At 45.7% G+C, this 537,931-nt stretch overlaps 1 protein-coding gene and 1 long non-coding RNA gene across 3 annotated transcripts; both read left to right on the forward strand.

Annotated features, from left to right (window-relative positions):
* The first annotated feature begins 100,940 nt into the window (after nucleotides 1–100,940).
* LOC138261674 (cyclic nucleotide-binding domain-containing protein 2-like) lies at nucleotides 100,941–466,430 on the forward strand. Of its 2 annotated transcripts, none has more exons than XM_069210917.1 (14): nucleotides 100,941–101,183; nucleotides 234,365–234,508; nucleotides 242,280–242,357; nucleotides 285,893–286,056; nucleotides 286,743–286,899; nucleotides 289,559–289,710; nucleotides 339,010–339,148; nucleotides 349,037–349,148; nucleotides 368,663–368,924; nucleotides 370,690–370,840; nucleotides 393,495–393,560; nucleotides 439,956–440,116; nucleotides 462,655–462,883; nucleotides 465,200–466,430. In XM_069210917.1, exons 1-14 carry the CDS (start codon nucleotides 101,133–101,135, stop codon nucleotides 465,335–465,337), a joined length of 2,004 nt encoding a protein of 667 aa, XP_069067018.1. In that variant the 5' UTR covers nucleotides 100,941–101,132; the 3' UTR covers nucleotides 465,338–466,430. The 2 variants fall into 2 exon arrangements, with proteins under 2 accessions (XP_069067018.1, XP_069067017.1); XM_069210916.1 differs by lacking the exon at nucleotides 100,941–101,183 and adding an exon at nucleotides 221,083–221,532.
* A 20,623-nt stretch (nucleotides 466,431–487,053) lies between these two features.
* On the forward strand, nucleotides 487,054–503,919 carry LOC138261675 (uncharacterized). Its single transcript, XR_011199134.1, has 2 exons — nucleotides 487,054–488,473; nucleotides 499,881–503,919. It is a non-coding gene; the product is annotated as an uncharacterized lncRNA (long non-coding RNA).
* Nucleotides 503,920–537,931: the final 34,012 nt, after the last annotated feature.

Below are 537,931 nucleotides of genomic sequence, written 5' to 3' on the forward strand. Positions count from 1 at the left end.
CTTTCTCCTCAAACACAATATATGCCGGAGTATTTTCTGGTGGGCAAACCTCTCTCTCAAGTGCTGGAATGTATTCATCGCCTCTCAATGCAATTCTAAAAGCTTTGAAAAACTTCATTTTGTCAACAATATTTATTCACACCTAATGTCCACAACAAAAATCTATATCAAACTTGATTAAACAAAACAATACAAATTATTAATCAAAAGTAAAAGAATGATCAATCATAGAAAAGTGACTATGATCCCACAATCCCCTTCAATCCCCTGTCCTTCCAATCGCGTTACTCTGTTGTCGGACTGATGAACGAATCCGTGCGCGACTCTTTCCTACTTCTAACCAATCCCAATGCGGCACCAATTATGTCACACTAACACATTCACTCCTCCTCAGCACACCCACTGAGACGCTGACAAAGCCTGTCGTACTAAATCTTTCACCACTCACACACAAAATCAATGCATTATTAATTTACGAGCTAACTTCAAGAAAACAAATTTGTTCATTTACTTCAGGTTGGGTAATACAAACACTTCAGAACCTTCCAAAGTAACATTTGGCTTTCGCTTACTCCTTTTTCACAGTTCCTACAAACGTGAGTAAAATTCGACCCGCAAACTTTACTTCTCCACTGTTCCCTAGATTATTGTCTAGTGCACTTAGTACTCACCAAGTCTTCAGTATAATTTAATTCACACTAACTTCTCACAAACTTGACTTATCAATCACGACGGACCGGTCTACTAAATGAACGAATTACACCATATATCAAGTGTCTCTCTACACTTGCCAATATACTCCAGAGTCCCAGACCTCTCTCCTTAGGTCTGTCATCAACAACCACGTGGATAATTTTTCCTGCATCAAGCGCCACACTCAAATGAAGAACGCCGCATCCCTGCTCTCATACCTAACTATAGGAGTACGCCCACTCCATCTAAAACTACTTTATATTCTACTGAACTCACTTTTAATTCAATCATCTGCAAATTAGCTAAAGCTGTGCAAGCGCAAGTTCACTTATCCTCAACACATTCGAACACCGCTAAGAACATACATACCCTTCCACCTAGGGGATCTCCAAGAACTGTGGAAAGTCACTTAAGGTAATTAGCAACACATCATATCAAAACAATATACCATTTTGAAAAGAAGAAAAGAAAAAGAACAAACCAAATATTCTAACTCACGCTCACAACTTCCTTATGACATCATCAAAACCATGCATTTTCCATAATTCAGAACTTATACAAGAGTGTTTTCAAAACGTTTGTAGATGTGTCCACAGCTACCCCTAGTGGGTTGCTGTATTATGTCTTACAAGGTCATGCTTTAACTGAGCATTGCATAAGTTGAAATGTCCTATTGTTCGAGAATGTTACTAATATCTGGTCTTTCCTTGATAATGGGATTGAGATGGCAACAGTAAAAGTTTCTTCCTGAGAAGCGGTGACTGAACGGAGATGAGACAATGGAGCCTTAGACGAGTCAGAAGAGGAAGAAGATTATGAAACGAGGAACATGTTTCAGCTAGAATGACAAGAATTGCGGTTGTTGTCTGAGTAATCCAATTTCCTACAGTGTTGTGAAGCTAGAAAGACATGACATGATACTGTTGTGCTTCGTGTGTTGTTCAGAATGCAGTTTTTTTCACTCATCACCCTCCTGGACCTGAATGAGATGCTATGTCCTGGCTAGGTCTGACTTTGGAAAATTGTGACTTTTTTCACTTTGGCAATTAAGGCATGGATCAAGGGTAATGGACACTGATCTTTTATTATTACTTCATTTAGGTCCCAATAGCACCCAAGTAAAAGTCCTTATCTCAACATTCTGGTTTTTATTTTGCACAACAAAGAACAGTCAATAAGTGTCAGGGTACCTTGCTGGCCCAATAGATTCAGTTTACAGCAACTCATCAAGGTAAGTATGCAGAAGCTTGTTCTCATTTCTGTGAGAGCATAGCAAGTGTAGATCTCTGCAGCAGTGTAAAAGGTTATGTGATGTCAGAGTGCTTGTTTTTTGTTTATCAAAAAACTCAGGAAGGTCCTGATATTACGTGGGTAACCTACAGATGCTGTTATTAAACTAATTAGCCAAAAAATGCACTCATTGTCTGGATTCATGACTGGTGGTTGTCTGACACGCAGCCTGTTTGCAAAAACAGATATCAATGATATCCACTGTGCAATCCAGTTAACGACCAGACTGTGTAGCCATAACCTAAAAAATTCCCAAATAGCCTAGGATTGTGGAGCGTCTACAAGCTAGAAAGAAGGCGACTCCATATGACTTTCCTTTATTACCAGAATCACCTTCCTCGTACACTTAAAGATGGGACCAAAAGACAGCATACTGGTTCTGGTTTCTCTTTGGTTTCAGTTGGAATGTATAGAGCACAGGCATTCTCGATGTCCATATAATTTCCCATGGCATGAAGCATGGTCTCTCCCACTGATGGGTAGTGTTGCTTCCGTAAGCCTCCTGAGATGCTATTACAGCCCTAGGTTTGCTTTTATGCTTAGCTGGAGGTTCCTTGATGAATTTACCATTCTTTCTGCAACAGAGACAAAAGGTTCTGCATACGTTTTTCATTTTTTCTCTACTTCGGAAATTAAATGACCCTCATATTCCTCTGATTTTCATGGGTTCTGATTCATCTCCCATGGTTTTCTTTTAACATTCTACAACAATCTTATGCACAGCATTTCTGTGTTGGTTATGGTGTTCACACAGACAATGATTCCATTTGATGGCAAGGTCCATTAGCTTCTCACACGTATTGGGAGCTCCACCATATGGGGTAACAAGTCCTTCATCTCATCTTTAAACCATGGTAAAACACGGATGCTTTTTTCTCTTTTGGACATCACATTTCTGTCTCTAATTGATTCAATAAGGTTATTTGAGTTATGAGGTCCTGATTGCCTTGTATGAGATTTAATACCTTGGTGTGATACTAATTGTTCAAACGTATGTGCTTGTCAAACAGTTTCTTTCATTTCTGCTTTGAAAGTGGCAAACTAAAGCATACAAAAAATGATGGCTGGAATGCTTGAATTAATATCAGCCACTGGTAATTACTTAGGGCAGCATCCCAGTCCATTGATATTTTTCGCACCATGCCACATCTATTTGTATCCAGCCATGTGCAAATCAGTGTTGACCCTGCTTGAATGTGAACAGTCCAGCGCGAAATGCCGGGCTTTATTCCTTTGTGAACCGGAACACAAGCAACCTAGGAACGATTTTGCCCTAGTCAGGTCTCATCACCCATATGTAGCTTGGTTCCAGTGACATAGGGCCTGATTCTAACTTTGGAGGACGGTGTTAAACCGTCCCAAAAGTGGCGGATATACCACCTACCGTATTACGAGTTCCATAGGATATAATGGACTCGTAATACGGTAGGTGGTATATCCGCCACTTTTGGGACGGTTTAACACCGTCCTCCAAAGTTAGAATCAGGCCCATAGTGTGCACAGCGCATACCACTGGGCCTACCCGTCCACTTAGACAACTCACTGAAGTACACAAAAAATGATGGATGAGATGCTTGAATTAATCTCAGCCACTGGTAATTACTTGCATTCCATCCCAGTCCATGATTATTTTGCACACCATGCCACTTCAGTTTCGTCTCAGCCATATGCAAATCAGCCTTGGCCCTGCTCCAATGGGAACAGTCTAGCCTAAATTTCCAGGCAGGTCCTCCCAGAACTGCAACACGCACTACAGAGGACCAGTTTTGCCCTGAGTAGGGCTCATCAGCCAAGTGCCCAACTCTGAAAATCATTCAGAAATGTCCATAAACTCACTGGCTATGGGAAGGAATGAACTGATTCTTTGAAGCTGCCATCCATCTATTGAAATTAAAAAAAATGTCAGTGTCTACTCTGAGGATTTTGCTCAATTGACCCCTAACAGACTTGTATTGAAGGAGTGCGACACTAAGCGCTTGCTCATTACCTTGGTCTCGAGAATACTTCTAATTGCATTTTGTATTATCTTATCTACATAATCTGGGAGCAAAGAGGCGAAGCAGAAGTCCCTAAAGAATAAGCAGAAGCTTCCAAATCTTCCTCTACAAAGGGTCTAGAAGTGGAACTACGTGCAACCTCCGGGACAGTGTGGAGATTGCCCAGCCCAGTGTGGAAGTGCACAGCTCGTAGCAGATTGATCTCATCCCCTATTTCTGGAGGCTTAGTATCAGTGTCCTCAGCATGCAGGGAATAGGCATTAGATTTACCCCAATTCACCTGCAGGCCAGATACCTCACCAAAATGGGTAAACACCACACAGGCGCCCTCCATGCCCAATCTTTACCCGGGTAAGTAACTATAGCAACATATCATCTGCATGTGAAGAGATCTACAGCAGAGTGCCCAGACCTATCAATGATAAATTCTTTATTTTGTGAACTCCCTTCCATTGCACCACACTCATTTTGGCGTTTTTCCGTTGCCTTACCCTATCTGGAAACTGACATTCTGAGATAATTTCTGTGGTGGAATGGTTCACAGAGGAATTCGAGAACACCCACAAATTCTAGTTGGTGGGCGTTCTAAATCTTCCCAGTGAAACCTCCTTGCACCTTCAAAGGGATTTACTCATGCCTCAGTATTACATCATTACTATTATATTTAGCTGTGCAAACATTTTGACTTGACATTAATATTCAGTTGGTCAAAATCATTGTTCTGTAATCAACATGAATTAAGACCGAAGCTGAGAATCCCGTATTTTGTTTTAAGATTGTACTTGATGGATTTGGATTTATGGTTGGTCAACCGAAGACATTACTGCGACCTGAATGTAAATCAAAAGAAAAACACTTTATTACTTATATGCAAAAGCACGTTCTTTTCTTTCATAACGTATTATATTGATATCAGAATGAACTTCAGACAGACAACAGTGAAGTTGAGGATGGGGTTAATGGCAAAGAGAAAGCATCATGCTTCAGTCGCTTTTTCAGTGCTTTCAGCAGATGCAAGTGCAAGACAAGGGAGTAAACAATGAGAGAGCTTAAATATCAAACCAGAACAACCGCAATACTGAGCCCTATTGCAATAGAAGCAACACTAAAATTAATCAATAACTGCTGACAGTTTTGTCCATTCTTTCATGACAGTGTTCGCTTCAGAAAAAAGGAATATGAAGAATGTTTCCATGTGAACCAGACTTGTGTATTTGGCCCTGTGGGGTTTAGTCTGTATTTGAAAGATTGTGGCTCATTGGTGCAAGAGGCAGCTGTGGAAAGTGCCCGGTTACAATACGATTTTGTTCCCATGCTGCTATTTGCTAATCATATACACATAGGGGGTGATTTTAACCTTGGCGGAGGCCGTCCGCCAAGGTACCGCCGTGAAATGACCGCACCGCGGTCAAAAGACCGCTGCGGCCATTTAAACATTTCCGCTGGGCCGGCGGGCGCTCTCCGAAAGAGCGCCCGCCGGCCCAGCAGAAATGCCCCTGCAACGAGGACGCCGGCTCAGAATTGAGCCGGCGTAGTTGCAGGGGTGCGACGGGTGCAGCTGCACCCGTCGCGTATTTCAGTGTCTGCAAAGCAGACACTGAAATACTTTGCGGGGCCCTCTTACGGGGGCCCCTGCAGTGCCCATGCCATTGGCATGGGCACTGCAGGGGCCCCCAGGGGCCCCGCGGCACCCCCTACCGCCATCCTGTTCATGGCGGGTTTCCCGCCATGAACAGGATGGCGATAGGGGGTGTCTGAATCCCCTTGGCGGCGGAGCGCGCTCCGCCGCCATGGAGGATTCAATGGGGCAGCGGTAAACCGGCGGGAGACCGCCGGTTTACCCTTTCTGACCGCGGCTGAACCGCCACGGTCAGAATGCCCTCGGGAGCACCGCCAGCCTGTTGGCGGTGCTCCCGTGGTCGGTGACCCTGGCGGTCACCGGCCGCCAGGGTCAGAATGACCCCCATAGTCTATGCCCACATTCACACCTGGCTGCATTAATGATTTTTTGTAAACTAAAGATGCTGTTGATCAGAATGGCAAGGGGAAAAGCAACAAGACTTTGTAAAGGGGACCACAGAGCTCAGTAATCATTTGGATATAATTGACATTTGCAGTATGTTTGAAAAGAGTCAGCATGAGAGACAGTTTCTGATGCATTTTCATGACAAATTAAAATATTCTGTATTATTCATTTATTTGATGTGGTTTTGTATTACCCTAAATGGGTTACTAATTGACTATGATTGATTACTAACTGAATATGTAAGATTTTCCAATTATTAATAATTATTTATCAACTAATCAGTTCAAGTTACTTTATAAACCATGTGCAAATGAGAAAGTAGAACCGTACATTAAAACCAAAACTGCTAGTAAAAGTTTTAAAAGAAATATAACCAGCTTCACAAACTGTTTAGCGTTCACCCAATAAGCCATGCAATGAACAAATAGTGAAATCATATATAACTGTTTGCATCATCGAATACAGTTGGCTTGATTAAATCCAGAGTGACTTGGAATAAAAGACCAAAGGCCTGATTTCAACTTTGGTGAATGGAGTAAAGGCAGTCAGGATGGCAGAGGACTTTACAGGCAGTCTGCCGTGAATTCTATGGATTTGTGTCAGCATCCGTCATGGCAGTTTACAGAAAGCCATGTAAAAGTTTATTGTGTTTCTGTTATTGATGACAGATGCTTGCATCAAATTTGTAAACGTTTTTTCTTTTCCATTTACAAACTCTAAAAGTGGGAGTTTGTTTTTGGAAAAGTAGAAACTAATGGCTCAAAACCAATTATCCCATTTTGTATGGGGGTAATGAATCAGCCCATGTTTTTTATTTCTCCTTTTTTGCACTCATATATCTCTCAGATGATTTTGTGTCTAGTTGTTGTCCTGAACTTGCATGATTTGAAGGAGAGAGAAGTGGAGACAAATAGCCATGTTTTCAACTGTGTATATACTCCTGTGTGCTTTTTAATGATTGCTGGTAGAGAGTTTCAGGCATGGTGGCTTGCACTGAGACAGCAGTGCCTCCTGCAGAGTTCTTATGGTAAGGTGGTATCATGACAAGTGAGGCAAGCCTGGAGGGCAGTGTTCTGTTTGATTTGTATTACTTGAATGTTAGCTGTACATATAGTGGTCCTTTTTCTTGGGAGGCTGTTGGGACAATGTAGATTGCCTTGAACATTGCCCTTCTAGCTATAGGCAGCCAGTGGAGAGATTGCAGGACTGGAGTCATGCATCCTCTTGAGTGAAGGCGAAAAAGAAGCCTTGCGTTAACATTTTGGGTGAGTTGTATTTTGCATATGATTAATGTGGGTGTGTCAAGGTGTAGGCAGTTGGCATAGTCAAGCTTAGAGCTTGCAGTTTATGTTGAAATGCAAGGTATTGGAAGATATGACATTGGTGATCATTCCGACCCCGGCGGGCCGGGGTCGGCGGGAGCACCGCCAACAGGCTGGCGGTGCCCCGCAGGGCATTCTGACCGCGGCGGTTCGGCCGCGGTCAGAACAGGAAAACCGGCGGTGTCCCGCCGGTTTTCCGCTGCCCTGGGAATCCCCCATGGCGGCGCAGCTTGCTGCGCCGCCATGGGGGATTCCGACCCCCTCACCGCCATCCTGTTCCTGGCAGTCGGGATGGCGGTGAGGGGAGTCGTGGGGCCACTGGGGCCCCTGCACTGCCCATGCCAATGGCATGGGCACTGCAGGGGCCCCCGTAAGAGGGTCCCACTTTGTATTTCAGTGTCTGCTTTGCAGACACTGAAATACGCGACGGGTACCACTGCACCCGTCGCACATCCTCCACTCCGCCGGCTCCATTCGGAGCCGGCATCCTCATGGAGGGGTGTTTCCCACTGGGCTGGCGGGCGGCCTTTTGGCGGTCGCCCGCCAGCCCAGTGGGAAACCCAGAATACCCGCGGCGGTCTTTTGACCGCGCAGCGGTATTCTGGCGGTTCCCTCCAGGCGGGCGGCTCCCGCCGCCCGCCGGGGTCAGAATGACCCCCATAGTGTTTTCATTGTGTAGAATGCACTTCTTTTGTTGTTGTTGGGAGGGCTTCAAGTTCCTTAGGCCATACAGTGGTAGACTGGTACTTATGCCATTGTTCACAGGTCATAATCTCCGTCTTTTTCTGTATTGAGACTTAGATCGTTATTCATCATCTATGAATTAATGACACAACGGCAGACACGTTTTAAATTGTAGAGGTCTTCATGCTATCATTTTAAAATGATTTGGGTGTCATCTGCATAGTTGGAACAGGTGAGGTGGAATGATTTAATCAGGATTGGTAGGAGAATTAGGTAGATGTTGAGTAATAGAGGGGATATGATGGACCCTTGAGGAACGCCACAGTGTTGTGTGAGGAGTTGCTGTGAAAGGTGGTAGGTGGAGTATTCTTTGTCTGTTTTTGAGATAAGAACTAATCAATTTTAGAGCATTTTCATGGATTCTGAGATTGTAAAGTTGTTGTAGTAGTGTGTTGGTGTTGGACAGCCTCATATGCAGCGGATAAATCCAGGAGCAACATGGCAGCTATTTTGTTCCTGTCCACTGTGAATTTTAGATAATCCAATATGGGTATGATGACTGACTCTGTTCCTCTGCCTATTATAAAGCCAGAATGTTGGTCTAACATTAAGTGATTATGTTCTGTAAAGTTAATCAGCAGAGTAAACACTGCTCTCTCCAACATTTGAGGGCCAATAACATCTTTTGCATCACCCCTCCTGAGTGGAGCAGCTTTCACAACTTTGTACAGCAGAAATGTAGTTTCCGGATATCTTAGATCTCTGACGTTTGCAAGCATCCCGCTGAGACCTTGAGATACTGCTCAACAATATCTTGCTGCAGGCTGAACCAAATCATTACCTATCTGCTGTATTGCTAAAAAAAGTAAACAGTTGACTTTGTAGCACTCCATACTAAGTAAGCCGTCTAAGTTACCAGACATGGTGGCTTGCACTGAGACAGCAGTGCCTCCTGCAGAGTTCTTATGGTAAGGTGGTATCATGACAAGTGAGGCAAGCCTGGAGGGCAGTGTTCTGTTTGATTTGTATTACTTGAATGTTAGCTGTACATATAGTGGTCCTTTTTCTTGGGAGGCTGTTGGGACAATGTAGATTGCCTTGAACATTGCCCTTCTAGCTATAGGCAGCCAGTGGAGAGATTGCAGGACTGGAGTCATGCATCCTCTTGAGTGAAGGCGAAAAAGAAGCCTTGCGTTAACATTTTGGGTGAGTTGTATTTTGCATATGATTAATGTGGGTGTGTCAAGGTGTAGGCAGTTGGCATAGTCAAGCTTAGAGCTTGCAGTTTATGTTGAAATGCAAGGTATTGGAAGATATGACATTGGTGATCATTCCGACCCCGGCGGGCCGGGGTCGGCGGGAGCACCGCCAACAGGCTGGCGGTGCCCCGCAGGGCATTCTGACTGCGGCGGTTCGGCCGCGGTCAGAACAGGAAAACCGGCGGTGTCCCGCCGGTTTTCCGCTGCCCTGGGAATCCCCCATGGCGGCGCAGCTTGCTGCGCCGCCATGGGGGATTCCGACCCCCTCACCGCCATCCTGTTCCTGGCGGTCGGGATGGCGGTGAGGGGTGTCGTGGGGCCACTGGGGGCCCCTGCACTGCCCATGCCAATGGCATGGGCACTGCAGGGGCCCCCGTAAGAGGGCCCCACTTTGTATTTCAGTGTCTGCTTTGCAGACACTGAAATACGCGACGGGTGCCACTGCACCCGTCGCACATCCTCCACTCCGCCGGCTCCATTCGGAGCCGGCATCCTCATGGAGGGGTGTTTCCCACTGGGCTGGCGGGCGGCCTTTTGGCGGTCGCCCGCCAGCCCAGTGGGAAACCCAGAATACCCGCGGCGGTCTTTTGACCGCGCAGCGGTATTCTGGCGGTTCCCTCCAGGCGGGCGGCTCCCGCCGCCCGCCGGGGTCAGAATGACCCCCATAGTGTTTTCATTGTGTAGAATGCACTTCTTTTGTTGTTGTTGGGAGGGCTTCAAGTTCCTTAGGCCATACAGTGGTAGACTGGTACTTATGCCATTGTTCACAGGTCATAATCTCCGTCTTTTTCTGTATTGAGACTTAGATCGTTATTCATCATCTATGAATTAATGACACAACGGCAGACACGTTTTAAATTGTAGAGGTCTTCGTGCTATCATTTTAAAATGATTTGGGTGTCATCTGCATAGTTGGAACAGGTGAGGTGGAATGATTTAATCAGGATTGGTAGGAGAATTAGGTAGATGTTGAGTAATAGAGGGGATATGATGGACCCTTGAGGAACGCCACAGTGTTGTGTGAGGAGTTGCTGTGAAAGGTGGTAGGTGGAGTATTCTTTGTCTGTTTTTGAGATAAGAACTAATCAATTTTAGAGCATTTTCATGGATTCTGAGATTGTAAAGTTGTTGTAGTAGTGTGTTGGTGTTGGACAGCCTCATATGCAGCGGATAAATCCAGGAGCAACATGGCAGCTATTTTGTTCCTGTCCACTGTGAATTGTAGATAATCCAATATGGTTATGATGACTGACTCTGTTCCTCTGCCTATTATAAAGCCAGAATGTTGGTCTGACATTAAGTGATTATGTTCTGTAAAGTTAATCAGCAGAGTAAACACTGCTCTCTCCAACATTTGAGGGCCAATAACATCTTTTGCATCACCCCTCCTGAGTGGAGCAGCTTTCACAACTTTGTACAGCAGAAATGTAGTTTCCGGATATCTTAGATCTCTGACGTTTGCAAGCATCCCGCTGAGACCTTGAGATACTGCTCAACAATATCTTGCTGCAGGCTGAACCAAATCATTACCTATCTGCTGTATTGCTAAAAAAAGTAAACAGTTGACTTTGTAGCACTCCATACTAAGTAAGCCGTCTAAGTTACCAGATAAACATATTTAAATTTTGAAAAAACACTTTCTATTTTTGAAGCCAATATATCCAGAGGACATAACTTGCCATCTTCAAGCAAGTCACCCCAATTCGAGCAGCTTGCTGTCTAGATTGAGATGCACATGGCATCATGCAAATACTTCAGAGTTTCAGGAGAAACAATATTAAAGTCTAGTTAGCTACAAAAGATATTGACATTTAGCACTCCTCAAAAATCCTAAGTACAGCAGTCCATCTTGCCAGTTGACATAGTTAAATTCTGAAAAAAAACTTGGCATTTAATAAGCCAATGTATTCCATCTATAGATCATCCCTAAGATAGACCCTAAATGCCCATATGGCACAGTGCATGACATTTAAAAAGTAGGACATGTGTATTCTATGTTTTGCATGTGCTAGCAGTGAAAACCCTCCAAAATAGTTTTTCACAGTGGTAAGGCTGGCTCTACCATAGAAATGCACTGGGTTATATTATAACACTATATAATGCATAACTTCATTTTGGGAGTAGCTAGTAAAATGATTCAGGAACTCATTTTAATAGTACATTAAATGCCAACTCAACAGTCAGGTGACCTTCCTCCTGACCAGATCACCAACTGGGCTGTGCCCAGGGACATAATTAACTTCAAATGATGCTTTTCCTGACACAGGCAGATAAAGCTCACACTGGAACTGCTCGCTCTATTGTCCTGCTAGCCAGCCAGGCACCAATCCCAGTGCGAGAACCAGTTTGGAATGACCACAGGAAGGGTTTGCCCATTATCCTAGCCACACCTCTGGGTGGGCACAGGGAGCTGTGCACAGGGGAATTAAGGTTTTGCCATGTTGGCTCGGCGTTAGAGTGACTCTGTAGGATAGTTAACAGTACAACACACACAAAGTGCTGTAAAAGTGAGTAGGGTCACCTCTGAGAACTTTTAGTTCTTTGGTAGAGAGTGGCCAGGAATTACCCTCACCCACGGGCTGTCACTGGATATTAATGTAGCGCTGCCTTTACCTTCTCAGAGCACTGCTGTACTTGTGGAAGACAGAAGAAGGGTTGCATCTGCTGTTGAAACCTGTGAGGAGAACCCTAAAAGCTGGATCTACTTTCACTTGTATGCATGACTAAGAAGTGTACTCAAGGGGTCAGTTGGCTGACCTCCTGTAAGCAACAGTGACACAAAAGCTGTAAGAAGCTTACTTTCCTGAGTAACCCAGCTAACCAGTTCCCCCTGGACCTGCCCCAGACCCTGCTAGTGGCTTCTACTGGAGTGAGTCCTGACCCCTAAGTGGTGTCCCTAAGGATCTAAGGTCCTTAGAGAAGTGTCAGAGTGGACTCCTCTTGCCTATCGCTGAATGCTAGGACTTAGATCTTTTTCACTGAGCTTTTCCTGGATAAATGACAGAAGACCGGGACCAACCTGCCAAGTCAGTCCGGCAAAGGTGTGTTGCCACTGGGTCAAAGATTGAGGTTGCTCCCGCTTGCTACTTTTCCACAGCAGCAAATACTTTTCAGTGGGAGCTAGTAATCTTCACCAGGAGAAAGTGTCAAAAGATTTTTGCACGCAAGGGACCTTCCTTGGATGCAAATTATGAATTCCTCATGCTCTGAGCTTTCCCGCCAAAAGTCAACAAATTCACTGAGACTTTGTCTGATGGCTATTCAGCCTCATGGACTGATCACGGCAACAGCCTGTTTCCTTGCCCTGCTGAGGATTTTGGACTTCCAGTTTAGAAATTAAGGACTTTATTTATATTTTGGCGGACAGGCTACTCTTTCACAAATGTGATAGATAGCCTGTTCGCCATATTACACATGCCATAGAATATAATGTAATGGTATGCAGTGGACGGGATATCCGTCACGTTTGTGACAGAGTATCCTGTCTGCTGAAATATAAATCAGGCCCTAAGTCAGAAGGGAAAACTTTTGACTGGTATAAACGTGACCCTATTATCCGACCCGTGTCCCATCACAGTTGGCTATAACTCGTGTCAAGATACCAGTCAAGCGCAACCAGATGACTGTGGTTGCCACTTAATGCTTTTTTGGTGCTATTTTTAATTAAAACTTTAAACATTCATATCTCCAATTCCCCTTATTGGATTTTGTCATAGTCTATTTTTATAAATTGGAGTGGGAATGTTATTGTGTTGTTTTTTTTTTTTTACTTTTTTACTTTTTTAGGACTTTTAAATACTTTACAAAGCATGTCATGCCATAGCTACAGCTCAGGTTTAAGTTAATGAAACCTTTAGTGGACCTAACAAAGATAATGCCATTATTGCGTTTAGTGGGCTACCATCCACCCGACTAATAATCCAATTTCTCTAGGTGACATGAAGAAAAGGAGAACATTCCCCTCTCAGATTTCAGGAAATCGGTATGATGTTGAGCAGCAGCAACAGGTCGCTAGAAATACTTTGTGGTTTCAAGGTCCTTACTTTAGCACATGAAGCAGCATTGTGATTGATTTAAAGTAGCTTTCTGCATCCTTTATCTTTCGGCTCACAGCAATCTGTCTTTTCCTAAATCTTGCAGTATGTTTCCTACTGCTTCAGGAGAGATAGCCAAGTGATTCTGCCTTTGATGCAGTCCTGTTTCTACACAAGTGTACATAGTCCCCTCTAATGAAGTGCTGAAGGTATTGCACAGAATGATAGCAATAGGCTGCCAAATGTGTTTTGTAACTCCGGTTTCTTTTGGGACCGGAGGCATTACATAATTTCACTTAGTGTGGCAAATGTGTTTTGACACTCTGCCTTTGGAACGGCAGGCATCCCATAATGTCCTTTATGTGTGACTTGCCAGGCAGCCTTCTGTTAGGCAGCTCCAGTCAGGAGCTATTGACTTTCTTTTGCTTTTTGGGCGTTGAAGGCCACTTGATTAAAGCATCTCATGCAAATACCACTCACACATGAAAACAAGCAAGAGATCAACCTTCTCTACAAGCGTGAGCACTACGGAATGAAGCGCAAAGCTGATTGTGTCGAAAACACTCTATGCTTCATGCTAGTTACTGTAAATCTCGTCGACCTCCTAATTTATGTAGCCTAATTTAGAAAGACGGGCTTTAAATCAGACAATAATACTTCTAGTGCTCTAGCAAGGGCCTGCTATAATCCAGTGACTCCTGCTTGGATCCAAAATCTGTGTGTGTGTGTATCACTTAGGGCTCACAAGAACAGGTATATGATAGAAAGCAACATAAGCAAAACATCTAGTCTTGCCAGCTGAAGTAAGTGTTCAGAGTGATACATAGCAAGTTCAAAGATTGTTCAGAAGACGGATTACAAAGTGTTCTGAGTCTTGATTCTCTTCAGGCAGAGACTTCAGAAGCCTCAAGGGACGAAAGAGACCGACTGTAGAGTCATGGGTCCATCGACTCTTTCAGTCTGCTGTGGAGGTACCTGCAGCTGACTTGGTTCTTCACGTGGGGGCATGGGTGGTGCAAACACAGAGTTAGTGATGTTATGCAAAGTACTTCATTTGAGCCAGTGATTGCTGATGGGTTCCACCAGTACTGATTTCTCCCCACCGGTACTCTTAAGCCTACAGCAAACGGCCGTCCTGATAATATGGGGCCATTTGACAGGCCCTTCTACACCACACAGCTTTTATCTTCTCAGTCTCAAACTAATCCAATCTAAGCTGTATCTGCTCTTCCCCTCCCATTAGAGTGGCCTGTGCATGTGTCCCAGCTTGTGTAGCTAACTTGGGGCCATATGTACCAAAGGATTTTCCCCATTCTGTGTCTATGGGAAAAAGCTTTCGTACATATGGCCCTTGGTTCCCTCTTGTGGAGCTCTCTCTGCCTGGCGGTGCTCGTGACAGTGTGTGAACCATCGCCGAAGAAATGCTTTTCAGCCTGTTGCTCGGCTTTGTGTGGAGCACTCTCCAACCTATGCCTCAACTTATCCTTGGACACACTACGAGTCAATGGTGGGGTTCTGTTTCAGGGCCCCATGTCCACGATATAGTTGCTGAGCCTAGGGCAGTCATCGGCCCTCCCCCTGGCCTTTGTCAATGTAGGGTCGCAGGGTGCACCTTATCTTGCAGGGTTTGGGCAATGCGCCTGACAAAAATATTTGAAAAAATCGGAAATTGGGCATCTGCTTTTAAGAGCTGGACTTGGTCTGTGCTCCAACATTATGTGATTGGTGGGGAAGGTGGGCAACAGGGCACCTCCTGTGCTATCTACCATTCACCTAAATTGAGATCGCGGTCTGAGTCAAGCTGGTAATGATGTAAAGAGGCAACAAGAGCAAACAGAAAACTATGGTATACTCCATCAGGGTTCAATAACTTGTAACAAATAAAAAAATGGGTTATCTTCTGGGGGTAATGAACCTGCTGTAGCACATGTAGGAATAGTCTATCGATCACTAGACAAGATCATAGTGCAGCTATTTATTCTTTTTGGGTGTAAAGAGGAAGCAAACAGTAACTTTAGGATTCTACCTATTTTGAGGCAAAAAATACATTTTATTCAAAACGCCTGCTCCTTGGCACTATTATACAGTGTACTGCTTTCAGAAAGAATAAAAAAGATGTGTATATTTAATTTTCGAAATTTCTTGTATTAGACAACTATCCAGCGTGGTAGCACATTGGGACAATGCACCTTGCATACCAACCACAACCCTCATTGTTCCGAAAGTAATAGGTGTTATATGTAAAGTGCTAGCCTGCTGCCTGTCTCCAGCCTCAGGGCACATTGGCATAGTACAGATGAGAGGACTTCGATTCAATACAGACAGTGGCACCCTTTTGGTAAAAGATGGTGTTTTGCTGGACACAGTGAACATCAGTGACGCCTCCTATAGAAAAACGGAGATGGTATCAAATACTATTTTCCAAGTATCTCTGTGGTGGATTACCACTAGAATTGCACAGTCATGCAAATACATGACATCTCTGATCCTTTCTGACTCTTCCAGCAGACAAGTAACATACTGGGTTTCATTGAACTCTCTGGCATACGGATTTAGGGGCAAATGCAGGACTATTTAGGAGAACTTCAAGTTATAACTTTGGAAAGATTTTATGGTGTCTACTGCTGTCTGTTTATTTTGTTAACAAGCAAGCGGCTATGCTACCTTTCAGAAACCTACGTTGCTGGAACCCTAACAGATAGGAAAATATGTAATTTGTCATGCCGGGTTTCCTTCCGGGATGCGCCGTCTTAGGTTAGTGAAATAAATGTCACAGTACCATGACTTAAAAGACTCCAAGATTACTTGTTCCAATTGACAAAAAATGGTACTGCTCAGGGGAGTTATGTACCTGCTGCAGAGTCGTGTGTCACACATTTTAGTCAAGCTGAGCATAATTTAACCTTTTATCTTCCCGAATCTAATCATATTTAATGTGAGTTGAAGTACATGATAATCACTAAGGGCCTGATGTTAGGGTTTGGTGCGTGAGTACTCCATCTAAAACTTGGCAGATATCCTGTCTGGCTTATTACAAGTGGCATATGATAAAATACACTTGTAAAATGGCATATGGAATATCCGCCAGGTTTCTGATGGGGTATTTCGTCGGCCTCATTCTAAATTAGAACCCAAGTCAGGTAGTTGACAAGAAAAGAGGAATGTCCCATTATTTACCAGTAATCTTTACCTCTTCTGGCCATGATGTCCTCATCCCTTTTAGCATTAGTGAGATATTCTGTCTCATGGACAGAACAAAAAAGACCAGAAGAATGCTAGTGCTAGCGACTCTCTCCCTCCTGCTGGAGGCTGCGTGGAAGCACTTACCCAACATTCCGCCTGAACTAACAAACTCCCAAACATATGAAGGCCAGCAGCCCAGGAGGAGGAGTTATGAAGATTAGTGGTAAGTACTGTAATAGGACATTACCCTGAGGTCCCCCTGTCCTAGTCCCCTTAATCACTAGTGAGAATACCAAAGCAAACTCTCCAGCCTTGACAAAAAACTGAATACGAAACAGAAAAACAGAATCAAACACTAGATACCATCCGACTAATTCAGCACCATACCGGACATATTCAACACCGAAAGCAAGGGAAATCAAGGAACAACAGAATGCAACACCCCCAACCTAAGATTGGTATCATCACATAACACATTCTGTAACCTGTAATGTTTTAGAAAAGTATTCTGGGGAGCCCAGGTAGCAGCCCTACAGATTTCCAAAATAGACACACCCTTCAACTCTGAGCAGGAAGCCACAACCACTCCTGGTAGACAGGACATTTACCACAGCCGGAGGAGGCACTCCAGACACACAGTAAGCCAAAGAAATCAACTGTTTGATCCAGCGACTGATAGATAAAGAGGAATCCTTATCCCCTTGGAAGAGGAGCCAAACGAAACAAACAAAGAATCAGTCAGATGAAAAACTTTGTCCTGTTAAGTAAATCAACAGGGCCTGACAAACATCCAACAGGGACACTGAGGCTCCAACACAGACTCAGAATCAACTCTCCCAGCTTCCCAGTTCTCCGGGCAGAGGTTAGGGCCACCAAAAACACAACCTTGAGTGTGAGAAACTTAAGATCCACCAATTCCAATGGTCAAAAAGGGGAAGAAACCAACGTCTTTAGAACCAAATGCAACTCTCAGAGGCAAACAAAAGCTTCACCAAAGGCCTGGTCAGGGAGAAACTGCACAGCAAACTCATCACCAAGTCCTGGGCATTCAACAAATTCCCCCAAGGAGATTGAAAAGCACGGATAGCGGGCCCTCATGGTGGAGACCGCTAAACATTTCTCCAAACCTTCCCATAAAAAATGCAAAGCAGCACACAACTGGCAGTCCAGTGGAGACAGCTGGAACGAAGTACACCAATGCTGGGAACTACCCCAATGCCCTTCATAAGAGCACAAAGTGGAAGTTTTGCTGAAATTCTGGATGGCCACCACTAAGTGCCTGGGCAACCCTTTTTCCTACAAACCCCACATCTCAACTTCCAGACTGACAGATGGAGTCGCTGAAGAGACAGGAAGGGGGCAGACCTCAGAGGGAAAAGGAGGATGGCATCATCCAAATTCTCTGGTTTGCTAACAACATGAACCGTGGAAAGCACAACCTCCAGGCCAAAAAGGAACCACCACTATCATCACCCTGGCCTCACCTGACAATCTGGCCAACCAAGGAGAGATCAAAGGCACCAGAGGGAAGGCATACAGCGGATGATCTGACCATGAGAGACTCAACACGTCCACCCCCAGGCTCCCTCCTGAGGGCCTCGAGAACAAAACCTAGGAACCGGGGCATTGAGCCTTGGAAACAGAAAGGTTGAAAAAAGGCACACCAAACTTCTCGCACAACTACTGAAACACCTCTCTGGTCAATGACAGTTCCTGAGAAGAAGGAAATAACCTGCTGAGGAGTCCCCCATCCTATTGTCCACCCTTCTGACATAAACCTCCACTAGCGACTGCAGGAAACATTCCCCCCTCTGAAAAATCAGGGTAGCCACTGCATTGAGGGACTGTGACCAAATACTTCCCCGGTTTTTCAGACAAGCCACCTTATCCTGATTGTTCGATCTGACCATTAGATTGCAACCCACCAGAGAAGACCTAAAACCCATCATAGCCCTGTATAGAACCATGAGGTCCCTCCAATTGGAAGGTTGGCTGATGTCCTGGAGGGACCATCTCACCTGAAGAGACCTGTCTCCCAGCGTAGGAGCTGGCATCCGTTGTAAGCAACACAGGAGAATTCCTCTGAAGAAACATCCCTGGACCAGGGTGGCAGGCCAGGTCCACAACTACATGATGTACACGACCCCCTCCGTCACTGGAACCACACAATCAAAATACCCAGACCCGAAATTCCAAAAGGTGTGAAGATGAGACCACAGGGAACGAAGATGAAAGCAAGCCCAGGGCACAGTGAACACTGTTTCCACCATATGCCCCAACAACCTCAACACTGACTCATAGGTTGGGATGGAAAGTCCATGGCATGCAAGGCCAAGGACCTCATAACACCCACCCTTGGTTCTAGAAGGAACACCCAGTTGAGGTCCTTTGGAAAAAAGGCCCGATGAATGTCAGATCCTTGGACGGGAACAGCTGGCATTTATCCTGATTGATGAGGAACCCATGAGTCTGAATATGAAAGGAGAGCAAGTTTAGATCCTGAAGCAGTTGGAATCTCATAGGGGCATGCAGCAGCCCCTGTCCAGGTACAGGTGGATCCCTGCAGATGAGGAAAAGACACTAAGAGGGCCACCACTTTCATGAATACCTGAGTTGCTGACTTCAGCATGAAAGGCAACACCTGGAACCGAAAAAGTCAACCCCTGATGCAAAACTTCAGATACTGTTGGTACGGGGCATGAATGGGGACATGATAATACACATCCTTCAGATCCAGCGTACCCATCCAATAATCAGTGATCACCAGAGGACTGACCCTCCGAAGAGTCTCAATCTTGAATGGCAATGTCATCAGAAACTTGTTTAGGGCTTTCAGGTCTAACACTAGACCAAAACCCTCCATTGACTTCAGTACCAGAGATAAAAATGAAAAACGAAGGCAAAACAAAGTGAGTAGAAGATAGGATTTTCATTTCATTGGAAATATATAAGGAATATTCCTAAAAACCAGTGGTAGATTATCACTAGACTAGATAGGTGTTAGAAATGGGGTCTCTGGTTGGCAGTCAGTTTGCACTCTGCCCAGGGAGGGACCCTCACTCTAGTCAGGGCAATGGAGATACACACTTATATAACCCCTGCTCACCCCCTTGGTAGCTTGGCACAAGCAGTCAGGCTTATCTCAAGGCGTAAAGTATTTGTACCAACACACATAGTAATACAGTGAAAACACTACAAAATGGACATCACACCAGTTCAGACAAATAGGCAATATTTATCTAATTCAAACAAGACAAAAGCAACAAAAATCCAACATATACAAGTAAAGTTATGAATTTTTAAAATAATAGATTCTTACTCCATAGAAAATGATGGAAACATTTTTACACAAAGTACCTGGTTTGAGTCAAAAATAAAGGTGCAGAGGCGGGAATGCATCACAAAAATCAGAAAAGCATTGATTACTGACTCGGAAGTGAGGCTGTGCATCATTTCATCTCCGCTCGGGTAGGCAATGCATCTTTTTTTCTCCCGCAAGAGAGGGATGCGTTGATTTCCAGACGAGGCACCCCTGAATCTGCGCAGGTTCACGATGATTTTGACACACAGCGACAATGCGTGTGAAATCAGGCCGCATTGTGATGTGAAATCTGGCCGCATGGTGATTGAAAACTGTGCTACGCGGGGTTTACATTTTTTATCAGAAACCGCAGGCAGATGTTGCATCATTTCTCCAGCTGCGATGCAGGTGATGCGTTGATTCCCAGCCGTGATGCAGGTGGTGCATCGATTTCAGCCGCGAAGCACGTCGTTTTTACAGCTGCTTTGCAGGTGGTGCATCGAAACTTTCCCGCATGGCTCCCTGTGTGTGGATTTCAGTCCTTGTTCTACCAGCTTCACCTGTCAAGGGCCCAGGGACTGGATGGTGCTGACAGAGGAAGTCTTCCTGAGATTTCAAAACAGGAGGCAGGCTGAGTCCAAACACTGGAGATTCTTCACAAGCAGGAATATACCACAAAGTCCAGTCTTTGTCCTCTTTCAGGCAGAAGCAGCAACAGCAGGCCAACCCAGCAAAGCACAGTCACTGGCAAAGGGGGATACTCCTCCTCCAGCTCTTCAGCTCTTCTCCCTGGCAGAGGTTCCTCCTGGTTTAAGACGTAATCTGAAAATCTGGGGTTTTGGGTCCACTACTTATACCCATTTCTGCTTTTGAAGTAGGCAAACATTAAAGGAAAGTCTCTGTTGTTCACAAGATCATGCCTTGCCCAGGCCTGGCTGCAGACACACACCAAGAGGTTGGAGAATGCATTGTGTGAGGGCAGGCACAGCCCATTCAGGTGTACGTGACCACCCCTCCCTTCACTCTAGCCCAGAAAGCTCATCAGGATATGCAGGCTACACCCAAGCTCCCTTTGTGTCACTGACTAAAGGGGATTCATAAACAGCCCAACTGTCAGTCTGACACAGACAGAAAACACACAAGCAGGCAGAGTCACAGAATGGTTTATGCAAGAAAATGCACACTTTCTAAAAGTGGCATTTTCAAACTGACAATTTGAAAAATAACTTTACCAAAATATGTATTTTTAAATTGTGAGTGAGTTTGGAGAGCCCAAACTCCACACCTCTATCTGCTCCCAAAGAGAAACTGCAGATATTTGAAGGCAGACCCCATGTTAAAATATGAGAGGGATAGGCCTTGCAACAGTGAAAAACGGATTTGGCAGTATTTCACTGTTAGAACATGTAAAACACACCAATACATGTCCCACCTTTAACATACACTGCACCCTGCCCATGGGGCTATTAGGGCCTACCTTAGAGGTGCCTTACTTGTATAAAAAGGGAAGGTTTGGGTGGTCAAATTGGCAGTGCAAGACTGCACACACAGACACAGTAGTGGCAGGTCTGAGACATGTTTACAGGGCTACTCGTGGGTGGCACAACCAGTGCTGCAGGCCCACTAGTAGCATTTGATTTACAGGCCCGGGCACCTCTAGTGAACTCTACTAGGGATTTACTATCAAAACAGGTATGCCAATCAGGGATAACCCAATCACCATTACAGTTTACACAGACAACATATGCACTTTAGCACTGGATGGCAGTGGTAGAGAGCCCAGAGTCCTACAGCCAACGCAAAAACTGGTCAGACAAATTAGGAGGAAGGAGGCATACAGTTTGGGGATGACCCTGCAAAAAGGGCCAGGTCCAACAATGGGTATGAAGATTTATAAGAAAAAAAACAAAAGCAACGTATACATTTCTTTAATACAGAATCACAATGGGCAGTGTGTGTGTGTGTGTGTGTGCATAAAAAGCTTAATGTAGAACAGCATTGGATAAGCCCTTCATTTGGAAATTTCACTCTTAAGCAGGTGTGTGTGTGTATATATGTTAGAAATGGGGTCTTTGGTTAACAGTCAGGTTACTCCCTGTTCAAGCAAGGACCCTCACTCTAGTCAGGGTAAAAGAGAATCACACTCAGCTAACCCCTGCTTACCCCCTTGGTAGCTTGGCAGAGCAGTAGGCTTAACTTCAGAGTGCTAGGTGTAAAGTATTTGTACCAACACACACAGTAACTTAATGAAAACACTACAAAATGACACAACACCAGTTTAGAAAAATAGGAAATATTTATCTAAACAAAACAAGACCAAAACGACAAAAATCCACAATACACAAGCCAAGTTATCAATTAAAAATCATAAAGAGTCTTTAGTTCTAAACACACACTAACACTGTCAGCGTGAAAAAGTACCTTGGATGTGTCAAAAATAACTCTGCACGTGTCTAAAAGGGTTGCGAGGGGTTGATTACACTCACGAACGGGACCGTGCGTTGTTTCTTCTTTCGCTGGGTCGGGGCGCGTCGTTTTTTCTCTCCGCAGGAGAGCGATGCATCAATTTGGTAAGCACTCTCGGGTCTGGGCAGGCCTTGCGTTGTTTTTCCACGTCCAGCGGTACTTGAGTCGGAAATCCAGCCGCACAATGATCCGAAAACCCTGCAGCGCGGGTTGTGATCTCTCAGCCTCCGTCAGCGATGATGCGCATTGTTTCTCCTGCTCCGTGCGTCGATTCTTCGGTCGCGTTTCCTGCGAGCATCGATTCTCAGCTGCGGAGCCGGCGCTGCGTCGTTTCTTCAGCCACAGATCAGAGTTGTGTCAATCTTTTCCCCTCACGGCACTCTGTGTGTGGATTTCTTTGTCTTTAGGCTGCCAGCTTCTCCTTTCAGGGTCCCAGGAACTGGATGGGCACCACAGGTCAGAGTAGGAGTCTCTCCAGATACTCGAGGTGCTGGCCGAGAGAAGGCTTTGCTGTCCCTGAGACTTCAAACAACAGCAGGCAAACTAAATCAAGCCCTTGGAGATTTCTTCTCAAGATGGAAGGCACACGAAGTCCAGTCTTTGCCCTCTTACTCTGGCAGAAGCAGCAACTGCTGGATAGCTCCACAAAGCACAGTCACAGGCAGGGCAGCTCTTCTTCCTCAGCTCTTTAGCTCTTCTCCAGGCAGAGGTTCCTCTTGTTTCCAGAACTGTTTCTAAAGTCTGTGTTTTTGGGTGCCCTTCTTATACCCAATTTCTCCTTTGAAGTAGGCATACTTCAAAGTAAAGTCTCTTTTGAATGTGAAATCCTGCCTTGCTCAGGCCAGACACCAGACATTCACAAGGGGTTTGGAGACTGCATTGTGTGAGGCCCTTTCAGGTGTGTCACCCTTTGTGTCACTGTCTAGTGCGAGGTGTAACCAGCCCAACTGTCAAACTGACCTAGACAGGGAATCCACAAACAGGCAGAGTCACAGAAATGGTCTAAGCAAGAAAATGGCCACTTTCTAAAAGTGGCATTTTCAAACACACAATCTCAAAATCAACTTTACTAAAAGATGGATTTTTAAATTGTGAGCTCAGAGACCCTAAACTCCACATGTCCATCCACTCCCAAAGGGAATCTACACTTTAATCAGATTTAAAGGTAGCCCCCATGTTAACCTATGAGAGGGACATGCCTTGCAACAGTGAATTTTTTTTTAGCAATATTTCACTGTCAGGACATACAAAACACATTGTATATCTTACCTTAACCATACACTGCACCCTGCCCTTGGGGCTACCTAGGGCCTACCTTAGGGGTGTCTGACATGTAAGAAAAAGAAAGGTTTAGGCCCGGCAAGTGGGTACACTTGCAAAGTCGAATTTACAGTTAAAACTGCACACACACACTGCAGTGGCAGGTCTGAGACATGATTACAGAGCTAATTATGTTGGTGGCACAACCAGTGCTTCAGGCCCACTAGTAGAATTTGATTTACAGGCCGTGGCACCTCTAGTGCACTTTACTAGGGACTTACTAGTAAACCAAATACGCCAATCATGGATAAGCCAATTACATACGCATTTTGTATAGGAGCACTTGCACTTTAGCACTGGTTAGCAGTGGTAAAGTGCCCAGAGTAACAAAAACAGCAAAATCAGAGTCCAGCACACATCAACAACCTGGGGAACATAGGCAAAAAATTAAGGGAGACCACGCCAAGGATGAAAATTCTAACAATATAGAATCTACCAAAATGAACCCTTCAAACAAGGATGAAGTTAACACACACAAGGCTACAAGGAAGATATGCATGTAATAATCTGAAGGTGACCAGTGATATTTATATCCCTGCTTACACTTAGAATGAGTTCATTTCTTAACTAGTCTTCCTTGTGGGTGGAATGACGCCCGATAACTGGATATTGTCACTTTTCAGTACTGAAAGAACTGATTCCAAATGAATAATCCTGGGAGCTGCTTTTCTTGCACAGCTTGATTTTCGGTGTCAGGAGGGGGGGTGCCTCCTTGCAGATCAGTTTTCCTCTCCTCTCCAATTTAGAACCAACTTTAAAGGACATCCCTTTAAGACCAAAATTAAAAGTCTTTGGAAGAATCATGTGAAAGAGGTCATAGGCATATCATGGCACCGATAAAATTAGCAAAGATTTCACAGTACTCTCCCAGAGAGATCAGGAGCTGCATCAGACCAAGGTACGAGATATCCACCGGGGAAGAAGAAAATGAAAAGCATTTTCTAAAAGGGGCAGTTAGCTTTACCAAAGGGAGGTCGATTTTTAAAAGCTGCATTTTCTCTTAAATCCGCTTTTTCATAAGCGAACGCAGGCAGTCTTAGTATTTAAAAGGCAAGACTCCACAGACACATCCCGTCGTTTCAAATATGAAAAATCACGGTCATATTTCCTGACGCATGGTTGTAAGAAAAAAACACTGGTAAGAAAGCCACAACATAACCCCTAAAGCCTTAATTAACCACCCATTTAAAGCTAGTGGGGCAATAATGTAGGCACAGTTCCTTCGCTGGCCTACGGAAATGAAGGCTTCATGTTCCGAACTCAACTTTTTCACAGTTTTACATCACCTGAACTCCACCTGAAGGCATTGGAGCGCTTTACATGAGCACCAGTTACATTACACAAGGTCACGTTCAATTTTTCCCCCATATGGAAATTAGGTAATTTGACCACAATCACAGGCTGTTGATGAGACGCCGAGACAGAAACCCGGTTCCCCACTTCTAAAGTTATCAACTTTGACTGTAACACCATAACCTCTCCCCTTTGATAACTACAAGCCCCCAGCCACATCTAAGATTAGCTTAACCCATACGAAAAATGCCTGCCAATTCACATGTACCTACACTCTTTCAGACGTGGGGCAACCCTAGGTGTTCTGACCCCCAGCCTGTCAGGGCAGAGTTTATGGCCTTTTAGAAGGAAGGATTGTATTATAGAGGGCACAGTGTTTATAAAATCAGTAGCATTGTTGAAGCTCTTCATTAGGTATATGCGTATTTTTGACAAAGAGCTTAATATTGAGTCGAGCTCATGTCACATGAAAAGGTGCCTACAGTTTACATACTTGAAGATTTGAAGAGCTCCAGGAATATTGTTCACGTTTCGAATCATTGTCTCCCCTCTACAGGATTCAACCCAAATTGCAGCGATTGTTTGTATAGGTCTACATAAAAAAGAGAGCATTTCACCCAATTGAAATGTTCTTTAAGTAGGTTTGTAAATAACACATTTCCTTTTCGTGCCCTCCCTATGTTCCTTTTTGATGATGAAGTGGTTCACTGAACAAACCCACACATATAACTTAGGGGGTAGGGCTAAAGGGAGAGCTGATGAGGGCTAGAGGAGAAGCTGGAAAGAGCTGAGATAACGGAAGAAAAAGTAAAGCCTGGATAGAGGCAAGGGTTGAGCAAAGGTAACACAGGCCCTAACGCGAGCAAGTAGAATAGGAAACCATTCCCTTTTGAGTGGTGCAAGAGAGCAGTGTGTGCCCCTCACACAAATCCAAGCACTCTGGTGTCACTGCCCCGCGTACCACTGATAGCCACTCCCTTTGATAGAGTGGGAGAGGAAGGACAGCAGGGGTAAACTGGAGGGAGGAGGGAGTGCATTCAGACATAGAGGGAGGGAGGTGGCACGCCAGGGAGAAAAAAGAAAGAGAGAAATGGGCTGAAATGAAAATGGACATTAGACAGCAGGGGAAGGCTAAAGTTGACAGAGAGCAGGAGAGCAGTAGAGGATGGAGAAGTAGGTGTTCCATTGGTGGAGGTGGGCCACACCCATTACGGCTGTGGTCACATAATAATGTAAAAGAGAAGAGACCTCTGTAAAACATTTTGGGACTGGCACTTTTTTTTTTTTTACAGATTGAGCAAAGTATTAATTGGCTGAAGATGCGTTTTTTTTTCATAACATTACTCAGGGGTATTGCCAGTCAATACTGTCTTTTTTATTGTGAGTATATGCTTCATAGCCTGTTCAGCCAGGCCTGGTCTTTTAGCCAACATGTTGCGTTACAGGACTTATAGTTTACTTTTAACATAAATGTTGGCTCCAAAGTGCTCATTGTCCTTGGTTAGAAAAGCCTGTGCTGGATAAAGGTTCCAAACATGATATGGAGCCATTTGAAAGCACTGGAAGGTATTGGGGGCGGGAGTTTATATAAAAAAAAAAAAAAGCAGGCGAATTAATGGAGGTGATATATTATGAGCAATAAAATGCCTCCAACTCTACATGATAAAGATATTGAACATCACTTCTGAGAACCGTGTCCTCAACCTGTGGCCTTGTGTCTCTGCATTGTCAGATACGTCCTCAGTGACTGACAGTATCCTCATAATGTACGGCTTGTGCTACTTTACCTCAAATATAACTAACTGGAGAAAGTTTTGAAGGACACATTGTGATTTATAAAGTGTTTACAGTTTTTAGACTAGCTTCACTCATATAAGAGCTAGGTTAATTCTGCTGTACTTAATAGTCACACTCCTTTCGGCTATACCTGGGCAGGTGAGCATTCACAGGTGACGCGCCAGTTACAACAACCATTGGCCATCACATGAAACACAAGACAGGCATGCAATTAGAGCGCTTTTAACATCACTCAACAAAATCACCTCTTTCAATGGAATGAGATACTTACCCAGGTAAGTTAGAGGTCAGTAAATTGACGATTGAGTTTGACATCTGTTGTGTTTTTACAAACTGTTCTGTGCCTGTGGCAACCAAATGTCTAAAAACATGTGTGGAGCTTCCCTGTAAAGTTGGACTTCGCAATATTCTCCAATTCACAAACAGTCCTGAAGTACATTGTTTGTATTTGTTCAATTAATTAAAATTGATGTAAATCATTGCCTTCCATAAATTACAGAAAACTGATTTTTAAACATATTTAAAACTTTCAAATCATCAAGTATGTGAATTAAATTGAATTAAAATACGGTTTAAAAAAATTAGTACTGCATTAGAGTTCTGAAACGTCTTCTCTGCGTTTAAACAATAACCCCGGCGTCCTTGCACGCGCAGATTCGTCTTTTTAAAAAATATGGCTTTAACAGTTTCGGTCCCTCAGTCCTGAAGTATTTTTATTTTTTTACATTTGGCCGAGATCCACGATCTTACCTGTAGGCCGGCAGAGGGATGGTGGAGAGCCTGGTACACAGGGATGAGCGTGCCCTGTTTACATGTGGAGGACTTGGGGTCATTGGGTGTGCAGTTGAGTGCGGTCTATTCCCAGAGCCCACTTGGTGTCTCTGGGGTCAGGGTTACCATGGACTTTGGGTATTATGGGCATGGCTTTGGGTATTATGGACATGGGCGCCAGCTTCTGTAGGGCACTGAGGCTCAAAGCTACCAATATTTCAGCTGGCGTAACTCTGTTTTGGGAGAGGAGAGCAACACTGGCGATGCTGACACCATACCTGCAGCGCATGCATCATCATGTCACACAAATCGTGCAGGTGAGGCACTTGAAAGCACACCAAAACTTAGCTCTGGACAGAAGCGCCAGCAGAGGTTTTCTAGTGAAAGGAATTGCACTCCATGGGAACTCTAATGCGCTATACTTAACATTGTACAGCACATTCCTGTCTTTTCTCCACATTGGTGCACAACGTTCAGCCTAGCGCTAACTCAGGCACCCTTGCCACAGTGCTAGGGTGCCTGCGTTGCAGAAAGGATTTTTTATGCAGAAAGGTGCATTTTCCTCTTTCTATGTTTGCTGCAAAATGCAGCACACATAGAAAGAGGAAGTAACAAGGAGAAATAAAGCTATTTCACCTCCTTACGCCTCACCTGGGGAGGTGCAGGATTTTGACACATTCCCAGGTCTATTAGTAATGGTAAATCTAGGAATGCACCAAAATCCATTGGCGTGGCAACACCTGCGGTCCACCCATGAAACACCTTCCCAGGACAGAGTGCAAGGCAGCAATTTGGCTTGAGTTGCGTTACTCTAGATTTATCAAGCCAGGCAAAGCACATAAGGTGGCCTTGCGAGGCTTGATAAATGTAACTTGAGTTTTGTCTCTCTGGCACCCCATTGCGCGACACAAGAGCCACGCAACTCTTTGATAACTATGCCCCCAGGTGAGCTGCTCAGCTTTCTGCTGGCATTTGTGCAACGTGTTTTTTTGTAATGTGCCGCTACTGGATCCCTTCATGGAATTTATTTAAAATATCCTTTTAAGAAAGCTGCCCGCCAGTGACTGATTTGGCTCATATATTTTACTGTCTCACATGTAATTATTATTCTGTCTATAGATCTAGGAATCATTTTTGGGAATCTATTCAAATGACTGAATACTCCCGTCAGGAACACCTGCCAGCCTCCTCGAAACAGGTTTGAACACGCGAGGGCTGAGGACCATGCAATCCCAGCAGAAAGAAGAGAGCAGTGAGTCTTCAGAGGGAGCATGAAGCAGCGAGGGGGAATGTGTGAGTTGACGTGGAACAGAGGACAGTGAGTATTCCGGAGCTGGTGCGGGATACAAGGCAGTGTGAGAGCAGAAGGGGCAAGAAGAAAAGAAGGCAGTGTATACGCAGGGGACAGTGTGTGTGCAGAAAAGGCAGGTTCAGAGATTTGGCAGTGAAATTAGTAGAATGGCCCAATCCTAAAATGTATCAAATCCCATACATATCATAAGTGGGCAGTCCTTTGCACCCCTCCCACATACAATACAACCCAATGTATATTCAAAACTGGTCTTGTGACCTGGCAGACCCACCAATATTTTTGTGTACCGGGCACCCATGACTCTGGGGCTAACAAGAGGGTGTGGTAAAGGATCATTCCTGGACTCAGGATGGCTGAGAAGAATAAAGAGCCTTTTCTGGCTGGACCTAGGGAGCCAGGGTAATTCCTGGTGGCAGGGGCTCTACAAACTGAGGGCGTGGGCACTGAGTGCACCTTGCAGCTGGATGATGCTGGCCCCAGCAAAAGGCTAGGCAAGTTGGCGTGGCTGGGCGGCAGACATTATGAATGGAAATTGGAAGAGCTCCTGTTGCAGAAACTAAGGGCCATATTTATGACCCTAGTTGAGTCACGCTTGCAGCCTGCATCATGGTGCATGCATGACGTGGCTCCTAAGGCAGATTATGAAGCCACGCAAGGCCACCTTATGGTGGCCTTGCGTGGCTTCCTAAATCTGGAGTAACGCAACACAGCACAAATCACTGCATTGCATTTCTCTGCCCTAGGAAGGAATGTACCCATGCAACTCCCATGATTTTTAATCCATTCCCGCCGACGCAACCATGGTGCAATGGTACCTGTGTTGTCGCTAGGGAGCCAAAAGGGGGCCATTGGATGGGAAAGGACAGGAATGTGCTGTATCGCCTTCAAAACTGCACAAGCCTTTCCTGTCCCTGTCACACAGTGCAGCACAGCCAGATGACTTGCTGTGCTGCACTGTGTGACTTGTCCCTATAATTGAGCTGTGGGAGCTGACAAGGGACATTATTTCTGAGTGAATCAACAATGGGGACAATATATATTTGGCATTTAAGTGAATATTGCTATGCATGAAGCTGACCACGGAGTCAGAAAAGAAGACCGGCTCTCTCCTGACCTTGTGCGCGCAAATCAACATAAAACTGAGTTGGCAGTCTAGGCCTGGTAATGAGGAAACAGGCTGTAGGGAATAAGCCTCTTGGGGGCACAGAGGTGGGGAACAACTGGAGGGCCCTGGGAGATACTTAAAATACCATTAGCGGGAAGAGTGTCCGAATGAATCTCAACTGAGAGGCTGTGGCTACTCTGAATGCCTGGATGAGTGTAGCAACAAGACAGACACCAGACCTCAGTGCCAAATTGTAAAAGAGGGGGGTAAAGCCAACTCCTGATATGGACATAGAAAGGAACAAACTACCCAAAAAATGTGACACACAAGTGATGCTTCTATGAGGCCAATAAAGCTATGAGTAGTGAAAGAGTGGACCCAAGGAGTTTGGAGTAATCTTGCGAGCTAAACTTCAGGAACCTATTGAGTAAACTAGACAAAGTAACTTCCAGTTTTATCACTTGTTGTGTAAGACTATATTAAAGTTGTCAATGTTGACTTACAATAATTTTGCATCCTCAACAAAACCTACTACTTCATCTAAAGATAGGGATACGTGGAACGAGGAACACCTTACAATGTAGTAAAACGTATGTAGTTCAAGCAATATTATTGTCATGTGATATAGCGACCCACGAAATGGGGAAATGAAAAATATGAAGCATACCTTGGAGGTACATGTAATACAGTGAAAGACTAATTGGAGACTGAGCCAGGAACAAGATGAATGATGAAATCTGGATGATCATGCAAAAAGAGCAAGGTGATAGATGGAATGCTTGAATTAATCTCAGCCACTGGCAGTCGCTCGGGCCGCATCCCAATCCATTATTTTTTTTGCCCACTATGCCACCTCAATTTTGACCAAGCCATATGCAAATCAGTCTTGACCATGCTCCTCATGGGAACAGTCCAGCCTGAACTACCAAGCCAGGTCCTCCTTGAACTGGAATTCAACCTAGGACCAGTTTTGCCCCAATTAGGGCTCTTCAGCTTGGTTTCAGTGGCGCTCTGGTTGATCGTCAAGTCCAAAGTAGTAGGCACATAGAGAATGAGTCAAAGGGCAGTCCAATTCTGAAAGAAATCTGAAGGGTACACCATTCCCCATCTGGCTGGCAGATGAGACTAAACACTGAAGGGAAACACTTCTTTGAAATCACTACATGCAAAAAAAATCACTCTCATTGCAGAATTATAACCACATCAGTCCAAAGAGGCAGAACAAGAAAACTGGAGAATACATTGGCTTTGGAGTCTTGTGAGACATGATGGTCAGTGTGGGACAACTCAAGTGGTTAGTGTATATGCTATTGTATATACTGTGGAAGAGGCGCCCTAGGGTACTGGATTAATGTATTCGTGGTAGAGGAGGTCTTTCTTGAACCTTGTGACACACTGTTGCATGTAGCAATCTTCCCTTAATTTTTGGTAAAGCTTAATGGACCCTTCCCCTGAGCTATCCTGTTTTAGATGCATGTAAAGGAGATACTAATCTTTCAGATGACAAATAAAGTTCACTTTGTGTAGTTCCATCAGCCCAACAGTTCAGACAAGGTTTTCTTCCGCATTTCTATTACTCTCTTTTTAAGAGTTCTTGAGAGAGATAATGGATCCCCTTGCACTTCCTTTGCTTCCCCTCCCACTTTCCTTGGATTATTTGTGTGGCTCCCCTTTCCTTTATCATTTTGGTTAATCGACCCCATTAAAAACCAAGTACCTCCCTTGTTCCATCTTGGCGTGTACAGCCACCTCCTATTTTAGAAGTGGTAGGATCTATATGGTTGGTACACCCTTTGTGACATCAAGAAATGCAGATAATACTGGATTACTAAAACAAAAAAAGAATAAAAGAATTGTTATTTGTTCTATTGAATGACCGACACTACTGGAGAGGGCTACTGATGGTTCAGATAAATTCAAGGCTATTTTATGGGCTGTAACATACGTAAATCATAAAATGCAGTTATAAAAAGGAAGCCATGCAAGTTGGCCACTGGAACTGCAAACTAGGAGACACCCTGTATCAAGAACTGCCTGTACACAATTGAACCCAGGGCTGTTGAAAATTCTGGAAGCAGGAGCCCGAAAGAAGCTGGGCTGAGCCACCCTACTTGGTCCCTCAGCTTTGGAAGCTCCTTAAGGAAGCAGCACTGAAAGAATCACATAGGTAAGACAAAAGCTCCTGTTGCCAAAGGGAGGGATGGTTTGGCATTGTTCCTGGTATCATCTGTCTTCTCATATCTCACAAATTTGATGTGTGTAATTAGATCTGAAAATTGGCAAGATGAGGAGAGATTTTCAAGTGCACTCTGACAGATAATTAATGATTCAGATACTCTGACTATTAGTGCTTCTGGTGTTAGTCAATCGCCAGAAGATACTTTAATGACCACTGCCCCATTGGGAGATTATGGGCATGATTTAGATCTTGGCAGATTTGGTCTCGCTGTCACTTTTCCATCAGATAATCCGTCCACCTACTAGGCTTTCTGCCTGTTCTATTTAGATGGCGGGTCAATGAACGAAGCCCGTCGGAGCGCCACTGACTCCGTCAGAATTTTCCTCCTGCGTCAACGGCACCATAGGCAAATGTGGCTGTCGGAGGGGGAACAGCCATTTTTACCACCAGGCCAATCATGATGTGCCTTTCCGCCGACGCAACTCCGGCGGGTAATCCTCCACACCTGAGTTGGCAGATTGGAAGGGATACAAGGTTGAAACTTACCCTTTTCTAATTTTTTTCACTTCCCTTGCTGTCATGAACCCAGTCACCCAAGTTCTTCCTTGCTGCTGCAATTGGACCACGAAGCAAATCAACCCCATCTCTCCCCGGAATCAAAGGTAAATGTCTTTTTTACCAGTTACCTTTTGAATTGCCTGTTTATATTCACTCTAGACTCATGTATTTTTAATTCACACTTACAAGCAATATTTTACTAATGAGCAATGCATATGTGTGTAATGTGGTCATTTAAGAAATTTAAAGAAACACACCTGTATAATTTAAGTTCATTTACAAATTCAGTGCAAGCTGCCTTCATGCTAGTTGACTCTAACACAAAATGTGACATTATTCACAAATTCAAAACATGTCCATACAGGTGTGTTTAATCATTTTTCATAAACTATCAAATCATATACATATGCATTACACATTATTGGAATAATATAAATGTAATAAAATGTACAAATTGCACTAGACAAGGCAAAATATTTGTTTACAATAAATGTAAAATGTATGTTCGTTCAAAAGTTAAAACATCTTACATTTTTATTAATGTCGCATTTCCTCCATCTAGTGCAGTTTTAGTATAGTATCAAATTTTATTTTATTTGCTCTTTAATTTTTCTTTAAATGTGTAACACGTGTTTTTTTTAGCACTTATCAGTTTAAAATAAACATACCTGTATTAACATTTAAAAAAGTAAAAATGTTTAATTTTGGTGTAAGTGTTCATTACCATGATGAATTCTTGCACCAACATCTCTATGGGCCCAGTTACGAGGCTGGCTGTCCGAGGACCGCCAGCCTCACAGTGAGGGTTGGACTGCTGCAGCTGTGACAGTCCGACTGCGACATCACAAGGTACTGACCGCTGACTCTGCCAGGATCCAAGATCCCGACAGAGTGATGCCAGTCTTGGTTGTAAGCAGCCAGGGCGGCGATGAACTCAGCGCCACCCTGCTGATTAAAACCTTGTTCTCCACCAGCCTTTTCATGGTGGTCTGACCACCATGAAAAGGCTGGCAGAGAACAAGCACAGGGGGCCACAGGGGGCCTCTGCACTGCCCATGCTCATGGCATGGACAGTGAGGGCCCCCCTGCCCAGCACCTTTGAAACAGACACTGTCTTCTGTGCAGTTAGTGCGCATTTCAAGGGTCATGGTGCACCCTGCTTGCGGCAGCATTGCCGATGGCTCAGTTATGCACCGGGAACAATGCTGCTGCACCTTTCCCATTGGACTGACCGGCAGAAACCTTGGTTCCCGCCAGTCAGCAGTTATAAAGTTGTAATAGGCCAGGTGGGAAGACCTCCGGGACCGCAGCCGTCTTCTCATCACGAGGCTGGCGGGCTGACTGTCGACCCGCCAACCTCATATTGAGGCCATGAGTCTATTACACATTTTTATAACTAATGTTTGCACTATACAAATATGTTATTTAAAACAACTTTTGTGTTTACTGTCATAAATGTAAGTAGGTTTATGTATCTCACATTTTCACCATTAACATTGTTATTAATCAGTGGCTTGTAAATGAATAATAACGTCTGGACAAACTTTGTTAAAATAAAATAATTTTATTAACAAATGAGATACTTCTCTCAATTTTTTATTAAAACTAATACATAAATGGAGGACAACCATGATGCACAGCATCAGTCTGTGGGTTTATTGCCCAGAACTTGCCTCTTACTTAGACTGCCAAGATGTAACCTCCTCAGGAAGGGGCATCTAGTGGGCACAGAGCAGGCACCTCAAGGATCCTTCTTGGGAGGGGTGGTTTTGGTTTCAATTGTGTTAAGAGCAGGTAAGACATCAATTTGGGTGTAGTAGTATGGGTAGGAGGGGTGGTAGAGTATTGAGTTTGAGGGGTAGAGGTAGAGGGAGCTGGAGTGGTTGATGTGTGTCTGTCTGTTTTGCAGTTGCATGTGGGTCTGCTGTATGTTGTGTATGTTTGGGTGTGTTTTTTGGCAGTTGTTTCGTATTCTGGTGAGTGCACGCTTTTGTGTTTGGTTGGTGTTGTATGTGTGCTTTTGTGTTAGTGTGTTTGGATGAGTGTGCTGTTGAGGTGTTTGGTGTGATTTTCATGCATGTGTCTGTATGTTTTGCAGCTACATATGTGCCTGGTGGATGTTTGGATGTGTGTGGTTTAACATGTGTTTGGTGTTCAGGTGAGCGTGTGCGTTTTGGGTTTGGTGGGTGTTGTTTTGTGTGTTGGTATGATTTTGTGTGAGTGTGTTTGGATGAGTGTGCTGTAGAGGTGGTTGTTGTGGTGCTTGTGGGTGTGCTGGTGCTTGTGGGTATGGTGGTGCTTGTGGTACTTATGGGTGTGGTGGTGCTTGTGGGTGTGCTGGTGCTTGTGGGTATGGTGGTGATTGTAGAGCTTCTGGGTGTGGTGGTTGGGGTGCCTGTGGGTGTAGTTTCAGTAGTGTGTGTATGTTGTTTGGATGTTTGTGTGTGTTTGTGTGGTCATGTTTATGTGTGTGTGTGTGCTGCTTATGTCTGTTGGAGTGGGTGCCTGTAAAGAAGTGAGTGTGCTTGGAATAAGGGTGGGGCTTGGGATTTGGGATGAGGAAGGGACCTGAGTTAGGACACAACTTTGGGCTAGTTGGAGGGCTGTGGTCAGTGTGGAGGCTATTTTAGCAAGTGGTCTCTGCAAACCAGACATTGAACTATGAATGGCATCCAGAAATACAACTATTTGTTGCATTTGGCAAGTAAGGCCCTGGATGTCATTCATGATCGTAGTCTGGCCTACAGAGATGCTGTGTAAGGGGGCAATAGCCTACTCACTGAGCGCAGCTGGAGGGACAGGCCAGGGTGTGATGTTCCTGTGGTGAAGGAGACCCCAGACCTTTTAGGGGGGTTGGTTTGGCCAACTGGGGGGACGGAGCAAGAGGAAGGGTGGCAATGGGTCTATGGTGGTGAACAAGGATGGCACAGTTCCTGTGGGGTTCGCCACCACTAGGGACTGGTCGCCTATGGAGGCCTCGTAAGATGATGAAGAGCTGGTGGCCTCCATTCCAGTCCCTTGCCCTCCATGCCACTGTGTCAATCAGCGTCCGCAGTCTGACCACATGACATAGAGTGGCCAGCTGCTTCCCAGCCTTTGTGGCCATTGTCGCCTTCGCCTGCTCCTGAAGATGCTAAAAAGACATATACAATAGTTTTATTGTATCAGTGTAAATAAAACTGATCATGAGGTTTTTTTCACTGAACATTTTCCTAATTTTCATATTTCACCTGCTTCAAGGCTTTCAAACGTAGGTTTACTTTACCATTTTCTCATGCATGTAGGGAACATCTCCAGAACCCATTTGGTCATGGCTTTGTAATTTCACATTGTTACTTCCATATAATTTTTTATCATTTCTCTTACCCATTTTCAATTTTCTCCAGGAATTGTTTAACACCTCTGAATAGTTCTGAATGGTTGTTTTGAATACTGAACTTACATCACAAAAATCAATATCAAGCAAAAACAAATCCTTCGTACATTGTCCATCTGCAGAAGTCTCTTTAACTAATCTATTTTTGTTCATTATTTATTTATCATCTGGGCATAAAAAAGGACATACAAATGTTTTTTTGGGGTATGTGTTACTCTGTCACCATTCCTGTCAGTTTTATTCAAATATGTATGCCTATCAAAATAATTTTAAACGGACAGGCTTACATGTACATTTGTGAAGGAGCAAGACATCATGCCAGTCTGGCACTTTTAACATAAATTGAATTGTATCTTTTAGTGAAAACATATTTGTAATATATTTTTACTAACAAATGTTGTCATTTTCCCCATGTTTCTACTCTTTTTGGCTCACATGCTCATTATTGTTTTTCTATTATACCAACTCACCAATGTGACGTTTGGAACATCCACTGTATCATAAGTGCATTTTAATGCTATGTCAAATGTAATCTGGCCAACATAACCTCATTCACAATTGTGACAGAGCATCACACCTGACACAATCATACATTTTTGCCTGTTTAATACAACTGTCAGTTATAATATCCAGCAAACCCATGTACATTTTTTTCTTAGGCAGGCATGTGTATGCTCAAAATAGTCCTTTGGTAGTGATCAGAAATATAGTGGTATCATCTTCAACATCATCATGCACCTTGTGCAAAACTTACACCTTCAGGAATTCTTGTGCGCTGGGCATGTGTCAGCCTTTATGTTGATGCCATTATGTGTTGTTGTAACAAATAATAGTTATTTAACAAGGTAAATTAAAAAAAGAACTTACCCCCTTGATGCTGCTGCTGGGTTCTCATCTGCCCATCAAGCTGTGGATAGGCCACTGCAAGTATACAGGACATTAATGGGGTCAGGGTACAGTGCACATGCTTCCCATGTTAAGCAGACTTACCGAGCTGGACTTCAGCTGACTTTTTGATCCAGCATCGTAGGTCCTCCCATCTCTTCCGGCAATGGATGCGGCGCCGCTTGTAGATCTCTAGGGTCTGCATCTTCTTTCCGGTGGCCTTCCAGATGGGTTTCATCTGATGGGCATTGACCTGTATGGATAGGAAAAATAAAGTTTTTGTTTGTTTGTATTGATGAAACACAATTTTGAGAAAACAATCACAAGCCTTTTCAAAAAGTTGGAACAACATATTTGCTTCTTAATTTTTCTTACATAAAACTAAAAATGTGTAGTGACCTGTTGAGTACCCTTATCCCTTCTCATGTCCTTATTTTACTAAACAAGGCCAGTTATATCATCTAGGCCGGGGTCTCGAACATTATTTGTAGTGAGAGCTACTTCTGATTAGTGAAACCCCAATGTGAGCTACTGAAGGAAATACAACTTGTGCATTGTTACCAGACACCCCCACACCCAGCTTCATTGACTTTATTCCTAATGTCCTTACAGCCAGATACTATGGTTGATATCTAATACTATGACTAAAGGCACTATGTAAGGGCTGCCATGTGTGTCAGTAAGAGTGCAGTCTTTGGGAATGTATGAACATGTGTGCGTATGAATGGTACATATTTTTATGGCTGACTGAGAGCCTGTGTTGTATGTACTTGCAGCACAGGACATACCTTTCCCCATATGTGGCACCGTTACATGTATAACACGAACATGCATTTTTTTATTTTAAATGGGAGAAAATTAAATGCAGAAAATTAATTTTCAAATAAGTTCATAATATTGAAAATTGTTCTGCACGTTAAATTTTTCTTATTTAAAGAACAGCTGTATTTTTCCCTTATACTTATGTCACAAATAATTTTTATTTGGTATGTAATTTTTTTTTACATATGTTACTTTTATTGCAAATATATTTTCTAAATTAACATATTGTTAATATATAGGTTTTACATTAATTATTACATATATGTATGTAGAACTACACACAAAACAATAAGGTGTCAAACACACAACACATGCTAGTGTTGCCTAATTATTATGTGTTCCAATATACACATCATGATTTTTCAATTTTAATTTACAAAGAAGTGAAACTTCACTTCAATCATTTCACTTCACTTCACTCGGGAACTTAAAGTGACATTCTGGCCTGTGTTTTAATTTAAAAAACAAGGTAGTGAGAATTACATTTTCATTTTAAACATGCACCTGTTCCTCTGGTGAGCCATACAGCTGGCTGTACAGGGACAGGACCTCTGTTGCCAGCAAATCAAGCTCCTCTGTGGAGAAGTTAGGGGCCTTGTCACCTGCTTTCCTGGCCATCTTGGCTTCCACATATCAGAAATAGTAGTAAAAGTGGAGGAGGTGTTGTTGGATGCAAAGTTAGGAGGCAAGTGAGCTATTTTTGATCCACGTGTACATCTACAGGACATGTGCAGTCATCAGTGGAGACAGACAGATCCATTGGCATTCATACGTTGCTGTCACACAGGTTAGTCTTTGTCGCTCATGGAGTTTTACACCCACTACCGGTCAACTTCCACTGAGGGCCATCTGATTGGAAATATCCTGATGACGAGATCAGGCGCCCGCCATTTTAGATTGTGAAATAGCGTGCTTCCGAATGTAAAGTGCGTCATAACCACTCAAAACAGTAGCTAGTTTGTGTACATATACAAAATGCGATTGTTACTCCTTTTTTTAAACAAAAACAATATTAATTACTGCGTCACTGTTGTTAAATGCAATAGTTGCACAGTTTTTTCTACTTCCATTTACAGATGTTTTGTGGACATAAAATGAAAAACAATGTGTACGTAATACATTTAAAAAGTATTATTTACATATTGTTTATGAAACATTAATAGACATGTCGAAAATGTTTTTAAATATCAAAATCACTGATAAATGTTCTGCACAGATATGTTAAGAAACCAAATAGATTTTAAGAAATACATGACAATTGTGTTAAATCTCAAAGAAAGGATTGCAAACGTTAAAAAATATTTTTCCATTTTTCGAATGCAGACATATAAACCCAGGGAGAGATAGAATTCTACCTCTATGAAAAGGGAATTTCTCCTCTCTGCCATTATGAGCAAATACAATTAAATGAAATAGAGGACCCAAAAGTTAAAGAATAAAAAAATACACATGAAAAGTAAACAGAGGGAGCGACAAAAAAAATACTTGACTTCTGTGAGGCAATTTGTGCACTAAAATGGTGTTCTGCAGTGGAATGGCAAAGGATCATGGTCTAAAATGGAGTGTGTTTTATAGTGTGGTATGCAGGTGTAATCAATTAACCAAAAGACATCTGGTGTGTGCTGCTAGCATCCATCTAATAGCCACGGGCATAGTACAATGTTGAACGTGTCCCATGACGGAATCCAGCGGTCAGCAATCCACCGCAAGAATAACACCAGCACAGTTGTTAAATCGAAATACGCTTGGTGCAATCCCACCACCCTGATGGTGATGGGGTAGTGTTAGCCAGCACAGGAGTCTGCCACATCAGCAGCAGTGAGCCGTTATGCGATAGAAAACACTCTGTCGACGCGAACAGAGATTTAGCCGCCATACATCTAAATACAGCAGTCGGAATTCCATCAGCTTAATAGTGTACTTGTAAACTCTGCTGCAGGGGGGAAGCCAGAAGTCCTGCCAAGATCTAAATCAGACCCTAACAGCCTGATTGCGAGTTTGGGGGTCTGACTGCCAATCAGCCGCAGCGGTCTCAAGTAGTCTGTGGAGTCAACGGTCTATCCCCTGCGTTATTTAGATGTTACCGCTGGCCCAGCAGCGGTGTTTCTTACGGTGGGGGACTGGCGCAGGACGTAGTCAGCAATTTAAGAAATATTTTTCCATATGTGTCAATGCAGTTGTGTTCATTTTGATCAATAAGTGTAAAATGTACCCATATGCTTGACACATGAAAAATGACCTTGTACGAGTATTTTTCCATGGCTGGAGTCCGGACCATATGTGCCCAGTCCAGTCAATGGGAGAAAAGTGTGAAACGCACTTACCTGGATTACAGCCCCCATGGGGGTCGTTTTCTTTGGGGTCAAGTTGCTGCATTGAAAGGGGGCCCTGGATGAAGGGGTCCATGTTGGAGACTGAAGGGAAAAGAAGGGAATAGTTGAGCTTGCATCCCATTCCCTTAGAATCCGCTGTCTGGAAGCAGGTGGTCTACCCGCCGCAGTCTGCTAGATGGAAAGGCACTTCGTAATCTGGACAGTGGGAAAATTGTCTGTACCACTCTCTAACATCTGCTTTTCCCCATGCGGCCGTTGAGGTGGTCGGGGAATAGCTGGTGGAGTCGGGACTCCGATGGTCTCTCATTCATCAACCTGCCAACATCGTAACTCAGCGGGCGGATCGCCAACTAGGCGGCAGAGGAATCCAATGCCATTTCGACAGCGGGACCATTTCCGCCAAACTTATAATCAGGCTCGTAGTCAGCAAAAGAAATATAATCACTACTTCAATTCGCAATCCATGTGTATCTACCCAGCCGTTAACTGTTATTATGGAAATAGAATCACCCGGGGCTGAACACCATTCTCTCCAGGTGAAGATAAAAAGAAAGACATTTCTAGTGGTGCGCAAGGGAAAAACTCTGATATGGTCTCTAAACATAAATCCCAATATCAGTCTCTACAGGTGGTGAATGCTCGTTACCACTGACTGGGTTTACAGATTTAAAATTACTGGAGCAAAATTTAACATCCTCAAAGTTGAAGCTATGATAACAGGCCTAGTCTCTTAGTAATTGGGAAATATTTAAGGACCTTCAATCTAACATTTTGAAATCTCTGGCTCAAGAGCAGAGCTACTAGACAACAGTATGCATCAATAAATTCTGATTTTAAAGGTTGTGTGAGAAGATAGGATTCAAACTGTTTCCTGTTAATGGCTAATAATGGAAGTATCCAGACAACTACTACTGTGACTGTAGCTGGGTGATTCTTTCATTTTTAGATCTAAAGAAAGTTCACTTACTATGGAACCAAATAAGAACCAAAGGTATGTTGAAGCCCAAAATCTTCTTAATAAGAGGGGGAGAAATTATTGTTTATAATAATTACCTCCGGATTGTACCCCCTTTATGGTAGTGTTTGGAAACATCCCACCCTTAAAGATCAGTTTGAGAACTGCCAATAGCTAAGTAATAAGTCTGCTCATTGGCTTAACATAAAAAGCCATTAGGATGCCCAAGCGATCTCTTGGATTATATAAAAATGGTTAGGAAAGTCTCCTGATTTGGAAATAGGGAGAAGGCCTTCCAAGGGGACTCCGTTGTGGTATACTTTAAAAGAGCCAAAAAGAGGGCATGACTACTTGATTGGCTGAAATTTGTGGTTATTTCAGATGCATATACTAGGGCCCTGAGGTTGGGTTGTTTTTTTATAGGCCTTTGCACAAACATCTTTTGTGTTAGTATGTTCTGTAAATTTGTGTTTTAGTAATTTTTAAACGTTTAAATAAATATTTCATTATAAATTTGGTCAAGTTTTTCACATGTTTAATATAATAATATATTTTTTTGGTCAATTGTATCTTTTTTATGTTTAAAGCAAATTGCAATTTTGATGTGATTGTTTTCTATTGTTATTTTTCAGATTGATATCTATTTTCTCTTACACTTTAAGCAGTATTAATAACTGTATGGGGTTAGTTTAAAAATATAGAATTCGTTTTTTAAATTATTTTGTGCGTGAAATAAGTAAATATTACATTCTAAATCTAATTTTTCATGTAAATAGAATGTGTTTTACATGCTTACCTTATAGGTTATGCATGTAATTTGTATTAAAATGCATTTATGTTTAGAATTTTAAAAAATAATGTAGAGTTTTATAATTAATTTGTATTTTTTATCTATTATATTTAGCCAAGATGCTGAAGAAAGTGCAGTGTACTTAAAAATGATATGTTATATATGTATTCTAATTAATACAAGGCATTTTAAATATAATACTTTAAAAAATATCTGGAATTTTGTAATTTGTTTACTTATTGGTAGAGTGTGAAGTTATGTAGTAGTTTTAGTGCTTGTTAATCATTTAGTAATAATATTTAAGATAATCTATAACTTAATGTTACCAATTGAAAATAATGATTTATTTATGTTATTTGTACTGTTAATTATATTGCACATATCTATTAGTTAAAAGTGTGGTATAGTTATTTAATTTCTTTACTGTAAAACACACATATACAGTAAGTAAGTAAATCTTTATTTGCATGATTAATTAAAACCATTGCATTAATAAAAAATAAAAAAATAAAACATAAACTACTCAAATTAGTCTATCATGATTAAAATCCATTTTGCAGTTCAATGTTTGATCAAAAGTCAGTCATGACAGTATAAAATCCATACCAATAAAACAGTAAAAAATAGGATATCAGGGTAAATTCTACTTTTAGCAGTTAACATTACTAAAGATAAAGTGCCATAAAACCATAAAATTCAATGTGAGGCACAGGCCAATGAGCAAAGTCAGCAGTGTATGAATTCATTGTACAGCTAGCAGATGAGACATTCTAGGATGGTTTACCACAAGCCGAGCCAGCTTTTAGCAGCCAGAGGTTTGTTAGATTTAAATGACCGTTTAGCCTTATAACGTTGTGTGGGCTGTAGGGACCAACCTGCAAAGTTGTCATTGCTTGTGAACTCTTCCTGCAGAAAAAAGGGCCTGTTGTGTAAGACCAATCACTTTCTAAGTTCCAGATACCTGTGCAAATAAACAAACGATTAGTACATTGCTTATTTTCTGTTCAGTGATGCTTAAGAATTGTACAAGTCGGCAGGCCAGCTAAACATCTCCTCCTGCAAAGCAAGCTTTCACTGCCTGCCTGCACCTGCATGTTCTTATTCCCTTGGCATAAGGAGGGGCCTTGGCAGTAATTTGCGTTTGTATTTAAGTTCTCCACATATACATAGCAGATGCAGCACATCCTCTTTTGTTGCCCCACACAGTTGGCAACTAGTAATTGTTTATGGGCATTTACATGGAGGTAGGTGAAACAGAATGGGGAGCACGCAGAGCCAGTACCGGAGATATTTGTCTTTACATTTTTTAGTGAATTATACGCCTAAATATGATTATGGAGCTGCATTAAGACAGCTGTACAGAGTGAACCATCTGTGCCCCCTTCCTGACAGGACTGCTTTGTCTTCTGCTAACAAGACGTTTTTGATGGCTTTATTAACGAGCTTTTGAAATTGTTATTGTACCCGAGGCCTCCCAGAGAGCCCAAAGGCCCAGTTGCACTATTGACTCTTGTAAGTAACCATTTCCTGCGCCTCTGTTATTGTCCAGTAATTCTTTCCGTAAGTGAGCATTTAGAGAACCTGTCTCAGCTCTCTTGATCTTATACCAGCTTTTGACGTAACCGCTTCTGCGCTCAAGTTGTCGCGACTGCATACAAAATTCTAGTCTTATTTGCGCTGGAGAAGTATAATTTGGTAAGTTGAACATCTTTGGGGATGCTTTTATTACTGTACCATTCAGCGTGCTGGCGTCCCTACCCCTCATACATTCACTCCTGTAGGTGATAGCTGGAATGAGCTTTGGATGTATCGCCTGAATCAGCAGGGTAAGCCTTGGTCCCACAATTTTATTCTTGAGATTTTAGTGCTACTGCCATAGCAGTTCCACTTCTTTTTAATGTCTCTTTATGGGCAGTGAATATGCCTTTACTGTGTATTATAACCACCAAGTATTAATGTTCATTAACTGTTTCTAGCAGTTGTCCTGCCAGATGCTAGTAATACTTATGGTTGATCTTTGTTTGGTTTAACTGCATGACTTTAGTTTTATCTAGGTTTATATTCAGCTCGTTTTTGAAGGAGTAACCTTCGGTAGTGTCAAACAAACATTGAAGGACAACCAAAGTTCAATTAATAAGCACAAAATTCAAAAAGACTAGCCCACCCATCTTAAGGGCGTGAGAATTACACTTGTCCAACTCAGTTGCTAGATCTGGCATGAAGAGACTGGACACGGTCGGGGCTCATACGCAACTTTGTTTCAGCCCCTTAGTAGTTGGAATCCTTCTTGTCAAACGATCACCGGCTCCCAGCTTCACTTGAATCCTGGTATCTGTGTGTAGCCGAATCAACTGCTTCAAAAGCCCATATGGAATATTCCTTTTAGCGAGTTTGTCACACAGTTTCATCCTATCTATATGGTGGTCAAAAGCTAAGTAGTCAATGAAGCAGAAGTATAACGGCAAGTTGGCATTTTTTACAGCATCAATCAGCATGGAGAGTATTAATATATTTATAGTAGTCTCCATATGCTCACTGAATCCTGCTTGATTGAGGGGGGTGACGGCATTTCTGCCGCTCAATCTTTTCATTCTCCTAATGTTGTAGTTTAGCAGCGATTAGATTAAGCATTAGCAGAAGACATCTTGTATTTAGTAACTATTGTGAACATTTCGCAGAATCCATTTTGTATTCATGGCAGCCATTTTCTCTGCCACATGCTGCCATGTGCTCACCATGTGCTCTGTCCTACCTTTCTGTTAACTACTCTTGAAAATCTGCCTAGTGACAAGTTATATTTAGCATCTCCCACTTTCGCACGTGCTCAGTAAGGTCTGCAGCTGTTAGCCCTTGAAAACTGTTAGCTCCTCCCACCTGTCCACTGTGCATTTTCCACATGACCTTATATGTATAGAAGTCTTGCTTCTATAATTGTACCACCTCCTTTTAGCCCCTGCGTGGGTATAAAAGGACCATGCTTTCTCAGTTCAGTGTGCTACTTCAAACATTACCGAAGGGTGCTGTTTGAACTGTGGTACCACCTCATGAGGTTAATAAACTTTGTCTTTTATTTCAGTTTCTGTGCCACCTTCTTCCTACATGGTCTGAGGACTTTGTGCAGAGAAAGGTGAACCCCTTGCACTAGTAGGCCTTGCTGAGGCTTACTTCAACAAATTCGCGCCCGAACAGGGACTCATCGGTGACTCGGATGCCCAACGGATTGGTCGCGACGAAGGATTGGGATCTCGCTGCGGACGATCAATGCCTGAGGAGACCCGAGTCTTGGCAACCACAGCGTTTTTTCCTTCTTTCTGATTTGACCATCCAGGTGGCGCCGGTCCTTGACTGAGATCCTTTTTGTTCAATCGTCATGCAGTGACCATTTGGTCGATTTTAGAACTTGGCAGTTGGAACCTGGACACCCTGTGATTGGTCAGAGACGTTTTACGGCACTTGCTGTGGGTTTTGATGCCTTTGTTTGGCAATGTAGTTTAGCACTACTTACTGTGGCTCTCGTGTTTTGGGTGACTAGTCAATTTGTATCCTTTGAATTGATATATAAATTGCAATTTATATAGGCAGGTAATGAGGAGAATTTTCTCCAATTTAATTTTGATTTGAACAGCACCTTAAGTGCTACTTTGATTATAATATTGCATATTTTGCACTATTTTTGGCATGCCTGTTTTTAGCGCACTTCGTAGGATGTGTTGCTTTTGTAATAGTACCAATTTGAAACTGGAAGAATCGCAACCGGCACCCCCAGAGGGGACGCCAAATAGAGATATGTATGTTAAACATGGTCTTTCTTCTATAATGTACAGCACATTAAGGAATAAATACACTTGTGCGGATCCTGAGTTACGTTGGCCTATGCATGGGTCATTTGATTTGCGAAAGATTGAGTATGTGGAACAATGTATGTGTAAGCGAAAGTCTAGGCAAGATATGTTTGACTGTGTACGAATGTGGGAGAAAGAAGTGCATGGACGAGTGAAGCCTGAGCAAGCCTTGCTTGACAAAGAGCAGCGGAAGAATGTATATGTGAAAGCATTGGAAATGAGAAAGAAAGAAATAAATGACTTAAAGGAGCTAGAAGAGAAAGAACGTAAATTACAGGTAACTGGCCAATACACCGTTAGGCAACCTCTCTATCCTATCCTTAATAAACCACATGATGATTTATTGTTACTAGATCGCCCCCCACCTCCGTATGTCGTCCCTTCTGCCCCTCATGAGTTAGTTAAGGCCTCCAGTTCAGAGCAACAGAAGATACGAGACAGTCGCTCTATGTTGCCTGCTGACCGTGCGTCTGAGCTTAGATCTATTGCTCGTAAAACAATTAGTAGCGTTGTCTCTGCTTCTGAACTTTTTGACAACATGAAAGGGTGGACGGAAAAGGAGCAGCTATATTTTACTGAGGCATTTGGCACAGAAGTTATTGAACTATATCGGAAATATTCTGATGAGTTAGAGCCCGATGATGTAGCAGCTGATCATAAGCAAATGTGTGATGGTCTTTTTGTTTTCTCCCAGGTGGCTGATGCAATCAGACGTTTGGTGAAATTATGTGTTGCAGCAGACCGTTTGCGAGAGGAGAAAAGGGCCATGGACGTAGTTGCACGGACATCTCAGACCGGCGGGGTGTAAGCTTCCATCTTTGGAACAGATAAGATTATGATAATTCATGCAAAACCAATGCGGGAGGCTGCGCCTTTGTATGTTCCTCCTAAAGGATCGGGCACAAGTGATGATAAAACTTCTGTTGATGCTAAGGGTTATTTTATTTATAATTGGGTATATACTCCTTGGAATAGGGCAGATGTAATGGCACTTAAAACAGCATTACCTGACCCGCGGCAAAATCCAGCCGCCTTTTATGAGGAAGTTGAGGGAGCAATTAGTTCTTGTACTATGACTTTGGCTGACATTGATTTATTTTTCGGATTGATATTACCGCCAGATATGTGGAGAACTGTTCGTAAAATTGATGATCGTGCAGTTTTTGGGGCGTCATGGAAAGAATTAGAACAGATGGACGGGGATAGGGAACCTGCGAAAAAGCCATATCAGTTGATTCTAGATCTTCCTGCAGCCATATTAGTTAAGTTAAAAACGATTATTCCCCCTAAAAAGATAGATTGGACTGTTTTAGCATCTTGTCAGCAAAAGGCAGATGAATCGGTCTCTGATTTCTTTACCCGCTTTGAAGAAGCATTTCATGATTTTAGCGGTCAGTTATTGTCAGATGATACGGGCAGACATTTGTTTGTCGATAAATATGTCGCAAATCTGTTACCAGGAATAGCTAGTCGTCTAAAAGCTAGTGAAAGTTCATGGACTACCTCTACTCCGGTTTCTCTTTTGACTATGGCTCAGTATTATGAACGTCAGGAATTAGAAGCAAAAGGTAGCGAGGACAAAAAAATTAAAGAATTAAAGACAAAGGTTATGTTGGCTCAAGCTTATGGTCCGCCTTTTAGAGGTAGTGATAGAGGTGGACGTGGATCTTATGGTTCTTCTTACACTCGTTCGAATTTGTCTGTTGATCAGTGTGCGTATTGTAAGAAATGTGGGCATTGGGCTGCTGATTGTCCAGCACTACGTGTTCAGCAGTGTTCACGTGGTCGGGGACAAATGAGAAATTGCTCAGGATATTCAGGACCTAGAAGAAGCACGAATGATCATGCTAGGGTTGATGCTAATGTACGAGGGCAGCATGGGTTTAACACTTTTGATAGACTGAACCAATACCAGATGTCTAACTATGTGCAGCCTGATTTCCAAGACTCTGCTTATGCATAGGATTGCCTAGGATGGGGCAAGGAATCAGTTGAAGTTCCAGTAGATCAGAGGGGTCCCTATGTTACAGCACATGTTTTGGGTTCTACTGATCAGTTTCTGGTTGATACAGGAGCTACTCGTAGCGCCTTTTCTAAACAATTGATTCCAAGGGCTCCCCTGTCTGGCTTAACCATTACATCGATAGGTTTCGATGGAACACCTTCCCCTAGCCCATTGTCACAACCACTTGCATTCCATGTTGATAAATTTACTGCTCCATGTCCATTTTTGCTTTCTCCAAATACACCAGACAATATTGTGGGTCTTGATATGCTCAAGTATTTCAGGGCTACAATACGATGCTCTCCTGAAGGGGTGTGTGTTATTTTAAATGATAATCATCCTGTGATGGAAAGAGTTTGTCTTGTTAAAGAGGATATTGCATTAGCTTCACTCCCTAGTACTTTGTGGGCTACTTCAGATACTGATGTGGGACAAATGATTATTCCACCAGTACATATTAGTGTTAAGGAGGGAGCTGTATTGCCACGTTTGCCTCAATACAAAATTTCACAGGAGGGCGAAGAAGCACTCACGTGAATTGTGCATGATCTTATTGCAGTTGGAGTTGTTGAGGAAGTTCTGTATAATGTTTGTAACAGTCCGATTCTTCCTATTCTGAAAAAGGATACTGATACTAGGATTTACCGATTCATTATTGATTTACGAGAAGTCAATAAGATTTTGATACCACAATATCCTGTGGTATCTGACATCACGACACTTCTTACTTTGGCTCCCCCGACAGCAACTACGTTCTCTGTGATAGACTTGAAGAATGCTTTCTTTTCGATCCCTATTCATCCTGACAGCCGATATTTGTTTGGTTTTACTTTGAATAAACGATCATATAGATTTTGCAGAGTTCCTCAAGGCTATACGAAGAGTCCAAGTATTTATAGTCAAGCGTTAAAACAACAACTTGATTCTTTTATTTTGCCTGAAGGTGTGGCTCTCATACAATATGTCGATGATATTTTGTTGGCGGCTGATACCCCTGAGCAATGTGAAAAGTGCACTTTGTCCTTACTTTCTTTTCTTGCTTCACAACATCATAAAGTGTCACAAAAGAAATTGGAATATTGTAGACCAAAGGTAACCTATTTAGGTCACCTTTTGTCTAAGGAGGGCCGTGCACTTACATCAGATCGTATTCAAGCAATTTTAGACACACCAGTACCCTCTACTCAGAAAGATGTTCGGGCATTCCTTGGTCTTACTACTTTTTGTAGGCAATGGATAGTAGGGTTTTCACACATTGTCAAACCTTTGCTAGCACTTTTCACTAAAGATACTCCAATGCCCCTCCCATGGACAGATAAATGTGAGACTTCTTTCCAGCAGCTACAACAAGCCCCATATTCAGCACCAGTGTTAGGTACTCCAGATTACATGAAGCCTTTTGCACTTTACGTACATGAGAAAGATGGATGTGCATTGTCAGTTTTAGTACAGACACATGGCAATAAGCAGCGTCCCTTTGCATATTTTTCAGCAGTTCTTGATCCTGTCGCTCGAGCGTTGCCTGGGTGTTTACGTTCAGTTGCGGCAACAGCTGTGTCAATACGTCAGAGTGAAGGGATAGTTTTCTCACATAAGCTGTTGGTGTTAATACCCTATGCGGTTGATGCTCTTTTAAATCAAACAAAGACGCAACATTTAACTAGTGCTCGCCTGACAGGCTATGAATTGACATTGCTGGCTCCTCACATTACACTGAAGAGATGTGCAACACTAAATTCAGCCACTTTGTTGCCATATCCGGTGACTCAGCCTCAGTCACAAGAAACACATGATTGTATATTCCTTACCGAAGAACAGTCAAAGGGTCGTATTGATTTACAAGATACGCCCCTTCCAGATGTAGACGGGGAATTGTGGGTTGAAGGGTCTTGTCTGAAGTTGCCAGATGGTACGACCTCAGCTGCATATACAATCACCACAATACACACGGTAGTGGAGACAGCTCGTATACCACAGAAGTCAGCTCAAGCAGCTGAACTAATAGCTTTGACACGAGCATGTGAGCTTAGTACTGACTTATGTGTGAACATTTATACAGACAGCCGCTATGCTTTTGGAGTGGCTCATGATTTTGGTTTGCTTTGGAAGGAGAGAGGCTTTCTCACATCCCACGGGATGCAGATAATGCACGGAGAATTAGTGCATAACCTCTTGACTGCATTGACATATCCAAAGAAACTAGCTATTGTGAAATGTAGTGCACATAAGAAAGTGACCAATAAGATAGGGCAAGGTAATGCTCTTGCAGACCGCGTAGCACGTGAGACTGCGATGCAGCGAAGTACTACTTCTATGTATGTAGTGAAGTCACAAGCTGAACGTTGGCATAATGCTAGACAAGATGTATTAGATATACAGAAATCTGCTTCTGTGAAAGAACGTGAGCAATGGTCTGAAGATGGAGAATTGGATGATGAGGGCTGTTGGCGGAATAAGCAGATGGATAAATGGAAATTGCCTATAGCTTTTGTAAAACCTATGGTTCAGATGGCACATGGGCTGGCACATGTTAGAGCTTCAACAATAACGAAGTTGCTTACGCAAGTTTGGGAGCATCCAGAAATTTCCAGTACAGCTAAGAGAGTAGTATAGTCTTGTTTGATCTGTTTGCAATACAATCCTGGAAAAGGGACACGTACTCCTGCAGGAGGGTTTGCTACACCAACTGCACCTTTTGAAGTTCTACAAATGGATTATATTCAGCTTGAACGCTGCAACAATTTAAAGTATGTCTTGGTGGTGGTATGTGCCTTCAGTAAATGGATAGAGGCGTATCCCACAAAGGATAATACTGCCATTACCACAGCGAAGGTGCTTTTGAAAGAATTTTTCCCTAGGTTTGGTGTTTGCAGACTTTTATGGAATGATAACGGACCTCATTTTGTTGGGGAAGTTATTAAGTATGTTCTGAAAGGCTTAGGGATCAAACAGAAGTTCCATGCGGTTTTCCACCCACAATCAGCAGGGTTGGTGGAAAGGTATAATGCTACTTTGAAGCTGAAGTTAGCGAAGATACAGGCTTCCACATCCTTAACTTGGCCGGATGCATTAACGTTGGCATTATTGTCTATTAGGTCAATGCCACACTCTCGAATAGGCCTTACCCCACACAAAATAGTGTTTGGAAGGCCAATGAACATTTGGGCAGTTCCTAAGCCAAATTCTGTATATGATGTACCTTGTGTCCTGATGAATGATTATTTGGCACAGTTAACCGACAATTTGGTTTCTATTCATCAACAAGTTCGAGAAGCACTTCCTGACAGATCTACAGGTGAAGGCCATGAACTCCGACCTGGTGACCAGGTGATGATTAAGTCTTTTGAAAGATCAAGCAGCTTGGAACCAAGGTGGCGAGGCCCAGAACAGGTGCTCCTTGCGACAAGGACAGCCGTTCGAGTGAGGTACCGAAAGAATTGGGTCCATAGTACTCACTGCAATAGAGTGCTACCTACCTTGGTGGAACCTGCTGTGCTGTCCGATCATCGAGAGATTTTGACTACGGAGAAAGGCCGTGCTATATAACCTGACGAATCTGCAGAGGTCTTCCCGGACCATATGACTTCTGGAGTGTCGCAATATAATTTAAGACCGAGGAAAGAATTTGAAAATGTTTTGAAAAAAACTGGTTGAGCTACTGCCCTGGGTTAGTGAAATGGAGAGCCAATGTGGCAAGGGGGGGGGATCAGCCATGCATTAGAGTAGTGACACCCGTCTTGGCCCGTGGTGAAGAAATCAGCGGCTGTCCAGGGATAAGAGCTCCAACGATTGTTTTTAATCCATTTCTGAAAGGGTTGATTATCAAAATGAATAACAAACTGATCATTAGTACTATGGGATTTGTTGTTGTTTTGGTGGTTACAGCAACAATCACCTGGTTTGTTGAAAAGAAGGCTCCTGCTCGTGAGTTTTTGTTGCCACTACTCCAGTGCCAGAGGATCACTATTACTTTACGCTTCCCTATCAGGAGCAGAACCAACGTCAATCGTACTACAATAATACTTTCCTTCAGATGTTGCATCATACTCATAATGCTACAAATACTACTAACTGTTGGGTATGTGGAATAATACCTGCGCATCAAAAGAAAGGAGGAACACCTTTCATTCCTCTTCCTTTTTCACACAATGGTTCTTGTCAAGCTTGGTACACGCTTTTGTTTGCATCTGGAAAACGTACAGAGGGCGGACTTCTTTTTCGCCTTAATAAAGTATGCTACCAAGACAAAGATAGGTATCCCCAAGCCAAAGGAACTAAATGGGAATGGGAAGAGTATCAACCAGACAATGTTTCAATACCATATGTCTTCACAAATATAGGAGACTCTGACAAGAAAGAACAATTTGTGATTTCTGTTACAAAAACTAAAGCAGATTTATGTATACGTAGCATTGGGCGAATTCCAGTAGGGATAAGCGATTGTACCTTGATTTTAACTATTGAGGGTGTAAATAATAGTAGTTTTACAGCTTCACATAATACATATTTTGTTTGTGGTAACTATGGATATTACCAACTACCTGTTGGGTGGTCAGGTGTGTGTAATGATTGCAATATTTTTCACATGCTGTATCTGTATTCAATGTGGTCCAATGTTCTGCTCCATGTGTATTACTGCTTGTATGCCTACCAAAAGAAATATTACAGAAATGAAAGCACAACATATGTTAGATAAGGAAATACCTAGAAAGACGAATGTCTTCAGCTAATGCTGAAAGGGTCGTCTGTTGTAGTTTAGCAGCGATTAGATTAAGCATTAGCAGAAGACATCTTGTATTTAGTAACTATTGTGAACATTTCGCGGAATCCATTTTGTATTCATGGCAGCCATTTTCTCTGCCACATGCTGCCATGTGCTCACCATGTGCTCTGTCCTACCTTTCTGTTAACTACTCTTGAAAATCTGCCTAGTGACAAGTTATATTTAGCATCTCCCACTTTCGCACATGCTCAGTAAGGTCTGCAGCTGTTAGCCATTGAAAACTGTTAGCTCCTCCTACCTGTCCACTGTGCATTTTCCACATGACCTTATATGTATAGAAGTCTTGCTTCTATAATTGTACCACCTTCTTTTAGCCCCTGTGTGGGTATAAAAGGACCATGCTCTCTCAGTTCAGTGTGCTACTTCAAACATTACCGAAGGGTGCTGTTTGAACTGTGGTACCACCTCATGAGGTTAATAAACTTTCTCTTTTATTTCAGTTTCTGTGCCAACTTCTTCCTACATGGTCTGAGGACTTTGTGCAGAGAAAGGTGAACCCCTTGCACTAGTAGGCCTTGCTGAGGCTTACTTCAACACTAAGATGAGGCCAGCATACTATTTAGCATTGTTATTTATTAAGGCAACCAGCCTGCAATTTTTTGGCTCGTTCTTATCTCCTTTCTTAAAGATTGGGGAAATATTTGACCCCTCCTTCCCTCCAAGAATGCTGGTATTATTTATGTTTGACAGATTATCTCAAATACTGGTTTCAGTGCTTTCACCCAGTAATCCGGATCTAGTTTGAATAGGATCAGTTGGACCCCATTTTCTCCCGGTGCTCCCTTCCTCCTGCCTTTGGCTATCCTACTTTGGATCTGTTCAGCTGTAATTGTGACTGTCAGAGAGTAGTTTGGATCTTGTGTGATTTATTTGTCCATGCGACCTGACCCAGGCCTCTTCTGTCAAATGAGAGGTAACTCCTTAAACTGAGGGGTGCAGTAATATGTTTACAGTTCACCAGAATCTTGTACTGTTGTTGCTTTTTATGTCACGGAGTAGCTTAACCCAAAGCTTCTCTTCTGTTTTTCTTTTCACTTGCCACAGGATCTTTTTCTTAGTCGCTTTTATATGCCTCAACTTCTTTAGGGCGGTGGTATCTGAGTCGGATAGGTGAAGTCTCTGCAGTGATCTATTTATTGCTTTCTTGAGATGTTGGATTTGCCTGTTTTGTGAAATGGGGGCTGGTGGCGAACCTAGTTTTTATTGTAGTAGGGTTCTCATTACGAGGGTTCTCTCTTGCCGTCAATTGTGGCCCTTCATTTGCTGAGTTGGTTTCTCCCAATGATTTGGTGAAGTTTCCCCAGCTATTTTTTACTTTTGGGCAAGTTCTGCGCTTTTCTTCCCAGAGATTCTTTTCAGCTGCTAGTAGTCGATCTGGATGATGGGTTCTACATTTAGGGGGTCATTCTGACCGCGGGAGCACCGCCAACAGGCTGGCGGTGCTCCCATGGGCATTCTGACCGCGGCGGTATGGCCGCGGTCAGAAACGGAAAACCGGCGGTCTCCCGCCGGTTTTCCGCTGCCCTGAGGAATCCTCCTGCGCCGCCATGGGGATTCCGACCCCCTCACCGCCATCCTGTTCCTGGCGGTCGTGACTGCCAGGAACAGGATGGCGGTGAGGGGTGTCCTGGGGCCCCTGGGGGCCCCTGCAGTGCCCATGCCAATGGCATGGGCACTGCAGGGGCCCCCGTAAGAGGGCCCCTAAAAGATTTTCAGTGTCTGCATTGCAGACACTGAAAATCGCGACGGGTGCTACTGCACCCGTCGCACCCTTCCCACTCCGCCGGCTCCATTCGGAGCCGGCTTCCTCGTGGGAAGGGGTTTCCCGCTGGGCTGGCGGGCGGCCTTCTGGCGGTCGCCCGCCAGCCCAGCGGGAAACACAGAATAACCGCGGCGGTCTTCTGACCGCGTAGCGGTATTCTGTTGGGGGAACTTTGGCGGGCGGCCTCCGCCGCCCGCCAAAGTTAGAATCACCCCCTTAATCTTTTTGTTGTTCACTGTATAAATGGAGCTACGATCCTCCATTCACAATTTAAAAGAACACCTTGCACACTTGTTATTTCTTGTGGAGGATGGTCACTGTAATCTTTTGCTCCTAATTGAAAGTCTATAACTTTACAAATCAAAGGAAGAGTTACAGAGGTATAGTCTATTGTAGTGCTAACTAACATGTTGTGAAAGGAAGCTGCAGAAAGGTGATCTCCCAGGAAGTGCCAATTTAGAGCACAAAAACTTAGATGTTCCAGGTCTCTCTGTAGATTTTTGGTTAATTTAGCTTGCTTTCCCCACTTCCCACTTTCCTGTTATAGGATGTTCCATGAGGAAAACTGTTTTTCCAAGAAATAGTCATCTGCTGATAGGCCCAACAAGTGCATGTTAAAATCACCCATTAATATGAAATTTGGCGAAGGCTCCTCCATTAGTAGCCTTGTTAATTCCTCCCCCAGCAGTTTCACACCATTGATCTTATCACGTGGGTGGAGGTATGTATACATTTGTGAGCACCAGTTGTAAATCATTTTTATCACTTCTTATGTCCACTCTGAGTGCTAGCATGGCATTTGTTGAGGTTGTCTTTATATCCAGTACCTTGGCCGCATAAATGCTCTTTATTAAATATATATTGCAAGGCCACATTTTAGATGTCCAAATTTAGCGCTTTTTGTGGCTGGACGATGGTGGGTTTTGAATCCTTGCAGATAAAACGATTGTTCTAAACATTTCTCTTGTAGAAATATAAGATAAAAACTTTGGAACTATTGGAGTAACTGAGAATTTCGTGTTTTGCTTCCAAAGCCATTAATGTTCCAGGAGCATAATCGTAAAAAGGTATTTTCTGTTGGTGACTTTTTTCTTCTGAGTCAAGCATTTTTGTTCCGGTTATTTAACATTCTGGCTAGCCAACTCCAATCATCAAATGTTGATGTGCCATTTCTGGTTTCACTTGTTCTCCAACCATTACTTATCTCCTAAGATGCTGGAGATGTACTGCAAGCCCCTGTGAATACAGATTGTGTCCTCGTCATAGTGTACCTGGGGCAGGGACATAACTACTTTCTGCATTGTGGAAGCAGGGGTTCTGGATAACCAGTTTTTTGGAAGGGCATCACTTTAATCCCCCAGGCATTTAATTGTGCTTGCTCATCCATAATCTTCTTAGCTGTTGCAGGCGATTCCCCGGTTGCCATTGTTATTTCATTCTCTGGGAGGTGTTTGTACTCTAAATTCAATTGCTTCCAAATCACAGGATTTTAAATCTGCAAGTCTGCTAATTGATGTTAGTAATCGCACAATATTCTTTATGTTCAGGATACCCCCCCCCCGGGCCCCGGGACTTCTACTCCGGGATGAACAAGGTGATTCTAGTTTCTGACTGCATCTTGGAGGCATTAAAGCAGTTACCTTGATGTACCCATACTACTGCTTCCAGTGGAATTAGTGCCCCTGTCTGCGCAGATTCCAAGGTACTTCTTTGGTTGAAATTGTCATTGAGGGTTCCCCCGTTGCGGCTGATGTCCCCTCCTCTGTTGTACTCGATTTTTTGTCATCCTGACTGTTGCCACCCCTGCTCCCCTTGGGCCTCCTCTGTTACTTCAGAGTTTATTCCAGACTGATTAAGGGTGTTCCGCATGCCAACTGCTGTTCTTTCTCTGGTTCCACCCCCCAACTTGACATCTTGTTTCTGTTGTTACAGAGCTGGATGAAAGACCTCTGTTATATCAGTCACCCCTTTCCTACCCTTCCTCTTCTGTTTCCATTGTTGCTTTAAGGACCATACTGCTGTTGGTCCTGCTCCAACGTTCAATGACTGCTCTAGTTGAGGAGGATCCTTCCTGACTGCTGATTCGTCCACAATACTCGACGGGAGCCCATCAATCTCTTGGTCTTTCGTATCTACATGCTTCTGTAAAGGCTTGTTCTGTTTTTGGACATTTTCCTTACTAATTCCTTCCTTCTCAACCATCTCAACCTTCTCAGCTATTTGGTCGGATGTTACATTAATTACAAATATAGGTATGCTGTTCCGCTATGAATAGTTCCACTCAACCAACTAGGTGTGGAGCTATTAGGTCACCACACATTCATAGTTTAGAAAAAATGCCCTCACTCACCCATGGATGACATGCTTCATCACTGGGCTTTGCTCCTAGTCAGGCTGGCACTGCAATGCCTGATGGGCCCCACAAAGGGCCTCTTTACCAGAGATCTTTTGAATGTAGCTGCCAGAAGGAATGTGAAATGGAAAGAGGATTGAATGATGTGAAACAGAAAATGACTGTAGGATCCCAAACTTAGGGGTTGATTACGAGTTTGGCAGACGGAAAACTCTGTCTGCCAAACTCCCAACAGGGTGGCCGTCACCTACACAGCGACCTCTCCGCCAGAGCTAATATGGGTTTCCTGCTAGGGTGGCAGGCGGAAACCTAGGTTTCTAATGTGGCTGTTTCTAGGAGAGTCATCACAGAGGGTGGGATAGTTTCCCCTATGGTAGAAGATAAGTACCATTTGGTCATATTAAGAAGAGGAGTGTAATTACCCTCAGTGAGGACTGGGTACTTTAGGTCTTGATGAATTGCTACATGATCCATGGGGACGAATAAGGCAAGAACTATGTTGACCATGATTGTTGGAGTGTCGATAAGTAGCCACATCCAATACCAGGCGGAAAGTTGAGGATACCTTTACACCAGAGGGGAACTAGGTCATTACACCTGATATGCCCCCTTTTCTGTTTTTAATCATGATATAGGTTCCTACATATACTGTGAATAAAGACTAAGGGCCCGATTATGAGTCTGGTGGTCACCAGACCGTCAGACTTGCTGTGGCAGTCGGACCGCCGCTAATTCAGTGGTCCGAGCGACATATTTTGACCATGGCAGTCGTGGCGCGGTCGGACTGCCAGCACCATGAGGATCAGTGATCCCGGCAGAGATCCTGTCGGTCCTAATCTGTCAGGCAGTGCTGCCCTGGGGATTATGACCTCGTTCTCCGCCAGCGATTTCATGGCGGTAGCACCACCATGAAAAGGCTGGTGGAGAACGGGTGCATGGGGCCCCAGGGTGGACCCCTGCACTGCCAATGCACTTGGCAGGGGTAGTGCAAGAGTCCCCCTGGCCAGCACCCTCACAATGTTCACCGTCTGATTTGCAGACAGTCAACATTGTGAGGGTTCTGGTGCACCCTGCATCCAACAGCATTGCCGCCGGCTCGATTATGAGCCGGGGGCAGTGCTGTAGGGTGTTACCTGTTAGGCCAGTGGGCAGAAACTCAGGTTTCCACCGCTGACCTAGTGGGAAACTCTTAATGGGCCCGGCTGGTAGGTAGCCACTATGGTGACAACCTCCCTGTTGGAAGTTCGGCAGACAGCCTAAACCATCCGCCGAACTCGTAATGATGCCCTAAGTTAGGGATCCTATAGTAATTTTTAGTTTCACATCATCCAGTTCTCTTTCAAAATACTTCTGGCAACTGCGACCACAAGATCTCCAGTAAAGAGCCCCTTTGTGGGGCTCGTCAGGCATTGCAGTGCCGGCCTGATGGGTGAGTAAGGACATTTGTTTTAAACTATGAATATGTGGTGACCTAATAGCTCCACACCTAGTTGGTTGAGTGGAACTATTTATAGCAGAACAGTGTACCTGTATTTGTAATTATAATTATGGGAGGGTGTACACTGCACTGACCAATTCCTTCCTTTCCCTATCCTTTTGTTTTGGATGTTACATTACCCTGCTTAGGGGTTTCCTGGGATGTGACCCCTTGGTTGATTTTAACCATTTTTATGTCAAACAGGATATCGCCCTACAGCTGGTAGTTTTGACAGTTTGTCAACTATTGTGATACAGTTGCAGCATAATTGAGTTAGTTGTGTTTCAGCCTGGGCCTTTCTGATCAGATTATTCATGTCAGACAACTTAGGCCCTCATTACAACCCTGGCGATCGGTGTTAAAGCGGCGGTAATACCACCAACAGGCCGGCAGGAAAAAAATTGAATCACGACCATGGCGGAAACCGCCAACATAGACAGCCACTTTAAAACTCAGACTGCCCCGGCGGTAGAAACAAACACCGTGGCGGTAACTGCCAACAGGCAGGCGGAGGACAAAGTACCGCCCACTGTCTTTCAACACGCCTATCCGCTACCTTTTCCAGGGTGGAACCAACGCTATCAAAAGCACGGCAGAAACAGTACACAGAAGGGAAAACACTCAAATCTCGACACCCAGCGAGGAACCAGGACGCCATGGAGCCCGGACTACAGGTGTTACCAATGCTGCTCTTCCTCCTGCTCTATCAGGAGCAGGACAGACGCCATTGACGACCACGGTGAGTACTGCAACTACAACACAGGGGAGGGGGGAAAAGAGAGTGACACACGCACGTATACGTAGTACCCTCACCCACAACAACATACACACAAATACATGCAGCAACATTACATATACACCCCATCACCCCCTGGAAGAACGCAAGGACAAAAGGAAATTATTGTAACTATTGTAATCATGAAAAATCTGATAGTCAAAAATCAAAGTTCAGTATATACAAATATATATACACCATCTACACAAGTCCAGATAGTGTCCCAATCATTGCCTGTGGACCACTGGTCCCAAAATGCACGGGCGAAGCCCACACAAGATACCTGACTGGAAACGGAGAGAACACTGCTGGGGCATCAGATCGAAAATAAACAGGCACCTCAGGGGGAGGTGGGCACCTCAGCCAGATGAACGCACAATGCCACTGCTGCACGAGGGGGCTCCATGCCCATTGCTGTATCCTGGGGAGTGCAAAGCCACAGTCTCTCAAGTCTCTCCAGTTGGTGGTTTGCCCACTGCTTTATCTTGGGGAGTGCAAAGCCACAGTCTCTCAAGTCTCTCCAGTGGGTGGTTTGCCCACTGCTTTATCCTGGGGAGTGCAAAGCCACAGTCTCTCAAGTCTCTTCAGTGGGTGGTTTGCCCACTGCTTTAACCTGGGGAGTGCAAAGTCACAGTCTCTCAAGTGGATAACAGTCTCCACTGGTTCTGGAGGGGGCCTGGTGCCCAGAGTGCTTCTTCCTGCCAAGGACTGAGGTAGTGGATGTCATTCTCCACTGGTTCTGGAGATGGCATTGTGCCCAGAGTGCTTCATCCTGCCAAGGACTGAGGTAGTGGATGTCATTCTCCACTGGTTCTGGAGGGGGCCTGGTGCCCAGAGTGCTTCATCCTACCAAGGACTGAGGTAGTGGATGTCATTCTCCACTGGTTCTGAAGGGGGGCTGGTGCCCAGAGTGCTTCATCCTGCCAAGAACTGAGGTAGTGGATGTTATTCTCCACTGGTTCTGAAGGGGGCATTGTGCCCAGAGTGCTTCATCCTGCCAAGGTCTGAGGTAGTGGATGTCATTCTCCACTGGTTCTGGAGGGGGCCTGGTGCCCAGAGTGCTTCATCCTGCCAAGGACTGAGGTAGTGGATGTAATTATCCACTGGTTCTGGAGGGGGCATTGTGCCCAGAGTGCTTCATCCTGCCAAGGACCGAGGTAGTGGATGTCATTCTCCACTGGTTCTGGAGGGGGCATGGTGCCCAGAGTGCTTCATCCTGCCAAGGACTGAGGTAGTGGATGTCATTCTCCACTGGTTCTGGAGGGGGCCTGGTGCCCAGAGTGCTCCACGTGCAGTGTGGCCGGTACAATTCCCTCACCTGGGTGTGTGTGCCACGAGATTGCTGAGGAACAGGTAGCATGATACGCCATGGAGGCAGCGACATACCCCACACTTCTGCAGCTTCGCCTTCCACCTGCAGGTGCAAACAGTGATGGAAGTCATGCCTCATGGAAGCTGGCCAGGGTCCAGGAACTCTCCTTCAGCCTTGGATGACTGACCACTGGGGATGGTAGCCATGTTACGGGTGGTGCCACTGTCCAAGCACGTCCCGGGGCTGGTGGCAGTGCTTGCGGCGGTGTCTGTGGCGGCGGTGTTGGTGGTGTTGCATGGGTCAGCACCTGCTGAGGGACACAGCAGGACGTCTCCTGCAGCCTCGAACGGCTGCCCACTGAGGAAGAGGCTGGGGACTGTCGCTGAGGCTGTAGACGTGCCGTGGCTGTGCAGGTGGCTGTGCAGGTGGCGGTGCAGGTTGCAGTGCAGGTGGCGGTGCAGGTGGCGGGGCAGCTTGCAGTGTTCGCCGCCGTACAGGTTGGTGTGGTCGTGGACAGAAGGGGTGACACTGGTCCCTCAATCGGTGCCACAGTGCCCTGTCCTGACTTGCTCTTCTGCTTTTGTCCCTTCCCCATGTTTGATGGTGCCGCAGGTGTCTTGCCACTATCCCCTTTTGTTTTTGACCAGCCCCTGGTGGCTGGTAGGTGCGGCTTCTCCCTCCGGGATGTGGGCACCTTTTTCACCTTGGCAGGTGGTGGAATGTCCTTACCCTCGCTACATGAAACACTGCCAGCCCTGATGGGTGGCGCACTCGATGACCCCGCAGTTGCTGGCACCATTGTGCCAGGGGATTTGGTGGCAGAGGTGCTGGGCTGGGACCTGGAAAGCCTGGCCCTAGGGGAAGGGCGGGGGGGAGGTGAACGGAAGAGGTCAAGGGTTGCCAGGAAAAGTTTTTTAGACACACTGGGACGGGAAGATGGAGTGGGTTTGGGAGTGGAGGAAGAGGTAGTGGTTGTAGGAGGTGTACGTCTGCTGAATTTGGGTGAAGGTGCATGGGCCGGAGGCTGTTGTGAGGTGGATGGCTGTTGGGTGGGTGTGTGCCTGCGTTTGTGCACTTTGGGAGGAGGGCTCACAGACACACTGGGAGAGGACACAGGGGATGTGTGAATGGTAGTGGGGGTGGTGGTGATGGAGGTAGTGGCTGAGGATGTAGTGCTTGCAGGTGTGAGTGGAGATGAGACAGGGAGGGAGGAGGAGGACGTGGAGGAAGGGGACACAGTGGAGGCAGTGGATGTTTCTGTGTCTGCATGGGGATGGTGCTTGTGTGAGTACCTGTGGGATGTGTGGTGCTTATGTTTTCCTGAGCCACTTTTGTGTGTTGATGTGTGTGCATGATGGTCTGATGGTGTGCTTGGGATAGGCTGGGGTACAGGGGATTGGGTCTGGGTAGTGGAAGTTGGAGGGGTAGGCTGGACACAGGGACAATGGCTGCCATCAGTGCTGAGGCCAGAGCCTGAAATGCTCTCTGTTGGGCCGCCACGCCAGAATGAATGCCCTCCAGGGTTGCATTTGTTTGTTGCAAATGCCTCTCAACACCCTGGATTGCATTCAAAATGGTAGATTGCCCAACAGTGAGGGATCTCAGGAGGTCAATAGCCTCCTCACTGAGGGCAGCAGGGCTGACTGTGGCAGGGCCTGAGGTGCCTCGGGCGAAGGAGATGCCCACCCTCCTGGGTGAGCGGGCACGGGACACACGCTGAGGGGCTGCTGGGAGGGCGGTGCTTGTAGGGGGGGTGGCAGCTGTACCTGTTGATGTGGTGGGCACAGAGGTGCCTGCCACCGCAAGGGAGCTCCCATCAGAGGAGGAGTCGCTGTCACTGGTGTATGCTCCTGTCCCCGCCATGGAGCTCCCCTCGCCCTCCGTCCCACTGGTGGCTTCAGACTCTGTTGCTTCACCCTTCAGGGCCAAGTGGGTTGCAGCTCCCACCTGCTCCGGTGACACTGCTCCTCTGCCTGATGATGTTATTGCACACAAGAACAGGGAGACAACAAAAAGGGGGTGGGGGAAAGACAGAAGAAAAACATGTTCAGTGCATGCAACACCACTACCGTTGACAGACACAACACACGGGGAGCAGCCCTCAGCACTACGCCATGCACTAACAGTTCCTAGAAAATCCACATGACCATGGGGTACGAGGCCTAAGCCCAATTGCTGCACACCTGGAAGTCACAGGAGCCTCACTAGGTGTAGATGGCTCTTACCACTAGTGGGGTTTGGGTGCCACATAGCCTGCCTCACAAGGGACCTTGTCTACCAAGTTTGCCCTGGCCTAGGGGAACACCCTGCCCTCCTCCCGCACCCAGACACCTCGTATTGTGCACAGAGTCAGTTGAATGAGAGTGTACTCACCCCCTTATGGCTGCTGTGATGCCCTCAGCCACCCATCCAACTCCGGATAGGCCACCGCCAGGATCCGGGACATCAGGGGGGTCATGGTGCGACAGGCACCCCTTCCACGTTGGGAGGCCATCCCCAGCTGGGACTCCGCCATCTTCTTGCTCCAGCGGCACAGGTCCTCCCATATTTTACAGCAGTGGGTGCTCCGTCTGTGGTAGACCCGAGGGTCCGGACGTCCTTGGCGATGGCAAGCCAAATATCCTTCTTCTGGTGGGTGCTGACCTAGAGGAATGGTACAGGGGGAAAGGTAATTACTCACCCGTCCGGACCGTCATACTCATTGCCCACCAGTTCCCACCCATGCCCTGATGCACATACACTCACCATCCGCACATGCAGGCCTCAGCCCCTCCATGTATCTTCCATCCACACCACTCAAAGCAGGCATTGCCCATGCAGCATGCTCACAGTGTACTCACCTGTTTGACTGGAGGACCGTTCAGTTGCGTGTAGGGGGGGAGGACCCCATCCACTAGTTTCTCCAACTCCTCCGAAGGGAAGGCAGGAGCCCTTTCCCCAGACACTGTAGCCATTGTCGCTTCCAGACACAGGTCACAGCAGCATTTGCGGTGTAGGTCCTCTCCTGTTGAAGGTCAGGTATCAAGTGAGTGAACAGACAGAAAATGGCGGTCACGTCCGCGGCGGTGCGTACCGTCACCACATACGTACATCGTCATTGGCTCCTGGGACCCATAGGGCCCAATGTTAACCAATGCAGAATTGCGCCACGGTCTTCAACCGCCCACCGCAATGGTGTACAACGCCAGCGCAGTTACCTCATTTCCCCTTGTCCCACCTTACAGGTGAGACAGCCACGATTTCAGGGGGCCACATGGGATGGATGAAAACTGCGTCACACCTATCTAGGCCGGGAATACAGACAGATACCGGCACATTGCGGATTACAAACGTTTCTGCAAATAACACATTGTGATACCTCAGTGTTGGATGACTTTCTGCTCGCTGTTCTCCTCCATAGGGCACGTCTGCTGGGCAGGTGATGAGATGGCGGCATCCTCCGGTGTTCAGACTCCTGGTGGACCTGTCGACAATGGAAGAGAGACACATCATAATCACATACAGACTTGATCGTGCAACAATCGTGGAACTGTGTGCCCAGTTGGAGCCAGACCTGATGTCAGCTATCCGCAAACCCACAGGGATACCCCCTCTAGTGCAGGTCCTGTCTGTACTCCATTTCCTGGCCAGTGGGTCTTTTCAAACAACAGTGGCCATGGCATCAGGGATGTCCCAGACAGTGTTCTCTAACGTGTTGTCCAGAGTGTTATCTGCCCTGCTGACACAAATGTGCAGCTACATCGTTTTCCCTCAGGTGGAGGATTTGCCCACAGTGAAAGGTGACTTCTATGACCTGGGACATATCCCCAACATCATTGGTGCCACTGATGGTACACATGTGGCATTTGTCCCCCTCCCAGGAATGAACAGGTGTACAGAAAACGGAAAAGCTACCTTTCGATGAATGTGCAGATGGTGTGTTTGGCAGACCAGTACATCTCCCATGTGCATGCCAAGTATCTTGGCTCTGTGCATGACGCTTACATTTTGAGGAATAGCAGCATCCTTTATGTGATGAGGCAACTCCTGAGGTGCCGTGTGTGGCTAATAGGTGAGGCCAAGGTCCCAATACAGTTGACATAGGTGTCTGAGTATGGGGTTGTACCTAAGGGTTAGTGTGTGTCTAACAGTTGTCCCTCGACATTTGCAACCTGTCATGGCTACTGACTGCAGTGAGGAATCCCACAATGAGGCACATGGGCAAACTAGGAGGATAACAAAACGCACCTTCGGCCTCCTGAATGGCCAGATTCCGGTGCCTCCATCTGACAGGTGGTTCCCTATACTACTCACCGAAGAAGGTGTGCCAGATAATCATGGCCTGCTGTATGCTGCACAACCTGGCTTTGCGACGCCAGATGCCTTTTCTGCAGGATGGGCCAGATGGTGGTCTTGTGGCAGCTGTGGAGCCTGTGGACAGTGAAGAGGAGGAGTCAGAAGAAGAGGATATCGACAACCAAAACAACATCATCATGCAATACTTCCAGTGAGGCACAGGTAAGAAGATGTCACTCCTTCCCACATCTCATACTATTGTTGGAGCTAGCATAAGTCTGTCATTTTCACTCAGTGAATGGACACTGACTTGTCACTTTGACTTTCCATTTCACAGATCTGGGTCCCACTTTGTGCCCGCTGCTATGTTTACTCCTGGCCCAAAGCTGTGTTACATTGGTATGTGAACAACTAAATTGACATTGCTATATTCCACAGATATTGCAATTACACATTTGTGAAAGCACAGACTGACTCCAGATTGTTTTGTGATTGAAGTGTGTTTATTCCTGTGCAAATAAGTGGAGGAGGTTGTAAAATGGGCTGAGGTGATGGTGGAGGTATGTCCATGGCAGAGTCCAGTCTATTTGTTTCACAGGTGCATTGTCCAAAGGGGCATAGGAAGTGGAGCAATGGCAGTTTAAAGTGGACAGGGTGACATAGTGGGACAGAAGGGTGACATTCAGGGGGGTCTTATTTCCTGGCGGGGGTCTTGGCAATGTTCTCTGTCTTGTTCCTGGATCTCAGGGACCATTTGCGGGGTGGTTCTCCATCTGCAGGGGGTGGGGTGCTGGTGGCCTGTTGTTCCTGTGGCGGTGCCTCCTGTCCACTAGTGCCGGAAGAGGTTGAGGGCTGTTCATCGTCCAGGCTAGTGTTAGGGCCCGTTGGTGTGCCACTGTGTCCCTTCTGGTGTTGAGAAGGTATGCCAGCACCCCTGCAATGGTGGCCAGGGTGGTGTTGATGGACTTCAAGTCCTCCCTGATCCCCAGGTAGTGTTCCTCCTGCTGCCGCTGGGTCTCCTGAAACTTGGCCAGTACCATACTCATGGTCTCCTGAGAATGGTGGTAAGCTCCCATGATGTTGGATAATGCCTTGTGGAGAGTGGGATCCCTGGGCCGGTCCTCCCCCTGTGGCACAGCAGTCCTCCCAGCTTCCCTGTTATCCTGTGCCTCTGTCCCCTGAACCGTGTGCTCACTGCCCCCAGGTCCCTGATCGTCCTGTGTTAGTGGGGTGGCCTTGGTTCCCTGTAGTGGTGGACACACTGCTGATTGACGTGTCCTGGGGACATGGGATGGGCCCGCTGGGTGGGTGCTGTGGTGGTGATTCCTGAGGGGGGAGGTTCAGTGATGGTTTGTGACTGTGTCAGGGGAACCGACTGTCCCGAGGTCCCTGATGGGCCGGGCTGGTCATCTTGATCCAGGCGAGCAGAGCTGCTGTCGTCACTGTGTGCCTCTTCTGTGGGGGGACTGGATATGTCTGGCACCTCCTGTCTGGTGACGTTGGGTAGGGGTCCTGTTGGGGTGTAAATGCATAGTTATTGTATCTGTGTGTGCCATCTTGTGCAATGGGCGAGTGACCCTCTACTCCTGTGCTTGCATTATTGGCTTGGTCCTTGTGTGATTGGTGATTTTGGGGCATGAGTGAGTCTCTCTAGTGGACATGCTTTAGTGATGGGGGTCCATGCATTGGTGTTACATGCAGGGCTTGGTTTTGGGATGTGTGGGTTGTGTTAGTGGGGTATCTGTGGGTTGTTGGGGTGATGGGTGTGAGGGTAAGGGTGGCGGTATGTGATGGCATGCAGGTAGGGTGGGGGGGATAAAGTAGTAAAGATATATCTTACCAGAGTCTAGTCCTCCTGCTACTCCTGTGAGGCCCTCAGGATGCAGTATTGCCAAGACATGCTCCTCCCATGTTGTTAGTTGTGGGGGAAGAGGTGGGGGTCCACCGCCAGTCCTCTGTACAGCAATCTGGTGTCTGGATATCACGGAACGTACCTTTCCCCATAGGTCGTTCCACCTCTTCCTGATGTCATCCTGTGTTCTTGGATGCTGTCCCACTGCGTTAACCATGTCGACAATTCTGCACCATAGCTCCATCTTCCTTGCAATGGATGTCTGCTGCACTTGTGATCCGAATGGCTGTGGCTCTACCCGGACGATTTCCTCCACTATGACCCTGAGCTCCTCCTCAGAGAACCTGGGGTGTCTTTGAGGTGCTATGCACGGGTGTGGGTGATGTGTGAGGTGGTGTCTGTTGCAATGTGTGAGGGGATGTGTTGGTGTGTGTTGTTTGAGGTGTGTGGATGTTGTGTAAGTGATGGTGTTGTGTGTCTGTGGATGCTGGTGTTGTTTTAGGTAGTCTCTCTCTCTGGCCTTCTTTCGAAATTTTGGTTGTAAGGGTTTGTGGGTGATGTGGGTGTGTGCTTTATATTGGATTGGGTGTGTGGGTGAGTGCATGTGTATCAGGTGTGTGTATTTCGAATTGTCCAATGTGGTTGTGTTTTGTTAGTGTGTGTGTATTTTGAGCCCGGAGGTGTGTACCGCCAATGGATTACCGTGGTTGAAAGACTACTGCGTTGATTCGTGGGTCGTGATACTGTGGGCGTATTCCTGTTGGCGTGACGGTGTCGGTTTTGGTATCGCCAGTTTATCACTGATCTTTGGTGTGGCGGACTTGTGTGGGTGTCTGTATTGTGGCGGATCCCGAGCTGTGGGTCGTAATACCTGTAGCGGAATTCCGCAGCCGCAGCGGTATGTTGGCGGTCTTCTGCACTGGCATTGCATTTCTTACAAACCTTATTAATGTATTTATTATTTTTTTACAACACTAAAGATACATAATACAGTTTGTAATTTTTATTTAGTTTTTAACATTTATTTAATGTATATCTATACTAGTTTAGTTTAATGAGAACAACCTTTTAATTGTTATGTGAACAATTGTAATACATTTTTCATGATAAATTAAACATGCAGATAGCTTTTGCACAGTGTTGTATATTTCTAATTTTGTTATTGTTTCACTTGTGGTACATTTAATTTTTATACATATATACACTTATTTTACATACATTTTGATGATTTGTCAGTCCTTTTTAAAGTATATCTTAAATAATGCTATATGTTTTATTTTGAATAGTATACTTTACATAACTGCTTCAGTTTTTGCTTAGAGCTTTTATTGCCATGTTCTACATTATTTATACAATTTATGAACATTTAAAAAAAACATTTTGTTTTCAAATCCCAATTGGTTTCTGTAGGGAGATGGGCTTATTTTTAGCTTAATTTAGCATGCATATTTTAACGTTAACTTTTGTAATCTCTTTGTGTCATTTTTTGTTAATTTTCCTGAAAGTGAGTCACAAGAAGGTGCTGCTGTTTGTTGGATGAGATAAGACCTTTTTAAATATTCTTACTAGGATTTTGGGGGCAAGGAGGATGTAGGGAGTACTAGTAAATGGTAGTTATATTGTTGATTTGTAGTTTTTAGAAGGTTTACTTGTAGTTATTTCATTTACTAGTTCTGTGTTGGGCCCAGTTAGAGTTTGGTAGTAATATATTGTTCTTTTATATAATGTTATGGTATGTATTTTATATAGTTTAATTGTAATGATTATGTTATGTTTGAAGTTAGTGCTTTTTGCGGGTGGGTATTATATGTTTTTTTTACAGATTTAAAGATCTAAAGTTATCATAGGGACATTTGGATGTTGTGTTTTTTTTAAAGGAAATCGTTTTGGTTTCTAGTAAACCAATATTTTTAATTTTAATTCCCTTTGATTTTTCAGGTTTCCAGAAGCACACTTTTTCTGTTTTTTATTGTTCCTTAAGACTTTGGATTGCTTTATTGGATTGCTTTATTGGATTTATAATGGACTTGTTTTATTTTAGCATTTTTGGGGCTTTTTGGAATTATTGTTCCCATTTTTGGTGGATTATATTTTTGACTACATGGATACCAATGAATATCTACAGCTATAGAACACTGCTTTTTTTGGTGGGAAATATTATATTACATTATATTATATATGTGTATTTGATGTGATTGGTAGTTGTGATGTTACATTTTATGTGTTGTAATTGATTGACTCCATTTGATTTTATTTGTAATTCTGAGCTTTGTGGTTGGTGACTTTTTCATTTTTTAACTAATTCATATGCATCCTAACTTTATGGTCTCAATCTTATTTACTGTTATAGTTGTATTAATTGACTGCTGTATAAAATTAATTTGTGTAACTTAACATATAGGGGCTTATTATGAGCTCAGTAGTCTTGGTACCGCCGTACTGTCGTTGGTGGTCCGACTGCTACCTCCTTTGTGGTGCGACTGCCCAAAAATGATCTGTGCGGTTGGACCGCCACGAGGCAACCGCCGACATTTGAGCTACCGCGGCGGAAGGGACAGTGGTGGTCAATGGTGGCAGTGTCGGTATTGGCACCTGCCGTGTGTCTTATGATGTGCCTTTCTGCCAACCTTTTCATGGTGGGAACACCGCCATGAAAAGTTCAGCAGAAAGGCAGGTAAAGGCCACAAAAAAGGGCCCAAGGGTAAATAAGCGCATGTGGATTGTGGCCGGATCCCATATTGTTCCCCCCGATGCCAAAAATGTTGGTGAGCGCACTGTTTGCACGCACGACGTGGTGCGCCTGACTTGCTGGAGGTGCAGCAGTGTACCCGGCATTGGCTTCAGGCTCTGTCCTAGAGCCGAAGCATGCGGCTGCCTTGACTGCGCCACCGACACACTGCTAGCCCCGCCGTAATGTTGTAATGTGGTGTCAGGATGCCTCCAGCTTGGTGACGTTCTCCCATCTGCCAGCGCGGCGGACTCCTGGTCCAAACACCAAACTTGTAATCAGGCCCTTAGTTAAACATATTTTAGTTATGCTGGTTTGAATTTTGACTTAAGTTTTTTGGTTGCTGTGCTTTTTATAATAAGATTTTAGCTATGGATTCTAAGTAGTGTACTCCCTTGTTATTACGAAAGGGTTTTACTTTACATTGTTGCATGTGGTGCATTCTATTAGTTTGTTTGCTAATATTAGGTTTAATTTGGGTTATTTAATGCTCTATTCATAGAGGTTGGCAGCTTTGTTCTCTTTAAGGACTTCTGTGAACTTGTAGAACGTAGGTTGGTTCTGCCTAGTGTAGCTTGGAAGGCATTGTGCCATCCTTCTATTATGTTGTTGGTTTTGGCTTCTAGAGCCATGGTGCTATCATAGACGTTCCACCAAGGTATTAGGAATTTGGGCTGGCCTCTGTGTCTAGAGCAGTGATGACTGACAACTCAGGTGTCTTCCAAGTAGTCTGGCAGGGAACTTAGGACCTGATTACAAGTTTGGCGGTCCAGGAACCGCCATGGCAGCGGTCCGACCGCCATATTACAATACGTGCGGTTGCAAAGATGAATGATCGCTGCTGTACCGCCAATACCGCCAGCAACACTTGAACACGGCGAAATAGGCCAATATGTCTATTAGAGGGCTGACAGCCATTGTTGCCGACGGACCATTTATGATGTTGCTTTCTGCTGACTGGCTGTGGCAGTCCAACCACCACATCTGAGCAGGCAGAAACAAAGGGATACAAGGCAGAAACTGACCTGCAGGCAGCATCCGACATCTTATGGTGCCACAGAGCTAAATCTTCATGTCCTGCCGCTGCATGTGCTGCTCGATGGCACACAAAATCGATGCTGTCCTGGACACAACCAATGGTAAGCCTAACATTTACTTATTTCCTCCAACTCCACAGCAAATTGACAGGCCGCTGTTGACCAATATGTGGGCTGTGCTCCGTGGCCCAAATATAATTTGTGTGCCCTGGGTCGGAGTTGCACACAATGTATGACCTAATCACATCCCCGTGACTCCACCTTTGGCCAGGACACTGACACTGCACCTCCATATTCTATAAAACTTGATATGCGTGCACATCCCAGTTTCAGAGATAGTGATGCGTCCATAACATTGTGTCAAAGAGCAGCAAATCCTCATCAATATCACACCTAAAAATTGAAGTGACTCCTCACGTTGTTCACATGCCATGGCCTGTCGATACATAACATATACATCTGTACGGATGTGTCAATGATCCCAAACACACCTTTCCTGCAAAATTCTTGTCATGGACTCACACATATCACCCACATTGCAAGAGAGTGTAAGGTAAATGGGGTGCAGAATAATTTGTGTGACAAACATCCAAAGCTCACAATTTAAACAATTCCTACAGAATAGGTATGGTGTCATCGGGGGGCATGACGGCTGGTGCCCTTGGCCATATTTCACTTTGCACATGCCTCAAAACCACTATTTGCACAGGAATGGTGGCTTGATGAATATCAGGGACAAACAATAGTATAACCAAGTGTCATGCCTATGTGGCAAATGCGTAAGTGGAAGTCTAGATAGAAACTACAGCATTAACAGTGTGAGTCACACATTTAAATAAAGTAGATGTAAAGTATACACATTAAAGCAGACACATGTCCATTCATATGTATAGGAAGATAGCACAATTGAACACCCCCCATGTGTGGACAAACAAACCTCAAGCTTGCACACATGATACGAATATCCAATCTACATCAGGGGGAGAAATGTAACCCAATAGATGTTGACATTGGCCAAGCCAAGATAAAATACCATATGAAATACCACCCAATTAATGCCACCCCAATTGGATTACATCCCATGCATCTATCCATCATACATTTCCATTTGTCCTGGGAGACTCCAGCACTGGCTCCAAATTCAGATCTTACCAATCACATCAAATGGCTCTTCAATCAGGATGAAACAAACACAACTGTAGTCATACATCACAAATTATTCAAGAACATCAAACAGGTAGAAAAGTAATGGCAGGACCAATGTGTAGCAAAACCACCAACTGCTGTTTATTCTCATAAGTCAAAAAATGAAGAAAAGGCCAATGGCTAGTACATGTATCAAATGTGCTGAGCGCCCTACTGTGCCCCACAACTTGCCTCATAGATCACTGCAATAGGAACCTCCTCAAGAAGGGGCATCTAGTGGGTACTCCAGGCACCTCAATAATCACCCTTAGGTGGGGTGGGGTAAAGTTTCAGATGGGTGGGTTTGGTATTGGGAGAGGTGGGCTTAACTTTGGGAGGGGTGGGCTACTTTTTGGGTTTGGTAGGGGTATGGCTCGGTTGGGAGGGGCAGGTGTCACAGTGAAGGACTTTGACGTGGAAGGGATGAGTTGGGGTGTGGATGGGGTCCTTTTTGCTTTGGGGGAGTTTCAAAGGGGTAAGGGTAAGGGCCTACATGAAACTTTCTTGGGGAAAATGGGTAAGGTGTTGAGTAGGGATTGGGACTTGGGAGGTTGAGAAAGTGCTTGTGTCAGGTGTGGGTGTGGATGTTGTTGGTGCAGGTGTGTGTGTCTGAAGTATGATTGTGTTTTGTTGGTGTGTGTTGCTTGTGTGGGTGTTTGTGTCTCTTGGTGGGCTATGGTGTGGATGTGATGGGTAAAGTGGGAATGGTAGCTGTGTCTGTGGGGGTGGTGTTTGGGGGAATGGTGTGAGTGGTGGCTGTATCTGTAGGTGTTGGGGTGGTGTCTGGGATATGTTGTGTGTGGTGTCTGTGTCAGTGGGTGTTAGGGTGGTGTCTGGTGTTATGGTGTGAGTGGTGGCTGTATCTGTGGGTGTTGGGGTGGTGTCTGGGGGTATGGGGTGAGTGGTGTCTGTGTCTGTGGGTGTTTGGGTAGTGTCTGGGGGTATGGGATGAGTGGTGGCTGCGTGTGTGGGTTTTGGCGTGGTGTCTGGAGGTATGGGGTGTGTGGCGGTAGGTGTGAGTGGGGTGAGTGTCTGTTGAGTGATTGCGTGCTTGTGTGCATTGTAGTGTTTGTGTTAATGTGTGCTGCTTGCGGCTGTTGAGACGTGTGTGTGAGTGTTCTTGGGACAGGTATGGGAATAGGGAAAGTGGATGGGGAAGCGGAAGGTGGTGGGCACTGTGGGGAGTGGATGGCTGCCGTGAGGGAGGAAGCCAGAGCCTGAAAACATCTCTCTAGGCCAGACATAGCACTGAGAATGCCTTCCAGGTACGCAACCATCTCTTGGAGCTAGCTGCCTTGCACCTGGATGGCATTCAGAATGGCAGTCTGACCCACAGAGAACCTTCTCAAGAGGTCAATAGCCTCCTCACTCAGGACAGCAGGGATAACAGGGGCAGGAGGTGAGGTGCCTGGTGCAAAGGAGACGGCTACCCTCTTTAGGGAGCGGGCACAGTCAACTGAGTGGAGAGCAACAGGGAGGGTGGAGATGGAACTGGGGAACGCAGACAAGGATGGAACAGGTGTAGGTCCTGAGTGTTCCACCACCACTAGGAGTGTCCTCTGGAGGTCAACTCGGAAGAAGATGATGTTGAGCCGGTGTTCTCCGTGGCACTCCCCTCACCCTAACATCTCAACATATGTAAAACTCCCTTGATATATAGATTCTCCTACACAATCATCAGTGTAGTGTGTTGCTGGTCACAGATGACATATAACCGCAGCGCACTGTACCCCGCCAGTTTTGGTATTTTTGGTGGTCGGAATATACTTTACAATATCAAGGGGCACAAAAGGAGCAGATAGGTGAGTTATGTGCACATATATGTAGTAGACACATGTCTAGACAACCATGAGGATCATAGCTGGACCTTGAGTAGTAAACAGTTTTGATGTGTAATGGGTGTAATATATTTCCAGTCAGTATTGTTTTCTTACATGACCTTGGTCTTACTCATCAGATATATTAATCTGGACACAGTGATTAATGTTCCAATTCATTTCATTCCACAAATAGGTACCCTGGGAGAGGAAGGAGGTGCAATCTCCATTCTACCGTCCATTTCTAGATCTCCAGACCATGGAAGAACGTGACGTAATAAAGTAGTTCCGTCTGAATAGGTAAACAATCCAAGATTTATGTTGTCAGTTGGGGCCAGATCTCATGCCTCAAAACAATAATCCAACATGTATATCACCCATTGTGAGACTCATGACAGTATCACACTTCCTGGCCACAGGGTCATTTTCAATATACAGTGGCTATATGTAGTGGTATGTCATAACAAATATTCAGTGATGTTTTTAATGACATGCTATCAGCAATGATGAAACACATTGACAGCTACATCAGGTTCTCCAGATGTGAGGACTTGCCCAATGTAAAAGTTGACTTCTATGGATTTGGTCGTCTAATACATGTTGTGGGAGCCATTGATGGCACCCATATTGCACTGGTGTCATCGCATGTCAGTGAACAAGTCTATCAAAACACGAAGCACTTCCAATCTATCAGCGTGGAAGTTGTCTGCTTGTTAGATCTTTACATTTCAAATGCCTGTGCCTGGTTCCTAGGATCAGCCCATGACTCTTTTGTTATGCGGCACAGCACCATACCACAGGTGATGTCACAACTGGCTGGCTGGCTTGTTGGTAAGTTACATCTTTCCTGATCTTGTATGTGCAGTGCCACGTGCTATAATCAGGAAGTGTGTGACTCATTGTGCCACTTATGTCTCATTACAAAACAGGAGACTCAGGATATCCCAACTGTCCTTGGTTGTTAACACTGTTGGAGAATCCAACTACGCCAGGAGAAGTCCTCTTCATTGACGCCCATGGAAGAACACAGTGTCCAGTTGAGCGGGATTTTGTCAGATTTCGCTGTCTGGACATGACTAGTTTGTGCCATTCTCTACTCACCCAGAAAGGTGTATCAAATCATAGTGGCCTGCTGCATGCTCCATTACATCGCCCTGAGAAGTAACATCCCTTACATCCCAAAGGAGGGGGAGCCTGTGGTGCCACCGGGTGAGAATCCAGAAATGCCAAATGAAAATGATGGTGAAGAGGAAGGAGCTGACTTGCGACAAGATCTCATCAATAGCTTCTTCTCATGACTTTGACTGTACAATGAACTCTTGTGATGATGTGAGGAGTATATTTTGGGGAAAAGTTTGGAAGCTGAAGCTCTGGTAAACACTGGCAAATTGTGTCTGATGAGGAAGCTTTAGACACAATCACATTTTGGAGATGTTCCTTTGTTTGTGTGAGATTTATAACATGGATTGCGTTCTCCAGATGTTTGCTATATGAATTGTGTCATATGTATGGTTTCATAACTATACTCCTTGTTTTTGTGTTTGTTCAGGTACTTTCACCATGACAACTTCATTGTGACATTTCCGAATTGTGACACTGGCAAGTGTATGATGCTGTTCAGACATACAAAGTGGACAAGGATTGTTCCTTGGAATGTATGTCACAGACTTTGGGTGTACAAGACCTGTGTCAAGACAAGTTGTACAGTGACAGGATGGGAGTTTAGTAGACTCCATTGGACGTCTTCCTTGTCTTGTGATTGCCCTGATGCATCATGTTGTCAGAAAGTAAATGTAGTTCTAGTCTGAATTCATGTTAGTTTTCCTCACATTTGCTAAACACTCTTTTTGTATGAACTATGAGTCGCTCTTGATGTGTTTCATCACTGTAAGCCAACGAGCCTGTGGAACATCACTGGCATTTATTTGTGTCATACCACCAGATGCAAAAGCACTCAATTATAATGACCCTGTGATCAGAAACTGCTGTATTGCCATCTGTCTGAGTCTTGCATTATATGATGTTGGATTCTCTTTATGAGGTAGGCGGTATGGCTCCAGCTGATGACATCAACCAATTTCATTATTTGCTTATTCTACAGGACACTATCTGATATATCCCTGCCTTCCATGTTCTGGAGGTCTGTACCCATAGATTTGCTATGTTTTGACATATTGACAGCATTTGTGCTGAACAATGTAATAAAATGTCCTCTTTGACAAAACACTTGTATGTGTTTGTGTGGAATGGTTGTACTCATGAGCTGGGCACTGTGTACATGCAATATATCCCTGCTTTCACAAGTAGCTTGTTTTCTTCATTGTATGGTTCACATGTTGTTACACATCTACATTGCTAAATATGAAATTTAAGACAGCTGACAATTAGTTTGTGACTGGTGAATTTATTACAGTGATAATGGTGAAAACAATGTGTGGGTACTAGTAACATGAGTGAAAAGTGAAGGGGTCAGTCATGGTAAATGAAATCATAGGAGTAGATGTCACACCATCAGAAGTCCAAAGTCCAGAGTACTCCTCCCATCAGAAATGGAATGAGGTTCAGGATCATTCTACAGAATGAATGTGTGACACAAAAAGGAGGACATTAAGGATGAGGTTTCTTGCTGGCAGTGGTGGGTGTCTTGCCATTCCCACCTCCTGGAGTTTTACATTGACATCCCCGCTTGCAAGGGGTTCAGCTGCTGCAGAGGCAGGGATGTCTGAGGGTGGTTGGTCCTTTTGCAGGGCCTCTCTTCCTGTGTCTGCCGCAGCTTTACTTGGGCTTGAGGTAGTTGGCCAACAGGTAGATGTTGGTGGAAAAGCCCTGCTCAGGGTTGTATAGCTGTCCCTCAGGACCCCTGTTAGGGTGGCCATGTTAAAATTATGATCCTCCATTTTTTGGGTCATGTCCCTCTGCAGCTTCTTGATTTACTGGAGTTCAGTTAGCACATGGCCCATCAGGCCTTGGGACTCCTGATAGACCCCCAAGACTTGGCTGATGGTATTGTGGTTGTGAGTGGCCCTAGTGGCCTCACACTGCTGGCCCACAACATCCCTCCCACGGACCCTCCTCCTATGAGCCAGTGCTCTTGGCACAGGGTGGGCTCTTCAACTGGGTCCTGGACCCTCAGTGTCAGGATTGTTGATTTGCACCTCAGGATCTAGGACTGGGAAGCACAAGATGGTAGCAACTGTACTGGGTACACAGGTTGGAGGGCACTTTGTTGCCTGTAGTGTAGAAGCAAGTGGGGTGGGAGTACCATGCATTGAAGTTGACATGACGTGTGAAGCTTGCAGAAACTATTAGACTCCAGCAGATCATTAGATGCGGTGATCATTTCTACTTTAGATGAGGAAGTGAACATGACATCTTACAAACAGGTAAGCCAACACTGTGGTGAGGTGAGGAAATGTGCCATGCAATTCCAAGGCATAGCTGTGTGAGATACAGGTGGTCACGCAAGCTTGTGGTATATGTAGCTGTACCCATCATATGAGCAGTGCTGAGTCAATGTGTTAGTTGTCACTACTAATCTTATGAAGCAGCTTAATGTCTTAGGAATACTTGATGTACACACTTGGTGAGGTGTCAGTTCTGTCTCAATAGTTTCATTTTGGGATACCAAGACAAGTAAAGATACTAAAATAAAATAGATTTAGGGGGTTATTACAACTTTGGAGGAGGTGTTAATCCGTCCCAAAAGTGACGGATATACCACCAGCCGTATTACGAGTTCCATAGGATATAATGGACTCGTAATACGGCTAGTGGTATATCCGTCACTTTACCGTCACTTTTGGGACGGATTAACACCTCTTCCAAAGTTGTAATAACCCCCTCAGTGTCAATCTATCACACTAAAAATAAAATTAAACTCCCTCAGCTTCTGCTAACTACAAATAAACAAACATATTAAATAAAACGAAAACAACTTTTCCCCAACACAAATAGAGCCACCTCACCCCCATTTTATTTACTTACTTTTGTGTGCCTTTTTCCATGTATGTGATTGCTGTAGTTTTTCAGTAGATTAGTTGTTCCTCTGTCATTTAATAATTTTGTTTGTGGTAGCTGCAGTTTAAGAGAGTAGATTGTTTTGTTAGGTACTTATTCTTTAACATTTTTAATGAATAGATTTACAATTTAGCTTAAATAAAAGTTGTACTTACTTTTGAAAAAAGAGTTGTATGTATTCGTCCATTTGTTTTCTGATTGTTTGGCAGCAATTGTGGCAAAGTGTCATTGTCTTAGTTTTTGGTGTATCAAGTACATTTGTGTGCCTTTTGTATTGTTAGTTTAATTGGTAATAACTTTTTATTGTTTCTTTGTTTTAGAGTTTGTTTTTATTAGTTAGTAATAGTTTTGTTTGATTTTTTTAATTGTCTTTTATAGTATACAATAATTAGCAATTATTTGATAATGTTGAATATATTTTTCAATTTTTTTATTTTGGATGTATTATCTAAGGCTGTCAGAGTCACCAGATCCTCGGGGTCTGCGCACGTTCCCAACACGTCCACCACTGAACAGCTCCAAGACTCTGATAGATAAATCACAGAGGCTAAGAGAGTTCAAGAGGGAAAGAGGGGATTAGGAAGGGAAACAGCTGGGAAGGAGACCTGTAGTAAGAAAAAGGTTAGAACATACAATATGAAAATTATATCTCCTGAAATCAATACTAGACTATGATTCTAAGCATAGTCATTCTGAAAACATGAACAATCTAAGAATTAAGTTTAAAATGACTAAGTTTCAAGATGACCGGATACCTGTAAGGGAATCAAGATGGATTAAATGAAAACTTTCTTATTCAAGTACTTTCCTTTACATTAGAATCAGAAAACATTCTGACTAAATTTTAAACCAGTCATATAAATCCTTTTTTGAGAATGCATACTAGGACCATACAATATTGCATCTAGAAACTCTGATCTTCTGTGTACTCTTAAAATGTTTCAACACAAATTGCGCATATTGTAGATTTATATATATATATATATATATATATATATATATATATATATATATATATATAGTAAACACCATAAAAGGATTGTGCACCTTGAATAACACAATATGGATTTGAGGAGAGAATCATGCGTCTTGCCGATTCGAGTGTCACCATGTAAAAAGCCAAGACATGGTAGTACGCAATGAATATCAAAGTAAAATCATCATTAAACGAATCACGCGTCTTGCCGATTCGTAAACCACGATGTAAATGCCAAGAAATAACAGCTCACAATGAATAACAAGATCAAAGTACAAAGAAACGAATCGCGCGTCTTTTGCCGATTCTTAATCCACCATGTAAATGTCAAGAAATGGTAGTGCGCAATGAACAACAAAGTTAAAACACCATAAAACGAATTGCGCGTCTTGCCGATTCTTGAGCCACCATGTAAATGTCAAGAAATGGTAGCGCGCAATGAACAACAAAGTTAAAACACCATAAAACAAATCGCACGTCTTGCCGATTCTTAAGCCACCATGCAATTGTCAAGAAATGGTAGCGTGCAATGAATAACAAGATTAAATTATCATGAAATGAATCGCGCGTTTTGCCGATTCGCAAGTCACCCTGCAAATGTCACAAACACTCAAGCGCATATTTTACACGCGCAAAGTACTCTGTCAAATCATAAAAGAATTAGGCCCAAGAACATGAGAGTTCTTGATAACGGCGTCGGGAGGCCAGCCCAACCACCATCTTACCGCCCAGAACAAGGATCTCCAAATGAAGAATGAAAGTCAGATGTCTGGAAGATCAAATAGGCCACCGGGACAGGAGCTCAGGAAGTAGCTGCTGCTCTGCACCGGGACCTCTGAAAAGTGAGCACTTGGAGCTGGACTGGCTCCTTTTTATAGAGTCTTGGCCCAGCCCACAACCAAACCCAGGCATGTTGCAGGGAAAGTCTCTAGAAGGCCCTGGAAAGAGACCACACCCTAACACACTCTGAAAGCCTGCAGCAATACATTGCAAATGAACAGCATTTGTAAGCACATTAAAAATAAGTCTTCAGGATTGAACTCTGCAATGCAAAAGGTTAAACAACAACATATCAGCACAATGCATAAATTACGTTGTTTTGAGAGTGCTGGGTTTTTGCATTCTAGTCGCCAATAGAGCGCGCACTGCCCTGGTGTTGACAAAGGCTATATTTGAAAGTATAATCTTTATATGTTAGTACTTGTAAATATATTTAGATGTACTAAAGTGTACAATTTTTTTAGATGGTTTAAGTTAGTTTTAGTGACATGAAATTGTTGTAATGTTGTTACAATATTTATATATATTTTGTACTTTTATTTTTATCTTTTGGTTAACCTAAAATGCTGTTTTTTAAAGTTTAGTAATTATATGTATTTATTTTTGTCGACATTTATGTTGTTGATATTGTGTGTTGTGGTATTTTTGACATTTTAAGTTTACTTAAAGGTAACAATATTTTTAGTAAAGATAATGTTGATATTGATATAAGTAAAAATCGATATTATTAACTGTAATATTTTAGTTATTGATATGTGTGCTTCTGTTGAGTAAAGGAAGGTGATATTTTTGGGAACAATATTTATTTTCCAAATCGTTATTATATAATTGATCCCAAACTATTCACTCCAATGTGGGGGGATAATGGGAAGGGCAGACTGTCTTAGTATCAGCTGAATGCCCTCACCTTATTTTAAGTATGCTAGCTAGGTCTCCTTTCTATCAAATTATGCTCTTAATCATTGATGGCCAGCAAAAATTATATTGATTGCTTTTCATTACAATATGTTTCACCCCCAACTGCATTATTGTGGTGGAAGAATTACAGCAGGAGGTAGAAAGGCAGCTGAGTAAAGTTAAAACCCTGCTGCTGTGCCTTGGTTTGAAGATTTTAATACAAAAGCCTGTGGGTATCTCAGCAATAAAGTCTGTAGTTTTACGGATCTGGCTGGAGAGGGAAAGCCATACTTCACACAAGTATCTAATGAGGGATCTTTAAATAAATCAGTGATGAAGTATAATTTAAGCTTTGCCACACAAGAGGAGACAGCATCAGGCAATGTAATGCGACTCACTTTTGTGGGAAAAGGCCCTGGAGGTACAAGTGATTTTATTTTATTCTCATTGAACTTGAGTCCTTTTGCACCTAATTTTAAGGTGATACCTAGATGTTTTAGTTATATAACCCACTTTCAATCCATTTTTATCTTACTTTGAATAATACGTTTTCTATAGGTTCAGCAATTATATTCTCGAGACGCCAAGGTCTCAATATGAAGTAGGATAAAAATCAGTCCCCTCAGTTTTTTTATCCAACTTATTAAATGCTGACTTTGGCCTTCCAATACCAGTTTTACTTTACGCATATGATGCCATCTTGCTATCCGGGCTAGCAAATTGATTTACAATCTTTACTGGGTGGATTTGACCATTTTGTTAATGAACTATAGCTAAATATAAGTCTTACTAAGTCATTTGTTATGACCTGTGGCCCAAAACCATCTAAGATTAGAATTCACAATGTAGGTAGCATAAAATTTGCGAGTGTTACTAATTTTACTTATCTGGGTATTCCATTCACTGTATCTGCAGTTTGGAGATATCTGCATACAGCGATAACACATCAGTTCATAAAATCTCTGAAGGCCATACACAGATTTGCTGCAAAGCTGGGAGATAATCCAGTGAAAGTTATTTTAGAGGCCAGGTGTATTCTGATGGGGTCATTTGGGCTGGAGTTTAGGGTTTAGGATTTACTTTTCCTTTCTAAAGTTTTGTACGCTATGTCTGTGATTGCCTTTTAATAAAGTAAAAAAAAAATTTAAACAATGCCCATTTTCGTTAGAGGGGACAAGGTGTTTTTCATTTAAAAAAAGTTACTCTTTTTGTTTGCTTGTGAGTTGGCCATGGTCTATGGCCTACTCCAAAAAAACTATTTTTTTTATTTCCTTTTGCAAACGGGTTTCTGCCACTGCTTATAGGTTGAAAATAATTCAATGTTTCAATGACAGAATTTCAGTCTTAAAACATTTATAAATGTAATAATGATTCATTATTTGGAAGGGACGCCTATAACGGTCACCTTCAGGTATTAAATCAATATCCTCTTTTAGGCGTCTGAAACCCATTTTAAGTCCTAAAATGGGATTAGTACATTGCAAAAAGCATTTACAACAGTTAATACATCTGGTTCCTAGGTTCTTTGTTTCCAATCACTTTAGCTGTTGAACATATCAAATCAAGGCAATTACCCCTGTTAAAACGCACCTGACCCCTAGGTTCTTTGTGTCCACCTCCAGCACCAAGGCTTCTTCCCTCTGGCCACCAGTGTTCACCATTGCAGGTCCGCTGCTTCTACTGTGAAGGAAAAATGTTTGTAAAATTAGGAAGTGTCTACACAGTCTCTCCCTACATTATACTAAACAGTAGATTGTAAAATGGTTTGTTCAAAGCAATGATAGCATATTTATTACATACTGAATTTCAATAAACAGTCCTAGGCAATTCACTTATCAACCTGTTTATCCTTTAAACAACTGACAACTCTGAACAACACACAGAAGAATATAGGACCAAAAACGTAATATGTACATACACCATAAACTCACAACAAAAAAAATAGTCTTAGATGTACAACCCGTAAGTGAAAGTTATACCTTTAAGCAGAGGTAGAAAGCTCTCAATTGACTGGAATAATACAGTCATATTTTACTGTAATCTCCAAAACAGGACAGTTTGCAGCCAACAAATAAGAACATGTTGCAAACATAACATCACTCCACATACGAAGACCACAGCTTACTTACTTAAGATGACATAATGTAAAGTTAAAATACAAAGTACAGATTATCATCAACACCATAATACATCGTTACTGATGCCAGGCCAGATCCTCCCTGTACCAGAACACAAGCAACCTAGGACCGGTTTTATACGGTTGTACTTCTTCATGCAAAGCTAGTTTTATGACTCACCTGCCTGTTTTACAAGAAATGATAAACATTGCTAAAAAAAAAAACACACAGTAAAAGTGAGGCGAATGTCAGTGTCAAAGAAGGAAGGAAGGAAAGTCACAAATGTACAAAAAGGTGGAAAAGTGAAGGAAAGAAAAGGCAAGTGATATAGGAAACTTTGCTTGGAGAAACAATTCTAGCTGACCTTCCCACGAAAGGTTATATTCGCAAGATTCCTTCACTCAGTGCAAATTAGCGTTTTTCGGGCTACGCCTCCGGTGCTGAACTAGTTGAAATGCTCTGGTGCTGTATGCTGCATGCCCGCCCTGCAGCCGTGGAGTCCTCCAACTCCCCGAGGCACAAGATGAAATTAACACGGGGAAGGCCACGTCGCTATCAGGCAGCTCCGGGGCAAAAGATTAAATTAAAGCGGGAGCCATTCTGGCACCCCTTCCGCAGCCTGTGGACCACCACCTCTGTGGGGCTTATATTCAAATATATGCGGGGGCCACCTGGGGATTGCCACCTCCCTGGGGCTAAACTAGCAACTAATGCTGGGGCAGTGTGCCACCCACCTCGAAGCCCTGGAGACCGACACATCTCTGGGGTAAAAGATTACATTAATGCAGGGGGCCCGCACAGCCCACACCCCTGCAGACCCAGGGACCGCGTCTCCCCAGGGCAATTAATTTCACATTAAGGCCCCCCCGAGCCCTGGAGACTGCCACCTCCGCAGGGGCTGAAAAAAGATAATGAAGAGGGTCTGTTGTGGACCCCCAGCCCCGGGGGACCACCACCTCACCGGGAAATTGATTAAGATTGGAAGGGGGCCGCATGACCGTCCAGGTCGAGCCAGTAATGGCCCTGGGGACTGCCACCCCCCAGGGCCAGCTCCTGCTATGTCCCGGGGTGCCCACCCCAGGACATAGCTGTTTGTTCTGATTTGGGGGGAAGCTTTGACAGCTTCGACCAAGTCAGAGCAAACACTCCGGTCCCAGCAAGCGAGAGCTGTCAATCAGCTCTTGCTTACTGGGAGCGGAGGTGTCCTCTGTTTCCCTGCTCACAGACTTGCGGGCAGGGAAACAGAGAAAACAGTTGCTCTCACAGACAGAGAGCTGCATGTTTAGCATCTAGCAGGAGGCGGGGAGCCGTCTGGGACCACAGAGGCTTTGAGGCTCCCCCCGCAGACCCATTGAACACTGGATACCCTGCAGGGCACCCAGTACAGGTGGCTGTGCCCCAGGCGATGGGGTCCCCAGGGCCGAGACCAGCCCGGAGAGGGGGGCCAGGCAGCCCCTTCCCCCCTATAAAATATTAAGGCTGGGGATGGGGTCCCCAGGCCAAATTTGACCAGGGGAGTGGGGCCTCTTGGCCCCCCTCCTCCATTTTTTGAAGGCCAGGCCCTGGAGGACGGGCGCCAGGGGGCGGCACAGGGAGGGGGGCTGCACAGCCTCCGGCCCCCACTCTGCACATTTACCCAACGAGGTAGCACTTACAACCTATCCAGTAGAAAGTGCTTCAGTTGGATAGAAATGTTTGCAAAATTGTGGACTCTTGTTGGATAAACAAGCAGGTGACCTTCTGTCCTGGCCATGATGTTCATTTCACAGAAATTAAACCTCAACAGGAAGCACTTGCTAATATAAATGTAGCAGGTGCCCCAGTTGAAGTTCTATTTCTGAAAAGGATAAATGATCCTAACTCCTGGCTTGGCGAAGGCAAAGCAAGTGTGTTTACTTCACGATTCCATATTGAAAAAGAACCGAAATCCTTTGTTGAGGTGAATGCATCTTCAATCTATTGGAGTGCAATAAGATACTCTCACATCCACATACATCGTCTCACATCCACTCTCACAACCAGACACTCTCACACCCAGAAACACACTCTCACACCTATTCTCACCCCCAAAGACACAGGCTGTGCATTCAACTCCTGCCGTGCATGGTCAAGGGGCATGCACAACATGGGGTTGGGTGGTTACTGGGGCTGGCCACAGGGGAAAAAACACAGGTTACAGGGACGTTATAGTTAGGAAATATAATTAAAAAAATATATTGTTGATGACATCTTTGATATTATCACTGCAACATTCCCAATTAAATTATTGGTAAGAAAACATATATATATTTATATACACTTAAAAAACCAAAGGTTACTGAGACATTATAGTTAGGTTCTGAATTTACTAGTACAAAACCAGTGGATCTGTGAGTGGAAGTGTGATTGTCTGAGTGGGTCTGAAAGTGGGTGTGTGAGTCTATGAGTGGGTTTGAGTGGGTGCATGAATGTCTGAGTGGGGGTGTGAGTGGACACATGAGTCTCTGAGTGCATGTATGAATGAATGAATTAGTGTACGAATGAGTCAGTGAATGTTCTTTTTGTACTTTTTTTTCATATCCTTGAATATCCTTGAATATTTGAGGATATTCAAGTGTATTCGTGAATACTGCACATGGTGAAGAAAAATAATTTTAAACCCATAATTTGACCCTAAAACACCCCCTTCAATTTGTACATGCATTCGTGAAAATGTGCGAATTTTTGTGATATATTCGCGGCTCTAGACATGCAAATGTATTTTCCCTTTAATGTCTCTAAAACTACTGAACTGATTTCCACCAAATATGTGAAAGCGTGGTCTGCGTACCAAAGCTCGCTTTCTGCCAAATTTGGTGTAATTCAGTCCAGCGGTTCGGGCTGTAGTCATATCTAAATGTCCTATGGGAATTACCATGGGAAACACAATGGGCCTGATTACAACTTTGGAGAAGGTGTTAATCCGTCCCAAATGTGACGGATATACCACCAGCCGTATTACGAGTTCCATAGGATATAATGGACTCGTAATACGGCTGGTGGTATATCCGTCACTTTACCATCACTTTTGGGACGGATTAACACCTCCTCCAAAGTTGTAATCAGGCCCAATGTTTTTTGACCCCCCCTTCACCTCCTGTTTTTTGTCCCCCGCTTGACGGATCACCCCAAAACTTTCCATGCACAACAAGAATCACTGGGCCACTTTTTTGGGAAAAATTTGTGAAGGTTCGTCCAACGGTGCCAAAGATATAGGCAAGTCTATGGAAACAAGGTCCTAACTAATATATATATATATATATATATATATATATATATATATATATATATATATATATATTTCAAAACAAAGCACGCCAAGAGAAAAACGACGCGAACTCAGCTGGTGCGAGGCAAAGAGGGTGGCTGAGCCCTCAATTGATTTTGTGAACAAAAGATAAATGCCACGCACTCCGTTCAGCTCCTCAAAAAATAAAACAGGTTTATTCGATGCAAAAAAGAGAAAAACAACACGTTTCGACTTTACGGTCTTCTTCCTGGTTTTACAGTCCTTTCTCCATTCTCACTATTTATAGTGCTTCATTCCCAAAGTCATTACAATGCACTATGGTCTGAGTAGTTTATATATATTTATATCCTCACTTTACCACTTCCCACCACTAATCTATAAAAATTACCCTTACCTCCCTTGCCCACCCTTAAACCCTAATAAAACCCTTGCCTCCTGCGAAGCCCGCTCCCCAAGCCTTCAAAGGCCCCAAGGACCTCATCCCCTGGGGGCGATTACTTATTTAAAAAAAAAAAATGAGGGGCCACTCCCTGAGCCTTAATGGCCCCCATGGACCCCATTCCCTGGGGCCAGCTAGGTGAGTGTGTTCCCGGGAACCCACCCCCAGGACACAGTAGGTTTCCTGCCCGCACTATCGCAGGCAGGGAAAAATGCATTTTAAAAATGCTCAAGCCGGCTGGGAGCAAACTTGTGTTGTGTTTCCTCCTCTGCACTCCTGTGGGCAGGGAAACAGAATACATATTTCTCTCACTCGAAGAGTGCAAGCATATATAGCTGCTCCCTCTGGGCGGGAGCAATTACGGCTCCCGCACCATGCAGGGATCCGGCTGGGGCTACTGGGGCCCTGGGACTTCCCCTGTGGCCCCAATGTGGTGGTTGGTGGATACCCTGGGTGGGCACCAGGGCACTCACCTGTATTTTAGACAAGCCCCACAGGAGAGGCACCCTGGAGCCAAAATAGGCTCGTGGAGGGGGGCTACGCAGCTCGCGCTCCTTTATAATAAAATGCTGCCCCTGGCGATGGGGGGCCTAATAAGACTCAGGAAGAGGGACCACGTGCTCCCCCTCCCCTTTTTTATTATATTTGGACCCAAGGGATGAGGTCCCAGGGCCTAATAAAATGGGGGGCCTTGTGGCCCCTCTCCCCTTTTAATTTTATTTGGCCCTGGGGATTGGGGTTTCAGGGCCTATTAAGGTTTAGGAAAGGGGGTCCACGCCTCCTTCCCCTTAGTATTTAGCCCCACAGAATGGAGTCCCCAGGGCCCAGGAAGGCTCCCCTGTTACACTGTATGTGGCCCCAGGGGATAGGGTCGCCAGGGCTATTAAGACCTGGAGAAGGAGGCCAGTGGGCCCCTCTCCTTTTTATTGAAAATTGGCTTTGAAAGATGGGGCCCTAAGGGCCAATTAAGGCTCAGGGGCTGCACGTCTCCCTCTCCTTAATATATGTTTTGGCCCCGGGACATAACATCCACGAGGCCCGAATGTCAACCCTATGCCATGCATGCCAAAGGCTATTCGTGGGGTTGTCAGCCTGCTGGGGTGTTGGCCACAGGGTCTGGCAGCAGGCCAAGACCCGTGGCTAACCCCATGCTGTGCATGGCCAAAGGTTGTGTGCAGCGTGGGGTTTGTTGCCTTCAGGCAGGTGGAGGCATGGCCAGGCTGCAAGCCAGGCCCTGCAGCCAACACCACGCATAACCATAAGCCGCGCGCAGTATGCAGTTGGCTGCTTCCTGGTGTCTGCCTGCAGCTAACCCCACGTTGCGCATAATGAAAGGCTGTGTGCAGCATGGAGTCACTGCCTGAGGCCAACCTCACAGTGTGGAGTTGGCTGTCTTTTGGGGGGGGTGCAAAATCTGTGCATGGTGGGGGTGGCTTTGCATATGGTAACAAAATATGACATTACGTTGAAATAAAACCTAGAGATTCACTGAAAAATCAGAGGTAAAGGATCACTGAGTGTTCTACAGTCACCATTGCTCCATTTGCAGACGGAATGGGCAACAATGCAGGTACAAAGTCATGGTTATGGGCAGTAGGAAGAGGGAGAGGTAGCAAGCCCCCTTTTGGGTGCCAGTCTGTCCCATATGTCGAGCACCGTCTTGGTGGGGGTAGCAATGTATGCACTGCGTGATCAAGCATGTCTGGGTAATCAGGCGAGATCCCAGAGCGGCTAGCAAGCTTTCTCGCACTGTCCACTCAGAGATGTATTGCAAATGAGCAGCCCAGTAATATTCAATGAGGTTGGGGCATGCTTGACCACCCCTGCCTCAGGATTTCATCATTAGAGCATTAGGTATCCTAGGCCGCTTCCCATTCCATAAAAAGGAACAGATGTCACACTGCAGGCACAGAATATCATCCTGCGTAATCGGGGTGGACATGGTCTGAAAGAGGTATGGGGCCTGTGGGAGTACATTCATGTTTATGACATTCACCCGGCCCAGCCAGGAGATGTGGAGGGGTTTACACTGCCAAAAATCCGCCAGGATGGATCGGCGGAGGTGGGGCAGTTAGCACGTGTCCAGGACATGAGCATGGGGGGTAAGGTTAAGGCCCAGGTACCTAATTGTATCCGAGGACCACTGGAATGGTGCCAAGCTTTGCAAGGCAGGTAGGTCTTACTCGGGCATAGCCAGGTTGATATTGCACAATTTAGACATGTTAATCTTAAAACTTGACACCACTTCAAAAGCGTTCAGACACGCGATGATGGCCAGGAGAGAAATAGCAGGCTGCAAGAGGGTAAACAAGATGTCTGCGAACATGCTGATCTTGTGAACCCTACCCGCAAAGGGGATGGCCAACATAGACCCGCGTGACGGATGTAATAGCCAGAGGCTCGACCACTAGGGCAACTAAAGGGGGCAACAGTAGGCACCCCTGTCGTGTAGCCCTGAGGGTGACTACATGGGCCGTAATCACAGACCCTGGCCGTTGGGGACACATATGAGGATATGATTTTAGTGATCATTCCCGGCCCCAATCCTATTTTGCCCAATACTGCTCGGAGGAAGGACCAGTTCGCCCTATCAAAAGCCTTTTCTGCGTCTAGCAAGAGAATACATACTGGGTTAAGATAGTGCTGTGACTTCTCAACCAGGTGTGCTATTAGACATACAGGGGCTCATTCTATCCCTGGCGGTCCAAGACCGCCAGGGCTAAAATGACGGGGGCACCGCCAACAGGCTGGCGGTGCCCCGCTGGGCATTCTGACCGCGGCGGTTCGGCCGCGGTCAGAAGTGGAAAACCGGCGGTCTCCCGCCGGTTTTCCGCTGCCCAAATGAATCCTCCCGGTTCTCCCGCCAGGAACAGGATGGCGGTATGGGGTGTCGCGGGGCCCCTGGGGGCCCCTGCAGTGCCCATGCCTATGGCATGGGCACTGCAGGGGCCCCCGTAAGAGGGCCCCAAAAAGAATTTCAGTGTCTGCTTTGCAGACACTGAAATTCGCGACGGGTGCAACTGCACCTGTCGCACCTTCCCACTCCGCCGGCTCAATTCTGAGCCGGCGTCCTCGTGGGAAGGTAGTTTTACACTGGGCTGGCGGGCGGCCTTTTGGCGGTCGCCCGCCAGCCCAGTGTAAAACACAGAATACCCGCAGCGGTCTAATGACCGCGGTGCGGTATTCTGGAGGGGGGAACTCTGGCGGGCGGCCTCCGCCGCCCGCCAGGGTGAGAATCACCCCCACAATGTCTGCGCCCTGCCTGTTGCGAATAAAGCCCACTTGGTCAGGTCGATAAGGCCTGGGAGGTAGTGCTTGAGTCTAGTAGCTAAAATCTTAGTAAAGATGTTCTTTGTTAAGAAGGGCTATAGGCGGATAGGACAAGCAGTGCGTCTGGTACTTTCCTGGTTTGGGTATAAGGGATATTTCTGCTGCAGCCATGGAAGACATGAGACCTGTGTCTTGTGTAAAAGAGAGTTGCACCAGGTGGTCCTGCGTCTTGCCAAGCAGCAGGGTTTGGACTGAGTTGTGAAGCTCTGCAAGAGTCATGGGTGCATTTAGGTGTTCTGTGGATGGAGGGGTTCCCACTCACAGGCATCCAAACATTGCTTTATCAAGGCGGAAAGGACATCCGTCTGATCTTACAGGGCTTGGTAATAACCATGGAATGCTTCTAGTTTATCGCACTCAGAAGTTATCCATCCCGCATCGTTGGTCTGAAGTTTAGCAATATGTGCTTTAGTCTGTGCGTGGTGGAGTCTGCGAATCAAAAGCATGACCACCTTATTACCTCCCTCATAGTATCCCTGTTGCAATGCCAAGAGTGTGCGCGCTACCCTATCTGTTCTAAGAGCCAGTAGCTGGCCGGGCACGATAGCTAGCTGCCTTTTTTTTGGTGGGAGGGAGTTACTTTGTATTGCTGTTCCACAGCCTTCCACCGTCAAGTTAGGTTCTACCAAACAGGTCTCTCTCACTCTTTCTATGGCTATGGGGGTGATCACTCCCCTGACGGTACATTTTAACCCATCCTTGAGGGTATGGAGCGAGAAACGTGGTAGCACATTAAGTGTGAAATACTCAGTGATCCCTTTACGGATCTAAGCTACGTCAACCGGGTCATGAAGAAGTCATGGGGGTAAGGGCCAGCGCGGTGGGCACCTATAAAAAGAGGCACTGTCAGACCAGGACAATTCCAAGTGGGCATGATCAGAGATGGAGATATCAGAGATCTCTGCTATAGCACTGCAAAGGAGAGAGTGAGTAACTAGAACATAATCAATGCGAGAGTATGATGTATGTACGTGGGAGTAAAATGAGTAGTCTCGTACATCAGGGTGTTTATAGCACCATGCGTCTGTGTGCCCCGAGTCCTCGATATTCCTCTTAAGTTGGGCTGACATGGCCCCAGTGCCTTGATACATGACCGCACTTCTGCCCAGGGTTGGGTCCCACACCAACTTAACGTCGCCACAAACAATGATATCACCTTCCACCACGGCCAGCTGCTCCTGTAAAATGCATCAAAGGTATGAGTCCTGGGCAGTGTTTGGGGCATAGATGTTAGGAAGTGTGTGTTTCTGTTTTACCCGATATATGTGTAACATCAAGAATCGACCCTCCCTGTGTCTCACTACCTTTGCGACTGAGGAGCTGAAGCCTTCTTTACAATAGATACCCACTCCAAGCATCTTAGTGTCAGCCTAGGCCCAGTAGCCTGTAGTGTATTTCAGATGAGCTACAGAAGATGAGCCTTCTATAGGAGGATGACATCCGGATCTTGTTATAATATGTTTCCCCATACCTGTCAGCACTTGTTTGGGGAGTTGAGGCCACATACATTGGGGGTTAACAATCTAGTGCCCCCTGCTAATGTCATGAGTTATAGGTTGAGTAGTAGCAATGTAGTGCAAGGGCAACAGCAGGGGGAATGGCCCAAAAAATACAAGGGGATCCTATACTACCCGGTTTCTCCCCATGAAAGCTTGAATAGGATGGGGAATTCCAAAGCGCTAATAGAAGAAGCGGATATGACATATGGGCCCCACCTGAAGCTAGGAAGGTATAACCTGTGAAGGGTGGCTGCGACATCCACTGGTATGAGGTGACCTGAAAGGAAAGAAACAAGTAAAACCAATCAAAAGAGTCAGATCAACTTGGCCCATCAATTTCATCTGCGTCCTGCGGAGACCGGCACCAACATGCTCAAGTACCACTGGAAGAGTCATTCTCTTGGGGTGCGAATCGCATGGGGCTGACCATCAGATGTAGTTCAGAGTCAAGTGCAGGGGGTCAGGTAGGGTGTCTCCCCAGACTTTTCTGGTCCAGCACCACCACAGGCTTGGAGAGCGGAAGACTCAGCAGTTCAAGTGTGTAAGGACAGGTGCACAAAAGCATGGCAGGGCTGGCAGAGTTAGAGGGAGCCTGTGTTGGAGGAAGCCCGAGAAGTTTCTTTTCCCAGATTACGAAGGTGTTGGATGATATTGCGTTTAGTCTCTTGTGATGAAGTCTCAGTTTGATGTTTGTCTGGGCAGCTGGGTTTCACTGTGGTTCGAATGGGCCATAGATCATCTGTGGAGGGTCCACAAAGAGGGGAGGTGTCCCTATCTCGAGAGTCATTGGTGAGTCCCAGCAGCTGTTTCACCTCAGTCAAGGAGGGTAGAAAGCGTTGTTTACCCTCCCAGGTGAACAAAAGGGTGAAGGGCTGGCCCCACTGGTATCGGATTTCCATCTCCTGCAGCTTGAGGGTAACAAGCTTAAAGTCCAGTCGTCTGTGCAGGATAACAGGGGAGAGGTCTTGGTAGAGTTGAAGGGTATGACCCTAGAATACCAGACCTGCTTGGTCCCTGGTGGCCCATAGGATGGCCTCTTTCCCTGTGAGAAAGTGGACCTGTGTCAGAATGTGCAGTACTACATCTGAACCCCCCCACCCCAAGGCACAGACTACCCAACAGGCTCTACCCAGGGCCAGTGGAGGACATCCTCATCTCCTCTAATCGTCTGAAGGAGTTCAGCAATGAATGCCATGATGTTGCTGCCCTCCACACCCCTGGGCACCCCCCTATGCATATATTGTTTCGGCGGCTCCTGTTTTCCAAATCCTCTTGTTTGCTTTGTAGCTCAAATTGTTGGTCTTCAAGTGTCGTTAAGCACCGCCTCAGCATCTCCTGATCTTTGGACCGCGCATCCACAGTGTACTCTAAATTGTCGACATGCTTCCCCATCTCTGAGACATCTCTCTTGATGTTGAGGACGCAGGTTTTGAAGTCTGCTTTAACGGATATGATTTCAGAGCGGATCTCTTGCAAGAAATGGTCCTTGCAGTCTTGCGAAATAGACACCGAGGTTGAGGATCCCCTTACTAGCACCTGACAGGAGTCCAGCATCTTGGAGCCTGCAAGGGTGGGAGGGGCTTGTTCCATAGTGAGTTCACTGGTTTGTCCTTTGTGGATTTAGGGTGAGGCATAGCTGCTGAGAGTGCCAGGCCAGGTACGAGGAGTTCAGGTTCGCCTAGCACCTCACCCTTGTCCTTCCACAGGGCAGATGACCTGCAACTAATCCAGTAATATGGCAATATCTTTTAGCGGGCCCAGAAGAGCAGCAGACCAGGAGAGGATGGGCGTGCCCCACCAAGGGAGTGTGTTTTTGCTAACAGATGCTCTGGGTGAAGGAGAGTAGAGGTCTGGGGCAGGGTGCCACACAGTAGAGATAGGGGCCCAGTAAGGGTTATTTATCTGGTCTGTGGTCAGCATGATGGATCGGTGCTACCGCCACCTCATGCCATTGACCCCCACATATGCTGGCGTTGTGGTTAATGTGGGCTGCCCCGGTCTGTGTCAGGGTGCAGGAAGGGTGCAGGGCTGCAGTGCTCTCTGCATCTCTGATCCAGTTGTTTCCCGGACCGCCAACCAGGCTTCACTCACCTCTGGTTTGCTGTTGGTAGGTTGGAGCGCCGCCACTGCCCCTTCAGGCAGCGCTGTCCCCCACATGTGCCGGCGATATGGCTGATGTGGGCCACCCCGATGGGGCGCACGTATGTACTGTGGCTTCGTGGCAAGGTGCGGGGGCTATGGCTCATTAGCTCCCCCACCTGTAGGCTTCCCTCCACTGGGATTGTGCCGGTTGTGTGCCTGCAAGCGAGTTGCTGGGTCCGGCGCTGTTGTCTCAGAGTGCAGCGTATATCAGCCAAGATGGAAATGTGTGGAATAGGCCATGGCAGGTCACCGCTTCGCTGCTGCCGCTGGGGCCATAGTAGCAGAATTAAATGCCTCCCCACCCCAAGGCTGCAGAGGGGGTGCACTGACGCTCTTCCACCTTTTTCAAGCTTTGGCTTCACCCCAGTGCTGTGGATGGCACTGGATAACTCACAAAGTCCCAGACAGCAGACAAGAAACGTCCCACGTCATTTCCTGCTAGGTCACGCCCCCTTCTATACTTCTTAAATGCACTTCGACCACTGAATATAGGCACAGTTTGCGGCCTATTGTCCTTCTCTGTGTGCACCGAGTGTACTGTGAGGCGGTTGGCTGTGTCTTCTGCGATTATTAAGTACCCAATGATACCATTTGTAATGTGTATAGTCAGGACTACCACATGGGGGAATATAATATTGTGTTGAGATGCTGAAACCTAGTAGGGGTGTAAGCTATTGTTTGAACAATGTTGAATGCACCAAGTGGTGCGAGTAGCTAGCTGCTCTTACCCCACTCCCATTTTCTTCTTTAAATTTCCCCTGACCTCAAGTTCGCTGCCCCTGATTGCTGTGTGTGTCCAATCTGAGCACAATTCTCCCCTTCCACACAAGTGTTTTCCAAAGGAAGGCCATTAGAGGTGGGCGAGCCAACAAATTACCAGGAAGAGCCGAGCCCAGGGTCTGGCTTGACTCTTAAAGCTTATGCCCGAATCAAGCCCTGAAAATGTTTGCTATTTAAATCATTCAACAAACATCGTGTTAAATACAATAACATTTTTCCAAAGTTCAAAAAAAGTTTATTGACGTGGAAGCTTTGACATTAATATGTCACATTATAGTATTTATTAAAAGTGTTATTTTTAAAACATACACTTAGTGAACAGAGGCAAAACAGTTGTCATGTAAACCCTGTGCATGGCCCAGATTATTTCAGAGCAACATTTTAGTCTATTAAATCAAACACAATAGTTTTGTACAACTTGTATTCTGATCTCACATATTTGAAAGTGCTTTCTTAAGCGATACAGAAGAAAAAGAAGTTTTGCTGAAATAAAATATTTGCCTTAGATCACACAATCTAAGTGGGTAAGCCACGAATTAGATAGTTTTCTGGTTCCACTTTGTTCTAATCAGCCAATTTCGTTTTTATGGTAACTTTTTATTAACCTTTTTGTGCATTTCTCATCTAGCACAAACTCAATCGGAACACCTTAGGTCACCACCATTTACGTTACAAAAGGTCACATTTAAATGTTAAAAGCACAAGATATTAAGTGATATACCCAGAATCACAGGATGTTGAGCCTGGCTCAACATTGCATTAGCTTGCTCTCCTCTATTGAACGTGTAGGTAGTTTAACCTGCAAAGTCAACAAGTTAAATCCAGATGAGAGCAACTTGGGATTTTGTTTTTTCGAAGTCAATTAATTGAGTATTATTAATCTTCACAATACTAACACCTGTTATATATTATCAGGTCTATTTATTTTAGGCTATGCACTGTCCACATAATTAATAAGAAGTTATGATATTTGGGGGCATATTTTCACAGAAGGGGTGTGGCGTGGCGCTGCCCCAAAATTGGCAGCACTGTGCAGCGTTACTTCTGAAACGCAGGGATGCGCCATATTTACACAAATAAGGCGCACCCCTGTGGGTCTCCTAGTGCTGGCACCAAACTTAGCTGCCAGCGCGAATGCAGGCATCCTTGCTCCATCATGCAAAGGTGTCTGCGTTGAAGGGAAGGATTGTTTATGTCCAGGAAGGTGTCCCTTTCTCCACATAAACAATCTCCAATGATGAGGTGTTACTTAGCAAATCATCATTACTGAATTATTCTTTAGGTGCAGGAAGGAACATCTTCCTGCACATTTTAAACAATCATTCATGGTGTTTTGCGTTGGAGGGGGGCCATAATTACAAGCTGACTTTAAAACACATAAAGTAGCTTAGCGCCGCCTTGTAAATATGGCGCAGTGTACAGCGCCACCGGAGCATCACAAAAAGTGAAGCTCGGTGGCGATAGGTGCATGTAAATATGCCCCTACTGCAGTGTTCTTCAAACTTTTTAATGCCGCGCCCCCCCAGTTGAAAAATACAAATCTTTGGCCCCCCCCCCCAGAATTTTTCACAATTATTTTAGAAAGATGGCAATGTTTAAATATGTCTAAACCTATTTAAACATTGCAGTTAGGTATTGTTACCTTTTTTAAACTGCAAAAACATGCTTCTGCTTAAAACAAAGGCATGTTATCTGTATAATATTTCTTCTGGCCAGAGTTTGGCGCCCCCACCCCCGGATCACTTGTTTGAAGACCTCTGCCCTACTGTGTTGCATTCTATTATTTCTCATAAGATTTCTTCGAAATTAAACGTGATTTTAAATTGGTCACCGGAGTGAGGTGTGGAGAGAAAAGTGGTTTACCCGGCCCACCTGGAAGCACAGGACTGGCAAAGGGCCGCCCCCGCAGGGGGCATTAGGGGCCGGCGCATTAACCACCGCCGGGGACCCGGAAATGACATTTCAAAGCCGCGACAGCGGCAAACCAAGATAAGACATCAGGCATCCCCCTCAAGGGAGAGGGAGGAGCCCCCCAAGGGCACCTGGCCAATGGGGGAACCATATGGAAATGTACAAACCCTCCAAGTGGAAGATGCCGCCCCGCCCTAAGCTTGGGGGTCGGACTAAAAGATCCGGCTGCCCAGGCAGAAATCACTTTGTGGGCCACATGGACGGCGCGCAGGATCGCAAAAAGAGACAAGATAAGTGTATCTCATTTTGTTTGCTTATTTAGGCCTTTGCCGTCCAGCTGTTCCCTGTGAGCGAGCCTTCGCTTTGCCCCCTCTTACCTTGAAAGTCGTTCGCACATTCCCTGCCCTCCATTTCTTGGCACAGCGCTTCACTCCATGTGCCTCACTCGTCTGACGTCAGCTCACCCCTGTGCCTGGGACCCCACTGGGGTTTCTGCCAATAACTCCTTTTCCCGGGGTAATGCCTTGGTACGGCGGACCCAAGCCGAGCCGCGTGATCCTTTGCACTATGGCCAGCCGGGATCCAAACCTGCTAACACTCGGAGAAGATGCAAAAGTGCGTCTTTAACCGCAGGGAGGACACGAAGCGAGAGGATAATTGTCTCCGCTCTGCCCTCCGCTGCAAGGCCCAACACCCACTGCTGCCTCTGGGCAGCCCGGGCAGCCTGACTGCATCACCCGAGGCAGTAGTACCTGGGAATCCGAGAGGGTTAGGTGCCATTCCCCCCCACACAACTTGCATGATCTGTGCTCCAGTCTGCTGCCCGAGACGCCGTCGATCCTCCGGCAGCGCCGTTTAGCCCGCTGGGCTGCTAATGTAGTAGATTGGGCTGACCTCGATTTCTGCCCAACAACGATGGTTGCTTAGCAACCCACACATTTCTGCCGCAACGTTGAGTAAGGCCAGATTATGTACGGGGACATTCCAGGAATTCCACAGGCAGCCAATTGGGCCCTGAGAAGGTATTGTTCCCTTCATCATGATTCCCGGGTTCCCCTATCGCGGTCATTGCTCCACGAGGGCTTTTCAATGACGTGAAGGGTACGCATCCGCGTTTTGTAAGCGGATACTGACGGCTCACGTGAAATGCTCATTTCAGAAGGCATTCGGCAATACAGCTTTGAAAATGAAGTCTGGTTGGGAAAGGTCACTCCGGAGCGAAACACCGACGGGTCATGAATAAGTAATGAGTTGCCAAATCGCTGGGTTTCATCTCCCTGCACCGGAGTGGAGGGTGTTTTAATTTTTAAATGGCGTCCCTCTTTTGAAGAAAAAGGTGGTTTGATCCTCGCTTTCATGTTGCTGAAATGGCAAAAGCGTGCCACGTGTGATCCGTGACGAACCCGTTTCTTCGCCTGCAGCATTAATTCAAATGCAAACTGCGAGCCTGTGTTTGGCAATGAGGACTGTTGCTGCATGCCGTCATTAAGTTACTAAACTGTACGCTTACATTGGCACGTCGCATTAGATACCCCCAAAAAAACAAAAAAACAATACGCATTGTAGAAATTAGCTGACAGTTGTGAACGTCGTGCACAAGACATGGGGTTTCCAACTCGGATGAAACGTTTTCACCATCTGCGTGACCTGTAAGCTAGGGCCGAGCAAACTGCCCCCCCACTTTTCAGCGGGCACATGGTCCACATTTCCGGTGATAGCGCTTTTTCCCCGCGTTCACTCGAGGGGGCAGCTTCCACAACCTGCCATTGCCACGTCCTCCGAATCCACCGGGCCTCGTGGTGATCATAAACAAAGGCCTGGGGGTTGGGAGGCGGCTTCGCGGCTGCGCCACCCGTGAGCGTTCCTCCTCCGTGTCCTCATTTGGGGACGGCGTTTTTGGGTCGGGTTCTGGCGGTATGGCACCTCCTGCACATTGCAGTAACTGCCAGCATCCACACGGACGGTTTATCCAGTGCCGCGGGGCTCGCATTTGCTCGAATTGGAGCAGTTGCGTTGTGGCCTCCTGGCCATACAAAATTAAAAAAAATATATATATATATATATATATATATTTATATGCAGCGCAATCGCGCTTACACCGTGGTTGGCCACTGCTTCCGAGGCGGTCTGGGAACCGGAGGGGGCATGGCGCCTGCGTGCCTTTTCACGGTGCGAAGCATACGGATTTCGGGTAGCAAGACCGTGAACCAATGGGGGACACTGGCGGGGCCCGGGAGCGGTTTAAAGCCCAAACTGGTTGCTTCATAGACGGAGCGCTTCGCACTCGTTCAAAAAAAAAAAAAATGCCTCCTCCTTACCCCAGGGCTGCCATGCTGCAATCAAGGACTAAATGGAGGCAACTGGAGGCTTGTTACTCGCCAAACGGGGCAGCGGGGCAAAAAAAAAAAAAAATAATAAATAATAGAATTGGAAAAGAAAAACGTGCCCGGAGCCCATTGCCCGTGAATAGCAGGCCGTTGCTGCATTTAAATGGGCGAAGGCGAACACAGAATACTGAGGCAGCGTAATCCTGAAACCTGCTCAGGTCCTCACTATCAAGTCCAAACCTCCCAAAGGAGAGAAAAAAATAAAAATAAAGAGAGTTTGGTTCCTGGTATGGTCCCCCCGGCGGCTTAATGTTTAAGGTCACACCCTCTCACCATGCGAAGGGAGGATTCATAGAATAAACCATAAACTTTTGAAGCACTCAAAGATGGGGTTATTCCAATGTCACATTGACATGCAAAAAGAATAACTAAAAAAGGGGTAACTTCATGGGTCACGAAAGGCAGATAAAACTCACACATCGAAAAACACGTAGCATATACAAGGCGTATCAGCCAGTGACACCGCCTTTGGTGTGGGGGAACCAGGTCCGAGCCTCGACCCTGGCGCAGAAACCCGTGATCGGGCGACAGGCAATTTATCTCCCCAGACCCAGGGAGAAGGAATGGGTCCTTGTAGAATGTAACAAAGGTCCGCAAGTAACTGCTCCATCACCCGCAGGACGTGCTGGGGCTATGCGGTAAACTGCAATAAGTATATTAAAATAATTTAAACAGCAACCTTAACAGGCCAAGGGGAAGTTAACGCACAATGGTTATTGTGCAAGGAAACCCAATGGGGCAATATGTCCAATATCCAATTATAACATTGTTATGTATAACATTAGTAATGCGGCAGCCCCCTCTACTACAATACGCATTAGGGCTCATGACACCTCTACAAAAGCGGCATCACAGTACTTTGCAGTAGCATTCCAGGTGCAGGTGCACGTCCAGTCAATGAGTCGGGAACATTAGGTGGGAAGTAAAAAAAAAAAAAGCAGAATATCAATCACAAATAGCAAGCAAACAGGCAGCAGGTTTTCTATTTGACCTTGCACAACATTTAATAACTATCACACACAATGAATGAAAATGGCAGTGCAAGTTTATTTTAAGATGTAAGTAACAGAACCTGGCATGCACTGAGTCGTACATGTTAAATAATGAGTATCTGTGTCCCCCCTCTTTGTTGTTCCTTCAAGGGGAGATGACATACTAAAGGGTCGAAGAGGAGCTTGGGGAGGCCTGACGGCTGGGACAATGAGGTGCCCTCGTGAAGATCGGAAAGGGAAGCAAGGGCGGCACCGAAAAGATGAAAATGAACAAACCCCAGAGAACGAAAGGGGAAAAGGATAAAAATGAACAAAGCCCAGAGAACGAAAGGGGAAAAAGATGAAAATGAACAAACCCCAGAGAACGAAAGGGGAAAAAGATGAAAATGAACAAACCCCAGAGAACGAAAGGGGAAAAAGATGAAAATGAACAAACCCCATAGAACGAAAGAGGAAAAAGATGAAAATGAACAAACCCCATAGAACGGAAGGGGGGAGCCGTCTGGCGACGTAAGCCCCTCAGGTGGCGTGGCGGTAAAAGGGGCACGTTGGTTGGTAAAGGAGGCACACCGGTGGGCGGTGTGCAAGAGAAAGGCTACTTACCTTGGGATGCCTTACGGCAGGGTAAGGAGGCCGATGGGGGAGTAAGCGGAGCACGGCACTCGCGGCCCAGACCTGCCGGTTGGCAGGGCACAAAATGGACAGACAAGGTAGCGAGTTGAGCCTAACAGCACCAAGAGGCTACCCCCCTCACAACCAGAGTAAAGAACCAACAAAAATGGATGACCCCAAAACAGCATGGAGGATGGCCTCAACAACAATAAGGTGTCAGAATTAGGACAAGCAAATGACAAGGACTTGATTGATTTATAGCAGAGATGATGTCATGCAAAAGTTATGATCCTGGTGAAATGATTTATTTCTGACCTATCAACTGTGATTTATGACCTGTCTCCAAATTAGGATTTACAATCATAACGAAAGCAAGGTGTGGCACTCAAAATGATTTATGACATTGTAATAGTTTATGGCCTTGTTATTTTGATTTATGACTGAACAAGAGAGTGATGAGGTCAAAGGTTGTGTCGCAAGAGTCTATGCATTTAATAAAAACTGCGGCCCAGTATTCCCACAAAAGAATATAAGCACACTCAGCTGTTGTGAATTTTTTCATAAATGTTTACGGGGAATTATAGTAATTGGAGTGGGCCAAGTGCGGGGGTTATGGCAAAGGGCCGCCCCCGCAGGGGGCATTAGAGGCCGGCGCATTAACCACCACCGGGGACCCGGAAATGACATTTCAAAGCTGCGACAGCGGCAAACCAAGATAAGACATCAGGCATCCCCCTCAAGGGAGAGGGAGGAGCCCCCCAAGGGCACCTGGCCAATGGGGGAACCATATGGAAATGTACAAACCCTCCAAGTGGAAGATGCCGCCCCGCCCTCAGCTTGGGGGTCGGACTAAAAGATCCGGCTGCCCAGGCAGAATTCACTTTGTGGGCCACATGGACGGCACGCAAGATCGCGAAACCCACCCACCCACACCGGAATAGCAGCATTGTCGCAGGGCTGAGAGGACTAGCGGACGGCGGTAAAAGGGGCACGTTGGTTGGTAAAGGAGGCACACCGGTGGTCGGTGTGCCAGAGAAAGGCTACTTACCTTGGGATGCCTTACGGCAGGGTAAGGAGGCCGATGGGGGAGTAAGCGGAGCACGGCACTCGCGGCCCAGACCTGCCGGTTGGCAGGGCACAAAATGGACAGACAAGGTAGCGAGTTGAGCCTAACAGCACCAAGAGGCTACCCCCCTCACAACCAGAGTAAAGATCCAACAAAAATGGATGACCCCAAAACAGCATGGAGGATGGCCTCAACAACAATAAGGTGTCAGAATTAGGACAAGCAAATGACAAGGACTTGATTGATTTATAGCAGAGATGATGTCATGCAAAAGTTATGATCCTGGTAAAATGATTTATTTCTGACCTATCAACTGTGATTTATGACCTGTCTCCAAATTAGGATTTACAATCATAATGAAAGCAAGGTGTGGCACTCAAAATGATTTATGACATTGTAATAGTTTATGGCCTTGTTATTTTGATTTATGACTGAACAAGAGAGTGATGAGGTCAAAGGTTGTGTCGCAAGAGTCTATGCATTTAATAAAAACTGCGGCCCAGTATTCCCACAAAAGAATATAAGCACACTCAGCTGTTGTGAATTTTTTCATAAATGTTTACGGGGAATTATAGTAATTGGAGTGGGCCAAGTGCGGGGGTTAACCGCCACGCAGCCTTCGGACTGTGCGAAAAAGGGCGTTTGGCGTCAGAGCTCTCGCGCTGACTGCGCTGGCGCTCCACACCCATTGTATGCGGGGGGGGGGGGGGGGGGGGGGGGGGGGGAACAAGAGCCCGTCAATCAACAGGTGCTCAGTTAACAGAACAAAAAACAAAGAGATGCCGCGGAGAGAAATTCCTGAATCCGTCAGGGCTGGCGGCCTCCCAGAAACTGCCACAGACCAATGGGCGCTTCCATGAGCCTCGGCCTAGGGGAGCAGGCTCCGGTGCGCTTGAGGTGAGACAGGCGGCCCGCAGCGGAGCCGATCTCGCGCTCGTACCGAGAAGGCTCGAAGGGTCGAGAAGATGCTGAGCTGGAAGTGGAGGCGGCAGAGTAACGATGCCGGACCCAACCACGTAAGTTACTTCCCTTTGCGTGGCGTGCTGCATCTAGTTTTAAGCTAGAGGTAAAAAGCAGAGGACGGAGAAGAGACCAACGGATCGGGCTTGATGGCTTTCCAGCAGCCTGCTCTCTGTCGCTAACTCACCATCTTTTGGAGGGTATCTCCCCCATTGCAATGATATTCACCTCTTCATGAATGTCAGTCTGTTAAAACTCTAAGGAGAGTGAGGTCACATATACAAGAAGGTGATTTTATTAGAGTGAATGGAGGAAAAACATTTGGAATGTGGGGGCAGGTTAGCAAACAGGGTGACCTTATGGAGGCAGGTTATTTTTAATAAGGGTAATTATCATTAAAAAGAGGCAGGCACCTCCAAATAATAGTTGCCCTCCTAAAATGAAACATGCCTACAGGGACCTCTGTAGGCTCACCGCCTTTGAAAATCTGCATCACTGTCCTAAAATGAGTTATTCTTAAGTCACTGTAATGGTATCACTTACTGCACATTCCTCCTTGCGACTCCTGGCACTGCCTCCGCGACCCCTGGCCTTTGAGGTGGCAAAATCAGTGCCAGGAACAGAGGCGCAGCTCGTTCTTACGGACGTGGGTTGCGGCTTCACTTCCTTGTTTTCAACCAGTTTTTTAAATTACACTAAGAGTGAATAATATGTTATTCACTATTAGAGTAATAAAAATTCGAGTACACTTAGCTGGAACATGACCCTCCTTGGTAGCTGAGGTAAGTAAAAAAAAAAACTTGTAAATGTATGTTGTGTGCATGATTACGGGTGAGAGTCTGCTTATGTAAAATATAGTGTGTATATGAGTGAATGTGTGTTTGTGTAAGCATGTGTTTGTGAATGAAAGTAAAGATGAAATACCGCGTGGTCAATTCGGCTACCCCTGAAATGTTGTTGAATTGACGTCCGTGCTACTGCACTATCAGAGTTCACCCTTATTTACGAGCCAACAATTTGGCAGGTATGTGGCATTAGATTTTGTGAACATGATTTGTGAAGAAGTGAGTGTGAGGGGCCATTCCTTGGTAAATGGGAGGTGCGCACTGCAGTACAGAAGATGTCTCCACTGGTGACTGCATTACGCAGCTTTAGAAGCACGTGCTTATATTTACACCCAGATTTCAAGTTGTGTAAAATATATTTACCACACCTGTCAATACCATTATTCGAGTGAGATGTGGTAAAAACCTCTTAGTTAGAGAGTGCAGTGGCACCGGGGCCCAGAGGCCTGAATGATCCACTGAACCCTGATTATTGCTGTACTTTATAATCCAACTGGCAGCCAATTCCCTTCCTTACACTAAGGCCCATGACATTAGCTGCTGTACTGCTCCGATCCTCGGTTTTCAACTTTGAAATGAGACCTGACTTCCAGAATCGATAGTTAAGTTACCAAATTCTGAATGGTTTGCCTTTTTATCCAGGCCATCCGCACCCCATGGCCCTCAAATAATGTTTAGCAGGGAAACACAGCCTGATGTGTTAATTATCACACAACTACTCAAATCGCCAGTCATTTGCACACAGACCGGAATTTTGGAATGTGAATACCTGCAGGGAACGGGGTTAGCCAAGCAGGGGTGCGCCCCAACGCCTTTAGTCCAATTATTCAGAGATCAGTCATCTGAATTAATTAATAGTCAGTCCATCCTTGTGCTGCCGTAAACATAAGCATACGCATCACGATTTTTGCGGCTTGAACAATAAGGAATTGAAGCTGGAAGGTTTTTAACAGGGTGAAAAACAGGGAATAGTGCAAATGAGCTCGCACTGAACTAAATCAAATCGATTGCAATTTATATAGTGGTGCTACAATATTTCCCTTTGCAGCTTTCTGTGTAAAATCTGTTGGTATCAAAAAAATGGTTCAACACTATGTCCCACATTGTTTACTCTGCGGAAGCAGCCTTTTGTTGTAAATTGGTTTTAGAAAACACCAGCACCCTTAATTTCAGGAATGGTTTGTTCCCTCTAGTAATAAGGGCAAAGTGATTTATCATCATTTAGTAAAAAGTTCTGCATACCCTTTTAACACAGCCTTAGGTCGTGGGTGAAACAATTTAACAATTTTTAACTGGTTTAGTGCCAGTCCTCCTGTATGCAGAAAATTGTGTTTTCGTCCTTTTTCACATTTTCAATAAAGTAGTAGATGGAATGGACTCTCTATTAAATCAATTGTGTAATAGTGTACCGTGACTGTGTTGTGCTATGCATTTACAGGACTCATTTTTGTGTGCACAGCTGATCACCAGGTTAGGTACCTGATGTAAAACATGTCTAGGGCATATTGCAGAATTGTCTGGGCTAATATTAGTATCAGTTGCAGCCATCTACTCAATAACTGGAACATTTTGGAGATTTTGTGGAACTAGTGACATAGACATGGCTTCTGCTCTTCAGGCCACCAAGTCTCCTCTGCCATCCGAAGCAGGGCAGAGACTGTTCTAAATCAGTGGTTCCCAACCTTTTGACTTCTGTGGACCCCCACTTTATCATTACTGGCACCCGGGGACCCCCACTGAATCATTATCGGAATCGGGGGACCCCCCACTGCATCATTACTAAAAGCTGGGGACCTAATCTGTTAATATTATTCAAATTTCTAAGCAGTTGCGGACCCCCTAAAGAGGCTTGGTGGACCCCCAGGGATCTCCGGACCACAGGTTGGGAACCACTGTTCTATATAATTACTTGGAGATGTGTGGTATTATCAAAACACCACCTAGTATTACCACAACAACTTCCAATACTTACCAGAATATTTGAAAAGGTCTGGGGCAAAAAAATGTTTAGTAATCTGATCACAAGACATTCTTTCTCACTTCAAAACATTACAGGGAGGTTTTAAACGACCCTCTAACTGACAACAGGAGCATTGAAGTAAAACTTTACAGTGGGCAAAAATGCTCAATGCATTTTCACTTTACTGGACATTTAGTAAGAAAGGTGAATTTACAACTATGGTGATTGCATAAACGACACGCTTCCAACTTTAAATTCAGACATGGTTTTAGCAAGCTGCCTCTGACTGAATGGTTATTGTTTATCATTGGTAGTCCTATATTTGCCCTTGAGTGGGCTTGGCGGCATGATAATCCGAAACCCAAAGGTTGTGTTTGTGTGTGAACATCAGCAGAATTCCAAAATGTCATTATAGCAACATACATACTAGGTTATGGATTTTATATTTTTGTCTATTGTGTATTCCCTTATACTGGTTTGAAACCCCATAATGTACAGTTTTTTACCGAATAGGGAAAACATTGAAGTGATGAAAATAAACATGCAAATAAATACAGTCACTAATAGAAAATAATTCCTGGAAATGACATTTTCATGAAACATGGTTATTTAAAACACTACCTTTTGGTGTTTTTTTGTGTGTTTTAGGTTTGGACAGGGCTTCATCTAAATACATATTTTAGTGGTTGCAGCGCACTGCACTAAATAGTAGCTTTTTCATCACTAAAGTCCGATAAACACCTAGCCCTTAATAAAATCATTGAAATGCTAATATATTTTGTGTTTCCATGTTTCGTCCATCACCCTGACTTCCATTAACACAATAGCCAGTAGTATTTTAAACTCAAAAATAACAAATTCTTAGCAGCACCTTGATTTCGATTTGTAAAATGTTAAAGTAACTGCGTTGGCATTGCAGGAACATCAACGTAAACTAAATGTGTCTTAAAAAGACATATTTAAATCAGGCTATTCGGATTTCAGTTAGGCTTTTTTTTTTTTTTTTTTGACAAAGTATAGCATACTTGAGAACCACAGAATTATATGACATTGCGTACACAACCATCCAGTGTATGACAGGTGCAACCTTTGCTTGGGCACCGAATGCTGGGAATGGGTCAACTGTGCTCCACATATTTTATGGTATTTCTTTGGGCACCCCCTTGATTTGTAAACATACTCTTACGTCCTGGCACACTAGTCCATTCCCTTAATAGGTGTGGGCTTTATCTGATCTGAAGTATCGGGCAGTGTCCCTTTTGGCTACCAGCATTCCCATAGCTACTAGTTGTCTAGTAGAGCATCGGCCACCCCATACATCCATTAATCTCAAATGCTCCGTTTTAGGATAGGTTGTGAAAATGTACCCACAATGTGAGACAGAGTCAGTGTATATGGGAGCAGTGCCGTTGAATCATGGTGTGCTCCCAAATTGTGTGGTAGAAGATGGGAGCTCAGCCCTATACCAGCAGAGAGAGTCAATGTCTCTCTTCATTGTGACCAGTCTAGTTGAACTGAAATACATTCAGTGCAGGTATTTCAGCTGAGTCCTCTTCATTCTCATAGACACTGCAAGAACTCTGGGGGCCATTTTTGCCTCTTCCTATTTCTCCTCCAGGGGTCCAATGTCCTGAGCTTATCTATCTCGTAATTTTAGCAGGGGATCAGGGGTATTATTTACTAATGTGCGGTTCAGTCAAGAAATACTCTTTCCACTGCCAGCTGTCGATTTCAGTCAGTGCTTAATTTGTGCTTGTTGTTTCCGGTGCTGAGCACCTGCACTTATTTGTGAGGGCCGGGGCTTATTCTTATGCCTCAAGCATTTGCTGCAAGCAAAAGACACATATGTGAAAGACGGAAGAAGGAAAAACTAAAAAGCGTCATAAAGGGAGAAAGTAGAAAGTTGCAGGATGAGCTGAAGGGGCAGGGGTGGCCGTAAATGGATTGAAGAGGCCCGAGATGCCTTCAGGATTACACTGCTTCAGTATTCAGTGCTTGCAGATTTAATTACAGCAGCCTCGTGTTTAAGAGAAGGGCTTTTAGCACCGGCACCTCCCAATTTACAAATTAAGCACTGATTTCAGTTAGACAATTTTTTTTCTAGCTATCGCGTCTAGAATTTTCAATTCTATTAAGGACACGGAGGCGAGGATTATGTTTCTCTTTCCATGCTTTAATAAACTCAGCAGCAAATAGGAAAGACTTTAGTGCAAACAACTACAAATCCCATGAACCCATTATGACATAACAACAACCATAGAGACCAGCCCTATAAAACCCTTGTGAACCAGTGTCTCTTCCTCTTTCTTTGCAAATAGACACAGTTAATTCACTGATGCCCAAAAGTCACATAAACAAAACCTCAAGTCCAGAAAGAAACAACGGAACATCCAAACCAGGACAAAGAAGCAGACAATGGAGAGGAAAGAACATGGTCCCAAGGAGGTATCCAGGCGAAGATATGCAATCACTTGTCCTCGACCTAAGACAAGAACAAAAAATACATAGCCATAAACACTGCCTTGAGTGACAATAGCAAAGTTAAATCACAACAAAATTATTTAAATATAATGGTTTTTTTTTACTCATATAATGCAATGTTAAAATCAGTGTGGGAAAGAGCAAGTAATAACATATGTAAAAACGTCCAGAAAAACTTTACTAAGGAAATTTCCAACAAAGGGAGGGATAATCCTCGCCTCCTTGTCCTTAATAGAATTGAAAATTCTAGACGCGATAGCTAGAATTTTTTTTATTCTATGTCAGGACTGGAGGCTCTGAATATGATAGTTTAAAGTTTAGCCATTACCACCGAAGACACATCCAGAATAGGTTTATAATAAAACCTCTTAAATGTGGAATCAGACGACCAATCTGCTGCATTTAATATGTCCTCTAGGTGAGAACCTAAGGCAAATGATTTCGATGCCATAGCACCCCTCACAGAATGTGCACCAAATTTGGAAACGTCAATGCCTGCTTCAGATAAAATCCACTTCACCCATCTGGGAAGAGTTGCCGAAGCAACCGGGCGAAAAGGCTTTTGAAGAGAAATAAGCAATTGACCCGACATATCAGATCGAAATTCGACCATACTCACCTCGTAATCCTTCAAATATTTCACAATGCAGAGTTTCTTGTTATCAGGAAATGCTGGATAGGATTCTACCCTGGTATTGCATTTTGTTCTTCTGGATATGACAAAAGAAACACCTTCTGGAGAAAATCTTCTTCCTGCCAAGTCCAGAGCTTTAACGTCAGACACTCGCTCACAAGATACAAGACAAAGTAAGAAGGTAATGTTAGCAGACAGCTGTTTCCTGGAGAAATATTTATTGGAAGGCCAGGAGTCTAAAAACTGTAAAACAGTGTTAACATCCCAAAGATCCGAGTATTTGGGAAGAGGCGGATTCAACATCCTAATGCCGCGAATCAGTTTACAAAGCATAGGCAATTGACTAATAGGTCTACCTTCACCGAACACAAGTCCAGCAGAAATGGCTGAATGAAAATTGTTGATCGAGTTATAAGCCATCCCAGAGGCGGCCCGGGAAGCTAGAAAATTCAAGATCAAGGTGCAATCAGCAGTAAGGGGATCTGAACCCCGTGAAGAACATCAACTACACCAGCGTCGCCAAGCTGAGGTATAGCGTTTATGAGTGTTGGGGGCCCAGGATTGATTGATGAATTCCTGAGCCTCGATCGAAAGGCCTGGGAGGCTCCAATTTTGTCTGAAAGACGCCAGGCCAGAAGAGACAGTTAGCCTGATAAGATCAAAGGATGAGGAGATTTCCCCAGGTCCAGGAGGAGATTCCAAGACCAAGGTAAGAGGCAAGGAGGGGCGCAGGCCAACTCCATAATGATGGGGAACCAGGGTTGTGCTCTCCAAAATGGGGCAATCAACACCATTTCTGCCTCCTGTCTCCGAAGATGCGCTAGGACCCTGGGGATCATTACAAAGGGGGGAAAGGCATATGCGAGGAAAGGAGTCCAATCCTGGAGGAAGGCATCTGTCGCTCTGGCTCCTGGATCCGGACGCCAACTGAAGTATGTCGAGAGTTGTGTGTTTAGACGGGAGGCAAAGAGGTTGATTGAGAACGGATCCCGAATCCGCATGACAGCTCTGAAAACACGTGGATGCAATCTCCAATCGCTGGCATCCCTCAGATGACGGGAGTACCAATCCGCTATCACATTTTGTTGACCCGGAAGGTACTCTGCTGTCACAGAAATGTGGTTCTGGAGACAATAATGCCAGAAATCTTTGGCAATCTCCGTCAGTACCGGTGACCGGGTTCCCCCCAATTTGTTCACATATCGAACTGCTGAAATATTGTCCATCCGGAGTAGAATGCAACATTTTGCTCTGCCCGCAGAGAAACTGCGGAGAGCAAATGAACCTGCTAAGAGTTCCAGGCAGTTGATATGCATCAACAGTTCCTCCTGAGACCAGTGGCCCCCGGTGGAAAGGGGGCCGCAATGAGCAACCCAACCCAAAGGCTGGCATCCGGCTCTATGACTAGGTCTGGAGAACAGGGAAAAATGGTTCTGCCGTTCCAAGCCTCCATGTGCGTTAACCACCAAGATATCTCGATTCTCGCCTCCTCCGAGAGAGGAACTAACTGGGAATAAGACAATCCCTTGTTCAAGTGCAAGATCTTCAGACTTTGGAGGGACCAGTAGTGCAGAGGGCCCGGAAAAATCACCTGAATAAAAGATGCTAGCAGACCCACTATGTGAGCCAGGTATCTCAAGGAGACAGTCGTCTTGGACAATGCCAGTCTCAATTCTCTATTGATTTTCTTTACCTTCACTTGGGGAAGAATTAATTGAGCGGAAGACGAGTCCACCAAGAAACCTAGGAATTCTATAGATTGAGAAGGAATCAGGATGGATTTTTGGACATTGATAACGAAGCCCAGATCCTGAAGGAGAGATATCACCCATTCCAGGTGGAGCATAATCATTTGGGGGGACTGACACATGATTATGATTTAGTCTAGGTTAATGATCAAACAAACACCTCTGGCTCTCAGGCATTCCACTACCGGTCTCATCAGCTTCGTGAAGCACCACGGAGCCGACGACAGACCGAAAGGAAGAACCTTGAATTTGTATATCTTTCCTTCCCAGCGAAATTGCAGGAACCGTCTGTGGGGGGGAAAAATAGGAATGGACAGGTAAGCGTCCTTCAGGTCCAAATGGACCATCCAATCTCCTATCCGAAGGATGTCTCGAAGTAAGTGGATCCCCTCCATTTTTTTAATGTCGGTACAGGATCCACTGATTGAATTCCTTCAAATTGAGAACCAATCTTGAACCGCCTCCCTTTTTGTCTACCAGGAAGATGGGACTCACAAAACCTCTGGGGTGTAAACTTGTTTCTTCTATCGCCTCCTTTGACAGAAGAGCAAGAATTTCTTTGTGAATGAAAGTCTGATCGAAGAGGGAAAAATACATCGTGTTTTAGGGGAGCTAACTGATGGGGTGATTGAAAAAATTATATTTTGAATCCGAGAATGGATTCCAATACCCAGGGTTCGTTTGAGAGTTTTTGCCAATTGTGGTAGAAAAAACGAGTGCGACCCCCTAACGAAATCTCTTCCCAAGGAATAATTCTCACCTGCAGGAGAGGAGTCTTGGATGACGGCGGCTGCACCTCTGAACCCTCCTCTATGAAAATGGCCTCGGAAGGACCGCCTTGAGGGATAGAAGGTGGTGGACTGATCTTGGTAACCACCTCTGCCCCTGTGGCCTTGGAAGCTATCTCCGGTGGAATTCTGATATCCTCTGCAGAATGGTCGCCCCCTGAAGCGTCCGGCCTGAGAAAAAAGAGGGCGAAGAGCTCTCTTGATAGAACCCTGAGCTTTATCCAAACTGGAAAAGGTAGCAACAAACTTGGAAAGTTCTTTTAAGAAAGGTGCTCCAAATAAGAGACCTTGGGCCGGTGGGCCCACTTCCAAAGATGCAAGATCTTCTAACTTTGGATCCAATTTCATAAGAATGGAATGGCATCGTTCATTTGAAATAGCGCAGTTGGTATTACTCAACATGGAAATCGCTCTTTGTGATCAACCAATAAGGGTTTCCATGTCTACCGGAGAATTGGATTCCTTCGCTTGGTAAGCCAGTTCCAAGATCTTAGTCAAGGGGCCTAACAAGTCAAAGAGTTTGTCCTGACAGGATTTCCAAGCCCTGTCGATTCCTTTCTTAGGGTCTTTTGTATACTTCTTGAGGTATGTAACCATAGAAGGATCTACTTCTGGGGTTTCTGTTACTTTGTCAGGGAGATCCGGTCTGGGACATTCAGAGCGTAAACAAGCCCGCACTTCTTTATCAAACTCTTGCTGAATGTGATTTTTCACATAATCTGTTACCTCAGGGGGAGGAATCCAAGTAGTGGATCTGGGATGGATAATCTCCCCCGGTTCAAACGTTAAAAGTTTAGCTTGTTTGGCGGCAGGGGTATGATGAGACTTTGCTTTACACTTGCGGGGTTGGTAGTCACCCTTGGACGTGCTACCAGATGAAATAGTCATCTGAGTGAGGAGCTGTAGGAATACAATAAGGGTGTTCAGTTATTAAAGATGCCGTTAGTTTTTCGAAGGCTTCCGCATGAATGTCTTTGACGGGTGGATTAGAAGAACCTTCAATCATGCCCCCGCGAGGAGAAGCCAGCCCTGCTGCTGTACAAACCCGTAAAGGTGGTGTTTTAAGGGGGTTATGGTCTTGGCTAGTGCATCATTAACCGTCTGGCGCACACCTGCGTCCAGCGTGTGCACAAGGTCTTGCTCAAAGGAACTTGCATGAGTTTCTTCATAATAGTAGCCTTCATCCCCTTCAAGATCTTCTTCGTACATGGGGGTCAGTATTAACAGGACCGTCTCAAAATTGGTTTTAACACCACTGTAGCAGGGGGAGAGGGGGAGCTTAGCAATATATAAATAAGTATATATGTATGAACCCCAATGCAGGTGAAACAAGAATTCCAAAGTGGAGGGAGCACCTGCAATAAGCTCTAGGCGAAAGCCTATAAACAATTTTACAACCCTGAAGGCAATTCTGGCAGGGCGTTCAGAGGGAGCTCAGGGCTATTAGGCAGCAGAGATTTGAATAGGACCTTAATTTCAGGCACAGAACACGTTGTCTGAAGGAGGGCACGTCTGCCAGGAGAACATGCGAGTCGGCAAGCCCTCAACGAGGAGGAAGAACGCCGGCCGGCTCGCGCGTGCAGAGCCTGTAGTAGAAATAGGACTGCGCGATCAGGGCGCGCAGTCCCGCTCCCAGAAAGGCTTCCGCTCCACACAAGCCACAGGCGGCAGGCCGCCCGGTGTCTTAATGATAATCGCACAGGGAATACCGTGGCATAGAAGCGTTAAACTATTCGTACAATGAGACAGTAAACATCGCAATGCGCTAAGCGAAAATGTGACTTAACTGGCTGCGGAGCAGCAAAGAAAGAGGAAGAGATACTGGGTCACAAGGGTTTTATAGGGTTGGTCTCTATGGTTGTTGTTATGTCATACTGGGATTTGCAGTTTTTTGTACTAAAGTCTTTCCTACTGGCTGCTGAGTTTATTAAAGCATGGAAAGAGAAGCATAATCAGAGCCTCCGGTCCTGACATAGAATTTAACTGAATTCCTGTTAGGTGTAAAAAATGCATTTAAGCTTTTTAACTGTTACATTCCAAAACCCTGATATTGGGCATCTAAAAAAAGCAAAGGATAACATTCACAGGGCACGCTTTGTAGGAAGGAACTTACACAGTTGCGGCTCACCTTGCACTAAAGGGGTGGTGCTGTGTGTGGTGAGCAGGGGTTTGGGGGACACAAAGCACAAAATTAAATTTTTTAATTTAAAAAAAACTTATTGCGCTGCTCCGCTCCTCTGGTTCCACTTGCAGATACAGGCTCCCACCCTTCCCTGCTACCAATCCCAACACTGCTTTCATGAAGGCAGCGTTAGGATTGGCTGGAGTTACCTGGCTTGGCGACACAGTGCCGGGTTGGAGTGAGCCCAGTGCGCATATGTGTTTGGCAGGCCTGAGACGACCGGCCAAAGATAAATGTGCACTCCCCCTCCGTCCCTGTCACACCCTATGGCCCGCCCCTTTTATACTAAAACGATAATAAGCATAGTCTATTATCGTTTTATTGTAAAAGGTTTACAGCAGCTGCTGCTCGCGGGGATGGGAGAGGGGAGGCCACACTCCTCCGGCCATAGAGGAGGAGCCACCACTGAACTTACAACCACAGTATCCCTTTCTTCATACATTTTTGGTATTTTATTTGGTGTTTATAACATTGCATTAAATGACTGAGTATCAAGAGTAGAGCCCTTTTTATTGAAAATGCAACGTTTTGGGGTTTGCATATTGGAGTGATTGTTACGCTAAAACAGTATAAGAGTTCTTCACTTAGAGCCCGTTTGACGAATCTCACCGATACTTTGCAGACCTATTCCTTTTTTTACAAAAATAAAAGGCAGGTATGTTGTTTTACCCACACTTTGGCTGTGTTCTGGGTAAGGGCCTTAGATATAGGTAAGTAATAGGTTTTAGATTTCTCCCTACCTAATACCACTTTATTAAAGTAGTAACAAGTAGGGAAATTAATTTATAAGTTTCTATATATTTCCAAAAAGGGTCACAGAGTATTGGGGAAGTACGGCAATCCTTCAAAAGAATTATAAAACAAATTAAAATTGTAAAATAATTAGAAATACACTGTACTACACTATCTTTCACAAACATAGTATACTGCAGTGTATTTTCATTTTTTTACATATTTACGTTAAAAAATAAATTAATGCAGTATATTGGTACTATGTAGAAAGTACTACGCTACTTAGAAAAATTTTAAAAAACGAATTTGTAAAAATAAATACACTACTACACTATATTTCACACATATAGTGTGCTACAGTCTAGTTTTTATTTTTTACACATTTCTTTTTTAATTTTCTTGTAACTACCACAGTACATTGTAGGTACTAGCGTGGTACTGCATAAACATTTTTACAAATATATAGAAAAATAGCCATACATTTCCATGCGTATTACCACTTTAGTAATATGGAAATAGGTAGGGAACACAATAAAACCTTCTACTTACCTATATATAAGGCCTTAACCCAGGACGAGCCATTGTGTGGTGAAAACTATATGGCTGCCTTTTACTTTTGTAAACACAGCAATCAGCCAATGATATATTGCCTTGTGATCTGCATATACTGCGGTATACCACAAAGTTACTGTGGCATACTGCGAACCAATATATAACTAAGTTATCACTTATAACTTTAATAGTATTTTACCAACTTAGAGCAAATACCATTAATTTCCCTTTCCACCCCATAATAGATATTCCTGCCTAATTTCTCTTACATGTGTTCAGCCACTTTCATGGTATATCTCTTTAAACTACACTCTACTATACCACATGCTACTTCAGTCTACACCACTACCCTGTACCCCATTACTCTCTATGCTGTTTGTCTCTCTGTCACTCCACTGTACCCTATTCTACTCTATTTCACTCTACGCTTTCCATTCTAGGCCACTCGACTCTACGCTACTCCACTCTGTTTAATTCCACTCTAGGCCACTCCACTCTATAGCACTCCACTCTACAACACGCCACTCTGTCATTCCACTATATGCCACTCCAGTGTACACCACTCTACATTTTTCCCCTCTACGCCACTCCACGGCACTACATTCTTTGTCACTCCACGCTACGATATTCTACTCTAAGGCACTCCACTCTGCGCTGCTCCACTGTACGCCACAACACTGTACGCAGTTTCACTCTGCGCCACTCCACTCCTCTCCATGATATTCCAGTTTACGTTACTCTTCTCTACGGCACTCCTTTCTATGGCACTTCACTGTACCCCACTCCACTTTATTCCACTCCACTATACAACAGTACACTGTATGCCACTTCACACTATGCCATTACACTGTTTGCTACTCCATGCCACATTATTCCACACCATGCTATTCCACTGAATGTCACTGGACTTTCCACTGTACTCCACACCCCTCCGTGCTATTCCACTCTGCGCCACTCCACTCTATGGCCTTCACTGTAGGACATTTCACTTTATGTAATTCCACTGTACAGCAGTCTAATCTACACACTGCTATGCCATGCCACTACATTCTATGCCGCTCATGTTATGATATTCCACTTTACGGCACTCCACCCTAATCCACTCCACTGCATGCCACAACTCTGTAATTTGTTCCACCCAACTCTACGTCCCTCCACTCTGTCCAGTGTATGATGCTCCACTCTGCGGCACTCCAGTGTGTGCCACTCCACTGTACCCCACTCCACTCTCTGCCACTCCGCAGTAAGCCAAACCACATACGCCACTGCACTCTATGGCCTCCACTGGAGGATATTTCACTTTATGTCATTCCACTGTACACCACTCCAGTCTGCGCCACTTCACTCTATGCTATTCCACTCTGTCATGTCACTCTAGGCTACTACATTCTACGCCATTCCATGCTATGATATTCCACTCTATGGCACTCCACCTTAATCCACTCCACTGCTTGTCACAACACTGTACTCTGTTCCAGTGCACTCTACACCACTCCACTCTGTCCTATTCCAGTATATGCAGCTCCACTCTGTGTCACTCTAGTCTACAGCACTCCACTATATGCCACTCCACTCTCTGCCACTCCACAGTATGCTAAACCACTGTACGCCACTCTACTTCATGCCACTGTTGTATGCCATTACATGCCACTCCGTGCTACGCTGTACCACTGCACGCTTTTCTAGTGTGAACCCCTTGACTCTATGCTATTGCCCTCTTTGCCACTCTACTGTTTGACACTCCACTCTACAACAGTACACTCTATGCCACTCCACTCTGTGGCACTCTACTCTATGCTATTCTCCTCTACGGCACTCCACTACACACCACTCCACTTCATTCTACACCACTCCACGCTATTCTATTCCTCCACTTCAGGCTAAACCACTCCACTGTAAACCACAAAACTCTATGCTATTCTACTGTACGCCACTCCACTCTACTCCATTTCACTCTATGCCACTCCACTCACCCGCACTCCACTCTATGCTATTCCAGTGTACACCACTCCACTCTATAGCACTCTACTGTATGCCACTCCTCTGTATGCTACTGCACTCCATGCCACTCCTCTCTACACTATTCCACTGTATGACAATTTACTCTACACCACTCTACTCACTGCTTCGCAGTCTACTCTACACCACTCCACTCTATGCCATTGAACTCTACACCACTCTACACCACTACACCATGCGCTACTCTGCAGAGAATGGGAGCCCAACGCAACCTTATCTTACCCTAGCTACAGAGGGAATCTCTTCTGATGAATCCCCTTCCCTGATTTACAGTACCTTCGCTGTGGTAGGCGCACGGAGTCTATGGGGTAAAGTTATAATTGCATTATCGAACCCTAGTTGTGCCATAATTGACCACAATTTGGATTGATCCATTCTATTGAAGGCGTATGTTAAGTGCATGAAGGCCAAATGGACACATCCTTTTTTGGCCTTTGTATATTTTTGCTTAGTGAGAGATAAATTCAGGGTCTGTTCAGTAGTTCCTAGAACTAGACAGACCCAAATTGGACATCCGAAAGCCCCCAAGTCTCTACTGCCCAGTTTTTCAGTTTTACCAGAATTACTCTGCCCAAGATCTTTACAATATTAACTAACATATAAATTGTGTGATAACAATGGAAGTGGTTCTTATCCCCTTTTTAAAAATGGGGACTGTAATAGTCTTCTGTCATACCTTAACTAGAGTTCCTACGATTGCAGATTTCATAACATTAGTGATTAGTGGGCCCCAAAATTGTGGGATCGATTTATATAAATCAAATGGGATTCTATCCGGTCCTGGTGCCTTATCTGAGGGGCTACTTTGTATGGCTAAAATAACATCTGAGACCTCAATTGACCTACCAAGGGCTATGGCAGCATTCAAATCATAGGGCACTTCAACTCCCACTGCCATATTGGCAGTCTGATCAACAGGGTCAAAGATTTTTTTAGAAATAATCCGCCAAACTTTGGCTGATATAACCGTCTCCACTTTTGATATATCATCTCCTGACAGATTAGGAGAATTAACAACCTTCCAGAAGGCTTGAGAGTCTTTCAGGGCACTTGCTGTTCTAAGATCTTCCCAGACTCTGTCCCTTATTTCAACCTTTCTTGCGGTGATCACTTCTTTATAAAATTTCCTGACCATCGCTAACCCCTGCCAGGTCTCACATTTGTTTGCCAAAAAGCCAGCTTGAGGGGGTTGTGGGTCTGAGTACAGGCACGGTTAAACCATCTGGGGCTATTACTAGTCTTCGTGATACCTTTAGTTAATTTTGCTGCCATGTAGCTATTCAAGGAGGGTTAAGCCTGTATGACAACTGTGGGATTGGTTTCATCCTGCAAAACCGTAGCAATTTGGGCTTTATTATTTACTAAAAGGTCTTTGAAAAAGCCATCTTTATCATTTTTTTCTTACTAAATTCTGTCCTATATTTTGCAGACCATGATGGATGTTCCTGCCCAGATCCACTTTTCAATCCATTGTTAGGGGATTATGATCACTTATGCAGCTAGTCAAAACATTGTAACCTGTAAAAACTGGAAGGGGTTCCTTCAAAATTAATATGTAATTGATAATTGAACTTGAATCTGACCCGCAAATGCTAGTATTTGCCTTTGGTCTATGCAGGTGAGATCTTGAGAAAATATCATGTTATTAGCAACAACAACTCTATTCAACATGTCCCCATAGGGATATGTGTGAAGTGTGGGAGAGGTTGTTGTAGCTCATCATAGATGCCACATGCTATCATAACTTTAGTGTTGCATGTTTAAATGATAAAATCTCCCACCCAAATAATTAAAAGTTCCTTCTTGTGATCATTTTGCACCTTATGTAGGGATTCCTGCAGGCCGTCCACCACCGTAGTCACAGCTGTATCAAATATGTTAGGATAAAAAATTAATCAATAACAAATCAAAGAATTTCTGCAAATTCATTAAAATCATTTAAAAATATGGTGTGATAATGACTTCCTGCACTGTGATACCAGTCAAAGCCAATGAAATAAAGGTCTCCAATCCCCCTTTTGCCCAGCCTGACTTTGAAGTAATAGCTGAAGCGTGATAGGTGACATAACCATCTTTGTGGGAAGAGTCTAGGAGCCAAGTCTCTTGTTAGATAATTGGATACTACTCCACTGTCCTTGCCCAGTCTTAATTTTTTAGCTTGGAGTGCAGACCCGCCACATTCCATGAAATGACGTCTCAAGTCTTTTCCTGGGTAGCTTTGTCATTATTCAGTCAGTACTTGACCTTGGGGGACATGTCAGGTTCATTAATCGTTTCTGCACATCCGGCAGTTTGTAGTAGTCAGTCTAGTTTCTCTAGTGATGATAAGACCTCAGATCTGTTAGAGAGGGATAAACTACTTTGTTGATGGTGGATTATTGCCTTATACTTATAGGGCCATTCTGTAGAGCCCTATTAATAATACCATACGATTGGGAGATTCTTGGGCCATAGATGAAGCTAAGAGGTTGTGCTCGAATATCCTCCAAGTGGACAGTTTATTGGAGAAGGCGGTGTAAGAAGGCTCGAACTAGATCCTGTCTCCTCAAGTTTATTACACAGTCACCTTATGAAGATTTTACCAATGGGCCAACCCAAGAGACTTTCCTTACAGAAATGATATCTTTTGAAAACTCATTAAACAACCTGAATGCTTTCTCAGCCAGTGTCAATTTATTCAGTAGGGATATGTGAGATTTAAAATGCAAGACTCTACTTTTGGTAAATTCTCTGCATTATATAGAGTGTATACTCCGGAAGAATGTGTGGTTGAACATCATGTACCTCATTCCAATGTTTACCATTGATATTCTGAGTGCCCCTCTTATATTTGTCACACAGTTTAGAGGCCACCAACTTTTGGGGGGATTGCAGATTATGTGGTATTAGGCTGTCACGAGGAGGCTCACATGGAATTGTGGTTTCTTTTCTCAGTTGTTCAAGCTGGATTAGATTTGTGGAGTTAACAGCTTGCACCTGAGCCCATTGTTAATTCAGACATCCTAAGATCTTTTTGTGTCCCTCCAGTAGGGCTGATCTATTTATTACTTTCTCATGGACTAATTGTATAGTATCTAGCTTCCCTCCCAAAACAGTTAGGTTTGACGTAACTGAAGAACACAATTGGGCTAGATTCTTGAGGTGGTTATCTAACTGGTCTAGTCTATTCAAACAATTAGAAGCAAACTTTTTAGATACAGTTTCCCCAACAGGGACTTTTTTCATAGGCTTTTTCCTTATACTCTTCTTGCCGCTTGGGCCTTGATTTGCTAAGGGAGCAGAATTAGACGTTGGGTGAGAGGGGCTGGAACTAATTGGGTTGAACAACTCCCAGCTACTTTTCTTTGGGGGTGTTCTATCAGAGTGAGCTATTGCTTCAAGCATAGTCAACATTTGTCGGTCTTGGGTGACACATGGGTTGAACTAGGCGGGTGCGGCAGCGGTTATTCTAGCGGTACGTAATAGAACCTCAGGGGTTGGGCTATCTAGAGGAATCTAGCAAGATGATTCTCTCTGCGTAGGATCAGTAAGATCCATGGTGAGGTCCTTTGTCTCTACTGGGTTGCCTCCGGAGAGACCAGATTTCTTTAAAGTAGAATCCATACTTGCTTCCACGCAGCTAATCTCTGTCTCAATAACCCCTATGACAGATGACAAATAGCTAGTAATAGATTTTGATCCAGCTTTTTCATACAAGCTGTCAAATGACTTACCTTCCACTTGCCCATCTTTAGGGGGGAATTAAATCAGAGCTAAATACCTGTTAGTTCTCTTAGTAGGGATGATAAGGAATCTCACCTCCTTGTTATACTTTGTACCACTGGGAGTTGAAAAACCCAAGACAAGAGACGGTTCCCAGCCCAGCCCCATCTCGACTTGGACGGGTGCGAAAAGGCCAGCTCTTGGCTCGGTCTTCGTCCTCGCGCTACAGGAGTGCTGTCTGGCTTTTGAGTGCAAAGTCAATAGGTGAGGCATTGGTGCCTCCTGGCGTGGTGCCCACTGGTTGCTGAAGTCCCCCACAGAGCCCTTGTGGTGTGATGCATCCAAGCTTGTGCTTCGGGATTGCTGTCGCACTTTTGAGCGCAAAATCAGTGGGCGGGAGAATCTGTGCCTCCTGGAGTGGTGCCCACTGGTTGCTGGAGTGCCCTTTAGGGCCCCTGTGGTCTGATGCAGCCAAGTCTGCACTGCAGGAGTGCTTTTGCACTTTTAAGTGCAAAGTCATTGGGTGGGAGCGTTGGCATCTTCTGGTACAGTGATCTCAGCCAGTGTCACTTTATTCAGTAGGGATATGTGAGATTCAAAATACGAGACTCTACTTTTGGTACATTCTCTACATAATATAGAGTGTATACTCCGGAAGAATGTGTGGTTGAACATCATGTACCTCATGATGTTCATGATGATTGCTGAAGTCCCCCACAGAGCCCCTGTGGAGCGATGCTGCTAAGCAATGCATGAATTGAGTTTGTAATTATTTTACCAAGTTAAAGAAAATTACCAAATTCACCCTGAGACAAACGGTTATTTATTCCCTGTGGTGGAACATAAAGAAGTCATGTGTGCTGCCTAGGAATCTGGCTACAAGGTCAGTTATGATGAATGAGGCATCACACACTACCTGAACATTGAGTGAATGGGTGCTTTTTCAGTTTCTATAAATGAATTAATTTGCAAGGGAGGGAGGACAAATGGCAATATGTGTGTCATTAACACAACCAATAATGTTTGTAAACTGTGCTACCCGATAAAACATTAGTTTTGTGTGTTGTATATCTTGGGGAGTGTTTGAAAAAAAAACTATTAGTTCACTTTGTCAACCATGATGTCCAAAAACTATGAAAACAACCTAGAAAATGCACTCTGTGCCACTACATTTCCCCCACCACAACCATAACTCCCTTGTAACTTTCAGACACTAAAAGGTGTAGACAACACAATACCTGCATGAGTGATGGAACTGACTGTTAGGGTTTGTAGCTGAGAATGTACCTCAGCAATTAAATCCGAAATTACCTCACTACTCAGTCTATACTTCTCATTAATCTTCTCCTCAGTCTATTCAGACAGGGTGACACTCAACCTAATAATATCCTCTCCTGTTTCCTATTCCTTTTATGCCTACCAGCCAAAATCCTCATCCTCCTCTTCAAGACATACAAAGCTGCCATTCTGAAAGAGCCAGATGCATTTTGGGTGAATTTTAATAGTTTGTACCTGGTTACCACCTGATACAAATTGATGGTGTTTGCATTTCCTAAATAGCCATGTTGCGACAAATCGTAATTAGGAAATCCATTGTATATAGTGTAAGTGATTCTTTGTTTGGTTTACCAATTTGCAGTTTCCTATTTCAAAGTGCAAACAATGCGATTTTTGCATGAGGGAAATTCTAAATTGCATAATCAAAAATGGATTTCACACATACCAAAATTTCATTTTGCATTTCTTAACAAACTGAAATAGCTATTTACACTGTTAGTAAATTTAAAATGGCTTCGTACATATGGCCTCTTATCCCTTCTTCCTTCCTCTCATCTGTCTATTAGACCTGTCGTATCTGCCATCATTGACCTGTTGGGCCTTCCCTCTCCAATAATTTGTCCTAGGACTCCCAAGTTTGCCTAATAAAGTGACTTAAAATTTAGACTCTTTTTCTCCTGTTCCACATTGCACACACCCTCATCCCTTATCCTGTCTTCAGTCCTCCCATGTACCTATTCCTGTCCTCATACTCACATTCTGCTGTCACCATCGGTGATGGGTCTCCCTGCATACCTCAGTCTTTTCTTAATGACTTCTCTCCTCTCAGGCATTTTTCCATGTGGCAGCTGCTTCTTTTCTCTACCTCTTTTCATCTACCTGGCTGATGAACCCTAACTAGGGCAAAACAGGTCTGGGTTGCTTGTGTTCCAGTTCAGGGAGGGCCTGACATGGCAATTCGGGATGCACTGTTCCCATTGGAGCTGGGTCAAGTCTGATTTGCTATTGGCTGTGTCTAAACTTAGGTGGCATGATGTGCAAATTAACAGTGGACTGGGATGGGGACCCGGATAGTTACCAGTGGCTGAGATTATTTCAAATATTTCATCCATCATTTGCTGTATACTTTAGTGTGTTCCCCTCCAAAATGTCAGAAGTCCCAGACATGGCCAAAAGTCTCACTGGAGTAGGATATCATCTCATAAGTTTGTTGTGCGCACTGTCCTTGTATTGAAAGAATATACATGTTATGGCCCTTGATCACATCATCATCAAGATATTTAGGAGCATAATTTTATGGATTCCCTAAACTCTTCTTGTAATCCTTAAAAAAACTTTACAGGTGTTAAAATCAGTACACTCCTTAAATTCATCCCTATAGTCACATTGTTTAACATTTGGAAACAAATCAAGGCTCTTATATAAAGGGGTGAGCTCATGGTACCTGAGTACCTTTAAGCTGTGAGAGATATCCTGCCAAATGCGGTTTAATTTGATAATGTGATTGTTAGCTCAAGTATTTTTTAAGAATCTGGGATTATTAAATGTAAATTAAAAATCTAACCACTGGATGTGGTGTGGTCAAGGTAATGGTTAAGGTTATATAAATGCAAAAATAGGATGACATTTACTTCATGATGACCATACTAACACTATGGCAACCAACTTTTGTTTACTTGCATTAAATTATTATATATTTTACAGATTTTTCTAATCTCATCGTGGCACCCAAGATGGTGACCCATGACTTGCACAAACGTTATGTACTAGCTACATTCACCTGATTCTAAGTTCCATGGTCAATGTCTATGATATATGCACGCTTCCACCTGCTGAAACACGGCTACTTAGACAAATGACCGATAAGGGAACCTATACCTATCTGCCTCAGACAATATTGATAACCCTCAGTATCTATTGTTTTATTAACTTGGAATCAGTTAAAGAAAACAACAAAATAAATGAAACATTTTCAACCATAAGATTACACATTTACGTTGGAGCAGCGATCCTCCTGTGCGTCCTATACAGGTTCCTCCAGTGAGTCTGTCTTTGCATCTGATTGCCCCGCTAATACAATCCCCAACCCCATGAGCCACCTTATTGGCATCTACATGGGCTTTCTTGATTGAGCTTGCACTTTGTCTCCTACATGCTGTTCATCTAGTCGCCTTTATCTACCACATTTGCCTACTCCTGCTTTTCATAATACATGATATTCTGTCCATGGTTCCAAATTTCTTTCAAACATTTGAGGCAGCATGTATTTTACATTCCACTTTTTCAGTCGTCATGCACCAGTCCATGTTCTCAAACCAAGCAACATATGTCAGAATCTCTTGATGCTTTTCTGAATCACATAATTTCTTTCTTGGCAACCATTAAAACCGTGTTAAACATCTCACTATATATTCACCCCATGTGTCTAAGAAGACTAAGTCTAATGGGCAAATCAAAAGGGAGGACCCAAAACTCCAAACATCCTAGGCTTTATGTGGTTCCACAGTACGTAAATACAGGGGAAGACATGCTAGGTATGTATAAAAGTTCCTACCTGACCACAGTTCTGCACGTAGTTGTTATCAATAAGTAGCCTAAATTTGACCAGCTCTTCCCTGGTGTAATATGGTTGGTACAGTACAGGGTCAGGCATAAACTTTCTCTGTCAGAGGGGACAATCAGGATCTCAAACACTACTCTATGATTATTAATGAGAGAGCTCACTCAAATAAAGATTTCACTGGCTATCACAAATGTTGAAAATCCCAATTACATTCAGTATTTTTAACTGTCCCTTTTTGGTATTTTGGATAATGTCAAACATTAATAAACAGCTGGTTCATGCATTTCAATCCCAAACTTGACAGAGTTCCCAAACTGTTATCAACCGAAACAGCGGTAGAGCTATAAAAATGAGTTACTCCAACATATTGTATCACAGCAGGCGCTCACATAATACACCACTTGTTAGGACGGGACTATCCCTTGCATTGCAAATGGATGTGTAAGCCTAACCTGAGTGCGCTACTGCATGTGAAACTGGTATTCTGACTTTTTGTTGACCTTGGCTTAATGCTAGCATTTGTGCAGACCTGTACCTAGGAATGCGAGGTCCAGAATCTGTTGTGTGATCTGGAGTGGTGCTACTCTCCATGCCCTGGGCAAATTACATATAATGGTGGTGGCAGTGTGCTGCGTTTTTGGGAATCTCTTGAGTGACCAGACTATCTTCTATGTGTCAGAGAAAATACGGTATACTGACCCCTCTTGTGTGCTGTTACATCAACCCCAAATCCTTGCACTGACATTCGTTGGGAATTTCAAGTGCATGTATGTGCAATGAGTTTGTGATGCATGTATGATAGTAGGACTGTATGTAGCGTGGAAGTCTCCGTACAGGGACCAGTGGGGTCCATTGTGGATTGCCCCTGATTTATCATGACTCAAGCTGACGCTGCATACCACTTCCCCACACAGTGGGAGTGTGTTGACTGGATTCCTGTGGCTGGAAGGTGGAGACACAGATCCTGAAGTGATGGAGGCTGGAGTCAGGGCTACTCTTAAAATTCAATGAGGACCTTGTTGGCAAAGGGCAGTTGATTAGCCCTTCCTGGCCATTGCCGTTTAGTGGGTGGAAGATGCGAAGGGTGGGACAGCAGGTTCTGTTGCTCATCGGGGGAAGTGTCGAGGCAGGACCTGACCCCTTTTATCTGTTCCTGATTACTGCTTCAGAAAGGCTGATGATACCCAGGCACAGAGATACCACATTTAATTGTGTCCTTGATTATATAGTGCTGCCTAGAGCCAGCACCATTGCTAGCTATTGTGGGAGTCATTGCTTTAAACAAAGGCAGTCTCTGAGGAACAGCCAGAAAATGCCATTTGAAAGATAACTAACCCAAACCAGTTCTGAAATCTTAGACATTAAACCCACAATCCCTGACTGGAAAGGCTGTATACAAGTGGGATCAAACCGCTCAGTTGTTCCGTTGCAAAGTTCTTCATGACCAAGGAATGGAGTCCTCTGAATATTATTCAAAAGACCGCTGTGTGACCAGGGCGTGATAGCCAGTATCTCTGAAATGAGAAGCCTAGAAATTTGCCTGCCTGCCTAAAGAGGGGAAGGGTATGCCTGGTCCTTCAGGAGGAGAGACCATCTAGGAGGAGACTTCTGAAATTGCTAAGCTTTGTGTGATTGGCACCCTGACTTGTGACTGACGAATTGGTGCTGTTGCTGCAGGGTTTTAAACCATCATTGCTGCCGAGGTAGAAGCCCTGATAGTACTGGGGGCCTTTATTGCCAAATGCATTCACCTGTCCACAATCTGCCTGGGGGGCTCATCTGCCAATCATGTGCCCTGTCTGCACCCAGCCTTGGGGTCACAACTGCTGAAGATGAACACCGCTGTGTGAGCTGCCTTGCTGATCTCTTCCAGCTGTCCAGTTCCAAGGGAGGCCTCTCACACTGAAACAGCAGAAAGCAGGTAACCAATGGACCCTAAATTCTACATGGTATAGGAGACTGAGGAAGCAAACAGAGTTCTGCTGTAGAAATTTGGTACTTAGACTGGGTAAGCTTGAAGTGGTGAAAGCAAACTGAAGCATTGTACGCATCTACATTTTGAAGGTATTTTGAGTGAATTGCACCTGTGTCTAATCAGTGACTTGTCTCATGCTGTGCAACAGGGATTATAGAAACTGAGAAATTTACTTAGTAAAGGGAGGGTATTGAAAAGTGTACTGCCTGAGTGGGGATCACAAACAGAATTACAATCCTGTGTCTGAATTTGCTAATAGCACTATATAGTATTGCGCTACACTGTGTGATTAAATTACTCTCTTTTAACACAAAAGATGAGCACTGAGCTGGACTACAGGTTATTGTGTCAGCTGGTTGACTGTTGAGATCTGGGCTCTTATCCCTACAATACACTTCCCGTGAGAAGCTTTAGGCTGCTTGCCCTTGCTACCCTTCGAGTCAAGTGCAGAAAGTCTGTACTTGGCCCAGGTTGTAGAGCCGTAGTGGGAGGGACACCTGTAACAAACAATGTCCACACTGGCAGGTGTAGCCCTGTAGCCCCTGCCTGCCCTGCGGCTTGCCTAACAGGGCCTGACATAGCTTATGCATTGGAAATCAGAGTAGTGGTAGCAGTTCTAGTCAAAAACTCATATTTTGTGTTTGCAAACATAAAACTCCTGAAACACACAAATGTCAGCCATTAACAGGAGATGAATTGTCCAGAGTATGGTTGGCATAGCAACACATAAACCACATGCACGCTTTTGGTATGTCAGTGTGACAATATATAGATACCTGTGTATGCATATTTTACATAGAACAAGCTTGGAAATGAAAGAGGGGAGTGGACAGAAATATTACATTCCTGCCTAGTATATCTCCTGGTTTTAATTGGGGGGCAAAGTGCCATTAACAATAAAGATTATAGCCATTGGTGCGCAGCGCAGCAGTTATTCTAAGAAGGGGAAGTAGTTGCAGACCCCTGTTCTATGGAGAACATCGAACAGAAAAGGCTTCTTTACAAAGTTGAAGGCCTTCTTTTCATTGCGAGTTGCCATCGCAGTGAGATCACGTCATTGTTTTGAATTATGTAAATAATCCTATAACATTTTTCTGGTTAATCTACCAGATATCAACCAAGAAAAGGGATCTGTTTCTGGACAGTATGTCTAGGTAGGTATGAAGAATTAGATTGTTCAGGAGTTCCTTTTCAGAATCACCCAAAATATATTGCTTTACAGGTGATATATTAGGAATGTGGTACTGTAAAACACACCTTTTGGATCAAATCCTCAACATATTACTTATGAATAAAATTAACTTCACACTCCCTTCAGGTTGCTACTTGCCCTGCCTCCCCCCTCCCCCACTATTTCTGGAAAACCCATAACTTATGGTCCTTTTACAATGGTTGGCAGCTCTGGTTGCGTTTTACCATGTACAGCATAGAAACAAACAGAACCAGTACGAGTTACTCCTTTTTTCAAATAAATTCAAACGAAGGCAGCCTATGTTTTCATATGCATTTATCTATTTGACTGTAAAATCGAGTCCTGAAATAACGTTTTAAAAGTTTTAATCTTCACCAGCCCGAGACGCATAACTTTCTGCTTCCTTGTTCGTGGACTCCCCCTCTCTTCACGCTCTCTGACCTCTCCTGACCCCATGTGCCATGCATGCGGATGTTTCTGTGCCTGGTTTAATTAGTAAGCTAGTTGCTAACCGACTGAAATCACAAACAGAGCTGGGGCGCCTGTCGATGTTCACATGCTGCTGGGTACTTGCAGGCGCACGCGCCGGGGGGTAGCTGTCATTAGCAGGTACAGGGCCAGTGCTTAATTTGTGTGTGCATGCTTGTCAACATTTGGAAAATGGAAAGAGAGAGATTTGAAAGAAAAAATCGGGGAATTTATTTTCCCAGTTGACTTTCATTGAAGTAAATGCAATGGAGGTAGCTAAAATAAAGCCATTTTGGCTTTAAAAATCAAGAGTCTTCCCACGAAATCGGGTGTGTATGTATGTGTGCTTATGTATGTGATATTCTATGCAGCAGACCTAGACAGTAGGCAGCTTAGTGCTGCCCAGGCGCAAAGACAAATATAAAGCCAGTGAGTAGTAGGATAGATAGGTACATTGTGGACTGTTAAAGCCAGCGGCGGCCGTCGCAAATCTCACGGGGAGGGGCGGGAACTGTGGAATAAGAAAATAATTAAAATTAAAAACGTTCCTGTTCCCGTCACTGACGCCTAACGCTATGCTCTTCTGCTCTTCTTCTGGTGTCCCAGCATTCACTGGAACACCAGCACAGGCTCGCAGCAGTTTGTCACTGCTCTCATGCTAAACCTAGCATGAGAGCAGCGCCTGGATTGGTCTGAGCAGCTTGTTCTGCCCCTCAAACAGTGCACTGGAGCCTGTGCAGTTTCTCCAACCCAGCTGTGTAGCAAAGTGGGGTTGGAGAAACGTAAGTGCCCATGTGTATTTGGCTGGGCTGAGAGAGCTAGCCAAACACACATGCATACTTAGAAGTGCACAGACTCCACTCCCCCTCCCCTATCCCCCCTCATGTGGCCCATCCCCACCTCTCACTTCACATGCTGCTGGCTTAGCCAGGGGGGTGACGCTCCTTTGCCATTGCGAAGGAGCCGCCGCTGGTTAAAGCACTATTAAAGAGATGTGTCTTCAACTCTTTCCTAAATTAGTGCAGCATTGGGGTGGTCCCGACCAAATTCGTTCAAGTGGTTGTGCCACATATTATTGATAGGATGCACTTTCCTGGTCAGTGCTATAGTGCACATTTAAATGGGTGTGCTGGGTGCAGAGCTAATCCGCTAACCATATCTTAGTGAATGTGATGTTCCCACTCCAGGCCCAATACTGTGCCTATGGTATGGGGCGGGCGCCAATAATTTAGTTATGTGCATGGGGCCATACCCCCATGCAAATAAGAAGTTGCCGCAGTGAGATCACGCTAGTGCATATTTAGTGCCTCATGTATGTTCATCAAGACCATTTTTTACGTTTAGGTCCCCCTCCCAGTAGGATCATGATCACTGGCTCATTGTCCTTTCAGGCAATATTTCTCATTAGCTCAGGCAGTGGCGTAACAAAACTGGAAGGGTCCCCCCCACTGGACTCACTCAGGTCAGGTGCTGTGCTGAGAGGGCCCCCCTGGAACTCAGGGGCCTCTCCGCACTGCAGGGGCTGCAGGGTCCTTTGTTACGCCCCTGAGCTCAGGAAGTTTTTCCGTCATGGCAAACAAATCATCTCTCCCGACATCAGTATTATGCAAATATTTAAATAATGGATATTTGGATCCCGCCCTATTATTTCTATGGATAATTTGAAATCAATGGAAATCCAAATTTGCAGCCCTTCGTCGCAAATGAATATCCCGTCCACAGTTTTGCACGTGCATTCTATTCAATGGCACTTGTAAGAGGGCGGATGGGATATCCATCATGAATTAACCCGTTCACTGAACTCTAAACCAGGCCTGTTATATGCAGGGGCGTTCCTTCGGAGGGGGGAGGTGTTTCAGATGTTACACCCCCCTAATGTATTTTCTGGTAAATAGTTAGGTGCAGGTATCTTCAGTCGGGTATGGTGAGGTGTCTGCTGGATTTCACCTGAAATATTTACATATACAGAGACAGAATCGCACATACACTCTCCCTCTCTCTGTTTTGAAAGTCTTCATAAATTAAGTTTACAAAATATTGGCCCAGATTACAAGAACTGGCCCATCAGAACTGATAAACCAGATTTCTTGTGCTACCCCCTACCGCCACCTAAAGACTCCATGGGTGCGCCGTATTTACAATACAGTGCATCCTGTCGCACATTAGGCCAATAGCGTCAACATTTTTGATGCAATTGTAACATTTTGCTGCACTAGCGTCAACAATTTTGATGCTAGTGCAGCAAAGTGCAAGGAGGCCCATTGATTTAAATTAGTGCGTCCTTTTAACTACTGATTTGAGCAGGCGTTAAAAATGACGCCAAGAATGACGCAATGAAATCTTGTAGATTTCATTGCACCATTTTTGTGGGCCTTCTAGTGCTGGAATGCCTCCCTTGCATACATTATGCCTGGCACAGGCAAAATGTGGCACAAGATGCGCAATGCATGTATTGTGCCACTTTGTAAATATGGTGCAGCGATTTTTGCCTCGTTGAGCCCCATTAGCGTAAACAAATTATTCTAATGTGGAGCAAGGATGCGCTAGGGCCTTGTAAATCTGGCCCTTAGTACCTCTACCAATTTGCATTCCTCTTTCTTTCACCGGCCCTTAAGTCCCTCTCATGCACCCTGCTAGTCGTGTAATGTATTTTAAAATTATATGCCTGCTTGATTGTTGAAAAATCTGAGGCTCACCCGCCTCCCCCACCAATCTTACTGACAAAGCTGTGCCCTTGTTTATATGGTCCTCAAAGCTTGTTGTGTTAACTCAAGCCGCTTGATGCATTGGTGAATCAATAGGCTGGCAAACCCTCTTGGCTCACACTTTGGACTGCCTGCTACTAAGGTCAGATGACGTCTACAACAAGGTCATTCCAGATACTCATTTGTGCTCCTTGTGATTGGGAGATCACATATCATATCCTAGAGGTGGCCAATGCTGGGTTTTATATACATTGAAGTTTTACTGGGAGAATCTGGGAAAAATACTGTGTTCAAAAGTCTCAATCCTTGTGCTTGAGGGCCTTTCAGCTAGTCCAGGAGGCACAAGAATTGAGCCAAGAATCTATATTATAAAGTCACAAAAACGCAGTTTACTCTGAGGACTTTGAATCCCACAGCCAAACACTGCACCTTTTCCTGCTGAGATCATGTCCTCCTAGCCGACCCATCTCCATTACCGTTTCTATTACCCCAAAATAACATTTTGTTTATTCTGCTGCTTGGTGTCCTCTGCTCATTAGTTTGAAGTGGTAAAATATATGTTAGTACTGTATTTTGTATCTCAATATTATTTCAATAAAACACCAAAATCTGTGTGCAAAAAGGTTCTCACCATTTTACTTTCTTGCTTATCTGTAAAAGGTCTATAGTGGCTTTTCTGCTCATTACTCCTATCTTGGTGACCATTACTACTGGGGATAGTACATCAACCTTTTACTTCTGTTACGTCTTAGCCCTTGGATCACCATGTTTGGCCAGTTCTTAGGCACTAACTTTCAGTATTTTTAGGTGCATAAGACCAGTGGTAAAAGAAAACCAAGCTGAGCCACTTAAAGTGGCTCTAGAAGCAGTCAATAGGCATGCTTCTAGCATGGTGCAATGTAGAGATATGGTATGGTTGCAGACAAGTGGTTAACCCCTTCTGTGAGGCCCACAGGAGAATGCACTGGTGATGCATGGAATCAAATCCAGCCAAGCGACCGCAGAAGTACAGATGTCACTTCAATGTAAGCCCTGATAAACTACCAGTGGACACTACAAGCCAAAATGGGGACAGGAACTAGCAAAGTAAGCGCACGCTGGGGGAGCAGTCCGCAGTGGGCTTGATGTATGTGCTCATACGAAAGCTAGTCACCTCTTCTCTTCGCTTTATGGGGTGTGCATTGCTGTATGCCTTTGGCGTTGGTGCACAGCAAGCCTTGTTAACGGAGATGGGTGTGTCATTCATGGATCGAAAAATTGTTTGTGGTATTCTGAGCCTGTGAGACAGAAACAAGAGACATATTTGTGGCCATTGCACAACGATGGGTTGTGTACATTTTAAAATGTCTGCTAGGAGGTCCATGTATACCTTGAGTGGCCTGGAGTGCGGCATGATTGTCGGGTGTGTGCATGGTTAGGTGTGTTTCGAGAGTTTAAATAGATTATTTTAAAAATAATATTTTTCTCTGTGGTGAGGTTATACAATTTCTAATTTTAATGAAAAACCTGCAATGCACAAAGTTTGCATCAAAAGTTAATATGGCAAAATCATGCTAAGTCACTTTTTCCCTCTCTCGTCCCCATTTTCTATTATTTTTTTTTAGTTTCAAGCTGACCAGATCCAATTGTGACGTCTTCAGTCAGTCCTGGTTTTCTGACCAACAGCACTTTGAATGTTGTGACTTGTAGCCTCGTACTTAAACACAAGCACAAGTCCAAGAAGTCAAAGTGATTTTGTAAAAAGGCAGTACTGACTGGAGGCCTGTACCTTCAATGCCACCCTCCCAACCTGCCCTTGAGATGTGATGCTTCCAGAGACCTTAGTCAGATCAAGAATCTTTAAAGTTGTAGAGTTTCGTTTTTACAAGTACCAAGACCATATCCATCCACCATTTCCTCAAGTGAAAGAGGTGACAATGGTTTAACAGCTAAATGTTAAGGCATTAATGTAATTTAATGTAATGCTTTACTTGAATGTAAGATGAAACAATTAATTAGCTAAACTTTAATGCGTTAAGAGGTTGGGTATTCACCAATCCGATACCTTAAAGGACATTCACCAGTCCCATACCTGAAACCTACCACTGCCAGTTGCCAGGATTGCTGATCCGCGCCTTACTTTTCAGAGCTTGCTGGCTCACTGAGGATGGTGGGATCAGTTGGTTGGTTGCCCGGACGTGCATGTACAAAGTCTGCATCCCAGAGCAGGTTTGCTGCTGCACTCCTCTTCTCTGACCTAAAGGCTTCACATGCCTCTGGCATGCAGATTGTGTTTTTACTGGGGCATTCTGGTGAAGACTTGTGCCAATGGTGGGGTAAAATGACTATGCCCAATACACTGGTGGGCATCCCGTTCACATGTCAGCCCTCTATCTTGGCCTCCTCTCAAAACACAGCCAAGGACAGTATTTTTATAAAACCAGCAAAGCCAATGGAACTAGGTGGCAATGGAGGACAAAATTATGGTGAAGGGACCAAACTATGCGGGAAGTAAAGTTAAATTAAGCAGCACAATCTGGCTTATTTCGTGATTGTATTATTTCATTGTTTTGTAATTTTTACACTTTGTAAAATTGTACGGTCAGAGGTTTCACATCGTTAGTACCAGTTTAGAACTTACATATAGCAATAAGCCACAGAAAGGTGACAAGAAAACTTTTGTAAGATGACTTCCATTCATGGAAGCACGTGTCTCCACATTTTTAGTAACTTTTGATCCGTTTAAAATAGAAACAGGTTTTATGAGTGTGCACATTATGCAGCAGATGATGGATTTTGTGGTTAATGCGGTAAATCTGTAAGTAAGTGTGTGGAAAATGTTGCTTCCACAAATCACATAAGTGATTCTGATCCCCAGGCACATCAAGCTTAGAGGGCCGCCATTTATACAGTCAAGGAAAACCTTCCGCATCTAATCTTGCCACCATATTACTTCCTGTGCAACACTTCCAGATCCTATCAGGCCTCATATCATGTCCTCATTGATATAAAGTACTGAGGGGTTTATTTACAAGCCCCTGTGGTGCAGGGCGGCGCAGCAAGTGTCTTGCTGCACTGTCCTGCCCTAGAGGGAAAAGGGCTGAAACTCGCTGTATCTACAAGCTGTGGCCCATTTCCGTCCTCTCCCCCTGCGTTGGCACTAAAATTAGCTGCCGAGCACCAAAACAGGCAACCTTGCACCATAGTGCAGGGGTGCCTGTGTTGCAGGAAATTACTGCTTATGTGCAGGAAGGGACACCATTAATCACGTTTTGCTATTTCTAGAATGCAGCACACATAGAAAAAAAGCAAAAATGAGGAGAAATAATATTTCTCCTCGTTGTGCCATGCTAACACCACCCCTGTGGTGGTGTTCGTTTTTTGCGCTTCCTCAGATTTACGATTTCTCGTAAATCTGGGTCAGTGTCAAAAGCAATGGGCGTTGCATGGAATCGCCCACAGCAACACCCAATGCACGCCCTTCTGCCACAGAAAACTGCATCAGGGTGGGCATATTTACACAGCTGTGTTAAACCTCGCAAAGTGACTTAGCACCGCCTTCTAAATGTGAAAATGGGCAGAGCGCCAGCAGAGCATCGCTGAAAGTGACGCTCTGGTGGCGCTAGGGGCTTGTAAATAAGCCACTGAGAGACAATCACCACTACGTTGCAATGCAGTTGAAGTCTTTTAGGTAAGTTAATCTCCCTTGCTTTAACTAATTTTGTCCCTTGCATTTGTCTTCATCCAGCTTCTTCTCCACTTCTCAGCACGTTCCTGATCCTGCTCAGCCCTTCCAACTCTGTTCGTTAGTGATATACCTAACCTTTCTCTTCTGGATTGCCTTTGTCATTGTTCAATTATTTTGGAGGTATTTTTGTCACGTATTGTCTTTTTTCCTGTATTTGACTGACACTTCTTAGAAGACACATGGCAGTAAAACACATACAGACAGCAGAGTGGCGCCCTCCCAGCAGTATTAAACACTATTGGGATGCCCACCACGACAAGAAGAAATGGAAAACACTAGTTTATGTCTGTCTCTGCAGGTACCAAAATATAGTAATACTGGACATTAATAGACTCTTTGTACTGCTATTTATACGTCTTGTAAGCACTTTCTTTGGTTATTTACAAGCACCAGAGCCATCACGAGCAGGTGGCGGAGGACACACTGTGTCCCAGGCCCCGCGTTTACCAGTATTCTGCTCTCCGGCAACATTTGTTTATAGATTTTTGAATATTATTTATAGACTTATAATTGCAATCAAACCTATCGTTTTTAGTAATAATGAGGCACCTTGTGTGACCAGGCCACCAGGAGGCGTCAGAAGACCTATTTTCTCTTTTCTTGAATTACATTTTTAATACTGATGATGAATGTTTATTTTATTAGTTAATGAAAAACCATAAATTTTTTTCCTTCAACATACAATTAAGCAGAACAGTATTGGTGCGATAAAACGTTATTAGTGCAATGAAACTGTGATCTGAAAATAATTTAATGCATTCTACAAATTTGCCCCCACTTAACTCCAGTTACTAGTACAGGACTTAATTACAGGGCTGGCTAGATGCACAACTGCATTACCTAAGAGCCTTTCCTCTTATCGACCTGTTTGTTCATAGTAGGTGGCTTTTGTTTCCACTGGCACCATTCCTATCTACTAGCTTGTTTTGGCACAGGAAATTTTGGAGGTAAAAATTTGCAGAAATTGGACAAGCTTAACATTCAGTACGGTGTTTCTTGGATTAAATATTTCAGTTAAAGCTTGTCTGCATGATCTGACCCCTAATTCGTTAAGTTCTTTTTCAATAAATACCTTCTTTCAGCAGCCAAAGCTGGACAAATGCAGACCACGTGGACTAGGTTTTCTACCACCGGATGACATAGGCGGCACTCATGGGTGTCTACTGTCGGCCCCTTCTTCCATTTTGGCATGAGGTCTAACGTTGGCACTTCACCCAGCCTTAGCTTTAGAAATCGTTGTTTGAATTTCAATGAATAGGGGGCAGCCAAAAGTGGTGATTCTTTGGGTGCTTTATATGAATTGAGAATTAACCAACCGTGCAACCTTTTAGTCAGAACTTCCCTGTCTTCTAGCCAGCTGTATAATTTACTTGATTTATTCACTGCTTTGTTAAAAGCCAAGGTGGGAAGCGACTGATCTCATACATCGCCTAGGTTCAAAAGGGTTAAGCATTTTTCCAGATGCTTTTTGTAGTTGTTATTACCTCTTTGTAGATTAATTCCCTGCCAAACTAGATTAGCCAGCGTCCCTTTTGGGGCGCAGCACAGTTTGTAACAACATTTAATATATGCCACGGGTCAAGCCAGTGTCTGCTTGACCAACAGAAATGCCAGTCTGACCTGGGCTGGGGAAGCATGTCCTGGTAACCGAAAGACACACTTATATGCCTTTACCAGAAGTTTATCCAGGAGAGCTTCCTCCATCCCCCTCATTATTTCAGTCCCATAGGCGAGAGTTGGAAGTAATTTTGCTCTCATTATGGCTGTCAGTAGATTCAGAGCGTGGCCACGGATAGAATTTGCAAGCGTGCCAAATGCGTGAACAAGTGCATGCGCCTTATTTTTTATTGCTTCTTTTTGAGGCGCATAATTGCCTCTAGCATCTATCATGACTCCTAGGTATCTGTTTGAGGTTACTTCCTCTAAGGTCTTCCCATTCCGATACCATTTATGTTGGCTAGTGGGTCTACGATTGAAAGCAATCATTTTAGATTTTCTATGGTTAATTTCTAATTTGTTTGTTCTTGCATACTCTTCTAGGTTGTTTAGCAGTTTTTGCATGCCAATTCGGGTGTTGCTAAGCAATAATAGTTCATCTGCATATAGCATTTTAGATAGTTGTTGGCCACCAAGAGAGGGGGAGTGGGCTGATTGATCGTTTAGCTTGGCGGAAAGATCTGCTATGTACAGATTAAAAAGAGCTGGCGCCAATACACAACCTTGTTTTACACCAACTGTTGTTTTAACTGCCCTAGATAGGTATGAGCCTCCCCTGAGTTTAACCATCACCCATGTATCAGAGTAAATCAATTTGATGGCATTTAAAATGGTTGCTGGTAACCCCCATTGCTGTAGTTTGGTCCATAATTTGCAACGGGGGACACAATCAAAGGCAGCTTTAAAATCAACAAAGCACAGGTAGGTGGAAGTCCCAGTTGCTTTTGCTTTGTTGATAATCAGTCCCAGTGCCATAAGGTTTGTTAGCATCCCCTGATAGTTGGTGAAACCACTTTGGTTTAAGGGCAGTATGTTGTTGTCTGCAATCCATGTCTCTAAATGTTGTAGCAGGCAAGACGAAAAATACTTGAGATCAATGTCTAAGAAGGCGATTAATCTGTAATTGCTTGGCGATGCAGCATTCCCTCCCTTATATGTGAGGTGGATTATTGAACTTCTCCAGGTTGCCAAAACAAGCGGTACTGTTTGGGCCAGGTGCTTCCTGATGATGGCAACATGTTTTTATGTTCACTTTGTCCTTGGGACAAGTAGGCCCAGCCCTCTGCAGCACAAACCCTTTGGCTGCCTGCAGTTGAGGTAATGTGTTTCCAAAAGATAATTCTGTTCGAACTTGTATTTATGGTTCATTATTTGAAAACCTTAATTATTAGGGTGAGTGCTGTAAATAAATGTTTTAAGGTCACACTTCACTACTGACGTTGGTTCCAGTACAAAAAAAAAAGACGTGTATACACATGTTTGAAAAGTTTAGGCTATGAGGCTAAGTATAATGCTCCCAGAATGCTCTCTGATTAGATGCAAATGAAGTGTCAATTAGTAAAATGTTTTGATGCATGCTAGTATTTCCCAAAAATATTTTGAATGGAAAATCAGTGTAACCATTTTCAACACGATTATGGGAAGCATGAAAATAAACAAACACTGACAAAGCCAACTGATCTGACATATTTTTAAAAGTCTTTTAGTTTCATCAATGCGTGTCTTGTTTTGACATGGCTTTTGTAACACTTTATTGTTGTGGGAGCTACCAGGCCCTCAACATTGTAACAAACACTGGCAAAAAACAAACAAAACGTTTTTGAACTCTAAAAGCACACGTTGCCACCAGTGGCATAACAAAGGCCCCGCAGCCACCCTCCAGGGGGCCCCTTCAGCACAGCACCTGCCCTGAGTGAGTCTGGAGAGGGGGCTCCTCCATGTTCTTTGCAAAGGGGCACCCTCCAGTTTCGTTACGTCACTGATTGCCACTGTTGTTCCTGACACTGAACAAAACTACTTTGTGTGCAAATATGCTCCTTGTGGAAGAGAAGAATGCGATCACTCACAGTAAAGCCAGCCGAAAGAGAGAGAAATAGAAGTTTAATAAAAACAAAATGTCTTTGTTAACACCAGACCTAATTAGGGACCAAGACCCACATGTAGGTAGCTTTTGCATGTCGCAAACAGCGACTTTCGCTGTTTGCGACGTGCAAAAAGCACATTGCGATGCACAAACCCAGTTTTGCGATTCGGTAACCTGGTTACCGAATCGCAAAACGGGTTTGCGACTCGCAATTAGGAAGGGGTGTTCCCTTCCTAATTGCGACTCGCAGTGCAATGTAGGATTGTTTTGCGAACGCGGGCGCAAACCAATCGCAGTTTGCACCCATTTCAAATGGGTGCTAACACTTTCACAAAAGGGAAGGGGTCCCCCTGGGACCCCTTCCCCATTGTGTTTTCGTTTTTTTAATGCATCTCGTTTTCCTTTAAGGAAAACGGGCTGCATTACAAAAAAAAAAAAAAAAAACGGCTTTATTGAAAAGCAGTCAGAGACATGGTGGTCTGCTGTCTCCAGCAGGCCACCATCCCTGTGAGGCCGCCATTCGCAAGGGGGTCGCAAATTGCGACCCACCTCATGATTATTCATGAGGTGTGCATTTGCAAAGCCCTTGCGAATCACAGATGGTGTCAGGGACACCATCCTACATTCGGATTTGCGACTCGCAATTTGCGGGTTGCAAATCTGAACCTACCTACATGTGGCCCCAAATTCTTAAAGAAAGTCACGAAAGTGCACCCATGGTATATGTCGTACCCCTATAAAATATTTGTGAACTGTATTTTAGCATGGGTAAATACGCATGTGTAGATTTTCTCATGTGAAAATCTATTGAGCATTTGCAAGTTCATTTTCCCTCCAGCCACTTTCTTCCCAACCCTGGAAGAAGTTCTAATTCTGCCATTGTCAGGAATAAATGTTCAACCTTTCTTATTATGGGAAAATATTAGAGAGAAGCTGGTGAAAATCTTTAAAACATGCAGGTTAGTAGGTTTGCAGACTCAAAGGCATTCCAGCCCTGGAACTATTGCTTACTGCTTCCTCCAGCCCCAGTATGCAGATCTGCAGAAAGGTGGAAAAATAAGGAAATTGCTACAGTAGGGATTGAAACTGCAAGTATTCAAGCCCTACTATGGTAGTAGCCCTGGCATAATCTGAGAGGCTATTATCAGAGCTCTTACATAATGAGATTGCTGCCATAATTTGGCGCCACACTACATGGCACCAAAGGGACAAGTAGATCTTTTTACAGGACAAGTAGATTTGAGAAGCAGCCTGTCCCATGGACAAGTAGATATTTTAATAAATTCCACACCCCTGCAAGCTTTCTGGGTTATGTTGGCATTGTTAGCTGCCTTTGGACCCTTGTCAATGGAATTAATAAGTTTCCAGAATCTTTTTGAGTCAGATGATTTAGACGCATAGTGTAACATGTTTTTGAGAAATAGACGCTGCTTATCGCACCTGGTCAAAACGGAAGAAGCACCCAAAATGCCCCGCATTAAGTGTTGGCTGAAGGCCTCACACTCATGGACGTCAACTCACCAAAATGCTAGGGATAGCAGAAGTTACATCACGTGTCCTTTGACCTCTGCTTTCACTCACACATACTTACAAGTGCACACACATTCACACGTGCACACACACACTCACATAAACACACTCACACCCGCAAGCACGGGTGCACCATACATTTAAAAGGATTTTTATTTTCCTCAGCTGTCACAGAAGGGCACATTCAAGCTAAATGTCCCTTTTTATTACAGTAATATGTTATTATGCACTATTAGTGTAATAAAAATTTAAAACAAAGCGAGCGAGTCCCAACTGACGTCCATAAGGACGAGCTGCCCCGGTATTCCTGGCACTGAATTTGTTACCTCTGCAGTGAGGGGTCGCAAAGGCAGTGCAAGAGGTCGCAAAGGGCAAGTCAGGGGTCACAGCTGCGACCTCTGGCGACCCCTAAATGACATCCATACTCACACTCACATCTGACAAGCCCATCGAGCACTGCAATCAGCACGTGCAGTAATCGTCTTTCGTTGGCACTGGCAGCTGAGGAGCCCGTGACTGTTTAGTTCATGTGTGCTCTGTTCCATTTTTTGAAGCAGACCCATCAATTTACTTTTGCAATGAAAAAAGGGAAGACCGATTAGCCAGCCTCTTTTTCAAGCCCTGGCGTTATCATTGTAATCACCTTCTCCATCTTATCATTTTATTTAGCAACAACCAATATCAAGCCCAAATTTGAATAATCTGAAGTCAGAGTGTGGGCATTGTGTGGCCCTGTTGATATCAATGGTAAATGAATCTTTAATCCCACCACCCCTTTCTAACATGTTCATGAAGTTTCGCATAATATATCACATGGATACTCAAAGTGCGTCCCCCTTGACTTTTACATGCGACCCGCCTGGGCAACAGGAGTACAGGGCTGCTGCTGATCACTGGACTCGGCTTTTACAATAAAAAAATCTTAAATAAAGAAGCAATCGTTTATTTCAAGGTTAACTGGTGTTAAGGAAAGGAATTAACTATGGAGTCCTGTGCTTCACTTTAGAAACGAATTCATTTTTAGACATTTTACAGCAAAAGTCTAAAAATATAATAGTTGCTTCAAAATTCAAAAAGTGTTTTAGGTTAACATGCAGAAGCCTTCTACCTAAGTGTAATTTATTATATCAGTGCATCGAGAAGTATTAATTTAAAAATGATAGTTTTCAAACATGAATTTAGAAACATTGATTCTTACCCTACCTTGACAAATACACAAATAGTGAATAAAAGAGGCAAGCAAGATGTCATGTGCACTTTTTGAGTGGCCTAGGTTTCTATTACACACAAACAACATCATAGCTTATTAAATCAAACACAGGAGCAGATTTGTACAGTGCATACTCTGAAATTTTGCTGTTCTCATATGTGATAATGAAGAAACAGGAGGGAAAGTGAAATTAAGCAATTGCCTTGGATCACTCAATTTGGAAAAGTGAGGAAGCAGAGATTAATCCCAGATTTTCTGGTTTCATATTGCTTAATTCAGCCACTAGATGTATATCCCTCACTTTGCCTACCCATATCTACATCCAGTCCTCCCAACCTCCTCGCCCGACCGCCATTCCACTGGCATCAGTGCGGCCCTCAGACACATCACAGACCAAACTTTTTGGCCCCTGGGAAATTTTTTGCGATTACCCATGATATATCAGAATGCCTTTGAAAGTTCTGAAACACATTGGCAGCACTCTCATATCCTGATATCCTCAAGTGATCCTTGACTCCTATCCACGTTTCGTCGCCACAGACTTAAAACACTTCTCGTACAAGTCAGCTCTTCAGGAATGTCATGTGGCTGTGACTGGTTATAGTGCATAGTGTATGGGTCGTTATGTTGTTATGTTCATGACACTTCTTAATAAACTTCAGTCCATTAACTTGCCTTACGAATCCCTCAGCCTTTCTTACACTAAAATGGCCAGCGTTTCAACCCTACAACTTCAGCAGTTCGCTTGCTTCTGTCATGTTTTTTAAACGTTTGTTCGTCCATCAACTTTGACCCCTCCTCCCATGAAAGGAATTTGGCGCACCGGATAGCCTAACATACTATAACATGAATACCATGAATATCACCTTACTGGCTACTAAAAGGCTGCACTGACTCTCTCCCACCATCACCTCATTTGCTTTGCATTCACCACATTATCAAAGCCCAGTCAACCGATAATGCGTCACGCTGCACAGAAGCCTCAGACTGCGTTCTAATCTGCTACTCTACTGATATCCTCATGGAGACTGGATCGCAAGCTTTCCAGAGCTGTACACTTAGATATTTCAGATATGTGTAGTAATGTACACTCCAGACAAGCTAGATCAGCCGTTGCTAGGCACATCAGGACAGTCCACGAGCACTAAAAAACACACTGGTTACAGGATCATGTTGGACAACTATAGTAATACAGGAGATGTGACATGGGCTGCTTGGCCTATATATCGATTGACAGAATACTGCCTGCATTGACCTGCAGTGGCCAGCACACCAAAGTTACGCTACACTATCACGCACCAGTAGATTGTTCTGCTTCATTGTGCCCTATCGAGAAAAAATACTCACTTTCTGGGATGTTGACAACTGTTACATAGACTTACCAGAACAGTGCCTCATCACCACATCACCTCTGCCCTGAAATGATCAATACTACTGCTCCACAAGGTGCTCTTTTTTATTTGTATTAGTTAAGAATTGCAGTGCTCCGTTATGGTTTTCCTTACTAATAAAGTGGGTACACCCCTTTTTTTTGCAGGGATTAATTGTTAAAGCTTGAATGCCATGCCACTATCATGCATTACAGACAATGATGTAAACCTTACATCTAATTAGAATACTTTCAAAGGGTTAGTGGTGCTGTGTAGAGGAAGGCAGCTTTATGCAATCCACAGGCAGATGCACTAGAGCAGTGGTTCTTAACCTTTTGACTTCTGTGGACCCCCCACTTATTCATTATTGGTACCTGGGAATGTCCCACTGAATCAAATCATTATCGGAATCCAGGGACCCCCACTGAGTCATTACTGGAAGCCAGGCACCTTGGTCTAAGTATTTTTGATGACTTGAACAACAAAACAACACACAATACACGTACAGAAATAGGCATTCATCAAACAAATACGCACATTATTAAATATTTTATTTACTTCACAGAAATATAACAAATCAATTTAAATTTTGAATGGAAAGGCTGGAACTTTTCTAAATTCAATTGAAGCCACTCATCCTCCATACTAAGTCATGTTTGATGCACTTGCATTGCCCTACGACTCAGTCGGAAGATACTAACGTCATTTTTAGCTTCCAGAGTCAAATTCCTTCACATGTACAGAAAGTTATAAAATTTTCAAACTCTCAGTTTTACATGTTTTCTGTATTTATATAAAGGTTATTAATCTGTTAATATCAATTAATTTTTGAAGCAGTTGCGGACTCTCAGGGATCCCCAGACCACAGGTTAATAAGATCCACTGTTCTAGAGGAAAAGGCCTATTGCGTCTTAATTTAAGTTGGATAGACTACTATTGAGTGTTGATAACCAAGGACAGTTTGTGTCAGAAGCAGGGACTCCTCCACCCCCCCCCCCCCCCCCAGCAGCAGGAGCCTCAAACATTTGAAAATAAAAAGATAATAAACTATGTTTATTTATTTATTTTTAAAGGGGGCGGGCCATGGGGGTGATGAGCAGTGAGGGGAGTGCACACTCCTCTCCAAGCGCATGTGTGTTTGGACGGCCGACTTGGGCCGGCCAAACACACATGCACACAAGGGCTCTCTCCAACCCGGTACTGTGTTGCAGAGTTGGAGAGAGCCGTCCCAGGCTCCCAGACTACATTGGAGCGCTCAGCCAGGGCGCTCCAGTCAATCATAACACTGCTTTGAGCAGCATCATGATTGGCCGAAGGGCAGGCGTTCAGGTATTTTTTTGTTTTTTTTAATTTATACTTTATTTTTATTTTATCCCCACCGCCACCCCTGCCACTTTTACCAATTCGCCAGCGGTGACTGGTCAGAAGGTTTGATATACTGTTGTAGTTCAGATAGTGCCATGATGGTATCTCTGTTAGAGAACTTGAGGAGCGGAGTACCTGCCAATAGCTAATTTCTGGGTGGTCTGTGGGGTGTTAAGTGTAGAAGAGTAAGACATGGTTCCTGGATTTTGGTGCGGTCACAAATTAGTACAGAACAGAAGACGTTTAATTGTAAAATTTGAATGATGGTAATAATATTTTGTGTGGGTAGGAGATGGATCAAGCATTCTAAGCCTAGCTGGATAAGGAAAAGCGCATTGAAAGTTTCTGAAGCTCATAAAGATGTACATGTTACACATAATACTGTCCGAACTGCAGGAGGAGGATGGAGGAATGCAAGCTGTTTGGTGTATGCGAGTCGGTCATGGATGGCTCCAAAGACTCAGAATCCATGCTATTGTGCACTTTTGAACCCAAATGTATGAATGTATCTCTTCTTGTTCAAGTGAGATGATTGAGGTAGTTGTGGTGTTGCTGGCTGCAGGACAGGCAGGGTGTCTTTCCCTGTTAAAGTACGCCTACCAGTGCATGCTAGACAGCCGGTCAAATGGCAAGTAATCAGTTGGATGATTATTACGTTTATAAATAATGTTTCCTCTCTTGTATGTGCTTTTGAAATGTTTTTCTTTCAGTTCATTGCCCCATTTTGTTTTGTTCCCATGTTTTTTGTGGGGGAAGGCCTATCCTGTTGAATTGTTCGTTTTACTGTGCTAGTACCCATCTTCTTTTAATCCTGTTCACATCTGTCCAACCTCTTCCATTTGTGACGTTTTCTTATAGACTTTGTCACCTGTATGGAGTTACATAAAAATAATCATTATCTATTGTAGCAATATAGCTCGCTGCCGGGGCAATGTCAGTTGTTAAAGACCATGAACCCAAGTTATAGGCCCAAGCAGCAGGTGTGGACCTATCACAAGGGAGAGGGCTTTAAGAACGAGTATATCCTGAGGCAGAAGGGCTTTAATTAGTTCTACACACTGAGGGTATGTGAGAAAGTAGCCTCTTTCTAGCATGGTTACCCCCATTTTTGGCCTGTTTGTCAGTGTGTTTTGACTGTGTCACTAAGATCCTGCTAGTCAGGACCCCAGTGCTTATGGTTTGTGGCCCACTTGTCAGTATGTTACACTGTTTTCGTCAGTATGCTTTACTGAATTGGCATACTGGACCCCCTTATAAATCCCTAGTACATGGTACCTAGGTAGTAGTACAAAATCTTTATTCGACTTTCACCAAGTCATAAAAGACATAACAGTCATAAAAAAGATCTCTGGTTATAATACATGTGTTTCAATAAAGAATAAAAGTCAAAATAGATAAAACGATAAAAATATAGTAAAAATGTAGTAAAAGAGGGAAAAGAAACACAACAATAGAAGAAACCTATCACAGTAGATTATATTTTGAACATCTCCCCCATAGATTTCCTTATCTTTAATACCATACATAAAAAATTTGCTAAAATACCACACGTTTCTAAGGAAGAGAGTGACTGGAGACAGGCATAGGCTGTGTGACATTGGGGGAGATTAATTTTCCTTAAAAGTGGAACAACTAGGCGTTTCCTCTGGTAGGCGTAAAAATTACAAAATAAGACCACATGAATTGTCGATTGCGATGTTTTTGCATCACAGGGGCATGGTTTTAACAAGATTGACCAGTCATTCATAGTTGGAAATGAAACTAGGCGATGAAACGTATCTAGCCTAAGTCTGGTAAGAACATAACGGTGACGAGGGAGTACCATGTTTGCCAAGTAAGGCTGCATGCCCTCCGCCGTCAAGATTATTTGGTTATGAATGACTCAAGTCTTTTTTTATTCCACACCCCAACGTATGTCTTCTAGGTGTTTTAATGCCAGCTTGCTCAGGTCCTTCCTAGATATCTTCTGCAACGAGGCTGGATTTGAGTAGTAGTCTTTGTTGCCCAATTTTTCAAAAAAGGTTGTGATGTATTTTAACCATGGTACCCTTGATGTGTATAATGACTTCGTACAGTCAGTAAGAATGGCCTTATTAAAACTGGTGTGCTCCGAGGTCCAGACTTTATGCCATACTTGCAATGGCTGTATCTTTATCAGGTCTGCAATGAAAGGAACCCCAAGTTCCAAGTACGTGACGTACGATGAAGTTCCTTTTGGTACCCTCAACAGATGTCGTAGGAAATCATTCTCCACAGTCTGAACTAGATCACAGTTTGTATGACCCCAAATTCCTGCCCCATACGTAACAGCTGGAATGCACTTGGCTTTGTAGATCTTTACCATGTTAGGTGGTGTAATCCCCCCAAGCCTTTTGGAGAAGAGTCGTAGTGCCATTGTTGTTTTAATCAAGTGCACTCTCTTCATCTTCCTGCAGTTGGCCCAGGAACCCAACTTATCAAGAGTTATGCCCAAGTATGAAAACAATTGCACGGTTTCGACCTTGTTATCTGCAATAGTGATGTTATAAGACTTCCTGCGCTTCCCACCGCAGTTCATGATAAAGGTTTTTGAGCGGTTGACAGTAAGACCCAGCTGTGACATGTATGTAATGCAGGTTGTTAAGAGTTTCTGGAGAGCTATTGGGGTCCTAGCCATTAGTACTGCGTCGTCTGCGTAAAGTAATGCCGGGACAGTTCGGTTATCTATTTGGGGTAGATCTTTACATTTAGTGGCCAGTTCTTTGTCTAGGTTGTTTATGTACATTGAGAACAGGAACGGAGCAAGAACGCAGCCTTGGCGCACTCCTCTGTATAAACCAAAGGGGCGAGTGCATTCCCCTTTTAGGCCGTACCTCATTCTTGCTCTGCTCCCTGTGTACATTTCACGAATAAATTGAATTATGGCCGGTTCCACCCCCATGCTGTTTAAAATATCCCATAATTTATCATGAATCACACAGTCGAAGGCTGATGATAAATCAATAAAGGCCAGGTACAGGTTGCCTGCTCTGATCTTAGTATACTTTGCAATAATAAGACTTAGATTTAGACTTTGTTCCACTGTTCCGATTCCTTTTCGGAATCCATACTGGACCGGGGTTAGAACATTATTTTCCTCTGCCCATGTTTGTAGCCTGTTCAGAATTATTCTCCCTGCTATTTTAGCTGTTGTGTCCAGCAGGGAGATTGGCCTGTAACAGGCTGGATTGAGGCAGTCACCCGTTTTATATATTGGGATTATGTTAGAGTCTCTCCAGGATGGTAGGGGTCCGCATGTACAGATAGCCCTCAATGTCTGCGTCAGTACAGGCCCCCACAGCTCCATGTTGGCCTTGAATAAATCAATCAGAACGCCATCAGGGCCTGGCGCTTTCCCTGATTTACTTTCTATTAAAGCTTCCTCTACCTCCTGAAGGCTAAATTGGGGGGTTATGATTAGGCGCAGACTTTCCTGTGCATCGTGGTCGTGGGTATGGTCTAGTGTGTCACTCGTCAGGGACCTAGGTACCCTGGGCATTGGGGTTCCAGGGGATCCGTAGCGGCTGCAGCATTTCTTTTGCCACCCATAAGGAGCCCATACAAAGGCTTCTACAAGACTGCCATTGCAGCCTGTGTGAAATAGTACATGCACTATTTCACAGCCATTTTCACTGCACCAGGTCACTTATAAGGCACCTATATGTCAGGCCTTCAGACCCTGAAGGCTGGGTGCAAAGTACCTGTGTGTGAGGGCACCCCTGCACTAGCAGAGATGCCCCACATCATCCAGGCCTACTTTCCTGGACTTGACGTGAGTGCAGTAATGCCATTTTAAGTATGCACTGCACATAGGTCAATACCTATGTACAGCTTCACAATGATAACTCCGAATATGGTAAGGTGTCTAACAACTTGGAATTGTACCCCAATACTGATTCCAGTATTGGTTTTACAATTCCATGCACCCTGGGGGCTCCACTATGGACCCCCAGTACTGCCATACTAGTCTTCTGAGGTTTTCACTGCAGCCTCAGCTGCTGCCACCTCACAGACAGGCTTCTGCCCTCCTGGGGCTTGAGCAGCTCAGTCCCAGGAAGGCAGAACAATGCATTTCCTTTAGGAGAGGGGTGTTACACCCTCTCCCTTTGGAAATAGGTGTTTCAGGCATGGGAGGGGTATCCTCCCAGAGCCTCTGGAAATGCTTTGAAGGGCACAGATGGTGCTCTCCTTGCATAATCCAGTCTACACCGGTTCGAGGACCCCCAGTCCCTGCTCTGGCACGAAACTGGACAAAGGAAAGGGGAGTGACCACTGCCCTGTCCATCCCCACCCCAGGGGTAGTGCGCAGAGCTCCTCCAGAGTGTCCTGGGTTCTGCTATCTTGTTTTCAGGATGGTCAGGGAACTCTGGGAGCATCTGAGTGGCCAGGGGCAGCAGGTGACGTCAGAGACCCCTCCTGATAGGTGTTTACCTGGTTAGGTGACCGATACCCCTCTCAGGGCTATTTAGGCTCTCCTCTGGGTGTTTCTTCAGACTCGGATTGCAAGACTCCAGCAGGAACCCTCTGCATCTTTACTTCATCTTCTGCTGACGGATCAACTGCTGACTGCTCCAAGAACTCTACAAAACTGCAACAAAGAAGTTAAGACGACTTCTGCAACATTATATCTTAAGTTCCTGCCAGCAACTACAACAGTTTCCAGGTTGTGCATCCTCTGAGGACTGCCTGTCTTCAGCCTGCACCAGAAGAACCAAAGGAATCTCCCGTGGAGTGACGGAGTCACTTCCCTGCTTCCGCAGGCATCTCTCTGCAGCGACGACCGGTGGCTTAGGTCCCATCTCCAGACGACAGTCGTGGATCCAGCGACACAGATGGTGGACTAAAGTGACTCCAACAGTCCCAATGTCCAACTGTCCAAATTTGGTGGAGGTAAAAGCTTGCCTCCCTACGCATGATTGTACCCCCGTGCACCGCGTGACTTGCAGTTGCTAAGGCTTGTGTGTGATCTTCCAAGAAGTTCTTTGTGCACAGCACAGCTTAGGCCCCCAGTACTCCATCCTGCAACGCACAGCTTCCTGAGTGGTTCTCCGGCAGCGTGGGAATCCTTTGAGTCGTGCAGTGTGGGCCTCCGTTTGCACCTTTTTTGTCCCCATGTAGTGGGACTCCTGTGTATGCTGCCTGGTCTTCTGAGGGCTCTCTGAGTTGCTGAGAGCCCCCTCTATCTCCCCCTCATCGGCAGAGGCCACCAGGTCCCTCCTGGTCCCGGGCAGCGCCATTTTCCACTAACCGCATGCTTTGCGTTTACCAAGGCTTGTTGGCGGAATCCAGTGACGCAAACGAGACTGCATTCATCTATCAGGCGTGGGACATCTTCTGCACCAACCAGGAACCCGCATCTATCTTCTCTGGTGCAATACTGACTTTGTCTTTTCACCAGTGGTTCTTCTTTTGCACCTTCATCCGGGTTAGCAGGGGCTCCTGTTCTCCCTGGACTCTTCAGTTATTCTTGGTTTTAGTCCCCTTATTCCACAGGTCTTCAGGTCCAGGAATCAATTGTTGGTATCTTACAGTCTCTTCTGTTTCTTGCACTGTCTTCTATCACGACTTCCAGTGTGTTTTAGGAAACTTGCTGTGTTTTACTCCTGCTTCCATGGGCTCTGGGGTGGGGTATTTTACTTGCCTTTGGTGTTTTCTTACACTCCCAGCACCACTCTACACACTACACCTGCCTAGGTGGGAAACCGACTTTCGCATTCCACTATTTTAGTATATAGCTTGTGTTCCCCCTAGGCCCATTGCAACCTATTGTGATTTTCACTGTTTGTACTATTTTCTGACTGTTTGCTTACCTGTTTTTGGTTATTAGTGTATATATTGTGCAGTTTACTTACCTCCTAAGGGAGTATAGTCTCCAAAGTATTTTTGGCCTTGTGTCACTAAATTAAAGTACCTTTATTTTTGGTAACACTGAGTATTGTCATTCATGTGTGTGAGTACTGTGTGACTACAGTGGTATTGCAAGAGCTTTGCATGTCTCCTAGTTCAGCCTTGGCTACTGTGCCTACAGCTATCTCTAGACAGCCTGGCTTCTAGACACTGACTACATTTCACTAATAAGGGATAACTGGACCTGGTATAAGGTGTAAGTACCTTAGGTACCCACTACAAACCAGGCCAGCCTCCTACAGCGTATAATGTTCTAAATTAAAAAGGGGAAACGAAAAAAGCAAAACTTTGGAGAGTTGGGACAGAAGGCCTATGATAGCCGTTATTGGCCCTGAGACACTCCATTGTGTTCAGTGGTACAATCACATTCCAGTATTCTAATTCACCATATAGAGCCAACCTGTATAATGTCAAACAACAAACTGGCCAAAAAAGAAATATACGGCAAATTTAAAAAAAAACAGATACCAGAAATTTGTATGGTCACATCCAATCCATTCAATCCTCATGCAATTTGTGAAAAACAGTATAGACATAGCTCCAGAAGTAGTGCAATGAATCTCTCTAAAACACAGGAATGTTCGATAACATATAAATACATTTGTCACTGTATCCATCTGAATATTTTGAGTGGATCCTATGACAGACAAAATGATAAATGCACGCATCCCAATGCTTCAAATAATTCACAAAATCACATACAGAAGAAAAAAATAATGATAGAACGAAGTGGCTGAAACGCTAACAGAAAATGGAGCAGAACTGCATTTAATCTGATAGTCAAACAATCATGGTGTGAGCCTGCTGTGTGTTCACGTTCTGATCTAGGCCCCTGACCGTCCTCGGCATCAAAAGGGAATTTTCCGTAATTTGCATTTTATTGTAATTGTATTGTAATTCCATTTATATATCACTTACTACCCCTGATGAGGTGTTGAATCACTTTGCTCTGTGCAGCACACTGCTTTCGAATCCATGGCAAATGGTTAGTCCAGTGTTATTGGTTATTGTTGATTGTTTGCACTAATCATGTGCGCTCAAACAAATGATTCAATGAATTAAATCCAGTTTCTTTTTGGTATTTTTGTATATATATTTTTTATTGTTTTTTACGTAAATCAAGTCAGTTAAGAGTCACATTTTAATTAACAGTGGCACCAACAATCAAGTATACGAGTTCTGAGACTTATTTGGCACTGAAGCATACAGAAGCATATATAAACAGAAAGAAAAAACCCTCAACAATGAAGTCTATTAGGGAGAGGAGTATCCTTTATCAGCTAAGAGTGTGGTGTGGCACTAGGCAGATGGTAGTCCAGAGGATGTGCTCAGTATGTGATGTAAGTGCAAAGGGCAGGATTAAAGAGAGCACGCAAGTGGATGCGGGCAGTGGGCACAACAGCCTGGAGCAGGGGCAAACTAGAAGCCATGCAGGGCCATAACTAATATGTGTCCCAGGTTCGGGAGGGGAGCCCGCAAGCGTCCTCGTCAGTCCTCGCGGCCCAGTGATCAACCTGGTCGTGCATTCCACAAGGGCCTAGCCTATCTGCCTCCTCAAGTGCCCAGCGGAGCACCCCATGCATGTCCAAGGCTGTAAAAACCCAAGATGCAGTTGAGGGCGGGTCGGTGTCATTTTTTGCCTCCATGTTCCTGATGTTAGCTTCCAGCATACATCTCCAACCGAAACGCCCTCTTTGGGCAGTAATAAGTTGAGGGTATCTGCCTCAGCTTGGGACCATTTCAGCAAGGTGGCCAACCATTGTTGAGTGTTGGGGACTTAGGGTGCCTTCCATGACATCTCGATCTGTCACTCAAATAGAACAAATGTGAGATTGATAAATCTGTGTGAATGTTTGTCCCCCTTGGCCTTAGGTCCAAATCCAAGTAGATATGACTTAGGTGACAGTATGAGGTAATGTTCAGGAAGCTCAGCAGTGATAGCTGTGTCCTCTCCCCAAGTCCCCTGGAGCACTGGACACTCCCAGGCCATGTAAAAAAAAAGCCAGCTTTGGGTGCCTGACATTGAGGGCACTCAGAAGAGGTTGTAGGAAGCATGCATGTGATTCGCTGCAGTGCCAGGTATGCATGATGTAAATAATTGAACTGTGTGAAGCGATAATGAGGATTCCGGGACACCTCCTTCATGTTTTGGAGCACTCAATACCAGTTCTTGTCCGTGAGTGGTTGTGGGAGAACAGCATCCCATCTAGCATGTGCCTTCTCAGTGTTCCATTCGTGTCAGAGGACAGCTTTGTATATAGGATCGAAATTGCATGTCGAGTACTGTCACGAACAAAAGCATGTGCAATGTTAGTGATTGCAGTGACTCCGCCCTACCATGGCCCAATATAGTATTGATCACATGTTGTATGGTGCAGTGTGTCAAGCCATATGTGTCCATAATGACTGGAAAGGACATGAACATGCCATCAGTGTAAAAGTCACCAAGACAATTAATTTCTGCTTCCTGCCACTGTGTCATATCAAATTGCCTGGCCACATACCCGGAGACAGCTGCAACACCGAGATTTGTGGGGCAATGGCAGAGAGGGCTCCCCCTCCATGTACATATCATCGCCAGCAGAGATAAGCCACCAGCATCTGATATGTTTCCCCCTGTTGGCGTAGCCCCAAGTCGGACAGCCACGTACAGATGCTGGTCTCCTCTAGTCCCATGAGAATGTCTGCCCGTTCAGGACAGCTGCTGTGCCCAGCCACTGTAATTGCGCCACCACATAGTGCAGTTCGTAATTGGGAGCACTGAGTCCCCCCTCTAGCAGTGGGCACTGTAGCTCGGATAAGGCCACTGGGCGTCTGCTCAGGCCCCAGATCAGTTCTAGTAGGAGGCAGTGGAGTTCCCTAAAGAATCACTCAGGGGAACTAGATAGGGAGAGTAGTGAAAAAATATTAGAGGCGAGGCAATTTGAGCATGTTAGAGATAGCCATGTGGCCCAATGGGGATAGGGGCAAGGATAGCCAAAAAGGGATCGATTTACGGATTGAGCCAAGTGACATATCAACATTGCCCTCTTGAAGGTCTTTATCTGCATCATAGACCAGGATCCCTAGATATTTAAACGTGTTGTAACACCACTGAAGGTGCAAGCCCCGGAGAGTACCCCTGTCCGGCTCCAAAGCTGGATACAGAGGGAAAAAGCATTACTTGGTCCAGTTCACCCTGAGGTCTGATGTAGCTCGGAAGTCATCCAGCAATGACATCAGGTCCGAAAGGGAGATGGCCACATCCCGCAAAAAGAAAAGGGCGTCATGCGCTTAGAGCGAGACTATGTGATGTGTGCCCTGTGCCGGGATCCACCATTGCTTTGCTTAAAGGCGCAGTTTGCAGGCAAGGGGTTCCATTGCTATGGCAAATAGAGGCTATAAGGCTCAGTGGTGCCAGGTGCCCCTCTGTATCAAAGAACTGTCTAAGATCAATTGACTTGTCCAGACTCTTGCCGTGGGGCAATCATGTATGGTGCAACTCCAGCTAATGTAGTTCGAGCCGAAGCCAATGCTCTCCAAAGTCACCCATAAGTAGTCCCACCCCAGAGTGTTGAATGCCTTCTCGATGTCAAGGGATATCTTAGTCTGTCCAGGAGCCCCAGCTGGGGAAGCTCCAATGAGATGGAGCAGGAGATGAACATTTAGGAAGGTATTATGTTCAGCTATAAACCCTGATTGATCTGCATGGACCAGTGTGTGTATCGCAGGTTCGAGATGATTGGCTAGCACTTTCCCAAGTATCTAGCAATCAAGATTCATGGGGGAGAGTGGGTGATAGGACTGAACTTCCAAGGGGTCGTGGCCCAGCTTGGGGAGAACCGCAATCAGCACCTCATGGAGCAAGGCTGGCAGTTGACCCATCATCCTGGCTTCGTTCAAAACATCCAAGAGGTGTTGAGTGAGATGCGCAATGAATGTGGTATAGTACTCGATAGGCAGTCCGTCCGTGCCCAGTGTCTTACTTCAAGCAAACTGGACAGTGGCTGTCCGTACTTGGTCTATTTGAATTGGTGCCTCCAGGTCATCACGCAGGATCGGAGAGAGCCTGGGTAGCGGAAGTTCCCGAAGTATTTCACTGACCTGGTTGGGCACAAGTGTGTCACATACGGCTTACAGGGTCTGATAATACTCATGTAAGGTTGTGTTAATAGCCGCCTGTGATGTGCCCAATGTGCAATCTCTCAGGTGGATGGCTCCAATCTGTGAGTGCTGTTGATCTTCAAGCATCCTTCGCATGTTGGAGTGATAACCACTTTTTATAGTCAGATCACCCCAGGCATGCCTCTGATTCCCTATATTGTTGCCACATCTGCAAGAGCTGTCCTACCTCCACAGATTGATAGGGCACTCTTATCTCAAGGTGGCGCAAATCGTGTTAGAGAGAACTCAATTCATAGGTCAGCACCAGGCGAACTACCCAAGTGGTGGACATACAGGGACTCCTCACAACCACCATGTGTGGATCTCACTCCAGTGCCCTAGAAGGGGTCATACCTTTGTTAAGTTCAACGTATTGGATGATGTTTGTCACAAGGGATTCCCTTAATTGGTTATCTAAAAGCACCTCCCTCTACAAGTGCCATGTTGGTATCTTAGAGTGTGGTCTCCTCCAAGAGAGTGTCAACAGTAGCGGGCAATAACCCGACAGAGTATGTGCTAAGTACTCTGTATCAACGATCTGTGCGTCCAGTCAATTGGTGCACAAGAAAAGATCTATTCTGGTGTGTATGTCATGGGCTGGGGAATAAAACAAAAATTCTCTGTCATTCGGGTGACCTATTTGCCATGCATAATTGAGTTTCCAATGCGTCATGCAATCCTGAAAGTGTTGTGCCACCCGGACCCACTGAGCGCTTCATAGCGGGGGAGTGGAATGGTCTTGGGTTATGTCAGGGACGCAGTTAAACTCTTATATACTCTTGGTGTGTAGGTCCCCAAAGAACGTGGGGTGACAGTGTCAAAAAGGAGCTTTAGTTAATGTTGGACTCGTGAATGTCTTCTATTATAAGTGGTGACTCGTCTTGTTGGCCCTCTGCAATCATAGAACGCCCTCCTACATCTACACTATGTGTATCCGCCACAAACGAGATCCCCAGGCCAATCCATAGCAGGACTCAGTGTGCATAAGCCAATGCAGAAGTACCATACCCCTTTCCCCTCCATCTCACGCACACTTTATGGACCTCCTGCAGCATCAGGTTTATCTCTTGTAACAGAGTGATATGATTATGACAACGCTTAAGATAAGCATGTAAGCGATAGGGCATCGCAGGAGTAGCTATGCCCCTTACGTTCCATGTCACAAAGATGTATTGTGGGATAGAGCTACCTGCGGGGGTACCCATGGAAGACACTGGTAACCAGCGTTGTGCAGTGTGCCGTTACTGCTGTCTCACTTGAGTGTATTATAGGGGCCATCTGGTCACCCCAACTGCAGATGCTGCTCTCATGCCCCCTGCCATGGAATCTAAGCTATGAACCCTAGGTACTCCTGGAAGACTCCAAAAGGAAAACAATACTAATTCAGAAAAAAACCCTATGCACCCTCCCGTGACCGGCCAAACATAACTCGTGTCCCCAGCCAATAACACCCATTAAACAACAACTAATAATAGCAAAACTCAAAGTGAAACAAAACAGGTCCAGTTTGGAACAGTCATAGGGCGTGGTTCCGTAGTTGTGCATGTGCTCCTGTCGGCGGGCCCACATTAAATCCCAGCACGCTCGGTCCAAGGTCCTAAGACTGCTCGGTATGACAAAGTGAGTTGCCAGTCTCAGAGCAAGGATCCGAAATATGATGTGACCTGTGGACCTCAAAAGGGTTCATACATTGCTGCAAGGCCTCCACCACAGCCCGTGCCTGCTCCCTGGCCACCTGGTCAAGAGTCTCTGCATCTCTTATTGTGGGGCCAGAGTACCAGCCAGTCTCTAGCTTGTTGGTCCTCCCCCAAAGCTGTGGCCAATCCCTTTGCATGAAGCGATGTCCACACATCCTCAGGGGATGAGAAAAAGTGGGAAGTGTCTCCGTCCTCCACTTTAAGTTTCTCAGGGTACAAAAGGGCATACTTGAATTGCAGTTCCAGTAGACATTGCTTGACTGTCACATAAGAGTTACGAAGAAGCTGTACTTACGCTTTAAAGTCAGGTTGGGACGTGATCACCCCATTCTCAAATTGCCAGGGGCCCTTCATATGAAACAGCTGCAGAATTACATCTCTGTAGTTTAAAAGGCGTGCAATGCGAGGACTTGTTGGAGCCACGGTGTGGGTAAGGTGGAGGTGGGTCTGCCAGTTTGCGATATGCATGTCCCACAGAGAAGAACTTTGGGACCGTGCTCTCCAGCACCGTGTACATCAACCAATTCTCGAGAAAGAGTTTGACACTCGGGCCTTCGTCCCGCTCCTGGAAACCCAGAAAAAGGATATTATAGCGCCTTGAACACATGTCAGCTTCTTCTACAGTGTGGTGCAGAGATGCCATCTCTTCCTTCATAGTAGCCAGTTGGGCCTGGAGATCCTGTGGTGTTGGTCGCATGGTAGTCAGGGTGGATTCAGCATTGTCCTCTCTGTCCATCAACTTATGGTGGTCAGCTCTGGGACCCAGGGTCGGGTGCCGGGCAGTCTTGGGTTTCACCATCATGCCCCCACAAGTACACCCCTGAGCCAGGTGGCCCAAGTGACCAATGCAGTAGTTATGCATCCTCAGCCGCCAAAAGAGTGAGCAATCTAGACACTGAGCACACACATCCCTAGGACTGGTGCTGGTATGTGTAAAGTGGGTTAGGGTCAATTTACCAGGGTGGCCTGCGGCAAGGAATAGACATCAGCGTTGCACACCGCCAAATTGTGTTAGACTCCGCCTCATGTGAGAAGTCTCATTTCTCAAGACCCCAACTAACGGGTCATCCAGTGGCATTTGTTCAACAATACGGAGAAAAACCACAAGGAGGCACCCCAAGAAGACCGTCTGATAGGACTGCAAGAGTACGCAAGGGTCAGGTTACTGAAAAGCCAGGAGGACAAATAGGTCATTTCCCTGGCACAGGGCATCTTAATGACAAATTGTTACTGGCAGACAGCAGTCCCATGGGGTATAAATGAGGTAGAAGGAGGCCCTGGTATCCACTACACCCCTCCATTGCTCGCAAAAGGCTCACCCCCATCCCCACCACCTGACCCCAAGCCCTTCACAAGACCCAAGTCTGACTCCTCCAGTGCACCACAGTCCTCCCCAACGTGATCCCACTGGCCCCCCTCCCAGCAGGCAATCCGCCACAGAGCAGTCACCTTGTATGACACGGGCAGAGGGGTCACAGCAGGGAGGGGACACAACTGCTATAAACAGGTCCCAGAATGGTACAGTCTCACCCATGCAGTCAATACCGAAGTTCAATCTTTGTAGCGGCCGCCTCCTTCAAGAGTCACCTCCACAGGCCCCCAAGAGGTACGGCCTCGCAGAGACCCATCCACAGCGGATCACCGCAATGTAGGATACAGGATGAGTGGCAGAGAGGAGTAGCAGAGGCATTCCCATGCACCTGTCTGCCACTCCGCAACTACAGCAGGCGCTCAGTGGTCGCAGCTCACATGGCCGCAAACATCAAGGCACAGTAAGTGAGGCAGTCAATAATGGGAGTTGGTGGGGGGGGCATGGCAGCTCTGCAGCATAAACAGGCCTCCCTCGGAAGAAACAGCAGGACTCAGGCGAGGGAAGCAGCCATCGACCAGGAGCAATTCAGGTGGGTGTGAGGCCCAACTCGCATGGGCTTCGGAAGTCCCAGCCTCGCCTGCGGTGCCTCATCTCAGAGGAATCATTAGGTAGCAGGTGGCAGAATGGGGAATCTTGTGCTGTCAACCTGAGGGGAACTTCCTGTGGCCTCTGGCGACCAGGCCCCACGCAGTGTGCTCCTGCAGCAAAGGGAGCTGTTCGGAGGCCTGCATGGGCCGGGAGTTGAGGCTGCAACTCCGACACATAGGCTGTAGGACAGGGACTCCCACGCCGTCAGTTCAGAGCGGTCCAACCGCAGCCCCTTGCAGCCGGGCCCCTGACAAAGTTCACCCGTAGCGAACAGAGCTGCCCTGAGGCTGGCGCAGGCTGGGAGCAAAGGCCATTACCCCTGCTTGTAGGCAGCCATGACGATGAGGCGCCAGTCACCAGACACCCGTGTGGATCAACACCCCTCTGCTGAGGCTTGCCCACTCAATCTCGGACATCCACAAGCCAGACAAATGCGGGATATGGGAGGATAGTGTATGGGCCCAAGACGGAGCTTGTTAGTGCACATCTTGCTCTGTCCCCATCTTGGCTACACCCCTATTCCTTGTGGTAGTTTAAAGTAATGGAAGTTAGATATGAGCATTAGTGGGGAAATGGGGATAAATGAGTTCATGCAGATGTTTTATGGGGTTAATGGATGAGCTAGAAGAGATTAGGTCAAGGTTGTGATCTTTAGGATTGTGGGCAAATTGCAGAAATACATTAGGAGAGATTAAGACAGACATGAATGTGATTTACAGGAGGTGGTACTCCGAGACAAAAAGGCATGCAGAGGATGGAAAGTAAGGAGAGATCCATTTGAAAGGAAAAAGGAGAGGTGACCATCAGAGGTTCTGAGTAAAGATCAGTTTTTCATGACGGATCGTAGGAACATAGAGGGCATTTTTAGAGATAGCAAGCAATTTGGGACTGCAAACAGGGCAAATTAATATCAGTGTACAAGCCCTATGTTAACATTTTCCAAATATGGATTGCAGTATAAATCTCAACTAGAACTGCCATTCGTTTGAACTTTCACCACCTGCTGAGAGGCAAAGCACAGCTCGAACTTGGAAAGGAAATATATCATTTTCATGCCAGGTCAAGCCATGATAAATACTTTCTTAGATCACTGCTGTAATTCTTAAAGAATGGAAGTGGGCAAGGGAAAGCTCTAGCCACTTACCCATGACATCTCTTATGGGCATCACCCATTCTGCCTGTAACCTTTTAATGGAAAGTCATGCACTAAGCTCACCATAGTCAATGTGCCACACAACCATTGGGTGAATAAAGCCAGAATACATCTCTCTCAACAAACCCATGCAAGGTTACTGCTAAAGACCAGTGATTCAAATCTAAAAGAGTGAAACAAGGGAAGGGGGTGGAAAGCATTTTTTTGTGGGAAGTGGTTTGAAAGTACGGATCACTGAATGTCAGTTTGCCAAGTCAAGAAACAATTAAATCTCTTTCTTGCTTTCCAATTCTGACCACCCAAAAGGAGAATCAATAGCAGACACCATCAGAATCCCATCTTCCTCTAAATTAATCCAAGGACGAGGAATACTGCACCATCCACAACTGGGGATAAGGTCAGAATGCATTTTATGAGGAAAGAAACACTTTTAGAAATGCAAGGTGCTCTCTGTACATGAACCGAATTGAATCTATTTTAAGGAACTGGCAGGCCTAATTGAATGAATATGCAGACATGGCATTCAGTTTAGCTGCGGGTTCGACCAGGTGAAAGACAAGGAAGGGAGTCTTTTCTGACACTGTACCCGAAGCATGCAGAAGGTGGCTAGTGGTTGCTGGTGCAAGACGTTTCCAGCAGGTAATTTGTCTCCATGTCCCTATCACTGTTGCAAAGCTCCTTGCTGTTTACAGTATGATCGTTCCATCCAAAGTACTCCCACGATGGAGTAAGCCCAGACACCAGCTGTGCCTGTACAAGCTGCTGTGACCTCTTTGGTGCAGAAGTGAAGGTGAATAGGAGGGTATAAAAGGTGAACACAAAAAGGAGCAAAACCAGTCAATTCTGAATCGCAAAATACCTTCTTGGAAAAGACAAAGATAGCACAAATTGGTGTTTTATATACAGGGGCTACGAACTAGAATCATTTTCAGCTCTTCAATTGGCTGTTAGGTTACAAGTCTCAGTAACCCCTCTCCCATTTAGGGAGGGAAGAGGATGCAACTCCTCAGAGATGCTCCTGCACCGCCCTCACACTTTAGAGTGGTACTGTAGCAAGAATGAATGGCACGACGCGTCCCTCCTCCGTGGCTCCTTTAACGTGGTCGTTCAGCCGGGGATCCTATAGTGTGTAACCAGAAACAGCAGAGGAACCCCGAGCACTGGGTACACACCTTTTGAGGAATCCGCACCTCCACTTAGAGACACCTTCAAGATGCTTCCTCATAGTTATATGCTGGTGTATCAGCATCAAAGGGGTATTTCTTATGATTTACATTAAACACAAATAATGTTGGTGTACAATATTTAGCTCTCAAATAAACATGGTGCTACAGTTGTCTTTTATGTAGTCTGAAAATTACCCATGCTTTATGTATAATTCTGTATTATATGTTAACAATATTCAGATATGATCATGTAACACAGGTTCAAATCCTGCCTTCTTTGTGAACGGAAAATGGGGAATAGAAAAAGAGAAAGGGGTGCAGGAAATAATGATAGGGAAGGCACAACAACAATTGGCAATGCAAATAGGTCTGACCTCTACAAGCTAGTGCAATGATTAGTTAAAAAAAAGTCTAGTGCAAGCATGTGCTGCAAAAATAAACAAGCACCTGCAATGCAATAGGTCTCGCGTTTGCTTTAGTTAGAGCTATTGGTGTTGTAAATGCATAACTGGACTTTTCTTGCCACATTAAATGGTCAACACTGCTGCATAATTTGGTCCTCTCTGCCACATAATTACATTGGTCCTGCATGTAACCAGGGGGTAGATGTATGTGGGTTTGGCTTTGCACTTTCCTAATAGCAAATCTTAGTGATTCGCTATTAGAAAATCGCAAACTTGGATTTATAGTAGTGTGTTTAACACTGCTTGTGATTTGCAATGAAGTTGAAAATGAACTACCTCATCAATATTCATGAGGTAGGCTGCAATTTGCGTCCCCATTGGGGAATAGCCACACTCACAGGGATGGTGGCCTATTGGAGACAGCAGGCCACCATGTCTGTGGCTGCTTTTTAAATAAAGCAGTTTTTTAAAAATGCAGCCAGTTTTCCTTAAAGGAAAGTGGGATGCATTTCAAACAAAAAAATGAAAAATGGGACCACTGCCTGCTCTGAGAAAATATTTTCGCTTCCTTTCACAAAAAAGGTTACCACCAACTTGAAGTTGGTGGTAACTGTGATTGTTTTGCAACCACATTCACAGTCGCAAAACAGTCTTACATCCTCCTGCAACTCGCTATGAGGAAGGGACCCCCTTGGCACGCCCCTTCCTAATAGCGACTGGCAAACCTTTTTGGTGAGGCGGTAACAGGTTACCGACTTGCAGGATAGGATTATTACATGGGGAAAAGCCTTTCATACATCTGGCCCTAAACCACTTCCATTTACCTTCTTCCTCTATCTGCAGCAAAAAAATCAAAATATTTCCTTTACTATATTCTTTATAGTATTATTTTGGGGTCCCCCACAACCTAGTGTGGGTACTCAGAGATGACAAACAGAAAGAGCAGGTCGTGCAGTGAGTTATGGGCAAAAATGTTTTGTAAAAGGAATGCCCTGCAGAGGATTATGAGGCGAATTTCCATGTGCAGCAAATAATGTAGTATCTTGATTATAGTGCTCAGAACAGCCCCTAGAGGACACCATAATAACAATAGAATTTGTACGAAATAGGGTCATGTAACCATATAGTCATCCCCTAGAGGCTATAATGACATGAAAACAGAATGGCAGAAATTAATGCAGTTTTGCCATATATGTAGCCCCTAGAGGGTGTAGTGCCTTACACATTTTCAGGCCTTCTACAATACTATTACAAACAAGGCCCTTAAACCACAAACTACTCTCAGCTATAAAATAAAAGTTCCAGCCATGAGAGAGCTAAAAAGGACGCTGAATGGTGGGAGAGGTTACTATTTTGGGGTCGCCCCAACCTAGGGTGGGGACCCAGAGATGACCTAGACAGAGAGCACGTCATACTGAACATTTTGATGGTGGCCCCCTTGTCCTAGGACCACCACAGTGTGAATTATAAGAAAACATGTATTTTAAAGGAATGCCCTACAAAGCATTATGGGGCAAGTTTTGGAGTGCAGCAACATTGTAGTATCTTGATTATAATGCTCAGAAATCCCCTAGAGAACACCACAATAAAAATAGCATTTGTAAGAAACATGGTCGTGTAACCATATAGTGAGCCCCTAGAGGACATAACAACATGAAAACATAATGGCAGAAAGTAATGCCGTCTAACCATATATGTAGTCCCTAGAGAGCGTAGTGCTTTACACATTTTCAGGCCTAGCAGGTCTACTGCAATACTATTACAAACAAGGCCCTTAAAACACAAACTACTCCCAGCTGTAAAACAAAAGTTCCAGCCATGAGAGAGCTTAAAAGGACACTGAATGGTGGGAGAGGTTACTATTTGTCCTCCCCATCCTAGGGTGGGGACCCAGATATGACCTAGAGCAGTGGTTCCCAACCTTTTGACCCCTGTGGATCCCCATTTTATCAAGACTGAAACCCGGGGACCCCCACAGACTCATTATTGGAATCCGGGGACCCCCTCCGAGTCATTTCTGAAAACTGGGGACCCAATCTGTTAATATTATTTAATTTTTTAAGCAGTGGCAGACTCCCTGAGGAGGCTTCACAGACCCCCGCAGGTCCCCGGACCACAGGTTGGGAACTACTGACTTGGACCAAAAGAGTGTATTGTGTTGAACGGTTTGGTGGTGGTCCCATTGTCGTAGGACCACCACAGGCTGAGTTATGGGCAAAAACATTTAAAAAAAGAAATGCCTCACAAATCATTATGGGGTGAGTTTCCCGAGTGCAGTGAATATTGTATTGTCTCTTCCGCTGTGCAGGGAGAGCCTCTTTGAGGATTTCTGTGTTTATTTTTGTTTTAAATGGTCCAGTTTGAATATTTTTCAACTGCTAAACTTGTAAAGTGGTCCTTATGTAAAGCGCTCCTCTGATCGCGGTTGCATTATATGAACCTTTAAAAAAAAAAAAATTAAATACATTAAAAATACTCCCCCATAAGCTTGCAGCCTTTGTGTGCAGACACCAGAAAGAAACAGTGCAATGCTCAAAAGAAGAGGATGAAACAACATACCGCCAGGCAGCGCAAAGCAGCGAGGCAAAAGAAAAAAATAGTGCACCACACTAAGGTATCTGGCCGATAATGCAATAATCCATGTAACAGGGTCCGTCCGCTAGGCGGGACAAACGCAAAGCATTTACTTACAAAATCAAGGGAATTTTGAAAGACAGGTTCAGGAATGAATGAAATTGATGGGCATGAAAATGGGCATGGTTTAAGTCCACAGAGTAGATTACAACACTTTAAAGAGCAGTGTTTGCGCGCTGCTAAGCTCAACCTAAAAAAGGCCACCAACTAATTGTGGCTTCTGCATGCTTGCAATCAACATTTTAACTTTAAAAAAATGTACTGCTGCATATCATTTTTATAGCTTTCTAGCAGCAAGTGTACTTAGGACAGATATAGGACCCATTGTAGTGCTAATAAACATCACAGAAAAACGTGATTCTTATTGGCTCAAATAAACTGTGCTATTGACTTTGAATTACTGTGACCTCATGTTAAGGAAAGGTTCTAGTCAGGAAAGGTCTGATGTCAGAAGAGACAGCAGGAAATGAATGGGTCAGGAGAGCTCTGGGGTAGTCTATGGTCATTATTCAGCAGTGGTTTGGGGTCTGCTCTCTGGAATGCTTAGTTTGACGTTAGGGGTCTTGAAGCAGCACACAGCCCTCCCAGGGGCACACCACAGTCTGGGGAGGGTCGACATGCACCAGAAAGAACACTACGATAACTTGTTAAAATGGGTTCTATGCAGAGACAGATACATCTGGACCTGTAAGTTGTGACAGCTTCTAAAGTAAGTTTTTACACATTCAAGTGTCACCTGCACTCTAGAAAAACACAAACATCAATTCTTATCAAACTGTTCCAAGATATTAAATGCACATTCAGTCACTGAGACTGCTCCAAGGTGAGAGGCTCACACTTAGGCCCTCATTATGACATTGGCGGTAAGTACCACTTACCTTCATGCTGACTGCCGCCAACATAACGCCGCTGCAACGGATTACCGATACCCATATTATGACACACACATAGAAGTCCGTCACTATACAGCCACACACACAAGTCCGCCAGCCCAAAGGTCAGTGATGAACTGGCGGAATCAAAACTCACACCGTTACGCCAACAGAACAATGCCCACAACATTATGATCAACGAATCACCGCAGCGGACATTCAATGACGTTAAACCATTGGTGGTACATACCGCCGCACTCAAAATACACACACACATACAAAACAACACCACATTGGACAATTCAAATAACACACCTGACACCCATACACACACCACACACAGACACCCACACCACTATAAAACACACACACACACACATTACCCACAACCCTTTACAACTACAAACAAGTGGCACAAGAGAGATAGCAAGCCCACAGAGAATACCACAGCCACACACCACCATCACCTATAACACCATCCATGCATCTTACATCACACACTCCAACACATCACCCCACACACCCTCATCCACAACACTCACACAACACCCATGGCACCACAATGACACCCCAGGTTCTCAGAGAAGGAGCTAAGGGTCATGGTGGAGGAAATCAACCGGGTAGAGCCAACGCTATTTGGGTCACAGGTGCAGCAGACATCCATTGCTAGGAAGATGGGGCTATGGCGGAGAATCGTGGACAGGGTCAATGCCGTGGGACAGTACCCCAGAACAAGGGATGACATCAGGAAGAGGTGGAATGACCCACGGGGAAAGGTGCGTTCTGTGGCAGCAAGACATCAAATAGCTGTACAGAGGACTGGCGGTGGACCCTCACCTCCTCCCCCACAACTAACAACATGGGAGGAGCAAGTCTTGGCAATCATGCATCCTGAGGGCCTGGCAGAAGTAGGAGTAGAGTCATATCTCTATTAGTATCACCCCCCCTACCTGCATGCCATCACATACCCCCACCCTTACCCTCACTCCCATCACTCCACCACCTCCCACACACCCCACCACCACAACCCACTCCTCCCAATACCAAGCCCTGCATGCAACACCAGTGCATGGACCCCATCACAGACCTGCATGGATACCCATCACTAAAGCAAGCACACTAGAAGGAAACAGCAAGCCCACCAAATAACTACTCACACAAGGCAAAGCTGCCAGGGCAGCAACAACCATAGAGCGCAACACATCCATGCACAAGATGTCACACTCAGAAACAATAACACTGCATTTACATCCCCACAGGTCCCCCAGCCAACGTCACCGGAGAGGAGGTGCCAGCAACATCCAGCCCCCCCCAGAAGAGGCCCACAGTGATGACAGCAGCTCTGGACCCCTGGATCTGGATGACCAACCTGGCCCATCTGGGATCTCCGGGCAGTCAATAACCCAGGCACAGTCCCATACCACCACAGAGCCTCCCCCTCAGGAAACACCAGCACAGTACCCACCCAGCGGGCCCATACCTCTGTCCCCAGGACACGTCAATCAGCAGTGTGTCCACCACTACAGGGACCCCAGGCCACCCCACAAACACAGGACGATCAGAGACCTGGGGTGAGTGGCAGTGGGCACACGGTTCAGGGGACAGAGGCACAGGGAAGCTGGAAGGACTGCTGTGCGAAGGGGGGAGGACAGGCCCAGGGAACTGACTCTCCAGGAGGCACTCACCAAGATCCTGGGAGCATACCACCATTCCCAGGAGACAGTGGGCCAGATACTGGACAAAATGCAGGAGAACCTGCGGATGCAGGAGGGACAGTGCCTGGGGATCAGGGAGGACTTGAAGGACATCAACTCCACCCTGGTCACCATTGCTGGGGTGCTGGCAGACATGGCCAACACTATAAGGAAGGCAGTGGCACACCAGCGGGCCCCTACCACTAGCTAAACCGATGAACAGCCCTCCACCTCCGCTGCCGCTAGTGGACAGGAGGTCCCGCCACAGGACCAAAAGGCCACCAGCACCCCTCCCCCGCAAAAGGAGAACCGCCCCGCAAACGTTCCCTGCGATCCAGGCAGAAGCCAGAGACTATTGCCAAGACCCCACCAGGAAATAAGACTCTCCTGATTGTCACCCTTGTGTCCCACCCTGTCACCCTGTCCACCTTGAACTGCCATTGCTCCCTTTCCTATGCCCTCTTGGACAATGCACCTGTGATCCACGTAGACTGGACTCTATCCTGGACTTTCCTCCACCATCACCCCAGCCCATTGCACATCCCCCTCTACTTATTAGCACTTAAATAAAAACCATTTAAAAGAATACAAGTATGGAGTCTGTCAAATGATTGAACTATGTATTCGTTTAACAAGCTTAAAACACTGCAGTACAACAGTACAGTTATGTATACATAGGAATGACCTGTAATTGGCTGCAGTCAACACACCAAGAGCAATAGTGGGGCACAAATATCTGCAAATATAGATGCCAAAGGGTACAGTAAGTGGCCATAGAAATTGGAAAATCAGCCTGCCAGTGACAATGTCAAACACAAAACTGTCAATTAAAAGTGAAGTTACACTGTCTGACCTTTGTGCCATTGGAAGTATTGTCGGATTATTGCACTTCTGTTGTCCTCATCCTCTGCCTCCTCATCTTCACTGTCCACAGGGTCCACTGTTGCCACACGCTCATCTCCCGCCTCCCCCTCCTGCAGAAAAGGCACCTGGCGACGTAAGGCAAGATTGTGCACCATACATCATGCCACGATGATCTGGCAGACCTTCTTCGGTGAGTAGTACAGGGATCCACCTGTTAGATGGAGGCAACGAAACCTGGCCTTCAGGAGGCGAAAGTCTTTTCTATGATTCTTCTTGTTCGCCCATGTGCCTTATTGTAATGTTCCTCTGCCCTTGACCTGGGATTCTGCAAAGGGGTCAGTAGGCATGAGAGGTTGGGGTAACCAGAGTCACCAGCAAACATTGAGGGACAACTGTTAGACACATACTAATGCTTAGGGCCCACACCATACCCATACACCAACATCCACTGGGTGGGAACCAGGGATCACCTCTTAGCACCACCCGGTGCCTCTGGAGTCACATATGGGATGCTGCTATTCCTCAGGATAAAGGCATCATGCAGGGACCCAGGATACTTTGCATTGACATGGGAGATGTACTGGTCCGCCAGGCACACTAACTGCACATCTATTGAATGAAAACTGTTTTGATTTCTGAACACCTGTTCATTTCTCCGGGGGGGGGGGGGAGGAGGGAATGCAATATGTGTACCATCAATAGCCCCAGTAATGTTGGGGATATGTACCATTGCATAGACATCAGCTTTCACTGTGGCCAAATCCTCCACCTGGGGGAAAATGATGTAGCTGTGCATGTGTTTGATCAGGGCAGACAACACTCTGGTCAGCACTATTGAGAACATTGGCTGTGACATTCCTGCTGCCAAGCTCACTGTCATTTGGAAGGAGCCAGTTGCCAGAAAATGGAACACAGATAGGACTTGCACAAGAGGGGGGAATCCCGGTGGGCTGACGGATAGCAGATATCAGGTCAGGCTCCAATTGGGCACACAGCTCTGTGATTGTGGCCCTGTCCAGTCTATAGGTGAGGATAATGTGCCTGTCCCCCATTGGTGCCAAGTCCACCAGGGGCCTGTACACGGGGGATGTCTCCATCTCCTATTCATCCGCAGCAGTTGCAATCTAGGAGGCAAAATGGTGAGCAGCTGGTCAGTATCCCATATTTCCAAACACTACACTTCATTGCATGTTGTGACTGTAACAGTATATTGTTGGATAGGCCCAAATGGTGCTTATGTGTACTGTGACGCAGTTAAGTGCCATGGCATGCCCCCCCCCCCCCGAAATGGCATCCGCCTGTCCTGTTAGGAGCGACATGTGGAAATAAGGTAATTCCGCTGACGTTGTGCGCCTTGCGGGAGGCGGTCGAGAACCGCCGTGCAACTCCTCATTGGTTACCATTGGGCCCTATAGGTTATAGTGGTCAATGGTGATGTACGCCGGTGGTGACGGTACGCACCGCCGCGGATGTTACCAGCATTTTCTATCTGTTCACTCACTTGCTACCAGACCTTCAACAGGAGAGGACCTACACTGCAAGTGCGGCTGTGACCTGTATCGAGAACCGACCGTGGCTCGTGCCACTGGGGAAAGGGCCCCTGCCTTCACCATAGCGGAGTTGGAGAGACTGGTGGATGGAGTCCTATCCCAGTACCGAATGCTGTATGGGTCTCCAGACCAACAAGTGAGTACACTGTGAGCACGATGCATGGGGCAAGAATTCATGGAGTGGTGTGTGTGAGGGCCTTGTGTGGGGGGGTCGGTGGAAGGGCCCTGGGCAGCGTGCTGCATGTGTGGTGGGCCATGTTTGTGCATAAGGGGATGTGAGGGCTATGATAGGCCATGAGTGTAACAGGCAGGACAGACCTTTTCCTATGTGTATTTCTCTGCAGGTCAGCACCCATCAGAAAATGGTGCCATCGCCAAGGATGTGCAGAACCTGGGGGTCTGCGGCAGGTTGAGCACCCACTGTCAGAAACCGTGGGATGACCTGAGACGCTCGGCACGGAAGACCGTGGAGGCCCAGCTGGGGATGGCCTCCCAACAATGAAGGGGTGCCCGCCGAACCCTGACCCCCCTGATGCTCCACAGACTGGTGGTGGCCTATTCGGAGCTGGATTGGCACTTGGGGGCATCACAGCAGCCACAAGGGGGGTGAGTACAGTGCCCCAATATACTACTTGCGCATGGTGGGGTGTCATCTGGGTGGGAGATGTGGGCCTGTGGGTTCCCCTAGGCCAGGCCGGACATTGCAGGGTAGGTCCCATGTTGGGCAGGGTCTGATGTAAACTTCCTCCAAACAAGCTACTATGCATCCACCACTGGGCAGGGGTCTGTGGGTCTCAGGTATGCTGCAATTGGCGTTAGGTATCCCTGTCCATGGGCTGGTGACGAGCATTGTGACTGTTATTGCATTGCCTAGTGCATAGGGCTGTTCCCTGTGTGTGTGTGTGTGTGTCATGTACGCCAACGTTGGTGTTGTTGCCACCATTGATCAAGTGTATCCTTTGTCTCTCCCCCCCTTTTTGTTTTGTCACCCTGTCCTTATGTGCATTAGCATCATCTGGCGGAGGAGCAGAGGCACTGGCGACGGGGAGAGCTGCATCCCAAAGGGCCCAGGAGGCCGAAGCCACTGACGGTGAGGGCACCAGTGGGATGAAGGTCGAGGGGAGCACCACCACAGAGACTGGAGGGACAGTTCTGACAGTGATACCTCCTCCGATGGAAGCTCCCTGGTGGTGGCAGACACCTCTGTGCCCATCCCAACTACAGGTACAGCCGCCACCCCCTGTACCAGCACCGCCCTCCCAGCAGCCCCTTATCGTGTTTCCCGTGCCTGGTCACCTAGGAGGCTCTCCTTCGCCCCAGGCACCTCAGGCCCTGCCCCAGTTAGCCCTGTTGCCCTGAGTGAGGAGGCTATTGACCTCCTTCGATCCACCTCTGTTGGGCAGTCAACCATTGTGAATGGCATCCAGGGGCTGGCAGCCCATTTGCAACAGACAAATGCATTTCTGGAGGGCATTCACTCTGGCATGGCGGCCCAACAGAAATCAATCCAGGCTCTGGCCTCCTCCCTGATGGCATCCATTGTCCCTGTTTCTAGCCTTCCCCCCTCCAACTTCCTCTACCCAATCCCATTTCCCTCAACCCTAACCTATCCCAAGCACAGAGGCAGACCAGCATGTACACAGGACAACATACAGGAGTGATTCGGGCAAACACAAGCACCACACATCATCCCACAGGCACTCACACAAACACCATCCAGATGCAGACATACCAACATCCACTGCCTCCACTGTGTCGCCCTCCTCCTCATCGTCCACCTCCCTCCCAGTATAGTCTACACTCACACCTGCATGCACTACATCCTCATCCACTCCCGCCATCACGCCTATCACTACACGCCCCTCACTGGCAGTCACCACCCCACATCCATGCACACGTCCCCTGTGTCCTCTCCCACTGTGTTTGTGCCCCCTCCTCCCAAAGTACCCAAACGCAAGCACTCAGACACCCAACAGCCATCCACCTCACAACAGCATCCATCCCATGCACCTGCACCCAAAATCAGCAGACAGACACCTCCTACAACCACTTCATCTTCCTCCACTCTCAAACCTTCACCCTCTTCCTGCCCCAATGTCCCTAAGAAACTTTTCCTCTCCACTGTTGACCTCTTCCCTACCACCCGACCCCCCTGTCCTTCACGTCGGGCCAGGGTGGTCAGAACCCAGGTTAGAACCTCAGCCACCCAGTCCACGGCCACAGTAGTGTCGACAGCTACTGCAGGTGGGAGAGGATCCCGAGCACCAGGCAGGCACCCTGAAAGGGTGCCTGCACCAGATGCTTTAAGGAAGGGCAAGGAGGTACCACAAGCTTTTATAGGGAAGGGAAAGGAGGCACCACCAGCTATGTCTAGCAGGGGCAAGGAGGCACCCCCAGCTGCTACAGGGAAGGGCAAGGAGGCACCACCAGCTGCGTCTAGGAAGGGCAAGGAGGCACCGCCAACTGCTACAGGTAAGGGCAAGGGGCAAACCCCGGCGGCTGACAGGAAGGGCAAGGGGCCTTACACCAGCAGGCAGGAAGGACAGAAGGCACGGTGCTGGGACTCATTCTGAGCCCCCACCACCAACCATGGTGGTTCAGCTGTCCGAGGCTGCAACAGAAGGGCTAGAGCCACACCCCACCACTGGCAGCAATGCCACCAGCACCGCCACCAGCACCACTGCCAGCAGCAGCAGCCGCAGTGGGCAGCCGCCTGAGGCTGTAGGGGAAGGGCTGGAGCCTCCCCCCACCACTGCCAGCACTGCCACCAGCACCACTGCCAGCAGCAGCAACCCCAGTGGTCAGCCATCCAAGGCTGCAGGGGAAGGGCTGTAGCCTCCCCCCACCACTGCCAGCACTGCCACCAGCACCACTGCCAGCAGCAGAAGCCCCAGTGGGCAGTAGTCCGAGGCTGCAGGAGAAGGGCTGGAGCCTCCCCCCACCACTTCCAGCAGCAGCAGCCCCAGTGGGCAGCTGCCTGAGGCTGCAGGGGAAGGGCTGGAGCCTCCCCGCACCACCGCCAGCACCGCCACCAGCACCACTGCCAGTAGCAGCAGCCCCAGTGGTCAGCTTTCCGCGGCTGCAGGAGGAGGGCTGTAGCCTCCCCCCACCACTGCCAGCACCGCCACCAGCACCACTGCCAGCAGCCCCAGTGGGCAGCCATCCGATGCTGCAGGGGAAGGGCTGCAGCTTCCCCCCACCACTGCCAGCACCGCCACTGCCACCACTGAGCAGCCGTCACTGCCGGTGGGCAGTGTGTAGTCTTGCATCCATGGGCTGTTGTGCGGCCTGGGCCCTGTAAATCCTATGGGTCTGACACCCAGCTGAGAGACTGTGACCTTGCACTCCCCAAGATCTGCATCACAGGGCACAAAGCCCCCTCCAGAACCAGTAGAAGAAGCCATCCACTCACCCCATCCTTCCCAGGATGAAGCACACTGGGCACAAGCCCCCCTCCAGAACCTGTGGAAGAAGCCATCCACTCACCCCATCCTTCCCAGGATAAAGCACACTGGGCACAAGGCCCGCTCCAGAACCAGTGGAAGAAGCCATCCACTCACTCCATCCTTCCCAGGATGAAGCACACTGGGCACAATGCCCCCTCCAGAACCAGTGGATAAGCCATCCACTCACCCCGTCCTTCCCAGGATGAAGATCACTGGGCACAATGCCCCCTCCAGAACCAGTGGGCAAATCACCCACTTGAGAGACTGTGGCCTTGCACTCCCCAGGACCAAGCAGTGGGCAAACCACCCACTTGAGAGACTGTGGCCTTGCACTCCCCAGGACCAAGCAGTGGGCAAACCACCCACTTGAGAGACTGTGGCCTTGCACTCCCCAGGACCAAGCAGTGGGCAAACCACCCACTTGAGAGACTGTGGCCTTGCACTCCCCAGGACATCACATAGGGCATGTTGCCCCCTCCAGGACCAGTGGTGTTTTACCATTTTCTGGCTGAGGTGCCCCCGCATTCCCTGTCCCCCTGAGGTGCCTGTCTATTTTCGACCTGATGTCCCTGCAGTGTTCTCTCTGTGTTGTTGCAGGAGTGAGGTGGGACCTTGGCCTATGTGTTGGGGCCCTGTGGCACACGGACATTGAGGACTGGGCAGTGTCCCTTTATTTGTAAATATGTATATACATTTGTATTTTGATGCACTTATTCATTGTATTTTGCCGTATTACACTCCCTTTCTTCAAATCATTTTGTACTTGCATTATTTCTGAAGGGTACGGGGTGAATATGTAATGTTACTGCATCTGGTTCTGTGTATGGTTTTGGGGGTGGGGGTGTTGCGTGTGTGTAACACTCTCTTTTTCCTCCCCCCTCCCTTGTGTGCTAAGTGGCAAAACTTACTGCGGTCATCTTCGCCGGCGTTGATGTTCATAATGCAGCAGAAGATAGACGGGCATGGGGCATATGTGCAGCTTGGGCACCATGGCGTTGTGGTTGTTCCCAGAGTCTCCACAGGTGAGTCCTTTGACTTCTGAGATCTGTTACCACCAGGCTTTTGATGTCATTGCCACCGCCCTGGAAAAGGTGGCGGATAGACCGGTCATAATAGAGTGGGCGGTAGATTGTCTTCCGTCTGGCTGTTGCCTGTTACCGCCGTGCTTGTTGATTCTGCGGTGGCGGTTGGTGTGTTAAAGTGACTGTCTGTCTGAGCGGATTCCGCCGTGGTCATAATTCCATTTTTGTTACCGCCGGCTTGTTGGCGGTATTACCACCTCTTTATCACCGACCGCCAGGGTTGTAATGAGGGCCTTAATGTGTGTGGGTTATGAGTTTTGTGACTCACGGTCAGTATGTGAGCCTGCGCTCTGAGATGTGGGACTCGCACCCAGTGAGTGAAACTATGCTCCAAGATCTGTGATTTACACTGCAAAGAGGGATTGCTGAGGTGTAGGCAAAGGCCACCATATCAGAGGCTCCTTTTGTGTTATGCAACACCCCCCCCCAACCCTCCATTTGTGTATGGGCCGAAATTCCTAGGTTCCTTGGACCCCTTTTATAGGCCTGAATTGCGCTTTCGACCACTGCCACTCCCAAGCTGCAGGTTGTTGTTTGGCACTGGTGATTAATGTTTGAGTTTAAAACACTGCAGTGCTTCATAATAAGCACCTGTAGAACCGTAGTGGTGCTCTCAGGGTGGAACAGAGGAGTTTGTGTTCACATGGATGAGGCACCGTCCTAAAATGGCTGACACCTCATTCACTCAAGAACTTAATCCCACTTTGGAAAATGGGGATAGCTGGAGTCAGATAGTTTATAAAGTATAAATGTGAAGCAGCTTGACTCTTGAAAGTTTATATGTAGAACGAAAATGTTTAAAATCAACTCTGGTGACAGTGCCATCCAATTCATCCAAACCTTTTCTGGTGCAATTTTTATTTGTAAAAATTAAATGTTTAAATCTGAGGCTGCTTTTATCTTTCAGAGTGTTTTTTTTCTTTTCTGAAACTAGAAAGGTATTCGTTGAACTGTAGATGAACTGTATGACCCTTTCTCCAAGAGCTGATTTATGGCCCATGTTGTGAGTGCCTTATATTTCCCAAACCAGCAGAGCTTCCTCCAGAGGCCTGTGTAAACAGAAGAACATTTAGTTAAATAAAATGAAATGTTGTACTGACTTGAATTCATTGGAAACAGACACACAGTTGCATTTCATCTCCTCTGTCTTCACCTAGCACATGCAACGAGAAGGCTGTTTTTCAGTGAAATAGAATAAAGGCCTCTCTAATAACTTTGATTGGCTAAAGCCAACCAATTAGTGTGAAGGAGTGTTTTACAAAACTGAAAATGTGTTGGTATGTCTTAGGGATGAGGAATGAGGAGCACCGATGGTGCATGAGTAGTAGGAATGATGGATGAGGTATGAGAAGTAGGAATGATGGAAGATGGATGAGAAGTATGGATCAGAAGCAGGGATGAGGGGTGAAAAGTAGGAATGATGAAAGAGAAGTAGAGATGATGGAAGAGAAGTAGGGATGATGGAAGATAAGTAGGGATGATGGAATAGAAGTAAAGATGATGGATGAGAAGTAGTGATGATGTATGATGGATGAGAAGTAGGGATGATGGATGAGAAGTAGGGATGAGGAGTCCTAAAATAAATGGATGCTCTATGACGGATACTTATACTGTCTAAAACAAATACCTGTCTTTCTAACTTGAAATAACATGTCTGCTATCTGAAGCAAAAGTATGTGCATTCTGTGTTGTTAGGTGTGTAACTCTGCAGTGTGAAGCCTGAGCCAGTATAATTATTGAGAGCTAAAATATAAATATACAATGTACAAGCTAACACCTGAAGGATCTTTGTAATCTAGTATAGCTCTGTGGTCAGATGCTTGTGTCTGATGGACTTGGATATCCTTTGGGATAACTCTAAAATGTGAAGTCTCAGTTGGTGAGTTTGGGGTCTTCTAAAGTATAGCTCTGTCAGGGATAGAGTAAACAGGCAACATAGGCAGTGCTTTATAAGACAAGGCCGGTCTTCTTTCTGATGCAGTGTGATCCTGATCAAATCACACATTTGTTCAATGTGCTTATTTTTTCATGAATTGGTGTTTTTGTAATCTTACAGATCACTTGGCTGTCTAAGCACTCAGATTGCCAGATCTGTATAGCTTATGAGACAGCTTTGTTGTCTTCGACCTTAACTTAAACGTTCTTTGTTGTCCGAGAGACAGCCCTACTATATGCAACACGAAACTGTAATGTTGGTACAGTCTAAAGCCAGTTATGCATTTACTGTGTGACATAATGTCTAGTATTGCTTTGTATTGTAGCATTTGGTTAGCACTTACTACCCTTATGTGGGGTGTAGAAGTGTTTACAAAAATGGGTAGCATGCTACTAAATGTGGGATCTGTAGTTGGAAGAGTGTGGTCTATACTTGAGCCCCAGTGAAAAGTGTTTGCATGTCATGCGTAATGACCACCGAGGTGCAGTTATTGTGTTATTGAACACAGCACTTGTTGGTGTGATGGATGACAAAATGTGAGAGATAGACACGTATTTATACACTTTATGGTGTACTGATTGCTCTGATTAACTCTGTGGTTCCCTTTTCGTTGTATTAGCTTTTCTTTTATGTTCTCAGTTTGACTTTCTATGCTGCCAGGAGGTTGTCCATTCTGAGATCTTCTGTTTGAGGTAGCTGTTGTAAAGAAAAAAAGAGAGGGAGTCTGATATCTACCCTTATATACAGCGTTAAAGTCCTTGTTATAGGAGTGCCGTTATGGAATGTCAAGTGAGGATATTTGCCAAGATGCACTGCATTATATTCATTTTTTTTTCACTGACATTATAAGATGTGGATGCTCAGAGTTTGTGACAATTGGGACGTGGCTAGTGGACAATCTTAGAGTCCTCTGGTGGCTAGCAATGTGTGACAGATCTGTCTGGTCTTCACAGGCCTATCTGGTTAGTATTGAGTGGCTAGTTAGGTGGTTGGTGTAGCCTGCACTTGTGCTCTCCAGTAAGTATTTTCCTACATTATTTGCCTGTACTATTGGTGATGAGGGATCAGGTTGTGAGTTGGTATAAGATACATTATGGTGACGGTTTGTTTCCAGTTGACAAAGGCAGGACAATCAGAATGACTAGAGTTATTGCGTTCTGTCTTATGGATGGAGGTTTTGCGGTAGAGCAGACAAATGGTGCATTGACAATGTTATCCCAACACATTCCACACGCCACATTAATCAACACTTTTAAAAGATACCTCAAAAGGCGTTTCCTAGAAGACCTTCGTAATCTCTTCCCATCTATTCTACTTGAAGGATAACACCAACTTTTTCAAGACATTCATTTCTTGTTTTCTGGCTTGTTCTTTGTTTGTCTTACTATTATTATATGCCTTGTCTCTGTAAAGTGTTCCGTTAATGTTTGTCCAGGTTATTGACACGCTTTATCAAGAACCTAAATAAATGCATGCATATCCTGATTCCTCCATAAAATCGTTTCCCCATCCCCTCCACCATCCCCACCTTTTATTGTTCTCGTCTGCTCCTCTGGCTCCATTCTTATTCTCTGGCCTTCTGCCCTTCTCGCTTTAACTCTTGTTCTTGCCAGCACTCTAAACTGAGGCCAGAGGCCCCTTGTTAGTGAATCCATTCTTCCACTCATGGTGACCCCACCAAGCCCCTCTCCGTTGTGAACCCTACCTCCTGCCCTGCAAACACCTAACATCAATACAAACAAGCATGTGAGGCCTGAGCCTGTGAGTTTTATATCTCTGTTGGTATAACTTGTCTGTCATTTCCCAGGGCACAATAACTGAGGTATAATAATTTTGTCAATGACCTCAGTATGTCAGGTCTAGTTAACCTAAGGGATGGTTCCGTTGACTGTAAACTGAACCTGCAAGATAGTTCTGCTTTGTGCAACATAAGGTTCCATGTTACTTATCTGCAGGACATCTGTTCCATTTGAGGCCTGAATCAGTGATTTAACAAAGGCCCCTGCTGCCCCTGCGGTACAGGGGGGCCCACTCTGCAGAGTACCCAGGCCTGAAAGTTCCTGAGTAAACTAGGAGGGATGCACCTTCATGTACTTTGCAGGGAGGCCCCTCAAGCCTGAACCTCTGAATTCAGACAGATATCTGTAGGCTTCTGTCTGGTGCCAGATGCCTTCAGATATCTGTCACCAGAGTGATAGCTCTGCCATGTATTGCCAAAGACTTTTACGTTTTGTTATGCCTAAGAGTTAGATTTGTTGTCTAAATCCATATCCATTCCTTGTCATGTGATGGATAGTTCTGCTGCATGATACCTAGAGTTCCAGTGCAATTGGAGCAGGAAAGTGAAAACACTGTTCCATATTTTCAGAGGTGTGGGGGGAGGAAAGTCTTTTTTCATGAGTGAAATGTTTCAATGAAAGAGAAAAGTAGTAGTTTTGAAATTACATTAATTTTCAATTTTTTCCATTTAAGTGTAAGTGGAATAAGAGTTAAAGGGTGGCAATATTCTATATTTCTCAATGAGTAGTGGGTGACAGAAAGGATTGTCATGAAAATGCACTGTAATTGGAAAAAACGGCCAAAAATAAATGTAAATGTGAAGCTAAGCATTACTGTAGGAAGAATAAGGGCCTGATTGCTATTTTGACGGACGGGTTACTCCGTCACAACACTGACGGTTATCCTGTCCGCCAAAATATAAATCCGACAGGACATAATGGTATTTATGTTACGGCGGGTGGGATATCTGTCACCATTGTGATCGAGTAACCCATCTGTGATCAAGTAACCCATCGCCCCTGAATGTGGGACCTAACGTCAGGTGAAAGAAAATTTGTTTGTTAACTCATCCCTCAAATAAATTAAAATGAAAATAGGACACACAGAGGAAAACCAGTGTCTGCAGGCAGCCATTTTTTTAGATACAACCTCAGACAGGTCGAGTGAAGCCAGAGACAGTGTGGATTGAGTTACAAACGGACATAATTGAAAAAAATAAGTACAGATTACTGGTTTTCTTCTGTCTGCACATAATTTGTGTGGTGGATTTCATAAAGATACAACCTTTATAAAAAATATTCTGAAAAATAGATAAAGTTGATGTGGCGTGGTATGATGGCTGACTGCACAAACTGCGCTTCAGCTCCTAGGCCTCATTTAATATCCACTGCTATCTTCATCTTTCCCTGTACGTTTTGGCTGACCCACCTCCTTGAGGGTGGGGGAGCAATTGTTGCTGCTGCCTGGGGTGCCCAGCGGCCTGCCTGGACCCAAGGAGAGTGAGACACCGACAAGGCAGCAGGGCTGAATTGACGGCATGCTTCGAGGCCTTTTCAGCCCGATCGGGAGCAGAGTGCCGGAGGAGAGTGAGAGGACGCGCCTGGTTGGAGGTGCTGAGGATGTAGGCTGTGGTTTCGAGGACTGCGACCGGACCCATCCGGCCAGCGGTGGGAGCCTGTGCCTTGGTGGGGGGACCTGTGATGGCATCCCAACTGTCTGAGAACCTTTCTTCCCCTCTCCTAAGGGTCTAAGACCTGCTCTCTCTCCGCCAACTGCAGGGGCTGAAGGTTTGACTGTTATGCATCCCTCCAGGGGACTGCCAAAGTGGGCCTGGCCTGCAGACCACAAGAGGCTGTAACATAAATACAGCTCCCCTGGGGCCAATGAGACTAACAGGGGTACGCCTGGAGGACTCGCCCCTCTCTGAGGAACTGCCTCTGGGCCTGTAGGGGTACATGGGGCCCTAAGTCTGTGTGCATGCCTGCCAGCACCTGGGGATGAACTAGAGGCGCCCCTCCTTTTCTTTCTCCCTTCCCCTTTGAAGACTTTGTGGCCCGTCGCTGCTTCTCCCCAGCCACTGTTGTTTAGGAGATGCCTGTAAGGTGCAGCCACGTGCTAGACTTCTGTTCTGGGCCAGAGCCTATGCCCATTACCGCCAATACACCTGACTGCTCCTGCCGGCCAAGTCCTGGGCCTGGCGGGTCAGCTGCTAAACTGTGGAGCCCACCGGGGACACGAGGAAAGGCAGGGGGCTCTCTAACCAGGGAGAGATGGACAAATTCACAAAGCCCCTTACCTAAGTGGTCAACCGACCTACTGACCAGCCAGGGGCAGAGACAGTGGAGCTCCACTCCCGTACCAACACCATACTGGAGGCCCTTCTAGCCTCAAGGCAGGCCCTAGAACTCCGAATTAGGGTGGGAGGAGAGGACATGGCACTCCTATGTCAGGATCTCCAGGCCCCAGTGGGGAGGGTAACAAAGGCTGAAACCCATGAGTCTGCATTAGCAGATGAGGTGTATGACCTATGCCAGACAATTCACAAGTTCCAGAATGCCACCTGTGAACTGGCGGCTAGAGTAGAGGACACGGGATGGGGGGCACTTTAGGCAGAGTAACCTGTGGTTTGTGTGGAATCCCACAGGGGGTGGAGGTGTGGCAGCCTGAAGTAATCTCCTGCTTCAAACTTTTCTCCCCCACAATAATTTGTCCTCCTGTTTTCTGATTGAATGGGCACATAAAGGGCTGCTGCAGAGGCCCTCTCCTGGTGCTGCTCCACAACCCATGATAGCACACTTCCTGAACTACAGAGGCCACAATTTGATCCTCTGTGAAGGGAATGCCCAAGGGGACTCCGACTAGACTCACATGGAATTCTCATCCCACGACTACACGCAGATCATGCAATAGCAATGTTCGGCCAGCTTAAACAAAAACTCTGAGCGATTAACATACAGTACATGATGTTGTACCTCATGAAACTGAAAGTCAAATCAAGGCAAGACCCTGTTCTTTGACCATTCATACTGGGACTAGGAATGGGTAGAGGAGAGACCTATTCAACAGAGGATGGTAGGAGTGTGTATGGGGGAGGATGCAGGGTGGAGGGTGGTGCGGCACCTCCCTTGAAGGGGGTGAGGGATATGGCGCACGCCTCTAGACATAGTCAGTGGACATCTGACCTCAGACACTGAAGGTGGTAGCAAGACTTTGGATCCACTGCCTGCCTGCGATATTGGCTGAGAGATGAGCAGATTACTATAGCCATGAGCAAAGTATGATATCCTGCACTGGGACAATCCTATGCACACACTTGGTAGATAGTTTGGAGTTGGTGCATTACTTTAGTTATGGTGCAACATATAATTTCAGTAGTAAGTGTAGGGTAGAGGGAGTTGGAAGGGTGTTAAAACATGTTCAGTTTTGTTGATTACCATGTCAGAGAGCAGTACACTAGTACTTAAAATGCCAAACTTCTCACTGCAGTTCCTAAATATGCAACACACTGCAAAGCTATAAGATATTTACCTGGAATGTCAATGGGCCGTTTTGGCTACACCAGGGTCTACCACACAGGATTCATGAGAGGCTCGGGTTGTGGCAGTCCTACACAGATCCTTTCGAATTGCTGTCACCAAAGTCCACTTAGACAGTCTTGGGAGACATGTGCTAATGGAGGGGACACTTGAAGGAGCCCCCCCCCTTATGCTGAGTAGCGTGTATGACCCCAAGCCATGTTAGCTGACACCCTGGAGTCGCTCATCCCCCTGCTCCTGGATGATCCAGCCGGTATGCTGATTATAGGGGGGTGATTTCAAAGCAATTCTTACAACAGGCATATGACATAGACTCCCACGCCCACTCAGACAGGTCGCATACCCTCACCAAGTGGGTCACCTCCCTTGGCTTAGCAGATACATGGAGCACATGGCAATCCAATGATAGACAGTATACACGCGCCTCCATCATGCACGGCTGCCATTCCCAGCTGAACCCCATTTTTGTTCCGGCGGCCCATTTGGGCGCACACGTGGCACCTCCAGCGATAGACAGTATACACACAACTCCATCCGGCATAGCTGCCATTCCCAGCTGAACCACATTTTTGTCTCAGCTGCCCATTTGGGTGCCACATCTGGAGCTGGTCCTCCCAAGAAGCCTCTCACACCATACACCAGTTGAGATTACCCTGCTTCGTCCTTAAGGGGGGACTAGGGGACTGTGGCACCTCAATGCAGGGTGGCTAAAAGGTGATGCAGTAGTGGGGACACCAAGGAACGTCATCACTGACTATTTTGACCTGAACGCCCCTCTGGTTTCTTCTCTAGGCACACTGTGGGAGGCATTCAAAGCTGTACTACGAGGGCGGCCTAGTCATTTGTCACAGATAGAGAAAGGGATAGGAAATAGGAGGTCACTGACTTGGAAACTGAAATACTGCCCGCTGAGCGCTGCCGGGGGTGCTTAGCCCTGGACCGAAGGGCAGGCTACTGTTCCAGTTCCAACAGAAGTTGGGAAACAAACTGCTTGACAATGCAAAAATTGCCTGGACACTCTCCAAATGCAAAGTATGCAATTATGTCAACAAGTCGAGTAAGCTGCTCCACTGGCTTTCCCCGAAGGATCAAGGAAGTAGAATTGTTCCCATGCTGTATTCAGAGAGGGTTCTGTCAGAATTAATTACAAAAACATTTAAGCATTTATGGCAAAACATTAATCTAATCTCTGTATTATTCCATATTTAATGTATTAAATAGAGAAATAAATCCGACCAAGCTTGTTGTTAGTAATGTCCAGTTAATCCGAACAATAATGTTATTAATGTAACAAAGAATTGTGACACAACATTTCTTAGGATCAGGGTGTGCTGATGTGATAGTGATACATAAAGTACTTGTGCAGTGTAACAAAAGTGCACTATTAGCAGTGAGATCAAGAAGGTAATCAATAAACACTGGAATTGAATATCAGATGAGTTAGACATACAGGAGACGCCATTACATAGCTTTAAGAAAGAGATTCATGTAAAGGACTTTGTAGTAAGAACTTTGTTACCATTGCTAGCTAGCTAGTTGAGTTGTCGTCTACCTTCACGTTCTTTGGTATCCTCATTTACCGTCCTCCAGGTTCAGCAACACAGTTTGCGCTGGCACTGCCTGAAATAGTTGCAGGATGGAGCCTACAGAATGCAAAGTTTACCTTGCTAGGAGACCCTAGCTTACATTTTTAGGATGGTAGCTGTTGGAAATGGCCCTCTCTGAAGGGTCACCCCATACTTTTTGCTTTCGTCTTCTCTTATTCTTACATTTTTGTGGACTTTAGGACTCTGGACACCTTACAACTGCTAACCAGTGCTAAAGTACATGTACTCTCTCTCTAAAACATAGTAACATTAGCTTATACCCAATTGTCATATTTAATTTACCTGTAAGCCGACAGTAAAGTGCACTAGATGTTCCCTGGGCCTGTAAATTAAATGCTACTAGTGGGCCTGCAACACTGATTGTGCCACCCACATAGTTAGCTCCTTAACCATGTCTCAGGCCTACCTTTCCAAGGCCTGTGTGTGCAGTTTTACTGCCACTTCGACTTGGCGTTTACAACTACTTGAAAAGCCCTAACCCCCACCCCTTCTTCCACATTTAAGTCACCTGTAAGGTAGGCCCTAGGTAACCTATAGTGCAGGGTTCTATGTAAGTAAAAGGCAGGATATGTACTTATGTGTTTTGCATGTCCTGCTCCTCTCACAGGCCAGAATTAGAACTGCCCTTATATACTTTTAAGTGGTGGATTCTGATCTGGAAGGGGTAGCCCTGTCATGCTTAATATTTCCAGAGTGGTAATAGAAAATCCTGCTTACTGGTGAAGTTGGATTTAATATTACTATTTTAGAAATGCCACTTTTAGAAAACGGCATTTCTCTGCACTTACTGCATTCTGTGCCTTTCAGAGTCTGTATCTAGGCCATGTCTGGTCTGTGCTGGTTGACTGCTGCCTTTGTGCATTCCACCCAGGCAAACCATAAACACAGGACACCCAGATGCATCTGCATTCATCTGCATACAGATGGGTTTCCCTGAGAAGGAAGGGTGGAGGGGCTCTCACTTACACTTCAAAGGCCAGTGGCCTGACCCTACACAGAGGACTGATAACCCTCCTTAGCGATCCTGGCAGACAGGGCTGGGTTGAGAGAGGACCTTGTGCACTTCAAAACCACTCTTTAAAGTTTCCCCCACTTTAAATGCATTTTTAGATATATGTACTGGGTCTGTGGCCCTCCAAAATCAGACACTTTTGGATCTACAACTGAACTCTGTCAGAGGACTGCCTGGCTGTCCAAAGGACTCATCTCGATTTCTTTGCTGGAAAGACTGCTGCCCTGCCTGTTTCCCTGCTGACTGCCGGCCCCTGACTCCACTGGAAGAACTTTGCCTTCCTCCAGAAGTGCTCCCCAAGGACTTGGATTGAGCTTGCCTCATGTTCTGAAGTCTCAGGACCACAAAGACTTCACCAAGAGAAGAAAATCTCAGAGCATAGGAAAAATCGATGCAACCCCTGCAGAAATCGATGCAGCACCTGCTTGGCCTAAAAAAAATGCTGGATCTGCTTCCAGATCGACGCAGCGCCTGCTCCCTCTCACTAGCGTGTCAAGGATTTTCAATGCATCAACCCTGGTCGTCAAAATATCCCCACTTCGCAGTGAGGAACCAAGGCTATGCTCTTGGAAATCAGTGCATCACCTTGCAGTGCAGAAAGAAGTGACGAATTGTCTGTGCCCCATCGGAAAATCTGACACAGTGCCTTATTTTTCAACAAATCTCCTCTGCGGCCCCTGTGCATCGTTATTTTTTACGCATCCCAGGTACTGTGTGCTAACAGTATACAACCACTGATTCTTTTTTTTAAATTATTTTATTGTAAGCACTGCAAGATGGTACAAAACCCAAGAGGGACCGAGGTCCCAACATTTATAAACAATAATACATAATAAATCAAAGTATATAGGCAACAAATGGAGCAATGTGACATTGTCAGTTGTTCTTCGAAACCGTTACCATAGTGATCATAATAATCACAATGATAATAACAATCAGAAAAAGCAGTAAAGGGAACGGAGAATAGAAGGGAAATGGAAATAAAAGTTGGGGATGGGGTATAAACAGAACTTCGTGCTATAGGACACCCTTGTACGGGGGGGCAAAGAAGGAATAGGGGTCTAGACCATTGTATAGGGTGGTGGGAGTTGGGTTGCTGTGTCGTCTAGCCCCTCGGGAGTGGGGAGTTCATTCCTCGCTGTGCCGGTGTCCGGATTGTAAGCAGGTCGCAGCTCCTGTATACAGTGTGATATCAAATTGCGGTCAGATATCTTTACATTGAAGGCGGCCTATCGGAGTGGTAGTTTACGCCTGGGTAGTGAATTGCCGGAATAGCGGATCAATCTGGATATCAGGGTCTGAGTTCTTTGGCTTCTCTCGGCACAATTCATGCTTGTTACTTAGGGCCTCATTCCGACCCTGGCGGTCATGGACCGCCAGGGCCGGGGACGGAGGAAGCACCGCCAACAGGCTGGCGGTGCTTCTGGGGCAATTCTGACGCCGCGGTCAGAAAAAGGGAACCAGCGGTTTCCCGCCGGTTTTCCCCTGCCCCAGGGAATCCTCCACGGCGGCGCTGCAAGCCACTGCACCCGTCGCACACCAGCAACTCCGCCGGCTCCATTCGGAGCCGGCTTCATCGTTGCTGGGGCTTTCCCGCTGGGCGGGCGGGCGGGCGGGCGGCCTTTTGGTGGTCGCCCGCCCGCCCAGCGGGAAAGTCAGAATGACCGTGGTCTTCTGGCGGTCTCCGCCCGGCGGGTGGCGCCCGCCGCCCGCCTGGATCTGAATGACCCCCTTAGTGTTTTCATGCTGACTCAGATGTATGGGTCTGCGACCAAAGTTTGCTTATAAAAGTATAAGAGGCCTGGATTGTGCCACTGAAGGAACTGAGGGAGGGAGAGAGGAAGAAAGAAGACAGAGAGAGGGAAGAGGAGAAAGAGGAAAAAAGAGAAGCTAATGAGAGAAGAGGGAGAAGGGTGATCTATCAGAGGAAAAAAGAGGGGCGGAGGGTGGGGGATGGGAGAGGGAAGGGGAAGAATGAAAGAGGAGGGGAAGGAGGGAATGGTAGGTGATTTCAGGCGGCCTACGGTCATCCCCCAGTGAGGAAGGGGGCCCATACTTGGTTGAATAATTGGGCTTGGTCTTGTAGGTTATAGATGATTCTTTCATGCGTGGCGATGCTGGTCATAGCTTTGATCCATTCTTCCGGGGTTGGGGAGACGGCCGATCGCCAGTGGCATAGGATGCAGATTTTCGCAGTGGCTAGCGCTGTGTGTAGCAACCTCTTGTGCGGTCTGGTTAAGTCTGGTAGAGAGGTTGTGTCCTGCAAAAGTATGAGGGGGTGAGTGGTGCCTGGAGTATCATAGATTCAGCCAGGGTGGAGCCCACCACACCCCACAGCGATCGGACCGTTGGACAATCTATTAGGATATGTTTGAGATCGCAGTATGACTCTGGGCATTGCTAGCACTTCGCGTGGGAGAAGTCCTGTCCTGTGCAGTTTTGCTGGGGATCAGTGCCAGTCGTGTAGGACCTTGAAGAGGCAAAACTTTAAACGTGCCTCTTGGGTACCTAAGTCCAGAGCCTCTAGAATGTCTTCCCAGTCCTCCGGGTCTAGTGCCTGTTGTAGTCGGGTTTGTCATTTTAAACGCAGCATATCCGAGAGGGGTTGGGAATAGAGCTGTTGGGTGATTAGGTCATAGAGACCCGCCATGACTCCCCTATGTTGCCCCCACTGTTGTAAATAGGCCACTATGGGTGAAGACCGGGATCCCCATTGGGTAATCCCGGTCCCCTGACAGATGCAGTGTTTGAGTTGCAAATATCACCACTCTTGGCTCGGTTGGAGATTGAAATCTTCCTGTAGCCTGGGGAAAAATTGAGCGTGTCGTTTTCCAGAATCTGGAAAATGGTATGGATGCCAGCCCTCCTCCACTGCGGCCAGTCCAGCACTTCACCGCCTATCCGGAGTCCGCTGTTATGCCACAGAGGTGCTTGGGCGTGAAGAAGAGGGTGGACCCCGAGCAGGCGGTGGACCCTACGCCAGGCCGCTCGTGTCGCCTTCAAGATGGGGTTCAATGAACCGGTAGATGGAAGGTCGTCGCGGTAAGGCCCTCCAAGTCCCTCCTTCGCGGACAGCAATAGCGTCTCCACGGCAATCCACTGGGGCGGGTCCGGCGCTCCGGACAAAGTGTGTGACAGCTGGGACAGGTGTAATGCAAGTGAGTAATACTCTACTGACGGTAGCCCCATGCCCCCGTGGGAGCGGCGGGCTAGGAGTTTAGCGGACGATAAGCGTGGTCGCATTGAGCCCCATACGAATGATCTGATGAGTGTATCTATGTTTCATAGTGTATGGAGAGGCACCTGTAGGGGGAGGAGTCCTAGAATATAGGTGAAACGGGGCACCGTGACCATCCTTACCGCTTGTACTCGACCCCACATGGACAGGCCCACTTGCCTCCGTTTTGCAAAATCAAGCTTCGTCCGTGCAATGAGGGGGTCAATGTTATCTGCCACCATGTGCACTAGGCCCGGATGGACTAGCACTCCCAAGTATTTAAGGCGTTTCGGTGTCCAGCGAAATAGGAAGCCTAGTAGAGCTGCTCTTGTAGTCATCCGCGAGAGGGGGAGCGCCTCGCTCTTATCCCAGTTGATGCTATAGCCGGAGAGGATTGCAAATCCATTGATAATCTCCAGCAGAGCTGGTATGGATCTTTCTAGATCCGTGAGAGTTAATAGGACATCATCGGCATATAGATAGATTTTAGAAATGCCGATCGGTAGTGTGAGACCTGTGATGGAGGGGGAGGAGCGGATAGCCGCAGCGAGGGGCTCCATTGCTGACAGGAACAGAAGTGGTGAGAGGGGGCAGCCCTGTTGTGTGCCTCTTCGGATAGGAAAGGGGTCGGAAAGGAAGCCTCCGCAATTGGCTCTTGCCGCAGGTTGGTCATAGAGTAGCCGCACCATTGAGATAAAACTGTCTCCCAGACCAAATCTCTCCAGTGTTGTAAACAGATGAGACGATGCGATCGAACGCCTTTTCCGCGTCCAAGGACAGGGCCAGCGCCTCCTCTTGTAGGTCCCTAGAGGCCCATAGGGTATGGCATAGAGTGCGCAGGTGGTTCCTTGAGGTGCGACCTGGTACAAACCCCACTTGTGTGTGGTGGATCAGAGACGGTATGACTTTGCGTAGCCTATTGGCCAGGATACTCGCTAGGATTTTGATGTCACCGTTTAAGAGAGATATGGGTTGATAGCTGCCACACAGCAGGGGGTCTCTACCGGGTTTTGGTATGACGGCTATCATGGCATTGTTGGATATGGCCCCCAGGGTCTGTGTTGAGCAAGCTTCATTCAGAGCTGCGTGTAGTATGTCAATTGCCTCCCTCCCTATCCATTTATAGAATTCCACCGGGAATCCATCCTCCCCTGGTGATTTGTGGTAGGGGAGGTCGGAGATGACTCTTTCTATTTCCTGCCTGCTTATTTCCCCTTCTAGGAGGTTGCGTCCCTCCTCTGACAGGGAGGGTAGGTCAATACCCGCCAGAAAAGCTGCACATTGCGCTGTGCTGGATGTATTCTCTGATGCATAAAGGTGTCTGTAGAAGGACGCAAATTTGTTAGCGATGGCTTGTGGGTGTGTTAGTATTTCTCCAGAGGAGGCGCGGATTGCTGGGATGGCAAGGGCAGCTGTCCTCTGCCGAAGCTGGGCTGCCAACAGGCCTTCTCCCCCTAGTTCGTATTGTCTTCCTTGTAGTCTCTGTAGAGCATACTCTGCCTGAGGGGTATACAGCTCGTTGAGGGCCATTTGGGCACGCTCTAAGTTTAGGCGCCCTGGGAGAGAGGGGTGTGCGGTATATTGTCTAGTGAGCCGGCGTATGTCAAGTTCAAGTGCCGCCTGTTTCTCTTTTCTGTCTCTATTTGCCAGTGCCGCTTCCCGCATAAGTTGCCCCCGCACCGAGGCCTTGGCTGCTGTTAAAATTCACGGAGCCTAGGTTATTTTGAGCGAAGGAGATTGCGTGGTCCTGTAACTGCAGCTTAGGAGTCTCAGGCTTGGGAGTCGCGCTCTCGCGTTTCTCCTATCTTACCGCTTTGGGAGTTGCGTACTCGCTTCTCTCTGTCTCCTTTGTTGGGGGTTTGTGGAGCTCATGGTGTTCGAATTTCGATACGATCACTACCTACTTACCAATTGGTATCTCATGGATTTTGTTTGATGACGGTTGAAGTTGGTCAACCTTTTGAGGATTAGGAGCCCTGAAGAAGTCGTTTGGGATTGGATTGGAGTTTTCCCAAGACGAAACACGTGTTGGCTTGAGTTGCATCATTATGGAGGTGTTGTCAAACACGGCTTGAGTTGTACCATTATGGAGACATGTGTATACTTATGAGGAACAACTATTCAAAACACTGAATAAGAATGGACTTTTCTAATATGTATTAAAAGTTGATGCTTCACTTTGTTTAATTATTTATTGATTATTCATAATAAGTTTCTGTTAGGTGTGCCGTACTATGTATCATTGTTTGTTGGGTTGTTCAAACCTGTAAGGGTTGGGGGTGTTCCCTTGTGCAGGCACCCTTGTTTTCCTTGCTTTCATGCTTACTTGACCTGAATTTATGCCATTTATGATCCTGAGCGCCTACATAACCCCAATCTTTCACCCCACTATTAAAGTTCCTGTAACTGCAGCTTACCCTGGGGAGAATGATAGTGATGGACCGCGAATCTCCAAGGTTTACGGCCCAGGGATACAAGGCCTAGGTGGATGGCTATGCTAATCGGGGAGTGGTCCGAGAGTCCGCCCTCCAATATACGATTATCGTGGGTACGGGCCACGAGGTTGTGGGACAGGAGAAAATAGTCAAGTCGGGATTGGGTGCCATGTACCGGTGAGATAAAAGTGAATTCTTGCTCAGCCTCCAATGGTCCACTAGGCCGTTGTCCGATAATATGTCGGTCTGTAGGGCTCTGTCTGCATTGTTACTAACGTCCAAGTGGCCCGTTCTGTCAAGTATTGCGTCTCTGACTATGTTCCAGTCCCCTCCTATTACATAGCGAGATGCCCCTATCTCGGTCAAGAGTCGGTTGATTTGTAAGAAAAAGAAGCGTTTTGGGCCCGTTGGTGCGTAGACCAAGCCCACGCACAGTGAGGAGTCACCCATCTTTAATTTGGCAAACACGTAACGGCCCTCAGGATCAGTCCATGACTTGAGAACGGTATGCAGGAGGGTTTTGCGCAGTAATAACGCCACGCCGAATTTTCTTGGTGTGGTCTATGTGCTGGAGGAGGGAGGTACAACTAAACAGGGCGGTGCCTACCCAATCGCGTCGCAGTTTATCGGATTCCGGACCATCTAGATGTGTCTCTTGTAAAAGGGCAATGTCAGTCTGTTTGGAATTGAGATAGGATAGAACCTTTTTCCGCTTTATGAAGTGGGTAAGGCCATTTACGTTCCAAGATATGATTCGCAGGGGTGCTGCTGGCACTCTGCTTGTGTTGGACATCCTTGCGCCTTATTGAGATCTACCCGGATGTAGGGGCACTTGGGACAGGGCAGAGGGGAGATGCCGGGGGGATTAAGTGGAAGAGGGGTAGGGACTTAACAGAAACTCTGAAGCTGGGGAGGATGAGTAATGGGGGGCGGGAAAGGGTGGGAGACAAGTAGGAGGTGAAAGAGGGAGGAGGAGAGGGGTTAACTTCTGAAGGATGAGACAGGTAAACGGAGCTGAAGGAGAAAAGGAGAATTAAGAAAGATTAAGAAAAGAAAGAGAAAAACGGGACAGATGTCCCGACGGTCTAGGACTGTAACCTGCGGGTCTAAAACCCAGGCCTATCGAGCTCCGTTGCCCGCCCAGCGGGCCCCGGATCGAGGGAGGCAGCGCACATGTGGCACCTCGGCCCCCATAATCTGGTTCTCCCATCTACCCGCAGATCCGAGTAGGATAAAGGGGAGGAGGGGGAGTGGGGGGGGAGAGAGGAAGGGAACATTTAGGGGGGGGGAAGGGTCGCGTGTAGGATGCGTATGGCTCACCCAATGTGTTATGTGGAGTGCGGGGGACAGGGGGCCAACGCTGCATGGATCCGTGGCAATTTTGGGAGGTAATGTCTGTACCTTATTAGCATCCGGGGAAGGGAGCCGCTGGGACAGCGTAAACCAATTTTATCAGTTTTATCGAGTTTTGTCGAAACTGGGGGAGGGGGAGGGAGACGTGGAGGTGGAGGTGCGGGTAGGTTGCTGTTGGGAAGAAGGGGGTACCACACTACTATTGTAAATCACTCAAATGCAATGATACGTTGTCGATCGTAATAGACATTTAGCAACCATCATTGAAGGTAATCTAGATTAAAGCAAATTATTAATGGATAGAAACAGTGTAACAGTTCTGAGGAGATGCTCAAGATCTATTTAAAAGACAAACAGGAGTTATGCTATTGAGAGAGGACGTATTACTAGGTCTCTAAGAAGAGGGAGAACAAAGGAGGATATACTACAGCACGTGATAATAAGCACGAATATTCAAACACTATCTAGAACAAGCAGAGGCATTAGCACCCTATGATAATATGTCTATGAGTTCACAAAAATAGGTACTCTTCTCTCCTTTTCGTCTTCTCCGCAGCAAGGGCCCTTTGGTGCGATCGTGTCAACTCTTGGTCGATTGTAGGGAGGGTCCTGAGGGGCCTACTATTTTTTTGTCCTCAGGAGGGGTCCATTGTGGGTTTCAGGGGGGAGCGGGATTTGTCTCTTTCTGATAGATGTGTGTGCATCACCACCCCTTGAAGTACTTGGCCCCTGTCGTCGTAGCTTTTCGCAAGTCTCTTCCCCTGTTTTGGGGGTCTGTGGTAGAACGCATTTCAGGTTCAGATGCGGGTATCGGGTGGCCGGTACCCAGGAGTGGGCCCCGTGTGGTCTGGGGGAGCTGGGCAGTCGTTTCCATGGACTGGGTTTGATCTTGCAGTCCTTCTAAGAATGTTCTCAGGTCCTCCGGGTCGTAGAAGTTCCGTGATTCCCCATTTTTGGTGATCCACATCCTGGCTGGCTCGAATAGACCAAATTTCACATCTAGGCGACGGAGTTGGGTGCGGAAGGACAGGAAGGCTTTCCTCCGATCAGCAGTCTCCTTGGAAAAGTCAGCTGATATCCAGATCTCCAGATTACCCGATCGGAGCGACCCTTGTGTGCGAGCCGTCTGTAGTAGTTGGCGGGCCTGCAGGTGTCGCAGCATGCAGACTATAATTGGACGAGGGTGGCCATTTCCATCCTGTCTCTTGGGGCCCAGCCTGTGCGCCCTCTGGAACTCCAAAGGGGGATCAAATGTTATATCTGTTAGCTTGGGTAGTATGTCCCGCAAGTAGGAGAATATGTCTGCGCCTTCAACGCCTTCCGGGAATCCAAGGAGGCGAACATTATTTCTGCGGCTCCTGTCCTCTAAGTCTGTCAGCTTGCTACGAAGGTGTGAGAGTTCTAGGTCTCTGTCGGTCCAGGAGGCTACTTGAGCTTCCACCGTTGTCATTCGTTGATCGAGCCCGGACATCTGCGATTGGAAGCTGGCTATGTCCAGACGCATAGGTCTCGTCTCCGCTGTCAGCGCCACCATGGCGTTGTCCATGCCCTCCAGCTTACGGCTCACCGCCGATATCTCCTGCAATATACGGTCCATTGTCGCACCTTGTGTATCATCTGCCATGTTGGTGCAAGGGAGGGGTTAAGAGTCCTCTACTGAGGGATGTTTCTGCTGGCGAAGGGCTTCAGAGAATAGTAATTGGAGGGCTGGTTTACCTGTTGCTTTGCCCGTCGTCTTGCCCCTGGGCATTGCGGGTTCCCCCATTCAGGTAGAAAGCCAAAAAGTGTCGGACTGTGACGCAACTGGTGCTTGTAGCAAAATCTCAAGGGTCAGGCCTCTGGGCGTCCGGGCAGCGCGCAAATCCAGGCACAGGTACAGACCCTGGTACTTGTCCGAGGCAGGGAGGGGGTGATACTGTGGTAGGTCCGGGTGGGCGTTAGTTGGAAGTGTGGGGGTCGTAGATGTTCTCCGAGTAAGCACCGGTAGTCTCCCCAATCACCCAGAGGCACCGGAGCGTCTGGGGTCACCAGGGGGGGGGGGCGGAAGCCCCGTGGTTCTCTGTTCCTAGCCGGGAGAAGGAAAGAGGGGAGGGGGAGATCCCCGGCACTGCCTCTGTTCCCCTTGCGCCATCCAGGCACCAGCGTTGTGGTCGCCGGGAGAAGAATCCACTAAGCGCCAAGCGAAGGGGCACGTAAGACCCCACCGCCCCCACAGTCCATAAAGAAAGATATGAGGCGTGCCTCCTGCGTCCGCGCTCCTGGGTACCTAAAGCCGTGGCTGGCCCTCTTGCCGCTGGTCCCAATGGTAGTTGAAGGTATAAACGAAAGAACAAGTGTCCCAATAGGAGGGTTACCGTGGTACTCCGTGCCGTTGCAGGGCCCGTGGAGTGTACTCTACCCCATTCACCCGTTCGAGGGGGTTTGCGCTACCTGCCCCCTGTCAGTCAGGGGGTCCGACGGGTGTTTGACGTGGATAGGGATGAAAAAAAAATAAAAGATATTTTTTTCTTTTCCCTTGTTCTCCTCCCTGTTTGCTTTTTGCTGCGGGCCAAATATGTTTTTTATCCTTGTATTCTTTTTTAATTGCTCCTTTGCTTTTCTCTCCCCTTTTTCTTTCTTCCCTCCTTACTCCCAATCCGCCCCGCCCCCGTTGGGGCCTCCGTCTCTGCGCAGTTAGAGTGGGGGGGGAACAAGCGGGCTGCCACCAGCGTTGCCCCCGTCCCCCCAAAGGCAGCAGCAGTCCTGAGGTTACAGTCGTTTTTGAAGAAGGGACTCCACGGGTCCCGGGTTCTGCAGTGGGGGGAGGGAGGGTCGTGCGAGGTTGCTGCCAATCTCTCCGCGGGCCACCCAGGTCTCCGGCGTGCCCGAGGGGGGCCCCCAGTCTCCAGGAGAGGAAAGGAAGGAGAGGAGAGGAGCGAGGCGAGCGGTGAGAGCCTCCAGACTCCCACCTCCCTCGGCAGGCAGAGGAGGGAGGCGCGGTCCCCGATCCGGATCCGCCAGCTACCTGAGGCCACGGCTCAGCTTTCTGCCGCAGGCCTCAGTGCCATCTTCCTCGCTCTTCATGTGCACGGAGGGGGAAAGCGCGCCGTCCACTCGCTACTCAGTGTCGATCCTCGGCGCTCGATATTGTTGATGGTTTGGAGGGCTCTCGGTGCCCCCCCCGGCACCGCCGCCCCCGGTCCATGGCCCACCACCTAGCAGAGCTCAGCTCCTAGGCGGCCATCTCCATTCGTGGCCAGACCACGCCCCCAACCACTGATTCTTAAGGATTGAGACTCATGTAAACCTTTAAAAAGTGATATCTTGACTTGTGCATATTGGATTATTGTTGTCTTGGTCTTATTTTATTCAGATAAATATTATCAATGACCCTAAACTGGTGTGGACTACTTTTTGTGGTGTTTACACTGTGTTACTGTATGAGTTATTGCACAAATACTTCACACATTGCCTTCTGAGTTAAGCCTGCCTGCTCTGCCAAGCTTCCAGAGGGTGAACACAGGATAATTTAGGTTATGTAGTGATTTACCCTGATGAGGATTGTAGTCCCTTCTTGGACATGGGTGTATACCTCTGCCAACTAGATACCCAATTTCTAACAATAGCGATGTAACCGCTACCTGATTAATGCAAGATCTCACAGCACTGCAGTTAAAGCAAGTCATTAAAACTCTGACACACTGCCAGGCCATCTTTTGGATCTATTTTACTTTAATATTACATTTTTACCCATGAGAGACACAATTCCCATCTTATGGTCCGGTCATTATATAGTTCCTTTCTAGCTAGACTTCCCCTAAACAGTGCACAAAGAGACTCTCCTATCTAAAGCCAGACGGACATTGTCCAAAATTGATGTGGATACATAGACAAAGGCCCTCATTACAACCCTGGTGGTCTGTGTTAAAACGGCGGTAAGACCACCAACAGGCCGGCAGTAAAAAAAATTGAATCACGACCATAGCGGAAACCGCCAACATAGACAGCCACTTTAATACTCCGACCTCCACGGCGGTACAAACAAACAGCATGGCGGTCACCGCCAACAGACAGGCGGAAGACAATGTACCGCCCACACTATTATGAGAGGCCAATCCACCATTTCCGGGGCGGAACCAACGCGAACAAAAACACGGCGGAAACAGGACTTGGAAGGGAAAACACTCACCTCTACACAACCCACGAAGAACCAGGACGCCATGGAGCCAGAACTCCAAATCCTCCCTGCAATAGGATTCCTGCTCCTCTACCAGGAGCACGAACGACGGCGGCGACGACCACAGTGAGTACTGCACCTACAACACAGGGGAGGGGGGAGGGAAAAGAGAGTGACACACACACGCAACATGCAACACCACCACCCCCACCCCCACCCTCATACACACTAATACATGCTGCAACATTACATTTACACCCCCCAATCCCCCCTATAAGAGCGCAAGGACAAAAGGAAATGAGTTGAACGATTGTAATCAATAAAAATCCATTAAGCAAAACTTGTAATACAGTATAAACAATTATGTACACCAACTATACAAGTCCGGATAGTGCACCATTCATAGTCCGTGGACCACTGGGCCCAAAATGCATGGGCGAGGCCCACACCCGATACCAGACTCCAAACAGAGAGGACACTGCTGGGGCATCAGATCGAAATGAAACAGGCACCTCAGGGGGAAGGGAAGGGGGGGGGGCACCTCAGTCGAATGACTGCACGACGCCAGCTCCACGAAGGGGCTCCATGCCAGTTGATGTATCCTGGGGAGTGCAAAGCCACAGTCTCTCAAGTCTCTCCAGTGGGTGGTTTGCCCACTGCTTTATCCTGGGGAGTGCAAAGCCACAGTCTCTCAAGTCTCTCCAGTGGGTGGTTTGCCCACTGCTTTATCCTGGGGAGTGCAAAGCCACAGTCTCTCAAGTGGATAACAGTCTCCACTGGTTCTGGAGGGGGCTTTGTGCCCAGAGTGCTTTATCCTGCCAAGGACTGAGGTAGTGGATGCCTTTCTCCACTGGTTCTGGAGGGGGCTTTGTGCCCAGAGTGCTTCATCCTGCCAAGGACTGAGGTAGTGGATGTGACACTCCACTGACGGTGGTGCAAAATGCAAGCTGCCCAGGGTCCTGGAACTGAACACCAGACTCGGACGACTGACCACTGGGGATGGCAGCCATGTCTGCGGTGGTGCCACTGGCTCAGGATGTAGCGGGCCGCTGGCGGTGCTGGCGGCGGTGTCAGTTGAGGCGGTGCTTGCGGCTGCCGCAGTGGCATCGGTGCTGGCGGCGGTGTCAGTAGCGGCGATGCTTGTGGCGGACTCTATGGCATCGGTGCTGGCGGCGGGCTATGTGGCATCGGTGCTGGTGGCGGGCTCTGTGGCATCGGTGCTGGTGGCAGCCTCTGTGGAATCTGTGCTGGCGGTGGCCTCAGTGGAATAAGTGCTGGCGGCAGTCTTTGTGGAGGCGGTGCTGGTGGCGGTCTTTGTGGCGGCGGTGCTGGTGGCGGGCTCAGTGACTGCGGTGCTGGTGGCGGGCTCATTGACTGCGGTGCTGGTGGCGGGCTCAGTGACTGCGGTGCTGGTGGCTTCCTCAGTGTCTGCGGTGCTGGCGGCGGTCTCTGTGGCGGCGGTGCAGGTGGCGGTGCTGGTGGCGTTCTTGTCCGCCGTGCAGGTTGGCGTTGACGTGGACCTGCCCTTGATTTTCTGGCCCTTGCCCACCTTGGATGGTGGCGCAGCTGTCTTGCCACTTTCCACTTTTGTTTTGCCTGAGCCCTTGGTGGCAAGTGTTTTCGCCTTCTCCCTCCGGGATGTGGGCAACTTTTTGACTTTTGGATGTGGCGGAATGTCCTTGCCCTCGCTCCGTGGGACACTGGCAGCTCTGTTGCTTGGCGCACTCCAAAATCCCGCTATTGCTGGCACCACTGTGCCCGGTGATGTGGTGGCTGAGGTGCTGGGTTGGTACCTAGAAAGGCGGGCCCTAGGGGACGGACGGGGGGGGAGGTGTAGGGAAGAGGTCAACATTTGATAGGAAAAGATGTTTAGACACACTGGGACGGGAAGATGGAGGGGGTTTGGGAGTGGAGGAAGAGGTAGTGGATGTGATGGTGTACGTGCTGACTTTGGGTGAATGGGCTGGAGGCTGTTGTGAGGTGGATGGCTGTTGGGTGGGTGTGTGGCTGTGATTGTGTACTTTGGGAGGAGGGCTCACAGACACACTGGGAGAGGACACTGGGGATGTGTGAATGGTAGTGGGGGTGGTGAGTGCACGTGAGCGGTGTGTGGTGATTGGCGTGCTGGTGATGGAGGTAGTAGCTGAAGATGTAGTGCATGCAGGTGTGAGTGGAGACGAGACAGGGAGGGAGGAGGGAGACGTGGAGGAGGGGGACACAGTGGAGCCAGTGGATGATGGTATGTGTGCATGGGTATGATGCTGTGTGAGTGCCTGTGGGATGTGTGGTGCTTATGTTTGCCTGAGCCACCCTTGTGTGTTAATGTGTGTGCATGCTGGTCTGATGGTGTGCTTGGAATAGGCTGAGGTACAGGGGATTGGGTCTGGGTGGAGGAAGTTGGAGGGGGGAGGCTGGACACAGGGACAATGGCTGCCATCAGTGCTGAGGCCAGAGCCTGAAATGCTTGTTGTTGGGCTGCCTGGCCAGGATGAATGCCCTCCAGGTATGCATTTGTTTGTTACAACTGCCTCTCTACACCCTGGATGGCATTCAGAATGGTAGACTGCCCAACAGTGAGGGATCTCAGGAGGTCAATAGCCTCTTCACTGAGGGCAGCAGGGCTGACTGGGGCAGGGCCTGAGGTGCCTGGGGCGAAGGAGATGCCCACCCTCCTGGGTGAGCGGCCACGGGACACACGCTAAGGGGCTGCGGGGAGGGCAGTGCTGGTAGGGGGGGTGACTGCTGTACCTGTTGATACAGGGGGCACAGAGGGGCCCTCCACCGCAAGGGAGCTCCCATCAGAGGAGGAGTCGCTGTCGCTGATGTCACCTCCTGTCCCCGCCGTGGAGCTCCCCTTGCCCTCCGTCCCACTGGTGGCTTCAGACTCCTTTGTCTCGCCCTCCAGGGCCATGTGGGATGCAGCTCCCTCCTGCTCCGGTGGCACTGCTCCTCCGCCTGATGATGCTAATGCAGACAAGAACAGGGAGATCACAAAAAATGGGGGGGGCGACAGAAGAAAGACATGTTCAGTGCATGCAATACCGCTACTGTTGGCGGACACTACAGACAAAGCAGCCCTCTGCACTACGCCATGCACTTAGAGTTCCCTAATTAATCACAGGGTCATGGGGTACAAGGTCTATGCCCGATTGCTGCACACATGGAAGTCACAGGAGCCTGACTAGGTGTAGATGGCTCTTCCCATTGGTGGGGTTGGGGTACCACATAGCCTGCCTCACGAAGGGACCTTGCCTACAAAACTCGCCCTGGCCTAGGGGAACCCACAGCCCACCTCCCCACCCAGACACCTCGTAATGCGCGCAGAGTCAGATGGATGTGACTGTACTCACCCCCTTGTGGCTGCTGTGATGCCCTCAAGCGCCCATCCAACTCCAGGTACGCCACCGCCAGGATCCGGAACATCAGAGGGGTCATGGTGTGACGGGCACCCCTCCCACGTTGGGATGCCATCCCTAGCTGAGCCTCCACCGTCTTCTTGCTCCAGCGGCGAATGTCCTCCCATCTTTTCTGGCAGTGGGTGCTCCGTCTGTGTTGGACCCCCAGGGTCAGGATGTCCTTGGCGATGGCACACCAAATATCCTTCTTCTGGTGGGCGCTGACCTAGAGGAATAGTACAGGAGGAAAGGATAATCTTTAACTGTCCGGACCGTCATAGTCATTGACCCACCTTCTCACCCTTGCCCAGACGCACATACACTCACCGTCCGCTCATGTAGGCCTCAGTCCCCCCCGTATCTTCCATCCACACCTCTCCAAACAGGCATTGTCCATACAGCATGCTCACAGTGTACTCACCTGTTTGTCTGGAAGACCGTAGAGTAGCGTGTACTGGGGGAGGACCCCATCCACTAACTTCTCCAACTCCTCTGAAGTGAAGGCAGGGGCCCTTTCCCCAGACACATGAGCCATCGTTGCTTCCAGACTGAGGTCACAGCAGCACTTGCAGTTTAGGTCCTCTCCTGTCGAAGGTCAGGTATCAAGTGAGTGAACAGAGAGAAAATGGCGGTCACATCCGCGGCGGTGCGTACCGTCACTGCCGGCGTACATCATCATTGGCTCCTGGGACCCATAGGGTCCAATGTTAACCAATGCAGGACTGCACTGCAGTCTTCGACCGCCTACCGCGACGGTGTACAATGCCAGTGCAGTTACCTCATATCCCCTTGTCCCACATTACAGGTCAGGCAGCAGCCATTTCAGGGGGCCACATGGCATTAATTTTAAATGCGTCACACCTATCTAGGCCTTGCATACACACATTGACAGGTACATTGCGGATTGACAACTGTGTGCAATAAATTCTTTTTTTAATATCTCAGTCTTGGCTGACTCTGTGCTCGCTGTTCTCGTCCATAGGGCATGTCCGCTGGGGCAGGTGAGGGGATGGATGTGCAGATGGTGTGTTTGGCCGACCAGTACATCTCCCATATGAATGCCAAGATTCCAGGCTCAGTGCATGACGCTTACATTTTAAGGAATAGCAGCATCCCTTATGTGATGGGGCAACTCCAGAGGCACTGTGTGTGGCTAATAGGTGAGGACAAGGTCCCTATACCGTGTGAATGATTGTCTGGGTCTGGGGTTGTCCCTAAGGGTTAGTTTGTGTCTAACAGTTGTCCCTCGACATTTGCAGGTGACTCTGGTTACCCCAACCTGTCATGGCTACTGACCCCAGTGAGAAATCCCAGGACAAGGGCAGAGGAACGCTGCAGTGAGGCACATGGGCGAACTAGGAGAGTGATCGAAAGGACCTTCGGCCTCCTGAAGGCCAGATTCCGGTGCCTCCATATGGCAGGTGGTTCTCTCTACTACTCACCAAAGAAGGTGTGCCTGATCATCGTGGCCTGCTGTACGCTGCACAACCTGGCTTTGCAACGACTGGTGCCTTTTCTGCTGGAGGATGGTCCAGAAGGAGGTCTTGTGGCAGCTGTGGAGCCTGTGGGCAGTGAAGAAGAGGAGGCAGAAGAAGAGGATATCGACAACAGAAACAACGTTATCCAGCAATACTTCCAGTGAGACACAGGTAAGAAGACATCACTCCCTCCTACATCTCATACAATTGTTCGACCTATCATATGTCTGTCACTTTCACCCAGTGTATGGACCCTGACTTGTCACTTTGCATTTCCATTTCACAGATGTGGGTCCCACTGTGTGACCTCTGCTATATTACCTCATGGACTAGAGCTGTGTGACATAGGTATGTTGACAATACAATGGACATTCCTATTTTCCTTAGTTATAGCAAATACACATTTGTGAAAGCACAGACTGACTCCAGCTTGTTTTGTGATTCAAGGGTGTTTATTTAAGTGCAAAATAGTGGAGGGGGTTGTAAAATGGTCAGGGGTGATGGTGGAGGAATGTCCATGGCAGAGTCCAGTTATTAATCTCACAGGTGCATTGTCCGAAGGGGCATAGAAAGTGGAGCTAGGGCAGTTTAAGGATGGACAGGGTGACGAAGTGGGACAGAAGGATGACATTCAGGGTGGTCTCATTTCTTGGCGGGGGTCTTGGCTCTGTTCTCTGTCTTTGTCCTGGATCTCAGGGACCGTTTGCGGGGTGGTTCTCCATCTGCAGGGGGTGGGGTGCTGGTGTCGTGGTCCTGTGGCGGTGCCTCCTGTCCACTAGTGCCGGCGGAGGTGGTGGGCTGTTCATCATCAAGGCTAGTGTCAGGCGCCCCTTGTTGTGCCACAGTGTCCCTCCTGGTGTTCACAAGGTCCTTAAGCACCCCTACAATGGTGACTAGGGTGGTGTTGATGGACTTTAGTTCCTACCTGATCCCCAAATACTGTTCCTCCTGCAGCCGCTGGGTCTCCTGAAACTTGGCCAGTACCGTTGCCATCATCTCCTGGGAATGATGGTACGCTCCCATGATGTTGGAGAGGGCCTTGTGGAGAGTGGGTTCCCTGGGCCTGTCCTCCCCCTATCGCACAGCAGTCCTCCCAGTTCCCCTGTTTTCCTATTCCTCTGTCCCCTGAACCGTGTGCCCACTGCCCGGGGGCAACCCTGATGTTCTTGGGTTGGTGGGTTTGCCTGGGTTCCCTGTAGTGGTGGACACACTGCTGCTTGACGTGTCCTGGGGACCCGCTGGGCGGGTGCTGTGCTGGTGTTTCCTGAGGGGGAGGCTCTGTGGTGGCATGTGCCAGTGTGTGGGGAACCGACTGTCCCGAGGTCCCAGATGGGCCGGGCTGGTCATCTAGATCCAGTTGGACAGAGCTGCTGTCATCAATGTGGGCCTCTTCTGTGGGGGGTGTGGACATGTCTGGAACCTCCTGTCCGGTGACGTTGGGTAGGGGTCCTGCAGGGGTGTAAAGGCATGATTATTGCATCTGTGTGTGCCATCGTGTGCAATAGGTGGCTGACCCTGTACCCCAGTGCTTACATTCTTGTCTATGACCTTGTGTGATATTTGGTTTGGGGATCTGTGTGGGTGTCTGTAGTGGACATGCTTTGGTGATGGGTGTCCATGCTATGGTGTTGCATGCAGGGCTTGGTATTGGGATGTGTGGGTTGTGATAGTGGGACATACGTGAGGTGTTGGAGTGATGGGGGTGAGGGTGGGGTATGTGATAGCATGTAGGTAGGGTGGAGGATGTAATAGTTAAGATTTGACTTACCAGAATCCATTCCTCCTGCTACTCCTGCGAGGCCCTCAGGATGCAGTATAACCAAGACCTGCTCCTCCCATGTTGTTAGTTGTGGGGGAGGAGGTGGGGGTCCGCCGCCAGTCCCCTGAACTGCAATCTGGTGTCTTGAGACCACGGAACGCACCTTCCCCCGTAGGTCGTTCCACCTCTTCCTGATGTCATCCCGTGTTCTTGGGTGCTGTACCACTGCGCTGACCCTGTCTACGATTCTGCGCCATAGCTCCATCTTCCTAGCTATGGAGGTGTGCTGTACCTGTGATCGAATAGTTGTGGCTCTATCGGATGATTTCCTCCACAATGACCCTGAGCTCCTCCTCAGAGAACCTGGGGTGTCTTTGAGGTGCCATGGTGTGGTGTGGGTGATGTGTGAGGTGGTGTGTGTTGTGATGTGTGAGGGGATGTGTTTGTGTGTGTTGTGTGAGGTGCATGGATGTTGTGTGATTGATGGTGTTGTGTGCCTGTGGATGCTAGTTTGTTGATGGTGGTGTCTCTCTCTGGCCTTCTCTCGCAATTCTGGTCCTAAGGGTTTGTGGGTGATGTGGGTGTGTGTTTTATATTGTATTGGGTGTGTGGGAGTGGTGTGTGTATGTGTATCAGGTGTGTGTATTTTGAATTGTCCTACGTGGTTGTGTTTTGTAAGTGTGTGTGTATTTTGAGCGCGGCAGTGTGTACCACCAATGGAATATCGCGGGTCGTGATAGTGTGGGCGTATTCCTGTTGGCGTGATGGTGGAGGTTTTGTTATCGCCAGTTTATCACTGACCTTTGGTGTGGCGGACTTGTGTGGGTGTCTGGATTTTGGCGGATTTCGGCCGCCGCAGCGGTGTGTTGGCGGTCTTCTGCACGGCGGTAAGCGGGATTTACCGCCAATGTTGTAATGAGGGCCAAAGTCTCTTGAGGAATCTGTTCCAGCCATAGAGGGAAATGCCATTGAAATATATAAAAACTTTGAAAGCTGGCTAACAGAGTTGTTGAATCCCTTAGGGCCAGAAGTACCAATCTCACATTTTGCATTCCCTTAATACCGAATTTTAAGAAAACGCTAGTAAAGGAATGCAAAATCCTATGTAACAAAATAGCGATTCCCTAATAGCGTTTTCTTAAAATTCACAATCACTATTAGGGAATTGCTATTAGGGATTACGACTCCATTTGTTCCTATGGGCCTGAAGGCCCATGGGTGTGAATGGTTTTGCATTTCCTACTTAGCGATTTCCTTTAAGGAATTCACAAATTAGGAAATGCAAAACCAAGAGTGCTTAGGGCCTAAGGCCCCTTTGATGCACCCCCAAAATAATTGTGCACATGTAAAGTGCACACATGCTAGGGGCATGTGTGAGCTACATGACACTTTAAAAAATGCATTCTTAATGTATTTTTAAAATTGCACAGTGTTACCACCAATAGCATTTCCTAAATGCACAGTGCGCATTTAAGAAGTGCTTGTTTCTTGTGCATAGGGAAGCGCAAATAGGAATTCCCCCTTTGCGATTTCCTATTTAGGTAATTACAAATTGTGATTCCTTATTTGGAGTTGCAATTTTAGGAAATCGCAAAAAATTGTGATTCCCCAAAATGGGAATGCAATGCCTTTGATGCATTGTGAAAGGTTATTTTTTTATTCGCAAACGGTGGAATTTACCGATGCGCACCGTTTGCGAATGCTAAATCCTTTAATACATCTGGCCCATAGTCACGTGTAAAATACAGAAATTGAAGCAGACTAGTGGTCGGGCTTCATGGTATACTTCCGAATTTGTGTACCTTAAGAAAGAGGCAAAACAAAGGAAAGAATTAGGAGAAAAGTGTACAGCACTCCTAGCAAAATAATCTATAAGAAAGGTACAAAAAGATACCAAGAGGCCATAAGAAAGGCCAGAAGCTCCTATTTTAGTACTAGAATTGAAAACGCTAACACCTCCAGTAAATAGCTGTACAAAGTAGTAAATAGCCTCATGAAAACATCCACTGGTACGGCAGGTCCCAACTCCCTGCAGACCTGTGTAACATGTTTGCTAACACCTTTATTAATAAAATAAAACTTATCTTAAATTCTCTGGCAAAAACTGCAGCATTAAGCTCTATCATCCCTAGAGACCTAATAATGACAGCCCAACTAGATTTGTTTACTACCCTAGCCTCTATAAAATCAGGATCAACGGTAGATCCAGCCCACCAGATATTTTATTAAAAGCAGGTGACACCATCCTACCAATTTTACAAAGGATTCTTAACAATTCCTTGGTTAGCAGCAATGTTTCCTTACTTGAAACATGTCATTGTCAAACCTTTACTTAAGAAGCCTTCAGTGAATCCTCTTCCAATAGAGAACTATAGGCTGATCTCCTTGCTCCCTATAACTAGTACAGTCTTGGTAAAACTTGTCAATAAGCATCTCTTGAGCTTTCTAGAAAACCATTCAATTCTCCATCCCACTTAAACAGGATTGAGGCCAGGAAGCAGCACTGAGACCACCCTACTAGTAGCTACAGAAGAACTCCGGGCCATTTGGAACTGTGGTGGCTCAGCAGCTATGATTATGCTGGATCTCAGTGCAGCTTTCAACACTGTCTCTTATCCTATTCTTATGGAAATAATGAAAGAAGTTGGTATTACAAGTGCCACCCTTAATTAGTTTGCAGCTTTTTTAAAGAAGAGAAGTTTTCAAGTCTGTGATGAGCCCTTCTTTATAGCCACTTACCCCATCAACTGCGGCGTTCCACAAGGTTCTTCTCTAAGTCCCACGCTTTTCAATTTATATGTTATCCCCTTGGCAAAGATTGTGCAAGCACATAGCCTAGGTATAGTTACTTATGCCGACGACAAGCAGCTTATCTTAGTGCTCAGGTAATTCATAGCAGTCATCCTGTCAATGAAACTGATGCCTTAAGAAGATTACGGATTGGATGTCAGACAGCAGGCTCAAGCTTAACAGTGGGAAAATTGAGCTGTTGGTTGTCGGCAATAATCTGTCAAAATAGAGTGAACTAACTTGTCTTGAATGCCTAGGAGAGCAACCAAAGCCCTCCAAGGCAGTAAAAAGCCTAGGTTTCTGGCTGGACAACAAATTGTCCATGGAAATTCAAGCTAAGAAACTGTCTGCAACATGTGTTGTACTTTTAAGAACGTTAAGAAAAATTATTCAGTGGCTACACCAACATTGAAGAGAGTGGTCATACAGGGATTGATCAGCTCCTGTCTCAATTATGACAACTCCCTCTTTTTGGGAATTCCAAAGTACATCTTAAGATGTTTACAGGTAAAGATCTACAAGGCCAAGTGCATCCCGGCGGCTACTTATGGAGCATGTATTTGGGGGTATACTAACTGCAATGCGATTCAGACAGTGGAAAACGATTTCATTAGACACTTGCTAATGGTACCAAATAGCACATCATCATATATTAGTCATGCAGAACTTGGGGTCCACTTTGTAAATGATCTGATAAAAATTCAGCCATTATTATTATGGCACAAAGTGTGGACCACTGAGCATACTGGACTAAATAAGGCCATTCTATCCGATTGCATAAGGCTAACACACTCGCTTAGAGTTCCCTGGCTGAGTTACATCATGACTTTTTTTTTAAAAATGGGTTGCAAAGATTATTACTTAAATCCACAATCACTGGAAAAAATAACCAGGAGCAAATTGAGGGCCTTGACATTGAAGCACTTGGAAGAACAGAGATGGGAAGTGGAATAAAAAAAAAACACTGTAATGTCTAACCAACTAATTTTGTCTACGGATGCCATCCAGCCTTACCTAGTAAGCGTGGCAAACTCTCGACATCGATTTGTTCTTACAAGACTCCGTTTAGATATCTTCCATTGGCTAGTAACCTTTCCGACCATGAACGATTGGAGTACAATTTTAAGAGTTTGTCCTTGTGATGCGAAGGTCCCCCAATCCACAATGCATGTGGTCCTTTTCTGCAAATTTTATGATTTACAAAGAAAACGGCTTTTACTGCCTTTTTTAAGGTCGATTAATTTGCGTCAGTGTCGCGACGCGTATTTTAGCTTACAGTTTTTATCCTCAATTGAAATGTGTGGAATTTTAGCAAACTTCCTATGCACAGTACTGACTGTAAGGAAGTCCATGGGAGTTCTGGACTAATCTTATTGGAACGTTTTGAATTTTTGGCAAACTTTTTACCTCTTGGAAAAAAAAAAAAAAAACCTGCAAGGATACTTGACTTGGCATTGGTGTAAATTCATTAGGTTGTATATACTTGTACTGAATGAATTTAGGATGTGCTTTATTACTTTCTCTCTTTTTATTATCAACTTTTTTTAATATCCATTTATTTATTACTAAATGTGTTATTACTTGATACTTTTATGGCCAGTTTAAAGCCGATTAAAGTCTGTTTGATGATGATGTTTACAGGTTTTCCAGGATGCTGAGGTGCGTACCCTTCCTAAACTCCCTAAACATCATTCTGCTCCCCTCCCTTGGCTGCTCTACATTGTCTTCTAATACCTAAGAGGATCCATTTCAAAGTTCTGTGCATGGCCCATCGAGCAATGCATGAAAAAGTCCCCCTTCCATAGGGCAACTCCTGAGCCCCTACACCCCTAGGAGACCATTATGATTCAGGAACTTACAGCTGCTGACTGTACCCAAGTTCAGAAAAGCAAGATGTGGTGGTCGATCTTTTGCATATTTGACCTCTAAGCTATGGAATGATCTCCCAGCCAATCTTAGACTGGATTTATCTGAAAGCACTTTCAGGAAACTTCTAAAGACACATCTCTTCTAGTTGTCATGTCACTCTTATACCAGTCAGGAACTAGCAGGTGTGCCTGTCTCTGTGTTGGGAGGCATTACGGGTAGCCTTGCTTTGTACAAAAACACTAGAATAGAATAGAATACAATTTGATTGTGTGTTTAGGCGAACATTTTAGAACTGCTCTACATTGTGCCCAGGACATCAGACAGTTTGTTGTAGAGAAAATCAGGCAAGACCCCCAAAGGAAGATATAGGCTGGATCCTCAACATGAGGGAATGTTCATGGATATACGTTTTGGACTCTGTACAAAATAGACTCAATGAATTTGAAGAGGTCACTAGACAAACAGCAAATTTTAACAATGGGTAATATGACAATTAATTTGCTACAGTCATCTTTTCCCCTCATTTGAACAAGGTTCCAATGATGCGGAAGAATAACTAGCGGGGAGCATGTCATCTCTAGAACTACGGGAAACCAGGCTTGAGCCCTCCAGAGGGGGGGCACAAGCACCAGCTCTGCTCTCTGACGACGCAGTTCAGTCAGAACTCTGGGTATCATCATGAAGAGAGAAAAATCTTATCACAGGAACTGAGACCAGTCGTGCAGAAATGCATCGGTCGATTGGGCTTCTGGATATGGGTGCCAACTGAAAAACCGATCCAACTGCTGGCTGAAGTGAAACGCAAAATGGTCTATCGCAAAAGGGCCCTAGAGGCGTTGGAGAGAGTGAAATATTTTCAGATGAAGTCTCCAATCATTGAAGTCTCAAAGGTAATGAGATTGCCAATCGGCTACTGTATTGCTCTGACCCAGGAGATACTCTGCCACTACTGAAATCTGATGTTGAAGGCAAAAGTGCCAAAAGTCCTGTGCAATTTCCGCTCAGCCTGTTGACATAACGGACTGCTGAAATGTTGTCCATCCAGAGAACGATGCAACAATTCAACCCTCTGGAGAGCTACTGCGAATCACAGAAGAACCCGCCAAGAGTTCCAAGCAATTGATATGAAGAGCTTGCTCTGCCCTTGACCAACGACCCTCTGTAACTATTAAGCCACAACGGGCTCCCCAGCCCCAGCGGCTGGCATAGGATTCAATCATAATCTCTGGAGACGAGCCAAAGATTGCTGTGCCATTCCAAGCATCCATATGATTGAGCCACCACTGGATCTTGGTCCTGGCCTTGGATGAGAGGGGAGCGAGGGCAGAATAGCTGAGGCCCTTTTGGAGATGAGATATCTTCAGACGTTAAAGGGCCTGGTAATGGAAGGGACCCGGAAATATAGCCTGAATGGACGATAAAAGGAGGCCCACCATCTGTGCTAGGCATCACAAAGTTACCATCTGTTTGGACAACATCGGCCTCAACCCCTTCTTTATGTTGTGGACCTTGGAGGGAGGAAGGATCAATTGAGCTAGGACAGAGTCCACGTGAAAGCCCAGAAACTCCAGCCTCTGGGAAGGAACCAGGATGAATTTCTAACTGTTGATGATGAAACTCAATTCCTGAAGGAGAGATATTGCCCACTCCAGATGGGTCAGTATGAGAAGAGGACAATGAGACATGATGATAAGGTCGTCGAGATATATGATCAGACGTACCCCTTTGGCGTGAAGGTGTTCCGCAATGGGGCGTATCACCTTCATGAAGCCCCAAGGCCCCGAAGACAGGCCAAAAGGAAGAACCTTGTATTCGAAACAACAGCCCTGCCATAGAAACTGAAGAAATCTCCAATGAGGAGGAAAAATATGAATGGTCAGATAAGCACCCTTTAATTCTCTACGGACCATCCAATCGTTTTCTCTTAAGATGTCCCTCAGCAAGTGAACGCCCTCCATCTTGAAATGGCGGTAAATAATCCAGCCATTGAAATCCTTTAGATTTAGGACCAACCAGGAACCGCCACCCTTCTTTTCTACAAGAAAAATGGGACTGAGGAAACAGTGAGGGTGGGGAGAGGAGTCTACTATGGCCCCTTGGATAGGAGACCTGCGACTTCCAAGGAGATGAAATCCCGATCTTGTAGGGAAAAAAACATTTACGGAGGCGATACCCACTGAATTTGGGAATCGTAAAATTCCAGTTTGGAACCCTGGATAGAATCCAGGACCCAGGGATCCTGGGTGATCTTTTGCCAATTGTGAACAAATAAAGCTGTCCTGCCCCCCAGAATCACTTCTGAAATCGAAATGAGTCTCACCTGCAGGGTTGGTCTCCTGATAGAAGGTGTAGGATCCCTTAGATTTCCCTTTCCGGAATCGGTTTTGACCTCCTCGGGACCTTGTTGGGTAGAAGGTGGAGTCCTGGTATCCTTCTCTGGGATGTTGGTAGGAGCCATGTGGAGGGCCTTGATAGTATTTGCAGCTGAAGGCTCGCTCTCTGTAGCATCCAGCCCTGTTAAAAAGGGGGTGAAGAACCTTTTTTATGGATCCCTCCGCCTTGTCTAGGTTGGCATAAGTGGAGGCAAACTTTGAAAGTTCTTTGAGGAAAGGAGATCCAAAAACCAGACCCTGAGCCAATGGGCCCGATTCAGACGAGGCCAGGTCTGTCAGTTTGTCATCCATCTTGAGTAGAATGGCGCGCCGCCTCTTAATAAAGATGGCGCAATGTGCGTTTCCCAAAAAGCATACCAACCAAAACGTCCGGGTTAACAGGGACACCTGATTCCTTAGCCTCAAAACCCAATTCCAGGATCTTAGTAAGAGGACCCGAGACATGGAGGAGTTTATCCTGACAACCAATCAATCAATCAATCACGCCAGGCATGATCAATGCCCTTTTTAGAATCCTTGGAGAATTTTTTGAGATAAGTTAACAGTGTGGGATCAATCTCTGGTGACTCAGTGACTTTAGAGGAGAAATCAGGTCTGGGACATTCTGACCTCAGCCGAGATCAGACATCCTTGTCGAAACTATGGTGAATGTGGGCATAAACGTACTCAGCCACCTTTGATGGCGGAGTCCAGGAGGAAGATCTAGGATGGATGATATCTTCCGGTTCGAAAGTGAGAAAATTCAGGGGTTGAGAAGGCACTTCTGTGTGCCGGGATTTGGCCTTTTGTTTATGTGGAGGAAAATAAGGGTCCTTTCCCGGAGCCTGGGAAGAAGCAGAGAAAGCAGAATCCTCCTTACTCTCATCTCTTAGATGAAGGGATTGTGAAGATGAATAATCGTGATCCGTAGGCAAAGCTTTCAAAAGCTGGTTTGCATTGGAGACTGAGCTGGGATCTTGCGAAAAGGGCAGCTCTTCCTTGCTGCGAGAATAGGGCATCCAGCCCTACTGCTTCTCCTACTGCTTCGTAAAACTCAATAAGTGATGCTAAACCGGCTGTACAGCTTGGGCCAAGGCCAGATTGACAGTGTTTCTAACACCAGCATCAAGGGCATAGACAAGGTCTTGCTCAAACAACCTCACAGGATCATCATAAACAGTACCTTCCCCAGAGTCTCCTTCATAACCAGCCATGGTGAACAATACCAGGTCACAAAAGTGAGAATTTAAAGGGCAGACAACCTGGCAATAATAACTTCCAATGAAGTGGGGATGAGTTGCTGACAGTCTTTAAAGAAGGCTTAGTGCTCAGCGAAGAAACTCCAAACTAGAAGTAAAGTATGGAGGGAGGTCTGCTTAAAATGAGAGGAAAACACAGAAAAATATCCACCAACAAGGCAAGTCCCAGTTATAATTTATTACAGCCCAACAGCACATCCGAGGGGGCGTAAAACGGAGAGCCGGTGAAATCCTTGCAGAGACTGAATGCACGCATCTCTCACATGTTCTGAGCCCCCAGGGAACAAGGCTGGACGGAGTCAGACGCATCGCGCCTGCGCGCCAGTCAGGATACACCAAAACAGAAAGAAGACAGCGATTCAAGCATAATGCGCTGTCCTCATCCTCCTAACTCCCACTCCACTAAAGAGAAATGCGAGGGTTAAGAAAAAACTCTTGCCGGGAGGATAAACGCTTCCAAACAGAAGCGACGCGCAGAACAAATCAGAAATGTCCGATTGAAGCGCGTCAAACACCATAAACAGTAAAACAGTGCTAAAGTCAGCGGAACGAGTGGTGCAGGTGGGCAATATATTTAAATACACTCATACTGCCGTGCGCGCTCCGCAGTCATTTATAACATGAAATAAACAAAGGCACTTAACTGGCTGCAAAGCAGCAAAGAAAAAGAAGGCATGATTTACAGAAGGGGTTTATATAGGGCTAGGCCCTATGGTGGTCATGTGGTACTGTGTCAAAGGAAGTGATGTCTTTGTTTTGCTTTCTGATTAGCTGCTAAAAAACTAAAGCATGGAAAGAGAAGCATAATCCTCGCTTCTGTGTCCTTAATAGAATTGAAAAATTCTTGATACGAAAGCTAGAATTTTTTTTAATTTTAATTACTGTGTCCATTGGTCCTTTCTGTCTTGTAGCGCTGACTTAAAATACTAATCTTATACATACTTGTACAGATTTGCTATCTTGATTAGGCAAATGCCAATTCAGAAGGTCTCATGACAGCAGGGGGCCATCTTACTAGAGCAACATACTTTGTATCTCTCCTTGGACCGAGTGCACGCATGTGTCACGTTGTCACCCATCTTTTTATTCTTGCTAGCTTTGCTGCGCCATAACTCAAGGGAGAGCCGTGTTGGGAATGAGTTTACGGTCCCTTCCTTTGTGATCCAGAAGTTTTTGTGCTAAGCTAGTGGTTTCGTCATTTTTGACGTACATAGTTACATTTCTAGCTCAATCTTCATGATTAATTTTACCCATATATTCAAGCCCGTCTGAGCTTAAATGGTTCCAAGTAAGTGATGTGTGTTTTCTTCCACTCGTACCCAGGCGCACTACACTGGTATCTTGTAAGTTAAGTTAATTTTCTAACTTGATAAGGTCTTGCACAATAGATTTAATCAGGGTTTACCTTATTCAAAGTGACATGCCATTTGTTTAGTGTGTGACTGTCTATGTGACAATTCACTCTAATGAGGGCTTTACTTTTTAATTTTACATACACTGCCCTACACCTACAGTGCTTGCGCCTTATTTCATGCTATGAGATTTTCCTCAGTCCTCGGTTTAGGGCACTTATGCATGTGTCACCTTTGGTATGGGTACATAAGTAACTTCTTTTTATCCCTTACCTTTCAGTTGGAGAGAAGTAAGGATTTTTGTGAGGCCATTTGTTGAGGCATGCATGTGTAACCATTATTTTTGGTAAGTCTTTTCAGCAATAGCCTCCACTCAAGAGATTCGGAGACCACTGTTTGAGGCTCATGTAATTCTTGGGCATTTGTTGTCTCACAGAATGGCTTGCTCTTTCATATTGGTCCTGACGAAGACCCCAGTTGATGCATTAAGTTACACATTTTGAACCAGGGGGTTGAAACATCACTGCTTTAAAAGAAAAACCTGGGCCGCCATCATCTGGTCGGGGGACATTTTACATCAGTACCCCGTTAAGAGCAGAATGTTGGTCGATGGACTGCAGCCAAGTTGTTATGTGAAGAGTTGTGTAAATCTTGATGGAGAAATTGTTGCGGCTTTAAACATTACCACCTTTGTCACACTGTACGAGCACTTTATGTATCACTATCACATCAGCACATCCTGATCCTAAGAACTGTTGTAGCAAAATTCAGTATTGTTTCAATTAATTGAACAGTACTGTCAGTGAGCTTAGTGGTCTTTATTTCCCTATTTAATATATTCAACATGGAACACAGAGGAGATTAGATTAATGTCCTCTCCACAAATGCTTTAAAGTTTTTGTAAATAATTCCGACAGAACTTGACGGCTTATATTGATGGTTTACCCAGGTTCTGAGGAACACATGGTCTCCCCATCAGCAGTTCCTTGCATGCATAAACCTGGCAAGCAATTACTGGCTTGGTTAAAATAGCCAATCGGTTTGCCGAGTACTATAAGGCACTATTTGGGGCATGCTCACATCCGCCAGCAGAGTGTGCCCATAGCGTCGCCTGGGATCTTGTCTGTTGCACACTCTTGTGTGATGAACAGTCAGAACTTGACCATTCACTTGCTCTCAAGGAGGTGCACACAGCTGTAGCAGACATGTAGTCAGGTAAGATGCCTGGCTGTAATGGCCTACTGCTTGAACTATACAAAAAGTTTTCTTCCCTTTTATCATCTCACCTGCTGTGCTTGGATTTGCTGACCCCCCGAATACGAGGTCAGAGTCGTCCTATATGCTAATGACCTCCTTATCTTTATGCAGCAACCTCAGTTATCCTTCCGGCGCCTAACAGATATGCTCAAGATATATGGGAACCCCTCTGGTCTGAGGGTTAACTGTCCCAAATCTACCTGAATGTTGTCTCCGGCCCACCTCCGGCGCTAATCTCGAGCTCCTGTCTGAATATAACATCATCTCCCTTCACATATCTTGGGATATACACCACCTGAGACCGCTACACAGCACTTAACCTAAATATTCGGCCCCTGCTCCGACATATCTGGGCAGACCGTGGGCTTGGGCTACACTCCCCCTTTCCATTATGGGCAGGCAATCCCTATATAAGATAACGGTTCTGCCCCAGTTTCTCTACACTTCACAAAACTTCCCCTATGTTCTTCCACGGTTCTTCTTCCTGGAGGTCCAGTCCTCGCTCATGCATTTTCTATGGGCCGGATGGCTCCCCAGAGTATTTTATCAGAAGTGTGTGCAATCGACATATGAGGTATGGCCTTGTGGTCCCAGACCTCTGTGCTTTCTACTGGGCCACTCCGCTGATCCCCATCAGAGACTTGATTTTTGGAGACCAATACGACTCCGTGTTCGGACTGGAGTGGGAGACTTTGGACAGGCCAGGACTCTTAGTGTTGCTCTATGAGAACCAACCTTACTGGGCAATAACCGAAGAACCAAGAATACAGCTGCAGGACTGCAGGATGCCCTGAAACACATTGGCTAGTTAGACAAACTTTCTAATCTTGCCCCCCTCTGGCATGGTATCAGACTCAGGCATGTGTCACAGCTCTCTGGGTTTACCACTTGGGACTCCATTGGCATTCCCACCTAGGAGGTATCTGGGATACTAATCATACTAAATCGTTTCAGCTGCTAGCCGAAGAATTTCAGCTGCACAAGTCCCAATTTTATAAATACTTGCAGCTTTGCCATGCCTTGATGCCCTACCCTCAGGACTTGGAGGGAATGGCTGATTATATCCCTTTAGAGGCAAAGCTATAGTTGGAACCACTGGGCCGTAAAGGAATTTTGAGAAATTACAGCTCCACGATTACCAATGCCCCGATCCTAATGTGGCCCTTGGGTCCTCCTGGAGTGCGGATATGTGTGAGGTGGACAACGATGATTGGTGAGAGGTGAAAATGGCAGCACAAATGCTGGCTATCCTGTCCAACCTAAGAACAATTTAATTCAGCTACTTCCTTAAGACCTACTACCGACCTCACAGGCTGGGGCTGGATGGGCCGCACCACCGGTCCTGCCTGTATGAGGCAAATGGAGGCAGAGGGTACTTTTTACCACATAATTTGGAGCTGTAGACTCATTTACGACTATTGGTAAATTGTACACAATGCTCTGGCAGCGGTGGTGGGTACCCCTAGAGACCTAGATTCCAAGTTGGTGCTGCTGGGAGTAATGGAAGGATGGGTCAACACACAGCATTAGAGGATTTTGGCAGGGTGGGGTTCTTTGTGGCTAAGAAAGACATTGCTCGTAACTGGGGATTCCTTCCTCCTATAGCTGATTGGTATTGAGGCATGGACTACTGTGCAACAACAGAACATGCGTCTAAATGTGGTGATCCACATTCTTCTTGATGTGGTGGGCTCCCGGAGGTTCATGCCGTTGATGAATGCCCTTGCCTTAGCATAGCTGTAACTGCTGCTGCCACGTTTTCCTTCCAAGCTAACCATGTCTAAAGGAAATGCCCATCTGTGACATCATGAGTCTTTCTTTTACTTTCTGGCTCCCAAGATGAGAAAGTGTTGATTAGCTTGCTCAGTCGAAAGAGTTTACATTTTTGTTATAACTGATTTTGTTTTCAGCATTTCTCGCGATCTCAGACTCAGGCACCTGTGTACTGCTTTTGTTTTATGAAGTATTTTAATTCCCATTGGTAGCTTACATGTGAAACAAGGTATATTTGTGCCTTGCCTCTGCTAACTTAGTTCGGTCCAGTATGGTTTGTGAAAGGACCCCCTTGCCAAGTGAATCTGTGAATCAAGGGAAATTAATTTTCTTTGCCAATGCTGTCCCCGACAATGCTCATTCTTTATATTGAGTATTTGTTGATCTGACTAGCTAAGTGCAAATTATAAAGCAGTAGGCTATCTATGACCACATATAACGCACCAAATTAGACTATTTAAAACAATAATTTTATAATTTTGGGTACTGTGAAATAGATTCAATAATTTATCCCATGAAAAGTACATTATATGCATGGAATGCATTGAAAAAATACCTTTAATGTTGGATTACAATGATTGATTTATGTCTCAGAATGTGTTCATGACAAGGTGAGGATGTAACCTTTTTCACCACAACTGAGTGATAAAACTGTTTATTTCAAAATTCAAACAGAAGCAACTGATGGTTTTCCTAACCATGTATGTGCCATCGACTGGAAGGGAGGGTTATTTCAACAACCTTTAAATCACCTGTTGGTTCTCCCTGAAGGACAGTGACAAGCCTGCATGGTAATCACCCAGAAATGGAGACACTGCTGTATGAACACATCATTTTGCGACTTTTAATTAGAGATAGTGAGCTGCAAAATGTGACTCACAAATTATTATGTGCGTACTGCATTGGGTATGAAATATAAAATCTGTATGGCTTGCAGTTGCTAAATACTGAATATCTAATTATGAACTGAAAGCATTTGCAAATTGCAGCTGTTACACCAGCAGTTGTTCACGACACCCCCAAACCATGAAGTAAGCCAGGAACACTGCTGGAGTACACGAGGAGGAGCAGTGATGAATCTGCAAACCCAAGCCACTTCATTCCTGCTTCAGGCCAAGTCTGGAGTCACAGGACAGTCGGGAAGGAAAAGGCAAAGGCAAATTCAGAGATCAAAAAAATACAAAATGTCGACAAGAGCATCAGGGAAATTTGTTTGGGAAGACCCTCATCTAAGTTTAAGAGGCCTCACAAACAGATAAATGCCAAGATCAGAAAAAGGATAAATTCTGTTGAAGTGAGAACCACGACTTTACCTGAGTTCTGGAAATATTGGTACAATCTCCAGTGTCTGTACCAAGAAAAACAATAAACCTTCACCCTCTTCAAAGACTTCCTCATCAACAACCTAAAGCTCATCTCTCACTTTGCCAACTCCTCATCCAACATCAGCACCGTTCTAACGTACTTCAATGCATTTCAGCAGAAACATGTGAACTCCCATACCCCCAGTAAAATGTTCAAGAGCCAGCCAAACTCTCCCACGCCACATACAAGTGCACTGCAGTCAATCTCTTCTTCAGTGAAGAGTAGAGAAGATAAGACAGCATCTCCTCTCGCAACTACCACTCTGCTCTAAATTTCACAGTGGGCATCCTTCAAACTGTTCGTTCTTGAAGACATCCTTGACTAGCTCCTGTTTATATGATGTCTTAACCTCATCCTTAAAGTTCTCTCACCACTATTTACCATTGTTAATACCATCTTCCCTCTTGACATCTTCCTAGAAGCTCTCAAGAAAGGCCACATCCTCCCACCCTTGACAAAACTTGCACTATACCCTGGTGACCTCACCAACTAATGAATCATCATTCACTTAACATTTATTAGAAAGATCAATGAAAAACAGTGAACTCACAGCTCTAAAATCAGTGGCAACCAACTGCTTCATGACTGCTAGTGTGGCCTCAGATCACATTTCAGCACCGAGAGCTACCTTACAAACCATAGATGATGCCCTCCTGACCCTAGATGAAGATGACTACTTGCTCCTGGTATTGCTGGACTATCAGCTGCTTTTGACCAATATCAATCATGCCACCTTCATCCACATCCAGTCTTGAATGGGACCCACTGACAATGTCCTTTACTTTTTTCTCCTCCAATCTATCCACCCATTGTCAAATCGTTCACGGAGGACCCTCCTGGATCCAAAAGATTCTTGTCCTCTGCGGAGTCATCCAGAGTTCAGTCTTGCTACGGTCATCTTCAACATCTACATGAAGGTGCTATAAAGAGCTTCTTAGGAATATACTCTTTGAAAACAGAATCAAAGTTCACCAATATTCCAATGACACAAAACTTTACTTAAAACTCTCCTCTGCTCCTGACATTCAATGTTTAAAACACTGCCTGCACCTCTTCTAGAGCTGGATGTTCAGGAAACCTGTCAGAAAGTCAACCCCACCAGAACAGAATTTCTAACACTTGTCAAGAACAACAAGCAGTAATTAGACTACAGTTGGCTCAACACCCTGAACCTGCATAGATTTGAGTGACAACTTACACCCAAAGCCATATCACTCTGATTTACCCTGTACATCGTTCTCATTTGCAGGGAGCACACTGACAAGAAACCTAGATGGGTCTGGTACCAACTCTTTCTACTAAAGAAAGCAAAACCATTTCTTCCAGAAAAGGACTTTAGAAATGCTCTTCAATGCCTTGTACTTTTCTTTCACATCTGAATGGCATCAATGTCATGTTCCATGGACTCCCATTTACCACACTGGCCCACTCTTAAGTGCTTTCTGTCCACCACAGTATGTTTCATCAAGCGGTTGAAGAAATATGACTAGATCACCCCATGATGATCGAACTCCAAAGATCTCTTTTCCCATCGGCATCATTTCAAAATCAGCACTGCCATCTACAGAGCTACAATAACCACCGCCGACTAATCAGTTGCGTAACTAAAATGATGGGCCCCTGCAGAATGTGAAGAGGAGCCCTGAGCAGGGGTGTGGAATTTATTAAAATATCTACTTGTCCAGTGGACAGGTTGCTTCTCAAATCTACTTGTCCTGTAAAAAGATCTACTTGTCCCTTTGGTGCCATGTAGTGTGGCGACAAATTATGGCAGCAATCTCATTATGTAAGTGCTCTGATAATAGCCTCTCTGATTATGCCAGGGCTACTACCATAGTAGGGCTTAAATACTTGCAGTTTCAATCCCTACTGTAACAATTTCCTTATTTTGCCACCTTTCTGCAGATCTGCATACTGGGGCTGGAGGAAGCAGTAAGCAATAGTTCTAGGGCTGGAATGCCTTTGAGTCTGCAAACCTACTAATCTGCATGTTTTAAAGATTTTTACCAGCTTCTCTCTAATATTGTCCCATAATAAGAAAGGTTGGACATTTACTCCTGACAATGGCAGAATTAGAACTTCTTCCAGGGTTGGGAAGTAAGTGGCTGGAGGGAAAATGAACTTGCAAATGCTCAATAGATTTTTACATGAGCAAATCTACACATCGTATTTACCCATGCTAAAATACAGTTCACAAATATTTTATAGTGTACAACATATACCATGGGTGCACTTTTGTGACTTTCTTTAAGAATTTGGGGCCACATGTAGGTAGGTTCAGATTTGCGACCTGCAAATTGCGAGTCGCAAATCCGAATGTAGGATGGTGTCCCTGACACCATCTGTGATTCGCAAGGGCTTCGCAAATGCCCACCTCATGAATAATCATGAGGTGGGTCGCAATTTGCGACCCCCTCGCGAATGGCGGCCCTCACAGGGATGGTGGCCTGCTGGAGACAGCAGACCACCATGTCTGTGACTGCTTTTCAATAAAGCTGTTTTTTTTTTGTAATGCAGCCCGTTTTCCTTAAAGGAAAACGAGATGCATAACAAAAATGAAAAATGAAACGTTTTCGTTTCATTTTTTCAGAGCAGGCAGTGGTCCACAGGACCACTGCCTGCTCTGAAAAAATGTTTACAGTGACATTCACAATGGGGAAGGGGTCCCATGTGGATCCCTTCCCTTTTGCGAAAGTGTTAGCACCCATTTGAAATGGGTGCAAACTGCGATTGGTTTGCACCCGCGTTCGCGGTCACAAAACAATCCTACATTGCACTGCGAGTCGCAATTAGGAAGGGAACACCCCTTACTAATTGCGAGTCGCAAACCCGTTTTGCGATTCGGTAACCAGGTTACCGAATCGCAAAACTGGGTTTGTGCATCGCAGTGTGCTTTTTGCATGTCGCAAACAGCGAAAGTCGCTGTTTGCGACATGCAAAAAGCTACCTACATGTGGGTCTTGGTCCCTAATTAGGTCTGGTGTTAACAAAGACATTTTGTTTTTATTAAACTTCTATTTCTCTCTCTTTCGGACAGCTTTACTGTGAGTGATCGCATTCTGCTCTTCCACAAGGAGCACATTGCCACACAAAGTAGTTTTGTTCAGTGTCAGGAACTACAGTGGCAATCAGTGACGTAACTAAACTGGAGGGTGCCCCTTTGTAAAGAACATGGAGGAGCCCCCTCTCCAGACTCACTCAGGGCAGGTGCTGTGCTGAAGGGGCCCCCTGGAGGGCGGCTGCGGGGCCTTTGTTATGCCGCTGGTGTGCTTTTAGAGAGTTCAAAAACTTTTTTGGGGGGGTTTGCCAGGGTTTGTTACAATGTTGAGGGCCTGGTAGCTCCCACAACAATAAAGTGTTACAAAAGCCATGTCAAAACAAGACACGCATTGATGAAACTAAAAGACTTATAAAAATATGTCAGATCAGTTGGCTTTGTCAGTGTTTGTTTATTTTCATGCTTCCCATAATCGTGTTGAAAATGGTTACACTGATTTTCCATTAGAAATATTTTTGGGAAATACTAGCATGCATCAACACATTTTACTAAATGACACTTCATTTGCATATAATCAGAGAGCATTCTGGGAGCATTATACTTAGCCTCATAGCCTAAACTTTTCAAACATGTGTATACACGTTTTTTTTTTTTTGTACTGGAACCAACGTCAGTAGTGAAGTGTGACCTTAAAACATTTATTTACAGCACTCACCCTAATAATGAAGACTTTCAAATAATGAACCATAAATACAAGTTTGAACAGCGTTATCTTTTGGAAACACATTAACTCAACTGCAGAGAGTTCCACTCTCTGTAATCAGGCAACCAAAGGGTTTGTGCTGCAGGGGGTTGGGCCTACTTGTCCCAAGGACAAAGTCAACATAAAAACTTGTAGCCCTTGACCCCAGACAAGATGTCCCATAGGAATTCCACATCCCTGCCTGAGTCTCCAATATCAAACTGATATTCATTAACCTTAGCCTGAAGGGGACCTCAAAAAGCTTGGGGTGGGTCCTGAAGGCTTGGGGCCCCCTTATCCCACAGGAGCTGCAGGCATCTGGCATATGCTGCCACTTATGTGGTAGACGAGCTCACCACGTCTGGGGGCCTTTGGCATACCTGTAACTAGGATTTCATCGGATTGGAGATGAAGTAGAAACAAAATTAAAGGCAAGGCAACAGGTCTCCTCTGTCTGTGCACCCTTGAACTGGATTGCCATTCCCATAGTCATCAGGATCACCACAACCCTGCTCCTATTTAGGAAACAGCTAAAGAGACACCTCTTTAAAGAATATTGCATCACGATAAAGTAACATTTCATTTCCATTATCAGAACTCAGCTACCCATTCAATCATTTGTTGACTGTATCTTTGCCTTTGACCCTTTATAGTGATCTGTTGTCTTTTGGTTGGTTTAGAGCTCCACAAATACCACAGACAGATAAGGAATTTCTTGCCATTAAGAGATATGACCTGTGCTAATGTGCCAAGGACCCTATTCCAGAAGACTTTTATGTGTGGACATTCCCAGATTCGTGCAGGAAGTGAGTAGAGTCACAGTAGCACCTGAAGCATATTGAGGAAAACTCTATGCCCATTTTCTATAGCTGGTGTATTGTGTAATATAGTCTATGAAGGTAGAAAAAACTAGTAAAAGATGAGTGGATATGATTTTCTTCACGTGGGACGTAAGTGCCTCTCTCCAGTCCTCATCTGTTACCAATCCTATATCTTTTTCCCCAGGCCTCTCGAAGAGAAGCAAATGGGGCTGAGTACTCATATTCAGGGATTTGCAGATATGGGAGATATTTTTGTCTTTCAGGTTTCCTATCACAATCTTGGCTTCTAATGGGTTAACTTCTGGAATAAATGGACATAGCATCACGCTACTGGAGATGCTGAAAGAATTAGTATTAATGAAGAGCAAGTTTACTTTGAAGATCTGCAAATGAATGGAGCTGAAATTGAACAGCTAAGTCTTTTATTAATTATATACAGATGAGGTCCCAAATGATGAAGCCTGAAAGGAAGCTACCCCTGTGATCATAGTACTCATCCTTTTACATTTCTTATATTTCCATCCCGTCAGATTTCCTGTAGTTCATCTTTACAGAGGTCACAAACCAATGTTGTGGCTTTTCGGAGGCCAGGTGGGAGTCCACACCCATATACATAGTGTAGGGATGAACATTCTCCAAGCCCCCATTTTACAGCCTAATAAGCGGGGTAATTTCTTGGCCTGAAGAGGCACCATTAAGTACAAGGAGAGAGGAGATGTGATAGTAAGAGATTATGCCCCTCATTCTAACTTCGGTGGGCGGCGGGCCCCGCCCGCCGGGCGGGAACCGCCACTTGGCTGCTCCGCGGTCAAAAGACCGCGGGGGCCATTTCGACTTTCCCGCTGGGCCGGCGGGCGACCGCCGGCCTAGCGGGAAAGGCCCTGCAACATAGAAGCCGGCTCCGAATGGAGCCGGCGGTGTTGCAGGGGTGCGACGGGTGCAGTTGCACCCGTCGCGATTTTCACTGTCTGCAAAGCAGACAGTGAAAATCCTGCTGGGGCCCTGTTAGGGGGCCCCTGCACTGCCCATGCCGGTGGCATGGGCAGTGCAGGGGCCCCCAGGGGACCCACGACACCCGTTCCCGCCATCCTGTTTCTGGCGGTGAAAACCGCCAGAAACAGGCTGGCGGGAAGGGGGTCGGAATCCCCATGGCGGCGCTGCAAGCAGCGCCGCCATGGAGGATTCCCCCAGCCGGGGGAAATCCGGCGGAAAACCGCCGGACCCGGCTGGGCGACCGCGGCTGAATACAAAATGAAGCACCGCCAGCCTGTTGGCGGTGCTTCAGCCGGCCTCCACCCTGGCGGTCATAGACCGCCAGGGTCAGAATGAGGCCCTATGTCTAGTAGGCTGACTTGTAGCATTTAGCCTTAGAAACCCGTGGAGTGCTTCACTCCCATAACAAACATCGAGGTAGAGTGTTGTGTGAGTGAAAATAGGCCAGTTAAATACAATAGGATTGATTTTGGAGTGCATTTATCAGTATGAAAAGCAGTTCATCTTTATGATCACCACCTGCCCCAACAGAGCCAAATGAGTCTCGTCCAGTGGTACAAGTCTCTATGAAATTAGTTGATCAGAGGACTAATGCCCCTTGACCAGTTCTGTGTTGCCGATCTGACAATGGGAATACATGAGTATCTAAAACTGTTACACTCATTTGTGAGTTGCGGATCCCAAGGATCTCTTGTAGTGATCCTTTGGAAAGAGAGTTCAGTTGGACCAGTTAATACAGAGAGCAGACAGCTCCTGAACCTTACATAGAAGAAACATGTGTGGAACTAAAAACAGGGTGATTGAGGTAGAGAAGCATGTCACCCGCATATAGGGAGATCGTTCCTTTATCTCCCCATTCCATCGGAAAACCGTGATCATACTGCCTAGTCTCATTACTTAGTCCAGGAGTTCTATCGCAAAAGCGAAAAACACAGAGGACAGTGGAGAGCCGTATCCAGTACTCCACAAAACAGGAAAGGATTAAGATAGGGCACCATTAATACATACCCTCGCCATTGGCTGACCGTTTAGCAGCCGCTTACATGTCTGGAATCTTGAGCCTAGGCGCATCCTTTTTATCACTATGAATAAATAGTCCCATCCCACTGAGTTGGAAGCCTTTTGAAAGGCAACTAGCTAAAGTGCCAGCTAGCCCTCTAGGGCTGATGATAATGCAATAGCATCAGTGCTGGAAAGTAGTAGGATTGCACAAGATCCTTAATATGCTTAATTTGTCTTGATGTCATTTTCTGACACCAGGACACATTTAGCAGTTTCCACATGTTGTCTGCATACCTATCGGAGCAGCAACTTACAGGTGGCAAGGGGTTTTTCTTACTCACACTTCCAGCTGGGCTCAAAACAAAGGCCTAATTTAAAGGGCTATCAGCCCTCCTTTTGTTTGAATATAATACTGGATGGGAGCTATCTGGAGCATAACACCTAGACGCAAATGCAGTGGAAGCAAACAGTGTGCACAGCACACGTTAACACTTCACATATACTTAAGAGAAACTATGATTTGGAAAAAGGTTTTTAACTTTGTTCCACTGTGTGTAGACGATGTACTTGCGCTGCAAGAATTTAAGTCAGCTAGGTTCCTATCTATGTAAATTACAAATCTATGATCTGCATATTACATTATGTGTTTCGCAGCAGGTACATTAACCCTCTATGCTACTTTGAGTCAAAATCGTGACTGGACAGCCCACAGAACTTTTCAAAAACTATGTTAACCACTAGAGCAGGAGTCTTCAAACTGGGGGGTGGGCCCCCACAGGGGGGCCTCAAGTGATCCCAGGGGGGCGCCAGGCTCTGGCCAAAAGAAGCATTTCACAGATAACAGTGTTTTGTTTTAAGCAGAAACATGTTATTGCATTTTTAAAATGGCAACAGTACTTAACTGTTTAAATACATCTAGACATATTTAAACACTGCCATCTTTATAAAGTATTTGTGCAAATTTCTGAAGGGGGACCCAATGATTTTTATTTTTCAACTGGGGGTGGCGCGGCATTAAAAAGTTTGGAGACCACTGCACTAGGGTTATCTTGCCGCTGTAATAATCCCAGTGCTTTATTTGTAACTATAAACGTGCTGGTGCCCAAAGCTCTCCTGTGAAACACGCGGCTGCTGCAATTAAATGTGCAAGCACAGAACACTGAGGCAGCATAATCCTAAAGACATTTTAGGTATTTTTGATCCGTTTACAGCCACTCCCTGCCTCTTGAGCTCCCCCTTTCCGCTTTCACCCTTTGTGACTCTTTCCTGTACTTCTCTTCCTCCATCTTTCACATGTCTCTTGCTCGCAGTAAATGCCGGACGCAAAAAAATAAGTACCGGTCTCAAAAAATGAGTGCCGGTTCCCCCCACCGGCAGCCACTGGCTAAAATTAAGCATTGTATAATCCCCTTAAAAATTCTGGGCACACAAGGACTTCTGCAGCAGGAGTCTTAACCCTGTAAGATACTTCAAAATGCAGTCTCTTTGTGGACAATTAAGTATTCTTGAACAGATTTACCGGCAGATATATCCTTATTGCCAATTTCTTTGCAGCAGATTTGTTTTTAAATAAGGGTGTAAATTGGCTGTCAGGCTCTGCTTTTCAAGCTCTATCTCTCGAGGCTCCACCCACTTCCCTCTTCCATACCTTAACCACTAATGTATGAGCTCCCACACTAATTTTTTTCCTATGGCAGCACTGAATGGCATTGCGGAGGGGTCTTGTAAAGCCACTCTGGTCTGTGTGAACCAGGGTTTGAATATGTGCTATGGGGTTATTGGTGGGACATTTTGCGAGGATCTTGGTCTAAACTGGCGGGGACCCAACTAATCCCTATATTCTTTGGTAGGTATATAACAATAAACTAGTGTTGATAATGGCTGCATCAAACGTTTTTCATTACTGCTCATATATAGTAACCATAACAAGTCACTATTATTTCAGGGTGTGTAGAACATAGCGTACTTAGTATTCGTCCAAAGACCGAATATAGGGCCAAGTCTTTTTTTAGAACTAAAACTGTACCTCATAAACAGCCCACGTAGAAGTAATGAGAATACTTTTATTTTTGTATTTGTCTATTTCCAGTAGAATTGATTTAGACGTTAAATCCAAACAAATGCCAATGAGCATGAAATTATTCCAAAGTGTAAAATTCTGATGTGTGAACTACAGTCGACTTGTACAGTCGTACTCTGCATTTACTTGCAATTGATTTTAACTCTTCAGGTACTAAGAAGTCAATAAAAAAGTACTAGCTGAAGGCAACATTTGCCTGAAGTTCTGCGAAATATATTTTTTTAGTCTGATGTTGGTATGCCCCGCCTTGTTACTACTCAGTTCGATGTTCTTTATTTTAAACATTACGAAGAATGAAAAGTTAACGCCGTCAAGGCGGCAGCCAATACGAGCTGTCTTTTAGGCTTATCTTCTGGTCCTTTCATCTTCTGATGGGAACTGGAATAAACACGGTGAACCTGTTAGTCCTGCTGGTGTCTAGGGATCATCTCCTGTTGCCTGAGCGACTCCTGGAGTTTTGCGGTTAGTGGACCCGCTATGGGCTTGGCGGAGTGGTAACGTCCCTCGGCGCACACTGGGGCAGTGAGTGGGCTTGCCTTGCAGAACGACCCAAGTGGACGCCATTTCCTCCACTCCTAAGCCCCCCCGTGCCAGGCCTCGACAATGAGCTGGCAGTGGGTGTACACCTCTCGCAAGTTTTCTGTCAGCAGCAGCGCCTCATCAGCGCACCTCGAAGACCTCACAGCGTGCGAGTCCCCGTGGCCGTCTGATGGTTTCTGTGAGCCTCCTGGCACTCTTGGGAGGACGCCTGACTCTCTCCGCAGGACTCCTGACTCTCTCCGCAGGACTCCTGACTCTCTCCGCAGGACGTCTGTCACAGACAGTGTGCAGCCAGAGGAGGTACAGAGGGTTCCAAGAACTTCAGCACTAAAAGTAAGGTGGCAATGCATGAAGGAATGAACGAATCTATAGCCCGCTGAATTACCATTAAATGGTAAATCAGGAAAGAGACATGAATCTAAAGTCAAATAGGGCCTAAAGAACCACAGCACCCAGGTCCTGATGTAAGGTCACACACTGAATGCATGACTTGATGAATGAATGAACTTGTAGGTCTCTCAAATCTACAGGGTAAGCCACAGACAATGATCTGAAATTGCATAGAGCCTAAGGAACCCCAGCACCAAAAGTGGGGTCACACTGATTACAAAATGAATCCACCTATAGATCACAGCTCTAAATGCTAAGCCCTTTTTTTCTGCGTCTAACATACTCTTTTTTGTCTTTCAAAATTCATTCTATTTTGGATTTATTTTCACAGTGTATGTTAGCATCTATAAATTATACTACTACTGTCATTGTTCCCTTTCCTGCAGTGCAGTGTCCTAACACATCAGCTGCCCAGAGCACTAAAATATTCTACAAGAACAGAGCTAAGCACATTTGCATGCAGTATGGTTAATACTGAAGGGGTTCTGCTTTTAGATGAGTATACTAGGGCCCAGATATGTCACATTGTGTGTTGTGCAGCCCTGTGTTGGTGATAACTGAGAGTGATTTATGCTTGCACGTCTGTATGATTCATTTTGTGTTTGTGAAACACAGTGATGTGATTTTACACTTCCCGTTAATATCGCAGTGATGAAAATGTAGGTCATTAGATTAGTCGCGTGTTTTCACCTTCAGAACATTACAAACATTTATTTTAATTAGTGGGATCTACAGTGATTACACAAAGAGTTTTCATGGCAATACTGCACACTTCCCAGTTATCATAAATGACTCCCGCAGCCTTTGATTCGGTGGAGGCTTGCATTATTAACTGGTGGAAATAATGTTTCTGAAGGCCGTTTCCGAAAAATCTAATGTTGCCAAATTGGTTCCTACCATTTTTTAGGTCTCGCCTAGTTTCCAGACCTCTTGTTTTCTATCAGTAGGCTTAGGGACTTCCCACTGCTTACCATTGGTTGGCTTTATTGTTACTCTCATTTACTTGCTTCTTATTGGTCAGCTGCCGTACGCCTCCTTCCTGTTTATGTGCTTGTCTCTCACCTGGAGCATGGACGCAGTAGTTTTGTCTTTCCTGTTCATTGTTTTAGGTGTTTCTTTTTTATTTTGACTCAAGCACTCTACCAGAGTGCATCTTTTTCAGCTGGCTCCCTCGTGTACTTCTCCACACTCTGTGCTCCTCACCTGTCCGTCTGCTTGCCCCCCACCACCCTACCTCCTGCCATTGTCCGTGTTGGCTTGCGCCACCCTAACCCCTCTCTTTGTTCTTTGTCCGTGTTGGCCTGCCCTAACTCTGTCCATCTCTTGTCCGTGTTGGCTTGTTCCAACCCTCGCTCCCTGCTGTTTGTTGCATGTATTGGCTTGCCTCCACCCTTCCTTCTTCCATTCATTTTCCTTGTTGGCTTGCCCAAACTTCCTCACCTCCATTCATTGTCTGTGGTAGCTTATTTCCACCCTTCCTCTCCATTTGTTGGTTGCCCCCCACCCTTTCTCTGTTTGGTTTGCTCTAAAGCCCCCTCCTTCCATTTGTTTTCTGTGTTGTCTTGCTCCCATTCTCACTCCCTCCATTTGTTGGCCTTGTTGGCTTTTCCCACACTCCCTTCATCCGTTGTCCGTGTTGGCTTGGCCTCACTCTCACTCCTTGTATTCATTGTCCATGATAGCTTGCTTTCACCCTCCTGTCAATAGTTGTACATTTTGGCTTGCCCCACCCTCCCTCCGTTCATTGTCTGTATTTGCTTGCTCAGTTTGTTGTCCATGTTTGCTTGTCCCACTTTTTCTCCCTTCATTAGTTGCCCATGCTGGTATACTCTGTCCCCAATCCCTCCTCGCTTTGTCAGTGTTGTCCTGACCCCACCTTCCCTCCATCCCCCACCCATCCTTTACTGCACAAAAAAACTCACTATGATGCAGACACTACTGGCTGGGCCAAAGCACTGCCCTCACACACTCCATGTTGCCCGCCTTCCCCTCCGTGTTGCCTCCCTTCTGCCAACAATAAAACAAATGCTATGAAGCAGCCAGCACTGTTCAATATAGTTAAAAAACATTAACAAAGCAAATACCTCATGTATGCAAGACCAATTGGCTTTGCCATTACTTGATTTTTTTTTCTCTGTGAAATGCCAAAAGTGGGATAGGCACACCCAGGCGTGAGTCCAGTGGTCACGGTGTTTAGGACCTTACGCGCTCCTTAATAACAGGTCCTGCAAAGTCCACAACCGCTCTGAGGTTGCCTTTGTTTCTCTTTCAAAAGAAGAGTAGTCTGGCAGTTCAGGTTGGACTGTTACTGTAGGAGTACGACTAAGCCTAATTTGCATATGCTTGGTACCTGACTGAAATTACTCAATGAGCAAAAAAAGAGATGGACTGGACTGCAGCCACAGTAATTACCATTGAATCATATTTTTTTGTTTTGCTAGTTATGTTAGTACAAGCCTGGCTACTGCTATATGTAAATATATATATATATATATATATATATATATATATATATATATAGTATGTATAGATATAGTAGGTGAATGCACTCAATCGGAGATTTCATCTTTATTTTTAGGTCTCATCTCCTGAGAACATTAGCTCTTTGTTGTTGAACACATATTGTGTACTATATCAATGCACAACGTGGTCTTTGGAACAACGCATAGATTACCGTTGGTTGCCTTTCTTGGCAGTTGTATATGCTTGCTTTTTATTCTGTGGCATCCTTCCTCTTCTTGTGTCTGTGCCTCTCCTGGGGCACCTCCTTTGGATTGGATGACATATGGTTCCACATTAGTAAACTACTTCTTTCTTTTTCTTCTATTACTCCATGGGAGTGTCTGTGTTTTCTTGCTCTCTCTGCTGTGCGCTGCTTCCCCGTCACATTGCCTGTGCTCTCAGTGTGGCTTCCACCAAGCTTGTCCATTGCTTCTCATGCCCCTACTGTTCCGCTTGGCTTTTTTGTTGTGTTTTTTTAATGTTTTCCCAGCTCCTCCGTTGTTCCTTAGCTTCTCCCTGTCCATATTGCTCCAGTCAGCAGCATTCACTTGGACCCCACACGTTGCCCCACCATGCACTTTTGTTAGTCAACATCTTTTAACTGCTGAAAAAATGAAATATGGGAGAAACTGGAATGAGGGCACATAGGCTTTGGCTGTAGGAACATTAGCCAGAAGCACAAGTAAACAAAAACTTTCACTGGATATACCTCCTGCCCATTAAGTATGTAGTTCTTGGCAAACCTGTAGCAAGCTTAGTGCTTGCTCTGACTGAATATGGACTGTGTGGGAAGCTCAAAGATTACAGTTCGAGTTTAATACATTCTGTCACTGATGGAGGCCCTACAGGCTCGGGGTTTGTTTTTTGTTGTACTCGGGGCTTCTGACTCCGAGTAAATTGCGTATGGGTGGAAGGGGGAGTAGGAATCTTTTTCCAGTGCCTAGTGAAGGTCATTGGTACTGCACCTTTCACTCCCAAGCTTTTAGAGAATCTCCTGCTGTTACCAGGTGCCTTCGCAGTCAGCCAGGGGCCAGAGTTTGGTCCTACTGCTCAACATCCAGTGGGAACAGGGGCAGGTGAGGGCTGTGGTACAGGACAAGTCCTTCCTGGGATTGCAAATAGTTCCTGTGTTTGTGCTGGAATCAGCAAGTCCACCGGACAGGTTGATTACCCCACTGTTTTAGTATTGCAGTCTTCATTTAGATAGGTGGATTTGTTCTATCACATCATTTCTCCCCTACTATGTCAGTATCCACAGTCACTGGAGCAGAGCAGAGGCTGTCCTGTCCATGTGTCTGGCTCCTCATGCTGGGACTACTTCTTTCTTTTGTCATCTTTCCAGTACACACCCAGCCATTTGGCTAAACTTCATCCCGGATATGTCTGAACCGGAAAGTAGCAAAAGGAAACATTTTCTTCCACAGTCAGTAACTTCCCAATGACTTCCTGTGTTTCTCAGTTGTCACCCTTCGACTCGCCATTGTCTGCTTATAATTTCCTTGTCTTCCAGTCCCCTCTAAGCGGTACAGTGTGTCACCCCAATACCCTCTTTTATTCCCAGTATCATCTGCTGCCTTTCCATACCACATCAATGCCTTCCCATGTTCTCTAGTGGTTTCATGAGTGTGCTTGCTTACATGTCTCCAGAGGTCCATATCTCCTTAGTGACTATGCCTCCCCAAATTTTTCAGTCTCTCCATCTCTAACTCCTCACATTTTCTCGGGTATTCCAGTGTCCCAGTCTCCTCGTTGTCTTCCCTTGACTCCCCCTGTCAGTTCCCCTCATGCCTGTCTCTTCATGTCGTACAGAGCCCTTGACTTCCTGTGTCTCTCAGTCTATGCAGTGGCCCTACCCTTGTCCATGTACCTTTGTACAGTGTTTATGTTGTACACTGGTTATATATGCAGGTACTGTTAAAGGTGTGAGAGGTGTTAGTGAGTATAGACACAATTGGCTGAAGTTACCAATGGTTATCAGGGGGTGGTATTGCTGTGTGCTGATGCCACTGGGGCTTGGTAGCTGAAGTAGAGCTTTTTCAAGTTTATCTGGATCCTCTTAGTGAACCTCTAAGTGATATTGCCATTTCACCTCACCTCAGTGCATATGATACAGAGCTGTAATTGAAACTCACCTGGGCACAGAATTTTAGTATAAAAGACATCATTCATAGAAAGGGCTCTTATGCCACATCTCTTGGTTTTCTCCTCATTGGAAACCTTCACCTGAATGATTACGTTCACACCTTATCTACAACTGTGAAATACTAGCTACAAAAATTCAAAAAACAGGAGCACATTGTGTCTTCTCACGACCTAAATTGTGTGTCAGAGACATACTTCATATCTCATAGACTAAGGGCTTGCCGTCCATACTGGTCTTTTTAAATGTCTTGCCCCACATGAAGCAGTCCTACATGCCAAGCCTTCACTGACCAAAGCAAAACATCTGACAATGTCACCCCATGCCTCATTCAATTGATGATTAAATCTTGTTGCTCTCCGAAACAGCATGCCTAATGTACAAATGCCTGCATCTAAACTCCCCCAAGTACCTGCTGCAGAAACTGAGAATCATAGGAGTTTTCAAGTTTTTGAAGAGCATAAACTCCTGCTCAATACTGCTCTTTACAAAAAAATAGCGCAGTGACCAGCTCTTTCTTAACAAATGCAGCAAGGGTCTGTAGCATTCCACCAGTGCACACTGGTAAAGCACCTACCTTTAACATCTTCAAGACACATCCAAAAACCTGCTTGAGAACATCGTAATATACTAAGTGGTATATGTGGTATTTAGTTGGTAGTCCTCTGTTTCTGTTTTTGCACTCTGAACTAATTTTCACAAGCCATGGTCTAATCCCAAATCTTTAAAGATTGGAAAAGCTTGTATGATGTTGTCTGCGCTAATCACAAGTAGAATGTACCCTCAAGGACAACCACTCCTCTTATTTGAGAGAACTGAAATTCCTATGGTGACCTCTGTTGATGTCTTCACTATCTGACTTTAGAAACCCTGACTCACTGTCCTGGTATTATGAAGACCTCTTTGCTGTCTGAGTATAAATGTGATGTTTAATTGTATAGGCGCTATTGACTAAAGATACTTGTCAGATGTTGAACCCCTTCAAAGGGCCACAAAGCACAAAGGGGCTACTGGGGCCTACCATGGTGTTGAGGCCTTTTACTCCTGATGTCCCTAGGTCAGACCTACTATAGATCCTGAGCAAGTATGTCACGTAAACCTTCTGCACTTGACTGGTAGCTGTGGACGAGCAGTCAAAAGGCATCCTCGTTGAGGAAGTATAGATTCAGGTTAGTGAATATGACTCATAATTCAAAGTGCTTGCAGTAATGTCAGTAAATCAATGTTTAGTTAAATACAGGCTTTTATATGAAAAATAAGTATTTTATTGAAACCTCTACCAATGCAAAGGAGTAATGATATTAGTAAGCAACAACACAATCCCCTTGAGGTCTGGACTCTAGTGTTTTTTCAGACAAATACCTGTCCTACTTTCTTCCTTGTAACGCGGTCGGGGTTATTCCCCATTTATTGGTGGCCGTATCCAGGGAATGCTCACTAGTAGGCCGTACTCAAGAGTTCCCCTTTGACTCTTAAGAATTAGTCCAAAGTGTCTATGTTGCCACAGCACCTTCAGCAGCAAGCCCCCCAAGGCCCAACAGGTCCAATTAAATTCAAGTCTTACCCGCTCCTGCAGCACAGAAACGTTCAGTGTGTCAGCGGCGGTGCTGACTGCAGACCTTTGCAAGCTCCAATTCTGTTCGGCAAAGTCAAGCTGCTCATGGCACAAGCGTCAGAACCCGGTGGGCACAGGCTCTCTCCTGAGCAGTGCTGCTGGCTTTCCCCAATGATTGGAGATGCTTCCAGTCTGCGAAGACTCAGTAAGTCAGTCTTTCCTACTTGAGTGGGGAGGGAGGGTGTTGGTCATTCAGCCACCGACTGGAGCCCAACAAGGGTACAGCATCTTCCTTTGCCTCTGTCAAGGTCCGCTTGGGCGATCAGGGGCAGATTTTTATGCATGGGACTTGACCCACTGGTTGCAGCCTCACTGTTGTCCCTGGCAGCGGCCTGAACTCTTTGGCAACTTAGTACTGGCAGTGGCATATGAGGTTACTGAGGTACCTCTGGATACAACGAAGACTCCCTTGGTGCAATTGCCTATATCGCATCGGCCCCTCGTGGTATACGGGGCCGACACTAATATGTTCACGAGTCCTAATGCGCTGGTCATACAGCTACTTGAACGGTGTCTCCCTCTGGCATATGGGGTCACTGCAGCGAGGCAGTGCTCTATGCATGGGGCAGTCCATGGCAGCCCTCTCCTGGTAAACAGGGGTTGCCAAATCAATCCTGCACATGGACAATGACCCAATCACTGCACAGCTATATCCTCACACCTCGCACAGGAAGTCTTCTCAGTAGGACCCCTCACTGAACCTCTCTCCCTTAACACCCTCCTCTTCCTCACAGGGCACAATGGTCATGACAAGCAAGTAGGAGCTAGTGCTCCAGTGCAAGTGGTCTTGGATTCTCTCTATTATGTCCCCTCACCCAGCATGGAGACTAGCAGGCCTTGGCCTCCAGTCCTGCTCACAGGCAGTAGTCTTACAGAGCTTTTCCTCACACAGCCTGTCTAAATGCTTGGCAGATTGCACATTTTGAGGTCTCAACATCCCCTTCAAATAGTCCATTTCCAGACACCAAATATGATTTAGGGTCTGAGTCTTTGAAGGTACTGCTGTTGCGGTATGGTTTCTTTTGATGTGTACACTTTTCTTTCTCTACTTTCCTCTTGAAAGGATGTCTGTCACAGCTGGAAAGACTCCGAAGCTGATAGACCCACAACACAGGCCACAGGAGTGGCTAGAATTCACACCTGGATGTCAGCCACAGTAATATATGCATCAAAAGGTTAATCCTGGTCTCTCATTCCCACTTTTTCTGATTCTCTTACCAGTCTCATCTCCTTCCTGAGATTAGTCCAAGCCCCTTCCCTGTGATATATCACTGAATCAAAGAACACCCTTTTGAAGTGTAAAGGTGGAGGCTCTTTTTTCCCTTCCACTATTGTGTCCCACCCAGCTCACAGGTATGCAGCAATACACAAATCTGTCTGGAGGGATTCCTGTACTCCTCATGTCTTCACCAGGCAGGCCTGGGATACCCAAAATGGAACCCAGGGTCCTCCATGTAATATACCATTGCAGGCACTCTTGCACTCAGTGTAGATATACAACACATTCTATCCAGCACTGTTACCTCTATGTATTGTGCCACCACAGACACACATACATTTTCCACACACATTCAGTCTCTGTGCACTGCTCAGTACTGTAGCTTCTCTGTATTGTACCGTGGTGGTCTATTTGAAAACACACACTGCATGCACATATACCCACCATGTGCTCGCTGCGCAATACATCACCCTTTATGCATTGCACTTCTCGCAAGTACACATACATCCAGGACATGGTTCCATTGCGCATGCACTGCACAGCACTACATCTTTCGTCAATGTACCCCTCTCAGGTATACATCTACTCTGTACATTCACTAAACATAGATGCATTGCACAATACTGCTCTGTACCTTCCCATTCCCAGTCTCACATACATCCAGTGCAGAGTCAATGTTCCTGTGCTGCGCAGCACTCTACATCTACCTGATGTAGGCCAAGGTCGAGTTAAGCACACAGCAGCGGAACTTTAAAAACGTGAGTGAGCCTATGGGCCTCACTCCCGTCACACAGGTAAAAATGACATGTTCACTCCTTTTGATCACTACACGGTATGCTGTCACCACCGCACTTGTTCTTCGTAACTCTTTGGTGAAGGCGGAAGCTTTCCACTACTATGAGGGTAGTGCTTTGGACAACCCTCCTGGTCCAACAAGACCACAATCCAGGAGAAATGCCTATTTCATGGTACTCATGCATGATCTGTTTTTGGGTATGACAACAAAAATCAGCATTAGGGATCCAGACAACAGTACAATTGGGCACTCAGGGCAAGGATACTCTGTTTACCATGCAGAGGACTTTTCCGTGCCAGTATGTTTTTGTATGCAAAGTGAACTTTAAATTCACCCATGTAAACACTACCAGTGAACTAATTTTTCCACTATGTAAATTTTTGTTAACCTTCAAATACCACCAAAACATGTTATACAACTAGGATGTAAAACTTAGCTTATGCTGCAGTACAACCATGGCACCTGGCTCATCCGGTCTCTGATACTATGCGATGTACAGGGCTCTGGAACGTGCTGAGGTTAGGGCCACACTAAATAAAACACTCATGAATATAAATAAATAAATAGGTGCTGCGGTGTTGGTGAGTGCCGGAGCCAGTGCTACTGGCTGTTGTGAGTACAGGCACCAGTAGAAGAAGGTGCCTGTGAGTGTAGCTGGCATTGCAAACAGAGTAGGTAAGTTGACCTCACAAGTGGGGCTACCTTCTAGGCAGGAGTGCCCAAGATCAATGTTGTTTCAGTGTTCAGCTAACCAGAGCAGAAATTGACTACTGCTTCTCCTCTTTTTCCATGTAATTGCAGGGCTAGAGTGATATTACAGGTGGTTGAGGCGCTGTGTCTTACGAGGTAGAAAGTAGGCCACTGCCTCCCTTGTGGCTCCTCTGTGTGGAGCCCATGCTGTTTGCATCTCTCTGTGCCCCTACGACTCCCTCATCTCCTATGTGTACCATCCACTTTCCTGCAGCCACTTTGCACCGCTTCCTTTTACAGCCCCTGTGTGCCACTCCACCTGGCTCTTGCAACCCATGTGTGGGCCCCTCAGCAATCCCTGTAGCCTCTCTGTGTGCGTCCTCCATTCAACAAATCTGCATGAAGATTTCCAAACAAATTTTGCTTTGTCATGTCAAGTTTAGTGCATATTTCTCATGTGTGGAAGATGGAAGGGTATCAAAATATTACTTTTCTCATTTTAACTTCCAAAGGGATTTTTTGATCTCCTCTACAGAAAAAATAACATAATTACACCAAACTTAACATGAAAGTAGTCCAGATTTGTTCTTCATCTTCAGACTAAATTAAAATAAATGGAATTTAATTGGATAAAGGAGATTTTTTCTAATCATACATTTTGGGTCTGCAAACTCAAATCTGGGTTTGCGAACCAGAATGCACAGGGGAAAAGCTCGCAGTTGCAGGGAGCAGGGCTTGGTCTTCTTATCTTGAAAAATAATAGTAAAGAAACCATAAGGGGGCATGACTAGCATCTCCCGACTTCTGGTGAGATGGGGAGATTCCAACGTTAGGTTAAATTAAACAAAACTAATTTTGCTGAAGAGTTTGTGGACCATGAAAGATAGGATCTTCAGCACAGCTTTAAAATCTGCAATTCCCCAACAAGAGCTCTTGGACCAACATTGGACCAGGACCACCGTAACTTTAGGCCCCACCTTCCTTACATCATTTATATGTATTTACATGTAACCTATGTATTACATATGTGCTTAACTTCATTAACCTGTGTGTTTCACCCTAATATGAATTGTAGTAGGCCATCATTGCAGAGCATGTTAAGAAAACATATGTAGCTATACTGAATTTAATGATAATGTAGCAGCAGTTACTGAATATATTTGCACTGTAATAATATTTTTTTGATTGCTAAGGATTAATAATAATGTAATGTGCTTCCATCTTGATTTTCGAGTTGACTTAGCTTGATGTTGAGCTCTAGCTAAGCATTGTACACTTTTAAGTTTGTCAGTATGCTGTTTTTAGTTCCTTTGCAGGTGTGCTTTCGGGCTCCTTGTTAGTTATAGAAAAGGTTTATTGTTATGTATTAAACTGTGAGTAAGGCCTGAGAAGAGCTAGTTGGCAGCAGACGTGGAGGGATAATGGTGAAAGGAGCCTCCTGTACCCAGGGTGAGGATGGGAATTTAGGAACTTTACCAACTTCCAGCAAATGTTGCCATGGGATTGGCTCCAGACTGTGAGAGCGAGATGTGGATGTTTTGGAACTTTCAGTTGTGCTCTTAGTGTTCCATAGTTAGTTAGTGCAGCCTTTTACCCTGACTTAGAAGAGAACAGATCTCTGTTCGGGTTCCCCCAAGTAGAAATCTTCAAGCTAGACACTCTTTCATTTCCTCTGAACTTCTACCGAGGTTCACAGAATACTGACACCTTTGTCTCTTCCACTTTAGAAATCCCCAACTCTCTTTTATTGCTTAATTTACACAGAGTGAGTTTCTTTATGTAGCACCTAATTTGGATATTTTACATTCTTTACATAGTGATTGTTACTATCTTGTATTTCACAATGCTTAAATAAACATCTTAATATTCTAACTGTATTGATATATTTTCTTAACCATTGACGATTGTGTTGATTGATGATGAATTGACTAATATTTCGAAAATAAACCTTTACGGTTGAACACTATAATCTTCGTCGCTATTGTGAAGCCACATTGGTTTCACAGTATTTCAAAAGTATTTCCAATGTTAGCGCCCTCTTAATGCTTCAAGTCGACAACCAAAGGACCAGTGGAGGATTCTGTTTGAAGATTGTACCCAGCGATTGAGAATCAGATATCCCCGTTCCATCAGCACCATCATGGGTTTGCGGACATGGAACCTTAAGTGTGTACTAAACATCTGGCCCACCCAGCTCAAAGAGTGTCTAAGGGTCTGTGAATCCTTGCCCTCATTAGGGTCCACACAGCCCTTACAAAACAAACAAAAAAATAAAAAGGGCAAGACCCTACTTGAAGTCTGTGCACAATGAGTGTTGGGAGAAGGATGTGTGTTGCATGGCTTGGCTGCCTGCGTCAAATTTGGCACAGACTGTGCCACCAAACCGCTGGTGTCCACAGAGCCAAACAACGTGCGCAGATAGCTAAGGTATACTTTAATTGAAGTTGTATGTAGTATATCGTCAACAGGAAATCTAGAAATTTACTGAAAAAACGAACATGAAGGTATGGTTAGGATTGGTTACAACTCCCTAACCTAATTTTAAAAAGCCTCTAGAAGTCACTTAAAACACACAATTAAAGTGAAGTTATGGTTACAAAACAAAACTTAAAAACCCTGAAATTCTTCAGTTATGGTTACCTCCGCAATGCGTAGCTCACACAAACAACCATGCGAATCATAAGCAGCACACCAAATGCATTGCGTATGACCTTATGATATTTATACCAATACATGATAACTCCTCAGAACACAGAATCATTTTAGCGGAGGAAGGTCTGTGCCCTTACGCCTTAAGCAGGTAGGTCTCCTCCGCTGATGCTGCTGCACCTGTAGTACTTGAAGACATTGGGGGCCCTGCAGCTGCTTGTGAAGTCCGTGGTTCTGTCAGAATTGATGGCGTACAGGCAGTCAGGCAGGCTCGGAGTTTGTAAATAGTGGGCGATGCACAAAGATACCAGTGTTTGAGAAGAGGTGATATAGTAGTGTTTTAGCCTGCTTTAATTGAGAAATGTCTTCTGCTATAAAAGCCTGAAAAAAATTGCAGGAGTAGCGTTTTACTGCAGGTGATTTTAGAGAGATGAAGTGTTGGCTGATGAAATTGGGAGGAGAATGGTTTTGTTTGACTAAAAGAAATAGGCTCAGGGTTTCAGAAGGCAGAGATTGTGTTAGCTGATCAGACTGAGACGTCAAGTTTTCTGAGCTGTAGCTGTTTTATGATTCCTCTCTGGAGCATTTTGGATTTCCGGGTTGATATAGGTAGAGGAACTTCGAGTTCCTAAGAAGAAAGTGTGAACTGTGATAGGAAGGCAATGTCTATAATATTGAGAATGTCGGTGAATCCCCCAGAAAGAAGGGGAAGGGATGATAATTTGTTGGTGGGTAGAAGCCGAGTGTAAAAGTGAAGAGCCTTTGTTGATTCTAAAGGTAGGACACTGCCTTTTGGACATCAGTGAGGTTAGAGAGGACGGGACGACATCACTCAAGTTAAATTACTCTCTAAGCATATCAGTTTACACCCCACTCAAGAGTCCGAGATAAGGCAAAACACTTCTGTGATGGTTGAACATATGTGACAAATGACTTCCTCTGAATCTTGCTTAAGGTGCTATTGCATTTATATGATTTAATCAGTCTTTGCTTGGAATCGTTAAAGATAGGTAATGAGCAGTCCTCAATAAGAATTTGCTTCATGATTGCCTGGAATTTTTTTTGCAATGATGTTGTGTTGAGACCTAACAGCTGACCTCCCACTTTCATTGTATTGTTGTTTGTAACTGTGCATGTCTATTTGAATGTGTGTTTTTGTGCTAGCGGTTCCATGATGCTGTCCGCAAGGTGATGACCTTACAAGCAGTGACAAAACACATCATCCACATCACGGAAGAGGCGCGGGGTTCCAAATTCTGGGGTGATGTCAGTGTTTACCCGACTGCAGAGGAAGAATATGAACCCAAGGTGAGTACAACAACAACTGCAGATCCAGGGAATTGTGCATGTTGTGGTATGCTCCATAATAGAATTCAGTTAGAATCCTTTAATTCATGACCTAGGATCAAAAGCTGTCAGGTGACCTGTATCTGTGCACCTCAATTGGACAAGCAGCCTGAGGAATATCCTCATTTTTGCATGTCCTCAGCACGGCGACGCATCTGGAGATCCCTCAGAACAAGGCATATTCATTCAAGTCAATTACTTAGAGAAGTAACTCTTGTCCTTGAGACATAACTATGCATTTAGTTTGTTGAATCAACATTGTACTTTACTTAGAGACACGTTTCCTTTTTGATCTTGTTCTAGGTTTACAAACAAAGCACTCCATTCAAAATGTTCCTATTAAAACATAATCATTATTTCATATGATATTTAAAGTATTTATACATCATTAAAAATAGATCCCATTTGGATCAATTACATTTCATTCACAAACTTTTGTACTGTCCTTTTCAATTATAGTCTTTGTGAAACCCTTCAGGTGCACAGCACATTGGTGAGTGCCTATTCATGCACTAAATGAGGTATATTCTAACTGGAGTGGAGTATTATGTCTTTTACTCCTATTATTCCACTGTGTGGATCTTATTTTCTTACAAGTCCTTTAATTGTTGACCAGTCCTCCTACCTAATCAAGCTGACGTCTTTCAATCGTTTTAGGATAAGTGGCCATTATTTGATGGAGAGACATAATGTCACCTTTCTAGTGATGTAATGTTAATTACATTATGTATTTTATTTACATCATTTAATTATATACAACTCCTCCACCTATCTGGTGACACATACCTGCATCTCATTCAGCTGCTTGGAATTACTGTATATCAAGCATAGTGTTGAAATGCTAAGAACACATCAATGTGATTTCATTAATGTTACTAAGACTATTGTATTCTATTTACTAGCATCATGGTTAGAGCAATTATTTGTACTCGTTGCTAATAGCCTAGGTTGTGCATAGTTATTGCCAACCTCAGACCTTTTACCCACTTGTGAGACTATTATTTTGCTCATGATTGGCCTGCAGGAAAAATTATTCTGTATGCTTTAAACATTTTATTTGGTATATTAAATAAACATATACATTAATACACATACAGATTCCTCTTATGTAATGGATAAGATAGGCAATTCAGATGTACTACCATCATTGTAGTCTGTCATCTTGTAGTTAATAATCATAAAATTATGTTCATAGCAGCATCATTTTTAATGAGATGTTATACAGTTGTGAAGTACCAGTGTTGTACTGAGTACTTTGTATCTGTTTTCTAAATGGCAACTGCATTCTAGACTGTCAAAACGAATTGCCTATATAATCAGATTATTTTATACTAGCAGGAATGTACACCTATTATGAAGATAACTTGCAGAGACAGAGGAAAAAGTAAATGTAGCATATTTTCTATCTATGTCACTCCATGAACGGAAATAATCTTTCTGCCCATATCCCTGCCATCACTTACCTGAGGGCTAAGTGTGGACTTGTGCATGTGCATTCCGTAACAACTGATGTATGCTGGCTGCTTGAGAATTTGCACTCTCCTAGTCTTAAAGAAATGGCAGAAATATTGGGTCCTAAAATCATCTTGTCTTGCCCAGGTGTCATGTGAATGAACAAATCTAGTAGTTAGAATAGAAGCTAATTTCAGATGTGCATATTTGGAGATAACTGCATCGGTCAGTGCAGCTTACCTGTAACTGAGAGTCAGCACAGCCTTGTTATTAGAAAGTCAGTGCTGAAGATTTATACAATTTTATTAAGAAGCAAATACCCCCGTCTCAGTACCCAAACATCCTGCCTTTCTGCCCACCTAATACTAAGGTTCATACAATTAATTTGCCAGGACATGTTAATGGGCTACCGGTAACGCAGAGGTTACTGACCTCATCTGTGGTGGTTAGTGCCTTGTACCACTAATGTTTCGGTGCTTGAGCTACTATAGCACTGCAAATTGGATATCCTTTCTGCACATGACTCTCAGGATAGCAGGGGTGAGCACGCAAAGGCCTCTCGGGAAGGTAGTGTGAGAGGTAGAGACTAAAAACTCAAACACGTATGTAACAGATACAATAGCTGCTGTCCAGCCCGGTGCCTTGCTTTAGAGAAAAATACACACTTTTATTACACGCCAAACATAATGCTACTCAAAGTAAGGTCAACCAGGCACTGGAATCTAATACAGGTGCTACAGGACTATAATCACACAGACTATGACTAGGGAGGATTATGGTATACTCACAATGATATGCATCCACAGTCTTTTTGGTTCTGTAACCTATAGGTCAATACAGTTGTGTTCTACTACTAAAAAGTACTCTCAAGGCTTGTGCATGTGTAGCCATTCAGTTCAGCGGTACAGGCACGGTCACTGTTTAGATTCATTTGGTTGGTTTACCTAAAGTATCAGGTGCTTGGAACTCTTGAGTGAGAGGCTGCAAATAACAGAGGTGCAAGCGGTTCGGATTGAGGATCACAGCAAATGCAGGTGACTTGCCTCCTTTTCCAAGTGTCATAGAAGGAATATTGTTTCTTCAGTAAAGCAGCAGCTGAGACCCAGGTAGTCGCACTGCCCGAACAATGACCATCCCTCCCCCCACCATTGCTGTTCACAGGTCCTCCAGCTGTGGTGTCAGTTCCTCATAGAGTCAGTATCAGTCAATCTGCCCCTGCCAGCAAGCTGCAGCATAGCTGTTGCAGAGATGGTCACGCTCTCAGGCTGTCAGTTGTGCAAATATATGAATTTTACTTAGGGAACACATAGCTCGAATCAGCACTGGTTACATTCTCTTACTTTAGTCCAATCTTCCGGGCTGTCGCATGGTCTGGCCACAGCGGCTCGGGTTCTGCTCTTCACAGAGTTGTCTCCCTGGAGGGGGTCAGGCACTTCCCTCAATTTCTCGCTAGGAAAGGCAGACTCCCAGACACCTGGCAGATCTGCAGCTCTTCTAACAAGATGGCCCGGACTTCATGCAATGTCTCCTCACCTCTGGGTGATTGAATGTTAAGGACACCCGCCCTGGATCTCAACAGTTGTTCTAGTTACTCTAGGGACCCTTCCCTCTCTTGTACATGAAGAAACAGGAACTGGAACCAAGTGGGATTGTTTGGGTCCCACTTTTATGGTGCTTTTCCCGACAGCGAATGTTGATTCCACTGTCAGGCTCCTGAAATCCGTTTAAAGCTGTTTCCTTTCAAAAGTGCATTGCCTTTCTGCAGGGCATAATCTTTGCTGAAGGAGATATCTCTAACAGCAGGTACTGCTGTCACCAGATTGGAGTACCAAAAATATAAGCACAATGAAGTGTTAAAACTCTTTACTTGACAATCATCAGCGTTCTGGGGTCGCATTCTAGGGAGAGATGAATGGGCTGGCCTGTCTTACCGACGCACACCCGCTATTAGCCACATGGCAGTGCCCAGAAAGGGACGATCAGCAGATCTTTGTGGTGTTGCTGCTTGGCACCCATAGAAGGAGAAGGTGTGAGGTAGATATGGAATGTTGGGGGAGATCAGTATGATGTAAGGTGGGTGAAGGTTCGACAGGCGACAGTTGGAAAAGGAAAATAAACTGTTACCGCTGTACTGATTATGCAGAGCTGGAAATAAAGAAGTTTCAGAATTACTTGGAAGGACTCATCATCACAATCTTTGCTAACAAGGTCACTGTTGCATTTATAGAGCAGGTTGGTCTCCCTTCATCCCAACTGCAGTGTCTGAGGCCTTATCCTCCTACTCTGGAATGCAAGCAGTACACTGTCACTGTGTGGGGAAGCTGTACCACAGCCTCTGACTAGTGCTATATTTTACCAGGGGCATTCAAAATGAATCTCATTGATCTCTGCTACCAAACACTTAAAATAAACACGGAGTCCTGCTACCACTCTTCATTCATACAGCATGCACCTGATATGCACCCAGGGATGTTAACGCAGGGCTTGGACATTCTGTTCAAGCTGAACTTTACTCTAGTTGGGCCTGTAGGTGCCACACTCCTAGCTAAATAATTTGACAATCAGATAAACAGTGCGTTGCCACCGCTGCTTAATGTGTATTTTCCAGGACATGGGTGGTAGTCCCATGTTGATCGGATAGTGAGCTTGGGGTGGGAACTCAGAACCAGGATCTGGACCTCATGGTCAGCTACAAGGCCAGGCCTCAGCTTGCAGGCTGCATTATTGGGTTTGCTGTGCCAAAATTGTCACCAAATAACCTACGGCTGGAGGTACTCTGGGAGGGTTTGCACATCTGTACCACCACGCAGGAAACATTTCCATCTCAACAGTACTCATGACTATTCCACATTCCTGTGCTCACAAACAACCTCTTGTTGCACTGCCACAATGTTTTTTCATTTGCTAGCGCGCCTGGTCCTTAGTAAGTAAACTTACAAGGGGATGCGTATAGGCAGATGAACCTTTTGGATCGCATTGAGTATCCTAGCCATGTAGTGACCAGTGTGATTAATACACAATCAATAACTACTGATAGAAAACATTAATCAGTTAATAAATTCATTTACAATTCATAAATGACCACAACTCAAAATACGTCTTAACAATTTTATTCCCTATTGGTCACAATACTAAGGCATATGGTTATTCAAACTCTATTAGTCAACTCAATTCAGTTTGTTAATGACCACCAATAACATAATCGAATTTATAATTGTAATAACATTCGCTCTAAAGCTTTAACATAAGCTAGCAAAACTGAATAAGCAATCATTAATAGCAGAGTTCAGCAATTCAGTCCGTCAATCATTTGTCAGCATCACCCAAGATACCCCTAGCTTACCCAGATAAGCATCAGTATGTGGGACTTCATGCGAAAACAATTAGTAAAACATGAATTTTGGAAAAATATCTAACTAAGGGAAACTATAAAAACAGCGCAGTTGGTACCTAGAACAAAAGTTAAACAGTCACATTGTTATAGCTACCTAGCCACAGAATGGATCAGCAACAAAGTCAGTCTTCGTCTTCAGGTCATCAATCGATCCTCAAACACATCAGGCTTTCAAGAGCATAAGCCCAATGACAGGATCTCGGAAAGCGTCTTCTGACGTCATCAGCATTCACCTCTCCTCTGTCGCACCCCAGCATCTGACGTTTTAGCCTCTGGTCATGACTTTTTATTAGAGTTTTCCAGGCCATCCCCCTAATTCCTAATCGGTTCACTAATCGCCATATGTAACGCTAACCAATGCGTTTAATTCTACAAATCTATGAGTTCTAATATTTCGTCTTTCACAGCTTCTTGATTGGTTCACTGTGTGATGTTCTCATCATCCGGCTCTTCAGGTATTGAAAATGTTGCATCTTCCTCTTCAGTCTGAGTCTCCATTGTTCAAGTCCTGGGAAAATACATTTAGCCTACTCTACACATAATTGTATCAAATTGACTTCATCATCTCCTGTTCGTCGGTACATTGCAGAAAACTCTAGCTAAGCAACATTAACATGAGAGGGTCGAGGACAGTTCAAATGTACTAGCAACTTCTACAACGTCCATTATTAATTTCTGCTTCTGCACGAGGCCTGGCAAAACTATGCCATGACTCCAGCTAAGTTAGCTCTACGATATAAGGCAAAACATACGTTATACATCTCATTATGACATATTACTACATTTTTATTATTCATTTTCATTGTTTTCATATATTTCAATTATTTTTAGTATAATTCATAAACATTGACAGCCACTCTTCGTGGTCACATTTCTAAACGTGCACATTAATTTCTCCAGCTATTCATGTTAGAATTTCTTTTTATCAGTTAATAATGCATAATACTCATTAATAATTTCATTTAGCATATCTGCTTCAGCACATTCTTGTTGTACATAGCATCTGATGGCTGTATTTTAGCCTTATCAACTACATTTTTTATTCATTTCATTAAAACTTTGAAAAGCCATCTATGTAATATGTTCAATTAAAGCATGTATAAGTTATCATTTCTGATATACTTCTTTGAGCACCTTTGCTTTCACACTTTTCACATAATCTCTCATTTATATTACTAGGACTCACCGGTCTGAAAGACTTGAAAATCATTGGCATGCATGAAAAATAAGAGTGCATTGGAGCACAGCTGGCTGTCACTTGGATCCAATTAAAAAAAAACTAAGCTAATAGGGACATTGTGGGGGTGTGGTGGAACCTCACACAAAAAGGGGCTTGGGTCCAATGTGAAAGAGGACATGAAGATTCTTTGGGACCAAATAGAGAGGAACAAGCCCACTATTGCAGCACCAATCCACAAAGGGCCCTTTTGCTATGGGTTACATAGAATAACATTGTCCACCGTGTCAAATGCTTTAGACAGTTCGAGGAAAATCAACACACTGAAACCATCATCATCTGACCCACCGCGTAGATCATTTAGTTAAGATATCCAGACCAGGTGCATGCTCTGGTGGATGAAAAAAATACATTGGGCATCTTTCAAGATGTTATTCCACAAACAATATTACACCTTATCCTGTCACATGTTTTCCAGTATGTTAGATGCCTGTGGAAAAGAGAGGCAGGCCTAAAGTTGGATGGCCAGACTGGATCAACCCTGTTGTTTTCAGGAGTATTATGACCATAGCTTCTGTAAAGTGCTCCGGGCCTGACCAGAACTCCAGAAGATTATGGATACTAGAGAAATGTGGCAGTGTGGAAAGTAACAAGCCTTTGCCTATAGATACTGGCATAGACCCAGTTGTGATTCAAATTTATTGTTAGACTAATAGCTCAGGCAAGGATTGCCAAGATCTGGAGCTAACCCTCTGCTTGTACAGATGCATGAATATCTAAAAGCTTATTGTCAAAGAAGCACAAGAGAGTTGTACAACTCCTGCAATAGCATGATCTTAATGCAACAAGTTGTCTGATTGGCAAAACCTCCCACTATTCTAAATATCTCATTTTGAGGATTAGCTGCTCCTGGAATCTACCTAGGAAAATGCTGTATGAGCACTATGCATCTCACTTTTATAAACATTATGTGCAGTACGTGGTATGCTGTGCTTTTACTTCCTGTATTCCTTCCTCCAGGACCTATGAGCATCCCTGGTCTGAGTTTTAAGGCCAGCTAGGCAGACAGAACACCATGAAAATACTTTTCTTCTTTGTGACATGACTTTAAGTGCAGCAGGGGCTAACATCTGCAGTGGATTTAATAAGCCATGAAGGAGGTCTGCCTTTGCAGAGAAATTGAGATGGTTCTAAAAATTGTGGCCCATTCTCATTTTAAGGTATGGCTTATGTTGGGTACTAAAACAGTCATTCCACTGTTAAACCAGGTTTACTTTCATAATGGATATTAAACTAGATGAAGCACATACTAATTGATGGCCTCAGGAATAAGACCATTATTGTGAAATATTGGCTTTGAAACAAACTCTGTTTTGTGCAATAATAATGGGCAAACATGTAATATGTAAAAATTATATATTTAATTGAGGAGGACCCTCGCTGAGCCTCAATGCATGTTTGTGGGGTGTTGGAGTATGTCTTGCACTGTACAGGAGGGTGTCTCAGTGAGACTTCTAGTGAATCCATTATAGGAAACCAGGATATGCCTCATCAATACCTTTTTATGTCATTGGTTGTGACCTAAATGTGCCTAGTTTCAGTAAATCTATCATTGACATTTTCTATATAAGAAAAGAAATAGAAAGCAAGAGTCTGATTTTCTTAATGCTCTGAAACCTGTGAATTTGTCTGGTTGTGTTTAATTTTAGGGAAAGAATGCCAGCAAACGCAAATCGAAGAAGAGAGGCCTTGCTTTCGACACAAACAACTTTAAGAGTCAATATGAGGTGAGGAATCCTAATCTGTGATACGACAAGGGCTCTGTGATACAGGCTTTCACATTGTTTTACTCAAAGTAACATATAAATAGAGCTAAAAGTCCTTCTGCTTTATGGGTCAGAAGGAGGTGATTGCGAGTGGAGGCTGCTGTATGAATTATGTTTCTTTTATATGAACACTACTCTGTGGAACACTATTTATTTGGTTCAATCAGGGCAACACATATGTGTTTAAATTAAGTGTTATTGTCATCTAGTGTGGGTGTTGTGAGCTGCATGTATGGCCCTAAACCAAAGGCAACTTCATAATGAGGGGAATTGGTATTTAACAGCAGTTAAATACCTGGCAACAAATAAGGGACATAGGGGCATATTTACTCGCCTCTACCGCCACTGAGGCATCACTTTTCGTGACACTCCGGTGGGGCTCTGCACTCTGCTGTATGCCCAAGGTGGGGCTAAGCCATTTTTTGTGGCTTAACGCCACCTTGTAAATATGACCCCTTCACACGCAGCACTTTGTATGGAAGGGGCATGCAATAGGTGTTGCTGCGGGTGTTCCACAGCAACATCCATTGCCTTTTGACGCTGCCCTAGATTTATGAAATTTTGTAAATCTGAGGCAGTGCCAATTTCTAACGCCACCCCAGGGGTGGCATTAGCGTGGCGCAACAAGGAGAAATGCTTTCCTTTCGCTCGTTTTTTGCTCTTTTTATTTGTGCTGCATTCTGCAGCACACATAGAAAGAGCAAATCACCTTTGAAGATTGTTTTTGTGCAGGAAGGTGCCCCTTCTTGCACAAAAACAATCTCCCCCGCCATGCAACTATGGTTCGACGGTGGCTGCATTTGCGCTTAGCAGCAAATTTAGCACTGGCACAGGTGGAAACATTGGGGTGCGCAGCGTATTCTTGTTATTACGGTGCATCTCTGGCCTCCCTGCACTTTTAAAGTGATGCAGTGCTGCGCTGTCAGTTTCGGTGCCTCGCTACTTTATTGTAAATATGCCCCATAGAATTTTAGACGGATAGCTGTCCCTTACTGGGTGCTTTCCATTGAGGGGTCTAAGTGATATCAATTAGACTGAGAAGTGAAAATGGAGTGATTTATTAAGTCCTTTGGAACCATCAAAGGCCTGGGGTAGTGGTGATGGTTATACACTTGTTAAAGCACCAGCTTCATGCCTAGTTTTCGCTGCTCTGCCATCATAGCATAAAACACTAAACTATTTTTTTCACAGGTCTGATATCAGAGCAATGATAACCAGATTTCAAATCCAGTAGTGCGGCATACTTAATATAGTTATTAGCATCACTCTCCTAATATAATCCTTCACACAGATAAATACAATGTACCAGCTGTCCCCGTTTGGGTCGTATCCCTTTTACTGACTTTCAGTAAAATCAGAATGCAGACAAACAAATGATAATGTCTGCATTCTTGGCCTTTTTTTGGTGGATACAAACTCATGATTCCACTGAGGATGCTATTGTTTTTTAGACATGTAGGATTGTGTTGTGATTGGAAGATGACTTGTTTTCAAGTCCCTGAAGAGGACTTACTTTGGCTTGTTCTAAGTAATGTATGGCTAGAAATAGAGGTATGTAAATTCTGGTAATACCAGGAGCTATGCTGGTGGTAGTGCCCATCTTCCAGTAATTCTCAGCAATGTCTATGGCATATATGAGCTGCCGGAGAACAATGCTGCTGCGTGTGAATCCCCCAGTTAACAGACAGAAAAATAAATACATTAGGAAAGACTACGAGTGATAATATCACTAGCGCAGTCCTTTCTGCTGTATTTACTAGTCCTTTTCATAATTAGGAGCCTGATATAGATATTGGCAGACAAGTGACAAATTTGAGGGATATTCCCTCTGCTGAAATCTAACTCCCAATATATCCTAGAGGATTTAGTTTTTCGGCAGACGGGATATCCGTCACTGTTGTGACGAAGCAATTATTTCGCTAATATCTAAATCAGGCCCTCAGTTTTTATCTCAAGACTTTCCAAGAGAAAAGTAAAAATGTTGGCCATCATTCCAGATGATCAAACTCTTGATTAAGTGGACTTCCAGGAGGGGAGAAGGATGTACTGATGTGGCAGAATTTACCACTAAATTTCTCCATGAATTCTTATTCGAGCAAGAACAACTGTTAAGCAGTGTTCCAAGGTTTTCATTATTGTGAACCTGCTTTCCAACCGCAGTTATTGTGGAATGGCTCTTCTCTATTTGAATCATACAAAATCTGGAGATACTGAACTGTTCACTAAATATTTTTGTATTTCACCATACAAATAGGCACAAGGTGAAGGCATTTTAAAGAAAGTGCACTGCTGATTTCTATAGGTTCTCAAATAAGGGCTGCCCAAGCTGACACCACTAAATCTTGGAAAATATTTTTTTCTCGGTTCCAGTACCTACTGGTAAATATACTTGACGAAACATAGATGTTCTAAAGAATAGGCAAAGTGGGCAGTTTCCCAGGATCCCCACCATCCAAGAGACCCCCTTGTTAAGGGATTTATCTATTACTCATCTCTGTCTCTTTCACATCTAAAACTCTTTCCCTCTGTTGGCTTAGCTCTATCTCTGACTCCATCTCTCTCTCCGTCTATTTCGTTACTCTCTACATTTATGTTTATCTCCATCTCTCCTCACCAATATCTTGCTCTGTCATCTGTCTATCCATACTTGACCCCACCCATGTATACCTCACTCTACTTCTCTATCTACCTCTGTTAGAACTGGCATCCTTAGGGCCGTCTTACCACAGACTTTTTGTCTTTTACCTCATCTTTTTTTGCTGTATTGTTTTGTTGGCCTGAGGACTCTAAGCACTTTACCACTGCTAATCATTGCTAAAGTGCATGAGCTTCTCCCCTAGATATGTTATCACTGGTGTATCCACAATTGCCATACTTAATTTACCTTGTGAAATGGTGTACCATATACACAGGGCCTGTAAATGTAATTCTACCAGTGGGCCAGCAGCACTGGTTGTGCCACCCACTTAAGTAGCCAGTAAACATGTCTTAGGCCTGCCACTGCTGAAAATGCATGTGCAGTTTCACTGCCACTTCGACATGGCCTTTAAAACTACTAGCCAAACCTTAAACACCCCCTTTCTTGCATAAATGTCACCCCTAAGGTTAGGTAGCCCATAGGGCAGGGTGCCATGTAAGTAAAAGCGGGACATTAACTTTTACGTTTTGCATGGCCTAGTAATGAAGTGAGGTAGAAATAAGAGAAAGTTATACAAAACAGACAGAGAGGTAGATATTGTTTAAGAGTGAGGTAGGGAGTAGAGAGATATCAAGAGCTAGAGATATGGACAAAGAAATGTAGAGAAAGGTAGAGAGGTGAAGTCACACAAGTTTGAGGTAGAGAAAGGGATAAGGTAGAAAATAGGTCAGTTAGAGAGAGGTAGAGTCAGAAAGAGGAAAGGTAGGCAGGTAGAGAAGTGTGGTGGTGACATGCTTTTAGATAAATGCAAGGTAGAGAATCCGTGGTGAGGTACAGAGAGTGGCAAAACAAGTACTGAGGTATAGAACGTAAGTTCAAGTAAAGTGTATAGTAAACTAGTGAAAATGTTACGGTGAGAGGGGCAAAGGGACGAAAGGGAGATAAGGTAAAGTAGAGAGAGAAGGAGATAATATCAAGTAAGAGAAGAGGTTCATATAGAGGTAGAGAGACAGGGTGAGAAAGAGAGAACGTGGTGAGGTAGAGGCAGAGGGGTGAGGCAGAGATATAAAAAAAACAGAGAGGTGAGGTAGGAAAAAGGCAAGTAAAGATGTAGAACTAAGCACTGATAGTGACAGAGAAATAAGAATGTGGGTGAAAGTTAGAGGGCAGAGTAGCGGAGAGAGTAGTATTTTAGAGAGACAGATGAGATAGACAGAGAGAGGTTGTTAGAAATTGGGTCTCTAGTTGGCAGAGGTATGCACCCTCTCCAAGCAGGGTCCATAATCCTATTCAGAGTAAGTCAGATACACAACCTAAGTTAACCTGTGCTCATCCTCTGGTAGCTTGGTAGTATTTATCTGGTTAAAAAAATAAGACCAACACATCAAAGATCCAAACAGTGGGGCATGAGATATCAATTACATGAATAAATGCAAAAGCAGTGCTGTAGGAATGAAGCACTGTGCTCTATGGGGGAATCCTCGCACAGCAAACACCACTTTGGCAGAGCAGCACAGGGTTATGATGAAGCACCACAGTCGCTTGTATAGTGCTCACACAAAGTTCCACTTCAGCAGAGTGGCGTGCAGCTGTGAGGAAGCGCCGCTCACAAGGTCTTCGATGTCACTGAAACCTATAGGAAAACAGGGGGCAAGCCAGCAAACCCTTGGAATCACTCTTGGGGGTAGTTCTTGGTTCCTGCATCTGGGCACAGGTCAGCAGGCAGCAGGGCAGCCCAGTCAGGCAGAGTAGCAGTCCTTTGGAACTGGCAAACCCTTGCAGTCCTTCAGCACAGCAGCCTTTACTCTAGCGTAGATTCTTCTATGTCCAGAGTGTACTGACTTTAGGGGGTCAGAGACCCAGTTCTTATACCAAAAAGTGTCTTTGATTTGGGGGATAAGTTCAGAAGATTTCTCTGAAGTGCATAGGTCCCCCTTTCCAGCCCATCCCTGGCTCTGGGGTATTATGAACCTGTCGCCTGAACATCACCAAAGACACCCTCACTGTTTCTAACCTACATGGGAGGAATAGGATGGTTAGACACTGAATCCAATATAAAATGTTGTTGAAAAAACGAAAAATCTTAAAATGTTTCTTTTTAGTACTGTTTGTCGGGGTGGTGCCAGACAGCTTCAGCTTCCTGGAGTTTTTGTGGGCCTATTATCTCATTTACAATCTCTTTATTAAGTTGAACAGGTACAAACAAAGCTTTGCACTGAGGACAGTTAGCGCTTCAATTTAGGCAAGCAATATATAATCACATTGAACATCGGTTAGCATAGCCTCATTTATGGGTACTAACATTGCATATATTACCAAGTCTTTCTCCAGGCTGCCTGAGTCTAGAAAGGGTCAAGGAGGAAATGGAATAATTCTCATTAGGAAACATCAGACAACAACAATACATTGTTCAGGTCTTATAATGTAGGGGTGATATCGTGAGGGTCTAGGCACACAGTGTGTAACTCCAATTGTGTGTATCTATTGCTGTGGGCGGGCCTGACCGATGTAGTGTCAAGTATGGGGGTAGCGAGGTATCACAGAAAGAGTTGTAACACTCTGAGCCAGGGCAGATTAAAGCAAGTAAACTCTATATGTGAAAGATAGCCTATCAAGGGCTGCCAAATAGCCTGAAATTTGTTATCAGTAAGGGACAGGCTATGCAAAATTCGCTCCATAGCCATGACGTGCCAGACACGGGTGAGTCACTAGGCTAGGGAGGGTGGCGTTTTCTGCTTCCATGCTATAGCTATTAGCTGCCTGGCTGTATGCATCATATAGCTAGCAAGAGCCCAGTCTGTATTAGTCATGGCTGTCAGATGGGTGGGCCTGAGTCCCAGGACTACTGTATGACATGTGGCTGGCAAGGTGTACCCCACTACATCTTTAATATGGCTTAGGACTTCCTTCCAGAAAATAGTGATCAGTGCACATGTCCACCATATGTGAGGCAAGTCAACCCGTTCTGAGCTGCATCTGCAGCAGGAGTCTGAGGTACCAGGGTACATGGAAGCCAGTTGTGCGGAATTATAGTATCATTTGTACATAAGCTTATAAGCTGTTTCTCCGAGGGAGAGACTGTGGTATAATTTAGGAATGTCTCACCATAGTATTTCCCATTGCTTGGGACAAATATAATTGGTAAGGGCTGTAACCCACTGGCGCTGGTAGTGGCTACGATTGCTGAGGTGTGGAGTTTTGCAGAACTCGAGTGTTGGAGATTAGCCCCCGGGATCCATCATAGGTCCTGACGAGCGATTCAAAAGGAGTGTTTGGGCGGATTATACCAGGATAGACTGAAGGGTGAAGAGCCCAGTGGCATAGGTGGAGGTATTGCAAGCGTGCCACTTCTGGCAGCCGATAGTCCTTTTTGCACTGCTCGAACGATTTTATGGTATCGCCCTGGAAAAGGTCTAGCAGGGTTCTACATTCAGCATCCGTCCAGGCACCAAAGGTGTGTGGGGCAAGGGCTGGTAGGAATGGGGGATTGTGAGCCAAGGGTGTATTCGGTGAGGGGAAGGTGGTCAGGCCCCTCGACTCTAGCAGACTTTCCCACGCATTCAGAACCGTCCTGGTCAGAGTTGCGAGATATGCACTAAGGGGTCGAGTGTGTCGGGGGAAGCCACGCCAAGTCCCACAAGTGGCGGCATGCCACCACCCTGTTCATTTCGAACCACTGGCTCTTGCTCTCTCTTGCCGTCCACGCCGAGACATATAGTAAATGCGCTGCTGCATAGTCGTCTAACAGGTTAGGGCAACCCAAGCCTTCCCTATTGTGGGGCTGCATTAAAAGAGAGTTGGAGAGGTGGGGCGCCCTCCTGTCCCAAATGAAGGCACGCAGGTTGCGCTGTAGCCTCAGTATGTCATTTTGGGGAATCGATGTGGGGAGAGATTGAAACAGGTAGAGCACTTGTGGAAGTATATTCATCTTCACCATGTTTATGCGTCCTAACCAAGATATGTGGAGAGGCTTCCATCGTCTGAGGTCCTCGAGGAGCGCCTGTCTGAGTATTGGACAATTTGCGCTCATCCACGTTTCCAATGTGGACGTGAGGTAGATACCCAGATATCTAATCTTGCCTGCCACCCAGCGTAACGGTGCCAGCCCCTGAAGCGCAGGGATGTTTGACTTTGGGATGGTGATATTCAGGACCTGCAATTTGGGGGGCTTCACTTTGAACGCCAAGATATCTGCAAACTGTGCTAGACAGGCTACCACTGGTGGTATCAAAGTATCCAGCTGGGTTAATGGTAAGAGGAGGTCATCTGCGAATAGGTTGATTTTATGCTTCTGTCCTCCAAATGATATCCCCTTGATCCGTTTGTCGCCGTTTATTGCAATGGCCAAAGGCTCTACTGCTAAGGTAAATAAGTCGTGACAGGGGACATCCCTGCCAGGTGCTGCGTCTAACATTAATGGGATCTGTGAGTCTTCCATTCACCCACATAATAGCAGTCGGAGACACATATGAAGCCATTATTTCAGAGATGACCGTCTCCAGAACCGAGCTGAGAAATCTCCAATCGACCCTATCAAATGCCTCCTCCGGATCCAGCGAGAGAAGGCATGCAGGGATTACGTGTCGGTGGGCTTTCTCAATCAGATGTGCTACCTTACGGATGTTGTCCACTCCCTGCCAGCACCAAATGAAGCCTACCAGGTCATGATCTATAAGGATAGGCATTTATCTCTCAACTCCAGTCGCTAATATCTTGGTGTAGATTTTGGCATCTGTATTAAGCAGGGCAATGGGGTGATAGGAGGCACATTGAATAGGGTCACTTTCCAGCTTGGGAATTAGTGAGATTTCAGCACCTGCCATCGTAGAACTGAGCCCCGTAACCTTGATGAAAGAGTTGTAAAGTGTACGCAAATGGGCCTCCAGGTCAGGAAGAAACATCCAGTAAAAACTCACCGGCAGTCCATCCAGTCCCAGCAATTTCCCTATGGGAAGTGCACGTAGCCCGAGGCCTATCTCTTCTGCCGAGATAGAAGATTCCAAGGCCTCTCTGTGTATGGACTCCAACAGGGTCCAGACGTAGGCACTCAGGTATGCGTCAATCTGTTCCTGCAATGTTGTTCCACCGCCGTAAAGAGTTTGGTAGTAGGCACGGAGGTCGTTCTGTTTGTCCCCTTCTGTGATTGCCTGGGATCCATCAGATTTTAGGGGCTTAGTTATATGTGCCTTATTTTGCTGTTGCCACAGCCTGCATGGCAGTAAAGCACCCATCTTGTTACCCCCTCCATAGTAGCGTTGTTTGAGTGCCAATAGGGATCTCTCAGCTTTGTTCATTTTATGAGCTTGCAGTTGGCCAACTGTCTTTTATTCCGGCAAGTGGGATGGACCTTGTCTAGTTGTTCCAGCTCTTTTATGTCAGAGGTCAAATTGTGCTCTTCTGTGTGCTCCGCCCAGCCACGTGCAATGGCTGTTGTGTTGATCACTCCCCGAATTGCGTCCTTAAGGCTGGCCCATAGGGTGTGCAAGGGGATTGTTTGATCCGTATGGTGATTGAAGAATTTGGTGATGTCATTTAGTATCTCTGCTACATCTATCGGGTCCCTCATCAGTCTCGCCGGGAATAGCCGCCTCTGGGATTTTCCCTAGACCCTGTTGGGTGGGAGCCATACCGCTTCGATATGTGCATGGTCAGAGATGGATATATCCGAAATCACAATGGTGTCGAGGGCGTGCAGAAGCTTATGTATGATAACTATGTAATCTGTGCGGGAGTATCTGGTGTGGATGTGAGAATAAAAGTTGTAATCATGTGTGCCTGGGTGCCGGTAGTGCCACATGTCCATGAGGCCTAGGTCGAGTATGCCCCATTTAAGTTCCACTGACATAGCTCCTGATGTGTATTTGTATGCCTGTCTAGGGTGGGGTCCCACACCAAATTAGGATCTCCCCCCATTATAATGTCCCCGCCAAATCCCTCCATTTGGGCTTTCAACATGCGGCGTATATAGGTATTCTTGGCAGTGCTAGGCTCATATATGTTAAGCAGGGTGAGGCACCCTCTCCCCTTCTGTAGGTGTATGGTCATATATCTCCCCTCCCTGTCCCTGATTACTTTGGGAATGTGTGGGTTAAAGAGTGTTTTACAGAATATGGCCACCTTCAGTGTCTTGGTGTCAGTGTATGCCCAGTGTCTTACAGGGTATTTTGGATGAGCCATTCTATGTCTGTCTATCCCATCTAAATGTGTCTCTTGGAGGAATACAATGTCAGGGTTGTATTGAAGAATATATCTCCAGATCTGTTTTTGCTTGTTCAGAGAGTAGAGACCCCGACTGTAGGAAAGTACCCTCTTTCTTGGCATGGTCACCCTCATTTTCATGCCTGTTGTCAATGAGTTTGTGTTCACTGGGATCCTGTTATCCAGGACCCCAGAGATTATGCTCTCTCCCTTCTAAATTGCTAATGTAGTTACTTTTTTTGTGTAGCCATTTTATGTATAGCTCCATGCACATTAGTTTAACATACTAGGCCGCTGTGCACTTTGCCCTAGATATATTTTATTCAGCTCCGCACTGTTATTTTACAATAACCAGTTTTTACGGTCTTGCTTTAATTTCTTCTATCACACAGTTTAGCTTAGTTCAGCACTGTGTTCTCAAATAATGCATTCTTGATGGCCCTGTGCTTCAGTCAAGGCTACAGTCTGGTACGTTGCCGGTAAACGTGGTAGAAGTTTAGTCTCCAGCATTCGTAGAAAATACACATCCTTACGTAGGGACATAGGGCCAGATGTAGCATTATTGCAAATTGCGACTTGCAATTTGCGAGTCGGAGCGACTCGCAAATTGCAAGTCGCAATTTGCAATGCAGAACGGTGTCTCAGACACCGTCTGCGAGTAGCTATGGGGTCGCAAAGACCCATCTCATTAATATTAATGAGGTGGGTCGCAAATTGCGGCCCCATAGCGACTATAGGCACTCGCAAACATGGAGGCCTGCTGTAGTCAGCAGACCTCCATGTTTGTGACTGCTTTTAAATAAAGGCGTTTTTATTTTTTTAAGTGTAGCCCGTTTTCCTTAAAGGAAAACGAGCTGCACTTAAAAAAAAAAACGAAACCTTTAGTTTCGGTATTTTTTCAGGGCAGGTAGTGGTCCCTTGGACCACTACCTGCCCTGAAAAAATAGTTTTGGGTCCATTCACAAAGGGGAAGGGGTCCCATGGGGACCCCTTCCCGTTTGCGAGTGGGTTACCATCCACTTCAAGTGGATAGTAACTGCGACTCCATTTGCGACCGCATATGCTGTCGCAAATGGAATTGCATTCCACTGCGAATCGCAAATAGAAAGGGAACACCCCTTCCTATTTGCGATTCGGAAATGCATTTTGCGAGTCGGTCCCGACTCGCAAAATGCATTTCTGCATGGGAAACACGCATTTGCTAGTCGCAAAGGGCAAATTATGCCGTTTGCGAGTCGCAAAGTGTTTCCTGCATCTGGCCCATATTCTCAGAACATCTGCGTGTTAGTTATAAAAACACTTTCTAGTCCTAGTACACTTCAAGAGGGAGATTCCAGCCAGGGACCCACAACTGTATGCTGAATGCCCCGTTCCAGATGCTGATGCAGATTACAGGCCTTTGCTCAGGTATGAGGGTCGATGTCCTCCCAGGGGAACCTGAAAGGCAGGCTTAGAACTTAATATGCTGTGCTCAAAAATATAACTTAGAGAGAGAATAACCTAGAGGCACTATGATAGCCTTATTCTTATGCTTCACTCTCATCATCACTATTTTAATATTACTGTGTTGTGTAGTTCTGGTTATTGCAGCTCACGCTTTGCTATTTAAAATGCAGTTGTTTTATTGAACCAATCTTTAAAACTCATACTGCCTGTATTGCCATTTATATGTGAGCCAGCACTGTGTGCGAGAGAACCGATTGTGACCTGAGTGACCACGTCTTCCCTGAGAAGTACTAATATTGGGAGAGATGAGGCACTGCTAGTTAGCCCGAGCAAAACCCGAATTTAGAGCGACAGGTGTCATCCACCGTGGGTTAGACTCAGTCCCCCATACTGTGAACGATCTTGCTGCTCAAAATCCACTAGTCTCATTAGGATAATGAGAGCCTTCGCGACATGGCGCCCAACGTTTGGTCAGGCTTTAATTTTCGGGTCCACCAGCATATCTCTGTCTCATTTTTATATAAAGGCCCCTCAGTTCCGTATACTGAGACGTTCGTGGTACTGAGGATTTCCACCACAGCCGTATAGGTAATCCTATTTTCAGCTGGCGGTTGTTCAAGCTTGAACTTTAAAAGGAAAAACCCCACCTTGGGGTGCCTTCTCTGAACTCTTAGTGGTTCTACGATGGCGAATCCCCAGGTTGTACAAATAGCTGTTAACATGAGACAACCTCTCACAGCGCACTTACTAGCAAATGGCCTTACGGCCCAGGGAGGTCCAGTCACGTTTGTGGTGGACGCCCATGCAGCTTATAGAACATAGCTTTTTTACTCTTGGGTCACATTTCCAGCAGTTGATGGAAACTCAAATACATTTCACACATATACAGTTGCGAACACGCCTGGACAATACAGGGCGTACGCATATTTAGAGATACCTTTATCGTATCAAGAACATAATAATTGGCTTGATGGTGCCCTACCCCATACAATATTACCAGTAAGGTTAGGTCCACTAAGTAATGATGGTCCTACCTGGCCTTTATTGGCCACATATACACCACATCCTGCGGTTGCGAATTTAGCAGTAGCTGAGGTTTGAAGCTTATACATTGAGTTAATAGCAATATACAGACAATTAGTGCAATTTGTGATGCAAACTTTAAATACAAACCCAGCGCGTGATGCTCCGACACAACCACATGCAGTCACACCAGGTATAAATCTGGTGACTGTACATTCAATTATGGGTAAAGTCCCGGCCAAACGAGAGGAGACTCCGTTTTGGCTAGCACAAAAAATGTATAAGCTGGAAGCAGTATTTCCCCATACAGGACCTCAGGATAAACATAGAAAATTGACTATGTGCTTGCCCTTTGGGATGGTTCCTACAGTTGAACACTGTAATACATGGGGCATGGTATTTGCTGCGCTCTATACAACGGCACACGGTACACCGACACTAGCCAACCTAATTCAAGATGAATATGGGGCTGCCCCGGCCCTAGATTTGGGAATGCAACTGATGGGCAATTTTGCCACAGTTTCTTCAGTAATCCTAAGTAACCTTAAAGGGGAAGCAGTTGCACTTGCAGTGCGCATGCGGCTCCGTGACATTCCGCAACAAGATCAGGAACGAGAGCTGCCTAAAATAATAGCGGAAACATATTCAAGTATCGGTCGAGATAGCCTTGGGGCTAGACCACAAAAACCTCAATTGCAGGGTAAAATTGACAAAGATAACTCCAAACAACAACCTGAGGGTAATAAGAAACGCTGGGAGAAAAAACACCAAACGCCTAAAAAAGAAAGGGGAGAATCTCCACGCACGGAGACCCCACAGAATAGGTATAATCTCAGAAATAGGGATAATATAAAAACACCTGATAGATATCAATATACTGATACACGCCAATCTCGTTCCTTTAAGGACTCATCGGAAAAGAGAAATGAGAGAGGTGGGCGATCAGAGCGAAGAACAGAGTACGTGAAACCGAGACAGGAATCACAACGCTCTTCGGAGGTTTCTGTTAAAAAGGAAGAGAAACCAGTACAGCAAAAACAACAATTTAAAAAGAAAAAAGTGGCAGCAGTCTCAGTTCGACATGCCACTCAGGAAGAGGGTTCTCTTGAAGAACAAGAACTGGGCTTAGCACTGCTAGACAGCGCGGCAGAGGTCACAATAGTTCACCGGAATCTTCTAGAGCATCTGGAGGTGAAAGCAACTGATGACTTTATACAAGTAGAAACGGCAGACATGCGTGTCTCCAAACCTGATAGGGTGTACAAAGTAACACTACAACTGGAAGGAGACATTGAATGTACTATACACACAATCTTTTGGGATGTGTTGTCAAGGTAATATGACATCTTGTTGGCCGCCTGATTTTGTCTGCACCTGCCCATATGGAGAAGAGGTTATTAAACCTTCCTTCTCGCCCCTTGTTCCAGAGGAACTCGCTGAGTCCTATTCTATAGAATGGGCTTTAGCACAAGCACCCGCGTTATATAGAAATCATGTGGGGTGGGGTAGGGACTCTCCATACCATGTCATTCCTATTAAAAGTGAACCTCAGCCACAACTGCAGTATCCCATAAAACATAAAGCAAGGGCACCGGTGAGAGAGATACTCACAAAACTAGAATACCAGGGTGTGATTGAACCCTGTGTCTCACCGATGAATAACCCCTTATTCCCTGTAGCCAAGCCAGTCCATTCGTATAGAATAGTCTTAGACTACAGACATTTAAACGGACATACTCGTACATATGCTATACAAAACTCACATAGCACTAATGAGTAACATAGTGCGTAAAAAATACAAAACAACTCTGGATATCTCGAATGGGTTCTTCTGCCAGAATATAGCGCCTGAAAGCAGGGACTTAACAAGCTTTAGCGCATTAGGCCCCCAGAAAAAAATCAGTTGTTTGCCTCAGGGGTAAAAGAATAGCCCAGGACTGTTTGTGGCTCGTGTGACTGCTATGTTACACGAGATAGACCCTGAAGCATTGTCATACGTGGATATATATCTCACGGATGATGAATTACAACAACATTTAAGACGAGTAGCCCGCATTGTTGTAGGATTTGCTGAAGTCAAAAATTGCCTACCTCAGTGTCCTGTTTCTGGGATATGAGCTGTTGAGGGAAGGAAAAAGACTAGCGCCACAATTTTTAGAAAAATGTGCACAATTACAACCACCGAATGCGATTAAGAAACTTCAATCGTTGCTGGGTTTTCTCAATTTTGGCAGAACATACATTCCTGATTATGCAACACGCATTAAACCTTTATATGGATTAATACGTCCCGATTTTTCAAGTACATTCTGGACAATTGAACAGACACGCACTCTTCGAGAATTGCAGACAGACATGCTAGCAGCAAAACACTTACAAGGGACAACAAAACACATTTGGTCATCAGGGTAATAGCTGGGGCCATCAGTTTCACCTATGTAACATTTAATGAAGGTGAGACAATCCCGATTGCATACAAATCACATTTGTATTCAGCTGCTGAACAACGCTTTGCACCCACGGAGAAAATTCTCACTGCTGTACAGATGGCTGTTATTAAAGAAAGACCTCTTGCCCAAGGGAAATGCATCATTGTTGTTTCTCCAATTCCAGCCCTAAAGGCTGTTACAAAAGCTAGCTTTCCGAACGCAAAAGCACTTCATCCACGTTGGATACAATGGGCTACGTCTCTAACAGCCACTGATGTAGACTACATTTTTGATCCAAAGTTACAAATTCAAGAATTTCAACAATATGAAGTAGAATATCCAGTTCCAGCGAATACCTTGCCTATTGATCAATATCATAGTCATGTACACCGATGGCTCTGCGCAACCAGCAGTTGGAACTAAACATCAATACTCTGCTGCTTGCGCAGTCGTAAGCGGCTATATGGAGGGGGAGAAATTCTGTCCCCTACATACCTATACACAGACCTTAGGGGATTGTACAGCACAATTGGCCAAGCTAAAAGCTCTGCTGATGGCACTAGAACATACGGATCCAGCGCTGCCCACGCTGATTGTTTGTGATTCATATTACTGTGTCCAGTCCTTTAATGAATATCTGCATTACTGGCGTCAGAATGGGTTCAGAGATTCCAAAGGCAACACCAGAAAACACAGGCTTCTGTGGGGGAGGGTAGCAGACCTGAAAGAGACGCTACCCAAAGTCCATGTTGTGCATACACTTGGACACCAGCGCGTTGGAATACACGTTGCTGGAAATACTTTGGCTGATGAAGCCGCAAAGTCGGCAGTGGCAGTTGCCACCGTAGCTCCAGTGACTCGTTCCAAACCAGACACAGACATTATGGCTGCCATAAAAGCTTCGGTTGATGGTACGCCTTATCCTAAAGGATTTCCTAATAAATATCAATACTTGATGGGAAGTATACTGAACGCTGAAGTTAAAATTCCGGGCGTAGGCATACGCGACATACCCAATAAAGATGCAAGACCACAATTGATTAAAGCAGCGCATGAGGGAGTGGCATCTGCACATGCCGGTGTGGCGGCTGCAATTTCACTCTCACAGGCCCGTTATTGTTGGCCCGGTCTCTACAAAGAGACTAAGCAGTATCTCCTTTGTTGTGACATCTGTCAACAAATCAAAGTTTCCACGGCCAAGCGCCCGCCGCAGACACCCCTCTTAATTTCTAACAGACCATTACAGTGTGTGTACTTGGACCACTGCGGTCCATTAACACCTGATAGTGCATACACCCCACATTTGGCATACTGGTGCCTCCATGTAAGTCCCTAGCATATGGTACCCAGGTACCCTGGACATTGGGGTACCAAGGGATCCCCATGGGCTGCAGCATGTATTACGTCACCCACGGGGAGCCCATGCAAAGTGTTCTGCAGGTCTGCTATTGCAGCCTGCTTGAAAGGGTGCAGGCACCCTTTTTCACTACAGATCACTGCACCAGGTCACTGTAAGTCACCCCTATGGCAGACCCCCCTAGCCCACAGGGCAGGGTGCAAGTACCTGTGTGTGAGAGCACCCCTGCACTAGCAGAGGTGCCCCCACAAACTCCAGTTCCATTTTCATGAAATTCGTGAGTGCAGGAATGCCATTTTATGTGTGTACTGGACATAGATCACTATCTGTGTCCAGCTACATAATGATAACTCCGAACCTAGGCATGTTTGATATCAAACATGTTGGAGTCATACTCCAATTCTGGTGCCAGTGTTGGAAGTATGATTTCATGCACTCTAGGGGCTCCTTAGAGAATCCCCAGCATTGCTCCTACCAGCCTTCTGGGGTTTTCCAGGCAGCCCAATCTGCTGCCACCCCTCAGGCAGGTTTCTGCCCTCTTGCTGCTTGAACAGCTCAAGCCGAGGAATGCAGAACAAAGGATTTTCTATGGGAGAGGGGTATAACACTCTGTCCCTTTGGAAATAAGTGTTACATGGCTTGGGAGGGGTAGCCTCCCCAAGCCACTGGTATGCTTTGAAGGGCACATTTGGTGCCTTCCGCGCATAAATCAGTCTACACCCGTTCAGGGACCTCCAGTCCCTGCTCTGGCGCAAAACTGGACAATGGAAAGCCGAGTGACCACTCCCCTGTCCATCACCACCCCAGGGGTGGTGCCCAGAGCTCCTCAAGAGGGTCCCTGGGTTCTGCCATCTTGAATCCAAGGTTGGCAGGGACCTCTGGGAGCATCTGAGTGGCCAGGTCAGGCAGGTGACGTCAGAGCTCCCTCCTGATGGGTGGTCAACTGGCTAGGTGACCAGTCCCCCTTTCAGGGCTATTTGTGGTCTCTGTCTTCGGTAGGTCCTCAGATTCGGTTTGCAATATTCCAGCAGGACTCCTCTGCAACCTCTACTTCGGCTTCTCGCCACTGGAGCCGAGACTGGACCCTCCAGGAACCGTCAATCTGCATCCACGAAGAAGACTCTACTTGCAACATTGTTTCCTCTGCCTCTTCCAGCTTCTGCAACATTTGCCCTGCTGTGCATCCTCTGAGCGCAGCAAGTCTTCAGCCTGCACGAGAAGGAAGAAGGAATCTCCCTTGGAGTGAAGGAGTCACTCCCCTGCAACCGCAGGCACCAACTGCAAAGACGACTGGCTGCGTGGAGCTCCTCTCATACAGAGATGTGTGTATCCTGCCTTAAGGGTGGTGGTCCGGAGTAGTCCTTTTGGTCCTCTGTGCCAGCTGTCCAACTTTGGTGAAGGTAAGCCCTTGCTTCCCACGCAAGTCAGTACCCCGTGCACCGCATCTCTTGGAGCTACCAAGGCTTGTTTGCATCTCCTCTAAGGAATCTTCAGGCTCCGTGTAGCCCCAGTCCCTAGCACTCCTTCTTGTGATGCACAACCCTCTGCGTGCTTGTCCTGCGTCGTGGGACCCTTCTCCTGTTGTGCTGCGTAGGTTCCTGTGTGACTTCTAGTTCCTAGTCCAGTGGGTCTCCTGTGGGGGCAGCCTCTTCTTCTTTTGACTCTCTGCCTTGCTGAGGGTACTGATAGGTCTCCCCCTGTGGGTTGAGTCCTTCTGGACCTGGCTGGTCCCCAGCAGCTCCGCTTTTGCTTCATTGCAACTTCTGCCTTTGCCAAGGCTTTTTGGAGTGTCTTCCACGCCACTGACTGACTGCAGTCATACATCTGACGTGGAACGTCAACTGCATCCTCCAGGAGCTCTTCACCTGCTCCAGGGCTGCATTCCTGACCGTCTTCATCCTACCGTCGACCAACTCCTGCATCCACAGCTGGGTAGGTAGTAGGTTCTACTTCTTCTGGACTCTTCTGTGACTTCTGGACTTGGTCCCCTTCTTCCACCGGTCTTCCTCTTCAGGAATTTCTTGCAGTCTTGTCTGGGTGTTGCATTTTCTTCATTTCCTTCCTTTTGGTTGGTTTGGGGAAAATCTAGTAATTTATTCCTTTCCTCCTGGTCACTAGGGGGCCCTGTGGTACTTACCTCTGGGGTTTCCTTGTACCCCCAGCTCCCCTCTACACATTCCATTTACCTAGGTGGGGGTCTTGTGTTTGCATTCCATTTTTTTAGCATATGGTTTGGGCTCCCCTAGGGTAACTATTGTCTATTCTATTTGTATTTGCACTGTTTTCTATCACTTTCTATGCCTATTGCTGATTACTTGTGAATATATCTAGTGTGTTACCTCCTATTGGAGGAATGCCTCTTGAGCACTTTTTGCCATTGTGTCACTAAAATAAAGTACCTTTATTTTTGTAACACTGAGTGGTTTCTTTCATGTGTGAGTGCTGTGTGACTACTGTTATATTACATGAGCTTTGCATGTCTCCTAGATAATCCTTTGCTGCTTATCCACATTTACGTCTAGAGGGCCTGGCTTCTAGACACTGCCTACACTATATTACTAGGGGATACCTGGACCTGGTATAAGGTGTAAGTACCTTAGGTACCCACCACACACCAGGCCAGCTTCCTTCACCGACATTGAGAGAGAGTAGTTTAAGACCCACCCCCGTGGTTGACCTGGAAACAGGCAGTGGTGGGCAATGCCTAAGGCGTAGGCTCTGATGTATCGAATTGAGGGGTCCTTTCCCCCCATGCACCCCTACTTAGTGTGTTTGGTATGACCGTGTGTCTTCCCTCTTTTCCCAAATACCTAATGCAGATCTGAGGAGTAACAAGTAAGAAAAACATTCAAAAACAACCCTAGGCCAATGGGGCCTAACTTGTGTGCCCACCCTTGTTAGAGAGCCGTGCAGAGCCACCAGCTTCTCCATGGAGGACTCACCCTCCAGCAGGGCAGAGTACCGGGGACAAATCAGCAATATCGCAGACAGTTGTTTTCTCATCCATTCAGACGTTCAAAGGAAGGTCCAGAGCCCTCCCGGAGCCTGGCCCCACCATCAGGGTAAGCTCCAAGCAGCGAGTGGCCTGGTCCAGGTGCAGCCTACCACTAGGCGTCAGAATGTCGGTCATTGCCAGTGGAGCCCGCAGCAGATCGTGCTGGCGAGGGTGGATTGTCCACGTTTCGTAGGTGTTGTATGATGTCCCCCTTCATTTCCTGTGAGGACATCACTATCCAGCTCCTGTCAAGATGACCATGTCCCTTCCTGGTCCAGGTGGATTTCAGGATAGCACTAGAAGAACCCTACCACTGGGAGGAGGTCTCGGTCTCTTCTGATGCAGGGAGCCCCAGCAGTCGTTTCACCTTCACAAGCGAGCAGAGGGTGGACCCTCCCATTCAAAGATTAAGGCAAATAGATGACCCCATTTATAGTTGACATTTAATGATCGTGATTTGTTAGTTACTGCCTTGAAGTCCTTACATCTCCTTAGAGTGGTGATGGATAGATCTTGGTATTTTGAATCTTTTGACCCTGGTATTCCAGGCCGGATTTCAGTCATACTGCCTGGATAATGGCCTCTTTTTCTGTGAAATAATGTACTGGAGCCAAGATGTCGGGCAGCGTTAGGTCGGCCTGGGGCAGCTGCCATCCGATGCGCCCTGTTGAGAGATGGCAGTGGTCGCGAAGGGTCCCCCCTAACAGATTGCAGCAAGGATGCAGTGTAGGTAGTAATGTCTGTTCCTTCCTCTCCCATGGGTGCTCCCCGTATTCGGACATTGTTGTGATGGCTTCTGTTTTCTGAATCTTCCTGTGTAAGTTGGAGTTCAATGTGCTATTCTTCCAGTGTCGCCATGCACCGCCAAAGCATTTCTTGGTCTTCTGCTCGCTCATCAACAGTGCACTGAAGGTCGTCCACTCTCTCGCTAATCTCAGTCACCTCCTTCTTCACTTCTCGGACGCAAGATTTGAGGTCGGCTTTTTAGGGATAGAATTTCTGTCCTTATTTCTTACAGGTAGTGGTTCATATAGTCCTGCGTGATGGGTTGGAGGGGGACCATTGCCTCTTGTGCCCGCTGTGGTGCAATCTTCGGTTCCATAACGGCACCCAGAGGTTTGGTCCACAGCGAGGTAACAGGTGTTTCCTTGGGAGTTTTAATGCTTGGTATGGTCCAAGTGATCTACAAGATATCTTTCTAGACAATGCCTAGGGAGAGCGCCGCCGGCGGGGGGGTCATTCGCCTCTTTACTCTTCCCTCGTAGCAACGGCGCGAGCATGCCCCCAACAAGTTCAGTCCTGCTTTGCCCACCAGATAGCCCCCAGTACAGGCGACAGGTGCGTCTGTTCCCTCAGCTCTCAAGCAGGAGGGCAGGTCCGCCGGGGGCACGTTGTGGTGTGTCCAGAAATATACCAGGGTATTTCGCGGCTGGATGACATTCAATCTGGATTGGGGCTCATTTAGTGACCCGCTGGATCTCCCGTTGCAGGCAGTCTCCAGCGAACCAGCAGCAACTCCTCCCAGTTCCAGCCACCGAGGGTCGCAGGGAGGAGGCCGTCTACAGTCCAGTAGTGGGGGATAAGCGGTGACATCACATGAGTGAAGCACCCCTACTCTCAAGCTAGCCACGAGGGTGCCCACCAGGCATGCCGTCCCTGGCACCGCTGGTCGCACCTCAGTTAAGTAGGCTGGGAGAGGAGGAGGGGGTGCCACACAAAGATAGCTGCAGCAGCACAGGCACTGGTGATGGGCGTTTCTCCCACTGATCAAGCCGCCCTCCCATTGTCTCTCCCAGTCTGCCTGAAAGGTGCCACTCCTCCCCCAATCGCTGCAGAACCACAGCAGTGCCAGGCCGCCCACCATCTCGTCCTGCTAAGGAGTCATCCAGGGGGGACGCCCACTCCAGCAGCCCAAGCGCTGGTGGTGCAAATGTTCTCTATCAGAGGTCCAGTCGCAAATCCCCCCTACTCTCCGCTCACCTTGGGGGTCACAGCTCCTGCTGCCATCTGGTTCTTCGCAATCAGTGCCACTGCCCAGGCAGCAGTGAGCTTCCACTCAGATATTGGTAGAGTCCTAGCAGGGCAGCCCGCGACAATTATTGGTGTTGGTCCTTTCCGTCCAGGGGCACCAGATGCGTCAGCCTCTTACCAAGGCCGAGCGCAGCAAACCTTAGGACAGTCTGGCCCAGGCATAGGCCCTGCAGGCCACCAATTGCTGCGTGTAGGGGTGGCAGATGAAATGGGCCTCTCAGGCAGGTCGGGTCTCTGTGGGCCGTTGCTCCGCTCCGCCGGCCAATCAGGGCCATTTGCCTGGTCTCCGGAATCGGGGGCCACTCACCCGAGGCTCTCTGGCCCCAGCACCCAGGCCCCACATCCTGCTGGAAGCCGCACGCAGTCAAGCCAGGCAAGAAGGTGGCTCTGGCCCGACTAGGCCGCAATGGGGTGCCTCTGCGTCCTTCCAGCCGTGCCAGAGATCGTCTCACCAGCAGCGGGGGCAACGTTACTTCCCCTTCACTTCTCCGCTGCTCTCATTCAGCTCCTGGACCTAGTATTGCAGATGGTGCCGAGGTATTGCTCCCGGGATCCAGTGCTGCCTTGATTTAAGTCTTAATCGGTGCGCATGCTGCCAGGCACATCCATGGGCCTCTTTTTAAAAAGGTTAACGTCTAATTTATTATTGTTTGGCATCATGAGGCCTTGAACCTACTGACTACTGAATGATTAATAAATGCCAAGCTGTTTCGAACCAGGGAACTTAAAGCATACTTTGCTTGACATCCCAAAAACCATTAGGGTGTCACTGTAAAAAGAGGATGTAAAAGACATCTTTTAATAGTGTAGCTAGCACATTATTTAGTTATATGCCCTTAACCACTGCTGCCCAGACATCACAATGCAGTAGTCTTAAATCCGCCTCAGGACCCAAAGTACCTCTGGGTGGACAAGTAATAGGTTCCGCTGTTTGAGCTGCTTTGTTGTGAGAGTGTGGGCTTATAATGTGGCCCTTAAAGGAAGAGATTAAGTATTGTGCTTGAGGTCCTGAGTGGTGCTCTGAGTGTGTCACACTGAACTTGTAGGTGTACTTATGCATGGAGTGAATCAATGCAGAATAAGAGTTGAAAAGGCTAATGATCCCTTTTCTGTAAATTGTTGCATGGTGGTGTTCACAGTTGGCCTGATGGGAAAAGAAAGTTGTCAGGCATGAGACATAAATGTGTGCTCTAGAAGTGTGACAACAAGTTTGCTTTTGCTCTTAGAGACATGGATAAGTGTTGGTTCCACAGTGTTGGATTTTAGACATTCTGATTTAAACCTGTGTCTGTGTTTTGACTGTGCTGGCTAAAGGGGGATGGTAAATAGAAAGAATGCGTTGTCCCCAACTGTTATTTTATATTTCTGGCTGCTCACCCTGCTTTACATTAAATATTGTTTTTAGTATCTGAACATGGCTGTGATATATTTTGTTTGCATGGTGGTGCACAAAAAATCAAATCAGGAGGAGAAAGCTATTCCACACACTAGTAGACAGGGTGGTGTCTCTCTGATTTTCAATACCATTAAATGTGCTCTACCTTCAGATGGTTGAGCAGTTTAATTTTTCTGATTTAGGACCCTATCTTTGATATGACATTTCTTCAATTGATGACTGAATAACTTTTCTTGAAAGGAAATAGACCCACATTTAAAAAAAATGCTTCATGAAATTGGAGTACAAATGGAACCCACTAAGATTGAAACGTTCCATGGTTTCACAAATTCATTTCAGGAGGCATGTTGGAGTTATTCTGCTTGGTCAGCTCTTTGAGTTTAAATAAATTGAGTATTTCCTTTATCTGCAACATGAAGCATTCTGTTTTTTTATGTATGTACATCTTTGTGCTTATGGTCCTCCTTATATGTATCATCCTTGTGCTGTTTTGAGTGGAAACATGAGTGTCCACCTCGAACAGGATTACAGAGCTCTAAGTATTCATGTTGATTTCCATGGACAAATTCTGAAGAGCAAACATAGAAGACTTTGTCCCCAGAAACAGGCTCTGAATTATAATTTATCTTGTGAAGATGAGTGAAGTAGCACACATTTCTATAACTTATTCCCCTTTCTCGCTTGGAATACCCAGGTAAATTTTGCATGCTCGAATCACCAACACCCCCATTTTAATACTGGGTTACTCCCAGGCAATTACTGAGTGCCATGTAACAGAGACCTATAGTATCTATTACGAGTGCGGCACCCAAAGGGGTAGAAAGGAGAATATTCATTATCACAACATATCTTATTTAAGCTTGAAAAACATAAAATATATAGAGTCAGATGTATCATACATTTTTAGGATCTCAAACGACCCAGTAGGGCCGTTTGCGATTGCAAAAATGCATTTTGGTATGTATGAATTCCAATTTGTAATTCAGGAATTTGTTACCGAATCCAAATTGGAATTGCGACTACATACTGAATCGATATTAGGAAGTGGTGTGTCAAGGGCGTCCCTTCCTAATACCTAATCGCAGTGATATGTAGGAATGTTTTGTTACCGAAATGCGGTCGCACAAATTTGCATTTTACCGGCTGCTTCAAGTAGGTGCTAACCCATGTGCAAACGGGAAGGAGTCCAAGGGATCCCTACCCTTTTGTGAATCAATGCGAAAAAAATGTTTAAGAGCAGTCTGTGGGACCACTGCCTGCTTTTAAAAAATGAAAAGAAAACTTTTAATTTTTCTTTTTTAAACGCATCCCATTTTCCTTTAAGGAAAACGGGCTGCATTTAAAAAAGATTGCTTTATTTAAAAGCAATCACATACATAGTGGGCTGCTGAGCTCAGCAGGCCACCATCCTTGTGATAGCCATTCACAATGGGTCGCAAATTGCAACATATCTCATGAATATTAATGAAGTAGGTCGATTTGCGAGCCATTGGGAATTGCTAAATGAAACTCCTGGAGTTTCTTACGTTCAGATAGCGATTACATATTTGCGATTCACAGTTAATCGCAAGTAGGTAATCGCTATTTGGAGAAATGATACATCTGGCCCATAGTGATGTAATTGCAAACCTATAGTCAGTGCATCACAGTTTTATGTTGGGAAGAATGTTGTCACAGGAACGTAAGCCCTCAGCCACATAGTGTAGCATGCCTAATCATAGACTCTCTGGAAAGTTCGGAAGAGATATTTTAATTTTTTGTTTGTATTGTCCTTTAAGTCATTCAGGTCCCAAAGTGATAAACCAATTCAAATATTATAGACCTTAAAATCAAACAATGTAAAAAATGTAATTGAAAGCGGATTCCAATATCAAAACAATCAAAATGTTTAAGGCTGGTAAGACTGTTTATCAATGTTCCCAGTCACATGATTAAAAACATAAAGATAGGGAATATAGGGCCTCATTCTGACCCTGGCGGTTGAAAACCGCCAGGGCAGAGTGCCGTGGAAGCACCGCCAACAGGCTGGTGGTGCTTCATGGGCAATTCTGACCGCGGCGGTAAAGCCGTGGTCAGAAAAGGGCAACCGGTGGTTTCCCGCCGGTTTACCCCTGCCCCAAAGAATCCTCCATGGCGGCGCTGCTCGCAGCACCGCCATGGGGATTCCGACCCCCTTCCCGCCATCCTGGTCCTGGCGGTAAAAACCGCCAGGAACAGGATGGCGGGAATGGGTGTCGTGGGGCCCCTGGGGGCCCCTGCACTGCCCATGCCACAGGCATGGGCAGTGCAGGGGCCCCCTAACAGGGCCCCATAATGATTTTCAGTGTCTGCCTAGCAGACACTGAAAATCGTGACGGGTGCCACTGCACCCGTCGCACACCATCAACTCCGCCGGCTCCATTCGGAGCCGGCTTCATTGTTGAAGGGGCTTTCCCGCTGGGTCGGCGGGCGGCCTTCTGGCGGTCGCCCGCCGGCCCAGCGGGAAAGTCAGAATGACCGCTGCGGTCATTTGACCGCGGTACGGTCTTTTGGCGGTTCCCGCCAGGCGGGCGGCTTCCGCCGCCCGCCGGGGTCGGAATGACCCCCATAATATTAGATTCTTTTTTATTTTAAGCTAATATGTTTCTGCATCAAACTAGTGCTATGTCAGGGTCAGTCTCATTCATCAGCACTATAGTAATGCCAAGTCCTCCCTATTAGACTTTGGAGAAGCATTCCAGACTTTGGAGTAACAGACCAAAACCGCTACGGTCCTTTCCTATGAAGGATACAGGCCCTGATTTAAGAAAAGTGGCGCTGCACCATGGCGGTAGTTAGGGGAACTAGCGTCAAAGTTTTTGACGCTAGTTCAGAGGTTTGCAGGATTAGCGTCAAACATTTTGACACTAATCCTGCAAAGCCCATTGAGATCCATTGAAAACAAGTGCTCAAATAAATGATGCAAAGAAATCTCTTATATGCATTATTTGCGCCATTTTTTTCACCCCACTCCCAACGGGGGAACGCCCCCTTTGCATGCATTATGCCTGACGCAGGCATAATGTAGCGCAAAGGGTTACAAAGTGGCGAAATGCATGCAAATTACATTAATATGGTGCAAGGAGGCGCTATGGGCTCTTAAATCTGCCCCACAGTTTGTCATTCTTTTTTGTCTTCATCACTACAAAAAAGATATCACAATGTTGCCGAATGTTCAGAATGGAGCCTCTCACGTTTCCCTCAAATAAAGTAGACCTCCACAGCATTGTTGGGGAGAGAGGCCTAGCCGGCGACCAAGATGGCCTTGCAGCACCTGAAGTTCCTGTGGTTCAGTCCAGAAATCAGCTGCAATGAGCCACAATATGCATCCTCCATCTTCTGGACTAGAGACTGGCCAACAGCGACCTCAAAAACTTCTGGGTTTAAGCATGCAGTGCACCACATACAATAACGGAGGGGTGGTGCGCGGCTTGGCCTTGCCTCGGAGGCCCCGCGGTGACAGGGGTCATGGACGTGCCTGAGGTATAGAGGCCATCGGGCCTCCCTGGGTCTCTACCTCTCACACTGGCCGACCGGTACCAATACCTTCGCCTGGTGCCATCAGGTATTGTAAGCTACGCCGGGGCCTCACCAACACCTGAGACCTCACATATTGCTGCCCATTCCCTGTACCACTGTGCTCCTACTAACTTTGCTATGCAAGTTGCTCAGTAGACGATGGCACCACTTATTCACTCCCTCCCCCGAAACCCCAACATACCCATTTGGGTGCCTGTTGAGACCCTTTGGCCCCAAGAGAGACAACTTCTGTAGGGGCCTTGCATGGGCCCTACACTTGCACTCTGAGTGCTGTGTGCTCTGATTGCCTGAGGGGACGAGAGCCACATTTGTAACAACGTGACAATCATACCCGCAGTGTGGCAAGATTTTACGTCCTGGGATCGGGGATTTTGAATCTGGTCGAACGCAGGGGCCTACTCATGGCCTACAGCTCTCCAACCACCAGGGAGCCTGTGATGCGGAAGGGTCTGGACAACTTGTTAAAAATGAGGAAACCTGTGAATCACTATCTGCTGTACACTACTGCGTGACCTGGCCCCCACCCCGCGACAGTATAGGACACACTCCCTCCTTGGCACACATAGACCTCCTCTCACTTTTAGGCCCTTCTGGTGTCTGTTTTGGTTATACTCACTGGGGGCGCCCTGGGTGCCACTCATCCTCTGGCTCGAGACTTGATTGACTTCAGTGGGCCCTCCTTTGCACCTACACCATAAGATTACTGCGTCAACCGCATAGCTACGCATTCGGCTTTTGGATGCTCTCTGCCTACACCAACACCCTAGCTCAAACTCCACATGACACTGTGATTGAGGCATCCTTCTGTAGTGTACCACTGCAAGGCAATCCCTACTTACAGTGCTGACCCTCTACATTGTGCCTCAGATATGATACGAGGAGATCCCACACAAAGAAAGCTCGCCTTCAACAAGCCTAGGCAGGCGACCCTCACAGAACCTAAAATACATGGTCAGCGGGAAGCCATTGGGGGTCCTTACCCTGGCCAGTTTATTAACGTGTCCGTCATAATGGTGGAATTAAGGCCTTGACAACACAGGTGAACGACTCGACAGGAATACTACCAGGCTAGATGCTGCTGAGGTGCGGGCTTTGGGTCTCGAAGACGGAGCGCTGCAGACTACGAAACGCTTGGAGAGACTGGAAAAGTTGTTAAAGTCTGTAGCTATAAAGAACAGAGACCTCAAGGCCAGAGGTCGGCACAGTAACCTACACATCCTTGGGGTGCAGAGACCACCAACACTGGCCGTATGGACCTCTTTGTTGAACAATTGCTGGCAGATATGCTAGGCAAGCAACACTTCACATCTATCTTTGTCGTGGAACGAGCCCACCAAATTTTGGGCCCAAGCCCCAACCCCAGAAACCACTCCAGACCAATCATCGCCAGGCTGCTTAAATTCTGAGACCGCGATGTGGCCCTCAGACTGGCACAGGAAAACGGCCCATTACACTGGCAGGGCTCAGAGATCTCCTTATTCCCTGACTTCACCGTAGAGGTGCAGATAATTTCCGCAAATTCAACAATGTTAAATCCACCCATTGGAAGCTGGGCCTCCGCTATGGCATGCTGTACCCTGCATGCCTCTGAGTGGATGTGAATGGTAAACCTTATTATTTAGATACCCCAACAAATGCGCAAAACTTTTGTAAACAAAATTCAAAAGACCATGCACTCTCGCGGAGCTCCATTCCTGAAAGGTCCCTGACGGATGTTCATGCCAGCGCAGACCTTTTTCCCTCAGGTGATTTGCTTGCACCCCCAGCATCAATTTACATACTCCCTGACGATGTTGGCAGCTGATGCCTCCCCTTCTTTGCCCCAGTCTTCACCGCAATCCCAGATCTGGTATTCTCCATCATAGCACTGACTAATTCCACTGACTGTCAGAATTTATCCTGATACGGAATGGGCAACTGCCTTAGCATTGCCACCCCCCCAGTGGTATACACAGTAATGGTCACTGTAATTTATTTTTGCATATGTGGGATTGTTTGTTCTGGGATTCGATGGGCTATTTACTGCCTAGTGTGGGTGGTGGTAGGTTGGGGTGGGTTTAAGAAGTTGTTTACGTTTGTTATAGTTGTCCCTTCACACGGGATGCTCTTCGCATCTGTCCTATGCATGCACAGTCGCACTGACTCGCGCACGTTATGAGGGTACTGCCCCACCCCCCCTGAGCTGCAACTTGTTGAGACCACATTACTGTTGTGGAACATAAGAGGTCTAAATAACCCCTGTAAGGGTGAGCAGGACGACATGGCGCCCAAATCGCCTTTTTACAGGAGACCCACCTCCCTCTGCTTAGACCACACACAGTTCCTCAACAAACCCATCACTACCCAGGTGATCATTCAAGCTATAGACTCCATGGCTGGATCCAGGGCCCCTGGCATAAATGGCTTCACCGGGGAGTTTTACAAGCGCTTCAAATATATTCTTGCACCACATCTCCTAGCCATGTATTTAGAATCACTTGAGGCTGGTATTCTCCCCCCCTCACTACGAGAAGCAGTTATAACCAGACTTCTTAATCCTGGTAAGGACCCGCAGCATTGCTGATTTTACAGGCCCCTATCGCTTTTGAACTTTGCCAGCAAAATACTTGCCAAGGTGCTCTCTAACCACCTTGTCCTCCTGAAGGAGCGAATGATGTCTCTTGGTCAATCGGGATTTGTCCCACACCACTCCACATCTTTAAACCTGTGTGGCGTCTTCTCTGTTCTCATTAGAATCTCCATTGATTCACAGCCAGGATAGCCCTTCTCGATGCAGAGAAGGCTTTTGACTCCCTAGAGTGTCTGTTTCCCCCGCTACACTGCGCAAACTGGGCTTTCCCCCTGGCTTCTTGCCACTGATCAGTTTATTATATATTAAACCCATGTACGCATTAGGGCTAACTCTCGCCTTACCCAGCCCTTCTCTGTCAGCCGTGGCATACGGCAGGGTTGCCTCCTGCCCCCATTGCTTTTTATAATAATCATGGATCCCCTGTCATACACCTGCAGAAAGACCCCATGCATCGTGGCCTACAGTTCCTTCCCAGACTCCTCCTTGTGTCTCTCTATGCAGATGATGTGCTTTTGTTTGTTTGACGCTTGGAGGAAAATCTCACCCCAGTCCTGCGAGGGGTGGTCCATTTCAGGGTCCCTCTGGACTTATGATCAAATGGTCTAAATCCGAATTATTTCCCCTCACGGAGTCTACTACTCCTTCTCACTGTGAATTCCCTTTGACCTGGTGTGATGGCCTGGGCAAATACTTAGGTGTCTACCCCCATCTGGACAGGGAACAAGTGGTGCGATTAAATCAATGCCCCGCTACTGACACACTGACCGCACAAGTGGAGCGATGGATTCGATTGCTGCTGTCAACTACTGGCCCCATGGCGATTACTAAAATGGTTCTCTCCTGTTTCTTATATCCCATTCAGAATATTCCCATTCCATTCACCAACTCCTTCTTTACTACACTACATAGCCTCGATTAAAAGGTATTTGGACCAGTAAGCACCCACGCTTTGGCTGGGGCACATTGGTCCTCCCATAGAAGAGGTGTGGGTTCGGAATGCCACACTTCCGCCTGTATTATCTGGCAACGCAATGCCAGTTTGCACACTACTGGTTCCACGCAGATGCCAGCCTTCCATACACCAAACTCAAACATGACCAGGCCATAGCAGTGCCTCTAGCCTATATTCTGCCAAAGGGGATCCCTCTGGATCCCAATGATATACAAACAGTATCCACCACATGCTGGGTCTGGCGAAAACTCTAACTCATGTTATGAGCCTTGTTACTCTACTCACCTTCATTGTTATTATCAGATAACTTATGGCTCCCCATTACCTGCGAGACCTTAGTTAAGCGCATCATGACACACATTTGGAGACCTATTTCGGATGGGCACATCATATCACACTCCACAGATACTTGTTTCACTCCGGCCCCCATCTTGGACCACTTTGTGATGCACCATTTGCACGGCACACTGTGAGCACAAATTCCGACATACCCATTAGCACCAGACAAATTTACTCCTCTTACGCTGGTAATCAATGGCGACAAAGGCAACCGACTGGTGTCGAAGTTGTACCACGCTAGTGTAGTTCTACTATACGCCCTCAACACTAACCTTACGGACAACTGGGAATAAGACCTGGGACGCCAGTTGACGGATAAGATGTGGGTTGCCTGTTGTACACAAACACGTATAGTATTACCCAATCATCGTCACAACTTATACATTTCAAGTTCCTGCGCAAACCATGTATCACCCCTAAGGATCAACATAAGTTCGACCCCACAAGATCTCCCGAATGTCCCATACCTTTGGGGCACATTTTCTGCATATGGCATAAATGTATATACACAGAGCCGGCTTTAGGGTAGTGTGAGCGGTGCCGCCGCACAGGGTGCTGGCCTGGATTGGGGGGCGCTGTGTTTAGCAATAACTTACGAAACTTGGATTTAAAAGCACCTGCTGAAAAGTTCCTTGTGCCTCCAGCCTTCAGGAAACAATTAAAATGTCAAGATACCTCTTGTGATTAAGGTTCCTCCTAGGTAGAGATATGGGAGTTTTGTCTAGCTGCAGCTTTGACTCGCCATAAAGTAGCACAGAGGGTTAAAGTGCCTGCTGCAAAGAACCAAGCTATTTTTTATGTGGATAGCTGAGTGCATTGGTAAAGTCAGCCTTTACTAGTGCTTTAAAGCAAATGAATGCATGTGAAAAGGGAGCTACGGAGAGATGAGAGGCACATTTGCCAGGTGGAAGTGAGGGAATACGAGGAGTTGGGCATGGGGTGGGGGGGATGCCAAAACAGACTGTCACACAGGGGGTCACCAATGTTAAAGCTGCCGATATGGTTGAGGTTGGCCCGGATCCACTCCTGGCATTGTTTGGTTTTGTGCACGACCTGCCAAAAAGTACTTGACGTTTCATGGCGAAGGCCCTCCTCCTGGCCAAGCATGAAATCGCCTTCCACTGAGGGAAGGTCGCCCACCCACTGGCAAAAATTGACTTAATGGCATGGCTTATTGTGATACCACCAACAAACTATATGCCTCCCTCCAACCCCCAACTTCCAGACCAAAGGACATACGGCAACCCCTCCACACCTTTCTATTATCAGTGGACAATGACCCCCAGGGCTCTCAGATTGCAAGCACTGCGACACCCTACCCCCACCCCATATCCTTTCACCCAACCACGGAGTCAGACTCTCACATAGATCCCCCCTGACACCCCCGGCTTAACCATGCACAACCTACTCTCAACGTGTACCATCATTCCACCCCGCACCCACCGTAGGTCAATGACTCCTTATTCCTACATATTAAATGTGCAGTAACCTGCAACACCAGGCTACTGTGCTACATGTGGGAAAACAGAGTTTTGTAATTCTCTTTTTTTCTTTCTATTTGTTTGATTGAGTTCCTTGGTAATGTACCTGCATATCATGCCTGTTGTTATCCTCTGAACCACAGATGTCTGCAACGTCCCATCGAACACGTAACTACCCACTTCCCTTGCTGCTTTAAACAACATTGTGGTTCTCTTCTTTCACATTGATTGCATAGTACTCCTCTGCCTGTTTGATAATCTTTTACTGCAATTCACTTGCTGTACCATCCGTGTTGCCTTGGCGACCGTTGCATTTCACCATTTGCATGTACTGTGAAAACTCAATAAAAACATGTTCAAAATAAGATAACTTACAAAAAATATAAAATAAAGCAGACCTCTACAGCAGCTATCCATTGTCTGGCTCCCAAATTAGCCCTTCAGGTTTGAGTTTTAATGAACTTAGGGCCTGATTTAGAGTTTGGCGGGGTGGAGGGGATTACTCATTCACAAACATGATGGATATCCTGTGTGCTGTATACCAATCCCATTACATCCTATGGAGATCGTAATACAGCAGATGGGATATCCGTCATGTTTGTGACGAAGTAAACCATTCGCCAAACTCTAAATTAGTCCGTAAGTCTTTTCTTAATCTGCTGCACGATGCATGCTGTTTTATTATGTATGTACAAGTCCAGGTGTATTTGACTGATTATAAGTGGTCTCTTATTGCCATATTGGGAATAAACATGAGTTACCACCCAAAACAGTATAGCCAGGCCCTTAGTATTTACATTCATATTTGCTGACAAATTCTCAAGGTCAAAATTAGAGCGCTTTGTCCCCAGGAAAAGGACCAGAATTTTGGTTTCACTTGTGGAAATCAGCACAGTAGCACTGGTTTCTGTATATTATTCACGTTTCCATAAGGGCCTGTAGAGGATCACTTGGAATTCTCAAGTAATACCACAAGACAAAATTAGCAGTACCTCTAGCATTGCTAATAACACTGGTATTACTTCTCCTCATTTACTGGTGCCATGTAAAGAAGACCTAGGGCATCTATTACTCAAGTACCTGTTATCCATACACAGACAACACCCAGTTGTTCATGAAGATTGCTTCCAATTTGATATACTCAACCACAGTAGTTCCCTTGCTATAATCCAAGCCTGGATGTCAAGAGCTTGCCTCCACATAACAAAAACAGAATTCTGTTGAATTTCACATAGATACCAAACTCAACTTCAAGAAACAGATGTGTATATGTTTGTATTCACATTTATACAGTTCAAACCTAACTGGCAGCAATGGAGTGTTGAATATTGAAGTGGAGATTTACATCTTTGAATTACACAATTACCTTTCATATATTTACACTGTGAGGCACATTTAGTGATAATATCAAAGGCATACGACTCACTCACTGCTTAGGCTAAAATTAGAAGCCATGTCCCCAGGTTCCAGTGACAGCCACTGTACCACTAAACCACATCTCCTTCAGTCTCCCACAAGACAGACTGCTTTTCACCAACAGCCCCTGCTTCACAGGTTGCAGGCCTTCTTACTTGAAACAAATTTAAGAACAGACATCCAATTTAGAATTCTAACCCACATGAGTGGAGGCAGTTCCCTGCTTACCGATATACCTGAATTCTTTCAATCCACTGAAGATGTTCTCCATTCTACAGTCTGTATGAATAAAAGACTCAGAAAATTGGAAAGCATCAAAATCGCATTTGAAAAACTCCACTGGCAACTCCCAAATGTCAACATCACATATTACACCTACTGCATTATCTACTAGGCAGTCCACAGAAAGAACTCGCTGTATTTTACCACCAAGATCAAGATTTGTGGTGGGTCTTGCCAATCCGCAGGAATACAAACAAAAGACGAGATAAAAAGATGTACAAGAAGACCAGACAACTCTGATCCAAGAAACACAAACAACATCCTGGTACATATCCAGCAGGAGCTAAATTTGTTCCTCTAGAGGCAACATCTTATTGTTCCCTGACTTTCTGCTTCGGCTTGTGCCTCTGGACCCCCCTACTTGGAGTCCACGCTCTGTATCCTTGTGGCTGGGTCTCCACTATATAAATCCCAGCCTTTCATTACATTTCTCTGCTAACAGTATGGGAAAACGTACTATTATTTTGCTACGGGTTGCATCACTTTTGTGGCACAGCCCCATTGCAAAATTATTTTTGGTATTTAGTAAGCCATGAAAAGCCACTTTGTGTTGTTTAGTAAATACAAAGTAACACAACGCAGCACATATCGCTGACTAGTGCTACATGGCTTTGGGAAGGCATTTAATGGTGGAGCACGGCCCACGGTTCACATGCGTTCATCTATGGATTTTGGTGCATTCCCCAATTTAATAAAGCTGATAAACCTGGAGATGTGTCAAAATGTTACACCTTCCCCAGTGAGGCATAACAAGGAGAACATTTTATTTCTCATCATTACTTCCTCTTTCTATGTGTTCTGCATTCTGCAGCACACAAAGAAAAAGTAATACATATCTCTAAGAATTGTTTTCCCAGGAAGGTATCCCTTCCTGCACAAACACAATCCTGTCTGTATCACAGGCATCCTTGCACCGTGGTGCAAGGTTGCCTGTGTTGGCACTAGGCAGCCTCAAGTATACAAGTGGAGAGGGAGAGCTGAAGAGAGTCATTTCTTGGTAGATATTGCACATTTCAACTCTCTCCCATTTACACAACACGGAGCACCAACTGGCCTTTCTCCACTGCATTGCATGAACTCTAAGTAAATCTGCTCATATGTGTTGTTATGTAGAGGTGTGCACTATGTGTTCTACTCTTTGCTAACCAATTGTGAAATCACTTTTAATGTAGCCAAATTGATTATCATGGATACCCAAGGGAGCGTGGCTAGGCGTCGTATGGAAGGAGACGGAGGGCTCCGGTGCCCTCTGCCCCATCTGACCCCATTCTGTCCATCCTGCCGTATGGGAGAGGGAGGAGGCTATCACCTTGAAATCTCTACCTGCAAGGAGGATCCCCTCAGCAACGATCGGGGACAGAGAGGCGATATTCGACCGAGATCCGGGCCGTGGCTGCATGGAGGCCTAAAATGGCAGCCGGCGGCTCACTGATTCTCTGCGCCATGGAAGATACAAGACGATTCCAGAGAGGAATAGCACCCTGACGTACTGTGGTGTGCTGGCGCTGGGAGCCCTGGGCTGACGTGGAGCCGACTGCAATCCCGGAAGAATAGGATCACGGCCTTAGCAGCCCGATCCAGGCCTTTCAACCTGATGGCCAGAGTGCAGTTGCTGGGGAAGCCACGAAGAAAGTGTGTCCGGAAGATGAGACTGCCACCCCCCCACAGGCATGCGGAGTGGCGAGTGCAGCTGTGAGCCAGGCAGCGGCCGCATGGCGGTGTAAATTAGTGGCCGGTGGCTCCTTGACTCCCAGAGCTGCGGAGGAGCCGGGATTGCTGTGGGGAGGTGGAGTGCCCGGATAGACTGTGTCGTGCTGGTGTTGGGGCCCAGGCTGGTGCGGGGTCGACAGCAACCCCGAAGGGCAAAGAGATCGTAACCGCGGCAGATACCCCACAAGCAGAAGGAGACCCTGCCCACCAGGTGAACGTAACGCAGTGGCAGCACGCCTGTTTGCGGTCCGGACCGGGCCCCTTAGCCTGAAGACCGACGTGCAGTTGCCTGGGGAGCAGTGAGGACGGGGGCAATACATGACAGAAACGATGAGGCATGGAAAGTAAGATAGCCCTACCTGCATGTATGTGGAGCAGTAAGCGCAACCTGACAAACGCCAGACCACGGGCCCCGGTGGGGTTGAACCTCAACTTCAGCGGTTGGGTTAGTGATGTTATAGCTCCCTGATTTGAGTCTGTTGTAGGGTGGCGCTTCGTGAGGCGACTACAGCCACGCGAGGAGCGACAGATGCCCAGTAGGGGAGTGCGCATTACTCCCTAGCTCCTTGACCAGATTTCTATGTGAAGAGGGAGAGACCTGGAGGGGGCCCAAATGCGACCTAAGTAGCAGTGACTTTTTACCCCTTGGCCCCTATATGGATCTACTGAAGTAGGAGTGGTAATAACAGTGACAAGGGGTGGAGGAGACCGGAAACTTCTTACCAGGTGGCACTGACGAACCTGGTTCTGCAGCATGTTCTTCTACTCCATGAGCACCTGGAAGGGTGACCCCTGACTACCAACGAACCGCAATATAAGACTATACTGGGGAACCCGGTCCAATGGAAGCACAACTTGCCGCCCTGCGAGTTAAGAAGACCTTTCCAAAACGTATTGTGTCGTAGAGACACCACTTCACAGAGCAATTTGCCTCTTGGGCTAACTGAACACCAGAAAGACTGTCACCGCCCGGAGGTGGGTTGTGGACGTTTGAGAAGCACACCATGGGCAAGGCCCTAAAAAAGAGAGATGGGGACCTCAGAGGCCCCCAGCAGCTGAGAGCAGCCTGTGGTGACTAAAAGCAAATGCCACCAGCAACAATGATGATAACGCCCTTCAGTCCTACACTCCAAGACGTACTACAGGCCATTGCGGCGCCCAGAGTGGACCCTGAGGTCAAAATTGACACCCTAAGCATTGATCTGTGCCTTTTACGTTACGACCATCGTCGCTTGGCAGAGAGGGTCACCACAAATGAAAGGGAACTATCAGAGGCAACCCCTGCATTGCCAATGGTGGGCTGCCATATGAACTCAGTTGAAACTCACTTAACTACTCTAGAGGGCAGAGCGGAAGATGCAGAGAATAGATCACGGCGCAATATTGTCAGGGTGATGGTGCTCCTGGAAAAAAATCGAAGGTTCAGACATGGTGAGCTACCTGGAAGACTGACTCAGAAGCTTGGTGGCCCCAAAGGGTTTAACCTCCTGCTTTGACCTGGAGCGAGCCCACAGAGTGCTGGCTCGGCCCTTTCCCCCGGGCTCTCTGCCAAGACCGGTGGTAGCGCGGCTTCTTCATTTCAAGGATCGAGATTACATTCTTCAACAAGTGAGACTACGCGGGAACCTGATGGTCGAGAACAATAGAGTATCAATATTCCCAGATTTCTCCAGAGAAGTTCAGTGTCAGAGAGTGGCATTCACCGATATGAAGAGGAAACTTTGTGACCTGGGGATAGAATATTCCATGCAGTTTCCTGCACGACTCCAAGGGGTCCAACTCTGACAGGGGTTCCATTTTTTTCCGCACCTCCATACGAATGGTCCTGGATGGAACTGCAACCTAATCCGGGCCTGAATGGCCTACCATGGATACACAAGAGGAAGCATGACCTCACTCCTACCGAAGGAAGCCCCCTGTGATAGCTGGCCCTCCCACGGAAGAAGTGCAGAGAGAGCGTCGGAGGGTGATTGCTGCGGTCACCTCATTGGGCAGATCATCACCGAGCCCCTTATCCCCATCTCAAGGAGCGAGTGAGGAAAGAACGGAATCTGACAATGAGTTCACTGCCTCAGTGCCATCCAGCGTGATTCTCCTGGAAGTCACCCCAGGAACTGAGATGAAATTACTTAGTGCTCCCCATTGGCGCCTCGACTGGCATCTGCCCTGAAGCATTGGAGCAGAGGAAACGCTTTATTTCCACACCGCCTGTTACTGTTGACATAAACAGAAATAACATATGGGTTGTACATGGCAGATATATGCCACTGGAGGTCGGGTGGGTGCCAAGGATGCCTGGAGCCAAGCATTGCAGACAACCTGAACTGTCACAGCCCCCCCTTGCAAACCTTGGCCTGATCGTTAGAAGATGTGAAAATGTTTGACTATTACTTGTTTGATAATTTGGGCAAAAGGGTCACACCTCTTGTCCTGGGGAATGGGAGTTGGGAAGAGTGTTTTTCAGTTGAAAAGGGGACTGTTTTGTGCTGCCTACTCCTGCCACATATCAAACTTACAGTCAAAAGGGTTCCCTCTGGGATGGTATCAGAACCCCTGCAGCTCCCAGTATGCCCCACATTATACTACTGATGGATACCACACTGAATGTTAAGTTGCTGACTTGGAACGTCAGGGGAATGCACTCAATGGTTAAATGACATAAAGTATTGTCATATCTCACTAGGCGAGGAATCCACATAGCTCTGTTGCAGGTAACCCACTTGGACGCCATAGAGGAACAGGCACTCCAACGAAGATGGAGAGGCCAGGTCTATTTTACCCTTTACTCAGCTTATGCATGGGGGCTGTCATATGGATTAAACTCAGGGTACCATACCAGCATATCGCTTCCATCATAGACCCCTTGGGACGCTATGTCATAGTCATTGGGAAGGTAGATGGGCGGAAGTACTCGGGAGCCTCTGTGGCCCTAACACTGACCAGTCAGGATTTTTTACATCCTTTTCTGAATGCCTGGCCATGCACTTCATGACACCCGTTCTACTGGGTGGAGATTTTAACTGTGTTGCTGACATTACTTTAGATAGATCACACCTACCACTGCAGAACTCACCAACTGCTTGAACCGCTAGCACTTTCCAGAGCTGGAAGAGGGAATGGGGGCTAATTGACTTTTGGCAAGCTCATCATCCAGAGGGTAGGGATTCCTCCTTTTTCTCCCGACTACATGACCTACATGTTCTTTTAGGTAACTTCTTGTGCTCACCTGACCAGAACAATTTCGGACCATAATCCCTTACTGTTGAGCCTTGGATGGTCCCGCACCCTACTCCTGGTACCCACATGGCGACTCCAACTGGCCTTCTTAGAAGATCAGGCTTTTAGGGACACCATTGGTGCTGACATAACAGCCTATTTTGGGTCAAATGAAGAATTCACAAACTCAAGACTGATGTGATGGGATGCTTTTCAAGCAGTGATTGGAGGGCGATGCCTTTCAGCACCTAAAGGTGTATGCCACACGTTACTTAAGGACAGGGAGAAAGCGGAGCAAGAGTTACGAGTGCTAGGACTGAGGTGCCCAGATGACCCAGATATTCAGGCATTAGTCATTGATGCCCGAGAGAAGGTGACGGTAGAGGTTGAAAGGCTAGGCTGCTATGATTATACAGCTTATATAGCACAGACGCATTCAGGGGCAACCATGCGAGTTCCTTTCTGGTGTGGCTGGCGAACCCAGCAAATAGAGTTGGTCATAGTCTAACTGCATACTTCCTCAGGCCAGGCAGTATACTGCCAGGCTGCAATTAATCGAGAATTTTGCAGTTATTACTCGGACCTCTACACAAGTAAAGTTCGACCATCTATGATGGACATCTGAGATTTTTTATCACGCCTCACCCTCCCAAAAGTCTCGAAGTAAGAATCGGATTCCTTGGGAGCAGCCATCAAGCTCACTGAGGTGAGGGCCGCCATCACAAGTATGGCTCACAATACGACCCTGGGACTAGATGGTCTCCTGGTTGAATTTGACTCAATATACATGGCAACACTAGGCCCGAAACAGATCTGTATGTATGAGGAAGCCAAGATATTTGGCGCTCTCTCATCTTTGGTTCGGGAAGCCCTCATCATTCCTCTTCTAAAACCAAGGAAGCTATCCACCACCGTAGCTTCTTATCGACCATTGTCGATGCTGTCAGTGGATTACAAGATACTAAGCAAAATACTAGCTACGCGCCTATTGCGTCATATGCCACACCTGGTCCACAGAGATCAGGCAGGGTTCATCCCAGGACGCCATACAGCCCTTAATATAAGCTGCTTATTCATCTTACTAGATGAAGACATGTACAATAAGAATAACGTAGTAATCTTCGCTATAGACTTTGAGAAAGCTTTTGATAGCTTAGAATGGCAGTACCTGTACGAAGTACTACGTAAGTTTGGCCTTGGCGAATAATTTGTAGCCTATTACACCATGACACTAGTCAGAGTCCGCAAGGATGGGACCGTTTCGCAAGACTATCGGGTGGAGAGGGGAACCAGACAGGGCTGCCCGCTCTCCCCCCTTCTTTTTGCCCTTACTATCAAGCCACTCGCACACATGGCTCTAGTGGGACAAGCCCATAAAGGCCTGAGGGTAGCGGGGTACAACCATATTGCGCTATATGCAGATGATCTTCTGCTCTTCCTAGGTGATGAAGAGGGTGCCCTTTAAAGGTAAGGTGCATATTGGACCGTTTTGGCACTCTATTGGGCCTCCGAGTCAACTGGCGAAAATCTAGCTTATTCCCTGTGATAGTGTGCCGGCCAGCCACTCCAGACCTTGGTGACCTGCAGTGGGAGCCATACTGCCTGGCTTACTTGGGAGTACATGTTGATCAAAGTCGAGCTGACCTAATGGAAGGGAATGTGAGGCGGGCACTACGTGGGCTCCGCAGCAACATGTCCTTCTGGGAATGATTACCCCTCTCAGTAACGGGGCAAGTCGCACTGATGAAAATGATCGCTCTACCCCGCTTACTATATTTTTTCGTCACTCTCCCAATATGGATCCCAAAAGCTTTCTTCAGGGAGCTGAACTCGTTGATTATCAGCTTTTTGTGGGCATCTGGTAGATGGCAGCTTCCACTCGCTGTGCTGTAGAGGCTGATGGTGGATGAGGGGCGGACCGTTCCTGACTTTGAAACCTATTATTTTGCAGTGCAACTGCAATGGCTGATCCAATGGATAGCGAACCTCATGATGCCAGAGAGGGAGTTCCCATCCTTTGCTTCGGACCTCCTGTCATTAGCTAAAATTGTACTCTGCCTGAATCCCCCTGCTACATCCAGACCCATCGAGTTAAAAGTAATGCACATTTGTTGGCTACATTATCTCCGTAGATCGAGTTGTGCTATACCTTATGCATCCAAAATCCCATTGCAGTGTCTGTTGGTTCTGCTTAATGGAGACAACTGGAGGAGGCTCTCGGGTTGGATAAAGGCAGGGGCAACCTCCATGGGGGCCTTGTACGAAGCTAACTCCTTCTTACCTTTTGCAGAATTCCGACCTTGCTATAATCTGCCCCAAGGACACTTTCTCCTTCACAGAGCGGTCACTGAGGCGGTGGTCAGGCATTGGCAGGAGGGACATGCGGAGCCTCCCCTTTCGAGCGTCTGTCAATATCTGACAAGTGCCACTGGCACCCATAAAGCAGTAACATGCCTTTATAGGAGAATACGGGCAGCGCTATGCCAAGCACTCACGGCTCTCAAACGAAAATGGGGATAGGACTTGGGCACCTTAATTACGGATGAAAGCTGGAGGGACATATTGACCTGAACCTTAAGGTCTCCAGAAATGCTTGTTTAAAACTTATAAACTTATATGTCCTGCATAGAGCATATTTGACGCTGGGCAGGCTTCGGAGGCATTTTGGTATGGTGTAGGCTGGATGTCCAAGATCTGCTGAGGAAATGGTGGAATTCTTCAACATGTTCTGGGTTTGTCCAGTGCCAGGGGAGTTCTGGATCTCCGTTATTACCACATTAGCCGAAATCATTGACCGTGAGGTTCCCTGTGATTCCAGACATTGCTTGCTCAGAGGTTACACCCATACGGCTCGTCATAAAGTGATTAACCAGTTCCAGGATTTAGCTCTTCTACTGGCAAAAAGAGGAATAGGGGAAGAATTGGAAAGCAGTACGGGGTCCCCAGAGCGCAACCTGGAAACGTGAAGTGCTGAAATGGACGAAGGCAGAGGAGACGGTGAGAAACCGAGAAGCTAAGCGAGGTCAGGGAAAGATGGATAGGGCCCAAGCATGGAATACCCTAGTATACGACATGGAACATCTGGGTAAAATTTCCCGGGAAGATACACTATCCCCAAGAGCAGGAGGACGCTCACTACCTCAGATAATGGACGATGGCAGCACAGCCACACCGCCCAATAATCGGAAAATAGGAGGTAGATCAAGGAGAGGGGGACTGGGCCAGCTGGGGGACACCCGACACAGCAACAGACATCAGGCACACAATAGTAATTTGGAGCAGCGTGGCACAAGAGGGGGAGAGTGGGAAGGAGGCAGGCACTTGCAATAGGAGTACGGATGCTGCAAGACAGCAGGAGGAGAGGGGCAACATTAGCAAGGTAATTAGATAAGTATAGACCACACTTAAAAGACATGCATTGTTCGATATATACAATAGAACACTATGTCCCTGATATGCGAAACTGAAACTGATGATGGAGATAAACTTGTTGCAAAGTCATAGTATGCGATAATCGGAACGCCCAATGTGCTTTGAATGTTACTGATGAAGATCAATAAAGTATGTTTAAAAAAAAAATCATGGATACCCAATCATGGGATATGAAATAAGAAAGAGATTTTAATTTTGTCTTCTCTGTCTGATTTGTACATTATATTGAAAATACAGGCAGTGGGGCAGTAGATCTAGGCAAGTTTCAGTGTGAGTCTTTTCACTTAATGGCTTGGGTATTTCCTGCTGAAGCATTTCCTAATACAGGTTGGAGGTAGTGGTTTACAAAAATGAAGTTCCCTTACTGCCAGAGACTGCTCTACAGGTGCACTGAGAAGTTTCCATTGGTATATGACTTTATATGATTATTCCTATTCTTAATGTTAGAAAGTCTGTGCTTCCTGCTATACAGGATATGTGGCCTGAGATGGATGGAAAGCTGGTCTAACAAAGCCTCTTTGACTCCAGTGGTTGCTTGGTCAAGCAGTCACAGCCTGTTTCTTCTTTTTCACTTTTTACCCCCTTTTTCCTTACCTCTCTCTCACTGTTTCTCTCTCTTTACTTACCGCTTTCTCTATCTTTGCAGTGTCTCCATTGTGAAGAGTGGTATCGGTTCTATGTACTCACCATCTTGACATATAGAATAGGGCAATATTAAGGTAGGATTGAGAGCATCCCTACATTGTTTTCCATTTTTTTCCAGAGAACCAAGCAAATCACCCCTTTTGCACATGAGCATAGAATGGAAGGAAGGGAGACCATAGAAAATTCTGCAGGTGTCTGAATAGTTGCTAACCTGGGCCCACTAAAAGCTTCTAAAGTTCCACTCAACTTTAGAAAGGATGGAATGGAATTCACTTTTAGAGTCTCTGACAAATGTGAGCTGCATGTTGTTTGATTGTGTTACATGTATGAATTCTCTTTATGCTGTAAGTGTGAGTGCAGGTCCTAGTACTGGCTCTCTCCTGGAGGTCTGCCGGCTTTAATATTAATGTGCCTGCACCCCAAAAGGGTACACGTGTGATGGACAATTCAGCATATTTAACATGCTCATTTTGAAATTATTTCCTGTCCTTGGGTCTGAAGCGATTCGGCACCGCTGCCAAACTCCAAATGCTGGAACTCAGTGACAGGGAATATTTCTCTGGGCGCTGCTCTAAGCACACAGCAAGCAGTCTTTTCCCTTGCACTACTCTGAGCACGTACACTTTAAAAGTGAGCGCTTTTATCATCGAACAGGCTTGACCCATCATCTTCTGTGCGTCTGCGGTTGTGCTCATCTCGTCATGTATCATACTGGCATTAGAGAGCAGCACTTCAGAGTGAGCTACACATTCAGTGTGACAGTAGTTACAATTTGTTGATATTAGCTAACTGGTGGTCTCCAGAGCAGTAAGGAAAACCCTCTGATGCGGCATTGTGATTAGTTTTTGCTCTTATAACGAAGTACATTAAATATTTTTGAAGACAAAATGAAGGATTCTAATGCTTTTCGGGGGATTAGAATGGGACTTAAAACATCAATGCCTTAGGGCCTGATTTAGATATTACTGTACGGGTTACTCTGTCACAACGGTGATACATATTCCTTCCGCCAAAATCTAAATTCCATAGGACATAATGGGATTTAGATTTCAGCGGAGGGGATATCCATCACCGTTGTAATGGAGTAACACGTCTACCAATATCTAAATAAATCAGGCCCTTAGCTTTTTCCCTTCATCTAGGCATTTGTGTGGCATCTAGGATCTAGTCACCTCTTCTTTTATGATGAAACCAGAGGTGTATTCCTTATGATAAGATAAAGACTTATGCTGACCACCTAGAGCACCACCTTCTACTGCCAAGAATCACTGGTTTGGTGCTTATCAAAGGTGAGGGACCACACAGCAAAAGGCAATCAAACAGTTTTGTGTCATTGGCTTATGGCTATGCCCCTGCTGGCTGTGGCGCAAAGCACGAACAGTAAAGTGATGGAAGGAATGCTTAAATTAAGTTGAGTCACTTGCGATCAGATGGGCCAAATTCCAGTCCATTGTTTTTCACCCATTGTGCCACGTTTCGTCTGTGTCAGCCTGTATCAAAATCTGTCTTGGTCTTGCTCCTAAAGGAACATTCCATCCCAGTCTACTTGGTCCTTCACAGTGAGCTGCAGCTCGGGTTGGGTGACTCAATAAACATGCAACCCATGTAGAGCATACCTGTCACACTCAGGACATCCATTTTAACAAACAGTTGAGTGATAGAAAGAATGATTGAATCAATCTCAGGCACTGGCAGTCGCTCATAATTAATTCCAGTCCATTGTTTCTTGTCCACTGTGCCACTTTAGAGAGTGATCAGCTAAATCCAAATCAATCTTTGCCCTGCTTCTGTAGGGACAGTCCAGTTCCAACTTCCAGCCCAGGTCCTCTCCAAGGCTATGAAGTTCATTCCAACAGGCATTATTGGCTGGTGGAAATGGTAAGAAATGCCAAAATGGTAACAGTCTCTCCCATTGTCTATTTACAGGCACTTGCTCATTTGAGGTGTGTTTAGACGTTGCATTCATTGGCCTATCCATCTGCATTCTACGTAGGCACATCATTGCAAAAAAGGTGGTGCCAGGAAATGTGACCACAAGAGGGAAGTGGCAAAATTCACACCACTATCAGAGCTGCTGCTTCCCTCCCTTATCTGCTATCCAGGAAGAGAGATGTCCTGTGTGCAGATGTAAATCTACTGATGAATTCTACTGAGAGATCACAGACAACAGTGGGCCCTTGAGAGAAAACCTTTGGATCCCGTAGGTCCCTCTCTCACTGTCTCTCACTCTGTCTGTCTTTCTGTCTTTGTCACACACACTCTCTTGTAAACAACCACTCCTGATCATGTCACAAACTGCCCAAAAGTAAATGGTGTGCCCGATCAAGCCACAACATTCGTGGGAGCTCCTCTTACCCCTGCTTTTTTTGCTTTCCTGCAGTTTACATTTCCTGAAAAGGCCATTGAGATCACCCTACGGAAGCCTGAGGATCGCTCCCACCATGACATCCGGTTTATCATTCGAATGATGAGAGGAATCCTTAGCTTCAGACACTACAGCAAGCCCATGCAGATTATGCTGGCTCGGGTTGTTTATTATCGAAGGTTTGTGGCAAAAAAGTGAGGTGGTGGTGTATGATAGGGGCTGGAGCCTGCCCCTTTACCCAAAGGTAAGGGGGCGAGCATTACTAGGGAAAGAAAGACCTATCCTCTAACTTTCAACACAGGTTTGTCTGTCATAGTTCCCAGATGGTCAGTTATATATGCCCAATTGTAAGGATACCCACATAAAATTAATGTACATGCTATGCAATATAGCACAAACCTTCCCCTCCTGGACCTACATTGGCACCAGTAACTTAGTAGTACCGACTTACCTCTCTGTTTACTTATGCCTTACTTGCAAAGCTTCCTAGCATTGACTAGTCTCTTTCTCATGTTTGCAAAAGCAAGAGAGATGACTCTGAAATGTGTAGTGGTACCAGGCTCGGGTTTCTGCTTTTTCAATATATGCACGTATGGTAATGATGTATGAGAGTAGTAGTGCTTTACATTTTCGAAGACCAGCATTAGAGGGAGGAGCTGTGATCCAGAGGAACGGTTGTCAATTTATAACGATGAGTCTCATTTTTCTTAATAGCTTTCCCACTTCATCAAACAATATGATTGTGGGAAAATCAATTTATCTCCTTGTGCCTCAGTTCCCTTGTACGCCAAACATGTTGATCCCATTATTAGGAGATCCAATACATGTGAAGATTTACATATGCTCCTTTCTCATCATTTCCCAGGTTCGGCAGAAGACGGGTTGTGGTGCGCAAAGGTCACCGTGGCGACAGTTTCTACTTTGTCTTCTCAGGGGTCATTGCTATCACACAGGATGATGATGGCAGCAGCGCCTTGCTGGATCCTGAACCCATATTGCTAAGGAAAGGAGCCAGTTTTGGGGTAAGTCTGCATAGCAGGTTCAGTAACCAGGAGATCCTGTCTCACAGCATCAGGGATTGCAGTTCTCGTATTTATCACCCTTTGGGAAATTTCAAAGTTTGTATAGTAATCCAGTACTTTCTTGTCATAATCAAGATGTTTTACCGCTGGGTTTATTCTTGGTGAGTGCTTGCCGATAATTTTGGAAAGTCAAGAGGAAAAAGAGATGAACTTGTTCATCTATTTTTTCCAAATCATTTTTTTTTAAAGTGAGACATAAGACAATTTTTTTTTTTCATCCAAACCAAATAGTATCAGAATGTCGTCAATATACTTCATACGTTGGCTGCTCTTTCATAAATAGCATTGACTGTCTGCTGAAGCAAGTTTGCTTACCAAACAACAAGAACAGTAAGGGTGAACTGGGTCGCTGAGTTTAGTTCAAAGATAGTGATTTATTGCTCCATATATGTCACTTCCTGACGTTTAAGAACAACTTGGAACCAGGCACAATGACAAAACAAAATAACAATAGTTCCTAGTGGAATGGGTATGCAACCAAGTTATCAAATAGTAAAGACATTCAGTTAGTTCAGTCATCAAATTATACAATTTATCATCCATAGTTAAAAAAAGCGTATCAGTTGGTGACAATAGCCATTAAGTTAGCTTAAAAATATGCTTGTTAATTTCTGTGTCACTGTAGTGGTTCATGGGCACCATAGAAACTGGTTTACAGTGCATCATCTGTAACATACCACATCTAAGTAACCAGCTTAGATCCATCATAAAATTTTCATATTCTGTGTGTTGTACCCCTTCTAGTGTCTCAGTGGTCTAATTGCCATGCCGTTTGTATGATCGCCTGTACATGCAGACATCACTGTGCCCCACACTGGTGCTAAATCAGTTTCCCTTCTCCCCTCTTTGTTTTCATGTGCAACAGAATGCTCACTCATCCACACTAACACTTCCCATCTTCACTTGAGCAAACTCCCTCGATTTCCGGCTCATTGCTGTCTGCTGTTTGTCCAATACTAATGCTAGATCAGTGAAGCTACTAGTGACCTTTTTGTTATTGGGGTGCAAATCTAGACCAAGCTGGACCTGTTTATCCATTTGAAGTGCCATTGGACCTGAGGTCCAGGGGATTCAGTTGTAACTTACAATAACCTTCAAAGATACAGTCCACTAGCCATTAACTGACCCAAGACACAGAGAAAAATGAATTGTTCATGTCAGAGAGAGGCTGAGGAAAGACCCAAACAGATTCATCTAAAAAAGGATGGTAAATGTAGGCGGCTGCCTTCCAGCAGCAGTGATGGGGACGATGGGCCTGATTTAGAGTTTGGCGGAGGGCGGTTACTCTGTCACAAACATGACGGATATCCCATCTGCCGTATTACAATCCCATTATAGCCTATGGAGATCGTAATACGGTGGATGGGATATCCGTCACGTTTGTGACTGAGTAACATGTCCTCCAAACTCTTAATCAGGCCGTAACAACAGACCTAGGGAATTGACTTTAGTGTGAGGGCAGAACTGGAGCCTTACTAGGATTTGCGGCATTGCAGGCATAAAAATAGTATGATTGAGATATATGTCATCAGGTCACCATTTCTAGATCTAGTCCTGGGCTTTTCGGTTATAAATCATTTTTATCAAGTGTGTTGATACATTGTGTTCAGTGAAAGCAACCCATCATTACAACTCGCGGAAAACATTATGGCGGTCATTCCAACTGCGGCGGGCGGCGATAGCCGCCCGCCTAGCGGGAACTGCCGAATGACCGCACCGCGGTCAAAAGACCGCGGCGGCCATTCTGGCTTTCCCGCTGGGCCGGCGGGCGACCGCCAAAGGGCCGCCCGCCGGCCCAGCGGGAAAGACCCAGCAACGATGAAGCCGGCTCCGAATGGAGCCGGCGGAGTTGCTGGGGTGCGACGGGTGCAGTGGCACCCGTCGCGATTTTCAGTGTCTGCAAAGCAGACACTGAAAATCATTATGGGGCCCTGTTAGGGGGCCCCACGAAACCCGTTCCCGCCATCCTGTTCCTGGCGGTAAAAACCGCCAGGAACGGGATGGCGGGAAGGAGGTCGGAATCCCCTTGCAGCGCCGCCATGGAGGATTCCCTGGGCCAGGGGAAAACCGGCGGGAAACCGCCGGTTCCCCTTTTCTGACCGCGGCTTCACCGCCGCGGTCAGAATGGCCTAGGAAGCACCGCCAGCCTGTTGGCGGTGCTTCCGCGGTCCCCGGCCCTGGCGGTCATGGACCGCCAGGGTCGGAATGACCCCCTATGTTTCCAGTTTTAAGGCCGGATTTGGAAAAATGATGTCCTGATGAGAAGGAGCACAATGACGTGCATATTTCATTGGCCTGCAGATTCTGACTGCCATGAGTTCTCTGTACCATTAAGCATGCAAAATCCTTACCAATCTCCTCACAGGCCACATTAATCATCAGTTACTGGCTTAATAGACGAATGAGGAGACAATTATGTTCAGCCCACCCCCAAATCAAAAGATTTTTCGCAGCATATTGAATGTTACGCCACAGTTGACATTTTCAGCCCTTTGAACCTGGCGAGAATGCGTCAACTAAGGTGGGCAGTATACTTCATGTAATCATCTGTTATTTTAGGATGGCCGCTCATGTCTTTGCATTGGCTCCCCACATGTAGGATGTGGCCTTACTCAAGAGTCTGCGGAGGAACGCCACTGTCGTCTGTATGGCTGAAACAGAGTTCCTGGTGGTTGACCGTGAGGAGTTCTTCAGGAATAAGCTGGACCAGGAGCTACAGAAAGAACTGGAGTACCGGTTTCACTTCTTCAGGTGTGTGTTGCTTGATTTCTGTGGCTGTTTGCAGTTTGTAAGGATTGTGTGTTCTGTTTCTTATATTTACAAATGAAATTCTAACACTGATGCAGCCGTCTCAAAATAAAGGTAACTAACTGGCTCTGATAATATTTAAAACATCAGGTGTTTATTTAGAGATTTTAGATGGGCTGTAATAGTGAGGTTCTGTGACACAAAGATGCATAAGCTGGCAGATTTGGTGTTTCCCACGTCTAATTATACGTTATTAAACATCTACTGGCTAATGATAAACAGTGCATTAAAATATGCAGTTCAATTTATTATGCTAAAAAATTAAGCTGCTTAAAATGTATGCATCCGGTATATATTTAATTTCTGATTGTTGATGTATTAATTAGCAACAACCTGTAAATAATTATGGAAAAAAAGTACGATAATCTCACACCTTTTACCACTGTAGAATTTTGCTGAACAGAATAGGCCATCTAAATAACACCACAATTTCCTTTCAGCAAATTATTCATAACTGATTAGTATGGGTTCTGCAAGTACAAGTAACACGAACAAGACACATAGCCAGAGTTTGGAAAGGGAAAAGAACAAAGTTCAGGATATTGGTGAATGCATGTTTTCCTGACCAAGAAACATGACCTTGCATGGCAGGTGGGAGCATTACTCGGGTGGTTGAAATGTTGTGATGGGCGTCCTACCACTTACAGAGGATTATTTAGGCAGCGTGGCCTATTTTGTATTCTGTACTGCATGTCTCTACAGTCTATTGATAGTACAGCATTAGCTTGGTGGCTGGCTGCCATGGTTTGGCCATTGAAGCTTGAGTGCCCCCTTGTCAATTTCAGCAGCTATTTTTTTGGGGGGTGTTTTTTGGGTAATGTTAGCCAGTGGCGGCCAGTAATTTTAGGAGGGAGGGGGGGCGTGCGGAAGCACACTCACACTTATTCATTCACACATGCATGCACATCCACTCACAACACTCATCAACATTCAAACATACACGCATGCATCAAACATTCATTTAAAAAACACACATACACACACTTAACTTCAGCTCGGAGGTCCAAGGGGGTTGGGATTGCTGCCTTCCCACTCTGGCTGACCTTAGGTCAGCCAGTGAGGGAAGGCAGCAGGCCCAACTTCGTCACAGAGTGGGATGGGGTTAGTGAGACTTCTGACCCCTCCCCACTCTGTGACGAGGTGTCACTGATTGACACAATTGCTCTGGGCGCTTCAGGGTTTAAGCCTGAAGCGCCCAGGTCGAAGTCAATGAATGGCGCTTCCCTCGTCACCGAGGGGGAGGGCCTTGAGGCACCTTTGCTGAGCCGAGGTTCTCACACCCATAGGAGCTGTGATCTCTTCAGCCCAGCAAAGTGCAGCTCAGACAGCCAGGAGTTTGCGCAAATTGCGCATGTCTCGCTCCTGGCTGCCTGATCTGAACATGAAAAGTGTCTGTCAGGCTGACCTTTGCTCAGCTTGACGGACACTCTTCATTAGGGGCAAAAGGTGGGGGGCGTGGTCCCTCCGCCCTAAAGGATGGGGCACGGCTGATGTTAGCTACATGTCATTGCCTTTTACAACTGCCACTCTGGCACATATGGATCCACCAACCTACCCTTGATTCCAGAGGTGATGCAAAAAGAGGCTATATCAGGTTCTTCTCCTGCTAGTGAATAACATAATGAGGCATATTGTTACATTAGTGAAAAAACACAGTGCAGAGATTGAGATTAATTTGATAAAGATGCTGAAGTACAAGAAGATGTGGATGCAGGCACCTCATTCTCCACCAGACTTGTTATGGGTAAGGGCCATGAGTATGCAGTCTAGAGGGAGACTGCCCTACATCCCAAGTCCACTATCATAGGTCGAAAGTATGGTGGCATATCTTATATGCCACAGATTGCCTTAAATCATGTCTTAGGAAGCGTAGGGATCAGGACCCAAGGCGATTTTTAAGATGATTGATTTATGGCACTGTAAGGTAAGGATCTCAGTTAGCCTTAAGAGCTTGTCAAGACTCATTGTTTGATAATGGTTGTATCCTGGGTAGCATACTGGATAAAGCCCCCAGTAGGGCATTTTTGTCAGAATTTTACTTCTCGGTAGTTGGTGCAACAAACATTCAGCTTTCTAAAGAATGCCAAATCTGCTATGCTGGTAAAACACAGAGGACTTTACTCTGTAAGATCAATCAAAAACTGATTGATATGGCTAATAAAGAGATCTTTTCAAAATTTTTGAGGAATGCTCTTTGGGGAACAGTTCAGAAAGAGTCTCGGTAAACATGCAATTGTATTTTTTCCTCACTAGAACAAAAGGCCCTCAATATGCAAGTGTTCTCAGTGAATATTTTTGCTCAGGTTTGAAAATTGAGTGTGCTTTTGGAGCTGATTCCCTTGTGGCTTCTCATCATTGTGTGGGGAACGTGGTTCCATGGAGGGATCCTATTTCAACGAGGGGGGTGACAGTGAATGGTGCGGACCCCTCTCAACAGGACTTTACACCCTCGTTTTTAACCAGAGTACTTGGGCCTGTAGGGACTTTTTCTGTAGTTACCCTCTGGTGGATAGTAGACAAGCTGCACAGGCCTGATATTGTAAAAGTGTTTTTTTTTTTTAACACAAACGCTATTGCATTTTATCAATATGAAATACATCTATCTCATTTTACTCTGAGAACAAGGCATTACACATCATACAAAAAAAAGAATAATAATAATTTTAATCAATGATACATGAAGAGATCTTGATATATAATGCAATGTAAGAGAGGCACACAGTGTAAACTTCGCCCCCTTTCCCCCAAACTGCCTGCATCACCTTATGTTGGGGTCTTTTGTGGGAAGGAGTGCGTATAAGAATGTGTAATTCTGTAAGAGGACTGTGTATGAGGAGGGAGCTACAGTGGTATTCTTGCTGTGGGGGAGCTAGGCTCTGTGTACCTCCAGTTGTGTTAAAAAATGTGCTATCTACAGCATCTCTAATAGAGGAAGATAAAATGGTTGAGGGCTGTAGAGAAAGGTTGTGTTCCAAAGCACCAGTCAGACATATGTGTGTTCATCTTTCTCAGTCTGGTGCTGTCTGTTGCTCCTTGAATCCCTCCTATAGGGCATCCCAATCCAGAGATAGGGGTTTTCTGCGGACACACCTATACGCCTCTATACTCCTCCCGCCGTCATGTCATGCTTTCCGCTGGCCCCCAGTGTGCCTCCTCTTCACGACATTGATCCACCCGGGAAGCCTGCAGGGATTTCCAGTGTATCGTTAGAAGACTTTTTGCCAGTAGCAGGGCTAAGTCGGCAAAGCATATGATCACTTTGGAGCTCCTCTGCATGGGGTGTATACCTAAGGGACATTGAGCTGGTATATTCTATTGGTCTAAGCCAGATCCAACAGTGCTGCTGAGGTACCTTCACAATCGGCTAACAGGAGGGGTCAAGTCCATAACATATGTAGGAAGTCTGCATCTAAAGCCCTACAACAATGTGAAAGTGGCGGTGAAGAACATTATATTAATTCTGTGTGGTGTTAAATATGCGCTATGTAATATGGAGAATTGAATGAATTTAAATCTCATATTGCATGAGACTTTCTTGGGGTATTCCAATAAGCAGGCCCAGTCCCTGTCTGATATTTCTCAAATTAAATCTGTCTCCCATGTGGTTTTTAAGGAAATAAGGGGTGTCGTGAGGTGTGCCCTAAGCACACAATAGAGCCATTGTATGAGGTGACTGCAATGTCCCGTGGGATGTAGTGCCTGATGTAGCTCCTGCATGATGGCTCTTTCCCACCTGGTGGCCAATGCTGCCGTACATAGCGGAGTATGCTGGTGTGTTTTAAAAAAAAGAGCTTCTGGGAGTACACGGGTGTTCACAAAATCAGTATGTGACCTCAATGTAGCATCCAGGAACAATGAGCCCACTCTCAGTCCCCCCGCCTGCTCCCAGGGATGCAACCTGCATGTAGTTAATGCAGCAGATGATGTAGGGAGACCACAGAGTGGGCTATTTGGTGCATAAGGTAAAGTAGGAGCACTGTATCTCAGTGCCATTTTCCAATAAGCCAGGGCTATGCACAGTAAAAGAGAACTTGGGTGTGGTATGGTTACACCTAGATTCACTAATCTGTGCAGTTGACCACGGTCAATTTGCTCTGCAGTGCAGCCTATTTCTGGTAGATTGTGCCATGCCAACCAATAGGACAGCCATTGTAGTTGTCCTGCTAGACAGTAGGCCTTAAAGTCAGGGGCACCAATGCCACCCCCATCCATCTGTAGCTGTAGTTAAGTTCGGCTGACCCTACAGCGTCCAGCACCCCAGGTGAGCTCGAGCAGCATTGTATTTAACAACCTGAACACCCATGCCGGTACCACTACCAGTAGGTTCACAAAGTAATACAGGAGGCGCGTTATCATAACCATCTTTACCAAGGTTAGATGTCCTGCCACAGACAGGGGCAAATTAGTCCACAAAGCCACCTGGGATCTAAGGGAGGCAATCAGTCACATGAGGTTGCCCTCTTGTAGGTCATGTGTCTCAAGATAAACTTGGATGCCAAGATAGTAGAATGTTTGGGACGCCACCAAAATATTTGTGTTGCTAAACTGCAGGGTAGGGCCCATTTGGGTGACAGCAAAAGGGAAGGTGCAGGACCTGTTGGCATTTATATGGAGACCAGCGAGATCTTCAAAAGTAGACAGCAGATGAGCTCTGCCTTCCAGCCTGTCTGTAGGTCCTTCAGATATAGGATCATATCATCTTATAATGATGTGGAGTGGATCGTATGATCCACAGGTACTCCCCCTTCCCTGGACTCTTGACAAATACATTGCTCTGTGGGTTCCATCACCAGTACAAACAGGAGCGGTGATAGTGGGCATCCCTGCCGAGTCCCTTGCGACACCTGATAGGAGTCAGAGATGTGAGGCCCTAGCCCTGGCCGAGGGCACCGTATATAAAATGTTGACCCACTGGATATAGGCTTGAGGTATTCCGTACGAGCTAACGCTGCTAACATAAAGTCCCATCCCAGGGTGTCAAAGACTTGGCGGAAATCTAGAGATATACAGTCAGCAAATTAGTATCGTCCCCAAATTGCATTCATTATATGAAATAAGCGATAAATATTCAGGGAAGTATTGCACCGAGGAACTAAACCACGTTGGTTGACATGTAACAGTCGCGGGAGCAGCAGAAGCAACCTACGTGCAAGGACCTTACTTAAAATCTTATATTCAGTGTTTAATAAAGATAGTGGTCTGTACAAGGTCAGTTCTGTGGGTGATTATTCTGGGTTTGAGCAAGGAGGTCACATGCGCCTCTCTGGTAGAGGGTGATAGTGAGCCTTCCTCTAACTCTACTAACTCTACTGTGGCACCAGTCAATTTGCATACATGGAGTAAAACTTGATCGAGATCCCTTCCGAACCTAGGGTTTTATTTCAAGTGAATTCTGTAATAGACCCACATATCTTGGCTGCTGAAATGGGGCGCCAAGGGCTTCCCTATCTGCTGTAGGCACTCTGGGAAAAGTCAAATGAATTGTTCCAAAGGTCCAATACTCCTCTTCCATCAATTAATACCCATATTCCATCACGTGGTGGGTCACCAAATGATGTTTGGACCACTTGTTCCTCAAATTATTACATAGTATCATAGATAAACAGGTGAGCCCACCTAGATTCAAATGCTGACCTAGTTCTTAGATAGAATTCTGAGAGATGGCTTGTCCAATCAAAAGTCGAAATCGTACTTCTAATCCAAATATATTTATTACTATTGTAAGGTTCTAGAAAGACAGCCAGCTGACACGTGTTTCGCCCCTTTGGTGGCTGAAAGAATGGGGCTTTCTCAAGGCTCAAGTAAAAGTAAAATGTAAGTCCATATAAATATATTTCATATTCAGTGAAACTAAGTACAAGAAGTCCTGGGTTAAATCCTAAGAATGTCTTATGAACAGTTGTGTATCCAAAGCCGGCGTTCTATTTCCACACCATTTTGAGAGGGCCCTCTCAAAATGGCATAGATATAGAACGCTGGCTTTGGATGCATACGTGGAGTAAAACTCAATCAGGATCCCGTCCAAACCCAGGGTTTTATTTTGAGTGAGTTCTGTAATAGACCCACATAACTCAGCTGATGAAATGGAGGCGCCAAGGGCTTCCCTGTCTCCTGCAGTCACTCTGGACAATGTCACCTGAAGTAAAAACGAGGCTATATCCGCGAGCCGTCGAGGAGGAATGAAGACGTGCTTGGAAGCCTTGAAAGGCCTCATTGATTTCAAACTGCATCCTGACTGTGCCCTATATCAATGTGATAATGGAGAGAATAGGTGTGGGTGAGGTGTCTGGCTGAATTAAACAAGCTAATAGTGCTCCTGATTTGTCTGCTTCTGTATATGCTCTGTTTGTGTATGCTTTACTATCAATTATGCGGAGGCATTCAAGGAGTTCAGCATAGGCGAGTCGAGCCCCCTGCAACTTTTCTGCAGCTTCAGCATTCTCGGTTGCTGCATGTTCAAGTGGGCCCATCTCATGCTCTAGTTGTTCGAGCGTCCAATCTATTTCTCTCCTAGCGCCCACTATAGTGTTGATAGATGTACCTCTAATCACCACCTTGAAAGCCTTTCACTCCACTAGTGTAGAGGAGGCGGTACCAACATAAACAGAGAAATACGTATCAATTGTGGTGGGAAGTGTTTCTCTAAAAACCACATTCTCTAGCAGGGTCAGTTGTAGATGCCAGGTGGGGATCGAGACAGTAAACAACCCCAACATAATGTTATTTCAAGAGGATTGTGATCAGAAATTGTCTTCCTCAAGTATGTGGTGTGTGTAATGCTAGGTTGTAGGTGTGCAGGGCAGAGAAATCTATCAAAGCGGGAGTGGAATGTATTGGGACATTCCTTCATTGCTGTATTTTGGCTTTGCAATACATCCGAGAGACACCAGCTTTCCATCTTTTTTCTCAGCGCGTTAGCCTGTCGCACCAGAGCAGTTACACGCATGGGAGCATGTGACCAGTCTAGGATGCATTGAAATCTCCTCCGGCACCCAAGGATATAGGGGGTCATTCTGACCTTGGCGGTCCATGACCGCCATGGCGGAGTGCGGCGGAAGCACCGCCAACAGGCTGGCGGTGCTTCCTTGGCGATTCTGACCGCGGCGGTAAAGCCGCGGTCGGAAAAGGGGAGCCGGCGGTTTCCCGCCGGTTTCCCGCTGGCCCAGGGAACCCGCCATGGCGGCGCTGCTTGCAGCACCGCCATGGGGATTCCGACCCCCTTACCGCCAGCCTGTTTCTGGCGGTGTCCACTGCCGGAACCAGGATGGCGGGAACAGGGCCCCACAAAGATTTTCACTGTCTGCTTAGCAGACAGTGAAAATCGCGACGGGTGCCACTGCACCCGTCGCACCCCTTCAACTCCGCCGGCTCCATTCCGAGCCGGCTTCATTGTTGAAGGGGCTTTCCCGCCGGGCCGGCCGGCGGTCTTCTGGCGGTCGCCCGCCGGCCCAGCGGGAAAGCCGGAATGACCGCCGCGGTCTTTTGACCGCGGTGCGGTCTTTCGGCGGGAACCGCTTGGCGGGCGCCGACCGCCGACCGCCGCGGTCAGAATGACCGCCATAATGTCCAATCTGCCAACGCTAATGACAGATGAGACAGGAAGACTTCTTGTTCCTTGTTGGGTGCATATATGCACGCAGCACACTGTTATCCATCTAATTTTCTGCTTAGCAGCACATAGCAAACCTGCATGTCAATTCAAGTTTCCAGCACTGCAAACAAGACACCAGCCCGGAGCCATATTACAGTGCCATGCGCGAAAGCGGATCAGGATGCATGAAAGAGTTGTCCCCTCCATTCTTTACCTTGCTTCTGACCCTCATGAGTTGTCAGGTGGGTTTCTTGTAAGAATGTAATGTGTGCACGGCACCTATGCAATTGTACCAGAACTCTGTCTTTTATACACAGAACCCATACCCTGCACATTCCAAGTGATAATATTATAAGCACTTATCACTGTGTTCATCTCTTAAGTAGCCAAATCCCCTCTCTCTAAAAGTGGTCGTCCTCATATCACATACCGAAGTGCCTCCAAAAGATAAGTCAGGTGACAGTTAACTACCATCCCAAAATACTCAGTCCAGCGGTATTCCATTGTTGGACCAAACAATATAACCAGAAATAATATATCAACCTTTTTTAAAAAATGCCTTTGCTTAAGGGGTCTGCAGTTCCAAAATGATTGGGTATATCAGAAGTAGATGGTGGAGTTGTGCCTATAATCATGGGCTATCTAGACCGGGGCCCTGGTACTATGCATGAGGAAATAAATAACAAAAAGTTATACATCAGTGGCAGGGGTAGTGAATAACCTATGCAGCATGGCCATATCCAAGAGCAGTAGCAACAATCATGTTATGTACATCACAAACAGCAACCCAGTTTGGCCCTGAGTGGCCGGTAGCGATCCTACACACTGAAGCCACAGACTGTAATCTGAAAAGGAAAACATTAGTACACATGTAATACTCATGGCAGTCAGCCCAACAGATCATGTGTCATTTGTGGGGTAGTCAAAGGGAACAGTGCCACGCTTGAAAACAGAATCTGAGACACTGCCCTGTGAGGAGCTGGAACTGGTGGGCTGTTTGGTGACTCGCAGAGTGGTCTTCGATTGAATCGCCTCCAGCTGACCCTCCAGAGTCTGCTGCGTAGAGGGTGCCGCCTCTGAGCAATCACCAGTGGACACGCCCTGTCGCTGTCACCGAGGAGTTTGGCGAGCTTTGGGAGGCGCTGGTATCTGTGGTCTCTGTCTCTGGGAATCTGGGAAGTGTTGTTCCAGCCTGTCCCATGCTTTTTCTGGAGTGTCGAAGAAGGAGGTACATTGGTCATTAATCACCTTTAGTCTAGCTGGAAATATTAGCGCATACATAAGGCTGGATGTGCGCAAGTGCTTTTTGAATTCTTGGAAAGAGGAGCGTTAGCGTTGAACAGCAATTGTATAATCCAGAAACAAAGCAATCCTAGCATTTTCCATGAGGATAGGTGTCTTTTCACACACAGCTCGTAGTAGTGTATCCCGGTCTCTAAAGTTAAAAATCGGGGCTACCACGGGACGCGGCAGCACCCCTGTTATAGGCCTGCTTGTAGGAACTTGGTGCGCTCTCTCCACTGTAAACAGTTCAGACAGGCCTGATGGGGCCACCACAGTCCAAAGCCAGTCCTCTATTAACTGAGTGGTGTGGAGGCCCTCCGGGACACCCACAATCCAAACATTATTTTGCCGGGCTCTCCCTTCTGCATCATCCATGTGTCTTGGAGCTGTTCTACCCGTCAGCGCAAGGTTGTAATTTATGCAGAGTGTTCTTCTTGGCACGGAGATAGCGAGGAGGCTGTCAGTTTATTTGTTTTGACCCTACCTGCCAACTTGTGCTGGTTGTCCTTAAGAAGTCTGATGTCGGTCATTATGACCCTGAAGTGTTGTTCAACAGCCACATGAGAATTGCGTATTTCCTTGAGAATATCATCCAGCTTGTCCATTTGGGGTGCCACCATTGTGGCGGACACATAGTCATCTGATATCTGAGTCAATGAGCGCTCCAGGGTGGTGGAGCGGGAGTGAGTAGCTGGATTATCAGCTTTATTCCAGGTACATCCCATGAGTCTTGGCAGTGGCCCTCAGCCTCAGCACACAGGGAGAGACACACGCCTCTCTCCAGACTGCGCCTCTGTGCGGTAGCTTACAGGTGAACTCTGCTAACTAAGAGCACACATGCAATATGATGGGTATGTATGCAGGACTCAGCAAAGTCACGGTCGGCTCCCTCCAACTGAAGTACCACTGCAGGCGTTCCTTTGTGTATTCCAGCAGCACCTCACTGTGCCTAGAGCCACGAAGCCACTGATGAATCTTGGGGCTTGGGGTGGCTTCTGTGTTGAGGGGGTTCAAGTGGCAGAATGGTGGTGCACCTGGTTGTGTTGGTGCTCAGGGGAAGCGCTACCCATGTGCCACTTGTGGTTCAGCTGGGCGTCCGGTCAGCTAGCAGGTCAGTGCATCCCACGGCCCAGTGCACTGCCTGCGCTACAGAGGGCCCCTGAGCCACATTGGCCCACCCGCCAGCATCCTCCTCCCGGTCTGTGTTCCCCTAGGCCCCTCAGTACGATCTGGCGACCCCAAGCCCGATTCAGGGTCCTCCTCTCGTCCCCAGTAGTCATCAGAAGCAGCTCCAGCAGGGGCACTCCAGGCCGGTGGGCCTGCCAGTGCCACACTGGGCTGCAGCTGCGCACCGCTCAGCAGGGTTCGCACACACGGGCCCACCCGCGCCACTCCTCACCTCAGCTGTGGCGAGGGGAAGAGGCATCCCAGCGGACGGAGCATGTCTGAGCTCTGTACGGGGGTCAGACAGCCGTGGCGCCCAGCCTGCTGCTCTGTCTATAACCCGAGGTCTCACATGGCTCTGGCTTCCATCTTCGTTTAGGCACTGGGGAGAGCAGAAATCAGTGTGCCAGGCAGCCCACAGCACGCCGATCACAGGCCAGTGTCCACCTGTTATCAGGGATCATCAGTGCTGCAATCGCATGGCTTGATGCCACAAACAAGGTGTTTGTTACAGCAGATTATGGGCCCAGCTCCGGGAGTCTCCAAGATATGCATCCATCATCTTAGGCGGTAAGCCATGCCCCTCGACATTGTACCAGTATGGACGTGGATATTGCTGAAAGAGTTGCATTTTTGGTACGGCCTAGATATACAGAAATCAGAACTGCATCTTCCTCCAGAAAAGATCAAAGCAGGGAACGTAGAGATTTTGTAATGCTTAGACATTAAGGGCCAGATGTAGGTACTTTGCAAATTGCGACTTGCAATTTGCGAGTCCAAGCGACTCGCAAATTGCAACTCGCAATTTGCAATGCAGAACGGTGTCTCAGACACCGTCTGCGAGTCGCTATGGGGTCGCAAAGACCCACCTCATTAATATTAATGAGGTGGGTCGCAAATTGCGGCCCCATAGCGACTATGGGCACTCACTGACATGGAGGCCTGCTGTAGTCAGCAGACCTCCATGTCCGTGACTGCTTGTAAATAAAGCAGTTTTTTTTTCTTTTCAAGTGTAGCCCGTTTTCCTTAAAGGAAAACGAGCTGCACTTAAAAAAAAATCAGAAACCTTTTGTTTCGGATTTTTTTTAGGGCAGGTAGTGGTCCTTTGGACCACTACCTGCCCTGAAAAAATATTTTGGGGTCCATTCACAAAGTGGAAGGGGTCCCATGGGGACCCCTTCCAATTTGCAAGTGGGTTACCATCCACTTCAAGTGGATGGTAACTGCGACTCCATTTGCGACCGCGAATTGCATACCACTGCGAGTCGCAAATAGGAAGGGAACACCCCTTCCTATTTGCGAGTCGGAAATGCATTTTGCGAGTCGGTCCCGACTCGCAAAATGCATTTCTGCATAGCAAACTCCGGTTTGCGACTCGCAAACGGTTGCTACATCTGGCCCTAAGAAGCTAGATAGGAGTAATTGTGGACAACATAAGAGAAATGCTTGAATACAAACTGTCTCAAACATTTACTAGAACTGTTGTCTTTCCTCCGCTCGCTTGGCAGTGCTGACATGCAGTGAGTCTGGGTAGATTTGGCAGATGGCTCAGTGATACTCTGAGTGTCTGTGCCAAGATACTTGCTTGGTTATTAGCACAATGGGGTTGGGCACCAGGCCAAGTAGAAGGGCCAACTACCCTGTCCTGTGGAAAGAAAATCACAGACAAATGCAAGGGCTTGCTGAATCCTAAGCAGTGGCTGCCTAAAGAACAGTTGTTCCTGAAACACTGGGCCAGACTCACAAACTATATATTGTAGTCCGAGAAGAGTTAACCCATTAGTTTGAAGTATTTACTACAAAATGCATTTCACAGTCCTGCAGGTAGAGCTCTCCACCTTGGCCTCTTCTGACTATTCTGTTTGTAAATCTTTACCAACTAGTAATACGTTACTGGTAGTAACTTTATACTCGCCAATTCATTCATAGGAGCCCCTCCTCCCCCAATGGAGTGGGTGGAGACATATGTGTGTACACCTAGGTCCAAATATCCACACTGTGAATATCAAAAAGGTGGGTAGATAAAGTGGGAGATACACCTAGGTGTAGGAGTAGATATCCAGGGCCTGAAATGGAAACAGAGAAGTGCAGGTACTCTGTACCAGTACCCGCTTGTGTCTGAGCAGTGCCGGCACTCTCCAATGAAAAGTATTACATTTATCTTGAGATGTGCAGGTACTCTCCCTCACATAATAAAAAAGTGCTGGTACTCAGTACCGGACAGTACCGGCCCATTTAAAGCACTAGTTATGCACATAAGTATATGGACACATGTAAATTAAGCTTTGTGATTGGGCCCTACCAATCACAAGATCCCCTTTCTCCTCTTTTTTTAGTAAGTGTAAATACATATAATAATCACCTCAATGTCTTGCCTTAAAGTTTATTCAGGATATTCTCATGTCTTCCTCCATGCCTAACATAGATACGTCAAGATCTTCCAATGTATTTATATTGCATTTTGTCTTTGTGGTCCCAGTGGTAGAACTCTCTTAACAACCTCCACCCTTCACTAGAAGTAGCCATGGTTTTTAGGTTCTTTTATTTTCTGAGCAGGTTTAGTTACCTACCACCATCACAATATGTACAAAGGTTAATAAGAAAGAAAGAGATTCTTAATTTGATACACTAGACAGATAGTTGATTTAAGAAAAAGGGTTTCTTTCTCTAACGTCCGAGACGCATGAAAGAATGTTTCCTCCTAATTGTTTTGGAATTTTGGACAGTTGGCAAGAATTTGTGGACGTGTACCATGGTGAAGGCCCCTGCCGTACTTACTGAGTGAATTAACTTCCGCCAGAGAGATATAGAGAGAGCGAGAGAGGGGGAGAGAGAACTGTTTTTGTTGTGTATAATGTGTTATATAAAGTAAATTATTGGAAGTTCTTGAAGTTACTTGCTATAAAGTATTTTCCATTGTGTTTAAATATAAAGGCCACACATGTTGATCCAATATTGTTTTAACCTGCTAATCATGTCCTTCTGTTTCTCACTTATCTTGATTGACGATGGAAACTTGAAGTAAAATGATCCCAGGTGATCTTTCCTTTCAGTCTTCGGGGAGATGAGAACATAACATTCCAGAGTTTAAAACCATCTTGAGCAGCCACAACCCGCCCCATAGTTGTTTCTCATTCACCAGCTGGCCTATCTTCATGGCAGTACATCCTTAGCAGCAGTCCTAAATGTCGCACATCTATGTCAGTCTCACTCCGCACAAGCTGTCAACAGAGCTTCCTGTGCTTCTGAACAAGAGTAGCCCTGCGGGAGAGCTTGGGCACCGGTGTAAATAAGCAGGGGTGGTTCTGGGTTAGATACATTCTTTCCTCACAGACTCTACCAAGCACAAGAAGAGGGTTGGCCCCTGGAACTATGGAATTATTTCGAGCAGTCCACGCAAAACAGATGTTTGCCTTTTAGAGCATTCACAGTATACGTATAGAAGTGAGTTTCATGTGGTTTGCAGTAATGTTGCACCGCCGCTGGGTGGTACCCTAAGAAAGTTACCTTACGTCGCCTTAAGGAAGTCCTCGTTCTGAGCAGCACCACCATATGTTTAGTTAAACAGGTCTGGGCATCAGGGTTCCTTATCGCTACTCCGGTCAATATCTGCTTTTCGCTCAAAAACGTTATTTGCATCATTTGCAGATGTATGCTAATGATGCTCAGATCCTCCACATTCCTCTGAAAGGAGGTACACGAGAAAAAAGAGACAGATTGATATTAGGTGGGAAGTGCGGGCCTGATGTACAAACATCAGTTTGGCAACCTAAATATGCAGTTTGCACCCTGACTGGTTTGTGAATGGATGTGCAGTTTCCGATGCAAACTATGTACCAATAGGTCGCATTGCAAATTATCGATTTGCAAGGGCCTAATTACTATAATTAGGCATGTGACCCCCTTGGATTGGCTGTGAAGGCAGCGATGAAGGGCTACCAGTCACAGCAGACCTCTGTGTCTGCATTTGCATTCCAAACCATTAAAGCGACAGGCGCTGCTTTTAAAACAAGCATTGGTAAATACATTAGGTGTCACCTATGGGATTAAAATCAGATTTATTTTGTAAACTGCACAATAAGGCTCATACATTTCATAGCACTATGGCACATTGTAAAATAAGAAACCCTTCACAGACTCAACCAACGTGTAATTTTAGCTTGCTGCAGAGCAGCAGGTTAAAAAAGTTGGAATGAAAATATCATAATCAACTTTTTACTTCGCCCATGCCAATTACACAGCTTATTACCTAAAGTGTGGAACATACAAGGCAGCAAATCACTAAACATTTGTACAGCAAACATAATTTAGTCTATGCCGCCATCTCCTGGTAATATGCTGAAAGTGCTTCTTCAGACAGTATGTTCTCACTGGCTAATAGCTTTATTGCTAACACATTTACTGACCTTGAGAAGCTTCTTTTTCTTCAAACATAAACAAATGTAAACATTTATCATATCAGATTTCGAGGCTGTTTCCGCATCCAATTCCGGAGAAATCTAATTTGTTGCATGCTGAGAGGGCAACTTTACATTTAAAAATTGTTAGTCAAACCAAACGAGGAAATTAATTTAAAAAAGTCGTCGGAGAAAGCAAAAATGCTGTCAGAAGCACGCTTTAAATGCGTGCAGTCATCGGACAAAGTCATAAAAACGCTGCTGGAAAGCACGCTTTAAATGCGTGCACCCAGGGATAGATAAAGAAATGTAAATAGTAGACGCTGTACAGGCATGTAGAGTCCCAGCAAGGAACAGTGTACAGGTAGGCAGAGGAAGCCAGAGCGGATGAACACAGTACTCAGGCTGGGGGAACTGATAAGAGCAAACACATCAGGAACAAGCATTGGTACGTGCAGGGAATAGTGCTGCAGCCAATAGAAATGGAGAAAAAGTAAGTGGCAAGCGCTGGAAGCAATAAAAAGCAAGGAAAGAAAGGGGGGAGTTAAGCACCTTTTAAGATTCATATTTAATAAAATAGAGTTCAAACGCACACCGCAAGAGCTGTGCAGGCCAAACCTAAAAATATTTCCAGTTTGGGAAAACATTAGGAGGGAGAAAAGGGAAGACTGTCACTGTGGAACAGCTCCCTCTCATTGAATCAGTAACCACCTCGATTCCGGGATCGGAAATTGATCAATGGTTCACAATTGTGGTCACAGAACATTGGTGCACACCTTTCCAACGTGTATGAAAGTGTGGAATGCTCCTTTCATGCCTCCTTCTATTTGAGCAATTGAAGTGTTGCAAAAGTCCTTTTGCAATTTGGGAAGACTTTTCCACTTCAAACAAGGACTTATGTGTATGGATAAAAGTTGTTTTGATGTTGCAGACCCCGTAGTTTTGTATATTGTGTAATTTGTGAACTCAAAAGGGCTTTGCGCTTCTGGTCCCTGTTCTTACAAACAGAAGAAATAAACAATGTTTATATATGTTTTATAGGGACATTAGTGTTCATTTCTGTTGCACTATTTTGTAGGTTACTGTTATGTATGGGGGAATATCCAGCAAGAAGTATGTTAGAGGGTGTCCTCATAATGAAAGATTGGTTCTTCTGTGCCATTACTGGTTATGTTTTGTAGGATGGTACTGTGATATCACGGATGTTATGTGTGATCTTGTATGAGCACTGCACTTGGAGAGTTAAAGGTCACTCTTTCCTTTAATAATACATTTTGGGACTTTTGAAATTTTGCCTTGAAACTTTATTCATCCTCAGCAAATGTTCTCATGTATTTTTGGAGAGTGGTCAAGAATGTAAACTGCACATTTGTGGTAATTTTAGATTCAGTTCTTGTTTATGTTCATCGGACTATTCCACCGAGAGAAGATGGTACAGCTGCAGTCTTTACAGAGTTCCAGTTATCTCTCTTTCCCACAAAGGTTAAGCAAATACAAACAGTATCTACAACAAAAGCCTCTTGAATATGAAGTGTACCGGCAAGCAGCCATGATCTGTAGTTACAGTCAGGTCTATTGTCCACAGACAACTGGAAGTGGTTGCACACAGGTCCACCGAAGTTGCCACGGGTCAGGTTTACCAGACAGGCAACCATACAAAAAACATCTCCATAAGCCTTGGGTGTTGCTTACACTATTTCATCAAACATTAATCATGTTGAACGATGGGCAAAGTCTATCTTGACCACATGGGTGTACCAAAAATGAACTGCATTGGAAGCACCAGAATATGTCAACCACAACTGTCCACCAAATGTGACTATGCTTCAGTTTGTATCGCTCATTGCTACTGAGACAGGTGTGCTGATGCCTGACTCTGAGAAAGCTGAGAACATATATTATAAGGAAAACATTAACGTTTTCAGTAGTTTACTAAATGTCAGCGGGAGTTAAAGTGAACCCCCGTTTTTATCAGCCCCCTCTACTGAAAGCAATCGAAGTTTATTAGATAGATCGTCAAATGCTGTACTGCAGATGCAACAGGCTTAGCATTGTTCCCTACAAAGATCCAACAAACAAGCCTCTGGTCTGTGTTTAACCTGCTGGTCACCAAAGATCTTGAAAATAAACCATTGCAGTCGCTGTTTAATAATCCCGTCCACCAATTGTGAACCCTAGCCCTACAAGTCCACCAGACCCTGCTGTGATGTATGTGTAGCAATTATTTCTAGCAAACGTCAGCCAAAGGTGCAAGCAGGTGCGGTTGGATACCACACTCATTTAACAAACTTCTACCGCAACTGCAAGTGGTCCATATTTCAGAAAGAGATCAGCCAGATACACCTGGTGTTCGTTTTTACCTCACTCATTTAAAAATAAGGACCCCGATTCACTAAGGACTTGTATTGTCCTTGAATCACACAAGTCGAAGCAAGGTGACACAAGTCCTGAAGTGATATTTACTAAGCCACATACGCACCGATTTGCCCTTCCTAGCATGATTTGGTCAAGTAATGTAATGCAACACAGCGGCATGCGAAGTGTTACAGACATTTCGTACTGGTAGGTGTTGCATGAGTAGAGCATGGGCATTCCCATGCACCTGATAGAGCGTTCCGTACTAATGATTTACCTGTACTTGGACGCTCTTTAGGCCGATGAATCTTTTGGCTAAGTGGGACTCTCCTCACCCGTATCCAGTCAATTTAATCAAATCAAATAATCAATAACGAACGTAAGCAATACCCTGATCAACATAACACTTAACAATTAATCCAGAATACATTTCGGCGAACCCTGACCTTTCAGTCAAGAATAACCACACCAGTTCATTCAAAGTTAGTGAATTTATTTCCCTATATTAACAAAGCTAGCACAATATAGATGTGTCTCAACACCAAATGATAAACATAAATGAACATTAATAGCTGTCCATAACGGCGGAAAAGATGCAATCTATGCAGCATTTGAATAACAAGGCATTCGATAATAGCAATGCAAATCACTAAAACTATAATCTGTAATGAGCTAATTGCATACATTAGTCAGCATAACAAAGTCTCAAATTGCATCGTGCAACAAAAGGAATCCTCATCTAACCTCAAATTAGCATCGGCATGTGGGACTTCATGCAAAAACAATTTAGCAACATTAATTTAGAAAACTCCTAACTAGGGATCTTGTCAAAAAATCAGCAGTTGGTTACCTAAAAGAAACACAATGCAATTGTACAATTTCCTTTCATATTTACCAATTACAATCAGCATTCAAGGAAGTCTTCGTCTCACAGGTACCGTTTCTCGATCAGCATGGGACGGGGCAAAGGGGCAGGGGTGGACGGGGCAATTGCCTCACGGCGGCTAAATAAAACTACTACTTCATGCAAAGGGATCAAAGTTAAAGTCTCTAGGGCAAGAATCATTTAAAGTCTCTTTCTCTCGATTAGAGAAAGCATCAGAGTCTCTTTCAAAATGGCGTCGCAGCAAGGTGGGCCATAATAGCTGCAATGTCCTGCAAAATGGCGGGTATCAAGCTGGTAATGGCTGCAATGGCTGCAAAAAGGCTGCTTTCTTCTCGTGCACCTGGTTTAAATAGACAACAGTCCAAATCCAGTAGGGTCTTCCATTGGAGGGTTCATAGGTTGACTTCAAATTGTCCAATCAAAAACAACAGTTCTCAAGCTTTTACTTAAGCATACATTATCCTTGGAGACGGGTACGCAAGTTGCAACATTTTATACCAATTAACTCACTTTCAGAGCTTCCATTGTCCGCACCTGCAGATTGACCTTGGAGCAAAGAGAAAAATGCCAGGCTGGCACGAAACTTTAAGATAAGCATGTGAACGATCTCAGTGGAAAAGTACAGCTTCAAGCAGAAATACACGTTTATTAGCACATTGGAAAAATACGAGCATCTAAATCGTGAGACCAGGCAACTAGGCCGAAGCCTCCACTAAAGTTATGCTAAGCTAAAACATTTCAAACAAGCAAATCATAACACACGTTTACGATTATGTCGGATTAGTGCAATTCTAATACATCACGTTATATAAAGCACGCTTATAATGTTGGCAAACTACTCTGAGGGCACATTTTGTCCCCGTACAATCTTTATTAGTTCGGTTAAAGTCACACATGATTATTTCAATACTACGTTTAAGCGCTAATAAATGTAAAACCTTCATTTCTGCGTCATCAATCCCTCCTCTGATGACTACTTGTCATCACACAAACTATTCCCACAAATTTTATTCCATTAAAATTCTGTCAGTTCTCTTTTCCTTTTAATTCCCCTAGTTTTCGCTTTATATTCTTCTGCCATTCTTTTCATCATTTTCTCTTCCTTCCTTCTTTTAATTCTTGCCATGATCATTATTATTCCTCTTTTTATTCCCCAAATTCCAAATATGCAAATTACTACTATTAATATTCCCTGTATTATTTTTAGTAATATTCCATTCCAAATTCCACCAATCCAATTTCCCACTGAAGCAAGCCCTTTTCCAACCTTCTCCCACACTCCTGGTTCTTTCAATTCCTTCAAATCTGCACTCTCTTTTGTTAGATTAGCAAGCATAGTTTTAATTTTCACACTGTTGTCGGGAATATACGTGCAACAGTGGCGCGCACCAAGCATTTTGCAAACGCCGCCATCCTTTGCTAAAAGAATGTCTAAGGCAAGCCTATTTTGAAGAGTCATAGCTCTTTCCGCTGCAAGTTCAGCATCTATCAGGATTATAGCACCTGAAAACTTTGTCAACATGTTATCCACTATAGTAGACAACTTTCTTATTTTGATGGAATTCAACACAACTCCCAATGAAGGAATCATGGCTCCAAATATATCTCCTACCACAGCAGCTGCGGTCTCTCTTTTCTGGATACGATGGGATCCAGGTGTCTTTTGAATCATCGATAGGTCATCCAGTTGATAAACCTTTGGGAACACTATACCCAAATAACATCTCCCCCACCATCCTTTCGGAAGACGATATTAGGCATTATACCCACAAATGTAATATACACCTGGTATGACAGGGTCAAGTCCGTTCATCATGAATATCCATTTGGCCTTAAAGATAAACGTATGTTTACACTCACTCGCTCCTACGAAAATGTTGTCATAATAAGATTCACCTCGATATATACAAAATTTCCCTACATGCCAAGCATCTAAAGCTATTCTCCCTTGTGTCTTTATTGCGGCAAAATCATAATGATCTACTGAAGTCCTCTTATTTAGCTCCTTTTCTAATTTCGCATTCATTTGTGCCCTTCTATCATCTGTGCGATCTAAAAAGCTTATTTCTACTGCAGTGAGCGAGCAGGTAAGATTTTCCCTATGTGCGTGAGCCGTTTCAAAAGGTTGCATTGGCTCGAAAAATTCCCTCATTATTTTTGCGTCCCAATCTTTAGCAATCTGGCTTAGCTGTGCTATTATAGGAACATATGCAAAGGTAACATCATAATTCGAGTAAAAATACTGTATGTTAGTTTGACCATAAAATCTAGACATTACTATACTACATGTGATCCCGTATGTAAGAGGCATGTGGTGATAAGTCACCCCTTCCTTTACTGATGTCGGTATCTGTGTACACACATAACAATCTTTCGCATCCATAGTCTCAACATATTCTGTTAGCAAGCGATAGAAAACATTATACGAAAGTTCCTTCTTATCATGCAAGTGTCTCTCATCTAATTCTAGTCTTTTCAATGCGGTTAGTTCAGTGACAGTAACAGGAGCAAAAGTAGAAGCATCAATTTTCTCATTCTCACCCTTTCCGTGCATTGCAAGCACTATTGCCATTATTATTAGTACACATGCAATTTTCAAGCCTATACACACATATTTACAATATTTCACTCTACTGTTTTGTGTAGCCATGATCTGTATAGAATCAGAGAGCTAGAAGCACCTATAAAGAAACTATTTAGCAATTCAGTTACGAAGCTGAACGAGCGCAATGTTCACACAGTTTTCTTCAAGAGGCCAGTCACTTATCGGTTAGCAGCATTTGTCTCAATTCGGCAATAACTCAGTCTTTATCAGTTCAGCAAATGTCTCATCCAGTTTAGCAATGTCTCAGCTGGTTGTATCACGTTAGATTGTAGCAAGCAATGTCATTTATCACCCTTTCAATCAACACTGTCCATAAAACTTTTCTTTTCTATGGGTATCTCTTCTTCTTCATTCTCGAGGCTTAGAGATACAAATTCGTCAGTCCAATCGTCATTGACTGCATATGCCCATTCTGGACCGGAATATCTCCTGTTTGGTATCCTTTTTCTTTTCAATTTTGCTTCTCTTTTCGATTCTGCCTCACTGGTACTTTCCTCTTTGGCCAAGTCTTTTCCTTCACTTGAGGTTGGTACCACGACAGACACTTCCTTTCTTTTCTCTTTCACTTTTGGCCTTTCTCCGTCGTTCAAATTTTCTCTAGTTCTTTGTTTTACTGGTGATATACTTAGTCTCCTCTTTGCACCGTGTCCATTTGATGGACCTGCGATCTTTTCTGTGGAAGCTTGAACAGTTTCGTTCTTTTCTGCCTTATCCCCTCCTTCTGGGGAATCAATCACGTTCTCTTTTTCTTTTTCTGTATCGTCTGCTTCTGGGAAAGCCCTCCTCTGATCAGGCTCTCCTGCTTTTTCACCTCTTTCGAGCCCTTCGTCACCGTTACTTTCGTCAGGCTCTTTATCACTTTCAGCTGCTTCAGGCTCTTTGTCACCTTCAGCTGCTTCAGGCTCTTTGCTACCCTCAGCTGCTTCAGGTTCTTTGTCACCTTCAGCTGCTTCGTCGCTGTCTGAGGTTTCTCCTTGGTCTTCCCCAAGTGAGTCTGTTGCTTCGTCCTCAGAGAATATTTCTCTATCTCCTGTTTCTGCCTGTTCGCTTTCAGTTCGGGTTTGCTCTGTCTCAGCACTCAGCACTGTTTTATCAGGCACTGGCAGTTTCAGCGCTTCAACTTCCTCGTCTGTGGGACACAACACTTTCTTTGTGTGACTGGCGTGAATCCAGTTGGGAACTCCCGCACACTTCACAGTGGTAGTTGTCGTCAGGATCACTTGGAAAGGGCCTTTCCAGCGGGGTTCCAGGCACGACTTCCTACCGTGCTTCTTTACCACGACCCAGTCACCTGCTTTCAGTGTGTGTCCTGGACCTTGGATCGGTGGCAAGGTGGTTGCTTCCACCTGGTGAGAGAAAGAGCGAACCACGTCAGCCAGACCTTTGCAGTAGTCTAACACCATATCATCTGTAATATTCAAAAGCGCGTTTGCGGGAACTGCAGGAAGTCTCATAGCCCTGCCCATGAGAATTTCGTGCGGAGACAATCCAGTCTTTCTGTCAGGGGTGTTTCTCATTGACATTAACACCAAAGGCAATGCGTCAGGCCATTTCAAATTTGTCAATGCACATATTTTCGCCATTCTTGATTTCAGTGTACCATTCATCTGCTCCACCAGTCCTGATGCTTCAGGGCGATAGCTACAATGCAGTTTTTGCTCAATGTTCAGCGCTTCGCAAAGTAACTTTATCACCTCGTTATTGAAGTGACTTCCTCTATCTGATTCTAAAGAGATCGGGAATCTGAAACGTGGTATCAACTCCCTCAACAATAGTTTTGCAACTGTAAGGCTGTCATTTCTACGTGTGGGGTATGCCTCAATCCAGTGACTAAAAATGCACACAATCACCAACACATACTTTAGACCTCCATGCACAGGCATCTCAATGAAGTCCATCTGCATCCTACTAAATGGGCCGCTTGCCCTACCAATGTGGCTCGCGTTCACAACCGTTCCCTTCCCTGGGTTCATCTGCTGGCAAGTGACACATCGATGGCAAACTGCTTCTGCAGCTTGACGAAATCTGGGGTTAAACCAATCAGTTTTGAACAATCTTATCATGGCATCTCTCCCTAGGTGAGCCAGCCCATGATAGAACCGCGCAAGCTGTGATAAGAGACTATTTGGCAAAACAAATTTTCCCTCATTTGAAACCCATAACTCATCTGGTCTCTTTATACATTGTGATTTAATCCAGGAATCTCTTTCGTCCTCCCTGACGTTACTCTGTAATGCTTTTAGTTCATCTATTGTATCTACGACCTTCAAGGCGAATGCTTCAGCTGGTTCGAGTTCTGGTTCACTTATCGAATTCCATTCATCTCTGAGTAATATACAGTTCAAGGCACAAAATCTTGCGACTTGATCCGCATATGCATTTCCCAGAGAGACATAGTCCTGTCCTTTTGTATGAGCACTACACTTTACCACTGCAACTTCGGCTGGCATTTGAATGGCGTGTAACAATTCCCTTATTCTCTCCCCGTTTTTCACTGGGGATCCTGAAGAAGTCAGGAAACCTCTCTGTGACCATAGTTGCCCAAAGTCATGCACGATTCCAAACCCGTACTGACTATCAGTGTAAATGGTGACTTTCATCAATGCAGACAGTTGACATGCTCTTGTAAGGGCTACAAGTTCTGCTACTTGTGCAGAATATACTCCTTGGAGCCAGGATGCTTCCAAGACACCTGTTACAGTACATACAGCATATCCTGCTTTCAAAATTCCCATCCCATCTCTTAGACATGAACCATCAACAAAAACAATTTGGTCATTTTCATCAAGCTTAGTATCCTTAATGTCAGGTCGAGGTTTTGTGCAAAATTCAGTCACCTGAAGGCAGTCATGCTCGACGTCTTCAGCGTTTTCAATTTCAGCATTTTCACCAGGAAGCAAGGTTGCTGGATTCAACTTAGTGCACCTTTTCAGCTGCACGTTCGGTGAGCCCAGAATTACCGTTTCATACCTTGTGAGTCTTGCTCCAGTCATGTGTTGCGTTCGGGAGCGGGTCAAAAGTATCTCAACTGAGTGAGGGACCATGACTGTTACTGGGTGTCCCATCACTATTCCTTCACTCTGAGTGAGGCTGATACCAACTGCTGCTACGGCGCACAAACACCCTGGCAGTGCTGCTGCGACCGGATCCAAAGTAGCTGAAAAATACGCTACTGGCCTGTTTATGCCACCATGGGCTTGAGTCAAGACAGACAAAGAACATGCATCACGTTCATGACAAAACAATGTGAAAGGCTTTGTGTAATCAGGCATACCTAAAGCTGGAGCCCTGCACATGCATTCTTTCAATTCAATAAAAGCATCCATCTCATCTCCTTTCAGCTCAATTTGATCCAAGGCATCCTTCTGGGTCAGTTTCAGTAAAGGCTTTGCTAGAGTTGAGAAGTTGGGAATCCACTGACGACAGTAGCTCACCATTCCCAAAAACTTCCTCACCTCCCTCCTTGTCTTTGGTGGACTCATTTGAAGTACACTTGTTATTCTTTCCTTCATTATTCTCCGTGACCCTTTCTCTATTTGGTGACCCAAGTATTTCACTTTCTTCTGACAGAACTGCAATTTGGAAGGAGACACCTTGTGTCCATTCCTTCCCAAATGGTTCAACAGAGCAATGGTATCGGCTGTGCAGCCACTTTCTGTCTTCGATGCAATTAATAAGTCATCAATGTACTGTACTAGAGTTGACTCGAATGGCAATTCTAACGCTTCCAAGTCTTTCTTTAGAATCTGATTGAAGATTGACGGTGACTCAGAAAACCCCTGAGGAATTCGACACCAACTGTACACTCTGTCTAAGAATTTGAAACAAAAGAGAAATTGGCTGTCCTCATGAAGAGGCACAGAAAAGAATGCTTGTGACATGTCGATGACTGAGAACCACTCGGCATCGCAAGGGACTAGAAACATTATCACAGCTGGATTTGGTACGACAGGGCAACACTTGACTATGATGTCATTTATTTTTCTCAAGTCCTGTACAATTCGGACCTTTCCACTCGGCTTTATTAGTCCCATGATTGGTGAATTACATGGACTGCTTAACACTTCTTTCAGTACTCCCTGCTTTACAAATTCGTCAATGAGTTGGGCAACTTTCATGAGGGTGTCTTGTGCCATGTGGTATTGTGGGGTCTAGGGAAAGATTGCATTCGGCTTTACAGTCACTTTTACTGGTTCCACTCCTTTCATCAATCCCACCTCTTTCCCTGTCATATCCCACACTTCCTTTCCGACTGTTTCCCGTAATTCAGCTGGAATATCTTCTTCAGTTATCATCGGGAAAAGGCAAATCAGAGGATACTCTTCATCGACAGTTTCCATCTCATCCCCCTCTACACTGTCCTCTTCTTCCCCATCACTGCTCGTCTGAATTTTAATTCCCTCGTTCGAACACATAATCGAACATCCCAACTTGCACAATAGGTCTCTCCCTAATAGTGCTATCGGGCTTGAGTCACATACCACAAATTTATGTAACCCTTGATAGTTACCAATGCTGACGGGTACCGGATCTGTGATTGGGTTCGTCAGGTGCCTGTTTGCTACTCCCACCACTTGAACTGTTCTCCCTGAGAGTGGCAAATTTGGTACTTCAATGCTCTTAACAGTTGAACGTGTGGCTCCTGTGTCAACCAAGAATGAGACACGATGACCCATTACTCTTCCCTCCACGTATGGACCCTTTTGATCAACTTCCAAGGATGCTGCAAGCACACAATCTCCTTCCTCTCCTGAACTTTCACTCTCCCATACATTGTTTATTCCACTCTCACTGTGTAATGGGAACTGTTGTACGGTGCCATTTGTATTCATTACCTGACCCGAGACCTGTGGAGGAACCATCACTTGCTGCTGACTCATTGGTGCCAAAGGTATTTGCATTTGCTGATTAGGTACCATGGGAAACTGCTGTTGCATTGGCTGCATTTGCGTCATCTGCATACGGGGCATCTGCATCTGCTGCGGCTGCATAGGTTGTAATCCCTGCAACTGATTTATGGTCTGAAAATTTGGGTTTGGACCTCTCATTTTCGGTCCCCTCATTGTCTGAAATGCATTGACATCATTGTTTTGCTGACCAACACCTGCACCTTCCTGCACCACCATCGGGCACTCGCGTTTCCAATGTCCGACTATTCCGCTCACGTGACACGGCATCACCTTTTTCAATGCCTGCACACCATTCGGAGTCACAACAGTGTTCAAATCCGGACCATTATTCCCAAAACCTCCTCTGCCTCTGCCTCTCGCCTGTGGCTGAAACATCATATTTCCCTGCAACTGCGGCTGCGGTTGCGGTACCTGCTGTTGGAACCCTTGCAACCCTTGCAAACCTTGCAGACCTGTCTGAGCTGCCTTAAGTTGCATCATCATCACTTTCTCCTTCAACTTTTTCTGTTTCACTTCAATTTAGTCGCTACAGTATTTCGCATAATTCAACACCTCATCAATCGGTTTCGACTGCCAACAAATCAAATGCGACTTTATCATCTGACTTATCTCTGGTCTCAGCCCTTCCACAAATCTAAAAACAAAATGAAGCATGTCCTTCGCCTCTATTGTTTCCGTGCCACTGTAGTTCTTGAACGCCTTCAACAACCTCTCATAGTAACTATGAATCGACTCTTTAGCCTCTTGGGCAGTTCGATCAATCTTCTGCCAATCCACATTTTTCGCGGCAACCTTCGTCTTCAAATGCTCAATCACCTTATAGTACAAGCTCATCACCATAGGTGATGGTGCACCCGTGTCCCTGTCTCTCTCCGGTTCACTTGTCGGCCAACCTACAGCTCTTTTGCAATCCTCCCACAAATCTGCCGGAACCACAATCTCGAAGAGAGTGTTCAGGTCTTCCCAGAGACATTTTGCAAGCTTCACAAACCTATCAGTCTGTTGATACCATTCAATCGGTTTCTCTCTCAGTTTGGGAAAATCATCCGTAAAAGACTGAATGTCGCTTCTGTGCCACGGTACATGTATTAATTTTCCCCCTGCTGTCTCCCTCATTGGTAACATGGTTACTGCATCACTACTCTGCGGTCTTTTCTCGTTGAGCTCTGGGACACTGTCTTTCCTCTTTTCCTTTCTCTTTACCCATCTGCTTTCCCATTTGTCTAAGCACCTCCACACTTGTGCACTCTGCAGCAATTCTCTAAGGTGCGCCTTCATGCCTGCTGACCTCATGTGTTCAAAATCTGTGGTCCCAAAATCCAACCTGTAGCTCCTGCTCAAGTGTTTCATCTTGTCTATCTCCACCCCGTTTTTGTCTGCTATTTCTTGCAACCTTCTATGTACCTTGTCCACTTCTCTCGTAATCCTGGGACATAGATACCTCAGCTCTTCTTCCGAGTAGGACTCTAACCTATTCACACCCATAGTCCCTTCCACCAATTCTTGTGCTTCCATGTTCAACCTGACCCTATTCAGATAGTCTTCTCCCTTCCCACTGGCTGAGCTTTGTGTGGAATTCAGACTGTTGAACCACTGTGTCAGCTGTTGCGCATTCAACCCCATCAGTGTAGCATTCACATCGACTGCCATCGATGGTTGCGGCAACTTTTCAGTGTTCGATGATAGCGGTATCACCAGTGGGGGACTCGACCTCACCACTGTTGACTGAGCACATATGGGACTAAACTCCATCAAGGACCCAGATCCAGTTGGCTGAGCCGCTATCGGAGTTATCCCTGGAGTGTTTTCTATGCACCTCCTTTCTGTCCCATTCTGCAGTATTGATCCCTGGCCGCTCATACCCAAGTTAGGCTGACTGTACAAAGGTACCGGTGGACCTACAGTAATGGGTAGTGATATCGCATCTGGGTTCTGTCCATTTCCCATGTTCTGAGACATGTTCATTCCCAAACTATGGGTCATCATTGCCGGCATGCCCATTTGACTCCCCGTCATCTGAGCATGTGCGTTTCCCCCCTGCATCTGCTTTTGAGGCATCAAAAACTGAGTTGATTCAGCTTGTGCCAATGTTGGGTTGTGACCATTCTGTCCTCCCATTACGGTTGGATCTAGAATCATTCCCGTACTGTTGTCACTGCTGTAGTACCTTGGGACCTGCGGCTGATAATTTTCTGTTGGTTTCAACATGGGCACATCTGGATATATTCTCCTAACCTGCGGTATCTGCGGGGTGAACAGTAAACTCGGGTCCTTAGATCCCGATGATGCTCCTGAACTCTGAGTTTCACCGTTCTGTACCGATGCCGGAGGGGCAGAACTGGTACTTGGACCTTGTCCACTCTCTGCATAAGGTGGTGGACGGTCGTTCAGCAATTGCATGATTAACTCCTCATCCTCTAACTCCTCTTCTCTTCTCAACTTTTCCTCGTCCTCTCTATCCTTTGAACACCTCCTGTTTGTTTTACAGGTAGCTTTCTTACCTGTCTCCTCTTCTTCCTTAGTAATTGCGGGAAACAATTTTATCCCCTGCAATACATCTGACCTCCACACCTTCTGTGCATTATCCCACCTAGCGTCTGCTAGTGTCTTTTCTACCTTTCTTATCCTGGTCTCGAACTTATTTTGCTGTTGCTGTCTAGCCATTAGTTCCCAAATCGCTAGAGCCTCAAACTGTGCTGGCCTTGGAGGTACCTTCATGTCGTACATCGCAAATCTCAAATTCTCTAGGATCCTTATATTGAATGTCCCATGGATCGGGAACGCTACGCTCCCATGTTTCTCTGTCAGCTTGTGCCATTGCTTTAGCCAAAGGCACGGAGCTACCCCTTTTTCCTCCATTACAATGTAAGCTGGTGTACCTTCGGGTGGCGTCTCTTCTCCTACGCTCGCTTTAATGTAAGACTCCCCCTTCATCGCACTCCTTAATGCTTTAAAAAATTTCATTTTCTCGTCTTTTATTTCACAAACTTTGTAATCAATAGGTGACTTTAATTCCCGGAATACTCTTCGCTTGCCTTTCCCCTTCCAATCGAGCCCCACGGACTGCGTCCAATCCGTGCGCGACCCTTCTCTACAACCAACCTATCCCAGCGCAGCTCCTAGTGACGTCACACTCTCACACTGCGGCTGACAAAGCCTCGCGGCTAGTCCTCCTTCACTCAGCTCCTCTTGTAACAACTTCTTGCATGTATCGCGAGCTACCAAAAAAAAATAATAAAACAGATCTGTCGGTTTACTACAGGAAGGGTAACACAATCGCTTCAGGACCTTAGGGATTTTTCACTAGCCTCGGCAGTTATTCCATCTTTCTCGGTCCCCACGTTCGCAAGCAAATCTGACCCGCAGACTGCTCTCAACTTGTCAGTGATCTATTCTAGTGCACTTAGAATTTTGTGAAAGCCCGAAGTCGAAGTTTTCTTTCACTCCCTTAACACACGTACCGACTCGTTGACCACGCCCGATCAACCTACTAAACCGACCAGACCACAACATAAAACAAGTGTCTCATACACTTTTCAACATACTCCGGAGTCTCTTGACCTCGCAGGGCCCGTCTCAACAACAACAACCACGTGGACCTTTTTATGCACAAAGCGCCACACGCACATGAAGTTCGACGACTTCCCTACTCTCACACTCGGAGTCGCACCTCCGCTATTTCTATGAAGTTCGACGACTTCCCTACTCCTACACTCGGAGTCGCACCTCCGCTATTCTCTAAAATCCTCGCAACCTTTTCACACAATCTGCGGCAATAAGCTGTGCAAGCGCAAAACCCTAACTTCACTCATACCATCACTAGTACCGCCACCGCTGATCCCACACCTCCATTCTCTTCATTCGCAAGCTCCGAGATCCCGGGAAAGTCGTGGTGGACCTAGCCCATCATCATTTTCTCAATCAGTTTTATCCAAGAAAAATCTAATTCAACTTCTCGAGTGGGGTCTCAAAGGGCGTAACCGTTAATTCAACACCATGTACTTTAAAAGTGAGGGGTCCCAAAAGGCGTAACCGTCCTCTGCTACCATCTACTGATAGAGCGTTCCGTACTAATGATTTACCTGTACTTGGACGCTCTTTAGGCCGATGAATCTTTTGGCTAAGTGGGACTCTCCTCACCCGTATCCAGTCAATTTAATCAAATCAAATAATCAATAACGAACGTAAGCAATACCCTGATCAACATAACACTTAACAATTAATCCAGAATACATTTCGGCGAACCCTGACCTTTCAGTCAGGAATAACCACAACAGTTCATTCAAAGTTAGTGAATTTATTTCCCTATATTAACAAAGCTAGCACAATATAGATGTGTCTCAACACCAAATGATAAACATAAATGAACATTAATAGCTGTCCATAACGGCGGAAAAGATGCAATCTATGCAGCATTTGAATAACAAGGCATTCGATAATAGCAATGCAAATCACTAAAACTATAATCTGTAATGAGCTAATTGCATACATTAGTCAGCATAACAAAGTCTCAAATTGCATCGTGCAACAAAAGGAATCCTCATCTAACCTCAAATTAGCATCGGCATGTGGGACTTCATGCAAAAACAATTTAGCAACATTAATTTAGAAAACTCCTAACTAGGGATCTTGTCAAAAAATCAGCAGTTGGTTACCTAAAAGAAACACAATGCAATTGTACAATTTCCTTTCATATTTACCAATTACAATCAGCATTCAAGGAAGTCTTCGTCTCACAGGTACCGTTTCTCGATCCGCATGGGACGGGGCAAAGGGGCAGGGGTGGACGGGGCAATTGCCTCACGGCGGCTAAATAAAACTACTACTTCATGCAAAGGGATCAAAGTTAAAGTCTCTAGGGCAAGAATCATTTAAAGTCTCTTTCTCTCGATTAGAGAAAGCATCAGAGTCTCTTTCAAAATGGCGTCGCAGCAAGGTGGGCCATAATAGCTGCAATGTCCTGCAAAATGGCGGGTATCAAGCTGGTAATGGCTGCAATGGCTGCAAAAAGGCTGCTTTCTTCTCGTGCACCTGGTTTAAATAGACAACAGTTCAAATCCAGTAGGGTCTTCCATTGGAGGGTTCATAGGTTGACTTCAAATTGTCCAATCAAAAACAACAGTTCTCAAGCTTTTACTTAAGCATACATTATCCTTGGAGACGGGTACGCAAGTTGCAACATTTTATACCAATTAACTCACTTTCAGAGCTTCCATTGTCCGCACCTGCAGATTGACCTTGGAGCAAAGAGAAAAATGCCAGGCTGGCACGAAACTTTAAGATAAGCATGTGAACGATCTCAGTGGAAAAGTACAGCTTCAAGCAGAAATACACGTTTATTAGCACATTGGAAAAATACGAGCATCTAAATCGTGAGACCAGGCAACTAGGCCGAAGCCTCCACTAAAGTTATGCTAAGCTAAAACATTTCAAACAAGCAAATCATAACACACGTTTACGATTATGTCGGATTAGTGCAATTCTAATACATCACGTTATATAAAGCACGCTTATAATGTTGGCAAACTACTCTGAGGGCACATTTTGTCCCCGTACAATCTTTATTAGTTCGGTTAAAGTCACACATGATTATTTCAATACTACGTTTAAGCGCTAATAAATGTAAAACCTTCATTTCTGCGTCATCACACCCACCCATGGAATTCGATGCAATCCCCAGTTTACTAAAATCTGTGAAACTGGGAATGCGCCTTAATGATGTGTCTCCAGAGGATGGGGTAACAAGGAGAAATGTTTTGATTTCTCTTTGTTAAGTCCTCTTTCTATGATGCATTGCACATCACGCGTGAAAAGAGTACAATGCCTCTGAGGATTGTTTTTGTGCAGGATGGTATTCCTTCCTACAGTCCTGCCTGTAACGCATGCACCCTTGCACCATGGTAGGTGGGTACCTACGTTGACACTTGGCAGCACCGGCTGAAGCAAGCAGAAGTGCACCACATTTTACTAATATGGTGTATTTCTGATTTCTCCATTTCACACAGAGCAGCAAGTTATCTTGCTGCATTGCGTCAAACTTTAACAGTCTGCCACATGGAATGACACTACATATATCGTAGTTTGTGTTTCTTGATGGCTGTAGAACAATTTGGCCCATATTTATACTTTTTGACGCAAAGCTGCGCCGGCGCAGTTTTGCGTAATTTTTTTTACCGCCGGCTAACGGCATTTCGATGCGCCGTGCGGGCGTCAAATTTATACTTTGATGCACGGCGGCGCAACCAACAGGTGGGAGTCATTTTTTTTTACGCACTTCGCGGCGTCAAATCGTAAAGGAAAACGACGTTAACGTGACGTAAATGACTGTGGGTCGATTTACGACAGCGCAACCCGGAAAGCGCCGTTTTTTTTGACGCAATATCGTCACAAATACCCGCGAACACTGCCCTTTCAGCAGAGGAGAGCCAAACTGGATCCCAGATGCCACTACAGACCCCAGGAAGATCACAGCAGACCAGGAACCAGCCAGGATGATCCATACAGGAACCAGGACATATATAGAAAAAAAAGAAAGTGTCGCTTCAGTGCAGAGGAGCAGGAAATCCTGGTTAAAGAGGTGACGGAACACCAGCACCAACTGTTCATCACCTCTAAGTTGCCAATCAGCAGGAAAGAGGCCATATGGCAACAAATTGTTGACAAGATCAACAGTGTGGCTGAAGTACGCAGAACAGTCACAACACCTCGCACCCCAAACTTTCCACTGCATGCACGAATGCAATCATTACTCCCTCAGGGCTGACCTGGCTGCCTACCATCGTGATGTAGCTGGTATTCTCAAAAACCAGCAGGCCCTCCTTGGTGCAGTACTGCCCTTAAGAACTTCACAGGGAGCAGCCACCGGGATGTCTGACTCCACGTCTTCTAACACTGAGGTGTGTGTTGCCCCTTCACAACCAACAACAACAAGGACAAAGCAGGCAACACACACATCAGAAGAAGAAGACATGGAACAGATCACATTCTCACGGAAGAGTACCCGGAAGCACTAGTCCCTGCACCATGGCCTACTTTGACCAAGGTCCTACGTTTTGTCAATTGCCAGTCTCACTACAACTATACTCAATGATTGTTCTGCTAACCACTGTATGACTCGTCAGCATTGCCAGTGAATGTCTCTCTCCTACTAATCGGCAAATCCTGTCCCTCTGCACTGTCTGTTACATCACCCCAGCATGTCAGGAGCATCATCCACACCCCTTCTGTAGGATCACCATGTAAGAATGCACCAGAACGGACTCAGCAAACATGGACAATGTACATTTTGCACTACAGCACCTATCAATAAATAGCACTTGCACACCTAATATGTCTCTGTGTTATTTGACACATCAACTGTGCAGTAGATAACTCTAAAGTGCCTGTGTGACAACCATGTAGCTTGTCAATACAACTGTCCTGACATCATGTAGTCTGATACATCTGTGCAGTGGCCAGGATTGCATCATAGCCTGACCATCCTGAAGAGAATAACTGATGAAGGGACAAACCACACACAATTATGCTGTGTTGGACAGAATAATGCTCCTACTATAGCAATCCAAGTCAACTAATGGTGGCTGATAAATGTAGGCACCATGCAATACTAAAACATGAAGTTATGCAGTATAATCTAAGCAAACACGACTAAACACAGCATCAATCACCCTTTCTGAGTATACTTCCATGAAGGGAAGTCATGCTGAATTTTTGCACACATGATCTATGTCAGCAATGAAGACAACAAGACAAGAGTGTTAACAACACCTCATCTACAAAGATGTCCCTGAACATCACACTGCAGTCCAACCTAATAAATTACCCACAATACCAAGTCTGGAAGCACACTTTGTGATGTAGAATACCTACTCATCAACACAAATCCTTGGTGATCCATGTAAACTACAAATGGTGGGTCTGTCAAATGGTGGATACTTACCAAGTTAGCACAGGGGTAGCTGCCATTTTAAACCTCTATTTTCTTTGGTGTGTAGCATAGGACCCAAATGTCATAGAAAAACAATCACCTACACTGATGTCAAGGCCATGATCAAGTAGCAGTTAACACATATTGCAAAGGGTTAACTATATGTTTATTCATATGTATTCACACCAGAGGCAACTAAGGGAAAAGTCATACCTACACTAATCTAACCTGACTACTCCTAACCCACAACTGTCCCTAACTAACCTAAGCTAAACTTACTCTACACATATAACGAATCAATCTAAACATCAACCCCCCCACCCACCATTATGAGACAGGACACATGCAGGACAACACATACTAACCTACACACATACTATACTATCCTAAACAATCATATATTTTTTTGTATTTGTTTTTTTTTTAAAAAAATCTTTTTTTTTTTCTTTTTTTTTCTAAACAGACAGGAATCCCAACATTGACCCCCACCCACCCACACAAAAATTACAAATAGAAAGAATAAGGGCCTCCCACCCTCCTCCCTAACACTAACTAAGCTAACAACCTATACTAACCTAACACTAATCCCCAAAACCCAACTATCATGACAAAAAGGAAAGAGGAGAGAGGGGAGGGATAAATTTAAAAGAATCAATTAAGTCCTAGAGGTTGGCCCTCCGTAGGGTCCGCCTGATGGACCTAACCCGCTTCTTGATGTACGCCACATCCTGGCTCAGCTTGTCCACCTTACGAATGAACTTGTCAATTTTCCTGTCTAAAGCCTGGAATGCCGCAGGGTCAATAGGAGGGGCTGCTGTTGTCTGTGTGCTGGCAGGGGTGCCCGGTGTGGGAGTTGTTGGTAGCCCACTGGACTGTCCTGCAGTTCTGAAATTGCTGGGTCCAGGTCGTGCTGCAGAGGCAGGGTCAACTGTCCCCGCTGTTGCTGGGGCCACTTGGGGAGAACTGGTGGATGTGGTGGTGGTGGCTGTAGTGGGCAACGTTGGGCCACCCTGTGGTGAGGCCCACCATGCTCCGGAGGCCCGATCCGCTTGGTATTTTCGGGCCATCCGTCGGAACCCCGACTGCACCTGCAGGATGTGCTGGTATCTCATTGCCCGCCTTTCAAAATCATGCCTCTGTGCAGCACTCATGTTTGCAGCTGTGAAGAGAAAGGGCAACTATTTACCATAGGAAATGCATTGGGTGGAATAGCACAATGGGTCAATTGGACATTACTTTGACTGTAGTTGTAACAGCTATTTTCACCACATAGATCATTGAAAGTCTCAGAGGAAGTACATGGGAAGCCTGCATACAAAAGGGCATCTCACACCTAGCATATCCATGTCTCTACATGATGGGTGACATCAGCCTAAACTTCTCATCCAAATAATTGGTAATGCAGCTGACATGGCTGCACCTCCTCCGCCTACTGCCTTGACTACATATGTCAGTCTATGTGATAACAATCACAACCCACAATATCTGCCATTTGTAATTGTTTTTTGCTAGTATAGAACTCATGTGCCATAACCAAGTGTGTTCACTAGGTTCAAAACAAAGTTGCAAATGGTCACAAGTATGTGTAACATACTGGTTGCTACAGTCCTAGGTACCCTATTCCCAAACACATGGCAGTCTTTGAGGGTGGGGTGGGACGAACAACCAACAATCCCATGTTCAATGCACAACCAGGAGTGTCTAGAAAGGTCAACAAGTATTTGCTTCCACACACAACACCAGTGAAGGCCTAGCAACAAATTGGAGTCAGCTAAACCTTGTCCTATCCAAGGTCCACACATGTCAAAATGTACTGACTTAGGCCAACATCACATACTACCAGGGAGGCATATTTTACCACACACACACAGAGGAGCAAGAACACCCATGATCATGAGTAGAATGTACACCTAGGTCATTGCACTCTAGTCCCACACACTTCTAGTTCAACTTGTTGAAGTACATGCCCCCGGAAGATCCAACCTACAGTGTACTCAGTCCATCGTTAACTAGGGAAGCAGCATATTTCAGACAAGCCTTTTGCAGAAGCTATCTGGGAGAATGTCAGTCTGAAATGCAGACTCAGTCCGAGACAAGTCACGGAGCAACTCTTACATTAACCAGTGTATTCCACATGACTCACCCCATTCCCCATAGCGGGCCCTACTGGAATGGCCTACAGACCCAAAATCTGAGAAATGGATAAGCATAGGTCTACTCAAACTGAAGTGATATTTGAAATCCCACTAATGGAACAATACTAATGAATGGGCAGCGCATCAAACATTGATTTCTGTTGAACACACAGTAGTCCATCATACATCACCAGCAAACAATAAAAATAGCACACATGCAACACTCACTGTAGGTGTCGGGGTCTGCAAAATGAGCCACCTCTCCCACTGTGTACGGTGCAGGTCCACCTGCAAAGCATGGAAGGAAGAATATACTCAGGATCCGTGCACTGACAAACAATTGCAATTACAAAGACAATGTGAGAATATGACATGCGTAATGAAACACTTTCACACATGCTCATACTGCATGGAATAATTCTGAAGCAACAATTACATTGGATGAGTCTCCTGCTACAGATACACACCCTACTACACACATGCAGTGGCCTGGACAGTCATGTGGTGTCAAAGATGCACCTCCATTAGTATGCCCCAACAATATAGGGGTGCATTCATCTCATCATGTGCATCCAAGAGAGACATCCAAAAGCTGGTTACTCGAGGACTGCATGACCCCTCAAACTCAAACAGCCTATGTGGTCATTTTCTCCACACACCAACCAGACACACATGTGACATATGTGTGGACAACATAGCTAACTTCAATTGACGTGAAGGCAGCACTCATTTATAGCATCATATTGGGTTTACAAATGTCAGTCTAGCTATGACATCTACATATGTAGGTATGATGTTTCAACATCCATTTTTCACTGGCTATTGTGACCTGTAGAGTTCAAATTGAGTCATTAACGTGTTGCTTGTCTGACACAAAGGCAGCACTACATTACATACTGCTACAGGCAACCGGTATGTGTAGAAAACATGAGCTACCTGACTGCTAGCATTTGTCTTCCTTCACATTGTGCAACCATTACCCAGTAGGTTTCCCTAGCATTACACACAGTCAGCTACTTATCTGGCAGATTGGGTAACAATCATCACATGTCGCCACACAGCTTTCAATTGTGCACTTGTAATTGATGTGTACTCACCAACATGGCCACCAATCCTGATTCCCAGGTGGTCCAGCAGATCTTGCTCCCTGGATATCAGATCAGCCCAGCGGTGCTTAAGTTGATGTTCATTCCTCAGGCTACCATAGACACGGACCAAGTGATGGCGCACCTTCCCCCACCGGACTTTACGGGCCTCCGTGTGATACCCCTGTATCACCCTACCCCCAGCCTCCAGCATGAGTGGGAGGAAATGGCAAACAAGCCATATAAATCCACCCAATTCCTCCTCACCCATCCTGGCAAGCCGTGGCCTACCAGACATATCAGCACTGACAAAGTGGAAAAAGTTGCAGAAAAAGGAAAAGGGGGAAATGGGGAAAGGTAGAGTAGTGAAAAACAAAGAAAACTTAAGAAGAAGAGCCCAACTAACCCCTAAATTACACTACCCACAACAGACTCCTACAGACAATAAAAGAAACACTGGACTTGACAAAATAATACAATACAGACTCAGACAGTATTCAACAACAAGACAATGATGACAAAAGCACAATTGAGAAGGTACACTAAACACAAAAGCACTAAAACACAGGACAACACTTTCCACACAGCCACACAGTCTAGAATAATCTGAGACTGCAAAGTGAAAGTGAAAGTACACCCACAGTACAGATTCTGTAAACAGGATATCCTATTACATCACATCCTGTATAAAATGGCCGCCGTTTTTTCCCCCGCTATGCGTCATTTTTTCACACATACAGATTGTGCGTCATATTTTTTGACGCATAGGAGTGCACATAATGCAGAGTCAAAAAAAATGTCATCATTGTTCCCTTATATTTGTTTGAGGCTTATTTTATAGTTCTAGAGTTGAAAATTAAGCCGCTGGCAAATATGATATCCAAATATGAAAATTAATTTTGACTCTGCATTATCTGCACTCCTGTGCGTCAAAAATTATGACGCACAAGCTGTATGCGTGGAAATATGACGCATTATAGAAAAAATGGTGGCCAGGTAATGCTGTTTAGTAATATATGTATTTTTATTTGATTTTTTGGACTCAGCATTATCTGCACTCCTGTACGTCAAAAATTATGACGCACAAGCTGTATGCGTGGAAATATGACGCATTATGGATAAAAATGGAGGACATGTAATGCTGGATAGTATATCTATTTTTTTTTTTTTTTTTGACTCATCATTATGTGCACTCCTATGCGTCAAAAATTATGATGCACAAGCTGTATGCGTGGAAATATGACGCATTATGACAAATATGTCTTTAATTTGTCAAATTGTGAAAATTATTTTGTCATGACCAAACGGTGCTAAGTGATACACATTTGGGGTTAGCTATGGCAAATGTCCCTTATAGGATGTATAGAAGGTATTCACAGTGCAATAGTAATGATTGCTCAGAATGGTAATTACTCATAATTGTACACATATGTGGGTAATTGCTGATGGCTAATTTCAAAATATGAATGGGATACCAGGATGTATTCCTTAGCAAAAATGTGTCCACATTTATCACGGTAATCAAATTTATATATAGGCCAAATAGGTAGTGCAATTGTCACCTACACTTTTTAAGGGGGTAACCATGTCCTAATTACGAGTTTATGTATCATATATGTGTTTTACTTTTGACATGTAGGCCACACATGCGCCTTATGCATGTGTGTGATTCACATGTGCATATATAATGTATATTTGGGGGGCGGTAGAGGTGGACTTAGGCCCCCAGCACCCTAGGGTTTGCTCTTCCAGACTTGCTAATTTATCCAAGGGTTTCCCAAATTCAGTAATGCTAAACCTGCAGCAGCAGGCTCATGGAAGCAAATAGGGTATGATTCACTGTTTGTCATTCTGTAATCCCATTTGCCCATTTGACGTTTGCCCTATTGATTCTTTGGAGAAATCTGACATACCATTTTGCATTGATATTTGTAGCTAAATCTCAACGTTCCTCATGTGCTGATGACAAATAGGTTGTAGATGTATGTGGCCCTTTATGCATTACCTGGTTTAGTGGCATGTTTCATTCTTCCTGCTAGGTTACAACTGGGACACTACTGTGATCGGCTGCTTGCAAATATTTTGTTGATTATATGGTACATGTTTATGTGTGTGGTCCAATATTGATCCACTATCAACTGTCAGGGTGTATGTTGTCACTGTAACTTCCAGGTCTCCTCATGAGTTAGTGGCAGCTAATCTTGTTTCAATTGGGCATTGTTTGTAGCAAAAATGGAGAGAAGCCATTGAGGACATGGTCACCTACACATGGATGGTCCCACCCTGTCACTGAACACGTGTAATGAGACTTTCGAATGGGCAACCTTGGTGTGCTGAGTGTGAGAATGTCTCAGGTGTCTGGATCTGGCATGTGTCATTGCAACCTTTCTACTCCAGTTGGCCTCTGTGGATGGTAATGTATCATGAAACATCATAGCCTCTGTGCAGAAGTAAATGGCTGGTATTCAACACACGACTCATCTTTATCATTTGAAAAAGTGTTACTCAGCGTTTTGAACAGTCAGGGTCCTCATATGTGTAACCTTTTCATAGACATTATCTGAGGTTGCTGGCTTTGATGGAGGCCATTTACACCATCATACACTATGGTCCTGGTCCACTGCCACACTTTGTAGTTTAGGCATTAATGAAGGTCAGACAACAGAAGGGCCAAGATTTGGCTATTCATGGCCACTGTCACAAATCGGATGCAAATGACAGTCAGATGATGCACTACTATGTATTTGAGTATACATTGATGAGGCTAATGACAAATTAGTGTCTGAGGTACAAAAGGTTTTGGATAGCACGTGTGGTCCATAGGTGGACCCCAGGTATCTGTAGAGTGACCCACGGACAGGTGCCAGTCAGGCTGACAGGATGCTGGGTCAATCAGGAGCAAGCTCTTTCAGTAATTACATGATCACGTGTTCTGACTAAGACTGGTCAGAGGGAGCATTAGACAGTTGAGATGTCACACTGTGTATGTCCTGTGTTGCTTTGAAGATGACACATGAACCCTAATAAAGTTTTCAACTTCAACATTTGTGTCAAAGCTTAATGATGTAATAGCTCACATTCAAACATGTATGCAGTAGGAGGCATCTGCAGGGACGGGGCATGTACATTTGGGTGGTGTGCATGGAGGGGATCACAGGTGTGGCCTCCATCTGTGTCTCACTAGTCCTGTCAGATGGGATTTGCTGATAAATAGCCTACAGTACCTTTCACAGAAGAATCAATCTACAGGTGATACCAGGCCTTATAAACTCAAAGCCAGTGTATTATATGAGCTGAGTTCCATGCAGTGAGATGGTAGTATGACAATGGTAGGCATAGTAAAGGGTGTGGCACACTGGATGACTCTTGTGAGTGTGTGTGTGTAGATGAGGGAATCTTAGTGTACACAAATCGGCATTCCAGGGACCTCTTCAGACAGGTGGGGTGTGAGCAGCTGCAAGTGTGTGTAATGTTTTTAGAAAAGGGCTGACATGTAGATGGGATGTGATGTGCTGGATGCTTGTCATAGGTGTAGCACTTGTGCTGTGTATGTTCTGCTTATGTGTAACTCTAGTGACAGATAGTCATTGCAATGATAGTAAGTAGTTGGAATTACTGTTGGCAAGAGTCTAGTCCTACATTCCTGTTCCTGAAGCATTAGCATGTGAACTGCCTGATGTATGAGGCCTGTTTGCCCCTAGTTGAGTGATGGTGTTTTAGTTGAGTGCCATCTCCTGCGATGATCCATGTTTACTACATGTATGTGAGTCATATGTGTGGTCCTCAGCTATTGCCCTTCAAAGGTGAACTGTACAGGATGTCCGTCATTTACATGGTGTGTGTATTTGACCATTGTATGGTGGCCATTACATTTGTGGTGTATTTTTTAGTGTAATGATTGTTATATCATTATTGCTCAATGAGACGACATTCTTCTTCAGCTATTTCAAGCTAAAGGTGGGCAGAAAAGAATAGGCCAAACCATGATGTGGTGTTTGTTATCAGTGTTTATTTACAATAGTGCATTAAGTGGTGATAGTGATAATTATGCAAAGAAATTATTTACAATGTGTTGGCGCCTACGCATTCCAGCAGCCGTGTTTGGTTGTTCCCCCTCCTGTTGCAGGCCAACATCCTCCTCTTCGTCGTCTTCAGGCATGTATGGGTCTGGTTCCAGGAGGGGAATGTTCCTTTTTACACAAATGTTGTGCAATATGGCACAAGTGAGTATGATCCTACAGACCATCTCGGGGGGATATAGTAGGCTACCGCCAGTGATGTCAAGGCAGCGGAACCTTGACTTTAGGATCCCAAAGGTGCGTTCGACAATGCTGCGTGTCCCCTTATGGGCATCGTTGTATGCCCGCTCTGCAGCAGTAGTCGGGTTCCCAAATGGTGTCATTAGCCATGGCTGGATGCCATACCCCTGATCAGCTGAAAGAAAAACACAGAATGGGATCATGTTGATGTAGCTGGCACTATTGAAAAGACCTTTAATGGCAGTAGTTGTCTTGTGTTGTCTGTGACTCTTTTGTGTACTAATGTGACATCCTATACTTGTAGGCTATACCATCTGCATTGTGTTTTTTCTTTGGTTGAGCAAGTGTTTGTCTGTTAACCGTTTGTCAGCAGTATGTTTTGGGATTTGCAGTAGAGTGTTCCCTCCCTAGCATTGTGACTTGTGATACAGGTGTCCGTGTGTCTTCACTGAGGGTGAGATGATAGTTCCATGCACATTTAAATCTGGAAGTGTTGTTAACACGTTCATATCAAAGTACCCTGTACATCCCATCCCTTGAAACTTATGCAATGTATTAATGTAAAGGTTATTGTGACACTTACAATTTGCAAGGTGACATTTAGGCAACCACACTCATTAATGTCTTCACATTAGGCTGTACAGTAAATTCCAATGTGTGACAGGTTCAATGGTGACTTAAGAAACATGGCTAGTGATGTAAGGACCTCAGTGTGTTACTGTCTAGATGTTGCTGTTGTGGTGTATGTGATTTGTGTCCTAGAGGGTTGCTGTGCAGTGTGTATATAAGTAGGTTTTTGTACTTACCAACAAGTAGTCCATTGCCATACCGTCCATCCTGGAAGTGTTGGTTGATGGTGGAGTGACGGAAGATGAATGAGTCATGTACACTCCCAGGATATTTAGCCACGATGTTGGTGATCAATCCCTGGTGATCGACTATGGCCTGCACGTTGATTGAACGTGTGTGCTTCCTGTTGCGGTAGAGGTGTTCAGTTGCAGCAGGTGGCACAAGGCGTACCTGTGTGCAGTCGATTGCACCAAGGACGTGTGGGAAGCCACTGATGGCATAGAACCCCTGTTTTGTTTCCTGCTGCTTCTGCAGTGTGTTAGGGAAGCAGATGTGGAGGGGTGTCAGGCGAATGATGGCATCCAGTACTTTTGGCAGAAATGCGGAGAATGATGGTTGTGATATTCCACCAACCAGGGCACCAGTTGTTTGAAACGAGCCACTTTCCAGCAGGTGAAGTACGGCAAGCAGCTTTGTTTCTGTTGGGATAGTGCGGGGTGTCACTAAAGTGGGGGCCAACTGCGGTTCAATGTTTCGCAGCAGCTGCTGAATGGCCTGCCAGTTCAACCGGTACCTCTGGATGATGTTGTGTTCCCTGAGGCCATGCAGGGTGGTTCTCGGGCGGAATATCCTCTCCTGCCTTCTGCGCTGCCTTTGGGGTCCCTGCTGGTGTTGTTGTAGCTGCTGTTGTTGCTGCTGGGCTCTGCGTCTACGTGCACGCTGGATAAAGATCACCTCCATGTCTCCCTGTTGCTGCTCTGCTGCTCTGCTGTTTGTTCTGTGTGTTCTGATTAAATACAGGTGTGTTTGCCCCATTTTAACGCCTGCCCTGACCCAGGCGTAAAATTTTGACGCAAATCGGGCTTTGCGTATTTTTTTTGCTCCGCCTCCCGGCCGAGAGTCATTTTTGCCCAGAAGCATAAATACGACGCACGGCCGTGTACGTAGTTTTTTGGACTGGAACGCCTACCCTGCATATCATTAACGCAGGGCGGGTTGCCGCATCCAGAAAATGATGCACGCGGCGGATTTTTGTCATCCGCGGGCTCAGGCGTCAGAGTTTAAATATGGGGCAACGTTTGCACTGATTGTGCGTCAAATTTTTGGACGCACAATCGGCGCAAACAGAGTATAAATATGCCCCTCTGTGTCTGAAACTGTCTCATTGCCTTGCATGGTTCCACAGGGGTCCTCGCTTAGCCCACCATTGTTTAATGCTTATGTAACAGCTTTGGCTGCTCTGATCAGATCCTTCGGCTTTTCTTTAACATCTTATGCAGATGACATATAAATTGTCGTGTCCCTGGCTCACAAAGACAGTAACATTGGATCGAGGTTCCATGACTGAATGCTGGTGGTCACCAAGTGGATAAATAAAAAATGCTTAAAACTTAATTGAAAAGACAGAGGTTATTCTCTTTGGGAATCAGGCTCTCTTTTGCCCCCCCCCCCCCCGATGGCCAGAGGATCTAGGAACTCTGTTGACACCAGAAAGTAAGGAAAGACATTTGGGAGTTATCATGGATAACAAACTTACCTTTCGAGATCAGGTAAATTAAGTTACCTTTCTATAGTTTGAGGATGTTAAAAAAAATTCCCTTTCCTGTCTTTTAGGGCTAAAAAAACGTGGTAACTGCTCTGGCGCTTTAGAAACTAGATTATTGTAGTGGTCTCCATCTTAATATGCAGCAGCAACATCTAAATAAACTTCAAACCTTACAAAATACTGCTGCTCGGCTATTGTTTGGGATTCCCAAATTTAAATCTGCTTTTCTAGCTATCCTGACATTACACTGGCTTCCATTCAGGCAACAAATTCAGTTTAAGACACTGTGCACTGCTTACAAAGCTTTGCATGATACTGGCCCAGACTACTTAGTACACAATTTAAAGTGCTGTGAGCCTAGCAGGAATTCACGCTCCTCCAGAGCAAAGACACTGGTAATTCCAAGGTCCAAACATACTAATTGGAGAGGCAGGCGCTTTGTTACATGCACTGCTAAAGCATGGAACCTCCCAACCCCCTCCCACATTAGCTCTCTGCCTAATTTGCTTTCCCTCAGAAAGGAATTAAAAACCTGGCTTTTCCTTTTCCTAAGTAGTTCTCATATGTGTATCAAACCTTTTAGCAGAGCTAGCGCCAGGACACCTTCGGGTAATCGTGTGCTTTAAAAAACACTTGAACGTTAACATTTAACATTGGGTAGGTCCAATAAGTGCTAAGTGGTACACCCAGCACTCTTTTTAGGGGCCACAAATTATGGGTCATCGTCATATTTTGACCCAAAGCAAGAGAGTTAAAGGGAGAAAAGAGAGAAAGAAGGAAGAGACAGATGGTGCAATAGAAGAAAGTAGGAAGCAGGGATAAAAAAGAACTTGAGAGCTTAGGATACCGAAACAGAAGATAAAGATTGATGGAAGAAAGAGATATGGGGTGCAATCAAGACCAGGCAACATTGGTATTTGTCAAACCTGGTGTTTAGCAGCATATTACAAATTAAGCACTTGCTCCAGTAAACACAAACATAAAGGCAGGTGATACAAAAATTATTTTGCCTGAAGTGACCGAGATTTCAAACCCTCACAGTTGAATTTAGGTAAAACATATTTGCGTATAGGACTTCACGACGGATCCCCAGATTTTGCCAGGTTTCAACATTTTGTGGCTTAAAGCGCCTCATAGGAAGTGTTAAGGTGGAATCTATCCTCAAGTGCTCACTTGATATGCGCTGAAGGAGGCTGGTGCCTCAACATGTGCAGAAAATGCTAAACCTTAGTATACTTTATACGGTCACAACTAAATGAGAAATCAGTGGATTAGGATGTTTTGTTAGCACCTGAAATCTTTTTCGCAGCTCCCTTTAGTAAATTGCAGGGTTTGGATTTTGAAATTGCAGATCAAAAAATCTGAACAAATTTATTGATGGGTTACAAAACGCTGTACCCCAGAACACTCACTAGAAACCTCCCACTTTGGGATGTTTACTCACCCAAAGCTGTTCCCCAAGTTTGGCAAACAAATTTTAAGTGGAGTGCCACTGACGTAGCAGCGCACACACGACACATACATGCACACAGGCACGCACATGTGTCTCTGCATGGGTATGCACTCATTTCGCCCTGTAGCCTGGCTCCTTCATATGTGCACGCCTGGATTGTTGCCTTAAATGCTGTCTTGACTGTATTAATATTAATATTATTATTATTACTGTTATTGTTGTTGTTATTTTGGCGCTACCGCTAACAATACTACTACTACTACTACTACTAATAATAATAATAATAGTGACAACAATAATAATATCCGTCTCAGTGTGCATTTCTCTGCAGCTTTAGTCTCAGCTTGCGGGTATATGCCTTCGTGTGCACCCGGCGTAAGATCACTCTCCTTATTACTCTCGGTCAGTTCTTTCAAGTGTCTTCAGCCACAAGCGCCGCCTACAGAAGATCTTAGCCAAGAGAGAGAGAAATTGTATTTAACCATGGCAAACCTTTTTAGTGAAACCGATTAGACTAGTAATTACCCAACCAGTGCCCTTTGTGCAGTGATGAGGGGTTGGCAGCCATCTTATCACGTTTCACTGTGACGTCTTACCAGCACGGCGAGGGCGGGCGTTTGTTTGCACGTGGTGAGGGCTGCTCACTTACGCTGTGTGATTATCTAAAGTGGTTCACTGCATAATTGCATGTTATAATGCGACCCAATTCACACTAAGAAAAGCTCTGCTGAGCCTCTAAACCTTCAGGAGAAATGAGGTGGAACAACCAGGTTGGTTTTCGTACACTTCCCGAAGGGGCGGGCTTGGCAATAAAGTGTGTGACTCTAGCAGAGGAATTGTTATGCATTGACCTTAACAACTATTTCAAAGTGACATCAGAGAATCTTTTAGAGACCACTGAATGAATCAGCAGAGATCTGATGTCTTGAATATCATCCCAAGTGGTGGCTGGTGACCTTTAAAAGTGGTGGGGCATAATCCTTGGCTCGAATTCCATGACCTTCTTGAAATACTCAGTCTTACTGTGTCTCACACACAGTAACACTCAGTTACCCTCACTGTCATTCTCCCTCACTCACTCACATTCATTCTCATACATGCTTGTTCTTACTGTCACTCAATCTCACTCACTCTGACCCAGTCCTTCACTGACTATCTCTGACTTTAACAAACACACTTAGTCACACAGACATGCTCACAGTGCTGGAATGGCGCAGGCACCTTTATGCACATGTGTCAGCAATCAAGCAATGTCACTACCTGCCTGTTTGTTGCTTAACCCGAAGCAGGCCAGCATTTTATTTTTATTATACCAAGAGTGAATAATGATTCACCCGTGATACTATAAAGATGGGCCAAAAAACAAGGAGGGTGTGGTGTAGCTGTGGAGCCCATAAAGGTGAGTCACCACTGGTCTATGGACACTCATCCATCAAACCAATTCATCCACTCAAACATCCATCCTTTCACTTATCCACCCCCCTTTTATCCCTCAATCCATTCATCCATCCTTTCAATCATCTATACATCCTTTTGTTCATTCATCCACTCTTTTTTCTCCATCTATCCATCCTTTTACGCCATTCTTCCATCATTCCCTCTTTGGCTCATCCATCTATCCACCCTTTTACTCAGCCATCTATCCATCCGCCCATCGTCCCATCCATCCACTCATACTTTCTCTCATCATCCGTCACTCATCCATCCACCCTCCCTTTCACTCATACACCCTTCCTCCCTTTCACTCATACACCCTCTCGCTCTTTCACGCTTCCTTTCTAATACCCATCCTTTCACTCATTCAAGCATGCATCTATCCATACACCATTTCATCCGTCCATCCGTCCACCAATCCTTCATTTCACTCCCTCACCCTCCTAAGTTAATTATGAGCCTTTGTCTGCCAAGCTGCAGACAAAAGAGGCCAATCAAGAACCCCACCATAGCTGCTAAACGGGGCACGTGGGGGTGGGGGAAGACAATGCCCCTGACGCCGGCAGAAGCTTAACTACACACTCACCTCTTAGTCCACAAGTGCAATTATCTGCAGCTGGTTACCTCCCTCTTTTGGGCCTCTGTGGTGGAGATAAGGCACCAACTGCAGAACCCCAAAAGCAACTGGATCACTTGCTTTCTAATTCAGCACTCCCTCTCCTTTGATGTCACTGCTGTAGCTTGTTCCTGCAGGTCGAAGAAAATCTCGCCCGACTGGCACTTGCGCAGTAGGACATCTACAAAGTTCACTAGAGTTCACTCAATAGATTCAGCACAGTGTCTCCGAGCAGTAATTTCCTTTTCAGCTGCTCTGTGTTTTTCACTCTTCCTGCCTCTTGCTGGTGAGTGGCAGGACAACGCCCCTTGTGCATATGTACACCAGTGGCCCCTGATTATCCCCTCTGCTGTGTCCCATTTGAGACAAGGCCAACTGTGGGAATGCTAGTAGACAACATATGAAAAGGGTATTTAACTGCTGTTCAAACTCAGAGAGCTTTGAAAGTCAAAAAGACAAGTCAAGATGCCCTAGGCTGGACAGATACAGGTTCATGGAAAAAGGAATTTCGATTGCAGGCCAATAACTCTTTGACTCGTTGATCAAAAAAACAGGGACCAGGTCTTTGGGTGTGGTGGTGGGGGGGTCTGGAGTCGCATATGGAGCTGTCGCAGGCAGTTGTTATTTAGGTTCCTCGTTGGTACCACCACTGGATGGTTATGGTCCTAGTCAAGCAAGCCGTTCTGGAGGAACACGTCTGTCATCCCCACATATCAAGTGACCAGCCACTGTGGCCCAACGGGTGCAGTTGTTTGGGGTGTGAGGTTGGGTCTGCTCCAGGGCGTTTGGGTGTGGATATTTCTGTTTCCTTTTAGCCAAACATCGGACAAGGCGGTGGGAACATGCCGGAAATTCAATCAGAGGCCCCAAACGCCGGGCTACTTTCAAACAATGTTATTATTATGCACTCATTTCAGAATGCATTTAGAGTCAGATTACATCAGTTTGGTCTGGAGCGAAGCAGTTTTGCCCAGACTTTTTTTTAACGTCTGATAAATTCGAATACTACCTATCGGTGGAAAAGTAATAATTCCACTTGTCAAGTGGCACAAACAAATAACTTTTGTTTCCTCCAGGAGCAGGGTGAGGTCCTGGATTCCCCGGACAGCCTCGGTTTTTAGAGGACTGTCCCGGTGTCCCGACGCTTCTCTTAATTTTAAACAAATGTCCCGGTTTTTGGGACAAAGGTCAGATCATTACATAAATGCCCTGGTTTTTGGGACAAAGGTCAGATTATCTAGAGAAACCCAAGTTAAAGGTATGCTCTCCTTTAACAGACGCCTACAAAGTATGCAATAATTAAAGTAATTTATCTGTTACTGTCAGGCAACACAGTCCCGTGTCTGTTCCCAGCAGAGAGACTGAATGGGGAGAAGAGAGAGGTGGGACGGGGCGGGTTGGGGATGCAGGGTGGGAGGTCAAGCCATAGCTAAGTGTATATATGTAGTCTTGTAAATGTGTGTGTGTTTATATGTGTGTGTGTGTATAAACACACACACACACACATATTTATAGGCACACAGTCACAAAGCTACTCAAAAAAACGGGACAGGCCAGATATAAAAGTGAGTGTAAAGTCTTTAGTCCTTCTTTCATGTCTGACCTGTCACGGTTTTTGCTCCTCAAAATTTGGTCATCCTTTCCAGGAAGTACGTGTAAAAGTTCCTTTTGCATTGGTAAATCGGTACTGATATCTCTACAAATTTGTATTAATCTGATGCAGAAACCTTTTAACACACTTGTACTTCGACAAATGATTATCAAAAGGAGGACTCTGTGGAAAAAATATCTGCTGTGTTTGAACAAAATGTTTTTATTTTCTGACTGCAAAGCGTTGCATTTTTATTAGGTTTCCTGTTGTTTTCCCTAATGTTTGCTTCTTATCCCACCATCAGTATTTCTCCAGCCTCACTGTCATTTGTGGAAAAATCAGCAAAATGGAATTAGCAGTCATTTTCACAACAAAAGAAAAATGGTTAAATCGCAGTGTCTCAATATAAATCCCAACGTTTCCAACCCCGAAAATGTTATCGTTGTTTTATAAATAAGATCAACTTTTTTTCTTTTTTACAGTTATTATTTAGGAGTTTTAACAAGCTGAAATTGTTCATTAAAATGTTAAAATAATTATGAACAACTAACAGTTCAATGTCATTTCCTAGTGAATGAAATCAGAGGTGAATGGTTCATCAAGATAGAGGTAGCTGGACAGGTAGGGCCGGGGCAGCAGCACTATGGACTAAGGATGCTCTAAGCCTGTTTAATTGCCACAGTAAAACTAGCACCGCAAGCAGGTAGAAAGGACAGCTGATAGTGGTCAAAAGCAGATCTGCTCTAGATGCAGGGGAGTCAAGCCGCTTCATTTGACATATGATGTCTTGCAACATGGTATCCAGCAATCCTATTGCATGGTGATGTAATTTAGATATAACACTGATTCGTTGTTTAGTGGCATGAATATATATATATGTATCAGTAATCCCATATGTGGACACTCCTTAAGATATTGGTCTACAGAGCTGGATACACTTTAAATCCCGTAGGACTAAGTGATTACTCAAGATTTTGGAGTCTAGGCCACATTATCAATTTCTCAGGGACGAGGGCAAGAAAGAGGAGAAACACGGAAGTCATTTTCTCATAATGACATTTGGGTGCAATAAAATGAGCATTTCAGGCAACAAAGGCATATCGTGATTGGCTTTTACCATCTCTTCTTGTGTCTCTAAATGGAACAGCTTGTATACTGCCTGCTGAAGACACCCCGTTGCTGGTCAGTGCATTAACATATTTCCTCATTTTTAAGGTCACTGGAGCTTTTCTCCAGTTGGTCAGACGAGTCCTTGGAAACATTAGCCGACCATTGCAAAATTGAAGAGTGCCACCACAGCCAGGTGATGGTGAACAACACAAGTGAAACCAACAGCATCATGTTTATCACCAAGGTAAAAACCTTCCTGTTGAGCTATTGTGTAACCAGTGGGGAGGGGGCTGGAGGGTTCACAGTGGAGCCAAGTTTTGTTCTAATCACAGCGTCCTTACATGACCACAATTGTTTATGGGCAAATGTGTGCATCTCCCTGTGCAGCGGTTTCCTTATCTGCGGAAATTGTGAGCACTCAAGAAACCGATCAAACATTAGTGTTTGGTGTATGCACAAACAATCTGTACATTTATATTTAAGATTGGGTAATAATTTACAGATAAACCTCAAAAGATATATACTACCATTATAATAATGATAGTTTATAAAGTGCATTAATTGTTATTGAACATGGTCCCTGGAGCTAACACCTGGTTACTAATTTAAAGGAACACACATTCAGACTCATTAGATGGAAAGTTGGCAAAAATCCAGATTTCCAGGCTCTTGGGATAGATGAGGTGCTTTTCAGTGGATCTGAGTGAAGTGCAAAACGTTCCAGGTACTTACCAGGACAGATGTCTCCAACCAGGCGATCAGGACCTACCAGGAGCTCCCAGACACCTTCAGAGTAACTCACAACCATGAATTCATTTTTAAATAAGCACAGGATCACATTTCCCTTTTAAAGTTAAGGGAAGGCTGTGTTCATTATATATTATTATTATCAGCCTCAGATAGTGTTACCTGATAATGAGCAGTTCTCAGTCAGATTTATGACCAAGGCTGGGGCACAGATGTGAACAACTGAAGCACTGGGCTATTTCAGTCTTAAATAAGTACTTGTCAACTCAATATTAGTGCTTGAGAACAAAATGTCGTTTCTGAATGCTTTTATTGGGAGAAAATTAAAACCAAAAGTTACCTTAATGATTAAGTTAACTCTTCATTTACATTTCCTTCCATTTCAAAGTGTCACTTTTACAAACAGCAGACCTCTTGCTTCTAATGGCCAGTAGACACTGTGCCATATTTAGAACTGAAAAATACAGCCATTATTTTACATGCAATTAATTTATAGTGAAGAAAAGTTTCCCATATTCTGAACATTTTTGCAAACATTTTTCTGCACTTTAAATTCCTCTTATTTAAAAAAATGCTTCTGTGTTTGTGACATTCATGTAACAGTGCCACATATTGTGAAATGTATGTCCTATGCCACAATTACGTATGACACAGGCTCTCAGTCATTCATCACATATCCCATTCATATTCCCGTTCAAACATCCCCTAAGAACACACTCTCACTTACACACATGGCAGCCCTCTTATAGTGCTTCTACTCAAAGTATTTTTTTCAAACCGTAGTATCTGGCCCTTTGGACATTTGCCTTAAAGTCAGTGAAGCTGGGCGTGGGGTTGCCTGGTAACTGCCCATATTGTTTAGCCTTTAGTAGCTCGCAATGATTTTTACTGATCAGAAGTAGCTCTCACCACAGAAAAGGTTGGAGACCTTTGGATAAGGAGGATCATACACAAAGGTGCTTCTACTCAACCTGTCTTTTTTTAAGCCAGCGATAGCGAGGAGATGTGCAGTATCAGAACAAGGGACACCTCTGACATAACTGGAAAATCTCTCTCACACAAGAGGGTTCCCTTACTTAAAAAGGCACAGTGACAGATACACAGAGATTTAAATAGTGACCTGAGGAGTACCCACATACCTTTACAGGCCCAGGTAATTGTAATGGCCACACTTACCGATTTTACCAGCCCTTAGACTCTAAGCCCATAGATGACCCTTGAAAGACAACATGCCTCTAATTGTACCACAACCGAGTTAGGACATCCCCACCCAAATACATCATGAGCTCCCCTGAGGACATTTAGGAGGCCTCTGTGTATCACAACATCGACATATACATAGTTTAGGATGAAGAGGAATTCATTGTGGAGACTCTCTCAAAGTGTGAATGCTCCTTGCACTTTATAACCATGCTCAAGGGCACGCTTAAGTTTGCCCCTAACAAGTTCAAGGACCCAGTCAAAGCTAGGGTAGTGACACTTAGGGTTGATAAGAAATACAAAACCTCCCATAGCAACCCTATTTTTATAAAAACATAGGTTCTCCTGACTTCTTGGTAGTCCATCCTGCACATAAGAGGGCTTTTGCCCCCAAGCCCTAGGTGATGTCCTTCCGCCCCACAAGGAGAGCAAGAAAACCAGCGCAACAGGCAAAAGAGAAGTTGCAGGGGCAGCCATCCAATGGTGCATGGCTTACTCTGTCAGGCTTCTTTTCCGAACCACATCACAATGAGAGAACATCTTTCAGAACAGCAGAAGAAGATGGGGGGCAATAGTGTATGAGGGAAGACCACTTCAAATGCCGATATTCGTTGAATGCTCGATGCTATGGACAAAAACCGCTAGAGATATCAACACTGGTGTCCTCCTCAGTCGCCAGGCTTGGTTTGCATCTTCTGGGTTCAAACCCTGAATCCAGTAGCTCTTCCTCCAGCTCCTATCTGACTCGGCCCCCAGGTTGACAGGATGCTGGAAAAACATAAAGATGGCCAAAGAGATTGCAAAGTCTATGGGTGCCCTGCAGATTCCAGCCATGGGAGGCTCCTTTTACAAGCAACAGACCAGGGCAGGACATAGAGCCAATGCACCAGACCAACCACAGTTCTGTGGGAGACACCAGCAGGGTTTACACTGGGGTACGTACTGGGGTAATAACAGGGACAGGGGCAGAGGTGGCTAAGGTAAAAGATCTTCTTCCTCTAAGCTGAGACTCGTCTTTCTCACCGAGTGTAGATTTCATTAGACCAGTGGGTTATAGTGTTGGTTGACAACAGCTACTGCCTTGAACTGTTCACAACCCCTCCCAACATCTCATCCCACAGACGTGCTCAGCAGAAACCATCTCTGCTTTCTTGAGGAAGAGGAACAAACACATCCCAGAAAGGAGATAACAATATGTGCCCCCACACCAGCAGGGAAAAGGTGTTTACTCTCTGTACTTTCTCATCCCTTACAAGGACAGATTCCTCAGGCCTATATTAGTCCTCAGACCTCTCAACTAACACATCTTGTTGGAATATTTATATGTGACTACCCTTCAGAATGTCATGCCTTTGCTCCAACAAGATGATTATATGCCAGCACTCAAACTCAAGGACGCCTATTTTCACATAGTGTACGAAATTGTGGTATTCATTGAGAAGGAAGAGAGTTTTTTTCTGGAATAATAAGTATGCAACTAGCCCTTTACTGGTAACCAAGTACTCGGTTGTAGCACTTGACTCTCTCCAGCAGTGAAGCAGAGCAGCCCAAGGCCTACTCAGGCACGGTGGGGTGGGCAATTACCTCCAGCTTGCTTGTAAACATTAGTGTTCAACGAAGCATTATCCAGACAATGCTGTTTCTTTTAAAAAGGAAAACACTTAATTATGCACAACTACAAAATACCAGATTTTAATTTACAAATATCTGCAAACAGGCAGTGAGAAATACGTTTGGTGACACCTGCAGAACAGTTAACACACCAGAAAGCCATAATCATAATCACAGTCTCTGACCAACTACACTAGATACCATATCACAGTATAAGGAGATGTCATTATCAATAAAGCACACCTACTGACTTTGTCAACATGAGTAAAAGCAGAAACATTCTAACACACAATGGAAATCAGTGAGGAAAGTACCAATATTTATTGAAACATATAACCTTGCATTGTTAATTATCAAAATTGTCAATAATGCATTATATTGAATATCTTCCTCTGTGTCTTATTTCTAACTTTACACTACTGCCACTGCTGCTTTAAGACCAACTAAATACCCACATGCAATAGCCTGTGTACAAAAGTAAATGCTGCAAGAGTGTTTTGAAATGAAACAAACTTCTACCAGGGGCATTGATATAGCCCCCCTGGAGACGTATGGTGACCCCTAACCAAATTAGGCTTGGGTGCACCTTTAGCACAAGGCAATAATCTAAATTTTTTTCATTTTTGATATGTGGCCTTGTGCCACACCCTTCTAGTTTTGGAGGCCTGGAGCCTCTTCCCTTTTGATCGGGAGACTCCCTTGTGCTCACGTCTGAGTAGCACAGGGAGTCAACTTCTGCACTGGCTGGCCAGCTTCCCACTCAGCCAACACCTTCCTGGACTGGTGCAGGAGCTTGTGTTCTCTTTCCCTTCTGCACAACTGTGGTTGAGGCCTGCAGGCTATTTGTACATCCCTGCCCCCCCGAGACAGGCACAGGGAGCAGTGGGGGGAAGCACACAGCCATCTTGTGGAGACTGCAGCATCTGTTGGTCGCTTATATCCTGGGGAATGGGGTCCCCCTGGGACACATTATTGCATTGGGCCCTGGGGAATAGGGGTCCTGGGGCTGTAGATCTTCTTGGGGAGGAGGCCTATGCATATCCTCTCCCTGTTATAATTACATTTAAAAATGAGGAGGCGCTGAACCCTGGGTCCTGGTCCAGCCAATGAGTATTTTTAGGACTTTATGTGGCGCTGTGCTCTTGGTGTCCCATCTGGTTACCAAACTTCATGGTCAGTGTCTCCGGCTAATGTCATGATTTTGGTCTTGTTTTGCTCCAGGTGGCCAGTTCCACCAACCAAGACCATTTTTATCATCTCTCACAACTCCTCCATAGCAAAAAGCAAAACACCATCACTGCTGCACTCCCCTGGTTCCACAGCTTCCTGGCTACCTGCATCACTGGAGTCATGGGCACGTCCTCAGAAGTCTGAATGGGACACTCCGAGTCACAGAGTAGGTTTATTACACCTGCTGTTCATCAGGCGTCATAAGGGTGTCAGTGTTACTGGCCCTGGTGAACCCCTTTTAGTCCTTTGTGCTAGTTGTAATCAAAGTACTACAGTCAGTTTTCTCACTAGGGTCAGGTGGCTTCTCCTTCCAGCTATGTATTCTGTCACCTTCATCATTCCCATGTTCAGTGAGTTCTCAAATGGCTCTTCCCGGTGCATCAGTTTTTAATTGTTGTGAAACAAATCTGGAAGGTGGACACCTCTACCCAATCCTAGCTTGCCACATCATCGCACCACTTCTGCCTCAACAATCCTGCAGAGCATTTTGGAACATTTCAGTATGGCAGCTTCCAGTGGTCTAGTAAAAGACCTCCGCTTGGAGCTTTAGCCCTGCCCCCAACTGATGACGCTGCCAGATCCCTGCCCACTAAACTGTTAAGGGGGAGCCTCTCTTGTTTTTGGCTCCAAGGGGCTGGCCTTCCTCCCTTGTTTCTGTAGGCTTGACCTTGCCTAGGCCAGGTGCAGCATGAAGAATTAATTAGCACATGCAGAGTTCCTCCCCACCTCTTCCTTGTTCAGGAACTGGGCCAAGCAGTGTTAAATGGCTCTGTGGTGTGTTGAGGCCTTTGATCCTCCTCCTGGCCAGCAGAGTAATTAGCTTGAACATGTAGTGGGGCAGAGATCTGGGATCTTATTATGGCTGAGCAAGGCAAATAAGAAAATTCTCTAAATTCTATACTGAGTATAGTTGTATTGTACTATTTGCAACATTCATGTAATGCTGACCACCCGTGTGTGGGGATCTGAAGTGCTTGCCTACATGGGTAGTATTATCCATCCTGCCGGGCATTTGGTTGGAAGTGTATTGACTTTGTTTTGATCCTGTGTGGAAAGTGGTTCCAGTTATCACAAAAGTGACATTGGATCTGCACTCGGGGTACATTTTACCCAAAGATTCAAACCTGGCAGGCATCGCTAGACCTAGGTATGGCAAAATTGTGCAGTGGCACAGATTTTGCCCATAATCTCTAATAAATTGATCAATCTGCCAGTAAGCATTGCAAAGTACCCTGTGAATGGCCAATCACATTATAAGGCCTACCCAGGTCAGCACCGATTCCTGAAAAGTCCCTCCTTTGACAGGCTGTCTGTGCACAGATACTAGGCTGAGATACACAGTAGTATCACAGGCTCAGCATACATATGTGTTAATACGTATTTGTTTGTGTGCTTGCATGTGACTAGGTCAGAGTCTCTTACCCTAGACGTGTAGCAATGTCTGTCTTAAAGGTGATCAGTGGTGGTTAGCGCTCTGTCGATTTCCACCGAATTTACTGTGCATAAGACTCAGTTGGTGAGACTCACAGTAAAACTCGGGTAGTCAAAAAGCAAAAAAATCCAGAGGGGTTAAATGAGTGGAACACATTTTCTCAGCATATTCATCTATCCTGCCCATCACCCATACCTTCATTTTGTGGTAAGTCAATATCACTACCAATTCAGAGTAGTTCCTTCCAGGATCACTATGGCACCAAGAGCGTTCACATAGTGCCTAGCAGTGAAAGCCGCCGACCTGCAAAGGGGGAGCCTTCACGTCTTACACTACATTGACAAAAGGCTGATTAAGAGTGGCAGAAGGCATCAATACCTATCCCACACTCCAGCAGTGATTCCTCTGCTCCAAAGCTTTGGATTCCCCATAAATCCCACCAAGACCCACCTCCGCACTCAACAGATCCAGCCCAGCACTTCTTGTGATCTGTACTGGAAACAGGTAGGGAGAAATTCTACCCCAAGGAACAGAGATTGTTGGTATTCCAAAAAGGATTAAGGCTTCCTGAGTTTCCATTATACCACATGCCAGTCTCCAGATGTGCCCTCTCCAAGAGTACTCCCTGGTGGTGATGGTTACAGGTGGAGGGCCAATTAGAAGATCTAATGTTGATAAAGGCCAGTCTCAATGCCTTTTGCATCGGTGGAACAGAAACAACATGTTGCGGGCCCCCTTCTGCAAGTGACCATCACCACAGTTGTCTCTCTCAGCGTGGAGTGCATACATGAACTATATGACCATCCACCACGTGTGAGCCCCTCAGCATGAAAGCAACCACATCAATTATCTAGATTTGCTAGCCTTAAACCTGGGGAATTCATGGGAAGGTAGTCCTCATCAAGATAGACATCATGACCACAATGTATTACTTACAGAAACAGGGTGATCTAAACTCCCACAGCTCTCAGCACTTGCGCACGGAATTTGGCTTCAGACATTCCACCATGCCAGACAAATCCTAGCAGGCCACATTCCGTACGTGGACAACAATTTTGCAGACATACTCAGCAGGGTGTATCAAGAAGTTCATGATTGGGAACCCCTCTTGCAAGTCCATCAGCCCCCACAAGAAGATGCCACTCAGGCCGGAACTTCTCACATGGAGAAAGGGCAGGGTCAGACACCCAGACCCCAGCAGCGCAACTTAGCAATCGGGCACCTGAGTTCTTAGAATTTGGCTACTTATCCCTCCTCCAACAAAGTATGACCATTCTGAGGAAAGCAATCAGGCCCACTGCACGGGCCTGTTGCGCCACTAAGTGTAAAAGGTTTCTCCACTACTGTATTTCAGAGACATGAACACTTAAAGCCTAATGCCTAGGACATCCAAGCAATTATTTCTGTTGCACTTTGCTTGCGAAACAGAGTATTTTTATGCATGTTCAGGAATCCAGTTTTCAAGGCTTTCATGAAAGAATCTAAGAAGGTCATAGCCTCAAGAATACTTCCTGTTCCGGTGTAGAACCTTAATGGAGTCCTCACAAGGCTCTTGGGGCCACCTTTACACTCATGCTCTTTCAGTTCCTTTCCTGGAAGGTGGCCTTCCTTCTGCCCATTACAATAGAGTGAACTGCAAGCACTCGCCTTACAAGAACTTTTCATTCAGGTTCACAAAGATAGAGTTGTTCATAAAACAAGTACTAAATATCCTCCCAAGTTGGTATCACCTTTCCACTTTAAGCAAACTATCGAGCTCCCTGTCTTTTTTCTGGCAGCCAGACTCATTAGCGGAAAGAGCGCCACACAAGATAGATGTAAAGCAAGCTCTCTTGTATTAGAATGACAGGATCAAGCCTTTGTAAGTGCGACTAGCTCTTTGTGGCCTTTGCAAAGACTACCAAAGGCCATCCCATCTCTGAAGCTGCCATAACAGGGTGGATAGTCAAGAGTATCCAAACCTGTTACTACAAAGCTAAGTGAGTCCTACCTGTTCCACACAGGACACACTCCACCTGTAAGAAAGAAGCAATCATGTCTTTCTTTAGGCTGGCATCTGTAAAGTAGCCACCTGGTCAAGCCAACACATTTACCATGCACTATTGTGTGGACGTCCTAGTGCGCTACAGTTGGCCAGACAGTCCTAAGGACTTCGCGCCAAATGTCCACATAAGGCAGTCTTTCTAGCCACCGCTTAAGGAGGGCATTGCTTTACAGTCTTTGCACAGCATGTGTATCTACAGACACATATGCAATGAATAGACAATGTTACTTACCCTGTAAGCCTATGTTTGTAGTGTGTGCTGCTGTAGATTAACATGCATCCACCCTCCTATCGTGAAGCTTGTGTTGATTATAGATCTCTTATCATTAACTTGTTGACACTGCACAATTCACATAGTCAACACTCCATACACATTCTCACCCACTGTGCAAAAAACAATCTAACATTGAGTTGGTGCTCATGCACATTGTCCAGTGAGGGAAGAGTCGCAGCACATCTTGTGAACTGAGAGACGTCTTCATAGAAAAGCATCTTGCAAGTATCCAAGTGCCACACTACATCGTAGGAGTGTGCAGAGCATGTGTACAGCCCTACACACTGCAAATAGATGCTTACTATGTAAGTAACATTTCATTTCTTTGTTACACCTTTTCTCTGTAGTGGTGTCACTGCTAAGGTAGTTCTTTTTAAAGGTAGTCACTGTAGTGACATAGAACCTATTAATCATCATTATGTTGTTTTTCTCATCAGTAGAGGTAAATGGGTAAGGTACACACATTTCCTCCCAATAATTCATAGTAACAAAGAATTTAACAGTAGATAAAAAGTGTGCACACTGTGCATAGAACTTGCATGATCTTGAGCTTTATCTTTGCTTGGTGAGTACCACAGATTACCTATGTCTCTGTTAATGCTATATAAAACTAGGGGCTAAGGGCCAGATGTAGCAAGTCGGCAATTTGCGACTTGCAAATTGCCAGTCCCTGCGACTCGCAATTTGCAAGTCGCAAATTGCTATGCAGTACGGTGTCTCAGACACCGACTGCGACTCGCAATGGGGTCGCAATGACCCACCTCATGAATATTCATGAGGTGGGTCGCAAATTGCGGCCCCATTGCGAGTATAGGCACTCGCAAACATGGAGGCCTGCTGTCGTCAGCAGACCTCCATGTTTGCGACCTGCTTTTCAATAAAGCAGTTTTTTTTTTTTTGAAGTGTAGCCCGTTTTCCTAACAGGAAAACGAGCTGCACTTCAAAAAACCCAAAACCTTTAGTTTCGGTTTTTTTTCAGGGCAGGGAGTGGTCCCTTGGACCACTCCCTGCCCTGAAAAAATATTTTGGGGTCCAGTCACAAACTGGAAGGGGTCCCATGGGGACCCCTTCCAATTTGCGATTGGGTTACCATCCACTTCAACTGCGATGCCATTTGCGACCGCATATGCGTCGCAAATGGTATTGCATCCCAATGCGACTCGCAAATAGGAAGGGAACACCCCTTCCTATTTGCGAGTCTGAACTGCATTTTGCGAGTCGGTAACGACTCGCAAAATGCATTTCTGCATTGGGATACGCGTTTAGCGAGTCGCAAACGGCAAATTTTGCCCTTTGCAACTCGCTAAACGTTTGCTACATCTGGCCCTAAGTGACCAGAGTTAGTAGCCTGTAGGAGATCCTCTTCTGTGATAACATTGGACATAAGTCCTAGCGTCAAAACTGTATTTGATTTCACAGGATCTCCCTGAAGCTTAGTATTCTGCTCATCCACTAAGTTCTTAAGTGCTGCTTTCTAATGAGAGGCTTGGAGCTAGGTCATGTGGACTGATTTAAATACACTGAAGGGGTATTGGCAAAGACTGCAAGACTCAGTTGCACGTCTTCTAATTGTTATGTGTCACTTCTGTTCTAGGGCCGATGTGATGTGCTGCGATTAGTGGACCTCAGCCAGTGCTCCTCGTACAGAAAGTGGATCAGACAGCAGGAGGTGGTTCTTGGGAAGACCATCATGATTGGCTCACCAGGTGAATCACAGCATCTTCAGACGAAGGATGTTGGTGAAAAAAGTAAAGGCACCAATCCCATTCCCATCTCATCCCCAACATCCTTATCACTGCACCTCTTGCCATATCAGTCTGCTCTACAAATCACTGACCCTTGTCTTGATCCCTGCCCTCTCAACCAATCACTGTCTGTGGCACTGGAAGTAGTTGTGTGGGAGGTGAAGCAGTACCCAAAATACCCTTGCAGTTTCCAAGTGAAGAATGAGCACAAAAGTGACCTTTATATATTGTTTTTATCTTGTTGCATTTGCTCTGCATCTAAAGACAGAGTTCAACTGTCAGACACTATCTCCTAACACATTCTTGTTTAGTCTTTTAACATGGAGAATGGTGTTTACTTTTCCTTTCTTCAACTGCTTGATGAGGGAAATTCGTAATGTGAACAAAGTGACATTCTAGCAGGGTTACAGGGAGCGTGAAAGGAAAGGCTCTAGTGTGTCAGCTGTTTTATAACACACGACATTTAAATAGTTGTAAATGAACTATACAAGTATTTCAAAATATGTCAGCAATGTCGAAAGTACAAATGAACCTTTTTTTGTCATTTTAAAGTGTGATGGCAACAAAGATTTCAAAAGGATCCAAACAACCCAATAGACGTTACCCAAACGATAAATATGCCCTTAAACCGTGTCCACTTTATTGTTTGTGTGGTCTCTCTGATTAGCAGTAAAACTCACTGTCTGGTGCAAATTTAGTGGGCATTTCAAGACGTAATTTAAATGAATAATGTGTTGTTTGTAAATGGCAATACCCTACCACGCCACAATTTAGTTACATATTTGGGACAGATTTGAGACTGTGTGCTCCAGAATGGACCATTGGACACATACTACTTTCCTAACACTCTCCTGCTGAATGAGCATTGCTCATTTGATTCACTTATTAGTGTGTAATACTTGGATTTTACACTATCTATATGAATTCAGTAACTTAACACTGATGGCAGCATCCCCACTCTGAAAATTGTTCCAGCACAATTGTCACTGTCTCTTTCCTCTGATCACAGTCAGATCCGAGCATCTTGATCAAGGCCCTTATTCTGATTCCTGACCTACTTCTGATTACTGACTGTTAGACCTGACAGCCTTAGGGTGGTCACCCCTAACGTTTTGCCTGCCTCCCTCCACTTTTTGGACACTGTTTTTGCTGGCTTTTAGACTCTGCACACTTTATCACTGCTAAACAGTGCTAAAGTGCATATGCTCTCTCCCTTTAAACATGGTAACCTTGGATCATACCTGATTGGACTATTTAATTTACTTATAAGTCCCTAGTAATGTGCACTATATGTGCCTAGGGCCTGTAGATTAAATGCTACTAGTGGGCCTGCAGCACTGGTTGTGCCACCCACTTAAGTAGCCCCTTTTACCTTGTCTCAAGCCTGCCATTGCAAGGCCTGTGTGTGCAGTGTCACTGTCACCTCAGCTTGGCATTTAAAAGTACTTGCCAAGCTTAAACCTCCCCTTTCTCCACATATAAGTCACCTCTAATGTGTGCCCTAGGTAACCCCTAGAGCAGGGTACTGTGTGGGTGAAAGGCAGGACATGTACCTGTGTAGTTTACATGTCCTGGTAGTGTAAAACTCCTAAATTCGTTTTTACACTACTGTGAGGCCTGCTCCCTTCATAGGCTAACATTGGGGCTGCCCTCATACAGTATTGAAGTGGTAGCTGCTGATCTGAAAGGAGTAGGAAGGTCATATTTAGTATGGCCAGAATGGTAATACCAAATCCTGCTGACTGGTGAAGTTGGATTTAATATTACTCTTCTAGAAATGCAACTTTTAGAAAGTGAGCATTTCTTTGCACTTAAATCTTTCTGTGCCTTACAATCCACGTCTGGCTGGGCTTAGTTGACAGCTCCTTGTGCATTCACTCAGACGCACCCCAAACACAGGGTACTCAGCCTCATTTGCATACATCTGCATTTTAAATGGGTCTTCCTGGGCTGGGAGGGTGGAGGGCTGGCTCTCACACAAAGGACTGCCACACCCCCTACTGGGACCCTGGGAGACAGGATTGAACTGAAAGGGGACCTGGTGCACTTCTTAGCCACTCTTTGAAGTCTCCCCCACTTCTAAAGGCACATTTGGGTATAAAACAGGGCCTCTGCCCTACCTCATCAAACACTTGCTGGAGAAGAAACCTGAACCAGAACCTGCATCCTGCCAAGAAGAACTGCCTGGCTGCCTAAAGGACTCACCTGTCTGCTTTCTACAAAGGACTGCTGCCCTGCTGTTGCCCTGCTGCCTTGCTGAACTCTTGCCTTGCTGCTGAAGTGCTCTCCAAGGGCTTGGATAGAGCTTGCCTCCTGTTCCCTGAAGTCTCAGGACCAAAAAGACTTCTCTTTTTCATTTGGACGCCTTGTGTACCGGAAAATTTGACGCACAGCTTGCTCCGCAGTGAAAAATTCACCGCACGCCGATCCGGAAAGACACCGCTCGACGCGACGCCTGCAGTGTGACCGGAACTTCGACGCACGGCCTCGCCTGGACAACGCCGCCCGACTCCAGAAAGGAAATCGACGCAACGCCTGCCGTGAGGAAGAAGATTCCACGCACAGCCCACCGGACCGACGCGCAGCCGGAAAACAAGCCTAGGAATCCACGCACAGGCCCAGGGACATCTGCTAATCCCGCGAACCACAGAGAGAGACTGTCCGCGTGCTGGAAAAGGACGCACGACTTCCCCGCATGAAAAAATAACGACGCAAGTCCGTGTGTGCAGGGGAGAAATCGATGCACACACCATTTTTCCACGTATCTCTTCTTCTGCGGCCCTTTGCGGAGATTTTCCACTTGAAACCAGGTACTTTGTGCTTGAAAGAGACTTTGGGGGTTATTCTAACTTTGGAGGAGTGTTAATCCGTCCCAAAAGTGACGGTAAAGTGACGGATATACCACCAGCCGTATTACGAGTTCCATAGGATATAATGGACTCGTAATACGGCTGGTGGTAAATCCGTCACTTTTCCGTCACTTTTGGGACGGATTAACACCTCCTCCAAAGTTAGAATAACCCCCTTTGTTTGCTTTTTAAAGACTTAAGACACTTTATATCACTTTTCAGTAATATCTCTACAATTTCACATTGCATCTTTATTTGTTTTGACCTGCAATTATCCAGATAAATATTATATATTTTTCTAAACACTGTGTGGTGTATTTTTGTGGTGCTATATTGTGTTAATGTATGATTTATTGCACAACTACTTTACACATTGCCTTCTAAGTTAAGCCTGACTGCTCGTGCCAAGCTACCATAGGGTGGGCACAGGATAATTTGGATTGTGTGTGACTTACCCTGACTAGAGTGAGGGTTCTTGCATGGACAGAGGGTAACCTGATTGCCAACCAAAAACCCCATTTCTAACACTGACCTTGTCTTTCTAGATTACTACCCCTGCCAGTCACTGCTCCCATCCGCAATGACTATTTACCCTCTACTTCCACTGTGCCCCTGTGGTTGATATGTTTGCGTCTGTTTTCTGATAATGAGCTATCACATTTTAATTGTTTGCACTATATTTGTTCCAGAAATGCCATATTGTGATAGAAATGTTCAAATGCCGGGTATATTTTCAAACATTTTAGTATCTTGATCTGAGACAGAAAACAAGTCACTATAAATCAGATTACTACACAGCTCTTCTCACAGGGTTCTCCCAAGAGGTAATGTTTGTCATTCTGAGTACCACTTGCTGCATTCATTCCTGCTAAGTCCATTAGGAGATATAACAATAATGGCACATGACCAGGCAAATGGAACCGCCAGCTTTGCAATTGGCTTGGCCAAAGAATTATGCAAACATTTTGCTTCAGGAATAGGGTCAGCTTGTGAACGTTGCTAATGTAACATTTATTTTTCATCAGTAACACTCCTAGAAAGAGATTTCACAATTTGTAGGCAGACTTTAGCACTAATATCCTGTATACGTTTGAGTTTCAGTGTTGGGCACTGGCTGACCTACCCTGTCATCATGGGTCACTAGGAAAATTGATTGCATCAGACCTTCAGTGAAAAGTAAGAATAATAGGCTCAAAGTTAAGAAGATCTAAATAAGAAAATAATATGCATATTGTATTTAGCAAGTGTGCTACACAATGCTAATAAGAATCCCTCTTTAAAAGAAGAAAATAATATTTAGGGACATTGTAAACATCCTGAATAGCAATGATATGTTTTGTTGTACAGTTTCAAGGTTGTACTATACAATTAATTTTATTCGAACTGCAGTGTACAACTGGAGTATTCTAGATCTCCCCATATGCACCAAATGCCATGGCTGATGAGTTTGCGACTAACAAATCAATGCAGTCTCGTGTAGGTATCCGCTCTTTGCTTTTTTTGTCCCAGTTGCACATTCGATAACAATTAAAAGCTGCTCATTGGATACATGTTGTTCAGCAGTATAGAAATCCTAATTGAACCAAAGTTGGTAGGTTCCTACACCAATTAAGCATTAATCCTCCCACCTAGCAGTCTGTTTGTCCCTCTGGGGGACTAGTCAACCCCAGCCTGTCTATTTGCTGTCCTATTGTATGTGCCTAGTGTCGAAATATCTAGTGACCTGTGTGCATGTACGTCTGATAGTCTGTGTGTGTGGTTATCTAATTATGTTTGTTCCTTCTAGCGTTACTCTAGCGAACAGGGGGATGTATGCGTGATCTACCTCAAATATGCGTGGATGTTCCACGTATCTAACCAGGTCAAAAAGCGAAAGCAAAATCTACCGGTTTTGACAATGTTGTTCTGCTCTATCTGAGATGCAAAGGATAGAATCAACATTTTTATCTTCAAATGTCCTTTGCCTGTAAACCTCAACTAAGTGCCCAGGTTAGACTTTAATGTTTGATCACCCCTGTGTGTATTTGTCTTCTTGGCATGGCCAGAACTGGACTTACTTGCAGTATAATTAAGCCATTTTCCTGTGGGCCTGCACCTCTGAAAATATCCAGTTGGGCTTAGGTAAAGTCCGTCAGCCAAGTCGGGCTATGACACCCACTTAAACGTCAGGTAGTCATATAAATTCTTTATCTCTTGCATTGACTGTTAAAGGCAGTATCAATTTTAAGATGCTGTCTCTTTTCTTCAGATCCACCACCAAAGAAGCTCCTGCTCTCAGAACAAACAGCATTAATAATGCTGTATGTTGCTGAATCAGAGAATAAATGAGGGGGGGGCGTTGCAGATAACTGATGAAGGGAAATTGACCCATTTCCTCCTTCTGATTCCTCTCAAGTACAACAAAAAGAAATACACAAGGGACTTCAAGCTGCTTTTCAGGCCAGTTGCTCTTGAAGCTGGAGGGAGCAGGTGAGGTAACAGAGTACTAAGGAAACCCAGGATGCAGACCTCACAGAGTTTAGTCAATACTGCTGGTACACAACTTACAACATAGAGATACCAATGTTATACCTATGGATGTTCGCCTAATTACAGTATCACCACAATAACATTTGTAGGGAAATGCTTCTGAATAGATAGCCGTAAAAAAATAAAGACTGTCAAAGCAGTGGTATATGGTGTTGGAAGCCAGCAATTTTCAGAACATTGCAATAATTTCCCAATTTCATTTCTCATGCAGTTGGGACTGTGTTGTTAACAATACTGATAACTGAAAAAATATGCCAGATCTGATTCTTGCAAGACTGCTGTACAGTAGCTAATGTTCTCCTTCAGCTATGGCTGACGGTCAAGCGTGATATCAGAGGCTGCAGAGCCTGGCCTGCGGCCAGGGCCCATGCCCATCTCCTACAGGTGGTCTATCCCCTGGCCTCTTGAAACCCTCTCCCCAAAGGGCACAACCAACCTTAGGACATTGGAGTATTGCGAGCTCCACTGAAGACAATGGAGTGCTCTGGGCTTCTAATGGTTGGTAAAAGCCCAGAGCTCCAACATTCCAATGTTTGTTACACACAGCAACAGCTTTGAACAAAGGCCTCACGAAAGGCCTTCAATCCCCTCTGGCTCCCTGAAGCCTTTGTTTTCTAATAGTCTTATAGCTGACTGTAGCTGGGCGATACTGACCATTAACCCCTTCGCCGCCAGGCCTTTTCCCCCTCCTGTGCCGAGCCTTTTTTTGGCTAATTGGGTCAGTTCGCGCTTAGGCCCTCATAACTTTTTGTTCACATAAGCTACCCATGCCAAATTTGCATCCTTTTTTTCCACATCCTATGGATTCTAGAGGTACCCAGACTTTGTGGGTTCCCCTGAAGGAGACCAAGAAATTAGCCAAAATACAGTGAAAATTATTTTTTATTTTTAAAGAAAAAATTGAAAAAAGGGCTGCAGAAAGCAGCTTGTGGTTTTCCCTGAAAATGGCATCAACAAAGGGTTTACAGTGGCAAGATCACCATCTTCCCAGCTTTCAGGAACAGGCAGACTTAACTGGAAAACCCCATTTTTCAATACAATTTTGACATTTTACTGGGACATACCCCATTTTTACTATTTTTTGTGCTTTCAGCCTCCTTCCAGTTAGTGACCAAAATGGGTGAGAAACCAATGCTGGATCCCAGAAAGCTAAACATTTCTGAAAAGTAGACAAAATTCTGAATTCAGCAAGGGGTCATTTGTGTAGATCCTACAAGTGTTTCCTACAGAAAATAACAGCTGAAATAAAAAAATATTGGAATTGAGGTGGAAAAAAATGATTTTTTTTTCCACGTTTTACGCTGTGACTTTTTCCTGCAATGTCAGATTTTTGAAAGCAATATACCGTTACGTCAGCTGGAGTCTTCTGGTTGTGGGGATATAAACGGCTTGTAGGTTCATCAAGAACTCTAGGTACCCAGAGCCAATAAATGAGCTCCACCTTGCCATGGGTTTTTATTCTATACCAGGTATACAGCAATTCATTTGCTGAAATATAAAAAATGAAAAATAGGTATCAAGAAAACCTTTGTATTTCCAAAATATCCACAAGATAAGGTGTTGAGAAGCAGTGGTTATTTGCACATCTCTGAATTCCGGGGTGCCTATACTAGCATGTGAATTACAGGGCATTTCAAATAGACGTCTTTTTTACACACTGCCTTACATTTGGAAGGAAAAAATGTAGAGAAAGACAAGGGGCAATAACACTTGTTTTGCTATTCTGTGTTCCCCCACGTCTCCCGATAAAAATGATACCTCACTTGCGTGGGTAGCCCACGAACGGAAATGCCCCAAAACACAACATGGACACATCACATTTTTTCACAGAAAACAGGTGTTTTTTACAAAGTGCCTACCTGTGGATTTTGGCCTCTAGCTCAGCCGGCAATTGGGGAAACCTAGCAAACCAGTGCATTTTTTAAAACTAGACACCTAGGGGAATCCAAGATGGGGTGACTTGTGGGGCTCTGACCAGGTTCTGTTACCCAGAATCCTTTGCAAACCTCAAAATTTGGCCAAAAAACACTTTTTCCTCACATTTCGGTGACAGAAAGTTCTGGAATCTGACAGGAGCCACAAATTTACCTCCACCCAGCGTTCCCCCAAGTCTCCCGATAACAATGGTACCTCACTTGTGTGGGTAGGCCTAGCGCCCACGAAAGGAAATGGCCCAAAACACAACGTGGACACATCACATTTTTTCACAGAAAACAGAGGTGTTTTTTACAAAGTGCCTACCTGTGGATTTTGGCCTTTAGCTCAGCCGGCACCTGGGGAAACCGAGCAAACCAGCGCATTTTTGAAAACTAGACACCTAGGGGAATCCAAGATGGGGAGATGGGGGGACATGTGGGGCTCTGACCAGGTTCTGTTACCCAGAATCCTTTGCAAACCTCAAAATTTGGCCAAAAAAATCACTTTTTCCTCACATTTCAGCGACAGATAGTTCTGGAATCTGACAGGAGCCACAAATGTCCTTCCACCCAGCATTCCCCCAAGTCTCCCAATAAAAATGGCACCTCACTTGTGCGAGTGGGCCAGGTGCCTGCAACAGAAAAAGGCCAAAAACTTGTAGAGATTGGGGGGATAGCACAGCGAGTTGATAAGCACATATTTTTCTTTTATACATCTTTTAGGCTGACTCTGCTTTGGGGTCCCATGCAAGTGAAGTATCATTTCACTTGGGGGACTGAGGGGAACGCTGGGTGGTAGGAAATTTGTGCGGCAGCGGTGATGCTACAAAGAAAAGTGAGGAAAATATGATTTTTTATGCAAATTCTGAGGTTTGCCGAGGAGTCTGGGTAAGAAAATGTTGGGGGATCCAGGCAAGCCACAACTCCTTGGACTCCTTGGAGTGTCTATTTTTAAAACATGTCTGGGTTTGGTAGGTTTCCCTAGATGAAGGCAGCACCCAGGACCAAAACCATAGGTGCCACCCCCACCCCCCAAACATACTTATGTGATGTTCCAAATACTAAGATTGTGAAAAGAAACGCACTTAGGTTATGTTAAAAAGACCCCTCACCCACCAACCAAGCTGGTGGCATGCTTCATCATCGAGGTCCCACCCGAGGCACCTAGCGTGTCACAGGTGTGCTGCAACACCTGATTACAGCGGAGCAGGTTTTGTCATTTTTACCACACATACTGGTTGGATTTGGCACGAGGGTGAGTGATGGATCAGTGGATCAAATTTTATTAACAAGAGATTTCACAAAAATGAAATGCACTGTTAATAACCGAAAGGCCAAAAAACTGAACCAATGACTCACAGCTCGTGAGCTGTAAAGCCACGGCAAGGCACCAACCGCTTTACAGTCCATTCACACACCTTTCATACATGACATGCACAAGACACTTCACGCCGCCAGCCACGGGCCCAGCACAATACAACACTCGCTTCGACAGACAGCGCCACTCAAGGGCCCATCACTTACATACGCCCACATGCCTGATACAGCAATCACACCAGCTGATGGGAGTGTGTGGACTGGTGTTTGACTAACAGTGTGTTGCAGTAGCCAACAGCAAGTCAATATGTACACTATGTACACCCTCAGCCAAGCCCCACTCCACACACAATGGCATCACTTTTTTTTTTTTAAACAAAGAAGCCACTAACTAATTAGAAATAATTACAAAACTACAAACACAAAAGCTCTAACTAAGTACATGACAGAAATGCTAACCATGAAACTGAACACATGAAAATATGAAACAGACAGTTTACACTCATGGTTGTTCCAAGTAATTTTTCTGGGTGTGGTAATTCTTAAAACAACCACCCACACACAGCCCAGGCTTTGAAGGACAATCTGGGCAGTACATTCGAGTCTGCCTCCGGATACCTCTTCGAAAACACACTCTACATTTCTTTGCTGGAAAGTCTTTTTTGGGTGTTGGAGGAATGTGCTCAGCAAAGTGGAGATCTTTCAATCTAGCCACATCCTCCACCACTGCTTCTCTAGGAACTCTGGCCTGTTCCACCACAATAAGGCTCTCTATCACTGACTCCTGAAATTTCACACGTCATCATTGACTCTGGAGACCTATCCTTAAACACAATAAAAGCATTAAAAGTTGGAAGGGGTGAATTGCTAACTTCTTATACCAAACGTAAGACTTACGAATAGCAGTATAAGGTTCCAACCTTTGATCAACTCTATCTACACCTCCCATGTGCTTATTATAATCTAAAATGCACACAGGTTTGCGCACTTCAGCATCCTGGCCCGAAACAGTCACGGCGGAAGTACTATCATCATGGATGGTACTTAGCATGTAGACATCCCTCCTGTCTGAAAACTTCAAAGCTAGCAGCTCATCATTCCGCAAGGCACTGCACTGTCCCGTCTGAAGTTTTTTACAGACAAGCTCCCTTGGATAGCCTTTCCAGTTACAACAAATTGTGCCACAAGCAACAGTGTCCACTCTAAACAATTCCTTGAACAACTGCACCCCAGTGTAAAAGTTATCTACATACAAATGGTGACCTTTGTTGAACAGTCGTCTACCAAGTTCCCACACAATTTTCTCAGTGGCTCCAAAAGTGGGAGGACAACCAGGGGGGTCAATACTGGAATCCCTACCAGTGTAGACACGGAAATTATACACATATGCTGTACTACTTTCAGACGGCATAAACAATTTAATTCCACATTGTGCCCTCTTGCTAGGAATGTACTGCCTAAAAACCAAACGACCCTTGAAGAGGACCAAAGACTCGTCCACAGCTATTTCTTTGCCTGGAACATAGACCTCTGAAAACCGATCTACAAGTGATCAAGGACAGGCCTAATCTTAAAAAGACGGTCAGAATCAGGGTGATCTCGTGGCAAGGCTAATGCATTGTCAATAAAATGCAGCATCCTAAGAAGAAGCAAATACAGATTACGACTCATTGTTGCAGGAAATATAGCTGTTGCCATCAAGGGACTAGTAGACCAATAAGAAGCCAGTGACGGCTTCCTTATCAACCCCATCAAAAGAGTCAAACTTAAAAACCTTTTCATCTCCTCCAAATCTGTGGGAATCCACTGGGCAGCTCTAGAGTGCGGCCTAAGTCTAGCAGCGTTGTCCCTCAAATACTGCTCTGCATACAAATTAGTCTGCTCAACAATCTCTTACAAAAGCACATCATCCACAAATAACTCAAAGAAATTGACAGGCAAAAAGTTCTCTGTATTGACTCTACACCCCGGGAGACCAGTAAAGGCAGGCAACTCTGGCTGCTCCATGTTTTGGGCAACCCAGAGTTCAGGTCTTCTAACGGGAAACCTTTCAGCCCCAGGTTGCTGCACTAATGGCACACCAGTGTCCTCCTCTGAAACAGGCCCTTCATCTGCACTGAGTGAGGCTTCCTCATCAGAAGATTCCTCTCTGACAGAAACTTCACTGCCAGAATCTCTCACTTCCTCCTCTGCCTCAGATGCAGAGTCCGTCTCATAATCATGATCAGACAATGACTCAAAAAGCATACCAACCACCTGCTGAGCGGTCATCCTGCGGCTAGCCATGATCTTTCCTATGAAAATTAACTGGACAAATGCACCACCAACAACCAGCACTGTGTAAGATAAGTAATAAAGTGTAGCTTTATTAGTAAGAGTTATAAACTCAAAAACTATACCGCTCACTTGCCTGAAAAAGCTTGAATCACCAGCAACTACTCTGCACAGACACAGCAATCACCAATGATATCCCAGTAAAAAGAAAGAAAGAAAAACAAATTAGAAATAAGACAACACAAATATCATTGTGCACAAATCTAAGGACAATTTCACACAAACCTGCATTTAGTACACCACCTACAAACATGTCATTCATGCATGGCAACAGTACTCCTTTGTAGTAAATTGTTTTTACTTACCTAAAACATGCAACTATGCAAACCGCAGGTCAACCACCACCAAAACCGCAAGGAGCCACAGCAAAGAAAGCAAAAGCTTTGAACTAGAACAAAAAGGAGGAAAAAAATGATCACAAATGTAAATACTTCATCAGTTGACAAACATCCCACCATCAAGCATTTAGAAATTGGTGCCTAAGTGGATTCTGCAATAGGGGCAGATGGGCCTACTAAAAAATAGGCCTATCTGCCCCAAGGAGGGCAGAAAATACTTTTAGTAGTGTGTCCCTAGGGGGAGCGACCCTTCCCCAAGGGGCCACCCCCCCAAAAAAAAAAACACACACACACACACTATCCCTGGTGCCTACGTGGCTTCTGCCCCCTTTGGGGGCAGATGGGCCTACAAAAATGGCCAACACTTCAATGCCCCCCTTGGGGGGGCGCCCCTTGCCCAAGGGGACGCCCCCCACATAAATAAACATATTAAAAAATCCCTGCCGTTCTAGTGGACAGAAATGGCCTTGGTACACGTGCCCCCAAAGGGGGGTGACCCTTGCCCAAGGGGTTGCCCCCCCTCCACTAACACACACACACACTCACTATCCCTGGTGTCTAAATGGCTTCTGCCCCCCTTGGGGACAGATGGGCCTAAAAAAAATAGGCCCATCTGGGGGCAGAAATGGGCAACAGTTCAATGCCCCCCCCCAACAAAAATAAACATATTAAAAAATCCCTGGCGTTCTAGTGGTTTCTGTCCCCCTTGGGGGCAGATCAGCCTAAAAATAATAGGCTGATCTGCCCCCAAGGGGGGCAGAAATGGCCAAAACAAACATGCCCCCAAATGGGAGCGACCCTTGCCCAAGGGGCTGCTCCCCAATGCAAAACATTGGAAATATAAAAAAAAAAATCCCTGGCGTCTAGTGGATTCTGCCCCCAGCCTAAAAATAATAGGCCGATCTGCCCCCAAGGGGGGCAGAAATGGCCACAAGAAACATGCCCCCAAATGGGAGCGACCCTTGCCCAAGTGGCCGCTCCCCAACGCAAAACATTGCAAACATCCAAAAAAAAAAAATCCCTGGCGTCTAGTGGATTCTGCCCCCCTTGGGAGCAGATCGGCCTAAAACTATTAGACCGATCTGCCCCCGAGGGGGGCAGAAATGGCCACAAGAAACATGCCCCCTAATGGGAGTGACCCTTGCCCAAGGGGCCGCTCCCCGACACAAAAATAGCAGAAATGAACAAAAAAAGAGAAAATCACTGGCGTCTAGTGGGCATTCCTGCTGCCCGATCGCAATGCGATCGGGCAGCAGGAAAGCTCAAAGAGACACCGGGGGAAAGGAAAAGCCTTTCCTTTCCCCCAGTGCCTCTTTGTCCCAAACCCCCCACCCGCCGGAGGAGAAACTCACCTGTTACTCCGTACTCGCACTGGAAGCAAATGGCTTCCAGTGCGACCGGCAATGTGTAATGATGTCAATGCGCGATCGCGCTCTGACGTCATTACGGGGGGGGTCTTCCCCTTCCATTCCCGCCTTGGGGGGTGGGGGAGAACCCCACGGAGGGAGCACTAGCTCTCCCTCCGTGCTCCGGGCCGAGGACGTAATGGTTACGTACTCGGCACAGGAGCACTGTGCTGCAGGACGTAACCACTACGTCCGCGGCACAGAAGGGGATAAAGTCAGTAGCTGCTGGTTTCAGGTAAAAATGGTGGGGCAGTGTGGGAGGGACAGTAAGAAAAAAAACGTACCGCCTGCCTGCCCGCTCTCCTGCTAGTGCAAAGGCTGAGGCTCCCAGACTCCCCTGTGGCTAATCCAGATATTGCTTTCATGCTCGAAATACTATTACTCACGTGAGGGAAGTGCTGGGTTTGGGCTGAGCGGGCTGGTTTTGCACTCCCAATGGGGGCTGGGAGCCTATGCCTGCTGTTCTCCACCCTGCAACGCAGCTCAGGTTGCAGCAATATCAGTGCACATGCCAGTTTGACTGTCGTAACAGAGCTGGCCAAATCGACATGTGCACTTGCAGCAGTGCCCACCACTCACCCTCCGTGCTTGCTGCAGTGCTGGTGTGACGATGACCCCACCCGATGACTCAGCTCCCAGAAAAAAATAAAATGATAATAAAACTGTTTTATTATCATTTTATTTTTCAAGTGTACATCTGTTGGCAGGGGATGACGCTCCTCTGCTATAACGGAGGAGCCGCTGCTGAGTAAAGTCACGCTCCCTTGTTAAAGGACCTCGTCTTTGGCCTGGGCCTTTAATGCTGCAGCGGACCTTTAATGGCAGGTATAGCCCGGTTTGGCGGGCTGTAATGCTATAATAGAAGCTCGCAATAAGATGCTGTTCTGGATATGTGCAGCGTTCCAGTTATCTAAAAAAGTCTACGGGTAGACCCCAGATTTCTCTTCATTATTCATTACGTACCAATGTCCCAATTAAAACACGAATCCAGATGTGAAATAAAACACAATGGTTTATACATCCAAAAACTTGGGTCGCCTACATGTATCAGCCAAATATGAATTGCCTGGTTGGATCACTCTGCTTTCTTAGGGCTCAAAACCTTCTGCCTACTTTAAAGGCGTGTACTCAAAAGGAGGCCGAAGGCTCTCCTGCTGGCCAGCACTTCCTAAGGGACCTGTAGAGAAGAGTAGTAAGAACCAAACAGTTTATGAATACATAATACACTTCTGTCAGGTGTTGACGTTCCAGGTCTGGATATTCACCCAAATCAGTGCTCACTCCAAGAAAACACAATCTGGCACGCTATAGTGAAAATGCACAGCCCCTTTCATGTATGAGTGAACACTGCACAGTCTAATGTTATAAAAGTACACCTCACCGCCCACACATGCTGTTGTCCGTCAACATGTACGCATGGCGCTACTAGGGGCATTTCTATGTAACTCGGTGCTATTCAGACCTACTGTATTTGGGTTTTGACCCGACCTTATCGGCTGTGAGGGAGTGGGCACCTCCCTGTAGTCAAAGTCTAAAGACGTAATTAGCATAGAAGTGTCAGGTCCCAAGCATTTCCAACCTATCTATAGGAGGCATATTTGTAACTTCTGTCCTTTACGGTATTGTAAATAAATTCTGTAACACTTAGCCAGGTAGTTATCATATATCACGAATTACTGGTACATGTAATGTTCTTTCACCTCCCAAATAGTGTTATTAGAGCATGCGGTGTGTACTCCCCGTTGCTGTAATGTAGGTAAAATTCTTGGTACTCACACAAGTTCGTGTCAGCTCACTTGACGCACAATCTCACACATCTTAGTATTTGCTTCTCCTGGGTCTGTACTCGGGTTAGAACGGGTTTCTCACACCTATCATCCTATTTAAAATATCACCGACATACACCCCCTCAAACGGAGTGTATTTGTGATCAAAATCAATGCCCTGTGGTGATTGCTCAGGCTAGCAAACAGGTTAGGACTATAGTCTCACCCATATAGAATGCCGTATCGACCACATACACACACTCACCAAATATTTTCTTGTGATCAAAAATCGGTGCCCCAATGATCCTGCTTCAGGCATGCGTTTTTATCAGACTTTACCCCTATTTTACCGTATCGGTGAAGCATGGTAGCACCATACATACAATTTGACCAGATATAAATAGCCAAAGACCACAAGGATATGCATACACATACATATGTATACATAGCCATGCAAAGCTCTCTAAATATATGAAAACAGTTACTGAACACAAATCAGAGGCTGCCTATGAAACTTCATTCACATTCATTAAAGATCAGTCTCTCAAAAAATAGATTTAGGGACTAAGAATTTGGCAACAGAGAGAAAAACAGAAATTACACATTGAATCGGATTACTTCCAAGTCAGTTCAAACATCAGAGAAAACTTTCAGCCGTTTCCTAACAATAAAAAAAGAGAATGGCTGTTTAAGTGGCATAATATTCACTTACACAGCCGGGGCACATATGTGCATGTGGCTGATAATTACAGTATCAATCATACAGGGGAAGTTTCTGAAAGAAGAGAAAGCCAAGTAAATGTGGTGTTGAGTTGCTGCTAAACAAGAGGCACTTACACCGAAGAAGTATATCGAAGTGCCACCTGCAAGGCTGACGAGACAGAGGCTTGGCATGGTATACATCCAAAAACCACTCTTTAACACAGAAAGCGTCTGAATATCTACACTTATGATTAAGTAAATGCCATGATTTAGCGTCTATGAGAAATAACTTCATTGATATGTGAGTATGTGTGCTTGTGGAGTCTAAAATATTAACCTAGATAACAAAACGAAACTGGTTAAGACATCAAATGCCAGTCTAGATTTGCCACTGGCAAGGTAATGCCTTTTTAGAACTCAGAATTTGTATCTTGGCCACGAAAGATGTGGAGCACACCACAAAGTTGTGTGCCATCTTTAAGAAGTGGTCATGATAATTGACTGTGTTGTTCCTCTGTTAGTACGTTTGCTGCTGAAGTAGGTATCTGAGAGGAACTAGCAAAATATGCTTTATGTGAACATAAAAATATGCTATGGAGGCACAGACGTTGACATTATTGTATTTGAAAAACATAAGATGCTTTTCAGACACAAAAAGATAAAATTACGTTGCAAAAATAACTATTCACACTTAACTTCGACCTCAGAGTAATTTTACAAGGTTTTCTGTAATTGATATCTTTCCCAACTCTATGAACACAGATCGTGTGGTGTCCTATGAAGCAAAAACAAAATGCAAAAGGCTTAGAGGTCCAACTAATCGCATTATGTTTGGAGAACCTGTGATGTCCTGGGATGTCTAAGAATAGTCCATAGTTGTCTTCAGCAGCGGGCCTGAAGAACTAATAAACAGCCAACACACATATCTAGAAATTGAGGTATATTTATATTTGATAGACTATACCTTGTTAAGAATAACGTAGGAGATCCATATTTACTTTACTTGAAAGACACATACCCCATGTTGTGTGAATCCTAGCGAGGCTATAGACTAACACAAGTTTATTCAAGTTTTCTAGAAGAGCTCGACATGGATCACTGAGCCTACTACAGAAAAGTAAGCCATTTAAATTCCACCCTTATATAGCTAATAAAGCATTTACTTAAGAATTATCATAAATGCCAGCTAATGTCCCAATATATGGCTGTAAACCAATAGAAAAAGCAAAATTTGAATGAACTTTTATGGCATATTCACCCTTTAGTCACTTAGAAGACTAAGTTAAACCTTCTGCATCAAGCATCCTTTCTAACTCATGTAAATATGAATTTTCATACTTTTATAGACATGGCTTCAACACCTCCCAAAGGAACCCACCTTATTAAGTGGTCACCCAGAAGAAAACATAGATAATGTAGTCATTTGGCATAGTAGGCTTGCATTAATCTTGCTTTCCACTACCAACGCTTGTTTGACATGAATACACGAGACCCTGGAATACTTATCCTTATGCAGTCTCTCAAAGTGAATCCTAAAACAACAACGCTCTGCACCACTCCTCTAAGGGAAGAGAAGAATCACTCAGGATAATAGATGACATTACCTCATAGAAAAAGACTGACTGATAATGGCCAGCGTGCAGGTTTTTTTTTTACCATCACTGTGTAACCTGCTCATTAAATGTCCTCCGAAGCCTTTTAAGGTTCTCCTTATGAAGTCAATTGGGAACTCAGAAAATGAGAGTCTGCTCGGTGGCATGGATGCTATTCATTGTTATTGACAGACCGTTGATTCGGGACCAGTGACACAAGAACCGCTTCATGAGGCTGAGTGCCTCCATTATGTGGAAGGCCCCCCTGTGACATCGATGGCATCCCTATGAAGTGGAGAGCCTCCCATGACACTGAGGGCCTCTGCATGATGCCGAGGCGCTCCCATACTAGGGCCTCTCCCTGATGTTGAGGACCTTTCATTGACGTTCACAGCTTCCCTTTCGCTTTCATCAAGGTCCTTCCCGTAGTCAAATGTAAATACCTGCATATGGTGCATTGTGGACTTCAAGGGATATTATGATTCGAAGCTCATTAGTCACCTGAGAATAGAATGTAAGCAGGAGAGCAGGGTCATTTGGCTGCCGGGGTTGGATAATGTTGTCTGCAGAATAAATACTTCAGTTACACTAGGCTTTGACCTTGTTTCCTTGGTGGGGAGCCTGGGGTAGTGACATTGAGAGTGCTCGGAGAAGCACATGAAGACGCTGTTCAGGTCCTTTCCATAGATATCAAAGGAAGGTCAGACGGGCTTAGGCAGGAGTATACCTTCTCCATGACCCCGTCACAGTACTGACCACTATGCCAGTTGGAGAACCAGGCAAATGTACGAGGTCACAGACCCCGGTCCATTATTGACTGTGGCATTCTGTACTCTGAATTCTACACCGATGGAGAAAAATACATTTTTTGCCTGAGAAACGTTATCCAGGGAGAGAAATCAGTGTAAATATGCTGAGGTTCACCACTGAAAACTTTACTGTGCAAATACTTGAAAATGAGTACCAGCTGACTGAGAACAATACGTATGTTGTTTTTATCTCCACATTTGTTGAATAAAAGTGAGGCTGGTTGGGTTAAAAAATAATTTTTGAGACTTGCATCTGCTGCTAGAGAGGCAAGGGAACTTCAAAAACCATCTCTGAGATTTTACATCACGTATAAAACATGTCAGGTCATTGAACCTTATCTCCACCAGATTATTAATGTCTGAGAAAGATCACTCTTGACCAGGTTCCGGCTGGGCTCTGTCAGATGCAATCTTTGTTTCCCCTTGGGCCAGTACGATGGTAAAAGTATACTGATGTGCCCCTGTAATGGCACCTCTCTACAAACTCCCATGCATTTTACACTCTTTTGTAAATATTATGAACCTTTTAGATGGAGATTTTTATTACCGCTTTTATAAGCTTTGGGGTTCTGGCAAAGTAGTCCCACTTTTTACCATCTTCGTATGGTAGCTGATACTGCTGTGTGTCCTTCTTTGAGGGCTTTTTAAAAAAAATGCTTTACGTTGGCATAATTTTTTGAACTTTCAACTTTATCCAGTGTAATTGTAATCACTTTGTCTGATGTTTATTGTCTCTGTTTATGTGATGCCTGCTCTTTTATGATTATTTTTTAATAATAAAATAAAGATGATATGATGATGATGGCGACGATGGATAAAGAGAAAGGAGGGTAGAAACCCTGTGTTATGGGATCCTGCTCAAAGAGCTACAGAAAATAACTGAAGGATTAACTGTGCTGCAAAATGGGATTGTGGTGGTAGAGTAGCTGAAAGGAGAGGCTAGTGCTTTCTTTATATTGTGTTGTATACCTATTACAACGATTTCCTTTCGTTTTCCTCATTTTTTAAGGGAGAAAAGTGAAGATTATCCCGAACAGCATAGCTGCTGTATTTTTCTGGACATACTTTAAAGTATATAATGAAGTTTTCATAATCTTGCTGTTTATTTCGTGTAAAAAGGTGCAAAATAACTAAAGGAAATGTTGCTGTTTTTTCGCATCTTTGTTTTTGTTTTGTTGGAGACTTTTTTCTGGCTGCTTTAAAAAGTCATCACTAAGGGGGAAGAAGTGGAGAGAGAATTGGTGGCTGACCTCCTGATCCCGCATGTGGGCAGAACTGTTACTGTAACTTGATAACCTGAAAGAGACCCATTTTAATCAATGTCAAAGGCCTCGACTGCAAGCCAAATGTCTTGGTTGAAGGACATTCCTAGTGTTCATGATCAATGTCTGCAAGAATGAAATAAGGAAGACAAAAATAAAGTTGATTTAATAATCACTCTCTGCACCCCAACAGTGACAGAAACACAGATTTGATTAGAATTGTTTGGCTTTGGGTAGCCAATTGAAATGGTTTAGGTGGCTGAAAAAATGTGAGCATATGTTCAGCCAAAGATCAGATTTATACTGGAACTTGCTCTTTTTTATTTTTCCATGCCACCCCATATGAAAAACTACTTCAAAAGCATACCTCCCCTATCAAGAGTGTAGTTACAACTAATCCATCACTAGTCCCTTATTGTGCATGTATCTCTCTGGTCCCATTAGCAGCTTCCTCTGTGAATATGTACACACAATAGTTATATGTGGCATCACAACCTTAGCTTTCTCTGTGTTTTCCACCACAACTGCTTACAATTTGTGAGCTGTAATCTGGTTGCTCTGTACAGCAGTTCCTGTCAGGATGCTCCTACTGCTCAGCAAAGGACACTACAATAAATAAATACAGAAGTAATGATTTATCCTTTGTGCTTTGCAGAAACAGAGGGCAACCCCAGGGAAAGGCAACCACTAAAAGCCAGAAGCCTGGGGCCAGACATACAAAGCCCACGTGACTCAATTACAGCTCCCCGTACCTTTGTGCATTCACCTACAGTGTTAAGGGATAGTTATGCTCCTAATTTGGTGAAGACTCCATTGATGCTGCCCAGTGTGACACAAGCTTACAGGAAAGATGGATCCTTGAAATATCTAAATGACAAGGAAGACAGAGCTGAGGAATCTATCACTGCAAGAAGCAAGTAAGTCCAAAAAGGCATACTATAACTGCAGCTAAAGCTTTACATGATGTGTTTTCTTATGCTGCAGTAACATCTTTGAACTTTGTTGCATGATGCATTGTATATATGTGCAAAAACAAGCATGAAAGATTCATGTACCCTGCACCAGAGTGTTGAGTGTCAAGCATGATCATTTGGGATGGAACACTTGGAGTCAGGGCAGGTGGATAACAGAAAGTCTAGCCCATTCCTCCCTGGTTTTACCTGAAACAGAACAGGAAGTGTAACCTGAAATATGATGGGAAAGCAAAGGGGATGATACAAGGTATTCCAGTTTAGATGTCACACTGTTTCCTGGGCTGGTGGTGGATTTGTGTGGGGTAAGTGAATGTAAACATGCATTTACTGTGTCTATTGTCGCTGCAGTGGAATTGAAGGCCTTGAAGAAGAAGAGCCTGAGGAAAGATGTAGGACTTGAGTTTACTGTAGGGACAGAGTCAGATGGAAACATGGCTGCTGTTTGGTTTCTGGTAGCACGGACCAAGCCCAGGCAGCCTTGTGGTGGGGCCAAAGATATGCGGATGGACAGACTGGCAGACACAGAGTGGAGTAGAGATTGCAGCTCTGCAGGAGATGTGGTTGCAGAAAGTAAAAGATGGAGGAGCAACCTATTGGAAAGGCAACAACTATCCAAGTAATGGGCTGGTAAATACAGAGGCGAGCCTACCTAATACCACATTCTGATGTTCTGATTGTGGGTATAGCCTCACTGGACATACATTGGCGATCCTCCATGATCTGGAGGAGGATCAACCAGCACATGTGGAATACATGTAGTATATTTTAGTACTAGGGAGGGTATATCCTATACCTCCTATCTCACATTCCCTTTGAGACTCTGGATTAGATTTGTGAGCCTTCTCAGTTTGTGTATTACAAGACTGAACTGTGGCCAGAGTTGGAGATGATTGGAGATAGCAGATGTCCCTACTTCAGAAAGTAAGGTGTCTGTTGTGCAGATTATGCTGGAGGTATTTGTATATTTATCTGTTCCAGGCACAGTAGAAAAAGGCACCAACATCACTGCTATTCAGCTTTACAGATCCATTCAACTGACATTGGAATCTCTTGTGTATTTGCACATGTATTTTGACCACATGATTACATGTAACATTCCACGTCCTTAAGTACAGTAGAATTCCCTCTAGTTAAACCTACACTAAACCACAAATACATACTCACCCTAGACTTAAATGAATTCAGTAACTGCCTATTATACACGATACATCCCCTTAGTGATCCAAAAGAACCATCCTTGACAACTTCACACATTCTCTCCATTTTATGTTTTTGGGGTATCGGCTAACCACATTATACATTACCATGAGGTAATATTCCAGATACAATTATTTTGTTAACTCTTCAACCTCACATTGCTTTAAATTTTGATACAAATCTGCAGCTTGTTTGCCCTGTCACATATTCTACATCAAAACTATTTTTTATTTTCCTGTAAATGAATTAACCTTCACCCAATTATTGGCATGTCTAGAGGTTTTGGAGAGCAATATACTAGTCGAGATTTATTATACATTTTCAATCTATATGGTAACCTTCACACCCTTAGATGCCAACTGTTTCTCATTCTATGACTGAATGTCTTTTTTCTACTCCCTGAGGCTCTAGGTACAGGCCTCCTGATGATGATTTTTTAGGTCTTGAAGTTACTTTCAGAAAATCGGGGTTGGTCAGAAGCCTTAAGATCCTTTTCCATTTGCTTTTTCAGAGACTGTGACTCTTTTCTTGAGGATCTTTCTAGGAAGAAGAGCCGTCGATTGGCACAGCATATGATCCCAGCAGCAGGGGCAGATCTACCCAGCAGCCTAATGGCATCAGTATATCTGCGCATTGATGCCCTCTTGCCTGGACAATACTTCGTAAGTCACTGCACCAACTGGTTTGTTTTTATTTTGGAAGAGCTTATTTACAGTGTTGGGAATGTTTTTCATGTCTTCATAGCTTTGGATTGCCTATCTTTCAAATGTCCAAACATGGAACCTAATCTTCAAAGAAAAATCAAGGCCCCACAAACTCAAGGACAGGGAAAGCAAATTACGTGCCAAGGCATGACCAATTTATGTGATGGCACTGATTATGTGTAGCAGCTATTTATGTGGGCTATTGTGGAGGTAAAGACAACATATTTGCATCATTCTGTGGAATCATTATTGACTATATCACACTTATGAACACTTAAGGGCCTGATATAGAGTTTTGCAGACATGTTTTTTTGTCAAAGACTGACAGATATCCCATGGCACTCGTCTGTCCCTTTTGTGATGGAGTAACCCATCTGCCAAACTATAAATCAGGCTGTTCGATATCAATACAAAAGAGATACCAATCCCCCAGAAAATACATCTTTATAATTTAAACAAGAAAGTGATATACATTGCGTTAAACAGCCATTTTTTTCCATATGCAATCCTATTAGTGAATTCTAGTAAATTAATGTGTGAAAAATGCCACGGGAGCAAGTGTGAGATTTAGTTTGTGCACACTATGTGGAGTTACTGGAATCACGGTTGTACCACTTTCTTAAAAGAAACCTTTCCAGGACGCTTTTGTTAGACATCACATTTTAAAACACAGATCGAAAACATTTTGGAGATGGCTACGTTGTCCCATAGGGGACAATGGTCTGCCTGGCCCAAAGGGCATGGAACTTCTGAGCATTGACAGGGCCCTCCCTATGTTACTATCCACCAGGTCTTTGTCTGTGTGGTACGCTCTAACCCCCAGGTACTTTAAGGTGTCAGAACTCTAGGGGAGGAGGGTACTGGGGAGTCTCTGCTCATCCATAGTCGCTGTTAGGGGGAAGAATTGGGATTTGTCCCAGTTCATCTTAAGACCAGATGCTTCTCCAAAAAGGCATATGAGATCTATGAGGCATCGTCCCAGAGGTATACCAGTGCATCTTGTGCATATAATGATATTATATGCCATCTATCCTGGACATGAACACCCCAATCCAGGGAACTAGCATGGAGCGCACACACCAAGGGATCCATGGCCAGTGCGAAGATGATTGGTGGGAGCGCTGCCGTGTGCCCTGCTCAATGTGGAATGGGGTCAATATTTTAGCGCCCATCTTTACCCTGCCCAGTGCTTTATTACAAAGCAGTGAAACACAGGTCAAGAACTGTGATCCCACACCTACTCTATGAGGACCTTCTTCAGGTAAGCCCAACCCAGAGTATCGGACACCTCTTCTATATCCAGAGAGGTGACCCAGGGGTGCATTCCAGAGTTCCTCTCCCTGTCCATTTACATGAAATGGCAGTGTAGGTTTAGAAAGGTGTTCCTACCGGGTATGAAACTGTTTTGATAGGGGTCAATTGAGTGCTGGGCTACGGGTATAATTCTGTTGGCCACCACCTTCCCAAGGATCTTATAGTCTGTTTTTAAAAGGGCAATAGGGCCCTAGTAGCAGAGGATCTCTGTCTGGATTGGGAAGGACCACCAGCACTGCCTCCCTCAGAGACTGTGGAAGTATTCTCATCAAGTATGTCAGTTCATAGACCTGGAAGAGTCTCGAATGAGCTGCGATGCAAAGGCAGTGTAGAACTCCATGGACCATCCATCCTCTTCAGTGGTCTTGCCACATGCCATTTGTTTAATCAACTGGGAGATTTCATTGCTCGAAAGTGGGGTTTCCAATTCTGCACCATGAGATGCTTGCCTCTGTGTGAGCTTCAGTGCATCTAGAACATTCAGGTTGTGAAAGTGTCTTCCGTTACCAGAGCCACATACAGGACGCCATAATAGTAGTGGAAAGCGAGGTTAACCGCTACCTGTGTATTGACTATGGTGCCAGTCGTCTCTTGGATTGCTGTGATGAGTGTTCTAGGGGATTGGGAGCGGGCAACCCAGGCAGAAGTCTGCCCTCTTTGTCACCCTCAAGCAGAATTATTCCCTAAAAATTAGTTTCCACATGCATCCTATCTTGAGAAATTGGATGAAAGCTGCTAAAAAGTTCACTATTGACCTCACTTTTAGTTATGTGATTTTTCAACGAGTGTCCCAAAATCCTTCTTTGCAATTGCTTCCGTAAAATGTGTTATTTTGTGAAATACAGTCTTGATGTCATAACGAGAAATGAATAGCACAACCTTTGAAACTATTACCTGGCGATGGAATGCTTAATAACGTTTTATTGACAATGTGAGGCTTTTCCATGTTACAAAATAATATTTGGTAACAGGCACACATAACCAGCTTCTAAATTCTTGAACATATGCTTAATATTAAAATGCTGCATTCGGATTATTCACAGTAGAGAGGTTGCAGCGCTGTGTACAGGGGGAGAAAGCAGTAACATAGTAGTACAAATTTATAATGTCTTACAAACTCTTAAAATCAGTGCTTTGATAGTGGTTCTCTGTCTTGACTCTATTCCTGTTCAAAAAAAGCTTGGAGGGCATGCCTTACACCCTACTCCAACAGCATTTGGCACCCTCTGATTATCCAAAAAGTGTAGCGTGGACTCACATTAGAAAGTGAGAAACGTTTTAACTGTGCGCCATTCCAACTACTGCAATCCACTTCTGCGTCAGTGGCCCTCAAAGGAATGACAATTTTAGCTAGTAAAAGATATACTGGAAGTATAGTTAAATCATTAGCTGATCAATTAGGAAGGTGGTGATGGTGGAGATACAACTGAATCACTCATTATTCTTGTATGTTTCTTTAAATGGCCCAGTTTCTCGTGAAGCTGATCCTATTTGTGATCTTTCGCTCCAATTAGCTCACTTTTTGAAAAATGTCATAATCGGAGATAATTTTAATTGTGTTCAGACTATTGAGCTGAACATCAGTAAGCCGAGGAATACCCAAAAGAAACAAAAAAGTCTCAAAAACCATTGCTAGACTTCAGAGTAAATTAGGTTTAGTTGACTGTTGGAGAGTATTAAATACCCATCAAAAGCAATATATTTTTTTCTTTGCTCATTTTCGACTGGCATCTAGGATTGATTTTTCCTTCTTCTTTCAGACTCATTAATGTTGCAACTCAGCATACTCCGAAATGTTTTACGGATAACACTGTCTTTCATCTAGATATTTATTTTCTACCAATGGCTGGTCCAAGGCATAGATGGATCCTATATGAGGCCTGGGTCTTTTCCAGAGGAAATGGGAAATAAAATCCAGGTATTCCTCAAAGAAAGTAAATGCACAACTTCAAAATGTTTGGGAAGCCTACAAAACAATTTTGTGTGGTGAGATAATTACTTTCCAGAATACCTTTAAAATATTGAGAACAGTAGGTATAAAGACCTGACAAGGGCTTTATCTAGCTGAGACTGTTACAGTTAAATAGCAGATAGGGTTATATAGATACAGATCAGCTAAAAAGGAGGTACAACATTTTCTGTTTTCAAAAGAAATGATTAACTCTCAAATGTTTGGTCAACAACGATACGACAAGGGAGACTTTAGTGGTAAATTACTAGCTTGTCTGATTAGAACTCAAACAAACAATAAAAATACCACTAAAATTAAAGACTCTACAGTAGAAGAAGAGCGATTACGTCAGCCAAGGAACTGAATCTATATTTGTGCAACACTCCTGCAGAATATATGAGGAAGACTTAAATCTGTCTGAAAAATTACATTTTAAGTTTCTTAGTTCAACCCCAAGATTCCGTCATTACCACCAGAGGGATCTCTTAGCCTAATTCACCCAATAGAAGTTGAGGAATTAGAAAATGTTATAAATGCACTTCCTTCATGTAAGGCCCCAAGTGAAGATGGTTATGTGTCTGAATGATCCTATTACATGCTGAAAGCGTCTAAAGACCTACTCATAGAATTGCTCAGTTAAATTCTTAGAGGGGGGAAAACTCATCCCTCTTTTAAAAAATGGATACTAATATGGGTCCCCAAGAAAGATAAAAATGTACAGAGCGGTAACTCGTTTAGTCCTACGACCCTGTTAAATACATATACAATAGTTTTTAGGAAAAGTATGATGTTTACAATATCGGAAGTAATTTCAGACCTAATGGAGAGTGATCAAAATGGGTTTATTCTAACGCCTCAGCTATATTCTAATACTCACTTTTTGGTGGAAGCATATGCCTACTATGCAGCTAATATTCTATAAGCAGTTGTTCAGTTTATAGATGCTGAAAAGGTATTTGTCTTGGTCAGTTGTAAATTCTGTTTAAAGTTTGGGAAATCATGCAGTTCCCTGTACGGCTCTTCAAATCAATTGCCTACTAACACCAGAGAGCAACAGCGAGACTTATCTTAAATGTCGAAACATCTACCCCCATTAAGATTAATAGAGGTACACAAGAGGGCTGTATCCTCTAACCCTTGCTCTGTGCAATTGTTAATGTGATTTTGGCCTGCACACTGACAAAATCGGACGAGGTTAAGGCGGCAGTTATAGAGTCTCCAAGACATACATTATGTGCCTACTACTTGGTGTTTTCTCTCCATCCCGAGTGCCATTAGTAAATTTTTTGTCCTTCTGACAGCATTTCCGGCTCGTGCTGGCTATAGAATTAGTAATTCCAAAACTGAGGTGCTACATTTTAATACAAATGTTAAATCGCTTCTCCAATTTTTTCAGATGACCTATTAGAAGAAATCAACCACGTATTTGCTAATTAAATTTACTGAAAATGTAGGTGAGCTTTATAAACTAATCTGGACTCTTTTTAATGGTAAGACTGAGTCTATATTGGTCTATATTGTATGTGTGGGATAACTTACCGACCTCAGTCACTGGCAGAGTAGCAATGGTGAAAATGCATGTTTGCCATTCGTTTTTTTACAACAATCCTGACACACTTAAAAATATATTTTACAAAATTAATTAAAAACTCATCAGCTTTATTTGAAGTAAGTGCTGACTGTGCATAAACTTACAAAAGTTAAACCTACTGCGAGAGGAGGGAGGAATGTCCCTCCCTAACTGGAAAGCTTACTAGCTTGCAGCTTTCCTAATCACACACATTGCCTTCCACAACATAACATGTGCTAATACCTTTGACACGTTTTACCTGGGAAAAATGATGAATGGGATGTCCCCTGCACCAGAACCTTCAATGTTGCATATTTGAAACCCAAAACTGATGAGATATCGAATCATAACTATTTTAACAAAACAAACAACACCGGAAATATCTGAACATCCCAGCAATATGTATAAGTAACTTCTCTTAAACTGCTCCGTCCCCTAGACCTTCAACAAGGAGCAGGGGGGATGGGAAAAGGCTGAGTTAAGGAAAGCAGGAGACTGGATCTGTAACAGAGAGCTAATTTTCTGGGAAACCTTTAAAGCTATAGTGGCTTCACCACATGCAGCAATATCTCCAAGTAAGATGTACCGTAAATAAATGTTACTCCTTTCAGGTAGTAGTTTCAAGGAGCACAGTTAGGGAACTGGTTAATGTTAAAAATGTCACACTGAAAACTGGCCACCAGTCCAATAGTGGAAATTAAAAAAACAATTATTGCTTGAGGAAAGATGGCGCCTCCCCTCCCCCGCTCCCACCTTCCACTTACCTCGCTCCCGGTGACCCGGGATTCCAGCTTCTGTTGGTGAAGGCTCGTCTCCTGGAGAACCAAAAGGGAAAAAGAGAGCTCTCTGGTTGTTTTCTGCTTTCTGCTTTGTCTGTCTTGGAGAGACTGACTCCGGCAGGAAGTTCTGCTGGGGAAGTGGCTCGCAGTGCTGCTGGCTCCCTGGCAGCTGCACCAACAGGACTGTGTTGCTTCTGCATGCCTTTGCATGCCTTCCATTGTGGGAGCTGCTGCGTAAACTGCAAGAGCGAGGAACGCAGGATCTTCAGCCTTGCCAGGATCTGTCAGGAACTGTCAGCTGGCTCTCAAATGCTAACTTTGCTTCCTGCATCAAAGGGATGGGAAGTGTGTGCTTCCTGCAGCTGCTACTTTGTTGCAGGGGCTTCCTCTCAGTCTTTGAACTCTGAGTGCAGCTTCCGGATAGGTGCAGTGCTGGATTTCTGGTTGCTGACAGTAAGGGGAGCTCCTGGCCCACATTTACTTAAGAAAGATACTGTTGTAAATTGTTGGAAGATGGTAGTGTTGTTGCTGGGTGCTTACTGAGCCTCAGTTAGAATTCAGATTATGGTCCAGGGTAGGATGCCTGCCAGGGGCGAATTGAGGAGGGGTGGTGGTCGACCTGGAGGCGACATCCCCAATATTCCTCCAAAGGGGGAAAACAAACAATTGTTACCTGTAAAACTAGGTGAGGGCAATAGGAGTATTTGCTGTGGATCAGAAATGGAGAAAGAGGTCTATGTCCTCCCGCCAGCACTGCCTTAACCACTGCTTTGAGCATTTTGGAAAAGGTGGAAGTTTCCCCTGCTGCTAATTCTTCGGAAACTCATCCAGCTTAGAAAGAGCCAGGGTATAACGTCCTGGCAGGTCTGACTGCTGGGTTCGGGGAGGGACAGCTCAATAACCTGGTCACAGCATACAGTAGACTAATTTTTTACCCTGCTCCACCTCTGTCCGCATCAGCCGCATCCATGGGGCAGGACAATCATATGGGAAATAGCGAAGCACTGGCAACAACAACGGCTCCCCCTCAGCCCCCTCTTACAGGGATGATCCCTGGTAGTAAGGAAGTGACTCATCTGTCTCTATATCACCACCTTCACTGGATAAGCCAGTGGTGCATGTGGTACCTGCAGATTCTCTTCATGCGGCTTCAGGGCCACCGGTGGAGTATGCAGCGTCACTCCTACAGCCCATTACTCAAGCTTGCCGGTCTTCTCAGACCCTGTGTCAAGGTATTTTGGAGGTAGCCGGAACAGAAGGTGATGGCCAAGAGGCGTTTCTTTCCTTCCATGCCACTTTGAGAACCACTACCCCCAGCACAAGAAAACAACTGAACAAATGGCCCTTAAGAAAAAACGAAGAGCAACATCAGCCTCCCAGTTGCCACTTAGTCAGCAACTCCTGGACCTTTTGACCATCATAGCAATAAAAAGTCCAGCCATCCTTTCGGACTTGCCGGGTGGTGGGCTTCATGAGAGAAACAGGGCCCCAGCAAGATGTGGCTATTGTCTACATGCAGTGTGTGTGTTCTTGAGTTTTGTCATTGCAGACGTGGAGTGTGCTGAGTTGTGATAGTTTGCTTTGCATTTGAGTGTGCATATGTCCATTTGGATGTGGGTCCTTTGCAGCTGGTTGGTGTCAGGTTATGTCCCATGGAGTGTGAGTTGTTTGTGTTTTGTTGACTTGTCCTTCCCCATTGTGTGGCTGTGCATGACAAATTGTTTTGGTATTGGTTGTCCCTGAGATCCAATTAGGGCCAATTTCTGTGGACATGTTGTTTGTGGCCCTGTTCAACAATATATATGTCCCAGTGCAGCCTCCTTCCATGTATGGTCCTGTTGCTCCAATCCCAGCTGTGAATGTATTGTTATTGTGGTGCGATTTGTCTCTTTTGTCTCTTTGTATCTCTGTGGATTGTTCTTGGCATTGTGCTTCCATTGTGCTTTGTGTGTGTATGATGTTTGTGTCCATTGCAGGGTTGTTTGATGGTTGTGTTTTGTGTGTACCATGGCACATAAGTGTATATGTGTGTTGTATTTGTGGACAGTCCCTGGCCAGTGTTGGGTGTGAGTGTGTGGAATGTCTTTGTATATGTGCAGTAGTTGTGAAGATGTTGCTGTGTTTGTGAATGTTGTGTGGCCTTCAGTGTCCCTGAGCCTCTACTGTGTAGCCGAGAGTAAATGTGTGGTGTTGCTGCCCAGTGTGTGCGTGCTGGCTGAAGTGTGTGTGTGATGTGAATGTGTGGGTGCCTGTGTTGCAGTATGTGTGTGTGTAATAATAAATGTAGCTGCTGCCCGTAGCATCACCCCCCCTTATGATGTGTTTGCCAGCACAGCGTGGTGTTTTTAAAGGGATGATGTTACAGGTAGGTGTATGCGTTGATTTTGTTGACTTTGGGCCAGCAGCAGCATGACGTTTTCAAGGGGATCCATGGCGGTTCTGGATGTGTATGGCTGTCTGCAGGTGGGTGTCTCCCTTTATACTGTCCGTTTCTGCCAGCTTCTCCCTGGTGGTTGAACCACTATGGTCAAGTTGGCAGTGTGCAACCTCGTAATGGGTCTAGCGGAAACATGGTCTCTGCCGGCCTGTTTGTGCTTACAGGAGACTGCGGCGGTTTGAGCTGCCTGACAGTGAAGGGGGACCGCTGGTGGTCTTGTTTTTGTTTGACCGACAGACTCGTAATATCATGGTCTGCTCCGCCAGCCCATTGACAGTCCGACTGCCACCACAAACATGGTGGTCCTCGGACTGCGAAACTCGTAAGTAGACCCTAAGTGTACTAGATATTTTGCTATCAGCAATGGTTACCCCACTCCTAAAGAGCCTTCCTTCTCTTATAAAAACGTGGTGGCATTCCAGCCCATTTCTCAATTTCTATATCCAGTAATTCTGGAAAGGGTAGCTACTGCTTATCTGCAGGCTTATATAGAACCAACTAGGATCCTCATTCCTTCCGCACTGTTTTCTACTCAAGAATGCATATTGAGAATGCTGTTCTCCCTTGCCAAGTACCATTAGGATTGAGTTGGATGTCGGTGGTGTCAGAGCCCTAATATTTTTGGATTTTCCAGTGGTCTTCTATACTGTTAGTGACACTCGTCTTGTCCAATAGTTAAATGAATCTGGCATTCAAGCTGCAGCTTCAATCAGTGTCTTTCCATTTGTGTTTGGTAACTCCTAATCTATTGTGATGTTACCTTTTGAAGATGCTGCCAGACTAGTACGAGAGGGAGTGCCTGATGGTGTGTCGCTATCCCAGTGTTCTGTAGTTATTATCTTTGACTGCTGGCCCCAGCACTGCACAAGATTGGTTGTAATTTTATCATGTAGGGTGAAGCTGCGTGTGTGCCAATGTAATTACAGGGGAAAACGAAAGTAAAATGAACCGATCTTCTAATTTGCTTTCATTTTCTTCTGTGCTCAGGGCATAGCTCAGCACACCGACCACCAATTTCAATAGGAGAGGTACCATTGAAAAAAGGGAGACTCTTCCCTATCCAAAGGTACCTCTCCCCAGTGGATCCCTGCTTGGGGATCTCCTCAGGAGGGTGATCCCCAAGCAAGGATCCACTGCACTAGGCCACCCAATATATAAAACAGTCTTTATGCACCCCAACCCCCCACCCCTTTTGGGTGGTGGATGTGGGCAGTAGCCCTTAATTTGCAGAAAGGCCACTGGACACAAGGGACTTTTTTCTTATTTAGGAAAGGGTGGGGGCTGTCCAGAATGGGCAAGACAATGCCCCTACCCACCCCCAAAAATAGGAATAGTCCTTCTGCTCCCCCTGGGGACAGAATGGGGGTTGCTACCCTTAATCTGCCCCCCGGGGCGGGCAGAAAGCCCACTAGACACCAGGTATTTTTTTTTTATATATAAAAGGGTTGGGGGCTGCCAATAACGGGCAATGCAATGGCCCCACCCCCAAAAGTAGGCACAGTCTTTCTGCTCCCCCTGGAGGGCAGATGGGGATTATTACCCAAAATCTGCCCCCGGTAGGGGTAGAAAGCCGACTGGACTCCAGGGATTATTTCTTTCAGAAAGGTCTAGTGGTGTAGGCTGCCCAGAAAGGGCATGCAATGCCTCCCCTCCTCCGAAAAATACACAAAGTCTTTCTGCCCCCATTGAGGGCTGATTTGGGGAAATTACCTCCAATCTGCCACCCCAGGGTGCGGGGGGGGGGAAGCCCAGTAGATGCCAGGGAATATTTTCTTTTTTTGGCCATTCCCCCACCTCAAATAAATGGGGACACAGTGTTTCTGTCCCCCTGGAAGGCCGATGGAGCTAATTACGCCCAATCAGCCCCCCAATAGTTCAGACAGCCCTCTCGACACCAGGGAATAAAAATAGAGAGGTGGGGGACTGCCCTCCACCATTTACATGGTTATGCCCCCTCCCCCAACTGAAGGGAGCAACTGTCTTTCTGCCCCGCCCCCCCGGGGACTAAAGCATCTCATCCCAATGCAAGCAAGAGGTTATTTGACTCTTTTGGGTGTTGATTTTACATATGTGCCAGGAGAACTTGGCAAACTTCCAATATTGTCCCACTTCCGATGGTGAGTGGCTGCCACCTAGAAAAACCTACCAGACTCAGACATTTCCTAAAACTAAACATCTAGGGGAATCCAGGGTGGTGTGCTTTACACATACCTCACACCGTTTTCTCACCCACAATGCCCTGCAAACCAACTTTGCCTGAAATTACGCATTTTCCCTAACTTTCTGTGATGGAAACTTCAAGAATCTGCAGGAATCTTCAAAATTTCTACCACCCACCGCTGCCCCAACTGTACTAATAAAAACCTTGCCCCACTTGTGTGGGTGCCCAAAGCAGAGTCAGCCTAAAAACGTGTTAAAAAAACTGCACTACATGCTTTTGGCCCTTCCCTGTAGCAGGCACTTGGCCCACCTACACAAATGAGGTATCATTTTTATTGGGAGACGCCAGGTGGTAGTAAGCTTTCCATCACAGAAATGTGAGGCAAATTTATTTTTAATACAGATTTTAAGGTTTCTAAGGGATTCTGGGTAACAGAACCTGGGTAGAAACCCACAGGTGACTCCATCCTAGATTCCCCTGGGTGTCTAGTTTTCAAAACCATATAGGTTTGCTAGATTTCCATAGGTACCTGCTAAGCTGGGACACAAAATCCAAAGCTAGACACATTGCAAAAAAAGGGTCAGTTTTGGGTGGAAAAATGTGATGTATCCATGTCGTGTTTTGGGCTGTTCCCTGTTGCAGGCACTAGGTCTACCCACACAAGTAAGGTACCATTTTTATCAGGAGACTTGGGGTAATGCTGGGTGGAAGGAAGTTTGTGGCTTTCCTCAGATTCCAGAACTTTTCATCACAGAAATGTGAGGTAAATGTGTTTTTAGACAAATTTTGAGGTTTCCAAGGGATTCTGGGTAATAGAACCTGGTGAGAGCCACACAAGTCACTCCATCTTGGATTCCCCTGGGTGTCCAGTTGTAAAACAAATGTACAGGTTTGCTAGGTTTCCCTAGGTGCCAGCTGAGCTAGGACCCATACTCCTCTGCTAGGCACATTGCGAAAAAGGGCCAGTTTTCAGTGGAGAAATGTGCTGTGTCCACGTTGCATTTTAGGCTATTTCTTGTTGCGAGCACTAGGCCTACCCACACAAGTGAGGTACCATTTTTATCGGGAGACTTAGGGGAACCCAAAATAGTAGACCAAGTGTTAGTACCAATTGTCTTTCTCTGCATTTGTGCCATCCAAATGTAAGACAGTGTAAGAAAGAAGTAGTTTTGAGAGATGCCCTCTAACTCACATGCTAGTATGGGTATCCCCAAATAAAAAAAAAAAGTGCAAATAACCACTCTTCTAAACTCCATATCTTGTGCCCATTTCAGAAATACATAGGTTTCTTTGATACTAATTTTCACTCTTTATATTTTAACAAATGAATTACTGTGTACCCGGTACATAAAGAAAAACCAGTACAAGGTGCAGCTTAGTTATTGCCTCTGGGTACATAGGGTTCTGAGTGAACCTTCAAGCCCTACATATCCCCCCAACCAGAAGGGTCCAGTGAACGTAGCAGTATATTGCTGTTGAATATTTACCATAGGTAGAAGAAGGTACGGATGAAAACGTAGACACAAATGGCTGTTTCTCTCACCTCAATTTCAATATTTTTTTATTTCAACTGTTACTTTCTATAGGAAAAGGATCTACACACATGACCCCTTGCTGAATTTGAAATATTGTCTACTGCTCAAAAATATATAGCTTTCTGGGACCCACCATTGGTTTCACACCCATTTGTACCACTAACTGGAAGGAGGTTGAAAGCACAGATAATAGGAAGAATGGGCTATGTCCCAGTAAAATGCCAAAACTATGTTGAAAAATTTGGTTTTCTGATTAAAGTCTGCCCGTTGCTGGAAGCTGGGAAAATGGTGATTTTAGCACTGCAAACCCTTCATCGATGCCACTTGCAGGGAAAGAAATAGATTCTTTCTTCTGCAGCACTTTTTTAAAATTTTTCCCAAACAACCCACATTTAGCTGTATTTTGCCTAATTTCTCAGTCCCCTCACTAGGAATCCTCAAACCAGGGATACCTTCAGAATCCCCAGGATGTTGGGAAAAAAGGACACACATTTGGCGTGCATACCTTATGTGGACAGAAATATTATGGGAGTCTAAGTGCGAACTACCCCAAATAGCCAAAGAAAATGCTTAGAGGTGGGGTTGGGGGAGGGGCGGGGATGAAGGCCTAGCAGTAAAAGTGTTAATTTTTCATTCTTGGTCATTGTCACAACAAGCTCTTTCTCGCTTTTAGTTACTTTGTTGGTAGTGATGGTGGTGGTCTCCCTCAAGTTCCTAAATGGGCCGTTCTTGCCATCCAGATTGTCAGTGTGTCTCTCCAGCCACTCTGTGATTCTGTCCAACCAGGTGGACATCAAGTCAATGTTGGTATTGATCATCTGGAGGCCAGCTTTGAGCTCCAATAGTAAGGCATTAGACCCAAGGCACCTCTCGATAGGCGCATCCAGCACCTTGTGCTCATCAGCATCCAACATTGCCGGAGGTTGTCAAATTGCAGCTTATTTTGTCTCTGGTCATCCTTCCCCATGGTAGCCAGCAATTTCTGGAATGATACCCAAAAGACTCCTGCACCCTCACACTCTCTGCGGTTTCCCAAGCACAGAATACAGCTGGGCCAGCAAGCACCAAAGTATGGGTCCAAGGCCAGGCAATTTGAGAGTGCATGAGGCATGAAGAGATAAACCCTGTGTAAGTAGATGCATCAAGAAGAAGATCATTGCCATTCCAGCACACTCCTGTCTTGAGCCTAGTCATGACTCAGGAGAACCTCTGACTCCTCCTCATCTTTGGGGCCCAGGTCTGCTTCAGACCCACCCACATGCCCAGGTGAGCGTCCCACGGGGCCAGTAAGGTGTTGGACAGGCCCCACCAAACAGGCACGCAGTCTGCAAGGTCAGCAGTTGGTCTTTGGTCCCCCGGCTCGGCAGGGACCCACTGCAGTGAGCTCAGGGTCGCTGATGGCCCCTGTCACCACTGGGCCACCAGCGAGCATGAGACCCCGCAGCAAGGCTCCGGGTGCAGCCCAAAGCACCGGCTGAGCCCTGTGAGCATCCAGCTTGCAGCAGAGTCGAGCAGCACTGGCCCCACCCCGGGTTACTGGGGCCCCATCATCTGCCCTCTGGCCGCAATAAATACTTGATTGTGGATCCAGACACAGAGCTTTGTGCTAGGCAACCATCTTGGATGCCGGCATGGCCCCGTCATCTGCCCTCTGGCTGCAGTGAACTCTTGATTGTGTACACACGGCTTGGCATTTGAGATCTAGAATTAGGTGACTTCTCCTAACACACCTGGACTGTTGCTGCCACAACCAGTTTGGTTATGAGAACATTCTGGTGCGTCTCCCTAGTGCTCTGTTCTCTACACTGTTTACCAGTCCTTAGGCAAATCTATTTGAAAGATTTAAATATTGTAAACCAGGCCTATAAAAACACCGGTCTGTGTGCTTGTAGAGAAATTTATTAAATAGCGTTCTGGCTGTACTTTTTTTCTGCATCTCAGTGTTTGCTGACCATTCCATTTTTGCAATACCACTTTGGCAGATGTTTGTTTAGTATTCAAGTGGCTGAACTTTGAAACTTGTTCTCTTCCAAGCAGTCCGAAAAATGAACCACAATGTGTTATTGGCATTTGTGGAATTCAGAATCTACCATTTCTTTGGCATCTTAGTACTTTCTGTCATTGTGATTAACTTCACAGACAGTTCTGAGGATTCCATGACATACTTGTGCCTGTTTCGGATTGTGGAGATAGCTGTGTTTCTCTCTAATGAGAATGGCTTACTTCAAACTGTTCTTGATATTTGAAGGGTAGGGGACCCATCACATCACTTCTGCATTTTCTAGGCTGAACGTCAAGCTCACTTTCTGACTGTATATGGCCGCTGGTGATGGTGAGTGCGCTTGGTACTGTTGCTACCTGCTGTTGGTATAGTTGGGATATGTTGGATGTATCTCAGGAGTCTTTGTGTGTTCCAGAGTATGATATTGAATGAGGTGTGTACAGGTGAAGAGAGCAGTTGTGAGAACAGTGCTACCTATCTGTATGACACACCTGCACTGTTTTGGATGTTTTCATTGTCCATAAACAAATTAAAGGGAGTGAAGAGGTGCTGTAGACTATTGGCTAACTCTCCCCTGACACAGGACTTTTTCAGGGTTCAATCTGTCTTGTGGCAAGTAAGCTAAGATAAGCTCTCAGAGCAAATGTCTGCAGAATGTATATGCTTATTGCCTGTGTGGCTGAAGATCCACATACGTTCCACACTTCTGCCATCTAGTATCGAGCCTGGAAATTTCAGCTTTTTTTTAAGAAGATGTCAGAATCAAACAATCTGTTATAGCTCCTCTCTTAATCCACAGTGTACCAGGTTACAGGCTTCACGTCACAATGCTTTCTTCCACCATTGGATTCAGACATTCAAATGCCAGCTCAGAGACTGACGTGTTCTCCACCAAATTTACAGGTCCAGCTTTTTGACTCTCAACCCAGCAACATGGAAAACTACTGATGCCTCTCAACACGTGTTCCAAAGGTCTCAAATATCACCCAAGCATTTTTTGGTCCACTGCAGCCAAAGGCTTATTGACGCACTGGTACCAGAGACTTTCAGCACCAATGCCTTTCATGAAATTCATGCTATATTTCGGAGTTTGAATTTGGGTGGGTCTTGTAGAACAGCCACCATTCCCTTTCTGCCTTGTGTGCAGTTCAAACACTTCATAGGCAAACTCTGTTTCTACCTCAGCCAAGATGAGGTCTCATGTGAATTTTGCCACTGTTTTTGCGCATTATAAAATGCACCCCAAGAATTGCCTAAAACCCTGGCATCTCAGGGCAAAAAGACCTCTTCGACATTGAGGGAGAACAGACAGGTCCCTTGGACCTTCTGCCACACTTGGCAGGGCTAGCCTTCAAATAGTCTCCTCACAGACCTCTAAACATAAACAGTAGGAGATCAAGCTTCCAGCCATGAAACTGTCAGGGTCTAAACCCAAGTGTACACTGAGGGTGGTAATTGTGACTCTGGCAATCAACAGCCAGGAACTGACACCTCAGACCTAGAAGCACACAGAGGCAGTGCACCTCTTCCAAGGGAGTCGGGCATTGGCCCCTCAAGTCTAGTCTAAAAAAGCACCAACCTCTAAGTCCTGCTCTGCTAGTAGGTTCTATTTGACCACAAGAACCTGTCAAACGTCCTTCAAGCTGACATACTACTGTGTTGAGCAACCCCATTCATAAATGCTTCCTTGTCCCTAAGGCACTGACCATCCACTTTCCCACCTCAAGTTGACACCGAAAGTAACATCAAACCTGGCTTCCAAGCCAATGCCAAAAGCACCTTTGACAATGAGATCTGCCACCTACAAGGGCTCTGTGGTACAGCAGTTGCCAGAGGTCCTCGACTCCATGCAAAACATCCACTCTTCCACCAGGAGGATCCTCTCAAAGCTTCCTCCATCTGAACCTCCACTTCCATAAGACCGTCATGCAGGACTTCATTCCTGCTGCTCTAACAAAGGTATTTTCTGATGGTGTTAGATCTAAAGGACATCTACTTCTACATCCTCTTCCATCCAGCCCGCCACTGATACCTACACTTTGTGGTAAGAGGATTACGCTACCAGTTAAAAGTTCTGACATTTGGAATCACTATGGCTCCAAGGGTGTTAACAAGGTGTTTAGCAGTTGTGGCCATACATCTGTGCAGGAACGACATTAACAGCTTTTTGTCACTAGACCAGCAATGCACATTCTCAAATGGCTGTAGCCCTACCCTACAAGCTAGAGTTCACCATCAATACTAAACAAATCACCTCCAGCCCCAACAATCCCTGCTCTTCTTGAGCTTCATATAAAACATTGTCTTGGTATGGCATGCCAAAATGGACAGAGGGTGATGGCATCCCAGAGGCTGCTGCCTTTTTTTCTGACAGCACATTTTCGGACTGTAAGGACTGTAATGAACATACTGAGGATGATGATTTCATGAATTGCAACAATGTTTTACCCAGACTGAGCATGTGCTCCCTTTGTGCTCCCTTTAGGCATGCAGTGTGAGGCAGTGGTCACAAGCAGAGGATCTTTTGGAGGATTTAGGCCCTCATTATGAAGTTGGGGGTTCAGACCACCATGCCAGCGGAAAAGACCACCACCGGTATGGCGGTCTGAACCGCCATATTATTAACACAGGAGGGCCGCCTGTGGCAGCCCTCTGCCACCACCAGGCTACTGCCGACAGGCAGCCTGACAATGGCAGATTACATTAATCCCCTGTTTCCCCCAGCCTTTACCTGGCGGATTCGCCTGCCAGGGAAAGGCTGGCAGAAGGGGTGCTCCGGGGCCCCGTGCAGTGCCCCATCACGCAGATCTGCGCGACGGGTGCGGCTGCATCCGCTGTACAGCGGCATTGACGGGAGCTCCATGTGGAGCCGTCGGCAATGTCCCGGCCCTGCATTCTGTTCTTTATGCGGGCGGTGGAGTCTCAGGGGGGCTGGCGGTCTATGAAAAGACCGCCAGCATGAACACGGCGGTGTTTAACACCTTGTTCATAATGACCCCCTTAATGCCGGTAAAAGCCAAAACCCAGCATACTCCCTATGCTGGAACAGCAACAACCTGTTGCTCGGTAGGCCTTTCCTGCAGGTTAGCATTGTCATAGGCACCTCACTGATAGAGCTAGGAGCATATCTCAACCCATGACTGTCTAATGTACCCAAACCTCTCACCTCCAGGTGCAAGACCTAGATCTTCTGGCCATTAGTATAGCCAGGAGATCTTTTTCAAAGGCCATTCAGGGTAGATTCTCCTTAATATGGACAAACTGAGAGCCATGTATCGCATTCAAAAACTGCGAGGTTCCACTCCCCACCGCTTTCTTTCTTTACCCAGGAACTATATGCAATGGGTGAACTACAACAACATCCAGATTCCACAGAGCTTCTGCTGGGGTTCAACAATGACTTTGCAGACCTATTCACCAGGATGCCTCAACAAGGCCACTAATGGGTATTGAACCCACAGGTCCAAAGATACTTTCATGGTTGAGGTACTCCCTCCATTGACATGAAAACCTCTAAAAACGAAAAATCCTAAAACCTTTCCTTTGGTTACCTACTGTGACTTGGGCAATGTACTATAGACAACCTGGTCTGGGATATTTGCTTACGTCGTTACTCCTCTCTCGCTCATTCCATACATAGTGAGGAAAAAGTAGCGAGTGTCCATGACCCTTATTGTGGTGGCACCGACTTGGGTCAGGCATCCCTGGTATTCCATGCTCTTGGAGATGTTAGTCAGCCTACACAAGAAGATACCTCACAGGCCCAGCCATCTCACTCAGCTTCAGAGCCAGCTCGGACACCCAGACCCTAGGCAACTCAATCTAGCAATCTGCTACCTAAGTTCCTAGAGTTCAGATACCCCAAACTACTGGAGGAGTGTATGCTAATATTGCGAGAGATGTGCACGCCCACCACGCATGCCTGTTACACAGCCAGGTGGAACAGATATGCCCATGTCTGCACCTCTAAAGACATAGACCCCCTGAAAGTTTCTCTGAGGGCATTGCCTATTATCTCCTGCATTTGCAGAAAGGAGGGTTAGTATGCCCCTCTATGAGATTACATCTAGCTGCTTTCGCAGCATACATACAGAATCGAGAACACTCCGCTTTAGGATCCCTTTCATTAAGACCTTCATGGAGGGTTTCAACAGTCATGTCTTCCGGAATGCCCCAAACCCCAGTGTGAAAAATAAACATCCTCACTCTGCTCATGGCCCACCTCTTGAGCCACTTCATTCATGTGACCTAAAGTTTCTCTCATGGAAGGTAGTCTGTCTTCCTTGTAGCAGTCACTTCCCTCAGACACATTAGTGATTTGCAAGTTACAACCTTTATTTCAGGCCCTGAGAGATAAGCCAATCTTTAGGCAAATCCCAAATTCTTATTCAGTGTGGCCTTACTCTTTCACATGAAACAGTGCTTTGAACTTCCCATCATCTTCGCACAGCCTGTTTCTGCAGAAGAAGGGGCTTTACACACACTAGACGTCAAAAGGGCCTCATGCATTATATTGACAAGACAATGGGCCTAATTTAGGGTTTGTCGGATGGTTACTCCATCATAAACATGACAGTTATCCCTTCTGCCTTATAACAAGTGCCATAGTACTCAATCCACTTGTAATAAGGCAGACAGGATATTCATCATATTTTTTGACAGAGTAACCCATCAACCAAACTCTAAATCAGGCCCTAGTCTTTCAGAACACAAAATAACTCTTTGGTGCCTTTACTACACCCCATATTGGACACCCCATCTCCAAGCCAGGGATTGCGTGATGGGTTGTTCGATGCATTGAAACTTGCTGTGTCATGGTCAAGCACATATTACCTGTCCCACTGCCCAACCATTGCACACAAGAAATTAGCCACTGTAGATTTCTTAGGTAACATACCTATAGCAGATATCTATAAATGTAAAAATGCTACCTGGTCAACACCACACACTTTTATAAACACTACTGAGTGGATGTTCAGGTTGATTATCAGGCTTTAGTTGGCCAAACTATTGCAAGAAAATTGTTTCAACATCTGGATCATCCGCTAGCCAGTGCTTGAGGAGAAACTGTTTTTAAATGAAGAAGCTAAGTAAGAAGTCCTCGTTTACCATCATCCATCTGCACAGGAAGTGGTATCACTGCATTTCACATCATTCATCTGCAGAGGAAGTGACATCACTACTTCTTCACCAAAACCGTTTTGAAAGAAGCCGTGCTAGAGGACTTCATTTCCCATTGTGGATGTGCAAGGGCCCTAGAAAACAATCTGCATCACAATTGCATGCCCAGGAGTTGGGTGGATCAGGGACAGAGTTACCCTCAATTTCATGAGGTAGTGTGTCTCAGAGACATGGTAGAAAACAGCTTTTCAGAATACAATCAAACTAAAAAGGACAGCTCAAAAGGTGAGTTCTGGAGCAGAACATAAAGGTTTATTACAAAATTCAAAAGGGATACAATGCAGAAATGCAGCAATATTCTCATTTAAATGCATAAAGTAACTGCCATGAAGGCTCTCAGTAAGATTAATAAATGTAGAATAATTGACTAAAAGTTCTAACAGGGTAAGTCACAAATGTACAGTAACATGAGTAAAAAATCAGACAGCATGCCTAATAGCGTAGGAGTGTCTCAGACTAACCCCCCAAATATCAAGATTTCATATAACCAGTTTCTTCATAGTGGAACATCAGAACTGCAAACTCATCTTGGTGTGAGCAAAGAATTACAATTTCATCAAATCAGAATACAGAAAGATAAAACATCACATAACGTTACCACCTTAGCACTAACCCACTACATGAATATTTGTTCAGAGGGGCTGAAATACTATAATCAGGAGGTGTCCGAACAAACTATTTACATAAATAGCAGTGAACCATTGTGAATGAATACAATACGACTTTCAAGAGAGAAAATTATACAGTAGGCTAAACTCTTATTTGAGAACTGTGTCATTTAGGGATAAACAAAACCACATCTTGCTCAACTACCTGAAGCAGAAATATACAGAGAATAAGCAGTTTTGGGAAATCCATCTTACACCAGATGGTGTTGAGGCCTAATTGAGGCCTAGATAGCATGAGCCAGGAAAACACACTTTAACATCTTGTGGCTAATTAGTTTCAACCGTATTAGCTCCATGTCAGTATACACATATGAATTCCAGAGTAGATTAATTTACATGCACCTCCTGCAAGTTCTCATGCATTCTCCCACACCCTACACCCATCACTTCTGCACCAACAGCACCCAGTTTTAGCTGCATTAGATCCATGTAATTAACCACATGTGAATTCCAGAGTAGGTCCATTCACATGCACCTCCTACAGGTTAACACACCCTACACCCACTACTCCTGCACCAACAGCACCCAGCACTCCACTCCCTCTCACTTACAGAAACCAGCCACCCGCTCACACAGACCAACTACCACCCATGCAACATGCAACACTGGGATGCATGCCCTTCAACACCCTCTTGCTCAGCAGACTTGCCACAGAGATATGGGAGCTACTGTATGACTATGCTCCGGAAAATCTCTTCCTCATGGACACATGGCTAACCCCAACCTCTGCACTAGACATCGCTACAGCCATCTCTGTCTGTTACAGGATCACCCAGCACAGAGGGGGAATCACTTCATATTCAAAGATTCCATCAGCTGTTCCTCCTAGACGAACACCCTCACCAGCTACATGGAAATCTTATGTTCAAGATACACATCACAGCCAGCTTCTCCCTGGCAGAATCCTTACATACCAACCATAGGACCCCGAATTAATTTAGCAGCACTGCCACCAAAAGACTCCCCCCAAGGAGCGAAGCACTAACACTCATCTTTGCTGTCTCACTGACCATCTCAGCACCCATTAGCTCCTTGACGAAATGCAGTCGGGTCTCAGGGTCAACCGAAGTACAGAAGCAGCACTCATCGCTGCCACAGCTGGCATCCGCATGATCCTTGACAGAGGGGACACGACATCGCTCATTCTCTTGGACCTTTCTGCAGCATTTGACACAGTCTCACATTCCAGCCTCATCAGGCACCAGCATGAAATTAGCATAGAAGGACCTGCTTTCTGCTGGATCTGCTACTTTTTAACAGATCATAACCTGTTAGCCTGGCACCTTTCACAAACTGTCAGCCTGGCACTTTACTCCTGGGAAGCCCACAAGCTCATCAATGAAGGTCTCAAGGTTCGTCATTCAGCCCCACCCTCTTCAATGCATATATAATCACTCTGGACAGTTACATCACACACGACTCATACTTTCCCTCTTGACCAAGACCGCAAACACAGCAATCAAGTTCACCACCTGCAAGACCAAAGTCACTAACTGGATGAAAACCAGCTGTATCAAGCTTAAAATGGATAAAACAGAAGTTGTGATCTTCATCAAGAACATTCCACCATGGGACTCCAAACGATGGCCAGCGGAACTTGGACCCACTCACACCCAGCACCCTTGCCAGGAACCTCAGAATAATCACTGACAGCAAAATGGACATGACCACATAATACAACACCTTCACTGCATCCTGCTTCAACACTCTCTGATGCAGAGGAAGATCTTCAAATGACTCCCAAGTAACACTAGAAAAACTGTCACTCAAGTCTTGGTAACCAGCATGTTGGACAACTGGAACACCGTCTATACCGGGATCAGCAAACAACTTACTAGAAGCCTACAAATCATCAACAACTTGGCAGTCTTACTTATCTTCAACCTCCCACACAGAACACACATTCCACCACACCTTTTGGAGTGCCAATGGCTCCTGATACACAAATGAACTAATTTCAGATTCCTCACATGCACATTCCAAGGCACTACACTACTTCGGCCACAACTACCTGAACAGTTGCATTTTCTTCCACCAACCATCCAGACATCGTTCCTCCGTAGGACTCCCACTAGCATAGATCTCACACATACACAGAACCATATGAGGAGGACAGAGTCTTACATCACTCCCAAAGCGTAGAACAGCCTCTCACTGCACATCAGATCCTCCTTCTCTCTTCTTTAATTCCATGAGAAGCTGGCTTTTCAAATAACCAACCTACCATAGGCGGAGCTAGGCACACAAACCTGCTCAGCGCCAGGATACCCTTGCGGGTAATAGTGCGCTTTACAGTTACACACAACATAACATAACAAAGTGATTTACAGTCTATGCAAAGCATGTGTATCTACAGCCACACTTTATGAATGCAAAATTTTACATACCCTATAACCATCTGTTTGTAGTGTATAGTGCTATAGAGTTACATGTGCCGACCCTCCTCCCTCTAAGCGGCTGATGATCACCGATGTTTCTGTTACTTTATTTTACCATCCACAATACACATTACACCTTAGACTTGTCTATGACACTACACCACATTTATACTACTCTCCCTGAGTGGAAAACAATGTGGGGTGAAGCCTTCTCTTGGAACATTTTGAATTAAGAGAGGAGCCACAAGAGACCTTGTGACTTATATTTCTTTGAAGAAAAACTATTTGCTAACACCTGGGCTAAAACACTAGATGGCAGGACTATACAAAGCATATGAATCGACAGTACTACATGTTGCAAACAGATGGCTACATGGTAAGTAACATTTTTATTTCAATTTCAAATTGGGTCATAAATGGAACATTGTTTTCCCTTGTTTGGTTTCTGTAAGAGTGCATTTTCCCTCACTCCTTTCCCATTGTGGACACTGGAATAACAAATTGCTCTGAGGGAGGCAGAGAATTGGGAATAAGTTATGGGGGTCGCATATCTGAACCAACCATTTTATTAAAATGTATTAGAAATGCTGTAGAAATTCCACTGTAAGTTATTTTATGTATTTTTTAATTTTTCAGAGGGGGGTTGATATTGACTACATCGAAGATTGTCTGGAGAGAGATGGACGACTCACAGAGGAAGAGGTACGCTGAAATGCTGCACTTTCCATCAAGGGAAAGATCAGTTGGATGAATGAATAGAATTGCATGGGACAGCTTTCTGATATGGCGTGTTGGGGTCAAGGGGAATTCAAAGATGTTGTATTTTGAGTCTTTCATGGATTCTTCTTCACTTCCCAACTTATATGAGAATCCCAGGAACACTTTTGAATGAGTAGAAAATACTTAACTAAGGTCTAAGGTATGCATAGCTTTCTATTTGGGAAATATGTTTTCATAATTGCAGTTGAGACTTGCAGCACTTAGATTCTATGTACATACCTACACATTACTATCTGAATTTAGTTTCATGGTCTTGAACCAGTTCTTGCCACGTGTGCTCTTGTCCGCATGATTTGGTATACAGCCATTGCCTAATCCATTACTTCTGAAAAGTTCATTGCCATGTCACCAGTTTAGAAGCAGAGGTGTTGTAGAGTTGGTAGAGTCAGTCTTTTTAGTCTGTTATACCACAGCGAGATAAACTCTGTTCTCCAACCAGAAGCACTTAAGCACAACTCAGACCCAAGAGTGAAATTTACCACTGATAACATTTTGTAGGTGTACTGACTCTTGGTCCTTACCAACGCCTTATAATTGCATGCTAAACAACTTCCCAATGAAACATTACATGTTTTATGTGCTCTTGGTCTGTCATATTGGTGTTTGGGATATCAACACCTCTGGAGATACGATGGGTGAAATAGCTCACTGTTATGGGGTTTAGCCATGAAGTCATTGGCACATGAACTAGAGGTTTGATATGGATTAGCCAATCTGAAGATGCGTTTTTTAAGGAGTGGTTTGCTCGTCGGTGTTATCCATGCTGTTCCAGATACTTTTTAGTTATTTGATTTTGAAGTTGGTGCTACCCATCCAGGACTTCTGCTTATGGCCAAAATCTTAGCGTGGGTGGACTAAAGTTGTACTGCTCTCCTTGGATGTCCTACCACGCATCACATGGCCTTGAACTATGTACTATGGGTGGGGACCCAGTATTCCATGAGTGCCCAACACCTGCTACGCAGAGCCAATGTCCATAATCTGCACAGGAGGGCCACTCTTTGCTCCAACCTCTGCTGGTGCCTTATCTCCACTGTGCATGTCCTGATCCTGGTCCCCACCCTCTGTGAACAGCAAACCGCAGTAAGGTGGGCCACAGGTCCAGTCTTCGGACAGGCCCTGTGTCCCTTCCTTCTCAGACCTCTGACCGTCACCACAGAGGTGGGGTGGAGTGCAGCTGGGTTAGCCACAAAATCTGGCTTCCTGCCAGGCTGTGCAACCTATCCAAGGTGGACAAACCCTGTTCCACACAGCTACTGGACTGCAGAACAGGGTTCAGGAGCAACTGACTAACAACATGTGGCAAAACCTGCTGTTCACATCCTACAAACATATGCAGCAGGGGTTGGATTCAGGAACATTGCTTCTTCCATATCCATATTGTTCACATCATGAACACAAAGGCCACCTTTACTTTATACATTTTTAATAAAACATTTTTTGCTATTTTTGGGCCTATTTTACGACATAGTTTCTGCATACTATCTATTGTGGTTCTGTGGAGGAGGATCCGCAGATCCAAAAATGTATGACATTAATCCCATAAGTAACAAGAGACAGACTTGGGGCCTGCCTTACAGCAAGACCCTACACTCTTCTCCCCTTGGCTGACCCCCACTGCAGAAGGTGTGGGCCACAGAACCTGGCCAAAGGGGAGGCACTTCACCCCACCCTTTGTTGCCTTTGGCTGTGCATTGTGGAAGAAGGGGCACATGGCCTGGCCTCTAGCCAAGTCCTGAGTCCCATTCACTCTGGGCATCTGACCTTCGCTGCTCAAAACCTTCTGGCATCTGCAGTGGGATGTGGGTACAGTGTAGGGGTCCCTGTGGACTCACCTGTTAAAGGCATCTGATCTCCGCTGCACATGGACTTTGCTCGTGCACAGCAGGGAAGGACTGGAGGCCCTTGTATCTGGCCAGGCCCTGTGCCCCACCCTTCACAGGCATCCAATCCCTGGATGGCTGAAGGCCAGGCCCTGCATTCCATCCTACACTTGTGTCTGGCCCTCAATGTGCATGATCTTTTGCCAGTACCTCAGAACGAAAACTGGTTCTGCAGCACTGTGGGGGGTCATGCCAAGATCCACAGAGGATATGCAAATTCTGAGCAAAATTGGCATTCGTATCTTCAAAATCGTCTTCAAGGTGGGTACTGCGGATCCTCTGCAAAGTCGTGGTCCAGATATCGCTAAAATGTAACCTCTCCATGCCCAACCTGGCCTCTTTTTGAACGCTAATTTCTCAAAAACTATAGAATTGATTTAAACCAAAAAAACAAAGACACTTCCTTAAGGAAAGTTCCACTTTCATGCCAAATTTGGTGCAGTTTTATTTGGCTGTTTTTTCGGTCTTCAAGAACAAAGATTCCTAAGCGAATTAAACAGGGATATGGCGTTTTTGGGGCCACAGCAACATGTGGAAGAACCCTTGTCCTACAAGAGAAAATCCTATCCCACATGGGGACTTGGTCAGTGTTCAGTGAAGGAGGGGGAGGCTGTTCCTTCTTTTATTATAACCCTCAGACACTCTAATAGGGTCATGCTTCATCATCAGGTCGACCCTGGACCCTAGAAGTAAGGATGGGCTCAACCATGTTCCAGGGAGCTCTTTTAATATTAGTTCTACTAGGCAGACTATAAAAAGACCTTAAACAGACCAAGGTATCCTTTTATTTGTGGTCAGAGAGAGAATGGGTTAAAAGATTAATTAATGGGGTACTTAGGATATAATGGGGTCCCCCGGTCCAAGCCCTGTAGCCAATCCACTGCCACCCACGGTCAAAGGCTTTGTGCAGGGTGGGTTGTATGCCTTTGAGGGGGGTGGCTAAATGGATTGGTTGGCCACAGGGCCTGGCTGCAGGCCAGCCCTTGTGGCTAAACCCTCACTGCCCACGACCGAAGGCTGTGCACAGCATGGGGTTGGCTGCATGTCGATGTTGGATTTATCTATCGTTATTAAATATTACTTTACGTAAAAAAAATCCTAGAAATTGACAGAAAAAAACAAATGTTAAAGTAACGTTAGAATTAGGTGTGATAAAAAAGAACTTTCAATTCTTTAAAAAAAATGAAAATTTGAGTAAAAAAAAGATTAAAGTAGTGTTATAGTTCGGTGAATTTGTCAGTGACAACATTAACATTTTGAATTAATAAAACATCAGAAATTCACCAGTTATAGTTAGCAGAGCCAACTATAACTTGTGCCCGCCATGCCCGCTTATGACCTCACATATGACATGACTCATGACATGTTCCATGACATCATTTATGACATCACTCATGACATCATGGATGATATCATCTAAGCTTCTTTTATTCACATTGCTCTTTACACGGATATACCATTAGTCCAAATAGCTCAGAATAATATGAAGCATCTTTAATGTTACCATACATACAACCCCCAGAGATAAAGGAAACTAGTGTTATTTGCAACATTGACCCTATACCATACACTTCATGGGTAGCCAAGTTCATGTTGACTATAAAACCACAGATGAAACGCTAACCTCTCCTGCACATAGTGTTCAATCTGTCTACAACTGTTCAGGGAAAACCAAGTTCCTCCAGATACTCAAGCCCTGTTATGTAACTAATGCCTACAAGGCACACTCTTTACCGATATCAAAACCCTGACAGTCAGTGAACCTACATTGACAAATGATATGAATATGAGTAGAAAAGTGGATAGTGTTAACAGTGTTTACTCTATGGAGAGAGAGTTTACTCTGTAGCACACTGTTAGCAGACAGTGAAACTCTCATGACAAATACATCACAATACTTTGTATATAGATTCTTTGCCTTGCTGGAAACCTTTTCTGCAGTACCAAAAAACTTGTGTGGAATATAATGAACACAGCTCAGCTGTCACCTGCACACAGAGGTAATCTTCAAAACAAATATAACATTTTCAGTACATCTACACATCTATGGTGCATTAGGAGCGCATGCGTTTTGTAAACACCGGTTAACCGGACACAGGTTGTACAAAAGTAGGTAGAAAAGTATTATGGTAGTTACCTGCCACTATGTAAACTATAAAACAAACACACTCATTGGATGATGTAATCAGTGATGTAATCAATGATGGCATTTGAGATATCATCATTGATGTCATAAAAGATGTCAAAGAACATGTCACAGGTGATGTCATATGTGAGGTTATAAGCAGTGCATGGCGGGGCACAAAATCTTTTTTTGTTCAAACCGTTAATGTGTTCACTGACAAATTCACATAACTGAAACATCATTTGACGTATGTGTGTGTTTGTGTGTGTGTGTGTTTGTGTTTGTGTTTTTTATTTCAGCCCCGGGGACCTCATCCCGTGAGCCCTGGCCTAAATATTATTATTTTTTTGGGTGGGAGAGGGGCGCTTCCCCACCCCCCATGCCAATCTCAGCCCCGGGGACCCCAGGACCCAGACTAATTATTTTTTGTTTTTTGGGGAGGGGGCTGCGTGGCCTCCCCTCCCCATGGCCGATCTCGGCCCCAGGGACCCCATCCTCTGGGGTTCAGGCATGTGACCGGGTGCTCCTCAGGACTGTTTGTGATTTGAGGCAGTCCCTGTGGCTGCAGGGGGGAGGTCGGTCAGCCCCCGCATTGTTTGTGATTAGTGCCAGAGGGAGGTGGCAGTTGCTGGGGTGAGGGGGGGCACCACCCCTGCACTATTTGTGATTAGTGCCTCAGGGAGGCGGTGGCCCCTGGGGCTGCGAGGGGGCTGAGCGCCCCCCCTGCACTGTTTGGGGGATGAGCGTCCCCCCTGCACTGTCTGTGATTAATGCCACAGGGAGATGGGACTCCCTACCCTAGCCCCATGGCTGCCAACACTTCCTTATTGAAGTGTTCGCAGCCAATCAGATCTCAGCATGAGATTGGGAGGGTTCAGAGAGCCTTCGCGTCCCTATATATACAAATTTGGATTTTCTTTAATTTCTCCAAAACTATGGAACAGATATACACCAAATAACATAAAGGTCACTTTCTGGAGCAAGAGCTACCTTTCTGCCAAATGTGGTGTAACTCTGTCCAGTGGCTAGGGCACTAATCGTTCTGTCTCCCTAAGGCATAGCATTCTCAATGCGATTAACATTCGATAGGATAAAGGTACCCCAGGGAAAAAAGGGTTCAGAGGAGAGTAGGATACAGATGAGATCCTGATGGTAAGGTGGCTCAGCACATCTCATGAATTCACAAGGACTTGCTAGATCTTTGGGTTTCCATATCAAAAGCACACAACACATTAGAAATATATTTATACCAACCATGATTCACTCCAAAGCCCAGATTCAACATGGTGCATACCAGCGCTGAGTAGGGGAAGCTCAATAACTAGCCCCTCTCCTACCTCCTACCAGGATACTGCAAGAGAACCGGAAGTGTAGGAAGCATTTGTCAAGCTGAGGTTCAATCTTGGAGCCTTCATTAAGCGGTAAAAATTATAGAGGACCGCCATCTGGTAAATGGCATAGGTCTGTAGGGAAACAAAGGGAGACTGGCAGAGCCGTGCCTAGAGAGCTAACTATCTGTGCTAACAAAAAGCATGTGGGAACTTCAAGTTTTCAGTGGCACTGCTTTGCAAAGCCTGGGAGTGAAACAAAAAGATGACCACCTGGCCTTACTTTTGCACACCCCCAGCAGTGAAGGACCTTCCCAGTTTCCACCTACCCATTCCTCAGAACTTCCAGGCCTTTGTGGGTTATGCCACTGATGCAACTTGTTAGCACACATGGAAAACAATGTGCTAACTATCTGGGCATGTTTTTCTATAGGCCCTACTCCTGGAAATTCCCAAGTCCGATACTAGTTCCTGACAGTACATGCTCCAGAAAGCTTCCCTCCTATTCGTGTGGGCCTGCTTTCCACAGAAACCTTTTATGAAACACTTTGACTAGTTTAGGGGCTCTTACAAATCAAGCAACCTCACATAGTCGTTCTGAAGCATCATATCCCTTCCATGTCACTATATATTGCAACTAGTCCCAAGCTCGTCATGAATCCAGCAATTCCATACTTCGTATTCTAGGGATCCATTGATCATGACTGTGGATGGTGATGTTGTGGCTGGTGTAGGACCCTTTTGCACATGGGAGACAGATGCTTCAGAATGCATTCTCCAGTGGGAGAGGAACGCTAATTCGAAGGCTCTGGAACAAACTAACCCCTTTATCTTGAGCGTACCCCAAAATTAGGACTAAACATGGGATTGTACCCTGGAAAGGACAGATTCTTAGAAGATAATCAATCTAGGTCTTCTACATTATACTAAAGGTGATGTTGTAGAGATGTGCAAAAGCTTTACAGATTGCCTTTGCTTTCCAAAGCTGTTGTAATGCCCTCATCTAAGTTTTGTGAAGGTTCTGCAACAGAGACTGTGCTGTGGGATTATTTGAAAGGGCAAGAGTTCCAGGCCAAACGCAAAGGTAAGCCACTGGATGGAGCTCATGAGTCCTGGCATGTCTCTATATGCTAAGATTTCTCCAACCACATATGAGGAAGCATTTGTTTTGACTGTAAAGGGCAAGGCATGATGAGGGCTTATTGATATGGGATAAGTTGTAAAAGACTCTGTAAGTTGAACATAGGCCTTTCCTTGGTCAGTACCCCAGTAAAAAGGGACTCCATTTTTAGTGAGCTAAGTAATAGGGGAACAATCCTGAAAAAAAAGTATTTAATGAACTGTAGATAAAGATTTCTATACCCTACAAACTTTTGAAGTTCTTTGACTGTACTAGTGGTAGGCTGGACTCTGACAGCTTTAACCTTGTCATTATCCATGTGTAGGAAGTTGGCTCTGTATGTACTATTTCAAAGTAAGAAATAGCATACACAGAGTCCAAAGGTTCCCCTTAGAGGTAAGATAGTGGCAAAAAGAGATCATTCTAATGCTCTATTTTGTGGTAGTGTGGTCGAGCAGTAGGCTAATCAGAGGGTAGTGTTAAGCATTTGTTGTACACACACAGGCAATAAATGAGGAACACACACTCAAAGACAATTCCAGGCCAATAGGTTTTTATATAGAAAAATATCTTCTCTTAGTTTATTTTAAGAACCACAGGTTCAAGATTTACAAACAATACTTTAAATGAAAGGTATTTCACTTAGGAACTTTGATTTAGCAAAATAGCATATACAGTTTTCACACAAATGGCAATAAGCTATTTTAAAACTGGACACTGTGCAATTTTCAACAGTTCCTGGGGGAGGTAAGTGTTTGTTAGTTTTGCAGGTAAGTAAACCACCTACAGGGTTCAGAGTTGGGTCCAAGGTAGCCCACCATTGGGGGGTTCAGGGCAACCCCAAAGTTACCACACCAGCAGCTCAGGGCCGGTCAGGTGCAGAGGTCAAAGTGGTGCCCAACACGCATAGGCTTCAATGGAGAAGGGGGTGCCCCGGTTCCAGTCTGCCAGCAGGTAAGTACCCGCGTCTTCGGAGGGCAGACCAGGGGGTTTTGTAGGGCACCGGGGGGGACACAAGTCAGCACAAAAAGTACACCCTCAGCGGCACGGGTGCGGCCGGGTGCAGTGTACAAACAGGCGTCGTGTTTGCAATGTAGTTCAATGGGAGACCTAGGAGTCTGTTCAGCGATGCAGGAAGGCAAGGGGGGGGCTCCTCGTAGTAGCCACCACCTGGGCAAGGGAGAGGGCCACCTGGGGGTCGCTCCTGCACTGTAGGTTGGATCCTTCAGGTCCTGGGGGCTGCGGGTGCAGTGTCCTTATCAGGCGTCGGGTTCTTAGAAGCAGGCAGTCGCGGTCAGTGGGAGCCTCTGGATTCCCTCTGCAGGCATCGCTGTGGGGGCTTAGGGGGGGTCAACTCTGGGTACTCTCGGGCTCATAGTCGCTGGCGAGTCCTCCCTGTAGCGTTGGTTCTCCACAACTCGAGCCGGGGGCATCGGGTGCAGAGTGCAAAGTCTCACGCTTCCGGCTGGAAACGTGTGTTCTTTCAAAGTTGCTTCTTTGTTGCAAAGATGCTTCTTCCTTGGAGCAGAGCCGCTGTCCTCAGGAGTTCTTGGTCCTTTCCGATGCAGGTTAGTCCTCTGAGGCTTCAGAGGTCGCTGGACCCTGTGGAACGCGTCGCTGGAGCAGTTCTTTTGAAGTGGGGAGACAGGCCGGTAGAACTGGGGCCAAAGCAGTTGGTGTCTCCGTCTTCTCTGCAGGTTTTTCAGCTCAGCAGTCCTTCTTCGTCTTAGGTTGCAGGAATCTCGTTACCTAGGTTCTGGGAGCCCCTAAATACTTGATTTAGGGGTGTGTTTAGGTCTGGGGGGTTAGTAGCCAATAGCTGCTAGCCCTGAGGGTGGCTACACCCTCTTTGTGCCTCCTCCCTGAGGGGAGGGGGCACATCCCTAATCCTATTGGGGGAATCCTCCATCTGCAAGATGGAGGATTTCTAAAAGTCAGAGTCACCTCAGCTCAGGACACCTTAGGGGATGTCCTGACTGGCCAGTGACTCCTCCTTGTTTTTCTCATTATCGCCTCTGGCCTTGCCGCCAAAAGTGGGGCCGTGGCCGGAGGGGGCGGGCAACTCCACTAGCTGGAGTGCCCTGGGTGCTGTAACAAAGGGGGTGAGCCTTTGAGGCTCACCGCCAGGTGTTACAGTTCCTGCAGGGGGAGGCGAGAGGCACCTCCACCCAGTGCAGGCTTTGTTACTAGCCACAGAGTGACAAAGGCACTCTCCCCATGTGGCCAGCAACATGTCTGGTGTGTGGCAGGCTGCTAAAACTAGTCAGCCCACACTGGTAGTCGGGTATGGTTTCAGTGGGCATCTCTAAGATGCCCTCTGGGGTGTATTTCACAATAAAATGTACACCGGCATCAGTGTGCATTTATTGTGCTGAGAAGTTTGATACCAAACCTCCCAGTTTTCAGTGTAGCCATTATGATGCTGTGGAGTTCGTGCATGACAGACTCCCAGACCATATACTCTTATGGCTACCTTGCACTTACAATGTCTAAGGTTTTGCTTAGACACTGTAGCGGCATAGTGCTCATGCACTTATGCCCTCACCTATGGTATAGTGCACCCTGCCTTAGGGCTGTAAGGCCTGCTAGAGGGGTGACTTATCTATACCTATAGGCAGTGTGAGGTTGGCATGGCACCCTGAGGGGGTGACCATGTCGACTTAGTCATTTAATCCCCACCAGCACACACAAGCTGGCAAGCAGTGTGTCTGTGCTGAGTGAGGGGTCTCCAGGGTGGAATAAGACATGCTGCAGCCCTTAGAGACCTTCCCTGGCATCAGGGCCCTTGGTACCAGGGGTACCAGTTACAAGGGACTTGCCTGGATGCCAGGGTGTGCCAATTGTGGAAACAAAGGTACAGGTTAGGGAAAGAACACTGGTGCTGGGGCCTGGTTAGCAGGCCTCAGCACACTTTCAAATCATAACTTGGCATCAGCAAAGGCAAAAAGTCAGGGGGTAACCATGCCAAGGAGGCATTTCCTTACACCATGTGTATACCTTTGTCAGAAATATGAAACCCTAAAAAGGTGACTTCTTTCCTACCAAATATATACTTTTCTCATTTAAGGTATGGAGAGGTATTCTTTGGGCGTTCCCATACTGTTTTAACATGCATTTGACGTTCCCTGAGAGAGCTGGAGAGTACAAGTATGTCATCCAGATAGATGATGGCAAAGAAGTAAGGTAAATCCCTATAAATATAATTAATTAAATGTTGGAAAGCTGCTGTGGCGTTACCCTGGTCGAAGGCCACTGCTAACTATTCAAAATGCCCATAACTGGTCTTAAAGGCAATATTCCGTTCATCTCCTGCTAGATGAGGACAAGATTATATGCACCTCTCAAATCAAGTTTTGTAAAATCTTGGGACCTTGCCATTGGTCTAGCAAAACATAAATCAAGGGCAACAGATATCTATTTCTAATGGTGATCTGATTCAATTCACAATAGTCTACGCAAGGCTGACAATCTCCTCTAGGTTTCAGGATGAAAAAGATTGGAGGTACAGCGGGGGAGGCGGGATGACTGGATACTCTTTCAGGACCAGATCTTCTTAGGGATTAAATGGGTAAATGATTCTATGAGGAATCATTGCCTCATGCTGTAAATCAGTAGTGCAGTGATACCGTCAGTGTAGAGGCAATGCAGGTACGTCTTTCTTGTTTAAAACATCTTCATACACTTTATAAGGCTCTAGAGCCTCTAGGACGTTTGTGTCCATGTTCACAGCCAAACATGACAAATGCTGTTCCATGAGCAGGCCCACCCTCTATAAGCGGTGATTCTCACAAAATGGGCCTGCAAAGTAAATGCTGGTTTTATTCCAATTAAGCAGGGGATTATGTTTTCGTAGCCAGTTGGGACCTAAGATCACAGAGACAGCAAAGGCCACAATCAGATCAAAAAATATGGTTACAAGGTTTCTTGTGTCAGGGGACATTCCTAAAAGAGCAGTTTCACACTCAACATTGTGCTGATGTTAGGGAGGTGCCATCCTCCCTGTGGACTTCTTCAGCTACTGGTTTACTGTTACATGGAATCTTCTTAGCTTCTTTCTTGAAATGCTGCATCCACGAAGCGACCATAGACTCTACAATCAATTAAGGCTCAGACTTTTAAAGAGCCAGATGGAGGCTGTCATTTCTACTGCCTTGTAATAAGGAGTTTTGAAAGAGGCAAGCCCCTTATCTTCACTAGGGCTTGAACTGGGTTAGCCATTTAATGTTAAGCCAAGTATATCCTGGCTTTTTTTGGGGGGTACATAAAGAGTGCCATTCTTCTCTGCCTCTTGTCAGAAGAGAACGGTTTTCTCATATTACCAGTCTGCACAGGTTCCTCCCCTAAAGTCTCAGAAGGAGAAAAGGGTCTAGAATTAGTGTGAAAAAATTGCCGCGTTCTTGATTTCTTCAAGTGAGGCCTGTTCTGTCACAAATCGATCTGCAACACTAAATCGATAAAGACATGCAGAGATTCAGAGAGATTACCACCGGAGCCAAGGGACTTTTGTTTCTTCTCTAAGGCCATGGTGAAAGGCAGCAGACACTTCCTCATCGCTCCAGGCAACTTCAACAACCAATTGTTTAAATAGGTAGATATATAAAACCAAATCTTACTGACACTTTTTGATGGTTAATAACCTCACATCAGCATCCTGCTTGGCTTGTCTCTTACTAAATAGTTTTTAAATATTTCAGAAAGAAGTCGTAATTCTAAGGCAAGAATGTTAACTGAGGATCTGAATGGTATCCCACTCAACTGCTTCTCGTGAAAAATACAACAAAATCAAAGAGAGTTTGACTTAATCAGTCATACATGCTTATGAGTAAGCTATGAAATTCAGGTTACACTAGGCATGGAATTCAGAGAAAGAATGAGGATGACCAGAGTATTTCTCTTGTGGGGCTGTACCAATAGTGCCAGTAAATCCTTCATGCCCAAACCCCCTCCCTATACTGCTCAGTGGCATGAAAATTTCTGAAGCTGTGGGGAAATAAGAGCAGTGGTTGTAATGGTTGTACTACTGGTCGGGGAACTTGTAGTTCCAGACCCCATCTTGTTAATGCAGTCTAACAAATGTGCCCATTCATGACTGACCATGCATAAATTATCTTGCATTTTATTAATAGTTTGAGCTATCACTTTTAGAGGATTCACCTCTGATTCCATGAGAACCACTTAGATATAGTTTGTCAGACTGACAGAATGCTGTACCAGTCGATTAATCTCAGGAGTGGAAATAATCCAGCTTTTTCCCTAAAACAGCATACACTCAGCATGATAAGTAAAACACAATAAGATAGCAGCACCCCATGGGAGAGAGGGGTCAGCGGAGAAAGCTAGACACCCACGGTCCAGATGGTAAGGTGGCTCAGTACGTCTCAGGAATTTGCAAGGATTCTCTTGTATTGGAAAGTGGATTATTGTGTACCTACGCTTAGCAACAGGCCACAACTCCCCACTAGATCCAGTCAGGATCTAAATGAATGAATCCTTGCTCAACCCTTGGTAGCTTGGCCGACGAGCAGTTAGGCTTAACTTAGGAGACAGGTGTGTAAAGCATTTAATATCAACAAAACAATAAATAAGTAAAACACCACACACAATAAACATCTGACACCAATTTATAAAGATGGGAGATATTTTGTATCTTTACAATGACACAAAAACAACAAAACTCCAATGTATGATATGAATTTTTAAAGATTAAATGTACAAAAATGTTTTCCAAAGCCTAAAAACGAAAATCGCCAACCTGGGACATCTGGTGGCGCTTCCCAGAGCACAGTCACAGTTGAATCCTACCGAGATGGAGCCCTGCTCGGATACACTGAGCGGGAGGCCTCGGTTGAAGTTTACATTCGAACGTAGACATTTTTGTGGAGCTTTTTCTCTTGTCATCGGGCGGGGGCTCCTCTTCAGGCCGGCTTGCGATGCGACGTAGCCGATGGGGAAAAGCTTCGGAGCTTCAGCGGGACAAACCTCAAATTCAGGCTGGGCCACGGTTCGACGTCGCCAGCTTGATTCTCGTAAACAGGTCAGTCACCTTATTGAGCTTTTTTACAAAGTTGCTCCAAACTTCTGGATCTTCTCCAGAAGTCAGTTTGGGGGCCTGAAGTGTCCAGGAATTTTATCCAAGGTTGCAGAAGCTCTGAGTTGCTCCTTGGAAGTTAAGACTATAGTTCCCAGAATTCACCTTGTCAATAATCCTCAAATGGCCACTGGACACTGGTCAGCTGGGCTGTTCTTGCAGGACTTGATGCAGGGAACTCCGATCAGCTCCTTTGTACCTGTAGATTACAGGGAGCCCACTCCTGGAGTTGGTGAAGCCCAGAGTGTGCAGCTGGTGCAGTCCTTGTGGGTACAGTCATTCAGGTGCAGACCAGGGGTACAGCAGGGCAGTCCTTTTCCAGCATCTTCTTCCAGGAGGGATCTGAATTGCTGGACAGCTCTGACATATTTATCCTTGCTCCAGGGTTGGCAGGCAAAGGGGTGCCCCTGACCAATGAGGTGCAGGGTGCCACCCTCTGGGGTGACCACTTCCTATGAAGTGTGGAAAAAAGTAATCCCAGAAAGCAACATTCTTTAAAAATCTAACATGGAGAAAATCTCTCCCTGTAGGTTACATCTGGCTGAACCAACCCACTGGTGTGTTTACGTTTCCCTAACACACCCTTTCCAACCCTCTCATAATCTAATTACTGTGGCTCCCATCTGGCTGGGAACAGGAAATGGGGGGGGGGGGGTCCAGTTGCTGTCCAAGGTGGTTTTCCCTTGTTTGAAAACTGGTTTGGCCACTTTACCCCCTCCTGCTCTGCCATCTGCTGCAGCAGTTCTCCTCCCAACAGATGCTTTCTTTGTTTCAGCCGAGGCCACTTCACACCTCATGAAGGCAGCCTAGCTCAGGCTGACAGACACTGACCAATCAGTAAAGGGCACTATAGGGCTGATTTTGGTAACTTTCAGAAAGAGTTCTAAAACTCTTTCTTGGTACTAGTTATACATACTCCAACCTTGGCAAGTTGTTGTGTGTATTTTAATTATTAATTTGATATCAAACTTGATAGAACTGGTTCTGTTCTAGTGGAAATGAGACTTTGTTAATTTTAAATAAAGCTTCCCAATGTTAGCCTATTTAGCTAATGTACCACAAAGGGGAAAAATGAATTTGGCTGTTTTTCCCTCACCGGTGCTTATAAAACAATTTTTATAAAGTCCATGGTTATATTTTCATTGCACCCAACTCTTGGGGCACTTAGGGCAGACCTTAGGGGTGACTTATATGTAAAAATAAGGTAGTTTGAGACTTTGGAAGCACTTTTAATTCAAAAGTCCAATTATGGGTTAAATTTAATTTAAAAGCAGCCAGCAAGGCAGACCTGCTTTTACAATGACACCAGAGACCACAGCAGGGCACCTAGAGGTGCCCTAACTACACAAGGGTCCCTAAACCTACATGCCCTACCATATTCTAGGGACTTATAGGTAGGTTGCCAGAGCCAATTATAATTCTGCCTAATTTGCATATACCATTTTACTCAAAGCATTGGCCCTGGGACTGGTTAGCAGTGCCCGGGGCACAGTCAGAGTCAGTAACCACCAGTATCAGTCAAAACGTTTGGAGGTGGCCAGGACCAAGAGGATGACTTTCTCACATCTAGACCTTCAAGTCTTTACATTTGAAACATACAACATACAACATATTTGGAACAGATTTATAACAAACATGAATCACTCCAAAGCCCAGGCTCAGTATGGTGCTTACTGGGATGGAGTAGTGGATGCCCTGTAGCTAGCCTTCCTGCTACAATGACACAGTCAGGGAACCAAAAGGTAAGGGAGCAGTGGTCAATCGAAACTTCATTTTTGCAATCTTCAGTAAGCAGGCAAAAGTGATGGAGGAACGCAAACTGGTGAGTAGCATAGGACTGAAAGGAAACAGAGTGGAGAAGAGAGAAGTGGTTGAGCCCTGTGTAAGAGGAAACTAACGATTGTGGTAACTGAGGAAAGGAAAAACACAAAAAATGTGATGGTGTGAACTGAGTTCAAGTTGGAGACAGTCCAGCAACCACTGTTGACAAAAACAGCTCTCCATGCTTGCTTTTCTTTTAACTGGCACTGCTGTGCATAACACGGAAGCGAAATCTATAGCTGACCTGCTAGCCTGAGCTTAAGGGACCTTCTCAGTGTCTCCAACCCACACTTCAGAGCTTCCAGGCCTGTATATGTTTTTGCCACTGATGTAACTTGCTAGGACCCTTTGAAAATGATGTGCTAACTGCATCAGAATGTGCTTCTGTATGCCTGACCCCTCGACAACCCAGAGCCTGATACTGTGATATTGATTTCTGATGCGCTTCAGTTATTGTCCTTAGACACCCTTGATGCTGTGTCATACTGTACAAGAGTTATGCTTGAAGCTTTTACTCCCACCCGTAATGTAGTAGAAGTATAATGATGAAGTGGGCACACACCTTGTAAGGAAATGCCTCCTTGGCATGGTTGCCCCCTGACTTTTTGCCTTTTCTGATGCTATGTTTACAATTGAAAGTGTGCTGAGGCCTGCTAACCAGGCCCCAGCACCAGTGTTCTTTCCCTAACCTGTACTTTTGTATCCACAATTGGCAGACCCTGGCATCCAGATAAGTCCCTTGTAACTGGTACTTCTAGTACCAAGGGCCCTGATGCCAAGGAAGGTCTCTAAGGGCTGCAGCATGTCTTATGCCACCCTGGAGACCTCTCACTCAGCACAGACACACTGCTTGCCAGCTTGTGTGTGCTAGTGAGGACAAAACGAGTAAGTCGACATGGCACTCCCCTCAGGGTGCCATGCCAGCCTCTCACTGCCTATGCAGTATAGGTAAGACACCCCTCTAGCAGGCCTTACAGCCCTAAGGCAGGGTGCACTATACCATAGGTGAGGGTACCAGTGCATGAGCATGGTACCCCTACAGTGTCTAAACAAAACCTTAGACATTGTAAGTGCAGGGTAGCCATAAGAGTATATGGTCTGGGAGTTTGTCAAACACGAACTCCACAGCACCATAATGGCTACACTGAAAACTGGGAAGTTTGGTATCAAACTTCTCAGCACAATAAATGCACACTGATGCCAGTGTACATTTTATTGTAAAATACACCACAGAGGGCACCTTAGAGGTGCCCCCTGAAACTTAACCGACTATCTGTGTAGGCTGACTAGTTTTAGCAGCCTGCCACAAACCGAGACATGTTGCTGGCCCCATGGGGAGAGTGCCTTTGTCACTCTGAGGCCAGTAACAAAGCCTGCACTGGGTGGAGATGCTAACACCTCCCCCAGGCAGGAATTGTCACACCTGGCGGTGAGCCTCAAAGGCTCACCCCCTTTGTGCCAACCCAGCAGGACACTCCAGCTAGTGGAGTTGCCCGCCCCCTCCGGCCAGGCCCCACTTTTGGCGGCAAGGCCGGAGAAAATAATGAGAATAACAAGGAGGAGTCACTGGCCAGTCAGGACAGCCCCTAAGGTGTCCTGAGCTGAGGTGACTCTAACTTTTAGAAATCCTCCATCTTGCAGATGGAGGATTCCCCCAATAGGGTTAGGATTGTGACCCCCTCCCCTTGGGAGGAGGCACAAAGAGGGTGTACCCACCCTCAGGGCTAGTAGCCATTGGCTACTAACCCCCCAGACCTAAACACGCCCTTAAATTTAGTATTTAAGGGCTACCCTGAACCCTAGAAAATTAGATTCCTGCAACTACAAGAAGAAGGACTGCCCAGCTGAAAACCCCTGCAGCGGAAGACCAGAAGACGACAACTGCCTTGGCTCCAGAAACTCACCGGCCTGTCTCCTGCCTTCCAAAGATCCTGCTCCAGCGACGCCTTCCAAAGGGACCAGCGACCTCGACATCCTCTGAGGACTGCCCCTGCTTCGAAAAGACAAGAAACTCCCGAGGACAGCGGACCTGCTCCAAGAAAAGCTGCAACTTTGTTTCCAGCAGCTTTAAAGAACCCTGCAAGCTCCCCGCAAGAAGCGTGAGACTTGCAACACTGCACCCGGCGACCCCGACTCGGCTGGTGGCGATACAACACCTCAGGAGGGACCCCAGGACTACTCTGATACTGTGAGTACCAAAACCTGTCCCCCCTGAGCCCCCACAGCGCCGCCTGCAGAGGGAATCCCGAGGCTTCCCCTGACCGCGACTCTTTGAACCTAAAGTCCCGACGCCTGGGAGAGACCCTGCACCCGCAGCCCCCAGGACCTGAAGGACCGGACTTTCACTGGAGAAGTGACCCCCAGGAGTCCCTCTCCCGTGCCCAAGTGGAGGTTTCCCCGAGGAACCCCCCCCTTGCCTGCCTGCAGCGCTGAAGAGATCCCGAGATCTCTCATAGACTAACATTGCGAACCCGACGCTTGTCTCTACACTGCACCCGGCCGCCCCCGCGCCGCTGAGGGTGAAATTTCTGTGTGGGCTTGTGTCCCCCCCGGTGCCCTACAAAACCCCCCTGGTCTGCCCTCCGAAGACGCGGGTACTTACCTGCAAGCAGACCGGAACCGGGGCACCCCCTTCTCTCCATTCTAGCCTATGTGTTTTGGGCACCACTTTGAACTCTGCACCTGACCGGCCCTGAGCTGCTGGTGTGGTGACTTTGGGGTTGCTCTGAACCCCCAACGGTGGGCTACCTTGGACCAAGAACTAAGCCCTGTAAGTGTCTTACTTACCTGGTTAACCTAACAAATACTTACCTCCCCTAGGAACTGGGAAAATTGCACTAAGTGTCCACTTTTAAAGCAGCTATTTGTCAATAACTTGTAAAGTATACATGCAATTTTTATGCTTTAAAGTTCCTAAAGTACTTACCTGCAATACCTTTCGAATGAGATATTACATGTAGAATTTGAACCTGTGGTTCTTAAAATAAACTAAGAAAAGATATTTTTCTATCTAAAAACCTATTGGCTAGATTTGTCTCTGAGTGTGTGTACCTCATTTATTGTCTATGTGTATGTACAACAAATGCTTAACACTACTCCTTGGATAAGCCTACTGCTCGACCACACTACCACAAAATAGAGCATTAGTGTTATCTATTTTTTACCACTATTTTACCTCTAAGGGGAACCCTTGGACTCTGTGCATGCTATTCCTTACTTTGAAATAGCACATACAGAGCCAACTTCCTACATTGGTGGATCAGCGGTGGGGTACAAGACTTTGCATTTGCTGGACTACTCAGCCAATACCTGATCACACGACAAATTCCAAAATTGTCATTAGAAATTGATTTTTGCAATTTGAAAAGTTTTCTAAATTCTTAAAAGACCTGCTAGGGCCTTGTGTTAGATCCTGTTTAGCATTTCTTTTAGAGTTTAAAAGTTTGTAAAAGTTTGAAATTAGATTCTAGAACCAGTTGTAGATTCTTAAAAAGTATTCCAACTTTTAGAAACAAAATGTCTAGCACAGATGTGACTGTGGTGGAACTCGACACCACACCTTACCTCCATCTTAAGATGAGGGAGCTAAGGTCACTCTGTAAAATAAAGAAAATAACAATGGGCCCCAAACCTACCAAAATACAGCTCCAGGAGCTTTTGGCAGAGTTTGAAAAGGCCAACCCCTCTGAGGGTGGCAACTCAGAGGAAGAGGATAGTGACTTGGAGGAAAATTCCCCCCTACCAGTCCTATCTAGGGAGAACAGGGTCCCTCAAACCCTGACTCCAAAAATAATAGTCAGAGATGCTGGTTCCCTCACAGGAGAGACCAACACCTCTGAAATCACTGAGGATAACCCCAGTGAAGAGGACATCCAGTTAGCCAGGATGGCCAAAAGATTGGCTTTGGAAAGACAGATCCTAGCCATAGAGAGGGAAAGACAAGAGATGGGCCTAGGACCCATCAATGGTGGCAGCAACATAAATAGGGTCAGAGATTCTCCTGACATGTTGAAAATCCCTAAAGGGATTGTAACTAAATATGAAGATGGTGATGACATCACCAAGTGGTTCACAGCTTTTGAGAGGGCTTGTGTAACCAGAAAAGTGAACAGATCTCACTGGGGTGCTCTCCTTTGGGAAATGTTCACAGGAAAGTGTAGGGATAGACTCCTCACACTCTCTGGACAAGATGCAGAATCTTATGACCTCATGAAGGGTACCCTGATTGAGGGCTTTGGATTCTCCACTGAGGAGTATAGGATTAGATTCAGGGGGGCTCAAAAATCCTCGAGCCAGACCTGGGTTGACTTTGTAGACTACTCAGTGAAAACACTAGATGGTTGGATTCAAGGCAGTGGTGTAAGTAATTATGATGGGCTGTACAATTTATTTGTGAAAGAACACCTGTTAAGTAATTGTTTCAATGATAAACTGCATCAGCATCTGGTAGACCTAGGACCAATTTCTCCCCAAGAATTGGGAAAGAAGGCGGACCATTGGGTCAAGACAAGGGTGTCCAAGACTTCAACAGGGGGTGACCAAAAGAAAGGGGTCACAAAGACTCCCCAGGGGAAGGGTGATGAGACAACCAAAACTAAAAATAGTAAAGAGTCTTCTACAGGCCCCCAAAAACCTGCACAGGAGGGTGGGCCCAGAGCCTCTTCACAAAACAATGGGTACAAGGGTAAAAACTTTGATCCCAAAAAGGCCTGGTGTCATAGCTGTAAACAGCATGGACACCAAACTGGAGACAAGGCCTGTCCCAAGAAAGGTCCCACTCCAAACTCCCATCCAGGTAACACTGGTATGGCTAGTCTCCAAGTGGGATCAACAGTGTGCCCAGAGCAAATCAGGGTCCACACTGAAGCTACTCTAGTTTCTGAGGGTGGGGTGGATTTAGCCACACTAGCTGTCTGGCCGCCTAACATGCAAAAATACAGACAGCAACTCTTAATTAATGGGACTAGAATAGAGGGCCTGAGGGATACAGGTGCCAGTGTCACCATGGTGACAGAGAAACTGGTTTCCCCTGGCCAATACCTGACTGGAAAAACTTACACAGTCACCAACGCTGACAATCAGAGAAAAGTACATCCCATGGCAATGGTTACTTTAGAATGGGGAGGGGTCAATGGCCTGAAACAGGTGGTGGTCTCCTCAAATATCCCAGTGGACTGTCTGCTTGGAAATTACCTGGAGTCCTCAGCATGGGCTGAGGTAGAACTAAAAACCCATGCAGCAATGCTGGGTATCCCTGAACTAGTGTGTGTGAAAACAAGAGCACAGTGCAAGGCACAGGGTGAACAAGTAGAGCTGGAGTCTGGAAGAATGGCCCAGCCTACCAAGAGAACAGGAAAGTCAGTTGGGAAACCAACTGCAACACAGCAAAAGAAAGGGAACCTCTCTTCTCAGGAAGAAGTTCTGCCCTCTGAGGGAACTGAGCCTTTGGAGCTTGAACCTTATCAGGTTGAGCTCTTAGGCCCAGGGGGACCCTCAAGGGAGGAGCTGTGTAAGGGACAAGAAACCTGTCCCTCTCTTGAAGGCCTTAGGCAGCAAGCTGCTGAAGAGTCCAAAGGCAAGAAAAATGGAACGCATAGGGTCTATTGGGAAGATGGACTCCTGTACACTGAGGCCAGAGACCCCAAACCTGGTGCCACTAGGAGAGTGGTAGTGCCTCAGCTGTTCAGGAAGTTCATCCTAACATTGGCCCATGACATTCCCCTTGCTGGACATTTGGGACAAACCAAGACGTGGGAGAGGTTAGTCAACCACTTCTACTGGCCCAATATGTCCAACATGGTTAAGGAGTTTTGCCTCTCCTGCCCCACCTGTCAAGCCAGTGGTAAGACAGGTGGGCATCCAAAGGCCCCCCTCATTCCACTTCCAGTGGTGGGGGTTCCCTTTGAAAGAGTGGGTGTGGACATAGTTGGTCCACTGGAACCTCCCACAGCCTCAGGAAATATGTATATCCTGGTAGTAGTGGATCATGCTACCAGGTATCCTGAAGCTATTCCCCTTAGGTCGACTACTGCCCCTGCAGTAGCCAAGGCCCTCATTGGTATCTTTACCAGAGTGGGTTTCCCTAAGGAGGTGGTGTCTGACAGAGGTACCAACTTCATGTCAGCATACCTAAAGCACATGTGGAATGAGTGTGGAGTGACTTATAAATTCACTACACCATACCATCCACAAACTAATGGCTTAGTTGAGAGATTCAACAAGACATTAAAGGGCATGATCATGGGGCTCCCAGAAAAACTCAAAAGGAGATGGGATGTCCTCTTGCCATGCCTGCTTTTCGCTTACAGAGAGGTGCCACAGAAGGGAGTAGGATTCTCACCCTTTGAACTTCTGTTTGGTCATCCTGTAAGGGGACCACTTGCCCTTGTTAAAGAAGGCTGGGAGAGACCTCTCCATGAGCCTAAACAGGACATAGTGGACTATGTACTTGGCCTTCGCTCTAGAATGGCAGAGTACATGGAAAAGGCAACCAAAAACCTTGAGGCCAGCCAACAGCTCCAGAAGTTTTGGTATGACCAAAAGGCTGCACTGGTTGAGTTCCAACCAGGGCAGAAAGTCTGGGTTCTGGAGCCTGTGGCTCCCAGGGCACTCCAGGACAAATGGAGTGGCCCTTACCCAGTACTGGAGAGGAAGAGTCAGGTCACCTACTTGGTGGATCTGGGCACAAGCAGGAGCCCCAAGAGGGTGATCCATGTAAACCGCCTTAAGCTCTTCCACGACAGGGCTGATGTCAATCTGTTGATGGTAACAGATGAGGATCAGGAGGCAGAGAGTGAACCTCTCCCTGATCTTCTGTCATCAGACCCAAAAGATGGTACAGTAGATGGAGTGATCTACTCAGACACCCTCTCTGGCCAACAGCAAGCTGATTGTAGGAGAGTCCTACAACAGTTTCCTGAACTCTTCTCCTTAACCCTGGTCAGACACACCTGTGTACCCATGATGTGGACACAGGAGACAGCATGCCTGTCAAGAACAAAATCTTTAGACAATCTGACCATGTTAAAGAAAGCATCAAGGTGGAAGTCCACAAGATGCTGGAATTGGGAGTAATTGAGCGCTCTGACAGCCCCTGGGCTAGCCCAGTGGTCTTAGTCCCCAAACCTCACACCAAAGATGGAAAGAAAGAGATGAGGTTTTGTGTGGACTACAGAGGGCTCAATTCTGTCACCAAGACAGATGCCCATCCAATTCCAAGAGCTGATGAGCTCATTGATAAATTAGGTGCTGCCAAATTTCTAAGTACCTTTGACTTGACAGCAGGGTACTGGCAAATAAAAATGGCACCTGGAGCAAAAGAAAAGACAGCATTCTCCACACCTGATGGGCATTATCAGTTTACTGTTATGCCCTTTGGTTTAAAGAATGCCCCTGCCACCTTCCAAAGGTTGGTGAATCAAGTCCTTGCTGGCTTGGAGTCCTTTAGCACAGCTTATCTTGATGATATTGCTGTCTTTAGCTCCACCTGGCAGGATCACCTGGTCCACCTGAGGAAGGTTTTGAAGGCTCTGCAATCTGCAGGCCTCTCTATCAAGGCATCCAAATGCCAGATAGGGCAGGGAACTGTGGTTTACTTGGGACACCTTGTAGGTGGAGGCCAAGTTCAGCCACTCCAACCCAAGATCCAGACTATTCTGGACTGGGTAGCTCCAAAAACCCAGACTCAAGTCAGGGCATTCCTTGGCTTGACTGGGTATTACAGGAGGTTTGTGAAGGGATATGGATCCATTGTGACAGCCCTCACTGAACTCACCTCCAAGAAAATGCCCAAGAAAGTAAACTGGACTGTGGAATGCCAACAGGCCTTTGACACCCTGAAACAGGCAATGTGCTCAGCACCAGTTCTCAAAGCTCCAGATTATTCTAAGCAGTTCATTGTGCAGACTGATGCCTCTGAACATGGGATAGGGGCAGTTTTGTCCCAAACAAATGATGATGGCCTTGACCAGCCTGTTGCTTTCATTAGCAGGAGGTTACTCCCCAGGGAGCAGCGTTGGAGTGCCATTGAGAGGGAGGCCTTTGCTGTGGTTTGGTCCCTGAAGAAGCTGAGACCATACCTCTTTGGGACTCACTTCCTAGTTCAAACTGACCACAGACCTCTCAAATGGCTGATGCAAATGAAAGGTGAAAATCCTAAACTGTTGAGGTGGTCCATCTCCCTACAGGGAATGGACTTTATAGTGGAACACAGACCTGGGACTGCCCATGCCAATGCAGATGGCCTTTCCAGGTTCTTCCACTTAGAAAATGAAGACTCTCTTGGGAAAGGTTAGTCTCATCCTCTTTCGTTTGGGGGGGGGTTGTGTAAGGAAATGCCTCCTTGGCATGGTTGCCCCCTGACTTTTTGCCTTTTCTGATGCTATGTTTACAATTGAAAGTGTGCTGAGGCCTGCTAACCAGGCCCCAGCACCAGTGTTCTTTCCCTAACCTGTACTTTTGTATCCACAATTGGCAGACCCTGGCATCCAGATAAGTCCCTTGTAACTGGTACTTCTAGTACCAAGGGCCCTGATGCCAAGGAAGGTCTCTAAGGGCTGCAGCATGTCTTATGCCACCCTGGAGACCTCTCACTCAGCACAGACACACTGCTTGCCAGCTTGTGTGTGCTAGTGAGGACAAAACGAGTAAGTCGACATGGCACTCCCCTCAGGGTGCCATGCCAGCCTCTCACTGCCTATGCAGTATAGGTAAGACACCCCTCTAGCAGGCCTTACAGCCCTAAGGCAGGGTGCACTATACCATAGGTGAGGGTACCAGTGCATGAGCATGGTACCCCTACAGTGTCTAAACAAAACCTTAGACATTGTAAGTGCAGGGTAGCCATAAGAGTATATGGTCTGGGAGTTTGTCAAACATGAACTCCACAGCACCATAATGGCTACACTGAAAACTGGGAAGTTTGGTATCAAACTTCTCAGCACAATAAATGCACACTGATGCCAGTGTACATTTTATTGTAAAATACACCACAGAGGGCACCTTAGAGGTGCCCCCTGAAACTTAACCGACTATCTGTGTAGGCTGACTAGTTTTAGCAGCCTGCCACAAACCGAGACATGTTGCTGGCCCCATGGGGAGAGTGCCTTTGTCACTCTGAGGCCAGTAACAAAGCCTGCACTGGGTGGAGATGCTAACACCTCCCCCAGGCAGGAATTGTCACACCTGGCGGTGAGCCTCAAAGGCTCACCCCCTTTGTGCCAACCCAGCAGGACACTCCAGCTAGTGGAGTTGCCCGCCCCCTCCGGCCAGGCCCCACTTTTGGCGGCAAGGCCGGAGAAAATAATGAGAATAACAAGGAGGAGTCACTGGCCAGTCAGGACAGCCCCTAAGGTGTCCTGAGCTGAGGTGACTCTAACTTTTAGAAATCCTCCATCTTGCAGATGGAGGATTCCCCCAATAGGGTTAGGATTGTGACCCCCTCCCCTTGGGAGGAGGCACAAAGAGGGTGTACCCACCCTCAGGGCTAGTAGCCATTGGCTACTAACCCCCCAGACCTAAACACGCCCTTAAATTTAGTATTTAAGGGCTACCCTGAACCCTAGAAAATTAGATTCCTGCAACTACAAGAAGAAGGACTGCCCAGCTGAAAACCCCTGCAGCGGAAGACCAGAAGACGACAACTGCCTTGGCTCCAGAAACTCACCGGCCTGTCTCCTGCCTTCCAAAGATCCTGCTCCAGCGACGCCTTCCAAAGGGACCAGCGACCTCGACATCCTCTGAGGACTGCCCCTGCTTCGAAAAGACAAGAAACTCCCGAGGACAGCGGACCTGCTCCAAGAAAAGCTGCAACTTTGTTTCCAGCAGCTTTAAAGAACCCTGCAAGCTCCCCGCAAGAAGCGTGAGACTTGCAACACTGCACCCGGCGACCCCGACTCGGCTGGTGGCGATACAACACCTCAGGAGGGACCCCAGGACTACTCTGATACTGTGAGTACCAAAACCTGTCTCCCCTGAGCCCCCACAGCGCCGCCTGCAGAGGGAATCCCGAGGCTTCCCCTGACCGCGACTCTTTGAACCTAAAGTCCCGACGCCTGGGAGAGACCCTGCACCCGCAGCCCCCAGGACCTGAAGGACCGGACTTTCACTGGAGAAGTGACCCCCAGGAGTCCCTCTCCCGTGCCCAAGTGGAGGTTTCCCCGAGGAACCCCCCCCTTGCCTGCCTGCAGCGCTGAAGAGATCCCGAGATCTCTCATAGACTAACATTGCGAACCCGACGCTTGTCTCTACACTGCACCCGGCCGCCCCCGCGCCGCTGAGGGTGAAATTTCTGTGTGGGCTTGTGTCCCCCCCGGTGCCCTACAAAACCCCCCTGGTCTGCCCTCCGAAGACGCGGGTACTTACCTGCAAGCAGACCGGAACCGGGGCACCCCCTTCTCTCCATTCTAGCCTATGTGTTTTGGGCACCACTTTGAACTCTGCACCTGACCGGCCCTGAGCTGCTGGTGTGGTGACTTTGGGGTTGCTCTGAACCCCCAACGGTGGGCTACCTTGGACCAAGAACTAAGCCCTGTAAGTGTCTTACTTACCTGGTTAACCTAACAAATACTTACCTCCCCTAGGAACTGGGAAAATTGCACTAAGTGTCCACTTTTAAAGCAGCTATTTGTCAATAACTTGTAAAGTATACATGCAATTTTTATGCTTTAAAGTTCCTAAAGTACTTACCTGCAATACCTTTCGAATGAGATATTACATGTAGAATTTGAACCTGTGGTTCTTAAAATAAACTAAGAAAAGATATTTTTCTATCTAAAAACCTATTGGCTAGATTTGTCTCTGAGTGTGTGTACCTCATTTATTGTCTATGTGTATGTACAACAAATGCTTAACACTACTCCTTGGATAAGCCTACTGCTCGACCACACTACCACAAAATAGAGCATTAGTGTTATCTATTTTTTACCACTATTTTACCTCTAAGGGGAACCCTTGGACTCTGTGCATGCTATTCCTTACTTTGAAATAGCACATACAGAGCCAACTTCCTACACACCTGCTCTGCTCCTTCAGGACCGCCGTACTATCAATAAAGTCACAGTGGCTGTGGGCTGGGTGTCAGAGCTAGAAGACACAGCAAAAGGGTTCTAGACTGTGGTCACATACCTCCCAGGCACTTCTAAGCAGGTGGAAAATGCTGAAGGAAGGGCACAGCTCAACACCCTTCAACTGATGGGCATTCTTGAGGGTACTGAGGATAACCAGCCAGAAAGAGACATTGAAACTTGGATCTGCTGTGTATCCTTGTACTTTGGTGTGGAACGCAACACACCCTCTAATGACACAACATCCTCCTACGGATCCACTGTGAATGTCCTTAGCCAGCTTTTTCTGAATCAAAAAGATGGAGGCATCACCCAAAAGGCTGTGGCCACCCCAAGTCCAGTTCTGTTTGAGTCTACTCGCATTATGTGTTTTTTTCAACTATTCCGGGCTGTTGCAACAAGGAAAGAAACTTGGAGGCGTCAACCAGAAGCTTAGGACAATGACTTTGCAATATATGTTGCTCTTCCCCAAATGATTAAAGGTCACATTCAACTCCAAGACACATTTTTTCCATTACACCTGAGGTTGCACAGGACTTGGCTAGAAAATGAAATGAATTTGGTCATGGTCATCTTCAGAAGTTCGACTATGGCTCACCATCTGTTCACGCTAGTGTCAGGCCCAGGAGACAACCCTGTCATGACAATGACTCAGATTATCCTGGAACTTGCTCTAACCCCGATTCTTCTCAGTCAGAGATGCCACGACTCAATCTTTCTCCTCACCATTCCTTCATGTCTCTCCTGCGTATGCTGTTGGCTGCTCCTAAGAAGAATTTCCTCCTTTGGCGTGCCACGAAGGATTAGCATTTCTTTTTTTTTCTGAGGCGGGCATGTCTAGTGTTGACTTCATCTTGTATTTAGCGGACATGATCTGGATGGAACTGATTTTGCCCTTTGGGTTTGTCTGTGCTGGTCTCAATGGCACTGATTTACTTTGATGAGCGTGGATGAAAGAGGGGCATTGATTTCACTATGCTGATGCTCCCTGTGTTTTATATATGTTTAGTTTTAACTATATGTTCATTTGTCTGGGTATTATTTACAGTTCTTGCCCCTACTTTGGTGTGAAACATGATTATAGGGATTTACAAACGGTGCTTCTGTTACTGGAGTATGTGGTGGGTGGTAGGAGGGACGTTATATGATTTTGGGGGGTTTATTTGTGCCACTCCTGAGCACCCGACCTCCCGACCCTCCTCTTGAGCCACCCTCCCTGCCCCGGTCAGCTCACCGGTGGCACTGATAAGCAGGCAGGGCTGGGCAGAGGGCGGCAAGGAGGGTCGGCGCTGTCCTGACCCTAGTGCGTGCTGGCGTGAGGCGACAGGCAAGTGCAGTGACCGTACTCGTTCACCGCCAAGGATACGCCCCAGCATCTGTGGAAGCGGCCTCCCCAGGGTGGGTGCGGCTTGCGGACTGCCAGTGAGCCTCACTTGACCAAGTTAGCAACATCAGCATCGAGATCTCCATACTCTTACCCTTCATCGGACTCTATCTCAGTGGAGCCAAGTGCACCCACGAGTGACAGTTGAACCGCCGACCATCAATTCCTCTGCGCCACTATCTCCACTACCACAATCGCCACCACAATCACCCTACCAACTGAAACACGCGAGCTCCATAGGAGGGGTGAAAATCGAAGGAAGTGTTGGAAGGAAAGCATATGACCATGCAGTCAGGCATAACAAGAAAGACGCCCCCAACAAAATCGCAATGGGAAAAAGGAAGAGGAGCCCTCAAGCTCAGGACCGCCAACACAAGGCACAGATTGCCTCACTCCTCATTGAAATCGAGTCAGAGCCACTCCAGGGAGGAACAGATGAGCAATCCATCTTCAGACTCCATTCTGGGCACTGTCTGGAACCAAGAAACAGCCTGGTATGATCCAAAAAATCCTGCACCTCCAACTCCCAACCGAAAATCTACACCAAGTACTCCTTTTTAAAAAATGATAGGCCTGCCCTCCCCTCCAATAGCAATGACACACTTGGGCTACAGTCACCACTAATCCCGCCCATCCTCACATATACAGTAGATAGCCACCCATCAAGAAACGGCTCTGTGACAACGGGGGCTTCTTCAAGCCCAACCCCTGCTCAGCCTCCTGCAGCTAGCACAATCTTGACTCCTTTGGGGCACTCTCCAAAACTATTCAGGGCAGAGGGGCATGAGGAGCCCAGATAGACTCCAGTGAATTCATGGCGAAATTCCCCTCAAAAGAGTGTGGCCCATCAAATTCACCTAGCGCTCCGTGGACTGAAGGCAGCGCAGCTTGACTTTGTCAACAAGGTGGGACAGCTTGTGAGAAAGTAGCCTCTTTCTAGCCTTGTTACCCCCACTTTTGGCCTGTTTGTGAGTGTATGTCAGGGTGTTTTCACTGTCTCACTGGGATCCTGCCAGCCAGGGCCCAGTGCTCATAGTGAAAACCCTATGTTTTCAGTATGTTTGTTATGTGTCACTGGGACCCTGCTAGTCAGGACCCCAGTGCTCATAAGTTTGTGGCCTATATGTGTGTGTTCCCTGTGTAGTGCCTAACTGTCTCACTGAGGCTCTGCTAACCAGAACCTCAGTGGTTATGCTCTCTCATTTCTTTCCAAATTGTCACTAACAGGCTAGTGACCATTTTTACCAATTTACATTGGCTTACTGGAACACCCTTATAATTCCCTTGTATATGGTACTGAGGTACCCAGGGTATTGGGGTTCCAGGAGATCCCTATGGGCTGCAGCATTTCTTTTGCCACCCATAGGGAGCTCTGACAATTCTTACACAGGCCTGCCACTGCAGCCTGAGTGAAATAACGTCCACGTTATTTCACAGCCATTTTACACTGCACTTAAGTAACTTATAAGTCACCTATATGTCTAACCTTTACCTGGTAAAGGTTAGGTGCAAAGTTACTTAGTGTGAGGGCACCCTGGCACTAGCCAAGGTGCCCCCACATTGTTCAGAGCCAATTCCCTGAACTTTGTGAGTGCGGGACACCATTACACGCGTGCACTACATATAGGTCACTACCTATATGTAGCTTCACAATGGTAACTCCGAATATGGCCATGTAACATGTCTATGATCATGGAATTACCCCCTCTATGCCATCCTGGCATTGTTGGTACAATTCCATGATCCCAGTGGTCTGTAGCACAGACCCTGGTACTGCCAAACTGCCCTTCCTGGGGTTTCATTGCAGCTGCTGCTGCTGCCAACCCCTCAGACAGGCATCTGCCCTCCTGGGGTCCAGCCAGGCCTGGCCCAGGATGGCAGAACAAAGAACTTCCTCTGAGAGAGGGTGTTAAACCCTCTCCCTTTGGAAAATGGTGTGAAGGCAGGGGAGGAGTAGCCTCCCCCAGCCTCTGGAAATGCTTTGTTGGGCACAGAGGTGCCCAATTCTGCATAAGCCAGTCTACACCGGTTCAGGGACCCCTTAGCCCCTGCTCTGGCGCGAAACTGGACAAAGGAAAGGGGAGTGACCACTCCCCTGACCTGCACCTCCCCTGGGAGGTGTCCAGAGCTCCTCCAGTGTGCTCCAGACCTCTGCCATCTTGGAAACAGAGGTGCTGCTGGCACACTGGACTGCTCTGAGTGGCCAGTGCCACCAGGTGACGTCAGAGACTCCTGCTGATAGGCTCCTTCAGGTGTTAGTAGCCTATCCTCTCTCCTAGGTAGCCAAACCCTCTTTTCTGGCTATTTAGGGTCTCTGTCTCTGGGGAAACTGCAGATAACGAATGCAAGAGCTCATCCGAGTTCCTCTGCATCTCTCTCTTCACCTTCTGATAAGGAATCGACTGCTGACCGCGCTGGAAGCCTGCAAACCTGCAACATAGTAGCAAAGACGACTACTGCAACTCTGTAACGCTGATCCTGCCGCCTTCTCGACTGTTTTCCTGCTTGTGCATGCTGTGGGGGTAGCCTGCCTCCTCTCTGCACCAGAAGCTCCGAAGAAATCTCCCGTGGGTCGACGGAATCTTCCCCCTGCAACCGCAGGCACCAAAAAGCTGCATTACCGGTCCCTTGGGTCTTCTCTCAGCACGACGAGCGAGGTCCCTCGAATCCAGCAACTCTGTCCAAGTGACCCCCACAGTCCAGTGACTCTTCAGTCCAAGTTTGGTGGAGGTAAATCCTTGCCTCACCTCGCTGGGCTGCATTGCTGGGAACCGCGACTTTGCAGCTACTCCGGCCCCTGTGCACTTCCGGCGGAAATCCTTTGTGCACAGCCAAGCCTGGGTCCACGGCACTCTAACCTGCATTGCACGACTTTCTAAGTTGGTCTCCGGCGACGTGGGACTCCTTTGTGCAACTTCGGCGAGCACCGTTTCACGCATCCTCGTAGTGCCTGTTTCTGGCACTTCTCCGGGTGCTACCTGCTTCAGTAAGGGCTCTTTGTCTTGCTCGACGTCCCCTCTCTCTTCAGGTCCAATTTGCGACCTCCTGGTCCCTCCTGGGCCCCAGCAGCATCCAAAAACGCCAAACGCACGATTTGCGACTAGCAAGGCTTGTTGGCGTCCTTCCGGCTGGAAAACACTTCTGCACGACTCTCCAAGGCGAGAGGGATCCGTCCACCAAAGGGGAAGTCTCTAGCCCTTTTCGTTCCTGCAGAAACCTCAGCTTCTTCTGTCCAGTAGAAGCTTCTTTGCACCCGCAGCTGGCATTTCCTGGGCATCTGCCCATCTCCGACTTGCTTGTGACTTTTGGACTTGGTCCCCTTGTTCCACAGGTACCCTAGATTGGAAATCCACAGTTGTTGCATTGCTGGTTTGTGTCTTTCCTGCATTATTCCTCTAACACAACTACTTTGTCCTTAGGGGAACTTTAGTGCACTTTGCACTCACTTTTCAGGGTCTTGGGGAGGGTTATTTTTCTAACTCTCACTATTTTCTAATAGTCCCAGCGACCCTCTACAAGGTCACATAGGTTTGGGGTCCATTCGTGGTTCACATTCCACTTTTGGAGTATATGGTTTGTGTTGCCCCTATCCCTATGTTTCCCCATTGCATCCTATTGTAACTATACATTGTTTGCACTGTTTTCTAAGACTATACTGCATATTTTTGCTATTGTGTATATATATCTTGTGTATATTTTCTATCCTCTCACTGAGGGTACACTCTAAGATACTTTGGCATATTGTCATAAAAATAAAGTACCTTTATTTTTAGTATAACTGTGTATTGTGTTTTCTTATGATATTGTGCATATGACACTAAGTGGTACTGTAGTAGCTTCACACGTCTCCTAGTTCAGCCTAAGCTGCTCTGCTAAGCTACCATTATCTATCAGCCTAAGCTGCTAGACACCCTATACACTAATAAGGGATAACTGGGCCTGGTGCAAGGTGCAAGTACCCCTTGGTACTCACTACAAGCCAGTCCAGCCTCCTATACAGCTGCCCACAGACACTCTGGCCACACCTTAAATGGCCCCTGATGATGCTTGCCTGGAAAATGTAACAAATGATGACCCACCGGCCCCCTCCCCTTCATCTCCTTCAGCAATTATGAAAACAGAGGACCTCAACACAGGGGCGGACATAGAAACTCTATCCTACCTAAACACTCAAGAGTGGGAAGATATGCTTGTTGCATACTCCCAAGACTCTCCCTCAGCCACTCGATTCACCTCAGAGGCCAGCCAGCAGTCTGCAAACGATTTCTGCTACTTAGGTGTGCACCTAAGTTCCTCTCTGTCATGGAAATTCCATTTGAATTTTAAGCTTCAACAAATGGAAAGAAATGTCGAAGCAATTTTTCGCTTCGCCCGTAGATTGGGGCATAGACGGGTACATCAGATTATCACGCTTTATAAGTCTAAATGTGTCTCGGCGGCGTTTTACGGGGGTGGCTTCTGGGGATATACTAGCTCAATTATTTAACAACGGGCAGAGAATACATTTCTTCACCGGCTACTTATGGTACCCAAGAATGTAGCGAATATTATATGCCATGAGGAGCTGGGGATTGGCTACATTGCAGATTTGATAGATATTGCCCCCCTTCTGTTATGGATAAAAGTATGGTTAAATCCGGTGGCTACTTTAACACATGATTGTGTAAAAGATTGCATTTCGTTAGCAAACCATAACAAAATTCCATGGTTAAATTTTGTTCATAACTGTTTCCGAAACTTGGACTTGGAGTCTATGTATCTTAAACCAGAGCTCTTGCCCGCCAATGCGAAGGAAATTGTTAAATCCCGATATAAAGAGTATGCTACGAATTCCAGATACCAAGCGGCAGAGAAATTGAGTTCTTTTGGTACATATGTACAAATTCTATCCTCAAATTTGTTAGAACCTTATTTTGTTTGGTTTCCGATTCCCTCCTTATACTCTTTACTTGTACTTTTTAGACTCAATATGATACATTTTAGAGTGGCGTTTCCAACAAAATGCGTGTGGGAAAAAACATTACCATCATGCCCTTGTGACAATTTCTCGAAACAAAGTACTTGTCACTTTATTTTATTTTGTACACTCTATTCAGCTCCTAGGGAAACCTTTTTATTACCTATTTTGCGTAATTTGCACACTTCCTCTTATAAAGAAGGATTGATTGGCATTCAAAGCCTCTCGTCCATACAAATATGCAGCTCCATTTAAAGTCTTATCAAATCTGCTATTATTATTAGGAATCGATATGAATTAGTAATGTGATTATTTATTAATGGAATCTAAATATTGTTTTATTGCCATACATGATTTTATAAGTATTTATTATCTTATATTTAGTAGGTTCAAGTGGTACGTTTAGGTTGCATAGACCAGTAGATTGAAGAGTCTTGCTTTTTGAAATATGCAATAAGTATTGTATTTTATGATGATTTATTTGTATGCAAGTGTACTTTTATGGCAACACGCTGAATAAAGTTATTTGACTGACTGACTGAGGGATCCCTCATAGGCCTACGTGAAGCTACAATTACGGTGTTTCTAAAACCCAGAAGACCAGTAGACAAATGTCCCTCACATGCTCCCAACTTTTTGATCAATATCCTTTGCAAAGCACCTGTTGAGTGTCATCTGCTCCAAGGCTTGATGCCAACAGGAACCATCTGTAATATTCGGTTCCTTCATAATGTCCTCACTAACCTTCTTCTTAGCCCTCTGGTGGTTCTCTTTTTTGACTTTAATTAGGCTTTCAACTCTCCAAGATGGCACTATTTATTTCCAATCCTTGACAAAATGGGGTATGGCTTTGTTTTTTTTCTTAAAGGTGGCTGCTTAATATATACTCTGCCAACTGCCAGAGTGACAATTAATGGTATACCATCTGAATGTTTTCATTTTGAACCAGGTACTAGACAGGGGTATAATGGGGGTACCACTCCCCCCACTTCCACCACTACCCTGTCCGTTCACCCTACAATTGAACCCTTCACAGTTTGGTTCCATAGGGATAATGCGGTCCTGAGTTTTAGCTTGACTACCATTTGAGGGACTAAGGGGGTCATTCTGACCCCCGCCGGCGGCAGAAGCCGCCCGCCTGGCGAGAACCACCAGAAGACCGTCATTCTGACTTTCCCGCTGGGCTGGCGGGCGACCGCCAAAAGGCCGCCCGCCCGCCCAGCGGGAAAGCACCAGCAACGAGGAAGCCGGCTCCGAATGGAGCCGGCGGAGTTGCTGGTGTGCGACGGGTGCAGTTGCACCCGTCGCGATTTTCAGTGTCTGATAGGCAGACACTGAAAATCAATGTGGGGCCCCCACGACACCCGTTCCCGCCAGCCTGGTTCTGGCGGTGAAAACCACCAGAACCAGGCTGGCGGGAAGGGGGTCGGAATCCCCATGGCGGCGCTGCTTGCAGCGCTGCCGTGGAGGATTCACAGGGGCAGAGGAAAACCGGCGGGAAACCGCCGGTTTCCCTTTTCTGACCGCGGCTTTACCGCCGCGGTCAGAATTGCCCTTGATGCACCGCCAGCCTGTTGGCTGTGCATCCTCCAACCCCGGCCCTGGCGGTCCATGACCACCAGGGTCGGAATGACATCACAGTCTTGCCTTATGGAGATGAACTATTCTTAAAAGTCTGTAATCTACAGGACTCTGATCCATTGGCAATGTGGTTGGTAGATCAATTTGAGCACAATCAATTTGGGCGGTGGCTCTGGCATTAGTGTCAATTAATCTAACCTTTTAATTTTCCTTGTGGAGACAGAAATCAGTGATGTAGACTGGCACTCCAAATTATGGGTCTAGATGATTGGCTTTAGGTACCTTAGCTCTTTGTTGTCAAGGCTGCATCTTAGTGCAGTATAGGCAATATACCTCTAATGCTTGTTTAATCGAAGCACAAGCTTGAACATTTCTCGCCTCTTCCACTCTCTATAATGGTACGCTACGTGATGTAAAAAATAGTGACATTCACCACACTTTCAAAAACCCTCCAGAATTACACGCACCATATTCATTACTGCTTTCTTTTAAGAACTATTGCCATGTTAAGGAGATTCTTATAGAAAGGCGGGACTCCAAGGTTGAACTGTCCAAATGGTACAAGTCGTCCTACAGAGGAGGAGTCTGCATGATGGACATTCTCATTTACTACTTTGCCTCCCATTTAATTGACTTTTCATTGTTGGATTTACAGATCTAAATCTGACCTGGAATCCAGAACAGAGTTGTGGTCCCTGGGTGATTTCAAACCTTGGCATACTTTGTATTTCTTCAGTAACCAAAACAGTGCTAAACTTGTGGCATGAGCCCCTCCATTTGGTTTGCTGGAATGATAGGCTTACTACGGAGACCCACTTTTTTGGTTGGTAACACATATGACACATGTCAGCACTCCATGGATTTAGTTGATAGTGTGCCATTGGTATTTTTCAATTGAAGGATGTAGATGCCCAGATAAAATTTAAGGCCTTTTTGGACCTGTAACAACACTTTGAGCTGTCTAGTTTGTAAATCTTTTGCTCTTTACAACGGAGACATGCTCCATTGCCCTTTCTGAAAGACTTAGGGTATGTGCCCAAACACAACCCACTTGATCCAAGACTGAATGTGTGCCAATGGGGGAAGGTATCCCAGGTATAAAATCACCCAGTTCGTTCCGTGCCTTGAGGGTAGTGTGGGAGGGAGATGTGGGACAGAGGAGAATTGGAGATATACACTTAGCCTCCAAGAAAAGTATCAATTTCGGCTCCCTTCTGGTTTTATTTTAAAATATAAATTTTTGATTTGCTTAAAAATATAATAACAAGCTGTCGTGTGACTCTCGACAAAATCACAAGACTGCTGAGCTTTGGGCGTCAGCACCACTGAGAATGGGGGACTGAGTCTGATCCCAAACTGTGTGGCAGCTGTTGGCCTAACCCTTCCGACCAGCTAGCAGCACCTCACAGATACCGTAGGTAAAAGTGATTTGTGGCAGCTCATCGCATGACACTCTTAGACTCCTCAGGGAAGTCATGATGGAAACAGATTGTGCCCCATTCTCTCGGTTACACAGGTCTCATACATGTAATGACAAGCAGAAGCACATCTTGGTTCAATAGGCTTTATTGAAGCAAATGCCTTTTACGTAAAAAGGCATGAAGTGTGATTATAGGGATGATGAAGCCCAACACTGTTACAACAGTGACAAAGAAAGTGAAACATAGAAACAGGCCCACCATATGTATTTCAATAGCATTACCAATATTCCTACACACACTACTAAGATTCCTACATGACAGCAAGTACCAGTGATAGCCCTAATCCACCCATCTTGTCCCGGGAATGTAGCACAAGGCCCATACCTGTGTTGAAGGTAAAGGAGAGGTTGGTTAGTCTGCTGGAAATCCTCCTCTGTGACAGAAGAGGAAGCACCAAGTTACTGCTGAAACTACAAAGGCGGCGGGCAGCATAAGATGGCGATCTTACTGGAATGTCCCCATGAAGAATACTAAGGAAGCCTGATATTTTATAAGAAACATTGCGTTATTCTAGGAACTGCCATGACATGAAAATACGTCCCTGTGTGTTTAAGGTAGACACTGTATTCTCTGGAGCGGCGATACCCGAGAACCTATCATATGTAGTCTTGATGCAAGCACAGAATGAAATGTCATGCAAAGCAGTGAATAACAAAGTTCTGCCGAGGAGGACAATAGATAATAATAATAAAACATCACCATTAAAAGGATGCCTCGCTAAAACAGTAAAAGGAATAAAATGCCAAGTGACTCGGTGAAGGGTCACAGGCTCACATCTAAACAAAAATAGGCAAAAATAAGTGTGAATATGTGCCGAACGACTAATCTTATGACAAAGCGACATAATACATTGTACATTCAGCAATGGTGCTTAATTAATTCAAAGTCGTACAAGAGAAATAAAGAAATGGTGTCAATTAAAATTCAGCCCATAGAACTCATATGACTGACTGTTCATCCTTTCAACATTTATGGTATTATGTAACAGATAACCATTTAGGGGGTGGAGTGGAGACTGTGGGAGTACTCCAGAGCCTTTCCATTTTTAGTCTTTAGTCTGCTATCATTCAAGGTTTAGCACTATCAAGCTATTCAAGTGAAGAAGGTCACATGGCCTGAGCTATTCTTGTTACCGGCTATTTATCATTTACCCGTACATGATTTTCCAGGTTCCCTATGGTGACCTGTGTGCTTTGTCCTCTATATTTCATAATTGTTTCCTTCCAGGCTTGTGTGTGCTCCCTTTCTATATATTGAGCCTGTTTTTTGGGAGTGAAATATGCTCTGTGTAGGAAGAGAAATTGTTGTGATTTGAACTGCGCGCTCCTGGATACTCTAGTGGTATGTTCCAGCATCCTCTCCCATTCTTTGTCGGTGATAATTACCTCTAGGTCTTGGGACAATTTCAATCATAGCAGACCAAGGTCATCTGTCTTGGTGCTCTTGGAGGGCCCTGTACAGTCCTGTAATTGTTTTTTGTAGATGGTATGACTGTATTCAGGCCCCAATGTCCGTGTGCCCCGATATTTGTGTAAAGTTTTTACTGGGAAACCATAGGATAGAAATAGTCCTGCAGGCACTGCGTATATTTCCATATTTCTGTGAAGGTTTTCAGTATCCCAGTCACATATCTATACAGTATGGTTCCCAAATGTGTATCTCTCAATTCCTATTTTCAGCAAAGATTCAAGCAGTATGTTGGGTGAGTAGATCATGCCATGTTTCAATTTACATCTGTATTTCACCCATGTTTATGTTATTGCATCAAGCTGCACTGAATTTCCCCACTGCCCTTTACATATCCAGGTAGTAAGTCACAAAGAGGACATCTTGTGTCCGCCGTCTTCAACCCCACTGTGACCCGTGTGGAGGTGTGTCTGCTAGGCTCTTTGCTTCCCATTAAAGTTCAGCTGCCATTTTCTGGTATATGAAATTGGGGACTCCCAAGCCTACCCACCATGTGCATAGGTTTATTTTGAAGAGTGCAACTCTATATCTTCCTATCTCCCAAATCCAGGCTGTTGTCAAAGTATCCAAGTCGTTTTTAGTAAAGTAGCAGTAGCTGCTAGGAGTAGCAGAATAATGAAGTATTCTTGAGACCATCATATTTTATGTGAGCAACACTCTCCCCATAACGCCTAGTGGCAGTTTCAGCCAAAAACCTACCTGTTTGCAGAGCCTCATGATTGCGTCACCCACAATAGCATCTGCTATATCCTAAGTATTGTGAAATTTACATATGCCCAGGTACTTGAAGGAGTTAGCTTGCTAGGGTTTTATTTCTGGTGGGATCTCATCTATTGTGGTCATATCATGACGGACAGAGAACATACATGTTTTATGCTGTTTTAGCTAGAGACCTGATAACCTGTTGAATTCCTCTAGAATTTGTTATCACACTAGGTAGAGCCCCTTTCTTGTCTCCCAGGTATGTCAGGATGTCGTCCGCATATAGTGAGATGACATGAACATGGTATCCAATGCCTATTCCCAGAGGCTCTCCCTCCTTGCAAAAGTAGGCCACTAAGGGTTCCATCCCCAAAGCAAGGAACAGGGGTAACAACGGGCACCACTGTCTCATACTTCTCTGATACTCAATTGATCCCGAGGGGCACGAGACAGTATTAAACTTGGCAACCGGGTCTGTTAATAGGATCTTAATCACCTTATTATGTGAATATAAATTGGGTGCAGCAACCTCTCTTAGCCAGTTTTCCAAGTACTTAATAATATTGAGCACTCAGGAACACCTACTCATACATTGTTGTGGGGTGATCTTCCCCGCAGGTCTTCCATTTGCCCCCTCAAGGAAATGACCCTTTTCTAGAATGTCTTTCGTTCCCTGATGGAGCTTTGTACTTTCAGGAGGGAGAATGTCTAGGCCAGGAGTCTCCAACCTTTTTTGTAATAAGAACTACTTACGTTCAATGAAAATCACCTGACCTGCTATTAGTGTAATAGTGAACAAATCAGACAAAATTACATAAGTGGTCACCATATGCAATATTACCACAGTGATCACCTCGGTGAATCAGGCAGTGCTACGAGCAGTACTGTAGAAAATACTTTTTCAATGTGGAATGCCTCTCTGTGGGTAATATGCAAGAGCCATAGCTTTTATGCCTTACACCAAGGTAATAATATTAATAGTAAGTCTCCTCACACAGGAGAGCTACTTACATGTAGCTGGAGCACAACAAGTAGCTCACGCGCTACTTGTTGGAGAAGTGTAGTGTAGGCGGTCCTCTGTGTATTTCACTCTTGCTGTTACTGTCTTCGTGTAACAACCCAACATAAATCACCACAGTGTTAATCATGTGCTCGAGTCTCTGGTTTGCACAATTGCCACTAGTATGTTCGATTTGTTCTGCGTTTCAGGGTCGTCGTGAGCTGACGGCACAAAGCATGTTCCTGCTCTCCGGTTGTGCTGTCTCCTTTATTTTCTGTGATGCCACCATTAGTTCTTGGCATGGATTTTATTGCTTTAGTCTACCCATAGCGTAACAGCAGCATTTGCGGCCACAGGCATCCCCCACTCCCCTTAGGTGCAACAACAGGCTTTTGCAGCTCACTTGGTGGTAATGTGGCTAGAGTACTAGGCACCGTGACACAGCTCAGAGGCGGTCATTCTTTTTTTTTTTTTTGCTGCTCTCTCCTGGTTGATACAGTTCAAATACCTCCATATAATTTATTGTCATTGCCTGAAAAAGCTGTGCCACATGAATAGAGGTGTGTTCTTGCTCTACCTCCACTGCTGCTGAACAGATGGAGATTTTCTCAGTACTACTTAGCATTGTTCAACCACCCAGATAATAGGGGGCAGTGTTGCCAAGTCTCTCTTAGACGTTTTTGGTTGGCCGGTTCAACCCTAATTGGCTCTTTGTCATATATTTTATGACACAGAAGTCAACGAATACACGGAATCCCTTCTTTAGTTTGGTGTGGTGATTGTTCAGTGAGATATGGCACACAATTGGAGAGCAGCTGATCCTGCCTCTTTAGTTCAGTGGCTACAGGGCATTACACATTTTATGCCCCTCACAGCCTATTTAGGATGCACAAGGATGTTTACGTAAACATGGAAAGAGTTGGGAAGATTGTTGTTGTTGAGAGTGATACTTAAGAAACCAAATGGTTGTAAGTGGTGCATCCTGCTGCTAGGTTATAGGGAAAGATTGGGGTGGATTGGTAATGTTATACACAGATGTCATATATCTGTTTTGTTAATACAAAGTCTGGGAAGACCTTGTTATTTTTTTCTATGATGTATTCTTCTTCTTTGTGTTACAGTACAGAAGCTCTTAATATGCCATTAAGAAGGTTTACAGAAAAAACATTATGGGGGTCATTCAGACCTTGGCGGACGGCGGAGGCCGTCCGCCAAGGTACCGCCGACAAATGACCGCACCGCGGTCAAAAGACCGCAGCGGCCATTCAAACATTTCCGCTGGGCCGGCGGGCGCTCTCCAAAAGAGCGCCGGCCGGCCCAGCGGAAATGCCCCTGCAACGAGGACGCCGGCTCAGAATTGAGCCGGCGTAGTTGCAGGGGTGCGACGGGTGCAGTTGCCCCCGTCTCGTATTTCAGTGTCTGCAAAGCAGACACTGAAATACTTTGTGGGGCCCTCTTACGGGGGCCCCTGCAGTGCCCATGCCATTGGCATGGGCACTGCAGGGGCCCCCAGGGGCCCCGCGGCACCCCCTACCGCCATCCTGTTCATGGCGGGTTTCCCGCCATGAACAGGATGGCGGTAGGTGGTGTCTGAATCCCCATGGCGGCGGAGCGCGCTCCGCCGCCATGGAGGATTCAATGGGGCAGCGGTAAACCGGCGGGAGACCGCCGGTTTACCCTTTCTGACCGCGGCTGAACCGCCGCGGTTAGAATGCCCTTGGGAGCACCGCCAGCCTGTTGGCGGTGCTCCCGTGGTCGGTGACCCTGGCGGTCACCGGCCGCCAGGGTCAGAATGACCCCCTATGTGTCTGTGTGTCAAAAATATATATATATATATAGCTGTATAGATATAGTCAATGGATAAGCCGTCTTATTAAATGTTTGCTAGTGGTTTCAAAGCTCGTATTTCACAGAAAAGAGGTTTTAACTGTAAATTATTTTCCTTAGTTCACAGTGCTGGATTCAGTTGAAGGATATTTACTTGCCTAAAGAAATAGAAAAGTTAAAAAGATAGTTAATGCAACATATTTTCTTTCTTTCAGTGTTGGTAAAAAATGTGTTCACAACGACAGTGATACTGTCAGGACATTAATCAGCACACATGACAAGCGCACCTTTGAATGCCCATCCTTCATGCAAACATCTACCAATGAATCCTTCCCATTGTGAGAAAATAAACATTGTAAAGGCAGAACCCTCTCAGCAAAAAATTACACTGTCCCACATTGCACTTTATTTTCGCCTCCATATATATCTTGTTAAACCTACTCTATGTTGTCAGTGTACAACAAATAAAGGCACGTATTAATAATGTGTCTTTCATTCAAAAGTTGACATATAACGATACACATTGTTACATAAAAACATATTAAATAATAGCCCTTTATCCACAACAAAACACACATTTCTCAAAACATTGACAGACATTTGCAGTCTCAGACAAACAATAAATACTAATCGGATTATGCCCAAATACTCCACAACTCGGGACACTGCCTCATATCTCAAGAACTGACCACTCGGGAGTTAAGTCCGGTCCAGTAGTTCTGCGAAAGACGGCCACGCACCCTGGGCATAACAGTCTCCCACTATAATCAGACCCGCCTCCGTCCAGGTGGACATCTGTCTCTCAGTAAAGCAACGTGGGGGTTCACCAAGTGGAAGACCCACCAATGGGATCTCAGGCGCGTAGGGCGTCTGGACCCTAGTGCGCTTAAGTGCTCTACACCAGGCCCTATAGGCCGCAGTCACAAGAACCCCATCCCACCGGGACACGAGTCTCAGCGGGAATAGTCCAGCCAGTAGTTTGTCTGCACTCTGTCCAGCCCCACCCCAATACACCTTGGACAACCCATGGGCAGTCAGCCACCGCGCTAGCCACTGCAGCTGCGCCGCCACATAGAAGAGTTCAAAGTCTGGGACCCCCAGCCCCCCCACTACTGGGCATAGGCGGAGGGGGTCATTGCAACCCTTTGGTGCCCACCATTCCATATTAGGTCTCTGAGGAGGGTGTCTAATGCTTTAAACCAGTATACCGGAACAGTAACCAGCAGGTTAACAAAGAAATAAAGAAGCCGGGGGAGCCTAATCAGCTTGGACAATGAAATGCGCGCCATGAAGGGCAAGTTGAGGGAACGCCAAAAACCAACCCTAGATCTAAGGGAGCGTATTGCTTTACCCAGATTGCCCTCCTGTATATCAACTATGTCAAAGATATTTGAATGTGTTAGAAGCCCACTTAACATCCGCTGGGCAAGTGCTAGGCGGGGCACTGCCAGCAACCATCAGAAACACACATATCTTCCCTCTGTTAAGGCGTAACCCTTAGTGGGTCCCAAATCTTTCCAATGTCTCAAGTGCTAAGGGAAAATCTCTCTTCCCATCTCTGAGGTAAATCAATAAGTCAGCGTATAGCGATATGATATGTTACGTTCCTCCCCGGTATATCCCTCTACCACGCCCTTCCTGTCTTAACCACTCTACCAGGGGCTCCATAGCCAATGCGAAGAGCAATGGGAAGAGCGGACACCCCTGCCAGGTACCTCTATGGATGGCATATTTATCCAAGAGAAGCTGCCCGGTTCTTAGTCTTGCAGTTGGGGAACAGTATAACAGCCGAAACCATTTAAGCCATGCTTTTTCCAGTCCCAACCCTTGCATCGTAACTTCAAGGTAGTCCCATCTCACTGTGTCGAAAGCTTTTTCCAGGTCTACTGCCACGACCACTGTGCCTGAGTCCATCAGGTGTGGGGGACTATATAATACTGTGTACAGTCTATGGAGAGTTTGTGAGGTGTTTCTGATGGGTATAAACCCTGGTCATCATGGATCAGGTTCTGCGTATACGTCAGGGGCCTTGTGGCTAGTACCTTACTCAGAATTTTAAAGTCAGTATTGAGCATGGAGAGGGGTCAGAAGTCTTTTACCCTGGCTTGTCGATCCGTAGTTTTAGGGAGGGGTACCACCAGCAGCTCTCTCCGCGTCACATGGAGAAGGCTCTGCTCATAGTCCTCTGCATATTCTGCCACCAGCCTTGGGGCCAGGATACCTACTGTCAATTTGTAAAACTCTGGGGTAAGGCCATCTGTCCCAGGAGTCTTACCAGTCGCCAAGTCTTTAAATAGCCAATTTCACTTCATCTTCCGTCACCTCCGCACCCAGTAGCGCAGCGTTCTCCTCATTGAGGGTCTTCAGCTGCAGTCTGGCCAATAGGTTATCTAGTGTGTCCAGTAGCAGAGTCTCCAGGTGGGCATACAGCGCTAAGTAATAATCCCGAAACGCTGCATTTAAATGGAGGGGCTCATGTACCAAAGAACCGTCAAACAATGTAATCCTAGTAATTGCGGTCCCCGCTGTGTGGGGGTGAAACAACCAGGCCAGCAGTCATCAAGCCCTGCCTTCCTCATCATGTACCCTGCGCATGTACCTCACATGGGCATGACACCCAAGCTTCTCCAGAGCCACTGCATATTCCTCCTGGACTTCACACAACCGCGGAGGGCCTCAGGATCACTGCCTTGTTTATTATCCAAGGCATGCAGTTGGTCCTCAAGATGCTTGAGGTCTCCCTCCAATACCTGCCTAATTCCCGTTTTCTGGCCCACACAGTGGCCTCGCACCACCATCTTGAAGGGCTCCCATTCCATCCCCCTCTGCGTTGCTGAGCCCTCATTACAGGAACAGAACTCCGCCATCATCGCTGACAACGCTTCTCTAAAACTGGCATCCACCAGTGCAGTCGGCTGTAGGCGCCAAGTCGGTATAGGGGGTCATGGCTCCGCCACTTGCATATGCAGCAGAAGCGGGCTGTGGTCAGAGAATGTGTGGCCCAAGTATCCTGAGTGTCTTATCTGTCCACTGCACACAAACCTATCTATTCTAGTATGTACTTGGTGGATATGGGAATAATAGTAGTCTCAGTGCATTGGATGGTGTGCACGCCACACATCCTCCAAGGCCCAGCTGGACACCCAGGCATTCAGCCCCGCAGCAATCCTAATCGACATAGCTCCCTGCATAGGCAGGGAAGAGGGGTCAAAATCTGTGTCCAGGACCCCCTTGAAGTCCCCCCCAATGAGGTATGCTCCCATGGGAAATCAGCCATGTGCGCTGACAGGGTATGAGGATAGTCCACCTGGTCGTAATTGGGTGCGTATATCGACCCCAGCACGAGAGATCTAATATGCAGGTGTCCTCCCCACCAAGACAAACCTCCCTTCATCGTCCACTACCACCCTTGTTGCTTTGAAGGGTACCCCCGCCCTGATCCAGATCAGTGTATCCCAGACATAGGCCAAATAGGTGGTCCCAAATAGTTGCCCCCTCCAGCGCCGGCGGAGATGCTCGGCATTCATCTGTGGGAGGTGTGTTTCCTGCAGAATAGCAATATGTACCCTGTGGCATTTCAAAATTTAGTTTAGCCATTGATCCCAATGCTCGAATATTCCGGGCAATCACATTAAGGGGGTTATTCTAACTTTGGAGGAGTGTTAATCCGTCCCAAAAGTGACGGTAAAGTGACGGATATACCACCAGCCGTATTACGAGTTCCATAGGATATAATGGACTCGTAATACGGCTGGTGGTAAATCCGTCATTTTTCCGTCACTTTTGGGACGGATTAACACCTCCTCCAAAGTTAGAATAACCCCCTAAGTGTATTTAACTGTACTGGCATTGTGTAATAATATACGGTCGTCTTCGGGAGTCATAATCCCCAGCAGCCCCACTACCTCTGCAACGTTCTGCATATCAATAAACACAGTCTGACCGGAGACCACAGAGTACATTCGCATGAACCAAGACCCCAACCCCCCTCCCAAGGACAGTCCAGCAATGTCTGGCCACCCAAACAGAACACAATAACCATAATGTGTGTCACACGTTACTGCCTCCACAAAGACGAAGAGGCAGGAAGAAGGGGGGGGTGAGGCAACTGTTGGGCTATCATTTCTCAGTCCGGCCCATCCTCCTGTCCCCCCAAGTAGTCTGTGGGATCAGCAGCAGCTTCGGGCAGTTCAATGGAGTCCATTTAAATGATATAATCTGATGTTTGAGGCGTTACGCGGGGAGATCTTCAGGTGCGCTCGCTCGTGAATCAGAGTCCAACAGGCGGGTGTCCGAGACATGGTCTGGGTCTGTTCTGGCCCCCACCCCACCTGAGAGGTCAGGTTCTGTTAAGGAGGCAGCAGCTTGAAGCGCCAGTTTCTTCCCCACTATGGACTGGGTGGGCGAGGGTTTGGTGAGCTGGGGCCGACAGGCCCGGCTCTGGGATCGCCTCCATCTCTTTCAGCATTGGACTGTCACAGCCATATTCTTTTCTTTTTCTTTTCCTTCTGGGGACCCAGTCGTGCCCAATCTGTAGCACTCCAGCCAAGCCCATGCATCCCCGGGATCCTGACAAAAGTGTGCAGTTCGGTCCCCCATGAGTTTCAGCCAGGATGGAAAGAGTAGTGCATATGTTATCCCTTCTTCTCTGAGCGCTCTCTTTACCGTTGTATAGGTAGCTCTTCTGTTTCGTACAGCCACTGTGAAGTCTGAAAACCGACTTGCTTGTCCCCCTTCCACTTTGAAAGGCCCAGCCACACGGGCCCTTTGCAACAGCAGGTCCCGGTCACAATAGTGGAGAAGTTTGACCACAACGGGTCGTGGCGACTTACTTGGCTGCGGTCTGTGCGCCGGTACACAGTGCGCCCTCTCAAGGGCAAAGAAGGGCGTAAGGTTATGGCCAACCATAAGAGCACGCAGCCATGACTCCAGAAATTCCACCATATTTCTCCCCTCTATTCTATTCTATTCCTTCCGGCAGTCCGACAATGCGTATATTGTCCGTCGTTCCAGTCGATCCACTCTGTCAGCTAAATGTGATACATGAAGCTGCAATGCTTGGTGGGATGGTTGGAAGTTCGTGACTCTCGATTCTACTTTGTCGGACAATTTCAGATGGTCCGTAAGTAGCAACCCCAACTCGGCCGCCGCCTTGCCAATATTGCGCTGCAGGGTGAGCTTGGAGTCTTCAATAGCCCCCAGTATTTTGCTTAAGGTGTCGCTCATCTCCTCCGACCCAACTGGGCAGTCACCTCAGGCATCGGATCAGGTAAGGTCAGGAGTATTTGACCCACAGGACCCTGCGACTTGGGCTTCGTTTTTTTTATTAGTCCCTCCGTGATTTACCTTGCACAATGAGTAAGGAAGGAGCTGGGCCACTCCATCTCAACGCTCCCTGCAACTCCAACTACCCCACCAGGCCAGACGCAGTACCCCCCTGTCCTGGGGGAGTCGTGCAGTCCCTGCAGCAGTCCTCTGCAGGATGGGACCTCCCCGGCTCCTCCGCAGTCCCATCACTCCCTGCGTCTCTGGTGCCCCGTCAGGCCAGCTAGCCCCAGCTTCACCTACCAGTCTGTCAGTAACCCCCACCGGGGGGGGCGCGTCTCTTTCCTCTGGTCTCCTCCTGCACCAGCATCAGTGTGTGGTGCTCCCAGTCCGGGGCCCCTGGCCCCGCTGCCAGCGCTCTACGCCTCCTCTGCTTGGGCACCTTCCAGCTCCGGGTCCTCAGCCTCACTTCCCGCAGCGCCCTGCCCTGTCTGTCCGCAGTTGGGGGCCTCACGACTTCTTCCCGCCGGCGCCATCACACTCCTCCAGATCTCTGCTGCACCAGCACTTAAACACTCTCAGCCTCAGGCCCCCTCTCTCCCGGTGGCAGGACCCACACCACGCACAGGTCCCAGGCCCAGCGAGGCCACACCACTTGGAGGCGGAAAGTGGCCCGCAGGCCCAAACCTCCAGCTCTTCCTCCCACGGCACCGTGCCGTCCTTGCTCAGGGGCTGTGGCGCTGCCCGGGTATCCAGGTTGCTCTACAATGAGCAGCTGGGCCGTTGGGCACCTCACTCCGGTCGCCGCAGCCGATTCCAGTATGATTGTGGTGAGCCGGTGCAGAGCTAAAGAATTGCGCATCTGCCATGTTGGATTGCGTAGCCACGCCCGAGAATTTTGTAACTTAGCAGTAATCTACCCAGCCAGAGTGGATCATCACAGGGAAAGTTAAAAGACACAGGCACCAGAAATCATCATGCAGGTGATTATTGAAGTCTGCACGGGGCAGTTACACTTTCTTTCGTGGTATTTGACTGAACTTATGGAAAAAACAGAAAAGTTTACAAAAGGAAGCGTAAGACCAGAGTTCCACTAACGTTTTACAATAGAGAGTGATTTTATATTTTGCGATAGCTGAGTCCAACTGTACTTTCAAGATGAAGTAAAGGCATCTGTACGTTTCTGGAAAGAAGGCGCTAACATAAATCTTTTTCTTCTCCCTAGATCCTCAACTGTATAACTTTGCCAAAACACAGGGATCCCAGGGCGATGGTTATCATCAGTCAGGGATCAGAGGTCATCCGTATCAAACTGGATATATTCTGCGAGCTGGCAGATCTGGACACCTTCAAAAAATTGAGGAAGGAAATTAAACCCTACCCCAGGTAACTCTACCTGCACCCCATGACTTAAAAGACGGATGGACTCACTATAATGAAAAGCAGATTACACTAAAAGCTGATTGCATAACTACTGGATAGATGTGTGTGCAAAATGTACTAGTCAAAGGTTTCAGTCCTATTGCTTTTCATAAACTAACCAGAACTTAATTGGAGTTAAGGTAGGCCTGTGTTCTAGGATATATCAGGGGGTGGAGCCTTCTCTGAATTGTAAGCAGGGAGGGGCGGTTGAGCAAGGACCTCTAAAAGGGTTGATTAAGCAATGCCATGTCAGTCTGCAGGCCATGGAGATATAGGTTTATACTGGTGTGCTCTGGCAGGTTGTTGGAGCTGATTTCAAAGGAGTAGGAACAAACAATAACAGACAGCACAAAGGGTAGTGGGCATAAGCAAAGGTACAAATTAACACCTTAGCCACGCCTCTTGAATAATTTATCATGTGACCAGAGGCATCTCTACCCTCTCAAGATATTTTGTTGAACAAAAAATGATATAAATATGATGATGATCAATGGGAAGAAAAGAAGCAAATGCCTCCACCTTGGCATCAACTTATATACATACGTATAGTGAAACCCAAGGGTTGGTTTAGTTTGAAAAGGGCTCAGTTCAGAAAAGTAAGAATCTGAACATGAATCTGAATGTTCTACTTGTAAAGAAATACATCTACAGTTGTACTTAAAATTCCAAATCATCTATCATTTGTGATATTCCCTACAAATTGACGTGTGTCAGCCTTCCCCTATTGGCAAACTCAAATCAGAGGTTTATCAGTGCGCAAACGGGAATATCTGTCTTCAACTTTTGCATGGGGAAATCCAGGAAAATGTACATAGCGTTCCATGTATAATATGTAGACACTATATTGTGCAGCATTCCAAATAGAGCAAATGGGTAACGGACACTGTGATGTTCTGGGAATGCGTAGTGAGAGTGGAAGCAGGGCTGACACTTCCTGAGAGGGATGAGAAACGGGAGGGACAATGATGGTGCAATGGGGAGAACTGAAGATACAAATGCTTAGGAGATATAGGGGTTCTGAGAAAACATGCATGCAGTCAGGAATGCAAGAAACAGGCTAGTTTGGGACTCCTGAAGGGTATCAACCACTATCTTCACACATAGGTTAGATGTCCTGCTGCCCAGACAACATCTGTCTCCATACTCCCAGGACTGTCTCCACAAAGTCGATTGAATGTATTGGGCTGGGTTAGGGTAGGTGAAACTCATGAGGGCTCAGAGATTTTAGGCAAAAATTGTACCCTAGCTTGCTGTTCTTTTGCTGGGTTGGCACTACTTGAGGGAGGGAGACTGATGGAGAGGTGGCAACAGGAAAGTGCAATCCCTTCTAAATGCCATTGGTTCTTCCATGCCACCTGCCTCAGTTTCCTCCTGGCCTATGATGAGGTCCACTAGATTAACCCTTGCATCCAAATCTTGGATCCATCTGGAGGAAGATCTAGTTGGCCTCAGGGAGAAGGGGTTGCTCCACTTGCTCTTCCTCTAGCTCCTCTCTCCTCCTCCTCGGTGGCTGTTGTGGTTGGTTTCCCTGCCTGGCTGCTGCCCACTTTAGGGAAATAATGAGGATTCATCTGTTAAAATGTCAGAGACAAAATGTGAAACAGCATGCAAAAAAATCTGAAACATGAGGACATATACGATGGACAACAAAATGCTTGAGGATTATCATTACAAAGTATACCACAGAGGAGTCCAACACATAAGCCTTACTAAGACAGATGTTTTGCTGTTATTTTTGTAGAATGTCCTCCTTTGAACACATTGCTTTGTCCTATATAAACATATGGGAAGAAGAACAATGTATACACAGGACTCAGATGTCAGCAATATAATATCCTTTCTTACCCAAGCCGTGTATGATAACCATGTGGAATGCACTACCAATAAATTTGATTGTCTTTATAGTGAATAAGTTATGTCTGTGACAACCGTGCCACGTACAATTTTTCCGTCTTGTTGGCTCCTGCCACAATAGTAGTATACAATCTCTTTTAAAAACATAAATATTTCAATTGGCCAAAGTGAGTATTTTTGAATTGTTTCGTTGTTTTCACTGTTCGATGGTACTTGGACATATACACCAGGAAACAGTTGGATTTGTTGCTGACATGTTTTGTGAAGGACATAGAGGAAAATCTCATGGAGTGCAATATATGCAAGACTATGGCCCATATTTAGAAGTAGCCTGTGCAGCAGGTGCGTCACTTTTAGTAGCGCAGGCTGCTGACCCATATCTGCAATGCACCGCAAAGCCGCTCTGCATGGCTTTTCATGGCCTTGTAGATGTGGTGTAAGGCAATGCAGAGCAAGTCGCTGTGTTGCCTTACTTTGCTTCAGGGAGGCGTTTCCATGGATGTGGCGTGAGTGTTCCCACACAATATCCATGTATTTTGACACATTCCCAGATGTACAAGGTTTTGTAAACCAGGGAATGCGTCAAAAGCTTACACCACCCCAGGGTTGGCGTAAGAGTGACACAACAGGGAGGAATATCTTTATTTCTCACCATTTTTTCCTCTTTCTATATTTATTGCATTCTGCAGCACACATAGAAGGAGGAAAACACCTCCATTGAATGTTTCTGTGCAGGAAGGTGTACCTTCCTGCACAAAAACAGTTTTCCCCACAACACAGGCCCCCTTGCACCATGGTGCAAGAGTACCTGTGTTGGGCGCACAGCAGCAATTTCTGTGCCAGTGCAGGCAGAGAGGACAGAAATGCACCATATCTTGTAGATATGGCACATTTTTGCCCTTTCCCAGTGGCACAGGGTGGCGTAGCAAGATACTTGTTGCGCGGCCCTGCGCCACGTGGCCTTATGAATATGGCCCTATGTCTGTTGTAATGCTGTGCTTACAGCAGCTGGCCATCATTGAACACAAAAGATGTCCTCAATTTGATAGAATCTATTAACAATACCGGTCTGACACAAGGTATTATCACCTTAGACGTAGAAGCTTTATATACAAATATCCCTCAAGAAGCCACGCTGCAGGTTGTGGAAACAGCACTTCTGAATGATTCCACTCCTCCTTCCACGCCTGTAGCTTTCCTTATGCAATGCGCTTCTTTAGTTCTCACAGAGAATTATTTTCAATTTGAGGACCAATTCTTCCATCAGATCAGGGGGACATTGATGGGCAGTATGTTTGCACTAAGTCTAGGTTGTTAATATATGTATGACTTTGAAAATAAATGTATTCTGTCACAAACCAATCCCTTTCAAGATACTATTAAATTATGGCGTCGCTACATAGACGATATCTTGGTCATCTGGCAAGGACCCCTAACAACAGCAGAACATTTTACAACGTGGATCAATACTCTTGACCCCTACTTGAGATTCACGGCTCATGTATCCTCTACCAATCTACCCTTTTTGGATTTGATGATCTCCATTGACAATGGCAAGTTGACAACCAGTACATACCATAAACCAACAGATCAGAACAGCCTCCTACTAAACGAGAGTCATCACCCTAGAGCTTTAAGAGACAACTTACTTGTGAGACAGTTTTTGCGACTAAGACCGAACTGTAGTTCCCCACTAGAATTTGAACATCAAGCTGACACTCTCCAAGATAAACTTCACGAACGACATTATCCAACTAAGATTGCAAACCTAGCCCAGAAGAGAGCTAAACATAATCAAAGAGAGTGGTTACTGGCCACTAAAGTAAATGCCCCACAAACACGAATAACATGTGTCTCTACCTTTACCCCTCTGTCGAACAACATTATAAAACTAATTAACAAACGCTGGTTGATATTGAGTAGTGGCGGAGTTGACCTCCCAAAACCACTATTCGCCTTTAAACGTACCACCAACATAAAAGATATGGTAGTTCATACCCGCCCACGTGTTGTCCATCACACTCTTACCCAGAAAACATTGTGTGACCTACCTCCAGTTGAAGGACACCACCCATGTGGGAACTGCAATGTCTGTGCATTAACGAGACGCATCACATCACTTGACCTAGAGCCTATCGGGAGGTGGTTTCTAAAAAAGCACACTAATTGTAACTCTAAGCACTGTATCTACATGATTACCTGCCCTTGCGAACTACGTTACATTGGGATGACTAAACGACCGGTCAAGATCCGCATCAATGAACATAGGAGCAATATTAGATGCCGAAGGGTCACTACAAAACTCAGTGCACATTTCATAGAGACTTCACACACTCCGGAAAACCTTTGGTGGGTGGTTCTAGAAGCCCCACATGTGCGACCTAATGACCCAGACTTTCTTTTTAGAACAGAACAAAGCTGGGTCTTCAAACGAGGGACCTCTGCACGAGGCTTGAATGATGAGATTCCATGGACTATGTTGTCCTCCTAATTGATTTTTTACTCCGAAGAATTTTCTGATTGGGATTTTTTACTCCTCCCATCTAAGACGCTTGCTAGGTCTTACGTCATTTCTAGTAATTTTTATTCATTGTATTTCATGCCTCAAGACAGTCTAGTTATAGCTGTTTATTTTCTGCCTTTTAGATTTTTGACTAGATACTTTTTATCGATATCCGTATTGTTACAAAGTAATCACCAGATTTATTGGTATTTCACTTTCTATTGCACTTCAATAAGACTGATTCTCAACATTAACTTTAGCAGAGAACTCCCACGATAATAAGTGCATGCGCCCCTTTAAGCGAAGTCCTTCTTCTATGAAGATAATTTTCGGGACGCACGCAAACCGGAGTCTTCTTCCAGGTCCCTACACATTTAGTCAAGCTCCGACAAGCGCCCGGTTGTTCCAAGCAGGGACGCCGCCAGGAGGGTAGGTTAATCGGCCTACAGCAATGGCGGGACTCGTAAGTTGCCTCCTCCCTTTACTGCTGTTGATGATTTTAGTGTACATGTATACGCCGCGGTCCAGTTCTTCACTGGACCGCTGCTCGCGTAGCGTGTAACTTTGTAGCTCACACGCTCGATATTTGATGTGGGCTAAACCCTTGATTGATTGCGCTCGGCGTTTGTGAACTATGGCATTTCCTTGAACAACAGGGACCGTTTACAACAAAATACAGATACTGCCCCAGTTGTTGTCCCATATATGACGAACGGGGATAAACATCTATATTATTTTTTGGCCACCGGTTTGTTATTATTTTATCTCTGCTACAGATCAGAAGTTGATTTTCATTTCTATAACAACTGTATGCGTTATGTTAATAACCATTGGATGTGTACTGTTAAGGTATACTGTTGATGACATTCTTCCTCCCATGATTATGATACTTAGAGATTGTCTGTTCCGCTTCCTGACGGGTTACCTTGGAGCTCTATCCTGAGACTGGGGATGGTAAGCGCAATTATCTCATTTATGTATGTGATTCTACACGATTACTTAACTCACAAGGGTAATTTTTGGTTATTATTTTCATATGTGCTTGTCTTTTCCTAGGGCGACCATTTTTGACGTAGCAGGTAGACTTAACGTAAGTGACTGCTCTTTATCTTTGGCCTCCCTATCAGGGTTGGCATTAAAATTATTGTTTGGAGAAGAAGTTATTTTTGTATTGGTCCTGATGAAGCGTTAATGGATCCGGCTGGACCACTAGACGCGAAACATGTAGACCCACGTAGTGAGGCCCCAGAATTGGTTCGGTCCTCTCGTGTTCTTAAAGAGAGTAAGTGAGCATCACCACTCACCCTAATATTCTTTCCTGTGATTTTAACCTTGGTCCTCCTCTTTTGTTTGTTGATTAAACTTATGATACACGTTCCAAGATGAGTAACCAATTTTAGTCCCTTTTTCTCTCCCTATTGCTCAGTTATTTAGATCTAGGTAGTTCACCTATACATGACCTGGTTTCCTTTGCTACATTCAGAGCAATACGGTTAAGAGCCCCCTTCGGGGAGCCCATCAGGCATTGCAGCACCGGCCTGACGAGGAGCTTTCCCGATAATGATGCTAGTCACCCAATGTGATGAATGAGGGTTCTCGCTCCTGTAGGATTAGGCTTTATTCTTCTCTCTTTGGAACAGTGCACCTATACATTTGATGAGTATCATTATTGGGAGACCGTGCACTGGACCATTATTCTCCAGGTCCCTCCCCTTCTCGATTTTGCAGCATTGGACAACAAGCCTTTCACGACATTTGGTGTCTGCGTCTTAGACAGCATCTATAGTTTAACAATTTAGACCTTGCACCCAAATGAAGAGTTACATATGCGCGGCATCAATATGTAAATAGAAAGCCTCATCGATCAAAGATATTTGTTGCTGTGCAACGGCTCATGTCTCTGTAACTGAGTGCGTGGGTGTGGCCAGGACTGGACATCACCAGGAAAATCATCAGTTGAGCAGTCCAAAGAGTGTTGGTTAAAGTTTCAGGGCTAGCTAGCTTCCTAAAAAGCAGACCGGGCTGCAGTTTAGGAGGCTGGATTAGGAAACTGAGCTCTGCTGTTACCACCATACCCTGAGACGACAAGATTGCCTCAGTGAGTCTGCATCCACTCAGAACAAATTTATAATGTTCTGGAGCGAGCCTGAACCACATCCACACTTTGTGCTGATTGTCTAACAACATCATTCACCCTTTGCGTTCCTGTCCTGACAATGATCTTTTATTACATTAGGGCACGAAACGCCGAACAGTTAATGTACTGTTGAATTAAAGATTTTTTTAAAATACCTTGTAGATAATGTGTTAAAATTAGTGCAGGGCCCTGAATATATTTTCAGTTGTGAATATAATTGCCAAATGCGCTTCAATGTTTAATACATGTTTTAGAGCACTTTGTGCACTGTAACACTACACATTGGTTACAGCACCTGATCATGAAAAATGAATTGGTAAATATAATAGAATCATCAGAATTCTGTCTCAGCTTCATCTCTTGCTTCCTAAATGTGATTAACCTCTTGAGGTTTATGAATATCTAAATAATCTATAAATGAACTCCGTATGAACCACTATTAAAGCCGTTTTTACATTGATTGCTTCAGGAATACAGGGTATTATCTGAAATGTTCATTTTCAGGTTAATTATAGTCACCTCATGTTTGCTAGAAGAGCTTAACTTCACTTTTGCTGGACATATTCCCTAGTTTTGAATTTGCACCCTCCCACCACTGAAACTGAAAGCTAAGCCCGGCGTGAAGTCTTTATTCCTGCATCCTGCGACAGTAGGTCCCCCCCCGGAGCCCCTGGTTTGTGCGGAAACAGCTGAAAAAATTGACGAAGAGGGGCGTGAACAGAAGAGGCATCTTCCCAAGAACATTCACTAAGAGGATAGCCTTTCAAATGAATAAGATACGGAAGATCGTTCCGGAATATACGAGAGTCACATATTTCCTGTACTTCATATTCAGGTTCATTATCCACCAACAAAGGGGGAGGGCATGTGTAATGTCAGGAAAAAGGATCAGGTGTATAGGGTTTCAACTGAGAGACATGAAAGACTGGATGGATTTTCCAGGTTCGAGGTAAACGGAGACAGAAAGTTACAGGATTCATTTTCTGAAGAATACAAAAGGGTCTGTAGTAACGAGGCTTAAACTTATTTTGGGAAAGACGAGGGGGCAAAAATTTTGAAGACAGCCAGACTTTTTCTTGGACGTGATAAGCTGGAGCCTCACTGCGTTTCTTATCAGCCAGCCTTTTCATGTATCATTTAGTGACTAATAGATTAGATCGAATCAGTCTTTGAATTCTTTGTAGTCTTTTGGAAAGAGAGGTGATAGCGGGAAGTGTAGAGGAGGTCTTAGGAGTAGTAGGAAAAGAAGTGGGATGGAATCCATATGAACAGAAAAAAGGAGTAACCTTGGAGGCACTATGGACGGTATTATTGTAAGAAAACCCTGCAATGGGAAGATAAGTGCTCCAGTTAATCTGATGGAGTTACAGAAACAACAAAGATATTGCTCAAGTCCCTGGTTGAGACGTTCGATCTGCCCATTTGGGGATGAAATCCAGATGATAACGCTACATTGCCTCTAAGCATGAATGCCGCAAAACAGAGAAAGCTTGGCGCCGGGAACCCTCAACTACCAACTTCTCCACCCTCAAAATCACCATACGCAAACATCACCAACTCATACGCACCACCAAAAGGGCATACTACAAGGAACGCATAGACAGTAACTCACACAACAGCAAGGAACTCTTTACCATCATCAAAGAGCTCTCCAAACCCAAAGCCAGCAACATCAAACCCCACTCACACACAAAACCTCTGCGACTCCCTCTCCAACCACTTCCACCTCAAAATCTTAGACATACACAACAGCTTCACACCACCAGCACTCACCACCCCCACCACTGACACGACCAACAACAACTCACCCCCCAACCTACTACACACCTGGGCCCTTACCAACGACGAAGAAACCGAAAAAACAATGAATTCCATCCACTCAGGCTCCCCCTCGGGCCCCGGCCCCCACCGCATTTTCAACAAGGCCAGCACAACCATTGCTCCCAAGATTCGCCCCGTAATCAACAGCTCTTTTGACGACGCCACCTTCTCAGACTCCTGGAAACACGCAGAAGTAACCGCACTCCTGAAAAAGCCCAAAGCAGATCCTGATGACCTCACGAAGTACCGCCCAATTTCTCTTTTCTCCTTTCCTGCCAAGGTCGCTGAGAAGTTAGTGAACACCCGCCTGTCTCACTTCCTGAAGGAAACAACGCACTCGATGCCTCCCAGTCTGCATTCTGCAAGAACCACAGCACTGAGACCGCCCACATCGCCTGTACTGACGACATCAGAACCAGAGTCGACAAGGGCGAGACCGTCGCACTCATCCTCCTGGACCTCTCTGCAGCCTTCGACACTTTCTGCCACCAAACACTCCGCACACGCCTTTACGATGCAGGAATTCGACACAAGGCCCTGGACTGGCTCGCCTCCTTCCTTGCCGAAAGGACCCAGAAAGCCCACCTCCCTCCTTTCCACTCCCCAGCCACCAAGATCATCTGCAGAGTTCCCCAAGGGTCCTCCCTCAGCCCCACCCTTTTCAACATTTACATGGCTCCGCTCGCCAACATCCTCCGGCCACATGGAATCACCATCATATCCTACGCAGACGACACCCAGCTCGTCATCTTCCTCACCAGAAACCCTACCACCGCCAAAACCAACCTCCACTCCGGACTCTTCGACACCGCCAAATGGATGACAGCAAGCCACCTCAAACTAAACTCCAACAAAACCGAAATCATTATCTTCGGCCCCAACAAAACAATATGGGACGACTCCTGGTGGCCCAGCGCCCTAGGATCACCCCCAACACCCGCCACCCACGCACGCAACCTCGGCATCATCTTAGATTCTTCTCTCTCCATGACTCAATAAATCAACGCCATCACCTCCTCCTGTTTCAACACCCTCCGCTTGCTGCGAAAAACCTTCAAACGGATACCCATAGAGCCCAGAAAGACTGTCACCCATGCACTCATCAGCAGCAGACTAGACTACGGAAATGCCCTCCATGCTGGCACCACAATCAAGCTTAAGCGAAAACTCCAGAGGATCCAGAACGCAGCCGCCCGCCTCATCCTGGACCTCCCACGCCATGAACACATCTTCTCCCACATCAGATCCCTTCACTGGCTTCCTATCGACAAAAGGATCATCTTCAAAGTCCTCATCCACGCACACAAATCCCTCCACAACACTGGACCAGCCTACCTCAACGAAAGAGTGAACTTCCACACTCCCACTCGCCACCTCTGCTCCGCCGACCTTGCACTCGCCACAGTCCCCTACATCCAACTCACCACTACCGTAGGCAGATCCTTCTCCTACCTCGCCTCCAAAACCTGGAACTCCCTCCCCACCAACCTCCGCAAGACTCAGGACCTCTTGTCTTTCAGAAAACATCTTAAGACATGGCTTTTTTAACAGTAATCGGCAGCCACCCCCCCACTTTTCTTTTCTCCCCCCCAGCGCCTTGAGACCCTTACAGATGAGTAGCGTGCTCTATAAACTTTTTGATTGATTGATTGATTGATGTTCAAGATCTTACAAAAGTGTTTCCAGAACTGTGATATGCATCCCCTGTCTGACACAATGCTTTGGGGGAGACCATGGAGATGAAAAATGTGTTGAATAAAGATCTGACTCAATTCTTGTGAGGTGGGTAATTTCTTCAAAGCAGTGAAATGAGCCATCTTAGTAAAGGAATCTACTGTCACGATTATAACTCGGTTTCCTGCTGATGGAGGTGATGAGCACATAAAGTGAGTTGATATTGTGTGCCAAGGAGTTGGTGGAACTGGTAATGGTTGAAGTAGTCCTGCGGGCCTAGTACAGGGTACTTTCACTTGGGCACAAATAGGACAAGATTTCACATATCTTTTGGCGTCTTGTTTCAACATAGGCCAACAAAAGGAGCGGAGAAGTAATTCCTGCGTGGCTTTAATACCCCGATGACCAGCTACTGGGGAATCATGACACATCTGAAGTGCCTTTTCTTGCACTTTTTTAGAAGGGAGAAATAAGGTGTCCTTGCAATAGTAGTATCCTTTATGTTTGCGTATCTTGGGATGCAGATCCTTTAGTTCTTGTTCTGAAAGGGTTGAGTATTCAGATTGTACTTCATCTAGGAATGACTGGACTACACCAATTATCTTGTCTGGTTCAAGTAGATATTGTGACAGGGTATTAGAACTGTCAGGATAATGGCGAGATAGGGCATCGGCCAAAATGTTTTGAGATCCTGGGATATAGGTAACATAGAAATCATACTGACTAAAGAAAAAGGCCCAACAAGCCTGTCGACTGTTTCAACACTGAATATTGCGTAAGCATTGCAGATTACGATGGTCCGTTCTTACTTCAAAAGGTTCCTTAGAACCCATGAGGAATTGTCTCCACTCTTGGCAGTCAGTATTTAGAGCCAACAGTTCCCTTTCCAGTACTGAATAATTTTGTTCAGAATCAGAGAGCGCATAGGATAGATAAAAGATTGGATGTTCTAAACCATCGTTGTCTCGTTGTTGTAGTAATACTGCCCAATGGCTCTTTCGGAAGCGTCCGTAACAACAATAAATTGTTTATTGGTGTCCGGATGTCTCAGTATGGGTGCTTGAGTGAAGGCCTGTTTTAGGTTTTGAAAAGCAGTCTCAGCCATGTCTGTCCAGATGAACCCGTTTCGCAGATTCTCCTTTTTGAGAGTTTGTGTAATTTGACTGGTTTGTTTTCAAAAGTCCAGGATAAATTGACGGTAGAAGTTGGCCAGCCCTAAGAAACATTGAGTTTCCTTGATTGATGGAGGGGATGGCCAATCTAGAATAGCTTGAACCTTTTCCGGATCCATAGAGATACCAATTGGACTGATATGATAACCTAAATACTTCACCTCAGTCTTATCAAATTTGCATTTCTCCGGTTACAGTAAAGTTGATGTTGCCTGAGTCTATTTAAGACTTGCTTAACATGTGTGGGATGAAGTTCAGGGCTTCTGGAATATATGAGGATATTGTCTAAATAAATGACTACAGTGTGGTTTAACAAGTCGGAGAATATGGAATCCATAAATCTTTGAAACACTGAGGGGGCGTTTGTTAAGCCAAAAGGCATTATCTTATATTCATAATGTCCAAAAGGAGTCCGAAAGGTAGTCTTCCACTCATCTCCCTCCTTAATGCGCAAGAGATGATAGGCTTCTCGAAGATCTAATTTTGTGAACCTTTGTGCTCCTCTGACAGCCTCCAAAATGTCTTTGATGAGGGGTAGTGTATATCGATCTTTTATGGTGATTTTATTTAATCCACGGAAGTCTATACAGGGACGAAGATCTTTTGTCTTTCTAGGTACGAAGAAGAGGGGAGCCCCCGCCGGAGAAGAAGATGGTGTAATATGACCCCTCTGTAGATTTTCTTGAAGATAATCCTTGAGAATCTTTCTTTCTGGTTCAGTGAGAAAATACATTCTCCCAAAAGGAACAATTGCTCCAGATTCCAGGGGAATGGTACAATCATAGTCTCTGTGTGGAGGTAGTACGGGCTTTGATGGTTTTTGAAATACGTCTAGAAATTCCAAATATTGGTTTGGTACCTCCTGGACTGAATTTATGGAAAGTCCTACATTTGGTTCTGTGGTTGTTATCTTTCTGGTAGACCAATAGTTGTCCAAGGCATAACAATGATCATGACAGAACTGAGAAGACAAATAAATGGTTCTAATTTCCCAGTTAATATACGGATTGTGTTTTATGAACCATGGGATTCCTAGGATTATAGAATGATTGGGGGAGGAAATTAAATCAAGAGACATGTTCCTGATGTTTCCGAAAGTGTAGATCTAAAATCGAAGTGGTATTAATAACAGGACTGGAGGATAATAAGGATCCATCTTGAGTATGCACTTGTTCTGGAACATCTTTAGGCAGTATTGGAATTTGTAGTGTTTTAGCCCAGTTCATAGCCATATAAATACCATTAGCTCCACAATCTAATAATGCCAGGGTTCTTTCTTCACGACCATCAGGTAATTGCAGGATAACAGGCAACATAAATAGAATAGTGGCATTTTCCTTGGAAGAACTGATGGAAGGTATTGCAGAAGATCCCTTCTCACAGAGGACGGGTAGTAGCGTTTCCTGAGGTCTTCATAGGACGAACTGGACAAGTACGGAGCAGATGACCAGCTGCACTACAATAAAGGAACTATCCTCTTCTCCGTCTGTCTTCACGTTTGCTAGTTGAGAGTGGACCACGAGCAGTATCTACCTGCATAGGTTCTCCTTCTGTCTCTCTAGATATAGGTCGAGGTTCTTTAGGATGATGTACAAATACACGTGAGGTGCTTGACTGGGAAGGTCCACGATTCTTTCTTTTCTCTAGATGACATTCATGGAGACGGTATTCTATAGAGAGAGCTAAATCCATCAGACCTCAAAGATCTTCTACTCTGGTAGAGTGTACTAATTCGCCTTTAATTTCTTCCCGCAACCCTCAGCAAAAAAGAGTTACAAGAGTACGCTTTACCCATGGTGTCTCGGCAGCCAGTTGTCTGAAGCGTGTGATGTATTGGAGAACATCTTGAGTGCCTTGTTGAATATCACAGGGCGCTTCTTCAGCTGATGCTTCCAATCCTGGGCATTCAAACATTTGTTTGAATCTGCTCACAAAGGCTGAGTAATCAGACAACACCGGGTCGTTGGATGCTACTATCGGAGTCACCCAGGCCAAGGCATGGCCTGACAATGCACTGATGAGATAACCCACTTTCGTTTTATCTTGTGAAAATTGTGTGGGTCTAAAGGCAAAGTAGACAGAGCATTCAGAAATTCCCGCAGCTTATTTGGGTCTCCTGAAAACCGAGGAGTAGTAGTAGAGACAGTAGGAACATCAGTACTTCGGGATCCCAAGGCTTGTCGTAGAGCCACCTTTTCATTTCTTAATTGTTGCAGTTCCTGGGCCTGTTGCTGAATAGTTACGAGTAGGGATTAGTTAGGGTCTGCAGCCACCGTTGCAGTATCTTCCATTCTGCTTGACGAAGTCTGGTTCGTTTGGCGCTGCAATCTGTCCCGACCTACTTGTTGTCTGTGTCTGTGGCCCACTGGAAATGTGGTGAGGTTCTTGTTCTTATAGGTTCTGCCTTGGCCCAAATAGGGGTGACCCTTTCTGGTAGCCATGGTGCTGCTGACGGAGGGAACGCCAAAGGCAGTCCGTGCCCTCCAGAAGGAGTCCCCGAGAGAAATAAAACCAAAAGGGGAAAAACCTCAAATAGGAACTCCTGAAACAAAAAACAAAAGGTAAAAATAAATCTGAACAAAAAGGCAAAAATGACAAAGAAAAAAGCTGGAACAGGCTCAGAAAAATCAAATATCTGACGCAGAAGAGCAGGAGCGGAGATCACCACCCAAAGGAAGTGTTGCAGCGCAAAGAGGACAGGAATCACACACCTAATATACCCAAAGAACAGGAAGTGACCGGCAGGAAGTAAAAGATACCATATTGGATTGGGAACATAACATAGAACTCCATAGGAAAGGGACCATATAAAGTAAAGCTCCAAGGCATGCAGGGAAAAGGAAAGCATGCTGGGAAAGAGAAGGGAATCATGGGTATGAAAGAAAGGCTTAAGGTCAGGAAGAAACGAGGAAGACAGAAAAGAAAGAAAAAGAAACAGAAGGTAAGTGAGGGGAAAAAGGGAGAGTAGGGAGAGGCAGGAACTAGCTGGGACGCGTCGCGCCAATTCTGTAGCGAGGCCCCATGCCCAATTTGGGGCCTTGACAAAGATAATAAAGTGCAGGGGCATGGCGAGTTCTACTGCCGCGCGCCGCGTCCCGAGCCGAATGTTCGGCTTGCGCGAAAGGAATGCCAGCTAGGCTGTCTGCTCACGCTTTGCCACACAGATAGATAGCAGGACCAAGAAAGGAATTGGCAGATGTCCAGAGGGGAAGTGTTAATGGAAATGGGCCAAACCAGAAGGTTGGTTTAGCCAGGTCTTGCTCCACTGGAGGAAAATCATCCGTCTTGGAATGTTAAAGTGCAGTGCTTTATGGGACAAGAAAATGACACACTTTGGGGGGCGCTTTCATGCTTTTGAGTATCACCCTGCACCTCATTGAACAAAGCTGCCTCTCGGCCTGTACCCCAAGGTGATTGAATAAAAGTTGGCTGATGTGCATTGCAACTTAGATCTGCTGCCTAAAACCACAAGAAGAAGAAGGACTGACTGTCCTGCTGGAATCCTGGTCTGCATCCCAGAGGACTGCACACTGAATTACTGCTCCTGTTGCACACTGGAACAACAGCCCAAAGGACTTTGCCTTGCTTCAAAAAAAACTCAGGAGTGGACTCCCTGAAAGCAACAGGTTAACAGAGCTTGCTTGCACCACCTTTCCCAAAAGTCCCCAGCCTGGAGTGCATTCAGTGGACTTTTAAGGATTTGTCTAGGTGCATTGTGGGAACTGAAGTCCTATATTTCCAAGAATCATCTCAGTGCTTCTAGACCCTTTGGATTTGTGTTTTGGGCACTTTGAGCCCGCAAGAGGGACTTCAGGAAGAAGTTCCAGAAGTTTAGAGCAACTTTTGGAAAAACCTTGATAAGTGGACCGACTTGCCATTGTGAGTCAAGCCAACTACCTTCAACTGCGACCCGGACAGGATTTCAGGTCCGTCCCACTGAAATCTCTGGAGCTCCAGACTTCCATGATTTGACCAGGCCCCACGGAAAATCATTTCAAGGATGTTGCATCAAAATCAGCTTGCTGAGGAGGACCACACGACGTCAAGAGAGAAAAGCTCCAGAAAACATTTAAAGTGCGAAGGTAAAATTTTGACCGAGGCCTCACATCATATTTATCCAAGCAGGGCTCCATTGCAGTCGGCATCAAACTTTGACTTTGTTCCGGTCAATCGCGACCATATGTCGCCGGTTGGCGCTATTGATTTTTAAGCACTAGAAAGCACACCTTTAAAAATTCAGAATTCCGGCTTTATTGGATTTTTGTCATTTGATGTCATTTTAAAGATAAAAATATTTACTATTTTTATAAATTGGTGTAGTTGTAGTGTGTTGTGTCTTGCTTATTTACTGTATTGATGTATTTAAATGCATTATATACCGGTCACCTAAGTTAAGTCTGCCTGCTGATTGCCGAGGTACCAGGAGTTGAGCCAGGGGCTGAAGTTTTGAGACCTTGACTGAGCCTAACACTGTCTGGAGGAATTACTGCTAGTGATAGGTGCGTACTTACCTCTACTGATAACCAGCCTCTAACATTTAGTTTTACAATTGTCTAGTAGCGATAACATACTAATCAGTTTAAAATGAAATAAACTTCTTCCATTTCGTTAGCCCTGTTCAGTTTTCATGGAAGTAATCTCTTGACACCATTACATCTCTCTTTCATCAAAGTTCATGAGAGAAACTTAACCTTAAGTGCTGCTGACGTTGAATGCTCATTTGGGGTGAGTGCTTTTAAACCCACTACAGTGAGAAGTGCCTCATTCTTCACAGCTGGTGCATTGAGGTGCAGTCACCACGTTCATCCAGTCCAGGCGTGAGAATCCTTATACTCTAAAGGTGTTACTGACTGCCCATAATAGTGACGCAAAGTATAGCTTCAACTGATTCAACTTCTCCTGTGCCCTGATATGGTACATATCCTGCTCTTGTCTGATCTCCCTAATTTGTCCTCTTGCTTATTTCATCAATAGCCTGCTTCCCAGTAGCCTCCCTATTTTTTTTCCTCTCCTTCAGAATACCTTTGCTTGAGCATGACCACAGAGTGCTCCTTTGTGTCCAGAGCCAGTGTTTAAAGTTGCCCTCTGACAGCCACTAACACCAAGCTTTCTAGGACTGAGTGATCTCATGCCTGGGTCAGGCTCATGCCTTCTTCAGTTCATTCAGAAGCTTGCCTATCAAAGAGGGTCTATCTTTCCTCAGCCTAGAATCCTTAGCAACATTGAGGGCTTCCACACTAGCCCTTGGATGATTTGCTCTCACATTCTAAGTTAGGTATTCTATTGCACTGTTGTGCTACATTGTTAGGTCGAAACCTACCAGGCAACACAGCTGTCTGGTTTGCTAAAGACATCGTGGGGACATTCAGAAAGTTGACCTTGGAATGCATTCTACCTATTGCTTGCCATTGGCTTTGTGGTTAGTAGCTCACAACGGGTTGCAGGCTTTATTTGTTTTAGGCTGTCCAGCTTGAGTTTGCGCCTTCCCTTGTCCAAACCTTATTTACACTATCCTTCTGAGTGCTCCCTTTCTGTAAACACGCCTGTAAATCTTATTCTTATCTCAATACATTTGCTATACGTTCAGAGATCAAGGTCAAATGTCAGGCGCTGTCTTTCGAGGGTCCCTGTTTACTTTTCTTTCTCCGACTTCAAAGTGAGAGGATTTATGTGACAATCTTGCTGGATACTGGGGGTAGGAAAGAGGATTTCTTTTAGCACACAACAACATTTAAATGAAATGTCTAAGTATTTCGCAATGTAACAGAATTAGAAATAAGACAAAAGCACATTTTTTGTTATTTGTGAAGTGTGTTGGAAACAAATACTTTAATATAATCAAAACAAATCATTACAGTAGGTGATGCACCTTCCACACATTTTCATCTGTGCACTGTATAGTTTTATTAATAGAACTGTATGTCTGTGGAAATGTAATGATCATTTGAATTGAAAATGTGTTGCCTGTAATGGCAGTCTGCTACTACACCATGAATACTCCCCTCTGCGCCACTCCACTCAACTCTACACCACTGCACTCTATGCCACTTCACGTTATGCCTATCTATTGTGCCCTGTCTGTGCCAATGCACTCTTCACCACTGAACTCTTCGTCCCTGCACTCTTCACCACTCCAGTCTAGGCCACACCAGTCTACTCTGCACAACTGTACTCTACGCCTCTCTGCAACACTGCACTCTATGCTATTAGACTCTATGCCAATACACTCTATAACACTCAACTCTATGCCCCTGCACTGTACCCCCATCCACTTTACACCACTTTACTCTATGCCATTGCACTCTGTGCCACTCCACGCAATTGCACTCTACCCTGCACATATCCACTCTATGCTGCTACTCAGAAACAGACTACTCTTAGCCATTGCAACCTGCACCATTGCACTCTACACAACTGCACTCTGCTTTGCATCACTGTTAATTCTGTCTACATACTCTACTCCACACTAAACCATGGCATTCTGACACTCCTCTGCAACACTGCACTGTCTGCTGATGCACTCTATGGAACTATACTCTACACTTCACCACTCTAAGCTACTCTAATCTACACCACTGCACTCTATGCCACTCGACTCTACTCTGCGCCACTGCCTTCTGCATCACTCAACTCTATGCTACTCCACTCTGCGCCACTCTACTCTATGCCACTCCACTCTGCAACACTGCACTCTACTATGCACCACTCTAATCTAAGCCACTGCATTCTACAACGCTGCTTTGTATGCCACTGAATTCAATGCCATGGCACTCAGTGCCACTGCAGTCTATGCCACTATACTCTGCAACACTATACCCAGCGCACTCTACACCAGTCCACTCTACTCTATGCCACTCCAGTGCCTGCCACTCTACGTGACTCCACACTATGCCACTTCAGTACACGTCACTCTGCCACCCCACTATACAACACTCTATGCCACTGTATGACACTCCACGCCACCCTCCTCTACGCCACTAACCCTAAGCGATAGTGAACAGCAGCCACACTAGTGTGCAACATGGCTAAAACACATTGGCAAAGCCAATAGCTCTTGCATAGGCGAGACCTATTGGCTTTGGCAGTGGTTGTCTTCACGTTCTCACCCGAAAACCTCTAAAAGGGAATTATTAACTTTCAAGCCTCTTTGTCCTGTCTTTTCCCAGATTTCTTTGGTCTGATGCTAAAGTTAACAGGGCCATTGTCCAACAATGTCCAAATCGCCCAGCAGTGGTGGATTAAGTAGAATGTAATCCAGCCTTACAGTGTTTGTGCCCTGCTGAGTGATGTGAAAAATCTGTACGAGGGGAATTACAATGGCGCCACCATTCTATTAATCAGTCAATCAATCAAGGATTTGTAAAAAGCAGCAATTCACCTATGGAAGGTCTCACGGCACTGGAGCTGCTAACTGCTTAGTGGTGATCTGCTCATTCGAATAGCCAGGTCTTGAGTCCTTTCCTGAACTGGCAGAGTACTGAGGTGGTCCTGAGGTGCAGGGGCAGGTTGTTCCAAGCTTTAGCTGGTAGGAGTGAAAAGGAGCGTCCTCTGCTGTTGCTTCGGTGGATCTGGAGGGTGTCTGCGAGGGAAAGGGTGGCGGATCATAAATGTCTGGTCAGTTGGCAGAAGGTAATGCATTTGCGGATGTACGCTGGTTCTTTGTTGTGCAGGGCTTTGTATGCATGGGTCAGCATCTTGAACTGGTATGTCTTCTGGATCTGAAGCCAGTGTAGGTTCTTGAGGTGGGGTGTGATGTGGGTCCATCTGGGGAGGTCGAGGATGTCTTGCCGCTGAGTTTTGTATTGTCTATAGTCTCTTTAGGATGCGTGCAGTGATCCCTATGTAAAGTGTGTTCCAGTAGTCCAGCCTGCTGGTTAGGAGGGCCTGCGTGACAGTCCTTATGGTGTTGACTGGGAGCCATCTGAAGATCTTGCAGAGCATGCATTGGATGTGGAAGCACACAACTAAGACCGGGTTTACCTGTTTCTTCCTAAATAGCCTGCTGTCCAGGATGATGCTGAGGTTGCAGGCATGGTCTGTCAGGATGGTGGGTTGACTGTGTTCAGCAGGCCACTATGTGTCGTTCCATGGCGAGGTGTTGTTCCCGAAGATGAGGCATTCCGTTTTTTGAGCTTGAGGCAGTTGTCCTTCATTCAGTCGGTGACGTTCAGCATACATTTGTGGAAATTGGTCCTGGCAATAGATGTGCTTTCTGACAGGGAGAGGATCAGCTGGATGTCGTCGGCGTAGGAGATGATGTTGAGTCTGTGCGATCTGATGTTTTGGCCAAGGGGGTCACAATGGGGTTGTGGGATGATCCTTAGAGGATGCCGCAGATGATCTTCTTGGGTTTTGAGGTGAACAGTCGGAGACAAATTCTCTGTGCTCTTCCGGTGAGTATGTGGTGATCCATTTGAGGGCGTCTCCCGGGATACTGATGTGGTGGAGTCTGTTGCTGGCTCCTGCAGCTGTTGAGCAAGCCGCCATTAATGAGTACCATGTCCATAGCCCTCCAGGGCCTCTTGAACCACTACCCTTCTTCCACACTAGTTGGCCCAGCCAGGGAAACCTCACTGCATCTCCAGGTGAGAGCCGGCTCCTTTTCTTCTGCGGCTCAGGTGGCAGCAGTGAAGAGCCTCCAAAGTGGATGCCTGCTTGTGCCCTGGGGGCAAAGGGGAGTGCGTGCTTCTTCCGCACTCCCCACAAACCCTACCAATGGTCATCTTCACACTCCTTCTTCTACCCAGCCCTCCTGGATGCACTCAAGGGTGCAGGGAAGAACCAGGGCACACCGCCAGGGACAGCGGTCCACTCACCACGCGCTCCCTGCAGGCTAGTACTAGAGCTCCAACAAAAGATCATAGCGCTCACCTCACGGTAGAAAATGGAAAACAGGGTGGAAGGGGAGCACACCACCCAGTCCCTGGAGATCAACTGGTGTGCACAAGAGCAGAGAGACAGGCAGCAGGCCCACAAACCCAGCAAAGTGGCAGTCTTACTGACAGCCAAGCAGGTCAGCACAGCAAAGTCCCTGTGGTGGTTTCCTTTAGCAGCACAGTAGTAATGTGGTGCAGCATGTAGAGCTAGCGGCATCTGGCTACAATTCCCACGCAGTGTCTAAAAACATGGGGTAGAACCCTGTACTCATTTTGTCTTTGATCCCAGGGGTCAATTCAAAGGACCTTTAGAAGTGCACATCACCCCCTTACAACCTCAGCCCTGACTCCAGATATCAGTAGGGGGCAAAGAAACCCTTTGTGTGTGGGCAAGACACAGCCTATGCAGATGTAGGTGCTTCCGCCTCCCTGTCTCCCAGCCCAGGAAGACTATTCAGTATGTAGATGTAATCCTATTACACCTCCACCTTCCTGTGTGATGGCCGTCTGGAAAGTAAGCACAAAGCCCACATGTCACCCTACCCCAGACGTGGATTGGAGTCATCCTGCAAGGCACAAGCATCATAAGCACAGTGAATTACCATTTCCACAATGGTGAATAATAATCCACTTACACCTCCAACAAGCAGGATTTCTCACTATCATTCCAACCATAACAAACATGCTCACGCTCCTCATAGATCAGAAATTAGCACTAAGATATATATATATATATATATATATATATAAAGGAATTCCCAATGCAAACTTCTGATAGAGGCAGCCCTCAGAGCAGTGAGAAACCAAATAGGCTGTTTGTCACTACAAGGACATACCACACAGTGAAGGCACATGTCCTACCTTTTATGTACCCAGCACCCTGCCCATAGGGCTACCTAAGGCCTACCGTAGGGTGACATATGTAGTAAAAGGGGAGTTCCAGGCCTGGAAAGTACTTTTAGATACCAAGTCAATGAGACAGTAAACTGTGCCTGCATGCCTTGCAGTGGCAGGCCTGAGACAGGTTTGAAAGGCTACGTCTGTGGGTGGCACAAGCTGCGCTGCAGGCCCACTAGTAGCATTTAATTTACGGGCCCTGGGTATAAGGGATACCACTGTACAAGGGACCTACAGGTAAATTAAATGTGCCAATCAAGTGTAAGCAAATCAAACCAAGTTTAGAGGAGAGAGCACATACACTTTAGTACTGATCAGAAGTGACAAAGTACCCAGAGTCCTAAAGCCAACAAAAAGAGAGTCAGAAAAACAGGAGTAAACAGATCACTTGATGAAAATGTTGCATACACTAATCCACATAAGCCGAGCAAGACTTAGTGTAGGTAGAAGAATGTAATAAGGACCTTTTCCACAAGTATTGTTCTCTTCTTGTGAATGTCCACAGCTTGTTAACAGACTACCAAGCAAGCAGGAAAGAAAGGTTAATGAACAGAGGAGGCAAGCAACTAACTGAAAGCATGGGTGCAGGGAGTAATGCATACAGGATGTCAGCCTGTTTAATTAGAGAATGACTTGTATCAGAAGTATAGAGATTTCTGACAACCAGGTGTTCTTAAAGACAGTTTGGTGACTTCTAAAGCGTTAACTATATGCTGTTTCAATTTGTGCCGCAACCGTGAAATAAATTTTGGGATTTTTTGGCCTGCTTCTTTACTTTACATAGGCCCATATGTATTATTATTACAAATTGCGATTCACTAATTGCGATTCTCTGCAAATCGCAATTAGATCATCGCTATCGAAATGTTTGAAACTCCAAGAGTTTCATTTAGCATTTCCTAATGGGTCACAAGTCGACCCATTGGGAAACGCAAACATTGCAGGGATGGTGGCCTGCTGGGCTTAGCAGACTACCATGTCTGTGATTGCTTTTAAATAAAGCAATCTGTTTTATTTTTAAAATAATGCAGACTGTATTCCTTGAAGGAATGCACTTAAAAAAGAAAAATGAAAAAAAAAGTATTTTCATTTAGTAAGAGTAGGCAGTGGTTAGTGTTTGCTACCATTCACAAAGGGTAAGGGATCCCTTGGGGACATATGTGAATGTTTTGCAACCGCATTTTGGTTACAAAACAATCATACACACCACTGCGATTCGGCATTAGCAAGGGACGCCCTGAATATGCCCCTTCGTAATACCGGATCGGAATGTATGCGCAATTCCAAATAATGTGTTAGCAAATGCTGGGACACCAGAACAGGAAAGGCGGACGAACGAGGTGGCCAGAGAGGACGGTGGCTGCCTGCGAGTAAATTACTCTGTATGCCAAAAGTGGTAACAAGTGGGTAGAAACAAATCCCTAGTAGGAAGGTATTTCCTCGAAACATCTGGGCATTAATATCAACAAGTATTAAAAGAGATTTAATAAGCTTGTTCAAGGAGACAGAGCAAGAGATTTAATTGCTTCCCACCACACAAAAATTATTTTCTCTTTGGCCTTTCCTAGTGATGATGAGCTCTCCAGGGTCTTCCTTGAGCAGAACCGCTGGAAGATTTTCAAAGGGGATCTTTTGAGTCACCTGAGGCAGTCACCCCCATCCCTGGCAGTAGCCCACCATACTGACGTCACCAAGCAGAAAAAGCGACACGGAAGCTTGGTTGCAAGCGGTGTGTGGGATGTCGACAACAGAGGCATCTTACGATTGACATCTGCTGACAAAGACAGTAGGAGAAAGGTGAGTGTTTTTTGAAGTGCCAAAAAAACAGACCTCTGTTGAGTCTACTAGTCAAGTGGTTGAAGTTATACAATTAGACCAGCTGGAAGGTTATTTGCGATAAGATTGAAACCATGTAACGTTTTTCTTTGAACATGAATAGCTTAGATTCCAATAAGACTTTCTTGTCTTTTGGTTTGATCATTACTCCAAAACTACTTGATCATGGCAATCATAAGAATATTCAACTCAATAAAAGTATAGGCAGTGCTTTGGGGGATGGAATGGCAGTCGGACCCTAAAACAGGTGTGGCTTGAGCAGCCTTTCCACAAGATATGGCCTATATAATTAACGCAAGTGAAATCGCGCCCTGTGTTTACCATATTCATAAATGGGGGTCTCACTAGACAAATCAAAATCAGCAGGATACTTTAACAGTTTATACAGCACCTTTGTCCAGGGTAAGAAGCAATAGAAAAATGACAAGGTAAAGTTTAAAAGTAAGTGCCAACACACTGGTTGTTCAGTTGGAATGAACTAATGTTGTAGGTCCTGAACAAAAATGGTAAACAACTGTAGTTACCTGTGCTTGAACCGCAAAGAGCACTTCTGCTTTGCAGCACTGGCATATGACAAGCCGGAAGCTAGGTTTTTTTTTCTTTAGGAGGCAATTGACAGAAATACAGGGGCCCTATAAGGGCCTGCATCAGTGTCCTTTTGTTTTCTTTTCCAGGGTCCAGCCACTAAGCACGGAGGGCCTTATTTATGGCCGAGTGGTGCAGTGCATTGCAGCAAGTCACCTTGCTTTGAGGGCAGGAATCTGCCATATTTAAGGCATATGGTGCATTCCTGTCCTTTCCCCCGTGCTGGCGCACAATGGGCTGTCTAGTGCCAACGCAGGCACCCTTTCACCATGGTGCAAGGGTGCCTGTGTTGCATGCAGGATTGTTTTTGTGCAGGAAGGGGCACCTTTCTGCACCAAAAAAATTATTGGAGGCATATTCATCTATCTATGTGTGCTGCAAAGTGCAGCACGCATAGAAAGAGAAAAAAAGAGAAGAAATAAAAATATTTCTCCTTCTTCTTTCCTGGGGAAGCATATCTTTTTGGACCATTTCCAGGTTTACCAGGTTTGGTAAATCTTGGAATGTGTCAAATACCGTGGGAGTTGCATGGGAACACCACGCATCGCCCCAAGGAACACTTCCCTTGCACAGAGTAATGCAACACAGCATTACTCCAGATTTTTGAAGCCATTCAAAGCCTTGCAGAGTGGCTTTGCATGGCCTAAAAAATCTTACATAGAGGTTTGTGTCACGCATGTATTACTTTGTGTGGTGCAAGCATGATACAAAGCTCTCATAAATATGCCCCTGAGTTTTGTGAGGGGTGGCCCCTCCACATGAGTGGAGGAGCATCACCCCACCAACAAAATGCCCCCAATAACAGAAAAAAAAAATGGTAATGAACATATTAACTTTTTATTTTGCAACGCCCGGTCCTGAACCGAGTGTCAGGACGGGGCGTGGCAATTGCTGCCGAGTGGCAACAGGGAGCTGTGCACATGATTGGAGGAGCATCACCTCACCAACAAAATGCCCCCGATAACAGAAAAATAAAATGGTAATGAACATATTAACTTTTTATTTTGCAACACCCGGTCCTGAACCGAGTGTCAGGGCATGGCAATTGCTGCAGAGTGGCAACAGGGAGCTGTGCACATGTTTAAAGTGCGCATGATTCTTTGGCCGGCCGTCTTGCGACGGCCAGCCACACATGCACACTTTAAACATCTCTAACCCAGCTGTCATAAGACAGCTAGGTTAGAGAAGGCACAGGCCTCCAGTGCTCTGGTGAGTGCTGAGAGAGCCTACACCCACTAATCCTGATGCTGGTTTCATGCTGGTTACCAGCATGAAACCAGTGTCAGGATTGGCTTGTGCAGTTTCCTGGTTCCCATGACGTTGCGCATCGGAGCTGAGAGAGACGACGCGAGGAGAGAAGATCTTCACCAGGTAGGTGCCTTTTTTTTTTAACTTTTTTTTTATTGTATGTCATCCCTTCCACCCACCCCTTTTGTAAATATGAGCTGACCGCCACTGAATTTAGTGTTTCATCCTTTGTCATTTTAGAAGCTCCTTTGTCCTTAAGCAACACATACAGCTGAGAATTAGGATTTGTTTTAATAAGCGTGAAAGGGTTACCAATATTTGCGTGCCTCGGAATAAGCAATTTCTGGGAGGGAAGAACATAAATTAAATTCCCACGTTGTATTGCATGCCGTTTCGTTTAAAATCGCTCTGTTCAAAATTAAGATGTTCTATTTTGTCTTTCAGATTTGGACAACTCCCCACATTCACAGAGATTATGTTATGAAAAAGGAAGAGGACACATTGCCATTGCTTCAGGTCCCCACTAGACTGATCCATGGGATAGACATTCCAAAACTGTGCGGGAAAAGACTGATGTGTTGACGACATTATATCAGTGGTTTGGCCTGTGGTGTTATAAATCATTTACGGTTCTTCCCGATACCCATCAGTACCAGGAGCTTTCTTGCCACTAGTTCAATAAAGAAATAACTTAATAAATATAGTGGATCAAGTAAAATTTTAGTTTGATCCAGAACTGATTATCCAACTCTTGACAAAGGACAGTAGGAAAGCTATGATGGCAGATAACCTGTTCCTGGAGAAAAGTGACTTCAAAAATACGACCCAGCACTCAACTCCAGTGTGAACACACACACAACCGCATGATACTTAATCAAATGGACAAGTGTACATTGTGGGCGGAGCGTTTGCACTTTCACTTTCCATTCTATCATTACTCTGTACAAATGACTTTAAAGCTCTTTAACTTACAAGTTACCTGCAGAGCTTTGAAGGGTGTCTGTGGTGGTAATGAACGTACATTTTGAGTCATGTGTGTGTGTGTGTATATATATATATATATATATGTATATATATATATATGTGTGTGTGTGTGTGTGTGTATATATATAGTGACAATCAAAACATAATAATGGAAAAAAAGAGGCTGAAGGTATAGAAAAACTGAATGTATTCACATGTATTAAGGTGAGCATTATGTTTACATAAGTCCTTAGATATATAGATATATTATCAGTTTCTCTATGTATGTAAATTACGTTTATCAGTATTATTAATCTCTGTTGGCATTACACATAGTTCCGTATTTTATTATTTAACTATAGTTTGGATGTTTAATAATAACAGAAAAGCTTAAGTGGGTTTTTATTATGTTTTGTCACTAGAATTTTTTAAGGTGACTACGTGTCACAAAGTGCACTTGGGTGGTGGTAGGAAAATTAACTATAAATAGAGACTCATGGGAAGGTTTTCTTTGTAAACTGTGATCAAGACCGAGAGGTTGAAACGCGTTGGTGGTGTCCTTTTACACTTCTTTGGATAGAAGCAATAAAACTCTCCTGAGTGCAACGAATCAATTGTTTGACAATTGTTGGTGATGGATAATTATATATATATACATATATATATATATATATATATATATATATATATATATACACAGAGAGAGAGTCGAAAGTTTATATCGGGTAACTGTAATATGGTCCAATATTACCATCTGGGGTTTCTGGTGACATCTTAAACAATGAGGCCAAAGGCTGAGTGGTTCGCAAACGTCACTAGAAACTAGAGATGGCAATAAAGGACCATATTATACATAGTACGTGTTAGGTATTTTAATATTACATGTTGATTTTTGGGCAATAATCTTCAAAAAGCTAACAATGGGAACTGATTGGAATGAGAATATTTAGGCTTTGTTTTCCTTTCAAGATAAAATATTATAACACAATGGACAATGGTGAGGGTATGCAGTTTTAGGCGATTTTGTGACGGTAGTGTTTTGCTGCATAATTATGGGTATATTGGATTTTCCACACATTGCACAAAATTTGCAGATTACACTAAAATGTTGCATGTGTCTGAAATGGATAAAAATAATACTGACAGAATTGCACAAATTGCATTTATTGACGTATCATTTAAATAACCTTGCAAGATAACTTGATCCTTCATGCCATATGATCCTAGTAGTTCTAACAAATTTAAAGCTCTGCGTATGGGTTTTGGCAGTGATAACATCCATATTTGACAGACAACTAAGAAATATTTAGAATATTTCATAGTTCCCTGTGAAGTATGGATTTTTATACAATTGAATTTTGTGCAATAAAAGCAACAAAATGTGTAACATATATATATTTATGTGACACTCCAGTGCTCTATAATGCAAGCTGCCTAGGATACATCACCTTATTTTTTGCTCGTTTCCTGTTGCTTTCTTTCACACTGAGCACTTCATTTCACAATCTGCACTGCATAAAATATGGTGTTAGGTTGACTGAAGTCCTTGAATCAGACCTTGATTTCTTTGTGGCCTGATCTGCAGATGCGTTTGGGGAACAGTGCCAATGTTTGTCCTGATCTTAGAGGTAATGTCACATACAGTTGTGGTATAACCCACACACAACAATAAATAAGGTAGTGCATAGTGTCAGTTTCATTGACATTCCCACATCAGGATAATTCCCAAAATGTGACTAACAGGACAACAGCAAAAATATTCTTTTGTTAATAAAATGAAGACCACCCTGGATTGAAGTAAAAAAAATAATGCTTGACTTTCCAGAAATCATGTAGTCAGTCAGCCTTTTATTATGTACCCCTTACTACAACCGTCACCATCTTCATATACCGCTCACAAACACTCTGTGGGTGTGATGGCTCCATCTGCAAATTGTATTACCTGCACTAGACCTGTCAGCCTTAGGGTGGTCCTCCCCCAAACCTTTTGCCTTCCTCCTCATATTTTGTGCCGATCTCATTTTTGTTGCACTTAGGGCTCTGTGCACTTTACCTCTGCTAACCAGTGCTAAAGTGCTTGTATTCTCTCCTCTAAACATTGTAACAGTGGCTTATCCCCAAATGACTTATTTAATTTACTTATAAGTCCCTAGTAGTGTGGTACTGCATGTACCTAGGGCCTGTAAATGAGATGCTACTAATGGGTCTGCAGTACTGATTGTGCCACCCACTTAAATAGCCCTTTAAACATGTCTCAGGCCTGCTATTGCAGAAACTGGGTGTTCAGTTTTATTCTGCCATTTCGACCTGGCAAAATACACCTTTTGCCAGGCCCAAATCTTTCTTTTTGAAACCTAAAAATCACCCTTAGGGTAGGTCCTGAACAGCCCCGGTGGGCAGGCTGCAATGTATTTAAAAAGTAGGGCATGTACTTTCATATTTTACATGTCCTGGTAGGGAAAACTCTTAAAGTCGCCTTTTACTACTGCAAAGCCTGTCTCTCTCATAGGATAACATTTGCTTATTACGTTTTATAAGTGTAATTTTCAAATGGGAAGAGATTATCAATTCACGCTTGGTGTTTCTGAAATCACAATTTAAAATCTTAACCTATGGTTAAATCAGATTTGAAATTGCAATTATGAAAATGTCGCTTTTAGAAAGTTGGTGTTTTTTTGCCTTAGTCATTTAGTGCCTATAGCCTGTCTCTGATCACATGCCTGGGTGTAGATGACAGTTGAGTTTTGTGTATTCCTCCTAGGCAGCCACACACAATGGGGAGCTTAGGTGTGAGTGGATGGACCATCACTGGCAGGATGGGAGGGCGATGTTTGGCACAGCTCCACTTACACCTGAATAGGCTGTTGCCTGCTTCCAGACAAAGGGTTGCATACCCCCTCTAGTTAGTCTAGAGCCAGGGCAGAGAAGGCAGGATGCTTGGGGACTTCGAAGGGAAACATCTAGAAGCTTCTCCCTCACTTTAAAGGCACAACTGGGTATAAATACTGAACCACCAACACATGTATCTGGGAATTTCTAAACCAAAGTTCAGAAACCCTGGAGAGGATGATAGAAGAGGAGGTGTAGGACACAACCTCCCTTCAGTATAATCTCACCTAAAGTGTCCTACGTTTATCGACCTTTCCCAGAGGAGGGTTTTGTTTTTCTGCGATAAACCTTCCTCAGTCAGGACATCACTTGATGTTGTTAGACAGTCCCTCACACACCCTATTGGTGTCAGGCTTCATCCTCGGGTCTTATCTTCATCCCTAAAAACTAAGATGGGCTCAACCATATTGTAAAGAACACTTAGGATAATTTCTCCTGCAGGGAAAATACCAAGAAAACATCTAAGGCACCCCTTTATTGGTGGTGTTTCTGGTATGATTAAAAATAAATTATTACAGGCAGTCTGTGGAAATAATGATCCTATGGTCTCTCTATGTTAGACGACATGTTTCAGCCCCTGTTCTACTAGGTCAATGGGTCCAGGGCTTTCATCAGGATTATAAAGCAATATTTCTATGTCCCGGGAATAGTCTTTTCCTATTTATTCAGACTATTAAGTCACTAACAAGACATACAATATGTAATACATATAACATACTTGAAAAGACAATTTTTACCTTTGTGTAGTACAGGGTTCCTCATTCAGGGTCAGATGTATCATGGATTTTTTGAGATCGTGCATTTTTGCGATCACAAGCGATCCAAAGGACCGTTTGCGATTGCAAAAATGCATTTTGGTATGTATGACTTCCAATATGAGATTCAGTAACTTGTTACTGAATTGCAAGTTGGAATTGCGATTACATACCTATTCGGCGTCCCTTCCTAATACCAAATCGCAGCGGTATGCAGGAATGTTTTGTGACCCAAATGCGGTTGCAAAACATTTGCATTTTACTATCTACTTCAAGTAGGCCCCTTACCCTTTGAGAATGCAGGTGAAAACATTTTTTAAGAGTAGGCAGTGGTCCTATGGACCACTGCCTACTCTTTAAAAATGAAAAGAAAACTTTCTATTTTACTGTTTTTAAATGCATCTCGTTTTCCTTTAGGTCAAACAGGCTGCATTTCTTTTTTTTAAAGATTTATTTATTTAAAAGCAATCACAGACATGGTGGTCTCCTGAGCCCAGCAGGCCACCATCCCTGTGATGATCACCCTTCACAATGGTTCGCAAATTGTGACCTACCTCATGAATATTAATGAGGTGGTTCGCATATTGCGGCCTGCCCCATGAATATTAATGAGGTAGGCCAATTTGCAAGCCATTGGGAATCGCTAAATGAAACTCCTGGACTTTCATACATTCAAATAGTGATTATGTAATTGTAATTGTAATTCGCAGAGAATCGCCATTAGGTAATAGCTATTTGAAAAAATTATACATCTGGCCTTTAGCGTTCCCATGCTGTGTAACCTACTTGCTACATGGGAGGAGTGCAAGGCATGCCCCTGTAGTCACACATTCTTCAAGGGTAATATGCCTCTTGTCAACCTACTTGGTCTATGTATGCTTACCTTCCCGTCGATAAATACTATAAATACTGGACCTCAGACACCAACCTTAGAGTACACTTCTGGACCTATGGATACTTTGCCAGGAAGGACTGCTGTGCTGCTACAAGGACTGAACTTTGCTGGGAAGCTGCCCTGCTGTACTGAACTGCTGTCCTCTTGCCTGCAGAAGAAGAAATGGACCTACCACTTCATCTTGATCCAAGGACCCCAGAGTGACTCCAAGAGCTAGTCTACTGGCCTCCTGATCTGAGCATCAAGGGTCCTCAGAAGGCTCCCCAACCAGCCTCTGGATCCAGCTGAAGAAAGTTCCTGATCCCCAGGTGGTGCCTTTCGTGTCCTGGACCATTGGTGTGGCTCATAAATCAAGCTTTTTGGCTTTTTGCTACTGTGAATAGGCCCATTTGCACAGAGACTGCACCGTTGGCACAGAAATCCAGCGCAAGCCACCACCAGCCTGTCTCTTCACACAGCAGCATTGACAGCCCTTGGGGGACGCTAAGGTGAAGCTCTAGATTGTCCCTTCTGTGATGCCTGTCCTGCTGTTCGTACCACACCGACAACCGCCTGCAACACTCTTCTTGCTCCCCATGACCATTTGCAAAGTGAATGGGACTCTTTGCTCAAAACTTGAGAAGATAAAACTTCAGCAGAACTAATCTGGGACTATATCCAACCTGTGCTCCATTGCGGTCAGCCTCAACTTTTTACTTTTATCCGTTCCAACCCGACCAGATAGCTGCAGTTGCCACTTTGTGCTTCAATGCACTATTTTCTACTTTATCCTTTAAAAATTCATAACTCCGGTTCTAGTGATTGGATTTTTGCTGTTTTGATCTTGTTCATTTGATCAGTTTTGCCTTTTTTTCTAACCTGGTGTGGGATAGTTTTGTGGTGTGTTTTTGCTGTTTTAGTGTTTGAAGTGTAGCACAAATACCTTACACATTGCCTCTAAAGTTAAGCTTGATTGCTCTGTGCCAGGCTACCAGGGGCTTGAGCGCAATTTAATTTGCGGTTTGCTTGTGCCTTACTCTGACAAGGATTGTGGTTGCTGCTTGACTAGGCCTCACACGCCAGTCAACGTACAACCGTTTCCTACAACCTGCATAACAAACACTCTTTTTCAGCACCATTCTTCTCCTGCTTGTTCTATGTCAACCAGGAATGGCAGCCAGCTGTAACATTGTGAATACCTGGCATGTAATTTGCTTTAAATGCGTACTTCTGCATTCCCTACAACCACTCAGTGCATTTGTTCATACAAACGTCCATTATTGACTGTGCGATAAGTGGGAACCTCAAGTTTCATGGCCTAGATAATGATCCAGGACACACCAACAAGTTTGAATGTGAACTGTTATAGAGTAATTCTGCTCTATCTATCTATTTTGGCATAGCAAAGGCAATCATTTGCTCTTCCATTTCTCTGAGCTACATCAGAATTTTATCTGCCCCATTTTTTGCGGCCAACCATAACAATCCTGGATTTTTCTGTAGCTTTTAGAGCAATCTATTGCCTCACAGCCATTAATACCACACAAACGTCACCCCCTTCACTCATTTTCTCATGGATATCCACTGGTCTCTAAGCAGCCAAACAACTTTGAATAATAGTCAGCAAACTTACCCATTTGTACTCAATGGATGTCTGATCGCCTCCATTAATTTTTATCTTGGAGTTCACCCATAAAGCAGGGGTGCAGTGTCTTAAGTGCACCACCGCATCTACAAAACGAATCCTGCATTGATCAGAAATTGGCAATTGGCGAAACCTTAAGCAAGTATCCATCAAGACCTTTCACATTATCCCCTTACAGCAAGTTATTACCCTGTAATTCTTTCCCCTTGCCCACACCACTAAATAACTTCTGAATTCCATGCTGGAATGCGGTGGCTGCTGAAGTGATGCAAACAGCATCTGCACAGACTTGAATGTGCCCTCTGTTGACATGAAGTGTGTGAGGTGCACGGACTCCTTGGGGTGAGTAATCTTATGAGTCATATAATGCAAATGTCTTCCAATAAAGGGTAGCAATGGTAAAACAAAATGCACCTTCAATAAGTGTCCAACAGTATGAGGTAGGGTGGACTTATTTCAGTACGCCTCCCAGTGGTGCTCTGTGGTTAACTACCTTACTACCGAAAGGCAGAAACATGTATTCACAAATACATGATAAATCTAAACAATACAACCGGAGCACTCAGTTTAACAAGACAATTGACAATCATAAGGTCATGTGAGTCTCAGACCAGTCCTTCTTGTACTCCAAAATCTTCTTTTATTGTGAATTGTCAATCCCATTCATATTCCAATACAATTCTTCGTTTCAATTATTCACAGCCAACACGTGTTTCGTCACCTGTATATCCTTAATAGTCCTATTGCACTTGGGACTCAAACCCCTAGTCCTAACCGTAATGTCTGGTTTATCCATTAAATACTTCTGTAACTTTAAACGTCGAACAAATTGGAAAAGATCTATATGTATATCCGTATAGTTTGGTCTGGAAGTAGGACAAAATCCCAGGCCTTTACTTAATACATTTATTTCATCAATAGACATAGTAACATTAGAAAGGATGATGACTTGCACCGCATCCACATTATTCACAGATTCTGTGTGGGCAACGGATAATATTTGGGAATTTGCACTCAGGTTCTCTGGTTGCGTGAAACCGATCTTGTGATCATTCCTTCCCTTCCGTCTAAACCTTTAGTACTTTCCTCCCATCCTGATTTTGTGTTTAAATTCAATTTGTTGTAATTCTGTTGTGTTCCTTTTCTGTATCTCTCCAGTTCTAGAAAAAAAGAAGAACTGGTATCCCCAAAAGCTTTGACTCTGTTGATAATACCCTCCTCATGCAAATCAGCCCCCCACTAGAGATGCTGGAAACATCGGAGATACTCTTTCTCTGCTGTATATCACGGGGGTTTGGTGGATCTAGGTATTCTGTTTACTTGGTTGATATCACAAATCTTTTGGCAAAGTTGTCACTATGTGTGTTTCTTACTTTTTTTCACGTAAGTTATAAACATAGGATGACGCTGATGTACGCACTTGATGTAGGCATTCCACTATCTTGTTGGAATATGATATATGGTCGCACTTGGAGTAAGCATTCCACCATTCTGCCAAAACATGAAATATGGTCGAAAAATAAGTATACTAGGCTTATATGCACATGTTAATTTTTGTACTTTGCAGCCTTGAGAAAGTCACTTGGTGACGAAACACGTGTTGGTTGTCGAGTATGAATAATTGAAACGAAGAATTGTATTGGAACAGGAGTGGGATTGACAATTCACAATAAAAGAAAATTTTGGAGTACAAGAAGGACTGGTTTGAGACTCATATTACCTCATGATTGTCAGTTGTCTTGTTAAACTGAGTGCTGTGGTTGTATTGTTTAATCTCATGAGTCATGATGATTAAGATTGAACACATTAGCCCTTCACAATTGGTAGTACTTTGCCAATGCCCAATCCATGCATATGCAACCCTTTGATGCTCACACAAGAACCATTAGTGCAAACCACTCTGAAAAGTTAATAGGCTCACTCACTCCCATAGTACATATTGTTGTGTTCTGCCTCGTGTCTTGCCCAAAGCTACAGGAATGTTGTAAACCTTGTGAAGCACCTTCATTAGCTGTTGCATTCAGAAGATAGGTGACCCATTGTTGCCATTTGATCTATGCTCTGAGCTGCCCATGAGTGTGTGTATGAGGTCTTATCAACTGATTGGCAGTAGCCCATTACTAAGCATGCAAGTGAATTGCTTCTTACCTGCTTGTGTGGTTGTTCCTAGGTCTGGCCTAAGATTGTAAATATTGTGTTATCATTGTTGACCTTACCTGCTTCATTGCTCTATTATTACAGGTTGGAGAATTGCAATCTGACCCTGTCTCTCGTCTTCCCACTCAGCATTTAGGTTGGGGCTGGTCTAATTGGACCCAGCAGAATCATGTGAAAAGGTGATGCCAGAAGGAGACTTCTTACTACCCCTCCTTAAGCCCTCCTCCAAGAGAGGCCTGCTAAAAGATGAAGTGCATTTTCCCATTTACATCTTCCCTATTAGATCCTGATGTGACCGAAGATCAGAACTACTCCAAGTGCATCTCTTACAACCGTTACTTATTTTCCCAATTCTTCTCTCCCTCCCTGTAGGAAATCGGTTTATTAGTTGTGCAGGATGTGATGCTTGTGTAAGTAGTAGGCCCACAATTGTCTGCTCACTGGGAGCCAAGCACACCATTGTAGCACTTGACTCAGGGTAGTCAAGGAGAACAGTCTAAGCCCTACTCAGGGGAGGTAGTCTGGAACCCAGAAATAACACACAATAAGTGATTGTCCAGACTGTTTTTTATTGGAAAATGGAAAATTACATTTTCTAAACACACACTACTAAATATTGGAGAGTAATTTATAAATGTAAAAATACAAAAAAAAAGGTAGTTGGAAATACCCTTTGTGACTTTCTGAAATCATAATTGACCCCTAGTGGGTCACAACCCCCAAAATCACTTTACTCCATACCAGATAGAACATTCCTATTTACGGGGGGGGGTTAATTATCAATAGCACAGGTCTATTTACTGTGTCGAAGAGTCCCTAATATCTAGGCAAGCCTATTTGATTTCCAAGGGTCACCACAAATTACTTAACCAGAACCACGTTAGGTTTCATCATCTTGTCACTGGAACCAGTAACCATATTTAAATGCAATAATTATTGCCAAAATAAGGATTGTCACATTTATCCATATCCCTGCCATCAACGTTTTTTAAATAAAGCATTTAAAATCACCACAACATACCGCCTTACTATGACTTCGGCGGACAGAAAAGCCACCAAAGTCCCGACTGGTAGGTTGCAGCCAGTGTGGCAGCCTCCCCGCTGGGCCCATTACGAGTTTCCTGCTGGGTCAGGGGTGGAACATAGGTTTACGCACGCTGGCCCAGCGGGAAACTGCCTACAGCATTGGCTCCGGCTCGTAATCGAGCCGGCCGCAATGCTCTAGTGCGTAGGGTGCACCAGCACCCCTCGCACTGCAGACAGTGAACTTTGCGACGGTGCTGGCCAGGGGGCCCCCTGCACCATGTCTACGCCACCCTTTCCATGGCGTGTTACAGCAAGGAAATCGCTGGTGGAGAAGGGGGTCGTAATCCCCAGGGCAGCGCTGCCCTGGCGACTAGGACCGCCAGCACCGCCAGGCCATCGAAAACTCGTAATCTGGCGTTGCTGGCAGTCTGACTGGCGCTACCGCCGCAGTCGTAATATGGCGTTTGGACCACCACCGCTTCGTAATGAGGCCCATAGTGTCTGCATTTTCTTGTACCTCTTTAGGCCACCTAGGCCCTGATTACAAGTTTAGGTGCTATTTATTGCACATGATAAATAACAATACCATGGGGTACGTTATTTATCAGGTGTGATAAGTAATACCTATTATGAGTTGGTGGGAAATAAAATGCAGGATTTGGTGTTTAATGCATCAAAATCCACATGATACTGTAAATAACATATGCTTTTCCCTATCAAACTTCAGAAGGTCTGACCTGATGAAATGTAAGAAAGACTGTGATATTTAACACATCCGATAATTATTGTATGCGTTACATACCTACCAACTCATAATTCCAAACTGTGTGGAAACAGGGGTCAGACTACAATGACCAATTCCTAATCAGAGCCATAGAATGCACCCATAAGACCAACCACTAGAAGTCCCTGCACTCCCAGGCTGAAGAACAAAATCTCCAGCTCAGACTGCCTGAAAATCTGTGAAAAGTCTTGCCAATTCAGGCAGGGTTCCTTAGACCTGGGAGACATAGGGTGACTTTAGGAGGCGCTAATCAGGGGGCTTCTGTGCTCATGCAGCACCCAGGCACTTTCTTGTCATGTTGGTAGGGCACCTGCCATCCTTGAGGGCACCACAGAAGCGAGAAGCTTTGGGAATAGTAGCCCCACAGGGCATTATGGGCACTCCCTTGTGGAGGGATGAAATTTTATATTAGCTGCTTCGGCCGCAGTTGTTTTTGGTGTGTGATGTTCATGCCTCATGTTTTTTTCTTTTCTTTATTCTCTTTTTTTATGCTGGGAGTGCACTGTCCCACCCAGGACACACAATGGATGTTTAATTGGGGCAGCGCGGGGAGCCAGCCTCTGCATTGCCCACCTGGCTTAACGTCTGGCTGGCACTGTTGTTTTCTGCTGTGAGAGCTAGCAATTGCATTCTCCATGCCTGCTCTGTGTGGACAGTGTGTGTAACTCGCAGCAGCTTCTCTGCTACCCCACACATTTGTACAGAGAGTAGGGGCAAGTGCACCACCACTGGGGTGGGGGAAGTGACAGCCTCTTCCTTTCACCTCATGTTGGGGCCCAGGGATGGAGTCCCGTGCCATAGCTTTGCTTCTGTCTGCCCCCGGTGAGAAGAGGCACCCAGGGGAACTCCAGACATTGAGTAGGGGGTCCATGCATTTCCACTCCCGCTGGCTTTTTTACACACAAGGGTTGTGTCGTTCCCCACGGGTTTGCCCCACCTCCTCAGGGAAATTCACGAATTCAACGGTAGAGCACCACACGCTTGTCAGCCTAGTTTTCAGCAGGTTAAAATGGGCAGATTTTGAAGGCTCGTAACTCGAGGCCGCGTAGGGCCAATTCAGATGATCGGGGGCTCATTTCCCTCCTAGTGACAAGCCCAAGCTACCTGGAGCAGTTTCTGGAGGTCTCCTGCCCTCAAAGGGTTGCACTTTGCAAGCTCCTGCCTTCACCATCTCCCTGCACTACCTTTTATACTTTGCCTGGTCTCTGATTCTTCTCTTTTCCTGTAGGTACTGGTCCTCCTCCAACTGGTCCTCAGCAGGTGTTAGGGGGCCATCCTCACTGGCCCCGGAGAGACCCTTAAGTCCTGGAGTCAGCTGCAGACAAAGTTGTTCTATTAGGGGGCTTGTCTTTTCTGCTGTCCATGGTGTTGCAGCCTTCCAAGTCCCAGCTCTAACTAACTGTCCCTCCCTTATGCAAGTGTTTATAAATATAGGGGGAAAGTTCTAGATGCCAGGCATCCCTGGCCAATCCTACAATGCTGCATTATTCCTCTACCCCATCCCTTCTGCAAAGCATAATAATACAAACTAATATGGTGCAGTCAAGAGGTCTATGTGCACAACTGTGAGGGCCTCAGCTCTACCCCCATCTGATATGACTGCCAGGGACTTTCCCACCAAAACTTCAAAATGCAGCCACTCCTGTGCTGGCTCCAAATGTCTGGGCTTCACCTTTGTTAGGTGGGCTTGGGCTGTCCCAACCCTGGAACAGGGTGGCAGCTAATTACCAGATATAGGGGGTTATTACAACTTTGGAGGAGGTGTTAATCCGTCCCAAAAGTGACGGTAAAGTGACAGATATACCACCAGCCGTATTACGAGTCCATTATATCCTATGGAACTTGTAATACGGCTGGTGGTATATCCGTCACTTTACCGTCACTTTTGGGACGGATTAACACCTCCTCCAAAGTTGTAATAACCCCCATAGATTTTCCTCCCCACCCCATCCACCACAGGAGCTGAGTGAAGCACTGATAATGGATCTTTTTGAGTTGGGAGATCTTTGTTCCCTCTGCTGAGGAAAAGAGTAATTATCTTTTCCAACCAAGGTGACAAAAGACCTGGATTTGGATTCTTTCTCTGTCTCTCCTTACTCCTGCTTTTTACTTCTGCCTTTTCCTCAGTTTTTACTTCATTTCTTTTCTTTCTTGTTTTCTGTCTCTTCCCTTCTTTTTTCTGTCTTCCTGTTCCCCTCTCCCTCCTGAACCTCCACAAAGCACTTTTAACCAGCTGACTGGACCCCCTACTTCCCTCCCCTTCTTAATGGCGGCCACGGCACTGGTGCGCCAAAGCCAAGCCAGTCTGCACCTGGTCCGCGCCCAGCACCAGAAACCCTGGATCTCTGATATGCCATTCCCTAGCCACCCACCATTACAATGGCAATACCCTCCACTGCCTTAACACCGGAAGTCTCAGCGCCTGCTGCACTGCATCTCCTTAGGACACCCACGGACCTTTTTCCTGCTGGAACTGCAACCTCAGTTTCAGCCACAACAAACAACCGGAACACCCCAAACCTGAAACCACTGATGCCCACCACAACCTCATCAACTGCCTCCTTCTGAATATACGCTCCCTCCACAAGCACACCACTGAACTCTGGGACATGATCGACTCCACCTGTCCAGACAAGACCTGGACCAACCCCTACTTCCAGACCGGACATCGTTATCGCAAGCCAGGACGGCTACAACTTCCTAAGGAAGGACCTTCCTTCCTGCCCGGGCAGAGGACTGGCCATCGTACACAAGTGCTCACACCGCATCACAGTCAACACAGAGGAATACTGCACTACAATGGAACACCTACACTTCCTGATCCATGCCACTCAACTCCTTCCTCCGCGGCACCCGTGTCTACAGATCGTCTGGCCCCTGCCCAGCCTTTATCAACACCATTGTAGACCCGTCCAGCCCCCTCGTCCTGGGGTCCACTGAATACCTCCTCCTGGGCGACTTGAATTTCCACCTCGGGGACCAAAACAACTGAAACACCACTTCCCTACTTGATAATCTCGCCACCCTCAGCCTCAAGCAACTGATTACCGTGCCCACGCACGTCGCAGGACACACACTAGACCTCATTTTTACCTCAAGCAACTGGATCACCTTCAAAAAATACCTCCACTCCGGACTGGACCAACCATCACTGCATACACTTCGCCATCACCGCACCCAACAGCCCCCCCAGAACCCACCCAAACCATCCACAGATAGTCTACGCTCACCACAGAAGAGACTGAAATCATCATGAACAGCATTCACTCCAGAGCTCCAACAGACCCCTGTCCTCACCACATCTACAACAGAGCCAGTGCATCCATTACCCCCAAACTCTGCAAGAGGCTGAACTGCTCCATCACAACAGCCACCTTCCCCAAAGACTGGACACATGCCAAAGTTGGCCCCCTCCTGAAGAAACCCACAGCCGACCCATCGAGCTCAAGAACTTCCGACCCATCTCGCTACTACCCTATCCAGCCAAAGTCCTGGAAAAAGCCATAAACTCGCAGCTGCGACAATTCCTCGAGGACAATGACTCTCTGGATACCTCTCAGTTTGGATGCCACAGCAACCACAGTGCAGAGACAGCTCTTTTTGCAACCACCAATGACATCCGCACATTCCTCGACCGCGGACACACTGCAGCACTCATACTGCTCAGCAGCCTTCGATACAGTCTCCCACAGCACTTTATGCACCGGACTCCACGACGCAGGAATCCACAGAAATGCCTTGCAGTGGATCCGCTCCTTCCTCACCGGAAGAACACAGAGAGTCAGGCTCTCAACCGTCATATCCAAACCAACAGAAGTCAGCTGGGGAGTCCCTCAGGGATCCTCCTTGAGCCCAACGGTCTTCAACATATACATGGCCCGCTGGCAGCCATTGTCAGAGACCACGAAATGAACATTGCGTCATACACCAATGACACACAACTCATCATATCCCTCACTGAAGACCTGGACAAAGCTAAGAGGAACTTTCACAACGGGATGAAAGCAGTTGCTGCCTGGATGAGGGAGAGCTGCCTCAAGCTGAACTCGGACAAGACCGAGCTCATCATCTTCGGAAAACTCCTCCTCAGCCTGGGACGACTCCTGGTGGCCCACATCCGTCAACGCACCACCTACTCCAACTGACCATGTCCGCAACCTAGGAATCATTCTCGACTCATGCCTACCAATGACCCGACAGGTAAATGCAGTCACCACTTCCTGCTGGCACACCTTCCGCCAACTCCGCAAAAACATCAAATGGATCCTGGTCGACTGCCGCAAAATAATCACCCACACCCTAGTCACTAGCAAGCTCGACTACGGCAACGCACTGTACGCCGGCACCACAACAAAGAACATCAGGAAAATACAACTCATCCAAAACGCCGCCGCAAGACTTGTCCTGAACCTCCCATGCTAAGAACACTTCTCCCAAAACCTGAGGACCCTTCATTGGCTCCCAGTAGAGAATTGAATCAACTTCAAATTACTCACCCACCCCTACAAGGCCCTGCACAACATCGGAACAGCCTACCTGAACGATCACATCTCCTTCCATAAGCTCGCCATACCCCTCTGCTCCACCCAGCAGGCGCTAGCTACCATCCCACGTATCCGGAAAACCACTGCTGGAGGAAGATCTTTTGCATGCCTCGCAGTTAAGAGCTGGAACAATTTGCCCACGCACCTCAGACAAAGCCCATCTCTCACCATCTCCAGGAAGAACCTCAAAACATGGTTCTTCAAATGAGGCCCAGACCCACCACCAGTGCCTTGAGTCCCTCACAGGTGAGTAGTTGTGCTTTACAAAAACTGATTAATTGATTGATTGATTGAGCAGAGCCAGAGCCAGAGAAGTATGACAGTCCTGGACAATCCATAAAGTGTACATGTAGGTTTTTGGGACCTGCATATTCAAACACAGTGTGCATGTTCCACCCAGTTTGACACCTCACTGAACTGTGTTGGCTTAAGTTGAGCGAAACTGCAATTTAAGGCAGGTTGTCCCATGTGTATAATACAGTGACACTGCAGATAATGCAGTAAACCTTACTGACCTATCTATCAGTTCCCACTGATGTTATAAGGCCTTCCCCAGGTCAACATCTGTCCTTGCAGCATCCCTTCTGCACTAGGCTACCTGTGCAAAATTAATGGGCTGCCATGATAGTAGTGTCACAGGCACAGCCCAAACATACATGTGCACACATTTAACTAGCTGAGTGCGTCTTACCCTAGCTGTGTCACAGCGGCCTTATCTTAAACGTAGACACTGGCAGTTATCACGTGCATTCCAATTACCATGTGATTATCGTGGGTGAGACTCAAGGAGTGAGACTCACCCACAATAAGGTACAAAAAACAGGGTGATCAAAAAGTGAAAAATATGAGTAGGCTAAATGGGCAGAATCCATTTCACTACACTCCCTATTAACCTTACTTTAACCTCTTATCTTGGCATGTTATGCAACCGCCTATCACGCCGTTTTTGTTGATTCATGATCCTAATTGCACCTCCCCTGAGCTCTTCGCGGAGGTCAGGTGTCTGGTGGGCGTGCTGGGCCCTGGCACGCTTCTCTGGGGTGGTAATTTCAATATGGTGCTGGACCCAACTGTAGACTGCGACAGCACTACTAGACCACTGCATCCAGGAGCTGCTTCTGTTCTGCGCCTACTCATGATCAATAACCGCTTAATTGACCTCTGGCGAGGTAGACACAGCTCCTATAAAGAGGGCACTTGCATCACCACCACACACAACACATTGTTTTGAATTTATTTCTGGCTTGCCACATGAGATCTTAAATCATGGACCCTTAGAGTGGCCCACCAGTCGCGCACACTTTCAGATCATGCCCTCGTTCTCCTGGAGCTTTGCATACTAGTTGAAGCTACACATGTGTTTACTTGGCGCCTTCAGAGTGGCGCGCTTAGAGATACTCAACTACTTTGAATGAAACCATGACTCTGTACAGTCTCATTAGAGGGGTGTGTATTGCAAAACAGGCTGGGATATTGAAGTCACTACGCAAAGACCTGTATGATCTCGAGCCCGAGATACGAGATGTTGAGCAGCATACTTCGCTAGCTGTGATCTATCCATACTAGCAGTGATCAGATCCAAACTAGATAGATTTGAGGAGGTGGCACAGAGGGAGTTACATTACTTAGGAAGTGAAGCTCACACCCTGAGATATGGCAAAGGCGACAGAGCTGGCGAGACACTGGCCAACCTCCTCCGTAAACCCTGGGCTAGCAATCACATTATCGAGCTAGCGGACCAACAGGAGCAATTACACATAGGAATAGAGGAAGTCCAGGGGGTGATGACTTCTTTCTTATTCTCGATCTAGCCATCAACACAATCTGAGGCATGTTCGGCCTTCTTTGACTCTATTCAAGTACTGTGGATTGAGGGTGGCCATGTACACTTTCTAAACAAGCCATTTACTGTGGATGATATGGTTTAGGTTATTAAAGAACTACCTGGGGACAAAGTTCCCGGATTGGATGGCTTTACAACTGCCATCTACAAGGAATATACATAACTACTGGCGCCTCCCTTCCTCAAAATGTATACAGAAGCACTGGAGATGGGTGTTCTCCCTCCATGTGCGAAGGGCTGATTGTCACCATCTTGAAGCCTGATAAGGACCAGCGTAGATGCGAATTGTATCACCCGCTCTCCATGATAAACCTTGATAATGAAATACTTTCGAAGCTTATTGCCACCTGCCTCCTACCACTTCTACCACTAATTACTCGCCTAGACCAGTCAGGGTTTGTGCAGGGCAGGTCTACAGCCTACCACTTGCGCACCTTCTTTGTGGTCGCTCAGATGATTGACCCATCTTGTAAGGCTGCTGCTGTGTTCTTGGACACCACTGAGGCCTTAGACGCGATCGAATTGCCCCACCTGTTTGCGTTACTGGCTCGCCTTGGTTTAAGCCCTAAATTCCTCTGCCTTACTGATCTATTATACCAGCAGCTGACTGCCTGATTGCACATTAATGGTACATGTCTTTGACTCATTCTCCGTAACAATGGGGATGTCCCCTCTCTCCCATAATATTTGCAATAGCAATGGAGCCACTTGCAGTGAGGCTCAACCCATTCACATAGGGGTGTGGTCTTCACGCCTCAGGCCGTACTGATCTCAATGGATGGCGATGATGTTCAGCTTTATATTGACAACCCACAAGATAACCTGGATGCCATGATTCGTGAATTCATCGGCTTCAGGGGACCTTCTGATATCTGATATCATGATTAATTGGGCTAAATCCACTATATTTCCACTCATGATTCGACTGATGAGTATGTCTCGGAATTCCCACTCTTTTGGGCTAGGGAGCTGGTTCAATATCTGGGTATATGGTTGAGCAGAGACCTGGATGACTTTTGACATGCAAATTAAGGCCGAGCACTCACTTGGCTGGAGGACCGCCTGGAGAAGTAGTGCAGACTGCCGCTTTCCCTGACAAGCAGATTGGCTATCGCCAAAATGGTGGTATTTCCTAAATTTCTTCATCTATTTGTGGATCTACCTCTCCCTTTGCCACTTTCCTTCCGCCGGTGACAGTGTTAGTGTCTGGCATCACTTGCTTGGGCGGGCAAACCTCCTAAAGTTTCATGGGAGTTGCTCAAGCTCCCTTTTGAGCAAGGGGCATTTGGTGCCCCGACATGGACCTCTATTACAACTGTGCGTAGGCACAGTTCTGGATTCATCCCATACAATACCAGCCTCCTACAGCCCCAGAGAACGATCATGTACACCCATGCCCTCAGCTAATGACACTGTACCTTCCCCCGAGCTCTGAGGCTGATACAGTGGCCTGTAGCATGTGGGCCTGGAATGAGTCCCGCTTTTGTTTGCTCCAACTGTACTTAACTGGGAAACCCATCCCTGACAATTACTGATGATGGGGACACCAGTGTTAGGCTTCAAACTTTGCAGCTGACTACTAAGGGGGGCAATATACCCAGACGGTACCTTCATAGAGCCAGAACAGGCTCTGCTGGGTCCAACTGAAACACTTGCATAAATTTACCTATCATCAATTGCGCGCAGCAGTTCCCTCAAAACAAAGCTCTTTCTCTCAAGCCCAAGAGACACTACAGGCATTAGAGATGATACCACTTCCTTTTTCTGTCGCCTAGTTACGAAATTGTATCTCATAATGCAAGGGACAGCACCAGTGTGTAGACCCCGGGCTCGAGAGAAGTGGGCCCATGTCTTAGCCTCTCCACTTATAGATGACCAATGGCAGTACTGCTTCACACATTCACAAGCTCTCTCCCCAATAAAGGGCTGCGCTTGATACACTTTAAGTTTCTGCTCAGATTGTTTTATTCTCCTACACAGCTGCATAACATAGGGCTGCATGAAGAAGCACAATGTATACGCTGCCTGTAACCCCCTGCAGATATTTTACATCTCATATGGAGCTCCCATGAGTTCAGAATTACTGGGTGAAGATTTTTTACGCTATTGAGACTATTGCTAGACACAATATTGAACGTTCACCGCTAATTGCTTTATTGGGATACGTTAAAGTTGTACCAGAGGATGGACACAGAGTGGTGAGGATGCTGCTCCTCTTGGCAAAACAGCGTGTGGCTATGTGCTGGGGGAAGCGCCAACTGCCACTCAATACTGAATGGCTGCGGGATGCAGCTTACTGCCAAGAACTTTTGCAGGTTTACTGGGACCTAATGCCGACGGGCTCCCGCCCCTGGGATATCTGGACCCCATTGACGTCCTATCTAACTATGACTGCTGTTGACTCATCAGCAGCCCGCACGCCCTCCGGGGCTGTCACAGAATTGTATTGTTTGCATTGGATATGTAAAGTTTCTATACCTTTTCTGGTGGCACTTAACCTCGCCTACTTTGTCCATTTGATATTGTGGTATATTAGATGAGTGCTCCCATAACCCTCCCTCCCTCCCTCCCTCCTCTCCCATTATGATTCCTTTACTTCTCCCCCACCCCACTCCCTTTTCCTGTTACACTGTGGGTGCATAGATTGCTCTGCTGTCTTTTCTGGCAATGCCGCGATCATGCTGACATAGAAAACGGAAAAAGCCTCTCAGGATTGTTATTGAGCAGGGCCCCTGAGTTTCTCCTACCTATCTTCCAACACTCCTCATCAAAGGTGCAATTGAAGCCTTTTGGATACAACTACAACCAACTATTCAACTGGTTCCTCCCTGTTTTTGCTTATCCTACCACTTTTAGTTCATACTTACTCCCACTATCTATCCTTCACTAACCACCCTCCTCTTTCTACTCACTAATTTCTTCTTGCCTTTCTCTCCACATTCCATAATCTTTCATTATTTTGATGCCAACTCCTTGTTTTTACATGTTCATATCCTTCCCTGGCTGCCTTCTGTCATCTTCATCCTTCCGACCCCTCTCTTGCCTCACCTGCTTACTCCTTCTCTCAACCCTGCTTTCATGCTTGCGGCTTTCATTATGCTCATACCAGTGAACCACCTTTTCACCCCTCAAATTTTCACCCTCCTCAAGTCATCAACACACCTGCACCTGTGCAGCTTATACAGGTCCCATTGTCTATCCCATCCTCGTCCACACCTCTGCCATGTATCCCTTCCACACTAATGCTGCCTCCCCTCCTTGTCTCTGTTTGCTCTTATGTTTATCACACTTCAATGCTTGCTTTTGCATTGTCATTCCCACTCTAACTCTTGTACTGCTAACTCTTGCCTCATTTATCTACTCTTATCCTTCCCCTTGTCTGATCAGCCCTTTAATGTCCAAGCGTGATTTCAAGAGTGATGTCCAACTCACATCTCCGCCCAGCTGCCTACTAACTCCCTCTAAACATATAAGTCCACTCACTGGCTTTCCTGTCTACAAAAAATGAAAATCTGTGAATAAGAATCATTGAAGATCTATGATCTGATCTCCAACTCTATTCCCAATATGCTCTTTATCATTGAAACTTGTTCTAAGTGATATTAAGGTGCCAACTCTGTATGAAGTCGTCCTTCCAAGTTACAAACGTCTGATGAGAAGTTGCCCCATGAAGAAGGCAGCAGGATGTCTTGCAGCTGCCCACCAAAACTATGCCTACGTGAATCACAGATGATACTTTTCCAGAATGCCACCCTTTGCTCTTCAAGTGTTCTTCCCCATGCTTCAGATCCTTACTTATCGTCACCTGTGAACCTTCAACATTCAATTCTGCATTGATGACCTGTTCCTAGAATGCCTCGAACGTTACTTTAAAAAAAATGTTTTCGACAAATGAATACTTGATGACTTAACTGCATGGTTTGACAAACCCAAATTATCTATGACCAAGTACCTGCCGTGGGGCAGTGCTTGATTCGAAGACTGCTTGTTTTCCACACAGACGTCGTCTATGTGAGAACAGTGGTATAATGCAAACTGATGCCCTCCCCCACTGTGATGAGGGGCCCTGAGCCACCTCCCACATCTTACAGGTGTATGTACATCGCCCTTAAGCTGAATGGGGAGCCCCCTATGCATTAGACCCCTGTGTGCATGCTAGTTTCCTGTCACACGTGGATGCCAAGAGTAGTGTTCTATTATTTTCTTGGGAGGCTGCGCCTAGTGTGTCATGGCGGGAAGAGGCGTGACAGTTAGAAAGTAAGCACCTTACATTACTTAACTTTTTTGCCTGGTTGAGTAGCTCTGGTTAGAGGGCATCCTGATGTGACAGAAGAGCAGGCCGTGGTATACACAGGCAGACGCTATATAATAGCCCCCTCCCTCCTGTTGAAACAGGATGCAGGGACGGTAGGTATGAACATACATAACAAAGTGTGCCAAGAAAGAGCAGCAACAGTGAATGCTATTTAGATTTAAGATAACCAGGGAAAGACATAGGAGCGACCCTGGGAAGCACAAGTTAACGGTATGGCAGAGGCCTGCACCCGTAGGGGGCTTAAGGGGCCAGCGCAGTAAACGGCGCCAAGGCCCCATAACGTTGTCCTGAATATCCGAGGGACAAAATGGTGGGGGAGTGAGGGCAGAAGTAGCCTCCAACCCACTTTTAGGACCAGAAGTGGAGGTGGGGGAAAAAAGAAGCGAAGCACCAAGACGCATGTGGCGCTAAAGGCCAGCCAATGGGAGGCCATGCAATTTTTACATTTTGCCTGCAGTGCATTTCGCCCCTATTAGTGAGGGGGGCATCCAAGGGCCCGGCCATAGCTTGGGCAGCAACAGGGGCCAGAAGAAAGAAGACTTATCAAGCAGGAGGAGGACCTGCCGTCTACTGCCTGGAGTCTCTCTGTGGGTTTGTCTCCTCCAGTGGATGCCAAATCCCAATCGCCGCGTGTGCCCAAAGAAAGAGAGAGCCAAGGTGCATCCCGCAACATTGGGCCAGCCAGCAGAGGGCAGCTATTCAGTTGGTGATGCAGCTCTGCTGGTGGGGGCGGCCAAATCCATTTTGATGACTGGACCGCTCTAACGTGGTGACGCAACTCTGTCCAGTGGTTTGGCTGGGATAGCAGCTACTTCCGGCCAAAGCAGGGGCTCCAACACAAGACGCGACTGGCGCCATTGCCCACCAAACAGGGTACAGCAGAGCCTTAAAGGGGAAGCGAGCATCGGAGGACACGAGGTCAGGGGAATCTCCTCCACCTCGTCCTCATTCCTTTAACACAGGGGAGCGGACTCGGGGCAAGTTGGCAGGTGAAGAGTGAAGGAAGCGGGAGCGGCCCCTGGCATCCGGGTACCCCTGGGCAAGTGGTTATTAAAATGTGCAGAGAAAGCGCAGGCCAAACAATTGACCCAAGCTAGCAGGAGCCGCGTCTGGGCATTTGGCAGCGCGCATTCGGGAGTCGGCGGGCCATTAGTGACCCTTAAAGAGTGCAGCAAAAGCGCAAGACAAGACAGAACTAGGCAATCAGGAACGGCCCCAGGGCAGCTAGTGGCAGGCCTCAAGAAGTTGGTGGCCGGTGAGTGGAAAGTGAAGCAAGCGTAGCAAATTAATGAACAGTTGGGAGCAGCCCCTGGGCATCGGGGAGTGTGTTATCCACTGACCCCCAGGTGAAAGGACTGGAGGACTGTTGCCTGTAGGCTGCCCTGAAGGGGGAAGCATGCTGGATCAGCTGGGGACAACCCCAAAGAGGGGTGATGCAACTCAGGCCGTGAAGCAGGGCAAGGACAAAATAGTTGGCCAGGGACCGCCCACACAGGGCGACGCGACCCAGGCCACGCTGAGAGACAAGCCACATTTTACAGCAGGGACAGCCAGCAAGCGGCGACGCAACCTGTCTATTAAATGGCAGACCCAAGCAACATGCTGCAAACAGATGATGTTGAGGAGATAATAAAGGCAGCAAGGGAGGCAGCTACCTCACATAACAGAGTGCCTCCTGGCCCAATTATGGGACACACAGTGTGGCCAGTGCAACCTGAAGAATCCTAATAACAGTGGCTAGAGCGAGGAGCTCAGTGTGGTCCAAATAGAGGAAAGCAAAGAGTTGGACGAGCCCAAGAAGCGGTGCCACATCGCCATGCAAAGAAAGTAAAAAGGCGGTAAAGAGGAAAGCTGACGGGGTCAAACCGAGGACACCGCAGGAGTCAGCGCCCAGCACCAGCAAGAAGTTACGACCCACAGATGGTGAGGAGATAAGTACAATTGTGCAAGCCTGTCTAAAAATCAATTGCACCACTGCTGTTTGCCAAATCTGGGGGGTGACATTACAGGGGCAAGCGAGGTGGCCACAGCAGCTCAGTCAGGGGCCACAGGCTCGGAACCCCCACCCGGGGACACCCCACAAGCAGTGCCCACTGAGGCATTGGGTAACAAATCGGGGGCAGTGTCTAAGGTCTAAACAGGGAGAGCCTTGCACCTGAGGCCTAAAATAGGGGCACACTGGGTCAACCATACATGGTAACATGGGCCAAAGGATTAGCAAGTTCAATACCGTTGGCAGTAATGGAGCACATATGGCGCAAGGAGTTTATAGACATTTTCTCACTGTTGGAAATCAAAATGGAGGGTCTGGATCTTGCTACATGCAATAAGAAGGATGAGGATTAGAGAGAGAGGGCGCGGGTGAAGAAAGAAAGGAATTTTGATAATTGGCTGGATGCTATTAGAATAACGGACTGTGTGATTGTTGAAAAGTTTCTCCACTGTGAAAAAGATTTGTGGTTGTATGAGTCTAAAATTCAATAGGCCTACAGACAGTTCAGAGGGGAGGCATGGGCCATAATAAGATCTTCAGGATAAAGATGCAGGCACACCCTGACATAAAGTGGGACGAAGAAGACGTGTCCAGTTATATGCATAAAATGATGGTAGCTAGGGTGGCCAGATTTACAGCGGGAAAGCAGGATCACCCCTTTCAGAAAGGCCAGCTCAAAGGGCATCAGAACAGAGGTCCTTTTTCAAGTATAGGCAATTTCAAGGCTTGAAAGGAGGGCAGTTGCAGAATGTTTCCCTATCAGTGTGCTACAAATATGACAAGGATGAGTGCACCTGGGGCCCATTGTGCAAATTCAGACATGTGTGCTCCATCTGGGGGGGGCACACCCAGCGGTCAACTGCAAGAGAAACAGGGGTGACAAAGACAGGGATAAGAAAGATAAAGCAAAGAAGAAGTAGCCCAGCCAAACGGGGTCGATCTCTGGTTGTTTGGGGGTTTGACTGGCCCGCTCTCCCAGTAACATGCACAGCTTAAGAGGGCTAGCCAATAAAGCATACGCACTTTTGTTATGCAAGGGATTTGAAAAGGTTTCAGGATAGCTGTAATGAGGCAGGCCAATTCCAGGGATCCAAGAACCTGCTCTCTGCCTTGATGAACCCAGATATTGTCTGCAAGAAAATTGCCAAACAGAGAGAGTTGGGCAGGATAGAGGGCCGGTTAGTTGGACGGAGGCCAGGAGGATTAGTGTTGTCCCCTTTGGGAGTGGTACCCAAGAAGGAGTTTGGCCAATATAGACAGTTCACCACTTACCATTCCCAGAAGGAGAATAAGTTAATGATGCCATCAACCCAGAGGAATGCACAGTGGATGACGCAGTTGATCTGGTGTGATCCGCAGGTCCAGGGGCAATATTGGCAAATGCAGATATCGAATCTGCTTTCCGGCTTTTACCTGTTCACCCTGACAGCTACCACCTCCTGGGCTTCCAATTTGAGGGGAAGACTTACTTTGACAAGGCCCTGCCCATGGGTTATTCTATATCGTGTGCCTATTTTGAAAAATGGTCCCTACACAAACATCACCCTAGAGGGGACAAATTGCATTATCTGGATGATTTCCTGTTCGTGGGTAAGCTGAACTGCAATGAATGTGCAAACCTCCTTGAGGCTTTCCAGAAGCTGGCGGCTGAGGTGGGGGTCCCACTAGCAGCAGATAAGACAGTGGGTCCTGCCACCAAAATTATGTTTTTAGGGACTGAGCTGGACTCAGTGGCCGGCACATTGGGGATACCTGAGGACAAAGTGCAGGAGATAGGGCAAAAAATCAGGGACTTGTCTAGAAAACAAAAATCCACCTTGGGCGAGTTGCAAGAACTAATTGGCAAATGTAATTTCGCCGCAAAGGTCATTCCAGTAGGGCAGGTCTTCACAACGAGGCTAACGCAGCTGACCAGAAGGCTGAAGAAAAAACACCACCATGTCAGACTGAGCACAGGGGCAAAATCAGACTTCAATGGGGTTTTGATATGGAGGAAAGGATTGGTTGCTAACACGTATTTAGCTCTGTACACGGATGCAGCAGGCAGCCTGGGGTTTGGGAGTATCCTAGGAGACAAATAGTGCACAAACCAATGGCCCTTCGAGTAGGCAGATGCAGGGGTAACTAGGAACATGGCTTTTCTGGAACTATTCCCTATCATAGTGGCGCTGACCATCTGGAGTTCCAAACTGGGTAATTTAAAGCTGACAATTTGGTCGGACAACCAGGCGGTGGTGCATGCCATCAATACAGGGGCAGGCAGGTGCCCAAGGGCTCTTAGGGGCAGATTTATTACAAGTGGTGCTGCACATAGTGCAGCGCCACTTTCCTAGCACCCCCTAATGCCACCATGGTAGCGCCATATTTAAAATACAGCACACCATGGTGGTAGTTAGAGTACCTAGCATCATAATTTTTGATGATAGCCCGGGGTTTGGGAGGATTAGCTTAAAAAATGATGACGTTAATCCTGCAAAGCACCCAGAGGCCCATTGTAATCAATGGGAGCTCCTTTTGCATGCCTGCACTTAGCAGGTATTAAAAATGCAGATAAAAATGGTGCAATAAATCTTGTATAAAGCTGGTGGAGCAGGGGGAGCGCTCGGAAGCCCAGGCCAACCAGCACCACCATAAGATGGACAGCAATACCATGAATGCGCTGGGATCAACTGCAAGGGATTTTAGAAAGGCTGTTCCGGCAATACCCGGGGCACCGGACATGCTGATAGTGCACCTTTGGGGGAACGAACTGGCACAGCTGGGTAGGAAAGAGCTGCTGGATACCATCAGGGGGCCTGATTGGAGCTCGCAGACTATTGGGCAGCGCAAGCCTATTATTGTCTGAAATTGTGCCCAGGCAAACATGGAGGGGGGGGGGGGCCTGTCCACCAGTGCCCGGGAAAGATCCAGAAAGAAGCTCAATGTGGCAGCAGCAAAATTCTGCAGGGCAAATGGCTGGGATACCATTAGGCAGGGCCTGATAAACTTGAGACACCCAGAGTATTTTGCACAGGACATTGTGCACCTATCCAATGCAGAGCTGGAAGTATTCTGGTCTACCATCTGGGCAGCCATGGCTTGAGCCAGTTGTCATTAGAAGTAACTCGGGCAGGCAGGGGGATCTGCCTGAGGACGTAAGCCCCAAGGCAGTTGAGCGAGCTAAAGGAGTTGGAAAAGGACACCGCAGGGTGGCGGACTGGGCACTTACCTTGGGATGCCTCACAGCAGAGTAAGGCTGTCAGAGAGGAAATGGAAGCAGGGGACAGCACTCAGAGCCTGGCCCGCGAGTTGGTGGAGAACACCAGACTATACAAGGTAGCAAGTTGGGCCTAAAGTTATGAGCTAATGCAATACTCCTCCTCTCGGTACAGAGGACCCAATCAGCAACAATAAAAAGCCGAACTGATACAGGCGCTAAGTTGACTATTAATCATCATAAAATGTATTCCAGTTGATTTACAGCTTAAAAAACGTGTTTGAATGAATTAATGGTTGACTTATGATCATGTGTCAGTGTTACTTCTTGATTATGGTCTGTAGGGTGATTTATGACCTGGTGTCAATACAAGATGTTTGCAGTTGGACACAGAGAAACAATGGAATTGTAATGACTGAAATAAAGCTGCAGCCAATAACTTCCACAAATAATATGTGTAGACTTTGAATTGCACGCTGAGTGGGAGTGGCCTCATGCAAAATGTGTGCACTGAAAAAGATCTCTTGGGTCCGGCCAGCGGCGAATGAAGATTAACTCACAGTGATACAGGTAGCCAGTAAGAGCTAGAAACAGCGCTTTAAAAGGGCCGGAGCTGTCTGGTACTAATACCTTCATTTCTTTAATTTGAAAATGAGAGTACCTTCTCTTTTCAGCCTGTTGCGATGCATTTAGTGGCATAGAACCAGCACTTCTATATTTCCATTTAAAATACTGTTTAGATATCATAGAACAGTGTGCGAGAAATACTAAGCCAGGTCATCAAGCTGCGTGAGAATAAGCAGGGCTTCCCTATACCGTCTACAGACAGAACTCTCATGGAGCCATTCTCTAACAGAGACTTATACCTGAGCTGCAACAACTAAAGGGTCGGATGCAGTAAGGGAGAACTGGGGACAGAGAGTGGAATCAGAGTTTGAAAAGGAGCTCTTCGAAGGGTGTTTTTTGCTGAACCCGAGCACACACCTACCCTAGTCAGGCTAGAGAGGTCAGTCAGCACTCAAGACCCCTTTCTACATTACATAGCTGGCTTCTTCGGTGAGGCTTGGTGCGGTTGGCCTGGCAGTACTGGGGACAGCTTTTGAAATGCTTGTAGGACGCAGTTAGCAAGTGCATAAAAAAGGTATGGGAACTGTGATACTGAGTGCAACAGGTACGGGGTCAATGTTTGTGAGTGGCAGGGCCAGAGATGTAGCTAAAATAACAAATTGTTATGCAACAATTTTGCTGGCCTATCACTTGCAGGTAAATGCATCTAAAATAAAACACACACCCTTTAAATGGAAAATAAATATAAGTTAATGTAATCTTTGGGAAATGCACTCTGTTACTTTATGAAAGCTCAGTTGGTTGATGCAATCACTGCTGAGGTCTGTGTGTTTAACAGTCACAGAACTTAATTGTCAGGACCGGAGGCTCTGATTAAGTTTCTCTTTCTTTACTGTAGAAATTTCAGCAGACAATCACAATACAGTAAGCAAAAAACTGCATTACCCATGCAAGCAATATATCACTCATATCACATGCCCCAATCATATTACAGCAACCCTTATAAGTACAGATTAATCCATTTTGTGCCCTCTTTCTTTGCTGCTTTGCAGGCAGTTAAATGCTTTATTTCCACGATATTGCTTGCCTTGTGTTTCTTACTTCATGTTTATGCACGCTTCGTGGATTGCGTTAACAATTACCACTAGCATAAGTACACATGCGCTGTGTTGCTGCACCAATGCAATACCCGTCGTTTTAGCAAATTGCCATTAGGTACATTGCCTAACCCGTTTTTCCTTCTCAGGGGGAGCGCTGCGGCCTCCTGAGATGGCGATCTTTTGCAGGCTTTAAGAGGAGTGGGAGCAGACCACGGCCATCTGCCTGATGGCTGAAGTCCTATTTCTATCTCTGCCTGGGCTCTGAGCACTCATGCGCATGAGTGGAGCCTCCGCGCTTCATTTGAATGCGCCAGCATATTCAGAAGAGAGAGCAGCGCTTCCTTCCCGCTTCTTGGCCTAGTGTCATTGTCCTGATTCTCTCCAAGGAAATAACTACAGATAGCATTAGCAGCGCTTCTTCCTGCTTCTGGGCCCACGTAAATGCATAAAATTGTAACACTTGATATACTGTGCTCAGTATTAAGCTCCCCTAACTTCCTGGTGCATCTGAGTGTGCACAGGGTAGTAACAAATTACGTAGGCTTTGCCTAGAGTGCTGTAGGCAGCTACCTCCACAGAATGAGCTTTGCCTGCTGGGGTCTTGCAATCTTCCTGTTAGTAGCTCTCAGTCTCCCTGATTGTGGCACCTCACTGCCTTATTCACTCCAAATTTAACACACCCTGGCCCAATACACAGCCTTTGAGGACAAAGAGTACTACTAGGAGGACATTCAACCCTCTTTGGAAGAAAACCTGGTAAGTGCTTTGGATATTGGTGTCCAAATGTAGGTGAATAAAGCCCTGGCCAAGGCTCTGGGCCTCCTCACCCAACACTTTGAGTGCCACCCGGCAAAAGGGTTGGCTTCCTCCTCTCACTCCTTCAAAGGACCCACAAGTCCCTATGGGCAAGCCTTCTAAATGGAAAGTTAAAGCAAAAAGGTAGCTACACACGGAGGCCTACGACAGTCAGGGATGACCATGGGTTTAGTGTTCCCCAATCCCAGGAGTGGGAACACCCTCTAGACACTTCCAGGCGACTGACTCAAACTAATTGTCAGCAGATCACAGTGATAGTGAACAAGACGATACCCCTAGACTCAGTAAAAGGAAACGTTCCGAACACCCCTCAGAGGCCAACCCCAAAGCCCCTAAAGAGCTGGCATTCAATCCTGGAGAGATAGTGTATCTTCGGTCCTCTAGATGAACCCCTCCACAGGAGGTTGCCTACTACGTCCAAGAACACATCAGGCAAAGCTTTGATAAGGAGGTACGCACCAGGTTACACGCCAAATGCCCCAGGCCTGATCTAGCAGGGAAGGTCACAGAGACCCTAGAAGTGATCCCCACAATGGTGACATTCGTGAAAAAATGGGCAAAGGATCAGAAGAAGGGCCTTGATGGAGCCTGGCGCTTGTGCCAGGACAAGCTCCTGAACATCCCTGGACTCCTTAAAGAAAATTCCGGAGCTGGCCTTTCAGGCCAAAAAATCGAACTCTCCCATAGACCCAGACCTCTTTGTTGGGTGGGCACAGCTTGCAGTCTGCCAATGCCAAAACGCCAATGTGACTATTTCCGCCAAGCACCGTTGCTCCATCTTGATGCAAATTGACCTGCAACTAAATTATTTGTCACCTTCCGAAGTGGGGTCAGTGGCTTAGGGACTCCTCTTCGGTGGTCCTTTTATTAAGAATCTAGCTAAACTTGCAGCATCGTTCAGTTCCATGACAAAGCCCAGTTGCCCTTGAAAAAGGTATTCCGCAACACTTTCAGAGGGCCAGAAGATTTATGGGCCAATCGTCAGGCCATAACTTCCACCAGGGCCCCCAGCGTGATTTCTGCAACCACGGATGCAGTTATGGGCAATATCAGTCAGCCGACAACACCTTCCACCCCACACAATCTAATGGTGGATGACAATGCTTTTGTAAAGAGTACAACAGAGGCCGACATAGAGCCTCCCAGGACTCCACTTAGGTGAGAATTATTCCTCACTCCGAGGTAGTGTTGGAGAGCAAGACAAGGTTGTTTTTACAAATTTACAACTGTTGACCCAGGATCCCTGAGTTCTCAAGTATATCCAGGGCTACAAACTGGAGTTTTATCATTCTCCCTCCCAAATGTGTCCTCCTCCAGAGCTACATTTTTACCTACCAGAGCAAGAAGTCATCTTGAAGGAAATTTAGTCGCTCTTGGAGAAAAAGGCCAGTGACCATTCTTCCCCTCTTCCCATAGTCTTCATCAGCACCATTTTCTTGGTCGACATTGAGGGGGTGGTTCCTGCTTAGTCCTAAATCTAAGGCATTTCAAGATGGAGGGGATCCAACTCTTATGGGATATTCTGCAAAAAAGGCGATTGGATGGTCTGTTTGGACCTGAAAGACGCATACTTGACAATCCCCATTTACCTTCCTCATCATAGAGTCTTCCAATTCACTTGGCTCAGTCACTGCTTCAAGTTCGTTCCCTTTGGTCTCTTGTCAGCCCCTTGGTGCTTCACCTCATTAATGAGACCCGTAATAGAATCTCTTCGCACCAGAGGGGTGAGGTTGATCACCTACATCGACAACCTTATTCTCTTGGCCCAGAACCCGCATTTGGTAACTCTTCACTTGTCTTGGACAATTCAACTCCTCCAAGACCTGGGATTTCTCATCAGTCAACCAAAATCTTGTCTGATCCCTTCACAATCTATGGAGTTCTAGGGGTTTAAAATAGATTCTGTTCACTCCAAGTTTATCCTTCTGGCTCAAAAGATACCAAATATAAACAAGCATTTGCAACGCAACGGGTCTCGCATTTGCTCAGGTTAGAGCTATTAATGTTGTAAACTCCTAACCGGACTTTTCTTGCCACACAAATTGAAAGAAAAAAAACTAGCACGATCGCGCTATGTAAAAGATAAAGTAGTGCAGAAACCAGGCTGAAAACATCGAGCCTCGTACGTTTTCAGTAGTTGGTCAGTGCGCTCGGGGAGGACTAAACATTGGAAAAGGCATGACGTATGCATGCCTTTCACTAACGAAAGCAAGCAGATTTTAAAAGGCAAGCCCACGAACCAATGAAAGTGACAGGCTTAGCATGTGTGTGGTTATAAGCCCAAAGAGAGATTACAACAGGAACGGAGCGCTTCGGCCCTCGATCCTAAAAAGGAGTTCAGAATGGCATTAAACAAACAAACAATCGCTTTGAGGTCTCTGGCACGGATTGTGGGCCTCTTAGCTTCCTACATCCAAGCCATTTTCCAGGCCCCCTTCATTACAGGGCCCTTCAGAAGCTAAAGATCCTGCATTCGCAAAAGGGCCTAACCTACTTGGATCAAATTCATCTTTCAGAAGAGGCCAATATGGAAATGACATGGTGGCTCGACCACATGGAGGCCTGGAACGGCAAAGCGATATTCTGAAGTTCCCTGGATATCGTTCTGGAGTTGAATTCCAGCAGATGGGGCTGGGGAGCCCGGTGTGGGTCAGTGAACACGGGAGATGTTGGTCAGAGACAGAATTTCATCTTCACATAAACTGTCTGGAGCTCCTGATGGGTTCTTTCTCAATAAAGAGTCTTTCTCTCTATCGAACGGATTGTTGAATGCTGCTGAGGATGGACAACAGCTCAGAAGTTTGATATGTCAACAAGTTGGGTAGACCGAGATCTCACCAGGCTTGCCTCTACATCAACGAGGCATCAGCATCTGGCACACACAAATGTTATGCTTCGCAATGGCATAAATGGGTTCTTTGGTGTGACAAATGAAACTCAGATACTTTTAGGTCAGATGTCAGTTTGGTGATCAACTTCCTTTCTTCTTTGGCATCTTCAGGCCTGGCTTATAGGTCCATTACAAATGATATGTCCACCTTCTCAGCAGGGCATCTTCCAATTGGAGGGAAATCTGTGGGGGAACACATAGTAGTGTATAAACTCATGAGAGGCATATGCTTGTGTAGGCCCCCTCAAGTCATATATTTTTCCCTTTGTGATGTTAATATTGTTTTACCATTTGCAGCAAAATGGCCGGAGAATAAATATCTCTCCCGCAAGCAAATATTTGCCAAGCTGACTATGTTGGTTTGCTTAATATCTCGTAAAAGGATATCTGACATACGTGCCCTTGATCTCTCTGGCAGGGTTTTCACTCTGAGGGAGTTTCCTTTTCCATTTCTAGGCAGACTAAATCTAACACTAAGAAAATAGCGTACCCTGCGTTTCCTACTTACGCTAAATTATGAGTGGTAGATTGCCTTAAAGCTTAAGAAGCTGCCACTAGTGAATTTGGGGGAGACCCTGGCAGACAAGTACTCATTGCTCTGCAAAAGCCTTTTAAACCCATCTCAGCTGCCACTTTGGCTAGATGGACGCATTGTTTACTGACTGAATCTGGGATTGATGTTTCCATTTTTGTAGCTCATACAGCTCGAGGTGCTATGACTTCAAAGTCTTTCGCATTGGGTTTGAGGTTAGAGGACATTTTGAAAGCAGCAGACTGATCTTCTAATTCAACTTTCAAGTCATTTTATTATAAACCCGTAGTGGACGTGGCTTTACTAGTGGTGGCACAGCTTTGAACAAGCATAATAAGAGCTTTTGGTTTTGAAATTGAATAAAAAAATTCTATTAAGCACATGGAGGCAAGGATTACCCCACCCTGATACTGGTGTGTTACGTACCTACGTAAGGTTTAAGTATATCTTATTTTATTCCTTTGTCAGGTTGTTAAGTATTGGGTTTTCACCCTGTATGTGAAGTTTATTATTATGAAGTTCATGTTTTTATTTTCCATTCTGTAAAAGTTTCCTGGATATGGATATTATGGCTTATTTTTTCTGGCTTCACAGGTACTGACCAGAATTGTAAGTGAAGTGGTCTGATTCGCTTGAGACTTTCTTGGTCTAGTCAGGACCTAGACTAACAATGTCAGAATTCCTGGGAGTGTCTTCACTTCGACATCCCTGTTGGATGATTTGCTAACTGAAGATCCCTGTATGGACTGTTTTGACTTTCAAATGTTTTGGTTATTATTCAAGCTAGAGATTCTCTTCTTATATCATCTATCCTACAAAGAAAGAGGACAAAAAATGGATTAATCTGTACTTATATGGTTGCTCTAGTATGATTGGGGCATGTGATATGATACATTGGTTACAAGAGTAAAGTACATTTTTGTTTACTGTATTGTGATTGGCTGCTGAAATTTCTACATTAAAGAAAAAGAAGCTTAATCCTCGCCTCCGTGCCCTTAATCGAATTGTAAATTCTTACTGTGTAAACTATAAAAAAAATTATCCTGACTGCTGCAGAGGGGTATAGTGATATGTATTTATAGTGATACAATGTTTCAGTCTGCAACTAAAAGCACCGTGAATAGGCAACTCATTATTTTTGAACTGCATTACACACATTATAAGATAGGCTACTGCAAACTGTGAACAAATATTTAGCATTTGTTAAAATATTTTTACTTTTTTAGTAATACACAGTCGGACTTCACCTCATCTCGAGCAAACCTCTTTATCAGCTTCTATACAGAAGAATGCACCCCAGAGCTCAGCTGATTAGCACTCTTACATTACTTCTCAAAAAGAATAAATCTTTGCCACCATGAAGCTGCAAATGAGTCTGACAAGGTAATATAGCATCTCCTAGGAAGCCTTTAGTTTTGCTGATTAACCAAGTGCACAAATCTACAGGTCTTTTTTGTAGCAGGCACCCCGGTGAGAAGGCTTGTTCCTTACATGACTGCCTCTCCTTTGTCTACACAGTAAAGGAGATCCTCCCTTCCCTGTCATTTCAGCCAGGAGCGCCTCAGGGTCAGCATTAACCATTCAGGAACTGTATTTTTCCACAAGCAATGGAACTGTTTCTTGTACATATAGAAAAAGAGTAGGAACATTGTTCCCAATAGATCCTGCCCACCTCAAACACTAAGGTCACAGAACCATGCAGCTTCCCTTGATGTTTTCATGAGGGAACAGCCTGTGGTATTTTAAGTTTGAGACAAGGTCCTTCACCCTGGCCAGTGCTGGAAATGTTCGATTTATGATAGGTGTGGAATACGTTGAAATGAGTCGGGGGAGGTGCAGTGAGAAAGGATCACTAGGTCTGTGGTGCTTGTTGGAGTGCTGGCATTTTATGCATGTTCCACGCTCACCCGCTGGGGTTTCGACATTCTTTAGCTAGTGCAGGGCAACAAAGCCGACCAAAGGGCACACAGTGGCTGTGATTCAGTGAACAGAGAGGCCAATTGTAACTAATGGTCTCTGTAGGGCCTGGAAGGTGTAGAACTAATGGGAGGAAAGGGGATAGAGTGAGTGACTGCTTCATGTCTGTGGGGGTACAGTTGGGAGACAAAGAGTATGGAAGTCTAGGAAGTTTACTGGTTGCATCTGAAAGCCGAGCTAACCATTTCACCATGTTCCACGAACTCGTATATGCCAAACCAGTTGTGTATTAATGGGAATATTCTTTTCTTCCTCACAGGTTCCAGCTTCTCCCCTTTTCATGGTTTCAATTACTGCCGTCATTTCTGCACTTGTGGCCCCATTTACATATGTTTAAAACTGCAAATGGTTCCATGTAACCCTGATAGCTATCCACGAAAGGTACCAAACAGGCATAAAGGCTTTACTACTGAGGGCGCCAGAGTCCCCGGCTCCAAGATAGCTGCTTTTCTGTGAAGATCCTTGTGCTGAGTGTGCAATCCTACCTCATCTGTCTACATGTGGATACCTGAAAGCCAACCGACGCTGGGAGAATTTCAACTGCAGCCTTCGGAGGCCACAATATGTTTGATGATTGGCTGGCAAGCGCATGCATGGAGTTTCTGGCGGATGAGGCCTAGCCAATGGCCTCGTCCGGATGCCGAGCGGAACTACATCCCAAGCTGACCATAGAGGATCCTACAGAACTCCTGTCTTGCCCAGTGGCTTAACGATACTTGAGAGGGCTCCCCTGCAAAGTCCCCGGAGGCGGCCCGCTTCCCCCGGACCCAGTCAGGGGCCTGCAGCCTGTCCACAGTGTTCTGTGCTAGGGGGGTCATGGAGTCCGGGGGTTCCGCGCACCACGGGGGTTGTGGGGGCATTTTTTACGCCACTGGTCTTGCTGTCGGACACTGTTGCTTGTGACAGCCCAGGGGACTGGCTACAGCACCTCATAGGCGATACAGGTGTGAAAAAAGCAGGCAGCGCTGATGCTTCGGCCTCATCAACATGGTGACGCCTGGTTCCGGCGGTTTTTGAGAGGAGTGGCAGAGGATACTGCGGAGTTCCCATGCTGTTCCTGGGCACTGTTGACTGCGGAGGCCCAGGGGACCAGATGACTGAGCCTTTTTTCAGTTTTAATCATTTTTATTAAGAGGTCTGAATATTATACATCATCGCATATATTTTAACTGTAATGCATGGAAAATAACAGAAAAATAGAAAAACGACCGTGTTACAGTAAAAGAGCAAACCCAAGAAAGACTGAAGACGTACTCGCACAGATCTGTGAGCTGCCTAATCAGCACATCCGACACCAGCCATGTCTACAATGAACAATAGCAATGTACTAGGTATATTGCGTCTCTGGGATGAAAAACGGACACCTCACAGAGGAAAGTAGTGCCCACTAATTAAAGCACAGTGTACAGAGATATATAACACATGCCTGAAGAACTGTGAGTAAACAACATAGAAGGGGCCTCCCGCAGGTGAGATGGGAAATAAATCAAAGGAGTCAACATGTAGTGTTCAAAAAACAGTTCCAGATATCTAAGAAAAGTTGTGATTGGTCATTCAACTGGTAAATCAAGTGTTCATATGCCGCAGTCTATGACATACTATTCATCAACTCCTCAAGTGTGTGGACAGCGATCTTGGACCAGTTCTGAACTATACACAGTTTTGCTGTTGTCAAAGCGGTAGAGAGGCAGCGTCTCTCATGTTTAGCGATCAAGGAAACGGTCCAGAAGTCATGTAACATTATAAGTGCCACCGAGGGTGCGTGGCCCAGTACACACGTAAGTGAGAACCTGCCACACCTGAGTCCAGTAGGTCTGAAGCATCAGGCAGGAAATGCCACTGTTCGGTGTTGGACATTTCGACAGTTGGATGAGGGTGCTAGTTTTGCCCGGTAGAGCCATTCTGGGGACCAGTGCCAGTCCTGACGTATTTTAAAGTAGCTACATTTCACCCATGCCTCCTGGAGTTCTCTATTGTGGTTAGCCACGAGACGGTCCACTGTTCCAGGAAGTATGAGGTGGCAAGTCAGTGTTGCCAATGGAGCAGGAGAAGACAGTCTAGTGGAGTGGAGAATTGTCTAGTGATTAGTAGGTCATAAAGTCCGTTGAAGAGGCCCCAACGGACTAGGTAAGTATGTAGCGAAGACAGCTTGTGAAGCCATTTACCTGTCTTCAGCATCCAATGCCGCAGTTTCAGGTACTTCCAAAAGTGAGACTTAGATAGCCCATATGTGTTTGACAGCTCAGTGAAGGGTTTCACCACTCTGTCAGTCAGTATCTGATCAACTTCACAGACACTCTTAAGACACCAGTCTGGCCATAAGAAGGGTGTTAGACCTGGCATCCTTTGTGTGGTTTCCACTGTCTTTTTTGCCTCTGCTTCCTGTGTTTTGACTGTGTGCTGGACTTTGTTTTTGCTGGTTTTGGTATTTTGGGCACTTTACCACTGCTGACCAGTGCTAAAGTGCAGGGGCTCTCTGCATAAACTGTATGTGTGATTGTCTTTTCCATGATTGGCATATTTGATTTACTAGTAAGTCCTTTGTAAAGTGCAGTAGAGGTGCCCAGGGCAGGCAAATCAAATGCTACTAGTGGGCCTGCAGCACTGATTATGCCACCCACATGTGTAGCCCTGTAAACATGGCTCAGACCTGCCACTTCAGTGTCTGTGTGTGCAGTTCGACTTGCAAATTCAACTTGGCAAGTGTACCCACTTGCAAGGCCCAACCCTTCCCTTTTTGTACATATAAGGCACCCCTAAGGTAGGCCCTAGTTAGCCCCATGGGCAGGGTGCAGTGTATGTTAAAGATACGACATGTACTGATGTGTTTTACATGTCCCGACAGTGAACTACTGCCAAATTCGTTTTTCACTGTTGCCAGGCCTATCACATTCAGATGTTAACAAGGAGGCTGCCTTTAAACATCTTTTAAGTGCAATTGACCATTGGGAGCAGATAGAGATATGGAGCTTGGGGGTCTCTGAACTCACAATTTAAAAATACATCTTTTGGTAAAGTTGGTTGTTAAATTGTCAGTTTGAAAACGCCACTGTTTAGAAAGTGAGTATTTTTTTGCCTAACCATTCTGTGCCTCTGCCTGCTTGTGGAATCCACGTCTGGGTCAGACTGACAGCTGGGCTGTTTGTGAATTCCCTCTAGACAGTGACACAAAGGAAGCTGGGGTGTAGCCTGCATATTGTGATGAGTCTCCCGGGCTAGAATGGGGAGGGAGGAGCTGAAACTTAAACCTGAAAGGGCTGTGCTTTTACTCACACAATGCAGTCTCCAACCCCCTGCTGTCAGGCCTAGGCAAGGTAGGGTCTTGTGAACAACAGAGACTTTCCTTTGAAGTTTGCCTACCTCAAAGGCAGAAAGGAGTTTAAGTGGTGGACCCAAAAAAAAAAACAAGACTTTTAGATTACTTCTGGATCAAGAGGAACCTCTGCCAAGGGGAAGAGCTGAAGAACTGGAGGAGGAGTACTGCCCCTGTGCCTGTGAGTGTACTTTGGTGGGTTGGCCTGCAGTTGCTGCTTCTGCCTTTGAGAGGACAAAGACTGGACTTTGCTGTGTTTTCTTGCTTGTGAGGTGCCTCTAAGGGCTTGTACTGAGCTTCCCCCCTGTTATGAAGTCTCAGGGCCATCAAAGACTTCCTCTGCCAGCACCTGGACTCTTGCTGAGACTCCTACCCTGCCAAGTGGTGCCTAATCCAGTCCCTGGGCCCATAAATGGAGAAGCTGGTGGAACCAAGACCGAAATTCACGCAGAGGAGCCGTGCAGGAGAAAAATCAACAGCACCTGTTTCATGGCTTAAAAATCAACGCACCACCTGCATCGCGGCTGGATAATCAACGCAACACCCGCTGGCGGTTGTCAAAGTCAACGCATCACCCACACAGTGTGGCTCTTCACCACGTGTGCTGGAATTTCGCACACATCGTTGCAGGGCATCAAAATCATTGTGAACCTATGCGTACCCGAGGTTGCCCATCCACAAATCGATGCATCGTTCTTCTGCGGGAGAGAAAAGCGACCCATCGCTTACCCGACCGGAGAAGAAACAATGCACGGCGTCACTTGCGAGTAAGGAACCGACGCATCACTGACTTTTCCAACGCACATTTGCCATGCAGCTTTATTTTTGACGCAAACCAGGTACTTTGTGTAAAAACAACACTTTTATTGATTTGTGTGGATTAAGACTCTTTTTAATTTAAAAAGTAATACCTTTGCTTGTGTATGTTGGATTTTTGTTGTTTTGGTCTTGTTTGATCTAGATAAATATTGGCTATTTTTCTAAACTGGTGTTGTGTCCCTTTTGTAGTGTTTTCATTGTATTACTGTGTGTGTTGGTACAAATACTTTACACATTGCCTCTGAGATAAGCCTGAATGCTTGTGCCAAGCTACCAAGGGGGTGAGCAGGGGTTTTCCTAGGTGTGTATCTCCCTTACCCTGACTAGAGTGAGGGTACCTGCATGGATAGAGTGCAAACTGACTGCCAACCGGAGACCCCATTTCTAACACAGGGTTTAGAGTCTACGGACTCATCAGCGTCGTACCACAGTGGGGCCTTAGGAAGTGTAAGTCTGTCTTCCTTTAGGAGGTTGTGAGATGTTTTCCATACACTACGCATCTCCAAGAGTATTGGGTTGTGTGGATATGAAGACAATTTGGGGTCTGCATGTAGAAGTGACATGCGTTCCACCCCCTTGTAAAGTCCTCATTCTATTTTAACCCTGGGTGGGGGTTTGTTATGAGAGTGCAGGAGGTAGGCCATCTGGGAAAGGTTGTGAGCCTTGTAGTAGGACTGGACTTGCGGGAGATGAAGGACCCTGGAGGCCGTGGCCACATGAGCTTGGACGCTGCCAAGCGAGGTGGAGTGGTATCCCATACATAGCGTTGAATAGTCATATTGATCCGTTTCAAATAGCTGACCAGTATATAGAGCGAATGCAAGCCGAACACAGCTGAATCAAGGGACAACCACCATCTTGATGGTCTGAAGCCTTACCATAGGGAGATATGTAGAGATCTCAAGCTGTTGAACCCCATTTTTGTTTTGTTCAGGAGTGGCAGCAAAACGAGTACTAATCCTGATCCCAAAGCCAAAGTATTTTAGGTCCCCTGGGAGCCATCTCGCAGACATCAGTTGAAGCGAAGATCTTGTAGAGGTCGGGGCCTTGGGCAGCACTTCCATTTTGGCCCAGTTAATGCGAAGACCATGTAGTGGTGGGGTCATGGGCAGCGCTTCTGCCCAGTTAATCTTGTACCTAGAAAAGACTGAGAGAATCTTCAATGAGCGTCATCACTGCTGGCAGTGAGGTTGCAGCATTACTCAGCGTCAGTAGTACATCATCTGCATAAAGCAGCAGCTGAAGATCCCCCACAGGAGTGGTTACTCTGGAGATCAAGATGGACGAGAGTATGGCAATGGCCATTAGTTCCAAGGCCAGAGGAAGCAGCAGGGGCCACATAGGGCAGCCCTGCCTCATGCTGTGTTGACTACGTATATCGTCCGAGAGAAAGCCGTTGCAGAGGACCTTGGCCATTGGGGAAGTATAAAGGCAGCATACCATACCCAAAAAGTGTGGCCCGATGCCCAATATTTGCATAGTAGGCCATTCAACTCGATCAAATACCTTCGGGGGGGTCAAAGGAGAGCAAAAATATGGTGTCTATGTCTGCTCTGACTTGCCAAATGACATGCAGCAGTGATCGTAGGTGGTTTCAGAAAGAACGGTCAAGCACAAATCCCACTTAATATTCATGGATGAGAAGAGGGATCAGTCTACCCAATCTATTAGCCCAGACTTTAGCCAGGTTTTTCATATCATAGCTCAGGAGGGATATAGGGAAATGGCACAACGAAACGGGTCCCTGTAGAGCTTAGGAATGTGTGTGATGTGGGCTCAATTAAATTCCTCTTACCATGAGCTGGAAGTTGCAGCCTCTTGGAACATTGCCATAAGGAGAGGTATAGTGACTGTGTGAGTTTGTCAAATTCAACGGGGAACCCATCTTCACCTGGTGCCTTGGCTGTCGCCATCTGCCTCATAACCTCCCCACTTCCTCTTCTGTAATATCCTGTTACAGCCCTTCCTGTTAAAGGACGAGTAGTTTGGGTTGGCAAAGCCTGGCCAAGAAGGAGTCCTGTCTTATAGTATTGTCAGAGCATTCTGGGAAATAAGGATCCCAGTAAAAGACAGCAAATTCACATGCAATGAGGTTCAATCGGCAAAAGAGAGAGCCGGAGGCATTATGGATAGCCAGAATCGCCACGTTAGCCTCCCTTTGTCAAAGCTGTAAAGCAAGAAGCTGGCCAGCTTTTTCACTGGTTTCTCCGCAAGACTGGTGTAGGTCGTGATACATTTATATTTTTTGTTGAGAAAGGTGTGCAAGTGGATCAGCGAGGAATTTCCACAACAGGATCAAAGCAGTTGCCGCGTGGATGGAGGCCAGCTTCCTCAAGCTCAACTCGGACAAGACAAAGATCCTCGTGATCGGCTCCACCCCTTCTGCCTTGGATGACTGTTGGTGGCCCACCGCTCTGAGTAACGCCCCGTGCCCCCACTGACCATGCTCGCAACCTGGGCATCATCCTGGACTCCACTCTATCCATGACCCGCCAAGTTAACACAGTCTCCTCATCAAGCTTCCACACCCTCCATCTCCTGCGGAAGATTTCCTAATGAATTCCCCCTGACACAAGGAAGACAGTCACCCACGCACTCATCACCAGCAAACTGGACTACAGCAAAGCGCTCTATGCCGGCATTACCAAGAAACTTCAATCAATACTACAACGAGGCAAGAATGCAGCAGCCAGACTCATCCTGGACATCCCCCGACACAGCCGAATCTCATCCCACCTCAGAGACCTACACTGGCTCCAAGTAAACAAGCACGTCACATACAAACATCTGATCCACACCTTCAAGGCACAGCACAACATAGGACCAGTATACCTCAACCACGCCTCACCTTCTATGTATACAACAGTTGTCTCCGTTCATCCCAGCTCGCCCTTGCAGCCGTCACAAGATCTGGAAATGTACAGCAGGAGGAAGATCCTTCTACCTAGCAGCCCTGACATAGAACACACTTCCCCCTCGAGCTCAGGCAGACCGCATCACTGAAGCAGTTCAGGAAGACCTCAAGACATGGCTCTTCAAGTGAGCAGCATGCCTACATTCTGTGCCTTGAGACCCTATGAGTGATTAGCTGCGCTTTACAAATCCTTGATTGATTGATTGAGAATTCAATCATGACATCAACAAGGAAGGCTCTATACCGTGAGAGTAAGGGATCATATCCATCCGTTTTGTCCAAAAAGGGGTCCAGCACCATATTCCTGCCGCCACCAGTGATGACAGGCTATGAGCTGAATTACATCAGTAGCCTGGTCAGGTGTGAGAACCAAAGGCATTTGGTGCCTAGAGGAGCACAGACGGAACCCACCACAAATATGTGGTCCGATATACGTAGACTGGCAAAGACATACCAACCATGTACGTCAATTAAAGTCTTTAGAATCCTCAGCGGGAGTTACGTATGAATGAGTATTGACACTCTGTTCATCCTAGGAGTGCTCAAAGAATCAGCATCCTCTCCAGGGAGGTTGTCCGATTCAGAGGCGGAAATCACCCTGACCACCAATTCTCTTGTTTTAGTTTGGCAGATTCCAATGCTGTAGGTGGGTCTCCTGCAACAGGGTGATATCTGAGTGTTTAGAGCCAAAGGGCGTTAGAACCTTATTCCTCTTTATAAATTGGGTCATACCATTGACTTGAGAGACCATCCATGTAGGTCTGGGAGTAGATGGTGGGCCATGTCAACAGGTTATGGAGGAAGGGGTATGCAAGTGTCTTTAGTAGAGAAACAAGTAGATATACTATACAGGGCATAAGTTGAAGGCCCCAACCAATGGTCCATTAACGGGTAGTAGAGGCTGCTGGAACAGCGGGCCTGCTCACTTTGTAAATATAGAGAAATGATTCACAACCAAGGCAAAAAGGAACAGATAGTGGAAGGACAGTTTAGGAGCAGGTAACCATGAAGATCAGGGTTTCAGGGAGGAGTGGGATTTATCGCTGACTGTATTAGCCAAAAAGAACTATAATCTGCCATGCTGCCTGCCCATATTCTTCCCCATCGCATGTTGGGATTGAGGGAGATTCTGAGGATCCTCAAGGGTAGGACGGGACAAATCCATAAATACAGGATTGGTCCCATCTTGTTCCAGCGAAAGCTCACGCTCTGCCAGATCATTACATTTCTTAGTGCAACCATTTACAGTGACAATCATAAACGCTGGCTCCAGCAAGGCAAAACGTAAATAAAGCTTCCGGAGAGCAGGGTGTAAGGCCAAGAACTTTTTTCCAGATGACATATGTTTCATAGGAGAAGTCCGTCGAGATGGTAACACGATGGTCCTTATAGGTGTAGGGGCTGTGATGTCTCACCTCAGAGAGAATGGCACGCACATGCTGGAAGCGAAGAATATTGGCAATAATCGGTCTTGGTGCAGTGCATGATGCTTTCTGGTGGACACGTTGAAACTCAAGGGGTGGCGTGAAGGTTAGCTCAGTAACGCCCGGTAGAAAAGTTTGGAGCTTTTTAGCATACTCTGCCTCTGAGGTGCCAAAGATTTTAATGTTATTCTTACCTCTCCTATCCTCTAGATCAGTAAGCTTTTTCTGATTATTCCAGAGCTCAGTACTCCACGTTGTTGCCTGAGTCACTTTAAGATCCAGATCATCCAGTCGTTTATCGGTTGAGTCCAGTCTATGCGAACAATGCAACATTTCGCCTTTGATCGTCTTAAGTTCTTTATTTGTTTCTGACATGGAGTGTTCAACCCCGATGATTGCAGATTGAATGAGTTTGAATTTGCCCATGATCGACTCATGTGTTACACCAGATGCCATCTTAAGTGGAGCGGAATGTACAGATTGCTTGGGTCTGGCCGCCTCTGCCGAGGTAAGCTGCTGTTGCAATCTTTTGCCAGACATCTGCGTCACTCAGGCAGGGAGCGAACACTCGAAGGAGGGCAGAGGGTGTAAGAAGCTATGCCCTGTGTGGTAGCAGGTTAGCAATACAAAGAAACCCCCCACAGCAGACGGGGAGGTAAGAGTGATCCAGGACCATGCACTCTTCCTGTCGTGCAGTGGTCAGTGATAACAAAGTAACAGGTGTGGCACTAGGATGTGGCGGGCTACTCCTCAGGGGCAGCTTGCTTGTTGATGGAAATATGGCAGCACCCCCCTGGGAAGAATATAGGTTCCCTGACTGTTCCTGTGGGGCCGCAAAAGGTGGTCCGATGTATCAAGCACATGCAGACGGCGTTGATCAGGGGATGCGGGCCAATATAACCCCAGGTATATCCCAGGAAGCGGCTTACCTCAATCCAGTAAGGCAGCACCATCACACCCTAAGCCCAGCAAGGTCACCAGTTGACGAAGAGGGGTCCAATAGAAGAGCCTCACCATGGGGGATTCACAGGAGACCAATGGAGGCCAGAGGATCAGGGTTGATCTATGTTGCAGTAGTGACTGAGAACTGATGGTTCGGGAAGGCTTGCCAGTCAAATCGAATGCAGCATCAGCAGCAATCAGTAATGGGGCTGTATTCATGCACCCCGAACTCCTGGGACCTCCTGGGTCTCATGGTCAGTCAGCAACGTGAATGGTATATGGCGGACAGTCACTGCAGTCGCGGCAGTCCTCAGGATGATCCGGAGGTAGAGAGGGGAATGGCCAAACAAGATGTGGATTCAGCAGCGGTCAGGCTGCATGCCTGATGAAGAGGAGAGAAAACACCAGGAGGCAGCTTGCCTGACTTGGAGGGCTTGGCTGCACCAGCACTTCCCGGGTGTCAGCGCCAGAGGAGGCTGTCCTGCCTGGTGCCGCAGCAGCCTAGAAGGAGCAGGCTGCATCAAGAGTTCTGTGGTTACCATAGAGAGTCAGAGCATAAGACGAGGCCTGGAGAGGGAATATCCATTGGGCTCCTCCTAGGTCCGTCTGGAGGGAAAGAGAAAAAGAGGGATCGTGCAGTACGAGGCAATAACATGGAATGGGCCACTGGAGCTATACTAGGACCTCCGCATCCCCAACAGAAGCTTGACACTCCTGCAGGTGTGGAAGAGCAGGCAGTGTAGATAAGGGCCCAGGGCTTTAGCCTACCCGCTACTGTGGTGCCCGCTGCAAAGCCCTGGCTGATTCAGAAGGGTGGTGACCCGGATCCCCCTGTTTATGGTTTCAGCGCGGTGCCAGGGGACTAGGAGTGGAGATCTTCCTGAGGATTGGACACCCGCTCTAAAGTTACCGAGCCCCATGAATAACAGCTGTGCGCAGCTGGGCCTGTACACATCGCCCCACCCACCCCAGGTCTGAGAATCGCATGGCCTCTAGGGTTGTGGCGATGGCGGCAGGTGGGGGCCCATCTGACCTGGCGGACATCCTATGGTTTTTATGCCCTCTCCATCATTACCCTTGGTACAGGCAGTGGGGGCCCATGAGGACAATTCCATCTAAGATCAAATGAACACTGTCACAACCCCCTCTTGCATCCTCTGTACAGTGGGTCTGGCGCAGAGGGCTCATGCTGTATTTCCCTTGTGGCACTTCATGGCCTCCCGCAACACCTCGATAAACACCCCTTGGCAGGCCCCTTCCCAGAGCACAATAACCTATTACAACATTCTGGCACCATTGTGCAATTAGATTTTTGGTTTGCACACTTATGAGGAATAGAAGTATTTCCCTTTTATTGTTTCCAACTACCATGACATATTGACTCCACCTGCTAATGTTAATTGATTGAACCTGCTTCGCATTAAAGCTCAAAACCATAAGGCTGACAGGTGTTCTATCCCTGGGCCCGTTGAAATCTTCCAGTCCCCCATGTGAGACAAGACTTTCAGGAATCAGCCAAACCCATTGAGTATTTAAACAGCACCTGAAACTCGAGTCTGTGCTTGGCCTCATTCCTGTACTGAGCAGACATCATCCCTGCACTCACCTCCTGAGTCAACCAGATTCCTCCAGCGCTCTGGTCTTCAGACCAAGCCTCCCTGCAGCTCCTGTGATCCTGACACCATCTACGCTTCTGTCGTCTTCGCTTCTAGGGTGGTGATTCCTCTTCAGCTCCCTGGGCAACAGCTACAGAGACTGCTCCAGATTCCAGTTTTAAGTAGAAGAGACAAGGCTAAGTACTCGATCACAGGTTAGTTTGCACTAATCCTTAGATTAAACCTAAGACTGTATAAGAAAGCTTGCTTTCCAGAAATGGGACACTACCATTGTTTCAATAGCTTTAGGGCTATGAACTCCTTTACAGAGTTGGCACTCCGGACTTGAATTATATCAGCACTGAAATCCACCCACCAGTAATTCTTGACAAACTGTTGTAATAAGAGTGAGAGTGGACATAGAGCGCACTATATATGTACACAAACTTGTACAGAGAACCGAATGTAAAATGGTTCTTGGAAGTGCCAGAAACTCCAGGCTTAAATCTTGATTTGTATCTACTCTCATGCACTACTTGTGGTGAAGCCTGTACGTGTGCAATATTGTGAAAAACTATGTAATCTCTGTATGCTGAAAACTGTTGGTAAACTATTCTTCTTGTTATTTCCAGTGCACTACACCCACATCAAGACAAAAGGTCCAGGGAGTGAAGAACCCCTTATGCAGTGCCGCAAGTCTGTCTTTTCTTATTTTTGTCCCAAACCCCACTCCCCCTCAAGGGCAGTGTATGAATCAAGGGTTTGGGGTTACTTGAATATGGGATGCTTCTGGGGGGGATAAGAGGTCCAGCATAACCTCTATGGTCGGAACCAGTAGAGTGAGTGACAACTGCATGGAACTCTAACTTGGTGTCACAGCTGTAGATCTGCTGTGGAGGTGCAAATGTGTCTTAATATATGAATGTTGAAGTGTCAGTGCCCCTCATTTCCTGCAGCTGATCACCAAGAGAGACTGGGAAAGTGGAACTATTCCCAGTGGAATTGCAGATACCTACGGTGCTGAGGCACTATTTGACAAGCACACCCAAGTTAAAATGGGGAAGGGCAACCAGAAACAAACCAAGTTGGCATTTGAGGCCAGGCACTCCACGAGAGCTCCTTTACCGATTGGGATGGATGCCCCATCTGCTGCCACAGGGGACACTAACAACCCTGATGGAAAACCTTTCTTGCAACATATACAATACAGCCTCTCACAAATGACAGTAAGCTTGACACCCTCACTGCAAGAGTGGACTAAATGGTGACCACAATTGACAAAGATGAGAAACAGCTGAAATACTGCGGAGGCAAACGTCTCTACTCTAGACGATGACCCAGCAAGGAACAACAAATTGCTTGCGAAAAGTGCTGTAAGTAATTAGAGCAAAAAATGAAGATCTTGAAGCTTGCTGTCCGCGAAATAATATACATTTGGTGGGATTCCAGAATCCGCAAATATGGGCCCAATGGCAAACTATTAGGAAACACTACGGAAGAGCCTCTTTGGACAGAACACATTCTCCCTGCTCTTCTCTGTGGAGAGAGCCAATAGATTCTTGGGTCCCTGTCCTACCCAGGGAGCGCTGCTGTGCCCAATCAAAGCAAGACTTTTCTACTGCTGTGATCAGGATTCAGCACTGAGGTGCACCCAGGAGACCGAGCCATTATCATATTATGGAAATAACATCTCTATCTACCCGGACTTTACAAAAGCTGCGCAAGATGCTAGACTTGAATATCTACAGGCGAAACAAAGGCTTCACCAGGCCGGAGTGCCCTCTGCCATGCTGTATCCCACGAGGCTTAAACTCACCCTTCGAAACAAGTCACACATGTTCATGATGCAACAGAGTACTGAAGCGTTTGTCAAGACCCTACGTCTAGAGGCCGGCAAAGGCTCACCTGGACAACGTGCGTCCCCCCATAAGAACTTAAGCAATGTCAAATAAATCACTAAGTTGGATCTCGATTTTATAAGTGACTCTAGCAGACTATGTTCATATGCGCAATTGACCATAATGTGCCACCATTCAGATCACCTTACGCCTCAGCGCCACCTATGGTGCTTTGTCCTTGTTGCATTATAGCCCTAAGTATGTAGAACACTGCTTAGAAGACGTCATCACTCTGCTCAGCAGCAATGTGTGGGTCCGCTGTACCACCTGTGAATGGTACTATGAAAATTCCACCGGCTGGCACCGCCCCCTTTTTTTTACATTTATCTTGGTGTTGTTCAGCTAGCTCTCTGCGATGCTGGGGGGATGAACCCCACAATGTTGCTAATTTTCTTAGACTGGTTTTGTTAGACCTGTCAGTTCTTGGTGTGGTTTCCCCTTTCTTTCTGGCTTCTGACCTCCTGTTTTTGATCCTGTGCTGAATTTAGTTTTTGCTAGCTTTAGGACTCTCGGCACCTTACCACTGCTGACCAGTGCTAAAGTGCAAGTGCTCCCTGTCTAAATGCTATTGGTGATTGGTTTATCTACGATTCGCATATATGATTCGCTGGTAAGTGCACCCGGTGTGCGCAGGACCTGTGAATCCAATACTACTAGTGGGCCCGCAGCACTGATTGTGCCACCCACATGAGCGTCAACATGTCTAAGACCTGCCATTGCAGTGTCTGTGTGGGCAGGTTTAAACTGCCATTTCGACCTGGCAAGTGCACCCACTTACCAGGACCCAACCCTTCCCTTTTACTACATGTACGTCACCCCTAAGGTAGGCCCACAGGTAGCCCCATGGGCAGGGTGCAGTGTATTTATAAGGTAGGACGTATACTGGTGCGTTTTATATGTCCTGATAATGAAATACTGCTAAATTCGATTTTCAGTATCGCAAGGCCTATCTCTCCTATAGGGTAACATAGAGATTGCCTTGAAACATCTTTTAAGTGTAATTTCCCATTAGGAGCAGATAGGGATGTGGGAATTGGGTCTCTGAACTCACAATTTCAAAATACATCTTTGGGTGGAGTTGTTTTTTTAAATTGTAAGTTTGAAAATGGCACTTTTAGAAAGTGGGCATTTTCTTGCTCAACCATTCTGTGCCTCTGCATGTCGGTAGAATACACGCCTGGGTCAGGATGACAATTGGGCTGTTTGTGAATTCCCTCTAGACAGTCACACAAAGGGAGCTGAGGTGTGCTCTACATATCCTGATGGGTCTTCCTGAGCTAGAGTGGTGGGAGAAACAGACACTTGACCAGAATAGGGCTGTGTCTGTCCTTATATAAAGCAGTCTCCAACCTCCTGGAGTGTGTCTGGAGCTAGGGCAGAGAAAGGCAGGGTCTTGTGCACTACAAAGACTTCTCTTTGAAGTTTGCCTACTTACAAGACAGAAATGGCTATAAGTACTGGATCTCTTACACCACATAGTTAGAACACTTCTGGACTGAGAACATTCTGCCAGGAAGAAGAGCTGGATGCTGTAGGAGGGACTGCCACTCTGCCTGTTGCTGTGGTGTGCTCGCCTGCTGCTTGCTGCTTCTGTCCTGTAAGTAAAAGGACTGGACTTTGCTTTTTACATCCTGCTTTCCAAGGTTCTCCAAGGGCTTGAGTTGAGTTTGCCCCCTGTTAAGAAGTCTCAGGGACATCTAAGACTTTATCTGCCAGAAAGTGGGCTCCTCTGCTGAGAGCCCCGTCCTTCCAAATGGTGGCAAATACAGTGTGGGCCCTTGAAGAAGGTTTTCGGCACTACAAAGAGAAAATCCACGCATTGACTCAGTGGGTCATTTCGAACTGACACATCGCTGGAAGGATTTGACACATCGCCGCTGCCTGCACCGGAGCGTGGTACCCGCTTGATGCAACGACCACGGTTTTCAATGCAGGCCCCAGCCTTCTGTTGCAGCATGTAAGAAGGACCACCACTGCGTGAGTTTCGAGCACCACATCACTGAAGTCCGTGATGCACCACCCTAACTCAGACGCAGTGCCTGCTCAATCTCTGTGAGATTGAGGCATTGCAGTGTGACTTCCGATGCATCACCGACACATAGTCCCGGGGTGCCATTTTCTTCATCAACACCACACTGCAGTAAGAAATCGACGCTTCGTGCAATGAACGACACATCACCTCACCTGTGGCAGTAAGCAACTGACGCATCACTTCCCCTGCAACAGTAAGGAACAAAAGCATCTCTGGCTCTTTCGGCGCATCACCTACCCTACATTGTCTTTGTTTTTTACGCATCTTAGGTACTTTGCCCCAGTCAAGCTCTTCATTGATTTCAAGGAACTACAATTGCATTTAATCTTTTAAAAGGGATAGCTGTGCTTGTGTATGTTGGATTTTTGTTGTTTTGGTCTTGTTTTACTCAGATAAACATTTGCTATTTTTCTAAACTGGTGTGGAGTACTTTTGCAGTGTTTTCACAGTGTGTGTGTGTGTGTGTGTGTGTGTGGTGTGTGTACTTTAAATACTTTACACATTGCCTCTAAGATAAGCTTGCCTGCTCCTGCCAAGCTACCAAGGGGGTGAGCAGGCATTATCTTAGCTGTGTGATTCCCTTACCATGACTAGAATGGTGGTCCCTTCTGAACAGGGTGCAAGCCACTGCCCACAAGAGACCCCATTTCTAACACTGGTGATCAGCGGCGAGGCTAGGACTTACATTTGTACTTTACATACAGTGATTGGTTTACACTACTTACACCGCAACATACTGGTTTGATTTGTCTCTTTTCGCAACTTTTGAGTTTGATTCACAATCATGTCTCAATCTGGTGAGCCATCAGCTGGAACTGCAGAGTTGGTGTTTGAGCTGGAGAGGTTGGAGATCTATTCAGTGCCTCAACTCAGAAAGTTCTGCAAGGAGCTCAAATGTCCTATTAAAGGCCTCACTAAAAAGAAGGAGCTGCAAAAGGCACTGAGGGCCTGTGTTGGCAGAAGAATCAGGATCTGCCTGGGAGGAAGGCACCCGACGAGGCAAGCAGCAGTGTTTCCTCAAGAGGTCTGACCCCAGAGGAGCTGGAGGACAGGCGGGAGGCTCCGAATGGAGCTGGTGAAGCTCAAGCTGAAGTATGAGAGAGAGAGAGAGAGAGAGAGCTCCAGCTGGAACTAGCCGGGTTCAAAAGAGAGGCAGAGAAAGAGAATATTGCCATGGAGGAAAAGAAAATACTTTTAGCTCAAGAGCTGAGCTGGATCTAAAGTGCAGGCCAGGTACAGATGGTGGCAGCAGTTCCACAGTGCGGTCTGAGGGGAAGGTTCATATACCCAAGGATGTAGTGAAGTATTTTGTTGTAGGGGTTGACATAGAGCATTGGTTCACGGGTTATGAGGTGGCACTGAAGTACTGCAGGTTCTCTGAGAGAGACTGGGGGTACAAGCCTGTGGAAGTATTTCTCAGTGGAGGGGAGGGACACCTTGTTGGCTTTGTAAGAAGAAAATAGGATGAGGTTTCCTGCCATGAAGGAAGCCCTAACCAGGAGTTATGGTCTCACCCCAGAAAGTTACCAGGTAAAGTTTAGGAAAGTGCTAAACTCGGTTCTCAAACTTGGGTGGAGTATGTGGATTCTTTCTGCAGAGCACTGGATTGTTGGGTGAAGGGCACCGAGGTAAGAGACTGTCAGGGGCTGTACAATTTGATTGCATGTCTAATTGTTTTCCAGAGCTGTGCCAGCACTTAATTAACAGCAAGCTCACTGACCCCAGAACGCTTGCAAAGGAGGCGGACCACTGGCTCAGCACCAGGGTCCAAAAGAGGTTATATGTGGGATACTCCGCCAATGGCTGGCAGGGTCCCCAACAGAGGAAATGTGGGTTGGGGACAAGGATAAAAATAAGGAATTCACTAAAGGGCCCCGTACCAGTTCCCAGAGTAAGGATTCCCAGCCCCCTGTTGAAAAGAAAAGTTGGTTCCCTTCATGTAAGCCTGGAGGGAGTGGCCTCCTCAAGAGCTTCGCCTTTAATCAGGAAGGGAATTTCAGGGGGAGTCCCAAATATCCCAAGCGGACACAGCCCCCCACTGGTGGGTAGACAATAGGGGTGGCCAGTGTAGCGCTTGGGAAGGAGTTGGCCCCAGTAAGTGGTGAGGAGTCAGCTGCGTTAATCCTAGCCTCCCTGGGTGAGGTGGTCCAGAAAACCGTCTAACCTGACAACGCCAAGAAGTACAGGCAGTGAATGACCTTCAATGGGAAGTGGGTGGAGGCTCTGAGAGACACAGGTGCCAGTATGAAAACTGTCCGCTGTCATTTGAAGAACAGGTGATCCCTAATGTACTCCACCAGGTTGTAGCAGTAGACAACAGTGAGTGCCAATGTTTGGTAGCTCAGGTTCCCTTTAAAAGAAGGGTGAGGGGGTCTCAGGTTCCTTGACGGTAGCTGTGAGTCCATCCATGCCTGTTGACTGTCTGCTAGAGAATAACCTGGAGCATACCGCCTTGAAGGAGGTGAAGCTCAGGTTACACTTGGAGATGTTAGGATTGCCAGAGTGGGCGTGTATGACCACACAGTCCATAGACACCAGAGAGGGTGATCAGAAGGACCTTGAGACTGCAACATTGGCCCAGATGCCTGCCAGGAGGAGGGGCGAGTGGCATGGGAAACCTGCTATTGCGATTTCCATTATCCAGGAGGAGGCTGACCTTGACGTGGGAAACCCGGAACCTACAGGGAAGAAGTGGCTGGGAAGGAGGCCTTACTAGGGAGGAGTTCTGAGCAGGGCAGAAAGTGTGTCCTACTCTTGAGGGACTTCAGAAACAGGCATAGGTAGCTGGTGACACCTCTGGATCTCACCTGATTTACTGGGAGAAAAATCTTCTGTATAACAAACCTGTGCTGGTGGTACCCCAATGTTTCAGAGTCTTCCTACTGGGTCTGGCTCACGATGTGCCACTGGCAGGTCATTTGGGGCAGGACAAGACATTTGACAGGCTAGTCACCCACTTTTATTGTCCCCAAATGAGGACAAACTCAGATGCGTTCTGCAGGACCTGCCAAACCTGCCATGCAAGTGGCAAATCTGGGAAGAGGTGCAAGGCTCCTCTTCAACCATTTTCCATTGTGAGCACCCCTTTTGAGCATTGACATTTTGGGGCCTCTGGATCCCAAAACAGGCATGGACAACATGTTTATCCTTGTCTTGGTGGGCTATGCCACCCGGTACCCGTAAGTTATTGCTCTGAGGACAGTGACTGCATCCACCGTGGCCAGGGCACTCTGGGGATCTTTACCTGTGTGGGTTATCCCAAGGAGGTTGTATCTGACCGGGGTACCAATTTCACGTCAATGTACATGAAAGCCATGTGGAAGGTGTGTGGTGTTACCTACAAGTTCACAACACCTTACCACTCACAAAGCAATGGGTTGGTTAAAAGGTTCAACCATACCTTGAAAGGCATGATTATGGGTCTCTCAGAACCCATGAGGCATAAGTGGGACGTCCGGTTACCATGCCTGTTGTTTGCTTGCAGGGAGATACCACAGAAGGAGGTTGGCCTCAGCCCTTTTGAACTTCTGTATGTGCACCCTGTGAGAGGACCTCCCAGTTTGGTGAAGGGGGGCTGGGAGCAAGCTCCTAAGAAGCCACCTCAGGATGTATTCAGTTACATGCTGGCCTTCAGGAACCAGACAGCCCGCTTCCGGAGATTCTGGAGGCTAGCCAAGAGGATATGAAATGCTGGTACAACTAGAATACCATGCTTGTTGAGTTCCAGCCCAGCCAGAAAGTGTGGGTTATGGCCCTGGTAGAGACCTGTGCTCTCCAAGACTGTTGGTCTGGGCCATTTGAGGTAAAGGAGTGCAAGAGTAATGTCACCTACTCAGTGGACACACAGACTCCTAGGAAGCCTATGAGAGTCCTGCATGTAAACTGCCTCAAGCCGCACTTAGAGAGGTCTGAGTTGACCATGTTCTTGGTCGCGGATGATGGGGTGGAAAAGGAGAGTAAACCTCTCCCCGACCTCCTGTCTTCCAAAGAGCAGGATGGGTCAGCGGAGGGTGTGAAGATTTTCTCCTACAGTGAACCTAGAAAAGCAGAGGGACTGTCGCCAGTTACTGGCACAGTTCGCCTCGATGTTCTCACTCACCCCTGGAGTCACCCAATGGTGTAACCATGACATTGACACTGGGGCTAGCCTACCTGTTAAACAGAAGTCTTACAGGTTGACTTATCGACTGGGAACAGCATCAAAGAGGAAGTCTCAAAGATGATGGAGGTAGGGGTGAATAAGCACTCCAACAGTCCTTGGTAGAGCCCAGTGGTTCTGGTCTCCAAGGCTGCTCCACCCGGTGTCACACCTGAACTATCCCCCGAGCTGAGCAACTCATCAACCGGTTGGGAGCTGTCATGTTCCTCAGCACATTTCATCTAACATCTGGGTACTAGCAGATTCCCTTAACAGAGGAGGCCAAGGAGATGTCGGCGTTCTCAACGCCATAGGGGTATTATCAGTTCTGTTTTATGCCCTTTGGGTTGAAGAATGCCCCTGCTACATTCCAGAGACTGGTCAACCAAGTCCTGGCTGGGTTGGAGAACTTCAGTTCAGCCTACCTAGACGGCATTGCTGTCTTCAGTTCTAGCTGGGAGGACCACTTGCAGGACCTCCAGGAAGTGCTGAGGACTCTGCAGACTGCAGGCCTCACTATCAAGGCCAGTAAGTGCCAGATAGGGCAGGGGTCTGTGGTGTACTTGGGACGCCAGGTAGGAGGTGGCTAGGTGGTGCCCCAACAAGCCAAAATTGACAACATTCTAGCTCGGGCCCCCCCAAAACCCAGACAGAGGTGAGAGCCTTTTTAGGTCTCACCCGATACAGGAGATTTGTCAAGGGGATGGCACCATTGTTGCCCCCTGGACAGAGCTGACTTCCAAAAAGCAGCCACATCAGGTGATCTGGACAGAGACATGCCCACACCCGTGCTCAAGGCTTCTGACTTTTCCAAGGAATTTGTGGTGCAGGCATATGCCTCCTAGCACGGTGTGGGAGCCATGCTTTCACAGCTAATGGAGAGGGTCTACATCAACCTGTAGCCTTCGTTATTAAGAGGTGTTTGATTCTGTGTTGAATTTAGTTTTTGCTGGCTTTAGGACTCTGGGCAATTTACCACTGATGACCAGTGCTAAGGTGCAACTGCTTCCGGTCTAAATGGTATTGGTGAATGGTTTATCTACGATTAGCATATTTGATTTACTAGTATCTCCCTAGTATAGGGCACCCGGTGTGCCTAGGGCCTGTGAATCAAATACTACTAGTGGGCCTGCAGCAGTTATTGTGCCACCCGTATGAGTAGCCCTTCAACATGTCTCAGACCTGCCACTGCAGTGTCTCTGTGGTCAGTTTTAAACTGCTATTTCCACCTGGCAAGTGCACCCACTTGCAAGGCCCAAATCTTCCCTTTTGCTACATGTAAGTCACCCCAAATGTAGGCCCAAGGTAGCCCCATGGGCAGGGTGCAGTATATTTAAAAGGCAGGACATGTACTGGTGTGGTTTACCTGTCCAGGTAGTGAATTACTGCTAAATTCGTTTTTCACTATTGCAATGCCTATCTCTCCCAAAAGGTAACATTGGTATTGCCTTGAAAAATCTTTTAAGTGTAATTTCCCATTGGGATCATATAGAGATATGGAGTTTGGGGTCTCTGAACTCACAAATTCAAAATACGTCTTTTGGTGAAGTTGGTTTTTAAACTGTAAGTTTGAAAATGCCACTTTTAGAAAGTGGGCATTTTTTTGCTTAACGATTCTGTGACTCTGCCTGTCTGTGGAATACACATCCTGCCCAGGATAGCAGTTGGGCTGTTTGTGATTTCCTTCTAAACAATCACACAAAGGGAGATGAGCTGTGCCCTGCATATTCTGATGGGTCTTCCTGAGCTAGAGTGGCCAGAGGACCTGACACTTACACCCGATTACGGCTGTGCCTGTCCTTACACAAAACATTGTACAACCCCCTGGAGTATGACTGGGGCCAGGGCAGGAAAAGGCACGGCTTTGTGCACTACAAAGACTTCTCTTTGAAGTTTGCCTACTTCAAAGATAGAAATGGGTATAAGTACTGGACCTCTGACACCACATAGTTAGAACACTTCTTGACTAAGGACATTCTGCCAGGAAGAGTACCTGGATGCTGTAGGAGGGACTGACACTCTGCCTGTCGCCTTGGTGTGCTGGCCTGCTCCTTGTTGCTTCTGTCCTGAGAGTGAAAGGACTGGACTTTGCTTTTTACACCCTGTTTTCCAAGGTTCTCCAAGAGCTTGAGTTGAGCTTTTCTCCTGTTAAGAAGTCTCATGGACATCAAAGACTTCATCTGCCAGCACCAGGGCTCCTCTGCTGTGAGCCCTATCCTGTCAAGGAGCCAAATCCAGTCTGGGCCCTTGAAGGAGGTTTTTGGTGCTACAAAGAGAAAAAACATGCAGCGACTAACTGCGTCATTTCGAACCGACACATCGCTGCTGCCTGCACCGTAGCGTGGCTGCTGCTTGCCGGAACAACCATGCTCGTCAACGCAGGCCTCAGCTTTCCATCTCAGCGCTTCAGAAGAACAAGCTCTGCATGTGTTTCATGCAGCTTATCACTGAAGTCCGTGATGTACTGCCCTGACTCCGACGCAGCACCTGCTCCATCGCAGTGAGATCGACGCATTGCGGCTTGACTTCTGATGCATCACTGACACATTGTCCCTGGGAACCATTTTACTCATCGACACCACAGTATGGAAATGACGCTTTCTGCTACGAATGAAATATAACTTCCCCTGTGGCAGTAAGGAACCGATGCATCACCTCCCCTGCCTAGCAGTAAGGAACCGACGCATCACCTCTCCTGCAACAGTAAGGAACCAACGCATCTCTGGCTCTTTCGAGGCATCACCTTCCCTGCGGCTCATATCATCTTTGTTTTTTACGCATCTCAGGTACTTTGCCCCAGTCAAGTGCTTCATTGATTCCAATGAACTACAATTGCATTTAATTTTTTTTAAGTGATATCTTTGCTTGATTATGTTGGATTATTGTTGTTTTGGTCTTGTTTTACTCAGATAAATATTGGCTATTTTTCTAAACTGGTGTTGAGTACTTTTGTGATGTTTTCACCATGTTACTGTGTGTGTGTGTACAAATACTTAACACATTGCCTCTGAGATAAGTCTGACTGCTCGTACCAATGTACCAAGGGGTGGGCAGGGGTTATCTTAGCTGTGTGAGTCCTTTACCCTGACTAGTCAGGGTCCCTACTTGAACAGGGTTCAAACCACTGTCAACTAGAGACCCTGTTTCTAGCAGGTTTGATGCACCTGGTGGCATCTATGCCCAGGAGGGATGGGAGGAGAGGGAGGACCAGTGACGGGTTGGGGGTTTCTAGTGTGGGTGGAGGGAGGGGAAGAGGAGAAGTTGAGGTTTGCAATTGCCTCAGGAGGCAAGCGATAGCAGCACATAAACATGTCCCATGTGCTTGGCAACCTTGTATATGCTCTTTCATAGCATACAGCTCTACAGCACCCGCTCGGACTCAAAAGTCGTGCAGATAGGCACCACAACGCAGGCCTGTAAGCTGACACAAACTGACAGTACCCTTCTCCTACACTCCTGACCTGTAATGTGTATGGGCTAAATAACCCCAATAAAACCAGGCACACCCTCGCCTATTTACCCAGGCATGGGGTTGACATAGTGCTGCTACAAGAGACCCATCCCAGGCCTACCCCCTACTCTGCCATCATTACCAAATGATTTGCCTATAGGGCCCTGTCCTTACTCCGCATATGCAAGAGGCACAGCACTTCTGGTTAAATGAGGGATACCATTACAGTTATTACAGGAGACTATCGACCTTCTGGGCCCACTATGTAACTATACAAGCCATAATCCATGGAAAGCACCTCACCATCATTACACTTATGGCCCTAATACAGAATATGATCAGTTTCTTACACAGATCTGGGACACCTGCGCACTCATGTTGCCATAGACCATATTGTGGGGAGGGGATTAAATCTGGTGCATGAAAAACAGCTAGCTTGTTCGAATGCTCCTAGTCGCACACATTATGTGCCTGCTACTACACTCTTCGATATTATGCAGGCTGAATGTCTGGTGGACTTTTGAAGGCTGCTTCCTCCCCACCTTACTGAGGAAACAAAATGGTTATTTACCAGTAGGAGTAGTTTAGCACACTGAAGAGTTTTTTGGATTCACATGCTGTGCATTATTCCGCCATCTAGTGGTTGGGTCCGGAATTGTCGGTTTTCCCTTTTGGATGTCATCGACCACTTGGTGCTTGGTCCGTCCCCTGGGTGACATCAGACAGCACCCCGGAAGTTCCTGTGCGTGGTAGCCAACTTCAGATTCTTTTTCTGTTCTTGTTTTTCTCTTCTCTTTTAAGCACAGTGTATCTTTCTACATGACCTCTTCCCCACCTGTTTGTCTTGTTCTCATTTTCGGGGAGGTGGGTCTGTCCCATGTGAATCCAGAAAACTCTTCAGGCTGCAAAACTACTCCTACTGGTAACTAACCATTTTGTTTTGCAGCATAAATCCTTTTCTGGATTCAAATATTGTGCATTAGATTATGTAGGGGTTTCCCCTTCCTTGGCTTGGTTGGGGTGAAAGGATGAGCTTGCAAACAGGTGTTGCAGTACCTTCTGTCCCACTTGAGCTTCCTTATGGATTTGTATGTCCACACAATAATGCTTGGTGAATGTGTGTGGGGATGCGCATGTTGCCGCTGCGCAGATAGAGTCTATGGGCGCCTTTGCGATGAATGCTAGTGTTGCACCCTTCTTTTTTGTTGAGTGTGCTTTAGGGCAATAAGGTAGACATTTTCCAGCTGAGGTGTATCATATTTGTATTGTCTCCACGATGCATTGTGCAATTCTTCCCTTTGTGACAGGTGACCCCTTGCTGGATTTGGCATATGAAACGAACAGTTGGTTCCACTTGCAAAACTGTTTGGTTTCCTATAGGTGGTATATCAGCACTCTTCTTACATCAAGAGTATGTAATGTCTTTTCCAGTTGTGTTTGTGGATTCTTAAAGAATACTGGGAACTGGTTGACATGGAATTTGCTCACCACTTTAGGTAGGAATTGGTATTTGTTCCGAGGACTACCTTGTCCTTGTAAAAAATTTTAATCTGGTTCCTGTATTGTTAGCACTTGAAGTTCACTCACTGTTTGTAGCAATGTGATTGTTATCAGAAAGGGAGTTTTTAAATGTGGTAAACTGGAGCTCTGCTTTGTGCATAGGCTCAAATGGTTTTGTCACCACACTGGGACTTTCCTTGAGGGGGGCAATTCTCTTGGATCCCTCCAGAAATCTTTTAATCACAGGTGCTGTGAACATTTTTTTATTTATTTATTATTATTTTTTTTCACAACGTTCCCCTGGTGTAGGCCATAATATCTGCCAAGTGTACTTTTAGAGATGAGTAGTTGATCCCGCTGTCCAGCGGGTGTGTGAGATAGGTTATTACTGTTTCCTGTCTAGATACTGTCTCTAAGGTATTGTTCTTTGTGCACCTTTTCCATTTTGATGCGTAGCATTGTCTTGTTGTTGGCTTTCGAGCCTCTTTCAGTATTTCCATGGTCCTAGGTGGTAGGTTTAGGTGTATGAATTCTATGTATTCAGGTGCCATGCTGTTAGATTGAGTGTTGCTAGTTCAGGGTGGAACACTCGCCCCTTTTGTATTGTGAGCAGGCCTAGCTCCACCTTGATCTTGATAATTTGTCCTCTGGACAGCTCGAGTAGATTTGAATACCAGGTTTGTCTGGCCCACTGCGGGGCTAATAGGGTGAAATTTGTCTCTGGTTACCTGGCCTTCTACACCACTTTTGGTATTAGGGGAATCAGTGGAAAGGTGTAGGCAAATCTCCATGACCAGTTTAGTGACTGGGCATTCCATTCTGATAGGTGGTTTTGAAACCTGGAGGCGAAGAGTTGGCATTTCTTGTTTTCTGTTGATGGATGCGAACAGGTCGATTTTTGGTGTGCCCCAAATCCTGAAGATTTTTTTCTAGGCTTTCTTGTTTTATCTCCCATTTCTGTGAACTGTTTTCCGGTCTCCTTAGTCTGTCTGCCTCTATGTTGTCCTTCCCTGGCAGGTGGACTGTTTGTAAGTTGATTCCTTGTGGTTTCACGCATTTCCATATGTCATGGGCTAGTTTGCTAAGGGTCAATTACTTTGTGCCCCCTTGTTTGTTCAGGTAGAACATTGTTGATGTATTGTCTGCTTGAATTAGTATGGTTTTCCCTGTTACGTGTGTATGAAAGGCTTTTAGGGCTGGTAGCACTGTCTTCATTTCTAGGAAGTTGATGTGTTCTATTACATTTGCATTGTTCCACTGACCTCGAATTCTCAAGTTGTCTGTGTGTCCTCACCATCCCTTGTGGGATGCATCTGTTCTAATAGTCACCGATTTAGTTGTTGTCTTGAAAGGTCTCCTCTTGGTTATGTCTTTGGATGCCCACCATTATACCTCCCCTTGCATTCTCTCTGTTACAACCACTATGATCCTCCCAAATCCCGGTGGCTTGTGACCAACTGTTGCCTAGCCATTCCTGTAATGGGCACATGTTGAGTCTTGCATGGGTTATGAGGGGGATGCATGATGCCATCATGCCAATTAGTTTCATGACTGTCCTCACTGTCAAAGATTGCCCCCTCTGGTAAAAGCGAGTTTGCTCTGTGATTGCCTGTACTCTCTTCTGAGTAGGATATGCATGTGCTTTCCTCGCATCCAGTCATGCTCCTAGGAAAATCTTCTCCAGTTGTGGTTGTGGAGATGATTTCTTGTGGTTTATGCTGAACCCCAGTTTTTGTAGAGTTGTGATCACTGTTTGAGTGTCCCTTTGACATTTCTCCTTTGTATTTGCTTTTATCAGTCAGCCGTTTAGGAAGGGGTATAGGTGAATCCCCTTCCTTATTAGGAATGCTGCAATTGTTGCCAGGCATTTTGTAAGGACCCTTGGTGCTGACTTTATTCAGAAGTATTTTCCTTTTCTTTTCATCTCTCTGTCGCTCTTTCACTCTTGTATTTTCTGCCTTTTTGTTCTATCACCCCTCGTTTTTCCTTAGTTATTTTTCCTTTCTCCCCTCTTCCTCTGCCCCCCTGCCCACCGCGAAGTACATTTCCCGCCCTCCCGCCTCCCAGCTGACTGCTCCCCCTGCCCCCCTCCACTTCTTAATGGTGGCCGCAGTATGGCAGTGCTGCTGGCGCACTAAAGGCACACCAAAGGCAAGCCAGTATTCGCCTGTCTGCGCCTGGACCGCGCCCAGTGCCAGGAACCCTGGTGGCTTTCGGTTGAGCCCCCCCCCTCCCCCCAAAGCGCCTTGAGACCCTCATGTGTGAGTAGCGACACTTTGTAAGCATTGATTGATTGATTAATTTGTGCGCTTGATTCATGGGTATGTGCAAATAGGCGTCCATTAGATCTATGGTTGCCATGTAGTACTCCTTTTGTATAAGTGGAATTACCTCTTGTAGGGGTGTCATTTTGAAACGTTGTGTGTGAATGAATTTGTTTATAAATCTGAGGTCCAGGATTGGCCTTAGTGTAAGGTCTTGCTTTGGTACCAGGGAGTAGGCTGAATAGTTCCCCTTGTTCAACTCCTTTGTTGGTACTCTTTCTATTGCAAGTTTTTGCAGGAGTTCTATTACTTCCTTCCTTAGCTGTACCAGTTCTGTTTTTTGATACCTTTTCTTCCTTGGTGGGTTTGTATGTTTTATACAGTAGCTGTGGCGTACGACTTTCAAAACCCAATTGTCTGTGGTACTCTTTGTCCATTCTTGTGTGTATTGTGCTATTCGGCATCCCACCGGTGTTGTGTGTGGGCTTGGGGCTATTCACTTGGAGATTCTGCCTCCTCTGGAGGATTGGCCCTTAGCTCTCCCTCTACCACGAAATGGCTGTCTTGTGGGATGTTGCCACTGCTGGTATCCGGTTTGTTGGCCAGTCTGTTGTGTACTGCCATGGGCTTATTGTTGCTGCTGTTGCCCTGTTGCAAAAGGTCCCGTTCCTGTGGGTCTTTTCTCCCCTCCCGAAGGTGCCTCTGTATTGGAGAGCACCATTGACTTTGCTGTCTCCTTGTCTTCTTAATTTGTTGGTGGCCATATCTATTGAGGAGGGCGTTGGAGATTGTTATATGCCATTGTGATGCTGTCTCTCTCTCCATCTTCCCCCTAGCATGTCTCTTGCTTTCCCTTTTAGGAGGAGTGCCTGTGGAGGAGTGTGGATTGCTTCTCCTTCTTGCGGTAGTGACAACGATAGATTCCACGACTGTGTTCCCCTGGATGTATTTGGGGTCCTTTGAAGAAGGTTTATACTTTGTTATCACCCTTGGTGTCACCCCCTTTGCTGCAGCAGGTTACTTGAAGGCCTCCTTGCTCTGCTCCAGTATGCTGGGTAGCATTGTGAGGTACAGATTCCCCTTGCTCATCGGCATGAGAATTTCTAAGATGAAGCACAAGTCTCCCCCTTCTCTTCCTGTAGAGGCACACCATATGTTTCAGCTGCCCTCCTTATCAGGCTGTTGTAGAGTGTGATGTCGTCAGGGGCGAAGGTCTTGAAGGGTAGCGGTCGACCTCCTCTTCTGGGCTCTCTGTGTCAAGGTCATTCCATCTGTCCTCGAAGCCCCCTATTGCCACTTACCCTTTGGGGTCATAGAAATCCTATTATGACTCCGCTTCCTGGGGATCAGGGGTTGCCGGTACCTCTAGAGCAGCCTCTTCCTCTTCGACGTCTGTGCTCAACGAAGGCTTAGCAGGGATCTTGAATTTTTTCAGTACATCATCGAACTCCTTCTTGCGTTGAAGGAGCACCACCATTTCTGCCTCTAGTCTCCGTCTCTTCTTCCCCCCCTCTAAGGCCTTTTCAACATCCTGTGTCGTCTTTAGTCTCTTTTTTTCAAATCAGCAGTTCTTCCTCCTATGGTTTTGGGGTTTCTTTCCCCGTAGAGGTTTCCGCATGTTTCGACGCTCTGCCTTTCTCGGTATCCCTAGGCTGGGATCCATGGGCATCCTTTGTTCACGGCTGACCCTCGATCGTCACTTTCTTGGACATCGGCTGCCTTGTGTGACTTTTTCTGGGGGGATCTTGTCCTCCAAGGTATTCAGCGGTCTCTTTACCTTCTCTGGTCCCTTTTCGACGCCCTTCATCGATTTCATTGCTGCACATTTTTTCTTGGCGCCCCCCTCGGGAATATCTATGTCTGACACCATGTGGGTCGATTCTGCACCCTGACCTCCTCTTCCATCGTTGCTGGAAAGGCCTAGGTCCTTCAGGGATGCCTGAGGTTTCTGGCTGTGCATTGCTGTGTGGTGTTCCTCTCCCTCTGTTTGCGGTGCACTCTGAGTGTTTTCAGTACGAATGCAGCACAGGGGCTCACAGTCCTTCTCCCTGTGGTCTTTTGGCAGGCAGAGGTTGCAAACTTCATGCGGGTCACGCCATGTATGAATGCTGTCGACGTCCCCCACTGGGTAATCTGACAAGCGGTTGTCTTCTCTCTGTCGCTCTTTCTGCCTCTCGTTTGGTGATTTCTTTAAAAAAAAAAAGATTTTTTCAGGATTCTTCATTGTTGTCCCAAAAACTTCGGAGCTCCTCCTCTTGCTTCCAGATCTAATGGCGGAAAAAAGAATCTGAACATGGCTACCACGCACAGGAACTTCTGAGGGTCCGTCAGACATCACAGGGGACGGACCAAGCACCAAATGGTGGTTGACGGCGCCCAAAAGGAAAAAAAAAAAAGGGAAAACAGACAATTCCGGACCCAACCACTAGATGGTGGAATAATGCACAGGATGTGAATCCAGAAAAGGATTCATGCTGCAAAACACACATATCCTACTGCTCACGGTTCTTGGGCACAGCTTGGCTATTGGATTTGTACCCGTGATGTAGGCACATAGATGCACTCAGTAGAACATTACCCTTGCACATTCTCCAATCATGCCCTGGTTAAATTGGTGCTTAAAATGGAGGTTAAACTGCTCTGCTTTCTTTGACACTGTGTTGAAGGGTGATTCAGTGAACTCGGTCTGTACTATATGGAAGTGGGGGTGGAATAAGGCCTTCCTGTACATCGTCTTGACAGGCTTGAGAGAGAAATTAAGAAATTGGAAAGCAGTGGGGACGGTCATCCAACCACCCAGGTGCTGGCTGAGTTTCGTACCAACCATGAGGAATTTGAGGAGACGGCAGATCAAGAACTCAAACACCTCCATAAATTTGCTGCTGCTAGGGCATATGGAGTAGTGGAGTTCCCGGGTAGGACTTTAGCCAGGATCCTGCAGCAACACCAGCCACCCCAGGAGATCCTCCAAATCAATAAAGAAACCGGCGATACAATAAAAGAGGCAGAGGATAACTTGGAGGAATTAGTCCAATACTATACCACATTATATATATTCCAAACCTTCTAACTACTCCACATACTTTGAGCGCATTGTGCTGGTGAAGCTGAACGATCCCAGACATCAGTTTCTTGACTTGATGTGCTGCTCACCCTAGATGAGGTTGTGGATGTAATTGTGAGTCTCCCCACATACAAGGCGCCGGGAGGTGATGGCCTCCCCTTGGAGTTCTACAAGGCCTTCTACCTTAAACTAGCCCCCATGCTCCTTGAACTATAAAATGAGGTGCTCCCGGCAGGGAACCCTTTCCCAATCTTTCAGTGACACGACCCTTATCACTCTGCTGAAGCCAGGCATATCCCCTATGCGGTGTGACTTGTATCACCTGCTAACTCTCCTTAACATCAGTGTTAAAATACTTGCAAAGGTACTTGCCAACCAGAAATTGCTGATCCTTCACAACCTGGTACTGCCGGACCAGGCAGGATGATCAACCTCGCTCAGCCTCCATACCTTTTTTGTGGTGCTGCACCAGATGAACCCAGACCTGAACGATGTGGACATCTTTTTGGATGCTACCAAAGCATTTGATACTATCAAGTGGGTCTTACTTATTGCTGTCCTCCTGAGGATGGGATTCCCTGCTAGTTTTATAAGCTGGATACAGTCCACATCCTGTATGATTGTCCTCAGATTCACGGACTTTGGCCCAGTAGAGAGCATTCCCTTAATACCTAGTCATGTTACATGATGCAGTTGACCTGCCTGAGCTCACAGGTCGTAAATGTTGACTGCTGACGATGGCTACGGTCAAAATAACTATATTGTGGCACTAGCGATCACCCCAACTACCCACACATGATGAGTAGCTTATTGAAATGCATAAAAAGGTAAGAACAACTTAACTATAAATTGTTGTACTAAATAGAAACCCTCCAAGCCATTTGGTCCTTGAGCAGGGAAGGGATACTGCCATTTTTCATCATAACAGATCGGATAACTATACAATCCTGATCCTATTCCCCCCTCTCCTATTACTAGAATACCATCATTCTGTGAACCCCCCTATAATGTTTTTTTTTTCATCTTACGTCATTTTTATTTTACTTTCACACTAACAGAAACTACTCCAAAGGTTTACATTGAACAAACTTTGTAATATTCACACACACAACCAAACTCCAAAAAAATATGCACTATCAAACTATGTTTTTTCCCATCCACTAGATAGCCTTTCTGGGTCCCCATGACTGGGTGTCCAGATATAGAATGAGCTATGGTTATTTAACAGTTGTAGGTTTCGCTATACAAACTCAAATCAACTAACATATTTACAGTCTTAGGATGAATTAAAAAAAGAATCAATTAAACTAAAATCAGAAGATGTTTGGCCAAGTCCAATTGACAGGATCAGAATTGGAAGACAAGCTAACATAGGTCTGATTTAGAGCTGAGTGGTGATAACAAATCCACTGATCTCTGCAGGAAGAGCAAATCTGAAGAACATTCCAGCATTCCACTTCTTCTCTGATAGGCTTAGCGCGTGTTCTGGAAGTCATAAATATAGGTTTCCCTTCCTGACAGGTAGGTAGCCGAGAGGTGTGAAAGGAACTGAGCGTTTTAGAAAGCAAGGGAAATACATAGATTTCTTCCTGAGCTAAATAGGGCCATACAGCATGTGGAAAAATACAGAGAAGCAGGAAGGGCACCTTTGTTGCACAATTCATCATTGTCAAGTTCTGTATTTTTCATTTCTTTATTTATGCTTTTCAGCACAAGTTAATACAAAAAGTGATTGCACCATCGCACAACATAATTTCCACATAGCTCACGCAGTTGAATATTGCCTTCCATAGCCTACACTTATTTTGGCAATAAATACAAAACCTAACAGTCCCAATCAACTTGGACCTTACCCCATCTCTCCCCACCCCTTCCCACCTTGGCACATAATATATCGCAGCTACCTATGAGCCCACAGGGCCCATAAAAATGCAACAGCATGCGTTTAGGGGTATTAGTCTGCCCATCTTCAAGACCCTCTCCTTCCGGCTCACCCGTTTCTTTGCCAATCAGGTATTTTTTTATAGACTTCCCAAAATTGTGGAGGTCTGCTGGTTGGGGGAGCTAGTTCGTTATATGCGTCTATTTGCGTATTGCAGTACACCATATCCTTATGCCACTCCTCTATCGTCGGCACAGGACCCCGATCTCAACACATTGCTATGAGACGCTTAGCCAGCAGTAGCTCAATAGCTATCAAACGCCGGGCACGACCACGACATTTGGAGAAAACCCACCTGGTCTTCCCCACATCTGGGACAGGTGGCCTCCACAAGCAACCCATATCTATAAAGTTTGAGGGGTGTATAATATACCCTATTTATGTATTTAAAGTGCATCAAGTCGTGTCTGCCATTCAAAGAGACTACGCGGGGTCATAGAGCAGCAATATTGCCATTGTTCATCCATTAACTGCACCCCCGAATCTCTCCGCCATTCAATTCTGGCCTTCATCAGCTCATGCATACCCGCCTTTTGTACCTGCGCATAAAGTTTAGACACTTAACGCCAGGGTTGCTCTTCTGTAATAATCATAGAGAGGGGCTGAATGTCCAGTGGTTCCCGCAGTGCCTCACCCAAAAGGATACCCATTGCATGCCTGTCTCTATAAAACTGATACTGCAGAAACGGGGTCGTCTCACCCACCAACTCCACAGCCATGTCCCATGTACTCATGCCACCCTCTCGGGAAAAGTCTCCCATTGTCATGATATTCAGCTTACGCATGGCCTCCACCACACTTTTATTGCGCCACAACGTATACCACTCCAGAGGCAAGTGCATGGAATATAGCAGGGCGAGCCCGTGCCGGCACATCAGGCTATGACAGGCCTGTGTGGTAGTGTTCAAGGAAGCGAATTCCCCATATCTTCGAGACAGGGAGTGAAAGATCCAACTTGGCAAAGCATCTGGGGCCGCCAGCTCAAGTTCTGTTTTTAAGAATGGCAAGTCCTGAGAGCCATGTATCCTGGTGTGGGCAAACATAGCATGGGTGGCTGTAATACAGCTCCAGATTCGGCGTGTTGAGTCCACCCATCTCGTACGGTAGGGTTAGGGTCTGCCATTTGACTCTTGGCTGCTTTCCTGCCCAGGCTAGCCTATCAAGCAGAGCCCTCAAGGTCGCAAAAAATGCCCTCAGAAACAACATAGGGATATTCTGAAAAAGGAACAAAAATCTCTGAAGCACTACCATTTTCATGAGGGCTATTCGACCCACCAACGAAAGCGGCAGCCTGACCCATCTCTCCACATCTCTTGCCAGTGCTTTAATCGTGACCGCATAGTTATCTGCCATTACTATCTTAGGGTCTGTATGAACTCGGAAGCCTAGGTACCAAACCAATCCCATTTCTCACTTAAGGGGGAAATCCACATCCACAGGAGTCGTGGCCGGCATCAGGGGGAACACAGTGGATTTGTCCCAGTTATTCCGTAGGCCAGAGAGGGCGCCATATTTTATAATCACTCTTAATATCGGTGCCACGTTATGGTGTGGGTCTCGGATATATAGCAAGGTGTCGTCCACATAAGCAAAGATCACCAAATTATAGTTCTGGAAACGGAGACCCCGATGACTATGAAACTCCCGCAACACGCATGCCAGCGGCTCCCGTACAATCACATACAGCAGGGGCGACAGCAGGCATCCCTGCCTAGTACCCCTAGTAATATGAAAGACATCTGAAACCAAGCTGTTAGCTCTAAGTCTGGCCAAAGGCTTCTCATCACTAGTTGTAGAAAGACATCCCCCACTGCCAACCGCCGCAGCACCACCGTCATAAATGCCACTCCACCGAATCAAAGGCCTTCTCCGCATCCAAGAAAACAGCCACAGCTTTCGTTTCCAGATTTACGTTCTGTATAGCCCCAAACACTGTACGGAGGTTAGCGGTGAGACTACAGCCCGGAATAAACCCTGATTGCTCTGGCTTAACCAATTTCGGTAAGAGTATGGCAAGTCGGTCTGCCAGGATCCTAGCATAGATTTTTGTGTCTACATTTATTAATGACAATCGACGGTAGGATGAGCACTGCGTTGGAGGTTAGCCAGGCTTCAGCGGTGCAATCAACATCGCCTTTCGCATTGAGGGCGGCATAATACTAGTCTCCGCCATCTCTGCGTAGACTGACCTCAGGTGTGGGAACAATATATCCTTAAAGGCCTTGTAGAACCTTACTGTCAGCCCGTTCAGGTCCTGGAGCCTTTCCCTCCGCCATACCCCCCAGGGCCCTGCTCATCTCTTCAAGGGTCAGAGGCGCCATAAGGGACTCTCTGCTGCTGTCAGCCATGGCAATTCTATACGTAGCAGGTAATCTAACAGTGCCTCCGGATTCAGGGCAATCTTGGAGGTATAGAGAGCCTCATAATACTCGCGGAACCTATTTGCTATGTGCTCTGGATCTGTGATCTCGCTGCCATCCTCGGCCTGCACTACCATAATCATGTCTTTCTCTCTGTTGGAATGTGCCATGTTCGCCAACACCGCCCCCGGTCTCTCACCCTCCCCATAAACGCGGGCCGTTTCGTATTTCCCCATATGTTGGACCTCAGTGAATGCCACATCCTGAAATTCCACCAGAGTGGTGCATATGCAACCCAAGATCTGGTTGTCAGACATGTGTAGGTGCTCCTGTGCTATCTGGGCAAGCTCTCTTTCCAAAGAGTCCAGATGCCCCCGAATCAATCTCAGGACCCCAGCATGTTTTGCTGTAGTTATGCCACGTATGTACACTTTAAATGCCTCCCACACAGTGCATATGCTATCTACAGAGCCGATATTGATCTGAAAAAAATCTTTTATGGCACCAGCCAACTCGTCGTGGAATACTGGGTCTAGTAGCGAGTATGGGGGAAATCTCCATGTAAACGGGGGGGATCGGCCTGGGCCTCAAGGCCATCTCCAGCGGGACCGAGGAATGATCCGAGTATGTTCTGGGTCAGGGGGCCTCCACCTGCAAGTTACCTACCATACTTTTAGGGACCAGCCAAAGGTCGATTTGAGTATGTAAGTTATGTGCTTCAGAGTAGTGGGTGTACCCCCCCCTCAGTGGGTGTCAGCATCGCCATATGCTGACCAGCCCCAACTCCGCCGCCGCCCAGGTCACTGCTATGGCCGCCAAAGCTGGTTTCCTATATGCGCCCGACCTGTCTAGTGAAGGGCCCAATGTGCAATTAAAGTCCCCTACCCATATCTGCGGGAGCCACCCCCCCAGGTGCCTGTCCTGGCTGCCAGATCGTAATAAAATTGGGGGTTATCAAAATTAAGCCCATAGATCCCAACTAGGAGAAACGTGATAGCGCCATTAATACAGCACGCCACTATATACCTGCCATTAGGGTCTGTTTTAACCTGCCGGAGGACCTTGATGCCCAAATCAACAACCCCCGAGAATGGGATGTAAACCCCATGGCCAGAATTTGCCCCTGCATCCTCCTAGGGTTAAGCATAGGGCTACTCGGAACCAGGTGAGTTTCTTGCAAAAGAGCTAGGTCCACTCTGTGCCGCTGCAAATAGGCCACTACATTACGCACCTTTCTGGCATCATTTAAACCTCGCACATTCCACGTGACCATGCGCACCATATTCGGACCCATACTTGTATCTGGTACTCGAATGCTATTTGCCATTAGCTACAGTATGCATAGAACCCTGTAACTGCCATCCTGCGCGTGTGAGTCAGCAGTCACTTTGCTGAGAAAAAAAAAACCTTTAGACCATGTAACTCCCTTTGAATCCACCCCCACCCACAACAGGCATTGCCCCCAACCCGCCTGTCTGCACATATACATCCAACCCCCACCCTTCCATGGACCAAAGTGACCCTCTCTTAAGCCGACAAGTGTTCCACACGCTCGTGTGGATGTTGCCCAGCTGTGCTTATCATCCCTCTAGTGCTGGCCACCTACTGTATTGTAATGGTCAAATAGCTAGGTACTCGCAGCTTACACCAGAAGACCTCTTGTCATCTGTTTTGTAGCATACTATTCGACGCCACCGCCAACAGCCAGTGCCCCACAAAAACATTCCCCGCACCACTGGTATTCATCTCTGGTGCCTTGTCTCCAGCCCTGTGTCACCCTTGTCCAGTGTATACAGGACATCTCTCCTACTCACACCTGTGGTTACACAAATGCTAGTCACAGCTATCTCGTGAGAGGGTGTCTCCCGTTTCGCGCCCTCTCCCCTCAGCCATCCTTCGCTTCAGGAATTGGCAAGGTTTTGTGGTCTGTAAAGAGGAGCGTCTTGCCATCCACCATAACTCGCAACCTTGCCGGGTATAACATACTATATTCCAAACGTGGATCCCGCAGCTGCAGTTTCCCTACAATAAATTGCCATCTAGTCTCTTGCACTTGTTATGTAAAATCTGGGTAAAGCAAAATCATCATCCCCTAATGCTGAAGGGTTTTGAGTTCTCTAGCTCGTCGCAGGGCAGCATCACGGTCACTGTAGTTTAGTAATTTGGCTATGATGGGGCGCGGCCGGGCCTCCAGCGAGCGATGTGCTCTTTCAACCACAAACTGGAAAATGTGTTGTGCCCCAGCAGCTGGATGAGCAGGCGCTCTATGTAGCCCTCCATGTTATCTACAGCAGTAGATTCAGCAACATCCACTATTTGTAGGTTATTCCTGTGGGATCTGGCCTCCAAGTCCTCTACTTTTGCTTGCAGGGCCACTAACTCTTTGTGCCATCTTAGCCTGACCGGAGGACATAGTTCACTGGCCGTCCTCCACCTCTAAAATGCACCGTTCTGACTAGTCTAGTCATTCTGCATGCCTATCCAGCCGCTCCGTCATTCTGTCCATTTTGAAGGAAAGGGAGTCTATTTTACTGTCTATCTGGGTCAGGCTTTGCTGCATTCCTGTTAATATTTGTCTCAGTTCTGGTTCTTCCCCCGATGGCACATCAGCTCCTCCAGACGCACCCGCCATTGTGCGGTCCCCCGTGGAGTTCTGTGATTTACGCTGGTCAAACTGCAATTTGGCTTGATTTTTGTCCGTCTTGCCCATGATTCGGGCCTTGGTTAACACACAGGATATACTCTCCAAAGAGGAGCCACCTCGGGACGCCTCCTCTGTGCCAATATGTCCCGGGTTGCACACCAAGGCCTCTGTATCACTACACTAGGAAAGGGCACCCGCTGCCACCAGATATCCGTATGCGTAACCACCGCTACTGCAACTCACCGCCCGGGGTAGGCCCCGCTCCGCACAGCTTACTGTCCAGCTAACGTTGCCTGTAATTCTCCACCTGGGACTCACTGAGATGCTCCACCACTCGGCCAGGCTCCAGCACCAATCGCGCCACGCTCTCTCGACCTCTGGGCCCTCCTCGGTCACTACCGGGCCATGAAGGCTCCCCAACCTTACCCTAGCGAGGAGTGCACAAAGTCCCATGTGCTCAGGCCTCCGTCCAGCACATAGGGGCCACCTCATGTCACCGACAACCCCAGGCCGGGCGGGGGACTCTCTGCTCTCCCCAGCCTGGCCGCCTCGCTTAACCTCCACACTCAGCCTCCTTTTCTCTCCAGCCGTAGTGCTGCACAGTTCAGGATAGCCCTTTTCAGGCCACAGCGCTGCACCTGTTCTGCTCTCTTCCGACGCTGTGCACTTTGTGGGCCGCTGCGGCCCCGCTGCAGGCCGCACAGGCCTCCGTCAAGCTCACCTCAAGGCCGGCTCCCTTCCCAGACCTCTTCAGCCGTCATCACCCGGTCGTCTTCCCTTCTGCCAAGCCAAGGTTAAGTGTCTCTGATCGCTGCGATTTCTCAGTAGTCCCCCGGTCGGGGGTATTACCAGCCAAGACCGCCTCCCACGCCGTGCTGGTGTCCAGGCTGCTCCAGACTCACACCAGGCCCCGCATCTCCGGGTCACTTTCGCAGCGCCAGCTGTCTAAAATTATCGGTTCCGGGACACAACCTCCGGCGGCAACTTGGATTATTAGAGGTCGTATTTCAGTGCGACCACAGGATTGAAGCATGGATTTGAAGGTGGCCGGCGGAGCTCTGCTAAGACGTGGCCATCTTGCAGCCGAGCAAGCTTTGCCCCCCCCTCCTTATAAAGTTACTTTTCCCCTCACCCACACTCACCACCTCCCATCCTGTTGAACTCAACCCTTGACAGCGTTGTGATGTTTATTCAGCACATGGGCCACATGCATAATGCAGCAATTAGAGGCCAGACTTCTTAATGACAAACCTTTCATTTCATGGTTTAATGCCTCCACCCCCGGCATATTTACTCAGGCGTCCAGGCAGACAGTGCTACCTAGGTAGCTATGACAAACCCTAGCCCATATATCAGTATAGAGAGGTTGAGATTCCCAGCTTTCTTTTCAAATCTTTTTCAATGCATACTATCTAAAGTTTCTCTCCGATATTAGGTTCAGGCGTATATAGGTTCATACGTGCTTAGTCTTCGGTCAATATGGTAAATGCAAAAATAATCTCAGTAGCTGAGATGATATAGATGAGAGTATAGCCTTAGATAAAGTTTTCCTCCCAAAAGTCCAGTCCTAGTGGTATATCAAGGACCATCTATACCTCACTATTATTATTTGTTCTGCTATTATAATTAATATTATTATTAGCGTTGTCATTATTACCATTATTATTATTGGAATTAGTACTATTAGTATTCTTATTATTTGGTTATAAAACAACTTAGTTTGCCTACTTAGGTCAACTGAGAGGCTTACCTTACGTATGCTGCTCACAGTACTATGTATGATAGCAAGGCTACTGAGTATGCGTCTGTACAAGGTCATGATTACCTCTCTCCTAATATGAAAATGAGCATCAACATTTGAATTTTGATTTGCGGTGTACTGCTGATTATAAACAATAAAAATTAAACAAGCATTGGCAAAGCTAATTGGTCTTGCCTATGGGAGAACTATTGGCTTTGCCAACGTCTGTATGCCATGCTGTGCAGCGTGGCTGAAGGTAAATTTATGAA

Source organism: Pleurodeles waltl, chromosome 10 (assembly GCF_031143425.1).
Source record: "Pleurodeles waltl isolate 20211129_DDA chromosome 10, aPleWal1.hap1.20221129, whole genome shotgun sequence".
Classification (NCBI taxonomy): Eukaryota; Metazoa; Chordata; class Amphibia; order Caudata; family Salamandridae; genus Pleurodeles; species Pleurodeles waltl.

Excerpts from the sequence above, each read along its gene's own strand:
- LOC138261674 (XM_069210916.1), top strand. The coding sequence starts at position 221,263 with ATGAGCTGGCAGTGGGTGTACACCTCTCGCAAGTTTTCTGTCAGCAGC. Across the intron at positions 289,711-339,009 it reads TACCGGTTTCACTTCTTCAG|GTCACTGGAGCTTTTCTCCA; the intron begins GTGTGTGTTGCT and ends CTCATTTTTAAG. Across the intron at positions 440,117-462,654 it reads GAAATTAAACCCTACCCCAG|TGATGATGAGCTCTCCAGGG; the intron begins GTAACTCTACCT and ends GGCCTTTCCTAG.